The 567,279-nt window shown below is 47.5% G+C and overlaps 13 protein-coding genes, 1 long non-coding RNA gene and 1 other non-coding gene across 75 annotated transcripts; 7 read left to right on the plus strand and 8 right to left on the minus strand.

Annotated features, from left to right (window-relative positions):
- Positions 1-327: 327 nt before the first annotated feature.
- On the plus strand, positions 328-57,407 carry SBNO1 (strawberry notch homolog 1). Of its 4 annotated transcripts, none has more exons than XM_002694566.7 (32): positions 328-476; positions 8,918-9,049; positions 9,632-9,736; positions 11,625-11,937; positions 15,314-15,414; positions 18,997-19,093; positions 20,456-20,616; positions 24,075-24,208; positions 24,396-24,486; positions 25,745-25,906; positions 26,905-27,040; positions 27,124-27,229; positions 27,364-27,517; positions 27,945-28,127; positions 28,942-29,039; positions 30,947-31,098; positions 33,741-33,938; positions 34,317-34,484; positions 34,583-34,758; positions 35,238-35,369; positions 37,005-37,140; positions 37,842-37,954; positions 38,044-38,115; positions 38,582-38,681; positions 40,662-40,736; positions 41,394-41,540; positions 41,625-41,719; positions 41,821-41,913; positions 47,681-47,818; positions 48,485-48,561; positions 49,595-49,788; positions 50,980-57,407. In XM_002694566.7, the coding sequence occupies exons 2-32, from the start codon at positions 8,918-8,920 to the stop codon at positions 51,120-51,122; spliced, it is 4,182 nt and encodes a 1,393-aa protein (XP_002694612.2). In that variant the 5' UTR covers positions 328-476; the 3' UTR covers positions 51,123-57,407. The 4 variants fall into 4 exon arrangements, with proteins under 4 accessions (XP_002694612.2, XP_005218029.1, XP_010812306.1 ...); XM_005217972.5 differs by having other exon boundaries at positions 11,628-11,937; XM_010814004.4 differs by lacking the exon at positions 9,632-9,736.
- Positions 57,408-69,151: 11,744 nt separating this feature from the next.
- On the plus strand, positions 69,152-79,709 carry CDK2AP1 (cyclin dependent kinase 2 associated protein 1). 3 transcript variants are annotated; one of them, NM_001076369.2, is made up of 4 exons: positions 69,152-69,499; positions 74,288-74,385; positions 76,051-76,177; positions 78,896-79,707. In NM_001076369.2, exons 1-4 carry the CDS (start codon positions 69,445-69,447, stop codon positions 78,961-78,963), a joined length of 348 nt encoding a protein of 115 aa, NP_001069837.1. In that variant the 5' UTR covers positions 69,152-69,444; the 3' UTR covers positions 78,964-79,707. The 3 variants fall into 3 exon arrangements, with proteins under 3 accessions (NP_001069837.1, XP_024833215.1, XP_059732141.1); XM_024977447.2 differs by lacking the exon at positions 69,152-69,499 and adding an exon at positions 69,894-70,051 and having other exon boundaries at positions 78,896-79,709; XM_059876158.1 differs by lacking the exons at positions 69,152-69,499; positions 74,288-74,385 and adding an exon at positions 75,090-75,381 and having other exon boundaries at positions 78,896-79,709.
- Positions 73,971-74,997, minus strand: LOC132342611 (uncharacterized). The gene is made up of 2 exons (XR_009491065.1): positions 74,768-74,997; positions 73,971-74,161 (listed from the first exon to the last, which is right to left on the minus strand). It is a non-coding gene; the product is annotated as an uncharacterized lncRNA (long non-coding RNA).
- Positions 79,710-81,814: 2,105 nt separating the features above from the next.
- On the minus strand, positions 81,815-94,805 carry MTRFR (mitochondrial translation release factor in rescue). 7 transcript variants are annotated; one of them, XM_059876344.1, is made up of 5 exons: positions 94,369-94,456; positions 91,504-91,553; positions 90,367-90,584; positions 83,932-84,232; positions 81,815-82,202 (listed from the first exon to the last, which is right to left on the minus strand). In XM_059876344.1, exons 4-5 carry the CDS (start codon positions 84,211-84,213, stop codon positions 81,966-81,968), a joined length of 519 nt encoding a protein of 172 aa, XP_059732327.1. In that variant the 5' UTR covers positions 84,214-84,232; positions 90,367-90,584; positions 91,504-91,553; positions 94,369-94,456; the 3' UTR covers positions 81,815-81,965. The 7 variants fall into 7 exon arrangements, with proteins under 7 accessions (XP_059732327.1, XP_059732328.1, XP_010812308.1 ...); XM_059876345.1 differs by having other exon boundaries at positions 94,223-94,456; XM_010814006.4 differs by lacking the exons at positions 90,367-90,584; positions 94,369-94,456 and adding an exon at positions 94,516-94,764.
- On the plus strand, positions 94,730-150,328 carry MPHOSPH9 (M-phase phosphoprotein 9). Of its 8 annotated transcripts, none has more exons than NM_001278386.1 (24): positions 94,730-94,827; positions 97,613-97,875; positions 99,920-100,073; positions 106,234-106,323; positions 107,051-107,574; positions 108,461-108,584; positions 112,163-112,253; positions 113,894-114,000; positions 117,242-117,367; positions 117,531-117,991; positions 118,295-118,450; positions 122,249-122,336; positions 123,985-124,200; positions 127,554-127,601; positions 128,820-128,884; positions 130,299-130,400; positions 136,833-136,958; positions 138,082-138,254; positions 139,404-139,550; positions 140,353-140,473; positions 141,284-141,387; positions 142,061-142,308; positions 142,616-142,684; positions 146,412-146,965. In NM_001278386.1, exons 2-24 carry the CDS (start codon positions 97,769-97,771, stop codon positions 146,511-146,513), a joined length of 3,549 nt encoding a protein of 1,182 aa, NP_001265315.1. In that variant the 5' UTR covers positions 94,730-94,827; positions 97,613-97,768; the 3' UTR covers positions 146,514-146,965. The 8 variants fall into 8 exon arrangements, with proteins under 8 accessions (NP_001265315.1, XP_015330963.1, XP_015330964.1 ...); XM_015475477.3 differs by having other exon boundaries at positions 94,764-95,000; positions 146,412-150,328; XM_015475478.3 differs by having other exon boundaries at positions 94,764-94,952; positions 146,412-150,328.
- Positions 150,329-151,186: 858 nt separating this feature from the next.
- Positions 151,187-315,229, plus strand: PITPNM2 (phosphatidylinositol transfer protein membrane associated 2). Of its 24 annotated transcripts, none has more exons than XM_024977280.2 (28): positions 152,023-152,109; positions 190,715-190,803; positions 257,281-257,433; positions 277,515-277,687; positions 286,028-286,242; positions 287,303-287,424; positions 290,442-290,669; positions 293,283-293,591; positions 294,546-294,641; positions 297,351-297,455; positions 297,624-297,694; positions 300,526-300,773; positions 301,393-301,582; positions 301,722-301,841; positions 302,406-302,611; positions 304,148-304,326; positions 305,785-305,955; positions 306,521-306,670; positions 307,731-307,895; positions 308,567-308,698; positions 309,590-309,738; positions 310,068-310,184; positions 310,527-310,643; positions 310,767-310,915; positions 311,008-311,157; positions 311,546-311,729; positions 311,811-311,939; positions 312,213-315,229. In XM_024977280.2, exons 4-28 carry the CDS (start codon positions 277,610-277,612, stop codon positions 312,537-312,539), a joined length of 4,107 nt encoding a protein of 1,368 aa, XP_024833048.1. In that variant the 5' UTR covers positions 152,023-152,109; positions 190,715-190,803; positions 257,281-257,433; positions 277,515-277,609; the 3' UTR covers positions 312,540-315,229. The 24 variants fall into 24 exon arrangements, with proteins under 24 accessions (XP_015330956.1, XP_024833055.1, XP_024833048.1 ...); XM_010813933.4 differs by lacking the exons at positions 152,023-152,109; positions 190,715-190,803 and adding exons at positions 228,110-229,473; positions 229,929-230,129; XM_015475470.3 differs by lacking the exons at positions 152,023-152,109; positions 257,281-257,433 and adding an exon at positions 151,187-151,242.
- A 557-nt stretch (positions 315,230-315,786) lies between these two features.
- Positions 315,787-318,213, minus strand: ARL6IP4 (ADP ribosylation factor like GTPase 6 interacting protein 4). Of its 3 annotated transcripts, none has more exons than XM_002694477.7 (6): positions 318,084-318,213; positions 317,544-317,717; positions 316,832-317,119; positions 316,631-316,748; positions 316,159-316,228; positions 315,787-316,080 (listed from the first exon to the last, which is right to left on the minus strand). In XM_002694477.7, exons 2-6 carry the CDS (start codon positions 317,704-317,706, stop codon positions 316,024-316,026), a joined length of 696 nt encoding a protein of 231 aa, XP_002694523.3. In that variant the 5' UTR covers positions 317,707-317,717; positions 318,084-318,213; the 3' UTR covers positions 315,787-316,023. The 3 variants fall into 3 exon arrangements, with proteins under 3 accessions (XP_002694523.3, XP_005218031.1, XP_024833463.1); XM_005217974.5 differs by having other exon boundaries at positions 316,832-317,143; XM_024977695.2 differs by lacking the exon at positions 316,159-316,228 and having other exon boundaries at positions 316,832-317,143.
- Positions 318,214-318,925: 712 nt separating this feature from the next.
- Positions 318,926-322,951, minus strand: OGFOD2 (2-oxoglutarate and iron dependent oxygenase domain containing 2). Of its 3 annotated transcripts, XM_002694478.5 has the most exons (7): positions 322,802-322,951; positions 322,319-322,375; positions 321,531-321,644; positions 321,341-321,440; positions 320,530-320,657; positions 320,019-320,276; positions 318,926-319,945 (listed from the first exon to the last, which is right to left on the minus strand). In XM_002694478.5, the coding sequence occupies exons 1-7, from the start codon at positions 322,931-322,933 to the stop codon at positions 319,682-319,684; spliced, it is 1,053 nt and encodes a 350-aa protein (XP_002694524.1). In that variant the 5' UTR covers positions 322,934-322,951; the 3' UTR covers positions 318,926-319,681. The 3 variants fall into 3 exon arrangements, with proteins under 3 accessions (XP_002694524.1, XP_015330990.1, XP_015330991.1); XM_015475504.2 differs by lacking the exon at positions 322,319-322,375; XM_015475505.1 differs by lacking the exon at positions 322,802-322,951 and having other exon boundaries at positions 321,531-322,151; positions 322,319-322,795.
- Positions 322,952-323,371: 420 nt separating this feature from the next.
- On the plus strand, positions 323,372-365,397 carry ABCB9 (ATP binding cassette subfamily B member 9). 4 transcript variants are annotated; one of them, XM_005217863.5, is made up of 12 exons: positions 323,372-323,559; positions 340,743-341,439; positions 348,327-348,441; positions 349,031-349,161; positions 350,062-350,267; positions 352,980-353,177; positions 354,488-354,616; positions 356,700-356,888; positions 357,380-357,553; positions 360,134-360,293; positions 361,823-361,959; positions 364,162-365,397. In XM_005217863.5, the coding sequence occupies exons 2-12, from the start codon at positions 340,827-340,829 to the stop codon at positions 364,420-364,422; spliced, it is 2,313 nt and encodes a 770-aa protein (XP_005217920.1). In that variant the 5' UTR covers positions 323,372-323,559; positions 340,743-340,826; the 3' UTR covers positions 364,423-365,397. The 4 variants fall into 4 exon arrangements, with proteins under 4 accessions (XP_005217920.1, XP_010812247.1, XP_010812248.1 ...); XM_010813945.4 differs by lacking the exon at positions 323,372-323,559 and adding an exon at positions 335,482-335,688; XM_010813946.4 differs by lacking the exon at positions 323,372-323,559 and adding an exon at positions 335,482-335,676.
- A 33,477-nt stretch (positions 365,398-398,874) lies between these two features.
- Positions 398,875-430,257, plus strand: VPS37B (VPS37B subunit of ESCRT-I). Its single transcript, NM_001205357.1, has 4 exons — positions 398,875-399,004; positions 425,526-425,697; positions 427,267-427,349; positions 428,049-430,257. The coding sequence occupies exons 1-4, from the start codon at positions 398,894-398,896 to the stop codon at positions 428,550-428,552; spliced, it is 870 nt and encodes a 289-aa protein (NP_001192286.1). The 5' UTR covers positions 398,875-398,893; the 3' UTR covers positions 428,553-430,257.
- A 1,757-nt stretch (positions 430,258-432,014) lies between these two features.
- On the minus strand, positions 432,015-458,850 carry HIP1R (huntingtin interacting protein 1 related). 6 transcript variants are annotated; one of them, XM_059876348.1, is made up of 32 exons: positions 458,717-458,850; positions 444,242-444,305; positions 443,700-443,842; positions 443,373-443,429; positions 442,297-442,377; positions 441,901-441,977; positions 441,600-441,661; positions 439,823-439,963; positions 439,072-439,129; positions 438,877-438,952; positions 438,573-438,713; positions 438,423-438,484; positions 438,138-438,210; positions 437,868-438,051; positions 437,690-437,778; positions 437,491-437,607; positions 437,291-437,392; positions 436,872-437,066; positions 436,512-436,659; positions 436,311-436,397; positions 435,911-436,018; positions 435,640-435,776; positions 435,303-435,413; positions 435,046-435,104; positions 434,755-434,785; positions 434,607-434,669; positions 434,131-434,231; positions 433,894-433,999; positions 433,673-433,796; positions 433,532-433,593; positions 433,229-433,419; positions 432,015-432,994 (listed from the first exon to the last, which is right to left on the minus strand). In XM_059876348.1, the coding sequence occupies exons 1-32, from the start codon at positions 458,807-458,809 to the stop codon at positions 432,955-432,957; spliced, it is 3,183 nt and encodes a 1,060-aa protein (XP_059732331.1). In that variant the 5' UTR covers positions 458,810-458,850; the 3' UTR covers positions 432,015-432,954. The 6 variants fall into 6 exon arrangements, with proteins under 6 accessions (XP_059732331.1, XP_002694614.2, XP_059732332.1 ...); XM_002694568.7 differs by having other exon boundaries at positions 433,216-433,419; XM_059876349.1 differs by lacking the exon at positions 458,717-458,850 and adding an exon at positions 458,396-458,710 and having other exon boundaries at positions 433,216-433,419.
- Positions 458,851-463,490: 4,640 nt separating this feature from the next.
- On the minus strand, positions 463,491-507,242 carry CCDC62 (coiled-coil domain containing 62). Of its 6 annotated transcripts, none has more exons than XR_003030028.2 (14): positions 507,024-507,241; positions 504,548-504,740; positions 501,782-501,948; positions 498,932-499,033; positions 496,382-496,553; positions 494,101-494,202; positions 488,825-488,913; positions 488,364-488,479; positions 485,813-486,538; positions 482,730-482,886; positions 477,091-477,213; positions 466,474-466,567; positions 465,618-465,784; positions 463,491-464,539 (listed from the first exon to the last, which is right to left on the minus strand). XR_003030028.2 is itself a non-coding variant. In XM_024977698.2 (14 exons), the coding sequence occupies exons 3-13, from the start codon at positions 504,636-504,638 to the stop codon at positions 466,514-466,516; spliced, it is 1,899 nt and encodes a 632-aa protein (XP_024833466.1). In that variant the 5' UTR covers positions 504,639-504,740; positions 505,741-505,795; positions 507,024-507,240; the 3' UTR covers positions 464,995-465,784; positions 466,474-466,513. The 6 variants fall into 6 exon arrangements, 5 of the variants coding, with proteins under 5 accessions (XP_024833466.1, XP_024833465.1, XP_010812318.1 ...); XM_024977698.2 differs by lacking the exon at positions 463,491-464,539 and adding an exon at positions 505,741-505,795 and having other exon boundaries at positions 464,995-465,784; positions 507,024-507,240; XM_024977697.2 differs by lacking the exon at positions 463,491-464,539 and having other exon boundaries at positions 464,995-465,784; positions 488,825-488,910.
- A 4,470-nt stretch (positions 507,243-511,712) lies between these two features.
- Positions 511,713-523,647, minus strand: DENR (density regulated re-initiation and release factor). Of its 3 annotated transcripts, none has more exons than XM_059876155.1 (8): positions 523,529-523,647; positions 522,628-522,741; positions 518,999-519,018; positions 518,232-518,316; positions 516,276-516,359; positions 513,356-513,472; positions 512,483-512,622; positions 511,713-512,375 (listed from the first exon to the last, which is right to left on the minus strand). In XM_059876155.1, the coding sequence occupies exons 2-8, from the start codon at positions 522,731-522,733 to the stop codon at positions 512,331-512,333; spliced, it is 597 nt and encodes a 198-aa protein (XP_059732138.1). In that variant the 5' UTR covers positions 522,734-522,741; positions 523,529-523,647; the 3' UTR covers positions 511,713-512,330.
- On the minus strand, positions 514,436-514,566 carry LOC112442143 (small nucleolar RNA SNORA70). Its single transcript, XR_003030147.1, has one exon. It is a non-coding gene; the product is annotated as a small nucleolar RNA SNORA70 (small nucleolar RNA).
- Positions 523,648-552,016: 28,369 nt separating the features above from the next.
- On the plus strand, positions 552,017-553,024 carry HCAR1 (hydroxycarboxylic acid receptor 1). The gene has a single exon (NM_001145234.1). It carries the CDS (start codon positions 552,017-552,019, stop codon positions 553,022-553,024), a length of 1,008 nt encoding a protein of 335 aa, NP_001138706.1.
- Positions 553,025-567,279: the final 14,255 nt, after the last annotated feature.

The following is a 567,279-nucleotide window of genomic DNA, read 5'->3' on the forward strand; positions in this document are numbered from 1 at the left end:
TTCTCGGAAACCCGGCCCCCTCACCCCTCGCCCACCCGGGAGCCGCGGTAATGGACCGTTTGGGTTCCGGAATTCCCTTGGATCCAACCACTGGTACCCGGTCGGCGGGAGCGACGGAGTTCGTGCTTGGCGGCGAAGGCAGGGGGCAGTCATGGGGGGGTGGAAATCATCTTCCTTCACCTAGGACGGAGGCGGGGCGGAGAGGAGTGCTAGGGAGTAGGGTGTTGGGGGGAGGGAGGAAGTCACGTGGGTCGCGCGGCGCGCGCTGCGTGCGCGCGGCGCCTCATCCGTCGCCCCACCCCCTCCCCGTGGGGCGGGGGGGTTGGGGGAGGGGCGTCAAGATGGCGGCGGGGAGGTAGGCAGAGCCGGACGCCGCTGCTGCCGCCGCCACCGCCGCCTCCGCTCCCGTCGCCTCTGGTTCTTCAAGCTGTCGTCACCTGAGAGAATCTGTTCCGGTGTCGGATCCGGCGGGGAAAGTAAGTCCACCCCTTATCCGTTTTCTGCCTCCACACTCCTTCTCCCGGACAGCCTCCCACTCCCACCCTCTTCGGGGGGCCGTGCGGGGCCGGGCTCGGGGGGGGGGTGGGGGGAGGCCGCCACCTCACCCTGGCTTGGGGCCTCCCTCGCCGCCCCCTCCGCTGCGCGCCCCGGGGTCTTCGGGGGCACGGTCCCGGCGGCGGCCCCGCCGCGCTCGCTTCCTCCGCCCGTCAGCGCCGGGCCCTGCGGTCGCCGCGCGTGGGGCTCTCGGGCCCCGAGGGCGCGCTGTCCGGGGTTGGAGACACCTCGTTTAAGCGAGGAGTCAGCGTCTGCGGACGCCGGCTCCGGCTCTGCTTGGGTCGCCCCCTTTGGTTCCGCGGCTAGACCAGGGTCTGTGAGGTCCCGGGACCCGCAGAAAAGTGAGCTCCGCAGTCCTTCAAAAGTCCTCGTACCCAGGCATTGCTCTGGTTCAGGGCGAGAGTGCGGGGAGCGACGGGACACCGCACCTACAATTTGCTGGTCACCTCGCTGTCGGGGTGGTGGGGACGGTACGTGGGACACGTGGGGCCACCTTCACGCTTCACCCAGTGATGAGGTTAATTTTGCCCCAAGCTGGCTCGCCCGCCTCCTAGACGCTAAGCAGGCATCTGTGGAGGGGCTAGTCGGTTGGGGATTTGCTTGCTTTGAGAGTGTTTGGCGTAACGAGCATCTAAAGTTCCCCAAACCAGTGTATGCTGGTGGTTTCCCAGTAGTGGTTTGAAGTCGGTTTAACCGCTGAGGAGATTTGGATGTTCCTGAACCCTTGTGATTGTTTCTTTCCTGACCCTGGCATCCAGCTCCTCCCCTTTCCACCCCGGCTTTGTGCTTCTGTTTGGTTAATGTTTGCGGACCACTAACTTGATCCTCGCACGGAGAAGCTCTTTTTTATGTGCGTGCTCGGTTTACTGTGGGAGGCTTTTGTTTTGGGGAGTCGCTGGTTGAGAAACGTGGGAAAAGAACGGGAGAGAAAATGAGAGTCAAAGAAAGCAACGTTTTTATCCATTGAATTGCGCAGCCAATTGTAACTGCACCCGGAAGTTTGTACTGAACACGTGTTGATGAGAGAAGGTTAAAAGCTGGGTCCCCTTTGACCTTTGAAGTTGATTATTAGCAATTTATGTTGAGTTAAATATTTCATATTCTCAATGTAACCAGAATTAGAGACGGAATGGGGTTCTAAAGTGTCGGCCAAGGAGGGCCCAGAAAGCTGTCAAATCCTTAGTTGCTCTCTATCGCTATTCCTCCTAACAGTTGCAGTCACTTAAACCAGCTAACAGTGCGAAGGGATCCCATATTTTCCCGGTTATTTACGGCAGTCAGAACTGATTTTTGTAAGCAATGGGGAAAGCCTTCATCATTGCACAAAAGATAGTCTGTACAGAATTTCTAGGGTAAAATGTAGAATTTACTGCTGGTAGGACATTAGTTTTGCAAGCAAGGGGACATTTTATTTTCATGTTTAAAGAAGTTGTTTCCAGTGTTTACCTTACCAGAGAAGACTTCTTTACTGTTTTCCTCTGGCTTCTGCTTTTTATCTCCCAGTCTATTTCCAGTCTAAATTTATTCCTTACAGTTCTTCAGAAATTTAAGTAAATTTTACTTCAGTTGCTGGATAAGTGTTAAAAAGGGAGGTTTAGTGAGTGACTTATAGTTGATAAATTCATTCATCCAGTCATTCGTCCATTGAGTGCTTTTATGTTTCAGGCAGTTTTACAGGTTTTAAGGGCGTTACTGAGATTACCATTTTTTTTTTTTTACCACAGATTTTTAAAGTCGTCCTCGTGCCGCTCCCCCCCACCCCACCCCCCACCCCCCAACCCGCGAAGACTTTAGGTACAGATAACATTTTGGCCTTTCTTAGTCTCTAAATTGAGCTTTGATTTGAGATTTGCTGACCTGCCTGTGAAGTAAGAAAGCAGGCAGGTCTGAGGGCTGGTCTTCACAAGTTACCTGACTTTTCAGGTAACTTGAGGCTCTGTGGGTTTTTGAACATTGGAGTAAAGAAAGATACTTTCTGAGAGGAATTGTTTTCCGTTAAATACCCAATTAGTAACCAAAATGATGTAATCCTTGAGTTTTTGCTCTTGTCTTTTTTTATGCTAATTGACAGATCCACTTTGATGTGGCTGAACTGAGTATTAAGGACAGCCTTGGGATACCACTGAAATTTTCTGTAGATGGAAAGGATAGGCTCTTGAAGAGCAGGAACTCTCTTATGAACAAAAAATATATATATGGTACAAAACCCATCAAATTAATTTGGTTATTTACTTCTTAGCAGACAGTATGTAGCACAGAGCAGTGATTTTCAAACCTTTTTACTGTATTCCATAGTAAGAAATGTGTTTTATATTGTGAACTCTAGCACATTAATACATGTGTAGAACTGAGTTTTATATAACAACGTTTACTTTTTACTGTGTGCTGCACTATGTTCTGTATTTAACATATTTGAATAGTCTGTATTTGAAACATTTAAAAAATACCGGTCATAACGTAAATTATTTGACAACTCGTTGTGTTGTGACTAGCAGTTTGAAACATACTGGTATGGGATTCAAAGCACAGGATCTGGGAGGTGTGGTATCAGCCCTCCTAGGTTTGTAACTCTGCTCCAAGCTTGCTTTGTTGTTAACTTGTTACGGTTCATCTCTCTAAGCCTCAGTATCTCATCTCCAACAAGGGGATAACAGGTAATTTTTACTTATGGATTATTTTGAGAGTTAAGAGAAAAAAAGTCCAACCATCCAGTGAATGTTGGGAAGACTAGCCATCTGATTTTCATGTTGTGATTAAGAACGTAGTTTCACCCTCCTCCCCCGTTCTTTCTCATGGTGCTTTTTCAAAACATTTTTGGAACTTGTATATAATCTGCACATTCCTTTGTGATTCCATTCTTTCTATAGATTTTGCAGTCAGAGTGAGGGGAGGGGCATGTCAATGAGCAATTGCTGCTTGGGGAAGTAGGTGTTAAAAAACACAGATTATACCTTTTTAGGTAAAGAAAATTTTCTTTAGCAAACTTGTTTATATCTACGTTCCCTTCTACCTAATAGTCTTAAGGAACCAGTGCCCGGTAGACACTTAATGAATACTTGTTGATGGACTTACCAGTTAAATTCAAAGTGGATCATTATCCTTCAGATTCTTAAGCTAAATGTCAGTCATCAGATATCCCGGCTGGGTAAAAACAAAAGTTGGGTCAAAAATCAGATGTGCTTAGCACTACTAAATAATGAGAAAAATCCTTTTCAGGCAAAGATTTTTTTTTTTTTTGAGGATAGTTGCTTTACAGTATTATGTTGGCCTTTGCCATATATCCGTGGAGTCATAAGAGACACAACTGAGCGACAAACACACTGCCATATAGCAACATGAATCAGCCACAAGTATACGTATGGCCCCTCCCTAAGATAATTTTTTTTAAAGATACTTCTTAAAAATGATACTGTGTGTACACATCTGAAGATGTCTGCCACTTTCCTCTAGATACGCTGGTTAACTGGACAAATTGAAAGTATGACCTGAGTAAAAAAGAGCTGGTATTTTATAGAGCTAATATGGAAGTTAATTATTGAATTAAAATGCGAACAGGTAAAGTTTATATTCTGGAAATAAGGTGTTGCATCAGCAATTTGAAGAAAAACATTTTTTGAACTTTGAAGTAATGTTTATCAGTATGATAGTTAATAGCTAGAATTGCAACCCACTCCAGTGTTCTTGCCTAGAGAATGTCAGGGATGGGGGAGCCTGGTGGGCTGCTGTCTGTGGGGTCGCACAGAGTCGGACACCACTGAAGCGACTTAGCAGCAGCTAATATTTATCCCAAGTAGTATAACATTTAATTATTGGAGGAGAAAATGGCAACCCACTCCAGTGTTCTTGCCTGGAGAATCCCAGGGACTGCTGGGCCTGGTGGGCTGCTGTCTATGGGGTCGCACAGAGTCGGACACAACTGAAGCGACTTAGCAGCAGCAGCAGCATAACATTTAATCAACACAGCAATCCTATAAAATAGGTTCTCATTTTATTCCCATGTGAAGATGAGGAAACTGAGTCGTTGTTACTTGACTTTCTCATACTACTGGCAGTATGCTAAGCCATGTGTTCTGTTTGACTCCCACTTCAACCTCTGTGGTGTGCTGCTGCCACTGCAGATACATCCCTCGTGTCTTTCCAGAGCTGTGAAGGATCTGCTTTGGTCTCAACAAGAGGAACCTTGTCTTTGTTGATAGGTTTCAGTGTTGGTATTCTCGGTGGGAACTGTATCCTTTCATTCTTCTGATTGGCTGTTGTTTCTCAGGATTCTTTTCCTGCCAAGGATATTTCTTAGTTTCTCTTTACTACTGTTTTATTTATTATTTGTTATTTATCATTGATATTTTGATAGATGTACTGTTTGAACAGGTGATATTTTTGAAAGTATTTATGACAAAATAGAACCTTTTTGTTGTTCATTGTTTGAAATAGAATCACTCTATGGTTAGTAACTTTTAGGTTTGTTAGGTTCAGTTCAGTCGCTCAGTCATGTCCGACTCTCTGCGACCCCATGGACTGCAGCACGCCAGGCCTCCTTGTCCATCACCAACTCCCAGAGTTTACTCAGACTCATGTCCATTGAGTCTGTGATGCCATCCAGCCATCTCATCCTCTGTCATCTCCTCCTCCCGCCTTCAATCTTTCCCAGCGTCAGGGTCTTTTCAAATGAGTCAGTTCTTTGCATCAGGTGGCCAAAGTATTTGTTAGGTTGCTGCTGCTAAGTCACTACAGTCATGTCCGACTCTGTGCGACCCCATAGACGGAAGCCCACCAGGCTCCCCCATCCCTGGGATTCTCCAGGCAAGAACACTGGAGTGGGTTGCCATTTCCTCCTCCAATGCGTGAAAGTGAAAAGTGAAAGTGAAGTCGCTCAGTCATGTCCGACTCTTAGCAACCCCAGGGACTACAGCCTACCAGGCTCCTCCGTCCATGGGATTTTCCAGGCAAGAGTACTGGAGTGGGTTGCCATTGCCTTCTCCGTTGTTAGGTTGCTACTACATATTAAATGTCACCGGAGGTCTGTGAAATCTTTGTAGACACTGTGACAGTTCTTTTGCACATAATGGTATTTGCGTTTACATTATATACTTTCAAAATGAGAATGTTGTTTTCCCTCTCAGGAATATATCTTACTTGTTTGTAAAATGTGGAGAAGGTTGCATAATATAACCTTTTAGGGGCTCTGTTAGCTTGAGCACTGAAATTCTGTAAGTCTGTAATAGTTTCAGAATAGGAATATGATTAAATATTAAGGGTTTTTGCTTAATAAAGTTACACACTGGCATAGATGTTTTCTCTATATCCCCTTCCCTGCTTCTCATTGCAAAAAAAAAGTACAAATAGGAAATTTTTGCCCAATTGGCTTGAGAGAAAGGCTCTAGGTTTTATTTGTATATAAGATGTGTATAAAATTAAAATCTTTTTCACTAATAGTTTGTGAAAGACAGTGTCTCTTACAGTATTGTCTCCGCTTGGTCACTCCTCAGATCAGAGGGTCTCAAATTGTGATCCCTATGAACTTTGAAGAGATCACTGATAATGTTACTTACAAGTGTTGCTGTTATCTCTCGTGTGAATGCCAACAAGTTTCTTCCCCAGATTCCTCTCTTCTGTAATATTTTTGTACTTTTAATTGTAGTTGTTCGGAAAATATATTTCAAAAAGCTCATGAATTCAGTAACACTTAAATGATTTTTTGTTGAAATTAATGATATTGTGTACTTTTGAGTATAATTAGGTCATTGGTCCTAGTGAAGTATTTTATAATTGAAAATGTATTTTTTTAAGCATTAATTTAGCACTCTTGGTACATATGTACTATGTACTAGAATAGTAATTTGTAAAGTATGGTCAACTATTATTTATTACTTCCTTATTGGAGTAGTTTGTCAATTTTATATTAAATCCATGTTGGGATATTTCTCCTTGTCTCCTCTGGCATCTGGTTCTTTCATACTATTTCCATCTTGCTGTGTAATATCAACACTCCCCATTACAGTTCAGACAGGCATTTATTCTGAAGTTAAGTATTAAAACTCCACACCAACATTGACTTCTTTATCTACTGATTGGAAAGAGATGGCATGACTTTGGGAGTTAGAGAAGTCTAGATCTAGGTGTGGCCTTGGGTGGGTAATTTAAACTTTTTGAGCCTTAGTTTCATGTCTAGGATTGTAGTACCTATCTTGCTAAGGGTTGTCATGGACTAGTGATGTACATGAAGAGCTAAGTACGCCGCAAGGCTTGTGAAAAATAGTGAAAGTCGCTCAGTTGTGTCCTACTCTCTGCAACCCCATGGACTATACAGTCCATAGAATTTTCCAGGCCACAATACTGGAGGGGTAGCATTTACTTTATCCAAGGTAGCTTCCCAACCCAGGGATCAAACCCAGATCTCCCACATTGCAGGTTGATTCTTTACCAGCTGAGCCACCAGGGAAGCCCAAGAATACTGGAGTGGGCTTCAGTATTCTTCTCCAGCAGATCTTCCCAACCCAGGAATTGAACCGGGGCCTCCTGCATTGCAGTCTGATTCTTTACCAACTGAACTTTCAGGGAAGCTCAAAAGACAATTAATCACTGTCAGTTCCCTTCCTCCTGTCTGCTCAAAATGCTTTCTTCCTTAGACTTCATTTCTCTGAAAAATTTTGGGGAGATCTTCTTTGGGCTCTTTTCTTTTTTAAACAGCAGGTCTCCCCTTAGTTTGTTTCTCAGTGTCTGTGGTTTCCACCTGAAACTCATTCATACTTCCTTTAGAACATCTTTCTAAATGATGTACAGATGACATAGATTTATCTAGTAGAGAATTTCTCTGTTAAAATGTCCTGATTTCATCTAGAAGAGTAGGTCTTGTATGTTGGGAAGTCGTGGTATTCTTGGCTAACAACGTTTTTTTTTTGTTTGGTAGGACATAATGAAACATTTAATTCTATTGCAAAGTCTGAAAACAAGTGGACTAACTGAAATTAGAATATTATTTATGTAGCATGAAATTAGTTCTCTGAGGAAAACCAAGCGGTCAGATTGCCCATAAGTATGTTTGTATGTATAAATTGGTTATTTTAGATAAATTAATGAGAAAAGTTAAAATTGAGAAAGCTCTGTTAAACTTTATTTTTCCTTACAAAATAGATAAAAATCCATCTTAGTGGTAGAATACTTTGATCTGGCTTGGGAAACTTCAACTGAAAATGTGTCTGCCTACTCGAAATAGGCATCCCCCCACCCCCCCTCCACCGAACTCCATGTATCTTTAGGTCTCCTGGGCTCAACCTCCCCCCCAGCCCATTTTCTCATGGCTTAATTCTAATCCTTTACCAGCTTTTATACTCTATGTGTATTTCATGTTCCCTCTTTCATTTTGAGCTTTTATTTAAACTTACGGATTCTCCTTCGTAAATATCCTGGAATCCATTCCCGCTTCTTTATCTCTGTACTCTGCTCTTAACACCGTATTATCTTTTTCCTGGTCTGCTGTAGCAGTTTCCTAAGATGTCTCCCTGCTTTGGTCTTACTCTACCCATTCTCAGTTTGCTTCCACACCGCTATGGAGTAATTTTTCTAAGCCACAGATCTGACTACATCATGCGATTCTCTATCTGAAAACCCTTTAGTAACTGCTGTTGCCCTTAAGATTAAATGTGCTCCAGCGCATAGTGAACAGGCTGTAGTGATAATCTCCTGTCTCTCTCCATTACCTTTGCGAACCTCATATTTCTGTTCTGAGCTTCCATACCCACGGTGAACATGGTGAATTACTGTAGCCATCTTTTCTGGAGTGCCAGTATCTTTGTGCTGCCATGAGTTTGAATGCACTATCCAGAAGAACCTCGTCTGCCTGGCAATTTCTTACCTGGGACTTGCTTGCATTGTCATCTTTGTAACCTCTCTCTCCAGGTTAATTCACCATTTCCTTCTCTGTTCCCACAGCATTTTGTAGACATAGACTCTTGCTGTGATTTACATACTTCTTTGTCCATTCCACCTTTTTTAATCATCCACTTTATTTTTGAATTACATAGTGTGGCTTTTCTTTCTTTTTAAAAAATATTTTATTTGGTTGTGAACTCTTCATTGTGGTATGTGGAATCTAGTTCCCTGACTAGGGATTGAACCTGGGCCCCTTGCACTGGGAGCGCAGAGTCTTAGCCACTGGACCACCAGGGAAGTCCCTTGTCCTTTCCATCTTAATGTGAATTTCTTTGGATAAGAGACTATTTTCATCTGTTTTTGCCTGCTATGTAGAAGATTTTTCATAAATACTGAATAAATGGATTTGGTAGAAAATACTGGTTTATATTTAGAAGAGTGTTAGTTGTCATCCTAAATTTTTTATGTTAACATTTAATATTTTGTTCTAAAGATGGTGGAACCAGGGCAAGATTTACTGCTTGCTGCTTTGAGCGAGAGTGGAATTAGTCCAAATGACCTCTTTGATATTGATGGTGGAGATGCGGGGCTTGCAACTCCAACACCTACCCCTCCCATACAGCAGGTAAGAGTTTTCCAAAGCATCTGTAAAAAATGAATTTAAAAAAAAAACAATGAATTTTTTCTTAGTTTTATTTTCTGTTATAGAAATAGGTATTAATAAGTTAATTTTAAATATGCATGTGAACATTATTTTTATGTTGAGTGTTAGTGTTCATTCACAAGGTGGAAAATAACTTGTAGTGCAAATCAAGATGTTTTCTGCTTTGATATATGGTGATATAAAAGCAAGAGATGAATTGCTTAGAGTTATTATGGGAGGACCACTAATCTCAATACTTGTCTTTGTACTTTATAGGAACATTTTTCTGAGATTTCACACATTTTTCATTTTTTGTGTAGGTTTTACGATACACATTCTCTGAAAGCAAAGATAAGATTCTGGTGTTAGTGTAGTTTAATGAAGATATTATGCTTATAAATATTGTTATTTTGTACCTGGTATCAGTGGTTTTACATTCCATTTGAATGTAAAGCTTGGATTTTTTTTTTTTTTTAATTTTAATGAAATAAATACATCTCTTGTTCTTGAAACAGAATTCACTGCCATCATTCTTTGTTTCTTTCTCTGATGTTTTCTCTCCAGTCAGTGCCACTTAGTGCATTAGAACTAGGTTTGGAGACTGAAGCAGCAGTTCCTGTTAAACAAGAACCAGAGACGGTACCTACTCCAGCACTTTTAAATGTTAGGGTAAGAATTATTTAGATTTGGCATTGCTATGAAAATAGTTTAGGATTATAGTCATAAAATAACCTTTATTATAAAATAGTTTATTTTACTAGTTCTGCTTTTTGCTGCTTTCCCAATATTTACTCTCACCTACTTTCACGACTGAGGACTGAACTGAATTTTATAAAACATTTCTTTCACTCTTCTGTTATGTTGATCAAAAGATAGGAAAAAAACATTTTTTTAGTTTATTTATTGAAAATGATCAAGAATTCATGAAGTAAAGATGAACTACACATTATCCCATTACATTTTTCATTTTAATCAGTTTGGTACATTGGCACATATAATAATTACTATGCTTTAAATGTAGAGTTCCTCATCTTGCTTTAAACATAGCAGTTTTGTTGTTGGCAGCTATGCCTTATGGGGTCTCAGCTTCCCCTATCAAGAATTGAACCCTGGCCCTGGCAATGAAAGCCTGGAATCCTAACCACCAGGGCATCAGGGAACTCCCTAAACATAGAAATTACTTATTTAAGAGCCCTAGTGGTATAAATTATTAGATAAACTGTTAGGTTAAAATTTGATGACTTTGTGATAAAGTATTATTGAAAGTTACATTTAAAATTGATAAATTGTAATCTAGAAGATTCTTGTTAGAAAAGCCATGGAGAAATAACAGATACTTTGAAGAGGGCAGAAAGTAGAAATAGATTTAAATTTATAAAAATATCTTAGTTGTACTTTAGTTGTAGAAGTCATAGACATACTGTTATCCTCAGATCTTGACTTTTTAAAAAATTTTTGTCCAGTTCCTAACTCCCATTCCCAACTAAAAAAGATAAAATGCTATATAGCTTTGTCTTAGACTCAAAGGAAGAATCCATATTATCACTAATATTTGTAATTTACCTGGGTGGATTTTTCATATGTCATAGGAACTTAAAACTCTGCTTGGTGGCTTTATCTTAGTAAATTAAACATCAGTATAGTCTGTGCAGTAGACAAAAAACACTCTATAGGAATCATAGAATGTTAGACATGAAAAATGATCCTCAGTGATTTGCCTAGGGTTATCTTATTAGTTGAAGCGGTGCTGGGATTAGAAATTATGTTCCTAGTCCTTGTGTTATGTAGGGTTGCTGTACATCACAGCTTACTTAGGATACTCTCATTTTATGCTTGCTGCCCTCAGCATTACTGCTATACCTTCTTTACCTTAAAGTGGTGTATTTTAACTTGGCTGTAGTTTAGTTGCTAGGCCATGTCCGACTCTTTGCCACCGCGTGGACTGTAGCCCTTCAGACTCCTCTCCATGGGATTTCCCAAGCAGGAATACTGGAGTGGGTTGCCATTTCATTCTTCAGGGGATCTTCCCAACCCAGAGATGAAACCAGCACCTCCTGTATTGGCTGGTGGATTCTTTACCACTGAGCCACCAGGGAAGCCCTTTAACTAGGTAGTTTATAGCTAATGATTATTAGAAATGAAGTGCCAGTGGTTAGCTAAGATTCTTAAGTCAGTTTTAGATTTTTAAATGGCCTCCTCTGTTTATGGATATGAGTTGCACTAGAGAGTAAAGCGGAGAAGGCAATGGCACCCCACTCCAGTACTCTTGCCTGGTAAGATGGATGGATGGAGGAGCCTGGAAGGCTGCAGTCCATGGGGTCGCTGAGGGTTGGACATGACTGAGCGATTTCCCTTTCACTTTTCGCTTTCATGCATTGGAGAAGGAAATGGCAACCCACTCCAGTGTTCTTGCCTGGAGAATCCCAGGGACGGGGGAGCCTGGTGGGCTGCCGTCTATGGGGTCACACAGAGTCGGACACGACTGAAGTGACTTAGCAATAGCAATAGAGAGTAAAGAATTTTTCACAGGTGTGATGTATATGGTTTTCTTTTCTAGCAGCAGCCTCCATCTACTACAACATTTGTGCTGAATCAAATAAATCAGCTTCCAACCTTGGGATCTACAATTGTAATGACTAAGACACCACCTGTAACCACGAATAGGCAAACCATCACTTTAACGAAGTTCATTCAGACTACTGCAAACACACGCCCTTCAGTCTCAGCACCAGCAGTACGAAATGCCATGACTTCCGCACCTTCAAAAGACCAAGTTCAACTGAAGGACCTGCTAAAAAATAATAGTCTGAATGAACTCATGAAACTGAAGCCACCTGCTAATATTGCTCAGCCAGTTGCAACAGCAGCTAGTAAGTCTTTGTTTTCAGTAGTGTCAACTTGCTGCCTTTGTTAAGATATGTCAGTGTGTTTTCAGGGGTGTACTTAGGTCTTGAAAGAACTGAGCATGAAAGATGACGTCTGCATGACTCTCCTTCAAGGGAGCAAACATTTAAAAGCTTTAAGCTTTGAGATAATGTGTGGAATTGAGAAGCTACATTAACACCATGAGATCTCAAGTTTTGTATATTGTGAATAGCTGGCTGACATATTTCTCAGTCCTTTAAATCATTGCTTCTCAAACTTTATACCTGTGAGTCACCTGGGGATCTTTTTATTTAAAAAAAATTATTTATTTTGGCTGCTCTGAGTCTTCTTTGTTACTTATTGGCTTTCTCTGGTAGTGACGAGCAGGGACTCCTCTCTAGCTGCTGTGCTTAGGCTTCTCATTGGAGTCACTTCTCTTGTTGTGGAGCACACACTCTAGGGTGCTTGGGCTTCAGTAGTGTGGCTCTCAGACTCTAGGGTATGGACTCAGTAGCTGTGGTGCATGGGCTTGGTTGCCCATGGCATGTGGAATCTGCCCAGACCAGGAATCTAACCCATGTCCCCTGCATTGGCAGCCTGATTCTTAACCACTGGACTACCAGGGAAGTCTTTACATGGGAGTCTTGTTAAAAAACAGAATCAGATTCAATAGGTCTGGGGTGGGGCCCAAGATTCTGCGTTTCTAACGAACTTTTTAGAGTTGCTGTTACTGGTGGTCTTTGGACCATGCTTAAGGTAACGGGCTGATGCTTTGCTCTAATTCCTACAGTTTTATGATCTTACCTGTCATTAGCTTCATTGCTTGTTGGTAGTTGTGTTTTTAGTAAATTTTTTTTAAAATAAACTTTTATTGTAAACTAATTCACTATATTTTCTTCTAAGTGAGCACTCATAATGCTTTTTAAATAATAGCTTTATTGAGGTAATTCACATACCATTGTACCTTCTAAAGGGGTACAAGTCAGTGGATTTTAGTATATTCACAAGAATTGTTCAATTACCACTAGGTAATCTAATATTTTAAGTGTAGGTTTAGATCTAAAGAGAAAAAGCTCAACAGTGGTTTGATCACTTTTTTTAGAAATTCATTTGTGTGTAAAGAATGTAAATTTTACAGTTAGTTTTTCTTTATAGAGTGGCTTATTTATTCCTCAGTTATTTAAGAGATAATTTGTTTGTTTATTTTTGGCTGAATTGGGTGGCTTGCTGGATCTTAACTCCCTGACCAGGGATCAAACCTGTGCCCTTGGCAGTGAAAGCATGGAGTTCTACCACTGGACTGCTAAGGAATTCTCAAAATGTGAACTCTTGAGAAGGATAGTCTTTCTTTCCTTTTTCTATTGAGTTAAATAGTATTTGCCTGCCTGCCTGGTGATGTATACTAATATGTAACATTCCATTCGGCCCTTGGAATGAGGTTATAGATACTGAGTAGAGTGTTCCTCCTTCCACACAACTGCTTTATTTCCAGCTGTGGGAGATAATGTTTTAACATCTGATGCAGACTGTATGTAATTTTGCAGCAGAATTGATTGCTTGGAAGTTCTAATGTCCTTGCATTTATGAAGTAGAGGGCTGGGGCATTCTGAAGGAATGGGCAAGGAGTGTTTGTAGAGTGATGCAGAACTAACATTGTCTCCAGTGACAAATGTAATAAAAAAAATATCAGATAATCTAACCTTTCCGTTTGAGTCCATACTGTTGTGCTTTATGGCTGTAGTTTTACTCTCAAGGTTACTGTCTTGAACTAACTGGAGCCTGGCAACTTGATGCTCATTGAGAAATCGTTTTAACTATCTTAGGACTGATTTCCAACCTTTGTCATGGAGAGCAGGACCATGCATCTGATCTGAAATGGCTCTTGGGAGACTTAGGGCTGGTCAGCAGTTAGTGGAAGCTGGTTTTCATTAAAGTCTGGGTTTAATGAGGAGAAAGACTACTGCTGTGTCATTGTGAGGAAAGAGTTTAGAGAGCAAAACAGGGTAGATTTGAAGTTGACCAAGTAATATCTAGTACAATAACATCTACATCCAATGTAACAGTTTTTAAAAGACAGATGACTGCAAGTCAAGGCCATCCTTGTGTGGAAGCCTGAGAAATTGTCATACTGGAGGAGGGACGAAAAAGAAACATGATAAATGAATGCTGAAGATAAACTAACTTCTGTGTTGTAGGAGAGGGTCATTTTTTTATTGAAAGGGAAGAAAGATAAACAATGAAATAACAAAGAGCAAGGTTTTGCATGTTCTCTGTCTCTCTTGTCTTTTGTTTTTGGCTGCCCTGTCTGGCTTGTGGGATCCTAGTTCCATGGCCAGGGACTGAACCCAGGCCCTAAGCAGTGAAAGCATGGAGTCCTAACCACAGGACCACCAGGGAATTCCGTGCCTGTTCTCTTCTATCTGTGTGGATATTGCCCCTTTTGCAGTCCTTAGCCCTTTGGGTTTCTCTTTGGATTCTGGTCTCTCAGTTGAGCTCCAGTCCTTTCTATGAAACTGTTCACTGGCTCTTTGATGTGAAACAAATCTGTGTCCCCAAGCTTAAATTTATTATTTCTGTACCAGCTTCTTTATCTTTCTAACGCTTTAATCCTAGTCATTGTGTAGTCCAAAGTGACAGGCCACCAAAGTACTTCCCATCTTTTGATAGAGTACATAAACAAGATGCTGATGCATTCTCCTGATGCGATTTCCACACTGATCTCAAGAATACCAGTACTGGGAATGCTTCAGGGATGGCTGGAGGCTGGTTACAGGGGTTCTGGGTTTCTCAGTCAAGCAGTTCTGCTTTGATTGAGAGGTTCTGTTTTTAATGTTTAAAAAAAGTGTGTAAACCACTAAGAAGCCCAGGTTCTTTGTTTGGATCTTTATTCTGAGGGAAGGAAGACCAGAGTTCCTTGATTTTTTAAAATTTTTTTCTCCCTAATTAAAAGAAATAATTATTTTGTCTGAAAGTTAATAATTACCTCCAGATCAAGTGAGATTGACTGTCTCTGTGATAACACCAGGTGTTGGGTTTTTTTTTTTTTTTTTTTAATGAACTAAGTGAAGTGTCTCAGAATAATGCTAGCCTTTGGTAATTGTTTTGAAATAAACTGCCAAATAGTGTTCTGGTTGAGGTGTCTTTTTAATAAATAGTTTTCAAATTTCCTGTACACACATTTCTTTTTGTTTTCAATTCTTATCTGCATAATGACATGTAGCTTTGAATATTTTTATCCTAACGCTTAATTGGAAATAAGCAGATTTGTATTCTTTGGTTTGTGAAGTGGGTAAACTTTACTGAATTTTTTTTTAAACTGTAGGAAAAACGTTTGTTTGAACAATGTCTTGTTCTAAAATGTAAGTTGTCTCTCCTCATCAGCTGATGTAAGCAATGGCACAGTAAAGAAAGAGTCTTCTAATAAAGAAGTAGCAAGAATATGGATAAATGACATGAAAATGAGGAGTTTTTCCCCAACCATGGTGAGTTTCAAAAATTGTATCTCTGTTTTTGTGTGGTATGAAGATATACTTGGCTCTACCCTTGGCTAAGTGTATTTTTTTAGGTGAAGGAGAGTGTCTTAGCCACATAAACTAAGCATTAAACCTCACTGGAATAAACTAATGTGTTCTAAACAAGGTGATTGTAACTTGCATATTTGATAGAGTATTACATAAAATACTAACACCTTTTTTATTGTAAATCTTGTCTGATAAGTAAAAAAGACAGTGTGGGGCTAACCAAAAGTATTTCATAGTTATAGTCATTTTAGGATTGAGCCTTATTATATAGCTAGTTATGAACTGTCAGATATATAATGGTTTAATTGTAAGCAATTACATGATAACTTTTTAAAAATTTATTTTTAATTGTAGGATAATTGCTTTACAATGTTGTGTTGGTTTCTGCCGTACATCAACATGACTCAGCCATAGGTACATGTATCTCCCCTCTCTCTTGAACCTCCCTCAACCTCCCACCCTATATAATAACTTTTTTTTTTTTTATTACATTTTGAAAGTGCTATATGCTTCAGGTAAATTGATACTATCAGCTCAGTCCTCAGTCGTGTGCAACTCTTTGCGACCCCGTGGACTGCAGTACGCCAGGCCTCCCTGTCCATCACCAACTCCCAAGAGTTTACTCAAACTCATGCCCATTGAGTCGGTGATGCCATCCAACCATCTCATCCTCTGTTGTCCCCTTCTCCTCCCGCCTTCAATCTTTCCCAGCATCAGGGTCTTTTCAGATGAGTCAGCTCTTCGCATCAGGTGGCCAAAGTATTGGAGTTTCAGCTTCAACATCAGTCATTCCAATGAATATTGATGACTGATTTCCTTTAGGATGGACTGGTTGGATCTCCTTGCAGTCCAAGGGACTCTGAGGAGTCTTCTCCAACACTACAGTTCAAAAGCATCAATTCTTCGGCACTCAGCTTTCTTTATAGTCCAACTCTCACGTCCATACATGACTACTGGAAAAACTATAGCCTTGTCTAGACAGACCTTTGTATGAAAAGGCAAAAAATTGATTCTATACCTGTATTTAATAATTGCACAGTGTTTAACCCTGCCTCTGTGAGGTGGTTTCTGGTTCCCCCTTTTAATAAACATAATTTAACACCACGTGGTTTAAGTAGTAATAGAAGGTACAGCAAGAGGTGTGTTGTGATGCTCGCAATAAGGATTATGAGTCTGGAGGAAAATGAGACTCAGGTGGCCTGGTAGGAGTTCAGTTTATGGAGGAGGTGTCATGGAGTTGGGGTGTTGAGTATGGAGAATCTGAGAGGGCATATTAGGAAGGGAGCTACAGCATCAATAGGCATAAAGAAGGTGGTAGCTATGTGCTTAGGATACTTGGCTTGCAGGAAGAAATTGGAATGGTTGATTGGGGGCTCTGTGGAAGGTCTTGAGTTTGTTAGACTTGGGACTTGGAGCAGCCCCAGTGAGGGCGACTGGATGGAAGTAGAGGGACTGGTTAGTGACTCAGGATGGATTGGGAGGAAACAGATTAGGTGGTTGTCAGGTAATCCAGAAAGGAAGTAACAAGGAACTAAACTTGGGGAATTTCAGAGGTGATTGGAAACGGTAAGGGGAAAGAAAAAAAATAAGAAAATAAGAGGTGACTGTATATAACGATACCAGAGGATTGGTAAGACTGGGAATGGAATTTGGACTTGGAGGGACAGCAGAGCAACTTGTGCCTGAGGTTTTGAACGGGGACCAGGAGAATAAGTCCTGGCAGTATCAGTTTACTTAGTGATTGTGTGCCAACAGCTTACTTGAAAGTTGATTTTTTGAAAATAAGAATATATTTTTCTTAAAGATTTTAGTGTTCAAGTTTCTAGTCCAGCCCATGTTACCCATAACATGTCAAAAGTTCTATATTGTCCTAGTAGTTAAGTGACATCTAACAGTGCAAACTGGTAGCTTGTGGACCAGAACCACTTGACATGTGTTTTGTTTGGCCTCCACATTATTTTGAAAAATCTTGACTGTGTCGCTAACACACAAAAATACCTAGAGTTGTAGTGAGCATCTACTGTGTGTTAGTCACATGTTCCCCATGTGCCACAGTTTCCCTCCCCTTCATTTTGCTCCTTCACCCTAAGCTTGGTGTCAGTTGCCACTTTTCTATCCAGCTGGCTTAGAAATATTACTTGTCTGGTCCCTGAATTTTGTGACCAGCTAATCCTCCTATTATATCTGTGGTAAAAAAAAATTTTTTAAGGTAAAGGGAGAAGGGAGGCTGGTCATTTAGTATAGTATATATTTCTGTTTTATAGGTGAAGAAGAGGTCCAAAGAGGGGGTAGGGAGGACTGAGGATGTAGTGATTTGCCCAAGGCTACACAAATTCAACAGAATTGGGGTTTGTGTCTGTTTCTTTGGCCAGCCGCATTTGGTCTCATTTCTGAAACTGGGTTTCATTTTAGTATACTTCCTGAGAATATTCAGAGTTTTTTTTTTTTTTTTTTCCTAAAGGACTTCATGGATTGATGTTGGCTGAATGTTTATCTGTCATCTCCCTATTCCTTCCCACATTTGTTGAGTATCTGTGTGTCATCATATTCTGCTCTAGATTAAGTAAAAATAAGTAAAAATGAAACAGAAGCCTGATATTACCTTTTAATACTATTTTATCCTTGGCATTACATGTAGATCCTAACTGGGTTTTCTCTTTCTATTTCTCTGGTCTCACAGCTTCTCCCTACATTCTTCCTTGATTAAGCCCTCATTCATAAAGAGCTTCCCTTTATAGTTTGCTGGTAGTGAAAAGAAGCTTTTTTGGGGCTTCCTCTCCCCTATTTCTCCCTGTCTCTACCCCTTTAAGATTCTGTAGAGGAATACAAGGTATGGCTATAGTGGCCATTCACTCACTTTGCCCAGGACTGTCTGGGCTTCTCCTGGTCTGCTGTTCTCCTGGTGTAGTTACTAATAACTCATCATTTTACTCTGAGATGTGCCAGTGTTTGGAGAGTAGATGATGTGGTATTGTTTTTGTGTCTGTGGAGACACAGACGTCTGAAATAAATTCTGTGTTTCAGAAGAACATTTAAACTCCCGAGTTTTCTGGGGTTTTGGTTTTAGGACCCGAGGGAAAGAAAACAGATGGAGGTTGAAGTGAAAAGAGACTGGGAGTGAGACTTACAGAGAGTCCCTGCCAATGAGGTTGTAGAATGTGCTGCTGGGGCTCAGCCACCATTTTTCTCCAAACCTCTTGTTCTTTCTGTTCTTGGAATGGAGAGTGAGGACTGAAGGTTAGAGAGACATCTGGGCATCAGGGAGGCTGGTGGGCAGTGTTGAAAGGGAAACTGGTTTGAGAAGGTGGTGGAGCCCTGTGGTGATCCCATGTGTGTGTTTGTGATGATATCACATCACAGATTGTGCTCATCATTAGAGAAGCAGGGAAGCCATAGAGTATGACCTAGATTTTAGGAACTATAGAATGGCATGTCCTGCTTCCAAGATGAAGGTAGTGGGTATTCCTGCAGAAGAGGATTTGTGTGTGTTGGTTGGGCCTCCATTCTGTTGACTTACTTGATTTTGCTCTCTCTGTGTTACAGAAGGTCCCTGTTGTGAAAGAGGAAGATGAACCAGAAGAAGAAGACGAAGAAGAAATGGGTCATGCGGAAACCTATGCAGAGTATATGCCAATAAAATGTATGTCTTTGAGATTTGTTAAAATAATGAAAAACCTCTGGGTTCCTTTCAAACTTAAAAACTTTTCCCCACACATTGTTACCTATTAGGATCTGTCCATGTTGGGTACCTCAGGATTTGATAAGTATGAGCTGTGTATGAATATGTTTTAAAATAGCTACATGAAAATTCTACTGTGAGTTTTAATTTCCCTACACAAATTTAGAACTTTGTTTTGGAATGAAGTCTTAAAACCAAGAGTAAAAAAGCTTATTCCTTTCAAGTTAATTTTGCTCATATCAGCGGTGATTATAAAATCAGAGTAAATTACAGAGATGTAAACATATATCTTAGCGTTATAGTTTATACAGCTTATCTAAAACAAGCTATAAAAGCATGGGAATCTTAAAATAAAATGTGCTATTTGAATTCAGTGGCTTAAATTAACACCATTTCTTCCTCTTTTCCCCACAAGGACCGTGATTCAGTTTTTGTTTTGTTTTTTTTGAAGTGGCCAGTATATTAAGTTGAAAATTAGTAATTTTTAGTTTATATATAAATTTTTTCACGTTTTCATTTTCTGAGGGTAATAAAATGGGAAAATGTATGGCTAGAATTTGTTTCTCATACACTCTGGGTTTCTATAAAACGTCACTAATAAGACCACTTAAACTAAAAATCTGTTTACCAACTGTATATGGATTCTAGTTCCCTACTTTGTAGATCATTTAAAATGAACGTAACCTAGGAGTGTGCTCTGCTACTGTGGAGAACCTCGTGGTATGAATTGAGATTGTATTTTCCTAGATCTTTTTAATCAGCGAGTCTCTTTCTATAAATTTATTTTAACTGGAGGATAATTACTTTACAATGTTGTGTTGGTTTCTGCCGTATAACATGAATCAGCCATGCTATGCTTAATCGCTCAGTCATCTCCGATTCTTTGCAGCCGTATGGACTGTAGCCCACCAGGCCCCTCTGTTCATGGGGATTCTCCAGGCAAGAATACTGGAGTGGGTTGCCATCCCCTCCTCCAGGGGTTCTTCCCAACTCAGGGATCGAACCCAGGTCTCCTGCATCGCAGGTGGTTGCTTTACTGTGTGAGCCACCAGGGAAGCCCGAATCAGCCATGTCTCTATGAATCCCCTCCCTGTTGAGCCTCCCCCAACCCTCACAAGTCTCTGTTTAAACCATAGGTAGTTGGTAATTAGATCACATTAGTTAAGTTTAACAGTACTTTACATCATTCGGTGACTTTATATAGGATCCCAGGGTTACTTACATTTCTCTGTCAGAGGAGAAATGCTATAATATTTTATGATAAGAGTGGAAGTGTTATTACTCAGAATAATTAAAATGAAGTATTTTTAAACCTTTGTTTAGTAAAAATTGGCCTACGTCACCCAGATGCCGTAGTTGAGACTAGTTCTTTATCCAGTGTTACTCCTCCTGATGTTTGGTACAAGACATCTATTTCTGAAGAAACCATTGATAATGGCTGGTTATCAGCATTACAGCTTGAAGCAATTACTTATGCAGCCCAGGTAAGCCATAATATTTTTTAACTAGGTACAGTTTTTATCTTTAATCTTAGTTCACATTATATACTAGTTTTAATTCAAAGTTTTCCTTGAATGAAAACCTTGTGAATGTGATTTTTTTTAGTTTTATGAAATGGATAGGATTTATGAAATAGATAGTTTTATGAAATGAAAAGAATAGCATGGATTTGGTGACTGCATTTAGAGTGGAAATGATAAATTGTCATAGCCTTTCTGGGACTCACTGGGAACATGTATTAAAATTAAAAATGTGTATATCCTTTGACCTAACAGTTCGGTTACTGGAACTGGGAGTCTCTTTCATGGAACTATTAGATAAGAACATATGTATCAGGCTATTTGTTGCAGCTTTTTTCCCCTAGAGACTGAAAGCTAGACTAGATTTGAAAGCTCACACCCTTGGGGAGTGATTGAATAAACTTTGGTATTACCATATGGGTGTTGTACTAGCTTTTATCTTATGCCAGTTGTCTTTGAGAGGATTTCTGATATACTCCATTTTTGTAAAATAAATATGCAACCATCCACTATATTTATGTGTTATAAAAAGGTTTGTATTTGATTGTATAGTCATTGAAAAATTATGGAAGAATGCTCACCAGTTTGTTAGCTTTAGTTACCTGCTGCACGCGAGGGTAGCAAGGGAAAAAAACAAAGTCAGACTTTGAAGATAGGGCAGACTTGGTTCCCGACCACCACAGTACAGCAAACATTGTATAAAATGAGCCACATGAACTTTTTTGTCTCCCAGTGCATGTAAAACTTAGTGTTTACACTATGATGTCTGCTAAGTGTACAGAAGCACTGCTGCTAAGTCGCTTCAGTCGCGTCCGACTCTGTGCGACCCCATAGACGGCAGCTCACCAGGCCCCACTGTCCCTGGGATTCTCCAGGCAAGAACACTGGAGTGGGTTGCCATTTCCTTCTCCAGTGCATGAAAGTGAAAAGTTCCAGTGCATGAGAGTGAAAAGTAAAAGTGAAGTCGCTCAGTCATGTCTGACTCTTCCCGACCCCATGGACTGAAGCCTACCAGGCTCCTCCGTCCATGGGATTTTCCAGGCAAGAGTACTGGAGTGGGGTGCCATTGCCTTCTCCAATAGGCAGTGGAGAAGATAACAATAGCATTATGTCCCCCCCAAAAAAATATATATACCTTAATTTAGAAATAATGCTAAAAAATGCTAATCATCACTTGGGCCTTCAGCAAATTGTAATCTTTTTGGTAGTGCAAGGTCTTAGTGTTGGTGTTAATGGCTGCTGACTGATCAGAATGGTCGCTGCTGAAGGTTGGAGTGGCTATGGCAGGTTTTTAAAATGAGATTGCAATGAAATTTGCCTCATTGATTCCCTCTTCTTTTCACTAATCATTTCTCTGTAGCACGCAGTGCCGTTTGATGACATTTTACCCACACTGGAACTTCTTTCAGAATTGGAGTCAGTCCTCAAACTGTGCCACTGCTTTATCAACTAAGTTTACGTGATAGTCTAGATCCTTTGTTGTCATTTCAACAATCTTCACAGCATTTTCATCAGGAGTAGATTCCATGTCAAGAATCTTTCTCCACTGAAGTCTTGAACTCCTCAGAGTCATTCATGAGGATTGGGGTCATCTTCCAAACTCCTGTTAATGTTGATAGTTTGACCTCTTCCCATGAATCACGAATGTTCTTCCTGGCATCTAGAATGGTGATTCCTTTTTCAGGAAGTTTTCAATTGATTTTGTCCAGATCCATTAGAAGAGTCACTATTTCTGGCAGTTACAGCCTTACAAAATGTGTTTCTTAACGAGTAAGACTTGAAAGTTGAAATTACTCTTGGGTTCATGGATTATAGAATGGCTGTTGTGTTATAAAGTGGGCATGAAAGTGACATTGATATCATTGTGTGTCTCCATCGGAGCTCTTGGGTACATCATCAGTGAGCAGTATTTGAAAGGAATCTTTTATTCTGAGCAATAGTAGGTCTCAACAGTGGCTTTCGTATATTCAGTAAACCATGTTGTAAACAGATGTACTGCTCTGTTGTTCCATTTGTAGACCACAGGCAACATAGATTGAGCATAATTCTTAAGGGCCCTAGGATTTTTGGAATGGTAAATGAGCATTGGCTTCAGTTTTAGGTTACCAGCTACATTAACCCCTCATAAGTCAGCCTGTCCTCTGAAGCTTTGAAGCCAGGCATTGACTTCTCTTAAGCTGTGAATACCCTAGATGGCATCTTCTTCAAATAGAAGGCTATTTCATCTGCATTGGAAATCTGTTGTTTAATGTTGACACTTTTACCCTATTATCTTCTGGATAACTTGGTTTAGCTTCTACATCAGCACTTGCTGTTTCTCCTTGTGCTTATGTTATGGAGAAGACTCCTTAAACCTCATGATCCAGCCTCTATTAGCTTCTTCTGCAGCTCTCACCTGGCTGTCTTCATAGAATTAGAGAATCCAGGCCCTGCTCTGGATGAGGCTTTGGCTGAAGGGAATGTTATGGCTGGTTTGGTTTTCTATCTCAACCACTAAAAGTTTAATATCAGTAATAAGGCTGGTTTTCTTTCTTATTGTTTGTTCACTGAAGTAGCACTTTTAGTTTGCTTTAAGACCTTTTTCTTTTCACAACTTGGCTGTTTGGAGCAAGAGTCCTAGTGTTCAGCCTATTGTGGCTTTCAACACGCCTTCCTTATATTATAATCATTTCTAGGGAAGATCCCTGGCTGCCCAGTGGTTAAATCTCTGTACTTACAATACACAGGGTGTGGGTTCCATCCCTGATCAAAGAACGAAGATTCCACATGCCCTGCAGCCTGGCCTTAAAATAATCATTTCTAGCTGTTGATTTAAAGTGAGAGACATGGTAGCCCTTCCTTCTACTTGAATGCTTAAAGAATCCATTAAGTAGAGTTATTAATTGGTCTAATTTCAATACTGTTGTGTCTCAGGAAATAGGCCAAAAGAGAAAGAGATGGGGGAAATGGTCAGTGAGTGAAGCAGTCACAGTACACACAATGTTTATTAATTATGGACAAAGTTCATGGCACCCTGAAACAATTACAATAGTAACATCAAAGATCACTCATCACAGATCATAGTAACAAACATAATAATAATAATAAAAGTTTGAAGTATTATGAGAATTACCAAAATGTGATACAGACATGAAGTGAACAAATGCTTTTGGAAAAATGGCACCAATAAAATTGCTTGATACAGCATTTCTGTCAATTCGTTAAAAAAAAAAAAAATGCTGTTTCCCAGAAGTGCAGTTAACAGTGCATGCAGCAAAATGAAACAAAGTATTCCTGTATAGTAAATATAGTTTCCACACTAAGCTAACTGTATGTCATTTGTATAAAAATAGACAATGTTAATATATTGCTAAAATAATATGAGAAACCGATCACCAAAATATCTAAAGGAATAGATTAATTATCAGCATTTTCATTTTCAGCAACATGAAACGTTCCTACCTAATGGAGATCGTGCTGGCTTCTTAATAGGCGATGGTGCTGGTGTAGGAAAAGGAAGGACAATAGCAGGAATCATCTATGAAAATTATTTGTTGAGTAGAAAAAGGGCTTTGTGGTAAGTGCTAAAGACTGTCTGTGGGAACTTTCATTTGCAAATGACCAGCATATGGGGATGGGTCTTAATGAGTAGATGTATTTTTTTAGAAGTGTCAAGGCCTGATTTTATTTATTCCTGAATACTGCTAGAATGATAGGATTTGCATTTAATTTGTGTATTTTTTTTTTCCCTTTCTTTTTTATAGGTTCAGTGTTTCAAATGATTTAAAGTATGATGCTGAAAGAGATTTGAGGGATATTGGAGCAAAAAACATTTTGGTCCATTCATTGAATAAGGTATGAAAGTCTTCTATTCAGTTGGTCATTCAGTAAATATCTGTGAGACAAGAATGATAGTTTCCACTTTGTAGGGTTGTTAAGAGGATTAAATGAGTTATTTCACAAAAAGTATAGTGAGTGCTAGCCACAACTGTTGATTTTTGGTTTAGATAATGTGCCAGGTAGGGTTATGTAGTGGCAAGTAAAATAGGCATTTTCTCTTTTTATGGAGTTTATTCTCTCAACCTTCAGGGTTTTTTTTCATTTATTGTTTCTGCTTATAAAACTACTATTTATGGATGAAACTAATACACTGAGTGTAAGAGTGCAGTGTAATAGAGCTGTATGGACAAGTAGTATAGTATGTCCGTTGCATCATGAATTGTGGTTTGGAGACTGGTTTAGATATTTGTATATTCAATGAACTTGTATACCTGTACCTGTGTTAATGTTAAAACAGTTCTGTCATTTGGAAGAAAAGTTTCACTTTCCAGAAGCACAGTTTAATGTTCATTTAGCAAGTTTTTATTGGCCTTCTACTAGGCACCAATTCCTGGAGCCTAGTTTGCCTAGGCTAACAAACCTAATTCCTGTAGGCACTTCTCTGCAGGCCTTTGACAGTGAGTAAATGTGCATCTAGTCCTAAGTGAGTAAATGTACAGACTAGTCCTAAGTTGCTTCAGTGTTGCTCTGCCCATCAGTGACTTTTTTGGGGATGAGATTTACTGAATGGGTTGGTAGGTAAAAGTATTATGTCTTAGATAATTACCAACAGTTCAAAACTAAAACATGTAATGGGCATCTAGCAATATTTTTAATTTCTGAGTCAGTATAATTGAGGAGGGCTGCAGTGACTATTGATCATAATTCTTATATATCCCTCAGATCTTAATTACAGTGTTTTGCATATAGAAAATACATAGTAAATATTGGTAGAATGAATATTGTGCCTTTTTCTTGGGGAGAGTTTGGTTTGTAATGTTTTTTGAGGATAGACTTTGAAAACTGGATCCTTATAATTTTATATACATACACACACGTGTGTGTATGTGTGTATGTACTTGTGTGTGAGAAATTTTGTGTATGATAAAGAGGTCCTTTGACTTTCCTAAAGCCCATCATGGTACCATCATTTCCCTGCTGTATAGATTTGGGTGGGATAAATACTTCAGAGACAAAAGTGTATTGGTACCATCATTTCCCTGCTGTATAAATTTGGGTGGGATAAATATTTCAGAGACAGAAGTGTATTAAGTTCTTCCCTTTTCTTTTTCAGTTTAAATATGGAAAAATTTCTTCCAAACATAATGGGAGTGTGAAGAAGGGTGTTATTTTTGCTACCTATTCTTCCCTTATTGGTGAAAGTCAGTCTGGTGGTAAATATAAAACGAGGTTAAAACAACTTCTACATTGGTGCGGTGATGACTTCGATGGAGTGGTATCCTTTCCAACAAATTTTATATTTTTTAATGACATGAAAGTTAATGTAATATATGGGAATTCTGAAGTTAAGTAAAAAGATTGCTGGAATGAGAGCTTTAATGATTACATAGCTTGCAAGGGAGTCAGATAGTTGATTCTGTTTTGTAGCTGTCATATATGAGGCCACTGTTTAGTTCCTGCTTTAGGAAAATGTTAATAGGTATGGGACATGCTGAATATGCAGCCTTAAAATAGAATGTGGACCTAAATACCCAGAAGTACCCAGCTTTGTAAGATTTATAACAGATTAATATGATTGGAGCCAATGGTTCTAATGGAGTGGTGGACCCAAGAACTGTATCAGTGCTAGCAAAATGGCAGAATTCATACAGCATCAAAGTTGTCCTGTGAGAGCTTTGGCACCTAGTGATGTCTGAAGAAGTTACGAAACTCCTTTCAGCCACCTGAAGGACAGTATAACAGCAGTTAATCAAAAAGAAAAACCACAGGCCCTCTCCAACCCCCCATTTGATTTAAGCAGTCTTCATTTTCCACAGTAGTAACTTTTTTTTTGTATCTAGAAGAAGATTTAAATATCTAGTTAAGATTAGTGCCAAATTCAGTGAATGCCTCTGTGGCTAGCACAGGGGCAAAAATCAAGGAGAAGAATCACATAGAGGGCTTTGTTTATATTTGTAACTTTAAAAAAGGAAACAGGCTGCAGCAGATAACAGTAAAATGTTAAGGTTTGATGAAACCAGATGATAGGTGTATGGGTGTTAGTAAAAAAAAACAAAAAATTCATGTGCAGGGGCTTGTTACCAACAGCATCCCTCCCCATGATAATCCTGATTTATTTTCACTCCAGAATTGTTTTTCTGTTTTTTGTTTGTTTGTTTACTCTTTAGGACTCTTGCATGTTTCCCCAGGCCTCAGGGAAATAAAAGTTAAGTCTTTCTGAGATTAGAGACACTTGGTACTAAAGTGACATGTTCCTTAATTTATTCTTTACAGATAGTTTTTGATGAATGTCATAAAGCAAAAAACTTATGTCCTGTTGGTTCTTCAAAGCCAACCAAGACAGGCTTAGCAGTTTTAGAACTTCAGAACAAATTGCCAAAAGCTAGAGTTGTCTATGCTAGTGCCACTGGTGAGTATTTATTTAAAAGATACAGGTATCTTTTTACATGTTAGTTTTTCAGCTGTAATATGTTTTTTTGGGGGGTTTTTCAGGTGCTTCTGAACCACGAAATATGGCCTATATGAACCGTCTTGGAATATGGGGTGAGGGAACTCCATTTAGAGAATTCAGTGACTTTATTCAGGCAGTAGAACGGAGGTAATGGAATTTACAGTGTACATTATTTGTTCTCAGTAGCAATCTAAAAGAGGTATTTTGCTAAAATCTCTTCCATGTATGTTAAAGCTCTACTATATTTAATGATAGTTACTGTGTGTTTTAATTTTATTCAGAGGTGTTGGTGCCATGGAAATAGTTGCTATGGATATGAAGCTTAGAGGAATGTACATTGCTCGACAGCTGAGCTTTACTGGAGTGACCTTCAAAATTGAGGAAGTTCTTCTTTCTCAGAGCTATGTTAAAATGTATAACAAAGCAGTCAAACTGGTAAGCCTTTTTTCCTTAACTCCTAGTATTTTTAATGTACCCGATGATGTTTTTGTTAGTTTTGTCCAGTGTAATGTCTGTCAGCTCACAGTATATTTCTGCCGTAAAATAACAAGATAAATTACTGGATCCTTATTTTCCCAGTTTTCTCTGTTACAGTAACTTAAATAACCCTTTATAGCAGAGCATGCGTAGCTTTAAAAATCAACATAACTGTTTCCTAAAATTACTGTATTAGTTAATAGGAATTTTGAGACAGCTCTGTGTGAGTGTCCTAAAAAACATTTGTTTAGAGGTTCCCAAGTTACTGAAAATGCTTCATTGAATTAATGTTAAATGGTGTCTTACACATTCTTTTGATTGAATTAGTCATATTGAAGTAATTCACACTCGAAGATTGAAATATCTGTTGATTGTGTGCCTTCAGTGGGTCATTGCTCGAGAGCGGTTTCAGCAAGCTGCAGATCTGATTGATGCTGAGCAGAGAATGAAGAAATCCATGTGGGGTCAGTTCTGGTCTGCTCACCAGAGATTTTTCAAATACTTGTGCATAGCGTCCAAAGTTAAAAGAGTTGTGCAACTAGCTCGAGAAGAAATCAAGAATGGAAAAGTAAGTTGGAGAATGCATTAACAGATGTGTCTTTGGTTTTGTGTTTTAGTCTTTTGGGTGTTGAGGTTTTCTACTTATAAAAGCCTTTGTTTCTAAAGGATAGTTGTAAGAGTATTAACAGTGAGACTTTAAAAAATACATTTTTACGACAATAAAAGCAATATGTATTTATAAAGAATTTGGATAGCTCAAAAAGGTGGTATAAACAAATAAACATCACTATAACTTGGCTGTCCATAGATGTAACCACTGATATCATGGATATGTAATACTGCAAAGGTTTTTCGTTTTTGGCGAATATATATCTACTTAAAGCACAAAAAACTGGAGCAGGGGCTTCAGTAGTGTTCACTGCTGTAATACTATCACCTGGCTAAGTGTTTTACATATAGCGCATTTCAAATATGCAAAATAAAGACATTGGTACACATGTACAAAATGGGTAATTCTTGTTTGAAATCTTTTAATTTATTTATTTTTGACCATGCTGTGTGTTTGTTGCTGCATGGGCTTTTCTCTGATTGCAGTACTTGGGCTTCTCATTGCCGTGACTTCTCTTGTTATGGAGCATGGACTCTAGGGCATGTGGGTTTCAGTAGTTGTGGCTCAAGGGCTTAGTTGCTCTGTGGCATGTGGAATCCTCCCGGATCAGGGATAGAACCCATGTCTGCTACATTGTCAAGTGGATTCTTTACCACTGAGCTACCAGGGAAGCCTTGAAATCTTTTTTTAAAACTAAATGTGTAAAATATGTTGTAAGAAACCACATACATATTTTTATTTATAATTAATAACATTCTTTCTTTTCCTCCAGTGTGTTGTAATTGGTCTGCAGTCTACGGGAGAAGCTAGAACATTAGAAGCCTTGGAAGAGGGCGGGGGAGAATTGAATGATTTTGTTTCAACTGCCAAGTAATGTTTATAGTTTTGAGTCTTTACTAAGATTAGTTTAAATGTTAGCATTTCCTGGAGACAAAATTTTTGCCTTTTAAATTTAAGTTTTTCTGATCTGAGTTTTCATAATCCTGTGTATCCATAGCAATATATCTATTGAAAAACAGTAACATAGAAATACTGAAATGTTAAGTATTTTAACATTGTATGTCCAGTGTTTGGACTAATGGAAGGGCTTGATTTCTGTTTTGTACATCTTGGAATTCTGACAGCTTGGTTTAAGTTTCAGTTTTGTCTTTGCTCTGTGTGTTTGAAAGCACAAATACACAAAGCTGTATAATAATGGTTTCGTTTGTCCCAGTTTATTATGCTTTCATGTCAGCATTGCAGATAATTCTTGAAAAGTCAAAAGAATTTTAAGAAAGGCTTTAGACGTTACTTTTTGCTTTGTGTAACCAAACAATTCCAACTCTGGGAGTAAAACTAGTAAAATAACTTTTGCCACCATGATATCTTTTGCCTTAGGGGATACATGCAAGTGGCTCCTTTTAAGACATAATTTAAAACTCCTTTAAATTCAGAGCATGCACCTGCTAATCTGTATCTTGCCTAGTACTGCCTCGGAGATGATAGGTACTACATGGCTAGTGCAGCAGTTGACATGGCTATTCCAGTATGAGATGACCGTCAAGTATGAAATATGCACCAAGTTTCAAAGACTTAAGGAAATAGAATGTAAAACATTTCATTGTGACATTTTATAGTGACAGGTTGTTTTCTGTAACTTTTTAATGTAGCTCCTGAAAGTGAAAGTCGCTCAGTCCTGTTCGACTCTTTGTGACCCCATGGACTGTACAGTCCATGGAATTCTCTAGACCGGAATACTGGAGTGGGTAGCCTTTCTGTTCTCCAGGGGATCTTCCCAACCCAGGGAACGAACCCAGATCTCCTGCAGTACAGGCATGCAGGCACATTCTTTGCCAGCTGAGCCAAGAAGGGAACCCACGAATACTGGAGTGGATAGCCTATCCCTTCTCCAGCGGATCTTCCTGACCCAGTAATCGAACTGGGGTCTCCTGCATTGCAGGCGGATTTTTTACCAACTGAGGTATCAGGGAAGCCCTAATGCAGCTTCTTTGCTAAGTCGCTTCAGTCGTGTCCGACTCTGTGCGACCCCATAGACGGCAGCCCACTAGGCTCCTCTGTCCCTGGGATCCTCCAGGCAAGAATACTGGAGTGGGTTGCCATTTCCTTCTCCAGTGCATAAAAGTGAAAAGTGAAGTCGCTCAGTCGTGCCAGACTCTTAGCAACCCCATGGACTGCAGCCTACCGGGCTCCTCTGTCCATGGGATTTTCCAGGCAAGAGTACTGGAGTGGGGTGCCATTGCCTTCTCCTAATGCAGCTTCTAGAAAGTGTAAAAGTTGTGCTTGGTTTGCATTACATTTCAGTTGGATAGTCTTGCCTAGAATACTGAAATTCTTCTGACCTGGATTATCAGTATCTTATAAGATTGAATAAACTATTTTTTTGTTTTTGTTTTTCAGTAAGACATAGATTTAATTATTTTAACTCTTTCACATACCTGAAAATGGAAATACATGTGAAATAAATTGGTTAAAGGATTGTTAAAGTCCTTTATATTCAGAGTCCAGCTGTTCTGAGTCACCTTTTGACTCAGTCCCTTATGTTCCGTTTTTCCACATGGAGTCCTCCTGTGCTGCAGCATTTCTGAAAAAGAAACCATTGGTGCTGAGTTCCTAAGCTGGCTTTATTATGTGAAGCTAACCAACTTGTGGTATCCAATTTGGAGATGCTGCTAATAAAGTGTACTTATTTTAAGCAAATACTTTCAGTAATATTTTATATATAATAATTTTGCATACTGAGCCACTGACTATCACTTTTTTATCTCTCGTACGAACAGAGGAGTGTTACAGTCACTCATTGAAAAACACTTCCCTGCTCCGGATAGAAAAAAGCTTTATAGTTTGCTGGGAATTGATTTGACAGCTCCAAGTAACAGCAGTTCACCAAGAGATAGTCCTTGTAAGGAAAATAAAACAAAGAAGCGGAAAGGTGAGTACTTTCCTTTAAATGGTGCTAGAAGTAATATAAACTTGAGCATTTTGATGTAAGCTGTATTTTGGGTGTGTACTGCCTTCAAAAGACGCTTACTCCTTGGAAGGAAAGTTATGACCAACCTAGACAGCATATTAAAAAGCAGACACATTACTTTGTCAGCAAAGTTCCGTCTAGTCAAGGCTATGGTTTTTCCAGTGGTCATGTATGGATGTGAGAGTTGGACTATAAAGAAAGCTGAGCGCTGAAGAATTGATGCTTTTGAACTGTGGTGTTGGAGAAGACTCTTGAGAGTCCCTTGGGTTGCAAGGAGATCCAACCAGTCCATCCTAAAGGAGATCAGTCCTAGGTGTTCATTGGAAGGACTGATGCTGAAGCTGAAACTCCAATACTTTGACCACCTGATGTGAAGAGCTGACTCATTTGAAAAGACCCTGATGCTGGGAAAGATTGAAGGCTGGAGGAGAAGGGGACAACAGAGAATGAGATGGTTGGATGGCATCACCGATGCAATGGACATGACTTTGAGTCATGGTGATGGACAGGGAGGCCTGGCATGCTGTGGTTCATGGGGTCCCAAAGACTCAGACATGACTGAGCGACTGAACTGAACTGCCTTCCTTAAATTGGATCATGTAGTGTTTGGTTTGTTTTTAAAGGAAGTGTCTTTTATTTATTTGACTGCGAGTCTTGTGGGATCTGAGTTCCCTGACCAGGGATTGAATCTGGGGTCAAAAAGCACGGAGTCCTAACCAGTGGACCACCAGGGAATTCCCATGGCCCATGTCATTTTGAATGCACAAGTAATCCCCATTTTATATTGGGGCTTTAATAGTTTGGTGCTAGGCACTGTGTTGAGCACTGCCCACACATAGTCTTGTTTAACTGCAAGGGATCCATATGAAAGGCTTTATTTTTTCAGTTTTAATAGACAGGAAATTAAGGCACAGAAAGAGGTCAGGCGATATCCTTAGGTTCACACCACTACTGGTTGATAAATGGGGAACCAAAATCTGGACCTTTCTGTTGTTGATGCTGTGTGTGTGGGTGTGTGAGAGTATGTGTGTGCATGCATGCGTGCTCAGTCTCTTCAGTCGTGTCCGATTCTTTGCAACCCTGTGGACTGTAACCTGCCAGGCTCCCCTTTCCATGGGGATTCTCCCGACAGGAATACTGGAGTGGGTTGCCATGCCTTCCTCCAGGGCATCTTCCTGACCCAGGAATCAAACCCACGTCTCCTGCATTGCAGGCAGATTCTTTACCCACTGAGCCACCTGGGAAGCCTGTGTGTTTATATAGTCTTCTTTAAAGAGACTTTTGTTAGTTTATTACTGAATTACTAGGCATACACTTATTTATGTTTGTTAGACATTTTATAAAAATTGCAAAGTTGGATTTGTGTTTAGGTGCTTACTAAACTCTTTGCCTGGATAAGGCAGTGGCACCCCACTCCAGTACTGTTGCCTGGAAAATCCCATGGATGGAGGAGCCTGGTAGGCTGCAGTCCATGGGGTTGCTAAGAGTTGGACACGACTGAGCAACTTCACTTTCACTTTTCATGCATTGGAGAAGGAAATGGCAACCCTCTCCAGTGTTCTTACCTGGAGAATCCCAGGGACGGGGGAGCCTGGTGGGCTGCTGTCTATGGGGTTGCACAGAGTCGGACATGACTGAAGCGACTTAGCAAGCTCTTTGCCTTTTAGAAGTTAACATCTCAGGCTCTCTCCAAAATGCTGATAAGAACATACATGATGCTGTGTGTTCTAAATACAGTGCCTGACACTTTAAATTTTCATCTGTTGCAAGAAATGCTTTTTCCCTTATATTTTTAATATGCCTGAAAGCAGGTTAGGTATTATAACTGGCATTATTTTTTATTTTGGTGACACAAAAAGTAATGCTGTGACCTAGAGTCAGTGACCTGTTAGAGTGGTCAGTGGATGGCCATGTTTCCCTTTTCTAAATTATCTTCTCACCATTTCGTTGGTATGTGAACCTTTTTAATGTTCTTCTCAGTTTTGATTAGTTTACTCTAGATATCTTCTATGAATTTCCAGTAAGATAATTCAGATTAGCACCTTGTTTAACTTTTAAAAATGCAGTTTTGTAGATTTTTGGGGTAGTATTCCATAAAGTATTTAAGTAGTTTAAAAACCTGTAATTATTAGGCCTTGTCTCTCAACCTGATACACACATTCTGACAATGCCAGAGATTGTTTCATCTTTGTTGTCCTGAATTTTAAAACTTGTGCGTTTGAAGGCTGTCTTGAGTTAATATTTATTATGTACATAATTTCTCCTAAAAATAATTATATATAACCTGATTTTTTACAGGAGTCCAAAAGGCTATACTTGTTCATTGTTTTTGTATGCTGCTGCTGCTGCTTGGTTGATTCAGTCATGTTTGACTCTGTGCAACCCTGTGGACTGCAGCCTGCCAGGCTTCTGTCCATGGCATTCTCTAGGCAAGAGTAGTAGAATGGTGTGCCTTCCCCTCTTCCTTGTTCTTATATACTTATGCAAATACTTTTCTTCTGTAGTTTTCTTTTGAATTAGTTAACTGTACTTATGAACTAAATATAATTTCCTAACTTTTACCACAGTGCATTTTGACTCTCTTGTTTGGGTTTTGTGGGCAGGTGAAGAAATAACTCGAGAAGCCAAAAAAGCACGAAAAATAGGTGGCCTTACTGGTAGCAGTTCTGATGATAGTGGAAGTGAATCTGATGCCTCTGATAATGAAGAAAGTGACTATGAGAGCTCTAAAAACATGAGTTCTGGAGATGATGATGATTTCAACCCATTCAGAGATGAGTCTAGTGAGGATGATGAAGATGGTAAGTTCTTTAATATTTTAAATATAAACTAAAGGGTCCTTAATTCTGTGTATTTGAAATGGGATATTGTACTAAAACCTTTTCTTTTCCTGTAAAAATTATCAGACAGATTCTAATCTTTGCTTTGTGGGAGCTCCAAGCTTGTCTGTCTTCTGGCAGTTGAGCTCATTTATGAAAGGTCATGATGTCAATTTTGTTCAATTATGTTTAACCTCAAACCATGGCATTTACCTCATGGTGTATGGATGTACTGGACTGCTATAGTTGGTGGTGGTTTACAAGTTGTCGGTCCACAATACAAAAAAACTCAATGGTGGTTTCCTTTGAAAATTCCGTACCTGCGTTAACAGATGATTTATGTCTTTCCTTAACTTTCAGATCCCTGGTTAATCAGAAAAGATCATAAGAAAAACAAAGATAAAAAAAAAAGGAAAAGTATAGATCCAGATTCTATTCAAAGTGCCTTATTAGCGTCAGGTCTTGGATCAAAACGACCTAGTTTTTCTTCTACACCAGTTATTTCACCTGCTCCTAACAGTGCACCAGGTAACCACCTGGATGTTTGCTTTGTCTGTGAAATGTACTTTCAAACAAAACAAATATTTAAACTGTGTACTGATTTTTAACACATGTACTTTATCTAGCTAACAGTAACACCAACAGCAACAGTAGCCTTATAACAAGTCAAGATGCCGTGGAAAGGGCCCAACAGATGAAGAAAGACCTACTTGATAAACTAGAAAAATTAGCTGAAGACCTCCCTCCTAATACCCTGGATGAACTTATTGATGAACTTGGTGGCCCTGAAAATGTTGCTGAGGTAAATATGACTTGAACACCGTTGATTCTGTCCTAGGTAATTTTTTTTTTTTTTTGTCACTTACAAACCCTTTAGAATGAATAATATATTGTTTCCTCATAAAATTATCTAACATCCTCTCTGAGATCTGAGAACCCTGTTCTACTCTAGTTGTCATCCTAGAGCAAGTGAGTTCCTTCCCCTAGTGTCTTGAGTATCTGCCCCAAGACTCAGATCTGTGTTATTGCCCCTGTCACACACAGCCTTTGTTGTCATTGCCACATGTTGGTTTTCTCCACTGAATCTGGACTTTTCAGAACCAGGCTTTATGTCGCAGTGTTTCATCTCCCCCGCCCGGCTCCTGGTGCGGGAGAGGATGCACAGTGCACGTTGGCTTCCTTCTCCCTTTCACCTCCACCATGTTTCTCTAGTGGGAGTCCTAAACTTCCTGCACCATACTCAGATACCTTAACTGTAAGCAACATTGTTTGACTTTGCAGATGACTGGCCGCAAGGGGAGGGTCGTAAGCAATGATGACGGAAGCATATCTTATGAGTCAAGATCTGAACTTGATGTTCCTGTGGAAATACTAAATATTACAGAAAAACAAAGATTTATGGATGGAGATAAGGTATGTTTTTCTAGGATGCGTTTTGGTGAAAAGAATTATGCCCGTAAATTTCAGTTAATCTTTAGGTTTTTTTCTTTTAATAAAAATCATGTATGTTGAATGTTCTTTTTTTTTTAAACTAATAGTAATTACTGAACATTTTACATGTTTTCATTATTTTCTTGTAAGTTGAATGCAGTAAGGGTCATGCACAGAATAAGATGCCGCTCTTTTGGGGCCTTTAAAAGTCTTTAATCAGAATATTAATATGTTCTTTCAGGTCATATTAGTGGTCATATATCTAATGCTTACTTGAGTGTCAGTATAATCTTGAATCTAGAGATATATTTAAGCATGCCTAGATTACTAGGATTCTTTAGTTTTGCTGTTTCTTATCCTGCTCTGCTGTGTTCTATTAGGATGATTTACTCTGAATGAATGTACACTTGCTTATTTAATGACTGCAGAGGTTGTGGTTGCCTTCAGAGGCCCTTTCTGTATGCTCTTATTGTTAAGTAAACTTCATGAATTGTAAGAGTCTCAGATCAGTTCTTCCTCCATCTAGTTGGAATTGCTCATTAAGCGTTTGCTGATGAGTTTGCTAAAAAATAGGTAGGTGTAACACTTCAGCCTCATTCTTTAATCTGAAAGGGGTAGAATAAAATCTTATATCTTTATCCACATTTTGCTCTGTATTTAAAAAATTCTTTTACTTCTGCAAGTGGAAAACAGATGATAGTTATTACCGTTATCAAAGTTATCTTTTAAGTGTATTTAAAGCTCTTGTTCCGGAGAAGGCAATGGCAACCCACTCCAGTACTCTTGCCTGGAGAATCCCATGGACGGAGGAGCCTGTTAGGCTACAGTCCATGGGGTCGCTAAGAGTCTGACAGGACTGAGCGACTTCATTTTCACTTTTCGCTTTCATACACTGGAGACGGAATGGCAACCCACTCTAGTGTTCTTGCCTAGGGAAATCCCAGGGACAGAGGAGCCTGTTGGGTTGCCGTCTTTGGGGTCGCACAGCATCTGACACGACTTAGCAGCAGCAGCAGCAAAGCTCTTGTTACGTATTTTAAAGACTGTAGGTAGAGGTATCAATTATTTTATTTATTTGTTTCACTAGTAATTTAGGCCCATATCCATTAGGAATTATGTATTAGTTGGGATCACGTTTGGCTGTTAAGTGACAGAAAACCCACTATCACAATGACTTAAAGTGGAAGTTCATTTTTCACATGTAGAAATTTTGTTAGGTCAGCACTGACATGACCCCTTGAAGACTAGGTCTCTTCTGTCTTGATACTTTATATGCAGACTTGGATTTCCAGGTTAACCTCCATATTCCATGACAGCTATTTCACATTCAGTCATTACTGAATGTGTTTCAGCCAGCAGAGAGGAAAAAAGAGGAAGACATATCTTCAATTAGGGACATTTCCTGGACATTGTCCATGTGACCTGCTGGGTTGAGTGTGCCCACACTTAGCTGTAAGGGAGACTGGAAATGTAGTCTTGATTTTGAGTGTTCTTGTAACCATGCACAGCTAAAATGAAGGGTTCTATAATTTATGGAGAATACGTAGTGGTGGATGTTTTCCTGCTTGTCTTTGTGCAAAAGTGATCTTTTATTTTTTCTCCTTACTCTTGATACAGAATATTGCTATCATCTCAGAAGCTGCCAGCTCAGGTATTTCATTACAAGCGGATAGAAGGGCTAAAAATCAAAGGCGAAGAGTTCATATGACTCTGGAGTTACCATGGAGTGCTGATAGAGCAATTCAGCAATTTGGTAAATCCTGCACTGAATTTCATTTCATTGGGGAAAATACTTTAATATTGGACATAGTAAAACTTGACGCGTGTGTCGGTTTTGGAGATACTTAGGTATTGCATGTACCTTAAAGAATAGAGTACATCATGAATGTATTTTCTTAGTCATAAAAGCTGTAAAAGACCTGAAGTAGGGCTTTCTGGCTTTATATTCAAGAATGGGGCTCCTTAGGAATATCCTTCTTGCAGACCTCTGGGGATGTATATTACCTGTGTCAGCAGCTGCCACTTGATGTCCTTTTCAACCCCCAGTGGCTTGAGTGAGGGCACATTGCTCCTCCCTTCCCCTCCATCTTCATGTCCCATGACCTGGCAATTAAAAAAAAAAAGGAAAAGAAAAATTTAAAAAAATTTTTCTTTGAGAATCCAGAGCAGCTGTGCATCAGCAACATTGTGGTCATCCAAACTGGGGTAGCACTTAAGCGATTATCACTTAACAGTTTTATGGGAGTTTTTGTTCTCTTGCAATGAGGAGTGTTACTCTGAATACAAATGTTGTTCAAGTCATTGTTTGCAATTTTTTCCTTTTTGGGGAATTGGGGTGATTACATTCTTTACTTTTTCAGGATACCAGCTTACTCTTAAGTGCTAGGAATAGATCTCATAACACTAGTACTGAGCAAACACAATCAGTGATTTTTTTTTTTAATGTCGTTACAGGACGAACTCATAGATCAAATCAAGTTACCGCTCCTGAATATGTCTTTCTGATTTCTGAATTGGCAGGAGAACAAAGATTTGCATCTATTGTTGCTAAAAGACTTGAGAGTTTGGTAAGTTTTTTAGTTACATAGATGTGTGTAAAAAATGGTGTATGTTACTTGTCTTCTCTGCTTTGATTGGAAATTTTATGTTTGGATAGGGCGCACTTACACATGGAGACAGAAGAGCAACAGAATCTAGAGATCTGAGCCGGTTCAACTTCGATAATAAGGTACATTTCAGCTGTCAGTATCCCTGAGAAATTGTGGCAGTGTATGGTGTCTATGAGGAACAGAAAGGTCAAGTGGTTACTGTTTAAAACTTTTAAGTTGCCTCCTCTTACGATTTTGCTGTAAAATCATGGCTTCCTGCAAGATGGAAAGCAATTAGGTCTTCGGTGATCAAATGTGCTGTATAATGATCTCTTGCTGTGGGAAAAGAGGATTATAAGAAATACTTGTGGATGAATCAAGTAGGAGTTCCCAGTAGTAAAGAAAGTTGTTTATTTATTGAATGCCTGCTGTGTGCAAAGGTGTGAATGAGGCACTAGGCTATGTAAAGTTTACATAAAGGTAATTGAGTCCTGCTATTTTTTACTGTTTGATACAATAGTAGTTTTTATAGCATTCATTTGGTCATGTAATTGAAGAGTATCCAAATGCTGAAACTGGTTAAATGTCTTTGCTTTTTTATTGCAGTATGGAAGAAATGCTTTAGAAATTGTCATGAAATCCATTGTAAACCTAGATTCTCCTATGGTATCACCACCTCCAGACTATCCTGGAGAATTCTTTAAAGGTAACTCTTAAAAATAATCATAAAAAAGGAAAATGAGTACTGACAAGCCTCACCTTTTAGAAGGTACTAAAACCCATTCTAAGAGGTGCTGTTGCTTTCATACATAAAATGTATGAAATTTAGAAATTGATGGTTATCAGACACCTAAATTGACCTCTTACAATAAGCAGTAGATTTACTAAATTTCATTCAGGTAAAGTGACTTTACTCTTGAGTTTATTGCATGTTGTATAACTTTAGATTACTAGAGGAAAAATAGTTTTGTTAGATTAATTGAAGATGACTATGTCAAATAACTTTTTGCATTTAATTTTAAGTATCTGGGTAAATCTGTGAAGGTTAGTGGGGAATGTAAATATTGATAAAATTGGCCATATATTAATAGTTGTTAAAACTGGATAATGGGTACATGTGGGTTCATAGAATATTCTCTCTTTACATTTGTGTATATTTGGAAATTTTTATATTAAAGAAGTCCTAAATAGTGCTACAGAAATTCTTAGATGTGTAGATTTTACCCCATTAATATTAGTAGGCTGAGAGATTTCAGTAGTTCAGGAAACTGAAAGTATTTTGGAGAATAAATAGATGTAAGATACTTGAAACATTGTCATTATTAAGTTAGCGTTTTTTACTAGGAAGTCCTTTCCAGTTGAACTGGTATTTACTGTTGGTAGTAGTCCATATTGACACAGCTGGCAGGGCTGTTTATAACCATTGATGGCATTTAACAAAACAAAAACCTATAAAACCTTAGCCCTGTTCTTTTTCTCCCTCTCCCTTTCCTTCTTTTCTTTTTGTCTGGTCATTGGAGGGATTGTCAAAACGACTCACCGATTTAGTTCTAGTTCTGAAATAGTGCATGTTATTTATTCATTGTCAGTAATGAAAACTAATCCGAAAGTAAATAATGAGGAGCCAATACTCTGTTTAACTACCTGCCCACTTCCACTCTCATCTGGTAAGGTTACAAATGTTGACAGTTTGAACAGGAGCAGACTAACAAATCCTTGTCCGTGTTTGTCTAAACACAGAGCTTTTTAAAAACATACTACTTGAAACGTACTTTTCTCAGTATATCACCGACATACATCTCTCATAAGTCATTAGCTATAGCATGAACACGTTTTTAACAATTGTGTAATATTCTCCATCTAGCTTATGTAACAGTTCTTCAGTTATTCCTTTATTGATATTCAAGTAGTTTTAATTTTTTTTGCATCACAAAGTGCTGGAATTATAACGGCTACTCTTCTATTCAGAAGAATTCCTTCTATTCATGTAATTTCTTCATAGAATGGGTTCCTAAAATGAGGACTTTTTGCATTGGAGCTCTTTGGCTACAGAGTTGTCATGTCACTTGCAGAATCTAAACATTTTAAGCATGTAGCAGTCTAGCTAACTAAATAAACATGTAAATAGGATATAATTATGTTTCTTATTTCCCTTTTCTCTTTCTTAAACCCGTATTCAGTAAGTCTGGGTTGGGCCTGGAGACCATTATTTTTTTTTTTTAATTTTATAAATCATCCTCTTAGTAACATAATTCAGAACATGTTGACCGTTAACACTTGTTGCTTATCTTTTGCATCTCCTTGTCAATACTGATAGGTAATGTTTGAAAAGGAAACATGATTATTTCCTTATTTACACAGTTATTTAATCACTATCCTGCTGTGTATTCAAAATTCAAAATTGATTCTGTGAGCAGAGCAGCTTTGTAGCCTAGAATCTCCACTGCCAAAGATTGTTGTTGGAAAGATAAGACATCTTAGTGAAAACAGTATGTATAATGTGAAGTTAGAGTTCTAGGATTTTGAAGTGCCTAAAGATCTTTAGGGTCTGTGCGTTCCTTTTAATTCAGCTAATAGGAATTATGGAAGATAAGTATGCTAAAACTTGATCTGGTTTAATTAGTTAGGTAACAGCTCATTGAGTCATTTGAGCTGTAACATTTTTTATAAATTTGTTTTATTTTAGATGTTCGACAAGGACTGATAGGAGTTGGTCTAATAAATGTAGAAGATCGTTCAGGAATTCTTACTCTAGATAAAGGTAATAATATGAGTTTCATATATGTACATAACTGTTGCTGTATCATTACAGCCCATTTTGTTGTTTGTTTTTGTCAATTTGAAGGGGAAGTTTCAAGTCTGTTGGTCTGTCTCTCAGTACTTAGTGTTCACAAAGCATTCCTGCTACTGTGTTTATTCAAAAAATTAGACCTCTATTCTCCTCTCTCTTGTATCAGCAGTTCTCAAACTAGGTTGCAGGTATGAGCAACTGTTGAGCTTTTTGAAAGTACTTAAGCCAGGCCAGGAGCTCAGGCAGTGGTCATTTTCCAGAGCTCTAGGGCATTCTACTTGTGCAGCAAAAGTTGAGCTTCACTGACTTGTGGCACTTAATAACTTTACAAGTTATGACTTAATGTTGGAAAGCATTCTTATGTGCTAAATTGTATTCATATTTTCAGTAAGTGAAGTTGAAGATGCAAAAATCTAATTTGGCAAACATCTTTTGACCACACAGTATAGCTGTACTAATAGCTAGAGATAGAAGCGGTCAAAGTATAGGCCTGTTCTGGAAACAGTACAAGAATTGTGAGGGAAGACTTTGGAGACGAAAGTGAGACTTGAACTAGGCTGAGATGAATAAACTTGTTAAACTGCCATTTGAATGCCTTAAATCGTTCATAAAATTTTGTCATTGCAGATTATAACAACATAGGAAAATTCTTAAACAGAATTTTGGGCATGGAAGTGCATCAACAGAATGCACTATTTCAGTATTTCGCAGACACACTTACTGCAGTCGTTCAAAATGCCAAAAAAAATGGAAGATACGATATGGGAATCTTAGGTAAGTTGGGAAGTTTTTAAAATGTCATGTGTATTCCTGATGAAAAATTATTTTATACTTATATGTTGCTTTTTCTTATTCAAGATCTTGGTTCTGGGGATGAAAAAGTGAGGAAAAGTGATGTTAAGAAGTTTCTGACTCCAGGATATTCAACATCTGGCCATGTAGAATTATACACAGTACGTCTGTAAAATGTGCACATTCAAGTATAGTGTGCTTTTCTGATAGACATCCTAAGAAGTGAGTTTAATTTAAATTTCATTACTATTTTTTTTTACAGATAAGTGTGGAGAGGGGAATGTCCTGGGAGGAAGCTACCAAGATTTGGGCTGAGCTGACAGGACCAGATGATGGCTTTTATTTGTCATTGCAAGTAAGACTTGTTTCCTTTAAATCTTAATTGTTAAGATAATGTGTTTTCATTGCCATCATTGTAATTATGTTTGCTTTGTACTGATTTTCCACCTGTATTTAGCTTTTTCTATTATGATAATTTATCATTGTAAGCGTGATACATTTTTAATAGTTTTTGAGGAGTATTATTAAATGCAAGTTTTAAATTATTACATATTTGAGGACTTCCCTGGCAGTCCAGTGGTTAAGACTCCATGTTTCCACTGCAGGGGGCATGGGTTCTGTCCTTGGTCAAGAAACAGATTCTCCTTACCACTCAGCATGGCCCCCCAAAATTGCATATTCTTAGTAAATTGAACTCCCCCCCCCCCATAGTATAGTGTGACCTTCTCTAGTCATACTAATGCTTTATGTCTTCAGGATTCAGTTTTCAGTTGCTAATGTAATAACTACTGTCATTAGTTTAGTACTTGCATGTGGACAAAGCTCAGGGGAGAGAGAATATGGTGTACATAATTTACATTCAGACGTACACACGTACACACACAGACGAGTGCATATTTATTTGTCCTGATTAAAACTGTGGAATTTTAGTTTCACCTTTTCTCTGATACTTTGGTCTTCTTTCTTCCACACCAATAATCCTTGTGCTTCAGGGCACATAGGATGATAAAATCTTATGGGCACTCTACCCCAATATTCCTGAAAATACTTTTTATTTTATTTATTTTATTTTATTTTATTTTTAAACTTTACAATATTGTATTGGTTCTGCCATACATCGAAATGAATCTGCCACAGGCATACACGTGTTCCCCATCCTGAACCCTCCTCTCTCCTCCCTCCCCATACCATCCCTCTGGGTCGTCCCAGTGCACCAGCCCCAAGCATCCAGTATCGTGCATCGAACCTGGACTGGCGTGAAAATACTTTTTAAAAATAACTTGTTTGCATATACCTTCCCCCATTCTATTTTAAAAATAGTTATACTATTTCTGCATGTTGGCATCTGACAATGATATAGTATACTCTTCTTTTAACCCTTAATTAATCTTAGTTCTATAGATAATGACAGTTTTACCAGACATGAAGTCTATTATTTCACATTTTCTTTTCTTGAATATCTTAAAAGATGGTACTATGTACTCTTCTGAGATAGAGTTGCTGTCAGAGTTTGATAGTGTTCTAATTTCCTTTCCCTGTTTGTATTTAATTGTTCTTTGGTGCCTGTATGTATAAAGGATTCTTTAAAGTTTGGTAATTTTATTAGAGTTTATCTTCTGTTAGTCATTCTTGGTCAGTATTCTCAGGCAGGTGGTATGCTCTTTTAATATGTAGTTTCAGATCTTTATTTTAGAAAGTTTCTGAATTATTTGTATTTGTAAAATTTTTAGTATTTTCTTGAATTTCTCCATTACTAGGACTCCTCTTACCACACTTTAGATCTTTACTTTGCCTTTTATATTTATTTTCTCTTGAATTCTTTTTAATCTTTATTTCTTTTTCTTTAACAGCTTTATTGAGATATAATTCACATACTGTACAGTTCACTCACTTAAGTGTATAATTTAATGATTTCTGGCATATTACAGAATTTTTTAAAGTTAGGGTAAAATACATAACTTGCCGTTTTATCCATTTTAAAGTGTACGATTTAGTGGCATTGATTATATTCACAGTACTGTCCAGCCATCACCATTACACAACTCCCCCAGCCTCTGATAACCTCTCATCTCTTTTCTGTCTATAAATTTGCATATCTTGGTACCTCATATAAATGGACTCATGCAACATATGACATTTGTGTGTGGCTTCTTTCACTCAGCATATTGTTTTCAAGGTTCATCCATGTTGTGACCTGTGTCAGTTCTTTATTCCTTTTTGTGAGTCTTCTCTAGCACCATAGTTCAAAAGCATCCATTCTTCTGCGCTCAGCTTTCCTAATAGTCCAACTCTCACATCCACACATGACCACTGGAAAAACCATAGCCTTGACTAGACGGACCTTTGTTGGCAAAGTAATGTCTCTGCTTTTGAATATGCTATTTAGGTTGGTCATAACTTTCTTTCCAGGAGTAAGCATCTTAAAATTTCATGGCTGCAATCACCATCTGCAGTGATCGTGGAGTCCGGAAAAACAAAGTCAGCCACTGTTTCCACTGTTTCCCCATCTACTTGCCATGAAGTGATGGGACCGGATGCCATGATCTTAGTTTTCTGAATGTTGAGCTTTAAGCCAACTTTTTCACTTTTCTCTTTCACTTTCATCAAGGGGCTCTTTAGTTCTTCTTCACTTTCTGCCATAAGGGTGGTGTCATCTGCATATCTGAGGTTATTGATATTTCTCCTAGCAGTCTTGATTCCAGCTTGGACTTCCTCCAGCCCAGCATTTCTCATGATGTACTCTGCATATAAGTTAAATAAGTAGGGTTAGACTCTAAAGAAAGCTGTGTGCAGAAGAATTGATACTTTTGAACTGTGGTGTTGGAGAAGACTCTTGAGAGTCCCTTGGACTGTAAGGAGATCCAGCCAGTCCAGCCTAAAGGAGATCAGTCCTGGGTGTTCATTGGAAGGACTGATGTTGAAGCTGAGACTCCATTACTTTGGCCACCTGATTTGAAGAGCTGACTCATTTGAAAAGACCCTGATGCTGGGAAAGATTGAGGGCAGGAGGAGAAGGGGACGACAGAGGATGAAATGGTTGGATGGCATCACTGACTCAATGGACATGGGTTTGGGTGGACTCCGAGAGTTGATGATGGACAGGGAGGCCTGGCGTGCTGCGGTTCATGGGGTCGCAAAGAGTCGGACACGACTGAGCGACTGAACTGAACTGAACTCCATTGTATGTATATAGCACTTTTTGCTTATTTGCAGACATTTATGGAGTGACAAACTGTAAATGAAGACTTGGTTCAAGAAGTAACTGTGTAAATGAGACCAATTATGATGATGCTGCAGGCAGGGTAAAACCGTAAATAAGCTGTCTAGAGCATGAATCCTGAACTTTTTATGAGAGGGGTCAGGTAGTCAGTATCGTAGATCTTGCCAGGGCGTGTATCATCTCTGCTGACTTTTCTTTGTGAATTTTTTCCCCTTCCTTTCTAAGATCCTTTCTCCCTCCCTTCCTTAAACTGTTGTTAAGCATAAGATCAGGCCAGATTTTGTCCATAAGCTTAGTTTATGGTCCCTAACTCAGTAGCAAAGCTCTCAAACTGGATCTGGTTCTGGGGGGTGGGGAGGGAGGGGTGTGTGTGTAAATCTTATGATCCTCGTGAGGTTATACAGAGTAATACATAGAAATTTCTTGTACATGAGTTTTCCCAGTGGTAGCATTTTATACAACTATAGTACAATATCACAGTGAAGATATTGATACAGTTCACCAGATTTTATTCAAATTTCTCTTAAGGCCTTGGATAGGATTTTGATTGGTCCATATAGGATATTGGTTATTGTCTTTCATTTGAAATTATTGAATTGAAGCACTGGTAGATTTTGTTGAAAATGCTGATCCTTATCAGTTTCCCTGGAGTGAAAAAGGATGTGGTAACGTTGCCCTTTGTTACTGTCTGCATGGGCTCAGACAGCTGGATGTGAGGAGTGAGGACCTCCAAAGAGACATCTGGGATTTCCCTGGTGGTCAGTGGTTGAGATTCCACACTTTGAATGCAGGGGGCGTGGATTCCATCCCTAGTCAGGGTACCTAAGATCATGCACACTGGGGCGCAGCCAGAAAGTTGAAGAGGAGGCGTTCTTCCGGGAAGGCATAGCCTATTTCTTTGAACCTCCTCAGCATTAAGCACATATGACTTAGAATTTGTTTAATGTGTGTTGACATTAGGAAAGCCATGTCAGAATCATTGACACAATTTTAAAAATAATGTTTATTTATTTTTGGCTGTGCTGGGTCTTCATTGCTGCTTGTGGGCTTTCTCTGGTTGTAGCGAGCAGGGGATACTCTTCGTTGAGGAGCAGAGGCTCTAGGCATTGAGGCAGTAGATTTGGTGGAAGGACCTAGTTGTTCCTCAGCATATGGGATCTTCCTGGACCAAGGATAGAACCCACATCCCCTGCATTGGCAGGCAGATTCCTATCTACTGTACCACCAGAAAAGTCCACAAAATCACGTCCTCTGTAGTGTGATGCTTATTTTATAACTATAATAATTAACACTGTCAAGGTAGATCACATTGTTAAATGCTTTAAACATCGCCTTAAAGTATAATTAGAGTATTTCACATCAGCTGATAAAAGATTTTTAAATGTATTTTTCACTCAACTAGTGTTTCATAGACTTCACAGTAATTATATAAACAGTGTTTCAAATCATGTGAACAAGTAAAAAACAAAGGATCTTTAATATCCACAAAAGGTAAAATACTGAGTTGTTTTATCCATTTAAGAATTATCTTAATATAAAAAGTTAGTAGCTTAGCAAACAATTTATTTTGTAGAAAAGGAAGTATTAGTTTCTCAACTGTGTCCGACTCTTTGTGACCCAGTGGACTATAACCTGCCAGGCTCCTCTGTCTATGAAATTCTCCAGGCAAGAACACCGGAGTGGGCTGACATTCCCTTTTTCAGAGGATCTTCCCTACCCAGGGATCGAACATGGGTTTCCTGCATTGCAGGTAGAGTCTTTATAGTCTGAGCCACCAGGGAAGCCCTGTAGAGGAGGGCTTTTTTGTAGAGGAGCTGGGAAGATACCTTTCAGACTTTTCCATTTCCTTCAATTTGGCTCCAGAGACTCTTGCTTTGAAATTGTTAACCATTATTTAGAACAGATACTAATTTCCAAACCTTATATTTCCTTGAGTGAAATGGTGGTTTTTACAACTCCTTTGTCTTAGGATTTCTCTCATAAAGTTGAACTTTTAAAAATTAAAAAAATAAAACAGAAACACCAAGTTCCATTGTTTGTCTAATGTATCCTTTTCTTCCACTTCTGCCTCATATTGTGTATTATTTGTTCAACATTTGGCTTTCTCCTATTACAGCATTACTGTCTACAGATCAATTTGTGATATTTCATGTGGTATTTCACCCTCACAAACTGTAGGCTTAAAATTGTAGCACTGGTGGATTAGATGAATTCAGAGGACTGTGAATGATCAAAATTGTTTTCTTGAAGATTATATTTCATTGTAACTTGAAGGAGAGTAACATACCTTAGAATTTCCCATGAAGACTCTTCCTACCCACTACTTAGATTCCTCTGTCACATCTCTGAGCCTGTCCAGGCTGTGAGTCCAGTGTCATGGACTAAAAGAAGCAAAATTTTCTCCATTGGGTATTGTGCTTTAAGTCTTACTTAACACAATTTTCTAAAAAATATCTTGACCTTCAGCCTGCCTCAGAGTTAAGGCCTTCACCTTGTTTAACTCAATTACACAGCAGTCTTATCTTTTCTTCACAGTTCTGTATTTACCTACACATTTGGCACTATAGGCTTTTCTGGTGGCTCAGAGGGTAAGGCATCTGTCTGCAATGCAGGAGATGTGGGTTTGATCCCTGGGTTGGGAAGATCCCCTGGAGAAGGAAACAACAGCCCACTCCAGTACTCTAACCTGGAAAATCCCATCGACGGAGGAGCCTGGTAGGCTGCAGTCAATGGGATCGCAAAGAGTCGGACACAACTGAGCGACTTCACTTTCACTTTCTTTCACTTTGGCATTATAATCTTTCAAAGGATAAGATTTACTGATGTGATGGTACAAAAAGCAAGCCTGTCTTAAAACGTACAATGTTGACTATATATTTTCTCACCATTTTTTTTTTAATAGATAAGAAACAACAAGAAAACTGCCATCTTAGTTAAAGAAGTAAACCCTAAAAAGAAGCTTTTCTTAGTTTATAGACCAAATACCGGGAAACAACTCAAATTAGAAATTTATGCTGATCTAAAAAAGAAATATAAGAAGGTATTTTTCCATTTGTACATGATGTTATATATGAATACTTTCTCATAATGTATTTAAAGTATGTTTATGTTTATATGTGAAATTTTTTTGTCAGTTTTCCTATTGGTTGCTGAAATATGGCTTTCAGGAAAAGTTTTAACTTTTAAAAAAGTCTTGTTAAATTAATATTTCAGTCTTAATGTTATCAACTATTAGGAAAATTATGATTATTTGAAGCAGCTTATGTTGTCAAAAAAGGAAGCTTTAACAATGCTGACTACAAAAATTAGAATTTTTTAAGTGAAAGGGAGATGTACAAGACTAAAATACCTTCCCACCAACTCTTGCTTTTATTGTGAACTGCTATGTTTACATTTTGCAGTGATTTCGAGAAAAATAGTGAATGCCTGTTGTTTCTAACTTTACTATGTAATTATTTTGTTGTTAGCATTACCTTATATTACTGTTATTCCTAGCCATTTTCCACTTGAAAACAGTTTGTAATTGTTAGCTATTTGAAATATTCATTACATAGGGAAGCCCTCATGGGAGAGCTTTAGCATTCAGATGCAAGCAGTAGCAAGGGCCAGGTTCTCTATGCAGAGATTATTTTAAATTGACTTCAGAGATCAAATTAGGCAACCAGTGTGTGTGTGTTTCAGTGGAATTTTCATCTTCTTTTCACAGGTAGTCTCAGACGATGCCGTGGTCCACTGGTTAGATCAGTATAATTCATCTGCAGATACTTGTACTCATGCTTATTGGTTAGTATTTTTGTTTTTCTCACCATTTATTCTGTTTGTCAAGGTTTAATGTAAATACTTCTTTACTCTTTGGCAGTCTGTCCCTGTAAGTACATCGGCAGTTACCAGTTGCTCATTGTTTCTTCAGGCAGGGGTACACAGTGGAAGTCTCTGACCACACACTGTTTACTTCTCCCCTTTGCTGTTCAAAGATGCTTCCTTACTTCCGACTGACTGTCGTCTGCCTGCAGGGACTTAATTATCATGCTTGGGGTTGAGACTTAGCTTTTTCTTTCTACATTTCTCTTCGTTTCCTTCCTTCCTTTTGTTCTTAAATTCCCCCCACCCTGCCAAAATTTTATTGGAGTCTCAAGTCAGTTTTATTTTTAAGGCTAAGTAACATCTAGGAAACCACAAAGATGCCTCAAGTACCTAACAGCAGTAGAAAATTTGACTGTTGAGCCCTGGAACTGATCCTGCTGTGCTGCTAGGCTAGCCAGAGGTGTTGTCAAGTCATTATGTTCATTTCATGGCATTGAAAATGGAATATCTTGGCCCACTTTATGAAAAGGGACTCAGGATATAGATGAATTTTAGCCAGGTTTTTATTTAGACACGTGTAAGTAGATAGCTTTGCTGTGATATAAGCAAGTTTTTGTTTTGTTTTGCTGAGGCCTTTTTCACTTACCTGATCTAGAACCATATATTTGTCCTTTAATACTGTAGAAATGACAGAATTATCTTATAAACTGGCATTAGTCCAGTAAACAAACATATTAAAATGACACATGCAGAATGGCTATCAAAACCAATATATCAGCCCTTTTATAGGGAGCCAGACCCCAGAAATAACTGTAATTTTAAAATCAGTAATGATACCTTAAATTGGACAGGATAATCCAATATATGAAAAGAATTGCAGACTCTGAAACTGTCACTTAAGGTAAATGATAGGGCAGTTTCCATTTGAAATTCAGTAGGTGTGAGCCTGGTATGTGTGCATATTCATACACATATATATGTTTTTGTTTGTTTTTTTTTTGATCTGTCCTAGGCGTGGCAACTGCAAAAAAGCAAGCTTGGGATTAGTTTGTGAAATAGGTCTTCGTTGTCGCACATACTATGTATTATGTGGCTCAGTACTGAGTGTCTGGACAAAAGTTGAGGGTGTTCTTGCGTCTGTCAGTGGCACAAATGTGAAAATGCAGATAGTTCGCCTAAGAACAGAGGATGGACAGCGGATTGTAGGTGAGTCTTTTTTTTTTCTTTTGATTCGAGCTGTGAGAATAAAGAAAATCAGATCCTTGTTTTTCTTAATTTGCTTCATAACATCTTAGAATCTGTCTTTTCCAGTGGTGGGGTAAAGTTTCCTTTCTGTGATGTTCTTAAAAGGATGAACGGAAGTTGAGCTTTTGGATGTCTGTAGTTGGTTGTGGCTGAGGTTCTGATGTGCTTCTGCGCTGCCCGCAGCGCTCTGCTCCCTCCTTCCCTCCCTCTTGACCTCTGGGCGGGCTCTCTGGTATGAAGACGAGGGATTCTCTGACGTCTGTCTCTTTGTGTTCGGGCCACGTGAAACTATGGAACTCAAAGCCACTGTGCACAGAGGCTGGACTGAAGTTATGCAGGGAGCAAGGGAGACCAGGCTGGCCGCCCCCACAGTCCCTCCTTGACAGGCTTCACTTCGCAGCAGTCCACCCAGTTACTGTACTTGCCTTGTCACGTGCTCTGTTTCTTGTGCAACAACCTTTCTGTATATCATGGGTTGCCTGCGGGCCAGAGTCAGTCCATGAGCATTTTTTTGATCCTCAAGTATTTTTGGTTGCAGATTTCAGTTGAATTAGTTGCTACTTTTTAAAAGTCAAGGGAATGGATTTCTATCTTCTTTTATTTTTTTAAAAAAAGATTACACTACAGAGAAGCCTGGAGCATTGAGCCCCTGTTCCCACATGAGCGAAGTTCAGGTTCCCTTATACAGGATGTATACACTGTCCAGTTTGCTGACTTCCACACTCTTCCACTTAGAAGTTAGTGTTTCAGTGTGCATTTGAATTTGTAGCCACTATCTGAAGTCTCTTTGGTACATTAGTACATATCAAAGAAGGTGGTGCTTGCCTGCATTTCTAGACTGCAAAGATAGTGGCTAGGAAGATCCTGTATCTGGCTGTCTCCTGCTTTAGCAGGTAGGTGGTATTGCCCTAGACACGTGAATGTGCTCAGGCATTTGTGGGTAATACTGCTGAGGGATCAGGCTGCTTCTGAAGGGGCCAGTTCAGTTACTTAGTATTCATTTAGTTTGTGTATGGAATCTTGTTTATTTATTAACTTAGTATTATAACAAAAAAAAAATATTATAACATCATTTGGAATTTTCTGTGAAGCTGTAAACTACAGTATGAATTCTCCTGGATGCAACCTTTATAAATTGTTTTCTCCTTGCAGGTTTGATCATTCCTGCAAATTGTGTGTCTCCTCTTATAAATCTCCTTTCAACTTCAGACCAGTCTCAACAGCTTGCAGTCCAGCAGAAACAGCTCTGGCAGCAGCGTCACCCCCAGAGCATTGCCAGCTTGAGCAGCACATAAGAACAGACAGGTTTCAACATGGATGTATCTGAAATGCTGTTGAAGCATATCATTTGCATAAAAATCAGGGACAGTTTCCAAAGAATTATAATTTTTTTTTCAGTTGTGCTCTCTCTAGTTAATTTTCTTGGGAATAAGGACAAACCTGGAATAGATAGCAAAACTGAAAATCAGCAGTGCCGACTGGTACATCTGTCTTTCCTTGTGCTTTTCCCATGGTACTTACCGTATGCTTTTACTTTGGGTGAGCAGAGGGGTATGTGTGTGTATGTGTCAGTCTGTTTGTTTGTTTGTGAGTTTGTTAAAAGCTGCGAACCATAATTGGTTTAAAAATGCTTGGAACTTCCCAAACTGGCTTTACTTTTATGTTATACAGTGCTCAGGGTTAACGCAGTACATCCATGCCATTGCTGTGGGACTTATCCCCAGATGCATGTGTTTTGAGTCTATAAATAGAGAAAATATATATTGGTTTCTTTTCCCAACTTATTAAAACAATAGGTTTATTAAGGCATGAAATGAAAGGTTGCATATCATGCATTCAGGTTCTTTTCTAGTTTTTGTTCTGACAGTGCATGTCTTTGAAAGCATGCGTAAACAAGATTAACACAGAAGTCAAGTAACAGAGCGAAACATTTGTAGATGTACAGCATTGGTTATTGCATTTTTATAGTGTTTATACCTGGGTATTGCTTCAAACCCTGCAAAATCTCCTCCTCCCATTCTTCCTGCCCCAGGTTTCTTGTCAAGGTAATGAGTACACACATTTTTTTGGTGATAAAACTCTTAAAAGTTAATTTTAATGTATTAATAGCATTCCTAACGTGTGCTGCAAAAAAGGCTACAAGCCTGTTTTTTCTTAAAATTACATCTTTCTTAACTTAAAGATAGTTGTAGAAAGGAGTACGGATTGGCTTCTGTCTTGCAAGCAATCTTTTTTTTTTTAACTTCATTATCTTAATTTGCTTTGTCACTCTTAAAAATGAAAACTTTGTACTTGAGTTGTAAACTAGACAATGAGGAAACACTTGAGGCTTCTGCTGTATGTTTATTTCTTGTTGTTATTGTTGTTACCCAGTAACTTGAATATTGTTTAACGTGTTGTAAGACATTGTAGAGTTTATCTCAAGCTGTTAAAAATGGTAATGTACAAATGTGAATAGACACTTATCTATAATATGGGTAAGTTTTGTTTTGCCTATAATAGATGTTTATAAAAACAAGTGAGGGGACAATTGGTCTTTTTGTTTCCTTTTTTTTTCCCCTTTACTTTTTTTGCTTGCACAGGTTGCACTATTAAGAAACTGAGATTGTATAAACCTGGTCAAAAGCTGCAAGATACCACAGTCTTGTAGATGTCAAATAAAAAGTTATTATACTAACCCGAAGTGGACTCTTGTTTAGGCCCTCACCACCTGCAGAAGTAGCCTGTGATGGAAACGCTGCAGAGCTCGGCGTGTTGCTCAACATTCCAGGTAGCCTTAGATTTTGGCTTCAAACCCACCCCACAGAATCAGAGTGGTGTTGAGGAAGGGGTGAAATAATAGTGCTTTCAAATGTTTTGCAAGTTGAACCGTTTGCCTTCTTCTTGCAGGATCTGGTGAGATATGTGTTCAGTGATGGGTAAGCTAGCGCTGTCATCCTCTCGTGTTTTTACAAGCCTGAGTTTAGTTAGGTCACGTTCACCATAAGTTTTCTTTCTTTGGATGTATTTATTCTTGATGCCTAAAAGAACAAATTGAGAATAATTTCGGTTCTTTGGCATATTTTGCCCAGTGGATGCAACTTTTATCCTCAGTCTATCCTTATATCTCAGGCAGTGATCCATGTGAATATCAACCAGTGTCCCTTGTTAGGGCCACTAGACCAGCTGGCAGCCAAGAGCAGAGTTGTCCACCTGCACCAAAACTTCCCACTTAGTTCTGTTTTTAAATCAGGAGCCTAGTCTGCTTCCATCAGCACCCCAAGGGAGATAGAGCTGTGGAGAGGAAGCCTAACCAGCCTGTTGCCTCCAGTGAGACCGAATGGCAGGGTTGTGGAAGAGAGACTCTCATAGGCTTGGCCCAACTTTGCTTTTTTTGTGTGTGCGGGCATCTTTTTTTTTTTAAGCAGGTTATGGTTTTTTCCAAGCAGCTTCAGTATGAGGATTCTTTAACATGAAATTAGTTGACCCTCACAATTCACGATGTAATGTTTGCTCTTGGAATAGCTATCTTATTACAGAGGGGGATGTGTATGTCCTGTTCTTTGTAGAACAGCTTTGTTTTGCATTTTTAAAAAAGGTCCAGAAATAAGTCCTATGAAAACTCTGAGAGTAGACCTCGGAAAGGCAGCCGTGTAAACGGATGGGGCGCTGAGGTGCCGGCTGCCCACGCTCATGGTGGTGGGGTGTCACGTGAGCCCTCGGAGCCTCTGCCCATGCTCCTCTCTGGAGGTGAACATACGACCTTTACACTGTGCCCTTATCCAAGTCAGCAAGTTTTAGGTTGGTCAACATGGGAAACCCAGCATTCAACGTCCTACTCTGTCAAAAAAAAAATCAAGTCTCAAACGAGAGCTAACTTCTGTAAAACAGGTCTTGTATTTCAGGATCTGAATGCCATGTCTGAACCCAAGGACCTTGTTGAACCGTATGTGAGTCCATTTGGCCTCTAATGCCTTTTCTCCCTTTTTAGCAATATGGCTCTGAGCACAAAGATCTGGTTATGAATCATGTTCGTGTTTTCAGAGTTTACAGTACCGATTGTGCTGAAAACCACTTTCCCAGTCCAGAGCTGCTCAGATGGTATTGGGGGAGGTTAGTGTTCCCCTGATCTAGCATCCTCCATACCACAAGGTCTCTAGCTGCAGTTTAGTGGGATTATCCAGATATGTATCAATGATACAAATTCCTAAAAGTATTAATAAGGTATTTTTAAACACAACTTGATGAAAAAGTAACTATCTTAAGCAATTTTCCCTTTCTGCTGCTAAATTGCCGATAAAACTCTTCAGTATCTTTTCTTCACATCTGTATATAAGTTAGCAAGAACCTGCATCCAAAGCATTGTAGGAGTGTGTGTATGTATATATATTTATTCCAATCCAGTTAGCACTTCAGAAACCTTTTTGAGTTGCAACAGTAAAACCTTTTAGTTTTATCTTGCTTCATCTGTAAAGGTAAAAGTTCTAGATTATCAAACTCCAGGGAAATATTAGTATTTTGGAGGCATAATTTTCTGGCTGTACCCCCCGGGACATTCATTTGCTAATCTCCATGTGATGCTATCAGAACAACTTCTAACAGGGATGACAAGCAAGGGTACCAGGACAGCACTTAGAGTTGTATAATGGGACCCTTTCCCTCATTCCCCTCCACTTTCCAAGGAGGGGGAAGAAAGGCGATAGATTAGAAATGGTTGATGGATCTCAATTGATGAAAGTAAGAACAGAGGAAAAGTATTTTTCCCTTGGGTCCTTTTCTTGAAAAGATGTTAAGAGGAAAGTCCCTACCCAATTACTCTCTTAAAAAAAACGTACCTGAATGACATTCGACAGTTTCTACGAATGGTGTTACATAGAGTCTCTGTGAAACTGGTACCCAGCTAACAGACGTTTGGTGAATGCAGGCATCCCAGTGGTAGTGGCATTGGTTGACTATCCTTCCTATATCTGAGGTCTCCTTGGCTAACACCACACCCAGGTGCGTGCACTGTGCATGCCTTGCTCTGGAATATGCAGTAGGCAGTCCATGTTGTGGCTACAGCTGCGAGCAAAAACCATTTGTAAAAAGTCCTTGTTGGATACCAATTGTCTAATACGAGGCAGTGCGTTTTAAGGGCATATACGTGAAGGAAACACATTTAGATACCTGCAGCTCTAGCTAGCTAGTAATTTTTTTCTGAGTACTTGAGGTGAAATCCAAAACCCACCTTCTAATCTTACGCTGTACTTATATATATGTACATAATGTGTATATATAGATATGTTGAGTTCTTTTGAATTCTGAATGTAAATATTTCTTGTAAATTGGGACTCCACCCACTTGTTTGTCTCTTTTCCCTCCTCCAATTCTATTTATTCTTTTCTTGGTTTCCCATAGGGGGCTTCTTATAATATTTTTTTTTTCTTTTTTGCTCTAGAAACGTATGAAAAACTTTAGTTGAATTTGTCACGTATTTTAGAATTCAGCTTTGCATCTTTACTATAGAATTCCTGTGTCTGTTTCGTGTTAATATTTTTCAACATGCCTGATTTATGTTTTGCATTTTTATTACAAATTTTTTACTGTGTGCAATGCATTGTATTGGGGGAATGTACTTGAGTGCAATTTCTGATACTGTCATTATATGACTAGTTATGCTCATTTATGTTGCTCTTTGGAAGCTATAGTGAGCCTGTTTTCACCTGAAAAAATTTCTTCCCAAGACTTCCTTTAAGCTCCTCTAACTTCTTCAGTGCATTTGGGATTAACCTCAACTCTTCAGTAAACCTGACTTGTTTCTACCCTTGCAGTTTTTCAGGCCTGCACCACAAAATCTTGTAGATCTGAACAGTGATGTATGGGCTGCTGCTGCTGCAAATTTTCTGTTTGTTAAAGAAGTTGATCTGTCCTTTCAGCCTTCAAATAATAATCAAAAACTTACTTTCCAGTGAGCATGGGTGATCTGCTTCTGTCCCACCAGTTAAGGGGCGGAGACAGGCCCGGTACGTGCTGGTGTCCGTACTGGCAGGTTAGAGAACGTACTTCCAGGGACAGTTGTCCTCCTGAGTAGAGCAGCACAACTGCTCGTGCAGGCTCCCGTGAGCCTCTGGCTCAAGGGCCGATGCTGTGTGTTACCTGTGGAGGGGACAGGCTGGTGGGATCCCTTGAGCTGTCCCACCACCAGCGAGCTGTTGAGTTGATCTTGACTAGATGGGCTGTAAACCTAGGAGCTGAGAGGGCTGGAGGCACTCTTAACGATTGGATTAGTGTTGCCTGGAGGGCCCACCCAGGAGTGGCTCACAGACGTGGTGGGAATCATTGCCACCACTGTGGTAACAGGCAAACACTGTGTTTCTGTCTGCAGGTTTTGCACTTTTAAGAAAATATTCCTCCGTAACTTTCAGCAAAGACACCATGAGCATTTCTGGGGCGTTTCATTCATGTACACGTTTCATTCGTTGCTCTGAGCTTGGTAGACTTTTAGAGGTTGTCTGTATTTAGGTGAGTCTTAGGAACCTAGTGTGTCTTGAAAGAGGGCCTGTCAGAGGTGAGCTCCTCTGTCAGAGGCTTTCCTTCTCTGACTCCCAGGAAGCAGTTGAACCACACGGTTTGCAGCAGCAGCCGTCAGGCTGAGGCCACACCCTTGTAGTGCAGAGTCGAGCAAGGGGTGCCGCCTGGGACGTAGGCTGTCTTCCGTACTTGCAGGTCAGGCCTCCTTGGGGCTGAGGGTCAGTCCGCAGGCTCCTTAGTGAGAACTCCATGGCTTTTCCACCCATCCCCCTGTCCTGAGGGCCTTTCTTGCTATGACAGTATTTGTGGCACTGAAGAGGGTAAAGAAGCTTGAGCCTTCTTTCTGACTTCCACTTTGCGGGGCAGATAGCTTGTATTTTCTACGTAGCACATTGCAGTCTTGCTGCCATCAGAAAAAAAAAAAAATCATCCTGTTCATGGTTTATACTGAATTTGCAAACTACTGATATTATTTTTCAATAACCACTTGTATCTACCATCAACCATGAGAGGTGGGAAGAGGTACGCTGTATCTCTGCAATAAAACTTTTGCCAGGTTCTACCTCCCGCTGAGCAAAGGATACTTTTGTACTTAGGCATAGATCTTCCTCCTTTACTAATCTGACATGGTGCACCTTGAGACAACATGTGATGGAATCCAAAGACAATTTGAAACAAAGGTGGATGTAAAACTCCTTCAGTTGTTTCTGTTGTGTTCTTTTTTACAATCTCTCTTTTTATATTGCTACTCTGTTTTGAATGTCCGTCAGTGTATGAAGGGTACGCACTGTTCTGATGATACTGCACTGCTTCTTCAGCCTTCTGTGGTGATACAGAACCAAGTGTCCAGAAACAATTGTTCTAACCATTTTGATTTGTAACTTAAAAAATTGGCTCTCATGCAATAAAAAAATGTATTGGCTGCATTTAGCGAGGTTTATGCCCTTGCAAGTAAAAACGATCAACCATGAAGCGTAACAAAATTCTGTATTTAGTTTTTTGTTGTTGTGTTTTCTGATTTTTGTTTCTCTCTCTCTTTTTTTTTTTTTTCTTTTTTTGTAAGATTCTTAAATAAATTAAACTGGCTAATATGCTGCTTTTATCTGTGTGTTTTCTTTGACTGGGCTCTTGAGTACCTGTTTCAGCTGTGTCAGGGCTCACCACGCTGACCTAGAGCGCTTCTTTCCATTGGGGGCTTGGACTTTTTATTGGCTTCATATTTAAAAAGAATTCTAGAAGACTTCTTACGATGAGGATAAAAAGCAGCCCAGTGCTTGTTAGAGCAAAAAAATGGCTGCACCGCTGTAGAGCTTCGGTGAGTTGGCACTGGGTGCCTGGGCCGGGGGGCTCAGATCACAGGTGTCCTCTGCAAGGTGCCGCAGTGTTGGAGGACTTGGGACTATGAGGCTTGCTATTGAAAATTCATTCCTGCTGCTGCACAGCCATCCAATCCGTGAGTCTGAGATTGGAGCTCTGCTGATGAAAAGCAAAACGGAAACTACTGCAGGCAGCTTAGCGTGTGCCAGTCACTGTGGGTGCTTCCCATAGTCCTCAGTCCTCTGCTGGTTCTCAGATGAAAAGCTTTTCTAAGGCTTGTGGAATTGGTGCCTGTATTTCATATTTCTTCACTAAGTATTTGATAAGCCACTGCTGTGTGTCTAGCATCGGGTCGCATGGCTCTCTTTGGTAGGGATTCTTCATGGGTAGTTATTCTCATGTCAGAGACAGCAAATAAGCGATTAGGTTAAGGTTCTGGTGGTCATGGGAGCTAGGAAGGAAACATCAGGAATGCTGGGTACGGGGGTTGTGGTAAAGTGGGGAGGAGGTGAGCCACTATCCACTGGCACCAGACTGCTTCGTGGGGCCTGCGGTGGACAGAGAGAGGGAGGGTGGTGAGCTCTGGGGCTCTTGGATGGCGAAGTAATGGTTGGCCGAGAGATCCAGTCAGATCCTTGCACTGGGCTCGGGAAACCAGAGAATTTGGGAGTGAACAGGAGAGAAGATACTGCAGGACACCCAGAGTGGTAAGTAGATCCCTGTGTCGTGTGTGTGTGTGTGTAAGCCTCCCTGCCTCTCTTCACCTCCATGCCATCTGAGAGCTGGCACTCACTTCACAGATGAGATGGGCACAGAGGTTGGGGAACTGCAGGGGTGGTCTGGACCAACTTGTTCTCTAGATGTGGACAAAGGTATTTTTTAAAAAACATTTAAAAAAATGTAGAATCTGGCTTGTTTGCGAGTCCTCTTTGTGGGCTTTGAAATGCTTGAGAGCATCATGTTCAATTTGTAGCTTGAAATGCTTAAGGGAATTTAATCCAATTTGTAAATGGTGTTCATGTTTAGGGGAATTTAGCCTGCCGAACACATGAGATAACCGAGCATTAATTGAAGAACAAGTGACAGGGAGTGTTTTACATTTTAACTGAAATCTCACAAAAATATTTATAAATTGAGCATCAAGATTTAAAGAAAACTTGTTCCTAAATGTATAACCTTAATACATGGAGTATTAATCTGAATAAGAAGAAATAAGAAGCCTGACTTCATGGAGAGCCTCCACCGTCCTCACCGAGTTTTCCTGTTAATGTTCCAGCTTGCTTTGACTTTATTCCCTTCGGGGACTCATCTGTGATCCAGGTCTGCGTTCTCCTCACATGGTGCTCCCCGGGGCCTCCGCACCATTCACCTTGGGCCCCGTCCGTTCTTTGTGGAGGGTGGGGAGAGGTGGGGGCTGTCCTGTGCCTTGTGTGGTGGTGAGCGGCACCCTTGTTGTACCAGTTGTTGAGCAGCACCAGTTGTACACATTGCGTACCCTGCACCCTGCCGATAGTGAAAACCCAGAATGTCTCCAGACATGGCCTCTTGACGGGAAAAACTGCCTCTAAGCGAGTCGGTCACACAGAGGCCAAGGCTGGTGTCTGATCTGTGTCTGCACGCACATTGGTGTGTTATAGAGGACAAGGCCCGTGAACGAGGGGGCAACACCCTTGAGAGAATGGAAAATACAAATGTTAACTGGCTAGGGGGTTTGGAGTATGTACAATACGATTTCCATAAGTATGAATATTTATCAGCTAGTCATTTGAGAGCATGATGTAAAGAAGCCATCTGTGAAGGCCTTTATGGAGAGAAAGGAGGCTAAAAGAAATGTGCAAAATGTTTATTTTTAGAGCCCAACTCTCAGCAAGTTGGCTCTGTCCTCCGAAAGCTGCCCACTCTGGGCGTCAAGTGCATCTTTGGGTTAGGAGAGGCGAGTGCCACGCTGCCGGTTCCAAGCTACCATCCCATTAGCAATCACCACCAGTAGCGTGCAAAGGTAAGACAGCTAGGTGAACACCAAATTAGTCTGGAATACTTAATTTTTATGTTTGTGATTGGTTGTTGACTTGAATATGTTAACACCAGCACCTGACAAGTCAACAGGCGGCTGAGAACGCACGCTGAGTATTCTCTCTGCTCCTCCCGCTTGGCCCTCGTTCTCCTTTCCACGGCAGTCATTCTTGCCAGTTTCTTCACTATCCTTTCTTGGGCAACTTGAGAGGGTAAATTTTTGAGTATCACAAAAAATGCTCTAGCTTCTGTTATTTATCTGTGGTGGTAGGCAAGATTCATTCTCACAAAGATGGATGTGCAATTACTGGAGAAAGGCAAACGAATAAATTATTACTTGTAGAAAATAGAGACATTCATGAACCTTCGGTAGAAAGTCAAGTGTTGTGTGAAGATGCCCACTGTTTAGAGACATAAGAGTTCCCTAAAATGTACTTTTTCATCTCTAGTTCTAGATCAAGATAAGTTATAAAATCCTCTAAATGTCTGCATTAACACTGGATTTCCCTTTAGCTATTTCCACAGTGTATGTTTTTACATGTGTGTTTCCTGTTCAGAGGTATTGCTATGCAAATAGGATTCTTCTGTTTGCAGACCAGACTTAAACTTCTGAGGTCTGACACAGGGATTGGCAAACCACGGTCCATGGGTCTGTCCAGTGCACTGTCACCTATTTTTGAATGACCCTGGAAGCTAAGAATAGTTTTTATTTTCTTAAATGTTTGAAAAACTACATTTTTTTTGGTTTTTTGTTTGTTTTATATTATGGCTGCATCGGATCTTAGTTGCTGCACGTGGGCTTCAGTTGTGGCGAGTGGTGGTTGCTTTTCATTGTGGTGTGCAGGCTTTTCACTGTGGTGGCTTCTCTCGTTGTGGAACATGGGCTCTATCTAGGCTTGTGGGCTTAATTGCCCCTTGGCATGTGGAATCTTCCCAACCAGGGATCAAACCCATGTTCCCCACATTGGCAGGTGGGTTCTTAACTACTGGATTACCAGGGAAGTCCCAGAATATTTTGTACCATGTGAAAAATACCTGATATTCAAATATCGGTGTTTACAAAGTCTTATTGGAATCCAGACATGCCCATCATCTGATGTATCATCTAAGGCTATGCTATAATGGCAGACTTGCACAGTGAGAGAGAATGTGGCCTGCAAAGCTTAAAATATTGACTATATGACCCTTTTCGGGAAAGCTTGCCAACTCCTGGTCAATAAAACAGAAATAATGGCAGAAACGTAACTGAAAATTAATAAATTTGGGTGTAGACTTCTGATCAAAACCCAACTTGATGTCAGATATGGTTTTACTGTCCAGAGGATAGAAACCACACTGGAGTCACTGCGAAGTTAATCATGATACTTTACCCACAGCCTGTCTGTATTCTGGTAAGCATTTCTGAGTATACTTCCACTGTTAATTTATTAAATTATAAGTCCTGTGTGTGCGTCTGTGCTAGTATGTATGCAGTAAATCCCACATACATAGAAGGTTAAATATACCCTCAACTCCTACAAGTCCCCTTCTTACCACCTGAGGCAGGTTCACTCCACTTTGGAGCTGATGGCCCCAGAATGGTATCAAGTTTCCTAACAATTTCAAGACTTTTCTGATGCTTTTCCCTTAGGCAAAAAATGGTACATATGTTGTCTGACTGCTTTCTTAGGATGTTAAGAGTTTTGAGAATTCTTGGAGCTTCATCCCATCAAACCTCCCTAATCTTATAGATGAACTAAGGCCCAGATAGGTTAAACAAGTTATTTGAGGCCTAAAGAGTTGGCTTACAGTGGATCCAGAGCTAAAGCTTATCCCCTGAGGCTTTTCCACTGGACTCTGTTTTCTCCTTCATCTGTTGTGTTCCCTGGCAAATCACTCTGTGACATACCCATTAAGCTAATAAGGGTCCATTCTAGATCATTCTAAAACCACTCATTTAAAAGGACCTATCTTGAGAAGGCAATGGCACCCCACTCCAGTACTCTTGCCTGGAAAAACCCCATGGATGGAGGAGCCTGGTAGGCTGCAGTCCATGGGGTCACTAAGAGTTGGACACGACTGAGCAACTTCACTTTCACTTTTCACTTTCATGCATTGGAGAAGAAATGGCAACCCACTCCAGTATTCTTGCCTGGAGAATCCCAGGGACGGGGGAGCCTGGTGGGCTGCCGTCTATGGGGTCGCACAGAGTCGGACACGACTGAAGTGACTTAGCAGTAGCAACATCTTGAGTTCAGGGTGTTTGAGCATCCACCTGTTCTCTTCGCTTGGCCCTGCAATAAACCTTTCTTTGCTAAAATTATAATAATAAAGCTAAAGGGACTTATTTGAGAGTTTCATACAGATTTTTTTTTGGCTGTGCTAGGTCTTAGTTGTGGCATGTGGGATCTGGTTCCCTAAGCAGGGATTGAACCTGGGTCCCCTACATTGGGAGTGCAGAGTCTTACCCACTGGAATCTGTAAATGTGACTTTTTTGGGGATAAAATGTCTCTGTAGGTGTAATTGAAGTTCTTGACATAAGATCATCTTGCATTAATTAAAGTGGGTCTTCAGTAACATGTTCTTAGAAGAGCTAGGGAGAAGACACATAGAGAAGAAGGCCATCTGAAGGCAGGGCTGGAGTGATGTGACCACAAGCCAAAGAATGCGTGTAGCCATTCTGGAAGCTGGAAGAGGGAAAGGATCCTCCCTCGGGCCTTTAGAGGGAGCTTGTCCCTGCCCACACCTTGGTTTCAGACTTCTGGCCCCCAGAACTGAGAGCAAGTAAGTCTGTTGTTTTAAGCCACCAGTTAGTGGTGACTAGATAATGGCAGCCCCAGGAAGCTAACACATCCGTTGTGGAAAGTGAGTTGTGAGCAGGAAGAAGGTTGTGAACAGGAGTTAACCACCTGCAAATGAGAATTGATCTTGCTTTGCCTCATTTCTAGGAACACACTGAGGCCCTTTATGGAATGTTCTATATGCCTTGACTAGACATTCAAGGATGCAGGTCTTTCCTATATGTGGCTCAAACTCAAGGAGACCAGCCAAATGCAATAGTGGGCAATAGCAGGGCAGTCTTTTCAGAGGTGGGATAATGGAGCTGGGCTTTGAGGAGTTCGCCAAGTGAAACACAAGGGCAAGTTGGTGTGATGAAGGCTCTGATGTGGGAATGAACAAGCACCAGGGTCATAATCTAGTCTGGTCTGAAGAACTCATGGGAGACAAGGGGTAAGGAAATGGCTCCAGTGTAGTGGGGTGAGGGGACAGCTAAACCCGGCAGCCATGCCTGTAATGATAAGCTTCATCACCACATGGGGATGGTCTGCTGCTGCTGCTGCAATAGTGCCTGAGATGTAGTAAACACTTCATAACTATTAATATTTGTTGAATAAAGGAGATCCTCCCCTCCCACCATGATCTCAATGGATGTAGGAAAAGCATTTGGGATGAGGTGGGAGAGAGGCTCAAATGGGAGGGGATATATGTATATTTGGGGCTTCCCAGGTGGTGCTAGTGGTAAAGGACCTGCCTGCCAGGGCAGGAGATGAAAGAGATGCAGGTTCGATCCCTGGGTTGGGAAGATCCCCTGGAGGAGGGCACGGCAACCCACTCCAGTATTCTTGCCTGGAGAATCCCACGGAGAGAGGAGCCTGTTGGGCTACAGTCCATGGGGTCGCTTACAGTTGGATATGACTGAAGCGACTTAGCACGCACATATGTGTGTGTGTGTGTGTGTGTGTGTGTGTATATATATATATAGCTGATTCACTTTGTTGTATAGCAGAAATTCACACAGTATTATAAAGCAATTATATGCTAACAAAAAAAATAAAACATCACTTAAACAGCATTTGGCTTTCCCTGGTGGTCCGGTGGTTCAGAATCCACCTTGCAGTGCAGAGGATACCAGTCTGATCCCTGGTCCAGGAAGATCCCACATGCCTTGGGGCTGGGAAGCCCTTGCTTTGCAACTACCAAAGCCTGTGCACCCTAGAGCCCTTGCTCCGCAACAAGAGAAGCACTGCAGTGAGAAGCCCATGCACCGCAACTAGAGAACAGCTCCTGCTCACTGCAACTGGAGAAAGCCCGTGCGCAGCAACAAAGACCCAGCGCAGCCAAAAATACAATTTAAAAAAAGGAAGTCTAATTCTAAAAAAGCATTTGACAAAATCCAACTCTGTTATGATAAAAACACTCAACAAACTAGGAAGAGAAGGGAACATTCTCAACTTGATAAAAGGCATCTATGAAAAGGCCACAGTGAACATCATACTTAATGGTGAAAACCTAAAAGCTTTACCCCTAAGATCAGGAACAAGGCAAGGATGTCTGCTCTTACTGCTTCTGTCCAGTTCTGTCCTCAAGGTTTTAGGCAGAGCTATGTGGCAAGTAAAAGAAAATGCATTGCATTTGGAAAGGAAGAATGAAAACTCTGTATTTGCAGATAACATGATCTTATATAGAGAGTATCCTAAAGAATCTACATGCAGACACAACTATTATAGCTAAAAAGTGAATTCAGGAAAGTGTCAGGATAGAAGACAATGTAGAAAAATAAGTTGTGTTTCTACACACTAAAGATAACCCTAAAATTAAGAAAACCCCACAAATGTATCAAAAATAATGAAATACTTAGGAATACATTTAACCAAAGAAGTACGAGGCTTGTAGACTAAAAACTATTAAAAAATTGTTGAAATTAAAGAAAAAGAACTAAATGATTGGAAAGACATCTTGTAGTCACGGATTGGAAGAGTTAACATTGAAATTAAAATTGCAATACTCCCTAACTTGATGAACTTAATACAAGCTGTATCAAAATTCCAAATTTTTTTGTTAAAAAAAAAAAAAGACAAGCTGATCCTAAAATTCATAGGGACATGCAAAAGACCCAGAATAGCCAAAATAATCTTGAAAAAGTTGGAGCACTCAGACTTCCTGAATTCAAAGCCTACTCCAAAGCTACAGTGTAGTAGGGACACAAGGATAGCTTCCATAGATCCGGGGAATAGAACTGAGAGTTTGGAAGTAAACTCACACTCATCGTCAACTAATTTTCAACAAGGGTGTCAAGACCGTGTAGTGGGGAAAGAATAGACTTTCCAACAAATGGTACTGAGACAACTGGGTATTCACATGCAGAGAATGAATTTTGTGTATAAATCCATAACACAAACATTACCTAAAAATGGATCAAAGGCCTAACTGCTGCTGCTGCCACTGCTAAGTTGCTTCAGTGTCCGACTTCGTGCCACCCCACAGACGGCAGCCCACCAGGCTCCCCTGTCCCTGGGATTCTCCAGGCAAGAACACTGGAGTGGGTTGCCATTTCCTTCTCCAATGCAGGAAAGTGAAAAGTGAAAGTGAAGTCGCTCAGTCGTGTCCGACCCTCAGCGACCCCATGGACTGCAGCCTTCCAGGCTCCTCCGTCCATGGGATTTTCCAGGCAAGAGTACTGGAGTGGGGTGCCATCGCCTTCTCCGTCAAAGGCCTAAACATAAGAACAAAAAGTAGAAAAACTATTTGAAGAAAACTTAGGTGAAATTTTTCATGACCTTTGACAAGATATGATACCCAAACCACAAGCAAATAGACATTTAAAAATAGGTTGGACTTCATCAAAATCAGAAACTTCTGGAGCATTCCCTGGGTGTCCAGTGGTTAGGACTTCTTGCTCTCATTGTCAAGGGCCTCGGTTCAATCCCTGCTTTGGGACCTGAAATCCCACAAACCACATGGTGCTGGAGGGGAGTGCGGGTAGAATTAAAACCTTTTCTATACCAAAACTGTGGGCTTCCCTCATAGCTCAGTTGGTAAAGAATCCACCTGCAAAGCAGGAGACCCCGGATCAATTCCTTGGTCGGGAAGATCCCCTGGAGAAGGGAAAGGCCAGTTATTCTGGCCTGGAGAATTCCATGTATAAGCCATGGGGTCGCAAAGAGTCGGGCACGACTGAGAGACTTTAACTTTTTGTACCAAAACTATCAAGAAAATTAAAAGAGGGCTTCTCTGGTGGCACAATGGTAAAGAATCTGCCTGCCAATGCAGGAGACATGAGTTCGATTTCTGGTCTGGGACGATCCTACATGCCTTGAAGTAACTAAGCCTGTGAGCCATAATTACTGAGCCTGTGTTCTACAGCCTGGGAGCCACAAGAGCTAAGCCCATGTGCAACAACTACTGAAGCCCACACACCTAGAGCCGATGCTCTGAAACAAGAGGAGCCACTGCAGTGAGAAGCCCCTGCACCGTGACTAGAGTGGCCCCACTTGCAGCAACTAGAGGAAAGCCTGCCCAGCAATGAAGACCCAGCACAGCCATAAATAAATAAATAAATACATAACATTTTTTAAAAAAATAATCCACCTGCCAGTGGAGGAGACCCTGGTTCAATCCCTGGGTCTAGACGACCCCACATGCCTTGGAGCAAGTAAGCCCATACACCACTACTGTTGAGCCTGTGCTCTAGAGCCTGGGAACCGCAACAAGAGCGTAGCCCCTGCTCTCTGCAACTAGAGAAAGCCCAGGGTCAACAATGAAGACCCAGCACAGCCTAAATAATTAATGAAATGAAACAAAATTAAGAGATAGCCCACAGAATGGGAAAAAATATTTGCAAGCTATAAATCTGGGAAGGGACAAGTATCCAGAATAAAGATCTCATACAACTTAACATAAAAACTCAAATTAAAAAATAGGTTAAGGGGGGGACCTCTGTGGTGGACCAGGGGCTAAGACTCTGAGCTCCCAGTTCAGGGGACTCGGGTTCACCACACGCCACAATAAAGATCAAAGCTCCCGAGTGCCCCTTCACCCAAATTCAAAAAGAAAAAATGCAGGGATTTCCCTGGTGGTCCGGTGGTTAAGAATCTGCCTTCTAATACAGGGGATGCAGATGCAGGTTCAGTCCCTGGTGGGGAACTAAGATCCCACGTGCCACCAGGCAACTAAACCTGAGTGCTGGAACAAAGAGCCTGTCCACCAGAAAGAAGGCCCAGCACAGCCGAAAAAACACAAAAAAGGAAATCAAAACCATGAGATTCCAGTTCATACCAACTAGAATGCCTAAAATAAAAAAGCCAGATGATAAAAGTGTTGGTGAGGATATGGAGAAATTATAAATATTACAGATTGCTTATAGGAATATAAATGATAGTCACTATGGAAAATAGTGTAGCAGTTCCTCAAAAAGTTAAACACAGAGTTACTAGGTAGCTCAGCAATTCCACTCCTGGTTATGTACCCCAAAGAACTAAAACATTTTCACAAAAACTTGAACACAAATGTTCATAGCAGCTTTATTCATAATAGTCAAAAAGTGAAAATGAATAAAATGTCCATCAGCTAATGAATGGATAAATAAAATATGGCCTATCTATACAATGGAATATTATTCAGTCATAAAGAGGAGCATAGTCCTGATCCGTCTTACAAAACGGATGGACCTTGAAAGTATTATACTAAGCGAAAGAGGCCATACACATATTTTAACTGAATCCATTCCTATGAAATGTCCAGAATAGGTACATCCATAGACACAGAAAGCAGATTAGCAGCTGCCTAAAGCTATGGGTAGTGAAGAATGGGGAGTGACTATTGTTGGGTTTCCTTTTGGGATGGCGGAAATGTTCTAGAATTAGATAGTGCTGATGACTGCACAACTTTGTGCTTATACTAAATCCCACTGAACTGTGTATTTTTAAAGGGTGAATTTTACACTAAATGAATAGATCTAAAAAACAAAAGGAAAAATACTTTTCCATGATGATCAGTGATGGGACTTCCTTGGTGGTCCAGTGGTTAAGACTCTGCTTCCACTGCATGTGACACGAGTTTGATCTCTGGCAGAGTAACTAAGATCCCCCATACCCCGCAGCACTGCCCCCCCCTAAAAATTATGATCAGTGAGGATGGACATCATTCTAAAAATACAATATGGAGAGAAGAGCCCACACCATCTGTAGAAAGGACTGAAGCAGACCTCTGAGACCTGGATTTTTGCCCCAAGGACATGGAGGCTTAGTCCAACAGTGAATAGATGATGGAGCCAGAATTAATACCCGGGTCTGTCAGCCTATGCTCTGCTTATAGCTTCTTGCCCTGGATTGGTCCAATAAGTAAACCATTGGCTATTGTGGCTACCAAGCTGTTGAAATGTGGCCAGTCCCAATCAGGATGAGCTGTAAGGGTAAAATGCCCTGTGGGTTTTGAAGATAGTATCATAAAAAGAATGTAAAGTATCTTTAATAATTGCTTTATATTTATTATATATTGATTTCATACATTATATATTTAAATCATATATTATGTTAAATAAAAAATAAAGATTAATTTCATCAGTTCTTTTTACTTTCTGAAATGTGATTATTTAAACTGTTAAACTACATAGTAGCTTGCAATACTTTTCTATTGGACAGTGCTACTCTATAGAGTACTGGTCCCCTGGGAGCACGGTAGGAAAAGGATGATATTAATTTACCCCTGAACTAACACTTTGCTGAACATCCTTGACGGAACCAGCCTAAAGCTGATCACAAGGGGTCCTGGAAAGAGGGGTGTCGCTTGTACCTTCACTCCTAAAGTAAATGAAGGAGGGAGGGAATGGGTATATCCCTCTGGGGCAATAAGAATCCTTACTAGATCCAGATGTATCTGAAAGTCTGTAGCTAATAAAAGATATTTGCAAAGCAGGGCGATTAAAAATGGCAGAAAAGGGCGGGCATCTTGTGTCTTTTGACAAGATTTACTATTTAAGGAGAACTCCAAGAAATAATACCTTGAAAAGCTTCATCATCTGATGTAAAATACATTTCATGATTGCAGTTCAGTCAGATTTGAGGAGTGGGCTGTGGTGGGGTGGGAAGAGGGTCAAAAATTGCAACGTAAACTCCAGGAGAGAAGAAACTTGGTCAAGTTTATTCTTGTCTTCTTAGCGCCTAGAACAGTGCTCGCCACACAGCAGTCGCTTCTTAAATATTTGAACGAGTTAAGATGCAAAATTAGGTGGATGCGACGGTGTGTTTTTCGCGGGAGGAGGCCTCCGACTTTTGTCCAGTGTCAAAGGAGTCTAGGCCGCCAAGGGGTTAACAATCACTTAATACCGACAGGGACGTGAAATTTATTTGAAATCGATGTTAAGAATTGGTTGTTCTTATTCTGGGGAGTAGCCAGACCTCGGCGTCTGGAATGATCTATGTGCTTAAAAATACCACTCGCCACCATTTTCTCCAGGTAATTTTCCATCCCTGCCCCCACAGTCAAAGGGGGGGGAAAAAGTAATTCCGCAATCCTACCTAGCTTTAGAGAAAAAAAGAAAAAATTAATCGCTACAGCAACAAATCTCCAGGCACCGCCAGCGCAGCAGAAGAAAGGGACCCAGGTGGGCCTCGGGCGCTGCCAGGACCCCAGCCCCCCAAACTTTGCCAAGTTGCGGGCGCCTAGTGCGCCCGGAGGCGCGGGGCGCGGCCGCGGGCGGCACCGCCCCCTGACGCCCGGCCGCGGCGCGCCGGGCCGCCCCCTCCCGGCCCCGGCCGGCCCCGCTGGCTCCGCTCAAAGTTTGCGGCCGCCCCTGCGCCCGCGCGCCCGCCCGATGTATGGGTGATATACTGCAGCGGGTGTCAGGGTGAGGGACGGCCATATTTGCCGGTGCGGCCCGAGCCGTCAACAACAAAAAGTGCGCGGGAGCTCGGCGGGCGCACGGACGGGCGCACGGACGCCGGGACCGCCTCGCCGTCGCCGGGTCTCGCCGCCGCCGCCGCCGCCGCCCTCGCGGGCCGGGCCCCGCTGCGCCCCGGCGCACCCCGCCGCTCGGGGGGATGTCTTACAAACCGAACTTGACCACGCACATGCCCGCCGCCTCCCTCAACGCCGGTGAGTGAGTGCGCCCCGCGGGCCGCGCGCGCCGCGCCCCAAGTGCAGCCAAGTTGGGGGCTCGCGCGCCCGGCCCCGGCCCCGGCTCCCGGGGGCCCGCGGCGGCCGGGGTCGGCGGGCACCGGGTCCCGGCCCGGGGCAGCGCGGCCGCCGCCGCCATGATTCCGGCGCGCGCGCTGCCAAAGTTCGCGGGTGCGCCCCGCGCCACGCCGGGCCTGGGGTCGGGCCGGGGCCGGGGCCCGGGTCGCGGGCGGCCGCCGCGGTCCCCCCCACGCCGGCGGCCGAGGGCTCGTGGGGAGCGCGGCGAGCGAGGGCGGGGGAGGCTTTCTCGGCTCCTTTTTCCTCCGGCTTTTGGGCGGCTCGGCGAGGGCCCCTGCCGGCGGGAATCGGGAGCGGCCCGGTCGCGCCGGGAGCGGGGCGCCGGGAGCGGGGCGCGGGTCCGCCCTTGGGGACCTGAGGGGCAGGCCCGGGCGGGGGGTCCAGGCGGCAGGGGTGCACGTGAGCAAGGCCGGGCCACGCGCAGGCGGCGCTGCGGGGCTGCGAGAGCGCCAGGTTGCAGCCGCTCCCGAGGGCGGGGGGCCACTGGGGTCACCGGCGGTGCAGGGGAGGTGGTCTGTGGACGCCCGCCCGGCCTGGCGTGGGGGAGCAGGTGCCCAAAACGGGGCGCACGGGAGGTCCCCTCAGGCGTGCGCGGAGTGAGAGAAGTTGGGGAAGACCGGGGGCTTCGGAGTTGCCTGCAGGCAGAGGGCGGGGGAGGCATTGCAGCTGGGGTCCCGGCTTGGAGCCCCCAAGTCTGGGTTTAGAGGGGCCTCCTCCAGGAGCCGTGCTCTCCCTGTGCTGGGGCTGAAGCTGGGCGGTCCCAGGAAACTCCTGCATAAGTTGTCCGGCAGCTTTAGGCTGAGCCCGGGGGTCTTGCCCCAGAGACCAGGGCGGGGGCGGGGTGTGTGTGTGGGAGGGGGCACGCGGGGTGTGTGTGGTTGGTGGTAAAATTTTGTGGGGTTCGTAGGTGACTGACTCGGTCCCCTCTCACAGAGGTTCTCCTTTAGACTCTTGGTGGGAAACTTCCAAAAAAGCGAGGTGCATGGAGGTGGGGGTGGCAGCAGGGGCTTGGCAGGGAGGAAATGGGCCTCGCTGGTCAGAAGTGCCACGCTGGCAGTTGGCCGAAAGTTTTGGGCCTTGTCTCCTAATGTTGACTCGGTAACTCCAAAATCTGAAGGGCGCCCCAGAAAAGCTCTAAGTGTATATGCATGTATGTATATACCTATACATAGGTGTATATAGGGGTGTGTATGTTTAACTTCTTAGACAGAGATTTGGGGATTGGAAAGGGTTAAGATTCAGGGTGTGGATGGCTGTGGGGTTAGATAGTTGAGTTGGTCAAGTGTGGGCTCTGTCTGAGCCCCAAGAGAAAACGGCCCCTATTTTCAGCTGAAATGTTCTCATCTCTGGGGTCTGCACACCTTAAGAAGCAGGCTTTGTAGCCAGTGTTTCTCACTGCCTCCCTCATGTGACTCTGGGGTGGGATGGGTGGAGGGTCTTGCTGCTGGCCCAAGTCGGCGGGAAGTCTCAGGCTGCCCTGGTGCAGTTGAGGCAGGGACCCTGAACCTGGCGCTTTGGGGACTGGGGTCCCAGAGGGAGCAAGTCACCCGCTTAGGCGCCCTGAAGCCCTACTCTGGGCTGGCTAGCACCTGTGCCCAGATGGTCTTCCTTCTCCTGTGGTGAACTCCAGGAGGAGCGCTGAGGTCTCCAGATCTCTGGTGTTCGGGTGAGGGGCCGCCCCTCCTCCGCGTGGACCCCTTTAGAAAGCCCGCATCTCCCTGTGCCATTTGCATCCAAGATGGACTCTCCGCTGCCGCTCCTCCGGCTTCCTTGTCATCATCCCTCACGCCCTCCAGCCCTGCCTCCTGCTCGCGAGTTGCCAAGCCGCGGCCTGGCCGGCGGTGGCAGTGGCGGAGTTAGACAAAGCCCCCGCCTCCCCGCCAGAGAGCCCCCCCAGGCGCCCCAAGTGGCGGGAAGGCCGCCAGCTCCCCAGGCCCGGGCCGCTCTTTGTCTGGCGTGGGGGCGGGGAGCCGCGCCTGGCCCCAGGAGCTGCTGGCCTTTGCCAATCCCTCCCTCTGCTCAGGGCCCTCCCTGGTCCCCGCACACTGCGCGCATTGTCTGCGATGCTCTGAGACGACCGCGCTCACGCCCTGTCTGGTTTTCTCCTTGGCCTTGGGTAGCCGGACTGCCGGCCCTCTCTGTGTCTGCAGGAAGCTGTGGGCATGAGTGGAACTTGGGGCCCCTCTGCCAACTCTTCCCAGGGCCACAGACACCCCCCTCTGAACACTGAGCAAAGGACTGGCTCAGAGTCGGGTCGCCTACCTCATCACCCAGGTGGTAGGAAAGTCAAGCTCTGGGCTCTTGCCTGACTTCTCCTCCACACCGCTCCCACGCCCGCAACCCATTCCTTCTCCCTCTCTCAGGGCCTAACCCCAGCACTGTGGAGGAGCAGGTTCTAGAGCCTTTAGACATTCTGTTGGGAACTATTACCTCAAACAGATGCAGAAACTGAGGCCAGAGAGAGAAGGGCCATGTCTTAGGTTCTGCAGCCCAGTATGGCACAGCTGGCCTGTTTCCCAGTCCAGACCCTTGCCTGCAGGAGAGAGGATGGGTCAGGAAGACAAGACATACAGAATGTAGTAATAGGAGGAGGAGGGCAGGAGGTGGGGCAGAGAATGCACTCATCTCCTGCCCAGGAGCTGGAATCTTCTAGATGCCTTGAAGAGCTGAGCAGTGCCATGGACCACCCCCCCCCCCCCGCCCCCGCCCACTCTTGCCTTTAGCATCCCAGCCTTACAGAGAGAAGTGTAAGAACTTGCAGTCGTTGGGACTTGAACCCTGGCCTGGGGCAGTGAAGCCTGAGCTACCCAGACCACACTCACCACCCACATCAGAAGGCCAGGAAATTGGGGTTTGGCTGATGTGGCGAGGGGAGCTGGAGGGGGGCACCTGCTACGTTCCCTTGCTCTGGCCATTGCACACCCATGGTTGCCTCGGATGGTGTTAGAGACGTGAGTGTAGCTCTTTGCACAAGTGTGTGAGCAGCCCTTTTTAGAGGCATGGCAGCTGGGTGCTGTGCTCAGTCCCCAACTTAGAGGTGGCAGAATCTGTGTTTCCTGTCTGGGCATCCCATGCTTGGGCATGAATCTGGGCCCCAGTGGAGAAATCCAGGGCCAGTCAGGTTGGGTACAGAACTGTCCCCAGCTCCTGGACAGAGGGACAGGTGTGAGGTGTTAGCCTCTTCTGTGCTGTGTGGCCTTGGGGCAGTGCCCACCCTCTCTGGTCCGTGTTTCACTCTCTGCAGTGAGGGGTTCCAGGGCCCCTTTAGCTCTAGCAGCCTGAGCCCCTGAACTTCCTTCCTTTCCTGCCCCTCCCCTTACCCACACCAGATGAGCAGCTGGTCGGTTTGGCCGGCCTGGCACCAGCTGTCCATCCCCGGGGCCAAGTCTGCAGAGCCCGCTGTGTGCGTGAGGGAGAAGAGAGAGAGAGAGACCGTTTGGCTCTGGGGGCGGGAGGCAGAGGGGAAGCTGCTCCCAGGCCAGGCGTGGAGGAAGGCGGGCCGCTGCTGAGGAGGGCTAGGTAAATTCTCCATGGTTACCGCTGTTTGTAATTCCGCAGGACATCCTTTACCCGCTAATGGCCACTTGGACGCCATTATGGGTCTGCTTGCTTCCAGCTCCTGAGCTGGAGCTGGAATATTCCTTGCTGCGGACCTCCCCATCCCCCATCCAGGAGACTTCATTCTGAGCCAGGCCCTGGCCCCACGTGGTCCCTCCGCCGAGGGACAGCATCTTCTAGTGTGACAGTCCATAAGTCGGGTCTTACTCCTCCCCTCTGGGGGCATAAGCCATCCAAGCATAGATTCAGACTGGCGAGAGTCTGGTTCCCTCTTTGGAGAGGAGTGACGGGAGCTCAGAGAGGTTGAGGGACTTGCCCAGGGATACACAGGCTGTGATGTGCTCCTGATTCCTGACTTGGTGTCCAGTGAGCTTCTCAGGTGGCACTAGTGGTAAAAGAACCACCCCCCCGCCACCTTCAGCCCCACCAATGCAGGAGATGTGGGTTTGGTCCCTGGGTCGGGAAGATCCCCTGGAGGAGAGCATGGCAACCCACTCCAGTGTTCTTGCCTGGAGAATCCTATGGACAGAGGAGTCTGGCGGGCTACAGTCCATGGGGTCACCAAGATTCAGACACGACTGAGCACACACACACACCAGTCCCCAGCCAGGGTTGGGCCTCAGAACTCTAAAACCTTCCCCTGTCTTCCTCACTGTAGAGTCTAGCAGAAGTCTGGGCACACAGGAGATGTATTAGCCGGAGTGTGGACCAGCCTTAGTAGTAGGTGGGCTCTTGAGGCATCCATGGGTCCCTAGGGTGTCAACCTCTGAGGCGCAGGACCCAGGAAAGGAGACTTGAAAGGATTAGGCTGATATTGCAGCAGATTTCTTCTTTGTTCCGAGTCCTTGATGGCATGAGTGGGAAGGAGCTCTGGGATTGATTAGCAATGTCTGCTGGGGTCGGGGGTGTGAAGGGCAGCGGTCTGTTAGCTCCTTTTTACTGTCAGTCCTTTAGGCCAAGTGTCAGCCACCACCAAACTGGAGGATGGGAGGAGGGTTCTCTGTCCTCGGAGACAAAAGACCATTGTTGACGGCACGAGTCCTGGGCAGGGGGACTCAGAGTCCTTACCTTGGCAATGGCTACAGTTAGCCAAGGCTACTGGATTACTGACTTCTGTCTCATCCCCCACAGCTGGGAGTGTCCACCCGCCCTCCACCAGCATGGCAACGTCCTCACAGTACCGCCAGCTGCTGAGTGACTACGGGCCACCATCTCTCGGCTACACCCAGGTATGGCAGCAGGGGTGATGCGAGGTGTGGGGGACCCTGGGGGCGGCCTGGGCACGGAGGGGAGGCAGTGGAAGGAGTAGAAATGATGGAATGGCGTGGTTACCCCAGCTTCCCCAACCCAGGGCGCTGCTGGGCTCGTGTTCGGGGCTCAGGGCCTTGGAATGGAGAAGTGGCGAGAGGTTCATGGGGGACACTGAGTGACAGGAAGGGGTGGGAGAGCCCAGGGGCGCTGGCGGCCCGGGGAGCCACCGTCCCCATTGGGCCGCTGCCCCGTGTGTGTCCCTGGCCGGTCTCCTCGTGCCTGCTGCCTGGGCAAGTGAGGTCCGGCCTGGACTCTGGATCTGAGCTTGGACGGAGGGGAGGGGACCCTGTTCCCACTCACTCGCCACAAGATCACGGCCCCAGCAGGGAGGACGGGGCCCGAACCCTAGTGGAGCCCAGGTGGGTTCCATCAAGAGCTGGTGGCCCCTGAATTTTACACCTGGTTCCACTGGTCACAGGGCTGTGACCCTGCCCCCCTCCACCCCAAAACTAGCCGAGACTGACTTTCCCCTTCGGGTTGGGGGGGGCCATCAGTGGAGGCAGCTTCCCCTCCTTAGGAAGTGCTGCCTTGAGGGGGGCGGGGGGGAGCCTGGGCCACCAGCCGAGAGATTCTCTCCCGTGGCTGCAACTCGTGTTCCGAGGTCGCCACGGAGTTCGGCCCTGCCCTTGGGGATGAGGTGGCGGCCCGCTGCCATGCCCCGCCAGGCCCTCCTGCTCCTGGAGGGGAAGCGGGTGGGGTCGAGGGCCCCCCTGAAGAGGTGGTGGCTGGAGGACGGGGCCAGGCGTGGCCTGAACAGACCCCGAAGCGCCCCGGCCTTGAGGCAGCGGCCAGAGCAGAGGAGGCAGGATCGAGGGGCCCAGGGGAGGCGCCCAGAGGATGCCGAGGAGCCGGACAAGGAGAGGAGGAAGGACTGGGAGGCCAGGAAGCAGAGGCGACAGAGGCGGGGGGAGCAGGCGAGGGCCTCCCCCAGGGGAGGTGGCTGGCCTGATGCAGCTGATGGGGGCGGGGAGGCCCGAGCAGGCTGGTGGGAACTCGGCCCCACTGATCAGTGTGCTTGCTGGGGGCAGTTGGATGGGGGTCTGGAAGGAAAGGGTTTCTGTGTGGTGGACCCTGCTGGTGTTGGGAGGAGGGAAGACTCTAAATACATTCTGTTTTCTGTCTGGGTGGCCTTGGCAGTTTTTCTAGTCCTGCTGACCCCCAGGTGTGTCGTCCATCTTGGCCACTCACTCTGGATCCCCAGCCGTCCTGGGTTCAGTTGCCTAGCCATGGCTCCTTCCAGGAAATTCTCAGTGATCACCTTTCTGTCGACTCTTTCTTTCTTATTTGAGATGATCAGAGGACTTTCTGGAGACTGCTGGGTGGTGGCCTTGAGTGTACGAGGACAGTAGAGAGAGCCGGCTCCCTGGTCTGTAGTTGTTGCCCAGAGGGGACGTGCCTGCCCGCAGCGGAGGCATCTGCCCTGGGACTCTGGGCCGGGCCGCCCTCCCTCCACCCCGCTGCCCCTGGGCTCGGGCCACTCCCCTGCCCTGGCCCCGTGCCACTGGGGTGCAGTGGGGTCCTGACTGTGGCGTTGGGGTCAGGTTGGGTGGAATCCTTCTGAACGCTTTCCTTTCTGAATCCAGGGCACTGGGAACAGCCAGGTGCCCCAGAGCAAATATGCTGAGCTGCTGGCCATCATCGAAGAGCTGGGGAAGGAGATCAGACCCACCTACGCGGGCAGCAAGAGTGCGATGGAGAGACTAAAACGAGGTAAGTCATGTACCCTGGACTCCCCTGGTGGGTGATGCCCTTCTGCTGGCTGACCCCCGGCACTGGCTCTCTACCTGTCTTGAAAGATCTTTTGGGGAAAACGGAGGGTGGCAGACAGAAGCATCCCCTATGGCACAGGGGCGCTCATTTTGTTTCAGAGTGATTGTTGAGGCAGCATGAGCTAGACTGTCCTGGGGATCTGAAGGGAAGAGGTTTGGCGGCCAATTGTCAGATGAGGCATCTGAGAAGGGAAGCCCTGGGACTTCCCTGGGTGGGGGTCCAGTGGTCAAAATGCTGTGCTTTCACTGAAGGGGGGTGCAGGTTTGATTTCTGTTGGGGAACCAACATCCCATAGGCTTCGAGACCAAAAAAAAGCCTTTGTACCCAGATCCTGCAGCTCTGCCTCATGCCTGCCTCACTCCCGCTGGCCGACTCTGGTCCTGGGAGCCCCAGGCAGCCCAGTACAGCGGGCCCCCACTCTGGGGGAGACCTTGGGGCCACAGGGGCCCGCATTGCCCGGTGCTGTCCTCTTTGGAACGGGGCCCCAAGGAGGGGTGTGGGGCGGAGGGTGAGAGAGCTTTGAAGTTCTTTCGTGACTGAAGAGGGAGGGAGGGCGGGAGGCTGGTGTCACCAGGAGAAAGGGACTCACGTGAAGATGTGACTGGCCAGCTGACTTCAGAAGGCAGTGAAATAGGTTGGTTGCTGCTTCACGAAGTGAAAAGGGAGTGGAGAGGAGAAAAGGATTTCTATTTTAGAAGGTGGCAGTTCAGAGCATGGTGGCTTATGTGCGAATTTAATTTTAGGAGGGTTTTTTCTTTCTTTTAAGGTTAGAGAAGCAACTTTGGAGAAAAACGAAAGAGGGGAACATTCTGTGGCTGTAAATCTGGGGCGTGACAGCAGGGGGGCGCGGCGGTAGTCAAGCCATGGCTCTAGTGATGGGCAAGGCTGGCTGAGGACAGGTGGTGACTACCTCTGTAAAGAGACTGATTGCAAAGCCAGATCAGAGAATAACAGGCATTGGTGTGGGAAGGGGAGGCTGGCAGTAGGGGCTGGAAGAGGCTTTGGGGGAGAGAATGAGCTTAACCCCAGTCCAACCGCAGGGGTCAGGGGGGTGTCACTCGGCCCAGAGTCCGGGTAAACTGGAGTGCTGGTTACCTAACTGGGCATGCCTGTGGAAATGCTGAGCCCCAGAGTTTGTCTGACGGGCTATCTGCAGCCACCCAGCGAAGCTGGCGGTTCAGGTCAACACGTGGATACACCTAGCGACTGGTGCAGGGCGCATCCTGGGTGAGCACCTAGTCCCACAGTTGCCCTGACCAGTAGCTGAGGGAGCTTGCCAAGTTTACATCATAGCAAGGAAGGAGGGTCCTAGGGCATGGGGAATCAGGCACCAAGAATGCTATTTGCGTTTTTATTATTCCATTTTTTGGCTGCACCACGCAGCATGCAGGATCTTGGTTCCCCAAGCAGAGATGGAACCCACGTCCCCTGCAGTGGAATCGTGGCGTCCTAACCACTGGACCACCAGGGAAGTTCTTATTTGTGTTTTTTGTTTGTTTTGTTTTTTGGTGCCAAAACCTGAGAGTGAACATTTGTGGTTTTTAACGATGGAAAAAAACTCTGTGACATGTCAAAATTCTGCGAAATTCAAACTTTAGGGTTTAAGTAGAGACTTGTTGGAACATGGTCACACCCATCGCTTGTGTAATGTCTGGGCCCTGTCATGGCTCTGCCATTATATGGCAGAGTGGAGTAGCTGTGATAGTTGGCTGTATGTACGCCCTTTGCTGAAAGTCTTCAGAAGCTCTGGCAAATAAGATTTGTGAGGTGGGGATACCTGAGTGACTTGGGGTGTCATTCCTAGGGCCCTCTCAGGGTCAGCTCTTAGAAGGAATAGATTCTTGGTGTCGATTAAAATGAGGTAAGTGTTTCATGAAGTTTAGTAAAGCCAAAACAAAAACAAAACCGAAACAAACGATAACTCCCAAACCATAGTGATAAAAGATGAGGGGAAAATCACATCGTAGATGGCACCAGTCCCTAGCAGAAAGGATGAAGCAGTGGACCAGGGTGGACTGATTGAGCCTTTGTCTTGTGCCCAGATCTGGGCAGGCTACCTGACACTCCCAAGTCCTTTTTAGAATTTAGGAAAAATAATGGTTTGAAAGCTCCATGGTGGGCTTCCTAGGTGGCACTAGTGGTCAAAAACCTGTCTGCCAATGCAGGAGACAAATAATGTGGGTTCAGTTCCTGGGTTGGGACAATCCCCTGGACAATCCCCTGGAGGGTATGGCAACCCTCCAGTATTCTTGCCTGGAGAAACCCATGGACAGGAGCCTTAGAGGACTACAGTCCATAGGGTTGCAAAGAGTCGGACACAACTGAAGCGACTTGGCCTGCAATCTCTGTCACGGGTCCTCACTTAAAGAACTTGGGTGGAGACACTTATTCCTGGCATCTGGATGGTAACATGGTTTGTGTAGCGAGTAATGTCAGGAAAAGAGCTTGCTGGTTTGTCATCTTGAGCATGGGAAGAAATACTTTAAGGGAGATGTGATGAGGAATGTTGGCTTTGAGGGATAGGATGAGGTTTGGGTCGTAGAATGCAGGTCCCACGTTCTTTCCAATCTTAGATTTCTGCAGCTGGTCGTGGAAGGACCGCTCTCCACTCCTGGAGTTGGTGCTGCCCTCTGATGCCCGTCTCTGCTTCTCTTCCAGGCATCATCCATGCCCGAGGATTGGTGCGGGAGTGCCTGGCTGAAACGGAGCGAAACGCCAGGTCCTAGCTGCCTTGGAGCCTGGAAGGTTTTCCCCTTCTTCCCAGAGAAGTTACGGTTCACCTCCCTTGTTCAGATGAAACTCTTGTTTTCAAAATGGTTAACCAGTTCAGTTTCTCCTCCCCCGCCCCTCCCATGGTTCACTTAGGCTCTGAATCTACAGTCTCTTTAAGATTGAGGAAAGATTTTGAAATTGATTAGGAGTTACATTTGAAATAGTTAGGAACTTCCCAGGTGTTTGTGGTTTTGTTTTCTTTTTTTAAAAGCGTTGATTCAAAAGATGCACGTAGAAGTTACCTATCTCACAGCAAACTAGTTTTGACTCTAAGATACCAGTGTCTGGTTTTCTTTTGAATACATTTATGTTAACCCAGATTGTTCTGTGTTCCTTTTCACAAGCTGATACAACTTCAAGTTTTTTAGTAGTACGGACTTGACAGCACACTTAACCTAGGAGCCAGTCCCCTCGTTGCCATACGGTATAGATTCTGCTTAATGTAACTTCTTTTTTGCTTAAGCATATTTGCATGATTAGTGCTTTTGAAGTCCATTCTAAAATGCACAAGTTATAAATACAGAAGAAAGAGCAACCTCCCAAACCAAACCTAACAAGGACCCCTGAAATTTTTCCTAAGACTGTATGTAGATTTCAGTTCTGCCTTTTCTGAGGGTTGACCCAAACATCTGGAAGAAAATGGAACTGTTTGCGTCTTTGTATTTATTACTTGATGTAATAAAGCTTATTTTCATTAACAGCTTGTATTAAGATGTGGGTTCCTTGAATTCTTGGTGATATTTAAAAAAAAACCAGCTCCTCAGTGAGAGGTGGGAGAGACTTGTCAAAGGGCATTTTCCTACCTGGTCCAGGAAGGTTTGGTGTGACAGTGTCAGTAGGACAATGGGCCAGGGATGGGATGTGTGGGGTAAATCAAAGGCAAGGATCGGGCGAAGCTGCACAGTGGATGCATCTTCACGACAGCAGGTGTAAGTGAACGCCAGGAAGGAGAGCAAGAGTAGAGGCCGTGTTACTTTTCTCTAGTTGCGGTGCACAGGCTTCTCATTGCGGGGGCTTCACTTCAGCAGCACGGGCTCCAGGGCACAGGGGTTCAGTAGTTGCGGCTCCCGGGCGCTAGAGCACAGGCTCAGTAGTTGTGACACGTGGGCTTAGTTGCTCCGTGGCATGTGGGATTAGGAAGCCCTTGATTCTGCCCTTCCTGAGCTCACCTCCCTTAGGCCATTCCGTGTTTAGGAACTTACCCTGTGAGCATTTTTTTTTTTTTCCATATAATGCAGCTACTAAACTCCATCTGGCTACTTACCCTGTTCTCACCAGATGGTAAGAACTATTTGTCCTCGTGCTGGGAAAAGTGGGTTGCCTGGGATGTCCTGAGAACTCATGGGAACCCCAGGAGTGCCTTCCAAAGGGACTTTGAGGTCATCCTTCCTATATTCCTTAGGCACTGATCCCCATGTAATGAGGGCTTACTGTGGTGAGAGGTAAGGCTAAGAGAAGGGATGTGGTCAGTTTTCCAGGTACGAGGCCAGGCCCCAGCCATGATAGCTCTAAAGGCCAGTAGGTGGGTATTAGGGAGCTGGCTTGTCTGCATCTCCTTCATGGACATAAGAAATTCACAAAAATTCAAGAAGGGAGACAGAAATTAAAGCGCCTGTCCCTCTTGTCTGAAGCTCCCCCGAGTTTCCCATCCACTGTTACAGTCTCTCATGTACCATTCCAGATGCTTCTCTTGGCTACCTTCTAAAAGAAGGTTGGAGATCGGAAGGGTCCTGCACATTGTGGACAGAGGTCCAGAGCCTTGCATGGAGCTAAGCTTCCAAATCAGGCCACTGCCAGGTGAGAAGAGCCTTACCTGGTTTCCTTACAAGTCATTTTACTGGAATGCGTGCAGTCTGGCTTCCCTCATGGCTCAGTTGGTAAACAATCTGCCTGCAATGCAGGAGATCCAGGTTCGATTCCTGGGTCGGGAAGATCCTCTGGAGAAGAAAATGCTAACCCACTCCAGTATTCTTGCCTGGAGAATCCCATGGGTAGAGGAGCCTGGCAGGCTAGTCCATGGGATTCCCAAGAGTTGGATGTGACTTAGCGACTAAACCACCACCACCATGCAGTCTGGTCTTCAGTGAAGAAATGAGGCAGGTCCTGTGTCTGACCGTGGCCTTCTCACCTTATGGTTTTCGTTTCCTTCCTAGTTTTTGCTTAAACTCCAGATGGGTTCTAATAAACCAAGCTAATACCCACGCCTAACCCTCCCCCTCCCCCACCAACAATCTGTAAGGTCAAATCTGGCTTGAGGGATGGTATTAAGCAAATTCACAAACCAGGTTTCTGAAACCTCATCTCTCATAAACTTACTACTCGTAGATCCACGTACAGGGAATGATGTGTATGTTTCCACAGCAGAGTGGTCACTTGTCAACAGTCTTAAGCTAATGGGGTAAATGGGCAGGTGGGCTACCAACCTGTAAATCTTCCACCATCTTGTTTTCTTTTATTCTCTTAACCTGACATGAAGCTAACGGACATCCACGTGTCAATGATCAGTCCCAGCGGATGACAAGGAGGCACTAAAAATGCTATTGTTTGACTCAATTCTATCATTTTCCCATAAGAAGTCTGTTAGTTTTTTTTTTCCTTTCAAAAATACTTTCACTTCTCACTTTTGGTGATAAAATATGATACAGTCACACAAATGTATAGCTTAAAAGGGGATATGCTTCTACTTACCGCCCTGGTCAAGAAAAAGGACTCTGCAGCTGCCCGGGAGGCCCTCCAAGCCTCCTGTCACCATAACCTTTCCTCCCCCACAAAAGCACCCCTGTTCCTTCTCCAGTAATGACTTCCTTGTGTTTCTTTATAGTTTTATTCTCAGAGTCTAAATCTCTATTCGTGACAGTCTGTCTGCCACTTAGAGACTTGGCTGTCTCTGGGGCCCGGCACACACGCTCTCCTCTGAAAGCCGCCACCCTGGAGGCCAGTCGGCAGGTTCTTTCAGTCAGAACCTGCAGTCCTCTCCGGGCACATTTTTACTGGATTCCCATTGTTCTTTCAAGAGTTTCTTTTTCTCGAGGGTTTCCTTTGCTCTTTTTTTTCTTTCTTGCTTTCTCTTCTCTGCCTCGCGTTTTTCTCTGCAAACGAGACTGTTTTCGCCATTGTAGAAGACGTCCACTTTCTCTTGCAGGATTCTCCGAGCTAGCTTTCTGTTTTGGTCAACGGATCTGGTCTGGTGGCACTGTAAGAGAGGATATTTCATAATGTGAAACTGGTGTGTCCTGGGCAGGACCTTGGGAATCATTAGACAACCTCATCCCTTTACAGAGGGGTTGGGCCCACAGGGGCAAAGCCACTTGTCAGGAGTCCCAGCGGTCAGCAGCAGGACAAAGGCCAAGCCCCTTCCTGCCTCTGCTCAGCCCGTGCCCAGTCCCACACCCTGGCTGTTACATGGCTTTCACTGTGACCATGCCAATATTTGGAGTGTTGTTTTGTTTAGAAGTAACAGTAGCCTTCAAAGAAAGTCCCCAGATAATTTTGGAAATGTCAACCAGTATGTCTAAGCAAGCCCTCTTGTGTGTCCCGTTTATAAACTTCTGTCTGAAGGAGGAAAATAGCCTCTTTTGGCATTAGTGGTAAAGAACCTGTCTGCTAATGTAGGAGACGTAAAAGACGTGGGTTCAATGCCTGAGTTGGAAAGATCCCCTGGAGAAAGGAATGGTAACCCACTCCAGTATTCTTGGCTGGAGAATCCCATGGACAGAGGAGCCTGGTAGGCTACAGTCCATAGGGTCGCAAAGAGCTGGACACCACTGTGGTGACTTAGCATGCACGCATGTGCTATTAGTCAACCATGATGTTCATTATGTAACATCTCATAACTGGCGAGTGCCTTGCAAAGCTAATTTATTTGATAAATTCTGCTAAATTAGGGTGAAAAGATAACATTTTGAGCAACTTTGGAGTAAGCTATATGAAACAGGTTAAACATTTAACTATGTCAGGTTTCAGAGTTTTATTTGTGGCTCATGAATAACAGTTTTTTTGAGGAGGAAACGAAAAATGATTGAGATTTTAACTAATATGCTCAGAAATATGGCAGCAAAGAACAGCTGTCAGGACCAGACTCTGGGTTTGGTCCGAGTTGACTCTGGCAGCTGGAGGAACCTCTCTGGGCCTCAGGCTCCACCTTATGAGCGTGGGCTTATAAAGATTAAGAGTTAACGTGAATGTGAAGCTCTCAGAACAGGGCCGGCTGGCAACATGCTCACATGATATGTAAGTACTTGCTAATGGTACCACTGGTGTAGGAAAACCCGCCAATCCTCTCTCCACTGCGCCTCTAGGCTTGTGCTGCCTTCAGGGCCCTGGGGCTACGGGACAGACCAGCAGTTCCAGAGCCAGTGAGCCCACTACCAAACCAGGAAACAAGAGAAAGCAGTACACCCTTTCTTAGAGTGCAGCATGTGTTGACGGCTGGTGATGTTCAGATCAGTGGTTGGATTTTTATATTCAGGAGGCTCTGTCGGCCTGTTCTGCTGAGGGTTGACACCAGTTTGCCTCGTTACCTCATTCAGTCCTTCTCCAGAAGGGCAGGTGTCGCTGACATTTACCAAAGGGGGGACAGAGAGACATGGAGGGTGCAGCCATCTGAGTCATCAGCCAGGTGGCTAAGGGCTGAGCCTGCTGGCAGACAGCCTGAGCCTGCTGGCAGACAGCCTGGGCCCGCGGGCTGCTTGGGGGCCCGGAGCCCATGTCAGGGCCACAGACAGAGCCCTCTGCAGCCCAGTGGCTTGACAAGAACCGTGGGGCCTGCCAAGTTCAAGGACAGCAGCAGTAAGAGTACAGCTGCACAGGATCCTGGGAGGGGGTTCCTGGGGCCGGGCCCGAGACCCACAGTCCCCCTACTGCTGGGGGCCACAGCTGTCACTCAGGAGAAATCAGGGGCCCCCGAGACCACCTTCCTCTACCTTGACGACGATGCCCGAGGGCACGTGTCTCAGCACCACGCAGTTGCTTGTTTTGTTGGTTGCCTGGCCCCCTGGACCGTGGCCTTTCACGAACTGCTCTTCAAGCTCACGCTCGTCCAGGGAAAGCAGTGTGGGGCGGTCCTTCTTGCCGGCCGCCTGCACTGGAGTGGCCACCGTTCCTGGGGACAGGAGTGGCAGCTTCTCGCAGAGCCGGAGTCCCCAGGGCACCGGGCAGACTCTGGTCAGTGGAGCGGGAAAACGGAACAGACCCGAGGTACTCATGGCGAGGGGCTCTCAGGACCTGAATCAGACAGAGAGGAGAGCCTTCAGCCTTGTCTGCTCTCAAGATTAGATGAACTTCTTCAGGTTCTAAGATCACCTCTTATGCACCAGTTCAAAGGCTCACCACCCATCTGGCAGGCAGGGGATTTAGGAAATCCGTGCAGACAGGACAACCGGCCACACACACACCTCTCCCCGGCCCTGCACTGTCTGTAGTGTTCTCAGCACAGCAGTGCATGCCCTGCCGGCTGGTAAATATTTTCTTGTAAAAGGACCGAAAATATCTTCAAAGCACCCAGAGGTGCCGTTTTCTCAGGAAGGAGAGGCTGCGAGTGTGAAATTCAAAAGCAAGGGGCTGTAATTTGATGAGGAAATACCCCAAAGGACACCAAGCAAGACTTAGAATCTGAGTCAAGTGACATGATTTAAGTGTGTGAGAATCTGTGAAGTCAAAATGGAAAGACGACAGTATGTGGTGGTCTGTTTTAGAGCTGAGTTTAAACAGTCTGACGCAGTAAATATCACTATCAATCAATGTCCTGATTGTTGTTTTTTAATGTTTCCAGTTTCATGGATTTGAATAGGAACATCTGTTCCCTCAGAAGCACTGCCAATCACAGGATCCAACCAGCACTCATCCTTAGTGCTACCAAATCCACTGATTTTTTATTAAGGTGCCTGTTAGGTTCAAAGTAAAAGGCAAGGGAGAGGGAGGGACATGAGGTCAGAGAGCAAGATGCGGTCTTCACGGAGCTCACAGAATTTCTCCCAGTCAGAGAAGGTGTTCAAGAAGAATGTGAGAGCTGCTGAACGGGAGGTTTCAATAACTACTCAAGATTAGCACACAGCTGAAGTGTCTTAGTTGACAAATGAATGGAGAATAACAGCCATGACGATGTGGTGAGTCCCACAGGCCTCCACTGTTTTTCGAGGGAAGGCAGAAGATCTGAAAGGCATTGTTAATTTTCAGAGGCCTACGTACTCTCCATGTGAACGGGGCAGGGGTGTGTGTCACAACCTTGGCCCGTTTTCTCATCTGAAAAATGCAGGAGAATAAGCCCTCTTCACTGGGGCTGCTCCGGTGGCTCAGCGATAAAGAATCTGATTGCAAGGCAGGAGCCACAGGTTTGATCCCTGGGTAGGGACGAGCCCCTGGAGGAGGGCATGACAACGCACTCCAGTATTCTTGCCTGGAGAATCCCATGGACAGAGGAGCCTGGTGGGCTACGGTCCATAGGGTTGCAAAGGCCGACATGACTGAAGCAACTTGGCACACATGCAAGCCCTCTCCATGCAACCCACATAGGTTTTGAGTGAACTCAGAGAAAAGAGTAGTATTCTGGAAAGGGCTTCATTGATACTCCTGAAGGTATGAGACTGGTTTTTAGCAAAATCACCCAGGTGGATTTGGGGAAGTACAAATGTGCCCCTCACTTAAATACTTCTTGATCGAGGATTCTGTAGACACTGAAAAGAGATGTAGAGTTGTTTTTTTTTAATCGTAGTTGCTTTATGTCTTCCTCTAACAACTGCTTCTTGTGAGGCTCTAGACAGCTGCTTTTACCACTTGAAACCTTGTACATTCTAGCTCATGGCAACTGGTCTCTAGCACAGGTAGGAACTGGAGTTTACCTAAACCAACTTCTTCAGCCAAAAGTACTTAAGGTCTACCAAGTTATTTTTCACTGGGTTTCTCTTGGCTCATTTGCCTTTCACCCACCAGAAGTTCTGATGGCTGACGTCCACTGGGCCCCACATGATCTCTGGTGACCTTATGGCAGAAACATGCTAGTGGGTGTGGCTTCCTTGCAAATATGTGCATTTTCTAAAATCTAAGTGCCTATCTTAGTTATCAGTACAGATGCCTTGGGTTGTTTCCAGAATGAATACAGTATTCTTCATCTCTATGGAAAATAAATACAATGAAATATACTTTTCAATCTTTAGGCCAGTGCTAGTTTTCAATCTTGTAACTGACACTATGGTGCAAACCAATGGTCCACAGTCTTTTTTGGCAGACAGTTGTCTTCGTGGAAGACAATTATTCTATAGACCACAGGGGTGGAGAATGGTTTCAGGATGATTCACATTTATTGTGCACTTTATTTCTATTATTATTACATCAGCTCCACCTCAGATCATCAGGACTTAGATTCCGGAGGTTGGGGCATGCGGGCGTGCTCAGTCGCTTGTCATGTTCAACTCTTTGCGACCCTAAAGGCTGTAGTGGGCCAGGCTCCTCTGTCCATGTGATTCTCCAGTCAAGAATACTGGAGTGAGTTGCCATGCCCTCCTCCAGGGGATCTTCCCAACCCAGGGATCCAACCCATATCTCCTGCGGCTCCTGCAATGCAGGCGGATTCTTTACCGCTGAGCCACCAGGGAAGCCCCTGGGAGGTTGGGAACCTCTGGTCTAAACTCATATCTTCTTTGTGAAAAGTACAATGTTCCGTCAGTCCCAGTGGGTGATAATTAAGGTGGTGTTGGTTCATAAGACGCTCCGGGGCTACCAGGGGAGGTATTCTGAAACAAGAGTATGCCAGTGAAAGTGGTGCTTTAAAAATGGGTTCTGTTTATTGTGTGAAATATGTCAGAAGCATCCTCAGGAAAAGATGAACGATAAAGCCTTTCTCTGCCGTCTCTACAACAAAGAATCCGCTCCCCTATAAATGACTGAGTGAGACCAAGTCGATGTCCACAATTTCCTTCCCCTTATTTCTGCTTTCAGTCTACAGAACAGAATTCCTTTGTGTATTAGTGTCTGGTCCCTGGATTAGGTTCATGGAACAGGAGCCCAGTGCCTCTCCTGGGGCTGCCCTTCCGTTAGGCAATCTGACCAGGCAGGATGGAGGTAGAATACAGTGTGGCCACAAAGGAAAGGAAAGAGGTCTGAGATAGGGCGAAACTCCCAGACAAAGGGTAGAGAGGAGGAGAGCACTTTTATCAGCTGCTTTGTCGCCAGGTCGATGTGCTTCAAGTCTACCTTTCTGTCCTAGTTTAGAGCTGACACACACAGGAAGGTCTCCCACCCGACTGGAGTTCACGAAGGTCCCCAGTGTTCAGTTACTGGCTGCTTTGTCTAACAGCTAATTCCAACGGCCAATCGGATGATTCCAAATACTTTGAGTATCTCCTGGAGCTCTGGCTGGACTCCAAAAACGGCTAAAAATGACAAACACACCCGTGGCTCCACTTCCCTGAAGCTCGGGGAAGAAGACAGATTGGATTTCAGTTTTTGTGATACCCACAGAGCAACCCAAAGTCTTTGGGGAACAATAAAAGCAGCTCAAATTAGAGCTCATCCTGACATTAAAAAAAAAAAAGTAACAAGCAGTGTGAGTAAGGGGAAACCGGCAGTCCAAACAGCAAGCCCTGATTCCTTCCTGTTGGTGTGAGCCTCAGGCCTGGGTGGGGTCTCCACCCTGACTCCCCTCCGCTCTGCTTTTCCCTGGAGGGCGGCTTCTGCGCTAGACAGATGACTGCAATTTAGGTTAAAGCCGTGCTCTCTCACTTGGTCAAGCTGGAGATAAGAGGGCAGATGCCTTTACAACAGGGAACATTAATTTGCTCCATGAATATTTTCAGCATCTACTATATGCCTCAATGAGTCTGAGACTGCAGCATAAAATGGAAATGGAGACGTCTGTAAGTAAGGTATGTGCCAGAGCCTAGCATGGACGAGATGCCAGAGAGCAGTGGTTCTCAGACTTCACTGTGCCCCTGTCACCCGGAAGGCTGGTTATTCAGGACTTCGAAGCTGCATCCTAGAAGGTGCCTTTGTTCCTGATAGGAGCCGGCAGAGTCCTTCCTCTGGCTTACTCGATCAGCCCAAACCAAGACAGACACCCAGCTCAGGGGTGGCATGCTCTGCTCTGGAATGTGGCCTGTGATTGGAGCACACACAGACTTTAAACAAGAGGCAGCGAGGTGAGGCTTGTTTCACCAATGGCTCAAAAGCTCTGGAGAGTGGTAAGGGGAGGTTACTACCTGTGCATCTTAGACACAGAGAAGGTATTTGAAATCTGGAAGGCTCAGGATTAGCTCTGGATCCACCTTCTGGATGCCATTTGCCTACCATTCACTGATGATGTTTTAGAAAGGTAGAGTACTAGTTTCCTCTTAGACACAACTTCTTAGTGTATCAACCTTGTGGGAATCATCCAAACTAAGCAAAGGAACAGGTGTGGAGATTCACTGAAATGGGGTGCTTTAGCAAAGATGGGGCTTCTCAGGTGGCTCAGTGGTAAAGTATTGGCCTGCCAAGCAGGAGATGCAGGTTCGATCCCTGGGTCAGGAAGATCCCCTGGAGAAAATGGCAACTGACTCCAGTATTCTTGCCATGGAGAATCTCATGGACAGAGGAGCCCGGAGGGCTACAGTCCATGGGATCGCAAAGAGTCGGATACGACTGAGTGACTAAACGACAACAATAGGAAAGGTGATAGTTCACACTTTCATGGCTCTAACTTTCATGCACAAATTCTTTAGGGATCCTGTTAAATAGGATGCAGCTCATTAGGTCTGGGGTGGGGCTTGACTAGTGACTAGTGAAGTCACTCAGTCGTGTCTGACTCTTCGAGACCCCATGGACTGTAGCCTACCAGGCTCCTCCGTCCATGGGATTTTCCAGGCAAGAGTGCTGGAGTGGGTTGCCATTTCCTTCTCCAGGGGATCTTCCCAACACAGGGATCGAACCTGGGTCTCCCGCATTGTAAGCAGATGCTTTTACCCTCGAGCCACCAGGGAAGTCCCCCACCAGGGGTGGGGCTTGAGACCCTGCCTTTCTAACCAGCTCTCAGGTAAGGTGGCTGCTGCCTGCAGTCCTGGCTCTTAGGATTATATGACTGCTGGGTAAGAGTCTTAGGATCGTGTTGACAATGATGGAGGTGGAGAAGGTGGAAAGGGAAGGAACAGGCAAGAGAGGAAAGACATTTGGAGAAAAGAATGAAATAAATGTCGAGTTGAGCAAAAAGAGCAGGTGAAATGGTCACGAGGGGATTGAGAAACTGGGTCATCTGAAAAAAAGAACACCAAAAATGTTGCTTCTATTGCATTAATGTTCTAGAACAGCAATGTATAACAGAAATACAGCACAAGCCACGTGTGAAATTCTAAATTTTCTAAGCCACACTAAAAAGAGTAAATAGCAACTGATGAAGTAAATTTCAATATACTTTACTTAATCCAGTACATCCCAAATATACTTAGGTCAACATGTGATCACTATAAAAATTATTGAGATTTCCTTTTTATATGAGGTCTGCACAATCTGAGGTGTGGCCACGCTCATAGCACATGTTGGTCTCGACTAGCCATGAGTGCTCACGGCTACTGTAGTGGCTAAGGGAGTTCTGGAGTCTTCCAATCAGTGTGGTCCATGGAGCAGCAGCGCCACCGAGAGCTTGTTGGGTCTGAAGAATCTCAGGTCCCACCCCAGGCCTTCTACATGAGAACCCGCGTTTTCATAAGATCCTCAAGTGATTCAGCAGCACATTCAAGTTTGAGAAGCAAAGGACACAGGAATTAGCAAGTTCTTCCAGCTGCTTTTCAGAGCTTGTTGTCTCTTATGTTGGTAATATTTCAGAAGTTGAGGCCAGAATGCAGCAGGGCTGTTTACCTGCTTAGTCATGGTCTTGTTTCCCCTTCCTGAAGGAGATAAACTAGATCTCAAAAACAATGATCTCATCAAGGGTGAAGAACCAAATTCATTGAGCTTTTAAAAAGACAAAATGGCCAGCTGATGGCACCAGAAGCTAAGTGAGAGGATTTTCTGCGAAATGCTTAATAATAATCTATAGTTTGAAAGTGTGTTTGGGGGACTTCCCTGGTGGTCGTGATTAAGAATCCACCTTGCAATGCAGGAGACGTGGGCTTGATCCCTGGTCTGGGAATTAAGATCCCACCTGCCATGACGCAACTAAGCCCGCACCACAACTAACTAGAGGGTCTGTGTGATGCAGAAAAAGATTCTGTATGACTCAAGGAAGATCCTGTGTGCTGAAACTAAGATAAGACCTGACGCTGCCAATCCATAAGTAAATACATTTGAAAAAAACCCAAAAGTGTGTTTTGGTGTTCCCTGCCAAATGGGAGTAAAGAGAAAGCACCCTTTCTTTCCCTTTCACATCCAGCTCAAGCTTCTGTTCCGATTACCTGAAATCCTCATGAAGAAGTGAAGTGAAAGTCGCTCAGTCACGTCCAACTCTTTGCAACCCAATCGACTGGAGCCCGCCAGGCTCCTCTGTCCATGGAATTCTCCAGGCAAGAATATTGGAGTGGGTTGCCATGCCCTTCTCCAGGGGATCTTCCCCATCCAGGGATCAAACCCAGGTCTCCAGCATCACAGGCAGATTCTTTACAGTTTGAGTTACCTGGGAAACCCAAATCCTCATGAGGGCTGGAACACATCCCCAAACAGAACCCCAGGGAACCGTGGCTCAGGCTTGACACAGACCCTGTCACTTCCTAGGCTGGGGGTTCTCCACTGAAGAGAAAGCACCGTCCAGCCACAGTAAGTGTTTCCAGAGAACTATTTCTCAAAAAAAAAAAAAGCACAATGGACTGAGCAGGAAAGGACAACAGAGCTGTCAAAAGGACAGAGCTGACGACAGAGGACAAGAGAATAAGGAGACCACTCCTGAGTTTGGTTTAAATTCAATAGGCTTACTGCTGCCCAGTTCTAAAGACAACTAATAAAGTAGATAAAGAGAAAAGCTTTCAATTCATACAATACCAACAGCCCATTCAGTTTTTTTTAAACAGAAAACGTTGAATCCACAATTACACCTTTCCTATTTGGGTGCATCACTGTGATTTTCTTCTATTTATGGCGCCTAACAGAACTCTGTTATTTATCAACTATGCTATCAAAATAAGACAGACACACAAAAAAGCAGCAATGATTACACTCCACATTTTTCTCGAAAAGTTGCAAAGACTCTATTAATGATGCCTTTTATTTGTTTAGGATGTCTGTTTTCAAACCACATTCAAATACATTATTGTATGTCATACAAATAAAAGATGAGATGCATACTATGTGGAATATTTCAGGAAGACTTATTTTGGAAGAACATTCCATTTTCTTAAACTAAATTTGTCCTTCCCAACCCTTGTTTCTTAACCTTTCATAACATCTCCAGATTTGTTCTTCCCCAAGCTCCTTAAAGAGTATTAGCTCATTTTCAATTTCCTCTTGACCCTTTCTCTCCATTATTTGTCCCTACTACTGACTACTGCTCTGTAGTCAGTGTGACCTGAGTCAGTGTCTCAACGCCATGATTTACTCACCGTGCAGCTCTGGCCATGTTTCCAAATCTGTAAAATGGAGGTTATACCACCTAGGAAGAGAACAAAAAATTGCACAGGTCGCCATAGATTTAAAGCACTTAGTGGTGCTCCAAAGCACACAAAGCTCAGCAACCTCTGGCTGACAAAACACAAGCCCAGTCTGCAAACGGATTATTTCATGGACTTATGTTTTAAAAGCTCATAGAAAAGATATCTAGAACATGACCTGCAAACTATTTTACTTGGTATGGTCCAATTTAAGAAATACTTGGGGACCATGCTATCATCAAAGACTCGCTGTTTGGTGAGGTCATAATTGTGGTCTATGAAATCAAGTGCCAGAGAGGTAATTATGATGCAGAGAATATAGCCTGACTTCCCAGCTGGTTTCAAAGTGAAAGATAAAAACTACCTTCATCAAAGCAAGTCCTGCTTTAAATATACAGATATTTAGGAATTATCTGATATAGTAAGAAAAATTATGAGGGGTAGGAAAGGTAAAAAAAAAAATGTACACCTGATATTAAATACACCATATTTAAATGTACACCTGATCATTTATTTTCATGTCCAGTGGTTTTAGTTTTAGAGTTCCTCATTTTTCCTGTGGGGGACAGCCCTCCCCAACCCCCATCAATGACAAGCTGTTTGGATATAAGAATTACTGACACCAAGTAACACCCTGGTTAATAGACATTAAATGCCTCAAGCAGTTAACAGCCAGTACTACTGAATAGCTTAATCTTATCCCAATCAAGGAGCTCCACTCAAAACTGTCATTTGAAGCCTTTATGGCAAAAGAGGAATACTTCAGCAATGCATGCTCAGTCGTTCCGTTGTGTCTGACTCTTTGTGACCCCATGGACTGTAGCCCGCCAGGCTTCTCTGTCCATGGGATTATCCCAGCAAGAATACTGGAGTGGGTTGCCATTTCCTCTTCCAGGAGATCTTCCCAACCCAAGGATTGAACCCACATTTCCTGTGGCTCCTGCATTGGCAGGTGGATTCATTACCACTGAGCCACCTGGGAAGCCCCACTTGAGCAATATGATGTTATAATAAAGTCATATGGTAATCACACTCTTATAAAGCCATAAAATATTAGTGTAAGCTTACACACAAGTAATGCAAAATCTCCAGTATGAGGAGAGGGAGGTTAAATTAGATGAATAGTTACTGGGCTTCCCTGGTGTCTCAGATGGTAAAGAATCCGCCTGCGATGCAGGAAACCTGGGTTCTATCCTTGGGTTGGGAAGATCCCCTAGGGGAGGGCATGGCAACCCACTCCAGGATTCTTACCTGGAGAATCCCCACGGACAGAGGAACCTGGCGGGCTACAGTCTATGGGATAGAAAAGAGTTGGACACAACTGAGTCACTAAGCACAGCACACACGGCACATACTTGTATTTCTAAAGCCTTCTCTTCCCTAGTTATTTTTATAAAGCTTCTTTTTAGTCCAATTAGTCAAAAGCAATTTCCACTCTGAATTTGTAAAAATTTAGACTCCTTCAAAGAGGTTAATTAAGAAATAAGGTGTGAGTACCTTTACCAAAATATTTCATATCAGTTGGTTAACAAGATAACTTGGTTAATCAGAATACTAGCTCCTGAACATGTTGGCTTACTAATTAATAACAGATTAATAGGTTCTTTGAAACTTACCTAAAATCACACTGCCAAAAACAAATGCACTGAAACTAAACAAAATCCATCTGATTCTGTATCGAAAAGCCATGCTCTCCTGCCTAGTGCATGATTAGGAACTAATATCCAGTACTCGATGTTGGGGTTAACATTTTTCTTGAAGGAAACACACCTCCCTTTGCCTGGAGCTGTCCCAGGAATCCACTCTCCCTTTCTTGTGTTAGTGCAAGATTCTACAGTATCTCAATTATAGATTTTTAACCAACTGAAATTAGCGGTAAAACTGCTTTTTGTTTTGTTTTTTGATGGACTTGAAATAGACATTGAAAATAGAGCCGTGTGCTTAAAAGTAATTTGATTTAGTCTAAGTATTAAACACAGTACTGATTGGTGGATTAACACAATTGGGAGGAGGATTTGATTTATTTACGTTTGAGATCTTCCATACACTGATAAGATTTTGGAGAGAATGAATTTTTACTGTTGAGACAAAATTGTTAGGTGTTTTTACAAGGCTCTGACCAGATGAAACGCCTCTTGGCAGATTTGTTATTCCAAAGGCAAATAACATCTGCTCCTGGCTTCTGCATCCTGCATCCTTCTACTCCTGCATCCTGGCTTCTCAGGCACACCTAAGGACAGGGCTAGCGATGAGCCTTTACTGGGGGTTCAGGACACTTAGAGGTAAATCTAAGAGCTGGAAGTACTTTAAAGTACTTTCGTCTGAAAAACGCAGACTAAACACTGCGTATGAGATGGGCTGGGGGGCCCACGGGAAGGGACGTGGGTTCTCTGTGGTCCTTCGAAAGGCTTGGCAGGAGCAAAACCCTCACAATGCCTAAAACAGGCCCAGCTGCATGATCATAGCTACCCAAGGCTCCGCCGAACAAGTAAATGAGCATCGATCCATTTGCCCTCCGGCTTCGGTGGAACTGTTTTCCCCATAACGGTGGGCTCTCGTCCTCGCCCGCCCCCCAAGTCCGTGAAGAGCCCAGTGCTGACCCCCCACCAGCCTAAGGTAAATCAGATCCAGGGACAATTTAGTTCAGGTGTACGGGCCGGCTTCATCTCACCGCCAGTGGGGTCTCCAGGTCAATGGGCGGCGCGACTCGGTCGCAAAACAGGGAAATTCAGGGATTCCAGCTCCCAGTCCTCTCTCCAGAGCCCCTGATGATCGTGGGCAACCGTGTGGATGCCGAGCTTCTCCACAGACGCTTACCTGACCTCAGGAATGGCCTTCCGTCCCCAATGTTCTAGAGGAACCGAAATCACCTCAGGAGCGGGATCACTAACTCGCTTCCCGGTCTGCGCACGCGCGGCTCTCCAGCCGCAGCTGCCCTCAGGCCTGAGAGCCCCCCCGTCTTACCTATTGCGCATGCGGGAAGCTAAGTAGTCTTTCCCGCGTGGCTGCCGTAGGTTCCCAGAGAGCCAATCAGAGGAGAGGACTTGACAGCAGGCCCCGCCCCTCTCGTTTCCCCGGCGGCTGACCTTCGTCTCTGGTGGGAGCTGGGGGACAGGAAAGGGAAGCCGAAGCGCTCGCCGCTGCACGGCCGTCTCCGCCCCCTTCCAAGTAACCAATCGCGACCAAGACGCCGGGCGCGCGCACGCTCCCTCAAGTTTAACGGTCGCGAGAGGCCGAGCGCCCGACCCTGACATCGGCAGTGGGAGCGGCGGCCAGGTAAGTGGCCGCCGGCCTGCTGGGAGCTGCCAGTCGCAGGGGACAGGGGACGCGACGTCGAGGACACCGAGCCAGCGGACCCCTGAGTGTGCTGATGGGTTAGGGCGGGGGAAGACAACAATCAGGTGACACCACCCCACCGGAGCCCGCGGGCGTGTGGGGGCTTTCTCTCGGTCCGTACGCCTTTTCTAGACTCTGTGCCCTTGAGTGACACCCGCGCGGCCCAATCGCTGAGCGCCTCTTCCCCAGGGGCGGGGGGCTTGAGGGATTTCGCTTTTCTTCTTTTTTTTTTTTTTTTGACCAGGTTCCTGGGCTTCCTTTGAGAATCAGTAATGTAGTTGTTGCACCGACAGTTTTAACTCCGGCCTCCCTGCTGACTACGATTTAGGCGAGAACCAGCAGCGGCGGTCTGGCTGTCAGCGCGAAAATGTCAGAATCTGGCCTCAAAACCTGAAATCATCCCTTCTTTCCCCTTCTCGGGTTCCCAACAAAGCAGAACGCCTGGTTAACTTTAATATTCTCAGCAGACCCCGTATCAGTCGTTCCCTTTCCTCCTAACTCCCTTTTACCCTTTTGGAACTGGGGGCATCCAAAGCGTCATATTTTGTTTGTGGGAGATACAAAAACGTCTCCGTTCTTATATCCATTCTCCATCAGGTTCTTAAAATTCTGCATTGTATATCTTTTTAAAAAAACTCATCCCCCCGCATCCCTCTCCCCACCTTCACGCTATGCTGGGGAGGCATCATCACATTTCAAGATGCATCTGGGTCTACTGCGTCCGGATTAACTCAACGGGGGAAATAATAGATGGGGTTGCATGCAGATCCATGTCCCCAGAGAGCTTGCGTTTTCCTGGTGGAAGACCAAGGTGATTTGAATTCAGGTATTTTCATTGCCAGATGGAAGGTGCGGCCCCTGAGTTTGTCAGTATCCTTTGTCGTTGGTGATGGGCTGAGTCACTGGGGAGAAATCCATTTAGCTAGGTCGGGTTACCCTTGGCCTTCACACCTGTCCCTGAAGGAAACGGTTCCTTTGTGAGCTGATGCTTTCTTTCAACGTTGTCCTTTGTAAAACCAGGCCGTAGAAAGTGGGAACGTAGAGGAACCAGAATTATTTTCCTCCATTGCGTCCCCTAAAGCTTCCATCTTGTCAGCAGCATAGGTTTTCTTTTATTCTTTTTTCCCCCTGTTATTCCTTGGCTTGGTTTTTTTTTTTTTTAAGTACATGAATTCCTTAAAAAGGAGGCAATTGACTTGTTATAGCCAGTTTACCTCTGTACATCTAGCTTCAGTTAAATTTTAGTGGACCTGGCAAATAGTTTATTTTTTCAGAAGTAATTTAAAGTACTCTATGTATATAGTATACAGTGCAAAATGCATTCTTTCCACCCCCACCTTCAGTGGGGAAACAAGCATTGTTAACAGTTTAACTGGCTGTTTTCAATACCAAATTAAATAGTAAGTAGTTCCCATTCATCTGTTCATGGTATAAATCAACAAGCATGCTTGATAAAATGTATTAAAGGAATGAACAACCAAAAAAAAAAAGGAATGAACAAGGCATGTAAGTTTTCCAATTATTACACAGAATTGTGTCTGGAACCTTGCTCATTAAGCATCTAAAGTTTTGAAACGTTATCTGAAAAAATACTAGTTCAGTTCAGTCGCTCAGTCATGTATGACTCTTTTCGACCCCATGGACTGCAGCACGCCAGGCTTCCCTGTCCATCACCAACTCCTGGAGCTTACTCAAACTCATGTCCGTCGAGTCAGTGATGCCATCCAACCATCTCATCCTCTGTTGACCCCTTCTCCTGCCTTCAACTCCTACTGCTACTTCTGTAAATCACTGTTATTGTAGATTTTTTATTGAGATACAAGTTACCATAAAATTTATTCTTTTAAAGTGTACAATTCAGTGATTTTTTTAGTATAGTCACAGGGTTGTGCTATTCATCACCACTGTCTAATTCTAGAACTTTTCATCTCCCCAGAAAGACACCCTATGCCCATTTTGGTCAGTCTCATTCTCTCCTCCCAGCTCCTGGCAACCATTTGTCTCCTTTCTTTCTCTATAGATTTGCCTACTCTAGATCCTTTGTATAAATGGAATCATATAATATGGTCTTTTGTTGGGCTTCTTTTATTTTGTGTGTGTATGTGTGTGTGTGTGTATTTTTTTTTTGGCTACACCTTGTGCTGCTTGCAGGGTCTTAGTTCCTCCGCCAGGGATTGAACCTGGGCCCACAGCAGTGACAGGCCTGAGCCCTAACCCCTGGACCTCCGGAGAATTCCCTTTAGCATAATGTTTTAAATGTTTATCCACAGTGTAGCATAATTCCGCACTTTATTACTTTCTATGACTGAGAAATATTATATGGATTGTTGTTGTTCAGTCACTAAGCCTTGTCTGACTGTTTGTGACCCAGTGGACTGTGGCACGCCAGGCTTTTCTGTCCTCCCTTATCTCTTGGAGTTTGTTCAGATTCGTGTCCATTGAGTCAGTGATGCTGTCTACCCGTTTCATCCTCTGCGGCCCACTTCTCCTTTTGCTTTCAGTCTTTCCCAGCATCAGGGTCTTTTCCAGTGAATCCGCTCTTCACGTCATATGGATACACCACATTTATTTATCCAACAGTTGATGGACATTGGAGTTGTTTCTGAATTTTGGCTATTACGAAAAGTGTTGCTATCCTTAATGTAGATTTGTATAAAAGGATCAAGGTTTCTAAAGGTTTGACAAAGTTTTTTGTAATAGTATTTTGTTCCCCATTCATTTTCAGACTCTCCTGGGACCTTCAGATATTTCACTTCTGAATGTCAGCAACTGAAAATGCCTGTAGACGATGAAGCATCTGAAGATGACTCAGATTCAGTTTCTTCAAACAGTGCAAGAACCTGAATTTTCAAATGAGAGCGTGTAACAATTTCTGTACACTATGGAAGATTTTGACTTGGGGAAGCCCTCACAGAAAGCTTCATCTTCTATAGAATCTGATATAAAAAATTCTCCTCATTCTCTTGGACTGAACTTAAATACTAATAGGTAAGAATGGGAATAGATTTTTTAATGTAATGACAAATCAAAATAACTTCATTTGCATAATTTGCCAGTTTATACAAATAGTGTCATACTTACTGTTTGCATTTTTAAAACCCGAAAACTGAGATCAGGAACCGTTCAAGGACAGTTGTTTAAGAATAATTTCAGTACTTCCATGTTCTTCATTTCTCCCAGAGATACGCTTTCGTATGGGGAACGTTGTGAAAAAGAACTTGTTTTGCTAGATGCAGTTCTCTTTACATTTTTTTTTTTTTTTGGTAAATTACAAGCATATCTTTAAAATTTAATTGCCTAAATATTGTTTCTCCATTTTGAAATTAAGAGGAAAAATAATGTTTCATGTTGCAGGAATACCTCACCAGTCTTGAAAGTAGCAATTTCAAGATTGAAAAAAAATTGAATACTAGGAAGTTAGCAAAAAAGCAGGCGGAGTTGACAAAATAGATGCTACCAAACAATGCATTTTATGCATTTCTTTTTAAATTATCCCATGTTTGGTTTGTTTGAATCAGGGCCTGTTTACTCTCATTTTTTTACATGGTCAGACAAGTTGATTATTTGGTTTCTAAACTTTTTGTTGTTATTCAGTCATTAAGTCATGTCCAGTTCTTTGAGACCCCATGAACTAAAGCACCCCAGCTTCAGAATTTGCATTAGCTTACAAACAGCAAAGAGGCAGAGGCCATTTATCACCTATAAAAAGCAAGTACAGTAAAGCAGAAACACAGCAGTCTGGCGCTTACTGGTAAAGGAGCAAACTTGCACACAGTAATAGATCTTGAAGAAATTGTGTATTTTAAATAAATTCCTTAAAAGATTTGTTTATTCTTTGCCCTCCTCTGGAGAAATTTAAGGCAGCTTACAAGAATATATAAAATGAGAAAGCATAAAGTAGGGTAAAAAGGGAGAAGAAAAAAAAAGGCATGGGACATGGTCCAGAAACACTTGCCATCGTAATCTGTACCTACTTCCTGAATGTTGGCCACGCTTTTTGTTTCCTGTGTCATCATTTGGCAGCCCTTTTAAAATCTACTTCTAGAAGAAATCCTTTTTAGAACATAGTGTTTGATTTGCCTGGAGGAACTTAAATGTGCCTTTCTAATGAAAATTATGTCACTGAACTGTCTCCCTTTTATTGTGACTGGCAGTTAAATTGGCCAAATTTAAACTTGATTATTATACAACTGTAATTGTGTATTAAACCCTTAATGAATACCATATTATGTTCTTTCCCTTGAATTTTTATTAGTATTTTTCTGATCCTAACTCTTTATTATATTACTGTTATTTTCATTAGTGTCCTCTTTTTCACAAATTGTTTGTAAAACAAAGCAGAGTATCAATAAATAAAAGAAAAATGACCTTTCAGTGGTTGGAATTTAAATAAATTTTAATGTCCCTAATTATGCCTTGTGTTTTTATAAAGCAAATCTGAAATAAACTCCTCTCAGATTTGGAAAAGCAGTCCTCCTGGGAAAAATTAGTGCTATTTTATACATTGAATAGGCTAAATAAGTCCTGAATATCTGCTACTAATTTGCTTGGCACTACTTTTATTCAAAGACAGTGCAAAGATAAGCATGAGCTTATCATGCCAAATTAGGGGGATCCAGTTAACAAGACGTGACTGTAATTCTGGGCAGTGGAGAAAGGATCTCTATTACAATAAAGGACTGCTCTTAAAGTGGAGTGAAATACTCCTCTGGAGTAATTTAGATCAGAGTCACTGAGAATTTTCCTTATTGTTTAGCATACACTTTTATCTTCTGCTCTACTTTGGAGTATTCTCTCCCTTCTGAAGGTCTTTCTGTTTTGTTCTTAAAAATATAATTAAGTCCTATCTGTCTTTTCACTGCTGTTTTCCTTTCACGGACAAACTTGTGATCAGATTTTCAGCAAATGAGGTGCTCTTAAGTAGGATTAAGTATCAGTAGTTTTGTACTGCTCTGCTAAATCTTGAACTGCTGAATTATTCAACACTTTGGTAGAATGAAGAAAACCATGTGAATTATTTATGTTTCAACAGAAGTAGTCCCCACCTTAGTACAAATGGGGTATCCTCTTTCTCAGGGAAGACCAGACCATCTGTAATTCAAGGTACAGTTGAAGTCCTCACCTCTTTAATGCAAGAGCTACAAAACAGTGGAAAGACTGATTCGGAACTTTGGAAAAACTGTGAGGTATCTAGTTTTGTTTTATTTTTGGAATTAAACAATTTCTGTTTATGAATATGCCTCTACTAAACTCTAAATTACTAGCAATTTATATTCTAAAGAGCATGATACTTAAGTTATTGCTAGAATAAAGCAGTCAAGTATATTAATTAAGGAACAATATAGAACAAATGGGAACAAGATGATCAAAAGTACATTTTAACAATATATTCACTAATATATAAATTAGACATTCTAATTTATATATTGTGAATGTGAACTAAAATACTTTGTTATACTTTGTTAGGTTTTTTTGTTAGTTTTTATAAACTAAAATGTCTTTTTTCAGAAAAATGAGAATCGTCAACCAAGTTATTGATGTTTGTTACTAATCCTAATCTTTTAAGTAACTTAGAATTGTCATGATTTTGTAAAACATAAATTCACTTTGAAATATTTTGAATGCTCTGTTTATAAATAAGGCTTCTGTTTCGTACCTTATTGCGTTTAGCTGTGCTTTATTGACTTACATTGATTATTCAGGTCAAGTGGCTCGCTCTTTTGTCCATAGGTTAAATTGCGATATAAAAATTTAATAGTTAAAAGAATATTTATATGTAAATTTTGTGTCATGCAGTAATGCCCACGATACACTTTTCCAAGGCTAGGTTGGTAATGCTTTGTAGAAATGTATAAAACGTTATTACTAAATTCTTTATTTAGAGAGCAGTAAATTTTGTTTTAAATGTTAATTATAGTTCTAAGACTATAATCTGTGTTAATTTTCAGAATGTGGAATAAATAGAATGAAAGATTATCTGGTTTAAGAAATCAGTAATAGCTACTTATATTCATTATCCATAATCGTTAGAGTTATAAAAATGACTGTTACGGCAAACTTAAAAGAAAACTGTTTAATTTTTTATACTTTTTTTTCCACATAACGATCAGTATGTGCTAATGCAAAAGACCTATAAAATGTCCTTGTAAAATGATGTAAATAATAATGGAATGTTTTATGAAATGTGTCCCCTAGTGCTTTAAAAAAAAATGAGGCAAATTGCCTGAATGTGGCTTGACGTCTGGTAAATTCATTTTTAACTAGAAAGTTTTATGTGAAATCTTTGAAATCAACATCTTCAATCAGAATCAGATTATATTTGTGAATTTAAGACATAGATTATTACATGCCAGGATACCAGCTAGCCGCTTAAACCTCCTAACATTTGAACTGGTTTCTTTCTGCCCTTTCTTCTGTGATCTAACAGGTTTTTAAAATTATGTTTCGTATTAACTGACTTTAATTTTCATAATGTAGGCATATAATTGATTATTCACTGAAGAGCTTTGTAAGCTATTTCGTACTTTGACGGAAAGTGAAATGCTATTTTGGCCATTTCAGTAAAACTTCGTGAATTTGTTTTGTGTGTTTTTGTAACATATGAAAATAAAGGCCTCTGATGCTTTAGGACAGTGCTTTAGAAAGAATGGGAGGGTAAATATCGTGTAAGTCTTATTCCTGACTCTTCCCTGAATTTCATGTTTATACCTTTCTTTTGGAATAGTAACATTTGTCTGATTTCTACCAGTTGTAAGAAGCTAATGTACATTATTAAAGAACTAAACCTTCTGCAGAGCTCTGGAAGAGATCTGGTGATGACCTGATTCTTTAGAATTCTTTTATTAAAACTTCTCTTCTGGAATTCTCAAAGTTTATCACTGCTTAAACTCAGGAAGGTTATATATTTTTATTCTATCAGGAAAGAATCTATTAACACATTTCTGTAGAAATACTTTAAGATACTCTTTTTGTTTGGTTTTGGCTGTGCTGTGTGGCTTGTGGAATCTTAGTTCCCCGACCAGGGATTGAAACTGAGTCCACTGCAGTGAATGCACCGAGTCCTAATCACTGGACCCCCAGGCAACTTCTCTAATGCATTTTAAAGTACTTGCTAATATTTCTATGATTATAAGAAAATTGTAAAGCATATCATTATCTATAGCATTTTAATTATTTAGCACTACTGATTATAATAATAACAATTATCTGATGATTATTGCTTACCTATTTGCCAGGCGGTATACGAGATACTTTCTGTCAGTGGCCCTCAACCTTATTAGACCTGAAGCTCCCTTTTTATAACAGCTTTTAAAATAACATCAACTTATATTGTCCTGAATTGAAATTCACAGATAATATAACCTGCTTGTATCTGCTTTTAAAAAAAGTCAGTGTAATGTCCTGTGATATAAAGGAGTAATAATACTTATTTATAATAAGATAATATGTAAATATATAAATGCTCAGATGTATCTACATTAGAGAACATAATGAAGCAGTCCAGCATTTACCTCTGTGTAGATCTCCATGAGCACAGCAGCTATCAGCACAGAACGGTACAGCTGCCTTGCACTGATGCACCAGCACTGTAGCTGGTGACACGATTTTCTGAAACGGCGTGTAATTTCTGAGCAAGTTCTGAACCATCTTGGTAGTTGCATTCCTGGACAATTTGGTGGCTTGAAAACTGTGCAGAATACAACATAAAATGGACACGGGACAGTTCCTTATTGTGGAGACTGTCCTGTGTTTTGTATCCCTGGACCATGCCCCCTAAATGCTAGTGGTGCTCCCACTATCTTTGTGACAACCATGACCTCATAGATTTCAACATATAGTTCCCCCATTGAGATCCTTGCCTTGCAGGCATCATATTTAAAATTTAATCCTCACAGCCACAAATAACGTGTTGTTATTGCCATTTTATAAATTAGGAAACTGAGGGCTTCCCTGGTGGCTCAGTGGTAAAGAATCTGCCTGCCAATGCAGGATACCCAGGTTTGATCCCTAATCTGGGAAGATTCCACATGCCGCAGAGCACCTAAGCCTGTGTGCCAACTAAGCCTGTGCTCTGCAACAAGAGAAGCCATTGCAATAAGAAGCCTATGGACCTCAACTAAAGAGCAGCTCCTGCTCGCTGCAACTAGAGAAAAGCCCCTGCACAGCAGCAAGGACCCAGCACAGCCCCCACCCCCACGCCAAAAAAATACACACTGGATTTTAAAGACAATAAAGGAATGTATATCTCCTTAGTAATTTTTTTTTAAACTAGGAAACTGAAGTATAAAGAAATTAAATTTACTTGTTCAGAATCACACAAGTTGGTGGAAGAGGTGGGAGTCAGAACTATGGGAAAGCCCACAGGGTATTTACCAGGTCAGACTAGGGAACCAGACTATAGCAATCCCATGCAGGCTGATAGCAGCAGAAAACTGCGTTCACAGAAAAACTTCAGTCAGGTGCCCATATCCTCCAGCAATATATAAAGTGCAGGTAGTACAAATCACTTTAGTTTGAAATGTATAATAGCCCTTCTTAACAATTAAGCATATAATGTTATCACTGTATTAATATTCTTTAAGTTACTTTATTTAAAATTAAAGGGTAAACAATAAAATCTGTCTCAGAAAAACAAAAGTCTCCACTAATTTATAGCCTGAATGAACTCTCTTCATTTGTATCCTAAATAAGAAAATGATGATAAGGATGTGATTAATATCTTGTCTCACATACTATGAAGCCATTATTTTTATTAAATTGTCATTCTATCATTATTATAGTTAAGCTTTATGTGAATAATAACTGTATCAGATTAAAAATAACACCTAAAGGTACAGGGGTATAACTTGAGAAGACTGTTGCTAGATTGTTTCTTTTCTGTTTTCATTAATATAAGGTACTTTGTAAGCTGAGAGAGTACGGGACTTGATTTGATCTAGTCCGCTTTGTCCTGAAGTCAGTTGATTTAGAATTCTCACTTCCTGTCAGTGCCCTCATATTTCATTTAAGGCTTTCTTTTCCAATCTTGAGGTTTTCTCCCCTTTACCTTAATACTGTTATACAGATTTCAACTTAATTCTGTTATGTTGTGTAAATGGCTTTCACCATGAATGGGGAGGATCACTGGATTGTGTGATCTATAATACCAGGAAAAGTTCAGCTTGCAGTTGTTGTTCCACCGCTGAGTCATGTTCAACTCTTTGTGACTCCATGAACAGAAGCATGCCAGGCTTCCCTGTTGTTCACTATCTCCCTGAGTTTGTTCAGACTCGTGTCCATTGAGTCAGTGATGCCATCCAACCATTTCATCCTCTGTCGCCTCCTTCTCCTTTTGCTCCCAGTCTTTCCCAGCCTCAGTCTTTTCCATTGAGTCGGCTCTTCACATCAGGTGGCCAGAGTATTGGAGCTTCAGTTTCAGCCTCAGTCCTTCCAGATATTCAGGGCTGATTTCCTTCAGCTTTCAATATCCATTGTTATGTTTGTTTAGACTATATATCTGAGTGCCCATTCTTAACTTGGTCTTGTATCCTAGGTGCTGGAGTGCAGGCAGGGATGGGAGGGAGACTGGTAAACCCAAGTGAACAAATGAGGTATTTGCTGATTGTGGTAAATGCTCTGAAGGAACTAAACAGGATGCCAAGAAAGAGAGTGCCTGTAAGGATGGTTTGGAAAACTCTTAGAGAGATGAGGATAATTAAGCTGAAATTGCGGGATGGGAAGAAGCCAGCCATGTTGAGAGCTGGGGAGAAAGCTTTCCCGGTAGAGGGTGTGTCAGTATAAGTGTCAGTATAAGACTTTTGAGGCGAAAGACAGTTTGGGCATGTCCAGGGAACAGAGGGAGGCCAGCGAGGCCAGTGTGTGTCATGAAAGGGACAAAGAGATTTGAGAGGAAGCTGGGAGGTGTGTGCAACCCAGATCACACAGGGCCCTGTAGGGAATAGAATGGAATGGAAATGACACTGGAATGGAAATGGAATGGAAAGACACTGGACGGTTTTAAACAAGAAAGCCAGTTGTCGCAGTAGCTACTTTTTGACATTATATATTGTTGCATACTGTTTGTTTATTTTATATTTTGGGCTCCGAAATCACTGCAGATGGTGACCACAGCCATGAAATAAAAAGACGCTCGCTCCTTGGAAGAAAAGCTATGACCAACCTAAACAGCATATTAACAAGCAGAAACATTGCTTTACCAACAAAGGTCCGCCTAGTTAAAGCTATGGTTTTTCCAGTAGTCATGTATGGATGTGAGAGTTGGACTATAAAGAAAGCTGAGCGCCAAAGAATTGATGCTTTTGAACTGTGGTGTTGGAGAAGACTCTTGAGAGTCCCTTGGATTGCAAGGAGATCCAACCAGTCCATTTTAAAGGAAATCAGTCCTGAATATTCATTGGAAGGACTGATGTTGAAGCTGAGACTCCAATACTTTGGGCCACCTGATGTGAAGAACCAACTCATTTGAAAAGACTCTGATCCTGGGAAAGTTTGAAGGCAGGAGGAGAAGGGAGCAACAGAGGATGAGATGGTTGGATGGCATCACCGACGCAATGGACATGACTTTGAATAGGCTCTGGGAGTTGGTGATGGACAGGGAGGCCTGGCTCAGTCCATGGGGGTCACAAAGAGTCGGACACGACTGAGCAAACTGAACTGAACTGTTACTGAAAGTAGACCAGCCTTTAGTTTGAATTCAGCCTCTGGAGAATTCATACTCCCCTCTTGTGTTTTGGCCTCATCTAGTTACTAACTACTGTTGGTTGGTCAGGATGGTTCAGGACCTAAAAGGGGCTCAGAAGGAAATCTTAGGTCACTTCCATAGGTTTTCAGATTCTTTTTTTTTTAGCTGCTGCAGTGTTTAAAACACTTTAATATCTTACTCTCAAATGTTTTTTTTTTTTTTTTTAACTTGAAAAATTAATTTGGGGTCAAATTCTCATAAACCAAACTGTTTTTTGTTTTAAGATGTGGGGGGGGGGGTCCAAGTTAAAGTTTAAGAATACTATTGGCTGTTATGAGGAAAGGAAGAGGGGCTTAAGACAAATTTGAAGTGCATCTACCGGCAGTTGTTGATTAATTAGAAAGGTAGCAGATGACATCAAGTTAATCAGATTTATTGAGACCTTCAAGTTTACCCAGACCACAGGTAACATAAAGGGGTGCCCAAGCCTATGTCTTTGTATTTTTGCATTTTTATAACTAATTTTATAGTTTCATAGCTAATTTAGCTTAAAATTTTTACATTAAAAATACATTTTTAAAAGGCCCTTCCCCTTTGGAGGAATATTTCTGTGAAATACTAGGTTAAAAAATTATTTTTAACCAAAATATTTTATAATTTAATAGACCAGGTGGTTACAGCTATTCAATTTGGTGGAAAAACAGTGCCAAGAGCAGATAGTGGCTCAGCAGGAGCAATTTCACAACCAAATTCAAGTAAGTTGTTCTTTATATTGATTCTTGTTTTACATTGTAAAATTTTTAGAAGAACCAATTAGTTAATTCTTTTTTTTTTTTTTTTTTTTTGAGAAGGAAGGATTAATTACTTGCAGCAAGTAAGGAGAACACCCAAAGCAGTATCTCCCTGAACTGTAAAATTGAGGAAGTTTTAAACTAAGGTCACATGCATATTCACGAGGGGGCTTGAGCAGAGGAGAATTCAGCATAGAACTGGGGCAGAGATCTACAGAGTCCATGCTTTAGTAGACTGAAGTCAGGAGGGTGGGCATCATAGTTCCGTCCTCCACCCGGGTAGGGGCTTAATTCCTAGTGTCAGGGCCTACTGAAGCTCAGGTTCTTTATGTCTCATTGAAGACAGAACTCAGTGAAAGCCAAGGTAATAGTTAAGTGGATTTACCTATAGAGGCACACATTCCACAGACAGAATACAGTCTGTCTCAAAAGGCAAGAGCGGCCCTGGGAGAAACACACTCTACAGTCCGAGTGTGGGGCGTCTCAGAAGACGGGAGGCCCCAGTGAGTTAATTCTTTATATCAGTTTTGCTTATAAATTAAATGTAAGGCGCAAGTGTCATCTTTAGAGTAGTAGCTCTTATTTTTAAATGCAGTATATTTAAGACATTTATGAAAATGTATATTTAATATACATTCTTAGCCAAATCTCTCTTTTTTTTTCCCCCCCCAAATCTCTTTTTTATTTTTAGCGTATACAGGAGGAAATAAAAAATTTAGTCAAGTTACAGACCAGTAATGCTTCCTGGGCTTCCTATGATAGAAGTTCTTTAAGCAAACAAAGATCTTCAGAAAGTCAAATGGGTTTTTTTTCTGAAAACGGTGAGAGAAATGAATATGCTATCAGTTACCCTAAGTCTGAAGAGTCTGAAATGCAGCAAGAAGCATCCTTGTCGCAACCAGACTGCAATGTGGATAGTAGCTCAGTGAGCAGTGGGTATGGAACCTTTTGCGTCTCAGAACTAAACACCTACAAATCTAAGGACGCTCAGGATTTCATGGAGCACATAGAGGCTTCTGAAGGACACTTTGGAGCACCAGTGCTGCCAGCGGAGCCACTTGGAGATGGTGTGAGAACCCAGAGTTTTTATATCCATCCAAATGAAGAGTTTTGTGCTTCTTTAAAGGAAGATACTCCCATATTTCCCAGTGAATTTGAACACAGTTTTCTTGGTGAAAGTAAGATTTCGGAAGTATCCAGTGGAAAAACAAACAAGTAAGTTGAATTTCTCCATCACTTGAAGGGAGTTTTATTTGTTAAATACATTTATAATAAGCTAAAATGTTTAGTAAATACAGCTCTTTTTAGTTGGAATGAGATGTGTTTCAACATGTCAGTTTTACCAAATTTTTTATTTATTGCCTGTGGAAAATTGAAAGTAACAAAACACGCTATATGTTAATGACATCTGACTGCCTTCCCATTGATAATAAGACTACGAAAACTCTTAGGGTGGGAGGCTTGCCAGAAAAATACCTTTTATATTTTGTAGTCACTATTGACTTGCTGAAAATTAGAGTATAGGACTGAATCAACTGGAATTTTGTCACACAAGTTCATATAATTTAAAACCAAATATTATATACAAGCATGCTCAATTTTATGTTTCTTATATATTAGAAGAGATTTTGTAAGTTAAAAATGACATTTTAATTCATCCAGGGGACATTTCAGTAAAAGAAACTTTGGCTGAATTTGTAAGGCAAATAATCACTTAAAATTATGTTCAGTTTTATGTCTCTGAAGTATGTCATCTAATGTAAGGTATTTAACTATAGCAACTCATATCTTGGGTACCCATAAGTCCATCTAAATAAGTATGTTTTCACTATGGAGATATACTTGTAGGTGCCACTATGGTGGTTTTTGTTCTGTCCCATGGCTACAGACTGCACGTACTGTTAATCACTGCTAGTCAGTCCTTTTCTTCATTTTGCCTTTAATAATAAGATATCGTGAAAAGAAATTCATGCAACTCAATAAAAATCTATCCCCTCTCTGCTATTAGAAAGGCAATTCGAAGTATAGTCTCTATCAGTGTTTAGTTTTATTTGAAGACAGCATTTAAAGAGAGGTATTTTGTTTTTTTCTTTTTAAATAGTAAATTGATAACATCATGGGCTCAAAGGCTGAAGCAGAACCAACCAAAGAGAGCACATAAAGAAGAGGGCTACTCAAAATCTATGCAAGGGGATGAGCAAACCAAGAAATCACCAATTGAGAAAGTAGGTGATAAGTCACTTGACTCTGGTGTGCTTTAGCTGCGGATAATCAGGATAATTATATTGTGTTTACCACCTGTTCATTAACATAAATTTTTTTTGCCTTTTCTTTTGTATTGTTAATTTGTTCCCTTTTATGGTGTCTCTAAGAATGGGAAACAGTAATCCAAGTAGTGGTTCTTTAATAGGCCAGAAACCAAAGCTAGTGAGGAATGAAAGTACTAGAAAAAAAAAATGAAACATTTATTTTGTAAATGTCCTAATTCCCTTTGTACTGCAAATCTTTACAATTAGCCTGAGAGTAATCTATTTTTGAAAAACCCTCAAGTAATTTTTATTACTATTAAGTTGTAATAAGTAGTAATATATGTGTGAATGCTTTAGATGCCTCTATAAAAACAGTTGAAGCTTGGACAACTTGAATTTATAATCCAAATTGCAAGAGATTAAATGTTTACATTTTATGTGGCCCATTTGCTCATACAGCAGCTGCTTTTGTTAAAGAGTTACGGATACTGAGTAAGTTTTAAATATCTTTAAAGCCCCTTTGGCCTAAATTGTCATTGAATAACATTGTTTAATATAATACCTTGAAATCACAAAGTCAAGTCTCTTTACAAACTTGATTCCTTTAGAAACAGGTCACGTCTTGATTATTCTGAACAGTCTTTCTATCATCCTTTGAAAAAGATCTATTAAAGAATAGAAATCATAAGAACACAGTCCCTCAGCCTTCATAAGGCACTATTTACTTCTCTTTTGGTAAATTTTCTTTCTTCAATCCTTGATAACTTAGGCTTCTTAATATCAGGTGTTGAACTTAATCAGATTTGTGTTGAGGAGGGAAATGAAAGTGAAGAAGCTACATGAACCATCAAGCCTCTGGGCGTGGTGCTGTATTGGTAGCTCTATTCTTTTGAACCCGCACAGTATATCCTTGTTTGGTGTAATGGCATAAAAGCATTTGGAGACTGGACTGAAAGTTGCTTTTTTCATTGAATAGGTTGGCAGAAAAGGAAAATGTTTTCATACATACTAGTTTCTTTTTTTGTTTCAACATTAACTGAAACTCAGTGGAGACTTTTTCACTTCTGATAAACTACGTATTTGTGGTGTGTATCTCAGTGGATTCACTGTCTTTTGCGACTGTGGATCAGTATTTGTTCAATGTAGCCCTGTGGTTCCCAGAATTTGCTGCACGTTAGAGTCATTTAGGAGCTTCAGAAATCTGGGACTCCCTTGGTGGTCCAGTAGCTAAGACTCTGCACTCCCAATGTAGGGGGCCTGGGTTCGATCTCTGATTGGGAAACTAGGTTCCATATGCTGCAACTAAGATCTGGCGCAGCCAAATAAAAAAATTTTAAAAAATCTACTTATACCTGGCCACCAGCCCCAGATGGTCTGCCCTCATTGGTGTGGTTGTGACCTGTTACCAGGTGGTTTAGAAGCTCCTCCGGTGAGTCTTCTGGGCTGTAAAGCTTGAAACCAGTGATATGGCCAAGTTTTCTTCCTCCATTCAGTGGAGAATCTGATAAGGAGCAGAAGGATCAGCTGAAGGTACTGTCTGAGAGATGATGTTTGGGGTTAGGTCTTCCTAGTAGTCTGTTCTGCCTCTGGGGATCTCAATAGGGCAGAGGGTAAAGCTGTGACGAGGGCATGATGCTCTTTAAACTTTTCCTTTTCTTTGATCATCTCCTAAACAAGTTTTATTTTCCTATTTTTTTAAAGGTGAATTCGATATTTTTGATATTAAATCATTAGGGGAAATCAAGTTTCTTTAGTATGTCTGTTTTAAACAGCTTTCAGGTAATGGGGGTTGGTGAAACAAAGACACCACACCTGAATCATACTTTTTACTTGCCTAATTCTCAAATTCTGTGGATTCACAAAAGTTGGAACTTTCCTCTTTATTTCATCCTTTCTCATGTCTCTCATTTTTTTTTTTCTTTTCATTTTCAGCCTAAATCCGGGGAATCTTTATGATCAATTCTCTTGGGATCCAATTTTCTTCTAATATAATATAGTTTATTTGGGGGTCTAGCTATTCTGAAGCACATCTTGAAATTGGATAGTGTTTAGCGCAGGGATTTTCTAAAGCTCCAGCCAGTCTTTGTTTTCTTGGTCCTTTGGGACAGACTGGCTGTTATCATTTTCCCAGCTGTGGCCTCTCTGTGGTTTTTCAGGTGCTTTAGACGGTTACTGATGAAGGTCCCGTGCTAGACTGAGGCTGGTTTCTTGGGAAGGTCTTTCCTTGCACCATACGTTCCTTTCTCTTTAAAAATGGGCTGTTTTCTTCAGCCAGTGCGTTATGGGCTGGAAGAGCAGCAGACGGTTATGTGAGGTAAGCCCCCTCCGGCCAACGCAGTGTGTGTTGGCTTATCACTTTAGGATTTGTGCCTCAGAACCGGTGCAAAACAAAATATTTCACTGGGAATTTTTCACTTAGTCTTCTGCAGTCAGGTCTTTTCTGGTCAGTTCGGTTCAGATACGCAACAGAAATTCAAACAGATGGGAGTTGTAGAAGAGACATTTGATGAAAAAGAGGTTAAAAGTGGTGCTTTAGAAAGCTGTGCGTGCATACTCAGTCATGTCCGACTCTTTGCGACCCTATGGACTGTAACCCACCAGGCTCCTCTGTCCTTGGGATTCTCTAGGCAAGAATACTGGAGTGGGTTGCCATGCCCTCCTGCAGGGAATCTTCCCAGTTCAGGGATCGAACCCGTGTCTCTTATGTCTCCTGCATTGACAGGTGGATTCTTTACCATTGGCTTCACCTGGGAATCTGAGGAGGCTAGAAAAAGAAGGCTGAGCGGAGATCCCCGTCTTGGTAGGGAGAATGTCAGCAGCTTTAGCGTGCTTTTACTTTGGCAGTGGGTCCACGGGTGCTTCTAAGCAAATAGAGTCATGTACTTATAAACAGGAATTGAAAGTTTGGAGGTGGAACTGATAAAAATTCCGATGAAAATAATCTTTTCACATATCTGTTTGGAAACACAGATTTCTTGTGACAATGCCAGAGATATTGTAAGGAAATTTTAACTTGGAGTTTTTAATTAGAAATGAGGATAAGTAAGCATTTTTAACCTTTTCTGGTAACCAATTATTTGTATATATAAGATATAGTCTACTGTTTAGAGTTCATGTTATTTATGTGCAGTTTTCAGAGTTGATTTATTGCAGTCTTACTGATAAAAATGAACTATTATGGCTTTTACATTAATTTTTGTACTAAATGACTGTAATTCTAGGCACTTGAAATTTCTTTTGGAAATCGATGGCAAATTAGGAATCCGTTTTCATTCTGAACTCTCTTTAACACCTGCTTCCGGTTTCTTCTTCCGGCTCCACAGAGAATCAAAATAAACGTTTGTAAATTACACAGGAATAGAAAATCCTTCACTGTTAATTTCTATCATTTTGCAGTTATTGGAACCATGGGGAAAGCCAGGCTGACTTTCTCTGTGAACCTCTGAAAGTTTCTCTGTGCCTGGGTTTGACACCTGGCTCATATTCCTTGGGTCAGCAGTTTGTGCCTAGCAATTTTATACTGTCAACTGATGGCTTTCTTTCTTGATTTGTAGTCTGATTTCACTGCTGATACACATTCTAGAGCTTTTTACTTCAACAAACCAGATGAGGGTCCAAAATCTTGGATGTCTGATTCAGGAACAGGTATGATACTTGTTTTGTTTTCTGGCCTTACCCCTTGGCATGAGGGATCTTTGTTCCCCAATCAGGGATAGAACCTGTGCCCCCTGCAGTGGAAGCATGGAGTCCTAACCACTGAACCACCTGGGAAGTCCCAATATTTACATTTTTAAGGAGTTTTTTCAAAATAGTAATGTGTGCATTTCTCCTAGGGTGATAATCGTGTACTGTATACTAAAGGGGTTTCTAAGGTGTATTGTGTGTTGTCTTATGTCTCTGCATCTGTAACTTCCTCACTTGCCTTAATTTGTGCTACAAGTTTTGAAAAGATAGAAGTGGTTTTTTTTTTTTACAGTTATTTCAAATGGCTACAAAAATCATCTCAGAGTTTTCTCAGATATCCAAAGTGAATTAAGAAATTCAACTCCCCTGTGAGCCATTCTGTATTCTCCATGGTGAACGTATTTTAGTCTTAATGGCTTTACACGCTAACTCCTTTTTCCACCATCCCACATCCGATTCAGGATGAATCCGCTTTGCCTGTGAAAGTTGCCAGACGCTAGCAACAGTCACCACCTCCCTGCTCTCATCCTTCGCAGAGCCTCATCACCTGCCCTCTGGGCTCCCATGAGCCTCCTGACCAGCCTCCCTGCTTTCACCTTGCACCTTGCATCTGTTTTCAACACTGTAGCCAGTGGGATCCTTTGTAAGGACCGATCCGATCACGTGACTCCTCTGCATAAACCCTGCGGTGGGTCTGCTATGTGCAGAATAAGAGCCCGGAGTTTGTCCTTATTCCCACAGGCCTACAGACATCTAGCCCTGCTGTTGGACCTGAGTGTCTCCTAGTCTCCCGTTTTCTCTGATTTAGCAGGGAGGCTTTTTGCTCAAATATATCAGATGAATTCTCGTTTTAGGGGTTTTGTTCAGCTGCTTCCTGTACGTGGATGTTCTCCTCACTCCTTTTGGGGGGAACCTCCTCATACATGGCTAACACGGCCAACCTCAACCATCCTATTCAGTAAGAGCACCTGTCCTCCCTTCCACACACACTGCATCCTCCCTTACGCCCAGTTTTTAAATTTTACCAGAGGAGAGTGCTCGCCACCTTCTGACATACTGTATATACACTGTAGTCTTTTTGCCTCCTCCCTGCAGCTAGCATAGTAAATGCTCAATAAGCATTTGAATCGTTAAGTTGTTTACATTGCTCCTGTATAAGTCTGTACTTTGCATAAAGAAATTGTTGTCTTTTTAAAAAATATTTTAGGGACTTCCCTGGCCATCCAGCAGTTCAGACTTCACCTTCCAACACAGGGGGTGCAGGTTCGATCCCTGGTCAGGGAGCTAATCACACATGCCTCAGGTCCAAAAAACCAAAACATAAACAATATTATAAGCAATAAAGATGTTTAAAATGGTCCACATTAAAAAAAGTCTTAAATATTTATAGTTCAGTTTAAAATATTTTAATTATTAAGTTAGGACTCCTACATGGCAAGACATTTAAGTGAATTTTTTTTTCCTTCTAAATTCAATTTTCTGTATCCAGGTAGCCAAAACCTCCCATATTTAATTTTCTTTAGGTAGAAATAAGTTCTTCTAGAAAACACTATTATTCTTTTTCCTCACCTTTATCTATTCTGTGTATTTTTTCACATTAGGACTGACTTACTGGAAACTGGAGGAAAAGGACATGTATCACTCTTTGCCTGAGACTTTAGAGAAGACATTTGCACCAGCCTCCTCCACGGATATATCACCAAGCCAGGTAACTTGATAACACATGACACACATGTATATTTGTGTTGCACAATTGTATACTGTTTCATTTATAAATTTTGTATTTTTAAATTTCTGATATACAGAAAAAAGGCATGGGCCTTAAATCATACCCGCCTGCTTTCGAATTTGGTCTCTATCATTCATTGCTTGTGTGATCTTAGGAAAATTACTTAAAAATGAAATTAAAAATGCCCAGTGTCATATGAAATTAAATGACATGGTTTGTGTCCACTGTTTTCAATGTAGTAAGTACACAGATAAACTTTTCCCGTTTCCAGACCTGGTTTTGATTTTCTACTCTGTTATAACCTCCCACTGATCCATTTTGTCATAATTAAGTTACTGTATTGATTTTCTTTGAGCAAGAAATGTAAATATTTTATTGACTTCAGAGCAAAGAAATAAAAATATCTAGTATGTGTATATCGATGTATATCGATATATATCTCTCTCTCTTCTGTGCTTAGATCAGGGGATGAGAAAATAGGTTGGAGGAAGGGAGAGCTATGATTAAAGTAACCAGGAGAGCTGTAAACACAATGACAGGCGTAGATGGACTGGACAACATGGGACCAGCAGATCTGTGGACGTCTGAGTCCCAGAGAAGGTGGAGACCAGCACTCTATCCTTCAGGAAAGGAGTGAAAGAGACAGATAAACACACAGAAGGAAGGGCTGGGGAAGTGAGATTGAGGGGTCTGGGAGACTCAATGGGCTTTTCAGTTATAGGCTCACTGTGTGTGTTTTCTTGATCTGCAACATGTGTAAATGAACACTCTGTTTTGTTGACTCGAATATTAAGTACCCATCAGTTTTAAGCCTTCCTGCTTCCTATTCTACCAAGAAAAAAAAATGCATCAATTAGACTGATGCAATGCTTTCTTATCACTTAGAATTTGTTTTATAGACTTAAACATATTTTTATCATCTATTTCTCATATATACTTAATGAAAAATATAAGTGAAGTAAATTGGTTGAAACGTCTTTACCTTCAGGGGCTTAACTCTTCACACTCTTCTCTTACATCGGTGCTGGTTTCTGTGTTTTCCATACTCCATTTCCCTTGGGCCACCAAGATCATTGGTGACTTTACATTTCTTTAAAAGAGAATGAAAAGCCTTGGTGCTGAGTTTCTACCTGGCTTAGTAGTTATGTAGGACTGACCTGTATTTCACCCTCAGATGGGGAATGTTGCTTAAGCAGCTGATTGACTGTCCCTTATATATTGGTTCTCAGGGATTCCAGCACAGGTTCAAATCACTAGGATTTTCTTCCAAGCTGCTGACACCTGTTTGGCCAATTTTGGTGGCTTTTTTATTTGCATATGAGCAGCCAGTGACAATTGTGTCACAGCTACTACTTGACCAAAGGCATTTGTAGGATATTATTAATTATAAGAGGCATTCTCTGTTCAGAGATGTTAAAATATGACAAGAGAAATCGTAAAGGTAGTGAAAAGGGAGTTCCCTGGTGGTCCAGTGGTTGGGACTCTGTGCTCTTACTCCTGAGGACCTTGGTTCAATCCCTGGTTGGGGAACTAAGATCCAACAAGCCTTGTGGCATGGCGAAAAAAGCAGCAGTCCCTTGTATAGGGCTGTGTGTGCTCAGTCGTGTCTGACTCTTTGTGACCCCATGGACTGTAGCCTGCCAGGCTCCCCTGTCCATGGGATTTTACAGGTGAGAATACTGAAGTGGGTTGCCCTTTCCTTCTCAAGGGGATCTTCCCAACCCAGGGATCGAACCCATGTCTCCTGCATCAACAGGCAGATTCTTTACCACTGAGCCACCAGGGAAGCCCCAGTATAGGGCTACTTTCCGAGTGTTTCTCTAATATGCTGTTTTTGATCCATTCATTCATTTACCCATCTCTCTGTCCATCCATCCCTTCACCCATTCCAAGGTGAAAAAAGTCACTTTGTATTACTATGAGCCCTAAATAGAATAGTTATAACTCTTCACCCAGGCCCCCGGAGTAGTTTTCTCAGGCTGTAGCCAGAGCGGAAGAACTGCTGCTCAGCGTGGGCTTTAGCACTTGAAAAGGCTTCTGGGTTGTAGGTATATAAAAGTAAAATTTCAAAGTGGGGTTATAGAAATCGTTAATTTTAAAAGTTTACATTTAACAAATTAATGCCTCTAGTGCATACGCACAAAGTATAATTGTCTTTTTCACAAGCTAGTTAAGGGTTTATTAAAAAATATTAATTTGTGGTGCTCGGCAGTCTCTGTGGTATCTGGAAATGGGACAGTTTAAAAGCTTAAAGCTGTGTGACGACTGTGTTCTTTCAGTGCTTTCAGTGTATCTCTCACTGAATCTGTAATATCATTTGAGAGAATGTCCACAGTTTAAATTTGAGGCCCAGAGTTAAATGGTACCCTGTCATGACCTACAGTATGTCCCGTCTTAAGATAAGTTAGGCCCGGTGTGTTACTATTTGGAGCTGAGGCCTCTTTGTAACACTTCCAGTGTAGCCAAGCCCTGATTTCAGTTGTGGAAGTTAGGATTGTATCTTCTTATTTTTATAACTAATCTAAAGGAGGTCTTATTTTCATTGGGTAACTTCTTTCTTAACACTTCTTGTTGTCTGTGCTGTGCTGTGCTTAGTCACTCAGTCGTGTCTGACTCTTTGCGACCTCATGCACTGTAACCCGCCAGGCTCCTCTGTCCATGGAGATTCTCCAGGCAAGACTCCTGGAGTGGGTTGCCGTGCCCTCCTCCAGGGGATCTTCCCAACCCCAAACACAGGTTTCCCATATTGCAGGCAGATTCTTTACCATCTGAGGCACCAGAGACTGCCAGCTCTTAAACATGAATGTAACTACAGAGCGAGGCAACTCCACTCTTGACACTCTTGACTTGTTCCTTCAAGTCACAGGAAATAAATCTGGTTGGAAGTTTTCTCGTCCCGCTTCATTCACTCATTATGAAGTCTTTTATTTAGAACTTGGTTCTTATTTTAAGTAAGGAGATTACCACGGATTTTATTCTTTGAAAGCGTTCTTAGGGTTTTAAATATCTTAGGTTAAAATTATCCCGTTAATATTTATAGGTAACAGGTAATGGGGAATGACTTCCAAACTTATTATAAATCTGATGGTCTAGCATCTTGGTTTATTTTAAATTTTTCAAAAAACCTTTTTATGGTGCTGATCTTGATATCAGGAAAGTAAACTTTTTTCATCATTGATTCATTGATAATATTTGAATAATTTTGTTTCATATCTTTAAGTCTAATACTAGTAATGAGATGAAGCCACCATCACTGAAGGATATTTATCATAAAAAACAAAGGGAAAACAAGCAGTTACCTGAGAGGAATCTCACTTCTGCTTCCAACCCAAATCATCCACCAGAGGTAAAGTTGTCAGCACTGCTGGGTGAAAATAAAAGATGCTTCATGACTTTAACTCGCATCTTGAGCTTCTTTTCCCTAGGAGATCTAAAGCCTACTCACTTAAACAAACAAACAAACCTGCGCAGAGAGAGAGAAAGCTTACTGTTCTCTGTCTTATTTCTAGGTACTGACTCTGGACCCAACGTTACACATGAAGCCAAATCAGCAGATTTCAGGGATTCAACCACATAGCTTTTTGAATGCTCTTGATGACAGAATATCCTTTTCACCGGACTCTGTTCTAGATCCTAGTCTCTCTAGTCACTCTGACATAGACTTGTTTTCACAAGCAAGTCATATCACTTCTCAGTTATCTGGTTTCCCAAAATATCCTACAGATGCAAAAGTTTCGCCAGTGGACCCTTGGAAAAATCAGGCATTCCGAAATGAGAGTAGGACCAGTTCCACGTTTCCTTCAGTATATACCGTTGGTAGTAACAACATCTCAGTCAGCACTGTAGATGAAGAAAACCCTGTTCTGGGACCGCCTGTCTCAGTCAGTCAGTCCCAGCTTCCAGGTACAGCCAATGGTGTCCCAGAATGCATTTCACTGACTTCCCTGGAGGATCCTGTGGTATTGTCTAAGTATGTACTTCTGGGAATGGCTTGTAATGTTAATAGATGTTCTCTAATGTCTGCTTAAATGATGAAAATTGTTTTTATTGAACTTCAGTAATACATAAAAATTAAAATAAGGTAGACTGTCTAAAAAAATCTTTTTTTGCTTTATTATTAATAGCTGTCAACTTATAGATTAATCTCATCTTTTCTATAGGTGTATAAAGGGAAAAGGCTGTATTTTTGATTATGAGAATGATTGTGTTCTTGTTTTTTCCTATTGAGAGAGTGAGGAGATGCTTTCTAAATATTTTTTCTTTTCACCAACAGGATTAGGCAGAACCTGAAGGAAAAGCATGCGCGACACATAGCAGACCTTCGAGCTTACTATGAATCAGAAATAAATAGTTTGAAACAGAAACTGGAGGAAAAAGAAATTTCTGTAGCTGAAGACTGGAAGAAAACCAATCAAATTCTTGCTGACAGGTAAAACTTGTAATTTAACTGTAAAGTTAGTGTTTCTCCAATTTGGATATATTGTTTTACCCAAAGCATAATATATTGTGATGATAAAACACTTTTGAAAGCACATAATTTCTATTTGAAATTTTTCAGAGAAACGTGTTTGCCTCAGTAATTATTTTTAAAGATCTGAGCCATCCTCTTAAAAATACTGAAAATTGATGAGGACATTTGTTTCATATGGGCAAAGTACTGAGACAGTTGAGCAGATTTTGTATATGTAAAGGAGTGTCGTTTTGTCCTGTATACTTATTTCCTAATAAGTCTGTGGCTGATGTCCTTTTTTCTGACCCAGATATGCATAGCTTTAACCTAGCCATTCATGCACCTGTGGAAATAATTATCTCATTTAAAAAAACCGTAGGCACACAGGAGCATGGTCTTATATTAACAACAGCTTTCCGCTTAGTTTAGATACTAGTATTAATAACAGCATACCTTGCAACATACTCTACAAATGAAATTAAACAGATTGGAAACTGAAGGGTGGCTTCCCTGGTGGCTCAGTGGTAAAGAACCCACCTGCCAGTGCAGAAGACAGCAGGTATGATCCCTGATCCAGGAAGATCCCACATGCTGAGGAGCAACTAAGCCATAAGCCCTTGTGACACAACTATTGATCCTGTGCTCTAGAGCCCGGGAGCTGCAACTACTGAAGCCCTTGTGCCTAGAGCCCGGAGAGTAGCCCCTGCTTGTCATAACTAGAGGAAAACCCACACAGCAACAAAGACCCAGCACAGCCAAAAACAAATAAATAAAATTATTTTTAAAAAAAGAAAGAAAACTGATAGGGTCTAGATGACAGCAAATAATCCTTCTTTAGGGCAAAGAAGACAAAGCTCCTTGAGAATAATTATGAGGGAGCTGAAATCTTCTGGTCCAGTTAACAGTCTCACTTGCAGAATTCGAGTAAAACGAGCTTTTATACCAATGTGTGGTTGCTGTGGTAGTTAACATGCTATCTTAATCCATCCTGGTCATTTCTATTGCTTCCATTTTGCTCTTGGTGGTGGGGGTGGGGTCCAGTGGCAGACAGAAGTAGTTTGAAAAGACCAAGGGGAAAAAAAACAAACTAGTTTTAGGTTTTCTAGGATGAAAAGAAAAGAGTAGATAGCAGGCTAGGGAAGTTGGTTCTTGTCTGTGCGTGTGTGTTTGTTTTAGGAGGGCACAGATGACCACAGGTACTTCCTGTTGGAAATCAGAAGCCTGACAGAAGCGACCAGTAGGCCTTATTAGGTCAAAGAAAAGGTGCCAAAGAAGGCACAAAGTAAAGGGGAACTAGTTAAAATATTGTTATGTCTGGAAGCTCTCAGAGTCATGAGGATGGAGGAGCATCCTGGAAGTCAGTGTCTTACATAAATGAAAGTTGTTAATAACAACAGCAGTCTAGGCACTGGAGCCAATGTGCCTGTAACATGCAAATGAAGAGCAATGCATTTTTGCCCCCTTCCACTGCCCCTAAAGGATTTGGTTTGGCCTGAGGTTATTTAGAGAGAAATCATTTACCTAAGACAAAAACTAATAATTATGTTGGCAGTATATGTAGCAGTTTTTTTCAGACTTTAAAATTGCGAATTGGGAGCTCCAGTTGGGGCCATTAACACTTGTCACACAGTTGTAACTTAGGGGGTGAGATCTTTGGCATACCAGAATTAGTGTGGTAATTAAAACAGAAAAATAACAGCACACCTACAGTTGACTGTTCAGTGAATGTATTATTATTTGCCTGTTTCATCAACAGTTTTAATCAGTATTTCATTTCTGCAAGGCTTTGATGCTTTTGTTGTTGAGTTGCTCAGTTGTGTCGACTCTTTGAGACCCCATGGACTGCAGCACGCCAGGCTTCCCTGTCCTTCACTATCTCCTGGAGTTTGCTCAGACTCATGTCCACTGAGTCAGTGATGCCATCCAACCATCTCATCCTCTGTCATCCCCTTCTCCTCCTGCCTCAGTCTTTCCCTGCATCAAAGTCTTTTCCAGTGAGTCAGCTCTTTGTATCAGGTGGCCAAAGTATTGGAGTTTCAGCTTCAGCATCAATCCTTCCAATAAATATTCAGGATTTATTTCCTTTAGGATTGACTGATTTGATCTCCTTGCTGTCTTATCCAACACCACAGTTCAAAACCATCAATTCTTGGCCTTCAGCCTTCCTAATGGTCCAGCTCTTACATCCATACGTGACTACTGGAAAAACCACAGCTTAGACTAGATGGACCTTTGTTGGCAAAGTAATGTCTTTGCTTTTTAATAGGTTTTCTAGGTTTATCATAGCTTTTCTTCCAAAGAGCACGCATCTTTTTACTTCATGCCTGCAGTCACCACCTGCAGTGATTTTGGAGCCCAAGAAGATAAAGTCTATCACTGTTTCCATTGTTTCCCCATCTATTTGCCATGAAGTGATGGGACCGGATGCCACGATCTTAGTTTTTTGAATGTTAAGTTTTAAGCCAGCTTTTTCACTCTCTTCTTTCACCTTCATCAAGAGGCTCTTTAGCTCATCTTCGCTTTCTGTCATTTAGGGTGGTGTCATCTGCATATCTGAGGTTATCGATGCATAGTGGATAGGAACCTGAACTCTGGAGCCAGACTGCCTTGCTCGGAATCCTAGTATGGCTCAGGAGGAACTTGACTTCTGTGTCTCTGTATTCACATTTGTAAAGTGGGAATGATAGCAGTCCTGACTCACAGGATTGTGAGGATGAATGCAAAGTGCTTAACATAGACTGAGTATGTAGCCAGTGTCCAATAAATACTAGCTATTATTCACAATGCATCATTAAACACTGAGTCAAAATGGTAACCGAATTCTTCTGTGTATTTTGTTATTTTCATGTCCTATGATAATTAGCTTTACAAAGAATGTCCTTCATTATAAGAATACTGACATTCATGCTAATTTGAAATAATATAGAAGGATATAATATGAAGTCTTTCTACCCATCTTCTGTTCTCACATCCTAGACTTAATTTTTTGCATCCTTTTAGAAATAAAAATGTATATGCATGTATAAATTTTTTTCATGACAAAGATCGAGCTGTCTTATGCAGTCGTCTGTATCACATTAAGTGTACAGTTCACTGGCTTTGTGCCTTCCCGTTGTTGGGCTACCATCACCAGTATCCATTTCCAGAACTTGTTTTAGCCTGCAAATCTGTCCGTCTGTACTCATTAAACAATAACTCCCCATGACTCCTCCCTCCAGCCCCAGCAGCCAGCATTCTACTTTGTCTCTATTAATTTGATGCTTCTGGGTACCTTGTATAAATGGAATCACAGTATTTGTCCTTTTGTGTCTGGTTTATTTCACTCAGCATACTGAGTCCTTGAGGTTCATCCATGTTGTAGCATATGTCAGAGTTTTCCTTCCTTTTTAAGCCTGAATAATACTCCATTGCATGTATACACACACACATACCCACTGCCTTTTGTTTATATCCATTCATCCCTTGGTGGACACTTAAATTGCTTCCATCTTTTGGCTATTGTGAATTATGCTGCTGTGAATCTGAATATACAAAAACCTGTTCATATCTTGCTTTTTTCACCTAATAATTCTTCAAGATTTTTTCGTATCATTTTTAATATTCCCTGAATGTTATAATATCAGGTTCATTGGGATATATTTTACTAAAATGGCATCCTTAGTCTTGGCTAACATTGGAAAATTTGTTTTATGTAATATACTAGAGAATCAGATTTTTCTGACACTTTTAAGAGAAAGGATATTGCTTTTGATTGTTTTGTTTCAATATTTTTTTTAGATGTGGCCAGTTAGAGAGTGCTCTGAATGAAGCTACTAGTCGTGTGAGGACACTTGAAAATAAGAATAACTTACTGGAAAGAGAAGTGGTAAGTGTGGTATTTTTGGTCGTTGTTCTAGTGGCTAAATGTTTAAAAATGTAAGCTTTTTTATTAACTGGACTTTAGAGACAAATGAATATTTTTATAAAAGCATTATATGTTGCTTGTCTTCTCCTTTAGGATTTCTTGTTAAGATTCCGTTTTGAATGCTGCTGGCTTCATATGATAACTACAAATTTTACCCTTTAAAAATTTTATTTTTTAATTGGGATATAATTTGGACATTATAAAACTCATGCTTTTAAAGTGTACAATTCAGTGGGTTTTAGTATATTTACAAATTTATGCACCTATCACCATAATTAATTTTATAAGTTTTTTCTGCCTTAAAAAGAAATACCAAACCCCTTTAGCCATCCCCGCCATTCACATACACACTCTTTCAGCCATAAGCAGCCATTACTCTGCTTTCTGTATCTATGAGTTTAGCTATTCTGGGTATTTGGTGTAGATGGAATCACATCATATGTGACCGTGTGTGTCTGGCTGCTTTCCCTTGGCATCAGGTTTTCAAGGTTTATCCATAGGGTAGCATGGGCCAGTATGTCACTCTTTCATAGTTGAGTAGTACTCTGTGGTATGGCTACGCCACATTTTGTTTATCTATCATCAGGTGATAGGTGGGTTGTCTTCACTTTTTTGGCTATTATAAATGATAGTGCTGTGAACATGTGTATACAAGGTTTTATATGGACATATTTTCAGTTTTTTAGATATATAAGTAGGAGTGCTTAACCTTTTCCTCTTAAATAATTTGTTTTTTTCCCCCATGTACTGCCAAGTTTTGTTCTTCTGTGTGTAATTTTACAAACAATGTTTTGCTGGAAAATGCCAGTTATATTCTAGACATTATTTCTGTGTCTTTGATGTTTATTTAGTTATCTTTGTCTCCTAAACTGTGGCTTCCCATTTGGTTCAGTGGTAAGGAATTTGCCTGCAGGAGATGTGGGTTCTATCCCCTGGGTCAGGAAGATCCCCGGAGGAGGAAATGGCAACCCACTTCAGGATTCTTGCCTGGAAAATCCCATGGACAGAGGAGGGAGCCTGGCGGCTACAGTCTATAGGGTTGCAAAGAGTCAGACACAACTGAGTGACTGAGCATGCATGCACACGCAGGCACCGCCTAAACTATAAACTTCATGAAGTCAGGGACGGTTCTGTTAATCTTACATTTCTAGCACCCTAGTAACCTGGTGCCTGGTGGATTTGCAATTAATGATTATTGAATGAATATTAACAGATCAGATGCATTTTGAATTTTCTTTTATTTTCATTATGAGACAATATGGTAAGAAATGCTTTTTTCCCCCCTATAAATATTAATGTGAAGCAAAAAATTCCAGTTTTGCTCTCAGAATCAGTTTCCTGATAGTCATGGTGATTTTTTTCCTCTTTAAAGTGGTCTATAGGTGAGTCCTGGAATCAGAATGCCTCAGTGCTTTTCTCTATATTATTCTGTAGGGTAATCCTTTCTAGTCTCCATTCCTAGGATATAACAGAATATCAAATGTGTTCATTTCCATTTATATGTTTTTATATTTTAGTGTCCGCAGTTTATTAGCTGCTATTGAGACCTCTTTTTTTTTTTAATTATTATTATTGAAAACAGTGTATTACCCTTGTCTTTGTTTTGTAGAGTGATTTCAGAGAACGCTTCAATGCAGCCAGCAGTGCCTCCAAAATTCTGCAGGAACGAATTGAAGAGATGAGAACAAGTAATAAAGAAAAAGACAATACCATTATTCGACTGAAATCTAGACTTCAGGATTTGGAGGAGGCATTTGAGAATGCTTACAAACTCTCAGATGATAAAGAAGCAAGACTAAAACAAGAAAACAAAATGTTTCAAGATGTAAGTGACACCGATAACTCAGTTCTGTGGTTGGCTAAAAGTAGATTCAGGTTTTGTAGTCTTACAAGCTGTTATGACATATTTCACGTTTGTTTTCGCTTTACATGACTTTGCTGTTGCTGCAAATATCTGTATACCTTTCTGGTCGAGTCGGTTGGGTCTTATCTTGAAACAGGAAGTCAGGGCTTTCAGAACTATGGTGTCACTCCCACGCCTTTTGGTCTCTAGCAGGGCAGCTTTTGAGTGGTCTTAAATCAACATCTGTGTGTCTGGAAGGTAAAATGAACCAGATTTAGAAGAGGCTTGATATAATTTTTCATTTTGATTTAATTTCATTTAAAATTTAGAATTGTATCACATTAAAGATGGATTAAGTTTCAGGTTTTTTCAGTTTAAGTTTTTATTAATATTTTTGTGACAGTACATAAAAAATCTGAAAGTATTTCCGGCTGTTGAAATTTTCTTTCTGGTAGCTTTAGATTTGATTCTTGCTGCTTTGTTTTTTAACATTTATTTTCATGAAGATAATACATGTAAATGGTTTAAATGGTCAAATTTCAAATGAGAAACAGCAGTCTCTCCACCTCTTCCTAACTTGTAATCCTCTATCCTAGAGGTCGTTATTTTCAGCCTTTTCAGTTATTTCTTCTGAAATTTTGCTCCCTGTTTCTAAATAATAAACTTACATTTCTCTTTTCTTTTACCTGTCAGTCTCAGATGTTATATGTTGAATTCCTTCTGTGCAAGATGTCTACAGTTTAGCTGTCTTTCACCATTGGCTCCCAAACACTTGTCCCCCTCTTTCCAGTGTGGTTAAATTGATTCTAAGAAGCTTATTTTTTACATTTGAACAACTCTGAAATTGGAATACATTTTTACACTATAGTGTCTTATTTTAATTGGCAGCGTTTTTTCCTCTTAGCATTTTATGACTGTGCAGGGTCTTCACTGCTGCGTGGGCTTTCTCTAGTTGTGGAGAGTGAGGGCTACTCTCTACTTGCGGTGCATGGGCATCTCATTGCGGTGGCTTCTCTTCTTGCATCTTGCCGAGTTTAATAGTTGCAGTCTCGGGCTCCAGAGTGCAGGCTCCGTAGTTGTGGCACTCAGGCTTAGTTGCCACATGGCATGTGGGATCTTCCCGCACCAGGAATTGAACCGGTGTTCCCTGCATTGCAAGGCAGATTCTTAACCACTGGACCACCAGGGAAGCCCCCTCTTAGTATTTTAGTAAATATTAAATAGTACGATTTCTGATCAGTGGTTAAATAGTATAATTTCTGATCAGTGGTATCTTAGATTTTAAATACAATATATTATTTATAGGTGGATTAGAATTCAGTATTTCTTATGTCTATATAAATATTTTTCAGAGCTAAACTGCAATGTTCAGTGATTTTATTTCCTTTCTCTTCCAACTTTTATTATATTTTTCCTTAATTTAGTAATTGCTTTATTTTTAATCTGCTTAGTTTTGTTTTGTTTTTTTTAAACATGCATAGCACTTCCTTTCCCCTTGCCTGCCTCCCTAGTATCCTTGCTTCAGTCTGAACTGATTGCTCTGAGGTTTGATATACAGATTTGTAGGGCTTGCCTTGTTATCATCCTGGGAGTTGTCTTTCCTTCTTTTCTGTACTGCGTCTGTCATTTTGTATAGGTTCTACATCTTCTGTTTTGCTAGTGTACATCTCCTGAGAAAAAGAAGCATGAGACAAATTTTGAGGTCTTCCATATCTGAAAATGTTTATAGTTACAACCCCACTTTATATTTAAAAAAAAAAGTTTTATTTTTTAGAAATAGTTAGAATTACAGAAAAACTGAGGAGACAGTAGAGTGTCCCCATATGCCCCACACCATTTCCCCTGTTTTTGGCATCTTGCATTTGTATGGTACCTTGGCCACAATTAATGAACATTTTGATGCATTATTAATAAATTCAACGGTTTATTTAGATTTCCTTGTTTTCTCCTCATGTTCCTTTTCTGCTCCAGGACTCCCTCCAGGAGACCAGGTCACATTTAGCCATCCCATCTGCATAGCTTCCTCTTGGCCGTGGCAGTTTCTCAGACGTCCCTCCTCTTTCATGACCTTGACAGTTTTGAGGTCTGGGCAGATGTTTTGCAGGATGTCCCTTGAGAGTTGACTGATGTTTTTCTCATCATCAGACCGGGGGTTATTAGGAGGAAAATCATAGAAGTAAAGTATCGTTTTCAGCATGTCGTATTAGCAAGCACTATGTTTTTTATTCTTTTACAGTCATTTTAGTAAAGTTTCAGGGGGGCGTGCATATGAACACTCTGTCAGTGTGCTGTATTTTATTAGAACTTTATATTGTTTGGTTATTATTATTCTTAATGTATTGATAGTATAATTTTAGTGTGTGTGAGTACATGAGCTCCTAGTTTTTAAAATTTCTTGTACTTTTTAACATAACATCAGACTTACAGAAAGTTGCAAAAATTGTATAAAGAATTTCCATATACCCTTCACCTAGATTCTGAATAACATCTTATGTGTTTTATCATTCTGTCCACATGTAGTTAAATGATTGAAAAAAATATTTTTCCTAAACCATTTGAGAGTAAGTTAGAGATATAATGCACCTTTATCTCTAAATACTTCGAGGTATATATCTTAAGAACAAAGACAGTCTTTTATATAACTGTAGCAAAATTAGGAAATTAACATTAGTACAGTAATCTTTTGAGAGGGTGAAGTAGGAAAGGATAGCTGTGGCAGGCAAAGGGAGACACACTGGGCTTCTGCCTCAAAAACTATGTGTTTCCCAGTACAGTACTCTTATTTAATTTATATGCTCCATTCAATTTTTGTGAATTATACTATAAATGTTAGTTATACCATAAATGTTAGTTATACTTTTGGTATAAAGAGATAATAGATCTCTTTTCCCTTGTTCAGGATGTGATCCAAGACTACATACTGCATTGAGTTGTCATATCTCTTTTATCTCCTTTAATCTGGAGCACTTCCTCAGTTTTTGTTTTTCTTTTATAACCTTCAAATTCTTTGAAGATCACAGACTATTTTATAGAACTGTGCCTTCTAACATGATCGCTGCTAGCCACATGTGACTGTTTATTTTTGGCCACACTGTGCAGCTTATGGGAGGCCTGACCACTGAACCACCAGGGAATTCCCTCATTCATCTCTTTTTTTTCCTTTTTTGTTTCTGCTTTTTTTAATTGCCTTTAATCTGAAACAATGTGTTAACATTGTCCTTTCATGACACTAGCATCTTTGAAGAGTATGGGCAGTGATTTTATAGGTTTTTATAGACTCCACTGATGTTATAATATTTAATCTTGTGATGCAATTCTTTTGTTTTTCCTTGTAGCTTTTAGGAGAGTATGAGTCCCTTGGAAAAGAACACGAAAGAGTAAAGGTAATGGTCAATGATTCATGTTCTGAACTTCCTGTGGGGCAGACGCATCAGTTTGGAAGTCAGGAGATCTGACTGTCTCCCTTTTTTCTCCCCTCCTTTGTGCCCATCTGGCTATTTGAACTAGACTTATCCTCTCTGTGTCAGTATCCTTATTTCCAAATATCTGCCCTTGAACTCACAAGTTTGTTACATTTGTTAATTTAAAAAATATTTATTGAATGGTTGCTTCATATGAGATGAGATGAAGTTTTTAGAAGAGTGTAAAATACCATACAAATGCACATAATTAATACTATTTAGATATAAAGTTTTGTGTTGCAAAACAGTAGCTTTTTGTGGGGTTGAGTAATCTATGTTTGAATTCTTATAATTAAAACTCTGTTTGGGATCTACAATCTCTAATTCACTGAAACTCCACAATAAGTAAGTGAGGTTCAAGTAATTCTGTTGCATAAAATGCAGGGTTGTGATTATCCAAGGTTAATGAAAAGGCCAGCACAGCTTGGTAGCCAGGATGTCTGGGGTTTCAGGGGCTAGTCGTTACAGCTGAAATCTCATCATTACAGGTTTTAGTTTTTCCATTTACTGAGGTTTCAGTCAGTTTGTGTTTAAAAATGTTAATTTTGACACCGATTGTTTCTAATCAAGCAAAGCTTAATAGGCTTTATTTATTAAAAAGGGGCCATACCCTTTTTTTCGGCCATACCACCTTGAACATGGCAGATCTCATCTGATCTCGGAAGCTAAGCAAGGTTGGCCCTGGTTAGTACTTGGATGGGGCTTCCCCGGTGGCTCAGATGGTAAAGCATCTGCCCGCAACGCAGAAGACCTGGGTTCGATCCCTGGGTCGGGAAGATCTGTTGGAGAAGGAAATGGCAACCCACTCCAGTATTCTTGCCTGGAAAATCCTATAGATGGAGGAGCCTGGTAGGCTATAGTCCATGGGGTCGCAAAGAGTCAGACATGACTGAGTGACTTCACTTTACTTCACTTTTATTAAAAAGGGAACTTACACACAGCTATTTGATTAAACCAGTGTTTGCTGTCTCATTTCTTTCTTTGTGTTATGTGTATTTTCTCTGGTTGATGCCAGACTTGCTGATTATGCATAATTTTCTTTATAGTTCTCTTTTGGATTAGTTTTATATTATGCATCTTAAGAGGAATACATCTCAATATTTGTCTTCACTTATCTGAATTTTTTCTTTATTTTCATAGGATACATTAAATATAACTGAGAACAAATTGCTTGATGCACATACTCAGATTTCTGATTTGAAAAGGTAAAATCTATTATCTTACTAATAAGCAAAAACCTTTTAATTGTTCTTTGAGCCCTTAAATATGTGTCTAGATTGAAAATGATGGGAAAGAAAACCCTTTCTTAAGGATTTTTAAGCACTTTGAGATTAGATTTTATCCTCATCTTCCCATCACCTGGAAATACATTTGATTTTAGCCGAAGATTTTAAAATAATTAGAATACATCGGTGGCTGTGCCCACAAGGTGTACACGTGCTTAAACATTATGCATTTTCTTAGCATAGGTAAAGCGTAAGTGATATTAAGTCATTGAAAAGAATTTTAGGAAGTAGTCTAATTCACCGAATTATTTTTGTGCTCCAAAAAGAAAATAGTATTCACACCAATTTTGTGGTTATATATTTCTTAAAGACCAGGTTCAGGGACTTATTCATGATCTGATTTGCTTAATTAGGTAAGGCACAGTGTGTAAATGGTCCCTATGGCCATGATTAGATATTTCTAATTGGCTTCAGAGTGTATTTTTGTGTTTGGATATTAATGATGTCCCTTATTTAGAGATTTTACCATACTCTTAAGGACTTCTCATTGGAAAGAACAGAAGTACTGGGTAGCTTTCTTGTCTGCTCAAGTCTTTTCTGTGAAGTGTTCAATTCTAGGGATAGTTTTGTTATCAGATTGGTATACACAATCAGCCTTGTTAGAGCTTTCTTTCTCAAACCTTCCCTGCAACAGAGTAGGTAAGAATCTAAATTTGAAAGATGAGATAAAGACATATTCAAAAGTTTTAAAAGAACAGAAAGAATGCAAAGATAAGCCTCAAAATAATTAATTGGCCATAGTACTTATTTTCTGTTGGTGAACTTGAAGATAAGCTGTTATTCTGAGCATGGCACAAATTAGATGAGCTGCCTGTAAGTTGAGAGTTGTTCAGAAAGCAAGTTCTTGTTAATAGGGCTGCTTTGGATGGCAAGCCTGCTTCCTCTTTTGTGAGAGCCTAACCTGTGTGTATTTTGTACAAGTCACATACCTGTTAGAATTAAACATCTTTTGCAGTTTATTTGCGAATTGCAGTTTATTTGATTGCTTGAATTTTATTTTTATTTAATTTGTACTGTTTTATCTGTAGTCAAATTTCTAAATTTTTTTCTACTTGCTGTATTAAATGCATTTGTTGTTCCCTTTTCCTTTAGTTATAGCATATGAAATACTCCTTTGTAGGATTTTTTTCTATTTGCCTTTCTATTTATTCTCCCTGATTTTGTTCAGCTTCTTAAAGTTTAATGTGACATTTTACTATGAAAAAGTTTTATGGATTTGCATCTCTTTTGTCACCCCTTTCGTAGAAATGTCTGTTAAATAAGTAATTTATAATTGAGCTGTATTTTAAGCTTGTTGAAATGTACTTAATTTATTTTACTGCTTTTGAATTAGGACAATTTCAAAACTTGAAGCTCAAGTCAAGCAAGTAGAGCATGAAAATATGTTAAGTCTTCGTCATAATTCTAAAACTCCCATGAGACCCTCACATGCCAAGTAAGTTACTTCATTTAATCTCTATGAAACTAGTAATAGGTAAAGCCTGTAATTGAACTGAGACACTCACCTGTCTAAATCATGAGGAAGACAGGGTTAAATGTCATCACAGATCTTATGTGTGAAAGCATCTTACTGTTAGATATTGTGAAAACTCTTACGCAGAGGCATTTGCCAAAAGGAGGAAATAGTAGAAGCAAATTGGGACTGAGGAGAATTGGGATGGTTTTTGGTTTTTGACTCTGCCCAGCTGTGTGACCTCAGATGAATCACTTAATTTTTTTGGAGCTCAATCTTATAATCTGTAAAATCAAGGACATTGGACTACAACATCTCAAAAGGTGTGTTAGCCCTTGTGCTCAAATGCTCAGTCATGTCTAACTCTTTGCGATCCCATGGACTGTAGCCTACCAGGCTCATCTGTCCGTGGGATTGTCCAGGCAAGAATACTGGAGTGAGTTGCCGTAGCTCTTAACTTCCATAAATTTCATTCCTGTGTTAATGAAAAACTTATGATGATGGATCTGCGTTAGGTTATGTGAATTTTTCTTTTTAGTTTTTCCAGATTAGCTTTGTTATAAGCTAAGAACATTATCTTGATGATACATTTACAGAGTAAGTTTTTTCATAATTTGAATTGTTTTTTATTATGATTTTGATGTAAAAAAAGTAATAAAGAGTAGATTATAACTTCCTAATATTGATGTTTTATCACAAAAATTTTTAATTGTGTTAACCTTTTTAAGTTATAATTGTCAAAGGAGAAACTTTTTCTAAATTTTTACTAATCTATTTTATGTGGGACATAATGGATTATTTAAAGAAAAAAATATGTAATTAACTGAAGTTGGATGTTTGAGATTGAACAAAAGGAAGGACTAAGGTTTGCCTGGGGGGAAAGGCCTTTCTGAGGAAGGGACATGTAAGCTGAGAGGTAAGACGTGTTTGGAGTCATTCAGGAGAGAGGTGTGGAAGGGAGGGAGTGTTCCAGACAGAGACAGTGGTCTTGCTGAGTCCTGAGGAAGGAGAGAGCTTAGTTTTATGTTTGAAGAACCCAGAGGAGGCTTGTGTGGCCTTACTGTTCCCTTAGGGTTTTACTCTAAGTCCATTGGGGCACCTTTGAAGGCTTTTTGTATAGTAAAATGGTGTCATTTTATACTTTTGTTCAGTGAACCTGCCATAAGGAAGGGAAAAGAGTAGAAGCAGACTAATTAGACTCTTGAAGGACTTGGAGAGAGATGGTATTAGCTGGGTTGTGGCCACAGAAATGGGTAGAGGGGAAGGATTTGAGAAAATTCTGGAGGTAGAAGCCACAGAACATAGTTATGAGTTGGATGGAGCGTAAGAAAGGGTGGTTTCAGATAAGGCCAGGTAAAACCTTTGTTTCTGTCTTAAACAGCCAAGGGTGTCACGTTGAACCAGGGAAGAGATGCGAAGAGCAGACCATGAAGTAAAGATCAGAATTTCCATCTTGAATATTTTAGTGTGAGATTCATGTGAATTCCAAGTGGAACTCAAGCAGGGGATGATAAATTTGCATTTGGAGTGCAGAAAGAAGACTGGAGTTACAAATACTAGAGTTTTGTCTTTGTAGGTGGCGCTTAAAGTTATTGGATGGATGGGTGTGTGTAGTGACAAGTGAGTCCAGGTCAGAGCTCTGAAGAGCTCCAGTGTTGTGGTTTTGGGTAGAGAAGGAGCTGGAAAAGGAAACTGAGAAATAGCTGCTAAAAAACAGGAAGAAGACTGAAGCAGCTACCATGAGAACCAGTGAGATAAAGACTGAGTGTCCCTTGCATTTGCAAGCTGGGGGTTCTTGATGACCTGGAGAGCCATTTATGTAGAGCCATAGAAGCGGAAGCCAGTTGGGAATGTACTGAATGAAGAGCAAGTGAAAACAACCTGGATGTCTAACAGCTGTAATGTCAGTGTATTGTGATACATTTATGCATAATATTGCTCAGCATGACCATATACAGACTAGATCAGGGGTTGACAAGCGACAGCTCCCTAGCCAAATCCAGGCCTATGCCTGTTTCTGTAGGGTCTGTGAGCACAGAATGGTTTTTGTTTTTAATTTTTCGGGCGGGGAAAGTTTCATGATACATGAAAACTATATGAAATTCAGTTTTTAGTGTCCATAAATAAAGTTTGATTGGCTCACATCCAAGTTTATTCACTTACATGCTGTCTATAGCTGCTTTGTGCTACAGTGGCAAAGGTGAGTAGTTGGGACTGAGTCTATCTGGCTGATAACACCTAAAATATTTATTATTTGGCTGTTTACTGAAAAAAAATTGCCCACTCCTGAACTAGACTCAATGTGGTTTAATCTTTTTTGTTTGTTTGTTTGTTTTTTGGTTTAATCTTAACATAATATGGAACAACAACAAAAAACTAGTTGCAGAAGAAATAGGATGCTAGTTATTAGATTGGTACACAAGTACTTGCAGTTTTGGACTGTGAATTTTAAGTCATCATGTGTTCAATCGCTTCAGTCATGTCTGACTGTGATCCTATGCGCTGTCGCCCACCACACTCCTCGGTCCATAGGATTCTCTAGGCAAGGATACTGGAGTGGATTGCTATGCCCTCCTCCAGATAAATCATTATAACTAGGCTCAAACACATCTTTATTAATCAAAATAGGGACCGTTACACATTTTTGCCAACGAGAAATAAGTGTGTTTATTCCTGTAGTGTAGAGATCCATGCTTTGGGATTTGTCAGACTCTCGGAAAGCATTTCGGAGAAGGCAATGGCACCCCACTCCAGTACTCTTGCCTGGAAAACCCCATGGACGGAGGGGCCTGGTGCTGCAGTCCATGGGCTCGCTAGGAGTCGGACACGACTGAGCGACTTCACTTTATGTTTTCACTTTCATGCATTAGAGAAGGAAGTGGCAACCCACTCCAGTGTTCTTGCCTGGAGAATCCCAGGGATGAGGGGGCCTGGTGGGCTGCCATTTATGGGGTCGCACAGAGTCGGACACGACTGAAGCGACTTAGCAGCAGCAGCAGCAGAAAGCATTTTCTGCCTCCTGCTGGTTGTGGAAGCATTTTCCTTGCAGAAAGTTGTGGAGATGGTTGAAGAAGTGATAGTTGGTTGGCGAGATGTCAGGTGGATATGGTGGATGAGGCAGAACTTCGTAGCCCGATTTGTTTACCTTTTGAAGTGTTGGTTGTGCTACACGTGGTTGGACATTGTCTTGGAGAAGAATTGGGCATATTCTATTGACCAGTACCAGCTACAGGCTTTGAGTTTTTGGAGTATCTCATCTATTTTCTCAGATATAATGCTTTCCCTGGGATTCAGAAAGCTGTAGTGGACCAAGCGGACAGCAGACCACTACACAGTGACCATGACCTTTTCTTGGTGCAAGTTTGGCTTTGGGAAGTGCTTTGGAGCTGCTTCTCGGTCCATCCACTGAGCTGGTCGTCACTGGGTGTATTAAATCCACTTTTTGTCGCATGTCACAATCCTATGAGAAATGGTTCACTGTTGTGTAGAATAAGAGAAAGCGGTACTGCAAAACGACAACTTTTTAGATTTGCAGTGAGCTCATGAGGCACTCAGTGAGTTTTTTCATCTTTCCAATTTGCTTTCAAATGCCAGTGAAAGTGAAAATCGCTCAGTCATGTCCGACTCTTTGCTACCCCATGGACTGTACAGTCCATGGAATTTTCCAGGCCAGAATACTGGAGTGAGTAGCCATTCCCTTCTCCAGAGGATCTTCCCAACCCAGGGATCAAACCCAGGTCTCCCACACTGCAGGCAGATTCTTTACCAGCTGAGCCACCAGTGAAGCCCTTTCACTTGCGACATTGAATTCTTTGGCAGCTTCTTGTGTAGTTGTAAGAGGATCAGCTTCAGTGATGGCTCTCAGTTGGTTGTTAGCTTCCAATGGCTGGTCACTGCGCTCCTCATCTTGAAGGCTCTTGTCTCCTTTGCAGAACTTCTTGAATCACCACTGCACTGTACTTTCCTTAGCAGTTCCTGGGCCCAATGCATCGTTGGTGTTGCACGTTGTCTCCAGTGCTTTACAACCCATTTTGAATTTGAATTAAAAAAAAAAAGTCACTTGAATTTGCTTTTCATCTAACATCATTTCTATAGTCTAAAATAAATATAAACAGCAAGTAATAAGTCATTAGCAAAAAAAATGTGCATTAAAATTATGTATAACATAACCACATTTAAGAAGGTATTCCAGTATCCAAAAGGCAGGGTTCAGCAATGCAAAATCTCAATTACTTTTTCACCAATCTTTGGAGTAGGAAATGGCAACCCACTCCAGTATTCTTGCCTGGGAAATTCATGGGCAGAGGAACCTGGTGAGCTGCAGTCCAAGGGGTTGCAAAGAGTCAGATACAACTGAGCACCTGAGCACACACACAATAGATGTTTACCTTAGAGAAGTTCTTGTGTATGTTTATTATAGCATTGCTGAAAAGGGAGTACATTGAAAACTAAACATTCACCAAGAGGGGAAAGGGTAAATAACTTGTGATACAGTCATACTGTGGGTAAATGATTAAAATGGTAGAGGTTTATATATGTATTAACATGCATATGTCTCATACAGAATGTTGAGTAGAAAAAGCATTAAAAGGATGTGTACCTTATGCCTTTTATGTAATTTTAAAAATGTAAACAACCAGAAATATGCTTTTTATGTCTTAAAAACACATATGGTAAGATGGTAGCATTTGTTAAAACTATGGGCGAGTGCTTGTTATGGTACTCTTTGTAATTTTCTAAAAATGTTTGAAATGATTCTTCATTTAAAAACTGAGGGGAAGAGGAGTGACTGGGATTGAAATGAAAATAGATGAGACAACCCTTTTAAAAAAGTTTGGTTGTGAAAAGGCGCAGAGAGAGGAAGACAGGAGTTCCTGTCTCCTGGTTTCTGTTTTCTCTCTGGAGTGTGATGTGTGGTTATCACCTGACAGTCAAGCCTGGGGCGAGGGGTTTGAGGAGAGTGGAGAGGGTGTCAGATAGTCATATTTGGTGAATCGGAGCTCCTTGATTATAGCAAGACGTGTTGGCAGCCAGTGTCGGGCGTCCACTTGAGATAGCGATTCTCTGATGATGTCCCAGTCTACACAGGCAGGCAGCTTCTTTCCCGCAAAGCTCAGCTGTAAAAATACAGACACTGAAGAAAAGGGAGGTCCTTGTAGTCATCCAGGCTTAGGTCTTGCTGCCAGTCAGGTGTGCCGGAAAGTGATTAGAAAAGTGGTTCCAGGCAATGAGTAATGATCAGCAGGAGAGTGTCCTGGGTCGGGGGTGGGTGGTAAAGAGGAGCTGTAAAGCCGGAAGGGGCTGACGCCCAGGGGAAGGGGAGACCCAGGGTCATGGGCCTTGAGGTGAGTGTGTTGTGCATGCGGATGCTTGAGCATGGGAGTCGGAAGGATCTTGGAGGTTTGATTTCCTTTTTTAAAACATATTTATTTGGCTGCTCTGGGTCTCAGTTGCAGCATGCGGGATTTTTAATTGCAGCAGACACTCAGTTGCAGCATGTGGGATCTCGTTCCCTGAGTGGGGATCGAACCTGGAGCCCCTGCGTTGGGAATGCAAAGTCTTAGCCACAGGACCACCAGGGAAGTCCCTGGAGGTTTGATTTCTGAGGGGACTGTCTTCTCTAGGGTCATAAAGTTCAGTGAGCATCCTCTGAGAGTTGCATGGTTGGTGGGAGGTGGAGCAGCTCCCATGTGCATGGGGAGGGTGGTCAGGACAAGGGCAGGAGCTACCAGAGGATGGTGGAATGAGCTTCGGACGGGCTGTGCTTCCCAGGAACGGAGGCAGGAACGTCCTGGTCTAGAACGGCACTGTTCAGTACAGCAGGGCCCTTCTCCACAGAGCTGTTTAAATCTAGCTGTGTTGCAAGCATTCACGAGTTTGTGTGTATGGCTGATGGCTATGGTATTGGACTGTGCAGATGGAAGGCCTTTTCTGTCTTCACAGAAAATTCTGTGAGCCCTCCTGGTCTACGGGGGAGAGGCAGGACTGTCCTTCATCCCCTGGCCCTGAGCTCCAATGGGTCATAAAGGGTGTGAAGTGTGGTGAGGGCCTGGGCGGGGGTGTTCAGAGTTGTGTGCATGTGAATGCACCAAATCTTGAGGCTAGATTTAGTTCAAGACATACACAAATTATGTAATTTTCTAGGTGTGAGCCAGATGTTTTGTTTAAGTTATGCGTTGATTTGTTGAAGATTTGTCTTCTTGTTCTTCCGAGACCAAGAAGAGCAATTCAGTTGGAACTGAAAACCTTCAAATAGAGTTCATCTAGCTACAATGATAAGATTGTTCTATGCAGTCTTTGAATCCCTGGGTAAATGTGGAAATAGTATGTCAGAGCAGGTTATTTGCTGTCTGTGCTCAGTCTAAACCAGAGTGCAGACCTTGCAGCGTCTGAGCACACTTCTCATCCTTGCAGCACACTGGCAGGCTCGGACGTCAGCCGGAGGAAGTGGCTGATCCCAGGAGCGGAGCATTCCATCTTCACTGGGCAGCCTCTGGACACCAAGCTGGACAGCCAGCCGGAGGAGACCTGCCTTCCTGGGTGAGACAGCTCCATCGAAGATCTCATTTAGGCACTCTTAGCTTTTCTTAGAGATTTCAGTTGCCTTTCAAAGTTCAGGAAGGTTTAAAGAGCCATCTCCTTGTTCCTTTCATGTCTTAATTTTGAGGATCTGATTTTTCTTTTACTTTGAAAGGCTAGTGCTTTTAGGAAATTTTCCTTTCAGAGGTGGTGCAGAGCCTCTGCACTTGTGCCCCTGGCATAGCCATGTGCCCTGTGCATGGGCTTGCAGTTAGGACACGAGGTTGATCCTCACCCTATGGATCACCAGAGCCCCCAGAAGCAACCTCATTCATTTCCTCCAGAGTGTCGTATAAATATTATATTTCTCTGAGTGCTTCCATGGTGGCTCAGTAGTTAAGAACCCACCTGCTAATGCAGGAGATGCTGGTTCGATCCCTGGGTCAGGAAGATCCCCTGGAGAAGGGCGTGGCAACGTACTCCAGTGTTCTTGCCTGGGAAATCCCATGGACAGAGGACCCTGGTGGGCTACAGTCTATGCGGTCACAAGAGAGACAGACATGACTTCGCGACTAAACAATAGCATGCGCTAGGCTGTGAAAAGGATTGGGAAACAATGGTCTTATATAACAGGTTCAGTTTTATTGATTTGTATTGAAAAGCATACGTATTCATTGTGGAGTATAACTATCAACCATCATGTTATTCCTCTAGTCTAGTAATAATCCCAGTAAACCATCTTAGTTCAGGCTGTTACAACAGATTACCCTTGACGGGGTGGCTTAAGCAACAAACGGTTACTTTCTACAGCTCTGGAGGTGGGCAGTCTGAGATCAGGGTGCCAGCATGGCTGGGCTGGATTCTGTCCTCACGTGGCCTTTCCTTGGTGCATGTGTCTCCAGAGGGAGAGATCAAGATATCTCTTCCTCTTTTTATAAAGGTATTAACCCCAGCGTAGGGGCTTCACTCTCATGTTATCATCAAAACCTAATCACCTTCAAGACCCCACCTCCCTGCCCCCGACATACACACCATCGCATTGAGAATAAGAATTCATCATAAGAATCTCATTCAGCATAAGAATTTTGGAGAGACAGAAAATATTCAGGTCATAGCACTGTGTGTCTTGTAATTACTATTTAAGGTACCATTCTTCTCTGGAAAAGGATCTTTCACCTGGAAGTTCACCAAGTTTATTGATAAAAAAGCAGAGAGAGACTTTAGACACACCAATCATGAAAGCTTTGAAAGAACTTGATGAAGAAAAAGTATTTAAAAATTGGGGTACACAGACAGAGAAAGAGGATACCTCGAATAGTAAGTATTTTATTCCTTGTCTGATAGAAATATAGATGCATACATAGATCTCCTCCCCTTTCTACCCCAACTATATACCTTCTTAAAATGAAATGCCCCAAGTAGTAAAATAAAAAGTTAAATTTATTTTCCTGCTGCTTCAGCCCTATTTCAGACAGTTGAATCCACTAGTTGTTAATGTATCATTGTCGTTACATACATACCTTTTATACAAAGTAAATGACATATTAGTCTCTGTTATTAAAGATTTCTGTGACATTCTTAAGAGTATTTGAAACTTTCTACCTCAGTTTGTCTTACTCACACACATCAGAAAGTTACAGCAGGCATTTGGAGTTCATAAAGTGAGATATAACATTTCCTACGCTCCCTTTCTTGCTTACTGAGCTTCTGTCAGTAGGACAAGAAGTCTGTTTATTTTTTAATGATTTTATTTGTTTATTTTTGGCTGTGCTGGGTCTTAGTTGCCACACGGGCTTCTTTCTAGTTGCGGCCAGCAGGGCTTACTCTTTGTTGTGGCTACTCTTCTCACTGCAGTGGCTTCTCTTGTGGAGAACAGGCTCTAGCGTGTGTGGGCTTCAGTGGTTGCAGCAGGCGGGCTCAGTCGTTAGAGCTCCTGGGCTCTATATCAGGCTATAGTCAAGGCACTCAAGCTTATTTGCTCCACAGCATGTGGGATCTTCCCAGATCAGGGATTGAACCCGTGTCTCCTGCATTGGCAGGCAGATTATTTACCACTGAGCCTCCAGGGAAGCCCAAGAAGTATGTTTAATACTTGAAGTGTGTTTCACAGGTCCAGGCACTTGTACTTTCTCTGGCGCTTATTTGGTCAGGCCTGCTAATCACATCATTAAGATCTTTGGTGTTATATTTCCTAAGCAGTATCTCCTAGTAAATAAATTAGTGACCTGTTTTCTAAAAATAAACTCTCTTGAAAAATCACCTTGAATGCCAGTTGTAAACAGAGAACCAGAATGAATTCATTAAAAACTCCCACATTTTTTTTCATCAAGTGTTTTCATTGTAATGTGGTGCATTTGCAAATAATCATTATAATATAGATAGAAGAATTGCTTGCTTTGTGTAACCATCTGCTGATGAAGGCAGATAACTGAAGCTGGTTTTGTTTTTTACATTTTTCTGTTACAGAATTGGTGAATCCTCGGCCAGCTGACTCTTCAGTCAATGCAAGTGGGTCCCCAGAGAGAGGTGCCCAGCAAAGACAAAAGAGGTTTAATTCTGCTTCACAGAGATCATCATCTTTGCCACCTTCAAATCGTAAATCGAATACTCCAAGTAAGGGTTAGAGGTTTCTGTCTTGGGCTTGGAAGAGTGACATCTGAGCTGTACACACTGATGCTTTCTGCTTCCCTTATGCTTTTCGTAGCACCTAGTACAGTGCTCTGAACACCGAATCTCTAAATGCCATCTTGTTCAGTAACAAACTGTCTGATTGCACAGTTACTATGACCATAACAGAAGACATTCTCACCGTTTATCAAAGTGAGATTTTTATGTGTGTTCCACAAATGTTTTGCAACTAATACCACTTCAGTTTTTGAGTCAAACTCAAATATTTTGATACTGACTAATTAAACATTAGTTCAAACAAATTAAGCTAGCCTGAAATAAAGCTGGTTTTTTTTTTTTTTTTCATGTAGTTACCTAAAGTTACTCAGCATTTTCTTTAGCCGGTTGCAAGTATGATTTTAAACTCAAGCATTGGATTTCTGTATCCTTAATTTCCATTTTCGTAAGCAGCTGAAGAAATTCATATATGACTGTGCTCTTAAAACTGTTCATAGGTGCACTGGTGTTTCCATCTTATTTCCAGTCGACTTCTAAAATCCTGAAAAACCAGTTTTGAGACAGAGCACTGCAACGACAGTCTGATAGAGTAAAATGTGGCCAGTGGTTTCCTCTAGATAGTTAGAAGTATGCGTTTAGTTTTATGTACTCTTATTTATCTTTCAAAAAGTTTTACAGTGAAAATGTATTCTTTTTACAGTTAGTTTTTCTTTCAGTGCTTTTCTGTGTTCTGCCAACATAGCCCCTACATAGAAGGAAAAGACTGTCCCCTCTTCATTTTCCTCTGTAGCAAAGAGAGAGATTATGTTAACACCAGTGACCATGGCGTATAGTCCAAAGCGATCCCCTAAAGAAAATTTATCCCCAGGATTTAGTCATCTACTTAGCAAAAACGAGAGCAGCCCGATTCGGTAAGTTCTCTAAAAACTGTAGAATAAAATATGTAATAGAATTGATTTTTTTTTTTTTAATGTCAACTTTTACATCTAGCTATCACTAATTTTTCAGTTGTCAGTGGGGATTCTGTAGATTTAAATCATTTAAATAAACGCCCTACTAAAAATAAAAAAAGTACTATAATACATGAAAACTGTTTTTAACCATGTAAACTGGCTACTATAAAATTTAAATACTGCCTCAGAACCCCTTCCAGCTTTTGGATATAGAATAATTCTTTGTTTTCCTAAAAAGGTTTAAGGTATAAGGAAAACTGGGGGCCATTTGTATAAGAAAGTGGGCTGTCCTGGTATGGCCCTGGCACTCAACATCACTTTACCTGTGCTCCTGAGAAGGTTGTTCTCTCTGAAGGGTGGTCTGCTGTGTGTACTGTGGTGGGAGATGACCACTGACACCTAAGACACGAGAGCTGCTGGCCCAGCTCTGTCGGGCTGTTGGGGAAAATTAATGAAGCACATTGAACCTCAGTTTCCTCTTCTATAAAACAGGGATAATAATGCCTACCTGCTTATTTCATATGCTTATTAACAAAGATCGGATGAGATCATGTATCAGTAAATGCTTTAAGTCGCTGGCATGTAAATATAGTTTTGTGTTAGAAAATATTATTTAAATTTAAGTTTTAAAAAATATATGACCACCTTTCTCTCTTAAAAAATATGTAAATATGTGAGTTAACTTGGATGCCAGCTCATCTGTCTAGTGGAGAATAGGGAACATCAGTTAACATTTTTTTCTCACAAGTAACTTGCTTCATTCAATAGATTTGATATACTTTTGGATGATTTAGATACTGTTCCTGTGTCTACTGTACAACGTTCCAATCCAAGGAAACAACTCCAGTTTCTTCCTCTAGATGACTCGGAAGGTATCTTTTCCTAAAAAATTATTAATTATGGTTTTAGTCATTCATTTTGTGAATTTCTGGCATCAGGGCTCTAGATGACATTATAGCCTGCACTTAAATTTTTTTTACCCAAGGGCCTCTAAAAATAAGTATTTTTGATGCTCATATTGTTTGTGTTATCCTCATTGGAAAGTTGGGAAACTGAGGTCAGGGGATGTTAATGTTTAATTACCAGGGCCATATTGTTCAGTTTTTTATGTTCTGTAACTTATATACAACTTAGGCTTTGGATGTTTTTTCCTTTTTCTCAATTGTACTTTCTGTTTGAGATAAAGTTATAAAATAATATACATGAAATTGCTTGGGCAGGCCCTTAAAATGCTAACTCTGTAATGTTGATATATGTCCACTAAATGTGTTGCTTATTTTTTAAACTTCTTTTGCTTCAAGTTTACAGAAAGTTTGCATACGTTTATTTAGGGGAGATGTGAAGATTGTCAGACTGAGGGAAAGGTTTTTAGAATTCTGAGGAGAAAAAGCTGAGTATATATGATTGATTACATATTTTCTTTTCATTACGTTTTTTTGACCATGTAGCAGCCATTTCCAGAAAGTGAAGTTGGGTCGCATATTTAGTATGTACATGCTCTTTGAGAAGAGTTGATAAGGAAGAAATTTCTTTTCTCTCTGGCAGAAAAAAAATACTCAGAAAAAGCCCCTGACATCCATGTTAATCATAGCTCTTCCCCCGAACTGTTGCCAAATGGAGCGAAGAAAGTCTCTGTGAGACCAGCCTGGGAGAAGAACAAGTCATTTAGCTATGAACAGTGTCAGCCCGTCTCCACAGCACCACAGGGTAACAATTTTGAGTATACAGCAAAGATAAGGACCCTAGCTGAAACGGAACGGTTTTTTGATGAACTTACAAAAGAAAAAGACCAGGTAAAAACAAACAAACAAAAAAAGTTTTAAATCTTTGTCTGAACTTAATACAGATGTCTGAGGAACAGTCAGAAGGGAATTATTGAGTCAAACACAGGAAGTTACTGTTGATGCCATACAAAGCTGTACTGGAAACACGTGTGAACCCAGCTGTCGTTACTAATTGTGTCAGAGGGAACTTAGGTGAAGTCGAGATGGACAAGAAAATACTAGGCTGAAGTCTTCTTTCCATCCTGTTATAAACATCCTTGCCAGTAATTAGAATTCCCCTATTTTTATTTAAACGTTTTTTTGTGTGTGTTACCAGATTGAGGCAGCACTAAGCCGAATGCCGTCTACTGGAGGACGAGTCACTTTGCAGACGAGATTAAATCAGGTGACGTGTCTTAGCTTGAATCTGCTTTGGAGGCCTGATGCTAGTCAGTGCTCCATTTAACCACGAGGATTTTTTTTCTTCTACTTTTAAAAAAGTATTTATTTACTTATTTATGGCTGTGCTGGGTTTTTGTTGGCTGTGTGCAGGCTTTCTCTAGTTGTGGTGCGTGGGCTCCTTGTTTCGCTGGTTTCTCTTGTTGCAGAGGGTGGGCTCTAGAGCGAGGGCTCAGTGGTTGTGGCACATGGGTTTAGTTGCCCTGAGGCATGTGGGATCCTAGTTCCCAGACCAGGGATCAAACCTATGTCCCCTGCGTTGGCAGGCGGATTCTTAACCACTGGGCCACCAGGGAAGTCTGCACGGCCCCCACAGTGGTTCTTTAATGTCAGTTTGTAGGCACATTGAAACAGTCGATCAGAACTTTTAGCCTTTATGAGAAGTGTTTGGTAATGACAGCGTATTTTATAACCTGATGCTAGCTTTCAGGAACAAAGTGATTTTACTTGATACTTCCAAGAAAAGGCATTCATGCCATCATGTTTTCAAGAAACTAACTTGGGAGCAAATGGCAAGATGTCTGTTAACAGATTTCTGCATTGTTAAGGCTCTCACATGAAATCTCTCTTTTTGTGTTTTGTTTTTTCCTCTCCAAACTGCAAATTATTTCTGAATCTCTTTCCATTTAGTGAACGTGTAAAACAGTGGCACTTTGCAACTGGAATAGATGTGAGGTTAAAAAGAGAAATGTGATTCCATTATTGAGCAGGAGATGGTGCAGGTGAAATGACCCATGTGCCTTTCTTTTAGTTGCTTTTCAAAGAGAATTATCAATAAAATGCATGAAGCCATGGGACATTTTAAATCTCTTTTTGTAACATTTTAAACATCACATCAGTGCCGTGTCTCATATAACGGCATGCTTTGGCTTTTCAGTGCATTAATTTCAGGAAAAGTTCATTCTCAGATTGATCTGTGATATCAGAAGGAAAGAGAGACACACAGAAGAGGTCTTTTTCTAGGTTTGTACTTAGGAATCCTGCACAAGCATTCTCAGCCCTTTTGTTGTTGTTGCCCTTTGTCTTCTTACTATATTGAAACAGCTTTGGCATACATGACCAGAAACTAAGGCCCTTTAAAAGTCTTATTTTAAGAGCTTGTTGGGACCTCCCTGGTGGCTCAGTGGTAAAGAATCTGCCTGCCAGTGAAGGAGACATAAGTTCGATCCCCAATCCAGGAAGATCCCACATGGGTTCTTTGTTATCTTTAACGTCTCTTTTTTTCTGACTTTCTTTCATTTCCTTTGTTGCTCTGAAAGTTTTTATTCAATAATTGGTAAGACTCAACACATGAAACTCATTTTTAAGTAGTTTACTGAGAAATTTCCTGGTGGTCCAGTGGTTAGGACTCTGTGATTCCCCTGCAGGCGGCACAGGTTTGATCCTGGGCCCAGATCCCACAAGTCACAAGGTGCAGCCAGAAGTAAATAAGCAGTTTATTGGGAAGGCAGAAGAAAAATTTGTTGGTTCTCTAATTCTAAATGTATCTGAAACATTTGGTTCCATATATGTTTACATAATGATGATTTTAAGCTCTTTATGAAGTGAAGTGAAAGTCACTCAGTCGTGTCCAACTCTTTGCAACCCCATTGACTGGTCTATGGGATTCTCCAGGCCAGAATACTGGAGTGGGTAGCCTTTCCCTTCTCCAGGGGATCTTCCCAATCCAGGGATTGAACCCAGGTCTCCTGAATTGCAGGTGGATTCTTGACCAGCTGAGCCACAAGGGAAGCCCGCGAATACTGGAGTGGGTAGCCTATCCCTTCTCCAGCGGATCTTCCCAACCCAGGGATTGGATTCTTTACCAACTAAGCTATTACGGAGGCCCAAGCTCCTTATAATTTTATTTATTTTTATTTTTGGCTATGCTGGGTCTTCGTGCTTTTCTCTAGTGGTGGTGTGTGCGTTTCTCATTGTGGTGACTTCTCTTGTTGCGGACCACAGGCTCTAGAGTGTGCGGACTTCAGTAGTTGTGGCACGTGGGCTCAGTAGTTGTGGCTCCGTGGCTCTGGATCACAGGCTCAATAGTTGTGGCACACTAGCTTAGTGGCTTTGCAGCATGTGGGATCTTCCTGGATCGGGGATCGAACTCATGTCTCCTTCATTGGCAGGCAGATTCTTCACCACTGAGCCACCAGGGAAGTCCCAACAAGCTCTTAAAATAAGACTTTTAAAGGGCCTTAGTTTCCGGTCATGTGTGTCAAAGCTGTTTCAATATAGTAAGAAGATAGAGGGCAACAACAAAAAAAAGGGCTGAGGATGCTTGTGTAGGATTCGTAAGTAAAAAAGGGCAAAAAACGATGAAAAATGCTCCACCTCACTAATGAGTTAAAAAAAACAGACACACATTTAAACAAAAGCATAATTTTTAAGGCTTTCCAGGAGGCTCAGTGGTAAAGAAACTGCCTGCCAGTGGAGGAGCCACAGGAGCCGTGGATTTGATACCTGGGTGGGAAAAATCTGGAGAAGGAAATGGCAACCCACTCCAGTATTCTTGCCTGGAGAATCCCATGGACAGAGGAGCCTGGTGGGCTACAGTCCATGGGGTTGCAAAGACTTGGACACAGCTGAGCACACACACGTGTGCATGCATCATTTTTAAGCTCTTACATTGGCAGGTGTAAAACAAACAAAAAAACAATGATACCTGGGCTAGGGAAAAGCTTATCCTTCAACACTGAGTAAGGAGAAAGTGTCACAGACTTCCTGGAATTCAGCTTGACATGTATCCAAAGCTTTAAAATTATACATTTTTTTGGACCTAGCATTTTTACTTGAGGGAATGATTCCTAAGGCAATATTTCTAGGTATGTGTAGAGACATGTTTCAGAATATGTATTTAATTTAAAATGATCTCATAAAGGATATTCCATAACAAGAAAAGTTAAATTGAAAAACATTCTAAAGAAGTGTTTGATTTTTTTTTCTTAAAATGATGTTCCTATATACATAAAAAAACAGGAAACAGGAACAGTGGTTGTTACTTTTTGCTCTTCTATCTTCTGAATATTCTAAAAATGAACTGTTAATTTCTTACAGTGAAAGTGTTGAAGAGAAAATTTTTAGGTTTTATTTCAGGATACCATTGGAGTTAGTACTGAATAAAATACCTAAAGTGGTGAATATATATTTCAGGTACTGTTTAACAGTAGTAGTGTTTATTTTAAAATAGCAGTTGTTACACTGATTCATTGTACAATCTCTTGTTTCTTGGAAAGGTCTCCTCCAGCATTTTTCCTTTTTAACCTAGAAATTTTGGTCAGAAGAAAGTTATCTGATATAAGTGGGTTACAGCACCAGTCAGATGTGTCCATTTTTTCTGGGGAAATGTATGAAGAACCTTCTGGACTCCTCCTGTACTGTTTTCAGTTCAGCGGAGTCAAATAATTCTCTCCTAGAGAACTGGGTTGCTGTTGCTATTATTTCTACATAGTGTATCAAACATATTGAGAATATTTAAAGTTCAGCAGTTACCTTGAATGGTTGAAAAGTTGATTTATGTTTATAGTTTAAATGAAATAATGTAAAGGATGATTTGTATAAAAGCCAAAATAATTTTAATTTTGATGTTTAAACTTGCTCATTTGCTGCAAGAGAGGTCATTTTGGTGATACTTATAGAATTGGTGAACTCGGTAGAATTCTGATTAAGTTTTTTCCTTTATTTTCGCCCAGGAAGCCTTGGAAGATCGTTTGGAGGAGATTAATCGAGAGCTGGGTTCTGTTCGCATGACGTTAAAGAAATTCCATGTTTTGCGCACCTCTGCAAATCTTTGAGATTTGTGGTCATTAAATTTTGAGACATTTTTGTTTGCACTAATGTATAATTATGCACTCAAAAAAGGCAAACTATTTTATACTGTTTCTAAGCCTTCAAACGTAGTTTTACAATCATGCTATTCTTTACACTTGCTATTTTATACTTCAGATAGCCACATATTTTCAAGATATTTTTGTTATGCTCAGGAACCTCTTGTATATTTTACTATTTAAAAAGTATTATTTTTAAATAGTATATGTCTCCTGTTTATATCAAGAATAAAGAAATATAACAGGGGAGGCAGCTTTGTTTCTAAACATAGTGTTATCCTTTTACGATGAACTTTGCACACCAATTTTATAAACTTGTTCTACATTGTGAATATGAGTCTAGTTTTTTTAAATAAATGCTTAAGAAGAGCTTCCACAGTGATAGAGTAATACATGCTGAATGCAAAAAAAAAAAAAAAGCATACCCTAGATTTAACTATGTTGAAGTTTTTTTTAAAAATGGTAATGTAATTCCTGTTTGAAACGTGTCTTAGAGTGAACATTAGAGTTAATAATGGAAATGTTGAAAATAATGGAATATTGGAAAGCTCTGAAAGTGAGAATATTTCATTCTGTTTCCCTTAAGCTTTCTTATTTGTAAGAAAGAAAAATGCTAGAGATGGAAATCTCTAATTTTGTGATATATGTAGTACTTTCCAGAAAAAAGTCAGCTGGAGAGCTGTAGCTTTCTGCCCATCTTTCTGAATGTAACTTGTGTCCCACCTTTGACACTGATATGATAAAAAGCTTTGATGAAATACAGGCCACCACCCAGTAAGGTTGTAAGAGCAGTTTCCTCAGCGTACACTGCCTCAGATGTCAGATTGTCAGGAAGATGTTTTTAACATCTCTCCACCATCCCCCCCATCCCCCCACACTCCCAATGAAGAAAAACACTTCCATAGTAGCTGCTGTAAGAACAGTAGGTGGAGGTCAGAGCAGCTTATGCTGCTTGTTACTGCACAGGTAATGTGTCTAGATAGAGCGCCGTGCCTTTCGATTGGCCTTGCTGGGGGGCTCTAGCCCACTGCCTTGGCAGTGCCTCCTGCTCTCAGAAATTCCACATAGGTCGGAGGCTGTGATCTGACCAGAAGTATGGCAGGTAGAGGTCCTGACTGCTGGTCAAGGTCCGGGCTCCTCAGCTGCTCGCTTTTTTGGTGGCCAGTCAGAACCCAGTGCCCACTCAAGCTCAATATGTGTTGATAAACAAGACTCATTCCACACTTTCAACACTAATTCCCACCGATTCAGGTTTTAAAGTTTGGTTTACTCTTGAGCTTTTTCTCCTCCTCCCTGTGGCTCTTAATAGCATGTAGTTTCGGCGAGCCAAGCCACCCGATATTCCACTAGGGGCTATGTATGCCTTCGAGCAGGGATCTCAGAGAATCTTTGAGCACCCTTCACCAAAGCTTCCTCTGCCTGAGCTCCAGGCCTGGTTCCCTCCTCAGGCTCCCTGCTCAGCGTTGTGGGGGGTTCTCAGCAAGGGGAACTCACTGACAGCTGCCTCTCCTGCTCCTTCCTGTCCATGAATCAAACCTTTGCTCCCACGTCCTGCAACCTGTTGAAGACCTCTGGCTAATCAGAGTTACTCATCAGAATCAAGTGCCTTACTCCTGGTATTTTTTTCTGGTCTTTTTTTTTTTCTTTCTTTCTTTTTAATCTCCTAGTGAAGAAAACATTCATTTTAATCAATCTCCAGTATAGTTGTATCAAAACTTAATACAGGGATTGACTTTACGGGTGATGCTCCCTTTAATATGGTCCTATACATGACATTAAAAACTCACTTGAAAATTGTCAGCCGTTTCATTGTTCCCTGCTTTTATTGTAAAGTCTGTTACATTCCAAAGAATAGGAAATTGCCCTTTCAGAAGAGATGAGAGTTTTATCTTACCAGGGAGTTATCTTCTTAGTAGTCATATTCCAGTATTTAAGCCCCATTAAAGTGTCTTCTGTGCCTCTCAGGGAAACATGTGATTTGATTTGTGACATGTCATAAACTGGAAGTATCAGTCACTTCAGAAATTTAAAAAAAATTCTCTCCATAGCTGTGAAGAGGGACACCAAGGAAAATCCTTCCAACCGTCTTTCCTTTTGGTAATGCTTAATGTACAACTACTCTATTTAAAAACAGCCTCAGCTTTGTCCAAAAAAAAAAATAAAAAAAATAAAAAATAAAAACAGCCTAAAAGCTGGAAAGGTGACAACCTTAAAAAGCAACTGTTATATCCCAGGGAGGTAAACTATAGTTGCTGGCTGCAGTTAGGTTTTTTACTAAGTGAATCTTCCACTTCTAGGAAGTGCCATTTAAAATTGAAATAGAGTTACTGCTCTCCTGTCACCCAGACCTGCCGCCTTCCTTTCACTGAAACGCCTGAGGGAGGAATGTGCTTGACTGCTTGAAGGTGCCAAGTGGATATAGCTACTAATCCACACTAGGACTGCAGGAGCTGGACAGGGGACAGGTGAGCCAGACCTGGATCACACCCTGCTCAGGCTTTCCTCCAGGTAAAGATAAGAAACTTCCTTCCATTGTGGGAGATTATATGCAAAGTGCCTGGTATCTCTTAAGTTTTCAATCCGTAGTACATTTCAGATTCATTCTAAGTTATTAAATAGGCTTTTGAAGTAGTGATTTCAGTGCTTTCTTAGAAAAGTAGACCATGTCCCTAGCAATTGACTTAAAAACTGCCTTGGGCTGGTTGACATACGTTAGGTGGTCAAAGATGTTCTCTCCATCTTTTTGTAAAAAATGAGCTTTCTCGGGGTTTAAATGAGCTTCCCTCTGGTGTGTGTGTTTTTTTTTCCCATGAGTAATTGATGACCTCTGTAGTAAGTTCAAATACCCTGCAATCTTCAATGTGACTTGGGAGTTGTTTGATATAAGCTGTTTTGCAAAAAAAGTATTGCCAATGTAATAAAAATAATTGCTCCTTTGAATGTTCCATAATTAGACTTCTAAAGTTGCTGGCCTGTGAAGCAGGACCACACAAAGGAAGAGGATGCCACTGAATGTTTGAAGGTTAACATGAAGTTTATGATTTGCTTTTGGAATTTGATAAGCAACCAGAATTTGTTCCCCCTTTTAACTCGGAAAAGCCCAGTGCTTGGCTGAATGCTATTTGAATTCTGAGAAGTTAGACATTTCTGTCATTTTGAATTTTAGATATCTCAAAAGCAGTTTTCAGTAAATTTTAATGTGCCACGTGTGCTGTGAGTCTATAAGAAGCTTTAGAAAATAAATATCGATACATGTCTAGAGCCCTTTAGGAATCAAAGGTAAATCGTATTTACCCATCACAAGTGATTGTACATGGTTATGAAATTTGCAGGTCTGATTAAATGAATTATATTGCACCAATTTTGCAGGAAATAATTTCCTGCCTTGCCAAGAGTTCTGTGGCAGTTTAATAATAAACTACACCAGTATTCTTAGGACCTGTGTTACTAAGCTTTCCCTTTCAGATTTGTGTTCTGTTTCAATAGGCTCCTCTCAAATAGGAGGAATCAAGCCATAACTTTGCATTTGCTGGACATTATATGCCCTGTCATTGCTGTGACTACAGACTTCAGAGATAATGTTTTATTCACAATTTCACTGTAACCATGACCAATACAGTGAGAAATCTGCTTCCTGTAGTGCTACTGACATTAGATAAAGACCAGTCCTTGTTGCAGTTTTAAAATCTAGTCAGATGCTAGAGTGATGAAATTGTAAGCTCCGCAAGAGCAGGGACCATCTCTTTGCATACAGGCACTGAATAAATATTTGTGGATACAAACATCTGTGCTATCAGTGTATTTATTCCTGCTGGCCAGTTGTGGGCTCTGGTTTTTAATGGTGTTAAGTCCTCTGAGTTACTGGTTTGGGGGCAGGCACTGCAGGGTTACAAGGGCAGCTGCCCAGGGGCTCTGTTCTGACTGGCCTACAGGCAGAGAGCCTCACTCCCGAAATCTATATGCTCTGAAAACTTTTTTTTTTTTTTACCTTTATCAAAAAAGTAAAGGTCAAAGCAGAAGTAGCAGTGAAAGGACCTGTCGCTCAGTTTGGCTTCCACAGATCCTCAGGCAAGGAGCACGCCTGTGCGGGAGACAGATGATGACTCAATCCCTGGCCGACTCAACAGCAGCTGGGGCTGGAAAACTTGACTGGCTCTTAGGGTGCCTCTTGATGGAGGGAAGGAGTTGGCCCATTCAGTGTCCAAGGAGATGGGACAGCCTTTGGTCTAGGTTGTACTCTCTCTGACTTGATCTGAACTCATCTTGGGCTGCTTTTAACTTCACCTTACACTTGCCCTCCCAAGGGGAAGCACTCCCTGGCTCCTTTCAACCTGAGAAAGTGATACTTAGTGATAAGTAAACTACTCCTAGGTTGGGGGTGTGCCCTGTTTAATTCATTTACTTCAAATCTTGACAAATAAGGCCTTCCTTGCTTAATCTAAATATATACTTCATGATTTAAATATCACTCAGTACCCTCTTGGTTCAACTGGAGTGTCCAGTCTGGTTGGAATATCAAGATGAAGCTATTTCTGATCCTCTGCCAGTTCCTTCTTGAGGTCAGGGGCTAGAACTTACCCTCTGGCTACTATTACTGCCACGCCTTCTGATTGCCAAAGAGCATTTTCATTTTTCGGTCCAGACCATATTTGGTGTCCTGAGGAGAGAACTGGTTGCCTCTATTTCTGCAAATCAGGTTGGTAACGGATAAAAGCACCAGGTGTCAAGGTCTGGAGTTCCATTGACTACCTTTGGTTTGCCCACACATTCCAAATGCCTTCCTTAGTTTTCCGCAGCTCGTTCCCCTTGATTCTGTCGTTTTACTCCCAAAGGACTCGAGTTTTCTTTTCTGTAAATCTGCTCATTCCTTTCCCCTCGTATTGTTGGGGGTGGGGGGTGGCGGGGGGAGTGTCTCCTGGCAAGTGAGGCTCACAGTGTTAAAAGGGCCAAGAGGTCGTGGGCCGGGGCCTCCCCTCATGGAAGTGACCTCCAGGCCTTTGCGGGGGTCGCCCGGGCGAGCGCAGACCTGACGCCCGAGCGGGGCCAAGTTTGTCGGGGTTTCTCCGGGCGGAGGCTGGCCCTCGCGGCGGGCGGGCGGGCGGAGGCGGCGGACGGCTCCGCGCGTGGCCTGACGGAGGCGCAGGCCCACCGCCGAGTGAGGGAATGCGAGGCGGGCCCGGCGCGCACAGGCAGCAGCGGCCGCTGAGGCGCGCGGGGCACGGCGGTGCCGCCGTGTAGAGCTGTCAGGCCGGTCCGCGGGCGCGCCCGGCCCCGCGCCCCGCCGGCCGCCGCCTCCATCCCCGCCCGCGGCCCGCGCTCCGAGCGCCCAGACCCGAGGCGGCCCGCACGTGCGCCCGCTCGCCGCCCGCCAGCCGACGATCTGGGAGCATGCCCGCGGGAGTCCGGCCGCTCGCCCGGGGCCAGCTGGCGGCGGCGGCGGCGCGTGGAGCCGCGGGGCGCAGCCGGCCGGGTTGGGGCCACCGGGCCGGAGTCTCCCGGGCCGCGTGAGGCGGCGGCGGCCCAGCGCGGCCGAAGAGGACGGAGCAGCGCCGTGCAGAGCGGGGTGAGTGTCTCAGCGGCCCGGCCGGAAGGCGGCGCGGCTGGGCCCCCTCCTCAGGCCCGCAGCAAACCCCAGTGGGGGCGGGCTCGGGGCGAGGACCCCCTCCCCCACCAGCACCGGCCGGGCGGGCGGCGGCTCCCGAAGGCCCCGGCCCGCCCTCCTGGCCGGTGCGGGGAAAAGTGGGAGACCCGGGCCCCCCGCCCCGCGCTGGGAGGAGGGTGTGGCGCGCCGGGACCCGGGGCTGAGGAAATCCGCCCCCAGCCCGGCACCCGACCCCCCTACCCCAAGCACTGGCCCTCCGGATTCGGGGGGTGGGGGGCCCAGTGCTAATTCCGAATTTCCGTCGGTTCTGGCTGGGGCGCGGAGGGCTCCCCTCCCCCAGTGACAAGTGTCGCGGCGGCCCAGGGGCAGGTGTGTGTGCGGTGCTGGGCCTTCCCCGGCCGGCCCGCGCTCCTGACTGAGGGGTCGGGAGGAAGTGGTGGCCACAGCCCTCCGTCCAGCCCTCTGCGCTTCTCTCCTCCTCCAGCCCTGGCCTGCCTGGGGGTGTACCCGGGGCCTAAGCGTGGGGTGTGGCCCTCAGAGAGAGGGGGCCAGGACTTGGAAGAAGTGCTCCCGGTTGTCCCCCTCGCTGGAGGAAAAAATCTGGCCAATCTCCATCCCGTGAGTCGCCCTTTCCTGTTGTAAAACCTGCGGTGCCAGCTCTGTGTCTGAGCAGCCATCTGCCTTCCTACCCTCTCAGCCTTTCTTATGGGGTAGGGGGCGGGGGGCGTGCAGGGCCGCTGGGTGACTTGGGGAGGGGAAAACTCTTGAGTCCCCCCTCCCCCATAACGTGCAGCTAATTCTCCCTGAGGGAAACCTCAGATGGACGTTCTGAGTAAATAGAGTGTGTTTGCTAGGCAAATGTCATTTCAAGGCAAATCTTCTAGCTCTATCCCCTTTCAACCCATTTGCTGCCCCCTACATAAATTCTGGATTCCTCATCCTACATTCCTGTCCCTACCTCTGAAATATGGGGTAGGGCAGAAAGTCTCAGGCCTGCCCACCCCCTCCCCTCTAGAATCAGAGTTCTTCAGAGGAGACCTCCTTTGAGCATCTTTCTCGGTCCACTGCTAGCTCTCTCCCCAGTCCCCACCAGGGAGCCATTGGGGTGGCAGGCTAGACCCCTCCCTCCTTTCTGAAGGGAATGCTCCCCTTCATTTGAGTCTTCCCCATGGCCAAGCCCCCAGTGTGACTCATCTCTGCTCTGAACTCCCATTGCACCTTATCTGGGTCTCTCGTGTGACTCTTATCACCACCTGCCTTGTTTTATAGTTACTTTTGTGTCTGGCTTATCTCCCCTGCTGGATTGTCAGCTCCTGGAGGATGGAGGTGGGGTTTGATTCATCCCTAGGCCTGCCCTGGGTCAGCATCCTGGGCACTGTCAGAATCAGTGTCTGGATGAAGTAGAAGTCCCCACCCCAGCTTAGCTCTGGGACCCTTGCTTATCTGACTCCTGGACTGTCCCTGTTAAATTCTTCGCTGGCGATTGGAAGAGACTCCCAGCCCTCTTCTTTGCAGAGAGAAACACCATGAGTTAGGAAGGGCTGTTTTTCTTGTAGGGAGTGACTTGCCAAATGACTAGGACAGTACACGCTCTGCTATGAGGATGTCCAGGCACAGACTGTGAGCTCTCTGGGCCCTGGGTGTGGAATGGACTTCTCTCTTTGGCCTTCCGCACTCGTCGGACATGGGAGGCAGTAGAGAACCAGACTGGGATTCAAGGTTCCAGGCCTGGCCCTCCCATAACGTCTGTAACTAAGTTACCAGGTTTCTCTTGATTTTGGTTGGTCCTTCCTTATGGAATCTGAAAGAAAATTCCTCTGCTTCTATGAGGCCCTACAGGATTTGGGCCCTGCATCCTCTGCCTTTTTGACTGTTCATTACGGAGATCCAGGCTTGTCTTCACTGGCCTTCCCAGGTGGAGTCCACCACCTCCACCTTTGTGCCCCATGCTAATTCAACTTACCACGAAGAATGGCAGTTGAATGTTATCCTGTGCCTCCCTGCTAGACTGAGCTCCTAGAGGAGCAGGGGTTGGCCCTAAATCTCGTTTCTCTGCCTCTCCTGTGCCTGGCACATGGGAGGCTCTAGGGAAAAGGTCTGTGGGATAAAGGTGAGAAGCTGAGAGCCCTTTTTCCAGTTGACTATACATTCTCTCTCACAGGGACCCAACTTTGCCTTCCTCCCTATCTAGAGGCCTGTTTTAAAACCAGGCAGACGGGGACTTCCCTGGCGCTCCAGTGCCCAAGACTCTGTTTCCACAGTAGGAGGCTCGGGTTCAATCCCTGGTCGGGGATGTTCTGCAAGCCGTGAGGTTCCGCCAAAGAAAAAAAATACATAAATGAAATGAAAGCAGGCAGATGTTCTCACCATCCCATCCTGTTCAGGCTTTCCATCTTGGTCTCTATGAAGAGCCAGTCATGGAGAACGGTGCCATTCATCTGTAGAGATTAGAAGCGGAAACTTCTGGTGTTTCGAGATCTCTGCTTGGCTGCTTTAGGAAAAGACAATGGAGTAGAGGGTGGGGGAGTGTATGCTCCGTTGTGGAAGGCCAGTGATCTCATGCCTGTGTCCTTAGCCATGGGCTGGAAAGGTGAGCCATCTTGAGTGAGCATTCACATGCTTCCAGGCCCCTTCCCACCCCTTCTCAGCCTTGTGGACAGACCTCCCGAAACCTGCCCAGCAGGACCCCCTGCCACCGGACACCGATGTAGCTAAGTGGTCTTTTATTTGTTTTTAATAATGAAGGTTTAAAAAATTATGTATTTATTTATTTTTGGCTGTCCTGGGTCTTCGTTGCTGTGTGGACTTCTTTCTACTTGTGGTGAGTGGGGGCTGCTCTCTAGTTGCCGTTTGTGGACTTCTCATTGCGGTGGCTTCTCTTGTTGCTGAGCACAGGCTCTAGAGCATTCGCACTTCAGTAATTGCTGCACGTAGGCTCAGTAGTTTTGGCGCACGGGCTCAGTTGCTCCAGGGCATGTGGGATCCTCCTGGACCAGGGATCGAACCCATGTCCCCTGCACTGGCAGGCAGATTCTTAACCACTGGACCACCAGTGAAGCCCCGCTAAGTGGTCTTCAAATGACTTCTCTCTGTATCCTTCCATCAGTGTTTATTAGGCTTTCACTAGGTACCCAGGATGTTATCAAGTAGTGCCATGGCAGCCATGGCAAATCCTTGTCCGCTCTGCTCTAAAGCCTGGGGTAATGAACAAGGGGCATTGCTCCCTCTCTGCTCAAGTCTTCTTAGAGCGTGTAAGAAAAATTGATTTTAGAATTTAGATGCTTTGCCTCCCCTGTGTGCAGGGAAAGTAGTTTGCTTCCTCTGATCATGGGAAGGAAGATGGGGGGAAAACATGTTTGGTATGTGTACTGCATGTACAGCGTGCACAAGGCTGCCCCATGCACCCTGCCAGTGAGGTGGTGTTCGCCCTCCCGCCCTCCTTTCTCCCAGAGAAAGAAGCTGAGACACGGAGAGGTCAACCCACTTGCCCAAAGGCTCTGCGGGTTTCTACCCAGTTCTGCTGGACTCTGCTCATTCCACCTGCACTGTATTTCTGACTGATTCAGGTCACCTCCTCTTCCCTGGCTTCCAGGATGCTGGACGGACAACGCAACATATTCATATACAGACTATAGTCACTCACCCTCATAGTCAGCATACTAATTTCTACTTTACTGTCTATGTGCGTATATATACATATGTGTAAATCTACCTTTATCAGTCATCACAAAGGGTTTCTGGAAAACTGGACATACAAAGAGTTGAATATAATAAGTAACATTGAGTGTAAAACTTCGACTCACGGTGTGGTTAGGGTGATTCGCCCCACAGGTAACACAGGGCATGCTGTGGCTTAAACAGCAGGCAGGGTTCAGAGGAGGAGACGCCCTTTCTGGGTAAGGCGGTCAGAGTTGACTTCCTGGAAGAGGTGGGATTTGAAGGAGGCCTTGAAGAATGGGTGGAGTTTTGATAGTCACAGCACCTGGAAAGGTGTGTAGAATTTAGAGTTTCAAATCTGTAGTTATCACCAGGGCCCTTCCAGAAAAGTTTCCTGTGGAAAAGGAGAGAAAATGGCAAGATTGGTGGTGCCTTTTCAGGTCTTCTCCAGCCTTGCAGGAGACTCTGGGAACACTGGAGCCTTGAGGACTGCGCCCCGTTAAGGATGAATGATGCCAGAGAAGAGAAGCGACTTGCCCAAGCCCTGCCCCAAAACCTGGAACCCAGGTCCCTAATTCCCAGCTCGGTGCGGGCTCTTGTTACTGGAGGGGGTTGACGACAGGCAGCAGCCCTGTACATCGGTCCTTTGTTCCTGTAAAGTAGGCACAGGGGTACTGCCTTCCTCACTTCCAGGCTGGTGAACACCAAGAGAAAGTCCTGCAAAATCGTCATGACCAAAGGCAGAAAGAGCCCTGTTGGAGAGGAGGGCTGGCATTCGCTTCAGTTACCCAACTGCCCTTACCAGAGGAGGGAAACCAGATTAACCAACAGGCAGGATTCCGGCAGCAGACAAATCAAACCCAAGCAAGCGGCTTGGGGAAGAACATCGAGAAAGCAGTTTCGAGACTTCCCTGGTGGTCCAGGGCTTAAGACTCCAAGCTCCCGATGCAGGGGTCCAGGGTTTGATCCCTGGTCAGGAAACTAGATCCTGCATGCCACAGCTGCACATGCCGCATGCACAGCCACATAAGTTGTTTTTTTTTTTAAGTCCTCATTATAAAAAAAAAAATGATTTTTTTTTTTTTTAAGAGAGAAAGCAGTTTCACACCCTCTTTTTGCTGAAATCCGGCATCTTTCTCAAAGCTTTTCCTCCGAGAGCCCTCACCCCATAGTCCCATTTCCCTTTTATGGGATGGTGTGGGGAGTTGGTGGTACAGGGGAAAGAGAGTTATTAAAAGAAGCCCGAGGACTTGGGGATCCCAAGGCTGATTCCCATCCCATGGTAATGCTGACCGGATGGGTGTGGACATGTCAACCTTCAGCTGCATGGGGCGGTGGCCCAGCAGGGCAGAAGGTCTTGAAGTGTAATATAATATATCCCAGGTCACGTGTGCACACAGTCCAGGTCCAGTTCTGGCAGTTCTGCTCTTTGGGGAAATTCAGAGTTAGGTTCCTGCCAGCCTCTGGCCACAACGTTTGTCCCCTGACCAATAGAAAACTCTTTTTGTGTGTGTTTCTTACTTAATATAGGTTACTGATTCATTGGGCTTCCGTGGTGGCTAAGTGGAAAAGAATCTGCCTGCCAGCCAGTTCAGGAGATGCAGGTTCGATCCCTGGGTCGGGAAGATCCCCTGGAGGAGGAAATGACAACGCACCCAGTATTCTTGCCTGGGAAATCCAGGACAGAGGAGCCTGGTGGGCTACAGTTCATGGGGTCGCAAAAGAAACATGACTTGGTGACTAACCAGCAATAACAGTTGATTCATCAAATTAAACTCAGCCAACAGCACCGTTACTCGATGCCTGAGTGAAGATCCTCTAGCACACATGTTTTCTCCATAAGGCACATCACGGTTTTCCCCAGCTCTGAGCACCAGACAGCGCTTCAGCCTCACGCTCGGGGCCATGTTAAATCGCTAACAAAAAGCACAGAAGTGTGAAAAGCATGGCACTAAACAGACCACGGAGAGGATACTTGTTGACAGTTTGAACTGAAAGGCAGGGGGCCGCCTTGTTTGACCTCTGCAGGGCTCAGTCAGGCAGGGTGACTCAGTTTTTCCCTGCTCTGTGCACGTCTGCAAAAGACCAAGTAAGCACCGCGCTCCTCAGTTCCTGAGTTACAGGTAAAACTGTAGCCAGATAGGAGGGGCCGTAAATACTACGGAATCTGTGAATAATGGGTACCGACTGTTTTGCAAAGTAGTTCCACAACACGGCATTCCTGAGTGATAAGGAGGGACTGTTGCCACATTTAACAGAAAGGAAACAGGCTCAGAGAGGTGAAGGACCTGATGCAGCTTGTGTGAGTAGCTGGGGCCCGGCCAACACTTGCACCCACCCCTACTTGCACCTACCCCTGGCTGATCCCAAGTGTCGTTGTTTCCCCTCAGCTCCTATCGCATTTGTTGTGAGAGCCTTTCCTCTCCGTGGCCACAGTCCTCCCACTCCCAGGCACAGACCTCATCTGCTGTCTTTGTCATTGTGTCTGCAGCATCCAGAACAGGGCTCCTCACGTGTGCTCAGCTGAGTTCAGTTCTTTGCCGCCCCAAGGACTGTAGCCCTCCAGGCTCCTGTGTCTATGGAATTCTCCAGGCAAGAATGCTGGAGTGGGCTGCCATTGCCTCCTCCAGTGGATCTTCCTGACCCGGGATCGAAGCCGAGTTTCCTGCTTTGGCAGGTGGATTCTATACCATTAGTGCCACCTGGACTCCTCGGCGATGCTCAGTGATTCTTGGTGAGTAAAGGCTGGGACCGAAGCTGCTTGTGTTTGCTCCGTCCTGGGTGCCAGAAGAAGAAGAAATATCTGGACGTAGGTTTCCCCCCTCGCCCTCCTGTACCCCTTCCAGAAGGGTGCCCATTTCCCTTTTCCACAGCCTGCAAACAGGAGGTCCCATGTTCCAGCACACCAGAAGATGTGGGCAACCTCACATCTAACAGAACTGGTCTTTGCTGGGAGGAGCTGAGGGCAGCCTGTCACCCAAAGGAATAATGCTCCTAGGGAGGCACTTCGGGCCAGCATGGGGCTTCCTGGGGCCCCATGCCTCCAATCCTGGCTTTCTTACTCCTGGGCACCTTTACAAAAATGTTCTGTCGCTTGTGCCCCTTGAAGAGTTGGTACACAGGTCATAGGAGTTATTGCTATTTCTTCTCTCCAAGGTTCTTTATTTCCCTTTTCAGAGATGGTTCCCCTTGAAGGATGGAATTTTCTCTTTTAGCAGCTGGGGACTACCGCCCAGGTCTCCGTAGGGCCTGGCCGACTCATCTGCTGTGCTGTGAGGCAGGGCAAGAACTATCTCCTGCTGCAGCCCTGCCGGACCGAGTCAGGCCCTGCGGCCTCCTGGCCTCACCTGGCTGTGGTCCACGGAGGAGTTAGGCCCCAGGGAGAGCCCACCAGGCGCCAGCGCCCTGCGAGAAGCGGGTGAAAGATGGGCTGTCCATCTGCTGTCTCTTTACAGCCCCTTGAAAACCCGCCTTGAAGGGCAAGGGGCGGACGTTGGCGTGGCCATTCCCAGTTCCAACAGGGACCAGCATCCATCTGCACAGGGCTGCCCGCAGGTCTGGAGGCCGGTCAAGGCCTCTTTATTGCCCACGGGTCCATTTCTTCCCTCCATCCTGCCTGAGGGCCCAATAACTGCTTTTCTGGGCACTTCATGAGAATTGACTTTCCACTTGCGGGGTTTCTTTTTTTTCCCCATAAGAGGGAGGAAAACCAAACATTTTCTGCAATTAGAATTTTTCCCTCTCGGGTAATCACAATGGGAAAAAAAAAAAAAAAAAAGACATTTAAGTCCATTGAAAACCACACAGAGGCGGTGCTCTCGGAGCCAGGGGACCGCTCAGTCGGTACGGATGGCCAGCCAGGGAGGGCGTTCGGCAGGCGGGCTCTGGCGTAAGGAAGCCGATATTTCACATTTATTTGGGGTTGGCTTCCTGCAGCATATTTCAATTAGTTCGTCAGTGTTGTGCATCTGACAGGCTATGCGTTCATTGTGGTTGAGCCATCTGGGAGGTGGGAGGCCTGCAGCCTTCCCCGTGGCAGTCAGTAACTACCAGTTTGAAGGAAATTTGTTTGATGTGTTTAAGAACCCAACACTAAAACACCATTAATAACAAAAGCTTCCAGAGTTCTGAAAGCACTCCCCCTTGTTGAGCCGTCAGATGGACATGCATAACTTAAGACCTCATTTTTTCCCCCCACGCCTGTGACATTTCCCAACGCAGCCAAGCAAAGTTCTGAAGTGGCCGATTTAATTGATCCAGAGCACAATTTGCATTAACCCAGTATGGAAAAGAGCTCATTAATTTTTATACTTGGGGGCCATGCAGCCTGAGCTTTTGCCACCAGGAGTAGCCAGGGGAGGCAGGGAACATATCACTCCATCAGTATTCAGCTGAGTTCCCGAGCCACTGGTTTTATTTCGGGTCTTAGCCTCGATGACTCACTGAGTGTCGTGAGCTCATGGTGATGAGAGCTGACCAGCGAAGCCTGCCCTTCACTCCTTAGGTACCAAGGTTTAGAGCGCCAATCACACCCATTGCTGTCTCTTTTTACCTAGTTATTTTTCCTGGCTGACTGTCCCTTTTCCTGAGGAATGTGCTGTCTGACTTTGCAGCAGCGGGGGAAAAGAGGAATTCAGCATTTTAAGAGAATAGGAGAGGGGAAGGAGTGTTGGGGGGAAAAAAAAAAATCCACGGGTTTGATCTTTCAGGAGGAATGACTTTCCATTTGCCCGAAACCTTACCACCTCAGACTGGATGGGGAGCAGGCTTGAGACTCAAGACGCAGTTGTGAACTGGAGGGAGGCGGGCTTGTGAAATCTGGGATGTTGATTCACTTGAGTTTGTCTTGGTGGCCTGAGAGCTACAGGAGGGTGTCTGGAGGGTTTAGGCTGATAAAGGCACCCATCACATAACCAGACAGGTTGATGCTTCATAGTGGACTTTTCTGGATCCTGAGATTCCTGCCCAAGGAGAAGGCAACTCTTCCCTCTCCAGACTATGGGGATCCCCCGGTCAAGCCTAGCTGCTCTGCAGGCTCAGGGTCCTGGGCTTATTTGACTTTGAGTCCCCCGTGCCCAGTACAGTGGCTGGGAGGTAACTCAGAGCCAACTGATGACCATTTGGGGAGAGGCAGTGGCTAGAGATCCAGAGGGAAAACGTCCTTTCTCATTCCTCCATGTTTTGGGTCGTACCCTCCATGGCCCAGAGAGCTTCTGCCTGTTGCTTTTCACTTGACTCCCAGAAGTGCTGCTGTGCCCATTTTACAGGTGGGGAAACTGAGGCTGGAAGCAGCCTTAATTTGGCATCCAGTGCTTGCAGCTGTCACGTTTCACACACACTACAGCTCAGGGAGGGCATGATTTGGGCCAACCATAGAGCAAGTTCGGAGAAGGCAATGGCACCCCACTCTAGTACTCTTGCCTGGAAAATCCCATGGACGGAGGAGCCCGGTAGGCTGCAGTCCATGGGGTCGCTCAAAGTCGGACAGGACTGAGCGACTTCACTTTCACTTTTCACCCTCATGCATTGGAGAAGGAACTGGCAACCCACTCCAGTATTCTTGCCTGGAGAATCCCAGGGACAGGGGAGCCTGGTGGGCTGCCGTCTATGGGGTCGCAAAGAGTCGGACACGACTGAAGCGACTTAGCTGCAGCAGCAGTAGAGCAAGTTAACGGCTGGCCAGGATTCTTGTCCTACTGGGGTCCTTGATTCTTCAAGTTCATGCCGCTGCATTCCTTCCATGACCCACGCCATGTTGTTATGTTGTTGCTTATAAATCCATCCGGGGAGTTGCCTGATGGTCCAGTGGTCAGGACTTACGGCTTTCCCTGCTGAGGCCTGGGGTTCAATCCCTGGTTGGGGAGCTAAGATCCTGGAAAACCTGCCGTGTGGCCAAATACAGCAACAAAAATTCCATGAGTATGTCCTGATGCAGTTCAGTCTGAACAGTGCCCAGAAGTTTTCGGTTTGGGTTTGTGTGAATTTTTTGTTTCATTTTTTACCCAGAGAAGAAAACAGAATTTCTTTTTTCTTGTTCTGTAGCTTTTGCTCTTCAAAGAGGCCCAAAGGCACCATGGATGTAGAGCAGGATTTATCATAGATTCCTGAGACAGGGCAGCATGCTCTGGGATCACGGCGTGGGCATGACTTGGGGGCCCCCTGGGCTTCCCGTTGTCGAGTCTTGTAGCCACACACCCAGGAGGCTGTGGTCAGAGGCCCTGCGTGTTGTATGTCTTTGAGGTCCTGGGAAGTGGTGCCTTTCCCTTCCCTGAAGCGAGAGCAGCTTTCAGACTGGCTGTATTAGGATGCCTGTGTGGGGGGGAGGGGCAGGGCAGGTGTGCTTTTAAAAGGCACAGTTCAGAGTGAACGGGCCTCGTCCGCCAGGGTGGGTGGGCCCTGCTCACCACACGCTCTGACCCATCCAGTGGCGGTGGGTCAGTTTGTTCTGGGTTTTACCCCTCTTTCTGCCCCACTTGTGTCCTTTCTCTCCCTCATTAGAGAAGATGTGGCAGCAGGGAGGGGAGCAGGCAGAGGCCAGCGCTTTGTGTCTCCCAGCAGCACCGCGATCGCCTGCCTTGCTACCTCTGCATTCCTCTAGGCTGGGAGAGCGGGAGGCCCAGTGGCTGCTGGGCGGAGAAGAGACGCAGGTGGGTCCCCGTGGGATTCTGTAGCTCAGGCTGGGGTCCGATGGGCAAGAGTTAGAGGGTTTGTTTTTCCCTGGGGCCCTCCACACTGTGCAGGCCACTCTAGGACTGTCATCCTCTCCAGGTGGCCCCTAGGGTCCAGGCGTCCAGCCAGCGCCGCTCCCCGGGCAGGGCCGAGGGATGCCTTTTTGGCTTCCTGGAGCACCTTGCCTGGTTCTGAACTTGAAAGAGGATTTTATTGTTAATTCATTTTTCTTTGGGGCCGTGCTGGGTCTTTGTTGCTGTGTGCCAGCTTCTCATTGCAGTGGCTTCTCGTTGTGGAGCACAGTCTCTAGGAGCTCGGGCTCAGTGGTTGCAGAGCCTGGGCTCAGTTCCTGTGAGGCCCATAGGATCTTCCCGGACCAGGGATGGAACCTGCATCCCCTTCGTTGGCAGGAGGATTCTTAACCCCTGGACCAGCAGAGAAGTCCAAGAAGAGGGTTTAACGAAGCCTCTGATGGGAGGAAACTTGGGGAAGGCAGTCTGGCCCACCTGCTCTCCCAGGAGGCTGCCTTCCAGGTTTCTCCTGCTCTCCCTAGAATCCAGCCTGCTCGGAAGGACACGCACTCAGGAGGATTCCAAGCCTCTGACTGTGCTCAGGCTGGACGCAGAGGGAAAATGGAGGTTGCAGGGTGTGCAGCGCATGGAAGGGCCAGGAAGGGCCACTGGACACATGCCCGGCAGAGAATGAGGGTGCTGGGTGAGGGTATGGATGCAGGAGGGGGAAGGCAGGTGGGTGCAGGAGAGAATGGGGGATTTTCTTTCCCGGCCTTCTTTGAAAATTCGTAGTGGAATTCATGTAACAGAGAACTGACCACTTCTAAACGTGCAGTTCAGTGGCACATGCTATGTTTGCAGTGCTGTGCGACCACCACCTCTGTCTCATCCTAGAGCATCCTCACCACCCCGAAAGGAGACCCCACACCCATCAGCAGTCATCCTCCCCTCTCTCTCCTCCCCTGGCTTGTGGCCACCACTCTTCTATTTTCTGCTCTATAGATTTATCTGTTCCGATTATTTCAAATATTAGGTTGGACCAAAAAAAAAAAAAAATCCATTTGGTTTTTTTCCATACGATCTTACGGAAAAACCCCAGCAAACTTTTTGGCCACCCAATGAATGGAATCTTACCCTGTGTGACCTTTGGTTTTTTGCTTCCGTTATGTAACATAATGTTTTCAAGGTTTACCCATGTTGTAGCAGATATCAGTACTTCATTTTTGTGTGTGAGTGGTAAAATACACATAATGTCAAATTTACCGCTGTGACCATTTTTCAGCAAACAGTCGCGTGGCATTAAGTACATTCACCCTATTGTGCAACCATCACCCCCATCCCTGTCCAGAACTTCTTCCTCTTCCCATACTGAAACTCTGTCCCCGTTAAACGACAACGTCCTCTTCCCTCCAGCCTTTGGCACCCACCGTTCTGCTTTCTGTTTCTGCAGGTTTTCTCTGGGTGCCTCGAATAAGTGGAATCATACAGTATTTGTCCTTTCGAGGTCTGGTTTGTTTCACTGAGCATAATGTCCTTCAGATTCACCTGCGCTGTAGCTTGTGTCAGAATTTCCTTCTTCTCTTGGAGAGTAATATGCCACTGTATATAGACAGACCACCTCCTGTTTTCCTGTTGATGGACACTTGGGCTGTTTCTAGGCCAGCAAGATGTTGACTTTGGCTTGCCCCTGAACGAGGAACAGTGAGAGACAGCTGGACCAGGAGGGCCTGGGGGTCTGGGAGGTCTGAGTTATGCCATTTCGAAGATGAGTGGCCTTTGATGATCCTGCCTTTCTGGGCCTTGGTTTCTGTATACATCCAGCGATGCTCCCTCCCAGGGGAGGATGCAGCGAGAGTCTGAATGAGAGGGTAGTTTTGTGGATTGTCAGCTGCCCTGCATATGTAAGCTGCCATCTTCCTGGTCAGGGACAAGGGACAGCCCTGGTCTTCACCAGTCATAGGTTGTGAAGGTTGGTGGTGCCTGGCCCTCCCCCTCGCTGGGGCTCACCTATGACTTCCACTTGCTGGAAGGTTCCCTCCCTTGCAGAGATTCCAGAACGAACTCCACAAGGAGGTGCATCCTGCCTCTCTGTGGCCTTCTGAGTGCTCGCTGACTCCCAGCTGATCGCAGTCGGGGAGCCAGGAACACATGGTTCCCCGAAGCACCGTCCCTGGGGCCCCTTCCTTGGAGCTCCAGGAAATCGAACCCAGGAGGATGGCATTGGCAGCCTCCTGGGGTGGCTGAGTCAGAGCAGAATCAGGCTGGAAGTCACTAAGTCGCACTTGCCTTCATTAGGCTAATTAACTTTCGATGTGAATTAGCTCTGTGAGCTGACTTAGGAAATCCATTATAGGGCTGGGCTGGTTCCGTGTGCAGTGGTGCCTAGGAAGCTGCGCCATGCCTTTCCACATCCACCAATTAAGGCTGCTTAATTATTAACTCAGGGCTGTGTGACTAATGAGGAGTTGCATTCATTGTGCGAATTTTAAGGCCGTTTAAAATGAGCCGTAATATAGTTAATAATCATACTGGGAATCGTTCGTTGTGATCCATGTTATAGATTATTTAGAAGATAAGCCGAGGCTGAGGGTTGATTTGGGGAAGGTCATGTACATGGAGAGTTGGCGGGGCGGGGTTTCAGTGTGTGCAAATTGCTAGGTAAGATGGGGAGTTTCCAGCTGATGCACAGCTGGCCCCTTGAGCTGCTCTCAGTTGGAATGTCCATTTGCTAGCGTGTTCTCAGGCTGACCCACCAAGGACAGGACCCCCAGACAGCTGAATAACTGAGCTCTTGAAGCACCTAGTCTATGCCTGGTCCTCAATGGCACCCTGCAGTTAGTCCCATTGTGCAGATGAGAAAACTGAGGCCCAAAGCAGAAAGCTGGCTACCCCAAGGGCACCATTCAAGTCCAGGCAGTCTGGCTCTGAAAAAAATCCATCTGTGTGTGTATGCTCAGTCGCATCCAACTCTTCTTGACCCCATAGACTGTAGCCTGCCAGGCTCTTCTGTCCACGGGACTTCCCAGGCAAGAATACTAGAGTGGGTTGCCATTTCCTTCTCCGGAGGATCTTCCGGACCCAGGGATTGAACCCGAGTCTCTTGCATTGACAGGTGGATTCTTCACCATTGAGCCACCAGGGAAAGTGAAAGTGAAAGTTGCTCAGTAGTGTCTGTCTCTTTGCCACCCCATAGACTCTACAGTCTGTGGAATTCTCCAGGCCAGAATACTGGAGTGGGTAGCCTTTCCTTTCTCCAGGGGATCTTCCCAACCCAGGGATCAAACCCAGGTCTCCCACATTGCAGGCGGATTCTTTACCAGCTGAGCCACCAGGGAATCCCAAGAATACTTGAGTAGCTTATCCCTTCTCCAGCGGATTTTGAATTTTGCTGACTTGGGAATCAAACCAGGGTCTCCTGCACTGTAGGCAGATTTTTTTTTTTACCAACTGAGCTATCGGGGAAGCTCTGTGAGCCACCAGGGAAGCCCTTGGCTAAATGACTGTTTTAGACCACTTACCATACACTGCACCCATTTTTGCAGTGAAGTAGGTTTTTGAGAGCCTGCCTGGGGAGCTAAGCATTTTGAAAATCTTTTTTTTTTTTTTTTTAAGTGGGAAAACTTGCAAACCCTTGGTACTTCTGGAAAAGGAACACTTACTAGTTTCAAGGCTTAAGAGGTGCCTCCCAAGGGCTGCCATGAATGGGTTGCTTGTGGCACATGTGGGGACGTTTGTGCATGGAAGCTGGGGCGCCTTTTGCTTGCTGTCATGACCCACATGGAGCCCTTTTGTCTGGGAGCCTGTGGGTGACAACCTTCGGGAACTCTTTCGTGAGAGCACAGGTGGTCTTTTGTTCCTGGTGTCCTGGGTGTGCTGTCTGTCCCCCGTCCTCAGGGCAGAGGGCCCCTCTTCGCTGTTTAGGTGTTGGCCATGGAGCATCACCAAGCCCTCGTACAGCTGGAGCTAAGCAGACGGGGGTTTCAGAAAGTGGAAGCTTTATTTTTAGCCCCACAGCCTCTGTGATTCTGTCACTATGGAGATGCCGGCTGGGGGCCCACGAGGCTATGTGCTTTTCCTGCTGGTGAGAGGAAAAAGGGTCCTGTTTCTTTCCTGGAATGTAGCCTTGGCTTCTCGGTGGAGACCTCAGTCACTGGGTATGTGTGTGAGAGAGAGACAGACAGACACAGACAGACAGATGCTGCTGCTGCTTTGGGAGAACAAGCCGTGGGCCTGGGCCCTGAGTGGAGCTCAGTGTCCATGGCTGTCTTATGGTCTGGCTGAGCTGCACTCATGTCCAGAGGCCCCACTTGGACTGGGCTGTGTGTGACCCCACTTCCTTGGGCCATCATTTCCTCCTCTGAAAATTTGTGTTGCTAATTCCTGCTGTCTGTGCGCTTCTCTCGGTCTGGTGACATAAGAAATTCAGACAAACTTTGAATCCATGATGTGACTCAAGAGCTGTGTGTGTGTGTGTGTGTGTGTGTGTGTGTGTGTGTGTGTACACTGGGGTGTGTGTCTGTGTCCGGTAATTATTCCGATGCAAGGTCGCCCTCAGTCGGTCATCTAGCATTCTTCCTATTCCCTCTTTGTCTTTCTACTTTTCCCCATATTTTGGCTTCTCCATTCAAAGGCAGAGAAAGAGGACTTCCCTGGTGGTCCAATGGTGAAGGGTCCGCCTGCCAATGCAGGGGATGCAGTTTCAGTCCCTGGTCCAGGGAGCTCCCACATGCCGAGGGGCAACGAAGCCCGTATGCCACCGCTGCTGAGCCTGTGCTTTAGGGCCCCATTGCGGCGACTACTGAAGCCCTCAAGCTCCGAAACAAGACGAGCCACTGGAATGAGAAGCCCAAGCACTGCAACTAGAGTATCCCCCGCTCGCCACAACTAGAGAAAGCCTGCGTGCAGCACCGAAGACCCAGAGCAGCCAAAACTTAATTAATTAATTAAAACAAAGAACTTTTTTGAATAGGCAGAAAAAGAGGAGGTTGAAGGGGAACGTATTCTAGTCCTGTCCAGACAGGATCATAAGCGATCTATCAAGGGAGGTTAACCCTGCCCCCCCTCTTTCTACCACCTCTGTGTCCCCCTGTAGAGTTGCTGAAAATACTCTTCCTTCGGTTGCTCTCATAGATTCACAGCCCCACCTCCTGTGGGAAGTGACACTTGGGGCGTTAGCTCGGTTCCCACAGAGGACGTGACTAAGGCTCCCAGTGGTTAAAGTCTGTGTCCAGCATCGCACAGCCACAAGCACCGGTGCTGGAACTAGAACCTAATGCTCTCGACTCTCCAGCCTGCACCCATGCAGCCCTGCAGAGAGCAGGCTGAAGTGCACAGGTGCCAGCAGGCCATGTCCGGGGCCCTGGGCACGCTTGTGTCTTCCCTTCTTCTGACATCTCAGGCTTGACTAGTATCCCAAAGTGGAAAAGAACAAGTGTTGACGAGGATGTGGAAAAATGGGAATCCCTGTCCCCTGGCTGGTGGGATGTAGAATGGTGCAGCCACTGTGGAAAGCAGTTTAGTGGTTCTTTAAGTGATTAAACACAGAGTTACTGGGAATTCCCTAGTGATCCGGTGTTTGGACTCCACACTTTCACTGCCAAGAGCCTGGATCCCATCCCTAGTCGGGGAACTAAGATCCCACAAGTGGCATGGCCAAGGAGAAAAAAGGAAAGCAGCAACACCAGGTTCAGTTCATTCAGTCACTCAGTCGTGTCTGACTCTTCGCAGCCCCATGGACAGCAGCATGCCAGGCTTCACTGTCCTTCACCAGCCCCCAGAGCTTGCTCAAACTCATGTCCATTGAGTCAGTGATGCCATCCAACCATCTCATCCTCTGTTGTCCCCTTCTCCCCCCGCCTTCAATCTTTCCCAGCATCAAGGTCTTTTCCAGTGAGTCAGTTCTTCTCATCAGTTGGCCAAAGTATTGGAGTTTCAGCTTCAGCATCAGTCCTTCCAATGAAAATTCAGGACTGATTTCATTTAGGCTGGACTGATTGGATCTCCTTGCAGTCTAAGGAACTCTCAAGAGTCTTGTCCAACACCACAGTTCAAAAGCATCACTTCTTCGGTGCTCAACTTTCTTTATACTCCAACTCTCACGTCCATACATGACCCCTGGAAAAACCATAGCCTTGACTAGACAGAACTTTGTTGGCAAAGTAATGTCTCTATTTTTAATATGCTCTTTAGGTTGGTCATAGCTTTCCTTCCAAGGAGCAAGTGTCTTTTAATTTCATGGCTGCGGTCACCATCTGCAGTGATTTTGGAGCCCCCCAAAATAGTCTCACTGTTTCCATTGTTTCCCCATCTATTTGCCGTGTGATGGGACCGGATGTCATGATCTTAGTTTTCTGAATATTGAGTTTTAAGCCAACTTTTTCACTCTCCTCTTTGACTTTCATCAAGACTCTTTAGTTCTTCACTTTCTGCCATAGGGTGGTATCATCTGTATATCTGAGGTTATTGATATTTCTCTTGGCAGTCTTGATTCTAGCTTGTGCTTCATCCAGCCCAGCATTTCGCATGATGTACTCTGCATATAAGTTAAATAAGCAAGGTGACAATATACAGCCTTGACGTACTCCTTTCCCAATTTGAAACCAATCTGTTGGTCCATGTCCAGTTCTAACTGTTGCTTCTTGACCTGCATTCAGATTTCTCAGGAGGCAGGTAAGGTGATCTGGTATTCCCATCTCTTTGAGAATTTTCCACAGTTTGCTGTGATCCACATGGTCAAAGGCTTTGGTGTAGTCAATAAAGCAGAAGTAGACGTTTTTCTGGAGCTCTCTTGCTTTCTTGATGATCCAGCGGATGTTGGTGATTTGATCTCTGGTTCATCTGTCTGGTTACCAACTGATGAATGGGCTAATAGAATGTGGTCTACCCATACAAAACAATGTTACTAGAATTCTACTCCTGGGTTATTCTACTCCAAAGCATTGAAAGCAGGGAATCAAACAGGTACTTATACACCTGTTTTCTTAGCAGTATTATTCACAATAGCCAGAGCTGAAAACCACCCAGTGCATCAGCTGATAAATGGATAAAAGAAATGGCATGGTATAGCCATATGATGGAATATTACGTGGCCAAAAAAGGAATGAAGTACTGACACAAGCTACCACATGAATGATCCTTGAAAACATGATGCTAAGAGAAAGAAGCCAGACACAAAAGGGCAATATTGTGTGACTCCACTTGTATGAGGTGCTGAGAATAGCAAATTCAGAGGCAGAAAGGAGAACAGTGCGTACTGGGGGTTGGGGGTGGGAGTTAGAGGGGACAGAGCTTCTGTTTGAGGTGATGAAAATATTCTGGAAATAGCCATGGTGATTGCACAATGCTGGGAATATCCTCAATGCCACTGAATTGTGCACTTAAAAATGATTCAAATGGAGGACTTCCCTGGCAGTCCAGCGGTTAAGATTCTATACTTCCACTGCACGGGTTACATCCCTAGTCAGAGAACTAAGATCCCACATGTCCCATGGCCAAAAAGCATTAAGATGGTACCCAAACAGAAGTCTCAGGCTTGTGCTGGAACCTCAAGTGGGCCTTGTGATGGCTCACATCTTGCTTTTGCTTGTGGAGTGCCTGGCCTGGTCCAGGCACTGGGAGATGTCCACACCTGTGGCCTGGCCAAGGCCCTGCAGCTCAGCAGTGAGCTGAGCTGTGAGCTGCATCCCAGGCTCTCGCACTCCTGGGGGAGGCGTCCCTGTCCATTAGTGGCCAGGCCTGGTCGCCACGTGTGAACGATATCTGTCTCTACGAAACGCTTGTGCACCTGACGTTGGGTATGGCCTTTTATGGCTCTCGCTTGCTCTCAGGGAGTGGAAAGATAAATACCATCAAAGACCAGATGCCAACTGCCTGGGGTCCCCACAGCTGCAAATGAGTGGGAGACAGGACTGCCAGGGGCAGGTGCTACAGCCCTGGGGGAGCTGGGAAGTGGGTGTGCAAAAGAACGTGTTCCCCCCACCCCCATGCAGACAGTCCAGATTTGGAGTATGGTTCTGGCACGGACTGCTCTCTCAGATTTGTTGTGTCCTCACCTGCCTTTTGGCTGAAACTGACTTTTAAAGTGGGCTTTAAAGAGTCTGCCTGGCAGTCAGGAGATGTGGGTTCGATCCCTGGGTCAAGAAGATCCCCTGGAGAAGGAAATTGGAACCTACTCCAGTATTCTTGCCTGGAGAATGCCAAAGACAGAGGAGCCTGGCGGGCTACAGTCTATGGGGTCGCAGAGTTGGACACAACTGAACACCTGAGCACATGCATATGACATTTAGAGGACAATGTGTGCAAAGTGTGTTGAATGGTACCTGGGGCCTCACAGCTTAAGGAGCATTTGGTTTTCTGTGTCTGGCCTGGGGAGGCTGGGATGCTCACTCACAGGCTATGTATGGCATGGTGGCTGGGGGGACCAGCCTGCTGATGGCGATAATGTGGTTTGAAGGATTCCAATCAAACACCCCCTCTCCCTCCCAGCAAGAGGTTCCATGGGGCAAACTGGGGCTCCTGGGGCTGCGTAATCAAGCACCACAAACTGGGTGGCTTAAAACAAGAGGAGTTGTTCTTTCTTGGTTCAGGAGACCACACGTCCAAATTTAGGATTGCTTCCTCCTGGAGGCTTAAGGGGAGAGTCTTACACATGCCTCACTCATGGTGGTGGCTGGCCATCCTCAGCTCTCCTTGGCCTATAGATGTATCCCCCCACCCCGCCATCTCTGCCTCTGTCTTCATGTGGTGGTTTTCCCTCTGTGTGCATCTATTTCTGTATCTCTTCTCCTCTTTGTATAAGAACACCAATCAGGGACTTCCCTGGTGGTCCAGTTAAGAATCCACCTGCCAATGCAGGGGGCACAGGTTCGACCCCTGGTCCAGGAAGATCCCACCTGCTACAGGGCAACTAAGCCACGTAGTGTGCTATAGGTATTGAGCCTGCACACCCTACAGCAAGAGAAACAACTGCAACGAGAAGCCTGCATATTGCAATGAAAACTGCCCATGCTCACCACAACCAGAGAAAGCCCACAGCAGTGAAGACCCAGGGCAGCCAAAAAAAAAAAAAAAGACATCAGTCATACTGGATCCAGGCCCCTGCCCCCAACCCAGCTTGACTTCACCTAATTACATCTGCAAAGATCATATTTCCACATAAGTTCAAGTTTTGAGGTTCCAAGGAGGACATGAACTTGGGGGACACGCTTCAGTATGGGCTCCGTACTTGCAGAAAGAATAGGGGAGTGAATGAGTGATTGCAAAGCCATCCATGTACGTCTGCACAGGTGTGTTGATGCAGGAGACCTGGGGCTGCTGCAGGGGCGGCTCCAGGACCTCCCCTCTTCCCCGTCAGGCTCCTCTGACCGCTGGCCTCTGCACCCTGAGAACAGCACACGGGCTGCCACCTGACTCAGCCTGCTTTCAAGGTGACAACAATAATGTTTATTGCAGGGGAAGGGTCATGACACACCGGATGTTCTCTGCTTCCGTTCTGCCCAAGATCTCCAAGTTGTCTTTGTTTCTCTCCCGCTCCCCTCGGAACCAAGATAAACAGTAGGGATGGCTCGATGATCTTGAACAAATCACTTCCCTTTGATCCTCTGCCTCTAGTGTTTGCAAATGAAGGAGGCTAACCTGGATGCCTCTGAAGGTCTTGTGGTCTATGATTATTTCTCTTTTATTGCTGACAAAATTCAGTTCCGTACAGTCGCTCAGTCGTGTCCCACTCTTTGTGACCCCATGAATTGTAGCACACCAGGCCTCCCTGTCCATCACCAACTCCTGGAGTTCACTCAAACTCAGGTCCATCGAGTCAGTGACACCATCCAGCCATCTCATCCTCTGTCGTCCTCTTCTCCTCCTGCCCCCAATCCGTCCCAGCATCAAAGTCTTCCAATGAGTCAACTCTTCGCATGAGGTGGCCAAAGTACTGGAGTTTCAGCTTTAGCATCATTCCTTCCAAAGAACACCCAGAACACTTCAGAATGGACTGGTTGGACCTCCTTGCAGTCCAAGGGACTCTCAAGAGTCTTCTCCAACACCACAGTTCAAAAGCATCAATTCTTTGGCACTCAGCTTTCTTCACAGTCCAGTTCTCACATCCATACATGACTACTGGAAAAACCATAGCCTTGACAAAATTAGAGGCCAGGAAATCCTGCTCTTGGGCTCCATGGGGGGCGAGACTCAAATCCAGATGCCCTCATTTCCAGTCTGTCTCTAAATTCCCTCTGTCACCTCCTACAGGAAGCCCTCTGTGATTTGCTTAACTCGTGTGGTTCCTTGGGTTCTCACTGTGACTTTTGTGTGATACATGAATTCACAAATGCTAGCGTGCTGTTCAGCTGTCTGTGTTTTCCAGGTTCTGTACCCCCCACTTTCCTCTGTATGCAAGAGCTATTTTGCTGCCCTAGTCTGGCTCCCGGCACAGGGGTCGGTACATTGGGTCGTGGACCAGACTTAAAGTTATAAGCAGATGATTAAAGATGAGGAAATCTACCAAAAGAAAAAAAAAAGGAGGAAGAAAAAGAACTTAGATGCTTTCAGTAGATGTCAGAAAAGCATTTGATCAAGTTCAACACCCATTGCTCTTAAAAACATAACAATTAAAGGGTAGGAATAGATTTCCGCATGACAAAGAGCATCTCTAATCAGTAGCAACTTAATCCTTAAGAGTGAAACACTCTACAGCATTTTCCAAGAGGTGCAGAATGCTACTGGAGAATGTGTCCAAAAGAGATCTGGGGGCCAAGCATTTAAAAATGCTGCTCTAAGTGGAATTCCCTTTATGTTAGTTGCAAGAACCTCTCTCACTAAAAATCATCACTTCAGAGTGAAGCCAGTGCTATGGGCTAGGAAAGATGCGGAACAGAAGACTGAGAAACAAGGTTGCAAAATTAATGTTTCGAGATGGATACAGGTTAGGGCTTCAAAATAGATAGAATATTTACAAGTAATAAGATGGTATGGTGGCCAATTAAAAAAAAAAGATGACGTCTTCCCTAGTGGATTAATGGTTAAGAATTCTCCTGCCATTGCAGGGGACACCAGTTCAATCCCTGGTCCAGGAAGATTCCACATGCTGTGGAGCAACTAAGCCCATGTACCACAGCTCCTGCAGCCCACGCTTTAGAACCCGTGCTCCATAACAAGAGAAGCCACTGCAATGAGAAGCCTGAGCACCGCAACGACGAGTAACCCCCGCTCACTGCAACTGGAGAAAGCCCGTGCACAGCAATGAAGACCCTGCACAACCATAAATAAATGAATAAGATTAAATAAACCAGCTCAAGGACACTGAATGAACCAGTTTGTTGGGGACTGAGGCATCCTTCATGTTTCCCTGGTGATGATCCTGCTCTTTCTCCAAGGCATTTCTTGTCTCTCTCTGAATAAACAGCGAGCCCTCGGTATAACTCAGTCTTTCAGGGATGGGTGAGTCATCCAACCGGCCGGAGCTACCAAGATGCAGATGAAGTTTGGGTGTCATGAACCTGGCTGTCCTGGGGGGCCTTGGAAGAGCTGGATGGGGGCATGCCTGCCAGACGGTCCTCTGACTGAACCCCGGGCTCTCTCAATTCCTTTTAAGGTAGCCTTCCCTCCTTCCTGTTTCTTTTCCTTTCCTCTCCTCAGTGTGGTTTTGCCACTGTTAATCTTTTGCCTTATTTTAGCCACCGTTTTTTGTATGAGCGGCCAAGGGGGCAAGTATAACTTTCCGAGGACTGAGGGCCTCGGGCTTTGTGGAAGTTTGTTCCTTGAAGCCTAGGGGCCTTGCTGGTCAGCCGACTTCTCAATGGTCAGGGTTGCTGCTGGCCTGCAGACTGGATCATGGAGGAGCACTTGGGGCAAGTGCTCCCAAGCTTGGTATGTATGCACTGATCCCTGGAGAGCTCTCAAACCTGAGAACCAGCTCGCTGGAGAGGGATGGTTTCTTAATATACTTTCCAATTCTTTAGGAATATGTGGTTCACAGGATTAAAAGGTAGATATAATGTGGTTTCCAAAAAAATGTATTTTAAAATCATTTGGACTACCTACTTTTTTTTTTTTTTTTGGTATTCTACTGTTCCAAAAGAAACAGTAAATGTTGACTTAAAAAAATTAAAATAGTTATTAAAATTAAAAATTTAAAAACTCTTGTTCAGTTAAATGTGTTTTTTAAAAAATATTTATGTATTTGACTTTGCCAAGTCTTATTTGCAGCATGTAGGGTCGGTCTAGTTCCCTGATCGGGGATCAAACCCTGGCACCCTGCGTTGGGAGCTCGGACTCTTAGCCTCTGGACCACCAGAGAAGTCCCCACTTAAACTTTTAACACCAATGTCACTGCCCTGTCAATGGTGTTTATCTTCCTTTGAAATTACCAAGTCTGATTTTTCTACCTCAGTCGCCACAGTCGGTCACTTCCTGCCTCCCCTCAATCTCTTCCTTCCCTGGCAACTCAAGACTCATGGTTTTCTAGTATTTAAAGAATATGACTTAGTTTTCCAATCCTTTTTTTTTTTTTTAATAAATTCTTTTTTCATTTTTAAAATTTTATATTGGAGTATGTTTTTTTAAGTTTTTTGGATGTGGACCACTTTTTAAAGTCTTTATTGAGTTTGTTACAATATTTCTTGTGTTTTACGTTTTGGTTTTTTGGGCTCGAGACACGTGGGATCTAGGCTGCCCAACCCCATTCCCCTGCAGTGGAAGGCGAAGTCTCACCCCTCGGACAGCCAGGGAGGCCCCTTCACTACTTTTCTTCACTCATTGTTTACTCATTCGTTCATGTCTTCAAAAATTACTAAAACACACAAAAAGTTGTACATGATGTTATACCAGACATTGGCAAGGTGTTAAACTAGATCAAGTCATCATGCTGTGCATCTTAAACATAAAAACTAGGAGAAGAAAGAAGATAAATTAGATACATTCCTTGATTTACAGAACTTACAAATTCACAGTTTCCAATAAAGTAGTCCAATAACAAAATAATAAATAAAGACCATACTTGGTATGAAAAATATTGTTTGGATAAGTAATACCGTATATTCAGTACTTGGTACCCAGTGTCAAAGGGCTGAGAGGTAAACGTAAGTCTTCTTTGCTTCCTGTCTGTAGTCTCCCGGTGCGTGTATCTTTCAGAAAGATGCTCTGCATATATGAGTGTATATTACTTCAGAAAACCACAAATGACTGCCTCCCTATGCACCTGCTGTTTTGACTTAATTTTGACAATTCAGACATCTGGAGGTCCTCCTCTATTGGTTCATTTAGGCTGTCCGGGACTTTTTGTTTTCCTTCTATTTTTTGGCCTCACCTTTGCCTCATGCAAGACCTTAGTTCCCCGACGAGGGTTGGAACTGTGCCCTCTGCAGTGGAAGCTCAGGGTCTTAACCACTGGACCACCAGGGAAGTCCCATGCCTGGAGCTTTTTAATGATGGGCTCATTTTTTGGCTACTGGATGCATCATCATTTCTTAAACCAACTCCCCATCCGTGGAGTTTTGCATTGTAACCAAGGAAGAGCAAACTGCCTCAGTGAGTGTCCTGGTTCGTAGGTTTTGATGCAAATAGGCTTTCAAATCTGCAGAATAAATTTTCCCGAAGTAGAATTACTAGGTCAAGGAGTGTTTGCCTTTTATTTTCTGTAGCTACTGCTCAATTGCTCTCCATAAAGGTAGGACCAATTGACACTCCAACTTACGGCGTGGGAGCAAGAGACAGTGGTTTTTAACCTCAAAACCCCAAGCAAGGAAGAGCTTTTAAGTAAAATGAAAATCTGGAGAAAATTGGGTGAGAGCCTTTCTACCGCAAAGGGCAAGTCTAGCAGAGTTCCTGGCCAGCCGGCTCCCATTAGGTGTCCACTCAAGCACGGCAGGGGGGAGCCTGTGATTCCTCCAGACAGACTGTGGCCTGTAAAGTTCCTTCCTGGTGGGGGTGGGGGACAGAAGCTGTCCAGGCCCCTCCTCTGTCGACTCATCTATCATCAAGTAGCTGAGAAGCACCAGGAGCTTTAAAATTACAATATAAGGGACTTTCCTGGTGGTTCAGGGGTTGAGACTCCAATTTGCAAGGCAGGGCATGCGGGTTCAACCCCCTGGTTGGGGAACTAGAATCCCACCTGCCATGGGGCAACTAAGCCTGTGATCCACAACTAGAGAGTCCATGCGCTGCAACGAAAGACCTTGCATGCCTCAACTGAGATCCGATGCAGACAAATAAACAAATAAATTTTTTTTTTTTAATTACAAGATAATGTTGCCAAATAAGAACATTATTTTTAAAGAGGTACCATTCACGGACACTACCTGGGGTTGGGGGAAAGGGGGCCTGGGGAGTTAGTGTTGAATGATTATAGGGTTTCTGTTTGGGGGGATGAGAAGGTTCTGGAAACGGGTGGTGAAGCTAGTTGCCCAACACTGTGAATGTGCTTAATGCCGTTGCACACTTAAAAATGCTTAAAAATGTTAAAATTTATGTTATGAATAATTAACCACACACAGAGGAAAGCTATAATTCCCTGTAGCCATCTTCTCATGAACTAAAGGACACTAACAAATAGGAAAGATCTAATCTAAGAATAAAAAGAGAATACACAGAGCTTTTAGTATGGCTTGCTCCATTGACCTGCAGTTCTCATTTCACCTTGAACTGGAGGGGGCCTAGGGGTGCCTAGTGCTGGCCTGTCCGCTGGGGCGTGGGAGCTCAGATTGGGATGTCTGGAAAAGATCCTCACTCTGACTTGGGAGGCCTGGGGCTAACCCACTCCCCCTAAGCCATGCCCTGTTCTGAGGTGCTGGGCCCACTCTTGGCCATCTTATATTTTTGCATTTAAACAAAAGAAGCCTCTTGCTGGCTTGCTGTTAAATGCTTTGGGGTTTTTTTTGGCCACATTCTGCACCAGGGATCGAACCTGTGCCCCCTGCAGTAGAGGCACAGAGTCTTAACCACTGGACACCAGGGGAAGTTCTGTCCCTGGATGTTTGTTGAGCCCAGTGAGAATGAAGCAAGCAGCGACTTGGGTGTGGTCTTTGTCACCGTATGTCCGTGTCCCCAGCAGCTCACTTTGCAAAAAGAGCCTTTGCCCAGCTCTGTCTGCAAGCCAGTGAGTGGAACAGGAGTCTGCAACTCCTTGGTGGCTCTGAGCAGACATCTCTGCTGGGGCTCGAGGGGTCGGAAGCGCCTCCCAGAGAGATGCTGAGCCTTCTGCATGGACACGCGGCCTCGCTGGGTGCTCAGTGTGTTACCAGTGAGAACTGTTGTCCCAACTCTATCGTCAAGCCACCTGGCCTGCTGGTCTCTGTGCTTTTAGAGGGTGTGGGATGTGCACATGGGCTTCCTCTCCTGGAACACGGTGGCAAGCCCCTGAGCCTCTCAGGCCGTGTCTGGCCTCAGGCTCTGACGTTTTTCTGACCTCTCACATGTGGGGTTTGTGGTCCTCACCCTGTTTGCACGGACAGAGTGCCAGTCCTTGGAAAGACTGTGACACTCGATTGATTCCATGGCCACAGAGTCCCCTACTGGCCCAGTCACTACAGAACCAGCTCGTGACTATCAGAGCAGGAAGCGGCTTCTAGCTGTGTCACTAACCCTCATTTCACAGTCAAAATCCAGATTCCAGGAGGCAAGTGGCCAGCTGGCACTTGAACCCAGTACGTGTGCTACCTGAGGCCCTGAACGCTCTGGTTGGTACATTTTAAATCTTCGAGGGTGTTTGTTATAAGAAGACTCTAAGGAGTGAAGTAGGTCAGACAGAGAAGGAGAAATATCATATGATACCCAGTATATGTGGAATCTAAAAAGAAATGATACAAATGAACTTACAAAACAGAAAGAGACTCACAGACTTAGAGAACAAAGTTATGGTTGCTGGGGGAAAGGGGGGAATGGATAGTTAGGAAGTTTGGGACAGACAAGTCCACACTGCTATATTTTAAGTGAATAACCAACAAGGACCTTCTATACAGCACAGGGAATTCTACTCAATGTTATATGGCAGCCTGGATGGGAAGGCAGCTTGGGGGAGAATGGATACGTGTATATGTATGGCTCAGTCCCTTCATTGTTCCCCTGAAACTGTCACAACATTGTTAACTGGCTATACTCCAATATAAAATAAAAGGCTTTAAAAAAATGGAAAACAAGAGAGACTAGATACTTCCCGATGGTCCGCTGGTTAAGACTTTACCTTCCAATGCAGGGGATGCAAGTTCTGTCCCTGTTCAGGGAACTAAAATCCCACATGCCTTGTGGCCCAAAACCCAAAATATAAAACAGAAGCAATATTATAACAAGTTCAAGAAAGACTTTTAAAATGGTCTACATAAAAGAAAAAAAATTTAAAAAAAGAGACCCTAAAGCTGTGAGTTCATAGTGGACAGAAACACGGCCTACCTTCCCTCCAGGCATGACCCCCTCAAAAGCCCTTGTCAGAGTGTCCGCCCAGGCTGCTGGCGACGCAGCCAATGCGGTGAGTTTCCATTTGACTAACGGTTGTCAGGAAGGTGTTCACGGGGCGCTGTGACTGCCAGGCTGATATGGCTCCTCCCGTGGGCGGCAAACGCGTGCGTCCCATTAAGAAAATTGCTACTCTGAAAACGAGCTCTGAAGGGAACTTTTTGGCTCTTACTAAAATTAATAAAGCAACACGCCCCACACCTGAAATTTAAAAGAAGGAAAAGGGGAAAATATTAACGTCCACCCAGGAGGAAAAAAACCTCTGTTATTTAGCCTGATCTCAGAACTCAGCAGAAGAAACTCTCCCTGAAGCGAACTTAAGCTCACCATCGTCCATCCTTCAGGAGCGGTGGTACCCCATCCTTGTCTCCTGCCTCTCTAGCGAGACGAAGCTCAGGCAGAGGCTGCTTCAGACACAAGCGAATTATGCTGTTTGCCTCTTGAGAATTCCCCACAGTCCCGTGAGCTCCCTGGAGACATTCCCGGGGTGGCTGTGGATTGGGGCGGTCTTGCTGAGTGAGTCTTTTTTCTTTTTTTAAAGATTGATTTATTTATTTACTTTTGGCTGTGCTGGGTCTTCGCTGCTGCAAGAGTGCTTTCTCTAGTAGCAGAGACAGGAACTACTCTCCAGTTTGGGGACTCGGGCTTCTCATTGCGGTGGCTTCTCTTGTTGTGGAGCACCGGCTCTTTGGTAAACGGGCTTCAGTAGTGGCAGCATGTCGGCTCAGTAGTTGTGACTGAATTATAAAGCACAGGATCAATAGTTGTGGTGCATGGGCTCAGTTGCCCTCAGGCATGTGGGATCTTCCAGGACCAAGAATCAAACCTGTGGCCCCTGCATTGGCAGGCAGATTCTTAACCACTGGACCACCCGGGAAGTCCTTGCCAAGTGAGTCTTGTCTGAAGCACTTGAGTCCTGAAGAGTTCCTTGCTAAAGAAGTGTCAGGAGGTTATCAAACGTGCTTACCCAGAGGGAGCAGAAAGAGGGAGTTTGAGGGCTCTGCTCCCAACTGGCAGGAGCCTGAGGCTGATAGTGGGTCCAGGCCTGCCGAGATGTGAGTTGGTCTCTCAGGTTCCCCATGGTCCAGTGTACGGTGGGGATACGGCCCAGGGAAGCCACCTGGACCCCGGAGCCCGGCCTCCCCCAGGGCTGAGGCACAGCCTTTATAGACAGGCCATGTGTTTGACAACACTTACCGCATCCTGTAGCCAGATGGTCTAAACAACCCATCCGTGGTACGGGTATGTAAATATTTTCCGTATTTATCATGCTGCTGCGGTATTGACATTAACAAGGATGAAGAATTACACTCTGTGCAGTAATACACCAGTCAGGCCACAGGAGGACCACCAAAGCTGGCCCTCCCTCTGCCGTGGAGGGACAGATTTCAGGACAAGCCTGGCCTCTTGCTCCCTCCTGCCCCGACACCGATTCCCTCACCCAGAGGTCCTGGAGAGCCTTCCTCTCAGAGCTCTTGGCCAAGACAGAGATTCTTATCATGAGCAGTATGTTTTTCGGTTAGCAGAGCTCTGTGGTCAGCCTGTTGCCCTCTTTGCTTTGCCTACTAGGAAGTCCACAGCTAAGTGGTTTTTTTTTTTTTTTTTTCCAATTCATTTGCATGTAGATTGTCCTCAATTAGGAGTCTCAGCATAGAAGATCATGTGAGGTGTCTTAGGGGCAGGCCTGGGGGTGGGGGAGTGGTGTACATCCCTCTATTCACAGAACTAATCACACAGCCCCATTAAGAATCCAGGGAGCTAAAGTGTAATTCAGAAGAGGAAATTGGATCAAGCCGGACTTCCACAGGGAATACTGTGGAAGGAACAAACAAATTCACACAGGACGCAGAGATAAGAGTGCTCCGGCCCCCAGGGGACAGAGGTGAAGACTCCAGTGTGTGTATCTCCCTGTAAACACAGGTAATTGGACTTTGTTCAGTGTTTTGGATTCTATTTTAGTGTTGCTTTCCCTTCTGCCAAAACTGCAGTGTTGCAGAATGTTGGAACCCAATGGAGAAGTCTTATTATTAATTTAAAAAATTATTGGAATATAGTTGATTTACAATGTTCTGTTAGTTTCAGGTGTACAGCAAAGTAATTCAGTTATATATATATATATATACACGTATTCATTCTTTTTCACATTCTTTTCCCACATAGGTGATTGCAGAGTGCTGAGTAGAGTTCCCTGTGCTATACACTAGGTCCGTGTTAGTTATCTGTCTAATATTTAGTACTATATGTACGTTAATCCCAAGCTCCTAATTTATCCCTCCCCGTCAGGTTTTCCCCTTTGGTAACCATAAGTTTGTCTTTGAAGTCTGTGAGTCTACTTCTGTTTTGTAAATAAGTTCACTAATGTCATTTTTTTAAGAATTAGGTTCCACGTATGAGTGATGTCATGTGATGTTTGTCTTTCTCTGTCTGCCTTACTTCACTTAGTATGATAATCTCTAGGTCCGTCCATGTAGTTGCAAATGGCATTATTTCATTCTTTCGATGGCTGAGTAGTATTCCATTGTATAAAATAAGCAACGTCTTCTTTACCCGTTCCTCTGCCGATGGACACTCGGGTTGCCTCCACGTCTTGGCTGTTGTAAGCAGCGCTGCAGTGAACATTGGGGTGCGTGTGTCTTTTAAAATTATGGCTTCCTCTGGATGTATGCCCAGGAGTGGAATTGCTGAATCATACAGTAACTCTATTTTTAGTTTCTTAAGGAACCTCCGTACTGTTCTCCATAGTGGTTGTACCAATCTGCATTCCCACCAACAGTGTAGGAGGAGTCCCTTTGCTCCATACCTGGAAAGGCCTTTTAGACATCAATCTTCTCACTCTACAGCTGGGGAAACTGAGGCCCAGAGATGGGAACTGACTTGCTCAGAGTCAGCCAGCTAGAACTCTGTTCTCAGCCCCCACACCTGGGATCACTACCCACCCCCCAACCCATCACAGGAAATTCCACCAATATCTCTGTCCACACTGTACCAGTCCCTGCTCTGGGCAGGACCATTCAAAGTCATTCTTTTTATGGCTTAAAAAGAATGACTGTTAAAAAGAATGTTGAATTGATCAGCTGATGGATGGCCTGATTAGTCCATTGGATCGTTGGAAAAATCCCCCAGCCTTCCCAGCAGCTGTTTGAATCTTACCACAGGGCTTGAGTTCAGCGTTTATTCCACTGGGATTTGGGGAGTGGAAAATCAGTCTTTTCCTCAGACTCATTCAAGCACTGACTTCTCTTAGTGACTCATATGTGAGAGTGTGAAAGAGCTTCATAACAGAAATTTCCCCCAAACCCATTAGAGGGCTTGACTGCTGTGTCAGTGTTCTGCTGCTGCAACAGAGTACTCCCCCAACTTAGTGGCTGAAAGCACCATTTATTTGTTGATGGGGTGGCAATTCGGGCAGGGCTTCCTGGGGACGGCTCATCTCTGCTCCGCTGATGTCAGCTGGGATGGCTTGACTCAAGGTGGAAGAGGCATTTCCACACATGACCCAGCTCCCATGACTGGTGGGTGGGTATAGGCTCTTGACTATCAGTTGAGGCACTGGTTCCTCTGTGCATGACCCCTCCCCATGGCTGGATTGGCTCAGTGATCTCCAGCTAGTTGGACTTCTTACATGATGGCTGCCGACTCCCCCAGCGGACAGACAGACACATCCATGCCTCCTCCTTCTCCTCCATCCTCTTCTTTTCTTAAAAAAAAATCTAATTTTTTTTTATTGAAGTGAAATACCTATAGTGTAAAATGTATCGCTTTAACCATTGCTTTAATTGAAGCATAGTTGGGATTGATACACACATACACTTATAGACACGATGTATAAAATAGATAACTGATGAGACTATAGAGGGATGAGACTCTAGAGGGAACTCTGTTCAGTGCTCTCTGGTGACCTAAGTGGGAATTAAGACCAAAAAAAGCGGGAATATTTATATACACGTAGCTGATTCGTTTTGCTGTAGAGTGGAAACTAATACAACACTGTAAAGCATTTGTACTCCAATACAAATGAACTAAAAGCCAACAGCATTGTGTTAGTTTCAGGTGCACGCTGTAACCATTTTTAAGTGTACAGATCTGTGGCAATGTGCATTCATATCGTTGCAACCATCTTCACCACCCACAGAATCCTTTTCACCTTGCAAAACTGAAAATTTATCCCCATTAAGCACTTAACTCCCCGTCCTCCTTCCCCCAGCACCTGGCAGCCACCCTGCTACTTTCCATCTCTCTGGGCTTGACTCTTACGGGTGCCTTATATAAATGGAATCAGAGAGTATTTGTCCTGTTTGTCTGGTTGATCTCACTCAGCATAACGTCCTGGAGGCTCATCCATGTTGTCGTATGTGACGGGATGCCCTTCCTTTTGAGGGCTGCATACTATTCCTTTGCATAGACCACATTTTGCTCATCTGTCCACCTGTTGACAGGGCAGCCTGCCTTCTGCTGTTGTCACTAGTGCTGTTGTGAACACTGTGCTAACATCTGCTGGAGCCTCTGCCTTCAGTGAGTCTCAACCAGTCCTTCCTTAAGGTTCTGCTCCAGTGTAACTCCGCCTCCCCAATTCTCCCAGTTCTGTTGGTCAGTACAGGACATGGGGCCAGACTGGATTCAAAGAATAGGGACTTCCCAGGGCCCTGGCCCACGAGGGGCACCAAGGTAAACATCCAGCACAGCCACTTCCGGAGAAGCTCTTTGCAAAAGAGGCAGGTGGATCCACTCACGCTAATGCATCCCCGCTGTCAGATGCCCCTGGATCTCCTGGGCTCCCAGAGGCCGTGTGCTATGGGAGAAGCTGCAGTCAGACCCCAGTGGTCCCCTGCCTCCAGGCGGCTGCAGCGCCTGCCGTCTGCTCTGTACTGCTAATGGCTGCGCCTCTTATTACATAATCTGTTATTCTGGGCCGCACCAGGCCCTGGTTACTTGTCAAAAGTTTCTAAAAGCCAGCTGTATCAGCTCCAGGCAACTGGGGGCGCTGCCCCTCCCTCGTAGTATTAGTCACTCTGTACTTAGCTAAATTTAACTTTTTATCATCCAAATGATATTTTTGTGGGCTTGGGATTTTACATAATGCTACCAACTGCTGCAGGCTAAGAATTTCTCCTTTCTGTTAAGCGTGTGTGTGTGAGTGTGTGTGTTGGGTGTTTTCCCCGTGAACTTTTACACGCCCGAAGCAGCCCTGTTCAGCTCCTCTCCCAGCTCTGCCCTCCCGGACCCGGGTTTGTTCCACAGGCTTGGTTTCGCCTCCTGCCAGCTGGGAGCAGATCACCCCTAACAGCTTCCTAATGGCCCTGCTAATGCGTCCTTCCTCACTTGAGGCCCCTTCACTTTGAAGGTCTCTGAGGGTTTCCCTGCTGCCTCCACGCCTGGGCTTCAGAGAGAGATGTTCAGGTTCAGAGTTGAGTGTGTTGAGAAAGCAGAGGGAAGGAACCAGCAAGGGGTGGTGGGTGGTGACTGGAAAGGGACAAGAAATAAGAAGCCCAGCCATCGCCCCCCCTTGCCCCTCAGGGCTGGGGGTCCAGGAAGCAGGGTCTTTCTCTGTACTTGGGGGTGGCGGGGTGGAGAATTCAGGGCTGAGGGTGCTGAGTGGGGACACCCAGCCTCTCCTTGGGGTGGTTCCGGAGCAGGACCGGGGGACTGGGGATGCAGCGTGGCCATCCTGACTCTCCCAGAGCTCCCGCTGCTCAGCAACGGCGGCCCGCCCTGGGGTCTCGTGCAGTCCACATAACCGTGCACGGGAGGTGTCTGCTGCCGTTTCCCAGGTGGGGAGACTGAGGATGGGGTCGGCCGCAGTGTAGTAAGTGGTTGTGGTAGTAACTACAGCGGCGGCAAGCACTGGGTGCCTGCTGTGTACCAGGCGCGGTGCTGAGCACCTGCCTTCCTGAGCTCATGGGCCCTTCTTGGGGGTCCCGTGAACTAGGTAGTAGTGTTAGCACTCTTTATTTAAAAAAAAAAATACTTATTTTATTTCTTATTTATTTGGCTGCTCTGGGTCTTAGTGGCGGCATGCGGGATCTTTTGTTTTCTTTAACTGCAGCATGTGAGATCTAGTTCCTTTCCCAGGGCTCGAACCCAGGCCCCCTGCATTAGGAGCAAGGAGCCTCAGCCACTGGACCAGTAGTGAAGTCCTAGTGCGAACGCTCTTCTACAGATAAGGAAGCCAAGTCCAGAGGAGTTAAGCAGCTGGCTTCAGGCCACGGGGCCTAGAGATGGCAGAGCCAGATGTCAAAACCTGTCCGTCCAGGGCGCTAAGCCGATTCCCAGGGCCGGGCTGCTGACAGGCGGCAGAGACCAGACTCAGACTGGGCCCTGTGCCTGCTGCGAAGCATCACTGAGCTGATTCCGGCCTCATCTAGTTGTCAGGTCTCCTCCTGCCAGAGGACTGTAAGGTGCAGCAGGCTGTGCATTGTGTCTGGACCTCTCAGGGAGAGTTAGCTTGACCCTGGGGAGAAGAACCAGGTGCCAGGGGACAGGGACAACAGAGAAACTCACTCTCATGCCTGTTTTAGAAATCTTTTCAGAATGTATTACTCATTTTAAATTATTTTATTAAAAATCAGGAACTCCTAGCTATGTACCTAAAAGAATCAAAAACATATGTCTACATAAAAACTTGTACATGAATGTTCTCAGCAGCATAATTCATAATAGCCCCAGAGCGGAAACAACCCAAGTGTCCATTCACAAATGAATGGATGAACAAGAGTCGATCCACACAGTGCCGTGCTGTTCAGCCACAAAAGAAGAACGAAGTACTGACACATGCCACGATGTGGATGAACCTTGAAAACATGATTCGAAGTGCAAGCAGTCCAACACACAAGGCCACGTGAAATGTCCAGCGTAGACAAATCTGTAGACAGAAAGCAGATGGCACTGGCCAGGGGCTGGAGGGAAGGGATTTGCCGAGTGACTGCCAATAGACGTGGGATTTCCTTGATGGGGGGCGATGTTGGGGTGTGTGATATTCCAGAGCTCGAGAGAGGTGATAGTCACACAACTTTATGAATGTACTAAATGCGGCTAAACTGTACCCCTTTGAAGGGTCATGGGACTTCCCTGATGGTCCAGTGGTTAAAAATCTGCCTTCCAATGGAGGCAATGCAGGTTCAATCCCTGTTTGGGGAAATAAGATCCCACATGAATTTTTTTTTTTAATGGGTTAATTTTGTGGCATGTGAATTACATCTTAATAAATCAGAAAATCAGGAGCCATACCTTCAGATGGAATCAAAAGCTGGACAGCCCCTACCTGTTATCAGCAGCCTGGACAGCTTGCTTGGGTGCCACTGCCGTTTGCATCCATCGCTCTCTGCCCATTCTTCAGCCACCTGCCTCCCCCGGTCTCCATGTCAACGGAGGATGGAAACAACAGTGTTTAACTCCAGCCATGCTGCCCACTCGTTTGGAACTTACACTCTCAACCAGGGCCAGCTTTAGACATGTGGACGTCTGGGCAAGCCAGTCATTTGGCACCCCATCAAACCAGTATTCTTTAAGTGTTTGTTTGACATTTATTTAGTGGGGATGAAGAGAGACTGATATTCTATTAATAGCAGTTGTGTAGAGAAACAGATTCACTTACTAATTCATGTCCACCGACTAAAACATTGAGGGATCTGAAAATTTTTCAGGAAAGCAATTCTGACTTCTGTTCTCAAAGAATTTTTTTTTTCTTTCTTTTTTTCACCCTCTTGCAATTTTCCAAATCATTGAAGAGGCATATTGAAGATTTAGATTTAAAACTGAAAGAAGAGGAGCTAATGTATAACATGATGACTACAATTGATAACACTGTAGTATTGTATAAGGGAGATTTGCTGAAAGAGTAGAACTTAAGTGTTCTCACCACAAAACAACAACAACAATAAAACCAACATGGTGATAGAATAATAAACTCAATGGTGAGAATCCTTTCACGGTGCGTACGTCTATCAGATCATCATACTGTACACTTTTTATTATTATTTTTAATTGAAGTATGGTTGATTTACAATGTTGTCTTGGTTTCAGGTGTATAGCAAGATGATTCAGTTATACATATACATATATATTCTTTTTCAGATTCTTTTCCATTATAGATTTTTACAAGATATTGACTTTAGTTCCCTATTCTACATAGTAGGTCCTCGTTGTTTATCCCTTTTATATATAGTAGTGTGCATATCGGAGAAGGCGATGGCACCCTACTCCAGTACTCTTGCCTGGAAAATCCCATGGACAGAGGAGCCTGGTAGGCTGCAGTCCATGGGGTCGAGAAGAGTTGGACACTGTTGAGTGACTTCCCTTTCACTTTTCACTTTCACGCATTGGAGAAGGAAATGGCAACCCACTCCAGTGTTCTTGCCTGGAGAATCCCAGGGACGGGGGAGCCTGGTGGGCTGCCGTCTATGGGGTCGCACAGAGTCAGACACGACTGAAGTGACTCAGCAGCAGCAGCAGTGTGCATATGCTGGGCTCCCTGGTAGCTCAGCTGGTAAAGAATCTGCCTGCAATGCAGGAGACTCCGGTTCGATTCCTGGGTTGGGAAGAGCCCCTGGAGAAAGGAACAGCTACCCACTCCAGTATTCTGGGTTGGAGAATTTCCATGGAGGGAATTCCATGGGGACCCCAGCAGGGTACAGTCCATGGGATCACAAAGAGTCGGACATGACTGAGCGACTTCCACTTTCAATGTTTGTATGCTAATCCCAAACTCCTAATTTGTGCCACCCCACCTTTCCCATTTGGTAATCCTAAACTTATTTTCTATATCTATGGGTTTATTTTGTAAGTTCATTTGTATCGTCTTTTTAGATTCCACATGTAAGCAATGTCATATAATATTTGTCTTTCTCAGTCTGATTTACTTCACTTAGTATGATTATCTCTAGGTCTGTCCATGTTGCTGCAAATGGCTTTATTTCATTCTTTTTATGGCTATACACTTGAAGTATATCACAATTTTATTTGTCCATTATACTTCAATAACACTGGGGGAGGGAGCTCAAAGGAATAAAATGTCTTTGTTCCTGGTAAACAGCAACACACGGCACATCATTTAGTTCCAGAACTTCCCTCCATGCCCCCCTAGACCACAGCTACAGGCGTGCACGGAACACGTGTGCAGGAAGTCTCAGCCTGGAATTGTGTTCTCTTTTGATGTTTCATCCCCTTTAAGGGAGCAGGCTGATTGGCTTTTCGCCTTTTGTATGAGTGGTCATGGGAGGAAAGCCAAGTCCTCCCGCAGCATCTTCCTACTTTATTTCAGTGTGCTTTTGCCCTGCTGCCCCTAGAGCTCTGTCCCACCAGGAGCTGCCTTGCTCTTTAAGTTGACCCTGCATTCAATTTTTGGATTTTAAATGCTTTCTTTTGTCGGAAAAATCATTTCCCCACCATGCAGCCCTGTGTGAAGAGTGAGCATCCTTTCTCGCAGCCCCCCTTGGATCTTCTGCAGCGGGTGGTAGGGGGAAGGGGGTGTGTGAGCCACAGCTGACCTTCTCACCTGGAAGAGGTGACATCCTGGGAGAGGTGCACGTAGTGGAGGGGAGTCGCGCTAAAGCCGGCTCGCCTTTGACTAAACCTCTTGGCAGGTTTCCTGACCCCTCAAATGGGGAGATGGGCACTCTCCTAGAGGGGTTGGAGGTGTTGTGATGAAAACTAAGAAGCAGAACAGAGGAGAAGTCCTGCAGAGGCAGGGCATGTATGCCAGGGCAAGCCGAGGGTTCTGAGGGGATGGAGCCGGGGAGCTGGCCGAGTTAGTGTGTCCGGGAGGGGAACTGGCACCTGGGCCGCCTGGGATGTCTCGTCCTTCAGGGTTGCAATGTAAGTGCAGGGCAGAGAAGGAGCCTCGACCCCTGCAGGCCCGTCCCAGAGAGGAGCTCACAGCATTTGCCGAGGCTTCCCCGGAGGGAGCGTGGGACTGCAGTGGGGTGGGCGGCGTGTGAAAAGCCCATCTCTGTCGTTTGCAGCCACACCTCCCACCACTGTGCCGTCGCTGGTTATCTTTTCACCTCCCTAGTTCACTTCTCTTCCTCCTCTGAACTCTCACCGTCTGTGCCCTCACTCTGCAATGTATCACTTTCATTTTTCCGGAGCACCATGAAACCCCCCTCTTCTTTGATTTTTACCTCTGGTGTCCCTGGTTGCCAGGGACACCCAACACCCAACACCCAGCACCCAGGCTGAGGTGCCTGGCCTCAGCCCCAGGAGTAGGGTTGCTCTGGAGGAGGGTTCCTGCAACAGTCAAGGCTTCTGCCTTCCCGTCATGGTCACTGGGAGGCCTCCAGGACTGCTGCCTGCCTCCTGGGCACCGTGCACGGGAAGCACCAATGTCAGACAAACAAGAATGCGTCTTTGTAACCAAAAGTGGGGTCTGGCTGCTCACAGCTCAAAAACCAGTAGAGAGGCCAGGTTAGTGGAAAGGAAATGGATGCCAGCAAACGGGAATGGGGGAGGCAGTACACCTGTCCAAAGGCTGACTTCCCCTCCCCAACCATGCTGCACCAACAATCAGGGGGCAAGAGATTTTATAGACGGAGAGAGGGGGGCTCCAGGCAGAAACAGCAGAGTCAGCTCTGATGCTCATCTTGAAATTGGTCTTCAGCGGTCTGACCAGCGGTCATCTTGGTTGTTTTAAGTATAGTTAATCTTCAGTTCCAGGATTGTTTCCACTTCTTTGAGGCCAGTTCTCGGAATTGTGGCAGCTTGTGTCATGGCTTGTGTCTGGTCATCGTGTAGTTAACTTCTTCCACTTAGTGGGGGTCTCTATCTGCAAAACAGCTGCCAGGACACAGCTGGGAATGTTACCTATAGCCCTTGAGGAGGAACTGGAGGTCCTTGACTATGTTTAATGACCAAACTATCATTATTTGGTCTCCTTTGACTGTTTTCCTTTGTTTCTGCATCTTCTCACTTCTCCGATTAAGCTTATTGTTTGGCTCAAGTTTTTCCACAGACAAAAGGCAGGCTGTGGGCATGGTTGTGGGGGGTGGGGCGGGCAAGGACCACAGGGGTCCTGCTCCGTTTCATGTTGAGCTGCACACGTGGTTCAGGGGAGCATCTTGTGTCCTGGGGGGAGCCCTGGATCGGGTGGCGGCTTTCATGGTGCCTGCGCATGTTCTATGCTCTTGTAGGCTGACTGCACCCCGGGACTCCCTGGAAATCTGTTTCTCTACCTCTTTTCGTTTTGTTGTGAGTGCTCGTCTCTGGCCTCTGGTGGAGGTGGGCCTGCAGCCACATACTGCCCAAGTTCAGGGGCTTGATTAGAAGGTGAGAGTCATCTGCATCTCCCCGAGAGGCTGACCGTGACCCTGCCCCAGGCATCAAGATGCTGGCTAACTGCTGACCGAGAGCTCCGGGCTGTTATGTCCCGCCCCTCCGCATCCCCGTCTCCCGCCTGCCTCCCCTCTGGAGCCTGAGGTCCTGAGGTCCCGCAGTCCCAAAGGTTGATGGGTGAAAAGCTTCAGGTTTGAGGCTGAGGGCGCCACGCTGGGTTTCTGAAACAAAAAAGCTTCCCACATGTGCTAGAGATGTGGGTTTGGGTTCCTCGGGCTGTCTTCCTAACAGAGGGAGTCATGGGCAGTGTCGGGTGGATCAGCCTCCAGGAACGCATCCTGGAAGGTGTCCCTTTTGTCAAATGAAGACTCCTTTAGCCAGGTGTCCCACTCTTGTCCTCTGGTCACATCTGGATTTCTCTGGCGTTACTCAGGATGAGGCCTGGCCACGTGGATTTCCCAGTGGGCTCTGAAAAATCAGAGCGACCAGGTATCTCACCCCTTCACCCTCTGGGCTTCTCCCTGCAGGATGCTGGCCAGGCTGCCCTGGTGCCCGATACCCTTCTGTGGGCCTCGAGAGTAGGACGTCAGCGCTGCCTTCCCACACAGACCCGCAGGTATGGACTGCCCCCCTCAAGCTGTGGAGTTTGGGTGTGCAGGGGCTCAACTGCCGTTTCCTCTTCTGTAAATATCTGACTTTGTCTGATTTACATGGGGTAGATTGTATTCATCGATCCTGCGTCTTGTAGATATTGACTCATCTTCACCTAGCAGGAGGGGTTGATGTTCTGTCTCTGGTAGCTTTGGCTTCCCCGGGGCAGCCTGTGTTACTCTCCTTTGTACAGGGCACCCTGGGGGTGCTTCTCTGCTCTTGGTTCCCTGGCTCAGCCTGGTCCTCCCCACCCCAGTCAGAGACAGGACCAGAGTTTTGGGGCTTCCAGGGTGAGCTTCCCAGGTGGTGCTAGTGTAAAGAACCCGCCTACCAATTCAGGAGACGTAAGAGACATGGGTTCAATCCCTGGGTCAGGAAGATCCCCTGGAGGAGGACCTGGCAACTCACTCCAGTATTCTTGCTGGAGAATCCTATGGACAGAGGAGCCTGGTGGGCTACAGTCCATGGGTCACAAGGAGTCGCACACGACTGAAGCGTCTGAGCACGCAGTCTGGGTGCTGGTTTGCCGTGTCTCACAAGTTGTGGTTGGCAACACGGAAACAACAGTGTGAGTGTTTTCGGGTAACCACCTCCCTGGAGGAAACTGAAGCCGGAGGCTGTGATGGGCTGGGATCCTCTATGGAGTCAGGACCAGTAGCGCATCCCCCAGGGGCTGGCCCTTTCTCTCCTTCTGCCCCGAATTCTCACAGGAGCCCCCATGCTGGCTTCCGGTCCATCTCATCCCATTGCTGTCCTGAGTCTCAGGCCCCGGCTTCCCTCTGTCCCCTTTTCGTCACACCCAAGGCCTCTTTCGGGCAGAGCAGCTGAAGTGATGTTGCCTTTTCCTTTCCTGAACATCGATGAACCCTTCTCCCTGTGTGCTAATTGGCTGGTTTGAGCTTTGGGGCTCAGAGAAGGGACATTCCATTTGGGGAAACTAACCTGGAGGGAGAAGAAGGGAGCACTAAAGTCTCTGGTTTCTGCTGTGTCGGCTGGGCTATGGGTTGTAAACGCACTGCCTCTGCTAAGCACACAGTAACTTGTGCAGAGGCCCTTGCCTGCACGCGTGCTTAGTCGCTCAGTCGTGTCTGACCCTTTGGACTGTAGCCTGCCTGCCAGGCTCCTCCATCTATGGGAGATTTTCAGGCAAGAATACTGACAATCCCTGTTTTACATGAGGCAGCTGAAGCTCAGAGAGGGCAAGTATCTGGCTCAAGATCACACAGCTAGTCAGTGGTGATCTTGGCATTGGACCCCAAGTCTAGACCCATGCACATGACGTGGTTTCCCAAACACAGCTGGGCTTCCCCATGGGCTGGGGGCCTGGCTCCAGGTAAGTCCCCCTGCCCTCCCCACCTCTCCCCTTCCCCACCACACCTCGCTTGGGCTTCCTCTGCTCCCTGGGCACATGGGGCCCAGCAGACAAGGCCACAGCCATGGACCCACTCACTGCCGTGTTTCACCGTGGGCTGTCTCCTCTAATTGCTCACCCGTTTTTGTTGCTGTGAAAAGGCCTCCAAGTGCTAAGAAGAGAGAGTGCTGTGTTTTTTTTTTTTCTTTTTTGTGTTGTATTTTTTGTTCTGTTGTTTTGCGTGAATTTTCTCAAATGGGTATTTGGGGAAGGAGTTGACATGGGGACACAGGGGCCTCTCTGCCTCTCCACGGCCACTTGCCCTCCTGCTGGCTGGGGGTGGGGGCCTAGTGAGCCCTCCTCGGCCCACACAGCCTGGCCTGAGCTCTGACAGCAGCTCATGTCGGTTGGAGGGGCCCTGCTCCCACGGAGCCTTCGCTTCCTGTTTCCTCTTCTACAGGAAGGGGGTTCTTGTCCTTCCTGATGGCCTCACACCCAGTTCCGTGGTGTTACGGACAGTGGGCTTACAGCCTCCCCTCATCTGCAGGTCCTCACTTAGAACTCCTCGGGGGACTCCCCTGGCGGTCCAGTGGTTAAGACTCTGCCTTCCAGCGCAGGGTACACGGGTTTGATCCCTGGTTCGGGAACTAAAATGCCACACGCCTCACGGCCAAAAAGAAACCAAAAAAATAAATAAATAAGAAAAATAGAAGCAATATTGTAACAAATTCAATAAAGACTTTAAAAATGGTCCACATCAAAAACAATCTTAAAAAAAAAAGGAACTCTTCAACTTCTCTTGTTTACCCAGTGAACATTTACCGAGTACCCAGTGATAACTGGGTACCATCCCAGGCGCCCGAGACGCAGTTCTGCAGTCTGAGCCCCTGTGGGGTTTCTGCCCTGGTGTTGGCCCAGTGCCCGCTCTGCCCTCTCACCTCTGTGCTTTGCATATGCTGTTCCAACATCCTGAGGTTCCCCCTTCTGGGCTCTACCCTGGACCCCAGACAGTGGAGACAATCACGGTCACACCTTACCCGCCTTTGAGCTCTTCTTGGGAGTTTGTGGCCTGGTCAGACATAGAGACCACTGGACCCTGGATGGCAAGAGGCGGGGGGTGATGTGGAGTGAGATGCCCCTTCCGAGAGGGAGATCAACTCCTCGTCTCCTCTGCAGGGGGCTGGAGAGGAAAAGGCTTAAGGAGCAGGGTGTATTTGTAGAGAAGCTCCTTGCTCCAGAGGAACCCAGAGCCCTTCCTTCCAGGAGGTGGGAGTGGGGTGGAGGACGGGCAGGGGGCAGCTGGAGTTGTCTTCTCAGCTCAGCCTGGCTGCATTCGCGTTCTGCATCCTCTGACCTGACGCAGGAGCCGTCCATCCGCAGGAGGTCTGCCTCTAAGAAGGGGGTCCCAGTGGCGAGAGCATCTGCTCTCAGCCCTGCCTCTCCCCAAAGCAGAGGACTTTTGCTGTCCTGAGCAGGTGAGCAGAGCTTCTAGCTCTTAGTTGGGGGGGGCTAGTTCTTGGGGTGGGGGCTCAGCCGGGGTCCCAGGGCCGGGGCTCAGCCGGGGTCCCAGGGCCCAGGCTCGGAGTCAGTCACTTCCTTCCTGACTCCCCAGCTGGCAGGGAGGGGCACTTCCTGCCATTGTCGCCACTGCCCGCCAAGGCCTCCGCAAGGTCACTACTGTCTCCTGAGGAGGAAGAGAGCTGATGACAAGGGCAGGGACCTCAGACCACAGCCGCAACCGACACACTGTTCGTCCACACTGGTCCGTGCCACCGAGCTGGCCTCCCCGCCTCCCCTCGGGCCCCTGGGTGGAGGCTGAGGGAGGGGTAAGGTGTCTTTCCTTCATTTGTGGAAGCTGTACGCCCCGCTCTGCACCCCAGCCCCACATGGGAGGGTTGGCTGATAGTTCCCGGGTTGTAGGTCTACTGGGTCAATGAGGGAGGCCATGAGCATGCACGGAGGGGTGGGGTGGGGAGGGGCAACAGGAGCAAGGACTGGGGCTTGTCTTGTGGTCCTTCGAGGTCCCCCCACAGCACTTAGGAATCAGCTGGGCAGGATCTGGTGTCCCCTCAATGTCCCTTCCTGACTTCTCCCATCCATATTCCCTTTTCTTTCTTTCTTTTTTTTAAACATTTGTTTATTTTGGCTTCGTTGGGTGCTAGTTGCTACACACAGGATCTTCGATCTTAGTTACAGCATGCACATTCTTTAGCTGTGGCGTGTGGGATCCAGCTCCCCGACCAGGGATTGTACCCGGGTCCCCCCTGCATTGGGAGCTCAGAGTCCTAGTCACTGGACCACCAGGGAAGTCCCCCATATTCCCTTTTCGCCTGGCCATCCCTGCCCAGACTCGGGTAGAAAGTGGAGGGGGCTTCCACTGGAGCCTGACCCTCCCTTCTTTCCACGTTCTCTGGGGAACCTCCCTACCCCACCACCCTGCCGGGAGCAGTGTCCTTCCACCTCCCATTTCGTCCTCTCCTCAGGAGCCCCGGGTACCCACTCCCTGGGTTTGCCCTCTTGGCCTCGGTGACACACATCTTCCCCAGAACATGCTTCACCTTCACCCAGGTGGCAGGAGCTGCACTTCTTGGGCCTTGTTTCTGGCCTCTGCTCCTGGTCACTTGTGGACGTTCGCCCAGGCACCTTTTGGAGAGCCAGGCTCGAGGGCCCTTGGCTTGAGAGCTCTGGGGTCGGCAGGGCAGGGTGGGGCGAGCAGCTGGCTTGGCTTTAGTGGTTGGGCTGGGGTGCCCCTGGAGCTCTGTCCGCAGGCTCTTGGCACTGCTGCCCCACTTCTGGCTGCCCTTTGCTCTCTCTTCCCCTGTGTCAGCCTTTCCCTGGTTCTTTCTTTTAGAATTAATGGATTATTTTTGGCTGCACTGGGTCTTCGTTGCTGTGCATGGGCTTTCTCTAGTTGCGGGGAGAAGGGACCGCCCTCCCGCCCGGTGTACGGGCTTCCCATTGAGGCGGCCTCTGTTGTTGTAGCGCACACGCTCTAGGGCACTTGGGCTTCATAGTTGTGGCTTCCAGGCTCTAGAGCGCAGGCTTAGCAGTTGTGGCACACGGACTTAGTTGCTCTGCAGCATGTGGAGTCTTCCCGCACCAGGAATCAGACCCATGTCCCTTGCAGGAGGATTCTTAACTTCTGGGCCACCGAGGAAGTCCTCCCTGGTTCTAATGAAGAGCCCACCCCTTGAGTTTTCCTTCCTGTGCTTTCCCCTTGATGGGTGTCTCATGCACTAATGAGCTTTGTTTATAACCCTGTCTTGCCCAGCAAGGAAGCATCTGCTTATGGAATGACCCCCCACACCTCCCGGGGACCAGACCAGGTCTGTGTCATTTCCTTGCTTTGTCCCTCCACATACTTCCTGAGCCTTGAACCTGCCCAAAATAATCACATTGATTCTCGGAGACAGTGTCCAGAGCTTGGGATTCTCAGAGGGACTCTGTCAAGCTGGAGGGTCATATAGCCTGAGACCATTTTTCTTAGTCGCATGTGCAGACCACCACAAATAATCAAAACCTATTCGTTCAACCTGTATTTAGTGAGTGGCTGCTTTTCTGGGAGCTGGGTATAAAGGCGTGATAAAACTTTTAAAACTCTGGCCCTCCTGGGCTTATAGTCTAGCAGGGAGGTAGATATACAATATACAAATATGCAGTAAAATATATAAGTACATCAAATGGTGATCACAGCTAAATAAACAGGGGGAGAGAGGGCCTCTCCGGTCAAGGACATTTAAGCAAAAGCCTAAAGGAGGTGAGGGAGAGAGCTGGGAGATTATCCCAGGCAGATACAACCTATGCAAAGGCACTGAGGCAGGAGTTTGTCCAGGGTGCTCAAGAAACCTGAGTGAGGGAGTGAGGGAAGGAGCGGGAGGTTGGAGAAATACGAGAGCCCGAATCCAGCAGGGCCTTGAAATCCTGTCTGGACTTTTGCCTTGATTAAGTAAGGTATGATACCACTCCAGAGTTTGACCAGAGAAGGGCCAGGATCCAACCTGTGCTTTTATTTTTTTTTTATAATCAAAATTAAAAGTCACATTATGTCCATAGTTAGAGTACAAAGTGTTGCACCAGTCCATTTTAGGGTTGGTAGATGTCATCAGATGACGAAGAGGCATCGCATGTGATTGTTGTCGAAGGTATTCACAGACTTGGAGAAAGTCTTTTCCTTGAAGTGGGGATGTCCACCACGGGAAGCCTTCCACTGACGAAGAGGGGAGCGCTCCGCAGACCCAGCAGTTAGACCGATTGTGGAATGCAGCATAGGAGTGAGCCCAGGACAGGAAGACATTGTCTTGAGGATCCAACGGCAGACTCAGGATATTTGGAGTCAGCAGAAGTAGACTCACATAAGTTATCAGGCCCATCCGCTGCCCTTTGCTTAATTCTAGAGCTCGGGTCAGGGCCACAAGCTCCGCTAACTGAGCACTGGTTCCCTGGGGGAGAGATTTTGCTTCTAAAACCTGTTCAGCAGTCACCACGGCGTAACCTGCTTTACGCTTTCCATCCTGAACAAAAGAACTGCCATCTGTAAATATTTCCATGTCAGGATTGTCTAATGGGGTATCCTTTAGATCCTCCCGAGCTGCATAGTTTAAGGTTAGGAATTGAGAACAATCGTGATCAGGTGTTTCATTTTCCTTCTCAGGAAGGAAAGTGGCAGGATTTAAATTTCCACAAACTTTAAGTTTAGTTACTGGTCCTTCTAACAACAATGACTGATACTTAAGAAGCCTACTGTCTGTCATCCAAATATTAACCTTAGAATTTAAGATTCCACTCACATCATGAGAAGTCAGTACAGTAAGGTTTCGTCCATTAATTATTTTTAAAGCTTCAGGTGCTAATAAAGCCGTTGCCCCAATTACTCTTAGGCAGTGGGGCCACCCACATGCAACTACATCTAATTCTCTGCTTAGATAAGCAATAGGTTGTTGGTGAGGCCCTCGGGGTTGTGTCAAAACTCCCAATGCCACACCTTTTCTTTCAGTGACAAACAAATTAAATTCTGACCCTGTGGGCAAGCTCAGAGCTGGAGCTTGCAGGAGAGCAGTCTGAAGAACCTTAAAAACCTTTTGAGTTTCTGGAGACCAAACCAGTTTGTCGGTTTGGGCCTGCTGAGTTTCAGCTATAAGTTTATATAAAGGCCGGGCAAGTTCCCCATAACCCGGAATCCAAATGCGACAGTAACCTGTGATTCCCAAAAATCCTCTCAATTGTCTTAAAGTCATAGGTAGGGGGTGATTTAGTATAGGTTTAATTCTCTCAGGGCCCATGGCCCTAGTCCCTTCTGATATGATTAGGCCCAGATATCTAACCGATTGTTGACAAAGCTGAGCCTTTTCTCTTGATGCCTTGTAACCACAGTCTGCCAGAAAGTTTAAGAAATCTTCTGAGGCTCGCGAACAAGCTTCCTCTGTCTCAGCACAGAGCAAAATATCATCTACATATTGTAACACCACTGCTTCAGAGCTGTTAAAGTTTTGTAAATCCCGTGACAAACTTTGTCCGAATAAGTGAGGACTGTCACGAAATCCCTGGGGCAAAACTGTCCAGGTTAACTGAGAAGCTGGCTGCGTAGGGTCTTCAAAGGCAAATAGGAATTGACTTTCTTCCGCCAAAGGCACTGAATAGAAGGCATCCTTTAAATCAATTACTGAGAAATATTTGGCCCGTTCAGGAATTTCAGACAATAGAGTATAAGGATTAGGCACCACGGGGTGTAAAGGAACTACAGCCTCATTTATTATTCGTAAATCTTGAACTAGTCTCCATTTACCATTCGATTTCTTTATACCCAAAATAGGAGTGTTGCAAGGACTGTTACAGGGAATTAATAGTCTCTGCTCCTTTAAATTTTCGATGATGGGTTTTAATCCTTCTTTAACTTCAGGTTTCAGTGGATACTGCTTCTTATGTGGAAATACGTGTGGGTCTTTGAGCTTAACAACTACAGGAATAGCATTTTGTGCTCGACCCACAGATTTTCCATCAGCCCATACTCTAGGATTTACATTTTGTTCAACTAAAGGGAGAGAAAGGGAAGGCTCCATATTCATGAAAACAGAGGCATGGACCTTGCTCAGTATATCCCTTCCCAAAAGGGGTGAGGGAGATTCTGGCACAATCAGAAACTCGTGTGAAAACAGCACAGAATCCCAGTTGCAAGATAAAGAATAACTGAAATAATACCTTTTGGCTCGTCCAGACAGTCCCATTACGGAAGTGGATCGGGAAGAAAGTGGGCCAGGGGCTTCAGTAAGCACAGAATAAGTTGCCCCAGTATCTAAAAGGAAATCGACGGATTGGCCCCCCACAACTATTAATACCCGGGGTTCCTCAGGTGTAATTAGGAACGGGAGCTTGTGTGGGGACCCCGGGGCACCTTCAGTCCTGATTGTCTTGAGAGTCTGACCCTGGAGACCTACGCCTCTGGGGGCAGTCTCTCTTCCAGTGTGGTCCTTTGCAGACCGGACATGGAGCCGGGGGCGGCTTAGATGCCCGAGGGCAATCCCGCTTGAGGTGCCCCTCCTTTCCACAGCAGTAGCAAGCCCATCCCTTTTCACCTGGGCCCCTCTGGGCATTTTTCTCAGGCTGTTTAAGAACGTTTTTCATAGCCATGGCGAAGGCTTCCGCCTTTTCCTTTGTCTTTTTTTGCCTTTCTTTCTTTTCCTCATATTCCCTACCATAATAGACTGTCTGAGCCAGTTGTAACAGTATCTAAAGACTGATTTGGTCCATACGCCTGTTTTAATAGCTTACGGCGGATATCTGAAGCCGACTGAGTGAGAAATCTATCTTTCCCTTTTCACTTTCGGGATCAATCTCAGTGAATCTGCGAAGGCCTTCTCTCAGTCTATCTAGGAATTTACCAGGAGCTTCTTTCTCCTCCTGTTCTATATCTGCCAATTTGCCATAGTTTAAAGGCTTAGAACGCCCTGCCTAAGTCCCTCAAGAATACATCTAACAAAATGACTCTGATCCCATCTTCCTTTAGCTGTGTTGTAGTCCCAGTCTGGTTCTATAGTTGGGACCGCCTGATTCCCAGTGGGGAGGGCCGCTATCTCGTTCTCCCTCTTCCCTACTGATTCATTACCAAGCCACTCATCTCCATAAGCAACCGCTTTTCCCAAAACTCGAGTCTTTGACTCAGGAGTCAGCGTTTGTCCCAAGATATACATCACATCCTTCCAAGTGAGATCATAAAGCAAAGTAACACCTTTAAAAGCTCTGATATATTTTTCTGGGTCCTCTAAATAGTCTCCCAGATCCTCCTTGATTCTTTGTATTTCTTGATAAGAAAAAGGCTTATTAACTCTCACAGACTGATTATTTCTCCCGGTGGGTGTTTCATAAAGAGGCAACAGCTTGTGTGGCTGTTCCTCAGTCTCTCTGGCTGCTCTGCGCATATGATCCCAGGGATAGATTGGAGAAACCTGTTTCTCCTCTTCTCTTTGTCTCCTGTCCTCCATCTCATCTCTTACTTCGATGGTCTGAGTTTCTACTGAAACCAGAGTAGTCTGAGGTTGTACTGAGACAGGAGTTGAATCCCAGTTTGGAGTCCCAGGTACGGGGGCAAAGTAAGAGGACATGAGGGAGCTGAAGGTTTCACACCCAAATCTATACCCTTAGGACATTAAGTCTGGCATATTTCGCAGAGAGAAAAAGGGCAACACATATGCTACTTCTACCCATTTCCCTTGTTCCTTACAGAACCGGTCAAATTGTAGAACAGTATTATACTTAAGAGACCCTCTAACTGGCCACCGTTCGCCGTCCTCCAATGGATACCGTGGCCATGCAGTATCACATAGGAAGACCAGGTGTGTCTTCTTTAAGCCCTGGGGATCAAATCTATCCCAGTTTTTCAGGATACAGTTCAAAGGAGTGAGGCTGGAATTGTTAGCTCCCATCTTGTCCTGAAGGACCCCGGACGAGCCCCCAAGATGAAAGGTTGTTGTTGAATCACGCGAATACACCGGGATTCTTGGCCCCCGGAGGAGAAGAATTCAATCCCGGGCCAGAGACGAGGCTTGATCGCTCAGAGCTTTTGTGTAGTAAAGTTTTATTAAAGTATAAAGGAGATAGAGAAAGCTTCTGACATAGGCATCAGAAGGGGGCAGAAAGAGTACCCCCAACCTGTGCTTTTAAAGGATGGTTTCTGGCTACTGTGTTGAGAACAGACTGGATGGGGTGAAGAAAGGAAGCAGGGAGACCAGTGGGGAGATGCACGCAAGAGGTGAGATGTCAGGTGCTGGGCCAGGGTGGCAGCATGGCACTGATGAGAGAGTTGGGCTCCAGGCATGTTTCAAAGGCAGAGCTGGAAGGAATCGCCGAGGAATGAGGTGATCCTCATTGTGTGTACTTTTTTCTTTTTAAAAAATATATATTTACTTACTTGGCTGCACTGGATCTTAGCTGCGGCACACCAGGGATCTTTGATCTTTGTGGCAGCATGTGGGATCTGTAGCTGTGGCATGCAGACTCTTAGTTGCCACATGTGGGATCTACTTCCTGACCAGGGGTCAAACCTGGGACCTCTGCATTGTGAGTGCAGAGTCTTAGCAACCTAGTCTGGAAAGTTCCTGTGTGGGCTTTTAAAAACCAGGTTCTCATGGACTTGAAAGGACCCAAGGGATCATCTAGGCTTCCCAGGTGGCTCAGTGATAAAGAATCTACCTGCCAATGCAGGAGATGCAGGAGACTCAGGTTCGATCTCTGGGTCAGGAAGATCCCCTGGAGAAGGAAATGGCAACCCACTCCAGAATTCTTGCCTGGAGAATCCCATGGACAGAGGAGCTCGGGGGGGGGGGGGGGCTTCAGTTTATGGGGTCTCGAAGAGTTGGACGTGACTTACCGACTGAGCACGTAAGAAGACATCATCTAGTGCAACCTTCTCACTTAACCTACAGAGCCAAGACTGGAGCTTCTGACCCCGAGTCCACAGTGTTCGTAGCTGAACCCGTGGTGGCTCTGTAAGGAGACCTGCAGAGGTGTGAGGTTCCAAGGGAAGAAGGCACCTGATGCTGCAGCAGAGCATGGGGTCCTGGTAGACTTATTGGCTGGCAGGAACCTAGAGTGTAAGCTGACGATTCTAGATGCTCTGGGTCTTTAATGGCTCTCTCTGGGCCCGTGTTTTGATCTCAGTTGGGCTGAAGTCTTGGTGGTCGTGTCTAAACTCTTGGGCAGATCAGAGGCAATGCTTTTATGCATTTTTTTTTAATTGGAGTGTATTTGCTTCACAATGTTGTGTTAGTTTATGCTGTACAGCAAAGTGAATCAGCTATACCTGTACGTAGATCCCCTCTTTTTTGGATTTCCTTCCCATTTAGATCACCACAGCGCCCTGAGTAGAGCTCCCTTGTGCTATTCAGTAGGTTCTCGTTCAGTTCAGTTCAGTTCAGTCGCTCAGTCGTGTCTGACTCTTTGCGACCCCATGAATCGCAGCACGCCAGGCCTCCCTGTCCATCACCAACTCCCGGAGTTCACTCAGTCCATCGAGTCAGTGATGCCATCCAGCCATCTCATCCTCTGTCGTCCCCTTCTCCTCCTGCCCCCAATCCCTCCCAGCATCAGAGTCTTTTCCAGTGAGTCAATTCTTTGCATGAGGTGGCCAAAGTACTGGAGTTTCAGCTTTAGCATCATTCCTTCCAAAGAAATCCCAGGGCCGATCTCCTTCAGAATGGACTGGTTGGATCTCCTTGCAGTCCAAGGGACTCTCAAGAGTCTTCTCCAACACCACAGTTCAAAAGCATCAATTCTTTGGCGCTCAGCCTTCTTCACAGTCCAACTCTCACGTCCATACATGACCACAGGTTCTCGTTAGTTACCTATTTTATACACAGTAGTGTATGCATGTCAACCCCAATCTCCCAGTTCATCCCACCCAGTCTTCCCCCCTGATATCCATATGCTTGTTCTCTATGTCTCTGTCTATATTTCTGCTTTGCAAATAAGTTCACTTGTACCATTTTTATAGATTTCACATATGTGGGTTTATATGTGATATTAGTTTTTCTCTTTCTCTGTGCATGTTTTTGAAGGTTTTATTGAGCTAGTACTAAGGTGATGGCCCAGAGACAAGGTGTCCTTGCTCTGGAAGAGCTAACAGTTTGAGGAGACAGACAGGTGGACCGAGGATGCCCCCATGATCATGGATAATCAGGCTCAGGTGTGAGGCACGTGCAGGCGCTGTCCAGGCCTGGGATCTCTGTCCCAGGATGGACTCTATGAACAGCCACTACAGTCACCAGATACCCCGGGGAACACGAGTCAGAGGCCTCCTGCATGCTTAGTGGTCTACTTAAATCCACAGTTCATCCCTTATAAGAAAGGGAGCAAGGAGGGTAGGTGGGGGCTGGGATCTCACTGCCTACAGCTGTGTCACTCATCACAGGCTGTGCTTAAAATACGGGGACCCAGGTGCAACTCCTGGGAGGCAACCTTTCACCTGGTGGCCACAGGTGGTCCCAGGACAGGGCTGATGAGAGCATGGTGCCCAGACATGGGAGATGGAGCTGGATCACTGAAGTGGGGCTTGAATCTCAGTGGCCTGGTGTCACGCCTACCCCGGTCCTTTTTTTGGAGTTTTCCTTGGGAGGTAGAAGTGTGCGTGTGTGCTGTGCTAAATCGCTTCAGCCATGTCCGACTCTTTGTGACCCCATGGACTATAGCCTGCCAGACTCCTCTGTCCAGGATTCTCCAGGCAAGAATACTGGAGTGGGTTGCCATGCCCTCCTCCAGGGGATCTTCCCAATCCAGGGACCAAAGCCTCATCTCTTAAGTCTACTGCATTGGCAGGTGGGTGCTTTACCACTAGTGCCACCTGGGAAGTGAGGGGATGGCAAAAAACAAACAAAACCCAGACAGACTCCCTCCAGGGCACGAGCCATTTAGTCCTTGCTTGCCCTGGGCTGCAGCACTTGTGGAGGACGGAGGGGGACCCTTCCTAGCCTCCCTGGGGCAGTTCTCAGGATGGGACCCATTCTCCAGGACAATCAAGGTCAAGTGCCGTGCTCAGGGTGCGCCTGCGTCTGTGATGGGTTTTGGGATCTGCGACTCCTCAGTTTCCGGGAGGAAAGGGAGTCTGTTGGCTTGTTCCTGCAGCATGCTTTCCAGGAGGGGGGTTCCCAGATGAGAGGAGCTGCCTTAAGTCAGGTGATCATTCACGTAACACAAATTAAGCACCTTCTGTGTGCCTGAGCTGTTCCGTGTGCTGGAGGTGAAAACAGAGCAGAGCTGTGCTTCGAGAGGCTTGGAAGGAGAGCCACGCCTCCTCCCTCAGTCAGTCACTCCTTCCCTTTGGTTCTCGTGAGAGTTATAAATACTCTGGGGAAGTGTGTTGCCCTTACTCCCTGGTACCTCCCTGTGCACAAGCTTATCCATTGGACCCAAGAAGCAGGCCAGGGCGACAGGATGAGATGAGGCAGCAGTGGGGAGCCGAGCTGACATCCCATCGGGAGGACTCCTCCTCCAACGTCATGGACCGCCCCAGGGCCAGCCCCATTCCCGTGACTCACGCTTTACTCCCATCTCAAGGGGTCAGGGGTGTGTTTTCTTGAACCTTTAAAGCATCTTGCAAGAATGGCCTAGATTTAAAAAGACTGTAACCAGAGGAAAGAGGGCCCAAGAGACAGGCAGTTTAGGGACGTCCCCAGTGGTCCAGTGGCTGGGAATGTGCGCTCTCAACTCAGGGGGCCTGGGTTCCATCCCTGGCCAGGCATCTAGATCCCACAGACCACAACTAAGCGTTCACATGTACAGCCAAATAAATAAATGTTAAAAAGAGGGGGGCGGTGTAGAGTAGCTTGCCCAGTGCCTGGCACTTAGTAGGTGCTCAGTGAATCAGTGTCCCTATCCCTCAGCCTCTGGCAACCACTCATCTGTTTTCCATCTCTGTGGATTTGCCTATTCTGGACACTTTGTGTAAATGGAATCCTACAATATGTGGCCCTTGGTGACTGGCTTATTTCACTCACAGTGATGTTTTCAAGGCTCATGCATGTGGTAACCTGAATGGGTAATCCATTCCTTTTTATCTCAGGATAACATTCGCTTGTGTGGATGGATACATATATCCATTCATCAGTTGATAGGCATTTGCATTTTCCCCACTGTTTTCTTTTTGGCTGAGCTTCACAACTTGCAGGATCTTAGTTCCACAACCAGGGGTTGAATCCCTGTCCCCCCGCTCAGTGAAAGCTCAAAGCCTTAACTGCTAGACTACCAGGGGATTCCCCCCACTCTCGGATTACTGTGAATAAGGCTGCTCTGAACATTCATGTATACATTTTAAAAAATATTTCATGCGTACATTTTAATAATATTTATTTTTATTTATTTGGCCTCACTGGGTCTTAGCTGCTGCATGTGGGATCTTTAGTTTCAGTAAATTTACTCTTAGTTGCAGCATGCGGGAGCTAGATCCCCGACCCAGGATCGAGCCCAGGCCCCCAGCCTTGGGAATGAGGAGTCTTAGCCACTGGACCACCAGGGAAATCCCCCGTGTGTATGTTTTTGTGTGGACATTTCATTTCCCTTGAGTACATCCCTAGAAGGGGAATTGCTGGGTTATATGAAAACTCTCATATTTAACATTTTGAGGATCTGCCAGACTTTTCCAAGGCGACTGTCCCATTTTTCAGTGCGCACTGTTTTATAATGATGGTCGTGCAGAATTGTGTAGTGTGGCGGTTAATGCAGGGTCCAGAGCCAAGCTGCCTAGGTTTAGAATCTGGCTGGGGGACTTGGGACAGGTCCCTTCACCTTTCTCAGCCTCAGTTTCCTTGTCTATAAAATGGGGACAAGATTAGTGCTCACTACAGGTTGTCATGGGGATTAAATGAAAATGTCTATAAAGTGCTTGGTGGGGGCTGTATCTAGTTTTTGCTATTGTAAGTATTTCCGTGCCCCCCCCCAAGACTGCAGGCACTGGGCACATAGTAGGTACCCCATCCATGATATTTTACAGCCTGGGTCCCCAACCTCCTGGACCTAATGCCTGATAATCTGAGGTGATACTGATGTAATGATGATAGAAATAAAGTGTGCAGTAAATGTAACTTACTTGAATCATCCCCACACCATCCCCTCCCCCCAGCCCCGGTCCATGGAAACGTTGTCTTCCATGAAATCAGTCCCTGGTGCCAAAAAGGCTGGAAAGAGCTGTTTTAAAGGATGCAGAATTGGCTTCTGGGGGTACCCCATGTTTTGGTGCTTTTGATTCTTCTGATCACCCCTGGGAAAGCCCCCTAGACTGTCACTGTCTTGCACCCTGGGAGCTCCCTTCACTTGGAGGGTCTGACAGGGATCTGTGATGTTAGGGGTGGCTTCAACTCCAAAAGGCACTTTGACCTTAGACCCAGGAACACAGGGAGCATTCGGAGCCAGGCCTCCAGAATCGGGGGCGGTTTGGGTCACTCAGACCCAGCAGCGCTGGGGAGCCGAGACCAAGCCCCATGAAGTGGCCCCTGTTCCTTGGCAGCCCAGCTTCTGCTCTGAAGTCAGCCTTTGGGGAGGAGGTGGCAGCCCTGGCAGGAGCCCCGCAGAGAGTCAGACCAGTGATGGAATGTGTCCTTGGAGCCCCACGCTACAGATGTGGCCCAGAGTCCCCAGGGCCTCGAGAGCCCCCAGGCACAGAGACAGGCCTGCTCCCTCGGCCGGGGGGTGGCCCTGCTGTCGGTGCCCTGGCAGAGCAGCAGCTCATCAACCTGGCAGCACTGGGTGTTCTCCAAGCAGTAGGAGAGCCTGGCAGCCTGTGTGCTGCCCAGATGGGGAGGAAGAGTCAGAGAGCACCCGGGCTTATCATTCACCTTGATTACTGAAGGGAGTCCAGTCTTTAGGAAAACAATTGGAGGGAGGTAGGAAAAAATGACAGCTCTGGGTGAGGGGAGGAGGGAATTGGTTTACTCTCTCACCTGGCAGATGTTTACTGTGCCAGGCAGTGGGTCACAGGGAGGGAGGAGAGTGTGCCATCTGGGATCAGACACGAGTCAGAGCAAATAGTGCATCAGTAGAGGGAGGCACAGAGTGCAGCCAGACCAGATAGAAGGCAGCAGCCAACTGCCTGATGGGGAAGATTTCATAGAAAGGGGAGGCATTTCAATTGGGTTTTGAAGGATGCATAGGAGTTGGACAGGAGCAAAGTGGGGAAGGCACAGGGAATAGCACGAGCCGATGCCTTTAGTACTCAGAGTGTGTGGTATTTTGGGTGGTGGGGTGGGGGAAATCCCAAGTGGCAGAAGTGCAGGGTCAAGGGTGGTGAAATGGAGATTAGCCTGGAAAGGGACTGGATCCTATAAAAGTCCAGCTGACACACACATCAAGGACCTCCTAGCAGGGAAGGAAGAAAGCAGCTGAGAAGCCCTATCTACAGAGTGGAGGCCAACCTCATTATAAACCCACCTCAGTCACCAACTACAATGTGGTCTTAAGAAGATTAAGGGGTTCAACTTCCCAAAAGCCTCATGTCATCATCTGTGAAAAGGACAGGTTGAATCTACCTGGCCGAGGGACCAGGATTGAATGGAAACTATGTGGGACAGTCCGTGGTTACTTCACAACTGGAGGTTCTTTCCTTGCTTGTGGGGAGGTGCTCCTGCAGCCTGGGCTCCCCTGGAGAGACTCGTGGGAGGGGATGGGTGGATGGGGAGTCAGATGTAAGTCAGGACCAGGGTAGCTAGAGATTCAGGTGTCAGGGATCTGTCCAGAGGTCCTGTCATAGGAAGCTGGGCTGCATGAGGTCAGAAAGCTCCTCCCTGTTGGGAGCAGTGACAGGTCAGAGAACACTGCAGGGCACAGCCACAGCTACAAGAATATGAGTGAGCCTCCTGAATCCCATGTGCTCAAAAGCCCTTCAGATCTGTGATTGGGTCCATCTCACCACTTGACTCACCACTTCTGACACTTGGGACTTCCCCCATTCCGCAGACATACCACGCACTTTGAGTACTAAAGGCACTGGCTCATGCCTTTCCCCCTTCTCCCATGGTAAACTCCTGTGCATCCTTCAAAGCCCAACCAAAATGCCCCCTTTGCATGAAATCATTCCCATCAAGTGGCCAGCTGCTTCCCTTGGCTCCTGCTGCACTCTGTGCCTTTCTTTTCTTTTTTGTTTTTAATTCTATTTTTTTGGCTGTACCAGGCAGTGTATGGGGTCTCGACCAGTTCCCCAACCAGGGATCCAACCTGTACCCCCTGCAGTGGAAGCTCAGCTCTTAACCACTGGACCACCAGGGAAGTCCCTGAGCCTCCCTCTATTGATGTCTGTCCCCCATCCCAGATGGAGCATACTCTTTCCAGGATGCTGAAGAGGGGGGAGCAGGAGCCACCCACTGGTTCCCCTAATGTCTCAGCATCTTCCCTGACCAGCCAGGGTGTCTTTGATTCGTCCTCCCTTCCAGGAAGTGGGAAGAGGCCAGGTCAACAGGAGACCATGCGCACATTTCCACGGCGAGCCCTGCGCCTGCGTCCAGGGGCAAGGGGCCAGGCGGGGGGCATCTCCTTGCACTCTTGGTGTGCGAGTGGCCTGCTTTTTGTGCGTATGTACCATCTCTGACTCTCGCTTCTGCATGTGAGCTGATTAACATGCTGACGTCCATCAAGAGACCGTGTCACCTCTGGTCTCCCCACAGCCCAGCAGCTATGATGCGTCATTTAGGACTTGGCCCGCCGCGTCACTACAGAGGACCACGGCCAGCGTGAAGAGAGGGATTATGTTGTTCCCATCTGGCTTCGGCCGCCTCCCCAGTCCCTTCCAGCTGTTCCCTGTTACCCACGGCCAAGCGGCAGATGCGGAGTGATGGGAGGAGGGGTGCGGGGGTGAGGTCAGCCAGGAGCTGGAGACCTGTCCATCATCTTCACGTGAATGTCTTCACGGCTATTTCTGGCCTTGCCATTATCCCCACGGCTTCGGGATAAATATAGACACGGATTGAAAAGCCCCAGTGGCAGGCAGGCAGGCAGGCAAACGAGGCAGGCAGCGCTGGAGAGCGTGCGGACGGGGTGCTTGGCTATAAATAAGTCTGCTGGAACACCTCCTCAGCCACGCTGTGCCGTGCGGAAAGACATCTCCTCTCCGGCTCCCTCGCAAAGCACACTTGTGCCTGGTGGGGCCGGGTGGCAGAGGGGCGGCAGGAGGGAAGGTCCGTGGGAGGCGAGGAGGGAGGAACTGGTCTGTGGGAACCTTGCATGGCTGGACAGGGCTGCCAGAGGTAGTTCCCCCTTAGCCTTGCTAGGATAAAGGGGACCAGCTGCCCCCCAACCCCAAGCAAGAGTCGTGGGACAGTCACGTGTTGTGCCCCAAATGGCAGCCCCCGGGCAGCATCTCCAGCCCCCTGGCTCCCCCAGGCCCAGTCCTGTTGCAAGCACGGCCAGTAGACAAGGACAGGTTCTGGGTGGTTCTGGACTTGGGCCTGCTCTGGGGTGCCTGCTCTGCTTTCTCAAGCTGCCGTCTCTCTCCTTCTTCTGCTTCCTCCCGGCTGCCTCCTCCTGAAAAGATCCCAGGTTTGTTTATCTTCTGGTTTCCCAGTCCTCAGTGCTCACCCAAAGCTGGCCGCCTAGTGACCCCCCGCTCCATCGAGGATAGAGTCTCAGGGGGCAGGAGTCCGGTGGTCCCTGGCCCCTCACCCCTCACCCCCTCCTCGGGCCCACCTTTCTCCACCTGCCTCCTCCCTGGCTCTGACCGCCCCCTCCTAGGCAGCATCAGGTACCTGGGCTGGCGCTGAGCAAGGACCAGGACACGAACCTGGGAGACACTTTTCATGGAAAAGGATAGGAGTCAGTGAGCTGGCGAGAATCCTGGGATGTCCCCGTGAACAAAGTATCCTTACTATGCAGTCACCAGTTGTGGGAAGTGGTTCCCACGAGCCCGGTCCCCTCTGCAGCCTTAGTGAACAAAGACCCGTTGCATTCGGGGGACCGTGCGCTCAGGCCCAGTGCAAGGATAGGATGGTTATTAACACTGTGAACATCACCCCTGCGGAGGGGGAGTGGACAGCCCTGCCTTTCCTGTGGATGAGGGATCTGCACCCCTGCCCCATGGTCATTGCAGCTGCTTCAGGGCTTTGAGGACAAAGGGAACCACAGGGCCACATTGATGTCTCGAGTGGGCGGCACGTGTGTGGACCCGTCATTCGGCCCCAAGGGATGAATCGGGTGTCGTCCCCACTCTCAGGAGCTCACTGGCCACCAGAAAGGACTAGAGTCAGTGGGCAGTTATGAGCCCGTGGGAATGGGTTGGGGGACCTGCTTCTGGGGCACGGAACCTGTGGAGGAAGGGCACCAACACTTGGGCTGGACTTCTTGGAATGCCAAGTTCACCCAACCCGGGAGGTGGTAGAAGACCTTCCTGGCAGAGGAAACAGCCTGTGCAAAGGCACAGAGGCCAGAGCAGGTGCTGCGGGGTCTGGCTGGTAGCGCAGGCTGAGCCCAGGGAAGGAACCAGACCAGCAGGGGTAGGGGGCAGGTCTTGTGGTCTGGTTAAGGAGCATGGATGCTGGCTTGAAAGCAGAGGGAGAGTGTTGAGGGGCTCAGTCCTCTCACACTCTGATGCATTAGAAAAGGCTTCATCTGACTCCATGGGGATGACGGGTCGGAGGTGGGGGGAGGAGGGGGCAGGCTGATGGCAGCATCATGATGTCTTGCACTGTTGAGTACCTGAAAGATTTTTTGTTGTTGTTGCTTTTAACGGAACCTGTGAAATCCAGGATGTACACATGTGGGTGCGTGCCTGAGAAAGTCGGGTTTCTAAAGATGACGGGGCTGTGCTTGGAGCCATCCATTGGTTCTGACTTGCTCAGGTCCCCTTATCACTGGAGGTGACTTTGTCCAGCAAGTGTGGCTGCTGCCAGTAGCCTGGGTCTGGAGCCGAGATAACTGCTTCCCTGGAGGCTTAGTCCATGACTCCAGCTTCCCTCTCCAGGTTCCGACCCCGAATCAGCCCGTTGTAAAAGGATGTTGATTTGTGACTCTCAGTACCCCCGCTCCCGCCTGCCACGTTCCCCTCCTCACCCCAGTGCTGACTCTGTGCTGAGTGCCAGCGCCCTGAAAAAGCAGTGACTTAGAAAGTGCCATGTGATGGAAAGATAAACATGGTTGCTCCAGTAAACCACAGAACCCAGAAGTTAGTCCAGTCTTGTATTTATGTATTTGTAAATGTATTTATGATTTATACATAAATGCATCACCAAGTATTTATGATTTTGTTGGTGTTGATTGATAAATAGGCGAAAGGGGAGATTGTGTGGCCTTGATCTTGCCTTGGGGGAATGCTGTGGTCTTTGTTAAGAACTGTGTGAGTCAAAAGTCAGATGCTGTCCCCAAATCCCAGCCTTCACGGATTAAGAAGGTCAGAGTCAGGAGCCTCCTGAAGGTCATGCAAGTCCAAGTCCTCATTTCTCGGATAGGAAATAAAGCAAAACCATTTCTCTGCTCAATACTTCCAACGCCAAATGTGTGGGTTTGCCACACCAAGCAATTTTCCAGTTCTCTATGGGCAACATGTGAGTGTCCTTACAGTCAATTCAATTCTGACATTAACTTCCCAGGGTTAGTGAAGACCTTTTGAGTTAAGGGCTCAGTCCCACAAGATTGCTTCCCCCCACCCCCACTTCAGATGCTAATCACAAATAGTGGGTCCCAGGTTACCTACTTCTGACTTGGCTACAAATGGGGGTTCCTACCCTCCCCAACTTCAGGTTTGATGATTTTCTGGGAGTTCACAGAACTCGGGACTTTTACTTACATTTGCTGGTTTATAGGGCTTCCCTGGTAGCTCAGATGGTAAGGAATCTGCCTCCAATGCAAGAGACCTGGGTTTGATCTCTGGTTCAGGAAAATCCCTTGGAGAAGGAAGTGGCAACCCACTCCACTGTTCTTCCCTGGAAATCCCATGGACAGAGAAGCCTGGTGTGCTACAGTCCATGGGATTGCAAACAGTTGGACACGACTGAACAGCAACAACGTGTGGTGTGCAGGATCTTAGTTCCCTGGCCAGGGATTGAATCCATGCCTCCTGCAGTGGAAGCCCGGAGTCTGAACCTCTGTACCTCCAGGGAAGTCTCTCTGTGGGTTTTCTTTCTTTTTTTTTTTTTTCACAAAAGCCTTTTCAGATTATAATTCACATCCTATACAATTCATTCATTTAAACTGTACAGTTCAGTGGTTTTTAGTATATTCTCGGAGTTGTACAGCCATCGCAGTTTGACATTTTCATCGCTCCAAAAATGAACCCCTTGACGTTCCCCCTGTCCCATCGCTTCCTACACCCCCAGCCCCTGGCAGCCACTAGTCTGCTTTCCCTCTCTCTGGATTTTGCCTCTTCTGGACATTCTGTATAAATGGAGACCGACAGCCTGCAGCCCTTTGTGCCAGGCCGCCTTCACCCAGCACGCCGCCTTCACCCAGCACGCCGTCTTCAAGTTGATTCATGTTGTAGTCTGTGTCGGCGCTTCATTCCTTTTCGTGGCTGAACCGCGTGTGTCATTGACGACATTTTGTTCTCCTCTCGTCGATTGAGTGCATTTTTAAAGAGTGACATTTTTTCCACCTCAAACACAGCTCTGAGCTACTGAGAGGGTCAGGGGACAGTTGCAGAGGATGCCAGCAGCAGGAAAGGCAGCTTCCAAGAGGGGCTCCCAGGAGTGGGGTGAGGATGTTGTTTCTCTGAGAGGCCCCTTGAGTGGGAGAAGGGAGAGTTGTGAGGGGGCCGGAGGGAGAGGGTCCATTCGGGGTTTCCTGCCAGTCTTTCTTTTCTCTTTCCATGAGACGGACAGATGAGGAGAGCACAAGGCCTCGGCAGACAAGAGGCCTTGTTCCAAGGCTGGAATCCTGAGCTACATGTGTCCCAAGGCTCCACCTTGAGATTCACCTCTAAGGCCTCTAGGAGCCTCAAAGCAGATCCAAAGGGACTCAGATGACAGACAGCCTGACTGAGTCCAACCCAGGGATTAGAAGAGGGCAGTTACACATTAGTTTAATCTTGCTCTAATGGTCTCGTCTTCTCAAACAGAGTGACTAGTAATCCTGTTTACAGCTGCGTGTGGCACTGCCTTCTGGGGCACAGAATCTTCTATTCAAAGGAATCGCACTTCTCAGCTCTCCAGGGGCCACACCTGAGCCACCCCTGGTTCTTGGGGGAGGACGGAGGCTACAGTCAGAGTCTCAGGGAAGATTCTGAAGCCTCCAGGGACTTCCCTGGTGGTCCAGTGGTTCAGACTTTGAGCACTCAATACATGGGGCCTGGGTCTGATCCCTGGTCAGGAAACTAGACCTCACATGCTGCAACCAAGAGTTCACATGCCACAACTAAAGATCCTGCATGCCGCAACTAAGACCTGGCACAGCCATATAAATAAATGCAAAAAAAACTTTTTAAAAAAGATTCTGCAGCCTTCACGTGAGGCCTCACCCACCCCAGCCTGTCAGTGTGGAACACTGGCTGAGGGGTCTGTCTGCTGAGCTGTCTGACTTGCAAGGACCCCTCAAGTTCCAGAACCAAACAGGAGGGCTAGGAGGCAGAGAGAAACAGCTCCTGTGCTGACTGGCTCTGGAAGTCAGGCGTCCACAGGAGGCTTTGTCCGATTTATTTAATATGAGCCCTGGCATCAGTCCTGCAAGGCGGGGGTGATGAAAGAGGACTCATCGGGGTAGGAGGGCCTCCCAGCTTGCAAGTAGACTGAGGCGGCTCTTACTCTCCAAGGTGCCATCTTCTTTTGGCGATGGGGTGGCCCAGAGACGAGAGCTGATCTTCATAGGAACTGCAGGCCGGTTATAGACGGGGTCTCCAGCACAGTGTGGGGAGGTGGCTTTCTGGGTTTGACAGCCGGGCTCTCGTAGGCTCTGGATGGTGGGAGGAAGGTATCTGAATCAGAGAGTGGCTGGCCAGGGCGTTACAATGTCAGCGTCTTAAAAACCATCAGCCAAGCTGACCCTTACGCGTTTTGCATCTGGGTCTTAGACACACAGTTATGCTGTCTTCTGTCTCCCCCACCCCTGGCCCACCCCCAGCCACCCTCCCCACCCCCATCCCCACCACACAGTAAAGAAGCACTAGTATCAGGAACCACTGACCTATCATGGAGAAGTTAGATGGATGGATTTAATAACTCCTCTTCCCACCCCCACTCCCCACCACCACTGCCAGTGGCTTCCCTGGTGGCTCAGACAGTAAAGAATCTGCCTGCAATGCTGGAGGCCCAGGTTTGATCCCTAGGTCAGGAAAATTCCCCTGGAGAAGGGAATAGCAACCCACTCCAGTATTCTTCCCTGGAGAATTCCATGGGCAGAGGAACCTGGGGGGCTACAGACCATGGGGTCACAAGGAGATGGACAAGACTGAGCCACTAACACTGTCATTTTCACTCCCCAACCCCCCGTCTGTGGTGGGAACGAAGCAGGAGAACATTGATCAGCCTCTCTCGGGTTTTACTGGAAGACAGAGGGCAGCTCTTGTAGCTGGGAGTGTGGGAGCAGCCGTAATGTGCCCCACAAGGCTGCCACAAGCAACCTGGGGGCTTCTGAAAGCCTGTCTCCTAAGGAAGAGGCTGCAGGATGTTGATCCTGCTGTGAGGCCAGGCACCTGGGAGAGAGGAAGCACTCCTTGCTATTTCTGCAAGGTCAGCGGGGGCCTGCCAGTGAGCGGGTGGCCGCGTGAGCAGCCTAACTCCTCTGCTTACCCTGGGTGCTCCAGCCACATCCTCACTACCTAGCTTCCAGCTTGTCCTTGGCTCCGAGGAAGCAGGCAGCTGGGCCTGCAGGAACCTCACGGTGTAATGTTCATGAAATTAATGAGCATGCTGCTGAACGTGAACCGCTGCTGATGTTTAGTGGGTGTGTGCCCTGGACCAGGCCCTGTACTGGATACTCCTCTCATGGTATCTTATCTCAGTTTTGCCATACTCCCAGTGTCAGCGCTGATATGAACCTTATTCTTACAGATGAGGAAATGCCAAGAGATGAGGTAACTTGGCTGGGCGTTGCTGGCCTGGCTTTTGACTCCTTCTGGAGGCCTATCTGCCCAGTTTGTGGTCACTGGGAGCTAGATGGGCAGGACAGAGTGCCGGCTGGGTCTGTAACTCCTGGTGGGACTTGAAGCAATTACCTTCTTGGAGCTTCCTTTTGTACATCTGTAAAATGGAGATAGAAATGCCTGTAAAGTGGAGATAGAAAAGAATCTGTGTGCGAGGCAGATTCTTAACCACTGCGTCACCAGGGGAGTCCCTGAACGAGTTGTTTTGTTGAGAGTGAGGTATAGATGTTCCGCATCTTTTCTGAGTATGGGAGGAAAATTCGTGTTTTCTTTTTCTCCTCCAAGGAAAATTCGTGTTTTCTCGTCATCTTCCTCTTCCCTCAGCCCAGCTTTGCAGACCACCCGAGACGAAGACCTGTTCCCATTTTGGGGGGGATCAGTCTTCAAAGAGTCAGTCCTGGAACCCAGAAGGGAGCCGGAGGCAGCAGAATGGTCTCCCCAGGAGAGGGTTCTGGGCTGGCAGTGAGTGAGAAGGCCCCCTTGGGAAGCAGGCAGGGCGGGCGGGAGGCCATTGGAAGAAGGCAGGGAGGGTAAGGCTAGGCAGCCAGGCCAGGCACAGTCCATCTCCTCTGACAGTGCCCATCTAGCTGGTGGGAAGAGGCACTTACAGCCTCTGCCAGGGATGTCGTTGTTGGCACCCCGACAGACTGATGTCCCCTGGCCAGTTGCAAGAGTGCATTTGGGACCAACAGCTTGATCTCTAGTGCCTAGCGGGGTTGGAGTTTTACAACTTTGAACTTCTCCAGATTTGCATAAAGGGACCATAGATGTCCCCTAAACAGTGCCTCACTAAGTGCTTGTGGCTGCCATTTCCTGAAGGACCTGTCCCTTCCCTTCTCATTCTCCATAAAAAGCAAGATGACTTTATGTGGTTCATGGTGAGAGAACTCCGTGTTCCACTTCGTTTGATCTGCTCGGTAGGTGCTAGGGGTCTTGTTGAATCTATCTGTGCTTTTGTTTATTGATTTATTTATTCTTATTGAAGTATAGTTGATTTACAGTATTATATTAGATTCATAGTGAGTCAGTATTTTTGTAGACTGTACTCCATTATCTGTTATTACAAGATAATGGCTTATACATGCTTTTAAAGAGCTTTGGTGTGCATCTTTCATTGTTTAGTTATCCATAATTCATTCATTCAATGGAGCTTTTTTAAAAAGTTTTTTAAAAACTTTTTATAGAAGTGTAACAACACTACGAAAAGCGTATAGACATTAGGTGTCCTGCTGATAACTTTATACAGACTGACCATACAGATTGATCAACAGGACGTCAGCTGTCCCCAGAAACTCCCCGACTTCCACCAACCATCCTCAAGTCTGAAACCATAGACAGGGAAATTCCCTGGTGGTCCAGTGTTTGGACTTGGTGCTTTCACTGCAGGGGCCTGGTCAGGAAACTAAGATCCCCAAAGCCTTGCAGTGTGGCCAAAAAATAAATCCAACAGAGTTTTGGGACACCACTTAGGTACCAGGCATTGTTCTAAGCACTAGAAATCCAGCAGTGAACCAGATGAAATCCCTTCCTAACAAACAGGCCATACTAAATGCCAGGATGGAAAATGAGCAAGGGATTAGAATAGAGAGAGAGGAGGAGGTGGTAGGGGGGTTGAGACAGCGTGATCAGAGAGGACCTCCCTTTTAAAACCTAAACAAACTTGGAAAGCCAGTCCTGTAATATCTGAGAAAGAGGGAACAGTAGGTGCAAAGGCCCTGAGGCAGAGGTGTGCTCGGCAAGTCTGAGGAGTGTAAGAGGAAGGTGGTAGGAGGTGGCAGAGTCAGGGGTGTGATCTTGGAGGACTTGTAGGTCATGATAAAGACTTTGGACTTGGGACTTCCCTAGCCATCCAGTGATTAAGGCTCTGTACTTCCACTGCAGGGGGTGTGGGTTCAATCCCTGGTTGGGGAGCTAAGATCCTGCATGCCTTTCAGAACAGCAAAGAAGAAGTCCTAAGTGTGAGAGGAGCTGGGGAGGGTGTTGAGGTACAGGCATGACATATTCCTATTTGCATTTACATTTTAAAATGCTCACTTTGGCTGCCCTGTGGAGTAGAAGCAGGGAGACCAGTTAGAAATTCTGTATTGCAGTAGCTTAAGAGTTGTTAATGAAGATGGAAGGTATCACAGGGCAGTGGTGCCTAACCTTTTTGGCACTAGACACCAGTTTTGTGGAAGACAGTTTTTCCATGGACCAGGGCAGGGTTGGGGGGAATGGTTGCAGGATGATTCGAGTGCATTACATTTATTGTGTCCTTTATTTCTATTAGTGTTACACTGTGATATATAATGAAATAATTATACAACTCACCATAATACAGAATCAGTGGGAGCCCTGAGCTTGTTTTCCTGTAACTAGAGCGGCTATAAATACAAATGAAGCTTAGCCCGCCACTCACCTCCTGCTGTGTGGCCTGGTTCCTAACAGGCCATGGACCCTTACTGGTCTGTGTCCCCAGGGTTGGGGACCCCTGGCATAAAGGGAAGTGAATCACCTTCAAGAATGAGTTGGAAGCCTCTTGCCCTTCGGCCGGGCACATAGAACCACCCGCCAGCGTGTAGGGCCCTCTGGGTCTGGCCGCTGAGAAGGTTAGGGCTTTCAGGGATCCCCTGGGTCTCTGAGCTGCTGGGGAGGCATCACAAGGTGGAGCTGAGTGCTGAGCTGTTCCTTCCCTCTCCCTGCCCAGCCCAGGTGCTGAGGGAGTTAATTGCACATGGGGGTGCTGATCCGTGCAGATGAGCTGAGCGGAACGAAGTACGATGATCTTGGGCCTGGCCCTGGAGACCTTTGAGAGGAACCAGGCGGGTCCCGCTGAGCTGTGGGCTTCCCCAAGGGGCCTGTTCTGAGATCTTTCCCTCCAACTTCTGGAAACTCATGTAGCCCAGATGTCAGAGCTGCGGAAGCTGTCTGGGTCTCTGCCTTTGCTTTTTTGGACTCCCCCTCATTTGCTTCCTTCTCTCCTTCCTCCCTCCCTTTCTCCATTCACACTTCTCTCAAGATATACTATGATGGACCTAGAGATGATCATACTAAGTGAACTAAGTCGGAGGAGAAAGATGAATACCACATGATATGGCTTATATGCGGAATCTAAAAAAGTGTTGATATGATTGAACTTATTTACAAAACAGAAACAGATTTAGAGAAGAAAGCTGTCGTTACCAGGGTGGAAGGGTTGGGGAGAGGGAAAGTTAGGGAGTTTGAGATTGACATGTGCACATTGATATATTTTAAATGATAACCAATAAGGACCTACTGTAAGAAAAAAAAAAATGTTAAATAAAAAAAAGAGGCACTATGGATCAGTGAGGACCAGCTCAGGCAGGCCCTGGGGCCACATGACCAGGGTTTGACTTCGGCTCCAGACCTGAAGCAAGTAAGTGACTAACCTGTCTGTGCTCCAGTTACCTCATCTGCAAAATGGGGACAAAATGATTCAATCAGTTAAATCGAATACACTGCACAGTAAGCCTACAGGCGCCATCCTCTGCCTTCCAGGTCACTGACCCCCGGCTAGCCTGGGTAGTGATTAGCCGTGTGTGTCGTTATTTGAGTTTTCTGGGATCATTCCCCCTGGGCCCTGTTTGAAGGAACGTGCCTGCATGTTTGGGAGTTTATAATTGGAATCGTTACCATTTGTTGACCTTTGGCCACGTCCCAGCCCTATACCAACACTCACATACATCATCTCACATTGCCCTCAAAGAAGTCTATTTTCATCTCCATTTCCCCATTTTTTTTCCTGAACTTTTTATTTTATATTGAGGTATGGCCAGTGAACAATGTTGTGATAGTTTCAGGTGGACAGCAAAGGGACTCAGCCACACATACATGTATCCACTCTCCCCCAACCCCATCCCATGCAGGCTGCCACATCACATGGACCTGTGCTGTACAGGAGGTCCTTGCTGGCTATCCATTTTAAATATAGCAGTGTATTTAAATATAGCCATCCCAAACTCTCTAAGTATCCTTCCTCCCTTCCCTGACCCCGCCCAGCAGTCATAAATTTGTTTTCTAAGTCCATCCCTATTTTTTTTTTTTTAATTTTCGGCCGCACCATGCAGCACGTGGAATCTTAGTTCCCCCCACCAGGGATTGAACCTGTGCCCCCTGCGTTGGCAGCATGGAATCTTAACCGCTAGACCACCAGGGACGTTCCCATCCCCTTTATAAAAAAAGAAAACTGAGGCTTAGAGGGATGAAGGAACTTGCCAAGCCCTCTGGCTGGTAGTGGTGGGGCCAGGATCTGACAGCCCTCCCCTGAGCTGTTTCTCTCCTGCCAGGGATAGTGTGTTGGTGCCAGCCCACCATGGATGCTGAGGGCTGTTGGGTTCCCATTCTTGCTCAAGGCCAGCCTGCCTGGTCCCTGCAGCCTTCCCTGCATCTGGCTACAGGATGGTCCAGAGAGGACCTCTCTGTAGAAACCTATGTAAGCTTAGGAATCAAGTCATGTATATCTGGGGAAATGCATTCCTGGCAGAGGGCACAGCATGTCCAAAGGCCCTGGGGCATCTTTCAGAGAGGGTATCTCCTGGCTCTTCTTAGCCTCTGCCTACATTTTGGCCTCTGATAGGCCATCAGGGACACAGAATCCTGTCTCAATGACGCTGGCTGACACAAGGAGCCTTTCTCTGAAGGTCCCTGGCATTTCTACATGACTGGAGGGGCCTGTGAGCTCCCCGGCTGTACTTCAGGAATTGAGGTCTGTCTAGCAGCAGGCCACAGAGGGTGCCGACTTGGTCACTGTGGAGTTGTTAGGCCCTCCTGTATTTTTTTTTTTTAATTTATTAAAAAAAATTTTTATTTGTCTGTGTCGGGTCTTAGTTGCGGCATGCAGGATGTAGTAGTTCATTGACCAGGGATTGAACGTGGACCCCCTGCATTGAGAGTACGGAATAGCCCCTGGGCCACCATGGAAGTCCCCCTTCCTGTGTCTTCAAATAGCATTTTGGAGAGTGGGCTTTTGTTTTACCACAATGAAAAGATACAAAAAGGAAAAAAACAAGTCCACTCTCTCTGGTGGCTCAGACAGTAAAGAATCTGCCTGCAATGCGGGAGACCTGTGTTCAATCCCTGGGTTGGGAAGGTCCCCTGGAGAAGGGAATGGCTGCCCACTTGGAGTATTCTTGCCTGGAGAATTCCATGGACAGAGGTGCCTGGCAGGCTACAGTCCATGGGGTCGCAAAGAGTCAGATATGACTGAGTGACTAAGCACAAAATACACATAAGATTGACCACTTTATCCATTTTTAAGTTCAGCGGCATTAATTACGCTCAAGTTGTTGGGTCACCATCAATAGCACCATCTCCAGAGCTCTTTTCTTTCCCCAAAGAGAAACTCTGTCCCCATTAAACACTTAACTCCCCCCGCCCCCGCCACCCCGACCACCATACTCACCTTTCCACCTTCGGTCTCTAAGGATCTGCTGACTCTAAGCACCTCGTATGAGTGGAATCATACAGTATTTGTCCTGTGGTGTCTGCCTTCTTTCCCTTAGCACAGAGCTTCCAAGGTTCACCGCTGCTGTTGGGGGAGGGAGGTGAACTTTTTAGAAATATATGTGATGCTTGAGGGCCTGTGTCCCAGGAGCTGCAGAGCAACAAGAGGAAAAGAGGCCCAGGTCCCGGGTAAAGTGACCTATGCCATCCTTACACCTGAAGGCTGGGGCTCCTTAGCTCCTGGCTTCACCTGTTTGCATTTCTCTAGTAGTCATGTGTGGATGTGAGAATTTGACTATAAAGAAGGCTAAGCACCGAAGAATTAATACTTTTGAACTGTGGTGCTGGAGAATACTCTTGAGAGTCCCTTGGACAGCAAGGAGATCAAACCAGTCAGTCCTAAAGGAAATCAACCCTGAATATTCACTAGGAATGACTGTTGCTGAAACTGAAGCTCCAATACTTTGGCCACTTGATGTGAAGAGCTGACTCACTGGATAAAACCCCAATGCTGGGAAAGATTGAAGGCAAAGGGAGAAGGGGTGCAGCAGAGGATAAGATAGTTAGATAGCATCATCAACTCAATTAACATGAGTTTGAGCAAACTCTGGGAGATAGTGGAGGACAGAGGAGCCTGGCGTGCTGCAGTCCATAGGGTAGCAAAGAGTCGAACACAATTTAGGGACTGAACAACAACAAATGGGCACATCTTGAAATCAAGACCCTCAACCCACATTTAGTCCTCTGTGGGCCTCGTGTTTAGATGCTGCTCATCTGAGCTCATTTTTCCCATCTGTGAAATGGATCTCACGCACTGATTCTCAGATTGTCCTTGGCCCGAATGAGCTGGCTTCCCATGGCCGACCTGGGAGCTGACCCTTGTGTGCCAGGCCGACTGGGAGCAGGTGGAGGAGGAGTGCCTTTTAGACTATGACTGTTTTATTTATTAAAAATTAATGAAGGGACTTTGATGTATCAGGGCTTAAGAGGAGCTGACAGGTCACATGGTCTCCAAAAGCACAGGGCTGGTAATCTATTTAAAAAAAAAACATTTTCTTCTTCTTCTTTTTAATTTAATGGAGGAAATCATTAGCTGGGAAATTGGTCGAGCTGATTTATTCCTGTTTTGGGGAGGGGGAGTGGAAGAGCAAATCTGCTCTAATTGCCGTTTGTTCTAGAAATATGTCAGCAAAATATTCCCATTAGCCAGGCCTGGTGGGAGATAGGGCCTCCAGCTTCCTTCTCTTCAAAGCCTGCTCCCGGCAGGAGAAGGGGTCTCTTTCTGGACCCAGGTGGGCGGCCACGCTGTCAGCGGCGAACATCTCCTTAAAGGTCCCGGCAGACTTGCCCTGGCTCCCCCGGTGTGTGTGCTTGGGTGGTGGTGGGGGGCCCCTGCTGTCTTCGACCCCCAGGGCTCTCACACTCAAGCCCCAGTTCCCAGGGATGCAGGTCTGGGACCCCCATCTGGGAAAGAAGACTACGTGCCTCCTGGGCTTCATTTGGTTCCAAGGGAGGCAACTTCGGTTGACCCTAAAAATAACCAAACATGCAAACAGCTTCAACAGGCAAATGTTTTTCATATCCGTGAGCCAAATAATTTAAAGGTACAGCTGTTTTCCCACTGTTTTCTAGTCTGTTTTCCTGGTGCAGGGAAGGGCTCTCTGGAGTGATCGGGGCTCTTTTGGGGTGACTGTCTTCCACCCCCATGGGTTGAGGTCTGGCTGGGTGCTGAGCCTTGCCATGGGCCCCTGGCCACTGCCCAAGAGGTGGACATCTCCCACCCAAGCCTGGCAAGGGCTAAGGTCCCCACATCCCTCGGAGCCAGCCGGCCTGGCTGGAGTGCTGGTGACCCTTCAGGCTCGCTGCACGTGCAGAGAGGTCCTCCTTATACATGAATTTGATTGTGTGAGCTTGTCTGGCCCCGAAACAGGAGTAAAATGAGTTCTCAGAGAGGAGGCTGTAAGAAGCCAGGCAGGATGTGGAGAAGGTGGAAGACAAGGGACCACTGAGGTGTGAACCGTGCTCCGAGCAGGGGCTGGGTCCACAGTGAACTCCAGGTCACCCGAAGCCCATGTGCGCAGCCTCCCCGCTGTGTATTCCAGGCCCTCACTCACTCTGTCCCTCCTCCCTACCCTCAAGGCCAGTGTGAGGCTCCAGGACACATCGCCACATCCACAGCTGGGCATCTGTCTGTCCCTGTCATAATCCTCCCATAGGTGCACCACGGCTAGGGGGAAAGCCCGCCATCAAATAGGCAGTTTTGTGCGTGCTGAGTGTGGTCACCCCTTGGAACAGTGGCCCTGGGACTCCAGGGCAGGGGTCTAGAGCCATGGGGCGGGGCTATCATCAAGGGAGTTGGTTCACGATGTGGGGAGGGGCAGACCCAGCCCTGTAGTGTAGGGTACTACAGAGTCTTCATTCATTCACTCAGGCGCTCATTCATTCATCCCAAAAATGTGTTCACTGCCTGCTGGGTGCCGTGGGGAGATAGCAGTGAGTACAACCCAATCCAAATCTTTGCCCCTGGAGCCTCTACTCTAGTGGGCATATCTATCAAGTCCTTTCAGTCGTCTCCAGCTCTTTGCGACACCAAGGACTGTAGCCCACCGGGCTCCTCTGTCCATGGGGATTCTCCAGGCAGGAATACTGGAGTGGTTGGCCAAGCCCTCCTCCAAGGGATCTTCCCACCCCAGGGATTGAACCCCCATCTCTTGCATCTCCTGCATTGGCAAATGGGTTCTTTACTACTCGTGCCACATTCCAGTGGGAAAGACAGTTTTTTTAAAAAAAGAACGTGTCACATCATGGATGAACCCAAAACGTGTTACTCTGAGTAAAATAAAGGAAAGAAAGAAAGGGAAGTTGGTCAGCCGTGTCCGACTCTTTGCGACCCCATGGGCTGTAGCCTACCAGGCTCCTCCGTCCATGTAATTTTCCAGGCAAGAATACTGGAGTGGGTTGCCATTTCCTTCTCCAGAGGATCTTCCTGACCCAGGGATTGAATCTGGGTGTCCCACATTGCAGGCAGACACTTTACCATCTGAGCCACCAGGGAAGCGGAGTAAAATAAGCCAGATACAAAAGGATAGCGACTGTATGACTCCACTGCTGTGGCATGCCTAAAGCAATCAAAGTAGAATGGTGGGTGTCGGGGCTCCGGGGGGCCAGGAACCAGGAGTTGGTGTTCAGTGGGGACAGAGTTTCAGTTTTACAAGATGAAGAAGTTCTGGAGATGGATGGGGTTGATGGTTGCACCACAGTATGAAGGTACTTAATGCCACGGAACTGTACATTTGAAAATGATTGAGAAAAAAAAAAAAAAGAAAGAAAATGATTGAGACGGTAAGCTTGATGTTGTGTGTATTTTACTACAATTTTTAAAATAACAGAAGAAGAAAGGAAAGTACATAGTATTTTAGATAAGTATCAAAGCTATGAAGTAAAGGGGAAAGTCAAGGGAGTGCTGGCATTGGAGTGAAGTTTGAAATAAAGTGGAAGGACTTCCCTGGCAGTCTAGCAGTTAAGACTCCACAATCCAGTGCAAGGGGTGTGGGTTCAATCCCTGGTCGGGGAACTAAGATCCCACATGAGGCTCGGCATGGCAAAGAAAGAAAGAAGGGTGGTCAAGGAAAGCCTCAGTGAGGAGGGGCCCAGAGCAGAGGCTGCAGGGGGAGGGGCTCTGGGCAGATGGTCCGAGGGACAGATTCTCCGAGGCGGGTAGAGCAGGGCCTCCAGATGTTCACTGTGAGTGGGGTGAGGCCAGGTCACTTTGGGGCACAGGTTTGTAGGAGATCCCTCTGGCCGTCCTGTTAAGAGAAGCAGGGGGCATGTGGGAGCCTAAGAGGAGGTTTTTCAGGGTGAAGGGGGAGCCGCCCAGGGCCCCCAGTCCTCGGCAGCAGTCTCTAGGTGACCCGTACCTGTTGGTGGGCTCACAGCACACGTGGAGTTATGGTTATTTATGGTTATGTTTAAATTTTACTGGAGTCCCCACTGCCACCCCCCAGACATCACTTCTCCCCAACTTGGGCAGATAGGGGCTGGTGGGGTTGGTGCGGGGGAAACAGGAGTGGGATGGTGGCTTGGCCAGGCTTTGGTTCCCATTGTTCTGGCTTTGAAGCCACACAGCTGTCCCCTGGGCCCTTGATCTGCCCTGGTGTGGGGTGGAGTGCTGGGGGTCCCCTCCTACCCTGGCCCATCTCAGAGTCTCCTGCCTCTCAGGAGGCCCATGAAGGCCAGATTGGGGGGAGTCGGGGGCCTGGACTTCAGCCCCAATGCCCCCCTCCCTATACCCCCACCTTGCCTTGTGTTCCTGCAGCCGCGCGTCTGGGTTTCAGCATCTGCAGAGTGAGAAGGTCGAACTGAAATCTGATCTGGACTCTAGTCCAGCCCTGGTGCCAGGGCACAAGCCTGTGAGAACGTGGGAAGGTGTCCCTGAAAAGCCAAGATAGCCCAGGCAGAGATCACGGACCCCCTGTCCATCCCCACAGGGATCCCTGCTGCTACTTTAGGAGTGCTGAGAGGGTCTGTTTCAATCCTCCAACTCCTCCCTGGACATTCCAGGGATGACCTCAGGAGTTGCTGGGGGAAACGGCAGGACATGGGGTTCTAGAATAGGGGTGTGGGGCTGGGGGGGCAGGAGGAGAGGTCAGCGGTTCAGGGCCCTACATCATCATGGAGTCTGCTGTGCCCACTCCCCAGCTGACGCCTGTTGTGTTCCCCGAGAGCCCGACTGCCCACCTTCTGTCCTTTTAGAGGGAGCGTGGGGGGCCAGGCTGCAAACAGAGGTTCGCTCCACTGCCCAGACACCGTGGGGTAAGTAGGGAGGGGAAGGGATAGAGGAAAAGACAGGAGCTGTGTGCAGGGCCTGTGTTCCCAGCCTGTTAAGACCTTAGAGCTGCTCTGTCCAGAGCAATCATCAGTAGCCCCATGTGACTTCTTAATTTAAATTTAATTTTTAAAAGCATTATTTATTTGGCTGCACCAGATCTTTCATTGTGGCATGTGGGATCTATTTCCTGGACCAGGGATTGAACCCAGGCTGCCTGCATTGGGATCTCAGCATCTTAGCCACTAAACCCCCAGGGAAGTCCCTTCATTTCAAGTTTAAGTTAAAGTAAAATATAATTAAAAATTCCATTGTCCAGTCACACTGTTCACCTTCCAGGGGCTCAGTAGCCCCTGGGCTAGCGGTAGCTCAGGCATAGAACACGTCCGTCATCCCAGAAAGTTCCATGAAACAACACCAGTCTCATCTCCAGAGTACCCCCTCAAGGTGGAGACTATTTGCCCCCATTTTACAGATGGAGAGGCTGAGGCTCAGAGAAAGGAAAATGACTCACTAGTCAGGCAGCCAGTGAGTGTAAGAGAGCACTTGAACCTGGGGGCATTGGGTAGATGTGGGGATGCTGTGCACATGGGTCCTGTTGCCCAGAGGGCCGCTTCCTGGGACAGAGGTGACCCAAATCCACTAGCTGGCCACACACGTGTCTGGCACCCCTGCCTCAGGGCCTGGTGGAGCTCCCTGACTCAGGCTCCATTACCCAGTGGGGAGCAATGCTTTAATGAAAAGGCTGAGCAAGGATTGACATTTCCATTTGGGGCCTCCTTTTGAGACCAAATCCCATAGAAGAGGCTTCAGGAAACATCACTGGGTTCTGAAAAACTCATTCTAAAAGTGAGAGAACCATAGCCAACGGCTGGAAGCAACGCACATATCCAATGACTCCGATACTGTGATTCAGCTGTAAAGAGGAGTGAAACACTGACACACGCTACCAAGTGGACGAACCTCGAGAACCCGATCCCGATGCAGAGTGAAAGAGGCCACATGAAGGGCCATGGCGTGTACGAGCCCGTTGATTTGAAGTGTCCAGAGCAGGTGAACTCACAGAAACCGGGAGCAGACTGGTGGTTGCTGGGAGCTGGGCGGGGCGGGGGGGCGGGTGGGCAGGCGGGGAGTCAGTGCCTATCATGATGAGGCTGTGGGTGGTCAAAATGTTCTGGAATGAGAGGGGATTGTGGCAGTCCATGCCTCTGACCTGTGGGCTTTGAAACAGTAAGAATGGGACTTCCCTGGTGGTTCAGGGGCAACGGGGCTTTTCTGGTGACTCAGCGGTAAAGAACCAGCCTGCAATGCGGAAGATGAGGGTTCAGTCCCTGGGTCGGGAAGAAGGAAATGTCAACCCACTCCAGTATTCTTGCCTGGAGAATCCCATGGACAGAGGAACCCAGTGGGCTACAGTCCATGGGGTCTCAAAGAGTCAGAACAGTTTAGCAAGTAAGCCACCACCACCACGAGCAGCTAGGACTTCTCCTTCCAGTGGAGGGGTTGCTAAGGTCTTGCATGCCTCTCAGCCAAAAAACCCCAAAACCACAAAACAGAAGTGATATTATAACAAATTCAATAAAGGCTTTAAAAAATGGTCCACATTTTTAAAAAGTCTTTTAAAAAATGGTAAATTTTATGGGTGTTTTGCCACATTAAACATAAGTGAGAGGAAATGGTAGAATCTCCATGGTGCACGTATGTAATGTTCAATAGGAAATGTGTTCAACTTTGCTGTGTGTGTGAACGTTTTCATGATAAAGCATGAGGGGGAGACTAGAAGAAAATGGTGGAGAGCAAAGGTTTCCCAGATCGCGGCCTTCAGAGACCGGAACCCAGCCAGGGCCACCCTCGGGCCTGTGTGCGTCAGGGGGTGCAAGGCCTCTGCCGGTGCCTTCAGTCTCTCCAGGGCCTCAGTCCTGGCCGTGGGCAGCAAGGGGAGGTGGGATGTGTAGGGGCTGTGCCCGGCATGCTTCCGTTCCCCCCAAGGGCACAACGTTCTTAAGCTGGTATCTACGCACCTTCCCCGGCCCCTGCTGTCTTGGTATCGAACTGCCCTGGAGTTCCAGTTGGGAGGATGGTGGGGTTGTGTCCACTTGTGGTGAGGAGTGGAGGCCCAGAGATGGGCCTGGATGTGCCCCTGTCATGTCACCTCCAAGAGGGGAGGCTGAGACCCCAGCCCAGGCCTCCCGGTGCTCTCTCTGTCCCCATTTCTCCAGTGTGGTGTGAGTGTGGGGCCAGCAGCGAAGGCCAGAGCTGGGGCTGGGGTCGTGGACTGGACTAGCAGCGGGGCCGGCAGGGGCCAGTGGCAGCAGCCCAGCGCAGGAGAGGCAGGGAGGCAGAGCCTGCGAGGGCTGTCCACCCCGGAGAGGCATCCACCCAGGAGGATTGTCCACCCTGGAGAGGCATCCACCCAGGAGGATTGTCCACCCCGGAGAGGCATCCACCCAGGAGGATTGTCCACCCCGGAGAGGCATCCACCCAGGAGGATTGTCCACCTGGAGGGTCATCCACCCTGGAAGGTCGTCCACCTGGGAGGGCTGTCTACATGGGAGGGTCATCCACCCGGCACCCCAGAGTGCCTTCATCTTTCCTGCACTTCCTGCAAAAGAGGCTCTGGGTGTCGAGGTCCTCCCTTAGTTGAATGTCTCCTCATCCCACCTGAGGTTGGAAAATATGGCTGAAACTCATGGGGAAATGCACCTTAAGGTCTGGCAATGCTGATTTTTAGAGACAAGGAGACAGGTGGAGGTCAGAAATGCCTCCTCCAACACCAGGGCCCCAGGTGGTACCCAGGGCGTCGGGAGGGGCTCTAGGCCCCTCAGTCCCCAGGGAGTTTAGCCGGGCAGGTGGCCGGGCATGAGATGAGGGGCGCAGCTCATCTCGGGGTGATGGAGCGCAGTGAAGCAGGCAAGGAAGCCCTGAGCTTTCTGTCCACTCACCCCTGTCTCCTCCCAGTGGGCAGAGAGCTGCTGTCTGCCCTACTGAGTCGGGCCAGTTCCCTTCCCAGCCTGGCCGCCTCAGCCCAGAAGGCCTGGTTCGGGGGAGGCCGCACCAGAAGTGTGGGGATTGGCTCCAAGCTGACGCCTTCCCTCCGGCATAAGGTTCCTCCGCCCGCCTCGGGCTCTGCCAGCGGCTCCCCTTTCTCCATGGCAACTTAGCTCAGTGGTCCCAGTGGAGGAGAGAGAATCAATTCTTCCTCTTCCCTCCCTCTCTCTCCTCTCTCCCCACCCCTTCCTCTTGGCCTCCCTTCCTCCTCCGTCCCCGCCAGGCTCACGGCGCTTCCATCCATCGGTCCATCCCTCCATCCGTCCCTGGTCCCTGAGGCGCCCTGCCGTCTCCAGGCATGGGTTGCCGGCAGGGCTGTGTGCCGGGGGTGGCTCCCTGAGGCCGTCAGCATGGGGAGCTCAGGGATCCTCCGCAGACATGGGAGACCGTGGGACCAGCCCCCGGCCAGCTCCTATGGCATGTGGCTTCCAGCTCTGACACTTTGTCTCCCCTCTTCCCGGTCCTTACATTTTCTTCCTGAAAGGTAATGTTCTGCTAAAACTGTCAGAGCCTTGGGATGGGTTTATTAGCAAGGCAGGCTCTGTCCTGGTCACGTGGGCTGCTTGTTTTCCCTGGAGTCGCTGGGGTGGAGGGGGAGAGGGAGGGAGAGGCATGGCCCGACTCGGAGCTGGAGGGCACACAGCAGAGTTTGGGCGCATGTGGGGTCTTTCCTCCAGGGTGGCTCTAAGCGGCCCACTCCCACTCCTGGTGCTTGGGTCTGTGGCTGTCTCTTGCTCTTCCATTTTTCAGCCTCATCACTACACAGCATAAACAGTCTGCTTTCCTGGACTGTGGTCTGACCACACGAGGAGGGAGAGGGAATTTGGGGGCATGCACGTGCACCCCAGATGGGACAGGGCTCCCAAGTGGTGATGGCTTGGTACAGATTTCTCTATCTAATCCTTTCTCACCTGGAAACGGAGTTTGGTGGGGGAAATGTTACGTCCCCGTAACCAAGCATTTCCCAGAAGATGGTGTAGTCAGGCTGATCCGGGCAGAGGGAGGGTCCTAGCTGTCTGGCTGTCCCGGGCAGTACCACTGTGTGTCTGGGACAGCCCCTCAGTAGAGTGTGGCTCAGACAGAATCCTAAGACCGCTGCCCAGCGGGTTGAGGTTTTCCGTTGTGTCTACCCCGTTTCCAGCCATGGCATTCAGGACAGCTTCTCATAGCTCTCCAGAAAGGAATCGGGGAGATTACTCCATCCGCCGCCCGTCCCAGGGGTGGTCTTGGGATCCGTGCCCCTCTGGTTACCTCTGCCTCCTGGCAGTGGATGATGGAAAAAAACAACCCCTCGCTGTCAAGGAGAACATCTCTGTTGATGGAAAGTGAGGCCCGAAGAAAACAGATTTAACACTCAGTTCTTAGAAGCCACGGGTTTGAATGGTGCTTAAGAGGAAGCCCTGTGTGATCTTTAAATAGAAAGTGAATGCCAGTGACTCAGAGGGAGGCTTGAAAGTTTGGTGCAGGTATCAGAGGAAATAATAGTCAGCCGTGATCGTGGTCCCCACCTTGGGGGCTGAGGTGGCAGGGCGCCTAGACACTCAGGTATGTGTTCAGAGTCAGGCGGTTCCTTGGATTATGTGCTTGGATTATGTGCATTATCTCTGGCGGACTGCGTTCAAAAACAGACAGCCCAAGGCAGGGCTCCCCCACCCCCCACCCCAGGCTGGGTCTGTGGTCGGGTCTCTTTAAACTGTGTTTGCTCCCGAAGCCCCGTTTCGCTAAAGCCGCCTTAACCTCTGAGTCCTCCGTGTTTCCCTTTGATAATCAGATCGGTTCCTGTGGGGCAGGATGAGAGGAAGGCTTTTGTGCCTGCGGCGTCTGTGCTGTGTCTTGCTTTCCCTTTGCTGCGAGGCTGGCGTCTGTCTGTCACCGAGCCCCTGCCGGCATCTGGGCGCTGTGCAGGCTTCTTAATGACATTAGCCGCGTCTGGATTCTGGTCGGTTTGCTGTAAATTCTGATGGCTTTACGAGTCGTGAGATGGGGTGGGGAGGCCGTGTGCTGGTTGGGTTGGGTTGGGTTTGCTGAGAACGGAAAATCTGATGTGACACGGGAAAGGTCAGCCCCGTGAGTGGCGGCACCCCGTTCTCAGCTCAGGTCCCAGAACCCACGGGAGGTTGCGGCCGCTGGGGTTACTTGGCCTCCCCTCAAGGAGGGGTGTCTTTCACGGGCATCCAGGGTTGGGGGGCAATGCTTGGGCGATCCACGTTTGTGTTTAATCAGCACGCCAGCAAGTCGGAAGGATGGCAGAGCAGGGCTGGCTTGCGGGGCGGGGATGGGGGGGGTGGTGTGGGGCGGGAGGGAAGCACGGCTCCGCCAACCCGCCGGCTTTCATCCAGAGTGAATCCTGAGTGCTCTGTGCCAGCCTCCCCCCCTCCCTCTCCTGTCCTCCAGCACAAGGAGCCAGCCTCCTCTCTCCAAGCAACCTCACAAACCGGTGCCTTACTTGAAAGCCTCGTAAAGAGCCGCAGAGGGTGTGAGAGCAGGTCGGAGAGGTGGGAGCCTTTTGGCTGCCGGTGGCTCCAGCCTCCCCAAGTGTGGAAAGCTCACTCCAGGAAAAGTGGAATAGTGGCCGTGTTGGCTGGCTTTCAGGCGGTGAGTGGCTCTCTCTCTTCTTTAATTCGACGGGAGCCCTGGGATGCAGGGGAGGGCTTGGTGGGAAGCCTGGTGGTTCGGACAGACCTCAGGAAGCCCACAGGAAGATCTCTGCGGGGAAAGTTTGGTTTGCCTTGCCCTGTGCGCTGGCGTCCCCCCTACCCAGGCTGTGTCCGGGCAGGACAGGTGGTCCTGGCTCAACATCCAGGGTTCTAGGACTTGGGACCACGACCACCTGAGAGGCTGAGACTAAGAAAATCTTAGTGGTGGCAATTCATCTTTTTACACAAATGGCTTAAGAAATTGTGCAGGAGAACAGAAGCTCGTGAACATTCAACTCTCCCGGTCTGCTTTGCAATGTGCCTGAACATACACACACACACACACACACACACACACACACACACATGCAGTCATACACATGCACACTCACACACACACACACACACACCGTTTTCCCTGCTTCCATCAGGGATGCATGTACCAGCTGGCATTCTGCCCTTGATAACATGATCTCCTATAAACAGTTCCCAGTATTGATAAGATCACACAGCTGTCCTTTTTGTGCATTGCTTTTTAGCTCCGAGTCTTATGTGAGTGAGACAGACCATTTGTGTCCACTTCTGGAAAGCTCTGCCCTCCTCTCTTACCGTTCCTCTTTTCCACGTCGCCCCAGGCTTTGCTATGTTGTTAGGTGTGTTATAGACATTAGTATACTTGTGTCTTCAGTGGAAGCCCCAGGTGCCAGCTTTTCAGATTGGGCTGCTGAGGGTCTCAAGCTGAAAGGAAGAGGGGCTGTCAAAGAGAGAGAGTGCTGAGCTTAAGAGGTGCTGAGCCGGAGGCCGTGCGTGTACGCGTGCGTGCAAGTGTGTGTGTGCCTTCCCACGTTGTTCGTACTTAGGCATCCTCAGCTCTGCTTTCCATCTCTCCCCATTGTCTGGTTCAGCAGACTCTGAGCTGGGATCTTAACACCCACCTCACAGGCGCCTTCACAAATCTCATCTAATATAAAAATTTGCAACCACACTGTAGAAGTGGTTGGTGTTGTCCCATTTTACAGGTGAGAAAACTGAGGCCAGGAAGATCCCCTAGAGTAGGAAATGGCAAGCTGCTCCAGTATTCTTGCCTGAGAAATCCCATGGACAGTGGAGCCTGGCAAGCTATAGTCTATAGGGTCGCAAAGAGTCAGACAGGACTGAGCGACTGAGCAGAAGCATAAACTGAGCATCAGAGCAGTTGAGTAGCCCACCCTATGGCAGAGCCAGAACTCAGCTCTCGGACTCATTCATTCACTCATCAGTTACACATGCAGCCTGCTCTGCATGGGGTCCCCTGCCTCTGGGCTTTAGGATGAAGGGAAGATCCAGTCCTTGCTCCCCCAGGGAGGAGGCCCTCCATCCCAGCTGTCTAAGGAGAGAAAAAGAAAGAAGCAGAGGGCAGGCCCTGAAGGAGGAGGTGGTGCAGGGTGGAGTGGGGAGCCCCTTACTCACCCACCGCCCATCACTCCCGCCCTCTGCTCTGTAGAGAATCTTGATTCTCCGGGTGCTGATCTGCTCTCTATTGTGCTGTGGGGGCAGCCTGGCTCACATTCTTGTAAAACTTAAGGTAGGGACTTTCCTGGTGGTCCAGTGGTTAAGACTCCATGCTTCCACTGCAGGGGGCCGTGGGTTTGATTCTTGGTCAGGGAACGAAGATCCTGTGTGCCAGGCCAAATATAAATAAATGAGAGCACATGAAATGTTCTTTGGGAAAAAAGAAAAAGAGTTAAGACATCGTCTTATCATCCAGAAGTCTGCAGAGTGGGTGTGTGTGTTTTATGAGACCTTAGGTGTGGGTGGCTTGGTGTAGAAGGAGGGCCATGTACCCCAGGACACTGTGCCTCAGTTTCCTCATCTGTAACCTGGAGAGAGCACCACCCACTTTATGTACCTCAGCCAGGAGGAGAGGAATGTGAGGGTGTGTGGCAGTGAATCCCAAGAATTGGCATCAGAGGGTTGTTATCATGCATTTAGATATCCTGGTATTGTACTATCTGATGGCTCAGAAAAGACTGTAAGCATTTGGAGTATGTAGATATATGCATATAGATACGCAGAGAGAGAGTGCGCCAGTGGTAAAGCAGATGATTTAAACAGTGATTCTGGGTAGAGAGAATCTAAGAGTTCTTATGTTATTTTTGCAACTTTTTGGTAAGTTAGAAATGAAAAAAAAAAAAAAAACAGAACAGCGTTTGAGAGCTTTTCTCTAAAACTGGACAGAATAGTGACATAACAGAGGAGGGTTTGTACCTTAAGAAGCCACATGAACAGAGCCAACGGCTGGCCAGCCTGCGGGCGAGAGGGAGCTATGGTCAGGGAGCTTTCAGATTGTGGCCAGGCCAGACTCTCTCAAGATAGGGCTCTCCTTGGACTGGAGGGCCTCTGAGGTTGGGGCTGGGCGAGGCCTTCCCCGGGGCCTGAGTCTGCTTGCCCCAGGCCTGGATGAAGTTGATGGTTTCTTGACGGGATGCTGGTTTTGTTTGGGTCCAAGCTGCAGCCTCCCTTCCCGTGCTGTCAGCCTTGTGGCCTTCCACTGAACCCCTGGCTCCAGAGAACCCCTTTCAGTAAATCTTGGCATGCTCGCTGGGAGTTCCGGCTCTGCTGCCCGTGGGCCACCCCAACCTCCAAGGTGAGCGTGGTGGTACCCGAGCCAGCACCCCCAGCGAGTTCTGTTCCAGGTTCCCCACCTTGCTGCAAGAGGATCATTTCTCATCAGGTCCTCCTCACCTCTCCAGGAGTCGCAGGGAGGACAGAAGGCAGCACAGAGCGGGAGTGTGGGGCTCATTCTGGGCCATCTCACACCATCAGGTGCCCACTGCCCACTGGGGAAACACGGAGGTGGAAGCGAGACCGAGCCCCTGTCCTGTCCACTCTCTGCCATCAGCCTAGGCGTGAGACCTGGGAGATCCCCCAGGCCTCTCTGAGCTCAGTTTCCTGGTCTGCACAACAGGGTTAAGGACGGTGCCCTTGGGAGGCGGGAAGGACCAGGGAGGGTATATGCAGAGCCTCACACTCCTGGCCAGCACCTCACTCCACCTGTCTCCCCGTGCCCTTGTCAGGCACTTCACAGCTTTCGAGGCGTGGACACACCATTATCACTGCCTGCGGCTGTGACTGGGCTTTGTCAGGGCCACAGCAGGCTGCGCAGACAAGGAACCAGGAACGGGGAATTCAGAACGCAAGCCAGCTGCCTGGTTTCCTTTGCCCACTGGGCCCCTGCGAACTGCATGGCTAAAGTCCTACCTTGAGACTCCAGGTTCCTGGATGGGGAGACTGGGAGGTGGGGGCTGCCCTGGGGAGACAGGAGGAGCAGAAGTCGTTAGCCACATGGACCCGGCATTGAGTCCCGGTTGTGAGGCCTGGCGGAAGTCACTCAGTGCCGCCAGCCTGAGTTGTGTTCTGTGCAGAACAAGGGCGATCCTCGTGCCAGGGGCGCTGGGTGAGAACGGGCCGAGAGAAGGAGCGAGATGATGCCAGTGATTGCGTTATAGGGCTCTCCTCCAGGGCAGGACTCAAGAAAAGGATTAGTTTCAAATAGACACTCTGTACCAAAGGTCATCCGAGGATCGGGGCCAGGTCAGCTGCTGCTTTACATGTTCCCAAATGTTTGGAGAGCCAGTGCTGTGCCATGGCCAGCGGGAGCTTCCATCAGAGGTGTGGTCACTCAGCTGCCTGCGGCTTAGAAGAGGAAGGCCTGGGCCTCGCCAGCCAGCTGAGGGCACAGGGCCCCAGCAGTGTCCCTGGTGGAGAAACCAAGGCACAGGGAGTGTGTCTCATTGCTGGAGCCGGATGTGGCCACAGTGCCAAGGAGGGGCCTCCCCAGACCCAGAAAGAGAACAGAGAGCAGAATCTATGCTTGAATCACCTCCTGGCCTCTTCCCCCTGGGGTAAGAGGGCGGCTTGAAGCTGTTTATAGCCCTCTGCCCTCCCGGGTAGCAGCCTACGCACTGGGGATTCCAGGTCAGGCCCAGAAGTTGGGGAAGTTGGCACAGAGACCCAGAGAGGTTCTCTTGAGTACCCCAGAGCCAAGCTGGGCTGGGCTGGGCAGCTCCAGGGCCAGGGAAGAGTCCCCCTTCCTCTCCGCACTGGCCCCTGCTCCCTTCTACCTGCCCCCCTCCCTTTGCAGCTGTGGCGAGACCTCGCTGGTGACAAAGCACGGGCACGAGCCATCACATTCTTGGGCTGCTTCTTGCCCCACAGCCAATGCTGGCTGGGCCGGTGCATACAGAGCCTTTTCAATGCTGAGCCCTTAGAGGTATACCCCCTACTGGTCCTGGCTGAAGAACCAGTTGGTCCTGTTTGTTGTTGTTGTCTTTAAAAAAAAAATGTTTACTTTTTGGCAGTGCTGCCCAGCATGTGGGATCCTAGTCCCCTGACCAAGGATCGAACCCACACCCCCTACATTGGAAGCATGGAGTCTTAACCACTGCACCCCAGGGAAGTCCCCAGGCGGTCATTTAGCAGGCAGGGCTGCCTCGTGTGCAGCCTGAGGAGGAGATACTGCCCGGTACTCCTGGGAGAAGAGCCTCCGTGCCATGGACAGCTGTGCTCCCTCTAACCACCTGGCAGTCTGCGAGGACTCAAGTACGGCAGCCAGTGGGAGGGCTCCTGCCTGGGCCTGGCCAGTGCCACATTCCTTGGAGCCGCCTGGCCTGGGTGCTCCATGAGACCTGTCTCTGCAGGCAGTTGACAGCAGCAAGCGCCTTCTAGGGGGGCCCCAGGGGGCCCTTATTAGTTGCAGCAGGCAGGTCGTTCATTTCAGCGCACATACTCTCTAGTTGTGGTGGGCAGGCTTAGTTGCTCTTCAGCATGTGGGTCTTAGTTCCCTGAACAGGGATTGAACCTGAGTCCCCTGCATTGGAAGGTGGATTCTCAGCCCCTGGGCCACCAAGAAAGTCCCAAGAATCTTGATTTTGAACAAGCTCACGAGACATTTCTAAAGCAGCTCATCCCTGGACTTCAGTTGCAGAGATGCTGCTCTTGGCCATGGCAAAGCCCTTTGAGCGCCAACTTCATCAGTGCTGTGATGGCCCTAACCTTGCCCCTTGGCAAGCATCCACAGAGCTGGGAGAGGGAGAGCCCCTCCCCCGCACAGGGGTTTGCTGATGCTCAACTGTCTGAGCTCCCTTACCCAACAGGAGACCAGGGTAACCCCAATCTCAGTCCCAGAGCTTCCAGAAGGCTCGGCCAGCTCCCCATCCCCCAATGAGAGGTTCTCCAAAAATGGAGACAGGTAGGGGACGCGGAGCCAAAGGTCAGGGTGGAGGTCAAGCATCTCTCACCAGAGAACCTGCAGTGGCTGGGACTTCCCTGGTGGTCCAGTGCTTAAGACTCAGGACTCCCAATGCACAGGTCACGGGTTTGATCCCTGATCGGGGAAGTAAGATCTCACATGCCACATGACATGGTCAAAATTTTTTAAAAAGGGAAGAAACAGCAATGCTTGGGTTAGGCCTGTGCTTCTGGTGCTGGCTTGGGGCTGCACCCCTGAGAACTCAGACAGGGCTGGGCTGGGCTGGCCTGACCGGGTGTGGGGGCATGGAACAAGCTGTCTAGACACCAGCGTGGGGAAAGCAGAAAGGCCGTGTGGCCGCACATCCAGCAGCCACTTCATAGCAGACAGAGAATGGTTTCTCACAGCCTTGCATGGGCTCCTCAAGTGACCTTACCTAATTGGGCTGCAGCCCTGGTGAGAGCCTGGTGACAGGCGTGCTCTGTCCTGCTGAGCTCCGGTGTCACCCTCCTGGCCAGGACGCCATTGCCTTGTCTCCTGAAGGCTCCCAGCGCAGGGGCACACTGGGTGATGCCCATGTGGTCAGCTCGGGCTACATCCTGTTTCCTGATGCTGCAAACCAGTGAACCAGCGTCCCAGAGCTGCTGTGACAATAGACCTCAGGCTGGGTGGCTTAGAACCACAGAGATGGATTGTCTCTCCGTTCTGGAGGTCAAAAGTCTGAAATCAAGATGTCGGCAGGGCTGTGCTCCCTCTGAAGATTCTAGGGGAGGATCCCTGCTGGCTTTTCCCAGCTCCTGGTGGCCCCAGGTGTTCCTTGACTTGTGGCTGCGTCTCTCCGATCTCTCTGTGTTCACATGGTCGTCCCCTCTGCGTGTCCTCCTCCTATGTCCTCTCCTCTTCTTATATGGACACCCTTCATTGGATTTTGGGTTCATCCTAAATCCAGGATGATCTCCTCTCAAGATCCTTAACTAGATCTGAAAAAGCCCCTATTTCCAAATCAGGTCATATTCTGAGGTTGCAGGTGGACACAAATTTGGGGGGACGCACTGCCGTCCACTCCACCCAGTAGGCAGGGCAGGTCTGTTGCACCGGCAGGGGAAGCAGTAGTCTGGCAGGGGGAGGTCCCAGGAAACAGATCTGGGGCTTTTAGCTGCCTCAGGCTCTGTTGTCAGCTAGGGCAGCTTTGCCTCTGTGAGTAGAATCAGAGCCCAGGGCACAGGAGGTGATGTAATAGCCAGTGGGGAGCGTGGGTAACTATCCTGGAGAGGGTGTGGGGCTTGGACACCTGTTTTGTTTTGTTAAGGTTGGTTTTATTTATTTATATATTTATTTTTAATTTATTTTATTGTTTTTGGCTGCACTGGGTCTTCGTTGCTGCGCATGGGCTTTCTTTAATTGCGGCGATCGGGGGTTACTCTCTAGCGGTGTGCGGGCTTCTCACTGCGGTGGCTTCTTTGTTGCACAGCACGGGCTCCAGGGCACACGGGCTTCAGTAGCTGCAGCACAGTCTCGATAGTCGTGGCTCCCGGGCGTAGTCACTCTGTGGCATGTGGGATCTTCCTGGACCAGCGAGCGAACCCATGTTCCCTGTATTGGCCGGCAGATTCCCAACCACTGGACCACCTGAGAAGTCCTGGACGCATGCTTTATGATGTCCTGGGCAAGAAAAGCTAAACAAGGCTCTGAAGAGCTTCAGGACCAGATTGAGTCCCAGGGAGACAGATTGCTTGACATAAGAGCCTTCCGGCAGGACCTTGTAGGGTTGAGCGTGCCGTCCTGGGAGATGCTTTCCCAGCCCTCAAAGGACTGGTATTGCACACAGCATCCGAGTCCCCATCCCATGAGCTCTGAGCCTGAGCCTGAGACTCACCCCAGGACAGCCAAAGGGACATGGCAGTGCCAGCCCCGGACCCCTGGCTCATGGGTTTGCAGGGGGAGGAGTGCTCCCACATGCTGCCATCGACTCCTCTGCAAAGCCCAACCACCCCCCTCCCCCAACGTGCCGTCCCACCCCATTGGCTTCTGCAGCCGGGTCTCCCTCCCTCAATCTCTTTGGAAGCTCCACATCCTGCCAGCTTGCCCAGGAACCTTGTCCAGGGGCCAGCCGGACACCCTGCCTTCCCCCGACTCTGCCTCTCTCTCAGCACTGGGCCCTCACGGGGCACTACACTGGGGGGGCACAGTGTGGAGTGGTCATCTAGGTGCTTGGCACCTGCAAGAGCCTTCATCCCCGTGCGTCCAGGGCCTGTCCCAGACGAGATGCACTGAACACATCTCAGCCATGGGGGGATGCTGGTCTCCACACCTGCACGCACAGGCTGGATGCTTTTGAAGAATATAAGGTCCAGCCTTGCCGTGACCTCCTGCAGACCTTGGGTGTATCCCTCTCCCTCAAAGGGCCCTGAGTCCCCATCCACCAAGGAGCAATGGATCCTGCTGCTGTGTGAAACCCTTCCTGTGTCTGACTTCTAGGAACTGCTTACATCAAGGGGTGATGGAGGGACCCTGCCATGGTGCCATGCATTCCTCTTTGCCAGGACCAGGTGGCCTGTGCCTGCCTGGCTGCTGGCATCTCAACCACCTGTCTGCATCCCTGCCCACACTGTGATGTCCCTTAGATGCTCCTGCTCAGAGAGAAGTAATAGGCTCAGTGGTGGAAGACACTGTTAGCTCCCAGCCCCGCCCAGGGTGCCTGTCCACTGGAGCCACCTGCCTCATCCTCAGCAGCTTAATTTTTTTTTTTTAGTTGAGATTCACGTAACATAAAACTGTTTCTAAAGTATACAATTCAGTGGCATTTAGTACACTCACGATGTTGTACAGTCACTTCTGTCTAGTTCCAAAATATTTTCATCACCCCCAAAGAAAACCCTGTACCCAATTCTGGGGCTTTTTCTCCCTTTTCTGTTTTATTTTAAAATTGTGATAAAGTACACATAACACACATAAAATACACGTAACAGGCTTCCCTCATAGCTCAGTCAGTAAAAAAAATCCGCCTGCAATACATGAGACTGGAATTAGACCCCTGGGTGGGAAAGAGCCCCTGCAGAAGGAAATGGCAACCCACTCCAGTGTTCTTGCCCGGAAAATCCCATGGACAGAGGAGCCTGGTGGGTGACAGTCCATGGGGTCGCAAAGATCAGGCACGACTTAGCGACTAAACCACCACCACATATAACAAAATTTACCGTTTTAATCATTTTTAAGTGTGCAGTTCAGCGGCTAAGTACATTCATATTCTCATGAACCATCACCACCATCCATCTCCAGACCTCTTTTCTTTCCCTGAGCTGAAAGCCTGTCCGCATTAAACACTAAGCCCCCACTCCCCCCAGCCCCTTTCTGTCGCTATGAATCTCTCCGGGCACCTCATAGAAGTGGGATCATACACCACTTGTTCTTTTGCGTCTGGGTTATTTCACATAGCATCATGTCTTCCATGTTGTAGCAGGAGTTAGAATTTCCTTCCTTTTTAAGACTGAATAACATTCCATTGTATGCATCGACCACATTTGGTTATCAGTTCATCCATCCCTGGACACATGGATTGCACCCACCTTCTGGCTATTGTGAGTCCAAACCTGGGGCTTTTTTTTTCCATTTCTTTTATTAGAGTATAATTGCTTTACAGCGTTGTGTTAGTTTCTGCTGCACAACATCACAAGTCAGCCAATGTATACATATATCCCCTCCCTCATGAGCCTCCCTTCTACCCTCCACCTCCATTCCACCCGTCTAGGTCATTGCAAAACATCAAGCTGAGCTCCTTTTTGAGAGTCTAATGAGAAAAGTACGGGGGTAGGGGGTCTGACTAGGCTGTCAGCTTCCCAGTACATGCTCCCACCCTCCTTGGTCCATAATTAGCTCCAGACCCCTGAGCCCAGGCCCCTGGGCAAAGATGATCCTTCAAGAATGTCCTATGCCACCTGTACCTTCCTCTCTGAGCCACGCTGTCTTCCCTGCTCTTAGGCCCCAGTTTCTCCTCCAGACAAATCAGAGCGCAGCTTGCTGAGGACCTCAGCCCTCACTGGGACCAGCTGGGCTTCCCTGAGCTCTGACTCGCCAAGTGACCTTGGGCATGTCACTTCCCTTCTCTGAGCCCTCACCTGTCTTCTGTCAGAGAGACATGATAACCTGTGACTGCCACTCCCGTGGTCCCAGCTCCTTGGAAAAATGCCCTACATGACCATTCCCATCCTTGTCCTCCACTCTCTACTGCCAACCCTTTCCCCACTTTCATTCTACCCACAGGGGTTTTCTGAGTACTTGCTTTGGGTGGACTGGGGCTGCCCAGGAGAGGGGGCTTTGAGCTGCCTTGGAGGGATGACCAGAGTATCAGGCTGAGGCGAAGAGTTCAGTTGTCCAGAAGGAGGTACCCAGTGCCCCAGCATCATCTTATTTAATCCTGCCTAACCCCGTGAAGTGGATGATGTTCCTGCAAACTGGTGAACTGAGGCCTGGAGGGGTTGAAAGACTGGCTCAAAGACAGAGCTTAAATTTGAACTGGAGTCCATCTGTGCCAAAGCAAGTCTTCCCCACCGCATCTTGCTGCCTCCCACTAGCTTTGTTTGTTTGTTTCACCACCTCGTTTTATTTTATTTTTTGCAGGGTGGTGCCTGCCCCCACCGCCCCCACCACCCCCAAGCCTGCTGTTCCGTTCAGGGCTGTCGAGTGCCTCCCCCCTCCCCACCCTGTTGACACGGGGCTGTTGCTGGGCTGGTTTTGTTTTTGACCCAGTCAGCCTGGCAGGGAAGTGGCGGGCTGTGTGCAGAGCTTCCAGAAATAGCCCCAGGCTCCCCGCCAAAGATAGAAGAGCCAGACTGTGTGCGATGGGCTTGGACCGGTTAAGATGACTCAGTTCCCCGCACCCCAGCCACCCCCTCTTCTTCTTGCCCCCCCCCCAGCTCACCAGCCCTGCGCCTCACTCAGCCCGGGCCACCGGATGTGGCTTCACATCCCTGTGTCCCTAAGGTGGCCTTACTCCCAGGAGTGCCCAGAGGCTGCTAAGGGCTACCAGCTTCAGGATGCTGGCTTCGGTGGGTAACCCTGGGCTCAGAATCAGGGGTTCTTGTTTCCTCCCTGTGACTAATTTGCCCGGTTTGACCTTGACCAAGTCCCTTTGGACTGCAAGGATATCAAACTAGTCAATCCTAAAGGAAAGTAGTCCTGAATATTCATTGGAAGGACTGATGCTGAAGCTCCAATATTTTGGCCACCTGCTGCGAAGGTCTTTTCTTTTCATTAGAAAAGACCCTGATGCTGGGAAAGATTGAGAGCAGGAGAAGGGATCGACAGAGGATGAGATGATCGGATGGCATCACTGACTCAATGGACATGAGTTTGAGCAAGTTCTGGGAGATGGTGAAAGACAGATAGGCTTGGCATACTGCAGTCCATGGGGTCATAAAGAGTTGGACACAACTGAGCGACTGAACTGACTGAAGTCCCCATTAGCCTCTTGGCTGCAGTCTTCCAACAGAAGATGCGGAGAGGGCATCTGTCTGCCTGCCTCGTGTCATCATGCAGGCAGGGGTCCCAGCCGGTGGTCGGAAGGTTGGTGAGGACAATACTGATGAGTTACTTCTCTACTCCTGACTATTGTGAGTGTGAGGATACAGGTCAGAGGGAAGCCGTCCCTTAGCAGGGCTGTCTCAGCATTACCGTTGCCATCATCATGGTACTGATGGCAGCCGCTACTGTCCCTTGGGTGTTGTGTGCTGGGCACTTTACGTTCATTGTCTCTCTCTCATTTTTAAAGGCATTTAACAATTTTTTTGTTTATTTATTTATTTTTGGCTGCACTGGGTCTTCGTTGCTGTGCACGGGGGTTTTCTTTAGCTGTGGTGAGCAGGGGCTACTTTTCATTTTGGTGCTCAAGCTTCTTACTCCAGTGGCTTCTCTTGTTTCAGAGCATGGGCTCTAGAACACAGGCTTCTATAGTTGTGGTGCACAGGCTCAGTTGTTCCGGGGCCTGTGGAATCTTCTTGGAGCTGGGATCCAACCCGTGTCCCCTGCACTAGCATGCAGATTCTTAACCACTGGACCACCAGGGAAGTCCCCATTCATTGTCTCTTAATTTACCAAACCCCACCTCCGCTGGACTACCCTACGGGATGTCTATGACATTGGACCTACTTCTATAAACGAAGAACTGAGGCTCGGAGAGGGAGTAAATTGCCAAGACCCAGTGAAGGGTGGAGCCGCTATGGGAATCCTGGTCTGGCTTCAAAGCTGGGCTCTGCCTTTGATGTCTTACCCCCTCCTCCTGGGTAAGCTTGTCCCTGCTCTCGGCTTCCCTCTCCAGACTGTGAGACCAGTCTCTTGGGGCTGCCTAGAACCAGCAGCTTGAAGGTTCTGTCTGTGTTCACCCGGGGAACCTGGAATAGGACAGAGATCCATTAGGGCTTGGCCTCAAAAGAGAGCCTGGGGGCATAAGGGCATCTCTGGGACTGAAGATGCTGCCCTTTTAATATCACCCTTAGTTAGTTATTTATGGGAGCAGAGCTGATTTACAATGTCGTGTTAGTTTCTGGTGTACAGCAAAGTGATTCAGTCATACATATATGTACATATGTGTGTGTATGCGTGCTAAGTCACTCCAGTCGTGTCCAACTCTTTTCGACCTTATGGACTGTAGACCACAAGGCTCCTCTGTTCACAGGATTCTCTACTCAAGAAGAGTAGAGTGGGTTGCCATTTCCTACTTCAGGGGATCTTCCCAACCCAGAGATGGAACTTACGTCTCCTGCATTGGCAGGCAGGTTCTTTACTAGTGCCACCTGGGAAGCCCCGTATACATACATATATGTGTGTGTACATATATATTCTTTTTCATGTTTTTCCCCACTGTGGCCTATTACAAGATATTGAGTATAGTTACCTGTGCTATACAGTAGGACCTTGTTGACTATTTTTGCTACTCTCAAACTCGTAATGTATCCCTCTCCCACCCCCAACACCTCCTTTTATTTTACTTATTTTATTTTTTAAATTATTTCCTGTCTGTGCTTGGTCTTCCTTGCCATGGATGGGCTCTTCATTGTGGCACGGGGACTTTTAGTTGCCCCACAACATGTGGGATCTTAGTTCCCCAACCTGGGATCAAACCCAGTCCCCTGCATTGGAAGGCAGATTCCTAACCACTGGACCACCAGGGAGGTCCCCCCTTTTTATTCTGATCACTGAAGCAACTTCACAGAACATGTCGATCAGCATTCCCAAACAGCGGGCCCCGAGGGCTCCCTCCCCATCCTTGAAGCACCGAGAAGGCCGGATTGGGCCTGCGGCTCGGTTTGCCTCCGCGCCTGCGGCTGGTGTGATTATGTTTACATGCATCGTCGTGTGTTTCTGCGTGTGCGCCTTTGTTTTTGCTTGCTGACTGGTCTCCTTGTGAGTGTCCCCGGGGTCAGGGCCTGGCGGGTGTTGGGGGCAGGAGGCTTGTGACTCTGATCCGGACCTCGCCGGCTGCGGGATGAGCCAGGGCTGACAGTCAGTTGTTTCCCTGGTTTGAGATGAAAAACACTGACGTGCAGAACCGCAATTCCTTATCCTCAATTCCAAACTCCAGCAAGCTCTGAAAAGCAAACACTTTTTCATAACTCACTTGGCAGCAAACTCCCGCCTGAACCGAGGTGAAGCTATTTATAGTCCAAATGGGGCTATTTATAGCCCTTATGTATTCTGGGTTCACTTATTTCACTGCAGAAATGTCCACAGAGTTGATTATTGGATGCTGCTGAAATATGCAGCGTTACCATCTAACGTGTGGGGAGCTCTGAATTCTTAAATGTGTCTGGCCCCAAGGATAAACCTGCTTTTGTTCTGGTTACAATTAGCCCCTGCCCCAGCACCCTCAGTGTCCCTCCCAGTGGGTCTCTTTCCTGGAGCTAAAGTGGTGATGCCACCCACAGGGGCCTCCAGGACTCCACCCAGCACCACCAGCAGTGCCCAGGAGGTAGACATTTTTATGATCACCGTGGGTGATAGAACACATCCTTATTGCCAGGCATACTGTGGGCTTCTCTCTGCACGTATGTCTGACCCTTCTCTTTGGATGTATTATCACCATCCCCTCCCCTTTACAGATGAGTGAACTTTATATATCTTATCTAAAGACAGAAAAGAGAAAGTGCCAGGGCTCAGACTTGCTCTTCCATCTTGCTGCCTTTCTGGGAGGGAGTATGGGGACATAGCATACTGGATTTGTAGGCAAAGCACGTTGAATGGGGAGGAGGCAAGCAGATGGTTCCCAGGTGCGAATGGAGGGAAGAAGACAGATGCGAGCTGGGCCCTTCCCTGGGCAGGGAGGAGGGGAGCGAGCCAGGAGACGCTCTGTGCTGCAGGGCCTCCTTGGGGACCCACCACCCACCCCCTGCTGCAGTTCCTGCTTCTCAGATAGTCCTTTTGTACACGCACCTGTGCCATCTCCTTACCTTGCCTGTTCGCGGCAGCTGGCGGCTGCGAGCACTCAGAGCTCCTCGCCCCCGAGCCTCTTCTGCAGTGCTGTCTGAAGCTGCGGGCGCACAGGGAGCTGGCATCACTCTGCTCAAACCCCATCTGCCTGCCCTTCTTGGGGACCAGCTCTCCCTGTAACCTTCAGGAGCTCCCTTGCATATGGGAGCGTTGGCGGGCTCCGAAGTCCCCGAGTGCATGCTCCCTGATGTGCAAGCTCTTCCCCACACATCTCCCACCATCCTGTAGCAACCCAGGGATCCCCTCGCCACCTGCCTGCCGTGGCAGTCCTGCTAGAGAGCCTTTGCTTGACCTCTTGCCCACCAAGAGTGTCTCCCACCCCCGCCCCACCCCTGGCCAAGCCACACCTGCCCCACGTCATAGTGCAGGGAGAGAGCGAATCCCAGGAGGGCAGCCGTTTCCTGATCTGCAGAGTGGGCTCTAAGCAGTTGCCTGCCCTGAGCTGTCCGTGAACAGGCTTTAGGGCAGGTGCCTGAGATAGTATGTACTTTGGCATGAGCTCCACTAGCAGGGCTTGCTTCTTTCCTACCTAATGGGGTCAAGAAAGTTCCTCTGTGCGGCCATGGACTTGAAAGCAACTGTGGCCCCTTGTGGAGAGCTTAGGGTTGAGAGGCTAGGGCTATGCCCTGGCTCCCTAGAAGGAGAGGAGGGAGGGATGGATAGACGGATGGACGCGCGTGTGTGTGGATGTATGGGTGGATGTGTGCACGCATGCTTGATAGCTGATGGACGCATGGATGGATACATGAATGCATGTGTGGATGGATGAGTGGATAGATGGGTAGGTGACAGATGAATAGATGCATTGAAGATTGATGCATTGATGGGTGGATAAACAGATCAATTCCTTGCCCCTCTCTGGGCCTTATTTTTTTGCTGGCTACACTGCATGGCATATGGGATCTTAGTTCCTCAACCAGGGGTCAAACCCTAGTCCCCTGCAGTGGAAGCACAGAGTCTTAACCGTTGGATTGAGAGGGGAGTCCTCTCTGGGTCTTAAGGTCCCATCTATACAATGATGAGGTTAGGTAACACGTTCCTCTTCAGTGTCTGAGTTCTGTGATCCCATTGGTGTCAACCTAGCACCCTTAAAGATCCCTGCACTACCCCAGGCCCCTGTAAGGAGCACCACATCTGTACCCTGGGCTCTGGAAACTTTTCTCAGTTGTACTTTCCACCACCCATCTGGTATTCCCTGTGGTGACCTCAACCCCAGCCTTCATCCTCTCCCTGAGTGTATACTGTGGACTCTGCAAGTCTATTCGACCACTCTAGTTGGAGGTGCACTTGTGTTTTCTTCTGACTTATATATATATATATGTAACAAAACCATTTGTTTATCTGTGGTAGGGGATTGTATGTCCATTCAGGTGAAACCATTAAGTGAACAGTGGGTGAAAGCATTGTTACGTAGAAGAGAGCGACCCTGCCCTTGGAGTTGGGCAGCATTGTGGTAGCATCAGGAGCATCCACAGGAGAGGATACGTGGTTTCTGGTTCTTGGAGGACTCACACTTTTGTGGGGAAAATGAGATCTCGAAGCAGCCCAGATGTGAAAAACACACGTCCTTCATGCAGAGAGCTTGGTGGAGGGAAGGGGCACTGGTTGAGGAGGCTTGGGCTAGTGATGGTTTTATCAACAAGGTGGGGCTCAGCTCTATAGGCTGGGCATCCCCAGACCATCTGGGGACCTCCATGTATGAGGTTGCTCCATCGCTAGTTTATCCAAGCCCTTGAGTGCCAGGATACGGAGCTCAAGTGTTCTCTGGTGAATAAAGGTGAATTTTTAAAATTTTTGTTTAATGATTGATTTATTGGCTGGGGGTCATTGTTGCTGCTCAAGGGCTTTCTCCAGTTGCGGCGAGCAGGGGCTACTCTCTAGCTGTGGTGCTCGGGCTTCTCACTGCGGTGGCTTCTGTCATTGCAGAGCACAGGCTCTAGGCATGTGGGCTCAGTAGTTGTGGTACACAGGCTAAGTTGCCCGAGGCTTGTGGGATTTTCCCGGATCAGGGATTGAACCCGTGTCCCCTGCATTGGCAGGCAGACTCTTAACCACTGGACAGCCAGGGAAGTCCTAAAGGTGAATTCTTGACAATTGTAAGCAGGAAGGTGACACAGTCAGTCCCCCTCTCTTACAGTGTGCTGTGGGAAACAAACAAACAAACACAGGGTAACATAGAAAACGCGCCCATGGTTGGTGCTCTGAGCCCTGGGGACCTAAGAGCTGGGATGCTGGCTCAGCAAAAATGGGGTGGCTGCCAAGGCATACTGGATAAAGGAAGGTGTGACTTTATTTTTTCCTAAAAAATTTTCTGGAGATGAAATTCATATAACATTAAAAACAAAAAAGAACTAACCATGTTAGGGTGAACAATTTAGTGGCATTTAAGATGGCTCAACAGGTAAAGAATCCACCTGCAATGCAGGAGACACAGGAGACACGAGTTTGATCCCTGGGTTGGGAAGATCCCCTGGAGGAGGAAATGGCAACCCACTCTCAGTTCAGTTCAGTTCAGTCTCTGAATCGTGTCCGACTCTTTGCGACCCCATGAATTGCAGCACGCCAGGCCTCCCTGTCCATCACCAACTCCCGGAGTTCACTCAAACCCACATCCATCGAGTCGGTGATGCCATCCAGCCATCTCATCCTTTGTCGTTCCCTTTTCCTCCTGCCCCGAATCCCTCCCAGCATCAGAGTCTTTTCCAATGAGTCAAATCTTCGCATGAGGTAGCCAAAGTACTGGAGTTTCAGCTTTAGCATCATTCCTTCCAAAGAACACCCAGGACTGATCTCCTTCAGAATGGACTGGTTGGATCTCCTTGCAGTCCAAGGGACTCTCAAGAGTCTTCTCCAAAACCACAGTTCAAAAGCATCAATTCTTCGGTGCTCAGCTTTCTTCACAGTCCAACTCTCACATCCATACGTGACCAATGGAAAAACCATAACCTTGACTAGACGGACCTTTGTTGGCAAAGTAATGTCTCTGCTTTTCAATATGCTATCTAGGTTGGTCATAACTTTCCTTTCAAGGAGTAAGCATAGTAGTATTCTTGTCTGAAAAATCCTATGGACAGTCCATGGGGTCACAAAGAGTTGACCACGACTGAGCAACTGAACATACACACAATACATTCATGGTATTGAGAACATTACCACTTCTTTCTAGTTTCAGAACATTTCTGTCACTCCCCAGAGGAAACCTCATATCTCCCGCAGCCCCTGACACCCACCAACCTGCTTTCCTTCTCTAGGGATTTGCCAGTTCGGATGTTTCCTATCAGTGAAATCACACGTACATCAGATGCTGGGGGCCATTCAGCCTGACTTTTCTGTTCTGGTTTGTCCCCCTGTGTCCTAAGCTCACCCTGTACTTTCTGCTCTGTGGCCCTCAGGCCAGCCCTAGGTCCAGCCTGGCTATAGCTCCCAGCCTCACACTGGTCCAGGAAGGACGTTCAGATACATTCTGTAAAGAACAGATCAGTGAGGCGCAAGCTGAACCTGCGGGAGAAGCAGGCCCGGCACCTGCTGGGGCATTAATTGTGTGTGTGGCTGTGTGTGGAAAGACTGGGGTGAGCCTGGGCCAGTGCCCCCACAGCTGAGAGCACAGACCCAGCTCCCGAAGACACAGTGGTGGAGAGTCAGAAACTCTGCCTTCTGCCCAGAAGGTTTCACTCAGGGTCCCTCTAGGGCACTTTGTAAATATTTATAGGATGAGGAGACCAGTGGTAGTGGTCTCAGGAACACTTGCATACTCAGAAACATTCCTTCCCAACCTTCTCTGGGCCCACCCTCTGTTTAGATCCTTGACCAGGACTCAGGCTAAGGGCCCCCCATGTAAGCTGCCCACCAGTGTAAGGGGGCAGGGGCTAGTCCAGGGGGAGGTGGCCTGTCTACTGGCTCCTGTCCAGACTGCCTCCTGGAAGATCCCCCAGAAGTGACCCCAAGCCTCCAGCGCCTCTCTCTGACTTTCCCGAAACATGGGCTCTGTGTATCCTGCCACGTGCTGGGGATTGGTCTTCTTCTTCCCAGGGACCACCACGCCAGGAGGTGGTCCCTGAGCATCTTTGCAGCTCTATAGTGGTACCCAAGACTCAGGACACGCCAGAGTCCTGCCCTGGAGCCTTCTGGTCTGGGGCCAGGCAGTGGGAATGGGCTGTGTGAGGGCTGGAGGCGAGGTGCTCCCTGAGAATCCCGGGGCACCCAGCTTCGATCTAGCGGGGTGCTGGCAAGGCGCGTGCCCGATTAAGTTTTAAAGGACACTTTGGGAGTTTGCCAGGGAGACCAGGTGGGGAAGGGCTTTTCGACAGAAGGACAAGCAAGTGTGAATCTCAGCACATGCTTCAGGCAAAGTGAGGGAGCTCCCGCCGCGCGCCAGACACTGGAGAACCGGTGAGCCCGTGAACGCTGCCCTTGATGGGGACGCGAGGTGCGAAGCGGCCCGCAGCGCGGCTCCAGGCGGCCAAAAGGTGGGCATGTCCCAGACGGCGGGGGCGGAGCCTAGGGCCTTGAGTGCCGTTCGGGGGCGGGGCTCTGACCCTGGCGGGCGCTGCAAAATTCTCAAACGCGGTGTGTCTGTTGGCTTCTAGAGGGAAGATTTTGGAAATGAGGTTGAAATCCAAACTGGAAGCTTGGAGGCCAACGAGGAAGCTGTTCTGCCCCCCAGGGAGGGCTGACAAGGCCTGGAACCGAGGCCGGGAGGAATGGGGACCGCAAGTGGGGCGAATTCGACATTCTGTTCTGCCTAGCGATGGGCAGTCCACGGGGAGGGTCTTCAGGTGGCGCTTAGGGCCTGGGATGCATGCCGGTCCTTGACAGTTGAGAGATTTTGGCTGAACTGCCTGATCTTGTCCGGCCTTGCTTTAATCTTCTGCAAAATGCCCCACAGGAAGGAATGAGGAATACTGGTTCATAACTACTTGGAAAAGTAAGCTCGGAGAATGAACCTTGGTTTAGTTTTTGCAGGCTGGACAGGAAAATCGCCTCCAGGCTCATAGCCCAGCTGCCACCAAAGGTCACAGCCGAATCTCTAGATCCCCGGGACATGTGTGGTCAAAGGCCCTGCTCCACCTCCCTGACCACCCCCTCCCTCCAGGGCGGGGTCAGCTGCTCCTGGTTCCCCTGCCTTGGTCCAAGGCCTTGCCTGCACCTCCTCCTCCGCGGTTAATAATTCAGGACAAGACAGATGGCTCCGCCTCCTGCTCTCCCCGGACTTGTTCCTCACTTGGGGTGGGCGTCAGTGGTTGGGGAACCCTGGAGGCTCCCTGCAATTAGCCAGGCGTCCAAGTGTCTGAGTTCTCACCACCAGTGCCCACAGCTTCCACAGGCCCCAGGACGCCCCAACTTCAGAGTCTGTAGGCCCATCGCCTGTGGAAATAGAGTCCTTTATTAAAAAAAAAAAAAAAATGGCTGCTCTGGGTCTTAGTTGTGGCAAGCAGGTTCTTTGATCTTTAGTTGGGGCATACAGGATCTAGTTCCCTGACCAGGGATTGATCCTGGGCCCTATGCATTGGGAGCTCGGAGTCTTGGCCACTGGACCACTAGAGAAATCCCTGGAGAGAGTCTTAAGAACCACTGGTCCTGCCTTCTGCCCACCCCTGGTTTCATTCGGGTCTGTGTAGGGCACTTTGTAAATATTTATAGGATGAGAACAGTGGTATGAACATTCCTTCCTTTGCTCTTCTCAAAGTCTCTGTTAGAAAGGGATACACATACATATACACACTTACTGCATTTGGAATCTGAGGCCTTAGAGCTCCCCAACTTGCCCAAAGCAAATGATGACTTCAGTCTATACCCACTTGGTCCCCATTCACAGCCAAGGGCTAGACCTCAGTGAACAATGAATTCCCAGGACTACAAAGCCCTAAAGAGGAAACTTTAAGGTATGTTCCTTGATGGTTGTTGGCCTCATTCTTAATGGAATCCTGTGACTCCCCACTTGGCCCAGGTTGTGGACCATCACCCCAATGCCCAAGGGCAGGGACAGGATCCAGTGTTACACAGGGACAGGAGAGTGCAAAAAGACTGTGAGCGTTTCTCACCCAACCCAGGAGGACTTTCTGGAAGAGGAGGGCAGGGCAGTTCAATTCTTTCATGCTTCCAGTCTAGCAGAACGAGGCAGCAGTCTGGGCCCGGGCTTCCTGGTGTTGGCAGGAGCTGCTGACACAGTGAACCCAACCCCGGCCCACGAAGGCAAGTAACCGCGGTGGTGCTGTCCCCACATCTGTCTGCTCAGGTGAAGCCCTCTCGGTGAGAAGCCAGCACGGAACATTCTGGGACAGCTCCAAATAGAAGAGGAGTTTGTCTCCCAGGCAACGTGAGCATAAGCTATCAGCCTACGCTCTTCCACTGGGGTACCTGGCATCGCCTAAGAGATCCCAGAGTTCAGGTATTCGCTCTGCTTCCCAGATGAGTAAACTGAGGCCAGGGCTACGTGACAAGTACAGGTCAGCAAGCTCAGCCTGACGTTCCTTCCACTGACCCTCTGCTCCTACCCAGGGACCTTAGAACTGACTCAAGGATGCTCAACGGGCCTTGGGACTGGGCAGTGTTCCAGGAACCTGTGGACCCAGGAGCAGAGAGAGGTTAGCGCCACAGAGAAGAACCCCAGAGAGAGGCAGGGGCCTGAAACAATGGCCAGTGTGGGTGTGAACATACAATTTAAAAATGCTGCTTCCTAACTACCTTCTCTCTACTTCTTTTTTCTTCAAGGTGTTTTATTTTTGTTTATTATTTGTGGCTGCACTAGGACTTTGAGCAAACTCCGGGAGACAGTGAAAGACAGAGAAGTCTGGCATGCTATAGTCCATGGGGTCGCAAAGAGTCAAGCACAACTGAGCAGCTGAACAACACGGTCTTTGTTGCAGCACAAGGGCTCAGTAGTTGCAGTGTGTTGGCTTCTCTAGTTGCCCCAGGGCATGGGGGATCTAGTTCCCCAACCAGGGATCGAACCCATGTCCCCTGCATTGGGAGACCGATTCTCAACCACCGGACCACCAGGGAAGACCCTTTCTGCTTCTTCTAATCTTGCTTTCACACAGTTTCCAGTAACATCTTACAAGTGTGCGTGTCTATGTTTAAACTGTCATATCAATATATGGAGGAGACTTTTGTAGACAGGGCTCTTGGAGGCAGGGGGGGCAGTGCTGGTTCCCCCTGCCCTCTCTGCTTCTGCTGGGGAGGGATGCAAGATGAAGATGGCTTAGGGGTCTGGGAAGACAGAATTCTTAGGGTCTCGTGAAAGGATTCATCTGGTTTTGAAGTTGATCCAAAGATCCCGTAGCCCAAGCTCCCCTCAGAGTGGTCCAGAAACCTGTGACTCTGAGCAGAGTCTTCTGACGTGTGATTAATTTACAAACAGGCATGCAGGGTGGGGGAGTGTGTGCACAGGAGCCCGCTGTTCCTGCAAAGCTGAGTCAAGATCTTACCGAGATGCGTTTTATTTTGGTCCCCGGTGTTGTGTCTGTTTAGCACCAAGCCCGAGCGGCGCTGGACACACCGGGCAGGTCCAGCTGGTGGTGTTACCACCTCCTGGGGGTGGGAAGAAGGCTTTGAGGTAGTTCGGCAGGTGGAACTAGATTTGTTAGAAGCCCCGAGCAACTCCCCAGACTCACAGAGAGTGCTCAGGCTTCACAGATAATATCTACGTGTGATGTAAGGGAGGCGGATGTCCCGTCATCTGCTTCACCCTTTCCCCGACCAGATCAACTCTCCATTGCATGGACAAAGACAGCAGTGTGAGAGAGTTCAGAATAACTGAACATGTAAGCTGATTTGGATTTTTTTGTTTTTTTCATCGTTTTTTGACCTCAGGGCAGGGTGAAATTTATCTCTATGCCCTTTAGGAGAAAGAGATTTGCTCAACAAGTGAAAAACATGCAAAAGATCAAAAGAAGATATTATCCTATATTAGTCAGGACTTGTCTGGTTGTGAGTAACAGAAGTCCAGCTCCAGCCAGCTCCAGTAAAAAGGGACCTACATGGATGCTCACGTCACCATGGGAGGGAGAATGGGGCAGCCGGCATCGGCAACGGCTGGAGTTGCATATCCAGATGCCCCCGGGGACTAGGGCTCAGCTCTGGTGAGGCCCAAGTGCCAGATCCCTTGTCCCAGACTGGCTACATGGAGAGGATATAGCTGTTGACAGCCTCTGTGCCTTTGTCATCACTGAAGGACTGACTGTGTTCCCTTTGTCCTCTCATTTTTAAAAAATCCTTGGAAGTTTAAGCAGGGGCAAGATCATTGTTTGCAGACTGAGGGCATCCCATAGCCCTCTCTTCTTGCTCCACATCTTTCCGTGTGATAGAAAAGATACTAGTAAATATTCATGTAGGGCTTCCCGGGTGGTACAGTGGTAAAGAACCTGCCTGCACATGCAGGAGACGCAAGAGACACGGGCTCTATTTCTGGGTTGGGAACACTCCCCTGAAGTAGGAAATGGCAACCCATTCCAGTGTTCTTGCCTGAAAAATTCCATGGACAGACAACCTGGTGGGGTATACAGTCTACGGGGTCACAGAGAGTCGGACACAACTAAGCGCGCACACACGCAAATATCCATGTAGGCAAAGAGATGCCTTTAGTGAAGAACAAACCATGAGGGAGTCCCGAAAGATGGAGTGAAAATGGGATTCAATCGAAAAAGGAAACAGTGGCCTGTACTGTTTCCAGGAGGTAGAGAGGTTCTCAGTGTGCTCTGAGCCTAGCTGTGAGTGATGAGCAGGAAGGGGTTCTGGAATGACCCCCACAGTTTGGGGGATCAGTGAGGAGCTAGAATGAATACAGCTATTGTTTCTTTTCTTGTTGGAGAAGGAGAGGTAGACTTTTTTTTTTTAATTTAAAGTTTCTCTTTTAAAAGTTGTATTTATTTAATTTTTTGGCTGTGGTGGGTCTTCGTTACTGTGCACGGGCTTTCTCTAGTTGCTGTGAGTCGGGCTTACTCTTCATTGCAGTGCACGGACTTCTCATTGCAGTGGCTTCTCTTGTTGCGGAAAACAGGCTCTAGGGTTCGCCGGCTTCCGTAGTTGTGGCACACGGGCTTAGTTGCCCCAAGGCATGTGGAATCTTCCCTGACCTGGGATCAAACCCATGTCCTTTGCATTGGCAGGCAGATTCTTAACCACTGGACCACCAGGGAAGGCCAAGATAGATTCATTTTAATCTAAGCACCCTAGAGAGTTATATGTTTAAGTACATGTGTTTAAATATTGAAAGATGGTCACTGGAACAAGAGTCATTAAACTTTGGCCTGCAGTTGAGATCAAGCGCACCGTCTTTTGACCTTATTTGGAAATAGAGTCTTTGCAGATGTAATCAAGTGAAGATGTGGTCCTACTGGAGTAGGATGGACCTTAAGTCCAGTGACTGGTTTCCTTATAAGAAAGCCCTGTGAAGATGCAGGGACCCAGAGACACAGGGAGAAAGCTGTGTGATGACAGAGGAAGCATTCCAGTGATGCAGCTACAAGCCAAGGAATGCCAAGGATTGCCAGCAACTTCCAGATGTCGGGAGACAGGCATGGGACAAGGAGCCAATCTCAGTGACACCTTAATATCGGACCTCTGGTCTCCAAAACTGTGAGAGAATACATTTACGTTGCTGAAAGCCACCCAGTTTGTGACAGCAGCCCCCAGAAACAAATAGACTTACTAGCTATTTGGGCAGAAGAGTAGAAGAATGAGAAAGAGGAACTCAAACTTCCTAGTAGTTCAGATTGACCACTAGGCACTTCCCTGGTGGTTCAGTGGTTAAGACTTTACCTTCTAATGCAGGGGACAGAGGTTCAGTCTCTGGTCAGGGAACTAAGATCCCATATGCTGCAGGGCAACTAAACCTACACTGCAACCACTGAGCCCAAGTGCCACAACTGGAAAGAAGCCTGAGTGCTGCGCCTAAGACCTAATGCAGCCATAAATAAATGACAGTGTTACTCGCTCAGTTGAGTCTGACTCTTTCTGACCCCATGGGCTGTAGTCTGCCAGGCTCCTCTGTCCATGGAAGTCTCCAGGCCAGAATACTGGAGTAGGTTTTCTTCCCCTTCTCCAGGGGATCGTCCTGACCCAGGGATCGAACCCGGATTTCCTACATTGCAGGCAGATTCTTTACCATCTGAACTACCAGGGAAGTCCATGTATAAATAAATAAATACTTTTTTTTTTAAAGTATTGCTTAAAGAAGCAAAAATATCCCCCCAACAAACAAAAAACACATACACACACAAAACAAACCACTAGCTGATGATTTAAGGTGAGAGCTCAGGTGAGTTCAGGGTCGCAACCAGGCATTTGATGAAGCAAATGTAAATTCTCTCAAGAAAAATAGACCCTTGTTCTCAGTCTCAGAAGATTTCTGCCGAGAACCTCCACAGAAAATGATCAGTTCATAGTTAAGAGTAACTGAGCCCAGAGGAGAGGAGGTGCTGTGAGCCAGAGGCAGCCCGGACGGTCTGCGGCACAAACAGCCCCTCAGTACTGCAGACACACCAATATTTAGGACTAGACCTTAAACTGACTACATTTGATGCATTTAAATAAATAAAAGGCATGGTTGAAAATATGTGCAGGGGATAAAAAGCTGTACAGAAATGAAGCAGTGAATTCCCTGGTGTTTCAGTAGGACTCTGCGATTTTACTGCTGAAGGCACAGGTTCAATCCGTAGTCAGGGAACTAGGATCCTGCATGCTGTGCAGCACAGCCAAAAAATAAAAGCAGCAGCAGATCTGGAAAAGAATCAAACAGAACTTCACTAGGAGAGTAGTCATAGCTGAAAAAGGGATTAATGACTGGAAGCCAGATGTGAGGAAACTGTAGAGGAGATAAGACACGCAGAGGAGGAGAATACCTAACATTTATCTAGTCAGAGTTCCAGGAAGAGGAGAGGACTATAAGCCAGAGTTCATATTTGAAGAGAGAGCTGCTGAACACTTTCCAGAACTGATCAGAGGCAGAGGTAGGAATGGAGAGTGATTTGTAGAGAAAGGAGAAAATACTGGAGAAGAACGTGAATCTCAGCTCATAGAAGATGGTTAATTTCTTCTCTTAGGTCCTGGGCTTCAGTCCCTGAGAACTGAGGAGTCCTTATGCTAGGGCAAGTGTTAGTGAGATGTGGGCCTTGAAACTAGTGAAGACATTCCTCCAAATCAGGCAGGGCCCTTTCCCTGTACTGCCCAACTCAAGGGAGTGCTAATCCAATGGTAGTCCATGAGCATGTCACTGCTTAGACTTGGGCAGTGAACAGCCTATGCAACTGAACTAGGCAACCCAGCTACAGCTGATGCTTTCTCTTCCCAAGTGTGGACCCAGATTGTTGTTCAGTCACTAAGTCGTGTGCGTTTCTTTGTGACCCCATGGACTGTATGTAATCCAGGTTCTTCTGTCCTCCACTGTCTCCCAGAATTTGCTCAAAATCATGTCCATTGAGTCGGTGATGCTATCTCACCATCTATCCTCTGCCACCCTCTTCTCCCCCTGCCCGCAATCTTTCCCAGCATCAGGGTCTTTTTCAATGATTCGGCTCTACACATCAGATGGCCAAAGTACTAGGACTTCAGCAACAGTCCTTCCGATGAGTATTCAGGGTTGATTTCCTTTAGGGTTGACTGGTTTGATCTCCTTGCAGTCCATGGGGCTTTCGAGAGTCTTCTCCAACACCACAGTTTGAAAACATCAGTTCTTCGGTGCTTAGCTTTCTTTATGATTCAACTCTCACATCTGCAGAGGACTACTGGAAAACCATAGCTTTGACTGTATGGACCTTTGTCGGCCAAAAGCATATGTCTCTGCTTTTTAACACACTGTCTAGGTTTGTCGTAGCTTTCCTTTCAAGGAGTAAGTGCCTTTTAATTTCATGGCTGCAATCACCATCCAGTTATTTTGGAGCCCAGGAAAATAAAATCTGTCATTGCTTCCATTTTTCCCCTTTCTATTTGCCTTGAAATTATGGCACCAGATGCCATGATCTTTAGTTTGTTTTTTTTAATGTTGAGTTTCAAGCCAGCTTTCTTACTCTCCTCTTTCACCTTCATCAAGAGGCTCTTTAGTTCTTCACTTTCTGCCATCAGAGTGGTATTACGTGCATTTCTGAGGTTGTTGATATTTCTTCTGGTGATCTTGATTCCAGCTTGTGATTCATCAAGCCCTGCATTTCACATGATGTACTCTGCATGTAAGTTAAATAAACAGGGTGACAATATACAGCCTTGAACTCCTCCGATTTTGGACCAGTCCATTGTTCCATATTTGGTTCTAACTGTTGCTTCTTGACCTGCATACAGGTTTCTCAAGAGATAGGTAAGGTGATGTGACATTTCCATCTCTTTAAGAATTCTCCGCAGTTTGTTGTTGTCCACAGTCGAAGGTTTTAGTGTAGCCAATGAAGCAGAAATAGGTGTTCTTCTGGACCTTCCTAATTTCACCAGTTTGTGTGTGTGTGTGTTTTCTTTCTTTCCCTTCTCCCTTCCTGGAGAGGAATGACATCTATCATCAGCAGGAGGATTTTATGGGGCGATGAAGGGAAACTGACAGCTGTGAAGAAGAGCCAGTTACCTGGGAAACTTTCCAGGAAGGTTGTGTTCCCTGGCAGTCCTGGGAGGCCTGGCTCTAAAGGCCACAGCACTCACATGGTGAGGTGGAGCACAACCTGGCCAAAGTCGTACAGAGCTTTGCATGTGCACTCACGTGGGCAACTCCCCCTGGGGACACTGCTGGGCCTTCTGGCTCAGCATCCAGCTCACCCTGCCTGCTCCCTTCTGAGTCGGGTCTTCGGACCCAATTGCTGAAGCCTGCGGCACCTGGCCCCTTGCTTACCCAAGGGCACAGTAGAGCAAGCTCTGGGTCACAGGCCAGGAAAGAGCAATTCCAGGGAGATTCTCTGCCCATCACTCGCTGTGTGGCCTCACTGAATGACAGCCCTTCTGGGCTTTTGTCTTCCTGCCTTGCTCAGGCTGCTTCTGAGCATTGACTTTCTGAGCATGATGAACTGTAATGTACCGTGCACATCCGAGAGGGGGTGGCAGCCTCTCTAGGGGCATTAGGGCTGCCGGGCTTTGCCATATCTCCTTCAGGGCCATGCTGGTCGCTCCCAAGCCCACCCCCATTGGAGGAGGGGCCACTACAGCCCCAGATGCTGCTGTGTACCCAGGCTGCGGATAACAACACGCAGCTCTCTCTCCGCCTGTCTGAGGTCTATACTCCTGTGCACACTGTTGGGGGGAGGCAAGTCTGGCTCCGTGAACAGTCTGAGTCACAGACGCTGTCAAGAAAGCCGGTGTGTTCTTCCAGGGACGTGACAGGGAGGGTACGCTATTCTTGGAGAATCCTTTGGTTGCTCTCAGGAACAGCTAAGGGAGCAGTTTGTAATTAGCACTTTGGCTGCTGAGCAATGTTATCTGCCTGTCGCAGGGCTGCGTGAATGTTTGCCGGGCAAGCCTTCCTGAGTACCCACTAAGCGCGAGGCCCCTGCTCCCTGGCACCTGCCGAGAATGACAAGATGAACAGGGTGAATTTGCTCTCCTTGCATCATCCCCAGTGCTCTTCTACCCATCAGCAAGACAGGTGAGGCCCCAGCCGTGGGGTTGGCTGTGCTGTGGGGAAGGCACAGCTGTGTGCAAGTGGATCGGACCGTCCCAGAGGGTGCTGAGCCAGAGGGCACATGGCATCAGGACCACGGCCCATATCAGGACAAGGGGTCACCTGGGCCGTCACCTAGAGGACGGGCATTTAAGGGGGATGGCAGAGGCCTGGATCAAGAAGTAGCCTGGCATATTCCATGAAGAGAAAGCAGCCCAGGTGGCTAGAGCCATAGGAAGGCAGGCAAGGCCCAGGTAGTAGAATCTCCTTCCTTTTTAAGGCTGAATAATATTCCCACCAGGTCTTCAGTGACTTGTGAAATGTCTGTCTTCCCCAGTGTAGGCCGTGGGCTGGTACCTCCTGTCAGATCAACAATAGCATTAGATTAGAAATAAAGCACACAATAAATGTAATTATTCTGAAACCATCCCCCAGTCCCCAAGTCCATGGAAAAATTGTCTTCCATGAAACTAGTCCCTGTTGCCAAAAAGATCGGGGACCGCTGACCTAGGGGCTCCCCAAGGGCTCTGTCTTGGTCCCCTGCTTCCCCAGCACCTGGCACAGAGCTGGACCTCTGGCTTAGTAAACACTGCTGCTTGCGTGCCATTCAGAGGGGCCCCAGTGTCAGATTTCTTGCTGGGAGGAGAGGTGGGAGGGACTGATTGAGACCTGATTTTAAGGACTTAACTTGCAAGGTTATGGAGTTAAGATTTTAGCCTCTAGGTGCTTTTCTGTTCTTACGAGCCACACAGGGAACTTATTAAAAATACATATTCCCAGGTCCCACACTCTGTAGTGCAGCACTTTTGGGCTGGAACCAAGGAATCTGTGTTTGGAAAGAGAAAGCATCCTTGATTTCCAAGATCAGCCAGGAACATTAAAATAAAGCCAAGTAACGACTCTTGGGCAGAATCTACATGGGGTTGGCCCTCAGGTCCAAGGTTTGCCCTCATGACAAAATAATCCAAAAGAAAAAGACAAAAATGATTTCACCAAGTCATGCATCTTTGTAAAAAGCATTAAAGTTTTTTTTTGCTTTAAACAAACATTTTTTTGCTGTGAGCAAAAAAACCTGTTTGTGCACGGTATATCTGGATTCGGATGCAGTCACTACTAACCCCTCAATAAATATCTCTAGCCTTGAATACACCACTTAAAATTTTGATTCCTTTCCAAAATGGGGCACACTTGCCTTTTCCACCTTGGAGAACTGAGCTGCAAAAGTGAGAGTATGAAGCTAAAAGCATTTGTAAACTATAAAATGTGGTTATTTGTACTTGGGGGATAGATTTATATAAATTGATGTAAATTTAGAAGAATTTGTTCAGTTCTTAAGCTATTTCTATCCTGGCTGCAGAGAAAAATAGATAAACCTGACTGCAATGTGTACTGAGTAACCAGGCACAAGATGCCTTAATGACAATGAGCCATGGTTTTCCTCAGCTATGTGTGTGTGTGTGTGCGTGCTGAGTCGCTCAGTCGTGTCCCGACTCTTTGTGACCCCATGGACTATAGCCCGCCAGGCTCCTCTGTCCATGGAATTCTCCAGGCAAGAATACTGGAGTGGGTTGCCATGCCCTCCTCCAGGGATCTTCCCGATCCAGGGATGGAACTCTCATCTCTTAGCTCTACTGCATTGGCAGGCAGGTTCTTTACCACTAACGCCACCTGGGAAGCCCTTCTTCAGCTCTAACAATGGGTATAATAGGGACTTCCCTGGTAGTCCAGTGGGTAAGACTCCAAGCTCCCAATGCGGGAGGCCCCTGTTTGATCCCTAGTCAGGGAACTAATAGATTTCACATATCGCAACTGAAGATCCAGCATGCTACAATGAAGATGGAAGATCCTGAGTGCTGCAACTAAGACCTGGTACAGCCAAATAAATAAATATATATATATATATATATAAATGGGCATAATAGCCATGCAGTAGAATGCTATTCTGCACAAAAAGGAGTGAGGTACTGACACAGGCTACAAGGTGGATGAAACTTGAGGCGTGATGCTGAGTTTAAGAAGCCAGACACCAACAGCTATTGTACGATTCCATATGAAATGAAATATCCAGAACCAGCAAATCCATAGGAGCCAAAAGCAGATTAATGTTCCCCGGGGAGGTGAGGAGGGGATGGAGACTGAGTGATGATGAGTGTGGGGTTTTCTTTGGGGATGAAAAATGTTCTGGAATTAGACAGTGATGATGGTTGCACAGCTCTGTAAATAATACATCAAAACCCACTGAATTGTCCACCCTGAAAGACTGAATTGTATGCAATGCAAATTACACCTCAATAAAACAAATAGATAAATGAGGGTAATATATCTAACTCAAGGCAGTCATGAGGATTAAGTAGCTCATAGTTTATTCATGTGGCCTGAATGTGTAAAATGATTGAGGCAATTTATACACCAGGGGACCAAGCAGAAAATCTGATTTCCACGCATCGGGGTGCAGGGTATGATAAGGCCCTGGTAGGGTCTTCGAAAGAGTCAAGATGGAAGGGACTGTGTTTTTTTTTTTAAGAGGATTTTTAAATTATTTATTCATTTATTTATTTTTGGCTGCGATGGGTCTTCATTGCTCTCACGCGGGCTTTCTTTAGCTGCGGCGAGCGAGCTACTCTCTGGTTGCGGTGCGTAGGCTTCTCATTGCGGTGGCTTCTCTTCCTGTAGAGCACAGGCTCTAGGGTGCACGCTGTGGCACACGGGCTTAGTTGCTCCGTGGCCACGACATGTAGAATCCTTCTGGACCAGGGATTAAAGCCTGTGTCCCCTGCAGTGGAAGGTGGATTCTTAACCACTGGACCACCACGGAAGCCCCTGAACTGTATTTTCTTGTCATCCTCTTCGTGGTGCCCGTGATGAACTAGGGTGGGGATGGGGCTTAGTCTCTGAGTCTTCAGTTGCTCCAGCATCTGTATCTTCAAAGAACATTTCAGTTGGTTCTTGGGATTGCCAAGTCTGGGAAACACGGTTTCAGGCATCGTGGGCAACTGTGGGCAGTTTCTTGGAGCTAAAGGGCTCTGATGCTCACTGAAACAACTAGAGCACTGGGCCTGGGCCCCATTGGGCTGTAGCTTTTGCAACAGACACTGTTGGGGGACTGCCCCAGTGCTCCAGTGGCTAAGAATCTGCTTCCAAAGCAGGGGAGTTGAGTTCAATCCCTGGTCAGGGAACTAAGATCCTACATGATTCAGGGCAGCTAGAGAAACTCAAGTGAAAAAAAAAAAAGATATTGTGGGGACTTAGAGCCTTGGGTTAAGGGGGTAGGACCAGGGACAATGGCTCCTAAATATCCCAACATGAGGTTGATGCCCCTCCCGGTTTGAAGCCAGCCTGGCAGGGCTATGTGCAGGCTGCACAACACCAGTTATTTATTTTTTTGAAGCCAACGAAACTCATAAATTGCAGTTGATGGTTGACAGGCCCTGAATAAGCTGGCTCAGAGCCTAGATGCTGGAACCTTGCACACAGTCGGCTCCAATTGGAGGTTTGCTGGTTGGGTGTGCTGGCCAAGCAAAATGAACCTTTTCCAGGCAAAAATCTATTCAAGGTCTGTGCTACCTGCCTGCAAGCCGTGGACGCTCCATCAGTATGCGTTAGACACAGGAATTAACAAAAAGAGTGGAAATATGAGGACTGAGAGCTGGCCACCGGTTTAGCCACCTGGTCATGGCCTTGACTGATGCAGTTTCGGGGATGTAGTGGGCTGAAATCCCAGGAATAGCTAGTTCTGGAGAGGATTTTTGCTATAATGGGGAGTGGAGAGATGGGATGGTTCCAAGAGGAACTGGGGTGTAGAGAGCTGTGGGACCGAATCTTTGTGTTGTACACCTACAACTAATAGATTTTTACATGCCAATTATATCTCAAAAGTGTTAGCTTAAAAAAGATATCAAGGGGCTCCCCTGGTGGACCAGTGGCTGAGATTCCACACTCCCAGTACAGGGGGTGAGGGTTTGATCCCTGGTTGGGGAATTAGATCCCACATGCCACAACTAAGAGTTCCCATGCCGCAACTAAAATATCCTGTGTGCCGAAGCTAAGACCCAGAGCAGACAAATAAATAAAAATGAATTTTTAAAAAAATTTAAAAAAGAAAGCAAGCTATTAGGGGTTTTTTGTAAATATGGGACCTATTACCAGCACATTTGCATGCTGATGGGACAGGGGACTGCTGAAGACAGACAGAAACTGATAGGAGAGAGTTAATTTAGGAGAAGGTTCTTTTTTTCTGATCTTTACATTTCTAAATATTTATTTATTTATTTATCATTTAGTTATTTTTGGCTGTGCTGGGTCTTCATTGCTGTGCTGACTTTTCTCTAGTTGCCTCAAATGGGGGCTACTCTTCGTTGCAGTGTGCGGGCCTCTCATTGCAGTGGCTTCTCTCGTTGTGGAGCATAGGCTCTAGGGTGCAAGGGCTTCGTTCGGTAGCTGCAGCCCCTGAGCTCGGTGGTTGTGGCTCCCAGGCTCCAGAGCACAGGTTCAGGAGTTGTGGCACACTAGCCTAGTTGCTCTAAGACGTGGGGTCTTCCCGGACCAGGGATCAAACTTGTGTCTTCTGCATTGGCAGACGCATTCTTTACCACTGAGCCACCAGGGAAGCCCTGCTCTTTAATTTTCATTTGTTTTTTTAAATTAAAGTACAGTTGATTTACAACATTATGTTGGTTTCAGGTGTAAAACATAGAGATTCAGTATTTTATACATTTATACCCCATTTAAAGTTATTATAAAACATTGGCTATATTCCGTGTGCTGTACAATATACCCTGTATCTTATTTATTTTATGCTGCCTAGTTTGTGCCTGTTGATTCCCCACTTCTAGCTTGCCCCTCCCTACTGGCATCCGTTGGTTTGTTCTCCGTGTCTGTTTTGTTACATTTATTAGTTTTATTTTTAGATTCCACATATAAGTGACAACATACAGTATTTGTCTTTCTCTGACTTATTTCGCTAAGCCTAATACCATCCAAGTCAACCCATGTTGTTGCAAATGGCAGAATTTCATTGTTTTTTATAGCTGAATAGTGTTCTATTGTGAAGAAGGCAATGGCACCCTACTCCAGTACTCTTGCCTGGAAAATCCCATGGACGGAGGAGCCTGATGGGCTGCAGTCCATGGAGTCGCAAAGAGTCGGACACGACTGAATGACTTCACTTTCGCTTTTCACTTTCATGCATTGGAGAAAGAAACGGCAACCCACTCCAGTGTTCTTGCCTGGAGAATCCCAGGGACGGGGGAGCCTGGTGGGCTGCCATCTGTGGGTCACACAGGGTCAGACACGACTGAAGCAACACAGCAGCAGCAGCAGCAGTGTTCTATTGTGTGTGTATATAGTGGATCAGACGGTAAAGAATCAGCCTGCAATGCCAAAGACCTGGGTTCAATCCCTGGGTTGGGAAGATCCCCTGGAGAAGGGAAGGGCCAACCACTCCAGTATTCTTGCTTAGATAATTCCATGGACAGAGGAGCCTGGCAGGCTGCAGTCCACTGGGTTGAAAGGAGTCAGACATGACTGAGTGACTTTCACTTTCATATACACCACAGCTGCTTTATCCACTCATCTGTTGGTGGACACTTAGATTGCTTTCATATTTTGGCAATTGTAAATAATGCTGTTATGAACATTGGGGTGCACATATCTTTTCAAAATAATGTCTTCATTTTCTTCAAATTTATACCGAGGAGTGGGATTGTTGGATCTTATGGTAATTCTGGAGAAGGGACTGGCAACCCACTTCAGTGTTCTTGCCTAGAAAATCCCATGAATGGAGGAGCCTGATGGGCTACAATCCATAGGTTGCAAAGAGTCAGACGCGACTGAGTGACTGAACAACAAAACAACATGATAATTCTATTTTTAGTGTTTTGAGGAAACTCCATATTATTTTACACAGTGGCTGCACCAATTTATATTCCCACCAACAGTGTTCAAGTGTACCCTTTTCTCCACATTCTCTCCAGCATTTGTTGTTTGTGGTCTTTTTGATGACAGCCATTCTGACAGGCGAGAGGTGATAGCTCTTGATGGTTTTGATTTTCATTTCCCAAATGACTAGTGATGTTGAGCATCTGTTCATGTGCCTGCTGGCCATCTGTATGGCTTCTTCAGAAAAAATGTCTATTCATGGAGTTCTCTGACGGTCCAGTGGTTAGGACCCTGTGCTTCCACTGCAGGAGACATGAGTTCAATCCCTGGTTGAGGAACTAAGATCCCACATGCCATGCGGCATGGCCAAAAAGAAGAAAAATGTCTGTTCAGTTCTGCCCATCAGGAAAAGGTTCTTTCTACTGCACTGGGTCTTTGTTGCTGTGCAAGGGCTTTCTCTAGTTGTGGGGAGACTTGTTGCAGAGCATGGTAGCTCTAGAGTGCTGGCTCAGTAGTTGTGGCACACAGGCTCAGTAGTTGTGATTCTTGGGCTCTGGAGCACAGGCTCTGTAGTTGTGATACACAGGTTTAGTTGCCCCAAAGCATGTAGGATCTTCCTGGACTAGGAATCGAACCCATGTCCCCTGCATTGGCAGGCAGATTCTTAACCGCTCGACCACCAGGGAAGTCCAGAAGAAGGTTCTTAAATGACGAGGATGGGACTCAGTGCTCGAGAGGTTGACCTCTCTTGGGAGCCACGATGCTCTTCCTTTGTATTCATAGCAGGAGCAGTAGGTACTGGTGGATTAGTGGATTCTAGGGTGGGAATTTGGAGAAGGTGATGGCACCCCACTCCAGTACTCTTGCCTGGAAAATCCCATGGACAGAGAAGCCTGGTACGCTGCAGTCCATGGGGTTGCTAGAGTCAGACACGACTGAGCAACTTCACTTTCACTTTTCACTTTCATGCATTGGAGAAGGAAATGGCAACCCACTCCAGTGTTCTTGCCTGGAGAAACTCAGGGACAGGGGAGCCTGGTGGGCTGCCGTCTATGGGGTGGCACAGAGTCGGACATGACTGAAGCAACTTAGCGGCGGCAGCAGCAACAGCGTGGGAATTTGAGGGAATAGAGAACAGTTGAGGAGAAGGTATAAAATACTGGGGTGGGTGTAGGAGCAGAATCACTGGGGCAAGATTGCCAGGTGCTGAGTCCTCTGAGGTGTCCACGAGCCCCTGGAGCCCAGGCTGGTATGAGAAGTGAGCATTCGGTGCTGGGAGCCTGATGTTTATTTCATGTTGTCGTTATCACATCGTTATCGTCACATAAGGGGTCGTCCCAGTTTGGGTGAAAATCTCAGGTCTGGCTCTCATTACCGGTTTTTCTTATTAACTCTCCTGCCCAGAAGCTTATGTTTCCCAGGGGATTCATGAGCGGAGGTGCCCTGGGGTACAGCCTGCAGCAGAACCCCAGCCTGTGATGGATGGCATTCTGAACACCAGCTTAAGCACAGCTCCCGGCTCCCCCACTAACCTGGAGGTGCTCCCACCTCCTAGCATCTGGTTTGGTGGGTTCCTCCTCCTCCTGACCCAGTAGCTGGGGGACATTCTCCCCTCAAGGGGTGCTCATCTCTAAGGCCAGCGGACTCCCCTGAAGCCCAGATGCAGGAGCTTAGATGAACAGATGTGGGTACTGCCAACATAAGAAAGTGACCTGGGTGCCGCAGTGGTACCACCCAGGGGAGGCCACCAGGAGCCAGAACCTCTGAGCCATCCCCCCGGTGATGGCTGCGTGAGCCACAGCTTGGAGCCAGACTGTCAGCCCGGGTCCCTCTGGGTGTGTGTTTCTGTTATGACCTCTAAGCATCCAGTGGCATTCTGTGTGAACGGCCCCACCTCCTTTGAGCTGTGCTCAGTGCTAAGAGCGGGGAGTGGCTCCCGGGAGGCCAGCAGGGTGTTGGTCTTGGTGGCAGTGACCAGCAGGGTCCCCACAGGGTGATCAGCAGAAAGGGTGGGGTGAGTTCTGGCTAGTGCCCCTCTTGCTCATCTTGGAGGATCTGGATCTTGTTGTTTTTTTTTAATCTTTTTTGGCCACACTCCACAGTATGAGGGAATCTTAGTTCCTTGACCAGGGATCAAACCCATGTCCCCTGAATGGGCAGCTTGGAGTCTTAACCACTGGACCCCCGCCCCCCAAGAAAGTCCCTGGGGGACTTCAGTTTGAATTTCCTCACCTGCACATCTCCTCTCTTTGTTTCCTGACAAGCAGGGTTGGAGCTGGCAGGGAGTAGGAGTCATGAAATTGGGGAAAGTGGGGTGCCCCTCGCCCTTAGTGTTGTGGCTGTCCTTGAGAAGGGCGCCAGCCTTCTGGGGACCTGCTTTGCTGTCTGCACCATAGCGATAAAAAGTCCTCGCTGCTCAGCCCCGGCTGCTGTTTGAGTTGGGGTGTTACAGACATTATGCTGCAGAAGCCTCGCACACGTCCCAAGGGTCCCACCCCCACCACCCAGCATGCCCAGCCTGCAGAGCACTGTGAGCTGCCCGCAGGTGGCCCCTGTCCCTGGAGGGAAGGGCTGATGACTGAGTCCCGCAGTGGCTTGGCAGTCGTCCCCAGGTTGGCACTGCAGGGAAACAGCGAGGAGACGTGTGGCCTTTCCTGGGATGTCAGTGACTGCAGGGGTACTCGGGGCTTTGGGGCTCCATGGGGCCCCCTTCAGCACTCAAGCTGCAGGGTGCTGTGCCATCATCTTCTAAGGTTACAGGACACGGAGGGAGTCTGTGTCCTCCAGCTCTTCACACCTGTGAAATCCAGGCGTCAGTCTCCCCATTTATAAAGTGAGGGTTGGACTGGAACGGGGGTGTCCTATACTGTTCCGCATAACCTTGGAGGAAGTCCAGTGTCTAACAGATAAAGGTGAGACTACTTGGGGGCAGGAATTGCAAGCCCCTGCCCTGTTCCTTCCAGCTCAGAATTTCATGGGGGGATATGTCTGCTCCTGCTTTTACCCCAGGGGACAGAGAGGCAGCTAATTAGTGGTCACACTCTCCCCCCCACCACCCCTCATCCCCTCCACCCAGGGCCTGGTGCGCTGGTCCCTGGGACACTGCCCCTTTCCCCTCTACACCCTCTCCCATTCATCTGGAGCCTGCCGTCCCTGGATCTGGATGGCAGGAGGAGGTATGGAGGGAAGGAGTTGCCCACATGGGGGCAGCTGAAGTTCTTTTAAAATATACCCACTTTGGCCCCTGATTGGGGCCCTGTAGGCTGGGGAAGCAGAGAGCAGAAGAAGGGGGCTTCCTAAAGACAGCAGCAGAGAGACCCAGGGGATCCAGAAAGTTCGTTCCCAATGTGCCCAGGGCCCCTCCCGTCCCCACCAACCGTCCCCTCCTCTGTTGTGAATGTGTAGGCAGGCTCCGCTGGCCTGGCTTGGAGGAACTTCCAGACCTAATGGCCAGAATGCAGCTGAATTGTATTTGGATGGATTCCATCCTCCGCTGCCTCTGCACAGCCTCACTCCTAAATTCCATCTGTGACGTCAAACCCCAGCTAATCACGGAAAAACAGATTAGGTTCTCTGTAAACTCAATTCTCTTGCTCCCCCTCCCAGTCCGGGTGTCTTGCCCTGGCCTCCGCTCAGAGCCACTGTTGTATCTTCCCAGCTGCCCACCCTTCTGAGCCAAACCCTAATAATCCACCAGTCTTCTCTGATAATGCCCCCCCAACCTGGGGTCCCTGGAGACCTTTGAACTCCCAGCTAGGGAGGTCCCGAGAGCTGTCCTGCCCACAAGTCCTTGAGCAGAATCAGATATTCTGGGTCAACTGCAGGCCCATTTTCTCTGTCTTCCCATGTTAGTTCTCAGGGGATGAGCTACCTGAAAGGGGGAGGGTCACCCCCCACCCCTGCTCTCCCCAGCTCCCAGCCCAAGCCAGGGCTCTGGGCCCAGCAGGACACAGTCTGAGCCGTGCATCTTGACCAGAGGTGGTTCTGCCCCTCGTGACCTCCCTGATCGCCATGCCAAGTGGCCCCCACTCTGACATCACCTGGCCCTTCTGCTGTTTCCTGATGAACATGGAGCCTGGGAGTCTTTTCTAAGGTCATGAATACAGGGATTCTGGAAACCCAAGGCTTTTCTAGAGACAGGTGCCACATCTGAGGGGCCCTCTAGGAGGTCTGTCACTGTTCTTGCAGAGAGGCTGGGGGGAAGGTAGTGGTTTGTGGGGGACGGTCACACAGACTCCTTGCCTGGCTTCCCACGCAGGCGAGCCTCTGCAGACTTGTATATTTCTTTCTTCCGTCTCATTATTCTAGCCCCAAAAGCTGCCCTGTGGAAGGCAGTAAAATATAATTCTGTCTAACCCATCACGACTCCAGCGGGGACCGAGATGAAATGTGAGTCTGCCTCTCGAGCCCAGGCAGCCGGAGTGGGTGTAATGAGATCATCTGAGGGTTCAGGGCTGGGTGAGGAGGCACAGTGGACAGGCGGAGACCAAGTCACACTGCCTTCCCTCTTTAGGGGGCTGGGGTCTGTCTGTGCCCCACCCCTGGCTCCAGACTCAGCCAGAGAGGGAACACAGGGACTCCTATGTGCCCTAACCAGGTCTGCATTCTGGCTGCAAAGCCAACCAGCACCTGCCGTTGGTCCTGCGGACACTGTTGTCCTGGGTGCTGGGCTGTCTTTCCCTGATGCTGGTGGGTGTAGTGTCTGCACCTGTGCCTGCACCTGGCAGCCCAGCCAGGCACCCACGGACTCTGTTCCCCAGGCCCTGCCTTCCAGACCCTGCTCAGCACAGCAGCACCTCCTAATTGCTAAGCTGAGTGCTGGCTGGAACCGGACTAAAGTGTTTTATGGGCACAATCTCATTTAATCCACAAGACAGCCCAATGGGGTAGGTGCTGTTCTCACCTCTTATTTTGTAGAAGATCAAATGAAAGAGCAAAGAGATTAAGCAGTTTGCCCACAGTCACTGCTGGGAGGTGGCAGAAGGTCTGACTGACTCAGAGTCCATCATTTTCACAACTACGCGGACAACCTTCTCTGGCCGGTTATACACATACTTCTCACGCTCTTTTGCTGCTGCCTCATGAAAACGTGAGTGATAAAGAAAAATGCTAGTAAAAGTTGCCCAAAATTCCATCAATTTGCGATAACCCTCTCCAGCATCCAGGCTTCCCAGGTGGCGCTAGTGATAAAGAGCCACCCTGCCAATGCAGGAGACATAAGAGACTTGAGTTCGATCCCTGGGTTGGGAAGTTCCCCTGGATGAGAGCATGGCAACCCACTCCAATATTCTTGCTTGGAGAATCCCATGGACAGAAGGGCCTGGCGGTCTATCGTCCATAGGGTTGCAAAGAGTCAGACACAACTGAAGTGACTTAGCGTGTGCATGCACAGCATCCATTGAACACTTTTCCAGATTCTGTATAGATATGCATGGCATGATACAGATATGTACAGAGTAGTAAAAGCTTTTTAAAAAATGCTCTAATATTTTAATGCTCTAAAATATGCTTTTTTATGTATTTATGCATTTTATTTTTCGTTTATGGCTGTGCTGCACAGCATATGAGATCTTAGTTCCCCAACCAGGGATTGAACCTGGGTCCTTCACATTGGACGTGCAGAGTCTTGACCACTGGACTGTTAAGGAAGCCCCTCTACATGCATTTTAAAAATAAAAATCAAATTTAATTTTACTTGAATTTAACCAACGGCAAATCACCTATTTGCATGTATTTGTTAAACTTCAGAAAAACATTTATTCAAACATTTCAACATTTCTTCAGTGATAATAATTTCTAACAGGTTAGAGTTAAGATGAGAAAAGAGGAAGCAAACTTAACAGCTTTATTATTATTATTATTACTATTATTACTTTGACTGCACCACCAGGCTTGTAGGTTCCCTGATTAGGAATGGCACCTGTACCCCCTGCAGTGGAAGCACAGAGTCTTAACCACTGGACCATGAGGGACTTCCCTTAAGAGGTTTGTTAGATATAATTCACATCTCATACAATTCACATTTAAAATGTACAATTCAATGGTTTTTGGCCTATTACATTAATTTTTTAAATTGTGATATATATTTATATATGACAAAATTTGCCTTTTTAACCACTTTTTAAGTGTAAAATTGTGTGGCATTGGTACATTTACAGTGTTGTACAACTATCCCCACTGCTATTTTCAGGATTTTTTTTATCACCAAAATTGAAACTCTGTAAGCATTCAATAATGACTCCCCATTCCCCTCTTCTCCCTTGCCCCTGCTAACCTCTAATCTACTTTCTGAGAGAAAAACTTTAAAAGGTTTGAGTTGTTAATTTTTTAAGTAATAAAATGTATTTTTTAGGGAAGTTTTAAATTCACAGCAAAATTGAGGGGAAGGTAAAGAGATTCTCCATATACTCCCCACCCCCACCTATAAAAGCACAGCCTCCCCTATTATCAACATCCCCCACTGGAGTGGTTCATTACAACTGATGACACTACATCGATATATTGTTACCACCCAAAGGCCATCAGTTCAGTTCAGTTCAGTCTCTCAGTCGTGTCCGACTGTTTGCAACCCCATGAATCGCAGCATGCCAGGCCTCCCTGTCCATCACCATCTCGTGGAGTTCACCCAGACTCAAAGGCTGTCACGCTTTCTGTGTTGTACCATCTGTGTGTTTTGACAAATGTAGGATGATGTGCATCCAGCACGGTAGCATCATGTCCAGAAATTCTACTGCTCTAAGAATTCCTGTGCTCCAACTATTCACTCCTCATTAGTTTTTTAATCTACATAATGAATCAACTTCCATGCCATGGAAGTTGAGGAAAGTATCGTCAACTTCTGTTCTTCCATTCTCAATTTTTCTTAGTTATGTTATTTATATACCATGTCAAGGTCTTTGTGTTTTATTCAGTAACCGTAACTGTCATGATTTCAAAAATATGACTTAGTATTCACCAGGATCTCTCCATTGATGAACTTACTTTTATTTATCTTTGGGTTGAATGGATTTTAGTATCAGGCAATGTTAAAGACACCTCATGGATGTCTAAGCTCCTAAATTCATGTTTCAGAATGTCTATTCACTTTATGCTTAAAGGACAGTTTAGCTGGATATAAAAATTCTGGCTTACATTTTCCTTCTCTTAGAACTCTGTAGATATTGCTCCACTGTGTTTTGAAATTGTGTTGCTGAGGAACATTTTGATTGTCCTCAACCATCTCCACATCCACCCTGATTGTATGATTCTTTATCCTTTAAGCTCAACCAGGTTTTTAAGGATGTCTTGATGTTTGTTATACCGTCAGGTTTTCCTGGACCACAGAATGGCAGTTAATCTGCAGAGTCAAATCTTTTTTTATTTCAGGAAATTTTTTTCATTATATATTTGAATACTTCTCCCACTTCCATTCGATTATTCTATTTTCTCAGAGAAGCATACCAATTAGATATATGTTGGATTTCCTTCTGCCTCCCATATCTGTCATTTTGTCTTATTAGTCTTCACTTAATCTTCTGTGAGTTTCTCAAGCCCGCCTACCATCCTTGATTGTTCACACTATGTTTTGCCTCTTTATTCATTGCTTATGATAAGGCTCTAAAAAGTATCTGTGATGTATTTATTTTTCTTTTCCATTTTCCCCTGAACTCTGCTTACCAGCCTTTCAGCTTTCATCTCTTCTGTTATCCAGTAATTTCTTATTTAAATTTCTGTTTACTTTCTTCCACTCCTCTGCCCCAACTTGTTTCTAAGAGATTATATCTGTAATTTCTCTGACTCAAGGGAGAGCTGTTTTTCTGAAATCTTTCTGCATTTTTCTGGATGATTCCTCCTGTGATGCATGTTCGTCATTTCCCGCCCCCCACCCGTGATGCACACGACCTATGTGAATTTCTTTCTTATTATTGTTCTGTAGCTACCTTCTAAATAGCAGCTTGCAGGAAATGCAGGGAATGATCCAGGGCAGTCTGCAGCTGCATTTTGGGCTAATTTATTGTCTTCCTCCCAGAGCTGTTATTTATCCTGTGCCCATGGATTCCAGCTCTCTCAGGTTTGGGGGTTCATGCAGTCATTGTGGTTCATAAAAAAGCTCTTTAAGTCTCTGATTCTCTGTCTTATTATCCATCCCCTCACTGCCCTGCTTCCCTCCCAAGCCCCATTCACTCCTTTCCTTGGAAAACTTAAGTTCTGACATAGAAATGGCATATTGGTGTGATTTGCCCATCGACTGTCACTCCCCGTCCATTCCATAATGTAAAATTGCATTTGTAAGTGTATTCAGTTGTTCACAGCAGCCCTATTCCCAATAAGCTCCAAATTGAAAATTACCCAAATGCCCATCAACGATGGAATAGTTAAATCAATTATAGCATATTTGCGGAGTGAAATGCTAGATAGCAATGAGACTGAGCCCTCTACAATCACATGCAGCAAATTGGATGAACCCTGGGATCATGATGTTTCAAAAGCAGCTTAGAATCAAAAGTGCACTTACAGCATGATTTCATATGAAATTGCTCATTTGGTGGGTCAAAGACAGTTGGATATTGGCAATTTTGTAGCCTTCAACCTAGTGCATGTGTGCAAAGTTGCTTCAGTCATGTCTGACTCTTTGAGACCCCACAGACTGTAGCCTGCCAGGCTCCTCTGTCCTTGGGATTCTCCAGGTAAGGATACTGGACTGGGTTGCCACTTCCTCCTCTAGGAGATCTTCCTGACCCAGGGATTGAACCTGTGTCTTTTATGTCTCCTGCGTTGGCAGGCGTATTCTTTACCACTACCTGGGAAGCCCAGGCTTCAACCTAGTACAAAATACAAAACAGGCAAAGACAGGACAGTGGTTGTCCATGGCTGGGGAGGTTGTGCCTTGGTGGGTTGAAGTGGGGGCTCTGGGTTGTTAACTTTCTGTTTTTTGACCTGGGTTCTGGTCACATAGGTGTGTTCAGTATGTGAAAATATACCGATGTGTACTTATGTGCATGTTTCTGGATCTATGTAATAATTCAATAAAAAAAATAGAAAAGAAGGGACTTATCTGGTGGTCCAGAGGTTAATAATACTCCATGCTCCCAATGTGAGGGGCCTGGGTTCCATCCTTGGCCAGGGAACTAAGATCCCACATGCTGCAGTTGATAGCCTGCATACTGCAACTAAGACCCACTGCAGCCTAATGAAAGTGAAAGTCTCTCAGTCGTGTCTGACTCTTTGCGACCCCATAGACTATACAGTTCATGGAGTTCTCCAGGCCAGAATACTGGAGTGGGTAGCCATTCCCTTCTCCAGGGGATCTTCCCAACCCATGGATCAAACCCAGGTCTCCCACATTGCAGGCAGATTCTTCACCAGCTTAGCCACCAGGGAAGCCCGAAAGTACTGGAGTGAGTAGCCTATCCCTTCTCCAGTGAATCTTCCCAATCCAGGAATCAAACTGGGGTCTCCTGCACTGCAGGTGAATTCTTTACCAGCTGAGCTACCAGGGAAGCCCACAGCCTAACAATAAATAAAAATAACTTTTAAAAACTTAAAGTAGAAAACAAAATGTGGGGTGATGGCTGTCTTCCCCTGGGGGCATCCACAGCCCTAGACTCCATGGTTCTGTGTCTTCCAGGAGGTGATGTTATTTGTTTGGAGGTCCGAGGTGGCACATGTTAGCTCTCAGCATGTCCCTTGCTGACAGCTCTGGCCTCGTGGCGTCTGGCTGCTGTCCTTCACGGACTGTGGTTAGGGGGTGCAACCATTTCCTCGCTTCACGGCCATGGTGACTTTTCTGTGTCTTTAGTCATTCGGTGTCATTTTGAGAACGGAAGTGCCCCTACTTCTCCATCAACAGGAAGTCAGGATGGTTGTCTGAACCGACTAGTGTAGGTGTAGAAAGAAACAGATCTGATTTTAAGTAAATAAAATGCAAGTACCTGACGAGGCAAGAGACTGCCAGGCCCTTCAGAGTGATCTCCTTGAAAGAAAACCCCCAGATGGCCCATGTCCCTCTCCTGAGCACTGCTCCTCTGGCCGAGGCAGAGTGACCTGAGACAGGCAGAGCACTGGTGGCTTCCCAGAGATCAGCCTGGACGGGCGTGGATGACCGCAGACCTTCCCCAGGGCTGTTCGGAAGGACAGCTTGACTAATGTGCAGAAGTGCTAGTTAAGAAACATGGGCTTTGTGGTCATACCCCGTCTGGCCAGTGTGTCTTTCCTCCCCTGGGAGAAAGCCCTTCTGGAAGCAAAGGCAGATCATTTGTCACCCTGCTTCCACTCAGCCTGACACTGGACTCCATGCACACGTGAGTGGGCTGTCATGCCTGGCTTCAGGGAGTAGCCACATCTAGGCCTTGAACATGTTCTGCCCTGGGGACAGTGGCTGCCAGTGGCCTTTGCACCCCAACCCCTGCCCCAGTACCATCCTCCAGGGACACCATGTGACAATCCTGGGGTTGCACCATTCAGATGGGGCATCACGTTCTTGCCCCAGGGCCTTTGCACATGCTGTTCCTTCTCCCAAAGCATCCTCCTCCCACCTGCTCTGCTGAACAGAATCTCACAGACCCAGGAAACCCCACTCATGTCATCTGGAAGCTCCACATTCTGTAAAGCCTTTCTGAAATCCCCTCTGAGTGATGAACACCCCCTGGCATGCAAGCACTTCACCTGCCCTTATCTCGGTGACCCTGATGATGACTCTGGACAGCAGGTGGTGTTATCCCCATTACGTGTATAGAGAGACTGAGGCACAGGTCACACAGCTGAGAAAGGCATTGTCAGGTTATGACCTCAGATCCCAGGGTGGAACTCCACTGTGACTGCCAGTGCATTTTTTAAAGACTTTTTTTTTTAACGTGGACCAGTTTTTCCAAAAATCTTTATTGAATTCATTACAATATTGCCTCTGTTTTATGTTTTGGCTTTTTGGCCGAAGGGCAAGTGAGATCTTAGCTCCCCTACCAGGGATCGAACCCGCACCCCCTGCATTGGAAGGTGAAGTCTTAACCACTGGACCACTAGGGAAGTCCTTGCCTGCACATTTTGTGTCACTCTTAGAGTTCTGATTCCTCTCCCCTATTGTTAGTTACCATGCAGTTAAATGGGCTTCTCCTGTGGCTCAGTGTAAAGAATTTGCCTGCAGTGCAGGAGCCGCAGGAGACGCAGGTTCAATTCCTGGGTCAGGAAGGTCCCCTGGAGGAAGGCACGGCAACCCATTCCAGTATTCTGGCCTGGAGAATCCCATGGACAGAGGAGCCTGGAGGGCTATAGTCTATAAGGTTGCAAAGAATCGGACGCGACTGAGCACACTTGCAAGGAAGGAAGAAGCGTAGTCCAGCCCCACAGCCTGCCCTGGTGCCTAGCAGGTCACAAGAAGCAAACCAGCAAACACTTGGTCTGACTTGTGTACAGGCGAGTATGGGCAGGTCATCTACTGTGGAGCTCTGAAGAGCCCAGAGGGCAGATTGCTTAGATTCCTACAGTTTCTCAAGAACATTTAGAGTTTGCGTCTGACCTCTTTGTTAGCATCTGTCTTCTTTGTTATTTAGACAATGTGGGTCTTGCCCAAGGTCGTTCTCGGTCATTGCATTTATCCCTTGCTGCAGAAGGAGCCCACAAAACAGTGGAAACGCTTTGGAATCATGACACTTACTGAACCTAGGTTTTCCCTTCCTTGTCTCCAGTCCTTATTTCATCCAGCCTCTCAAACATTAATTCTTTCTCGTTTTGAGTGTGTGTGTGTGTGTGTGTGTGTGTGTGTGTGTGTGTGTCAGGAGGTGCCCAAATTGGTGTCTTACTCTCTTGAGAGTGTCAACCTAGGTGTTGTGCTGCCCCAGCTGAGCCCAGGGGTTGTTTCTCTCTCTCTCTCGCTCTTTTTTTTTTGGCTGCACTGAGTCTTCATTGCTGCATACAGACTGCTTTTATTGCAGAGCATGAGCCCTAGAGCTCTTGGGCTCTAACGTTGTGGCTCATGGTCTTAGATGCTCTGGGACATGTGGGATCTTCCTGGACCAGGGACGGGACCCGTGTCTGCTGCAATTAGAAGGCAGATTCTCAACCACTGGACCACCAGGCAAGTCCATAGATGAAGTCTTAATTGGCTAAAAAGATGCTTATCTGGACTGTATTTAAAGCAATTGGATATGTGAGAAGTTGAGTTTGATGCTGGAGGTTTTGCAGGGGGGCTAATAGTCCGACCTGGGCTTCCCAGGTGGCTCAGCAGTAAAGAATCTGCCTGCAGTGCTGGCAGTGCAGGAGACGCAAGTTTGATCCCTGAGTCAGGAAGATCCCCTGGAGGAGGGCATGGCAACCCACTCCAGTATTGTTGCCTGGAGAATCTCTTGGACAGAGGAGCCTAGTGGGCTACAATCCATAGGGTCAGAAAGAGTCGGACATGTCTGAGGGACTGAGCACAATACAGACCTACCTACTGTAAAGAAGTTAACAGCATGGGGGTTATTTGGGGCTAATAATGCAGGGCCATCTCTGACCTATTTATATACACCCCCCAGCTCCATCTCTCCTGTTAGGTGGTTTATTAAGGGATTTCTTTTCCATCTTATGTACTGATTATCCCAGGAGTTCTGGTATATATGCTTTTCCCCGTCTTGTTAGTTATCCAGTAATGCATTAGTGCCTGGGCGATGCTCAGGCCTCATACACTTGGTGCCCTGGGGAAGCTGCCTGCCTGGTCAGTCCCTCACTTTTATCACTTAGCTGACACCCTGCCTCCAGTCACCTTGAATCCTCACCAACTGCTATCCCCGGTGTGATCCTTCTGAAGTACTATCCTGATTCTGCCACTGCCTGTCTTGGAAGCCTTCACTCAGCTTCCAGTTAATACCATCTGATCTCTCTAGGGGTAACCAAATATATTTACAGCGAAGCCCCTGCCATCTAGGGGAAAGACTCTGATGGGTGATTTCATTTTCCAGATCGCTGAGGATATGCCTCCTTCAAGGATTAAATTTGTTTTTTAAAATATGATTCCTTTCGGTGCAGGTCTTCATCAAATATATTGTTGTGTTAAATACAAGCTGCTATGAATACATTGCTTGCTTATAGTTTTTAATTAAAAAAATTATTTTTAATGTGCACCATTTTTAAAGTCTATTAAATTTGTTACAATATTGCTTCCATTTTATGTTTTGTTTTTTTGGCTGCTAGGCAGGTGGGATCTTAACTCTCAGGCCAGGGATCAAACCTGCACCCCTTGCGGTGGAAGGTGGAATCATAACTACTGAACTGCCAGGGGAAGCCCCTTGCTTATGTTTTCAATGAGCTTTATTGATACATAATTCACATGCTATGCGACCCCACCGTGTATCTTACTTTCCTCTTCTACCTCCAAGACCTAGCCCAATGTCAACAGTAGAGTAGGTATCAGTAAGCAGTGGGTGGTGGATTGAACTGAAACTACATGTAACGCCACCTCCTTTGATAACCCGAGATCTCCTGCTGGAAGTGGTGCTGCCATCTGTGCCCAGTGACAGGAGCAGAACCAATTGCCCTGATGCTGAAGGGTCCCAGACCGCCAGTTTTTAAAATTGTTCACTTTTGTTTTTCATAGTTTCATTTGTCCTGCCTTCTTATTTTTTATTATATTTTATTTATGTATTATATTTCATTTTATTTATATTTTCAAGTTGTACCCTTTTAAAAACAATTTTGGCCATGCAGCATGCAGGATCTTAGCTCCCCAAGCAGGGATCAAACCCGTGCCCCTTGCATGGGAAGTACACAGTCTTAACCACTGGACCAGCAGGGAAGCCCCTGTCCTGACTTCTTGCCAACCATCATCACTTGCTGCTATCACCATGCCTGCCTCCAGCTACCCCGAGCACAGGAGAGCTGAGGCTGCTGCTTATTAGACCTGCGAGTAAAACAGGAACGCAATGCTCTTGACTCTTAGGGGATGCGATGCCCTCTTGTTGCCTGGCTCTCGCTGGCAGGAGAACAATCCTTTATTTCCACCAGACTGATCAGTTTATACATGTCCAGTACACAGTTGCTGAGCCAACAGGGAAAATGGAGGCTGGGGAGGTTGAGGGAACCTGCTCAAGGTCACACATTGGTCTCAAGGTCATGCTGTGGGCTTGTGGCCGAACTGAGGTCAGAATTCTAACTTGGGATCAAGACAAGGTCCTTCCTGTGCCACTGTACTCACCAGCCTTTGCAGAAAGTGACTCTCCTGTCCTCTCTTTCTCTCTCAGGGGTCCTTGGTGAATTTTGTCATGGTTATTTAAGGAACCTCGTCTAGAAGTCCCAACACGCAGTTCCCCATCAACGGGAAGGCTTGGACTCCAAGATGATTATAAAGGAATATCGGATTCCTCTGCCGATGACCGTGGAGGAGTACCGCATCGCCCAGCTGTACATGATACAGGTGGGTGGTGGGGCCAGGGCAGGCCCCACCATGCCCACAGCGGCTCTTAGCACCAACGTCGGGGCGGGGTGGCACCGCGGCCTTCACAGCAGTGTCTGTCCAGTGGGCTCCCGGTCAGTGTGTGAATTGCACCAGAGCTCTGGCTTCCAAGCACAAAGCCAGGCACATGCAACACGCTGCAGATGTTTGTGGCGTTTGGGTTGTCTCACCACCACAGTATTCACAGCATTCGTAAGACTAGCACTCTGTATTTAACACCCATCTTTTCACTGATCCAGATATCACCCTTGCGTTTCATCAGCTTGGGCTGTAAAATGCTGCAGATGAGGCAGCTTAAACAACAGACGTTTATTTCTCAGAGTGCTGGCGGCTGGAAAGTCCAAGATCAAGGTGCTGACAGATTCCGTGTCTGGTGAGGGCTCTCTTCCAGGCTTACAGACGGTCACCTTCTCACTGTGTCTTCACACAGTGGATGGAGCCAGGGAGCTCCTTGGGAGGGTCTCTTTATACTGATCCCATTGTGAGGGCCCCACCTTCATGACCTAAACACCTCCCAAAGGCCTGACCTCCCAGCACCATCACATTGGAGGTTGGGGCTGCAACATATGAATTTAGGGGGACAGGGGACACAAACAGTCAGTCCATAGCAACCCATTTGACAGACAGGAAGGTGTGAGGCCCAGAGAAGTTCAATGACTTGTCCGGGAGCACACAGCCTGCCTCCTGGCTCCAGGTACACACTTTCCTCTCTACCCTAGGCTAAGTGGCTGATTTACAGAGTCACAGGTGACTTTGGGGTTTCCCACGTGACGCTAGTGGTAAAGAACCCACCTGCCAGTGCAAGAGACGTAAGAGATGCCTGTTCGATCCCTAGGTTGGAAAGATCCCATGGAAAAGGGCATGGCAACCCCCTCCAGTATTCTTGCCTGGAGAATCCCAAGGACAGAGGAGCCTGGCAGACTGTAGTCCACAGAGTTGCAAAGAGTTGGACACAACTGAAATGACTTAGCATGCACACAAATGGATTTGAGGATGATTGGTCCTGTGAAAAGCCAGAGATGAGCACCCCATCCAAGACATTGCTGGGCTCCCTACTCAGTGCCTGAGTAGCCTGGAACCCAGGATGGGGAGCCCCAGGATTGGGTCCTTATGGCCCAGATGGGACCAGAGCTCCTGCTCCTTGAGGTCTTGGCTAGGGTCCTGCTCAGTGGAGGGTGGAGTCCCATCCCAGCTTCTCTGCCAGCCTCTCGCTCATTCTCGGTGCCCCAGCCCTTTGCCTGGCCTAGCAGCCTTCCTCCCACTTGGGGGACTGATTGTGAACCTGCTTCCCTCCTGGCTCTGGCTCTCCGGGGTACAAGGATGCCTCAGTGCCGCCCCTGGCTAAGCAGGCCCCCATCATGGCAGGGCAGGGGGAGCCCAGCAGGGCCTCCACGTCCATTCCGAGTTTGCCCAGAGCACTGCATGGAATGCTTGGCCGGGAAGAGAACAGAAGGCAAACTCAGCCTCTCTGGGGGGCTGTTTGCTTCATGCCTGTTCAGAAGCGCCACTCGATTCCCTCTTGAACCACTTACCCCATAATTATTCCTAGAGAGTGGAGAGAGGCGAGACTAGCATCAGCCCCCCAGTGCCAGGCACTCGGGAGATGGCTGAGCCTGCTCAAGGACCAGCTGATCTGCCAGAGGATCTGTGTGTCCTGTGGCTTCTTCATTCCTCCTTGAGCCGGCAGGAAGCCCTGGCCCACAGCCTATGGCTCAGCTCTGCTGGGAGGCTGGGGACATCAAGATCCTGGGGGCTGGCTTTTAGCTTCTAGGGTACCCCAGGCTTTTCTGAGTATATAGCCACCTCTGACTCAGGGCTCCTCAAACACCTGCCATCTGTCTGCAGCCCCTGTTTCAAGTTGCTTGTTTTTCAACATCTTTCCTGTACCTCCAGTTAATGTGAAATGTCCCCAGCATCCTGTGTGTTGCCTCCTACAGCCTCACCGACACCGTCTGCCTCCCAAGGCCAGTCACCTCTCTCCCACTCTGGAATTTATCTTACCCACCTCTGGCCCCGAAGTTCTGGGGGGGCTCCATCCACTGTGGGGGTGATGGACATGCCTGTTATCTCTACTGCGTGACAGTTTTAGGGGCATGGACCCACATCACAGCTCAGTGACTGTACCTTTACATATATATGGTTTACTATTTGTCCGTCATACCTCAATAATGCTGTTAAAAAACTCAGTTGAGGGACTCCCCTGGTGGTCCAGTGGCTAAGAATTCGTGCTCCCAATGCAGGAGTCCTGGGTCCCATCCCTGGTCAGGGAACCAGAACCTACATGTCACAACTAAGACCCGGCACAGCCCAATAAATAAATGAGTAAATATTTTTTTAAAAAAGAAGTTAAATTCACCAGACTCTTCTGTGCCCAGCTGTGGCTGAGGATTGGGCTACAGAGATGAATGAAAAGCGCTTTTTGTGCCCTGGGATTGCCTGCAGGGAGAAAGATGTGTATGCAGCCCACTGAATAGAAACCAGACCAGTGGGCCTGGGGGCACAGGAACCCGGTGCTCACGTGGGCTTGGGGCCAGTGCTCCAGGAGGGCCTCTGTTCTGAGCTAGGCCTTACGAGGTGGATGGACCATCAAGGAAGGCAGCTTTGTTTCTGCAGAAAGAAGAGCAAGACCATTCATCCATTGCCCAGTGATCCTGCTTGCCAGCTGGGGTGGCAACTAGGAAGAGGCCTGCCTGCTGAACAAGCCACCTCCTCCCTGAGGTTGTGAACAAGATGGGCTCACGTGTCACAGTGCCTCGCACCTGCCTGAATGAAACTCAATATACATGTTGTTCAAGGTTTCAAAAGAAGAAGAAAAATCAGTCTGTCTGGCGGAGAAAGAGCCTTCCATCCTTGGAGGTGCTCAGCAAAGTGAGGAAGTGATCGGAAGCGGCTTGGCCAGGACCCTGGACAGCGCTGAGAGCTGCCTGATTGGCCGGGGGTTTCTTGGTCTTTGAATCTTTTAAACCCACCCCCTCCCCGCCCCTTCATCCAGAGCTTTCTCTGCACCAGACGCCAGGTGGCCCAGACTTCTCTCTTGCATACCCCAGGCTCCAGGGATGCAGCAGGGGAGCACAGGAGGAGGGGAAGGTTCTCCACCCAGCCTGTGTGGGTAGAGTAGGCAGGGGGACCCGTCAGTTCTCACGCTGGGCATCTGTGCCCCTGGGAGCCGGGCCTGTCTCTCCTGCCTGTCCTTCCATGGTCTCCGGGGGAGGCACCAAGCGCCGCCTGCCCTCCCCTCCTCCTCTTCTCCCCTGCCCCAACCCTGGGACCTGGGGTCTGTGCAGCCCCACTAAGGCCAAGCAGGAAGGACCCCACCCCCACCCCCACCCCCATCCCTGCTCCCTCTCTGTCCTTCTCTGCCCTCAGATCCCAGCTGGCTGGGCACCTTCAGAGACTCCCTGTGCCCTGGCCCCTCCGACCTGCACATCCTCTTCTTGCGAGCCACCGGGAACCCCAGACCTTCATTCCATGCCCTGGGGCCGTCGTAACAAACCACCACAAACTAGGTGGCTTAAAGCAATGGAAATGTATTCTCTCAAAGTTCTGGAGGGTAGAAGTTCAAAATCAAGGTGTTAGGGGGCTATGCTCCCTCTGGAGGCTTTGGGGGGCTGGGGAGAATCCTTCCTTGTCTCTCCTAGCTTCTGGTGGTGGCCCACAATGCTCGGCATTTCTCACTTTAAGGCTGTCTCACTGCAGTCTCTGCCTCCATTGTCACATGGCCCCCTGCCTCTGTGTGCGTCTGTCTCCATCTTCCCTGTGTGTGTGTCTGTGTCTCCGTTTCCTCTTCTTTCTGTCGCTGTGTCAGGTCCCAGTCGTGTCATACGGGATCTTCCTTGCATCACGCAGGTCTTCTGTTGTGGCGCACGGACTCTTTCGTTGTGGCACGTGGGCACAGACTTAGCTGCTCCTCGGCATGTGGGATCTTAGTTTCCCGACCAGGGATCGAACCCCCGTCCCCTGCATTGCAAGGCAGATTCTTAACCACTGGACCACCAGGGGTGTGTCCCCCGTTTTCTTTTCTCATAAGGATGCCTTATGAGAATGAGAATGAGAAGGATGCCTTCTCATTGAATATTGCTGCTGCTGCTAAGTTGCTTCAGTCCTGTCTGACTCTGTGTGACCCCATAGACGGCAGCCCACCAGGCTCCCCCGTCCCTGGGATTCTCCAGGCAAGAACACTGGAGTGGGTTGCCATTTCCTTCTCCAATGCATGAAAGTGAAAAGTGAAAGTGAAGTCACTCAGTCGTGTCCGACTCTTAGCGACCCCAAGGACTGCAGCCCACCAGGCTCCTCGGTCCATGGGATTTTCCAGGCAAGAGTACTGGAGTGGGGTGCCATTGCCTTCTCCACATTGAATATAGGGGCCACCCTTAATTGTCCAATCCATTTACATTAAGATGACCTCATCTTAACTAATTCCATCCTCAAAGACCCTATTCCCAAGTAAGGTCATAGTTTGAGATTCCAGGTGGACGTGGTCTGGCAGGGAGACTGCAACCCACTACCCTGGGCCTTAGGCAGACAGGGAGCCCCGCCCCCGACTAGGATTTTGGGAACTGACACCAGGCGGAAGCAACCCGTCCAGGATGAGAGAAAGGTGATCGCAGGGTAAGGACTACAGTCTCCACTTGCTCAGTAACTGTTTATCAGCACCTCTCTGTGCTGAGGTGTTTTCCTTGAGGTGCCCAATGCTGTGGGTGAGCAGGCCCCGGAATCTAACAGGTCTGAGTTTGTCCCGGCTCTGCCAGTTAGTAACTGTAACCTCGGATGGGTCACTCTGCCTCTCTGGGCCTCCACCTTCCCATCTGAACATTGGGAGTGAGAGCAGTCCTGCACCTTTCTCAAGGGGCTTCTGCAGGAACTAGAGAAAGAACATGCCAGGCACTTAGCACAACCACTAATCAACAAGGATGCTGTAAGAGGCGGGAGCTTGGAAGGCATCCAGGAAACGGTTGCTGTTTTCATTACGGAATCTGGGCCACATTCCAGGAGCTCCTTTAAAGAGCAGGGAATGGGCATGTCCCTGCTCTGACCCCTCCTTGGCCTCAATCAGGGTCTTTTTTTTTTTTCTGACGGGGACCCAGTGGCTCTGGACATGGAGATACAGTACATCTTTGTGCCCTAGAGAGAGTCGTGCCCCAAGGATGAGGCAGTGCTGTTGGGGATGCCTGTGGGCGTGGGTGTGTGCCTGCACTCGGGGTGCATGCATGTGCCAGCGTGCGCACAGCTGCTGTCCTGGAAGCTGACCGAAGATGACCTTGGTGATGCCAGCATGTTGCCATGGAAACAGATGCTGGGTTTAAAGTCACTAGCACCTTGATCACGAAGGTTTTGTGCAAAAGCAGAAACCCGACCTTTCAGACCCCAGGAAGGACGTTGGAGGCAGAGAGACACTTGGGGGTGACCTAGGCGTTCCGTCTCTTGGGCAGTGCCTCCGAGGCCCCTTCTTATTCCTTGTGTTTGAACTCTCTGAAATCTTAGTTGAGTGCAGGAGGCAGGGTTGGTTTTTATTTCTTTGTTTGTTTGATTTTATACCAGACTTATTGAGATGTAAGTCCCACACTGCACAATTCACACATTTAAAGTGTACAGTTTAGTGGCTTTTAGCACTTTTCAGAGTTGTGAAATTATCACAATTTTAGAGCATTTTCATCACCCCATAAAGAAGTCACTCTCCATTATCCCCCAACACCCAGGCAACCAATAATCTACTTTCTGACTCTCTAAATTTGCCTGTTCTAAGCATTTCATAGAAGTGGGGTCATACAGTATATTTCCTTAACTAAACATGTTTTCAGGGTTCAACTATGTAGTAACACGTGTCCGTCCTTCCTTCTTTTTTGGGGCCACATCACATTTCATGGTACGGATATGATGTATCAGATGTATTATTTACAGAAACTTTGCTTTCATTCTGTGTTGTCCTTTCACGCTCTTGATAGCATCCCTTGATACACAAAAGTTGCTTTTTTTTTTTTGGCCGTGCCTCATGCCATGCAGGGTCCTAGTTCCCAAACCAGAATCGAACCTGTGCCCCCTGCAGCGTAAGCTTGTGCAGTGCCTTAACCACCGGACCATCAGAGAAGCCCCTGTTCTTTCTTAAATTTTGATAAATTCCAATTTAGATTTTTTTCTCTGACTGCCGATACTTTGGGTATCATATTTGAAAAACCATTGTCAAATCCAAGGTCATGAAGATTTGCCCTAATATTTTCTCCTAAGAGTTCTATACTTTTAGTTCTAACAAGTTGGTCTTTGATCTGTTTTGAGTTCCTCTTTATATGTGGTACGGCATTGTGGGCATGTGGATATCTAATTGTCCCAGCAGGATTTGTTGTAAAGACTGTTCCTTCTCCCATTGAATGGTTTTTGCACCCTTGTTGAAAATCAGTAAATATAGTGTGTAAATATTGGATTTATTTCTAAACTCTCACCTCCATTACACAGACTTGTCCTATGCCAGGACTGCACTGTTTTGATTACTATAGTTTTATAGCACTTTTTTTTAAATGGGCCACACCATGGAGGATGTGGGATCTTAGTTTCCTGCTGCTGATGATGCTAAGTCGCTTCAGTCGTGTCCGACTCTGTGCGACTCCATAGACGGCAGCCCACCAGGCTCTGCCGTCCCTGGGATTCTCCAGGCAAGAACACTGGAGTGGGTTGCCATTTCCTTCTCCAATGCATGAAAGTGAAAAGTGAAAGTGAAGTCACTCAGTCGTGTCCAACTCTTCAAGACCCCAAGGACTGCAGCCTACCAGGCTCCTCCATCCATGGGATTTTCCAGGCAAGAGTACTGGAGTGGGGTGCCATTGCCTTCTCCTGACCAGGGATCAAACCCACATCCCCTGCTTTGGAAGGCAGATTCTTAACCACTGGACTACCAGGGAAGTCCTTATTAGCAAGTTTTGATATGAGAAAATGTGAGCTTTCCAACTTTGTTTTATTTTCAAGATTGTTTTGACTATTTGAGATCCCTCAAAATTCTGTATGAATTTGAGGATCAGTTTTTCCCTTTCTACTGAAAAGGCCATTGGATTTTGATAAGGATTACATTGGACCCACAGATTGCTTTGGGGAGTGTTGACATCTTAACAATATTAAATCTTCCAATTCATATGAACACAGATGTCTTTTCCATTTATTTTAAATCTTCTTTAATTTCTTTCAGTAATGTTTTATAGTTTTCTGTATACAACTCTCGCTCCTCCTTGGTTAAATTTATTCTTAAGTATTTTATTCTTTTGGATGCCATTGTAAATGGAAATGATTTCTTTATTTCCTTTCTGCATTATTTGTTCTAGTGTGTTGATTTTGTATCCTACAACTCCGTTGAATTCATGTATTAGATCTAACAGATTTGGGAGGATTTTAGGTTTTTCTGTGTTTAAGATTGTGTCATTAACAAATTGAGATAGTTTTACTTCTTTCTTTAAAAAATGTTTTTATTTATTTTATTTTTGGCTGGGCTGGGTCTTGGTTTCTTCAAGGACTTTTCTGTAGTTGCAGTTCTTGGACTTATTGCAGTGGCTTCTCTTGTGGAACATGGGCTCTGGAGCGCAGGCTCAGTTGTGGCTCATGGGCTTTGTTATTCCACTGCATGTGGGATCTTCTGGACCAGGGATCGAACCCATGTTTCCCTTATTTGCAGGCAGATTCTTTACCACTGAGTCACTAGAGAAGCCCCACTTCTTCCTTTATAAAAAAAATTTTTTGGCTGCATCGGGTCTTAGTTGCGGCACATGGAATCTTTATTGCAGAATCTTTATTTGCGGCATGCAAACTCTTAGTTGCGGCATGTGGGATCTAGTTCCCTGATCAGAGATGGAACCTGGCCCCCTGCAGTGGGAGATTGGGGTGTTAACCACTGTGCCACCTGGGAAGTCCCTACTTCTTTCCAATTCGAATGCCTCTTACTATTTCTTTTTCTTGCCTAATTTCTCTGGCTAGAACCTCCAGTACAATGTTGGCTAAAAGGTGAGAAAGCAAGCACATCCTCTTGACCTTGGGGACACTTTCAGGCCCAGGAGATTCAGGAGTCAGAACGGAGGAGTTTGTATGTGCATTACTGGGCCCGGAGAGGGAACCGTGGCCCTTCAGTCTTCTGCATGAATGCTGGGACACGTGGAGCCTTGTGGGGGGAGGTATTTGAGGAGGATGTGTTGAAGTGACCCAAAAGGAGCCAGCCTGGTTGGCCAAAGCCTCCCCCACCCCCCTGCACTCAGCACCCTCACCTGGGTCTCCCGAGCCCCTCCCCTTCTGCAGAGAGCTCCAGACCCACACGTGCTTTTGTCCCCACAGAAGAAGAGCCGGAACGAGACACACGGCGAAGGCAGCGGCGTAGAGATCCTGGAGAACCGGCCGTACACAGACGGCCCCGGCGGCTCCGGGCAATACACACACAAGGTGTACCATGTGGGCATGCACATCCCCAGCTGGTTCCGCTCCATCCTGCCCAAGGCGGCCCTGCGGGTGGTGGAGGAGTCCTGGAACGCCTACCCCTACACTCGAACCAGGTGAGCCTGCCCTCGGCCCCATGTCGCCCTCCCAGGAAGTAACCCAGGGGCATAGATACTGGCGCTGGCCCCCCAGATAGTCTCAGCTGCCTGGCTCCCAGGGAGCTGAGCCTCCATTCTAAGTGGTACCCTGAAGGTTCCCCCTCAGGGGAATAGACAGGACAGGGCAGGCTATACCCCTAGGTGCCTCCTAGCCTGCCAGTGGGGGGAGCCCAGGAAGGCATGAGTCCAGTGAGGGCTATCTGAGACTCCTTTGCCATCTGGAAAGGCTCAGGGAACACAAACTCACTTTAATGTTTGCCTAGGAATGCAGGACAGTCCACCAGCTGGGAAGAAACAGGAACTGAGGGTAGCCCAGATGGCTCAGAGATTCCCTCCAACCCTGACACCTTCAGCGACTATGATGATATTTTATAACAAGCCATGTTGAACATGGCTTTCTTTGGATCCCCCTGGGTAGGGGGCACTTTTCACTCTGTGCCGCCCACCCAATATAACTGAGCACTGCTTGATTAGAAGAGAGAGGGGGCCACCCATGTGCTGAACAGGTGGGGTCCCCACGAGTCTTCTGGGGCTTCTTTGTCCAGGTGGGTGAGGGCCTGGAACTTGCTGGGGAATCCATCCAGGTTGTTCACTTCCCAGCAGTACTTTTCTCCTCTGAGTTCATCTCCAGCCAAGAGAGAGAGGCTGTCTCCCTGTTGCCACACTTGGCTTCTTAGGGGACAGGGGAGAGGGTGGCATGTCACACCAAGCGCTGGTCCAGATTCAGCCCATTTGGTACTGTGCCACCTTATAACTGCATCCACACCGTGTTCACATCATGCCTCACACACGTGGACACAGGCTGCCAGCCACTTCCTGCAATGATTCCCCGCCTCCCCGTAAGTCCACCCCTCCCGCTGGCCCCAACTTGGACTTGGCTCTTCTTGGGATGCAGTGAAGGTCCAGGAGGACAGAACAGACAGGTCTCACCCACCACTCCAGCCCTCGTCCTCCACCCAGCGACCCACGCCCACCCCTCTGAGCCTGGGTCCTAGTGGATACTCTCCTTCCCCCACAGGTTCACTTGCCCTTTTGTGGAGAAATTCTCCATCGACATCGAAACCTTTTATAAAACCGATGCTGGAGAAAACCCCAACGTTTTCAGCCTGTCTCCTGTGGAAAAGAACCAGCTGACAATCGGTAACCGTCCACCCTGATGCTGCCACCCTAGGAGGGCCAGGAGCCCTTCGGGGCCAAGTTCCCAGTTGCCCTGCCCATAGGTCCCTGGACTCTGCCCCTGGTCTCCAGGCCTGGCAGGCTCCAGATCGGCTTCTGTCCTGGGAGGGGAGGTTAGAGTCCAAGCCAGCCTGGTGGGAAGTCGGGGGAGCTGGGGAGGCAGGACGGGTCTCCTTGGCCCCATTTCCCTGATGTGCCCACTGAGGCTAAGTGCTTTTCCACTCAAGCCCCTTCCCTCCATCCCTTTGAGGTGTCCCCATCCCCAGAAATGCACGTGTGCTTGGGAGCCATCTAGGGCTGACAGCCATCGGCGGATGTGGCAGGCCGGGTGGGGGATGTGCACACAGTGGGGCCTGTGTCCCCTTGATGGTGGGCGGCCTCTCCTCCACTCCCCTCCAGCTGACTACACCGTGCAGGAAATGGGTCCCATTTGTTAAGTCGTTTTCAAGAAAGGCCCGAGGGACATCCTTGGCAGTCCAGTGGTTGAGACTCTGCGCTCCCAATACAGGGGACACGGGTTCACTGGTTGGGGAATTCAGATCCCACATGCTGTATGGCATGGCCTGAAAAGAAAAAAGAAAAAGAAAAGCCAGAAATCAGGGTTTTCATGTGAAATCTCCCAGTTCCTCAAGGTTGACAAATATTTTTAAAATCTTTGTAAATATACCAGCCAGACAAAACACATCAGTGGACCAGCTGCACCTTGACAGCCCCCAGGCCCCTAGGAATGAGCCGTTGTGGGTCTCAGACGGGTGTTGGAGGGGTGGTGATGACCCTCAGCCACCCTCGGATGCCGAGATGGCTTTTCCCTGGGACTCCTCCCTCCTGCCCGAGCTTTTAGGCCCCACTGGGGTTTGGGAGATGCATCAGCTTGCTAAGACCATCAGAACAGGGTACCACAGACTTAAGGGCTTAAAGAAACAGATGCTTAGTGTCTCACGATTTTGGAGGTCAGAGTCAAGGTCAAGGTATCGGCAGGGTTGGCTGCTTCTGGAGTCCCTGAGGGAGAATCTGTTTGGGGTCTCTCCCTGAGCTCTTTTTAAATTTTAAATATTTATTTATTTGACTGCATCACGTCTTAGTTGCAGCATGCAGGATCTTTTATTGCAATGCATGGTTTCTCTAGTTGCAGCACATAGGCTCCAGAGCGAGAGGGCTCAGTAACCCCGTGGCATCTTAGTTCCCCAACCAGGGATCAAACCCATGTCCCCTGCATTGGAAGGTGGATTCTTAACTGCTGGGCCTCCAGGGGAGTTCCCCTAGCTTCCTGTGGCTGCTGGCAGTCTTTGGTGTTCTTTGGCCTGTAGACACTCCACCCCAATCTCTGTCTTCATCTTTACATGGTGTTCTGTCAGTGTTCAAGTCTATATTCACATTTCTCCTTTTTCTTTTTTAATTGAAGTATACTTGATTTAAAATATTGTGTTAGTTTCAGGTGTTGTTTTTTTTTTTTTAATGAGCCAAATCTCTCCTTTGTTGCAATGTGGGAGACCCAGGTTCAATCCCTGGATCAGGAAGATCCCTTGGAAAATGGAATGGCTACCCACTCCAGTGTTTTTGCCAGGAGAATCCATGGACAGAGGAGCCTGGCGGGCTACAGTCCATGGGGTCACAAAGCGTCCGACCACGACTGCGGAACTAAAACTTTTACTGCTTTCTCCTTTGCATAACCATGCTGGTTAGATTAGGTGCCCTCCTTTAGATGACTTCTTTCAAGACCCTGTCTCCAAATAAGGTCATATTCTGAGGCCGACATATGCGTTTGCCAGGGGACGCACTCTACCCATAACAGGAAGGAAGGGCCCAGACCCTCTGACAGCTTTTGTCTGGCCAGCTGCAGGCTCTCCCCGGAGGCCTCCCGTCATGGTTCACGTCCCAGCCCTCCTCTTGGTGGCCATTGCCTGCCCCAGTGGACCGGGCATGTGGTCTACTCTGGGAAGGATGTAAATCCTCTCCACTGTCTGCTGCCCCCGGGCTGCTCTGACCCATTGCCTGTTCCAGTGGGGCTGATGTCTTCCTCTGTAAACCACAGCCCAGACCCGGTGCCAGGAAGATGAGACAGCCAGGGCCCGGGCCCGGCAGAGCCCCACCAAGTGCCATTGTCCCCACACCTCTGAAAGGAGGTTCTCTGAGCTACAAGCCCCGTCCTAGGTTCCTCCTCACCAAGTGTGCACACAGCCCCATCTGACACATGCATACCACAGGAGCCAGCCCAGCGAGATGGTTTTGACTTGGGGGAGGAGGCATTTGACCAGAGGTCATTCTTCCCAGAGTCACTGTCACCCCCCTTCCCCGAATCAGGTCTTACCAGCCCCCAGTCCTGTTTCCCCAGCGCCCAGCACATCCTGGACTGGCTCATGCCCAACACCTCCCTCTGGGCCCTTCAAACTTGGTTTCTGGACTCCTCCTGCTGTCTGTCTGGGAGGGGCTTCCTAGCAGACCAGCCACCTTCAGGGTGCCTGGCGAGTGATGGCTGATGAGTCCAGCTGCATCCCCGTCACCTCTCACCATGCAGACACTCTGGTGGTTCCCCAAACTGCCCCACTTCTGGGTCAAGAGTCACACTCTGGGATGTTCTCCGCCTCATAGTTCTGCGCCTGTGGCTGAAATGCCAGCTTGTCCTCTTTTACTCTCCCCTGCCCCATCCCACATCCTCCATGGAAATTCATCTTCCCCACCCGTGCTCCTCCAGCTCATCACCTGATTTATGCGCTTTGGCAACTGTGCACAAAGCAGGGGTTTTGCTGAAATGATTTGAAAAGACAACAAGGAAAGACACAGGTCCTGAAGTCAGGGGAGCTCGGGGATCAGAGTGGTCCAGAGCAGCATCTCCACTCCCATGTGGGGCCCTGGGACACATCCAAGCCTGGGGTCCTGCCAAGATTCGGGGATGGCAGGAACATGGGGGAGGAGACTGGAAAGGGAGGGGTGGGGTAGAGGTTGGGGCCGAAGGGGTCACTCACAGGGGGGTCTCCTCGTAGATTTCATCGACATTGTCAAGGACCCCGTGCCCCCCAATGAGTATAAGACGGAAGAGGACCCCAAGCTGTTCCACTCAACCAAGACCCAGCGGGGGCCCCTATCGGAGAACTGGATCGAGGAGTACAAGCAGCAGGTGTTCCCCATCATGTGCGCCTACAAGCTCTGCAAGGTGGAGTTCCGCTACTGGGGCATGCAGTCCAAGATCGAGAGGTTCATCCACGACACGGGTGAGGGCGCCCGCCTCTCCCTCTGTGTCCCTCCATCCGCCTGCCGCCCCCCAACCCCCCGCGTCTGCCTGGGACTCCAAGTTTCTGTTACTCTGGGCAGGTGACCCCAGGGCCCACGTGCAGCATCCCACCTGGTTTACCTTGACCACACAAACACTTGTCGAGCACCTACTGAAGACAGGCAGTGTGTGTCCTGCCCCAGACGCTCTGGACTAGCTGGAGTTTCTAACATGTGGTGCCCACCCCCATGGGGTGTAACGCCTCCTTCCTGCTGTTCATGGCACCTCTTGGCACCCTGGGGCCAGACCCCAGGCCCTGCACCAGTGTTGCCTCCTGCTTTGGGTTGAAAGTCCCAGCGGACAGTGGCTTGGCCATCCTCTGGTCCTCACACCCATGCTGGCCTGGCCTGGAGCAAGTGCCCAGGAAACAGAGGACCAACAGATGACCGGGGGTTCCTGGCACAGCTAGAGCTGACCCAGGGTCCTCCCTGCCCTAGAGCTACCTCGGCTCCTTCCATGTCCCCCAGGTCAGGGTAGGGGTCAGTGCCCAGGGCCTGGTCTTAGCCCCGAGGCTCATGATCCAGGAGCAGCACCCAGGCAGACACCCATTGACTCCCAGAGTAAGGGTGACTGTGTAGCCCTGAGCAGAGTCACAGCACCTCTGGTAACACTTCACAAGTGTCACATCAGCTCTCCCTGGCCCAGTAGGGTGGCCACTGTCACTCCCCGCCTCCACCTTGATTGCAGAGGAGGAAGCAGAGGGCCAGTCCTGGGTGTGACCCCAAATCTTCTGGCCCATCTGTCCTTGTCCAGACATAACGTGTCGTCAGACAGTCTGTCCACCATTAGTGCTGGCTGGCCCTGAGGGTGGTGTTCCTGAGGCCGTAGCCTGGGGCCTGGGAGCACCCTCCCAGGAACAGAGGGTGAGAGGGAGTTCCTTCTAGGCAGACGTTTGGGATTGAGAGATTTAGAAAGGACAGCAGGGGAGACAGAGCGGCCTGAGCGAGTCCAGGAGAGGGGAATCAGGAGCAAGGGTCACCGGAGACCAGCCTGGGGACAAGCAAGGACTGGGCTACCCGGGAAGCCGCTCAGTTTTCTGTAGGAAAGCGGGCGGAGGATCCAGTGACAACCCTTCTGGGTCTGCCCCAGCCCCTGGGAGAAACTCAAATGCACGTTCTGGAATGTTCAGAGCAGCAGGTTTGTAAAAGCAAAATGGACAAACAGTGAAAGTGAGCCAAAGGCCCATTGGCAGGAGAAGGAATAAATAAAATGTGGTATTTCAAACAAATAAAAATCGACCGCACAGCAACAAACCGGAAACTCACCCAGAAAAGCAAGTGGCAGAAAAATAACGTGCAGCGTGACACATACATGTAAATGTCAACAACATGTAGACCAACCCAACGTCTTGTATAGAAAAACATGGAAAGAAGAGCAAATGATAAAACACAGAACTCAGGATGGACCCCTACGGGGCGGGAGGGTGATGGTGGGGTCCGTGTTGCTGGTCACTTCTGCTCCCTTGAAGAATGATGTGTGTATCGGGGGGGAGCCAAGGTGATTTATTTCTCCTTAATGTTTTTTTAAGCAGCTTATTGAGGCCTAATTTTGCATTTGTTATAAGAGAAGTTTGAGTTCCGTAAGTTTGAGTGTATTTGCAGAGTAGTGCACATAGTTCTAGAACATTCCACCCCCCCAGAGCCTTTCCCAATCACCCCCACTCTCATCCTCACCCAAGGCAGCCCCCATCTGCTCCCTGTGCTCGTGGTCCTTCTGTTCTTTATACCTTTAAAGTATCTTATTTTCTGCCTTCTATGTATAAGATATTCCTGTATGTCTTTATCCTGTTTTATTTTATTTTATATTTGTTTATGTGGCTGGGTTGTAGTTGCAGCACATGGAAACTTCAGTCTTCCTTGTGGCACGGGGGATCATTTAGTCACAGCATTCAATCTCTTAGTTTCATAATGTGGGATCTAGTTCCCTAACCAGGGATTGAACCTGGACCCCTTGCATTGGGAGCTCAGTTTTAGCCACTGGGCCACCAGGGAAATCCCTATCATGTTTTATATGCATATATATTTATTTTAAAAAGAAAGGACCGGCACTTCCCTCATGGCCCATTGATTAACACTCTGTGCTTCCAATACAGGGGACAGGGGTTCGATCTCTGGTCGGGGAACTAAGATCCCACACACATGTCACATGGCGTGGCCAAAAGTTTTTTTAATAAAAACAAATTAAAAGTGAATTTCAAAAAAGAAAGGACCAACCTGCTTCAAACTTAAGCTTGATTTTTCTGTGGGAAATTTAAGAGAGGCGCACTAGACCAGATAGGAAACACTCAGGGAGTCCTCCTCCAGCTCCCCTTGAGGGAGGAGACCCCCTGCCCCAGTTACAGAGCCACTATGAACTCGGGAGGCCATCTATAAGCTGGATCCCTCATTTGCACATGGGGAAATGAACCTGGGGGTTGGAGAGACAGTGGCTTGCTGGAGGCCAAGCAGTGGGTGTGGAGCAGAGCCTGACCCGCAGCCTGGGGTGGCTCCCAGCCGAGGGTCCCTAGGAGACTCTGACACAGGCCTGTTTGTCTTCCCTGCACCCCCGCCCCTAGGCCTGCGGAAGGTGATGGTGAGGGCCCACCGGCAGGCCTGGTGCTGGCAGGACGAATGGTACGGGCTGAACATGGACAACATCCGGGAGCTGGAAAAGGAGGCCCAGCTCATGCTGTCCCGCAAGATGGCCCAGTTCAATGAGGAGGACAAAGGGGCTGCGGAGCTGGCCAAGAATGAGGCTGCCCAGGACCAGGCCTCCGGGGAGCCCTCCCAGCCCAGCAGCAGCGGTGGGGAGCCCCTGGCGGGCAGGGGTCTGAAGAAGCAGTGGTCCACATCCTCCAAGTCATCTCGGTCATCCAAGCGGGGAGGTGAGCACCCTGCGACCACGCTGTGGGGTCCCCCCCCCTACTCGTCCACACCAGTGACCACCCCTCAGGGCAGCTCCCATCCCAGGGCGGCTGTGGGGTGTTCTAACACTGAAGGTGGTCTGCTGCTTTCGGATCCAAGGCCACACCTGTAGGGAGTCAGAACCAGTCACCTCTTCGTAGCCTCTGCTGCAGATTGAAGCCCAGGGCGACCCCCAACCCTGGCAGGTTCCCCCAGACTCACCCACACAGCCCCGGGCAGACAGGCAGGCTGGCCATATGGGAACCCCGCTCCCAGCCCCTCATAGGACCCGGTTGGCTGCAGCTCTGAGGAGCCAGGCTTCTGAGGCAAAGAGGAGAGAGGTCTGGGGTGGGGGATACACCCAGCATACCCAGGAGGGACTTCTGCCAAAGGACCTTGAAAGCCTTCAGATACTGAGAAAATCCTTTCTCTGAAACTTATGTGAAAGTGCAGTGGCTAGTGGGAAAACTCAGGGTATTTTGTGTAAAATACCAGGAGTCCCCCTCTACGCCTGCAAATCCAGCTTTTCCTACGCCAGGCTTGTCTGTCCTGTGCTGAAGGGATCCAGGGAAACACATACACCATACCTTTAATCTCACTCCCCACCACTGCCCAGCCTCCCTACCTATCAGCATCACTGTGGCAGTCTAAAGGGCTCGCTCCTGGGCCAGCCAGGTCAGGGGCACACGAGTGGACCCCAGCCCGGGTGGCTGCACATCCTGGCCTCATACCCAATACCCTCCCTACTCCATGTCCTCACGGGACAGGACCGCGCTGTGCCAGGTGGGCTGGGAGGTGAGCCAGGGCCACCCTGCCCTCACTCCATCCCCTCTGAGCCCTCCTGGCCCCGCTCCAGTGTCATCGCACCTGCCCGCTTCCACCTGCTCTTCCCAGGGCAGCCAGGTCCTCAGTCGGTCTGCGGTTTTGCCTTCTAGCGAGTCCTTCCCGCCACAGCATCTCGGAATGGAGGATGCAGAGTATCGCCCGGGACTCAGACGAGAGCTCGGACGATGAGTTCTTCGATGCTCATGGTAGGTGGGCACCCTGGAGCGCACGGGCCTTCCCAAGAGAGGGAGGGGTGGGATCTGAAAGTGTCGGTGGGGATGCAAGTCACGATGGGAATTACCCGTGGAAAGTTCTGGGTGAACAGCAGGGCGTCAGGGGCGGAGGCAGGATAAGATGAGGTCACCAGGAGTCTGGGCTCTCATACCCTAACCCTGATATCAGGATGTGCCCTGGATCTGGTGGGTAGGGACTGTTCTCTCAAACCCCCCAAAACAAATTTACAATCATATAGGGACATTTTTTTCCATTGTTGTTGTTCAGTCAGTCAGTCGTGTTTGACTCTGCCACCCCACGGACTGCAGCACCTCAGGCTTCGAGGTCCTTCACCATCTCCCGGAGTTTGCTCAGACTCCTGTCCATTGAGTTGGTGATGCCATCCAACCATCTCATCCTCTGCCGAATTTAACTCCCTAAGGGAATTCCCTGGCAGTCCAGTGGTTAGGACTTGGTGCTTTCATTGCCAAGGGCGTGGGTTCAATCCCTGGTCAGGGAACTAAGATCCTGCAAGCTGTTGTGGCACAACCAAAAAAAAAAAAATTTCCTCAGAAGCTTACGAAAGTGTAACTTCTGATTTTCTAATTTTTTGTAATTACTGTCTTTTCATGATTAAATTAACACACGTGTAATTCAGAAACTTCAAAAATGTGAACAAGCAGAAAATACGTAAAGAGCCCCTTTTCCCACGAATCTCAGAACAAGCACAGCAAGAGAACAGCCAGATGAATCACCCACCTGTGCTGGGAAGATGCAGGGTCTAAACAGCCTTCCTTCATACCTTGGTTGTTCCTCTCAAGGAAGTAAGAGGGGCTGGCAGGCAGGTTCAAGGAGATGGATTTGCAGTTCACAAGGCAGGACACAGGCTCAGAAAGGGACAGGGACTTGCCCACAGGCCTGCAACAGGGCAGAGGCAGGTTTGGCCCCTGCCAAACCTGGCAGGCAGGGCGGGGGGGACTTGGTACAGGAGCCAAGTGGCCCCTGAGCTGGCCTCTCCACTGGGGCCTCCCCGAGAGTAGGGAGTGGGTATGGGGCATCCCACACTCCCACCCTCCCCTCCAGCCAGGCCAAAAGGCTAAGCCCTTCCTGGCTTTGTGTCCCTAACATGAGGTAAAGACACAGGAAGAGTTTTAGAAAAATCTGGAAAAGAGAGACAGCAGAGCAGGAGATGTCACTGCTGCAGCGTCCTGAGGAAACCGTCCCAGTGACCCAGGGAGGAGGGACCAGCACATACATGCCAGGGTCCATACAACCGCTTCCTACCCAGGGGTCACGGGGATACGTTCTCAGGAAAGCAGACACAAGACTCATGGGTGGAACTGTTCACAGCAGCGCTTCTCACTAAGCTATCCTTTTGTGGACATTAAAAACAGTCAGGAACATTGTGGAGAAACAAACTGAAGTCCATCCATATGACGGACTATGACTCAGGCATGAAAAGGGATGAAGCACTGACACATGGTTGAATCTTAAAAATACCGTGTGGGGACTCCCCTGATGGCCCGGTGGCTAAGACTTCAAGCTCCCAGTGCAGAAGGCCCAAGTTAGATCCCACATGCTGCAACTAAGAGTTCGCATGCTGCCATTAAAGATCCCACGGGCGGCAACTAAGATCCGGAACAGCCAAATAAATAAATACTAAAAAAAAAAAAAGTATTGGAGAAGACTCTTGAGAGTTCCCTGGACAGCAAGGAGATCCAACCAGTCCAATCTAAAGGAGATCAATCCTGAGTATTCATTGGAAGGACTGATGCTGGCTGAAACTCCAGTACTTTGGCCACCTGATGTGAAGAACAGACTCATTTGAAAAGACCCTGATGCTGGGAAAGATTGAAGGCAAGAGGAGAAGGGGACGACAGAGGATGAGACGGTTGGATGGCATTACCAACTCAATGGACATGAGTTTGAGTAAGCTCCAGGAGTTGGTGATGGACAGGGAAGCCTGGCGTGCTGGAGTCCATGCAGTCACAAAGAGTCAGAGACGACTGAGCAACTGAACTGAAAAAAATACAAAAACCCCACCATGTGAAGTGGAAGAAGCCAGACACAAAAGACCACATACTGTAGGTACCATGTGTGGAAAATGTCCAGAATAGGCAAATCCATAAGGACAGAAAGTCCACCGGCAGTTGCCAGGAGCTGGGAGAGGGGGGCTGGGGCATGCCTGCTAATGGGGACTCCATGTGGGGAGATGGAGGAGCTCTGGGACCAGATAGGGCTAGTGGTTGCACAGCATTCTGAGTGGACTAGGTGCTACTTGAAAATGGTTAAAATAGTGAGTTTTATGTTCAGTGAATGTTACCACAATTTTTTTAAAAAACTCAAGCAGACAGCAATGAGAAGCCAGCACACCACAACTAGAGAGTTAGCCCTTGCTGTCCACAACTAGAGAAAACCCACATGTAGCACCGAAGACCCAGCATAGCCAATAATAATAATAATAATAAACCAAAAACATCAGGCAGAAGTCCTGTGAGAAGGTGGCCATGTGTCCGTCCTGTTAAGGAAGAGAGACCACAGAACCGAGTGGGGAGGGGCACACGAGCCATAGAAGCATGGGGGCCCCCCGGACTGGCCACTCCCAGGCCCTCCGCCACTGGAAGCCGGGCCTCCCAGTGACCGACACCACCCAGGTCCCCACCCTTGATCGAGGTGCTGAAGCCCCTCTCTTTCCTCCCCAGAGGACCTGTCTGACTCAGAGGAAATGTTCCCCAAGGACATCACCAAGTGGAACTCCAACGATCTCATGGACAAAATCGAAAGCCCTGAGCCAGAGGACTCACAGGGTAACCAGCTGGGGGCAGCAGGGCCTGGGGAGGGCAGCTAAGTGGACCAAGCCCTCCTCCCCGAGAAGGAGCACCCAGCCACCCGGGGGACTGGGGGCCTTGTAGGTCACGGTCACGACCTGTGTCCGGTGTTGTCTGCTCACAGCAGTCACCGCGTCTGTGTTGCAGATGGTCTGTACCGCCAGAGAGCCCCCGAGTTCAGGGTGGCCTCCAGCGTGGAGCAGCTGAACATCATCGAGGTGAGTTCCGAGGTGGCAGAGGGCCAGGGCCGCGGGGGGCAGGGGCCAGGGCGCCAAGGACCAGTCCCAAGGGGGCAATGGAGGCAGAACTTGGCACCCACAGCCTCACGTCCACTCTGGCCTGGGCACCACTGGAGAGGGGCCTGGGACCCACCCCCTCTGAAGTCCCTGACAACCAGTGGGGTCTGCTCCAGTAGGGCAGCTCCCCCAGGGAAGGCCTTGCCCTGCTCCGACCCTGGAGAGTAAAATGAGAAACTTGTAAATTCCAGATCAAAAATAAGATCTTCACCTTGTGCTCAACCTGTCTGAAGTCCCTGAAGAAAAAAAGATGGAAGGGGAGGAAACGAAAGTCACCTAGGCAGAAGTGATGTGGCTGGCCGTGGCCGCCCTACTCTCAGTGTGCAATAAAGCTGTCTTGGTAGAGTGCCTGTGTCCGCTTTGGGGGTTCTTTGCACGGAGCTCACGCCCCTTCTGCTCCTCCACCTGCGGGCGGTCAGAGCTGTTTGCGTTCGGGCGGGAGCCGGGGTGGAGTGGGGTCACCGCGCTGCTCTGGCCTCTAGCTGCCCAAGGTGGAGATGGTACCCCTGGGGACTCAGGACCCCTGGGGAGTTTGGACTAGGGGTTGGGAGGGCATCCACACTGCCCTCTCCTCTTGGGGTTCTCTTTGAGGTCTAAGGTCGAAGCAGGCTTTTCTAGAAGGGTAACTGGGACAAGGGGAGTTGATTTCCAGTTGCAAGTTAATGGCAGTGAAGCAAAGCAAACCCCCTCCTCCCCTTTGGTGCACACAGCTCTGACAGCCACCTCCCCCCCACCGCCCGGGAGGGGCAGAAGGGGGCCTCGGGCTCTGGATCTGCCTGTGGATGCGCATTTGGGCCCAGCACCGGTTCTGGAGTACCGCCATCCTGAGTCGGATCCCTTTGCTTGCAACAGCCCCCAAACCGGAGCTCCTCTCCCAACCGCAGGGAAGGAGGACGGCTTTATGGAGTCACTGATGGGGCCCTCCTGGCTCCCCAGAGCTGGCTCCCAGGCCCTGCCTCCCGAGGGCTCTGTTCCCACTAGGGTTCGAGTCTCAGGCAGGGCATGCCCTGGTAGAAAGCAGTTTGCACAGGAGGAAAGTTGTGTCTCGGGCTGGTCAGTGCTGGGTCCTGGCAGCCAGGCCCAGGCAGGCTCCCCGCACTGTCCAGCCCTGCCCATCCCAGGTGACTAGGGGTATGTCTGGGTGACCAGGAGGCTGCTCAAATATATTCCTTCCACAAGCCCCTCGCCTGACTGTATTGATAATCCTTGAGACCATCGGGCAGCCAATGACCCCACCATGCCTCAGGCCATGAGTTCATTCCCTCCCAGGCCTGGCAGCCGTGTGCAGCCCTCGGAAGAGACAGGAGTTGGACCCAAGCTCTGCTGGGCGTGCGTTCCTGCCTAGGCCCCAAGGCCCGTGACTGGCTGATGACCAGGCCCCTCCTGGGGATTGATGCAACCCAGTCTTATTTCCACTCTGGGCCGAGGACTGCCCGCCCATCAGCCGTCCTCTCACCCAAAGCCCTCTGCTGCTCAAAGGCTCCCAGTCTAGCCCGATCTGTTCCTGTGGCCTCACTGGTCGCTGGGCTCAGCACCCGCGCTGCCCATCCCTCTCCTGGGCTCTGCATTGACACTTGGGTCCTGCTGCTGCCCACTCCTGCCAGCCGATGGCCCAGTTCAGGGCCAACTGACCCCCTAGGGCCCTCAGATGGCTTCAGCCCCTTGTTCTGTCTTGCTGGTTCCTTAGGGAGAGGCCCCTCTCTTCAGCTCCCTTCCCCGACCCCCACACTCGCTGATATCACATGGGCATGGCGAGTACTCAGCAGTGGCTCCTCTTGGGCTCTGGCCTCCCACAGTCATATACCAGGAGTTGGGGGCAGGGAGAGGCCCCTGAACTGGGATTACAGCCTGGGGTAGGAGAAGAGCACTGAGCTGGTGGTAGAAGCTCTGGGTTCCAGTCCAGCTTGGCACTGACATGCTGTGTGACCTTAGATAAGTCCCTTGGCCTCTCTGGGTCACCTCGTCTCGAAATGGAACAGTTGGATATATGCAAGTCTCACTTGGACCTCACAAGCAGGGCTGAGCAGCAAGAGGTGGGGGCATGACTCCTCACAAATGGTGGGGCGGGGGGGGGGGGGGGCGGTTGTGGTTTCAAATAGAGATACCTGCATTGCCCTCTCTGTTCTAAGGTGCTGGGGCTCTACCTCTGCTGGACATCTCGGCTCTTGAGGACCTTGGTCTTAGAGTCTGGGAATGGCAGGGCCTGGAGGCCATAGTCCAGGGACAGCCCATATAGATAGAATGAGAGCTCAGTGCTGTTGGCAGAGCAGCCAGGCTGAGTCCCTGACCCCAGCCCCTCTTAAGTGAGTCTGTGACTGTCCAATGCCTGGACACAGACACACAGAGGGCAGGTTGACCCCAAAGGCCCGCACTGGACTGAGCTTCTGCCTCCTCCCCAAGGCCAGAAGCCCCAGAAACCCCTGTCTGGGCCCCCTTGATGGGAAGTGGAGTTTTTGCTTTGGATGGAATAGACCCCTTTCTCCATGTCCTCTGTACCCTGGTCAGGTCAGCGGCCAGGAGCTGGGATGCAGGCAGAGAGGACGGACGGGGAGGAGCAGCTGGCCTCCCCCACCAGGGGAAGGGCTTGAGGCATCGGGCACCAGGCCCCGGAGCAGAGGAACTGAGATCGCGGTTTTCAGAGGGTGTAATTGGGCCTCAACAGGCCTCTTTCCCCAGCATGACAGAAGCCTCGGCCCGGGCACAGAGCTGAGTCCCCAGGGAGTTGACCCCCACCAATCCCCCCACCCACACAGGATGAGGTCAGCCCTCCACTGGCCGCACCGCCCTCCAAAATCCACGTGCTGCTGCTGCTGTTGCATGGAGGCACCATCCTGGACACGGGCGCCGGGGACCCCAGCTCCAAGCAGGGAGACGCCAACACCATCGCCACCGTGTTCGACACCGTCATGCGCGTGCACTACCCCAGCGCCCTGGGCCACCTTGCCATCCGCCTGGTGCCCTGCCCACCCATCTGCTCCGATGCCTTCGCCCTCGTCTCCGAGTGAGTGTGTAGGCTCCACTCCTCCCCTGGCCCCGAGTGTCAGAGACCGTCCCACCTAATATTGGGACCATGGTCCCGTCATCCAATCCAGCTGTCTAACTTGTTCTGTTGGGAGGCAGCAAAACCCATGCAAGATGGCTGAGGTTAGAGTGTGTTAGTCACTCAGTCATGTCCAGATCTTTGCGACCCCAAGGACTGTAGCCCGCCAAGTTCCTCTGTCCATGGAATTCTCCAGGCAAGAATACTGGAGTGGGTAGCTGTTCCCTTCTCCAGGGGAATCTTCCCAACCCAGGGATCGAACCCGGGTCTCCTGTATTGCAGGCAGATTGTTTACCGTGTGAGCCACCAGGAGGATACAAGGGGGTTAGAGTTTGGGGCCCAAAGCTGAGCCTCAGTCTCTGCATCTGTGATATGAGAATGCTGCCCTGCCTCTGAGATTACTCCCCAGCCCTGTTCCCCACGCCTGGCCTGGAAGCATCCCCACGCGGTTTGCTGAGTCAGGGCCAAGGCTCTCAGGGTGTCAGGCAGCTCCAGCTCTGATGTTTGGGTCAGGGGTGAGGGTGCCCCCTGGGCAGAACTGAAGCCACCTGCTCTCTCCTGATGGGTTCCCTTCCCCCAGCCTCAGCCCCTACAGCCACGACGAAGGCTGTCTGTCCAGCAGCCAGGACCACATCCCCTTGGCCGCCCTGCCCCTGCTGGCAACCTCCTCGCCCCAGTACCAGGAGGCTGTTGCCACAGTGATTCAACGAGCCAACCTCGCCTACGGGGACTTCATCAAGTCCCAGGAGGGTGTGACCTTCAACGGGCAGGTGAGTTGTGGGGTGGGAGAAGGGGAGACAGAAACCCCTGCAGGGTGGACTGGCCTGGTCCTCCAGCCCAGGGCTCTCCCCAGCCAGCACCCCAGCAAGCGGGGCGGGCGCTCAGGGCCCTGGACCTCTCCCCACCCAGGTCTGCCTGATCGGGGACTGTGTCGGGGGCATCCTGGCGTTCGATGCCTTATGCTGCAGCAACCAGCCGGTGTCTGAGAGTCAGAGCAGCAGCCGCCGGGGCAGTGTGGCCAGCGTGCAGGTACGAGCTCCCTCCAGCCCCCAGAGCAGGGGACCTTCAGGATGGAGACCGTATCACCCTCTGACTCCAAACATCCCAGAGGCCTGCAGTAAAAAGGAAGGGTCGGGGTTGCCAACGCAGGTGCCCAGAGGCGGGGGACAGATGCATGGCACAGGTGAGCAGCTGCAGTGAGGCCAGACAGGAGCGCAAGCGATTTCAGCAGGCAGTGAAGCCGGGTCTACACCGTGGAGAGCAGATCCATCACCATGAGGGCCTGGATCCTCTGAGCCTCCTGGCAAGAGAAAGGACCCAATTTCCCTCCGCTGCAGAGTAGCAAGCAGCCTGGTGGGCTGGGCGAGGCGGCAGGATCAGTGGGAAGTCAGCAAGGCCCAGATGGATGGGCTGGGCCAGGAGTGAAGATGGGGGGAACCATAGGGCACACAGGGACGGGGCCTTTTCCTCCCCGGCTTGGGTGAGAAGCTGCCACAGGCATAGGGTCAGGAGGGGAGACTCGGCTCCCACGACACTGAAGAGGGGGCCAGGCCAGTGGCCACCGGGCAGTGAACCTGTGTGGGGCCATTCCAGGACGCTGACCTGCTGTCCCCTGGCTCGACGGTCAACACGGCACATGGCAGCAACCTGGAGAGCAGCCGGCACCTGAGCCGCAGCAACATCGACATCCCCCGGAGCAATGGCAATGAAGACCCCAAACGGCAGCTACCCCGCAAGAGGAGTGACTCGTCCACCTATGAGCTGGACACCATCCAGCAGCACCAGGCCTTTCTGTCCAGGTGGGTGGGGACGCCCCCGCTGGGTGAGGATGGGGACTCTAAGATGGGGAGACACGGACCAGGTGGTGCTGATGGCCAATGTGAGAGACCTGAAGGCCCCCTGACCTAGGTCCTGGGGTCCCCAGGGTAGGCCCACGGTTCTTCAGCCAAGAGAAGGTGTTGGGTGCAACTGTGGTCTTTTTTTTTATGGTCATGCTGTGCTGTGCTGTGCTTAGTCACTCAGTTGTCTCTGACTCTTTGCAATCCCATGGACTGTAGCCCACCGGGCTCCTCTGTCCATAGGATTCTCCAGGTAAGAATACTAGAGTGGGTAGCCATGCCCTCCTCCAGGGGATCTTCCCAACCCAGGGATCGAACCTAGGTCTCCCGCATTGCAGGCGGATTCTTTACCATCTGAGCCACCAGGGAAGCCCAAGAATACTAGAGTGGGTAGCCCATCCCTTTTCCAGGGGAACTTCCTCACCCAGAAATTGAACTGGGGTCCCTGCATTGTAGGCGGATTCTTTACCAGCTGAGCTACCAGCGAAGTCATATATATATATATATTTTTTAATTGGGATACAGTTGCTTTACAATGTTGTGTTTCTGATATACAGCCAAGTGAATCAGCTATATGTATACATATATATATCCATATATATATCCATATGTATATATATACATATATCCCCTCTTTTTTGGATTTCCTTCCCATTTAGTTTACCACAGAGCACTGAGTAGAGTTCCCTGTGCCATCCAGCAGGTTTTCATTAGTTATCTATTTTATGAAAAAAAGTAAGTGAAAGTGTTAGTCACTCAGTCATGTTCGACTCTTTTTGACCCCATGGACTGTAGCCCACAAAGCTCCTCTGTCCATGGAATTCTCCAGGCAAGAATCCTGGAGTGGGTTGCCTTTCCCTCCTCCAGGGATCGAACCTGGGTCTCCCACCCTGCAGGCAGATTCTTCACTGTCTGGGCCACCAGGGAGGCCCTACTGTTTTATACATAGTATTGATAGTGCGTATATGTCAATCCCAATCTCTCTATTCATTCCACCTCCTTGCTCCCACCTTGGTGTCTATGTTTGTTCTCTACGTCTGTGTGTCTATTTCTGCTTTACAAACAAGTTCATCTGTACCATTTTTCTAGAGTCCACATGTATGCCTTGATACATGATATTTGCTTCTCTGACTTACATCACTCTGTATGATAGTCTCTGGGTCCATCCACATCTGAGTCAGAGAGAACAGACTGACTGGGGCAGGGGAAGAAGCAGGGATTGGCAGAGTCAGCAGGCAGAACTGACCGGGGACAGCATGGTCTCAGCCAGGGCTGTCCCAAAGGCAGTGGGCTCCCTGGAGAGGTCGGGCCCTGCTGTCACCAGGGGTGTCCCAGCAGGTGCTGGACAGCTGCACTCGCAGGACTGCACAGGGCCCAAGCTTCGTTGGGGCCTGATGAGCCCTGAGGAGCCTCTTTCAGGAGGCTGAGGGCAGGCCGGCCCGGAGGAGGGCCGTGGTGTGACCTCGCTCGTCTCCCCACCCCACCTCATACCTGCAGCCTCCACGCCAGCGTGCTGAGGAACGAGCCCAGCTCCCGCCGCTCAAGCAGCTCTACCATGCTGGACGGTGCAGGGGCCGTCGGCAAGTTCGACTTTGAGGTCGCTGACCTCTTCCTCTTCGGGTGCCCCCTGGGGCTGGTCCTTGCCTTGAGGAAGACGGTCATCCCCTCCCTGGATGGTGAGAGTCCCTGCAGGGGAGGGTAGGGGTCCATGAGCTGGGCAGAGGATCTCAGTGAACCCCTGTCACAAGGCCAGGGCCACATCCCAGGCCCCTTCCTGCATCAGCCTCCTTCCTGCACCCCCTGCCTCACCAAGGGCCCATGGCTCTCCTTTGTTCCAGCCTCAACCCAGCTTAGTCTCCAGCCCCATTTCCCAACACACTGTTTCATTTCATCTCTAAGGCACCTCTGGAAGTTGAGGACCAGAGATGGAAGGGGCTGCCCCAGGATCAGATGAGGACAGACCCAGTCTCCCATAAGGAAGCCAGGCACCTCTGAAGTCTCCCTGATGCAGTGGCCTCCCAGCCCCAGAGACAACACACACAGGGAGGTGGAGAAGTGTCAGTTAAGAAGCTGTCAGAGCAGAGGTCCCTGCCCAGTGCCCCCAGGATCAACTGGTGTGGGCTCCCTCCCATCCTACAAGAGCTGCACAGGGGGAAACTGAGGCTCAGAGAGGTTGTAGACACCTGCTCAAGGGCAAGACACTGTGCACCCACATGAGTGCACAGACTCAAGAGACAGAGATGGCAGGGCAATGTCATCTGTAATCATGGAAAACCTGAAACAACCTAAATGGGATGCAGGCTGAGGTTAAATCAACTTTGGCACAGCCGTACAAAGCAATGCCCCAGTGCAATTCAAAAGAAAGGGGCTCAGTGAAAATATTCATATGAAAGACTCCCAACATTTTTTGTGTTAAATGAAAAAAAAAGGTCAAGTACAAAAAGCATAGATCATATTTCTATTTGTGTGCAGGTTTGGGGTTTTTTGGTGTTGGGTCTTCATTGCTGCGCACGCACTTTATCTAGCTGCAGCAAGCGAAGGCTTTTGTTGCAGAGCATGAGCTCTAGGTGCTCCGGTTTCAATAGTTGCAGCCCTCGGGCTCAGTAGTTGGGAAGCACAAGTTTAGTCGCTCAGCGGCATGTGAGATCTTCCTAGACGAGGACTCAAAAACCCTGTGTCCCCTGCACTCGACCACCAGGGCATCTTCCCAACAACTGCAAAATGTTCGGAAGCGCAGAGCCTGGAAACATTTTCAATCAAGAGTGGATGAGCAGGCTCTAGCCTGCTCGGCCGCACATGCTCGGGGCTCCCCAGGGTTTGCAGGTAGGGCTCTAGCCTTAGCGCTCTGGGGGTGGAGAGGAGCTTTCCGTTATATGTCTTATATCGTATATATCCCTGTACTACAAAAAACAAAAAAATTTACCATTATCATAATTTTCTTAATTAAAACAAATTTGGTTAATAAAGGGACAGTGGCCCAAACAGAACCCCAAATCGATGGAGACACACTTTTGGGTTTCTCTGTCTTCTAAAACCCCAATTCCATCCCACCCCACCGGACCTTAGCCGGCTTTAGGCCCCGCCTCCTTAGGGCGGAGCTAACTCCAGGCTCTGCGACTCCGCCCCGCCCTCAGTTTTCCAGCTGCGGCCCGCCTGCCAGCAAGTCTACAACCTCTTCCACCCCGCTGACCCATCGGCCTCGCGCCTGGAGCCGCTGCTGGAGCGGCGATTCCACACCCTGCCGCCTTTCAGCATCCCCCGCTACCAGCGCTACCCGCTGGGGGACGGCTGCTCCACGCTGCTGGGTGAGAGAACCTGCGCCCCACCTCCACCGGCCCCGGCCCTGGGGGAGGGTGGGAGTTGGCCCGACTCCTTGGGTGCTCCAAGTTCCGGGGGTGGCCCTGCGTGCGGGAAGGGGCGGCCTGCACTGAACCCTTTAGAAGCTGGACAGCTGGCGTAGGTGCAGGTGCCTCGCCCCAGGGAGGAAGGCATGAGACACCTCCACAGGCCTCCCCCTTCCCGCCGCTTCACACACAGCACAGAGCCAGGGCCCCGCTCCCTTTCCCACTGCCCCACCAAGGCAGAGCTGAGGACCCAAGGGACCCTGGCAGAGTCTGGGCCTGTGTCCCACCCTGTGAAGGGCCCCTACGGCAGGCTATTGGCCCGGAACTTCCAGGTCACCTGGCCTGGAGATAGGTCGCGTGAACGAGGGCTGCCCCGTGGTCCATCTCGTCCCTCCCGGGAACAGCCCGTCCTTCCTGCCCCCCGTGTGTCCCAGTCCTGTCTTGGTCCTTGAGAAGCCCTGTGTCTGTCGGAGCGTCCACACGAGTGTCTGTTCTTGTCCTCTGTTCTCTCCCCGTCTGCCTCCAGTCGAGACCGTGCAGAGAAACCCCGAGCTGGTCTTGGAGGGCGGCCCCCTGGCCCCTCTCCCTCCCGGGGACGGCTTCCTGGAAACCAGTATCCCCGTGCCCGCGCTCACCTCGCAAGACGGGCCCCGCCCGAGCCCGGGCTGCGCTGAGTGTGTGTAACCCCCCTGCTCGTGGTGGTGTCTGCTTCGCTGGCTGACCGCTGGTCCTCAGGGACCCCCCACCCACTCCTTGGCCACCCAGAGTTTGGGGGACTGTGGCGAGGAGCAGAGACCAGGCAGGACAGGTCCCTGGGAGCGGTCTTGGCCCTGGGCAGTGCGGGGAGGGGACTCAAAGCAAAGAAGGAGCCCAGAGGAGAGCAGCTGTCCCGGGGTCACCCAGCACAGTGTCAGCCCAAGGGCTCTGTCTGCCACTTGTGAGGCTACCAGCAGGGGCAGCCAAGGGTTGGGGTGAGGCCTCAGGCCCTCTGGGACCCACCTGCCCCCAAGGAGAAGACTTCGGTCCCGGCACAGGGTTGGATTCTCGACCCACTCCCTCCCTCCCTGAGGAGGTCCAGGCACCTCCTGCTCCTGTCTAGAGGTGGGTCCTCTGGCCCGCCCTCAGCCCAGGCCCAGGTGAGCCTGGCTGGAGCCCTCAGCCCTCTTCCTTTGTCCCTAATGCCCATCCGGGGCTGGCTCATGTGGCCCATGTGTGAGGGGCATGCACGATGCTGGATCATTTGTTCAGTCCTCCGCCTAGGACATGCCTAGGAAGCTGTCCCAGGCCCCTGTCGCTAGCACCCCCAAACCCAGCTGCCATGGGCTGTGGGTCAGGCCAGGCCGGGCCCCAGAGGCCAAGAAGGCTAGACTAGACCAAGAGACTAGAAGGGTGGCCGGGGTGGGGCGTGAGCCTGGCCACCTTGCCTCCCTGCCCACTGTGTCTGTATTGGTCCATCTGTCCAGCCCTGCCCCAGCCCTCCCTTCTCTCTGCCTCAGCTCAGCCCTGCCCTCTCGACCCTGAAAAGGCAGGCCCTGGCACGCATGGGCCCATCCTGTCTGCCAGTTGTGCTCAGATGCCCCCCACTCCTCTGCAGCTGGTGTTGGCCTTGCCTGGCACAGCTGCCGCTCTGGCCTGCCCCAGCCCTGGCACACACTGGGCACCCCTGCTCGGGGGTCCTGGGGCCGGGCTGGGCAAGGCCTCCTTACCCCTGGTCTCTGGTCCCTGTCCACCTGCAGCAGAGGCACTCCAGGCCCACAACACGGTCTTCCAAGAGCACGCGGCCCCCTCCTCACCTGGCTCAGCCCCCAGCACCCGAGGTTTCCGCCGGGCCAGCGAGATCAGCATCGCCAGCCAGGTGTCTGGCATGGCCGAGAGCTACACGGCATCTGGCATCGCCCAGAGTGAGTACAGCAGCGCTACCCACCCATCAGAGCCAGGGGGCTCTGTCCTATTGTGGCCGGTGTCAACCGGGCCCATTATGCCCCCTCAGAGAACAGTTGGAGACTACTGGGGTGGGTGCCACTGGCATCTGGTGGGTAGAGACCTGCTAAACACCTTATGATGCTCAGGATGGCCCCACAGTGAAGAGTCATCCTGCCCCAGTGTCCATCGAGAACTGTGGAAGGAAGGAGCATATGAAAGGGTGGCCCTGGAGTGGGGAGCCAAGTCCAGCTGGTAGGAGATCGGTGGTGCTGTCTCAGCTGCAGGGTGATGGGTCTGCGAGGAGGGGTCCTAGCCCCAGAGGGGCAGATGTTCCTTGAGGGAGAAAGTTGGGGGCCATTTCTGGAGAAGCTGGAGGGGTGGCCCAGGGGAGCCTCCTGTGCACGGCCCCTTTTGCCACCCCAGGGGGTGGATCACCCCGGCCTCCTTGGCTCCTTCCATCTTCTTAGCAGCTGGAAGCAGAGTCTGGACTATCCCCTGTCACTCTTGCCGGGGCCAGCAACCCCCTGCCGGCCTCCCTGCCACATGACTGGCTCCCCAGCCGCCTGTCAGAGCAGACGGTCTAGGCTAAGGCTAGCTGGCGTGGTAGCCCCAGCATGGCTGAGCCTCTCCTGTTGTTCTTGCTCCTCAGAAGCCCCAGCTCTGCTCAGCCACACCCCCAGCGTCAGGCGCCTGTCCCTACTTGCCCTCCCCCACCCAGCCCCCTCTACCCTGGGCAAGCGGGAGAGGGCCCCTCGCCTCCCCGACTTGGACATCAGTGAAGGTACCGGGCACCACGGGCCTCCATGCGCACACATGCTTCTCCTCTAATTGGGGTTATGCTTTGATTTCCAGACACATCTCACCCCCAGGGCCCTGCTGACGCCTAACCAGGGAGCTGGAGCTTGGGCTGGGAGCACCCTGACTTCCAGGGAGGAGGCAGAAGCCGCTGGAGTTAGCTAGGGGCTGGGAGCAGGGGGTGGGCTGGATGGAGGCTGGGTGAGGACCGGCGTCACCTATCAGGCAAGCTGTAGGCAGAGAGCTCCGACCCTGAACCAGTGCACCTCCAGCCTCCAGCCACTGGGGAGGCTCTTTGCAAACCTGGGGCAGCCCCCCAGCTCCAAGGGGGAGCCGGATTCACCCGCACATACGCACACAGGCTCCATCTGACTGAAGGCCCTCACTTCACACTCTGCCCGCCAGGGGCTGAGGGCATCAGGCCTCTGCCTTGAGGCCCAGGAACTGAGACTCCCGCTCTGGGAAGCCTTTCACAGTTTTGAGGCCTGGGGAGGTGGGACAGGCATTCAAGGAGTCCAGGAGAAGCCCAGAGAGGGCAGTGATGAGGCCCAGGGCGGGAGTCGACAAGGGGTTGACCAGGGCCAGGGAGTCCTGCCTCCACACTGGGCTCTTCCCCTCCCCCTCTAACTCCACACCTCCCTGCTGAGCCACAGCCCCGACTCCCCCTCCCCGGAGCACTTGGGATGCTTGCTGCTGTCCCGGCCTCCTGTGCCTTCTCGCCTGCTCCCCTATCGCTGAGCCCAGGAGAAGGAGACTCGCTTTGGTGGTGGTCCTGCTCCCTGGTCAGAGGAGGGTTTTGTCTCTGGGCAGAGCTGGGTCTGAGGGGCCAGGTCACCCTAGGGGGCCCAGCCCAGTCACAGTCCCCTCCTCTTGGCAGTTGCTGCGAAGTGGTGGGGCCAGAAGCGGATCGACTATGCCCTGTACTGCCCCGACGCCCTGACGGCCTTTCCCACCGTGGCCCTGCCCCACCTGTTCCACGCCAGCTACTGGGAGTCAACGGATGTGGTCTCCTTCCTGCTGAGACAGGTACCCAGAGTCCCCCTAACAGACACACCAACACCTCTCAGGTCCCTGAGTGACCCTGCTGCTGACTGGGCCCCATTTCATAAATGAGGACGATGGGAGACCCCACTTTTCTGGCCCCAGCACAGGAAGCCGTGGAGATGGGGTGAATGGATGTACACCTTCACGGGACAGATGTGAATTCTGGGGGGCCAGAGGGTGGACTGTAGTGGGGTTTGTCCCACCAAATCCTCACAAGGTTAGTTGGGCCCCTAGGGCCGCTGGCCTCTCCCCACGGAACAGGAAGCCCCAGGCTTGAGTCTGCCCTGTGACCCCCCTCTGTCCCCTCGCAGGTCATGAGGCACGACAACTCCAGTATCTTGGAGCTGGACGGCAAGGAGGTCTCGGTGTTCACCCCCTCGAAGCCAAGAGAGAAGTGGCAGCGCAAGAGGACCCACGTGAAGCTTCGGGTGAGGGATCCTCTGGGTGCCCCGGCTCCAGGGCTCTTGTCCTATTGAATCCTCCTGAGAAAACTCCATTTTAAAGATGAGGAAACTGAGTCACAGAGATGTGTGCTGTCTTACTTAATCCTCACAGTCTGAGGTTGGAGCTGTTCCCCCATTTACAGACAGGGACCCACACCAATGCCACGTAGGTCAGTGGCCGAGCTGGACTTGAACCCTGGGCCATCTGACTTTGTGCCCATGCTCACCCCCAGGCCCCTGGGAAGTTTGAGCTAAGCCCAGGAGACCCCAGCCACCCCTCCATCCCCTACCCTGACCCAACCTTGCTCCTGCACCTCCCCACCCCAGAATGTGACAGCCAACCACCGGATCAATGACGCGGTCGCCAACGAGGATGGCCCACAGGTCTTGACGGGTCGGTTCATGTACGGGCCCCTGGACATGGTCACCCTGACCGGGGAGAAGGTAAAGACCTGGGGAGCCTGTGGGAGCCCCACCCTGCCCCGCCTCCCTCTGGCTGGGCGGTGGAGAGTCAGGGTTAGGGAGGTCAGGGGCATGGCCACCCATGACCGGCCTGCTTGGCTCCAGGTGGACGTGCACATTATGATGCAGCCGCCCTCGGGTGAGTGGCTGTACCTGGACACGCTGGTGACCAACAGCAGTGGGCGCGTCTCCTACACCATCCCCGAGACCCATCGCCTAGGTGTGGGAGTCTACCCCATCAAGATGGTGGTCAGGTAGGAGCTGGGAAGAACGAGTTGGTGGGCCGACCTGGTCTGGGGCTGGAGGAAGGGGTCCCAGTGGGTTCTGACGAGCCACCCCCTCCCAGGGGAGACCACACGTTTGCTGACAGCTACATCACCGTGCTGCCCAAGGGCACGGAGTTCGTGGTTTTCAGCATCGATGGCTCCTTCGCTGCCAGCGTGTCCATCATGGGCAGCGACCCCAAAGTGCGGGCCGGGGCCGTGGACGTGGTGCGGTGAGTGCCCCCAGGGGCAGCGGGTGGGCTCGAAGGCAGGTAGCTGGGGGCTGGGCAGAGAGGATGGTCTTGGGTGCCAGAGCCAGGACAGGGGGCAGGGACCCTGTGGCTTGGAGGGGCCAGCAGCACCACTTCCCAGCTGGGATCTCTTACTGTGGATGCCTCAGTTCCCTCACCTGGGAAGCGGGGCTTTTCCTAACAAGACCAGTTACACCTGCTGCAGAGGGTGGAAGTGGGGATTGTGAGAGGCGAGCAGTGAGCACCGTGCTGGGGCTGTTACTGTTGAAGCCTGTGCCCACTAGTGGGGCTGGCTGGGCAAGGAGACCAGGCAGCCCCAGAGGGAGGACAGTGCGGCCGTGGGACACCCAGGCCTGCCCCTCGCCCCCAGGCACTGGCAGGACCTGGGCTACCTCATCATCTACGTGACTGGCCGGCCTGACATGCAGAAGCAGCGAGTGGTGGCGTGGTTGGCTCAGCACAACTTCCCCCACGGCGTGGTGTCCTTCTGTGACGGCCTGGTGCACGACCCGCTGCGGCACAAGGCCAACTTCCTGAAGCTGCTCATCTCCGAGGTGGGTCCCCCGGTGGAAGGGAGCGGGGTAGGGGTGGGGGTGGAAGGGCTGAGCCTGCGCCCACACCGGTCTCGCCCACAGCTGCACCTGCGCGTGCACGCGGCCTACGGCTCCACTAAGGACGTGGCGGTCTACAGCTCCATCAGCCTGTCCCCCATGCAGATCTACATCGTGGGCCGGCCCACCAAGAAGCTGCAGCAGCAGTGCCAGGTGAGCGGCGTTCAGGTGGGCGGGGCAGGCGGGAAGCCCCGCCCCTCGACCGCCGCGCCGCCCTGGGAGCCCCGCCCCCTACTGCCGGGCCACCCCGGAGCCCCGCCCCCCGACTGCCGCGCCGCCCTGGGATCCCCGCCCCCACTGCCCGGCAACCCCCGGAGCCCCGCCCCTCGACTGCCGCGCCGCCCCGGGCGCCCCGCCCGGCGACTGCCGGGCCAACCCGGAGCCCCGCCCCCTGACAGCCGTGCTTTCCGCTGCCCTCACCCGCAGTTCATCACCGACGGCTACGCGGCCCACCTGGCCCAGCTCAAGTACAACCACCGGGCGCGGCCAGCCCGCAACGCGGCCACCCGCATGGCGCTGCGCAAGGGCAGCTTCGGCCTGCCGGGCCAAGGCGACTTCCTGCGCTCCCGGAACCACCTGCTCCGCACCATCTCGGCCCAGCCCAGCGGCCCCGGCCCCCGACCACACGAGCGGACGCAGAGCCAGGCGGACAGCGAGCAGCGGGGACAGCGCAGCATGAGCATGGCGGCCGGCTGCTGGGGCCGCACCTTGGCCGGCCGGCCAGAGCCCGGCCCAGCCGCGGGCCCCAAGTAGGGCACCGGGAGTGAGGCGCTGTGGTCTCCATGGTGCTAGGCCAGGGCGGCCCGCCCTGCCAGGAGGCCTGGCCTGGGCACGTACTGTCGGCTGGGGCAAAGCTCGTCCCAGGGCCCGGCAGAGGACACGGGCTGTGCCAGACACAGCCCTCCCAGCCCAGCCTCACACTTTAGGGTCTGTGGGGTTCCAGCTGGTCGTGGAAGTTGGCAGGACGACCATCCCTGGGAAGACCTAAGGACCAGGACTCCCAACGTGGACTGGCCAGAAGGCACTCCTGGACGCTTGCCCTGCATTGACGTCCCCGCATTCCGATGCCAGGCCTGGGCACCTCCCATCCACTTGCTCGCCCTGACCCCCAGGTCCCCTGCCATTTGGTAGCAGCTGCGACGGGGTGGGGACAGCCTGCTTCTTGTTGACTCGAGTTACTCAACTGTTTGACCTCACTGGTTTTGCACTGATTTTTGAGAGTGGAGATTCATCACCATCTCCTATGGCTACAGACTCATGGACATGCATGAAAATTCAACGTTTGCCCATCCAAGACCTGCCACCACACAGAAGGCTCCAGGGCGGAGAATCCTTGTACAAATAGGAGAGAAAGGCCATATCATAATTTCTGCCGCTCTGCCTGGCCCATGAACCCATGGCAGCCCCAGACCCCAGCCTCTTCCACCTGCCCCATCTGGAGCCCAGTTCAGCCGCGGGCCTGGCGCCATCTCTGCCCTGGGCACAGCTCAGGCTGCCAGGTCAGTCAGTGAAGCCAAGTGGCTCCTGAGAAGCCTTGCCTGGGGCTACGGGGCCTGGACAGGCCTGGCCTCTTCTCCTCGCCTGCCATCAGCCAAGGCTCCAAGCCTCGGCCCTCCCTTCCGCGTTTCTACACCTTTCTACTTCTCCAATCTGATTTCTATGAGGTTTTTTTAAACGAGCAATCCTTGGCTGCTTCCTTTTCTTAACTCTTTCTGTACCAAACGCAGCCCCTCCACATGAAAACACCCAGCACTGTGACGGAGTCCAGCCTGGTTCTGGGTCCCAGGGCCCTGTCCGCTGCCCAGGCAGCGGGGCATGGCCTCTCTGCCTCACCCGAGCCCCGTTAATTCTACAGAATTTCTACTCTGGGGTGAGTGGGGCACACCCTTAGTTTTGTTTTTTTTTTTTTAAATGCCAGTTCCGTTTCGATGCTGAATCTAAGAAGCCACAACTCGCTTAGTTAGCTTAAGGGCAGGCAGCCATGACTACACTTCCCACCTGGTAAGGACCACGCTGTCCTGTGCACTGGGTCTGAGCATCAGCTCTCTCTCCCCAGAACTGACCGCGATCTCAGCTGTGGCCTCGGCTCCAGGCAGCCCCTCTGCTGCTCCTCCACCCCCTTCATGACAGGGGAGCCTGCCAGGCCTCAGCTAGCCGTCCAACATCCAGGCTGCTTTTGTGAGAAGCGGCTGCCAACCTGGATACGGCCTCGGGGCCTCGCGGGCTGGGACGGTGAGGCACGCAGATGGATGTTAACATTTTCCCGTGTGTAGATATGTACAGCCAAAGGGTCATGTAAATGTTCTGCAAAAGTGGGTCTGTACAGAGTGAAAGCTATTTATTTTGTGCAGAGAAAAAATGTCTGGAGGGATGGGACCTTCAGGATTTATTCATATTTAAGATGTAGCTTTTTGTTGTTTCCGGCATTATGTATAAAGCGACGATTATTTTATGGACCAAGTTTTAATGTAACTGTTGCAGTGAAAGTGCAATATCTAACCCCCTGCTCCCAGCGGGAAACGCTCGGCCCGACAATCACAGCCCCAGCCAGGGGCCCCGTGGCCAGTGCCTCCTCCTGTCGGTCCCACCTCACCCCATCTCGCCTGTCGCCTCGGTGAGCAGCCATCCGGATGGAGGAGCACCTACAAGAGTCTCGGCCCGCCTGCAATAAAGGCCTGGAGGCTGCCAGCCCCAGGAGGCTGGGTGGGCAGTGAGCTTGGCCTCTCCCAGCGGGCCACTGCCCCACGGCTCTGAGCTCCCTGCCTGCCTACCCAGCCGCCAGCCACGCCAAGGACAACAGCAATAGTCCGGGCCTCTCCCAGCGGCCCTCAGCCATAGATGGTGAGGTGGGCAGCCCACCCTCCCCGTGGACGTCTCTCTTCTATATCCAGGTCGGCTTCCTGCCTCCCTTCAGATTCCTCTTGGCACATTATCCTCTTAAGGAAGCACCAGTTTTTCAGAAACTAAGAGAGGGAGGACAGAGTCCTTTAAAAATACCAAAAATGTTTACAGCATTGGGTGCTGAGCTGCAGGGCTCAGGCCCGACCAGTCATAACCAAAGGGTGAGGCAGGCCTTGCTGACTGCCACCCCACCCCAGGCCTGTTAGAGTAGAAGCCTTAGTCCCAGCCCCCCCACCCCCAGGACTGAGCCTCAGCCCACCACTCCCAGACCCCACCACCTGCCTTCTCTTTGATTTCTAAAGAGGGATTCCGCAGAGACCCCATGCCCCCTTCCCAGCTCGGTCTGAACCGCCTGCCTGCCCGCCTGCCACGTCGCAGCCTTCACGTCTCAACCTGTCTGTCTGTCTTGTCTGTCTGGGCCGCCTGTGAGCGGTGTTCTGACGTATCCCCGCCCACCCTTGCTGTCCCTGCTCCATCGGACCTGAGTGTGCTGTGTACTGTGTTGTCATCTGTTACACCGATTAAAGAAGCAGGAAGGCTTCCTTCTGGGTCTCAGTACTGCGCCGACCACCAGAGCATTGGGGGTGGGGGCTGGCTGGGGGGTGCAGCCTGCCCTTGGGAGTAAAGGCAGTCCTTCCCAGTACACAATGCCAGCTGTGCTCACGGTAATACCAACACACCCCCGTGGGCCTTATCTCTGCTGGGCTTCCTTCTAGCCCCTTCCTGGGCATGAACTCAGTCTGTCCTCACAGCAATCCAGTGACGGAGGTGGGTGCTGTCAGCCTCCACCACACAGAGGACACAGCCTGCGAGCTGGGCCAGGACTCCTCCCAGGCCAGCAGGACTCTCTTATCTGCACAGTTAACAGCAAGGGCAGCAGCCTCCCGCCAGGCCTGAGGAAATCAGCTTAAAAGCCGAGGGTTTGGGATTCAGTTGGGGTGGGGTGGGGCTCTGGTCCAGGCAGGCTGACCTGAGGGTGAGGACCGCAAGAGTGGCTGGTGTGTGCCCCCCACCAAAGCTTGCAGAGTCCTTATTTTTGCCCTGAAGTCAGGTTGCCTCCTTCCCTCCCCATAAGCACAAAAAGCAACAACACAGAGGATGTCTCCAACCAGGGAACATTTAATATCTGGGAAGGTGCGTTCTTTTGGGAGATGGAGGAGCTGACTCGGCCAGTTACCCCCGACCTCCACTCCCTGAATTGCAGAGGAAGCTGGGCCAGAGGCTGGTCTGCAGGAGAAAGAACACCCAGCGGGCTCCCCGCTGCCCACCCTGAGGCCAGCCTTCAGGTCATGCCAACACTGTGTGTAGCAGGCCTTGGCCGGGGGCCAGAGGGGCCTCAGGGCAGGAGCCCTGCTCGCATCTGGAAGGCCAGGCCGTCCCCTCGGGTGGCTTGCTGGGGAAGAAAGCACACAGGAGGGGACAGGTCAGAAGAAGAGCTGGGGGTGGGCCTGGGTAAGGGGGCGACACCCACCTTATTGATCTCTCTGTGTCGCTCCTTGGTGACGATTTCCTCTAAGACCTCACCATCTCCCTTAATGAGCCTGGGGATGGAGGTGGGCAGGCTGAGCCTCTTAACTGAGAGGCCAGAGCACCAGAACCAGAAGCACCTGGCAGAGGGGTGCCAGGCCCAGGCCCCACCACCACCCTGAGCAGGCTGCCACACCCTGCTGGCCACTCCCACTCCTCCCTCCTTACCTCCCTCCCTTTCCACAGAGATGAGGACAGAGGGTAGCTCTGCCACCAGACAGGCCAGCTGTGGCTCTTTGAAGGCCCTCCCTCAAGGCCTTTCCAGCCCCTGCAATTGCCTACTCCAGCCAATAGGGAGCAACGGCCTGAGAAGGCTCATCAACAAGGGACTTTTCCCCTGGACATCAGCCTGTTTCGAGCAGCAGCAGCCCCCATCCCTCCTCCTGAGAGTGCAGTCTGGGGCCAGCGCGCCTCACCTGGTGCGTCCTGTCTCCGGGTCCACCACCTTGCGGATGACGCTCTGCCGGGCATCCCACTCCTCCTTGGTCATGGGCTTCATGGCCTGGATGCGGGACTTCTGCTCGTCCGTCAGGACTGGAAGGGAAGATGGCAGGGAGGCGGTGGCAGGGCCTCAGGGAGGGGATCCTCCCTGCCCTGCACCCCGGGCAGCACAGTACCTGGGCCATCCTCTTCCTCCTTGGCTGCTCTGTGCCACTGGTCCAGCGAGGGCCCGGGCAGAGCCTCAGTCTGCTGCATTCTGGCCTTCTCCTTGCCTCTCTTCTTCAGCTTCTTCTTCCTTTTCTTCTTCTTCTTCTTCCTCTTCTTGTCTTTGTGCTTCCCCCGCTTCTTCCGGCCATCGCTGGAGGAAGAGGAGGAAGACGAAGAGGAAGAGGAGCTAGAAGAACTGGAAGAAGAGGAGGAGGAGCTGGATCGTGGTCTCCTCCGGGCCTTGTGCTTGCTTCTCTCTGTGATGCAGGGAGAAGGTGAGGCTGGAAGGCCAGGAGGGGAAGAAGTAAACCTTCGTCCCCTTGCTCTGGCCTGTAGCAGACTCAGGCTGACTACCTCCTGGCAGGGCTTCAGCACGCTGTGGAGAGGCACCTTCTGAACTCCGCAGTCACTGTCTGCCCAAGAGCAAGGTGGCCAGCACCCACATCTTAGGCCCTGCTACACCAAAACTATGATAAAGTTCTTGCTTCACTCCGTATTCAATGGATTGGCCCAGCCCCTGGATTCTGAGCGTCTTTCATTCCAGATAGCGAGGACACTCTTGTGTCCCTCTGAATAGTGCGCTCTGTGATTTTCCCAGTCAGTCTGGAGAAGCCCTCCCGACTGCCTGCAACGTCCTCCCTGAAGTACCCTCATCCCTTTCCCATTCCCTCTGGTCCTCACCCTCAGCCCCAGAGGAGGTGCTGCTGGCCTTGCGGCTTTGGGATCTCGAAGCCGAGCAGCTCCTCCGGACGTCCTTACTGCTCTTCTTCCTTTTCTTCTCCGACCCTCGCCCCCGGGAACGGCTGCGACTCCTAGAGCGCTTGCGGGAGCCGACGTGAGCCATAGCGCCGCGAGCTGCAGACACGAAGGCGCGCTTAAACCCGGGATCGATCACGGGGCCGGCCCGCAGACTGGGTTCCCAGGGAGGCTCTACTTTGGCCGAGTCAACCAGACTCGGCCTGGTCTTCTGGGGCCTGGCACCCGTCACTACCCGGGGCAGCGTTATTGAGGGAGAGTTGGAGGAACCGTATGATCCTCGCCCGCCCCCAAACCCGGTAACCCAAGTTCTCCGCGGACTACCGGCTCCACCGCTGCGGCCCCTTTAAGGGTCCTCCCCCGCGCGGACGCTTCACGGCTGCGCGCGCAGCTCAGGCGCCTTTAGGAACGGCTGCGCTCCTCGGCTGCCAGGTGCGTTCCTCTTCCCTTCCCATGTGCACCTACCCTCCACCCCGTGCCCTCCGCGGCCTGCCGCCTCAAAGAAGTCCCCGGGGCTATTCCGCTCCCTCTTCAACCGCCCATCCGGCGGGACCGCCACCCCTGCACCACGCCTTCGCGTGAGGAAGCAACGGCTGGGTGACTTCCGGCCCGGGCGGTGCACTGGGAGGCTGTCCGGCCGCGAAGCGAGGCGCTGCTGCCTTTAGTTCTGAAGCCCCATGTTCCGTCTGTGGGGCAGCCCAAGAAACCGAGTCTGGCGCGCTCACCTCCCAGAGAGGCGAGCTGGGGCTCCAGGCTTCCGCCTCTAGGGGGCGCTCCCGGACGAGAGACCTGCTCGCCAGCCTGGTGCCAGTCCCAGAGCTCACAGGCCCTTTGCGGCAGCTGTGCCCTCTCCCATCTCTATCCTATTCGGTCGGCGCGCAGCACCCCCAGTCCCTGTGAAGCCCAGGGGAAGAGGCGACTGTGGATTTTCTACGGACATGTCCACACCAGCAGGCCATGAGCTCCAGAACCTTGGTCTTTCCGATGTCTGCTTTCAGTAATACAGAGAGGTCACAAACTCAGACGTCCATAGAAACCAGGAAGATCATAGCAACATATGAGGGACCCCTGTGAGGGAGTGTACCACAGGCCTCGAGAGTGGGGGCAGCTGAGTCTGGTCTCCCTAGTTTCTGCAATGTGGACTGGGGCCGGGTATTTCCAGATCTTCCCACTTTGCCAGGGGAGCCCAAACTCAAGATTTCAACATGGAAAACTCTCCCAAACATAGCATAGCTGCATGCCTCATCCAGTCTTGGGGCCACCGAGTTGCAAACTCTTTGATAGTAATGACAGCAGCAAACCCAGAGGACTGTTGTAAATTGCTTTATAAATGGGGAGTCATTTGATCCTCAAAACAGCTCTAGGACATAGGTACTTTCCAGGAAAAAAAGACTAAGGCAGAGAGAGGCAGGTGGCTTACCCACAGTCACAACTGGAAGTGGCTGAATCAGAATTTGAATCCAGGCAGTCTGGCTCCAAGTCCCTGCTTTTAATCCTTCTGCAGCAACCCCTCCATACCATCCAGAAGATGGAGGTGACCCACCCTCCATCTTTGTTGGTGACCCACCCAAATCCCCTTAGAAGACAGGTGCTCTCGACCTTAGTCATGGTGTCTGCTGCTGACACCCCACACCTGGACTCTGCTCTGGAAGATTCCCTTGGCCACTGGGAGCCACGCTGCCCTGGAGGTGGATGTTGGGGAAGTTACTCACCCGCTCCATACCCTGAAACACCCCATAGCCAATAACTGCTGTTGAGGGCAAACTGTGCTACAGTTCATGCTCCAGAGAGCCCCATGGGATGGGGCTGAAGCTGGATGCTGTGTCAAACCATCCTGGTCCAGCTCCTTCCTGCCCTGTCCTGCTTCTCCCTGGAGCGCTCCCTCCTTAAACCACTTGCACAGGAATTCCAGTCTCAGGCTGTGGTCTACAAGCCCAACCTAAGCCAGCCTGTCTGCTGCAAGAATGACCCAGAAGCCTGTGTTGTCCTCTCGAAGCAAAAAGTGCTGAGGGCTGCAGGGCGTTTATTTCCGTCCTTGCCCGCCACCCTGGCCCTGGCCAAGCTCAAGTTAGGGCACACACATCCACCGTGGCGGGCTCCTCGCGGGTGAAGCCATCACCGAAGCCCTCGTCGTCCACCAGGTCAGGCTTGCGGCAGCACATGGGGCAGAGGCGGTTGCGCACGGCCGAGGCCCGGAGCCAGACGACCAAGTTCCAGCGCTCACCAGTGCCCAGGGGCCGGGCCCCATGCAGCTGGCCCCCCCGGTGCAGGAGGCCCTGGCCCACCACGTGCTCCACCTCCAAGGGCTTGGCCAGGGTTGAAGGCACCTGTGGACAGTGGGGCTCAGGCCTGGGTACTCACGGTGGCTCCGGCCCAGCCCCACGGGTTAAACACACTAACCTGGAAGAGATCCCCGAAATAGAGGGCACCCCCTGTGAAGGCCTTGCCCAGGGATACATTGAGGGTGAGCTCGGCGTTATCGTAGTGGCAGCCCAGCTCGCGGTCCTGGCCAGGCGCGTATTTGACCACAAAGGCCCGGTGGCTGTCCAGCCAGCCCCCACCACAGTCTGGATATAGCAGGGCCATCAGCGGCTGGAGGAAGCGCTCCCGCAGTGGTGTTACCAGTGGTTCATCCAGGCCTAGCTCATGTAGCAACACCTGTGGGTGGGGGAGCCCAGAATTAGCAGGGAACCTGGTAGGGCCTGTCCCTGAGTCCCTGGGGGAGTCCCTCACTAAGGACAGTGCTGAGTGCTATGCAGACATCATCAACCTGCTTAGCTTCATAATAATACTGCCTGATTTCATCTTACAGATGGTGAGACCAAGGCTCAGAGGAGGTCTGTGCTGGGAACACGTCTCCCCAGACAGATGTCCCTGCCTCCTTGTGCCGGCCGGGTGGAACCTCACCCACCCCATAGTTGTTCATGGTGTTGGGTCTTCCCTTGGGCATGTCTGACTGCTCAAAGTGCTCCAGCTCCTCCAGCAGGGCCTGGCAGAAGGGCGCTGTGAACACTGGCAGCCGGTAAATTCGCTTCTCCTCTGCAGAGGGAGAGGGAGGGAAGTTTGGTTAGCCAGGAGCTAACCTTTTCACTTCCCGCAGCCTCAGTCTCCTCATCTGTAGAATGGGGATGACATGAGTACTCACCTTGTGATGATTAAATGGGCTCTTGTGATGGTCAAATGACATAATGTGTGTGGCAAGGGTGCCCTATTCTTGGACCCCCCCCCCACCACTCATCCCTAGATCCTCACCCTGCCCTGAGGTCTGACCCCCAAATTCAGATGTGCCTCCTGGCTGGTCACCCCTCCCCCCCAGCTCCAGGTCCTGGCAGGTTCGGGAGACTTCACTCTTGCCCCCTCCTTCAGGTCTCAGGATGGGAACTGTTCCCCATTCCCACCGCCACTGCTAACCCTGGGGCAGGTCTCTCACCATCCCTTGCTGACCCCTGAGCCCACACTTGTCTCAACCATCCCCTCATTAACATCTTTAGTCACCCCAGTTTGAGGATGCCGGCTGGCTCGTGCCTGGTGCACAGCACTGAATTACTGATCACTGTGGTGGATGCGTGTGCAAGTGAGTGAATACGATGCCCTCCTCCTGATAGTTCCATCCTACCCCTCTTCTCACTCCTGCTGGGTTGACTTTTAGAGGCAGATATGGTGGGTGAAGGGACCCCAGTCTGCCACCCCCAGTCCTGCCAAGTGGCAGGCCAAGACCTCACCTGACACTGTCTCCAGCCGCTGGAGAAGGCCCTTAAGGTCTGCGCCTGAAGATGCGCTGTATTCAGCTGCAGCCAGAAATTCAGGGGCCAAAGCGGCCTCCTAGGGGCAGAACACACCAGCCATGGGGCAGACAGCCCCCAGGCCCGGATGCCTCCACCTCCTTCCAGTAACCTGCCCCCTGCCAGGTACCTGCAGCAAGTTGTAGACCTCTGGCCGTGCTGGGCGGTAGGAGCTGGCAATGAGGGCTTTCCTGGCAGCCGACTCCGGCCCCAGCCGCCGCCGCCGCTCTACCTCCTGCTCCAGCTGGGGTGACACAGGGCCTGGTTACCAGAATGGGGCCTCCCATCCCTCCCAAGGGGAAGCCCAGTCTTCCTATGTTCCTGACTCTGCCAGGGTAAATGGCAGGTGTTAAACTGTTAGCTGACGGGGATTCCTTCCAGAAGGGGGCCCATCCCACTGAGGGCTGCACCAGCTTGGCTGGATTGAGACCCATCGCTGCACCTTCACCAGCTGGGCCCAACCAAGGAGGGGAAACAGAGTCCTGGTTAAGTCTTGTGTTCCAGAGGCTGCAGATGGCTGTCTTATGAAGCTTCTCGACACTTAACACCACCCCGCCATGGGAGACAAGCAGCAGTGGCAGAAGTGGTGTCGGGGGGAGAATGAAGAATCAGGAGCCAGGTGGCACCTGGTGTGAAACCTTGAGTAGGTGACTCCTCCCCTTGAGTGCAAGTTTCTCATCTCAAAAGGGCACAAAGCAGACAACTTGGCGTTTTCCCTGCTTTCTCTTTTCCAGGTGCCGGCACCCAGGTGCTGTGGTAAGTGGGGACAGGAGGAAGTAAGGGGAGGTCAAAGGAGCCCTTCTGGGATCTGACAATGGCACACCAGAGGCCGGGAGACCCCTCAAGCTGCTGACACAAATCTAAATAGAAAGGGCCGGGCTGGGTGCAGAGCGGGCGGTGAAGGGTGGGGAGTGTTACCTCTCCCAACAGCTGCTGGAAGTCTTTAGGGCTGACACAGCCTCGGCTGCGCAGGATCTGAGAGCAGAAAAACCAGTAAGTGTGATAGTGTGACCTGGGGCAAGTCTCTTAAGGTCTCTGAGCCTCAGCTTCTCCACCTTGAAATGAAGATGATCCGATCACAGGATCATCGAAAAAATGAGATGTGATAAGCACGTTAAGCACACAGCAGCGGCTCTTGTTAATAACAGAGAGTACTCAGCCAGGCCCTGCCCTGAGCACTTTACATGTAGTTCATTCATTGATTCCTAACGACAGTCGCACTAAAGCGATACCATGATCGCCATCTGAGGTGGAAAATACGGGAGGCAGCTAGAGGTTAAGTCAATCTTCTCGTCCGATCTGAGTGCGCCAAAGGCAAAGTAAACGACCCCGGGGACTGAGATCCCGCCTCCACCACCGCTCCCCGCTCGTTTTCCCGCAGAGCCAATAGAGGCCACTCACGGGCTCGTAGTCCTGGCGCAGCTGCTGTTCGCTCCGGAAGCGCACGTGCAGCCCGTAGCGCGCCACGTACAAGTTCTCTGAGCAAAAGCAAGCGCAGCGGCAGAAGCGCCGGGGAGCCGCTGCGGTCCCCATGGTAAGAAGTGTTGCATTGCCCCACCGGCTACCGTAGGGACACTTCCGGGTACGCCCCCAGCCGGGCAGGGGCGCGGTTTGGAACCAGCGGCCAAGGGTTCGTTCTAAATTCCCAAATTCAGAAAAGAACGAAGACTCCGCCCCAGAAAACGGTCTGCGGTGCAGAAAGATACTCCCAGGCAGGAATGAGACTGGCAGCGTCGGCTAAGAGCACGCCAGCCTGATGGGCCGCTGCTTCACATTTTCTCCATCTGCGAGGCGGGGATTAATCATCCCTCTTTACAGATAGGTGAACTTGAGTCACACCCTCACAGGACTTGGAGAAGTAGGAACTCGGAATTCCAAGACCTTCGGCTTAAACGCGCTGCCTCCTTTTTCTGCTAGGAGCTTTTAGCGGACCAGCTGAAGTCACGAGGACAGTTGGAGCCTTGGGGTCCGATTTTGTTCCAATTGCGCTCCAGTTTTGTGCGTCTGAGCTTGCGTTTAGCATTCATCCCGGTCCCTGTCCGGCGCTCCCGATGCCTACGCCCCTATCTCTTAGGATTCGCATCGGATTGCCCCAGAGAGTGTCTCCACGAGAGGGCTCCGTCCAGCGAGACTTCCGGTGGCTCTCGTCACGGATTCAGGTGTGAGGGGGGGAAATAGGATGTGGTCCGTCGTGGCCACACCCCGCACAACCAGGTTCAAGCTCTGCACAGCCAAGTGTGAGATGAGTATGTTTCTGTTTGATAGAGCGTGCCCCGCAGCATCGCGGAGACCCAATCACAGTACACGCAACTCTCTTCAGTTTACTCCAGTTCAGTAGCTCAGTCCTGTCTGACTCTTTGCGACCCCATGGACTGCAGCACGCCAGGTTTCCCTGTCCATCACCAACTCCTGGAGCTTGTTCAAACTCATGTCCATCCAGTCAGTGATGCCATCCAACCATCTCATCCTCTGTCCTCCCCTTCTCCTCCCGCCTTCAATCTTTCCCAGCATCAAGGTCTTTTCCAGTGAGTCAGTTCCTCGCATCAGGTGGCCCAAATATTGGAGTTTCAGCTTCAGCATCAGTCCTTCAGGACTGATTTCCTTTAGGATTGACTGGTTTGATCTCCTTGCTGTCCAAGGGACTGTCAAGAGTCTACTCCAACACCACAGTTCAAAAGCATCAATTCTAAGGTGCTCAAGCTTTCTTTATAGTCCAATTCTCACATCCATATGTGACTGCTGGAAAAACCATAGCTTTAACTAGATGGACCTTTGTTGGCAAAGTAATGTCTCTGCTTTTTAATGTGCTGTCTAGGTTGGTCATAGCTTTTCTTCCAAGGAGGAAGCGTCTTCTAATTTCATGGCTATCCTCACCATCTGCAGTGATTTTGGAGCCCCCCAAAAATAAACTCTCTCACTGTTGCCATTGTTTCCCCATCTATTTGCCATGAAGTGATGGGACTAGATGCCATGATCTTAGTTTTCTGAAAGTTGAGTTTTAAGCCAAGATTTTCACTCTCATCTTTCATCAAGAGGCTTTTTAGTTCTTCACTTTCTGCCGTAAGGGTGGTGTCATCTGCATATCTGAGGTTATTGATATTTCTCCTGGCAGTCTTGATTCTAGCTTGTGCTTCATCCAGCACGGAATTTTGCATGATAACTCTGTCTTGGGAACCCCATTATAATCCACCATGCACCCCCAAAGTCCCAATCTGCAAAGCCCTGAGAAGAAGCTGGGCTGGCAGTCATGTTGCCAAGCTGGCAGAACGAAGGTGCACACCTGGTGAGGAAGTCTTGACCTGTAGAACTTCTTCCTGCACTAGAGTTCCCTGCATGGTTCAGCATGAAGCTGGGGTGGAGGTGGGGAGGAAGACTCTGGGGCTTTAATACCCCCCAGATAAACAGTGACTATGGATGACAACTGTTGGCTGAGCCCCACCTCGACTGGACCTGAGCTAACACGTCTACTACCAGTCACCTTAACTCCTTTCATCCCTACAGCAAACCTTCGAGCTGGGTACTGTTATATCACCATGTTACAGAGGGGCAAGGGGCTTCCCTGGTGGCTCACATAGTGAAGAATCCACCTGCAATTCAGGAGACCCAGGTTCGATCCCTGGGTCAGGAATATGCCCTGGAGAAGGGAATGGCTGGCCAGCCCAGTATTCTTGCCTGGAGAATCCCATGAACAGAGGAGCCTGGTGGGGTCACAGAGAGTCAAACAGGACTGAGCAACTAAACACACACGCACACATGGGGAAACTGAGGTCCAGAGAGGTGCAGTGACCTGCCCCATGTCATTCCCGAGTAAGGGACATATGCATACGGGGATTGAACCCAGCAGTCTTCCCTTTGAGTTCCCTGTTCACCACAGTATGAACATTTTGACCACACTGTGTAGCTTGTGGCATCTCAGTTCCTGACCAGGGATCGAGCCCACACTCCTGCAGTGGAAGCGTGGAGACCCAACACCGGGACTGCCAGGGAAGTCCTTTGTTGGCATTTTCTTGATGACTCTGCTCTCCTTTCCTCTTGTGTACACACAGGTTCACACAGTCACACTCACATCCACAGTGACACACACTCTTGCACACACTCAAACACAGCCTTACATGCTAACACACATTCACACAAAATCACACCTGTGTACACACCCTCACACATATCACCAACACTCCCTCCTTTATATGCATGCAACATTCCACATTACAGTCACAATCGCACACTTGTATTAATAAACCCGGTAAACCCAAAGGCCCTGCAGTGGGCTGAGCTTGGAGTGGGCTACAAGGACAGCAAAAAGCCTACAAGAGGGTGAGTCATAGAGAAGAGGGCCAGGGTTGTATTTGGGACCAAATCTTTGGGCCACTGGTACCATTTTGGATTTTATTCTGTGTACAAAGGGAAGCTGTTTAGTCCTCACAACAAGGTAGGAACTTGAGGTAGGAGCTATCGCCATCTGACAGATGTGGAAAATGAGGTTCAGAGAGGTTAAGTGACCCATGCGAGGTCACACAGCTCATATGTGGGGCAGTCTGGAAGGAACCCAAGTCTGAGCCTGCTGGGTTCCTTCTTGGGCATGAAAACCAGGTCTTTGCACCTCAGACATTCTGGGGCCCAGACCTGGGACTCCCGAAGCTACCAGGCTTCCCCAGGGAGCAGAATGACTGTCAGGGACCTGCTTGCCCCTCAAGGACCCCACTCCCCAGCCCAGAGCTGTGGGGCCTGAGCAGGTGATTCAAGTTTTATAGCCATCTTGATTGCCCAGCGATAGTGAAGGGCCCTGCTCTCCAGGAGAGGATCTATTTCCCCAGGTCTTCATTCATTCCCCTTCTTAGCACCTTACTGTCCCCCTCCCGCCTCCCCAGGCCCAGGGCAGACCAGCTGCCCAGGCAGCCACCACACAGGCCTGCATGTACAGCCCCCCAACCCCGGCTAGCTCACTTGTTAGGGTGCTCCTTTTTTGGCTGTTTTTGCAAGATGAGTGTGTTCTGCTTCTCAGTTGAGACTGGCCCTCCCCCTGCCCCACCTCTGCCCCAACCTGGGCTCCGTCACCAGAGGGAACCACAGCCAGAATAATAACAGTAAGCACCGAATCACTATGCTCACAGCCAGCACTCACTTGGACTTCTGTTGACCTTGTGAGATATTATTATACTTAATTTTGTTGTTGTTTAGTCGCTCAGTCATGTCCAACTCTTTTGCGACCCTGTGAACTGTAACCCCCCAGACTCCTCTGTCCTTGGGATTTCCAGGCAAGAACACTGAAGTGAGTTACTATTTCCTTCTGCAGGGGATCTTCCTGACCCAGAGATTGAGCCCATGTCTCCTGCATTGGCAGGTGGATTCTTTACCACTGACCCACCAGGGAAGCCCCTATCCTCATTTTACAGATGAGGAAACAGAGGCTCGGAGAAGGCAATGGCACCCCACTCCAGTACTCTTGCCTGGAAAATCCCATGGATGGAGGAGCCTGGTAGGCTGCAGTCCATGGGGTCACGAAGAGTCGGACATGACTGAGCGACTTCACTTTCACTTTCCACTTTCCTGCATTGGAGAAGGAAATGGCAACCCACTCCAGTGTTCTTGCCTGGAGAATCCCAGGGATGGGGGAGCCTGGTGGGCTGCGGTCTATGGGGTCGCACAGAGTCGGACACGACTGAAGCGACTTAGCAGCGGCAGCAGCAGGGACATAAACCTAGTGGATGCAGAAGCAGAATTGGAACATCCAACTGGGGAATTCTCTGGTGGTCTAGTGGTTGGGACTCTGCACTCTCACAGGGTTCAATCCCTGGTCGGGGAACTAAAATGCCACAAGCCTTGCAGCACAGTCGAAAAAAGGAGAACACCCATCCTTTGGATTCCAGAGTGATGTGTGTGTGCATGTATGTATGTGTATATATGTATGTTGTATGCATGTATATATGTCTATACATATTCACTTGAACTGACAGCACACATGTACAAAAGGACACAAATCATAAGTGTCCAGTTTGGTGAATTTTCATAAACTAGACACACCCACATAACCAGCACCCAGATCCAAAAACAGAACATCCCAGCCCCCCCATCACCACATGTCCCCCATCAATGACTGGCCATCCCAATGGTAGTCACTACTCTAACTTCTAAGAGCAAAGATCAGTTTTGCCTGTTCTTGAATTCAATACAGATAAAATAATGTAGTATGTGCTGTTTTGTATACCGCTTCTTTTGCTTGGCATTATTTTAAGTGTAGTTTATTTACAGTTTTGTGTTAGCTTGCTTCTGATGTACAGAAAAGTGATTCAGTTATAAATATATGCATATTCTTTTTCATAATTCTTTCCCACTATAGTTTATTTTAGGATGTTGAATTCAGTTCCCTGTGCTATACAATAGGATCTTGTTGATCTGTTTTTTATATAGTAGTTTATATCTGCTAATCCCAAACTCCTAATTTATCTCTCCCCCACCCCCAACATTATGATCTTGAGATTCATCAGTGTTGTATGTAGCAGCGGCTTATGTTTTTTTGTGGCTGCATAATATTCCACCAGGTGCCCTCCTCCACCATTCATTATATCTCCTACAGCTGATGGGCATTTGCATGGTTTCCAGTTTGAGGATGTCACGGATGAAGCTATAATGAACAGTTTTTACTGTGGTTAAAATATACATAATGTAAAATTGGCTTCTTAACCATTTTTTAATACACTTTATTTCTTCAGAGCAGTTTTAGGTTCACAGCAAAATAGAGTGGAAAGTATAGAGATTTATCATGTGTTCCCTGCTGCCTCCCACACAGAGCCTCCCCTGACCATCAACATCCCACACCGGGTGGTAGATTTGTTACAATCGATTGTCACATTGGCATGTCATTACCACCCAAAGTACTTCATTTACATTAGAGTTCACTCTTGGAGTTGCATATTCTATGGTTTTTGACAATGTATATGGTCACATATCTACTATTATGGTGTCATATGGAATAGTTTCAATGCCCTAAAAATCCGCTATGCTCTGCCCATTCATTCATCCCCTCTTCCTTTCTTTTTTTAAATTACTATTATTTAAAATTTTTAATTTATTTTTTTTGGCTGCACTAGGTCTTTGTTTATTTCTTTCCTTTTCTCCTTTGCTTTTCGCTTCCCTTCTTTTCACAGCTATTTGTAAGGCCTCCCCAGACAGCCATTTTGCTTTTTTGCATTTCTTTTCCATGGGGATGGTCTTGATCCCTGTCTCCTGTACAATGTCACAAACCTCATTCCATAGTTCATCAGGCACTCTATCTATCAGATGTAGGCCCTTAAATCTATTTCTCACTTCTACTGTATAATCATAAGGGATTTGATTTAGGTCATACCTGAATGGTCTAGTGGTTTTCCCTACTTTCTTCAATTTAAGTCTGAATTTGGTAATAAGGAGTTCATGATCTGAGCCACAGTCAGCTCCCGGTCTTGTTTTTGTTGACTGTATAGAGCTTCTCCATCTTTGGCTGCAAAGAACATAATCAATCTGATTTTGGTGTTGACCATCTGGTGATGTCCATGTGTAGAGTCTTCTCTTGTGTTGTTGGAAGAGGGTGTTTGCTATGACCAGTGCATTTTCTTGGCAAAACTCTATTAGTCTTTGCCTGCTTCATTCCGTATTCCAAGGCCAAATTTGCCTGTTCCTCCAGGTGTTTCTTGACTTCCTACTTTTGCATTCCAGTCCCCTATAATGAAAAGGACATCTTTTTTGGGTGTTAGTTCTAAAAGGTCTTGTAGGTCTTCATAGAACCGTTCAACTTCAGCTTCTTCAGCATTGCTGGTTGGGGCATAGACTTGGATTACTGTGATATTGAATGGTTTGCCTTGGAAACGAACAGAGATCATTCTGTCATTTTTAAGATTGCATCCAAGTACTGCATTACAGACTCTTTTGTTGACCAAGATGGCTACTCCATTTCTTCTGAGGGATTCCTGTCCGCAGTAGTAGATATAATGGTCATCTGAGTTAAATTCACCCATTCCAGTCCATTTGAGTTCGCTGATTCCTAGAATGTTGACATTCACTCTTGCCATCTCTTGTTTGATCACTTCCAATTTGCCTTGATTCATGGACCTGACATTCCAGGTTCCTATGCAATATTGCTCTTTACAGCATCGGACCTTGCTTCTATCACCAGTCACATCCACAGCTGAGAATTCTTTTTGCTTTGGCTCCATCCCCTCATTCTTTCTGGAGTTATTTCTCCACTGATCTCCAGTAGCATATTGGGCACCTACTGACCTGGGGAGTTCCTCTTTCAGTATCCTATCATTTTGCCTTTTCATACTGTTCATGGGGTTCTCAAGGCAAGAATACTGAAGTGGTTTGCCATTCTCTTCTCCAGTGGACCACATTCTGTCAGATCTCTCCACCATGACCCACCCATCTTGGGTTGCCCACAGGCATGGCTTAGTTTCACTGAGTTAGACAAGGCTGTGGTCCTAGTGTGATTAGATTGACTAGTTTCCTGTGAGTATGGTTTCAGTGTGTCTGCCTTCTGATGCCCTCTTGCAACACCTACCATCTTACTTGGGTTTCTCTTACCTTGGGCGTGGGGTAGTTCTTCACAGCTGCTCCAGCAAAGCGCAGCCACTGCTCCTTACCTTGGACGAGGGGTATTTCCTCACCACCGCCCTTCCTGGCCTTCAATAGCTCCTCTAGGCCCTCCTGCGCCTGCCCAGCCACTGCTCCTTGGACGTGGGGTTTGATATAAGCATCTGAATGCAGAGTTCCTAAGAATAGCAAGAAGAGATAAGAAAGCCTTCCTCAGCGATCATTGCAAAGAAATAGAGGAAAACAACAGAATGGGAAAGACTAGAGATCTCTTCAAGAAAATTAGAGATACCAAGGGAACATTTCATGCAAAGATGGGCTCGATAAAGGACAGAAATGGTATGGACCTAACAGAAGCAGAAGATATTAAGAAGAGGTGGCAAGAATACACAGAAGAACTGTACAAAAAAGATCTTCACAACCCAGATAATCACGATGGTGTGATCACTGACCTAGAGCCAGACATCCTGGAATGCAAAATCAAGTGGGCCTTAGAAAGCATCACTACGAACAAAGCTAGTGGAGGTGATGGAATTCCAGTGGAGCTATTTCAAATCCTGAAAGATGATGCTGTGAAAGTGCTGCACTCAATATGCCAGCAAATTTGGAAAACTCAGCAGTGGCCACAGAAGAAAAGGTCAGTTTTCATTCCAATCCCAAAGAAAGGCAATGCCAAAGAATGCTCAAACTACCGCACAATTGCACTCATCTCACATGCTAGTAAAGTAATGCTCAAAATTCTCCAAGCCAGGCTTCAGAAATACGTGAACCATGAACTTCCTGATGTTCAAGCTGGTTTTAGAAAAGGCAGAGGAACCAGAGATCAAATTGCCAACATCCGCTGGATCATCGAAAAAGGAAGAGAGTTCCAGAAAAACATCTATTTCTGCTTTATTGACTAAGCCAAAGCCTTTGACTGTGTGGATCACAATAAACTGTGGAAAATTCTGAAAGACATGGGAATACCAGACCACCTGACCTGCCTCTTGAGAAATCTGTATGCAGGTCAGGAAGCAACAGTTAGAACTGGACATGGAACAACAGACTGGTTCCAAATAGGAAAAGGAGTATGTCAAGGCTGTATATTGTCACCCTGCTTATTTAACTTCTATGCAAAGTACATCATGAGAAACGCTGGGCTGGAAGAAGCACAAGCCGGAATCAAGATTTCCGGGAGAAATATCAATCACCTCAGATATGCAGATAACACCACCCTTATGGCAGAAAGTGAAGAGGAACTAAAAAGCCTCTTGATGAAGGTGAAAGAGGAGAGTGAAAAAGTTGGCTTAAAGCTCAACATTCAGAAAACGAAGATCATGGCATCTGGTCCCATCACTTCATGGGAAATAGATGGAGAAACAGTGGAAACAGCATCAGACTTTATTTTTTGGGGCTCCAAAATCACTGCAGATGGTGATTGCAGCCATGAAATTAAAAGACGCTTACTCCTTGGAAGGAAAGTTATGACCAACCTAGGTAGCATATTGAAAAGCAGAGACATTACTTTGCCAACAAAGGTCCATCTAGTCAAGGCTATGGTTTTTCCAGGGGTCATGTATGAATGTGAGAGTTAGACTGTGAAGAAGGCTGAGTGCCAAAGAATTGATGCTTTTGAAATGTGGTGTTGGAGAAGACTCTTGAGAGTCCCTTGGACTGCAAGGAGATCCAACCAGGCCATTCTGAAGGAGATCAGCCCTGGGATTTCTTTGGAAGGAATGATGCTAAAGCTGAAACTCCAGTACTTTGGCCACCTCATGCGAAGAGTTGACTCATTGGAAAAGACCCTGATGCTGGGAAGGATTGGGGACAGGAGGAGAAGGGGATGACAGAGGATGAGATGGATGGATGGCATCGCTGACTCGATGGACGTGAGTCTGAGTGAATTCCAGGAGTTGGTGATGGACAGGGAGGCCTGGTGTGCTGCGATTCATGGGGTCGCCCAGAGTTGGCCACAACTGAGCGACTGAACTGAACTGAGGTCTTTGTTGCTGTTTGGGCTTTTTCTAGTTGTGGCGAGCAGGGGCTACTCTGTGTTGCAGCAGGCTTCTCATGGCGGCAGCCTCTCCTGTTGTAGAGCACAGGCTCTCGGGCTTCAGTGGTGGCAGCACAGAGGTCCTAGAGCAAGCTCGAAAGCCTCAGTAGTGGTGGTGCACTTGTTTAGTTGTTCTCGAAGCATGTGGAATCTTCCTGGACCAGGGATCCAAGCCGTGTCCCCTGCACTGGCAGGCAGATTCTAATCTACTATGCCACCAGGGAAGTCTTCCCCATCCTCTCTTGACCCCTGGCAAACACTGTTCCTTTTACTGTCTCCATAGGTTTTGTTTTGGGTTTTTTTGGCTTCACCACAAGGCATGCAGGATCGCAGTTCCCCACCAGGGATCAAACCCGTGCCCCCTACAGTGGAAGTGCGGAACTGTAACTAGACTGCTAGGGAAGTTCCTCCATAGTTTATCTTTTCCAGGATATGCTATAGTTGAAATCATCCAGTATTTAGTCTTTTCAGATTGGCTTGTCTCCCTTGTGTGCATGAGTGCTAAATCGCTTCAGTCATATCTGATTCCTTGCAACCCCTTGGATTGAATCTCACCAGGCTCCCCTGTCCATGGGATTCTCCAGACAAGAATACTGGAGTGGGTTGCCATGCCTTCCTCCAGAGGATCTTCCAGACCCAGGGATCAAACCGGCATCACTTATGTCTCCTGCATTGGCAGGCAGCTCTTTACCACTAGCACCACCTGGGAAACCCTGTCTCCCTTAGTAATATGCATTTATGTTTCTTCCCTCTTTTCATGGCTTGATAATTTATATTTTTTAGCATAGAGTACAATTCCATTGTCTGGATTATCATTCTAGCCATTCACCTCCTGAAGGACATCTTGGTGGCTTCCAAGTTTTGGCAATTATGAATAAAGATGCCCTAAACATCTGTGTGCAGGTTTCTGTGTGGACATAGGTTTTCAACTCGTTTGGGGAGTGTGATTGCGGGATCATATGGTAGGAGTATGTTTGATTTTGCAAGAAGCCACCAGACTCTCTTCCAAAGTACCTGTGCCATTTTGCGTCCCCCCAGCAATGAAAGAGAGTTCCTGTCGTCCGCGTCTTCATCAGCATTCGGTGCTGTCAGTGCTTTGGATTTGGGCCATTCTATTAGGTATGTAGTGGTACCTTGTTGTTTCAATTTGCAATTTTCTAATGAAAATTACATTGACTGTCTTGCCATATGTTTATTTTCCATCCGTATTTTTCATTTGGTGAAATGTCTGTTCAGGTCTCTTCCCTGTTTTTCAGATTATTTGTTTTCTTATTGTTGAATTTGAAGAGATCTTTGTATGTTTTAGATAACAATCTTTATCAGATATAGATATATAAAAAACAAGTATTTTCTCCCAGTATGTGGCTTTTCTTCTCATTCCTTGAACAATATCTTTTGCAGAGTGGAAGTTTTAATTTTTTTTTTAATTTGACTATGCAGGCTCTTAGTTCCCACACGTGGGATCTAGTCCAGACCAAGGATTGAACCCCAGGCCCCCTGCATTGGGAGCGTGAAGTCTTAGCCACTGGACCAGCAGGGAAGTTCCAGAATTTTTTTAATTTTAATGAAGTCTAGCTTATCAGTTCTTTCTTTCATGGATCATGCCTTTGATGTTATATCTAAAAAAATCATCTCCATCCCCAAGGAAATAGAGATTTTCTCCTACATTATCTTCTAGGAGTTTGATAGTTTTGTGTTTTGCATTTAGATCTGTGAGCCATTTTGAGTTAACTTTTGTGAAAGATATAAGATTTGTGACAAGATTTTTTTTTTTTTTTTTTTTTGCACATGGGTGTCCAGTTGTTTCAGCACCGTTTGCTGAAAAGACTGTCTTTGTTCCACTGTGTTGCCTTTCCTCCTTTGTGGGAGATCAGTTGACTATATTTATATGGGTCTATTTCTGGGCTCCCTGCACTGTCCCATTGATCCATTTGTCTTTTGTCAACAACGCACTGTCCTGATTATGGCAGCTTTAGAGTAAGTCCTGAAGTCAGGTAGTGTCAGCACAATGACTTTGTTTTGCTCCTTCAGTATGATGTTGGCTATTCTCACACAGCAAAAATGAGACAGCCTGGATCTGGTCCCAGCTCTGAGTCACTCTAGCTTTTGGATAATCCATCCAGGAGCTTCTCTTCCGGAACAATTATATATTTGCTTTTGTTTTGGCACAAACAGTATCATACTTCGGCTTGATTCTATCCCTTGTTTTTACTCAGCACATTCAGGAGGTCATTTCATACCTTTCTGTAACTTTTGTGTGTAGACTGACACATAGTTGTTTTTTTTCCCCCTGCTACAGGGTATTCTGTTGAGCATGCTCTGTAATTATTTGGCGAGTTCCCACCAGACTTTTGCTCCTCCAGTAACTATCTGCAAACTAGTATCTTCCGCTCCCTCCACAAGTCTATCTATAGAAGAACTTCCTACTGGGTCAAAAAAAAGAAGTGCATTTACAATTCTGCACTTGGCCAGATCCCCTTGAAAGAAGCTGTCCCGTGTGAGGAGCAGAGGCTGTTTTAAATTCAGGGAGTGTTTTCAATCTCTGACTGAAGGCTGAATAGAGACAGGGGCATATCTTGTCCCCACCCCCCAACCCCTCTGGGCTTGACCTACTCTCCTGCCGATGAATGGATCCCTCTTCTGTTCCTCAAATGCCAGGTGAGTTCCCACCTCAGAGCCTTTCCACTGGCAGTTCCTCTCACCTGGAATACATCCCCTCCCGATCTTTCCATGGCTCCCTCTTTCTCCCCTTTCACCTTCCTCAGGAAGCCCTTCGGGTTTTATTTACTTTACAGGAAATAAGTAATAACCTGGCACTACCTGAGATTATCTTACCGTATTTACTTGTTGATTTCCGCACCCCACAAAGAATGGGAGTTTTCTCTTTTTTCACACCCAGCATCGAGCACCTAGACCCCAGCGATCACAGAGGACATGTAGGTTCCCTCCTCTCTCCCACTTCCCACCACCCTGGCTCTATTTTTCTCCATGAAATGTATTCCCTTCCAACAAGTATAATTTACCTATTCATTATGGGTAGCGCCTGGCTCGCTCACTAGAGTTATCAGCCCCAGAAGGGCAAGGATCTTGTTTTGTTCTCCGCAGCATCTCTTAACACTGACAAGAGGGCACAGCACATAGTGCCTTTCACCAAATATCGGTTGAATGAATGAGGATCGTAACCTCCATCCTCCAGGGCTGGCAAGGTTGTCCCTCTGGAACAAAAGGCAGATTAAAGAGCAGGCCCCCCGCAGCAGGTGTGGCCATTTCCTCCCGCTCAGAATGGGCCCCAAGCCTCTAAGGGCTGGCTGGAGCCCCCCAGAAGGTCCTTGGCCTTGCGGATGGGGGCGGGACTCGCCGCTGGTGGGGGCGGGGCTTGCCGCAGGTGGGCGGGCGGGTAGTCCTGACCACGCCCCCCAGAGGCCCCGCCCGGTGGGAGGCCCCTCCCCGCCCATCAGCGGGCCAGGGTGCCCGCCCTGCCGGGTTCGCTCCGACCTTGCTGCTGCGCAGCCCGGGGCGGGAGGCCCGGAGGAGCGGCGGGAGGAGGGAGGAGCGGCGGGAGGAGGGAGGGGCGGAGCGAGCGCAGCGCCGGGCGCAGTCTCCAATGAGCCGCGCGGAACCGGCGCCCCTGAGGACCCCAGCCCGCTGCTCCCCCTCCCCACGGCCCACCTGGTGCCAGGTAAGATAACAGGTAAGAGTGTAGCGCCCGGGACCCCCGACCCAGATCTTTCTCAGGTCGAGGTGCTATGCCTGCACAGGCTGGGGGCCACTTGGCTCTCCCTGCCCCGGGGGTGGAGTAAAGGCATCTCGGTAGAAAGTGGGAGCCTCCTGGGAGCCTTCCTGGCCCCTGCCTTGGGACCCCAGCGCCCGCAGTCGCATGTCCCAGCCCCCCATCCCTGCAGCATCCTTTCTACGCCGCAAGGAGATTGCATTTTTTTTTTTTAACCTTTCAGGTGCCGCCACCTCTTGGAAAATGTTGGGGGTGCCTTTTGGGGGTGGATCCTGGGATGACTGTTCCCCCAAGATCTGACTGGCAGCTCTTCCGAGGGCTCCCCGCACCCTCCAGCGGGGAGCTCATAGATCCTGAGAGCCTGGCTATATCAGAAACCTGGGGGCAGGCCTGGGTCTGCCGACCTTGGCGAACCTCTTCCCCCCACTCACCCTGGCTGGCCAGTGGGTTGAGCCTTCTCTGCCTCCATCTTGGCAGTTAAGCCTGTGGGTTCCCAAGGGTCTCTGCCTTGTTTCTAAGCCTCTGTTAAAGCAGGGTGCCCATCCCCAGACCTGAGGTTAATTAAATTAGCTTTCAGCTGGTCTGACAGGATTCCCCGCCCACTTCCCCGCCCCCTGGAGATTGGCTGGCCTCCATTCCCTCGCTTCAGGCGGGCAGGTGCCAGGTGACCAAAGGAGGCTGGCAGGAAAGCCACCGTAGCTCCCCAGTTCGCTTCACCCAGCGCTGTGAGTCATCTGAAACAACTCTTCGAAGGCCCAGCGTGGGCTAGGGGGCTCAGCAAAGATGGAGTCAGGGAGGAAGAAGTCCTGGCCCTGCATCCAGAGACCCCACAGTGATACCGTCCCACAGCACCGGCCCCAGTCAGCTGGACAATACCGCTGGGGGGTGAAAAGTTCACCCCAGAAGTTGGGGGTGAACTGAACAGGGTGGGCCCCTCCAGGTCCTTCATGACGCTTTCTTGGGAGCCCTGCATAGCCTGGGTCCCAGAGAGAGAAGTGTGGATTTCACCTGTTCTCTGTGCATCATTTGACTTCCCCAAGCCTTTGTTTGCCTATCTGTAAAATGGGAATGAAAACTGAGAGACCCTCCCTGAGTAGCAGTGAATAATCAGGAAGGGAGGTGCCAGGCACTTAGCACATTGTCAAACACTTAGCAATACTCCATAAATGTAAACAGTAGCTGTAACCCTTGTAAATTGTCTCCTGGCTGTTTCAGACTTTCCTTTTGTGCATCTGACAGCTGGCGATGCCCCAACCACCATTTCTTCTACCAGAAAGAAAAGGCTTTGACAGGACCATCAGTGAGGGTGGAGTCATTTGCTAATCCTATGCCATTCCTTAGCTCTTAGGGTCAAGACAAGTTGACCCTGTCTTCCTGGGCACATCAGGCCCTGGGCACAGCTGCCCTGACTTCTGGCCACCACCCTGTCCTTGTCCCTTGGGGCACACATGTCACCCATGTGCCCACAATTTGCCCTCCAGCTTCACCTGGCCAAACCCAGGTCAGGCAGATGGACAGCATGGATGTGGCTCCAAGCATCCCACTGGTCCCCATCCTCCCCTCCTCCCAGTCTGGGCTGGTGGTTGCGTCCCCTTCATTCTGCTGCTCAGTAACTTTAAAAATAACAAGAGTCGTCCCGTCTCCACTGTAATCCGACCCGAGTTGGATTCTGATCCATCAGAGCCTGGAGTAGGAGGACTCAGCACTTGAGAGCTGGGCACCCCAGTGCTGTGACTGCTCTGCCCCCACTCGCTGGGTAACCTCAGACCATCCTCTCTCCCTCCCTCTCTGGGCCTCGGTTTCCCCATCTGTACAATGTGGTTATGCCGGTGAGGAAGATAAACAGCTGGGCTCCCAGGTAGGTGGCTGGCCATCAAACGGGTTGACTTTACCCGAACCGGAGGGTGTCAGGAAGGGATTTCCTCAGTGGCTGGGAATCGGGGTGGGGAGACCTGGTGCAGCACCCCACCCCCAACCCTGCTCCTATGCTGGCCTCTGGCAGGTCTACCTCCTCTCCCACTTCTGAATGCCAGCTCCTCCCAGAGGGCTAAAGGGACTCCTCATCCCCACCCCGAGGTGAGCTGCAGCCAAGGTGGCTGGCAGGGCCTTTGCAGCTGAGAGGCCTGCGGAGGCACCAGGCCAAGAGCATCCCTCCCCAGGCTCTGTCTCATGCTCACCCACTCACCGGCTCCCTGAGGCCTCTGCATTGCAGCAGACAGGAGCCTGAGTCGGCAGCCCTACCGGGGGTGGGACGAAGGTCTGCGCAGGGGGTTTTCTGTTCCCCCATCCCCACCTCCATCCCCTCCCCTGCCCCGGATTCCCCTCAACCCGGGCTTCCCTGAAGAGTCAGCTGCTGACGGGCAACCGTCTTCTCTAGGATGGACTTGAGTCTTCCTAGAAGAGCTGCAGTGACAGTAGAGCCCCTCAGGCTTGGGGACCATCACACCCCTGTGTCCCCTCTGCATCTCAGACCCTCCTGAGCATCATTAAAAGTCTTGCCTACCCGCCTCCCCGCCTCGAGGTTGGTTTGAAGAACCACGGTTTCGGAGTTGAGAGCCCAGATTTTAGAACTCAAAAGGCCTGGGTTCACATCCCAGCTCTGCTACCTCCTCCTAGCTGGGTGGCCTGGAGCAGATCACTTAACGTCTATGCGCCTTAGTTTTCTCACCGTAAAATGTGGATAACAATGAAACATGCCTCATAGGATTCTCGTGAGGGACGACTGCATGTAAACCACTCAAAACAGCGCCAGGCGCACAGTAACATCAGTGTCTGTGTTACTGCTCTTGCTGCTGTCCTCGGCGGTGTTGTCACTGTCCTCGGTTCTTCTCCTGGTGGAGCCCCCTCTCGTATAGGCTCTGTTCTCCTTTGATGAGCATTCTGTGTTTGCGCTTGCTGTATGCGTGTGTGTGTGTATACATATATACACACATATATATGTGTGTATTTTTAAATTGAAGTATAATTGATGTTCAATGTTGTATTCATTTCTGGTGTACAGCAGTGATTCAGTTATATATATAGTCTTTTTCATATTCTTTTCCATTATGGCTTATTGCAAGATATTGGACATAGTTCCCTGTGCTATATAGCAGGTCCTTGTTTATTTTATATATCGTATCTGCTAGTCCCAAACTCCTAGTTTATCCCTCCCCCACCCCCTCTCCCCTTTGGTAACCACAAGTCTGTTCTCTTCGTCTGTGAGTCCATTTCTGTTTCGTTAATATTTGTGTCATATTTTAGATTCCACATATAAGTGACATCATGTGGTATTTGTCTTTCTGTTTCTGATTCACTTCACTTAGTGTGGTAATCTCTAGGTCTATCCACGTTCCTGCAAATGGCATTATTTCATTCTCTTTTATGGCTGAGTAGGAGAAGGCAATGGCACCCCACTCCAGTACTCTTGCCTGGAGAATCCCAGGGATGGGAGAGCCTGGTGGGCTGCCGTCTATGGGGTCACACAAAGTCGGACACGACTGAAGCGACTTAGCAGCAGCAGCAGTATTCCGTTGTGTGTGTGTGTGTGTGTGTATGTATGTATATATACCACATCTTTATCCATTCATCTGTCAATGGACATTTAGGTTGCTTCCATGTCTTGGCTGTTGTAAGGACTTGCTATCTTGACAGGCATTTTAGCTTAGCGGTTTAGAGCCTAGCTTCTAAAACCAGACAGCTCTGGGTTCAAATCAGAGCTCCACTGCTCAACAGCTGTGTGATCTTGGGCAAGTTAGTAGCTCCTCTGGGCCTCAGTTTCTCCATCAGCTAAGTGGGAATGATAGTGTAAATCTGACCAAGTTGTTGTGAGGGCTAAATAAGCGGACACACACAAAGCACGTGGCTCACATAAAGGTGGGACTGCTAGGAAGTGCTGTGCCTCATAATCGTTTGCTCATAGTAATTGGACACCTGCTGTTGTGTCTGAGGTTGTGGGTCAGGTGCTGGGACCCTTCACACACTGGTATGAGTCCCGGCTCAGGCCTTTGTTACCAGAGCGACATGGGCCATGTGCTTTTGGCTCTCTGTGCCTCAGTTTCCCCAACTGTAAATGGGAATGTGGAAGCACTGGCCTTCTGGAGTTGTGTGAGGTTTCTGGCATTCCAGAACATCGAGTCAGTCACCTTGATCTGAGCCTCGGAGCTGTGAGGGAGAGGGTCTCTCAGGCTGCCCCCCTGCCCCCCTGCCCCATTCCCAGTTGCTATTCACAGCCACCCCTCCTGTTGCTCCATGCCTTTCTCCTCCTTTGGAGACTCTGGAGCTTTGCCTGTTTTGCAAATGGGGCATCAGAGACCCCCAGGTCTCCTTGTCTCCCTCAAGCACATCAACACATTCCTACCTCAGGGCTCTTGCCTGTCCACCTGTCCAAAATGCTTTCCCCCAGGTATGCACGTGGCAGACTCCCTCACCTCTTTCAGTCTTACTCAAGTGTTACCTTCACAGCAAAGTCTTCCCTGCACCCCCATTTAAAATTGCCCTCACATCCCTTACACCCAACTCTTCCCCCCAAGCCCTGTCTCTTAACACACGGTATCACTTACTAATTGTCTGTCTCTGACATGAATGTCCCATCTCCTCAAGAGCAGGGATCTTTGTTATTTGGGTTCACAGTTAAATCCCCAGCACAAGGACTTCCCTGGCGGTCCAGTGGCTAAGACTCAGCGCTCCCAGTGCAGGGGTCCAGGTTCAATCCCTGGCCGGGGAACCCGACCCACATGCCCCAACTAAGAGCTTGAATGCTACAACTAAAAATCCTGCATGCTGCTGCTAAGACCCCGTGCAGGTAAATAAAGAATTTTTTTTTAATCCTCAGCACAAAGAACAGAGTCTGGCCCACAGAGGTCACTCAATAAATATTCCCTGAATGAGCGGAACCTTCCCCCTACCCCTGTGTAATTTGTCACTGCCATTTTACCGATGAGGAATCTGAGGCTCAGAGATGTCAAGTGACTTGCTCGAGGTCACACAGCCAGCAAGCAGCACGCCCTCACCCCTCACCCCACTGCCCCCTGCAGGTCTGGCCTCGCCCCGCAGACAATGGCCTTGCCCCCATGAGCTAGAGCCTGCCGCTCAGTGCCTGCCTACCCCCGGCCAGCAGGATGCGGCTGTGCAAGGCGGTGGTGGTGACCCTGGCCTTCATGAGCTTGGACATCGGCATGACCACGGCCATCTACATCCTCAGCCACCTGGACCGCAGCCTGCTGGAGGACATCCGCCACTTCAACATCTTTGACTCGGTGCTGGACCTCTGGGCAGCCTGCGTGTACCGCAGCTGCCTGCTGCTGGGGGCCACCATTGGCGTGGCCAAGAACAGCACCTTGGGGCCCCGGAGGCTGCGGGCCTCGTGGACAGTCATCGCCCTCGTGTGCCTCTTCGGGGGCATCTACACCATGGTGAAGCTGCTGCTCTTCTCCGAGGTACGCAAGCCGGTCCGGGACCCGTGGTTCTGGGCCCTCTTCGTGTGGACCTACATCTCACTCACTGCCTCCTTCCTGCTCTGGTGGCTGCTGTCCACGGTGCGGCCGGACACCAAGGCCCTCGGGCGGGGCGCCGGGGCCGAGGGTGAGGGCGAGGGCGAGGGCTTCCCCGGCGAGGACCGGCCTGCACCCGAACAGGCATCCGGGGCCACGCTGCAGAAGCTGCTGTCCTACACCAAGCCCGACATCGCCTTCCTCGTGGCGGCCTCCTTCTTCCTCATCGTGGCGGCTCTGGGTAAGTGCCGGCCCACGGGGCCTGGTGGGCACCCAGGGAATGTGTTTGGGGGGTGTGACCACCTCTTCTTTCCTCTCAAGTTTTTTTTTTTTATACAATTTTTTAAAATTTTATTTATTTATGTATTTTGGGCTGTGCCAGGTCTTTGTTGCTGTGCGGGCTTTTCTTTAGTTGTGGCAAGCGGGGGCTACTCTGGTCGCGGTGCACAGGGTTCTTGTTGCGGTGGCTTCCCTGGTCGTGGAGCACAGGCTTTAGGCACGCGTGCTGCAATAGTTGCGGCTCCCGGGCTCTAGAGCACAGGCTCAGTAGCGCAAGGGCTTGGCTGCTCCGCGGCATGTGGGATCTTCCTGGAGCAGGTATCTAACCCGCATCTCCTGAATTGGCAGGCAGATACTTTACTACTGAGCCACCAGGGAAGCCCTGTCCTCTCCAGTTTTAAGATCTTCCTTCCATGGTTCAAACATCAAATTAATACACAAAGATAAACATTGAGTGTTTCGCCCTAATTCTGCCCCTGACAATCCTAAATCCCCCTGCCCAGGGCTAACTACAGGAAATGGTTCCAGCAACTTCCAAGTGGGCAGGAAACCACTGTTATTCATTTCTTATATATGCTTCCAGTGTTTCTTTCGGAGAAGGCGATGGCACCCCACTCCACTACTCTTGCCTGGAAAATCTCATGGGCGGAGGAGCCTGGTGGGCTGCAGTCCACGGGGTCGCTAAGAGTCGGACACGACTGAGCGACTTCACTTTCATGCATTGGAGAAGGAAATGGCAACCCACTCCAGTGTTCTTGCCTGGAGAATCCCAGGGATGGGGGAGCCTGGTGGGCTGCCGTCTATGGGGTCGCACAGAGTCGGACATGGCTGAAGCGACTTAGCAGCAGCAGTGTTTCTTTATACAGCTATAAGCAAAGAAGTCTCTCTCCCCCCACCTTTTGCACTCTAGTCTGTGTCTTGCTTTTCTCACTTAGTATATCCTGGGGACTTTCCTGCTGGTCCAGTGGTTAAGATTCTGAGCTTCCAACGCAACGGCACGTGTTCAATCCCTGGTAGGGAAACTAAGATCCCACATGCTGCGCTGTTGTTGTTCAGTCAGAGTTTGTGTCTGACTCTTTGCAGTTCCATGGATTGCAGCATGCCAGGCTCCTCTGTCCTCCACTCTCTCCCAGAGTTGCTCAAATTCATGTCCACTGAGTCAATGATGTCATCTAAATGTCTCATCCTCTGCACCCCCTTCTCCTTTTAGCTGTCTTTCCCAGCATCAGGGTCTTTTCCAATGAGTCTGTTCTTTGCATCAAGTGGCCAAAGTATTGGAGCATCGATGCTCGCTTCAGCAGCACGTATACAAAGTATTAGAGCTTCAGCTTCAGCATCAGTCCTTCCAATGAACATTCAGGGTTTATTTCCTTTAGAACTGACTTGTTTGTTCTTGCTATGCAGTGCAACTATATAAAACAATAACAACAATAATATATCCTAGAATTTTCCCAGTTAGTTCCTCATTTCGTTTTTGACTGCATAATATTCCACTGTGTGACTGTACCATAGATTATTTAGTCAATCTCCTGTTATAGGACTCTTGGGTGGTTTTGAGTCTGTTTTTTTCTTGTTTATACACATTTCCTATAAATGTGCATATATCTAAAGAAGTCATCCTATAGATAAGTGGCACTTCTGGGTTCAAAGCATTTTTTATAATGAAGCAGAATAGAGCCATCAGGGTATGTAGTCTGTGATGAGCTTCAGTTCAGTTCAGTCACTTAGTCGTGTCCAACTCTTTGCAACCCCATGAATTGCAGCATGCCAGGCCTCCCTGTCCAGGGAGTAAACTCCCTCCCAGAGTTTACTCAAACTCAAAGAGTCGGTGATGCCATCCAGCCATCTCATCCTCTGTCGTCCCCTTTTCCTCCTGCCCCCAATCCCTCCCAGCATCAGAGTCTTTTCCAATGAGTCAACTCTTCGCATGAGGTGGCCAAGGTATTGGAGTTTCAGCTTTAGCATTGTTCATTGTTCATTCTTCCAATGAACATCCAGGACTGATCTCCTTTAGAATGGACTAGTTGGATCTCCTTGCAGTCCAAGGGACCCTCATGAGTCTTCTCCAACACCACAGTTCAAAAGCATCAATTCTTCAGCACTCAGATTTCTTCACAGTCCAACTCTCACATCCATACATGACCACTGGAAAAACCATAGCCTTAACTAGATGGACCTTTGTTGGCAAAGTAATGTCTCTGCTTTTCAATATGCTATCTAGGTTGGTCATAACTTTCTTTCCAACGAGTAAGCGTCTTTTAATTTCATGGCTGCAATCACCATCTGCAGTGATTTTGGAGCCCCCCAAAATAAAGTCTGACACTGCTTCCACTGTTTCCCCATCTACTTCCCATGAAGTGATAGGACCAGATCCATGATCTTCGTTTTCTGAATGTTGAGCTTTAAGCCAACTTTTTCACTCTCCTCTTTCACTTTCATCAAGAGGCTCTTTAGTTTCTCTTCACTTTCTGCCATAAGGGTGGTGTCATCTGCATATCTGAGGTGAATGATATTTCTCCTGGCAATCTTGATTCCAGCTTGTGCTTCCTCCAGCCCAGCGTTTCTAGTGATGTACTCCGCATATAAGTTAAATAAGCAGGGTGACAATATACAGCCTTGATGGACTCCTTTTCCTATTTGGAACCAGTCTGTTGTTCTATGTCCAGTTCTAACTGTTGCTTCCTGACCTGCATATAGGTTTCTCAAGAGGCAGGTCAGGTGATCTGGTATTCCCATGTCTTTCAGAATTTTCCACAGTTTATTGTGATCCCCACAGTCAAAGGCTTTGGCATAGTCAATAAAACAGAAATAGATGTTTTTCTGGAACTCTCTTGCTTTTTCAATGGTCCAACGGATGTTGGCAATTTGATCTCTGGTTCCTCTGCCTTTTCTAAAACCAGCTTAAGTTGATGAGCTTAATTTGCATGAAACTTTTATCCTAGTTGTGTGCACCTGTGTGTGTGTCCTGGTTGGTGATATAAATGATATCTGGTCTGGTCCGAACAGTTTGAAAGTGCCACTTCAGCAACACAGTGGGAAGATGACATCGCAGGGTGGAAACTCTGTGGGTTCTGGGGGTGACAAGGCCCAGGTACCAATTCCATTCCTGCTCCAGGCCTGGCTGTGTGACTGTGGGCGGATGATCCAAACTTTCATAGCTTCACATCTTTTTTCTGTGAAATGGGGGTTGCTAGCATCCTTGTTCCAAGATGTTGTAAAGTTGGAATAAAGACAGAGAGGAGTGGGACATCCCTGGCGATCCAATGGTTAAGACTCCAAACTTCCAGTGCAAGAGTCATGGGTTCAATCCCTGATTGGGGAACTAAGATCCCACATGCCACGAGGCACAGGCAAACAAACAAACAAAAAGGACTGGGAGGAGAAGGAGAGGTACAGAGCTCGTTACCTCCGGTAAGTACCGGGATGTTCACTCCTGTGAGTTGTTACATATTTAACTCACAGAGGGAGAGAGTCTGGGAGCAGCCACAGAGCCACAGTGATCTTAGAGAGAACTGGCGAGCCCTCAAGCCCCTTTCCATGTACCATCTATCCTCTGTCCTCTCAGTTCCAGCCCCTTGACCACTGTGTGATTTTAGGCACGTCTGCTTGTCTGTAAAATGGGCATCTCAGCAGTTGTGAGGTTCAGTGAGCTCATACAAGTAGGCTGCCTCAGACCACTCCTGGCACATAGGAAGCTCCCAGTAAGTTTTAGTGGCCGTGAGTACTGAGATGACCCCTTGTCATTTAACCAGACTGGTTCTCCTCCTCATGCTACGAGGTCAGCAGTCTGCTTGTGAGCAGCGTATTCTATTGACCCTGGTCCTTAGCTACAGCTTTGGTGACAGGAGTATCTTGGGTCTACTTTGCTGCCTCCCCTAGCAGGCTTGGAGCCCCTTGGGGTCAGAGGTCAGGTCTGACTCCTTCAGGGCCCCCAGTACCGGGCACAGAATCAGACTCACCGAGCAGATGAATGACTGAACGGCCATCCTGCTCATGTTGGCAGCTGTCTCCCGCACGGCCTTGTTTCCCCCGCCTGCCAGGGCGCTGTGGTCAGCGGTTGTGCACTCAGGGATACAGATGTCCTAAAATATAGCCGAGCAGATTGTGCCAGCCAGTAGGGTTATGTTGAGGTCAAGGGCTTCAACTTGAGAACAGGCCCCCAACTTCACTTATGGTTTTATTTTTTTGGCCACACCACACAGCATCTGGGATCTTAGTTCCCCAACCAGGGATCAAAGCTGCACCCCCTGCCTCGGAAGTGTAGGTTTTTAACCACTGGACCACCAGGGAAGTCTCAGATAGTTTTAGTTGAGTTTACTTACTATGGCCAAACTTCAGTGTCTCATCCTGTAATGAGGGCTTTGTCAGGGTTTTGTGAATTTTTTTTTTTTTTTTTGGCTGCACCGCAGGGCATCTTAATTCCCTGACCAGGGATTGAACTTGTCCGCAGGGCATCTTAGTTCCCTGACCGGGGATTGAACTTGTATCCCCTGCAGTGGAAGTGCAGAGTCCTAACCACTGGACCACCAGGGAAGTCCCAGATTATTGTGAAAATTAAATGAGGTGAAGCAAAGTGCCTGGCAAAACTAGGTACTTCACAAAAGTTAGAGACTATGGTTATTGGTCTTTCCAGGTGATGCAGTGGTAAAGAATCTGCCTGCCAATGCAGAAGACATGAGTTCTATTCCTGAGTTGACAGGATCCCCTGGAAGGGAATGACAACCCACTCCAGTATTCTTGGAGAATTCCATGGACAGAAGAGCCTGGCAGGTTACAGTCCATGGGGTTACAAAGAGTTGGACACAACTGAGCGACCGAGCACGCGTGCACACACACTGTGATTAACAATTATTTTTCAATCAGTAAGCATCCAGTAGGGCCCAGATTTTTCTGAAACCTTATAATCTAAAAGGAAAACTGCCCATTGTGTGAAAAAAAGATTAATTTTAGTGATGAGTGTCTCCCTCAATTCTTTAGTACGGATTTCACAGCAACCTAACTACAGTAACCTTAGGCAAACGACTTAACTTTTCTGACCCCCACTTCCCTCATCTATAAAATGGGAAGAATGATAATACTACACTTATAGGATTATTGGGAGGCATTTGAGACTTGAAAGAGGTGAAGGAGCTGCTATCTGGGGTAACAGTGGTCCAGGCAGAGGGAACAGCCTATGCAAAGGTCCTGAGGCAGAAAGCTGCCTGATTATTAAAGGAAAAGTAGAGAGAGTAAAGGGAGAATAGAAGTTAGTAGCTCAGTACCAGGGCCAGCCATGCAGGGGGTGTCAGCCACTGTGAGGACTTTGATCCAGGATGAGACGATCTGACTTGGGTTTCACAAGGTCCTGCTGTCTGCTGGGAGTGGAGAACAGGTTGATGAGGACAAAGGTGGCGGCAAGGAGAACCAAGACTTAGTTGAGACCATCCAAAGGACGTTGACAAAGCCAGGGGGGACAGTAGAGGGAGAGGCAGCAAATTCTGGAAGTATTTTGAAAGTAGAGCCACAAGATTTGCTGGCAGACCAGAGAGTTTCACCTGGTTCTTGGGCAGATTCAACAAAAGAGTTTGCCTACCTGCTTACTAGTTCAGCGCCCCCACCCAGCAAGGGCTCCACGAACGTCTGTGGCGGTTAATACCATCACTGGTGCTTGTTGGACCGAAAATTCTGCTGGAGCTCCTCAGGCCCTTTACTTCCCCGTGGGTAAACTGAGGCAGAGATTCAGCTGGGGCAGAACTTCTGGCTGGAGACCCCATCTGGCCAAGGGCAGAGGAGATGGAGGCCAGCTTTGTAGCCACCCTGTGGTTCCTGTGCCAAGACCAGCAGAGGGCGCCAGAACCCCACGGAAGGCCTCACTGTCTTGGCTGAGCCAGTTGTGCAGCGCAGACTGGGGAGGGACCCACCAGACCTGCACAGGGCATTGGTTGACTTTTATTGTGCGCTTCCTCTATGCCTGGTGCTGACCCAGGCTGTGGCTGCTGAAAGAGCGGCAGTGAAAACTGGACATAGTCTGGTCTGACCACCTCCCGTTTCGTGTCCATCATTTCTATGAGAGTGGGCCATTCATTCCAAGTTATTGGGAGGGAAGGCACAAGGAATGAGTCCCAGACTGGAAGCTGGTTTGGGTTTGCATCCTGCCATCCTCTTAATTGCTGTGTGATGTCAAGCAAGTTACTCAGCCCCTCTGAGTCTCCCATTCCACCTCAGTGAAATGGGGATGACATCTCTGCCGGATGCCCCTTTCCCCCCGCCACACCCAGGATCGATGTGAAGATACAGTGAGACACATGGGTAAGAAATTATCTGGCAAGCTGTAAAGTGCCCGACTAAGAGCAGTGGGGTGGCGGTTCTAGCATTGCTCAGAAGCAGAACATCAACATCTTCTGAGCTTCTAGAATTTGGACTCTGAACCCTCTGGCAGAGAGAAGAAAGAAGTGAACTTTTGTGGCTCTCAGCCATCAATTGGTGGTCTGACTGGGTGAGCCTCAGCTCATCTTTTTGGTCCACTTTCTTCACCTGTAAAATGGATGATAACAGGGTCACCTTCTGAGTCCTCGTGCAGAGGGGATGAACCATCACCCAGGAGCCCCATGGCTCTGTGTTCTCCATGTCTGGGAGCCATTATTCATGATAACAGGATCCAATCAGTATAAACTGAATAACTCACATTTCCCATGTTCCTGATCTCTGAAAAGAGGGGGCCCCCTCCCCGCTTCCCCGCCTGGCTACTAAGCAGGAATTTGCAGAGAGAGAAAACCCCACTAGTGGAGTAGGCAGTGAGGGTAGTCTGGGGGCTTCCAGAGCCCCCTCCTGGCTGCAGACGCCCCCATGAGCCTGCCCTGTCTCCGGCAGGAGAGACCTTCCTTCCCTACTACACTGGCCGGGCCATCGATGGCATCGTCATCCAGAAAAGCATGGAGCAGTTCAGCGCGGCCGTCATCGTCATGTGTGTGCTGGCCATTGGCAGGTAGCGACCCCTGCCTGCCCCCACCCACCAGGCCTGCAGTTGCGAACGGGGATGAGGTAGCTCCTGAGAGGAAAAAGGGCCACGGAGGCCCAAGAAACGCCCCTTGGGATGGGAGGCTAAGGCCTGTCCCTCAGCTGGTCCCCATGGTAACCAACAACCCAGCTACTGGCTTAGTTCTGCCCATTTGGTTGAGCCCCACCCTAGAGCCACACCCCTCTTGTCCCTAAAAATGACTTCAGTCCTCGGGGTTCCCCTTTCAGCACCACCCCCCACCCCCAGCTGTTTTCCAGGCAGGAAACAAGGGCCAGCTTTGTCTGTGCTGTTCTGGAAAGGCAAGAGGCCTGATGGGTGGAGCTGGGCTTCTCGCCCACAGTGAAAGAAGTCCCCCCTGTGCCCTCACCTTGGGGGCTCCTGTTGGGAACAGGGTGACCCCCTGGCAGTGCCAGCCCCAGAGAGTGGGCTCAAGGTTGGGGTCCCTCGCCCCTGCGAAGGCCCTGGCCTGCCAGCAGTGGGGAGGGAGCAGTGGGGGGCAGGGGGCAGTTGCCGGAAGGACGTCGTGCTATACATAACATCTCTTATCTGCAATTAGCTCATTTGCCGCAGGTATTCGGGGCGGCATTTTTACCCTCATATTTGCCAGACTGAACATTCGTCTCCGTAACCGTCTCTTCCGCTCGCTGGTGTCTCAGGAGACAAGCTTCTTTGACGAGAATCGCACAGGTTGGTCTTCCCGGGGGCCTCGGGTGACCTGGGGCTGGGCCCGGCCAGGTGGGCCTGCCCCGCATTGAGGATTTAACTGAGTGAATCAGTGCTCTCAGTCTGCTGACTCGCCCTGCCATCCAGTTCAGGGTGGGGATGCCCCTGGTGGCTGGCGTGGGCCTCCAGCCCCCCTGAGCCCTGGGGAGCTGGTCTGAGGTTTTGCTGCGAGCTGTGGCCACTCTAGGACCCTGGCCAGGCCACCCTGTCCCTGAAGCAACCAAGGCCTCACCTCCCGCTGGCTTGTGGGACGCACATGGGCCAGGACTCCCCCGGCCTGTTGGGGTGAGCAGGGCAGAGAGACAGGACAGAACAGGGGGCCGAGATCCAGTCTCTGAGGCAGCCCAGCCTGGGTGCAGGCCCCATCCCTGACTTCACCTCTCTGAGCCTCTGTTTTCTCCTCCGTAAGATGGGAACAATAACAGGAGCTGCCCCACGGGATTGTTGTCAAGGTCTTAGCCCAGTATCCAGCCATCAGTAAGGGGCGGTCTGGTCCTCTCTCTTCCATAGCTCAGATGGTTATTACCATAAGGCTGAAGAGGGGAGTGGCCCCTCTGCCAGTGACAGGGAGGGGCCACGGGTTCAGCTCTGGCTCAGTCACAGCCATGCTGTGAGGCACTGAGCAAGACTCTTCCCCTCTCTGAGCCTCAGCTGCCTCCTCTGTGCTCTGGGAGATGCTGAAGCTGAAACCAGATGCTGGTGATAAGGGCTGGACTCAGAGCAGCCCTCAGGGCCGTCGACTCACCCTGTCCCCCCTGCAGACCAGCCCAGAAGACAGGGAAGGTCCAAGTTCCCCAAGGGTCCCCCGCCCCCGCCCTCAGTGGCCCTGTTACTGCAGAGGGAGCTGAGAGGCCTGTGTTCCAGGGGACCTCATCTCCCGCCTCACCTCGGACACCACCATGGTCAGCGACCTGGTCTCCCAGAACATCAACATCTTCCTGCGGAATACGGTTAAGGTCACAGGTGTGGTGGTCTTCATGTTCAGCCTCTCGTGGCAACTCTCCTTGGTCACCTTCATGGGTTTCCCCATCATCATGATGGTGTCCGACATCTACGGCAAGTACTACAAGGTAGGCCCCGCCTGATCCCCACTGGGGTCCCCCACCAGCAGCTCTCAAATGATCCCTTAGGGTGGGCTCAGAGGGCTGCTGGGGGCCAGCGAGGGACTTGTCTTAAAACTGAGTTTGCATTCAGTCATTCATTCAGTCATTCAATAAATGTTTCCTGAGCACCTACTGAGTCCCAGGCACTGGGATACATCAATCAGACAGGACCTCTGTCCCCATGGAGTTGATATTCTAATAGAGCCAGCCAATAAATAGCAACAGTGATAATGATGGAAATATATAATACAGGCATAGCTGAGTTGGTAAAGAATCTACCTGCAATGCAGTAGACCCGGGTTCGATTCCTGGGTCGGGAAGATCCCCTGGAGAAGGAAATGGCAACCCAGTCCAGTATTCTTGCCTGGAGAATCCCATGGACAGAGGAGCCTGCAGTCCATGGGGTCACAAGAGTCAGACACGACTTAATGACTAGAGGTATATATAATACAATAAAAGTTGGAGGAGATAAGGAGATAAATGAAAAGAAATAGCATAATAGAGAGCATTGGATTGGTTGCAGTTTTATTTTATTTTTAAAGCTAAATGTCTTTTGCTATCCTTTTTTAAAGTTTTTATTTATTTTGGTTTTGGCTGCGCTGCATCTTCATGGCTGAGCTTGGGCTCTCTCTCATTGTGGTGAGCAGGGACCATTTCTAGTTGTGGTGTACGGGCTTCTCGTTGCAGGGGCTGCTCTTGTTGCAGAGCACGGGCTCTGGGGTGCAGGCTCAGTAGTTGTGGTGCACAGGCTTAGCTGCCGCAAGACATGTGGGATCTTCCTGGACGATGGATGGAACCTGTGTCCCCTGCATTGGCCGGTGGATCCTTAACCACTGGACCACCAGGGAAGTCCCAGGCTGCAATTTTAAGTTGGTCTTTCTGAGAAGGTGGCCTTTGAGTAAAGAGGTGGACATATTGGGGAAGCTCGTTCCAAGCAGAGGGCACGGCCACTGCAAAGGCCTTGAGGTGGGACCGTGACTGGCGTGTTTGAGGTGCCTCAGGAAGGCTGGTGAGGCCGGAACCAGAAGTGAGGAGAGAGCCGGGAGGTGATGGGTAGATGGTATAGGCCTTTGTGGGAAGTTTGGGCTTCACTGCATGCAAAGTTTTCTCTCTTTCTATAGAGTGTATTTTCAAGGTTGGGGCGGGGGGGTGGAGGCACCCAGGCCTCCATGATCGAGGCCCTCACCCACGATGCAGTGACGGGCAAGCAGCAGTCCCCTCTGGCTGCCCCCAGCACTGCCGTCAGAAGGATCAGCCTGTAAGCGAGGCCCCGGCCTCAGCTTCCTCCTGCTTCCCACAGTGGTGGGTGCCTCTGAGCTCTCAGGGCCCCGGGGTGGGTGCAGGCAGGTGCAGGCAGCCCCTTCCCCAGTGATCCAGGCCTGAGGGGGACAGGGGCGCTCCTGAGCAGGGCGCTTGGACCCTGAGGTTCCCACTTGGTCAGGACCCTTAGTGCCCACGGCCTGAGGCCAGCACCTAAATGAATCCATTACCCACAGCCCACTGTGTCACCCTCCTACAGAGCCCAATCACCCAGGAGGGCCCTCTCCCCCGCAGCTCTGGATCACTGGCCTCGCTGTTTTCATCCCTGAGGAGGGAAAGTAAATATATGAGTTGGAGTCAGCAGTTTCCCTTCCACCCCACCCTTCCTGCCTTCCTGCCAGCCCCTGGGAGGGGCCAGGAAGCCCTGGAGCGCCCCGCATCACAGCAGCCCTGCCTCTGTGCACACCTCAGGCTCCACCTTCAGGTTCAGGGGTGCGGCCTCAAGCAAGCCCTGTTTAGGTCTCGTACCTGTACCCCATGTACAGGATGCCATCACTGAGTCATCGCCACAAGCCACACACATCGTCCGCAGCCAGACGTGACTCAAGGCAGTGTGGCTCCTCCCGGGTGCCCGAGCCTGAGTACACTGCGTCCTTCTGAGGGTCGGGGCGTGACTCGCAGGTCACGAGACATGCCAAGGAGCTTCCTGGGCAGCCTTCCCGGCTGGTGTGAAGTTCTGAGTGTGGTAGCTGTCGCAGAGCCTGAATAGCGAGGCCCAGGGACTGCTTCCGGAACTCTGTGGGCAGCAGTCCAGTGGTCATGTACTTGGAACCACTTCTCAGCCATCCATCTCCAGGTATAAGCACACGATGTGGGCAGATTTCATAGCCTGTGACTTCCACCACCATCTAGAACTCAGCTAAGAGTTCTGGAATCTCTGTGCTAGTTTTCAGTCTCTCACATAATGTATGTTGCTGGATGTAAATGGTGACTCCTTAATAGGTAGTGTTTCTTGTGCAGTATACAACCTGAACAACCATCCAGAGCATCCCTGCTCTTATGCCAGCTCAGGATCAGGTATCGAGACTCGTTTTTTGAGAAGATTATGTATGGTCATGCATAACTTCCTCTGAATACTAGAGATAACTTCACGATCAGTGGCCCATCCCTCAGGAGATAGAGGCTCAGGAGCTCACCCCCAAATCCCAGCTGGAGTCTGTTGTCTGAGCTCAGCAAATCATGCTAGAAGGAGATGGGGGAGGAAGGGGAGCTAGGTCTCATCCCCTTGTCCCTGGAACTCCCTGCATAGATCTGACACCAACTAAAGACAGAAAACCCCAGAGAGACCTGGGGCTCGGGCAGAGGGTGTGCCTGTCTGTTTTGAGGTCTCCTCCACTTTGTCCCCACTCCCACCCATAGAGGCTCTCCAAAGAGGTCCAGAGTGCCCTGGCCAGAGCCAGCAGCACGGCCGAGGAGACCATCAGCGCCATGAAGACAGTGCGGAGCTTTGCCAACGAGGAGGAGGAGGCGGAGGTGTACTCGAGGAAGCTGCAGCAGGTGTACAAGCTGAACAGGAAGGAAGCTGCAGCCTACATGTACTACGTCTGGGGCAGCGGGGTACGTGCCCCCAGCCCGGGCAGGTCTGACACAAAGACGGGGGACCCCTTAGTCAGTACATTAGCCCAGGTCCCTGCATGCTGGTGTGACACTCGACTCTGTCCCGACTTTCTGCTTGTCCTCAGAGGATCTTTCTGGAAAGAAATGTAGACTCCTGTGAATGTCCGCCCAGGACACCCTTTCTTACCTCTCACCTGGGTGTGGGGTGGCTAGGCAGGAACTTTCTTTTCCCTGTTGGGGAGACACCCCTGCCAAGGTGGGGAGTCACCCCGAAGCCACCTGGGGATGCGACCTGGGCGGCTTCCCGGCAGGTCCTAGAGTGTCCGGCTCACTCCCTGGGGACGCGTTCCAGCTCCTCCTGGAGAAGAAGCATGTGGGGCCTGTCACTGTGTGCTGGCCACGCCCGAGGGTGGGCTGTCGGGGAAGAGCTGGGGTAGGCATGAGGAGGGTTTGGGATATAGGGCAAGGAAGGAGCCGGTGGTCTACAGACAAGCAGGGGATAAGGACCTTCTGGGACCTCCCCCCACCCAGGGCAATCCCTCCTCAAAAGTGTCCAGCCAGAGGGGAGAAAGGCCTGGAATCCAGCCAGCCAAGTCTCCTGGCAATCTGCCCACCAGCAAGGGCGCCTCTTGCTGCTTGTGCAAAGGCACTGTGGTCCAGCTGTGGGTCTAGTTCCGACCCAGCATCACTGGCTTGGAATGAAGAAGGGGCAGATAGGGACCCCGAGTGGGTTGTGTCACGGGTATGCAGGTTCCACCCCTCTCGCAGACACTCCCCCGGCACCAGAGGGGGCAGGAAGCAAGCACACCCCAGACACAGCCCCTCCTTCCTGGTAATACTGACCTCATCTGCTTGGCCTGGCTTGCGGTGTGACCTTAGCCAAGGGACTCAGCCTCTCTGAACCACGCTCTTCCCAATAAGAAGGAGACGAATAGCTCCAGCTTGGCCTCGCTGAGGCGCTTGGAAACTGTGTGTGTGTGTGTGTGTGTGTGTGTGTGTGTGTGTACGCCAGGGCCTGACAAAGAAAGCCTTGTTCCCGACCAGGCTCATGGCCTGTTCCAGCAGGGGGCCTTTGCAGGGAAGAACTCCCTGGTTGGGGTGGGGAGGGTGTGAGTGACAGAGGGGCACCAGCTCGTGGGAGGCCGTCCCTGCTGCTGGCTGGACGTGCAGTTTGTGACTGTGAGTGCAGAGTCCACAGCTGCTCTCACTTCCCCTGCAGCCTGTGGGGCGGGGGCACAGAGGGAATGGGGTTGTGGACCTAAGTCAAGGCCCCGCCGTGAGTCAGACTCTGCTTTCCGTCTGCCCTCCAGCTCACGCTGCTTGTGGTCCAGGTCAGCATCCTCTACTACGGGGGCCACCTCGTCATCTCGGGGCAGATGACCAGTGGCAACCTCATCTCCTTCATCATCTATGAGTTTGTCCTGGGAGACTGTATGGAGGTGAGGGGCTGGCTGGGGGAGGGAGGGGTCCCGGGGAGGAGGGAGAGGTGAGGGGGAGGGATCTGAATGGGGGTGCTCCAGGGTCCACAGGAGGTGGCATTTCTTCCTAAAGGACATGATAATACCAACAAGGAGACTAACGTGAGACAGCAACTTTGCAGAGCAGAGTGGCAGCAACAGAGATTATTTCAGAAGATGCCCCTGAGCACCTGTATGAGGCCCAGTGCTCCCCGGGTCCCCACTTTCCGGAAAAAGCAGCTGAGGCTCAGAGTGGTTCAGGGACCTGCCCCCCATGTTCGTAGGGGTTCCCAGTTCCAAGCCAGATGGTCTGACTTTATTTTAACCCACTTTAAAGAGCAGCTCTATGAAAAAAGAACAGAGTGGGTTTGTTTTTTAAGTGGATTATATCATATATATATATATATATACACACACACACACATACAGTATTTCAATTTTATTTTAAAATTTATTTGCCTGTGCCTGGTCTTAGTTGCGGCATGCAGGATCTAATTCCTGGACCAGGGATCGAACCCGGGCCCCCCGCATTGGGAGCATGGAGCCTTAGCCACTGGAGCGGCAGGGAAGTCCTTGTAGATTAACTCTTAATTTGGCTTCTCCCACCAGCAGGTCCTGAGATGAGGGAGCTGTGGAGCTCGTGCCTAAATTGCCATCAGTCACTTCCAGAGGATGCACAGAGTGAGGGTGTTAGTTCTCTGGTCCGACCCCACCCCCCCACAAAGCCCTCCAGCACTAAGGTAGAGCCTGTGTGTCCTGCAGTGATAAAAGCCCAAAGATGTGGGGGTCAGGGGCGGGCTGGTGTCTTCTGCAGACCGCACTTTGCCTTAGCTCCAGTCAGACCCTCAGTGTCATTTGAATCAGCGTCAAGGAAGCCATGCTTCAGGAACACCCACAGCAGTGGGCAGACATGTGTCCCAGGATTCCAGTGTGGCACGGTGTATAACAGTGAGAAGTTAAATGCTTGTCAGCCAGCGATCGGGCAATACGGTATATCCGTATGCCACAAACAGTCCGTCTGTGCTACAAAAACGAGGCAGCAGCCACAGGAGCGAGGCAGAGCTGTGCACACTGGTGCGGAGAACACCAAGACACAGAATTAGTGCAAAAGCTAGTCTCTGAGTCGTAGGGATGGGCTGATCTCATGGTTTTCTTTCGTCTCAAAATTATTTAATTATGTACTTGCATGTGTTTGTAAAAGCACAGAGAAAGGACTTGAAAGACACAGTTCCTGATAACCGGGACCACCTCTGGGATGAGGGACAGAGGACAGTGTCTACACAGCACTTGTGTCTTAATATGAGTACTTCTATCTGGATGTTAACAGCTGTGGTGTTTTGAGGGCTCCCTATGTGCTGAGTACTGTCTTCACAGAACCATGATACGGGCACTAATATTACCCCCATTTCACCAACCAGGACCCGCAGTCACAGGTCATAAGGGCCTGAGCTCAGGAGCCAGACGCCGGGGTTTGAATCCTGGCTCTGCTGCTTCTCCATATGTGTGGCCTGGGGGAAGTTACTTGAGCACTCTGTGCTTCGGTTTCCTTATCACCACAGAGGAGCTAATGATAGCAGCTACCTCATAAGACATATATGCACTCAGTAAAATGAGTCATTATTCACATTTATACTTGTGTATATTTTTACCCAAGGAAATGTATAGTATACATTTAAGGCTGTTTTTATCATCGAAATTTAAAAATTCTGTGGCAGCTGAAAGAGGAAGGTCTAATTCCTGTTCTGCTACATTCTGGCTTCCCTGCAATTTCATTTCTTCTTCTGGGGGGTGATAAGGCCTACCCTGCTGGACAGTGGTGAGGTTTAGCTGTAACACATAAAGCATCAGTATTTTTTATCGCTGTCTTCATTTTTTGCATCATGGTCCTGGTCTGCTGTATAAGCAGGTGGGGCTCGGACAGCCTCCTTTGACCATGCCCCCCTGTCAGACCTGCTGCTGTGTTCTTGCTCTCTCTGCACCCACTTCATCCCTCTGGTACCATGGTGAAGGGGACCTAGGATTGGGGTGTCAATGGGTCAGGAACATGTTTCTCCTCCCCCCACAGTCCGTGGGCTCTGTCTACAGCGGCCTGATGCAAGGAGTAGGGGCCGCTGAGAAGGTGTTTGAGTTCATTGACCGGCAGCCAACGATGGTGCATGACGGGAGCTTGGCCCCTGACCACCTGGAGGGCCGGGTGGACTTTGAGAACGTGACCTTCACCTACCGCACTCGGCCCCACACCCAAGTCTTGCAGGTGAGAGAGGGCCTAAATACCCCCACCACCACCCCCAATCATCCTTTCCCTCCTCCCATCTCTCTCACACCTCCTACAGGGCAGGCCGTGGCAGTGCAGCCAAGAATACAAAAAGCAGAGTCCCTCCACTCCTGGAGTTGGGCTCTTGTTGGGGAAGGCAGAGCGTTAACAAAAGGATTCCAAGAGCAATGCTAGGAAGGCAATGAATCGGGGTAGTCTGCAGAGATGGTGCTAATAGTCCAAGAGGGCTTCTCGGGGGAAGTGACTTTTGATCTGGGACCTAAACAAGGAGCAGGAGCCAGCCAATGGCTCTCTGCAGAGAGAACATTCCAGGCAAAGGAGACGAGTATAAAAGTGCTGTCAAGGCCTAGAAAGGAGAGCCTTCTGGGGCGGCGGCAGTGGGGCAGGCTGGGAAGGGTGCCCGGGGCCTCTGAGACCAGGGCCTCTGAGTGAGCCAGCGGCCCCGCCTCGTGTCTGCGTGTTCCTTGCAGAACGTCTCCTTCAGCCTGTCCCCAGGAAAGGTGACTGCGCTCGTGGGGCCATCGGGCAGCGGAAAGAGCTCGTGCGTCAACATCCTGGAGAACTTCTACCCCCTGGAGGGGGGCCAAGTGCTGCTGGACGGGAAGCCCATCGGCGCCTATGACCACAAGTACTTACACCGAGTGGTAGGCGCACGGGCCTTTGCTGCCCTCCTCCGCCCTTTCCCTGTTTGACCTTCTCTCGCGAGCACTAACAGATGCAGGCAAGAGGGCTCAGGATACACACATAGTTAAAAGGATTATCACCGGGATTTCCTGGGTGGTCCAGTGGCTAAGACCCTGTGCTCCCAATGGAAGGGGCCCAGGTTTGATCCCTGGTCAGGAAACTAGATCCCACATGCTGTAACTAAGACCCAATGCAACCAAATAAAATATAAAGAAAAAAAAAGGATTACCACCAACGTAACACCACCCAGTTCAAGAAATAGAACATTCCAGCACTCCAGAAGCGCCCCGCCCCCCGCCGCCCCACTCCATGTGCCCCTTCTTTGCCTCCCAAGAAGCACCATCTCACCCAACCTTCATAATCATCACTTTCTTGCTTTTCTTTTGTTCTTCCCATCGCTGTGTGGCTCCCCAGACAGCGCAGCTGTGTTTTGCTAGTTTTGAACTTCATCTGACTGGCGTCATAGCACGTGTATTCTCTGTGTCCTGTTTCCTCCACTCAGCGTTATTTGTGAGTTTTCCAGGTTGAGGCTGTGTTTGTAGTTCCCTCATTTTCATTGTTGGGAGATAATCCACTGTGTAAACATGTCACAGTCCATTTACACATTCTGTTTCTTGATGGACAGTTGGGGGTGTTTCCTGTTTTTTAGTATCAATATTTAGCAACAATATTGATAGGGACAGCACTGATACTGTCTGTATGTCCTGGTATGCACTGGTGGGTAGGTTCTCCCAGAGTGGATGAGTATCTGCAGCTCTAGTAACTCCTGCCATTAAGGTGGTTTACTTTTTTCTTTTTTCAACTTTATAGTCCCACCAGCAGTGAAAGAGAGTTCAGGTTTTTCACACTTGAATGATCTCCAGTACTTAAAGGAGGCTATTCATGACCTTACGGTTTTGGGTAACCTTCTCAGACAGGTGCACTCAACATCTGATCCTGAGCTGCTAGAAGAGCAGGGACACCCTGGGCGGTGTTCAGGTTGTGCACTGTACGGGAAACACCAGCTACCGAGCGGACGTATTTACATCAGCAACAGACGTTAAGTTACGCGAGAGCCTGGGTTGGCACAGAGACTCCAGAACTTCCAGCTAGTTGTAGATGCTGGTAGAGGCCGCAGATTGTGACCTCTTCCCACTCGTGTGTATATAACCAGGGGTAGGTGGTGGAGAAGTGGTCTCAGGTATGCCACCACCGGGCTGCTGCCCACCGGAGTTCTGGCAGTGGCTCCTGGACAGAGCTGCTCAGGCTTTGCAATAGTGGACACGCTCAGATACTTAATTTCAGATACCTAGTATCAGTCCTGTTTCTGTAACCAGTTGGTGAGTGTCTACAGGTGGTTCTTTGAGGTCTTTTGCATTTTCCTGGTGACTAAAGATTTTAAGTCCTTTCTCATACGTTTCTTGGACTTTTGGATTTCCTCTTTTGTGAATATCCTCTGTTTAAATTTTTAATTTTCATAAACCCAAAGCAGTAGAACTCAACCATCTAACTATATTCCCATATATTCAGAGAATTTTGTAACAAACACATGAGAATCCCCTCCACCTCCCCTTTTGAATTCCACCCCATGGCACGGTTCAGCATTATCAGTTTAGTCAACATCCTTCCCTTTCCAGTGTGTTTCCCATCTTTACATAAACATATCTACATGTAAAGTCTTCCCTGGTAGCTCAGTGGAAAAGACTCTGCCTGTAACACAGGAGACGCAGGAGATACGGATTCAATCCCTGGATTGGGAAGATCCCCAGGAGAAGAAAATGGCAATCCACTCCACTATTCTTACCTGGGAAATGCCATAGACAAAGGAGCCTGGTAGGCTACAGTCCATGGGGTCACAAAGAATCGGACACGGCTTAGCAAGTAAACAGCAGCAACAACAATATATAAAGACACATATACTTTTTTTTAAAACAAAAATAGAATCATTTTATATTTATTAAAAATATATATATAGCAGCTTGATTTTATAGAAGTATTATAATCATTTAATCCTCAATTTATGGACAATTAGATTTTTTTTCTTTTTCCTATTTACAGTATTGTAGTGACATCCTCCAACTACATACACATTCCTGAAGCTGGGACCCTGAGACAATAGTTCCTTTCTGTTGGTCTCTAAAAGGGAGGGGGCACCAACCGGGAGGTCCCTGTGGCCTCTGCCTGCTCTGGCCTCTTGCTTCTTGCCATGGACAGACTCACAGAGGCACACTCCACACTCTATCACTCTCTTTTCTTCCAGGTCAGAGGCAGCCAATGAGCTCTGTCTCGGAGGTCAGGGAACTTGGCTGAGCCCAGAGCAGCAAGCTTAGCGGGGCCCCCAGTGTGTTGGTCAGGGAGGCTGAGGGCTTGTGCAGAAAGTCGACTCCACTGTTTGGAAAGAAGAGAGGCCACTGAATGCAGCAGCCGCCGGCCATGGGCCCTGATCAGATTTCAGACTTGAGGCCCCAGGCATCAGCCAGGCCCGGGGCTGGTGAGGTTCCTGGTGACTGCTGGACTGATGCGTTCCCGGCCTCCCATGCCCCCTCCTTCCTCCTCCACAGATCTCCCTGGTGAGCCAGGAGCCAGTGCTGTTTGCCCGCTCCATCACAGACAACATCTCCTATGGCCTGCCCACCGTGCCCTTCGAGACAGTAGTGGAGGCTGCCCAGAAGGCCAACGCCCACGGCTTCATCATGGAGCTCCAGGACGGCTACAATACAGGTACAGGGCCCGGAGCATCACCTCCACTGTGCCGGAGGTCCATCCTCAGGATTCAACCCTCTGAGCTACGCGTTGCCCTCTGCCAGCTGCTCTTTATTATTTCAGGGGAAATCCACGTAACATAAACAACTGTTTTTAACTATTTATCTATTTATTTATTTTGCTGCATTGAGTCTTGGCTGCAGTACTTGGGAGCTTTTGTTACGGCTCTCAGGCTTAGTTACCCCCTGCATTGCAAGGCAGATTCTTCACCACTGGACCACCGGGGAAGTCCCTAAACTTAACTATTTTAAAGTGAACAATTCAGGTACTTCCCTAGTGGTCCAGTGGTTAAGACTCTGTGCTTCCACTGCAGGGGCATGGGTTTGATCCCTGGTCAGGGAACTAAGATCCCACACGCCGTGTGGTGCGGCCAGAAATCAATACACTTAGTGCATTCACAGGGCTTTAAAACCGTCACCTCAGTTTAGTTCCGAAACATAACTGTTTTAAAATGGTATATGTATTATATTATTTATAGTTACTTTATGTGAATAAGTATTTTAACTTAATGAGTTGAACAATGTATTAACTTATAGATTTGATTTAACGTATTTTAAAATTTTAACTCTTGCAGCAGGGCTATTCACACAGTTCAAAACTAAAAAATTAGACCTAACTATATCCAGTGAAAAGTTTCATTTCATCCCAGTCTTCACTACCAGTTCCCTCCGGCCCCCACCAAAGCTTCTTTCATTAATTTCTTACATGTCATTTTGGAGTTTCTTTATGCATATATGAGTATGTGTTTTTAGTTCCTCCCACCATCTACAGAAAAAAAAAAAACACAAAACAGCACCTTATATTCTGCACCTGTTTTTTTTTAAGTGATACCTTTTTTTCCATATTGATACCTAGAAAGCTACTTTTTTTTTTTTTAAGCTACTGCACAGTATTCTACTGTGTGGCTTTATAATACTTTCCTCAAAAATAACTGGTTTCCTCAGTTTCCTACTGATAGACAATTTGTATTGTGTTTTTGGTTTGGGGGTTTTGTTGTTTTCAGTTAACAGTGTGGTGAGTCACAGTGCGCGAGCAAGTAAATGAGCAGGAAATATTCCCAGAAATGGGTTTGCTGGTCCAGGTGTGTGTCTGTAATTGTGGTCTGTGTACTCACACAGCACAACCGGACACACAGAGGAGTGTGCACAGGGATCTCAGCAGCTGTACCCCAGGAAGACTGGGGGTGCCCCCTCAGCCACCCCAGCACAGTGTGTTCTCAAACATTTGGAGTTTTGCCAGATTAATAAGTAAAAGTTGGCATCTTGGTACAACCGCACACAGTCATAATTTGTTTGCCCCTTATGAACAGGAAGAGGGAGCATTGTTCCGTGAGGTTTCCAGCCGGCGGCCCTCTCAGCCCCACCTTTCCCGGGGAGCAGAGCTCCCTTGACAGAAGGGAAGGGCAGAGGCAAGGGACTGCTCGTCCCTCCCCAAGGGCCACCCAGCCTCCCCTCCCACTCACTTGACCCTGTGCCTCCGCCCCGCAGAGACAGGGGAGAAGGGTGCCCAGCTGTCCGGGGGCCAGAAGCAGCGGGTGGCCATGGCCCGGGCTCTGGTGCGGAACCCACCCGTTCTCATCCTGGACGAAGCCACCAGTGCCCTGGATGCGGAAAGCGAGTATCTGGTGAGTGGGGTGGTGGGTGATGCTGGAGCAGAGCAGCGGACAGGTGCTGGGAAGGGCTCAGGGTGGCTGTCGGGACTCTCCCAGGCCAGCTTCCTGGATTGGGGTGTCCCGGAGCTGAGGGCAGAGAGCGGGGACGGAGGAGACGCAGGTCATGGTCACTCAGCCCAGCCTCAGGGCTCTAGGTGTTGAAACCAAATGCACCTGGGTTTGAATCAGGAGAGGTGGGCCCTGGATTAGGAGCTCTGCCCTGGAGCGCATAACCTGAGTGTCTTACTCCAGCTCTCATGTCATTGATAAAGGGGCCCACAGTGTATTTGAAGACTTAGCTACCCCTATCTCGCCATGGATCCATTCATTTATCACACGGTATTTAATCCCCGCCTCCCGGGCACCAGCGCTGTTCTGGGTGCCAGGGTCACATTGGCCCCTGCCCCCAAGGTGTTTCCAGTCCAGGGCGAGAGACAGATAACAAGGAGACAAGGGTGAGTTTGCCCTGGGGGCTGTACTATGTAGAAAATGAAACAGTCCTGTGGTGGAGAGGTTGAGAAACATAGCCGGCCATTAGTTAAAGCTGGGAAAACAGATTTTATCCAGTAGCTAATAAAGCAGGGGAAAGAGCTGAGGTCTAAGATTTGTGCAGGGGTGATGATGGTGATGGGGCAGCCATTTCAAAGGGAGATTGAGGATGCAGGGAAGGGGTGGGAGCAGGGCTCAGGGGAGACTCACATAGGGCTGGGAGCTGGCAGACAGTGGGAAACCACTCGAATTAGGATTCCTGTCCCCCACCGAGTCTGGGAGATGGGGCCCTATCCTTCCAATGACTACATTTCAAAGGAATGACAGAGAGAGACATTCCTGAGCTTTAGGAGATTTGCATATGTATCTCCATGGGACAGAGGAAGGTTGACAACTCTAAGCCCCTTTTGGTACATAAGTGCTCTAAGAAAGGGGGCTCAGCCGCCGCCCAGCACGTGTTGGTTAGGACACTCAGTTCTCCTGGCGGCACTTAGGGGCTGGGGTCATCCCAGGGACAAGGCTCTGGCCCTGCAGGAGCCCCCTGGAATGTGGCTGCCTTACTGCAGGGTTCAGATGGGGTCACACGGGCCCAGAATTCACGTGCAGAGCCAGGGTCATCAAGGAGCTATTGAGCTGAGACCAGAAGGGAAAGGAGCCAGTCAGGGGGATCCAGGTGAGAGCATCCTGGGGAGAGAGGGGCAGTGAGGGGAAAGGCTCGGAGCAGGTCCACAGCCAACCCCCCAAGGTCAGCATGGTTGATGGTGGGGGTTGAGCGTGGTGAGGTCGGGACAGAGTCATGGTGGGTACGCCAGCTGTTCAGGCCCTGGAAAGGGTTGTTTTTTTTTTTTTTTTTTTAGAGTAGGTTTACGTTTAAAGAAAGTTGAGCAGAAAGTACAGAGTTCCCATATATACCCCTTCCCCCAAACAATGTCACCTGTTATTAACATTTTACATTAGCAGTATATTAGTTCCCATTGAAAATTGGTATTAGTGCATTGTCATTAACTCAAGGTCACCATTCACATCTGGGGTCCCTTTGTGTTGCGAATTCTATGGGTGTTAACAAACGCAGGATGTCATGTTATGCAGAAGAGTTTCACTGCCCAAAAATTCCCCCCAGGAGTTTGGGTTTTATCCGAAATAGGACAAGAAGCTTTTGGAGGGCTTGGAGCGCGAGTTCAACAAGAACTGATTAAAAGTATTAAATCCACGTGGGTAGCGCGCCAGGAAAGTTGCCGGGATCCAAGCGAAAAGGAACGGTGGCAGAGGTGGAAAGATGGAGCAGAGAGACCCTGGGGAGATGGGGCTACAGGATTTGCTGATGAGTCAGGTTTGGGGGGTGAGGGAAGGATGAGGAAGCAGGTGATGCTGGTTTTGTTGGCATGAGCTCTGAGGCTGATGGTGAGACCATTAACCAAGGCCAAGGTTAGGGGAAGACCATGTCGGGAGCCCTTCCATCATTCACCGAGTGCTGCCCCATGTCAGGCTCTGAGCTCTGTCCCCCAAGGACAAAAACTCAGGAAGCAGGTCCTGTGCAAGCCCTCGCCTGAAGCCCCAGGAGAAGAAGAAGCCCCAGAGAGGCTGAGCGTCCATGGGATGTGGTGGACCCGGGATCTGAGCCAGGACTGGGTGGGGTGGTGGGCGGCGGCAGTGCCCGTGTGAGCCGGTGCCCTCCTGTGTCCGCAGATCCAGCAGGCCATCCACGGCAACCTGCAGAAACACACGGTGCTCATCATCGCGCACCGGCTGAGCACGGTGGAGCGGGCACACCTCATCGTGGTGCTCGACAAGGGCCGCGTGGTGCAGCAGGGCACACACCAGCAGCTGCTGGCCCAGGGCGGCCTCTACGCCAGGCTGGTGCAGCGGCAGATGCTGGGGCTCGAGCCCACCGGGGACTTCACAGCCGGCCACAGGGAGCCGCCAGGCAACGGCAGTCACAAGGCCTGACCGCAGGGCCCCGCCTCTCCTGGTGGGGCAGAGGCCCCGGAGCCGGCCTGGCAGAGGTGCCCACGGGGGCCCCCCATCCTGGCCGCCCCCACTGCCCTCTGAGCCCAAGCCCATGGCACTGGAAGGGGAGGGCCACCTGCCCTGCCCCACAAGTCACCGCTTCCTGCATCTCTTCCCCGGGTCCCTGCCCTATTCCCCAGGCCACCACCAGCCCCCTGCTGCCATGAGCCACCCCTGCCAGTCTGGGCACAGAGACACCACTGGTCTCTCGGGCTGGTCTCCCGAAGCTTCTAGACGAAGGTAGAACTACCTTTTTAAACCAAGATCTTAACCAGGTTTTTTTACTGCTTGGTTTGATGGCCCCCATCAACTCCTAGATTTCAAAAACATTTTTCTAATTGGGAGTAATGATGGGCAACGTCCCTGAGATGTTCTGGAAACTTCTGAGCCAGGAGTGAATGGCCCTTCTCCCTAAGAGCCTGGGGGGATGTCAGGGAGAACTGGGCCTCTGCTGTTTGCCCCTGGAGAGAAGGGGCTTCCCAGTCCCTGTGGTGGTGGGAACATGGCGGGGTGGAGGGACTTCCCATCTTGCCCTCTTCCCAGCTTCGTGAGTCAGGCCAACAGTGGGTGGGGAGTGGAAGGCACCTGCCTGCCTATCACCCCCCAAATCTAAGCCAGTCTCACTGTGAACCACTACAAACCTTAACTAGGGGAGTGAGGGGCTGGCCAGGCCTGGCGGAGCCTCGGGGGGTCCCCGGCCCAGTGCCCAGCTTGAACCCCCTCCCTCTGGCTTGCCCCTCCTCGCGCCCTCTCCCCTGGCTGGCAGCGCCCTCCCCACATCTGCTCTGCCGTTCTGAGGCTCTCTGGACGTCTGGGAGTCCGGTGCACGGGACGCCGGCAAAGCCCAGGTCTGGCTTTGTAGGGGGGTTGTGAGATGTTGGGAGAACCCGGGTCAATAAAGTATACTACCTCTGACTCCTGACCTCTGACCTCTTCCTGGGCTATCTGCCTCATCGCCTGGTTAGGTTTCTTCATCAGGCACTGCCTGGTGTAATTGTGGGGAGACTCTGGGTGGTCTAGGGCCTTCCCCCCATCCAGTGTGCGGGTGCCCTTCACATCCCCAGGATCCCCAGCGCAGACACTCACATCCGTCCATCTGTCTCCATGGGGCTTGTGCAGGATAACAGATCGGTCTCCACTAAACCCCCGGGGTCTTTTGTGCCTCCTGGGAAAGCCGAGACCCAGCAAATGCCACCTGTTTTTTTCCATCAGGGACAGAGCACCGTACGCTCACCAGCCTATGGCACCAAGACATGTTACCCAGCAGTACAGCTCAATCAGAAGGCAGGCTTAGGACTGGACACAGGAAGTTCCTGGTGGCAGTTCTTACTTGCTGAATTGTGCAGAAGTCTGGGGTCCCGGGAGAGGGGCTGGGGCAGTGTTTTACCAACAGGTATGGACGTATTTGAATATTTTTAACAACCAGTGAAGTCACACTGCATACACCAGCTCCATGTCTGCCGTGTACCCATTTTCCTGCCAAATAAACCGAGGCCTGAGGCCCAGACCGTGGCCAGCGCAGTCCCCTGCGTGCCCTCAGGGGCTTGGACCTGCCTTGAGCATCTTATTTATCCAGGACCCTCTGGCTCCCTCCCTGAAGAAGCCATCGTGAACCTGAGAACTGGGTGCCCCAGCAAGAACCTGCTCAGGCCCAGGCTGGGGTTTCAGGTGGAATTAGAGAGATACCAGGTGCTTAGTGTCTGATCTCATTTAATCCTCACAACCACCAATTCTCTCCGCATTTTAAAGTTGAGGAATCTGAAGCTCAAAAAGGTTAATTGATTTACCCTACACTACACAGCCAAGACCCCTCAGCTAACCCCCGCCAAGATCAGGGAATGAAAAAGTTTCAGGGCATTGTGTTATCTGGACTCTTTTTGCTGTGCTTACCATTCCATGATAAAAATAAACACAAATTTTAAAATGCTGTGAAAACCCAGCAAGACACATGGTGTTCAGTTGCTCAGTCGTGTCTGACTCTGCAACCCAAGGACTGCAGCACGCCAGGCTTCCCTGTCCTTCACTATCTCCCGGAGTTTGCTCAACAAGATACATAGGTGAGCTCAATTCAGGCAGGAGGAAGGTTGAGACAACTGTAAGGAGCTTCCCCATTTGTCTTCCCCGTTCTGGGCCTCGGTGTTCTCACCTGTAATGGGGGATGTGTCACAAGGGTGGAAGGAGAAATTGAACCTCTTGCCTGGGAAGGTGGGGGCCCTTGAAGAAGGGTGTGCTGGTTTCCTGTGGCCTCTGTAACCAATGACCACAAAGCAAGTGCCTTAAAGCAACAGAACCATATCTTTCCCAGACCTGGAGGCCAGAAGTCTGACAGGGCTGAGCTCCTTCCGAAGGCTCTAGGGGAAGATCCTTCCTGCTTCTGGCGGCTCCAAAGGTTCCTGGCTTGTGGCTGCCTCCCTCCAGTCTCTGCCTTCATCATCACCCGGCCTTCTTCCCCGTGTCTCAAATCTCCCTCTGCCTTTCTCTTGTAAAGACATGTGACATTGGATTTTGAGCCGACGTGAATTATCCAGAATCATCTCACCTTGAGATTCTGAACCAGGTCTGCAAAGACCCTTTTTCCAAGTAAGGTCACTCTCACGGTTTCCAGGGATTTGAGATGGATCTCTTTAGGGGGAACCTTGCAGCCTTTGGGCTTTCCCAGTGGCTCAGCGGTAAAGAATCCACCTGCAGTGCAGGAGCCACAGGAGACTGGGGTTTGATCCCTGGGTTGGGAAGATCCCCTGGAGGAGGGCATGGCAACCCACTCCAGTATTCTTGCCTGGAGAATCCCATGGACAGAGGAGCCTGGTGGGCTACAGTCCGTGGAGTCACAAAGAGTGGGACATGACTGAGTAGCATACACCTTGCAGCCTTCTTTCACGTGGTTTTTGCATCCCCTACTCTGCCCCATCCCAGGGGCCCCTGCCCCAGCCCAAGGCCACCTCAAGACTTCCTGTTTGGTTTGGGGGTGGGGGGTTGCAATGCTCAGAGGGCAACAATAGCCATGCTTGAGTCAGGCTGGTTGTGACAGGGATCATGGGACTGGAAGCAGAGGCTTCAGACCAGACCAGCCTGCTGCTGCCAGGTCATGTGTCCCTCCTGTCAATCAGATCCTGGCCTCTGAGTGCTGAGAACCCTCCAGGGTGTCTCAGTGCATCAGGTCCAAACGCCTCCCTGTGGCCTCTGCCTGCCTTTCAGTAGCTCCTCTCCCTTCTTGCTTCTCCTTGAGCGAGTCAAGCTCATTCTTGCCTCTGAGCCCTTACACTGCCTGTTCCTTCTTCCTGACACACTGTTCCTCCCCCTGGGTTCCCAGATGATCCTTTCTCATTTCTCTCTCAGCTCATGGGTCCCCTCCTCCTCGTCAGGTACTGAGTGTGGGGTTTCCCCCGGTCACCCTGATCTGTTATCATCACAGCACTCGTCACCCCCTGAAATCTCTGCCTCTTTTGTTATGTTCCAGGCACAGGTGTGCGTGCTTTATATGAGCTGCATCACATAATCCTCATAAAACCTCTGAAAGGTAGGTACAGTGTCATCCCTGCTTTATAGATGGGGAAACTGAGGCACAGAGAGGTTAAGCCACCTGCCCAAGACCACTCAGCTAGTAAAGAGTAGAACCAAGATTCACACCCAAGAAGAATATGTATGTTTGATCCCAACCACACAACACCTGTGAGCATGAAGACTTAAGGGTGTGGATTGGGGCAGGCAGGTTAACCTGCAAGGGAAAGCTGCCCATCAAACATGAGACTTGAGTTCTTAAACCTGAGTCTCTCCAGGAGCCAGGTAGGTATCATAGGTGAGTGAAGCCAGCCAGATATAATAAAAATCAGACAATGTCTTGATTTCTCTTTTGCTTTTCCACTTTGGGCATAGTACAGAGAAAATCTGTTCAATTAGTCCGTAAAATATGGTGCAAGCTCGAAGATAAGTGGTGACTGAAGCTCTGTCAGTTGTTGCTATTTAGTTGCTAAGTTGTGTCCCACTCTTTGCGACCCCATGGACTGTAGCCCGCCAGGCTCCTCTGTCCGTGGGATTCTCCCAGGCAAGAACACTGGAGCAGGTTGTCATTTCCTTCTCCAGGGGATCTTCCCAATCCAGGGATCAAACCCACATCTCCTGCATTGCAGGCAGATTCTTTATTTTTCTTGCCATAATTGGTGACAATAGGGGATGGTGGGGATCGTGGCAAACAGGAGAGCTCACACCCCTTTAAAGAGCATGGCTAGGGGACTTCCCTGATGGTCCAGTGGTTAAGAATCTGCCTCCTGATGCACTGGATGTGGGTTTGGACCCTGGTCAGGGAACTGAGATCTGACACGTGTTGGGGCAACTAAGCCCGTGTTCCACGACTAGGGAGCAGCCCGTTCACCACAGCTAAAGATCCTGCATGCCAAAACGAAGATCTGACGCAGCCACAAATAAATAAGTAAATTTAAAAATAAATAAAGGGGATGGCTGGGACTCAGCTCCAGATCTGGGGACATAGAGAAAGGTGGCCTCGAATTAGCAGATTTTCAGATGTTTCCAGAGAAGTTGGAAATTTCCAATTGTCATGTGAGAGTTTATAGATTTTTTATAGAGTGGCTCAATTACATTTACAAAACCAAGGGTAAATATAACACCTCCCTAGTCTTTGGACTGTGAGTTATCCATTAGCAACCTCTGTGCTGGACATTCCTGTTCTCCAAAGTTCTTGGAGTTTCTCCAGCAAGGCGCTTCCATGGGGATCCCCCCAGCCCAACTCCATTCTTGCCCAGACTCCTCCTTCCCTCCTCCCCCATCCCCCTCTCTTCACCTCATCCCTGTCTCCCAGCCTCAGAATCCCAGATTCTTCTCCCTCTCCCAGGCTGAAGTCAGCTCCAGCTCCCTAAATTGCAAATGTGAACCCCAGCATGGGCCCTAGCCAGCCAAAAGAACCTTCTGGAGACTAAGCAAGCCCCTTTCTGGAAGTTACATATGATTTTCAAGAATAAATGTTTCATTTTGGAATCATTTTAGGTTTGCAGAAAAGTTGCAGTGATGATAGAAGGCGTTGCTGTATTTATACCCTCACCCAGCTTTGCCTTATGCTATCTCACATGACTGGGACACATTTGTCACGACTAAGAAGCCTACACAGGCACAGAACTGGCAGTGAAATGCCAAGCTTTTTTTGGATTTCCCCAGTTTTCCCACTGTGTCCTTTTTCTGTTCTAAAATTCAATTCAATTCAAAGATAGGTTTTAAAAAATTGTTTTTATTAAGATAAAATATGCATAACATTTACCACTCACGACATTTAGTACATTGACAGTGTGGTACAACCGTCACCATTCTCTCTTTCCAGGACCTTTTTATCACCCTTCCCCCCCAAAAAAACAGGTCCCCATTAACTGTCACCCTCCATTCCCCCACCTCCCTCAGACCCTGGCAACCACTAGTCTGCTTTCTGTCTCTGTAAATCCGCCTGTTCTGGGCACTTCATATCCATGGAATTGTAGACATTGTGGCCTTTTCTGACTGACTTCTTTCACTCAGCATCATGTTTTCACCGTTCATCCATGTCTACTTCTGTTGCTGCTGCTGCTAAGTCACTTCAGTCGCGTCCGACTCTGTGCGACCCCATAGACGGCAGCCCACCAGGCTCCCCCGTCCCCGGGATTCTCCAGGCAAGAACACTGGAGCAGGCTGCCATTTCCTTCTCCAATGTCTATGTCTATGTGTGCCTATATCAGTGCTTCATTCCTTTTTATGGCTGAATAATATTCCATTGTATGGACGGAACCCATTCTGTTTATTCTGTTTGTCCATCCGTCCACCGCTGAATGCTTGGGTTATTTTCACATTTTGCCTACTTCGGACAGTGCGGCCATGAACAGTCACATTTTTGTGTGGCCATGTTTTTGATTCTCTGAGGTTTATACTTCGGAGTAGAATTGCTGGGTCATATGATCACTCTGTGAAAGTACCATCTTCCACAGTGGCTGCACCATTTCACGTTCCCACTGGCAAAGTAGGAGGGTCCAATTTCGCCACATCCTCACCAACACTTGTTATTTTCTGTTATTTTTTGGTTTTATTTAAAACCTTTTTTGATTCTTTATTGAATTTGTTATAATACTGCTTCTGTTTTATCTTTGAGTTTTTTGGCCACAGGGCATGTAGGAGCTTAACTCCCTGACCCAGGATTGAACCTGCGCCCGTTTCATTGGTTGTTTAAGTGGTGGTTTAAACGAAGTCTAAACCACTGGGCCACCAGGGAGGTCCTCCTGTGTATTTCTTTTAAATTATAGCCGTCCTAGTGGGCAGAAGGTAAAGAGCCATATTTTTGAAGCTGACTTTTTCTGTATGACCATTCATTGCGCGAATACAGCGGCCTTCCTCTGGTCCAGGCACTGCCCCAGGCAGTCAGGGGAAAGCGTGGCAGTTGGACCTTCAGGAAAAGCGCCATCTGGAGGGGAGACAGGCAAAGATACAAGCAAGAAGGAGGCAACGGAGACGAGCTGGGGGGCTGTGGAGACCCAGAGCAGGCCTAATCCTGGTGTGAGGATCTGGGGCCGGTGAGAGGGCAGAGGTAGTCCTGGCTTCAAGGGGTGGGTGGCGGGAGGTAAGGGGTGTCGTGAAGCCAGATAGTCACCCAGGGCCTCTGTGCTCAGAAGAGCCCCACGTTTGATTTAAAGCTCTGGCCACCACCTTGCAATTCCTCTTCTTTTTTAATATATGTATTTTAAACTGGCTGCGCTAGGCCTTAGTCGCAACATGAAGGACCTTCAGTCTTCATTGCAGCACGTGGGATCTAGTTCCCTGACCAGGGATTGAACCCGGGCTCCCTGCATTGGGAGCGTGGAGTCTTAATCACTGGACCACCTGCAACTTCCCTTGAAATTCTTCAGTTGTGAACGACGGATCCTGCCTTTTCACTTTTCTCTGGGCCCTGCACATTATGTACCTAGTCCTGGGTAGCTGTCCTCGCTCGAGGCCGGGGTCTGGGAAAGCCTCTCTCTCCAGCTGAATCTTTGGCATTTGGTGAAGGGGTGCTTTTGTTGTTGTTGTTAATATTTTAAAAATGCAGAGAATTCTATAAGCAGCACTCTGCTCCCCACCCCAGGTCATCACCCTGGACATTTCTCACCATCAGAGCTGTCTGCTACAGGGCACCCCGATCCCCAGCCGCTGCCCCCTCCCTCCTCCACACTGGCCCCTGAAGCGGAGCTGAGTGCATCAGGCAGCAGATGGGTTCTTCCAAACAGCTGGTCTCTGCAGACTCTGACCCAAAGCGTGTGTGTTGGGAAGAGGCCGTTAATCTGATTTGGGGTCACGGTCAGAGCCGACAGCTCCAAGGACAGAAACCCGGGAACTTGAGATGTTGCTCATGGTGGGCTCTTTGAGGCTGAGCATGCTCAAGTGGGCACTGGAATGACGGTCACTCCACTCCCTGGCACGGTGGCTGTGCCAGGGCTCTGACCCCACCTTCCCCGCAAACTCCCAAGTCTGCTTTTCTCCCCCTGTCTGGCTGCAACCTCCCTTACCTCAGGAAAACATCCATAGTTCGTTGGCTTGGAAATCATCTCCTCCTCTTCATCAGGGCTGCCCTGGTACAGTTGTGCCGATACAAGCTATTAGGGTGAGCTCCCATATGGAGCTCAAAACTTTACACCATGAGACTTCCTGGTGATTCAGTGGCTAAGACTCTGAGCTCCCAATGCAGGGGACTGGTCCCTGGTCAGGGAACCATTAAGAGATCCCATGTGCCGTAACCGAGGATCCCAAACACCATAAGGAAGATTGAAGACCCTAGTGCCACAACGAAGACTCAGCACAGCCAAATAAGTAAGGAAATCCTTAAAAAAACAAACTTTACACCAGGATGAGTGCCTTCAAAGTACATGGGCCAGAGGGGGAACATAAAGCTGTAAAGGGGACCAGCTGTAAGATACTAGGGAGCGGTGGGGACTATGGTGAAGTGAAGACCTCATTACTCCTTGAAAGCGGGCACCGGCTGCTCACCTCGGCCACTGTCAACACAAGGAAATGTGTATGAAATGGGGCCAAGTCTTCTGATGTTTCAAGGGAAGTGGGCAAACCACATTTTGTGATGTCTTGACTTTAACAGTAGATATCTAATTCAAACTTTTAAAAAAACACAAACAGGGCAACAAAACACGTCCTTGGGCCTCTAGATTGTGAGCCCTGGTTTACACCCACAACTTAGCTCTGAATTATTCCCCTGCTTGTTCTTCACTTGGGTACAAGGTATTGGTGTGGATGTGGGGAGACAGAAGCTCACGGTGGTAAGAATGCAAATTGGGAGAGCAATTTGCCACATCTAGTAAAAAAAAGTTGAAATGTACAAACTCTACAACTATTCCACTCTTAGAGCAGTGGTCCCCAATCTTTTTGGCCCCAGGGACAGATTTTGTGGAAGACAACTTTTCCAGGGACTGGGGGCCGGGTGGGATGGTTTCAGGATGATTTAAGCGTGTTACACTTATCGTGCGCTTCATTTCTATTATTACTATTACATCAGCTCCAACTCAGAGCATCAGGCATAGATCCCAGAGGTTGGGGACCCTTGCCTTAGAGGAGTGGTTTTCCTTTTTTTTAAATTGAAATAAAATTCACATAACATGGACTTCATTACTTAAACCATTTTAAAGCACAGAATTCAGTAGCTTTTAGTAAATCTGCGGTGCTGGGAAACTCGTCACTAGCTGGTTCCAGAACACTTTCACCACCCCGAAAGGAAATCCGTACCCAGAAAGCAGTCACTCTCCGTTCCCCCGCCCCACCGCCTGCCAGCCAGCCCCTGGCAACCACTAATCTGCTTTCTGTCTCTATGGATCTGTCTCTTCTGGACATTTCGTGTGCACAGAATCAGACGATACGTGGCCTTTTGTGCCTGGCCTCTTTCACTGAGCATCATGTCTTTAAAGTTCTGTGTTGGAACATGTGTCCATACTTTATTTTTTATTATAAATAAGATTTATTATAAATAAGATTCTATTTTATGGCTAGGTCCCGTTTTGTTTTTCCATTCATCTGCTCATGACATTTGGGTGGTTTCCACTTTACGACTATTGTGACTAGAGCTTCTGTGAACATTCATGTACTTTTTGGGTGGCTATACCTCGCATTTCTCTTGGGTAGAATTACTGGGAGAGCAATGTTTTTTTAAACTTTGCTTTCACTGCAATCCTTATTAGTAAGAAGAACATCTTTACCTCCCTACCAAGCACACATGCACACAAAACAAAACCTTCACCAAGGAATAGTATTCATTACACGTTATTCTACCCTATATCATTTAAGGAAAATTTGACTTCATGACTTAGGTATGCCTCAGGCTATTTGAAAAATATTGCTCTGCAGCAATTAGCCCAAGGACGCTCGTAGCCACCTGGTTTTCATTTGCAAATCACTAGAAACAATGGTGAGGTCTTTAATTTGGTTTTTAAAAATATGGTACAGGATATACAGTGAAATATTATGTGGGAAGAAAAGGCATATTGGATCCATACATATTAACTTGGAAAGATCTCAAAAACATAAAAACAAGCAAAAAAAAAAAAAAAAAAGCACATTGCAGAAAGATATTATGATAGTGTTTATCTGTGTTAATACAAAACACTAGCAAATCTATTTCTTGGATCTATAAATATATGTACAGAGTTCAGAAATCAATTGGCTGGGAGGCTACAGGCTCCATTCATGCTGGAGTTTGTCTCTGGTGGTTGGAGACTAGAAGGGCATGAACATGCGATGCTTTACTCTTTTGTTAAGAATAAAAGTGGATTCAGAGCAAATAGAAGAAAAGGTGAACAGTGGTTGGTTATGAGCCGTGGGCACACGTGTATTTCAGGATTGGGTGTCCGTTTTCCCCAGGGCCGGGGGGGAAGGATGGTTAGCTCAAAACAAGCTAACCCAGTCCTTGCATGGTAAGTGCCCAGGGGGCCGCGGAAGGCAAGATGGAGAACAGCTGTTCTGATTTCTGTTTACTGAAAACAGAAGTTGTTGAAAAGCCAGCCAGTACGTCCAGCCGAGACACTCCGCCAGACCTGAGCCCCCGCCGCGGGCAGCTCCATCCAGTCAGTCATCCTGCCCTCCTCCAGGACCTGAAGTTCTAGAAGACTGCACAGAGCGAGGACTTTCAAATTCAGGACCCAAACAGCCATTTCTGCTGATGTAGTTATTTCTGGCCCCAGGTAGGAGAACTATTATAATTTCAAATAATAATACAGAGACATTTTTTTTTACCTTGTTTTTTTGGCAGATGGCTCTGAAAGAGGCTGTTTAATGTTTACTTTTTAAAAAAATTGTGGTACAGTGCACATAAGATAAAAATTGGTCGTGTTTGAAGATGTGTAACTCAGACTGGGACTCAAACCCACGTGCCGGGACTTGAACCCACATGCCCGGACTTGGGCTTCCCAGGTGGCACTAGTGGTAAAGAAGCCGTCTGACAATACAGGAGATGGGAGAGATGTGGGTCCGATCCCTGGGTCAGGAAGATCCCCTCGAGGAGAAAATGGCAAACTGCTCCAATATTCTTGCCTGGGAAATCCCATGGACAGAGGAGCATGGCAGACTACAGTCCATGGGGTCACAAAGAGTCATAACCACTGGACCACCAAGAAATTCCCTATTTAGCTTTTTAAAAGCCCATTTATTATCTCCTTCTGTTTGATTGCCCAGCTGCAGATACCAGTACTGAGATGGATGATGATGATGATGACTATTCCTATATGAAGCATTTCCAACATACCCAGCTCTCTGTAAGCACTTTATATAATATTAACTGTTTTAATTCTCACAACAACCCTATGAGGCAGCTACTACTATTAACCCTGTTTTTCCAAAAAAAAAAAAAAAGAAAAGTGAGATTAAATAACCTGCAGAGGGACTTCCCTGGTGGTCCACTGTTAAGAACCCATCTTCCAATGCAGGAGACCTGGGTTTGATCCCTGGTTGGGAACTAAGATTCCCCCATGCCTTGGAGCAGTAAGTCCTCATGCTGAAACTTCTGAGTCACAACAGGAGAAGCCCACTCCCTGCAACAAAGCAAATAAAAATAACCTGTAGCAAGTCCCAAAGCTGGGATTTGAACCCTGGCAGCCTGAACCCCCAGCTGGAGCACTTAACCATTGCACCAAGCTGACTGTGAGATTATACACATAACTAATTTCCCACCCCACCCTGTCTTTTTTTCCACCCTGTTTTCCACCCTTTTTTTCCACCTTTGTCTTTTTTTCTTCCCTTTGCAATTAGTCACTAGGGGTTACCTGTGCTAGCCCATGGAGTTGGGGCTTGCTGAAGAGATGTCTGTGCTGAGTCACCAACGGGGAGGTGTTTAGAAATAGATCATCAGCGTGACTTCCTTCCACTGGTTTCTGCTTTTCCCTGGATGGGGGAGCGGGCAGGAGGAAGTAGTCCACTAAAGAGCTGAGTCACCCTGGGTGGTTCCAACAGACTTAAGATAACAAGGACATGCCTCACCTTGTCGCAGGTCCTCACCTTAGATAGCCTGAGGTCGGTCATTCAGCTGATTGATTATTATTATTTATATAATAATTATAAAACATTCTTTAGAAGCATTATTTCTTTATTTGGCTGCACTTCCAGGCTTGTAAGATGGTCTTAGTTCCCTGGAGGAGGGCATGGAAACCCACTTCAGGATCCTTGCCTGGAGAATCCCATGGACAGAGGAGTCTGGGGGGCTACAGTCCATAGGGTTGCAAAGAGTTGGACACGACTGAAGTAAATTAGCATGCACACATGCAGGTCTTAATTGCTGCACGTGGGATCTTTAGTTGTGGCACGTGAGATGTAGTTCCCTAACCAGGGTTAGAACCCAGGCCCCCTGCATTGGGAGCACAGAGTCTTAGCCACTGAACCACCAGCAAAGTCCCAAAAACCTGCCTTTTAAACCTTTACGTTCTGACAGATTGCACACAGATCAGAGAATAGAGCCGTGAGATCTGCCACCTCAATAGGGTGCCAAACGCCCACTGATCAGTATTCATTATGTAGCAGAGGATTACTCTTATCTTTACATTTCCCTGACCTGCATTCTGTCTTATCCATCTTTGTTGTTCAGTCACTCAGTTATGTCTCACTGTTTGCAGCCCCATGGACTGCAGCACACCAGACTTCCCTTTCCTTAACTATCTCCCAGAGCTTGCTCAAACTCATGTCCATTGAGTTGGTGATGCCATCCAACCATCTCGTTCGTTCTCTGTCCTCAATCTTTCCCAGCATCAGGGTCTTTTCCGATGAGTCAGCTCTTCACATCGGGTGGCCAAAATGTTGGAGCTTGTCCATCTTACAAGCGTCTTAGTCATATCCCTTGTTGAGCAATGACTTATCATCATTCATTGAGTGCTGGGTACTGTGTGAGGCTGTGGGTCACCAGGGAAAACAAGAGGTACGGAATCACCTACGTCCTAAGGGATCATGAACCCAGCATCGTGAAAAGACACAAGAGTGGTTGGGAGAGGGGTGTTATTTGAGCTGAGGTGATCTGAGGAGGTCACATCTGAGCTGAGGGCTGAATGAGGAGCAAGGGCCAGCCCGGGATATCAGTGGCAAAGAATGAGTCTGGAGGTTCCTCAAAAAGTTGACCCTGAAGTTACCATGTGACCCAGCAATCCCACTCCTAGGTACAGACCCCAAAGAAATGAAAATGGGTATCCATGCAGAAACTTGTCCATGAATGTTTATAACAGGTCTATTTACAATTGCCAGAAAGCGGAAACAACCCGTGTCCATCCACTAACAAATGAATAAACAAACTGTGGTCTATGCAGACAGCGGACTATATTATTTGGCATAAAATGAAATGAAGGGACTTCCCTAGTGGTCCAGTGGCTAAGACTCCATGCTGCCCGTGCAAGGGGCCCAAGTTCCATCCCTGGTCAGGGAACTAGATCCCACATGCTGCAACTAAGATCTGGTGCAGCCAAATAAAATTTTTTTAAAGGAATGAAGTTCTGATACAGGCCACAATGTGGATAAACCTCGAAAACATTTTGCTAATGAAAGAAGCCAGTCACAAAAGTGTGAAAGTATGATTACTTTTATATGACTTACTCAGAATAAGCAAGTCTCTAGACAGAAAGCAGGTTAAAGGTTAGTGAGCAGGGCAGCGAGGCTTCATTGGGTGAGAAGTGGTTTTTATGGGGTGACGAGAGAGTTTTGTAATTCCCAAGACCTGGTGATAATCACATTGTAAATATAACTAAGACTAAGGGATTTGCATGCTTTAAAATGGTTGATTGCATGTTATGTTATGTTATGTTTATTTAAAGAATTTCACCTCTTTAAAAGATAAGAAAGATAGTGGGAAAAATTGACCAGAGGCAAAGGGGTAGCAGGTCTCAAGACTAAGAAGCAGGCAGAAGAAGCTTGGATGTTGCCAGAGCAGGAAGTGGGCAGTGGGGTGGAGCATGGAGAAGGTGAAGCCGGAAGAAGGAACAGGATGAGATGGGAGGTGTGTGACCGACTCTGCAAAGGTGGAGAGCACAGGAGGGTTTTGATCAGGGTGTGATATGACTGATCCTCTGGTTCTGTGTGGACAGGGCCAGGGGAGGTGCCCCCCACCCCCTACCACTCCCCAAGACACCCAGGCCTGGGCTCACCCTGCTCAGTAGCCCCGAACGGGGGGTGTAGCAATTGTTTCATCATTGGGCCTTCCCGCTGGCCTGTTCAGGATGTCCTGCTGGCCTTCATAACTGAAAGACCTGTGGGGCTTTGAGAAACACTTTGAGGGGTTTTCTGCTCCGCTGGTCAGCAAGTGCCCAGGGACATATGAGGCCCTTCACCTTTCCTGGCCCTGGATTGGATCGATGCATTACATGACCAAAGGCAATCAGAGACTCCAGGACCTCAGAAACTGACTTAGGACAATTACCTGGGCCCTGAGGCCTGGGCACCTGCCACATGTGAGTTCTCTGATCTCTGACCCTCAATTATTTGGCTTTTCTGGACATCAGCCTCAGAAAAGGGAAGGCTGTTTCCAAATGGGAGCCTGGCTGGAAGTCTGGACTGATGTGGACTGGCTCTGGTGAAGGTTGGGCTTGTCTGGAATTGGAAGATGTCTGCTTTGGGTACAGCCTCTGTGCCCTCGCTGCCTCCAGGCAGTCTCCCCAGATTTCTCACTACCCTACCTGGTCTCCTCATCCTCATGCATTTGTTTTTTCAAAAATATGACCTTTATTTTCATGCGGTGATTTTTTTCGAGTAGCGTGCACGGGCTACTCTTCGTTGTGGTGCGTGGATTCCAGGGAGCGAGGGTGTCAGTAGTGGTAGCACACGGGTTTAGTTGCTCCAAGGCACGTGGAATCTTCCTGACTTGAACCCGTGTCCCCCACATTGGCAGACGGATTCTTATCTACTGGGCCACCAGAGAAGTCCCCATCCTCATGTGTTTGATTTGCCAACACTTTCCTAGTGAAATACTCGCTCTTCAAACATACTCTTCAGTTTCTCAAAGGCAGGACCTGTGCCTCTTCACACCTGGGTCCCCACATAGTATGTGGGTGCTACTTTCTCATAGTAGGTGCGTTAAGGCTAACTGCCAGAGGAATTCGTCCACCTCTCAGACTCATCACGGCGGAAATGCAGCCTCTGGAGACTTTTCTCCCAAACCTTTCCCCCCTCCCCCTGCCCTCTCCACATAAACTCCACGTTCATTAACAACACCATCTGCCAGTCCCTGGAGTCCAGAGACCTGGCCTTCATACCTGACTCCTCCCCTTCTCTATCCCTGCAGTTCATCTCTGGATAGGCTCTCAGTTCGTCCTGTCCAGTGGGGCTGATTCTGTTTCTCCATCTCCTGTGTGCCTTGGAAACCCCAAGCCACATCTCACTGCACGGCTGGGATAATGATCTTTGTCTTTGAGCTCCCATCTCACCCCACCCTTAGGACCCATTGTCCACACAGCAGCCAGCAAGATCTTCCTTTTTTGTTTTTACAACTAGACTTTATTTTTCAGTTTTAGATTTACAAAATAATTGGGATGATAGTACAGAAATTGGGCTAGTAATACATATACCCAGTTTCCCTGATTATTAACATTTAACATGAGGATGGTATGTGACAATGAATGAACTGATATTGATACATCATTAACTAAAGTCCATGCTTTATTCAGATTTCCTTGTTCCCCCCCCCCCCCCCAATATCCTCTTTCTGCTCTGGGACACCCTCCAGGGGACCATGTTACATTTAACTGCCATGTCTCCTTAGGCTCATCTTGGCTGTGACAGTTTCACACTTTTCTCGTTTTTCATGATCTTGACAGTTTTGAGGAGGAGGGGGCAGGTGTTTGTGGAGTGTCCTTTGGGATTTGTCTGCTGTTTTTCTCACGATCAGACTGTGAGCAGGGGCATGTTGGAAGGCAGACCATGTGCCACACAGACTAAGTGCCATTGTCGTCACCTCAAGTCAAAGGTAATACTATCAACGTGCCATCACCTCGCTATTGACTTTGGTCACCTGCCTTGGCGTTCATGCTCCTCAGGCATCTCTACTGCGAAGTTACTCTTTACCCTTTTCCATGCTATTTTCTCTGGCAGGAAGTCTCTATGTGCAGCCTACACCTAAGGAGTCAAGGAGGTTATTAAAACTCTAAATCAGGGACTTCCCTAGTGGTCCAGTGGTTAGGACTCTGAGCTTCCACTCCAGGGGGCACAGGTTCAATCCCTGGTGGGGGAACTAAGATCCCACATGCCATGAGGTGCAGCAAAACAAACAAACAAACAAAAAACCCCTCTAAATCAGATCCTCTCACTCCTCTGGTTCAAACCCTGCAGTGACCTCTCCTGCCCTTGGAATAAAGCTGGTCTTTCTGATCCGGGGTCTCCTAGCCATGCTCCCCTCCCCAAACCTCATCTCTGCCATTCCCTCCCCCAGCTTACCACACCAGCCACGATGGCCTCCGTCTTTCCCTAAAGCATGCCAACTTTGTCCCCACCTCTGAGCCCATGCAAAGATCTTCCCTCTGCCTGCACCCCTTCCCCTTACTCCTCCTCTCCTGGCCACCCCCTTCTCATTCAGGACTCTCTCAGCTCAAATTCACCCAAATCCTGGGGGAGACCCCAAACGCCTGGGCCGGGCTCACCAGGTCTTCCAACTGTCACATTTTTGACTTCTTGCTGGCAGCTTGAAACCAACCACAGTTAGAGTATTTACACCACAGTGAGCAGCAGGTGCTACGGCTTAGGGCTTTTTCCCTCCCTGATAGCTGACTACTCAACATTGACCTGGACAGCATGGGGGGACATGAGCGACCCTAACCCCAGGGGGTGGATGGCAGAGGGGTCTGTCTTGATGATGAACAAGCCAGAAAAAGGAACAGCGAGAAAATGATTCCCAAGAAGCCGTTGCTGCAGCCCTGCCTGCCCGCAGGAGCTTGATCTGAGATGGCTCCAGCTGGTGCCGCCTTAAGAGCCTGGCAGAAGCAGCACAGGTCTTCCTCAGAGGACAGCTCATTCAGTCTAGGCCACAGAGAATCCCCACAAATAATTGTCCAAGGGCAACGAACAATATGGTTGAAGAAAACCTAGCTCCCAAGGGAACAGAGCACTATGAGCAAGAGCCGGCAGAAGCAGACTCACAGAAACCTGGGGGACTGGATTATCCAGATTCTAAGGCGCTCATGCTTATTGACCCTGGTTAAAATTCCCTGGTGGCTCAGATGGTAAAGAATCTGCCTGCAAGGTGGGAGACCTGGGTTCGATCCCTAGGTCAGGAAGATCCCCCTGGAGAAGGAACTGGCAGCCCACTCAAGTATTTTTGCCTGAAGAATCGCATGGGCCAACGAGCCTGGAGGTTAGAGTCCATGGGGTTACAGTCAGTCAGACATGACTGAGTGACTAGCACACACACACACAAATAAATCATCAGCAAGTTTGAAAATGTTTACAAGGATCAACAGCAAGCTATGAAAAGCAACCTAGGAGATTTGTTAAAGAACAAAACAGAGGTGGTAGAAATTTAATAAATAATAAACACAATTATATTTGACAGAAGACTGGACACAGCAGAAGGATTAGTGAGATATTAGGAGAAATCCATAACTACAACATGGAGAGAAAAATATAGAAAATACCAGAAAGAGAAAAATAAGAATGGGAAGATTTATTAGTTATAACTTTGGAGTTTTAGAGAAGCAAGAGAGAATGGGGTGGGAAACCATTGTAAGACAGAATGGCTGAGGGCACTTCCCTGGCGGTCCTGTGGTTAAGGGGGCTTCTCAGGTGGCGCCAGTGGTAAAGAACCCTCCTGCCAGTGCAGGAGACTGAAGAGATGTGAGTTCAGTCCTGGGATCAGGAAGAACCCCTTGAAGGAGGGCATGGCAACCCACTCCAGTATTCTTGCCCAGAGAATCCCATGGACAGAAGAGCCTGGAGCACAACAGTCCATGGGGTTGCAAAAAGACGGACATGACTGAAGCAACTTAGCACATACCCATGGTTAAGACTCCACTTTGCCAGTACAGGGGTCTGGGGGTTCGATCCCTGGTTGGGGACTAGGATCCCTCATGCCTCACAGTGTGGCCAAAAGAAAAAAAAGAGAATGGCTAGGAATTATCCAGGACTGATAAAGAGATGTCAACAGAATTGAAGAGGCCAAATATTTGTTGAATGAGTGAAGAGTGAATGAAAGATTCAGTGATAAGTGTGCCCTGCCCCCTCCCTCCCCTCAGTTGTGAGCTGCATGCAGGAGGGGAGAGGGAGCCCCCCACTCCTCCCAGGCCCCCATGTTCCTCTCCCAGGCTTGCACACAGCAGGAGCTGGGCCACATCACTGAAAGCCGTCAGCCTGCTGCCAGCTCCTGGTGCCAGATGTCCTTCACCCACTGTTCAGCCTTTGTCATCTCGCCTCGCCTCCCTCGTTATCTGTGTGCTTTAAAATAGACAGGCCGGAGGAGGAATGTTACCCAGCTACTGAGCTGTGGCCGGCCCAGCCTGCAACCCCCGAGAGCCTCCAGAGCTTTCCCCTCGGGGAAAAGCTCCACCTGCTCAGCCGTCTTTCTCTTCTCGAACAAAGACAAATATTTCCAGCCCAGAAAAACCATCCCAGCCCTTCCAGCCAAGAGGAGAGGAGGAAGGAGGGTTAGAAAGGGTTTCTGTAGCTTTTTATTTCCTCTGTCAAGCCCCTGCCAGGCGTCGGGGGACCCTCAGGCCACCCAGACCAGGCTGCCGGGGGTTGACTTGTCAGGAGGCAAGATCTGCCCATGCAGGCTTTTCTATACATATGCCTTATTTTTCTTTAATCTTTTTATTTATTAACTTATTTATTTGGCTGTGTAGGGTCTTTAGTTGTGGCATGTAGGATCGTAGTTCCCTGACCAGCGATTGAACCCGGGCCCCCTGCATTGGGAGCACAGCGTCTTAGTCACTGGATCACCAGGGATGATCACCCTGCGATGCCTTATTTTTACAGTCAAGGAGCTGAGACAGGAATTAGCCCCATTTTCCAGATGGGAAAAGAGAAGCCTAAGAAATAAAATCATTTGCTCCTCCTGGAGAGTGTACCTGATAACCCAGGTGCTCCAGCTACCCAGACCAGGCTTCAGTAGTTGTGGCTCACGGACTCGGTTGCTGAGAGGCACGTGGGATCCTCCCAGACCAGGGATCGAACCAGTGTCCCTTGGTTTGTTTGTTGTTTTGTCCTAGTTTACAATTCATTGGCAGGGACAGATCAAACCCAGGTGGAAAAGGTTGCAGATGGCTTGCAAAAGAGTGTAAACAGGTGCAGGTCGATTGAGCGCAAACAGAAGGCCTGGATTGCCAGATGAAGTGCCGATAGTGTTGACACGCAGGAAGCTTAAAAAAATTATGCAAAGTGAGACAAAATCAGACAGAAAAGCATCAATACTATGTGATGCTTCTTATACGAAATATCTGAAAGAGGCAAACTCATCGAAATAGGAAGAAGAGAGGTCCCCAGGGGCGGGGGCGATGGGGAATCGGGGAGTTGTTGTTTAAAGGGGGACAGAGTTTCAGTTTATGCTGATGAAAATTGGAGTTGATGATGGTGAAGGTTGTACAACAATGTGGATGTGCTTAATGCCATGGAACTGCAGATTTAAAAGTGGTTAAAATGGCAAATTTTGTGTATATTTTACTACGAAACGCAAATAGTTTTAAATGGTGGCAGCTGAACTAGTCTTGTATCTATTAATAGATGAATCTTAAAACAGAGAACTATGTTGAATAATATGCCACTTGAGTTTTTAATTTAAAAAATTCACCATCAACAATATACTAAATAAATCTGCTGTGTGAATATATGTACATATGTTAAAGATAAAAATGGTCTCGAAAAATACACCCCAAGTTGAGTTAACAGTGGTCTCTCTTGGGAGACAGGATGGGGTACAAAGTTAGGCGGTCAAAGGCGCACTTAGGTTCTGATTTATTTGTGTTTAAAGGGGGATGGTGAGGCTAGCTGAATAATATTGCTATTTAGTCGCTAAGTTGTGTCTGACTCTTTGTGACCCCATGAACCGTAGCCTGCCGGGAGCCACCACAGGAGATCCCACCCATGACAAAGGTCATGCGGAAGAGACCTGACGGGCAAAGGCAGATCGGGCCTCAAGGGACCCCCTGAATCTGCTGGAGCATCTACCCCAAAACCAGAGTCTGTCTGTCTTACTATTTTGTGCCTTTCACCAACTCTTCTGACATTAGCAGGGGGCTATCCCCAACCACTTTCTCTGGAAAAAGTCAACTTAGGGCTCTAATTAATAAGTCTCCTGGGCATGAAAAGAATATTTCTATTTTAACCCCTCTGTTGGCATTCTAGCTTGCCTGACAGGTTTATCCATACTCTTACAATTAACACACATGATTGTTCACAACTCCCCAAGCTTGAAAGGAACGGGGAGCCAAAACATTCTAAAAGTCCTAATGAGCATAGAGTCCTTTAAGGGATGAAAAATTATTAGAATAGATAGTACTGGTAAAGGGTTTCATTGTTGAGCCAATGCTTGCTGCCAAGTGCCCATATCCCTTATCCATTGTACACCTGGGAGTGCATTGGTTAACATAGTTGGAATGTAAGAAAAACAAGTAGTAGCCTTGGAATTAACCTCATCAGACCTTTGAGCTAATTGGTTCTTTCTTGTAACCCACCATACCTTTGCTCTATGAAATGTAACTTTGTTTAGTACTTTTTGAGGGTGATGCAGATTGAAAAAATAAAAAAAAACACTTTAAAAGAAAAAACAAGTTTTCTGGTTGACCAACCTTTATCAAAAAAGAGTCATAAAACGTTGGCAGGCCACAGGGCCAGAAGATAATGTGCGTAACACAAAGACCCTTGTAAACGAAAAGGTGTGCAGAAAACATCCTGGTCCTGGTGAAGGTCAAACTGATGTAATGTTGAGCTGACTTTGTATGACTTTGCATCTTTCATTTCCCTCTATGTACAAGTCAAGGTATAAAAGTTCCTTTTGAAAATAAAGTTATGGGCCTCGCTCACCGAAGCTTGGTCTCCCCGTGTCATTCTTTTTTTCCTTTTCCCTCCTTTTCTCTCTCTGTTCTTCTTTCAGGATGACTCCTTGGAACACAGGAGCTTTATTGGCTTTCTGTATTAATCAAGGAAGATCAAGCCTCTTTCTCTTCTCTTTATTTTTTCTCCTTTATTTTCTTATTGTTCAACCCCGGACTATCAGGTTTCAATTCATTATAAGACCCGTGTCATCTCTCTCTGGACAATGCCATCTTTCCTGAGGGTACCCTAGGATCCTGCTGGGGCTGGGCCCCAGCAGTAGCCTGCCAGGCTCCTCTGTCCATGGGATTTCCCAGGCAACAATACTGGAGTGTGTTGCCATTTCCTTCTCCAGGGAAACTTCCCAACCCAGGGATTGAACCCGCATCTCCTGCATTGGCAGGCGGATTCTTTACCGCTGAGCCACCAGGGAAGCCCCAAAGGTGCTCTTAGGTTCTGACTTATTTCTGTTTAAAGAAGGATGTGTGTGGCTGGCTGAATAATACTCCCCCAAGTAAACCCACATGCTAATACTCAATACCTGTCACATTGCCTTATGAGGCCAGAAGGGCTTGGCAGGTGTGTTCAGTTAAAGCCCTTGAGATGAGGCGTCTCCTGGTCATCCAGGTGAGGTCAATGTGATCACAGGGTCCTTATGAAAGGGAAGCAGGGGGGGTCAGAGTGGGGGGGGGCATGACAGTGGGAGCAGAGCTCTGTGCGATGCACTCTGAAAATGGAAGGTGGCCCCCAGCCAAGGAATGCGGGCAGCCACCAGAAGCTGCAAGAGGGCAAGGAAGGGGACCCCCCTCCACCAGCCTGCAGAAGGGGCCAGTTCCGCCAGCACCTTCCGCTTAGGACTTCCTGACTTCAGCCTCTTGATATCCAGAACAGTGGAAGAGTGAATTTGTGTGTAAGTTGGTGGTGGTTCGTTAAAGCAGCCACAGGAAACGAATACAGAGGAATTCACTTGTGACTTCTGCAGTTCAAAATTGTACAGGGGAGACGCTTGGGAGGAGAAGGCAGATTTGGGGTGCATCAGCTAAGGCAGCCCCTCCTGCAAGATGAGAGGGAACTAGGTGGGCTTCTGGAAACCCTGAAGCTGGGAACACGAGGTCAGGAGGTGGGAGGTGACTCAAGTGTGGGAGGGTGTAAGTGATGAGCTTCTGCAGAGCCGCTTCAGGAGCTGTAAGGTGTAAGGAATAAGCTCTCATCTTCACACGTTTTCTGCCAAAGATGAGACACACAAAACTTCACAGTGATTAGAATGTTCCAGATTTAGTGCCTGAATTAACACCTTCTGTCGAGAAGAATCTCTTTTTTTTAATGCATGGAATTAAGAGAGAGAAAAAAAAAAAACTCCAACTATTTTCAGCGCTGATAGAGGAAATGAAAAGGGAGGCAGTGTTTGCTGAAAAAGCTTCAGGTGCTTTTGAAATGCTCCACAGGTCAGATCATGTTATTAAACAGTCACGTTGCTTTATCTTCTTTAGTGGCATGATTTCAAAATGATAGATTCCGTGAAGTCAAATATGATCCCCCCTTTTAAAAAGGAAAAAAAAAAAAAAAGGTGAGGAGTGGGTGGCAGGGTGGAGATGAAAATAGTGACTTGAAAATGCCTTGAAAAAAATTCCAGGAAGGAAACGCAAGAGGCTGTTAACAATGGCTTTTTGTTTTGCCTCCATGTCAACTGATTTAAAATTGGATTTTTATACCATTTTATGACCTTAAAAATTAAAAAGGGGAAGCACAATTCCTTAAGTGTAGGTTGTGCTTCATGACTTTCTTCTCAAGAGGACTGTGGAGAGGAGGCAAATGACTTCTCAGGGAGACACCTGACACCCTGGCTGCTCAGGGGTGATCAAGGGCCACACGGACAGTGACCAGTCAGGTCCGGTTGTCTATACCCTTTTTTTTTGGTTATGCTGGGTCTTCACTGCTGCCCACAGCCTTCTCTAGTTGCAACGATCGAAAGCTACTCCTTGTTGCAATGCGCAGGCTTCTCATTGCGTAGCTTCTCTTGCTACTGAGCACAGCCTCTAGGGCGTGCGGGCTTTAGTAGTTGTGGTGCACGGACGTAGCTGCTCCATGGCGTGTGGGATCTTCCCAGATCAGGGACTGACCCGATTTCTCTTGCCTTGGTAGGTGGATTCTTATCCACTGTACCACCAGAGAAGTCAGCGTTTGTCTATACTCTTGCTACAACATGATGACAATGACCTTCTTCCCCCAAACCTGTAACTCCCGTCTAATCATGAGAAAGGCACTAGACAAATTCCTTTTTAGTGTTTTTTAAAAAATATTTATTTGGCTGTGCTAGGTCTTAGTCGTGGCATATGGGATCTTAGTTCCTTGACCAGGGATGGAAGCCGGGCCCCCTGCATTGGAAGCCACTGCACCACTAGGGAAGTCCCAAAAAACACCAGACAAATTCTCAATAGAGAGCAACCTATAAAATGCCTGTACTCCTCACGGTCCTGAAAACCAAAGAAGGCCTGAGAAGTTGCCACAACCTCAGGGCCTAAGGCAGAGAAGGCAGTGGTGACCCACTCCAGTACTCTTGCCTAGAAAATCCCATGGACGGAGGAGCCTACCAGACTGCATGCAGTCCATGGGGTTGCTGAGTCAGACATGCCTGAAGCGACACAGCAGCAGCAGCAGCAGGGCCTAAGGAGACCTAATGACCAAATCCAGTATGGTGTCCTAATTAGGATCCCAGGACAGAAAAACAACATTAGATATAAAAACAAAGGCCCTTGAGATGAAGTATGCCCTTAGTTCGAAATAAGGTATCACTATGGACTGGAAGAAACACAAGCTGGAATCAAGATTGCCGGGAGAAATATCAATCACCTCAGATATGCAGATGACACCACCCTTATGGCAGAAAGTGAAGAGGAACTAAAAAGCCTCTTGATGAAAGTGAAAGTGGAGAGTGAAAAAGTTGGCTTAAAGCTCAACATTCAGAAAACGAAGATCATGGCATCCGGTCCTATCATTTCATGGGAAATAGATGGAGAAACAGTGGAAACAGTGTCGGACTTTATTTTTCTGGGCTCCAAAATCACTGCAGATGGTGACTGCAGCCATGAAATTAAAAGACACTTACTCCTTGGAAGGAAAGTTATGACCAACCTAGATAGCATATTCAAAAGCAGAGACATTACTTTGCCAACAAAGGTTCGTCTAGGCAAGGCTATGGTTTTTCCTGTGGTCATGTATGGATGTGAGAGTTGGACTGTGAAGAAGGCTGAGCGCTGAAGAATTGATGCTTTTGAACTGTGGTGTTGGAGAAGACTCTTGAGAGTCCCTTGGACTGCAAGGAGATCCAACCAGTCCATTCTGAAGGAGATGAGCCCTGGGATTTCTTTGGAAGGAATGATGCTAAAGCTGAAACTCCAGTACTTTGGCCACCTCATGTGAAGAGTTGACTCATTGGAAAAGGCTCTGATGCTGGGAGGGATTGGGGGCAGGAGGAGGAGGGGACGACAGAAGATGAGATGGCTGGATGGCATCACTGACTCGATGGACGTGAGTCTGAGTGAACTCCGGGAGTTGGTGAGGGACAGGGAGGCATGGCGTGCTGTGATTCATGGGGTCGCAAAGAGTCGGACACGACTGAGCATCTGATCTGATCTGATTGATTTATTAATTTATTGATTTATTAATTGTGGCAAATGTACCTTACTAATATAAAATGTTAAAAATGGAAAACTGGGTGAGGGACAATATGGGAACTTTTGAACTATCATTTCATTTTTTTTTTCTGTAAATCTGAAACTGTTCTTTAAAAATCTATTAAAAAATTAAGAAGTTCCATTTCAACTGAGTGGAAATTCTCCTACCTATATACTCACAGAAGTATGCAAAGATATATATATGAGAGAGTTCATTGCGTCATAGTGTATGGACAACTAGAAACCCAGAGGCCCATAGCAGGTCCTCTGGAATACTATACAACCATTAAAAAGAATGTGGTGTTAACTAAAATTACTAAACTTCCAACTGCAGGGTATGTCGTAAAATCCTACTTCTGCTAAATGAAATGTTACATGTGTATGTGTTTGCCTAGATTTAGAAAAATTCTAGAAAGAAAAACACAAATCTGCTTATTATAGTTACCTCTAGGATAAGAGATTAGGATTTCTTTTTAAAATTACAGTTTACATCTTAACTACTTGGAGTAGTTTTCACAGTAAATATTTAAGTTTCTGAATGTTAATCTGTGTATTTTTGTTGTGAAGTACTTCAAATTTACCCAAACGAGACAGAGAAAAATAAACCCATCACCCAGTTAAGAAATGAAAGATGCAAATTACTTTTATAACTTAAAAAAACCCCAAACCCAAACCCTATAAAGGTTCTTTTGAAAGTACCACCTTGAGAAAGTTTCAGTTTCTCCCTAGAGAGTTTGCAAGTACATTGCCTGGAAATCTTGTCTTTCTAGTTTTACCTACATGTAAATCAACTTAAATGTTGTAACCATTGCTCATATGTTAGGTTTTTCAAACCTTGTGAGGACTGGAAGTGAAATTTAGAGCCGAATTAATTTCTTGGTGCATGAACTTCATATTCTTGACATTGTCAAGCTTACTGCAGTATGTATATACACAGCACAGACTGTTTATTGCCTCTGTGGTTTAGCTGCAGGGTCAAGGAAAGACAGGCCAAAATATTGAACACTTTCTGAAGGCCATTTTGGTGAGGAAAACAAAGTTCTGGAATTTGAAAACATTTAGAGTCCTCTCCAGGGACAATCTGTGAAACTGTTCTTCGGGGGAGCAAAAGTTAAGTAATCTTACAGATGATCTTCCCTGTGGAATGGATTCGTTGAGCAGGAGGGGAAGGTTGAACAGAAGAGTGAATAGCTTTATTGGCTCTTTTTAAAAAAATTAATTTTTTTTGGCTGCGCATGAGCTCTCTCCAGTTGCACTGAGCAGGCGCTGCTCTTCGTCGGGGGTGCGGGCTACTCACTGCGGCGGCTTCTCTCGTGGTGAAGCACAAGCTCTAGGCTTGCAGACTTCAGTAATGGTGGCACACAGGCTCAGTGGCTCCGCGGCAGGAGGAGTCTTCCTAGGCCTGCAGACTTCAGTAATGGTGGCACACAGGCTCAGTGGCTCCGCGGCAGGAGGAGTCTTCCTAGACCAGGGATCAGACCTGCGTCCCCTGCATTGGCAGGCAGACTCTTCCCCATTGGGCCATCAGGGAAATCTGCTGCTTGATTTAATTTGAAATAATGGTGCAGAACAGAATAGTTTCTGGTGAGAGGTACAAAAAGCAAAGCCGATTTAAAAAAAAAAAAAAAAAACTCTTTAAAATAGTGAGAAGAGTAAAATTTCAGCAACACTAAAGTAGGGAGTTGAAAGGAGATCAGACTGTAAAAACTGGAGTATGAGTCAACGCGTTTTTAATTCTTGTGGGTTGGCTTCGCATAGAAGTCTGGGGTTTGAGGACTTCATTATGTCTTTGGTGATTATTTTGGTCTTTGCACTGATGTTCAATAAAGGTTTTTCTGAGGTTGTCAGGAGCTGCTAAAAGGAAACAGCATCATTTTTCTCTCTTTTTGTTGTTGTTAAAAAACTAAAAACTACAAGCAAGTTGTCACCTTAACATAACTCTCATACAAGAAAAATTTTAATCTACTGTCCTATCCACCAACAATTTAAAAAGACTTTCTAGTCTTTGTTTATATACAAGCATGACTTGTTCATAGTTATAATCACAATATGTGATTATATTTTGCCTTTGTACCTTGATACTAACTCCTGTTGGTTTTTCCATGTTGTTTGATAGTCTGCTTCTTATTTGCATGGCTATTAAATATACCATGTCAGATTTACCACCCAGATTTATCCGTTCTCTTAATGTTGATCATTTTAAGTTTCATAATGTGTGCGCGCGCGTGCTCAGTCACTCGGTCATGTCTAACTCTTTGTGACCCCACGAACTGGAGCCCACCAGGCTCCCCTCTCCATGCAATTTTCCAGGCAAGGATACTAGAGCAGGTTGCCATTTCCTACTCCAGAAGTCATCATAATATGGTTCTTTATTCATCCTTATCTCTTATGACCCCTCTCCAGGTGCAGCATTAGTTATCTTTTACTGCAGAACAAATTACACCAGAACTTAGCAGTTTAACAACAACAGTTATTATCTCTCATAGTCTCTGAGGGTCAGGAGCCCTGGAGCAGCGTAGCTGGGTGGTTCTGGCTCAGGGTCTCTCTTGAGGCTATGGTCACCTGAGGTTCAGCTGAGGATGGTTGTTGGTAGCATGTAATTCATCATGTGTACGACTTCTTTTTTTTTTTTAAGATTTGTTTTATTTATTTTTGGCTGTTGTGGGTCTTCGGTGCTGCACTCAGGCTTTCTCTAGTTGCAGTTTGCAGGCTTCTCATTGCGAGGGCTTCTCTTGTTGTGGAGCACAGGCTCTAAGCGCAGTGTGTAGGCTCAGTAGTAGCAGATCTCGGGCTCTAGAGCGCTGGCTCAGCAGTGTGGTGCATGGGCTCAGTTGCTCCGTAGCAAGTGGGATCCTCCTGGACCAGGGATCGAATCCGTGTCCCTTGCATTGGCCCAGCCTTAACCACTGGACCACCAGGGAAGCCCCATCATGTGTCCGTCTTGAATGTCCTCCTGATATGACAGCTGGCTCACCCCAGAGTTCATCAGGTGAAAGAGGAGTGTGAAATAGAAGCCTAATCTTGGAAGTGATGCCCATCACTGCCTTATTCCCCCGATCACACAGCCCAGCTCTGTTAGCAGACAATAGAGGGCTACTCACAGGTGTGCGTATCGGGAGGCTGGCTACCCCAGGCACCTTTCCGATATCTAACAGCCATCTGTCTCCCATTCCCTTCATCATTTTCAAGTTCTCACTCTCAAAACTAGCCACATCCTTTACATACAGAAACATTCATTTCTCTACTCATCCAGGACCGGTTTACATCTTACTTCCTGGCTTGTAGAGTTATCTTTTTAGATGATAGTCAGTTTCTGGAACTTTTTAGACACTCCTACATCTGCCCTACACTGGGTGAGAGATGAGGTGACACAAATCTTTCAGAGATCACTTTTTTTGGCACAAGTTTTTTTATTCTTTTTTTTTTTTTTTTTTTCACAGAAGCAAAGCCAACGAAGAGGCTGGAATGGCTGTTTATATACTTAAGAAAAGAAAAGGAAAAACCCTCCAGAAAATGAGTTTGACATGGATGCAGAGAAACTGGAGTCCTTGTGTGTGACTGGTGGGAATGTGAAATGGTGCAGTTGCTATGTGCACCAATATATGTTGTTAAACAATATGGCGGTCCCCCCAAAAGATAAAAATACCATATAGTCCAAAAATTCTACTTCTGGGTGTACATCCAAAAGGGCTGAAATGAAGGACTCAAACAGATAACTGTATACCAGTGTTCATAGTGGCATTATTCACAACACAAAAGGTAGAAACAGCCCAAATATCCATTGACAGATAAACAAAATGTGGTAGGTACACACAATGGGATATTATTCATCCTTTAAAAGGAATGAAATTCTGACACATGCTACAACAAGGATGAACCCTGAAGACATTATTTTAAGTAAAATAAGGTAGTCACAAAAGGACAAAGTTTTTTAAAGTCCTTGAATTTGTTACAATATGGCCTCTGTTTTATGTTTTGGTGTTTATTTGGCCGAGAGGCATGTGGTATCCTAGCTTTCCCGAGCAGGGATAGAACCTGCACCCCCTACATTGGAAGGAAGAAGTCTTAACAACTGGACCACCAGGGAAGACAAAATGAAAAGTATTTTATGATTCCATTTATGTGAGGCCTCTGCTGCTGCTGCTGCTGCTGCTAAGTCGCTTCAGTCGTGTCTGACTCTGTGCGACCCCATAGACGGCAGCCCACCAGGCTCCCCCATCCCTGGGATTCTCCAGGCAAGAACACTGGAGTGGGTTGCCATTTCCTTCTCCAATGCATGAAAGTGAAAAGTGAAAGTGAAAAGTGAAAGTGAAGTTGCTCAGTCGTGTCTGACTCTTAGCGACCTCATGGACTGCAGCCTACCAGGCTCCTCCGCCCATGGGATTTTCCAGGCAAGAGTACTGGAGTGGGGTGCCATTGCCTTTTTGGTGAGGCCTCTAGTAGAGTCAAATTCATAGAGACAGAAAATAGAATAATGGTTTCCAGAGGGTGAAGGGGGAAATAGGAATTACTGCTTCATGGATACAGAGTTTCACTTATGGAGACGGATGGTGGCGATGGTCCCACAACAATGTGAATGTACTTGATGCCACTGAACTGGGCACTTAAAATATTCAAAATGGTAAATTTTACATATATTTGATCACAATAAAACAAGCACTACTGGTACAATGATTTGGAAAGCAATTTAGCAACATCCCATAATGTTGAAGATGTGAATACCCTATGACCCCAACAACAGAAGAAAGGAGTTTAAAAACTGCCATGTATGTATACAATGGCACACCATACAGCCGTGGAAAAAGCATTCCAAACTGTATGAATCAGCAAGGATGTGTGTGTGCTTAGTCATGTCCGATTGTTTGTGACCCCGTGGATTGCAGCATGCTAGGCTTCTCTGTCCGTGAGTTGTTTTTTTTTTTTTTTTTAAGGCAACAATACTGGAATGGGTTGCCATTTCCTCCTCCAGGGGATCTTCACAACCCAGAGATCAAACCTACCTCTTCTGCATCTCCTGCAGTAGGTGGATTCTTTACCGCTGAGCCAGCTGGGAAGCCTGAATCAACAAGGATACATCTCAGAAACCCACTATTGGGAATTCCATGGTGGTCCAGTGGTTAGGACTCCGTGCTTTCACTGCTGTGGGCCTGGAGTTCGATCCCTGGTTGGGGAACGAAGATTCCACAACCATCCAGTGTGGCCAAAAAAAAAAAACAAAAACTAAAAAGCAAAAAACTCACCATTGATCCTAAAAAGCATGTAGCAGAAAGACCTGTTTGTGTATATATGTATGTGTGCTGTGCTGCGCTGTGCTGAGTCGCTTCAGTCGTGTCTGACTCTTTGCAGCCCAATGGACTACAGCCTGCCAGGCTTCTCTATCTATGGAATTCTCCAGGGAAGAATACTGGAGTGGGTTGCCATGCCCTCCTCTAGGGGATCTTCCTGAGCCAGGGATTGAACCCGAATCTCTTATGTCTCCTGCATTGGCAGGCAGGTTCTTTACCAATAGCACCACCTGGGAAGCCCCTTATATATGCATATATACATATAATGTGTATGTTTTAAAATCAAGATTATGGATATATACATGTAAGGTAAAATAAATAGGACAGTAGCTATCCTCTAGAGAGGGAGAAAGGATATTAAGGGCTTTAACTGTGCCTGTGATGTTTAGTCCTTAACTTGGTGAGTTATGTGAGGGTTTGTTATATTTTCCCTCTCCCTCTTCTTCTTTTTTGTGGGGGGACTGAAATAGTTGATTAAATAAACCACACAAGGGAACAAAAAATAAGAGAAAAATCCCCAAACCAAGAAAACACAAACCTCAAATCAAAATACCCAAGCTTTCTACATTCTCTACCTTCCTAACACACCCAAATAACACCAACCTTAAATATAATTTAAAAAAATACTGCTCTCTATTTCTATATCTTCCTTACACTCACCAAAGTAGGGACTTTGTCCAAAATGAGTTTTTTCCCCCCTTCTTGATGACTAGTACTTAGGTCACGTGGGCTATTTGGATATTAGTAGATGACAGTGACCACAGCGGTGACATCAGGAGGAGCAACACGTCCCGAGGAGCGTGGCTCTTCCACCTGCTGCCTTAGGGAATCATTCCTCTGCTGCCCATACATAGCTGACAGCATGTGCTATGGATATGGCATCATCAGGTCCAGATTTTCTTCCAGCTTCTCAAACTGGAAAATATCTATCTGTAATTCTCTTTACTTCCATCAGAGAGAAAGAATTCTAACCTCAAGGCTAGAAGACCGTAACTTCTACCTAGTTGAACCTTATATATTTTTCTTTTTTTATCAGGTGGTGGGGAAGTATGCCTTCCAAACCATTTCCCCATGTTATGTAACAGGAGATCCATTTCTAGGCAGTAACAATGCTCCTATTGAGACAGAAGCCCTGGCACCTACATACATTGCCCTTAATTCACCAGTGCAAAATTTTAGTTAACCCAGAAATACTGCAGGCAGGTGTAAGTTTGCAGAGAAACCCCGACCTTAGTTTAACACAAAGCTGGGGGGGGGAGATGTACCAGCTCACCCACGCATTTAAATCAACAGGTTTGACACCAATGCCAGGATCTTCTTATGTTTCTTTTCTTCTCTCAACCACTTTTAAGAGCGACGAGAAGTTTTTAGAGCAGCAGAAAACAAGACCTTTCTGTGGTTTGCTCTGTTTGACAAAGGAAGTGGTGTGTGACTCGACTAGGTCAGTGGCAGAAAGCAGGTTTGAGAAGGTTTATAAGGACCAGGCAGGGCTGCTGTGAACCTGGTTTGGACTAAGAATTCTAGGGACCATTGTACACAGGTATGCCATTCAGGACCAAGTTTGCTCTTGGTGTGCCTTGGATGAGTCACGTCACCCCTCTATGTTCTGGAGTGCTCTGACCTCCAACCTTGTTCTTACCTTCTGTGGGGAATTTGAGAAACTTCTGGACATCATCTTAAGCCTCATGGGTGAGGATTTCCTGGAAGTACAGCTACTATTCTCAATTTGGCAGGTTTATACTTTTCCTGGAGAGAAAAGGGAAAATAATGAAATTAAACTGAGTGCCTACTCTGGTTATAAACTTGACTTTCTCCATCCCCTTCTTCTTTATTATGGTCTTTCTTAAAGCCATCTTTTTGGACAAGCTCAAAGGAAGAAAACAATCGAGGGCCCTTTTAGAACTCAATAAAAATCTTTTGTTTACAGATAGTATGAAATGCTTCTGCTAGTTTTACTCATCTCCTATTAATGTGTGCCCTTAGTCACAGGGGCTAGGAGGAAAGAGAATGGTCACTGGAGCCCAGTCTAATGTATGGGCAGACAACTCAGACCTTATGTTCTACGGATGGGGGAGCAGAAACATCAGCCTCATGCACAAAGCTCATTAGTCAGCCAACAAGTGTTTACTGAATGTCTGGACTGTGCTCAGTGCTGAGTTATGCGCCGAGATCAGTGTGGTAGGATGCCAGCGTGGCCAATGCCAGTCTGGGAGCCAGGAGATGTGCCAATTACTTGATTTTGAAAAAAGACAACTTCCTTCTCCAAGGGCCTCAGTTTCCTTATGTGTAAAATTAGGAGGCTTTTGTGGTTATCCTCAGATGTTGGTTTCATTCAGCTAGAACTGTGGAAGATTCCAAAGCAGGATAACAAGTTCCCAGAATTCCTGGATCTTGAAACGCTTCTAGGGGTGGGGAGACTGCACAATGGCACCGGCAATAATCTCTCTGAAAGAGCACAGCTTGGCCCATCTAAATGTCTAGGTACCTTCCTCTGAGTTGAGGCACACGGCACTAACATGGGTCCCTGCTCTGATGCTCCAGTCATACTGGTTTTCTGCCCTTCCTTGAATGTACCAAGCTAGAACTGACTCGGGGCTTCTGTACATGCTGGTCTTGCAGGCTTGGGCTTCCTATAGGAATGCTGGGTGGTTCTGCCCTTCTCACCCTTCAGATCTCCTCAGATGTCATCTTCCCTGAGAGGACCACCTTTTATTACTCTCTTTAAAGGTATCCCCATTACTCTCTTTATTTCAACATTCATTTCCTTCTTTGCTCCCAATTTGTAATCACTTCGTTTATTTTTTGTTTGCCTCCCTGTCTGTTAGCTCCATGTCAGCGGGGGTCCTTTTTATTTTATTCAGAACTATATACCCAATTAGAGCCAGACATTCTGGAATGTGACGTCAAGTGGGCCTTAGAAAGCATCACTACGAACAAAGCTAGTGGAAGTGATGGAATTCCAGTTGAGCTGTTTCAAATCCTGGAAGATGATGCTGTGAAAGTGCTGCACTCAATATGCCAGCAAATTTGGAAAACTCAGCAGTGGCCACAGGACTGGAAAAGGTCAGTTTTCATTCCAATCCCAAAGAAAGGCAATGCCAAAGAATGCTCAAACTACCGCACAATTGCACTCATCTCACACGCTAGTAAAATAATGCTCAAAATTCTCCAAGCCAGGCTTCAGCAATACGTGAACCGTGAATGTCCAGATGTTCAAGCTGGTTTTAGAAAAGGCAGAGGAACCAGAGACCAAATTGCCAACATCCGCTGGATCATCAAAAAAGCAAGAGAGTTCCAGGAAAATATCTATTTCTGCTTTATTGACTATGCCAAAGCCTTTGACTGTGTGGATCACAATAAACTGTGGAAAATTCTGAAAGAGATGGGAATACCAGACCACCTGACCTGCCTCTTGAGAAACCTATATGTAGGTCAAGAAGCAACAGTTAGAACTGGACATGGAACAACAGACTGGTTCCAAATAGGAAAAGGAGTATGTCAAGGCTGTATATTGTCACTGTGCTTATTTAACTTCTACGCAGAGTACATCATGAGAAACGCTGGGCTGGAGGAAGCACAAGCTGGAATCAAGATTGCCAGGAGAAATCTCAATAACCTCAGATATGCAGATGATACCACCCTTATGGCAGAAAGTGAAGAGGAACTAAAAAGCCTCTTGATGAAAGTGGAGAGTGAAAAAGTTGGCTTAAAGCTCAACATTCAGAAAATGAAGATCATGGCATCTGGTCCCATCACTTCATGGCAAATAGATGGGGAAGCAGTGGAAACAGTGTCAGACTTTATTTTTGGGGGCTCCAAAATCACTGCAGATGGTGATTGCAGCCATGAAATTAAAAGATGCTTACTCCTTGGAAGGAAAGTTATGACCAACCTAGATAGCATATTCAAAAGCAGAGACATTACTTTGCCAACAAAGGTTCGTCTAGTCAAGGCTATGGTTTTTCCTGTAGTCATGTATGGATGTGACAGTTGGACTGTGAAGAAAGCTGAGCACCAAAGAATTCATGCTTTTGAACTGTGGTGTTGGAGAAGACTCTTGAGAGTCCCTTGAATTGCAAGGAGATCCAACCAGTCCATCCTAAAGGAGATCAGTCCTGGGTGTTCATTGGAAGGAATGATGCTAAAGCTGAAACTCCAATACTCTGGCCACCTCATGTAAAGAGTTGACTCATTGGAAAAGGCTCTGATGCTGGGAGGGATTGGGGGCAGGAGGAGAAGGGGATGACAGAGGATGAGATGGCTGGATGGCATCACCGACTCGATGGACATGAGTTTGAGTGAACTCCGGGAGCTGGTGATGGACAGGGAGGCCTGGTGTGCTGCAATTCATGGGGTCGCAAAGAGTTGGACACGACTGAGCAACTGAACTGAACTGACATACCCAATTCCTAGTCCACATAGTAGGTCTAAATTTTGTCAAATGAATGACTTGGCAGTTCCACAATTACGAAAAACCAAGGCATCTAGAGTTGTTTTCCCATAAATCCCCTTCTTTGGGGTTCCCTCGGTCAGGCTGGGCTTAGGCTGCACAAACTTCCGTCCCACTGCCTGCTTTCTTCAGATCCACGCCTTTTTTTTCCTCGAGGAAAAGGTTCTTCTGACATCCTGATGTCAGAAGGCTCTTCTCTTCCTCGAGGAAAAGGCTCTTCTGACACCCTCCTGATGTCATGCTGCAGTGACATCATTACCGCTGACCACTGCGTCCCAAGCCTGTCTCCAGGTCCCTTCCCTTAGAAGCCCCCATCCTTCTCAGAGACAACCCCAGCCCCTAACACTCTCTCTGCCAAGAGCCCACACTGCGACGTCATGTCCTCCCGCCCGCGAGGCGATGACGTCAGGGCCCACGGCTGGCGTCACGTGCCCCCCCCCGCTGGGGGCGGGCCTTGAGGGCGGCGCTTCCGGTCCGTGGAGCCTGGCGGCCAGAGCTGCGGCGGCGGCGGCGGCCGAGACGGGACGATGGCGGGCGGTGTGAGCGAAGCTCGGTTCGCCGGGTTGTCGCTGGTGCAGCTCAACGAGCTGTTGGAGGACGAGGGGCAGCTGACAGAGATGGTGCAGAAGATGGAGGAGGTGAGCCGAGCGGCAGTTCAAAGCGGCGGTGGCGGGGCCTCGAGGGGGGCGCGCGGGGCCGGGGGCCCGCGGCGGGCTGGAGGTGGCCCGAGGCGGAGACGGTCGCGGTGCTTCATGTTGGGTTGAGGAGACTGGGACGAGAAACTGGGGAGGGGGGCTTGAGGTGGGGTTGGGGATGAGGAGACCGAGGCTGGGGCGGAGCTGGGAAAAGCTCTTGGGTGGGACAGAGCTTGCGGGGGCTGGAGGGGTCCTGAGGCGGAGTGGAACGCGGATTAGGGAGCCTGGAAGGGGCATTCGGGGTCGTGGAGGGCTGTGGCCGAGTTTGGGGAGGCGAGGAGGAAACTGAGGGACCGAAACTGGGTTGGAATGGGTCGAGGGGACGGTAATCGAGGATTGGGGATGCCTGAGACGGGACTGAGGGGGCGGAAGGTTAGGTCTGGGCAGGGGTTGGTGTTGAGGGAAGGGTTGACGGGTACAGGGAAATAATTACTGGAATCTGAGGATAGGCTTTGAGGGGCTGAGTGGATTAGCTAGATAGGAATCTTAGGAAAGGATCGGGGGTTCCAAGATGGATGTGGGGGCAGTGTCTAGCTAAATCTGAGAGGTGGTTCTGAGATGGGCCTTAGGGGTGGGCAGGCGTCTCCAAGGCTGGGAGACACGGGGCAGCGGACTTACCTAGGTTAAGATCTGATTTGGCCGTTTATCTGAGGGATCCTTAGGGTCAGAGGGCCTGTTCTGGGTCTGACTTCATTTGGAAGGCGTCTTAACCAGTGTTGTCCCGGGGGCTCACCTCCGGTCTTGTGGATTGGCAGGATGCCATGCCCCGCTACGTAGAAGAAGGGAATGTGGTAATTCTAGCATGGTGGCTCTGCCCCACAGTGTCCTTCCTAGCTGGGGCCAAGGAGGATCCCTGAAGTTGTTTTTTAGGAGATAAACTGGAGGTCAGGGGCTGACAGCCCACCCCAACCTCTGATAGTAGACAGGCTGCCTGGTCTCTGCAAGGTGTGCCCCCTGCTGTTTCTGGAGATCTCCCTCCATCCCTTGTAGCAGGGTTTGTTCTCAGGGGTAACTGACTTCGCTCCTGGTGTGCTTTCTTCTGTCCTTCTCCCCCAGCCCTTTTGAACTCTTTCCCCGAAAGTCCAGCCCTGTGAATCTGGGTCCTCTCCAGGCTGGTAGACCCAGGCCCAGCCAGCTCTCCCCAGCCCACCTCCTGCTTTTGCTCCTTTGTCTCTGAAGTCTGAGCCTTCCCACGCCTACAGGGCCAAGCTTCTCACCCAGAAGCTTGTGTGGGGGCTTTTGGCTTGCTTTCTGCAAAGGGATTGACTGTTCAGCACTGAGCCAGCCCCCTTAAAAGGGGGCTTAGTATGGAGGTTGCACATTCAAAATCACTGGAAAACCCTCAACAGATCATTGTCCGGAGCTACAGAGAGGCCACTGTAGTAAGATGGTATCAGTCTTTCCATTAATCCACCCCTTGTATTCACAGGCTTTGTAACTTGGCACATATAACATTGCTCTGAGATGCAATTCACCCCATTTATGGTCTCCATGTGGCGCTTTCCTTTTAAGAGAAGAATAAGTGACAAAATCCATCTTTCTTGACTGAATGAGAGTTTCATGTCTCCAAAGAAAGAAAATCTTTGCTTAGTTAACTCTGCTTGTCAGTTGCCGGGAGACCTTTTGTTGACTGCCTGCAGGCATCTTTCTAGTTTAATAATAAAATGATAGGTATGTATTTCTAATGTGTAACACTGCCTACAAGTTAATTTTATTATATGTGACTCCTCAGTTTCAGGACAGAGTACTGTAGTTATATTAGTAGAACATTAATAGAAGTAAAGTGCCTTTTAGTGGAGGGAAGACTGTGGAGTCAAGTCAGTCTGCTGACTCAGGCTGTTAGGACAGCTTTACCTGTTCCTCTATCTGAGACACACCGTAAGTTACTATTTAAAGGGAGAGGCAGATTAATCTAGCAGGGTTTGTTTTTGTTTTTGTTTTTGTTTTAGTACAGGTGATCTTCATGCCAGAGTACCTCATACAAATACTGAGGACCAACCTCTCTTGATTAGGCCACGTGATTAAGTTAAATTACTCAGCAGAGGTTTGGTCTTCAGGGTATAGTGCTTTTATTAAAACAAGGAAATTGAACGTGAAAACCAGACTGCCTTAGCCAGGCAGCTCACCCAGCCATGGTGACCCTTCGAAAGTCCTGTTGCCCTGGACGTGTGTGGTGGGTTTCTGAGGGAAGGGCTGTGATGTGAACAACCAGCATTCTGGCCCTGGCAGTTTCACTCAGCTGCTGATGTTGCGTGTTGGTTTATTTGGGGGTGGCTGTGAGACAGAAGGAAATATTTGTGAAATAACTTTGACCAGATGGCATGTTTATGATCTGGTGTTAAAGAACATTCGGGCTCTGGAATTATACATTCCGGGCCAGGCCTGGCCACTGCCCAGCTGTGTGACTGCAGGCAGGTCACCTCACCTCTGTGAGCCGCCACTGGGGAAGGGTATGTGGGAAAGAAAATATACTTCCTAGTTTTATTTTTGGCCGCGCTGGGTCTTGGTTTACACATGTGGGTTTTCTCTAGTTGTGGTGAGCGGGGCTATTCCACTTGCAGTGATTGGACTTCTCGTTGCAGAGAAGCTGCCCACGTGCTTCTCTCATGGGGCACAGACTTTAGGGCACTCGGGCTTCAGTAGTTATGGCACAGGGGCTCAGCTGCCCTTTGGCCTGTGGGATCTTTCGGGACCGGGGATCGAACTTGTATCCCCTGCATTGATGAGACAGATTCTTAACCACTGGACCACCAGGAAAGTTCAGTGAAAATACTTCTCAGAGTTGACTTGGGGATTATATTAGAGAGTGCGTGTTAGGTGCTTGTGTGAGTGCTTAGTCATGTCCAGTTCTTTGGGACCCCATGAACTGTAACCCACCAGTCTCCTCTGTTCATGGAATTTTCCAGGCAGGAATACTGGAGTGGGTTGCCATTTCCTTCTCCAGGGTTAGGTCCTTAACATGGTACATATTAATGGTGTTCAATAAAGAGTAATTGCAGGAGTAATTTGTAGTTCTCTTTTGGAACAGTTACTGACAATCATGCATATAAGGTCAGCCCAACCACATAACAGGGTCTTATTTCAAGAATCTAAAGTAGATTTTTATTTGTTATTAGCCTAAATTTTTTTTTTAGCTTTCTGTGGTTAGTGATTGTCTCAGTAGCTCTAGAATGAGACAGTAAATAGAACAGGACTTTCAGGCGGAGATCTCTTACCCTAAACTGAGGCCTTTTTTTTTTTTTTTTTTTTTTAATTGGCAGAAGGAAGTGTTTTAAATTGTAGAGTAAGGCTTCTTCAAGCCTGAGGGGCTATTTTGTGGCGACTGCAAAGTGTGGCTAGGTTTTGAAGGCATTCACTGTTAGGTTTAAATAAGCTGTGTATTGTGCTTCACTTACATTGTTTTAATTGTGGCTTCTGAGCTGTAGTCCAGCTGGAAACTAGAGTCAAAAATGTTGGAGCGGCACACATTCTCATTTTCCCTGCCCGTGGGTTTCTCTTTTCCTGTTCCTCTTGTCTGCATGCAGTTCTCTAAAATGTGGTGTGTCCCTACTGATGGGCAGCTCTTTCCTTTTGCTCTGGGCTGATATTTCTTATGCACACGTTTTTATTTTTATGTCAAGTTATTTTTACTTGGCGGTGGAATGCGCCTTTGTCTGTCTGTCCACATTAACCCCATTGGACTTGCAGGGCACTCCCTTAAAAGGAACCATCGCTCAGGGGATTAGGCAGCTAAACCGGACCTCTTGGGTCATTCTTCCCAGTGTGCTTTCTGAGGAAATGCTGACGAGTTGGTGTTAGCTGAGGATTCACTAAGAATTCAAACTCAGAAACTCTGCTCCTGTGGCAGGTGAAACTGCCCACATGCAAAAACTGAGGATCTGAGAAACAGTTCTGTGGAAACTCAAGAGCCTGGTCTGGAAGAAGCTGTTTCCCTAAGGCGTGTTCTGGGGTGGTTTGTGTGGGGCTGCGAAGCTACTGCATGAATCATAATGGCTCTTTGAAGCGTACGGACCAGGGACTGCTTCCTCAAACGAGCTCTGAACGCTGGTGGGACTGGTTTTTAGAGGCTGAGATGTGAAACCCTTTTGAGTGGCTACTACTGGAGTATGTTTCTATTCCTGTCAGCCAGTCATTAATATATATAAAGGCGGCAACTTTTATGTTTAAATCTTCTCTTCCATGGACCTATGACTTTAACTCTTGAGTAAAACATTACTGTGTCCCAGAATATTTTCTGGAATCCAATATTGGCTGACTCTTTCTTTTTCAAAGAAGGCATCTGGATTTCGTGGAAAGACTATAGCTGCGACTTTGGTGACTTATTTCATTGTTTTCCAGCTCAGTGCGTCCCCTGGAAAGTGAGGACAGTGACCGTGCCTTCCTCTTAGGGTTCTTGTGAGGCTAAGTGGCATCGCAGGTGAAGCTGGTGGAGGGTGGCTCCCTTTCTTTGACGAGATTTTCAGAATTGTTTAGGCTGGCTTACGTGAAATCCGATCCCTTATTTTACTTAATTGCTGTCTACTTCCTCTGTATTGATTAAAAGCGCAGTGGGGGCGGCACAGCACAGAGCCGGCTTTTGTTACCGGCGATGTGACCTTTGGCAAACATTCTGTCTTTCCAGTTGCGGTTTCCTCGTTTTTCAACGAGGCGACAATAACAGCAAGCGCCTCCATAGGGTTGCAGGTGGGCTAAATCAGAGAAGTTGTTGATACTTATCACGGTACCTGGCACAGAGTGAACACTGAGTAGACTGTTGATATCGGCTGTTATTGCTAAAACTAAAAGGCATAATGTCCTGGCTGCCATTTCAAGCCGATTCCGTGTCTGGTCCACGTCTGTGCAGCACCCACCTGTGAGGCAGTGTAAAGGGTAGAAACATGAATAGCGTATAATCGCTGTATTATAACTTAGGGGAGAGATTCAGTGCACAGACATCCACAGCACCAGAGAGAATGGGAGGTGGGGGGCTTCGGATCGGGGAGATGAGACAGATGATGGTGTGGCCGCACAGCAAACTCACGCAGTTGGCGGGCGAGTGCGCCCTGGAAAGTGGTGGCAGCAGCCAGTCTTATGTTGCGTGTGCTGTTTTAGTCGGAAAGTCGTGTCTGACTCTTTGTGAGCCCGTGGGGTGTAGCCCACCAGGCTCCTCTGTCCATGGGATTTCCCGGGTAAGAATAGTGGAGTGGGTTGCCGTTTTCTTTTCCAGGGGATCTTCCCAGCCCAGGCATCAAACCCACATCCCCTGCATTGGCAAACTGGTTCTTCACCACCCAGCCGCCAGGAAAGGCCCATGTTGTGTATATTTTACCACAGTCGTTTGTTTATTTTCTTTAGAGGAAGAATAAGAGAAAGGCCACACATGAATTGTAAATAACATTGAATGTCAGATGAAGAGGGGCTTTCTGGCTAGGTTAGGTTCCTACTGCAAGAGATGGACTTTGATAGGCCGGCAAGCTTTAAGAAAATAAATGATGAAATACAGTAATTCCTGTAAGGGTGTGGAATGACACAAGGAACATCTGTGTACCTGCCAGCAGCTTAGGAAGAAAACGCGACCGAGCCAGAGCAAACCCTGTGCTCCATCCCGAGCGTGATTGCCACCCCCACCCCGCCAGGGAGCCACTGTCTTGAATTAGGTATTTATTTCTCTAAATTGTATATTGACAGAAGTGGGGGCTCAGGAAGGCGGCTGAGCCCGGGCACCGAGCAGGAAAGCTCAGGGCAGGTTTCATGACTCGTGAGTTACCAGGTCAGGTTTGCTCGTGTGAAGGGAAGTGACAAGAAAGAAAGCTGACGAGGCCGAGAGCCCGGGCAGGAGCTGCGTGGCAACTCACTTGGTAGCACTGAGTTTCCGTGACTCTGGAGCGGGGCCGCGGTGTGATCGGAGGAGCGCCGCAGGAAGGTGGGGGGTTCCGGAAGACCAGGCGAGAAGAGCTTAGGATTCGAGCCAGAGTTCTGGGGGGGGGGGAGATGCAGACCAGCTGGCTGAGCCCCTTCCTACTTCCCACCCTCGTGGAGCTGTACCCCGCTCCGCTGCCCACTGAGGGGCCCATCAGCTTTGCCTTCCAAACGCTCTTCCCGCTCAGTCACAGACACACGGCCCCTTAGCCTCTTTTGTGCCTCCTTGGTGGCACTTGACACACATTTTGTAAGTCCTTTGCTTCCCTGTGTCCCTGCCTGGCCCCGGAGTTCCATTCTTTGTGTCCCGGGCGCCCTAGCACAGGCCTGGCACATAGGCTTTGCCCAGTTCATGCTCCTGAGTGAGTGGAGCTAGCTGGGCTTTAAGCGAAAGTGAGTAAAAGGAGGGCCCAGAGCAAGCCTGGAGGGGGGGGCGGTCCCTGGGGCCGTGGAGCCCGGCAGGGGGACAGGCACGGCAGTTACGTGGCCTCGTGCAGTGGGCAGTTGACTGTGCGGTTCTGGAGCTCAGGGATACAAATGTGAGAGCTAAGTAACCTCTCCCAAGCACTTGTTGAAATCAAGGCGAACATAAAAGTTTAAAAGGCCAATGGGCTTATCGTCGGTGGGTTGGGAGAAGGAAAGAGGTGCCATGGAGGCGCAAGGAGAAACGGGTCTGATGACTCGACTTTACAGACAAGTCAGCATCCTTTTGAGCTGCTTGTGCTGTACAGACTGGTCAAGAGGAGCCTCAGGACACGTGCAGAATCGAGGTGCTCTTGAGCCCAGTCAGCTCGGTCGTAGATTCGGCTTTATCACAGCGTTTGGCAGGTTGGTGCTCAGGGGACCGTGCCAGGCCACAGTGCCTGGTGTCTGTAACGACCTGTGCGTCAGCCTCTGCTCATGGGTGTGATTGCTGAGGCTCGGAACACGCTGGGGCAAGAGTTCTAGCTGGTTTATCTCCTTCCTCGGCTCCAGGGGGTTTTTACATCCCATCATCATTCAGGAAAACCATCCTACCCAATGGTACAAAGACGGAGGAAAATTCTAGTTTCTTCACAGGGAAGAGGGAAAAGAGAGCCATGGGTGGAGCTGTCTGGTCAGTAGGTTACCTTGCAGTGCACGGGGGAAAGCATTTAAACTGTGAGCAATATGGTCCGTCATACCAAAGAGTGTATGTGAAAAGCAGATATTCAGATAGTTGTTACATTACAAGCAGTGCCATAGTTAATGTTCCTTTCCAATCAAATTTTCTATTGTCTCCAAGGTTAGCTAATGGCGCCCTGAGGTTATTTTCATACTGTAGCCCAGGGCCGTTGTTGGCAGGGGGACAGAGTAAGTGCTAATTAACGTTTGCCATCAGAAAGCGGCTTTCCTTAACGCGAGCACAGCTGATGTCGAGGAAGTTTATGCGTTTACTCAACCTTCATGGAGCACCTTGGGGATGTGAAACCACTAAGCCACAGAATTTTCATCTTTGAGGATCGCGCTGGTACACGTAAGCCGATCCCAATGTACCTGACGCAGTAGGGGTGAGGGCACGCCCTAGTGGGAGGGAGACCCGGAGAGCCTTTGCAGGGCTGGGGGTGATCCTCAGGAGTGTTTCCTGGTGATGACTCAGGAGCTGTGATTGCAAAGGTGAGTTAGCCAGGTAAGGAGGGAGAAGGGTTTCCGGGCCCCACAAAGAGAGACACGAAAAAGAAACAGCGGGTGCACAGGACTGTTGCAGGCCTCGCTGGAGGGACCAGGGCAGGGCATGAGAGGACGGGGTCAGAGAGGCCGGTAGAAACCCGACGGTCCCAAGCTTGTGGAAAGGGCTCGGGCTTCACTGTCCAGTCATAGGGAGGGTTTTAAGCCTGGGAGTGGCGCAGTCACACTTGGTGATTCATACAAATGATTCAGGCAGCCAGAGGAGGATGGATTTGAGGGGGTAAGACCAGAAAGCAGAGGGATCAGTCAGAAGGCTGAAAGAATTTGGAAGAAAAAAAATTTTTTCAGTCAGTCAGAATCTCTTAGCAGGGAACGCTGAACCCAGTGCCCAGTCTGCTGAATCTTGCTTTGCACACAACTCAGGTAACGACGCGCTTGGTCTTCTCGGCTTGTCAGTGGCAGATTTTTTACAGGGTGTAGGAGATAACTAGTAGACCCGATTATACACCATCAAGAAATAAATGAAGCTGCTCAAAAAATGGAAGATCAGCTGTTAAGCATAGTGGTTAAGACAGGATTTGGGTTGCTAGGAGACTTTGGACAGGGATGAACCTTCCTAAGTATTGGCTTCCCCATCTTTAAAATGGGAGGATTAAGATAGCATCCTTGAGAGACATTTGGAGGATGAAATAAGACGGTGTTTGTAAACTGGAACACAGTGCATGACAGTTTAAGAAATGCCCAGTAAGTAAAGCTTCAGCAGTTGTTAATGAAGTGGTTGGGGCTATTTGATTCGATGGCTTTTGATGGTGATTACATTAAAAGGGTTCCATGGTGAAGAAATTTGGGGAATCTGGTTAAATAAGAGGGGTTTTATTTTTGCTTTCCTTGTTTGGTTTCTCTCTTACAGCTATTAATAGCATGTATTGCAATATTTCCCACACTTAATCAGTCTGGTGGGGCTAGGTTCCCTGGGGCATACTTCGGCAACTGCTTATTTAAGGTCATAAATGTAGCCATCTGCTTCCGTGGCCCAGGAGTATGTTTTTATCACAGAGGGCTCTATGGTTACTTGATACTGACAATTCTGTCCCATCAGAGGCTGTCCTATTTTCATCTCTCTGTTTGAGAAGGCAAGGAAGTCTATATAGTGTATAAAATTTCTGATCCCAATTGATCAAACCTTTAAAAATTGCATTTTTAACATTCATATTATAGAAAAACTAAAAAATACAGAACTATGAAGAAGAAATACGTAGTCACGTGTGATACCACCACTCAGAGATAAACACTGTTAAACATTTTATATGTTTTCTTTATGTTTTCTGCCACTGGGATAATTTTGCATGTAGTTTTTGTCTTGTTTTTTATCTGTGAAGTTATGCCCTGAACACTTTATTTTTTGTCAGAAGATTCTTCAATGACATGATTTTTAGCGACTTATATTTTAATCATGTGGGTATGCTGCAACTTGGACAGCAAGGAGATCCAACTAGTCCATCCTAAAGTAAATCAGTCCTGAATATTCATTGGAAGGACTGATGTCTGACTCTGTGCAACCCCATAGACGGCAGCCCACCAGGCTTCCCCGTCCCTGGGATTCTCCAGGCAAGAACACTGGAGTGGGTTGCCATTTCCTTCTCCAGTACATGAAAGTGAAAAGTGAAAGTGAAGTCGCTCAGTCGTGTCCAACTCTAGCGACCCCATGGACTGCAGCCTACCAGGCTCCTCTGTCCATGGGATTTTCTAGGCAAAAGTACTGGAGTGGGGTGCCATTGCCTTCTCCGGGAAGGACTGATGCTGAAGCTGAAATTCCAATACTTTGGCCACCTGATGGATGGGAAGAATTGATGCATTTGAAAAGACCCTGATGCTGGGAAAGATTGAAGGTGGGAGGAGAAGGGGACGACAGGGGATGGGATGACTGGATGGCATCAGCGACTCAATGGACATGAGTTTGAGTAAACTCCGGGAGTTGGTGATGGTCAGGGAGGCCTGGCGTGCAGCAGTCTGTGGGGTCACAAAGAGTCTGACATGACTGAGCGACTGAACTGATGCTACAGTTATGTGACTAGTCCCTTAGGTACTGGGTTTTTGTTTTTGTTTTTGTTTTTTTGCTTTCATAATTTATATTGCAGTTAACATCTTTGAACATAAATCTATTAAAATATCAACACTTAAGAATGACTTATTTTCAAAAAATTATCTGGTGATTCTTTTTGTTAGAAATTTTATTCCCTGCATCAGTTAAAATTGCAGTTTTGTGTGTGTATGAAATTTAAGTAGAATAACTTAGAGTAACTGATTCTCCTTTGACTAATCCCTTTCTCTATCCACAGACTAGAAAAAAAAAACAAACCTCGTTATTAGAATAGCATTTTCTCATACTGAACAGAGATGAATAATTTCAGTCATGTGAGAGTAAACGTTATCTAGTGAACTGAATGTTTGAGTCAGGTGTTGGAAGTTCATGTCATGATATATTTTACATGTAAAAGCAAAATCTTCTAAAGATGTAGTCTTAATACACACCCAGATCTTCCTGGAGAGGCGTTTTCTCACCTGCACCTGTGTAAAGACCATCCCAGAAAATTCTCATACATTCTTTCCTTGTAGGTTGTGGTTAAGAGGAGACGAAGAGGGGAAAACCCCGAAGCTGTCACTAAACAAGTGAACACTTTGGTTGGTTGTGCTGGCAAGGAACTACTAATAAGAAAAGCAAAGTTTAGAAGTTCTGTCTTCCATAGACTGCTTTCTTTTGGGAAAGGGAGGAGGGATCTGGACTTTAAAATTACAGTAGAAGCTATTAGTTGACCTCCCTCCACTTAACTAAAGTGTCCCAGTAATTGGCGCTCTCCAGGCCCTTCATCAGGTACAATGATTGATGCCTCCCCCCATCATGGTCAGATCCCCTGGGCATTTCGGCTCCGACACTGAGTAATTACCCAGAGTCAAGTGTGTTGGCTCTCAGACCTGTTCACTGATTTTATTTGTTATCGTAATCACATGATTTCATTAAATACTATGGCGACTGATGAACCGTGTGTGACAGCTGTAAGCTGGGACTTCCCTGGCGGTCCAAGGGTTGAGACTTTGCCTTCCAGTACAGGGCATGAGTGTTCAATCCCTAGTCAGCGAGCTAAGCTCCCACATGCCTCCATGGCCAAAAAGCAAAAACATAAAATAGAAACCCTGTTGTAACGAATTCAATAAAGGCTTTAAATGGTCCACATCAGAAAAATCTTAAAAAAAAAAACCTGTAAGCTGAGGGCTAACAGGTGATTCACTAGAGGGGAAAAAGCTAGTAAATTAGGTACGGACTTGATAGGGGGAAATTGAAGATTCCAGAAGGATTCTGCTCTCATCTTGCTTGTCCAGTGTCTTTTTTTAAGTTCCCCCACAGAGAGGTTGTGGTCTGGATGAGGAACTTTTGAAACTTGAGCTAGTGGACCTTATTTCTAAGAAAAGACCTTTGCCTTAAATGAAAAACATGGATAAGATCTGTAAAATTCTAAGTGTTTCGTGAGTCACCACTTTAACCAAACTGCTCAGTTAACCAGCAGCTGAGCTGACTGGTTCTGATAGTATGAAATGAGGGCTTCTCTGTTTCCTGGTTCACCTGCAGTGAGGTTCTGATTCCGTAGGAGTAGGGTGGGTCCAGGTGTGACAAGCCCCTTGCTTTTAGGAGATGAGGGTCAGAGACAGGTAACATTGTGGTCTGTTTGGGTCCCATCTTGCCTTCTGCTCCTCACCCCTCTCTGTCTCCACCCTGAGTCCCCAGGAATTGCAAGGCCCCTGATGCCAGGAATAACGCTTGTTATTGGCACAGCTGTCCACACAAGTCCAGGAAGTGGGGAGATCTTGTTTAGTTTTCCTCTAAATATTAGGAAGTAAGTCTTCTGGGGAAAAAAAAAAGCCCAACAGAACACCCTGGTATGTTGTGCCTGCCAGAAATAGAAAACAATCAAGTTGTGTGTCGCTGAGACCACTAACTTCTTCCCTGGGGCTAGTTTTTTGCATTTCTGTGTTCATTTTTGCATTTAAAGTGAATAACACTCAATTTTTAAGGTGCGAGCCAGCTCCATGTGGAAAGGATTGGTCGAGTCTGCATCCGTCATCTGCTGCTTTCTAAGGACAGCAAGTTTCTGTCAGCAAGAAGGATTTTGGTATCTGCCATCAGAAATAGCTGTCTTTTTTGGTCTAATACATTCTGTTTGAGTGGTTGTTTTGGTGGAACATTTGATAAGCAGCTGGCAAATGTCCTTTCCCGAGTAGGCTGTAGCCTTGGAGATGGTTTCACACAGCCCACGAGACTGTTGTATTTTAGAACAGTTTCAGAATGTTCTCCAGTTCTTTAACTGTATTTTTTGTTTTTTCAGGTTCTTAATTTTGTTAGCATGTTAAACAGTCCAACTCAGCAGCTGTTAAGTTTTTTCATAAAAACTCAAGGAATACTTGGGTTAAATCAAGCCACATTGGGTTGCGTTTGCAAGTCTCCTCTGGGATATTGTAGGCTTGGATTACAGGCTCCTCCTGAGAGGCTGTCTCTAATTGGAAGACTCTGATAAAGTGATTGCATCACTGGGAACATCTTTTCACTGAATGGAAGATGAATTTGGGTGTTCTGATAACCTTTAGTATTTAAGCCTAAACTCAAGTTGCATACAACTTTGGTGAAATCCACCCTAAACTTAATCGGTGAACTAGATCAAGTATAGCACAGCTAAAGGAAATGAGGTTAACCTGGCTGAATGCACGCTGACCTTTTATCACCTAATCCCTAAGCCTGCTGTGTTTAAAGTCTTAATGCAACCTGAACGTTCCTAGTAGGAAGTACAAAGGCTGAGATTTCTTCCGTTCTATATCTTTGTATTAAAAATAATTCTCTACTGAATTTTATTTATAGAGGAAAAGATCCAAATCAAAATTAATTTCCCACCAGAAGGAACCAGTATGTCTTTGAGAAGGATCAGTCTGGGTTGGGGGCCCCATGAGTACAGATGGGTCTGGGACATCTTGTTTCAGCAGAGAGCAGGGCAGCTGTCAGGGCCTGGGGGGTGTCAGCCTGAGAGCCGGCTCGAGGTGTCTCCCACTGGCCGTGAACAACTTGAGCACTGGAAAGATTAATGACGACAGCTGGTTAAAAATCTGTTACCTAATAATGGTACCTCCAGAAAAAAAGCCTGCTGGTTGTTTTTAGAGTTTACTGGAGCACTAACTCAGCCTTCTAAAAGTGGTTTTAAAAGTGGAGGGGTGGTGAAATCACACATTCATCCTGCTTTTCCTATATCAGTTATTTCAAATACTCAAACAGATGAGGCAGAATGCTCATAGAGGAATGCAGGCCGATCCATACAGAAGGTGAAATTAAAGAATTTTTAGTAAGTGTAGTTATGGCATTGTAGTTAGAGTTAATAAAAGTTCTTGTGCCATTTTAAGGGTGAAATGATACTATGCCGAGATTTGCTTTAAAATACATTCCCTAAAGTGAGGAGTACAGGCAGATGGAACGCAATCGGTAAATGTTGCTGATTGTCGAACCCGGGAGAAGGGCACCCAGGGATTCATTATATTTAGCCTTTGCTTTGCTTTGTGTTTGAAAATATTAAAAAAATAAATAGACATAAATAGGAGGGGAATTTAGATGGTTATTGGCACTTAGAGACGTGGTGGTAGACGTATAGACCGGCCTCTGTGTGGGAGGGTGGATTCTGTGGCGCAGTCGATGGCCCGATCATGCAGGAGACGCTGGGGCTGAACATCCTCACGCTGAAGGTTGCAGGTCCGGAGCTCCTTCCCGGAACTTTTGTCTGTGGTGGTCTCTTCAACCTTCCTAAGACTGAATTTCCTTTTTCCCAAGTAAAATGGGAACAGATTTGTCTCACCCTCACCAAGAGGGTTAAATGGAGATAATACGTGACGAGAAGGTGGCACAGCGCCCAGCGTGCAGTGGGTGCTCAGTGAATGTTGGTTGCACATTGAACAGGTGCTGGCGAGTGAAGCTTTCCTGTCACCACCGATAACTCATCTTAAATCTTTAAATTCACATCTGTTTGACTCCCCCCCACCCCCCACTTTTCCTCCCCGGGGCCTTTTATTTGGAGAGCAAATGCAGCCAGGGCTGCAATGCAGAGTGAATGGTGCCCTCTGGAGTTGGGTGGTGTTCAGCTCCCATGGCCTGTCTCCAAGGGGGTCTTGATGCGGAGACTGATGCTCAAGAGGACAGACTGTATTCTGGTTGTCGTCTCTCCCAAGCTTGGCACGTAATGGTGCTTCTTAAGTATTTTTTGAATGAATGAATGAAATGAGCCAACCACTGTGTTGAAACATGTTTTGGTGGCTCTCATGATTCATAGTCTAGGTACTGGAGTTTGTGAGTGACTAAAAAAAAAAAAAGATATGTGAAATAAGTGGCTTCAATGGCAACCCACTCCAGTGTTCTTGCCTGGAGAGCCCCAGGGACGGGGGAGCCTGGTGGGCTGCCGTCTATGGGGTCGCACAGAGTCGGACACGACTGAAGCAACTTAGCAGCAGTAGCAGGCCATCACAATCATAACGTTACTCCCACATTTTAATAGGGTTTCCAGGAGGGCTGACTTTGAGCTGAAGAGAAGGGGTTGTGTGAAGCTGGCCGGTGTCTGATGAGTCTGCAGATGCGTGTTGCGTGTCTGACGTCTGCGCCGTGGCAGGGTTTTTTCTTCACCGTCGTCATCTCAGCGTCCTCCCTTTGCGTCTCCCTCCCAAACTGTTACACTCCTGGCACACATAGTTTCGCCTGGTTGTTTGTAATAATGAGCATTTATCTGTGACATTAACTGTTTAAAAATGTATTATAAACATTCAAAGAAGCTAATTTTCAGAACAGTTTGGCAAGGTTTTAACAGCTGACGGGCAGTGGCCCAAGGCCACAGCAGTCAGGAGTCCTCCAGATCGAGCAGGACAAGCATTTAGCGCTAGGTGGTGGTGAGCTGGGTGCCGTGCCACGTTCTGGGCAAGGGGGCGTGAACACGACACAGTTCTCTTCAGGGGCCTGATGTTCTCATCAGAAGGCTGAGCATGTGCTTTTCCCGAGATGGTGTACATCTCGGGAAAAGCCATTCCACTTCTGTGTGTTGGGCCTTTGGCAAGATGGGGCACTCAGCTTGGGGGGCGGGGATGTAGACCCCCCAGAGCCGGTGAGAGACTGGCCACAGGTGTGCCGTCCCACCTCCAGGCCTGAGGGATGGAGCAGCCTGTGGAGAACGAGGGAAGGAGCGAGAGGGCTGCTTTGGATGAGGGTGGTGGCTGAGGTCACCTACAGCCACCCCAGAGGGGGCCCAGAGAACCCCTCCTCCTCTCAGGCTCCTCGCACCCTCAGTTCCCATCGCTGAGTCCAGCTGCAACCAGAAGGCACGTGGTGGCTGTGGTTCAGCCAGGCAGCCCCCTGGGACCCAGAGCAGGATGGAGAGTGGATCTCGAGGGGAAATGGAAGTTTCCAGCCCTGGAGTCATTTCCTGTGGACGCCATAACACATCACACAAACTCGGTGGCTTAAAACAAGAAAACTTACACTCTCACAATTCTGGAGGCTGGAAGTCCAAAATCAGGGGTGTCCACGCTCCCTGCAGAGTCTCTAGGGGAGAATCCACGCTTAGCCTCTTCCCGCTCCTGGTGTTGCTGGCTCCTTGGCTTGTGGCCGCATCACTCATCCCCATCTCTGTCTTCTCTTGGCCTTCTCCCCTCTACATCTTCTCCTGTATGTGTTTCCTACAAGGACATTTGTCATTGGATTTCGGACCTCCCACATAATCCAAGGTGATCTCTTTATCTTCAGATCCTTTACTTAATTATATCTGCAAACACCTTTTCCCTGAATCAGGTCACATCCCCAGGCTCCAGGCATTAGAATGTGACATTTCTTCTTGGGGACCACCGTTCAGCCCACACAAGCCCGTCACTCCCGGGAGTTGTGACTCAGTGGTAGTGTTAGCGTGACTTGGTTTCATTTGTCTTCAGTCACTTGGCGCTCTGTGAGGGCAGGGTCTCTGCCTGCTTGTTCACCCATGTCTATCGCCTACCCTGCCCAGAGCCAGCGTGGAACATTGCCTCATAAAATGCTTTTTCAGGTGAATGAATAAACAGATAAATAAGCACAGCGAACTGCAACGCAGAGTAAAACCAGAGGTGTGCTCAGTGAGGCCACAGGAAGGAGCCCAGATGTCACTGCATGTTACGGGGAAAGCCAATTCAGGTGTACCAGCTGGGCCTCTGGCAGGACAGGGGGCACTCGGCTTAGGGGACTCCAGGGGTGTTTAATAAAGGGGTTCTTTACAAGGAGGTAGTGGGTGTAGACCCCCCAGGGCTGGTGCAGTTCACCGTGGGGTCTCACACTTTTAAGTGGATGGATTGAGTGGCGTGTAGGTTATGCCTCACGCCTGGTGATCCGAGAGTGAGAGTGTGGCTTTTTGAGGCCAAAAAGAGGCTGAAAGCCATGGCCAGAGCAGGGGTCTGAGGAGAAGGGGGCGCCAGGCTGGGAGCAGCGTGAGCAAAATTGTTGGCAGGGAGCGTTTTATCTGCCAGACAAGACGTTTGCTCGTTAAATAAAATGGGATCATTGATTGCATAAATACTAGGCCTTCTGAGCGTGGCAGTAAGTAAGAAGGCAGGTGTGTGTTTTAAATATTTACTTATTTACTTTGCCTGGTCAGGCCTTACTGGCCCCACGAGAGAGCTTCGTTGTGGAGCGTGGGCTTCTAGCTGTGACACGGGTCAGTAGCTGCGGCTCACAGGCTTAGTTGCCCCAGAGCGTGTGGGGTCTTGGTTCCCTGACCAGGGACTGAACCCCCGTCCCCTGCATTGGAAGGCGAATTCTTAACCACTGGACCACCAGGTTTATCCCAAACCTGTGTTGTTATCTTAGTTCCCAGCACAGATTCTGAGTCCTTCCTGGCTTTTGAGCATTTAAAGGACTTCTAATACGACTAAGGATTTCCATCCATTTCGTTGAAATTTGCTAACATAATTCAATAATGTCATTGACTTTGTTACGATAAGGATTATATAAAGTGGGAGGAAGGACCACTCTGTGAGTATTTTTCCATAAAAAGGTTTAGCTTGGAAACATCAGCAGGTGTACCCACCGAGTGTTCAGGAAGGAGCAGGTGTAGTTGAAGGGGCCGACCAGCCAGCTGGAATCCGAACTTCCCACAGGAGAAGCATCTGGTTTAGAAGATGTGGCCTCACTGCACCCCCGAGCCCTGACCCAGCGCAGGACAGCGGGGCACAGGCCGGTTCCCGGGCTGCCCCCAACGCCTCTCGTCTGTAATACCACTCTTGTCGCCCAGAGGGGAGTTTAGATCTGTTTTCTTTCTTAACCAACTTCATTTTTTACCACACTCCTTCAGATAAATAATGACCTGAGCATCTGAGGTGGCGGGTGGATTCTGTGAGAATGTCCTGTGGTGATGTGTGAGCCCCCACGAGAGGGGAGCACCACTCGGCCTGGACAAGCGCGTGGGAAAGACCTTCGTTGTTTTATTTGCTTTAAACAAAGGCAGCTTCTCTCTCTAGAGCCTCTGCCCCTCTGGTTCTATTAATATCTAACAGCTTTTTTTTTTTTTAATTAAAGCATAACTTACTGTAAATTTATACATGCTTATTGCAGTGATTCACACATTGTTTACAAGTAGAAAGAGGAAAGTTAAAAAAAAAAGTCACACCCTTGAGAGGTCGCTGTAGGCTGCGGCTGACCATCCTTTCCGACAGCCCTGCTCACAGATGAACCGATGGGCAGAAGTCACTGTATAAATCGAACTTAACTGTAAATGCTGCCATCACACATCTCAGTTTTCTTTGATTTTGAACAGAAAAGAAAAAGGAAACTGAAGTGAAACTGAGCAGACATATAAAAATGTTTCGTTACCACAGAGAGATTATTTCCTGAAAAGATTTCTCTATGGTTAAGAAAAAGGATCATGAGAAACCATCAAGAGGTTGGAGAGCCTGTTTTCAATTTCAGGGTCTGTGGCTCTGCGCGGTGGGCCTCTCCCGGTGTCCTCGGGTCTGTAGGACAGGAGGTTGAGAGTTGGATCGTCCCATCACCCAGGGTGCTGCTGCTTCAGCCTTGCCGAGTGTGGCTTGTCCAGTCCCCCGAGTCCTGTCCCCACCTTTGCTTTGCAAATGATAGAACAAGGCTGGCCGCTTCCTCCCAGCTTTCCTCAACTGGGATGATGAAGAGGAACATCAGGGAGGAAGGTCTTTCCCTACCCACGGTTGTATTGGAAGAGCTTTGTCAGAGGCTGAAGAAAGGGGCTTCTCCCCACCTCAGCCACTGTCCTCGCCACCAGTCTCCACAGTACTGCCCACCCCCACCCCAGAGAGCACTGCAGGTGTGCCTTGGAGGCCACTGGAGATTTTCCTGATGTTCATGTAAAAACATCTGAACACTTGGGGATGGAGAGAAAACAGCCAGCTTAACAGCCGTCCCTGCGGGTTGAAGTTTTAGTTTGCCTCCGTGCATCCTGTGTGTGACTTGTAGCCGTGAGTCTGACCTGACTTGGGTCCCAGGAAAATACGCTTTATTCATAGACATACTTTAGGGCAAAGCTGTGAGGCCGGATGCTTTGCTGGATATTGGGATCACCCAGGGGCTTTGAAGACACTCCAGAACTGGTCTGGGTATGGGGGATTTGTGAACACCCCCCTTCCCTCCTAGGTGGTTTAGTGGTAAAGAATCTGCCTGCCAGTGCAGGAGATCCAGGAGACGTGGGTTCGATTCCTGGGTTGGGAAGATGCCCTGGAGAAGGAAACGGCAACTCACTCCAGTATTCTTGCTGGAGAATCCTATGGACAGAGGAACCTGGCCGACTTCAGTCCATGGGGTCGCAAAGAGGCAGATATGACTGAGCATGCACACTCCCCATCTGGGGACTCGGTTGACACAGACAGCCCCGCTGTAGGGTAGCCCTTGGAGGTGGTGGCGCTTGACAGTGTTCTGAAGATGGGAAAATTCCTGATCTGATCACCCTTAGATCCAGGCTGAGTGAGACCATCCGCAGAGGGTCTTGGGACCCACAAAGTCTAAAGAGCTCTTTTAAGGGAGCCCATCTGTTGCATAAAGGATTTGGGGCATCAAGCACAGCTCTTTTTTTTTTTTTTTTTTTTTTTAACTCTGTGGTTTTTTTACCCACCTCGTTTGCCAGACGTGGCCTCACGTGACTGGCCTTTTAGGGGGTGAGAGCGTCTCCCTGCTTCATTCAGCAGATCCTTGCTGAGTGGCGCTGTGCGCTGGGTGCTTGGCCCACCACGGACGACAGGACCTGTCAATGCTCTAGAGGGGTTGACAGCGAGTGGGGACACGGACATAGTGCTCGCTGACTTTCACTAGAGATAGGGAAGAAACAAGGCACTGGGACAGGGGGTGGCAGAGAGGACAGTTGGGGGGGCCTCTGTGGACAAGGCGCTAAGCTGGGGCTCGTGGGCAGAGCTTGGTTGGCTCTCGGAACTGGCGGGACAGGGTGAGTGAGGGCCAGTCACCCCAGGGCTCAGAGCTCAGGGCACGACGAGTTCTGTTCCATTTTCAGTGATCTGAGGACAGAAACATGCCTGTTCCTCTCAGAGTTTATTACACACAGAGCTGATTGAGTCAGAATGACAGTTTGCCCGGGGTGGTGGGTCTGGACTGTGACCTTGAACCCCTTTGCTCCTTTCTTGTCCATCAGATGAGACCAGTAGGAGCAGAAGATCTCACCAACAGTTTATTTGTATTTTTTGTTTTAAAAAAAAGATGTATGATGTTTTGCCATGCTGGGTCTTCATTGCTGCACTTGGGCTTTCTCTAGTTGCGGTGAGCAGGGGCTACTCTCTCGTTGCTGTGGTTTCTCTAGCTGCCGAGCCCAGGCTCCAGGGTAGGCATGCTCAGTCATCGCGGCACATGGGCTCTGGAGCTTGGGCTCAGTAGTTGTGGCACACAGGCTTGGTTGCTTTGCAGCATGTGGGATCTTCCCAGACCAGGGATTGAACCCATGTCCCCTGCACTGGCCGGCGGATTCTTACCCTGGACCACTAGGGAAGCCCCTATAGATGGGGAAACAGTGGAAACAATGTCAGACTTTATTTTTCGGGGCTCCAAAATTACTGCAGATGGTGACTGCAGCCATGAAATTAAAAGACACTTACTCCTTGGAAGGAAAGTTATGACCAACCTAGATAGTATATTCAAAAGCAGAGACATTACTTTGCCAACAAAGGTCCATCTAGTCAAGGCTATGGTTTTTCCAGTGGTCATGTATGGATGTGAGAGTTGAACTGTGAAGAGAGTTGAGTGCCGAAGAATTGATGCTTTTGAACTGTGGTGTTGGAGAAGCCTCTTGAGAGTCCCTTGGACTGCAAGGAGATCCAAGCAGTCCATTCTGAAGGAGATCAGCCCTGGGATTTCTTTGGAAGGAATGATGCTAAAGCTGAAACTCCAGTACTTTGGCCACCTCATGCGAAGAGTTGACTCATTGGAAAAGACCCTGATGCTGGGAGGGATTGGGGACAGGAGGAGAAGGGGATGACAGAGGATGAGATGGCTGGATGGCATCACTGACTTGATGGACATGAGTCTGAGTGAACTCCGGGAGTTGGTGATGGGCAGGGAGGCCTGGCGTGCTGCAGTTCTTGGGGTCGCAAAGAGTCAGACACAACTGAGCGACTGAATTGAACTGAAACTTTAAATTTGGACTTCCGTGGTGGCTCAGATGGTAAAGCGTCTGCCTACAATGCTGGAGACCCCAGTTCAATCCCTGGGTCGGGAAGATCTCCTGGAGGAGGGAATGGCACCCCACTCTAGTACTCTTGCCTGGAAAATCCAATGGACGGAGGAGCCTGGTAGGCTATAGTCCATGGGGTCGCAAAGAATCGGGCACGACTGAGCCACTTCACTTTCACTTCCCTTCCACACTTTAAATTGAGAGGTGATTGTAGATTCACGTGCAGTTGTAAGAGATAACACAGAGATCCTGTGCGCCCTTTCACCCAGGTTCCCCCAGTGACAGCAAACCAGGCTTTTGACACTGATAACAGAGCAGGGAACCACGGCCATGAGGAGCTTCCTGCTGCCTCTGACAGCTGCGTCCCTCCCCCTAGCCGTGAATCAGTCTCCGTTTCTGTAGTTCTGTCATTTCAGGAAGTGTTGTATGCACCGGATCACGGAGTCTGCGCCCCTGTGAGTTGTATTTCCCCCTGCTCGGCCGAGTGGCGTGGGTCTTCACCCGGGCGTCCACGTGTCTCGGTAGCTTGTCCTCTCCCAGGGCTGCGCCCCGCTCCTGCTGTGGGTGGCGGCTGTGATGAAGCCCTTCGCCTGCTGAAGGACACCTGGGTGGCGTCAAGGTTTTGATTATGTAGCAGGCCATTCTGGTCACTGATGTGTAGGGTTTTTTTGTGAACATAAACTTTCACCTTTCTGGAATAAATGCCAAAGCACACAACTTCTGGATGGTATGGTAGTTGCCTATTTTGTTTAAAAGGAGTTTCTGAGCTGTTTTCCAGGGTGTACAGTGGTTTGTTTTTGTTTTGTTTTTAAAAAAATGTATTTTATTGAAGTACAGTTGGCTTACAGTGTTTCAGGTGCACAGCAAGGTGATTCAGTTACATAAATACACATACAATATTTCTGAAATTATTTTCCATCAGAGGTTATTACAATATAGCGACTGTAGTTCCCTGTGTTGCACAGTGAACCTTTGTTGCTTGTTGCATATCTGTGTTTTAATCAAAAATCTAGCAGTCTATTCATACTAAGTCAAACAAGTGGAATCAAAATGCCATAATTTTTTTAGTTAGGCAAAAATTCATAAGTTTTCTAAAATATATGTATTATACATATTTATATGTATACATCAGATATGCAGATGACACCACCCTTATGGCAGAAAGTAAAGAGGAACTAAAAAAGCCTCTTGATGAAGGTGAAAGTGGAGAGTGAAAAAGTTGGCTTAAAGCTCAACATTCAGAAAACGAAGATCATGGCATCTGGTCCCATCACTTCGTGGGAAATAGATGGGGAAAGTGTCAGACTTTATTTTTCTGGCCTCCAAAATCACTGCAGATGGTGATTGCAGCCATGAAATTAAAAGACACTTACTCCTTGGAAAGAAAGTTATGACCAACCTAGATAGCATATTGAAAAGCAGAGACATTACTTTGCCAACAAAGGTCCATCTAGTCAAGGCTATGGTTTTTCCAGTGGTCATGTATGGATGTGAGAGTTGGACTGTGAAGAAGGCTGAGCGCCGAAGAATTGATGCTTTTGAACTGTGGTGTTGGAGAAGACTCTTGAGAGTCCCTTGGACTGCAAGGAGATCCAACCAGTCCATTCTGAAGGAGATCAGTCCTGGATGTTCTTTGGAAGGAATGATGCTAAAGCTGAAACTCCGGTACTTTGGCCACCTCATGCGAAGAGTTGACTCATTGGAAAAGACTCTTGATGCTGGGAGGGATTGGGGACAGGAGGAGAAGGGGACAACAGAGGACGTGATGGTTGGATGGCATCACTGACTTGTTGTACGTGAGTCTGAGTGAACTCCGGGAGTTGGCGATGGACAGGGAGGCCTGGCGTGCTGCAATTCATGGGGTCGCAAAGAGTCGGACACGACTGAGCGACAGAACTGAACTGAACTGATATGTATACAAAAGCTTTTCTACTGCTCTTGATAAAGGCTTAAGAAAGAACATCAAAAAAAAAGACGGAGAAATTGGAAAACATAAACTAAATGATATGGGAGTACTGAATATGAAATAGAAAAAGTGAAACAAACTAGATAAAAGTAAAAGATCATCATGTATTCTGGTTGTTTTTAAACATGACTGCTCATTAGAAACATATCTGGAGCTCTGGAGGAAAAAAAAAAGCAATACCTGAGTATTTTAATTTTCCAGAAAATTTCAAGATGATTCTGATATGCATCTGGATTTTAAAAAGTGATTACAGGCTTTCTGTTGGATCCTAGTTTTGGTGATATATAGAGTTCTGTTATTTTTCTATTGACCAGTCATGATACAATGGTATTAAGTGAGTAATAGTTATATAATCACAATAGTAAAAGGTGTTCATCAGTTTTCACAATCAATAGCCAAACAAACAATAAAAGATAATTACAATTGCAAGCCATAATGGGAACATGATTAACAATATAAAATAATTATATACAATTTGTGGGGTCAGGCAGCGATGTGGAAAGTGGAAGTGCATACATGCATGTTTTCATCCACCCAGCAGTCTGTGTCTTTTGGTTGGTGTATTTAATCCATTTACATTTAAGGTAATTATCAATATGTATGATCCTATTACTATTTTCTTAATTGTTTTAGGTTTATTTTCTGTAGGTCTTTGCCTTCTCTTGTGTTTCTTGCCTAGAGAAGTTCCTTTAGCATTTGTTGTAAAGCTGGTTTGGTGGTGCTGAATTCTCTAACTTTTGCTTGTCTGGAAAGCTTTTGATTTCTCCATCAAATCTGAATGCAAGTCTTGCTGGGTAGAGTATTCTTGGTTGTAGGTTTTCCCCTTTCATTACTTTAGATATGTCATGCCATTCCCTTCTGGGTGCAGTTTCTGTTGAGAAGTCAGCTGATAGCCTGATGGGAGTTCCCTTGTTATTTGTCATTTTCCCCTTGTTGCTTTTAATATTTTACCTCTGTCTTTTAATTTTTGTCAGTTTGATTACCATATGTCTCAGTGTGTTCCTTCTTGGGTTTATCCTTCCTGGGACTCTCTGTACCTCCTGGACTTGGTTGAGGAAGCCCTTTCCCATGTTCAGGAAGTTTTCAGCTATTATCTCTTCAAGTATTTTCTCAGCTCCTTTCTCTTTCTCTTCTCCTTCCGGGACCCCTATAATGTGAATGTTGGTGCGTTTAATGTCCCAGAGGTTTCTTAGGCTGTCTTCATTTCTTATCATCCTTTTTTCTGTATTCTCGGCTGTGACAGTGATCTCCATGATTCTGTCCTCCAGGTCATTTATCCATTCTTCTGCCTCAGTTATTATGCCGTTGATTCCTTCTAGTGTAGTATTCAGCTCTGTTTGTTCTTTAGTTCTTGCAGGTCTTTGGTAAACACTTCTTGCATCTTCTCAATATTTGCCTCCATTCTTTTCCTGAGATCCTGGATCATCTTCACTATCATTATTCTGAATTCTTTTTCTGGAAGGTTGCCTATTTCCACCTCATTTAGTTGTTTTTCTGAGATTTTATCTTGTCCCTTCATCTCAGACATCACTTTCTGCTTTTTCATCATGATTAACCTTCTATAACAGGGCTTGTTTTAGGCACTCTGAGACTGTGCTTCTTCTGTCTGCCCTTTGATGAATAAGGCTAAGAGGCTTGTGTAAGCTTCTTGATGGGAGGGACTGGTGATGGGAAAAACTGGGTCTTGCTTTGGTGGGCAGGGCCTTGCTCAGTAAAGCTTTAATCCAGTTTTCTGCTGATGGGTGTGGCTGCATTCCCTCCCTGCTAGTTGTTTGGCCTGAAGCCACCCAGCCCTGGGGTCTCCAGGCTTTATGGTGGGGTTGATGGTGAATTCCAAGAGGGTTTACGCCAAGGGGGACCCTCCAGTGCCCCCGTCCCCATGGAGCCCCTGCCAAGCCGCCTCCAGGGGCTCCAGCTCTAGCAGGCAGTTTTGGCTCAGTCTCCTGTAGGGGTCACTGCTCCTTTCCTCTGGGTCTTGGTGTGGGCAAAGTTTTGTTTGTGCCCTTCAAGACTGGAGTCTCTGTTTCCCCCGGTTGTCTTGCCAGCCCCCATTTTCCTTGCTGGCTAAAAACAGCAGCAAGAGAGGAGAGTGTTTCTACTGCACAGATTTATAGTGTTGAACTATATTAAGCTATAGGCTTAATTTTCTACTTTAAATTAAATTCTGCTTTAAATTGAACCTAATCTTGAGGGCCCTGCCCTGTCATCCAGGTGGATCAGTCACTCAGTTGTGTCCGACTCTTTGCAACCCCATGGACTGCAGCATGCCAGGCTTCCCTGTCCATCAGCAACTCCCGGAGCTTTTGCTCAAACTCTTGTCCATCAAGTTGGTGATGCCATCCAACCATCTCATCCTCTGTTGTCCCCTTCTCTTCCCACCTTCAGTCTTTCCCAGGATCAGGGTCTTTTCCAGTGAGTCACTTCTTCTCATCAGATGGCCAAAGTATTGGAGTTTCAGCATCAGTCCTTCCAATGAATATTCAGGATTGATTTCCTTTAGGATGGACTGGTTGGATCTCCTTGCAGTCTGAGGGACCCTCAAGAGTCTTCTCCAACACCACAGTTCAAAAGCATCAATTTTTCGGCAGCTTAGCTTTCTTTATGGTCCAACTGTCACATCCATACATGGAAAAACCATAGCTTTGACTGTAGGGACCTTTGTTGGTAAAGTAATGTCTCTGCTTTTTAATATGCTATCTAGGTTTGTCATAGCTTTTCTTCCAAGGAGCAAGCATGTTTTAATTTCATGGCTGCAGACCATCTGCAGTGATTTTGGATCCCAAGAAAATAAAGTCTCCCTGTTTCCATTTTTTCTCCATCTATTTGCCATGAAGTGATCTAGGTGGAGAGATGCAGATTAGGTGTCTGCAAAGGAGAGAATCTGGGGAAAATGCTGGGAAAGATTGAAGACAGGAGGAGAAAGGGACGACAGAGAATGAGATGGTTGGATGTCATCACCAACTTGATTGACTTGAGTTTGAGTAAACTCTGGGAGTTGGTGATGGACAGGGAAGCCTGGCGTGCTGCAGTCCATGGGGTTGCAGAGAGTCGGGCACAACTGAGCGACTGAACTGAAGGAGAGGATCATCCCCCCCCACCCCTCAGTGGTCAGGGCCTCCCAAGATCTTTCTTTGTTTTCACACGTGTGTGTGCGTGCGTGTGTGCACACATGTCCGCGTTAAGAACTGTACACAAGCACCAAACGGTATGGCTGGAGGGGGAGGGTCAGAGCCGAGGCAAGGCAGCGAGGAATCTACAGTCAGAGGAGCAGGAGGAAGGAAGTAGCAGCGAAAATAGCCTGGGTGGGGTGGGGTAGGGTGGGGTGTAGACAGTATTACTACGGGGTGGACCACGGGATGGCTGGTGTGGGGCTGAAGGAGCACTTCTGAGCGAGGTCGGGGCAAAGGAGTAGTCTTCACATCCAGGAGCGAGGGGGCTGCGGGCCGTGGAGAACCGCCCAGCGAGCGAGGGGAAAGGGAACTGGACTAGACGCATGACACTGCATTTTTGCCTTTTTATTCAGGTGCACTTTTGGGTTATGTTTCCTTAGGACTTCCTCACCTTTTCTCAGACTTCCCACTACCCCTCTCACGGAGGTCCAGCTGGGCTTCTCCACCCCCAGACAGTCCGTCGCCCCCTGGATGCCCAGAACCCCTGGGCAGATAAATCCCCTGCCCCCGTCTCTGGGCCAGCAGCAGTGGTGCACCAGTGACCAGGAGCCCGGCCTCTGCTCAGACGCGGTGGGCGTGGGGACGGAGTAGAACACGGTCCCTGAGCGGGCTCCTTCCCGGGGTCTCGGGCTTTCAGGTCTGGTCTCAGATCCTGGTGACTAAGCCTGAATTGACACCATGCCAATCCTCCTCTGATAAGAAGTGATTCTTCCACTTCTCTAGAGCAGCAGCAGCTTGTTTAAGAAAAGCCTAGCTCTGAATGTTTAGAGCCAGTCACTTCTAAGAGCACGGTGGCAGCAGTAAGGAATTCTGGTCACAGCAAAGCTCTGGGCACGAAAGCCTCGCAGGTCCCAGGACAAAGCCCAGCCTGTGGGCCAGAGGGAGAGGAAATGGCCTTGCTCTTTAAGAACAGACAGCAGTGTTCAAGATTGGGGCTGGAGGTGGGGTGGGGGCAGCCACCCAGCCAAACATACACTCTTGGTGGCATGGCCCCGGGGATGGCGCTCGGGGGTTAACACGCTGCTTCTCATCACCCTGCATGGTCCTTTCAGACACAGAACGTTCAGCTCAACAAGGAGATGACGCTGGCCAGCAACCGGAGCCTGGCAGAAGGAAACCTCCTCTACCAGCCCCAGCTGGACTCTCGGAAGGCTCGTTTGACCCAGAAATACCAGGAACTCCAGGTGCTCTTTGAAGCCTATCAGATAAAGAAGACCAAGCTAGGTAACTCTTTTAGGGTGATCTTTCAAGAATAAGGAGCTGATGCAAGGGTACATTTTCAAGCTGTTTCACTAACCAGGAAAGAAATGTTATTTAGGGAACAATTTCAGATTAAGACAGGGATCACTGCTGCCAAAAACCATCTGTATATAGGATTGTGTCACCAGTTTAGAGAAAGAGACTTGATTGCCTTTTCAACAAGATTGCACCTTTTCCAAACAGCATAGGAAAAGCAATATCCTGAATTATGATAATGCAACTTATGTTTTATCCTGTGAGGTTGGGCCCTCACAGTTAATGCTGAAAGAGATTGATCACTGGGATACTTTATTTTAATGTCACACTTTAATTTGCAGCCATTATGAAGTGACGCAGGAGTTGACTAGCATTGAGGCCTAAGTAGCTTTCCAGGGAACTCTGAGATTCACAGAAGGTTAAAAAGGGCCTTCGCTGGTGGGGCAGCGTTAGGACGTGGTGCTTCCGCTGCCACGGCCCCAGGTTCAGGTCCTGAGCAGGGAACTAAGACCCCATGTATCGTGCAGCGTGGCCGGATAGAAAGAGAAGGCTAAAAATCACTCTCTGCAGTCACGTTTCAGTACCGTCCAATACCGTGGTCCCTGTATCTCTGTAACTGTAAAAAACGTGTGCTGTAACACGCCTGACCAGACTGAGCAGAGGCGAAAAGACTGGTAACGGTGGTGCTGGCGGGCACGCGGGGCTCTTGCATTGCTGGGAGGAGTGAGAACTGGAGATGCTGTTTGTCAGCACCTGGAGTGCAGTGGAGCCGCGCGCTCTGATTCCTGTCTCACTGGTGGGCGTCTCCCCCACAAAAGCCGATGTTCACGTCTACCAAGAGATACATGCAAGAGGGCTCGTTGTAGCTTTATTTGTAAGAGCTAAATTTGGATGCAGTCTAAACACCCATCTCTGGACTGATGGGTAAGTCGTGATACGCAGCTTTTCGTGCCACACGGCGTCGAAAGGCACGAGCTACCCATTCGTGCCGCCACATGGATGGTCTCAGAGACATGTTGAGCGAGAGAGGCCAGCACAGAGCACCCTGTGTGAGTCCACTTGGGTGAAGCTCAGAACCAGGCAGCGTTCCTGGGGAGTGGACGGCAGCACCTCTGGGAGCGGGGCTGGAGCCTCTGCAGACGTTCTGTCTCAGTCTGGGTTGGGGGGCGGTTTATACACATACACTGGAGATGTGTCTACTTTAGGTGTTTATGTAAATCATCCTTCAGAAATCCTAAGGAAGTAACAGGGTGGTTGCAGGCTTATCGTGGGGTGGGTGGTGACATGGCTGCTCTAGCTCGGGCACAGAGCCCCCCCCCTCCACCGACCCCGCTGGTTGCGTGCCCTCCTTCCTCTCCTGCACGTTCCCGCATTCCCTTCTGCTTCTTGGAGAGTCCGCTCACTAGGTGCTCCTCCCCTGTCTCCTCTCCAGCTAAAGTGCACTCTTTCTTTGAGGGCATGGGGTGGGGCGTGTCGCTCCAAGGGGCTGGGGGCCGAGGTGATATCTGATGGGGTGCTGGTGCCCCCTGACCCCATCGTGCCTCCTGCTTCTTCCAGATAAACAGTCCAGCAGTGCTTCCTTGGAGACCCTCTTAGCACTCCTGCAGGCGGAAGGGGCCAAGATTGAGGAAGATACCGAGGTAACTGGCAGCCCCGGGGGACACCCCAGGTTGGGGCAGGCAGGCCTGTGGGCTGAGGAGCGCACCGGGCAGGGGTCCAGGGGAGCAGCGGGGCGGCCAGGTCTTCCCGTGAGGGGCGCGTGCTGCACTGAGACTCAGCACCTAGCCTGTGGGTGCTGGCGGCTGAGTTACCATCTGTCCGAGTCAGCTGGCTGGGCGGAGCCTGTGGGCACGGCCCGCCGAGTACCTGAAGCTCGAGCCTGCTCAGTGATAAGGAAACGAATCGGGGTCAAAAGTTGAGCCGCTGTGGCACACTGGGGCGGGCAGCACGGTGCCAAACTGGGCCGTGTGGTCTGATGACCCACTGGGCAGGGTGGCCCTCGTGGGCACGAGCAGGTTCCTGTCCCGCCGGCCTGCTTGGGGCAAGCGTGTCAGGTCGCAGCCAGCGGAGGGAAGGAAACGCAGGTCTTGGGCCCCGTCGCCTGAAGGCTGCTCTCGCAGGGCCTGCTGCCCGTCCAGTTTGCAGTTCGGGAGGTGGATAGGACCGGCCCTCCTCTCTTCTTGGCCCGTGTCCTGGGTGGGCCACGGTCTGCAGTGAGGAGGGGACGGTTGTGGGGAGGAAGCTCGCCCCGTCTCCCCTTGCCCCGGTCTGTGAGTGGGTCTTCCTCCCCTAACGGCTGACCCGCCCGGCCCATGACCGAGTTTCTCCTGCTCCTTCAGAACATGGCCGAGAAGTTTCTCAATGGAGAACTCCCTCTGGATTCTTTCATCGACGTCTATCAGAGCAAGCGGAAGCTGGCCCACATGCGAAGGGTTAAAATCGAGAAGCTCCAGGAGATGGTGCTGAAGGGGCAGAGACTGCCGCAGGTCCCCGCGCCCGCCCCGCTGCCACCCAGGGTGCCCGAGCCAGCCCCCGCCGCCCCCCTGCCCTACCCTGCCCCGGAGGCCAGTGGGCCCCCCTCCGTGGTTCCTCGGCGCATGCCACCCCTTCCGCCCCCGGTGCCTGCAGGACGCTTAGCCACGCCGTTCACCGCCGCCATGGGCTCAGGACAGGCCCTCCCATACCCGGTCGCGCAGTGCCCGCCCCTGCCCCCCCGAGGGGGCCTCCCTGCCCAGCAGGGCTTCTCCACGCAGCAGTTTGTGTCACCACCGTACCCGCCAGCGCTGCCCCAGAGACCCCCGCCCCGGCTGCCCCCGCACCAGCCAGGCTTCATCCTCCAGTGAGCGGCCCTTGTCCTCCCCGGGAGGCTCCCTCGCTGCCTGCCGGCCGGGGCTCCACACACACAGATGGAGACTGTGGGCACCGGCTGCTTTGCCAGGGTCTCTGGTGCCCAGGGCAGGGCGTCCGGCTGGTTTTAGAGCCGTAGGTCAGTGGCGATAGACGTAGAGCCCTGGTTCTGGACACCGAGGCAGCTGTGTGCGAGGGCTCGGCCGGGCGTGGCTGTGGTCGAGCTGGTGTGTGTGCTCAGTATGGTTCCTTGTTCTGTGTTGATGAGCCCCTGAGTTTGGGGGAAAAAAGCCTCCCCCCCCCCCCGTTCCCACGTAGGATCATCGTCTTCCTGTTGTAACTTTATTTAATAAGCACGGTTCATCATTTCTTCATTTTCAAGACGGTTCTGTGCATCCCAGCCCGCCATCCACTGCAGCCGCCAGTGGGGGTTGGTCGGGTGAGCCAGCCCGGAAGGTGCTCCCTGGACCTGCGTGGGGCGGGCAGTCCTCCCAGTCCCTCCCTCCCCGACCCTGGACGCTTCACAGCCGCCCACAGAGTTTGCACTTGGCCCCCAGCCACGTCCAGAGGCCGGCGAGTCATGGCCGGGTGAGGCGGCGGGTGGGAGCTGGGCTTGGCACACGGAGGCCGTCCCCAGCTGCTGCTGCTCCTCGAGCCAGCCCAGGCTTCTGTGAAGACCTACTCCTCCGGTGTTTTTACTACGTGTGTACTTTTCCTGTTTTATATTGGGGAAGAAAACGTTTTTTTTTGACACTCACAAGACCATTCAGGGAAACTTTCGGAAAAATGCACATCCAGTTCTGCGCAGGTTGAGATGCAGGTGAAGTGATGCAGTGTCGTTTGGTGCAAGCAGCGCACGGTTGCGCCTGCGGGCCGTGCTGTGCCCGTGCTGTGCCTTAGCTTCACCCGGGGCCTGGGGGGCCGGCCAGGCCGGGGGTCTCGTCTGCATCCGTTCCTTGTCGTGTTGCAGGTGGCAGGAAAGTCCACCCAGCTTGAACCAGGATACTTACTCGTAGCCAATATTCTCTGCCTCTGGCTGGGCGTGGGGCAGGGGTGCGACGGCCGCCAGCAGCCCCTCGGTGTGGAGGGGGGCCGACGAGCTCTGAGGCCCTGGCCGCACCCCGGCTTCTCCCACCCCCCGGGCGCTCGTCTGCATGTGCCATGTGTGCCGGGCTCCCAGGGCCCAGCTGGGGCAGGGAGTTGGGGGTGGTGGTGCCCCCCTCCACCTGCTGATGGAAAAAGCCGTGCTGAGTGGTGGAACTCGGACCCATGACTCGCCAGCAGGCCACGGCCCAGAGGACAGAATCCAGGCAGCGCTCAGACGGGTCTGGCCCAGCAGGCCGTGGGCAAAGCCACCACCCTTTGTCCTGGATGACTACATTTCTCCTCCTGGACTTGAACTCTGCTGTATCATTAACTGTTTTTAAGAGAACAACTGTACAGGTCGACTTCCTGCCCTGCCAATCAGGTGGGCCTGCCATGTCTGAACCTCGAGAGTGGTGCCGCCACCCCGTACCTCTGCCGTCCACCCCGCCGTTGGGGGTGCCCGCCCCCTGCCAGGGGCACAGCCAAACACGTGAGCTCAGTTGGTGTTGATGGGGGGAAGGGGCCACCAAGCTGGCCTCACCGTCTCTCCAGGGCCACATCTGAGCTGTGGCTGTAAAGCTGTAACATCCTTTTTAATAAATAGAGAATTGTTAATAACAGCCCACCCTTCATTTGCCTGGGGAGCCTTGTGATGTGTCTGGTTCTGGCGTCTCAGCAGTCAGCGTTCCAACAGTGAAGCGGACCAGTAAGGTGGTTGAAGTTCAGACATGGCCTGACATGAAGGTTCAGACATGAAGGCCATGGAGGTGGCTGAGGTGTCCGCCTGGCCCAGGAGCCCCAGCCCTCACAGCAGCGTTGTTTTTTAATCAGCTTCTCAAGGTACAAGAAGATAGCACGTTCCCTCCTCCATCAGAAGGTGCCTTTGGGGTCTGGGCTGCCCTGCCAGCACCTCAGAGCAGGGCACTCAGGGTGCCCTTTGGGTTCAGGCCAGCCAATGGGAGCTCTGGTGAGGACGTTCTCTGCTGATTTCAGGTAGACTAGATCCAGTGGCTGGCCTTCTGCTCCGGAGGCTCGCCCACAGGTGTTCAGAGAGGACCCGTGGCAGCATCGCGTGCTGCTGGAGGGTGGAAAGGGGAACCTTGGGCCGCGGCCCCCAGCTGAGCTGGGCCGTGGCTTCTGTGCCCCCGGGAGGAGCTCTCAGGAGCACGAGGCTGGAGCCGCCCTGCGGAAGCTTCCCCGTCGCTGTCTGCTCAAAACAGATGGCCGCGTTCCTTTCAGGGTGCTGAGGGTGTCCAGACGCTCTGGTTTTCCTGTGGGGGTGGGGGGCTTCTGCTGAGAAAGCAACTTGCTTTTGTTTACAAGAATGTCTGACAGTTTTGTCTTTTCCCAGTGGCTGCTAGGAAGCTTACAGGCAGATCTGTAGTCTACCCCCAGGGGGCTGGAAGTGCGCTTGGCTCCTCACAGCCCGATCTGAGCTCTCCCCCCTCCTCTGGGCCACGCTGCTCAGGACCCGTCCAGGAAGCCCCAGCCCCAGCCAGAGTGGTAGATGGTGTGCTCACTGATGGGGGCTCCATGGAAAGGTGTGTCCGCTGGGGTCGTGAGTGTAGTCAGCGCACATGCTTCTGCACTGGTTTGGATTTGGTGCAAGAACCAGGTGCGTCGGTCTGTTGGCTGAAACCGTCTCTCTAGCAGACGAGCAGACGCTGCTCCCTCCCCGTGCCCTTCCAGCTCAAGGAGCCCTTTCTCACCTGACCTCATCCGCCCCTCGCCAACCACCCTGGAGGCGGCGGGGCCCCACCTCATGGTCAGGAAACCACAGCCCCAGAGCGGGATGCTTGCAGGATGCCACAGGGCAGAGCCACCCAAGGTGACCTGCTTCTCCCCCGACCTGCATCGTCCTTGGGTTCCCCAAGTGCTGGCGACCAGCAGGGAGGGCGCGGTTTCTGAGGCAGCCGGCCAAGGCTGTGCCCAGGGTGCTGCTGGGGAAGGTGGGTGCGGTGCAGCCCACTGCGCTCTGAGGAGCCTCGGCGCCCGGTAAGTTCCCTAAAGACTCCGACTCCGTGTTGCCACTACAGTCAGCTGCAGCCAAGAGTCAGGCTTGCCACCGTGCTCAGACGTGTGACATTCAGGTGAAAGTCTTAACTGCCAGGAATCGGCCTCACCCCTCCCTTTCTGAAAGGGGTACAGCTTCCCACAGCGCTAGGGTGGGGGCCTCTGGCTGGGGCAAACAGGCGCCCCAGAGTCACAGCCCTCCCCTTGGGAAACAAGCCGGACACTTCTTGGCAGAAAAAGCACCAGCAAGGCTTTCTGTAGCCCCAGTGCGCCACTGTACAGACAGTGGGCCCCTTCCCCGCCGAGCGTCCTGGCTGCAGAGGTGAAGCACCAGGCGCGGCTCCTCACGGGGCCAAGGGTGACATCGGTCAGTGCGTTTATTGCCAGGAGGACCGTCAACACAAGGAGACTACACGCAGACCCGGGGTCTCCCCCTTTCCCAGGACGAGGGGGCGGTGGGGGAGCACGTTCATCCAAACACGCCCCTTCCCGGGGAGCCGGAGGTACTTTTGATCCACAGAGTGGGCAGGCAGCTCCTGCTTCTGGGCCTTTTGTGGCTGGGGTGGGGAGGCCTCCCGGAAGGCTGGAAGCCTCCCAGGGGTGGGGGTGGCACAGGGAGGAAGGCGGTGGGCAAGGGGAGAGGGCTCCCGGGCAGGGCTGGCAGATCCGGGGAGCGAAGAACAGGAAGGAGGAGGCTCACCGCAGACTCCGGGAGGGTGGCAGCACCTGTGCCCGGTGGGCGCGGGGCCCACCTCTCCCAGGTAAAGGTCACCTCCCTGTGCTCGGCGCTCCCTAGGCATCAGTGACGCCCTAGGGCGAGGCCCGATCCTGCTTTGCCTGGGGCCACACCAGTCCTGTCTCCCTGGAGCCCACGCCCCAAGAGGGCTACAAACAAGTGACCTCTCACCCGTCCCCAGCAGCCAGCACGGACTCTGCCCTTCATCTCTAACCTGAGACCGCAGGTCCAGAGGGCAGGGAGCGGCCCTGCCTTCCGGTGTGCTGAACACAAACTCACAAAAGGTCTAGCTCAAAATATTCGAAACGCTCTGTGTATTTCCCGAGGAGCTGTGTCTCAGGCCACCAGGGCCTGGCTGCTCTCAGCGGTCCCTGTTGCAGATAAACAGGCTCTCGTCCAGGAGGACAGCCTCGGTCAGTCCTGGGCGTGTGGTCAGCCCTCAGTGAGGGCTGGGGGCCAGGGGCTTGGGCACCTGGGGGGCGGCCGGGCCTCGGAGGCGCCTCAGCCATGAGGCCCAGGTCTCCGGTCAGCCTCCCTGCCGGACCCCTTGGAGGGGGCTTAGTTCACGACTTGAGCTGCGTAGCTTCCATCCTTCTTGTCGAGCTGCAAGAGTCAAAGGTGAGGGGCTCAGTGGCCACGGCTGGGAGTGCAGAACACACCCTGGGTCAGGGCCCCCCGCACCTCCCGTGGGATGAGCCCTGGGCCCCTGCCGTGCTCCCTGGGATGCTGGGCAATGTGTCTGCTCCCCCCGGTCAGTGGTGTCTGTCCCCAAGGGCCAGCACCCCAGGGCCCCTCCCATCACCCCCCCCCCACTGGCTGGGCACCTGGTGGTCCTGCCTTGGGGCCACAGTGGGCTTCTGGGCCAAGGGCGGCTTCTTGGTCCCGCTGTGGGGGGTGGCGCTGGGCTGGCTGGGCTCCTCCTCGCCCGGTGTCCCCACAGCCCCAGCCAGCAGGTAGTGCTGCCTCCGCAGCTCCCCGAGCCGCACACGCTCCACCTCCAGCGTCTTCTCCAGCTCCAGGGCCCGCACCTGCAGCCCCGTACAGCAGCTCAGCAGGCTGGGCCTCGCCCCAGGGAGAGGGGACTGCACAGGAGCAGGGGGGTGCAGAACGGGACAGGAAGGGGGTCGGGAGGGCAGCTACCTGGGTCTCCATCTCCTGCTTCTTCAGCTTGATGAGGGAGAGGCCGGAGAAGTCCATGGTGTCTGCGGGCAGAGCCGGGTGGGTCAGCGTCTGCGTGCCTTCCCCACCCCCGCCCCACCCCATGGGGACGCCAGTGCCCACCTCTGTCTTCGACCTGCTCCTGGCCCGACTTGGTGGAGGCCACCACGTTGGCGGCCATCTCATTGACGGTGCGCGAGCACTCCTGCAGGCGACTCAGGTGGGGGCTGTGCTTGTCGGCCTTCACCTGGGGGCGTGGGTGGCGCGGGGACGGCTCAGGGACGGGCCCACCGCGTGCACCACTGCCCCGCGGTCTCCCTCCCGGGGAGGCCGAGGAGCCTCACCTTGGAGGCCGCCACCAGCTGGGCCGTGCTGGCTGCGATCTCGTGCGAGCAGACGATGAGCTCCTCGTACTTGCCCGTGTGCAGCACCACTTTGTCCGCTGACTCCCTGGGGGCAGAACGGGTGGGGCCTGGGTCTCCGACCCCCTGGACAGCCAGGCACCCCCACGCACCCTCCCCAAACCCTGAGCACCCCCACCCTGCCCCCTCCACCCCACCCCCAGACCTGGGGCAACATACACCAGTTGGGTGGCTCCCCAGCCCACCGCCTTGGAGGCAGAGATGAGGCCTTCCGTCCACCTCGAGTTCTTGGCATAAAATTCCTGCTGCGTGGCTGCCCCCTAGTGGTGACAGGATGACAGGGCGGACCAGTCAAGGATGTCACCAGGGGGACACCAGATCCCCAGGGGCGAGCCCTTCCCCTCTCCCGTCACCCAGCCACAGGGGCGCACCCCTGGGCTGTGGTTCCCAGGCATGCTGCAGGCCCTGGGGGAGGGCCTGCTGCTGCCACTCTGCACGCTTCAGGGGTTTCACGCCTAAAAGGAGCCCTGGGGGGAATCTTAAACCACGGGGAGATTTGGGACAAAGAGGGTTCTGGGGTCAGGCCCCTTGCAGGAATCTGTCCTCGATGGCCCAGCTGTGCAGCCTGCCCACTAAGGAGGGGGCCCCACCTGGCCCAGCCAGGGATGCCCCATCCCACCAGCAGCCCAGCTCACCCTGCCACTCTCCACGATCTCCTTCTGCAGGCTGGTGGATGCTGTCACCAGGAGCCGGATGGCCTGCCAAGATCAAGACACAAGTCACCCTTGGGCAGCCCTGCCAGGTACAGAGCCCACCCAGCCTGGGTCTCAGCCGGCCACTCACCTTCATCAAATCCGTGCAGGAGTTGAGGATCCTGGGAGGAGCAGGAGGGACGGGGAACGAGTGAAAAGGGTCTGCACTGTGGCCCTGGAAGCCACGGGGAGCCGCGGAGCCAGGGAGCTGCGGCCTCGTGGGCACGCAGCAGGTGGGCCCACAGGGCAGGGTGTGCTCTGCCAGTTCCCAGCCCTTCTTACTGGAGGGCTAAGCAGTCAGAGGGGCAGAACCCACCTCCCCAGATCCGGGAAAACTGAGGAACCCGCCCCGGGGAGACCGGGAGGCACAAGTGGGGCTCACCTCTCGTTCACCTCCAGCTTCACCCCAGAGCTGGCATGGCGGGCCTGGTTCATCATGTCCTACACCCGACGACAAGAGCTTTGAGTGGGCTGGGAGGAGGGCAGCATGCGACGAAGGGGGGCACTGGTGCTGGTCAGCCCCTACCACCTCATCAGCCACAGCGCCTCAGCCGCCCCCTCGCCTCTGACCTGCAGAGGCCATCTGGCCCTCCCGCAGAGGGAGGCGCACCCGGGACTCCTGCCCCCAGGAGTCCTCACCTCGATCCTCCGCACGGCATCCTCGATGGCCGCGGATGTGGCCGCCATCTCCTTGTCCACCATAGCCCCGAGCTCCTCCTCACGCACGTCCAGGCTCTTAGGCTTCAGCTCCTGGGGGACGAGGCATCCGGGAGTCAGGCAGGGTGGATGGATTCTGCCCTGGCTGCCCCACAGAGCCTGGGGGCCAGACGGGCAGTGCTCTTTCCCCAACCTGTGCCCCGCAGTGGCAGGCCCTGCACTTGAGCCCCTGCTCAGCCCAAGCTGGAAGGAGATATGGAGAAACGGGACCCCGGCCCCACCGCCCTCCTCCTGGCCCACGCTCTGCTGCCCGCCTCACCTGGCCCAGCTGGAGGATGCCCTGCAGTGGGGTCCGCACCAGGCCAGGCCGGGCCTGCAGCAGGGCCTGCTGTTCCTGCAGCTGCCCCATGAGCTCCAGCGCCCGGGCCCCACACTCCCTGCAAGTGTCGATCAGGCCTGGGGCGGGAAGAGGGCTGTAAGAGGGGAGCCCTGGACGACCCTGGCCCGGCCTGACGCCAGGACCTCTCTGCAGCCACCCCCTTCCCAGGTCCACAAGGACCACATGTGACGTGTGCCTGGGGCCCACTTACGGTCAGCAGGGTCGGTGGGGGCCAGGTGGGAGGTGGCGCTGCCATGGACGATGGTGTCCGCAGTCAGGTGCGAGAACCGGGTCAGGGCCGCCACGAGGCCGGAGGCGTCTGCTCGGGGAGGACGACACACCCTCAAGCTGCCTCGGAGCGAGGCCTGGTGCTGCCTCCCCGCCCAAGAGCCCCAAGGGCCCCAGCAGCCCAGCTCCCAGAGCGCAGCGGGGAGCGGGGCAGGCCCAGGGCACACAGCTACAAAGCAGCAGAGCAGGAATCAAACCGGGGTCTGTGGGACCCCAGGCCCGCAGGGTGGGTGGGCTCCAGGGTGTGGCTCCTCGCAGGCGGCAATGGCCGGTGGGCACCACGGCCTGCAGCCTCTGCCCTGTCCCATGCACATGGCACTCACCTGCCCTGGAGGTCAGGTACTGGGCATGGCCCTTCTCCAGGGCGCTCACCGCGTCCAGGGCGGCCTGGGCCCTGCTCACTAGGTAATCTGCCAGACAAGGAGGCCAGGTCAGGGGTGGGGCCTGGGCTGAGGCCCCAGCACGCAGCCCACCTCTCTCAGGGTGTAGGGCGGGAGGGACAGTGGGCAGGCGGGCGGCCCTACCGGGGGAGCTGGTGCAGCGCAGGTGCAGGGGGTCGTCCAGCTTGCCCACCGCGTCCTGCAGGATGCGTTCAGCCTCCGCGGCAGTAGCCCGGAGCATCGCGAACTGCTCGTCCAGCAGCCTCTGCTGTAGCCCCTGCTCCTGAGACTCCTGGAGGGCGGGGGAGACAGAGGGGTGGCAGAGACCCCGGCCAGGTGCCCAAGACCCTCGCTGGGGAGGGGGCTCTGGATAGAGGTCCTGCTCCACCCCTCAGTGCCTGGGTGGCTCCTGCCAGAGCAGGGCAGCCAGCTCAGTGCTAAGAAGGGCTCCTGTCCCCAGGCGGCTGTCAAACAGGAAGGGCGAGCCCCGATACCTTCTCCTACCTTGTCCGCCAGCCGCCCCTGCAGCTCGTCCCTCTCCCGGGAGATGCGCTGCCGCTCCTGGCTCAGCGCCGCCTCCTTCTCCCGAGCCAGGCTCTGGGCTGCCAGCAGGTCAGCCTCTCGCTGCTGCACGACCCTGCTCAGCTCGTCCCTGTCTGCACTCAGTGCATCCAGCCTGGAGCTCAGCTCCGACCCGCTCTGTGAACACCCAGCGTGTGAGTGGGCTGCCGGGTGCCTGCCCGCCCCATTCCCACCTGAATTCAGAGACAGTTCCTAGGGGCCCACGAGACTAGGGGGTAGGGACTGAGGGCTGAGCGAGGACCAGATCCCGCTTCCCGAGTGTCCCCTGGTGCTGGTCCCAGCTGCACCCCAAACCAAGGGCCCCTCTGAACCCCATGCTCCTAGCTGGGGAGGCCCCACACCTGCTCCGTGCGGCTCAGCGCCTCCTGCACGCGCACCAGCTCTCCCGCCTTGGCCTCCAGCTCCCTCTTGAGCTTCTCCAGCTGGTCACTCTGCTCCTCCAGCTGGACGTGGTGGGACAGGATGTTACAGGGGGCAGTGGAGACGGGGGGTGGGGTGCTCTGAGCATGGTGGGGGTGGGGGCGGGGGCTCCAAGACGCACCTTCATCTCTGACTCCCGCTTCACCTGCTCCACCTGGAAGACCAGCTGCTCCTTCACCCGCGCCACCTCCTCCTGGCTCTGCTGCGTCACGGTCAGCTGCTTGGCCGTGTCCGCGTTCTGCACGGACAGAAGGGACGGGTTCGGTTCAGGCTCCGCCACGCTCGGGGCTCCCCTCCCGCCCCTCTGTGTACCGGCCTACCTTCCTGAGCAGCTCGGCATGCGTGTTGACAAGCTCGCTGTGCTTTTCCTTCAGCTTGTTGTAGCGTGCCTCCGTAGCGCTGGCCTTCTCTGTGGGGGCGGAAGAAGCCGTGGCCGTGACCCCCCCACTCAGGATCAGCTCCCCCCATCTGCCCCACCCCCCGGCCCTGCCCACATACTCTCGGCCTCCTCGCGCAGCCCCTGGTTCCGCTCGCCCTCTACTTGGGCGGCGCGCAGCTGGGCCAGCTCATGGCGGAGCTGCTCGTTGTCCACCAGGGCCTTCTGCTTCTGCTTCCGCTGCTCCTCCAGCTCGGCCTCCAGCGCGTTCACCTGGCCCTTCAGCTGCGAGATGAACCGTTGGGCCTGGGCGGCGGGAGGAGCGCGGGTGTGGGTGTGGGGTCCGCAGGCCGGCCAGCCCCGGGCCCAGCCCCACTGCCCGTGCCCCTCACCTCTAGCTTGATCTTGTCCAGCTCGCTGCGGAGCATCTCCACCTCCCGTTTCAAGGCCTCGATCTGGAGGTCCCTGGGGACAGAGGTCAGCGGGCCCTGACGCTCAAGCTCAGTCACCCAGGGCCCTTGGGGGACTGGGACACAGCCACCGGTCTTATCTTCAGTGGATGTGGGCATCTCCTGCTTGTGTCCCCCACCCGTGGTCTTTCAGGATCACAGCTCCCTGAAGGCTGTTGTTCCCCATCCCCACCGCCCCGCACTGCAGTGGGCTCCCCAGGCCCTCACCTGTCGTCCTTCATGGAGCCATTGGGGGGTCCAAAGGTCTGCTCGAAGAGGTCTGCCACCACCTGCCACGGGCAACAATGCTTGCTCGGTGAGTTCCGCCCCGCTCCCCCAGGAGACCGAGGGAGGAGGAAGGGAGGGGGCGCCGCTCACCGCTGGTTCCCCCGCGGGGGGCCCCGTGCTGATCTCGATGAGGTTCTCAGGTTCCTCGTCCTCGGGGGCCTCCTCGGGGATCACCACCACCGGCTTGATGTGCTCGGCCAGCGCCGAGGCCCGCAGGAAGTTGGGGGGTCCCTGCGGAGGCAGTGGGTGAAAGCTGCTGGGCGCTCCCCGCCCCAACAACCAGGAAGCCCCTCCCTCTGCCGACCCCTCAGCCACACGCCCCCCCAACCCCATCCCAGCGCAGGGACAGGGAGGGCTGCAGCCCCCGGCGGCAGCCACTGGAGGGCGCAGGTACCTCGGGCAGCCGGGGGATCTGGATGAGCCGCTTGAAGTAGAGCATGTCCGAGGCTCTGCGGAAGAAGTTCCTGAGGCTGCGGGAAGGAGGGAGGCAGGAGATCAGGAGCCAGGACCCGGCCCGCAGCCCCAGCGCGCTGTGGCGAGAGCCGAGGAGCCCCGTTCTTGCCATCCTCAACCCCGCCCGGGCCGGTACCTGTGAAACTGTTCGTGGAACCGGTCCCTGTGACCTTGCAGGGTGTCCGCTGGGAGACCTGGGGGCAGCAAGGTTGGAGGGGGCTTCCTCTCTGCTCACCGCTCTGAGACTTCAAAGGGCTCCCTCCCTGGCCCCTCCTTGCCCCTCCCCCTTCTAGAAACCATCGGAGACTAGAGACAAGACCTCCTGCCACCTGGTTGGGTCCCACCCACCATCAGGAGGCCCCAGGAACCCCTGTGAGGGGGTCAGGCTTTCAACTGAGTGAGCGAAGGATGGGCGGAACCTCAAGCACACCCCACTGCCCGCCAGGCTCTGCTGGTGCGTCAGGACTGGAGTCTGCCCACGGCTGACGGTGAACAGCGCACAGACCCCTTCTGAACACTAATGAGCCACCACGGGACCTCCTGGTCCTCCCCAGGGGCACAGGAGAGGCCCCACTGCGGCCTCCGAGGCCAGGCGGTCAAGAGAACTGCAAACATGTAAATCTCTGCAGCTCTCCCTGCTAAATCTTCGTTTTTGGAAAATAGTTATTTTTTTTCCATAACAAATGTTATTTCTATTAATGGGTAATTGGCTTATTTCTCATTATATAAATAATATATAAGCAATATATAAAAATATATTTATAATAAATGAATATCTTAAAGATTGCTCAATTCCCATCCCTAACACAGGCTGTCCACACAGCCCTCTGGGGCTTTAGCTGACCCTCAGGGCCGAGGCAGGCAGGGTTCAGGGCATGGGGACTCACAGGAGTGCAGCTTGAACATAAGCTTGACCGTGTAGTGGTAGAGGTGGCTGCAGTCCTGGATGACCTGGATGAGGGGGGCCAGGCGGCACTGGCCTGAGGACATCTGGGACACAGCGATGGCCGTGTTGAGCTGCCGGAAAACTGCAGAAAAGAGGGGCGGGAGGAGCCTGAACGGGGGACCCGGAGACACCAGTGTGGAGCCTACTCCGGTCACAGGAGTAGGGATGACCACGGTGAGGACAGCTGGCTGTCACCCGAAGACAGGGCAATGGCCTGGGTTACTGGTCTTGCCAGTCCTGCTGGGCAGTGGGACTCGACCCCAGCCTCTTGGGAACTGGCGCGCTCCTCGAGGCAAGGATGGACCCCAGGCTCTGAAGCTGCCGCAAACTGAGGCCCAGCCCTCCCACCAATGAGGATGACAGCAAGGCGGGGGCACACGAACCCCAGCTCAGCTCGGCCAGCAACTCTCGTCTCCCGAGAGCCTCCAGGCAGCGGGCCAGAGGATCCGGGAGACTTCGACAGTCCTGTACCCACAGGCTCCCCCCTCACTCTGAATCTGAGAGACCTAAGGTTGCGCAGACGTGGAACAGCCCAGGCTTGGCCAGTCTCATAGCAGCAGATTCAGGATGTGGTTCTGCAAACCCCAAGGGACCCCAAAACCTCACTTGCTCCCGGGGTCAATCTTCCCTGCCCCTGAGAATCATCCTTTCATCTGATGGACCAAGCAAGAGGGAAAGAGACAGATGTACTGCTGCCCCAGGCCGGGCCCCTCTCTGGGGCAGAGAGAGACGTGAGTAGGTGACACCCAGGGCGGCCCACGGGGGACACTGTTCCAGACGGGGGGGCCTCACCCCGGGCCTCCTCCCGCCTTGCCTGGGGTGGGGCCAACTGCAAGCCTCCAAAGTGACACGAGGACGCCCGGGAGGGAAGGGCCGTGGGGGAGGCACAGCACCTGCTCAAGCCTTGATTCTTAGTTACGTGTCACACCAAGTGTGTTTTCCTTGTAAAAAAATCTAAATACACATAAAACACGACTTGGGGTTGTATTAACGCAGTCACTTCTCATCTGGGGGGCGTTCAGGACGTTTCCATTTGGGGCTGTTAGAAAGCTCAGGGTGGGGAACGCCCACTCCCCCTCAGGCTGTTTCTCCAGGAGATGCTGGCACGTGGGGTGGGGGTGCCCTCGGGGAGAGGCACGCCTCCGGACAGCTGCCCCCAACCCCAGACCACCCGGCCTCAGGGTCCAGACACCGGCGCCAGGAGGCTGCCGGGACCCACTCTTTCTAACTCCTGGCTTCCCCTTAAAAAGGTATCTGCCTCTCACTCTCCTATGGAGCGCACCAAGTCACCCACAAGTTGTCTCGAAGCTGCCACTCAAAACCGTCACCTCTGCAGCCCTGGTGGCAGTGTGGGGAGGTGGGGGAGCTGAGATTTCCTGTCCTAAGGCTGTTGGGTTCCTGGGCAGGGAGATCTGAAGTGACTCAGAGGCCTTTCACGGCAGAGAATGGGTGGGACTGTCCCAAACTAACTGCCCTGGGTAGGAGGAGGTGGTCGGAAACCTGAAGACATGGCTCCTGGGGTCCTCCACGGCCTGCCCTCCCCTCTCCTACCTCGGGGCCAACACAGCGGGGCTCCTTCTGCCAGACCTCGCCCTGGACATGCCCACCGGTGGCCTGGCATCCTGCAGGGGTGAAAAGGCCTCTCCTCCCTGCGCTTTGGGGCACCTGGAGGCCCCATGACCAAGGACTACACACCCAGGGTCCCCCCGGCGGCTCACCTGATTCAGAGAGCTTCAGCTCGCAGTCCATGTAATCGAACATCTCCACGGTGAGCTGGAAGCTACAGGGGAAGGAGGAAGAGCTGGGTGGGAGGGGTGCAGGGCGCGCCCCCAACCCCCCAGGCAGGAAGGATGCTCGTGGCTACACCCTCGCATGATACCCAGACGGCAGTCCTTCAGCCGAAACACCCAGTTCCACGTAAGCCCATCCCTTTAGCTTCAGCCTCATCTCCTGGGTACCCGTGACCTTTGGCCCTGGGACAGGGCACGACCCCCACCCTGGGGGAGCCGGGGGACTCACATGTTGTTGACGTCGGTCCCAGCCGCCTTCTCCAGCACCTCGTCTGTCACCTCCAGGCCCGCAGGAAACTGCGGGTGCTATGGAGAGGACACCCCCATGCAACCTCAGCCCCCCTCGGCTCTGGCCCAGTGCTGCCTCCAGTCTCTGAGGGAGGGAGGGGGCTGGACAAGCAGCCCCCATCCCCTAGCCTGTGGAGCCACCACCCGCCCTGGGCACTGCCTGCGGACACTGAGGTGGAGAGGATGAAAGGTCCAGCCAGAGCCCCACGTTGGGAGCCACCCCTAGGCCTTCTGACTTCCCTGCCGTCTGTCTGGAGTGTCCGACACCCCCCAACCCTCCTTGATGTCGTGGCGGTGGAGCGGGGGGAAGAGCCCCAGACTCCCCTGAGGAAGCTACCTTGAGGTGAAAGGCGATCTTGGTCAGCAAGAGTTTGGTGTAAATATTCACCAGCTGCCCGTATCGGTCGTGCAAGTGGCCCTGTGGAGAAAGCCTGGGGTGAGGACGTGCCCGGGAACCCCTTGGGCCCAGCAAGGAAGCTGAGGCTGCAAGAAGCAAGGCCATGAGTTGGGTGTCGGTCCTGCGCCCACCCACCCGGTCCCTTATTCATTCAAAAAACACCGCTCAGCTCACCAGAGGTGGCTGACCTTCTTTCCCTGAAGAGTTTCTCTGCCAGCTCCCTCCCTGCTTATTGCTCTCTCCTTATCGGTCTTGCCAGAGAGACTCTTGTGACAAAAGAGCTCTTTGTCCAGGCAAGAGGCCAGTTCTGAGCCGGGACACTATATTAAAATGCTGGTGGCAGCCAAGGAGCTACATTCCTATGGGTGTGTACACACACCCTCCCCGCCACCTCCTCCCAACACCACGTCCCCCGTGGCCACAGCAGCTGGGCCCACGTCTGCAGATGGCAGCAGAGACGCCGTTTTCCTTCTAGGGGCCTCCCCACTGCAGGTTGGTCAGTTCCAGAGCCCCGCCCGGCCCCCTGCATGGCTGATGCAGCCCCAGCCATGCTCCTGGAGGACAAATAAGGCCAGGGGCCCTCTCTCTGCTGGGGGATGCCCCTGATTCCTGATTGTGGAGCAGACCTAGAACACACACTCCTGGGGCTCTGAGACCTCATTGTGGATGAGAATCTTTGGGGAGCCTGCTGAAAACGCAGATTCCCAAGATTCGACAGCTGCCAACGGTCCTGGGGGGCCCAGAGTCTGCACCCCTCACCTAGACTCAGTGTGGGGCACTCGACCTCCAGGGACTGAAGGGTGAATTCTGGAGCTGGCGGGCCCACCAGCGGTGCGTCTGGGGCTTCCTGCGCCAGGTCTTAAGAACAAGGCTCAGGTTCAGGTACTGATGCTCTTCTCCCCAACCGCGGCCCCCGAGAACGTGGCTCTGACTCTACTGGGAGGACACCACCACCGGGGCTGCGTTCTCCAGGCCCCGTGTGCCCCCACGCCCCTGCGCCCGCTCCCCGCACCTACCCACAGGTCTCCGATCTCCCGAATGTTGCTCCGGTACCGCTGGCAGTCGTGTAGCACCTGCCTCGAGGCGGGGACAAAGGGGGAAGGATGAAGGAGCCGGTGCCTTCCGGGGCATGAGGCCGGGGGCAGGGGGTGACACGTGCTCCCTCGAGGCGGGGCAGAGGGAGGGCAGCAGGCAGGACGAGAGGCCAGCCCAGAGCTGAGGGACCCAGACTTGGGGACGGTCCCTCACTCATTTCAGAGGACGCGGCTCGGGGGTGCTCGCAGGGGTGGGGGGCGGCAGACGGAGGGCCAGGGCCCCTGGACCAGCGGGCGGCAGCTACTCACATTGGGGTGCCCGTCCCGGAGGACCTTGTGGAGCACGTGGCAGAACTTCCAGCTGAGGATGGCGCTGCTGGGCAGCGGGAGCCCGATGGCGTAGGACCAGAAGGTGAAGGCCCCCTTCTCGTGGTGAGTGCCCAGGATGATGCCTGCCAGGTCAAGGCCAAGTGCACACGGCAGGGCCCCAGTGTGGGTGAGGGCTCGGCGGGTGCAGCCAAGCAGGAGACTGACCGCAGACGGGGGTGGCGGGCCACCCGCCCCCTCCCCGCCCCCCGCTGGCCCCTATGAGCACTGTGGTTCTCAGCTAAGCAAGGCACGGTCATGCCCCACGTCCCATGCCAGGCCCAACGGCCCAAGACAATAGGTGGCCTTCCCCAGGCGGGACTCAGAGTCTGGAAGGGGCCGAGCGAGGCTGGCACCAGGCCGTGGGAGCCACGCCTCACCGGGCCGTCCGCAGTGCCCGCTGCTCCCCACATCCATCTCCCCCATGCGCGCCTCACACTCCCCACCTCCCCCAGGGGCCAGAGGAACGGCCGCAGGGAGGATACGCCGGGCATGCTTCTCCTTCACGGGGGCCTCCTGGGTGTTGATGGCTTTGCTGATGCTGATGGCCTGGGAGGGGACAGAGGAGACGGAGGTCAGAGACCCACCCGGCAGCCTTCCCCGGAGAGAGCAGCCAACGGAGGGGACACACAGACAGGATGGATCCTTCCCGCTGGTTAGAGGCGAGGGGAGAGATGAGGGGAGAACAGAAATTCTGAGGGACTTCCCTGGTGGTCCAGTGGTGAAGAATCCACCTTCCAATGCCGGGGACGCGGGTTTGACCCCTGGCTGGGAACCAAGAGTCCCCGTGCCGCGGGGCAACCAAGCCTGCCCACTGCAACTCCTGAGCCTGAGAGCCACAAGGTGAGATCCTGCCCGCCACAACTAAGACCCAACGCAGCCAAAAATTAAATAAATATGATTTTAAAAAAAGAAATTCTCTAACCTAAGCAAACCAGACCACTCGGGACTCTTCTTTCACTTGATACGTGCAACTCAAACTACAACTAACTCTCGATGCCGCCGCCACGGAGAGCATCTGGGGTCTGGGAAATAAGGCCAAGGGCCAGCTTGTGCTGCAGGAGAACAACTCTGATCTGAAAACTGCAGGCGGTTCCTTCTCCCCAGAAGGTGTGGCCCCCGGGACCCTGCGGGCAAGGCCAGTCCCCTCCTGACAGCTTCCAAGGGTCCCGCCTCTTGGAGAGACTGCTGTGGCCTGAGCCTTCCAGGACTCCACCGGGAGATGCATGTCACCCCCACTTTACCCCGGGGCCTGGCCTAGAGAGATGAGGCCCCCACAGCCACTACGTGGCAAACCAGGAGACACCAGGTCCCACAGCCTGTCTGTGTGCATCCTGGGTGGGTGAGTCCTGACTCAGCTCCCAGCCCCACTGACCCAAACAGTGACTGCAACCCACCAAGGGTGGCAGGAAGGGGGGACCCACCTACACACGTGCTGCCCCCACTCAGGCTCCGAGCAAGGTGGCAGCCTCAGGTCCCCTCCCTCCTCCACCTGCTGGAGTCTTGACCCCCTGAGCACAGTGCCTCCTCTTCCGAGAAGTCTTCCTGGATATGACTGTTCCCTCACCAAAGGCTCAGGGCACTAACTGTCACCCCCACCCCACTCACCCAGGAACCACCACTGGCCCTGGGCTTGCTCATGGATATGTTTTAATTCTCCACCTGGTGACAGGTCTTGTAAGCCTCTGTCCACCCACCTAGCCCCGAGCTTGTGGATCGAGTGAGAAGAGCTGCTGGTTAGTGGGAGGGTTGGATGGGGTCCCTGCCCAGTGTAGACACCTCTCCAGCTCAGCGATTCTCCCAAGTCCCCCACAAGTGCGGCCCCAGACCCCACGTGGCCTCAGGCCATCCAGGGAGCTCCCAAAGCTGGGCAAGGGGTTCCCTACTCCCCCTGCAGCCCGGTCCTGCCCTGACTTGTCTGGAGCGGGCCCAGCTGTGATGGGAGCAAGACAGGATGGAGAGAGAGCCCCGAGGGGCAGTGGGCGCTTCCTTTCTTTCTAACCCGGAGGCCACTCTGCTCTCCGTCTCTGGAGCGGGGACAACAGGACCTGGCCCTGCCAGGCACGAGGCGATCTCACTCATCTGTGGTCCTGTTGTGACCGACTGGAGGCCTGCTCTGCTAGGAGAACAACCCCAAGAGCCACGGCCGTGCTTTCTGCTCCGGCTCCCGGACCTGGGAGCGGCTGGGGCTGGGCCGGCCGGGCCCCTCGCGCCCACCCCAGCCAGGCCGGCTGACCTCCTTTCACACACAGCACCCATTGTGGCTGTTCTTGGGGGCTTGGGGAGAGCTGGGCAGCGGCACACAGCACGCTGGACCCCGGGGGGGCGGCTCCTCCAGCATCAAGGGCCAGGCTGGAGGTGCGGCTCTGGCCTCACTGTGGACCAGGGTCCTGAGAGGACACAGGCTGGTTCTGGCTCCCCTTACGTGAGAAGCCTCGGCGAGCCAGACACGGAAGGCTCCCTGGCCATCTGTTCTGTGTTTACTGGTCCTCTGCCAGCTCGGCCTCCCCGAGGCCCCAGCGCTTGCCCGCGTTCCACAGGCATCAACTGTGAGAGGAGCCGGCCCGGGTGTACTGCTGCCCGCTCGCCAACATCATGCCCCACCAGGCAGAGAACTCGGCCCACAGAGGCTGAGGATGGAGATCAACAACCAGCAACGCCCGGGCACTCCCCTGCGCCAGGTCCGGGCAACACGCTCCCAGTGGGCATGAGCCCACTTTCCTGATGAGGAAACTGAGGCTCCGGGAGCTTGGGTATCTGTGCAGCCAATAAGGGCGCAGGCAGGTCTGGCTGTGTCCTTAACAATCCTGCGGTCCGGCTCCCAGGCCCCTCCTTCCAGCACAGGTAGAGAGCTGGCGGGGCGGGCACACCAGCCCATAAGGTGGGAGTGGGCCGCCTCCGGGGTGTGTAACCCCATCCCCCAGCTGCCCTGACACTTGAGCTAGCTCTGACTGCCACCTGGCCTGCAAGACCATGGGCCAGCGCAGAGGAGGGCCACACGTGCAAAGCAGGCTGCCCCGAAGGCTGGGGGACACCAAAACGTCACCTGCAGTCAGGCTCAGCAGGCGCCCTGCCCTCCCGCTGTCCTGGGGCCGACCCCAGACCCCCTTCCTCCTGGAGGCCAGCTCCCCACCCCTCTTCCCCCAGCCTGCAGCAGAGACCCACCCTGCCCCAGTGGGCCGGCTGGGGCCCAGCAGGGGAGCCGGGAGCTGGGCCCACCTCCCCGCCCTCCCGCAGCGTCAGTCCAGATGTAAGCGCCCTCTCATGGCTGGGCCTGGACCCCCAGGAAGTGCACCCGGCCTTCCCGCTTCCTCCCACTGTTTCAGTCTCTCCTGATTTACGCTTCTCCACGCGTTCAGCACCCCTGACAGTGTCCTTACTCACCCCCCACCCCCTTCCCCCAAGTCCATGTCAGTGCCGTGGGGTGCACATGGAAAGTTTCCAGAAGCAGTGAGGGAGGCTCTGGGGACCCAGCGAGATGTGGGTGACTCAGGCCCGCGGCACAGTCTGGGCACCAGGCCCCTCCCGTCCCCCCACAAGCCCCGCCTCCTGGTGCCACCCGCTCCCCGAGCCACAGGCTGCGGGAACAGGGTCCCTCCCGGAGGGAACAGGCCCCGTTGTGTGCAGCGGCAGATGTGTGGGCCGGGAAGCCTCCCAAGGAGGCACAGCGCTCACACAGAGGGGGTCTGTGGACGCTCACAGGCCTGCTGTTCCTGCCAGGCGCGGCAGCCAAGCCCCGTCCCAGGACAGGACAGCAGGTCCCAGGGTGCCCATCGCCTCCCTAGACTGTCCTGCATGTGCCGCAGAATCGGGGGGTGGGGAACACCGGGATTCCTCTCCTCAGCCCAGGAATCTGTGCCGGCCGACTCCGCCATGGCTCTGCTCCCGGGCTTCCAGTCCAGGGCAGCTCTGACTACGACACCCGGTCCTGCCCACACAGCACGACGTCCTCCACCAGCCCCCCAGTGCCTGTGGGGAGACCGAGGGGTGGGGGGCAGTCAGAGGGGCACCAGGGACTGAAAGAGGCTGCCTTCCGCCCTGGTCCAACAAGCGGGGCAGTTCTGCCAACAGAGTACAATCTCTCAGGACGGGCAGGATCAACTGCCATGGAGAGAGCCTTTCCCTCCGGGAGACAGCAGAAACTTCAAGCAGAATGGGTTGATTAGAAGCCTGGGTGTGGAGACCGGCTTCCCAGATGGCACAAGTGATAAAGAACCCGCCTGCCAATGCAGGAGACATGGGTTCAATCCGAAAGTCAGGAAGATCCCCTGGAGAAGGGAAACAGCAACCCATTCCAGTATCCTGGAGAATCCCATGGACAGAGGAGCCTGATGGGCTACATACAGTCCATGGGGTCGCAAAGAGTTGGACATGACCGAGTGACTAATACTTTCACTTTTTCACTGGGTGTGGAGATAGAAGAGCCCAAACTGAAGAGAGGGTCCAGGGAGGGGGCGGGGAGTGGCAAGGGGCGGGTGGCCACCGTCCTGGGGGTCTGTTTATCTGACTTCCCACTCAATCTTTGAGTGGCTGGGGACGGCGGGGCGGGGGGCGGTGCGCGGCAGGGGAGGGCAGGGAGCAGCTGTGCCCACTTCTGAACCAGGGTGGGAGAGCAAGACAAGAGCAGGAACGGTGGGTCTGTGAGACCCCCAGATATGCCGGGTGATGGTAGGGGGACTCCGGGGGAAGAAGCTGAGGGGGTTCTGCAGAGACAGGGGAGGGCAGGCAGAGGTGCACTTCTTGGACCCTGAGGCTGGGTGACTACACCACGTCCCGAGCATTCAGACCACGGCTGCTCCTTCTCTGCTGGAGAACTCCAAGCCTAGGCCCACAGACCTCCTCGTGGCAAGGGGCCTGCCCTTCCAGACAGGGGGGACCAGGCTGAGGGCTGGGAGGCCTCCAGCAGGCTCTGGAGACGCACTCGGAATCACTGGCCCCAGGGAAGCTGGCAGGAGGCATACTTCATGCTGAAGGGCCAGCGAGCTGGCCTCAATAAATGACTAATAAAATTATTTTTATCAAGTTCAGCCATGTGCCAGGCACCGTGCCGAGCGCCTTACCAGCATTATCTCATTTAGTCTCTTGAGTAACCCTGGAAGCAGGTGGATGAAGAAATCAGAGCTCGAGAAGGTTAAGTCACTTGCTCAAGGTCATAATGAGGAAACACAGCCCCAGCACCCACACCCCACTGGGCACTACTCCAGGCGCTGTCCCCCCAGACAAGCCTCCCGTGACCCTCCCCGCTAACCCAGGGCGAGCAGTCCCCAGGGTGGCCGGGTAGCACTGGGACTCAGGCTGCTGGCTCTGCAGACAGTCCCCTTAGACACCGCCGGTCCTGGGTCTCACAGCAGGAGGGGCTGGGGGGCTGGGGGCCCGCACGTCCTTCTGGCCCCTCTGTCCCACTGCGGGGACCTGGCTCCCCAGACCTGCTGTCGCCCAGGGAGGACCTGGCCTGACCCCAAGTCATGATGCGGATTCCGGATCCGGGATTTGTGCAAACCACAGGGAATAACAGCAACTGGGCGGTGGCAAGGAGCTGGGGGCGGTCTCCCAAGGCTCCCCATTCCTGCGGGCAAGGAAGGTTGCCTGACTTCATTTTGGCTCCCTCCGGCTCCTCCTGGGGCGGCTCCTGTCTGGCCGCCGAGCTGGGGACCTCTAGGAAGGCCTCTTATGTGGGCTCCACTGGGTCTGTGGGACCCCAGAACACACCTGCCCTGCTTCCAGGAACAGTCTCGTTCTTGTTTGTCAAATAAAACCCCGTCTGGTGCCAGCAGAGGCCTGGGAGTCAAGCCCGGGGCGACAATCCCAGGACCAGGGTGGACAGAGCCTCCAGGGGCACTTGGCCCCGGATGGGTGACCCCCAGGAACACAGAGGGAGCATCTCTGTGCAGTCAGGAGGGCACCCGGTGAGGCGGGGCGGGGGTGGGGAGTAGACCCCACAGGTGATATTCCCCGAGGCTTGCCACCTGGGCACCTGCTGTGGACTCGAGACAGAACTCAAGACCTTCCACCTGCCCCATCGCCACGGGACTGCACACCAGGCAGAGGGGGCCCAGGGAGCACCTCAGGGGAGCACGGTCACCGAGTATGCAACTGCTCACAGAGCCACTGTTCTGGAAACCCCAGCAAGGGGTCAGAGCCCAGTGACTGCAGAGGCTGCAGCCCTGACTGTTCTCTGTGAGGTCTGACCTCCGAGCCAGGCTATGGGGGGCTCTGCACAGCAGAGGAATGCAGACTCGGGGAGACCCTTTCCCCATTAGCCCACGTGCATGGGGATAAATATAGGTCAGCTCGCCCGGCTCCACCCACGGCACCCTGGCCCGGAGACCCCAGGCCTGCACACCCCGACTCACTGGGGAACCTCCACTTTAGAAACCTCCTCTTTCCCATCTGGGAAGCAGGAATAAAAAACCCTTGGGTCTTGGAGGACACAAACACATACGAAAATGAAGGACATCTTCGTGGGAGGGGTGGGACATCTTGCTCTGTTCTAGCCACACTGCCTTCCTTCTGGTCCTCAAACAGGGCAAGTCTGATTCCACCCCCAGGCCCAGCGGTGCTTCTGGGGTCACCCTGCTCTGCTCTAAGATGCCCCTCCCAGGAATTTTCCTCCAAGCCCCCTCTAGAGCAGCCCCCTCCTCCACACAGAGAGCACTCTCTCGGTCACTTTCACCCAGGGTATTTATTCTCTGAAACCATGTGTTTACCATTTATTCTACCTCCCAGCCCTGAACTTGAACTTGGCATGAGGAACCTGGCTGGTCTTGCTCCCTGCTGTACCTCTAGTCCTCAAACCCGTGGTCAGTAAATCTTTATTGGATGAGTGAAAGGGTGAAAACTTGAATGAACAAAAGCTCTTTCAAAATTAAATGCTGGTTAAATTCAGGGTAGTGTGTGTCTCTTTCTCCAGCTAATGATTTAACCACTAAATACCAAAGGCAACTATAAAACCATTTCTATTTTTAAAACCAACCCTGAAATGAATCAGACTTAATCTTCCTCGTCCTGTTATCTTGACACTTCGTGGTGGCACTTGGCAGGGACCAAAAAAAAAAAAAAAAAAAAAGTCCTTCAAAGAGCCGGGGCACGGGGGCTGGCAGAGAGGTGGGTTATCCTGCTTTAGTGTTTCCAAAGAGCAAAGAGAGACCACATTCAAATGCTTTTGCCACCTCGATGGCCACTGATGAAGCAAACACAGGGTTTCTGTAGCCGGAGAGGCGGCTGGATGTTGTCACAGGCAAAGCGGTGGGAACTCGGGGTCAGAGGTCGGCAGCTTGGTCATTTCAGCAGATGGGAAGTCTGTAGAGCAACACCGTCCTGCCCATTCAACCGTCTTTTCCCTCCATTCCCACCCCCCAGTCTCCGCTTGGTCTGAGCCCCTCAATCATTTGACCTTATGAAACTGGATAGGGGAGGGGAGGGCATGAGCCCCAGGCGGGCTCCTCCCATTCCCCCGGATGAGGCTCAGCGGGGGTGGGCACTGCCACTTCCCCGCCCCCCACCACCACCCCTGGGCTCTGCAGGTGACACATGAGGAGGAAGTGGTACAGGAGGATGTGGTCTGAGTCCCGCCTCCAGGACGGACAGGGAGCCAGACCCGGGGCAGGTTCCTTCCTGGGCCCTGCTGACATCACTCCCCAGACCTGTCTGGCCCACAAGCTAGGGGGCTGAGTCACTCTCTGGCGGGAGAACCTATTGCAACTTGAGATTGTGTTTGTTTCAGCAGGAGGAAAAACAACCCTGCCTCTACTAAACTTTTCTCCAAGGGCTCAGTCTTTCCCTGCAGTGGGTGCCAGGGCCTTTTAGGCTTCACCGAGCAGCAGCAGCATCAAAGAAGGGAGACCCACGGGTCCCAGGGCACCCATTCATTCGGCGCACACTCACCAATTGGGTCCTGAGCCAGGCACTCCTGGGTGCCAGGACACAGGAGGAGTCAAGGGTGTCCTGCCTGAGGACCCTGGGGTTCAGGGGATGGTGCTCAGGGGCTGGGAGGGAGGCTATGCGATCTCTCCTCCTTGAGTGACTCTGGATCCAAACACATGCCCAGCCTCAGGTCCTCCCACTCCTGCTGGTTTGGCTGCAGGGTTTCGGGAGACGGGGAAGCAAGTGGGGATAGCATCGCGAGAACTAGGCCAGCACAGGAAGGCTTTGCAAACAAGGTGATATCTGAGTCCACCCTGGAGCCAGGTGGAGCGGGGGAAGGGTACTGCTGTCGGCCTGGCTGGCAGAGGCGCTCCTGGCAAACGCTCTCTGGGACCCAGCTCAGGTTAGCTGGCTGGGTTTCCCTGCCCCTCCCCTCCCACCACCCCAGCCAAGCAGGCCTAGACTCGATTCCAAAGAGTTTCCACCTCGCGCAGCTGGACTCAGTGCCCAGGCGGGTTTCATTCACAAACGGGACGCTGACCTGGGGGCAAGGTCAGGAGGGCAGGCCTTTCTGCCAAGAAGTCCCAGCTGGCCTCCCCCGACCTCTCTGGGGGGTCCCCCTGGGGCATCTTCCAGGGCACAGCGTCACCCAGGAACAGGGCCTGCCATACCTGAGAAGGTGGCACCGCAGGATCACCCTGCCAGGAATGGGTGGCTCCCTACCTTCCGTGGCAGCCCTCCCTGACCGCCCCAGCTCCCCACTTACAGAGGCTCACCTGGGGACACAGGGACAGAAGCCAGGAGGGCGCTACTTCTATTTCTTTGGTCCAGCCTGTGTTCCCATGCACAGCCTAACGGCCAACAGCTGCTCGGTCGAGCACCGGCTCTGCACCAGGCGCTGGGACGTCCCACAAAGCCTCACACCTACTCCATGACTTGGGCGCTAGGATTAGCTCCATTTTGCAGATGGGGTGTGAGGCACAGAGCCCCACTCTCAGATAGCTCTGTCACAGCCCCCCTGCCCATCTCCCATCTCCTTCACCAAAGTGAACACCCTCGGAAGAGACACATCCCAGGGCACCGGAACCAAGCCAACAGACACAGTCAGTGGTCCCTCATGAACGCATGGGACAAACGCACAGCAAAGGTGGGAAGAGGGTGGGGAAGGATGAGCAGCCACAGCCTCACCCCAGCCTGGACCAAGAGGTCACTAGACACATGGGGAGCCCAGGGGGATTCTGGGGGGAAAAAAACGCAGGAACCCGGAAGTCAGCAGCTGTCCTGAGCATCACCAAGTGGTCTGATGGGGCAGGACCAGGTGGAGGGTGTCTCGGGGCGTGAAACAGCAGCGCCATTGGAAGGAAGGGTACGGCTCACCACCCCCCCCACCCCAGCTGCCCACCCCTGGGGGCCGGGGAGGAAGACCACTGCTGCTAGGGCAGCTCAGGTGTGGCTTTGCGGGCAGCATCCCAGGGGGTTGTGAGCCGGGTTGCTTCTCCCTTCCTTTTCAGAAAACCTCGGGCTCACCTCTCTTTAGCCTTTCAATCAGCCTACACTGGGTGCCAGGCCCCTTCCTTTGCCCCAGCCTTCCGGGAGCCGACAGACGTGGGTGGAACTGGGGGCTTTCTGACTTCCACCATATGGTTGAGGTTTCCTTCTAGACTCAGAGGTAGGGGAACTTTTTAAAAATAAACATTTAAATGAGGCCCAGAAGGGGGTTGGTGACTTACAGTGTTGTAATACCACGGTATCTATAAGGAATACGGAAGACGGAAAGGGAGCATGTATAATTATTTACAACAGCCAAGGCATGGCAACAACCTATCCATCAACAGGTGGATGGATAAAGATGCGGTACATATACACAATGGAATACAATGCAGCCACTAAAAGAGTAAGTCACGCCATTTGCAGCAACACGGAGGGACCTAGAGATGATCATATTCTACGTGAAATGAGTCAAAGAATGAGGCCCTGTGATGTCACTTCTACATGGAATCTAAAATATGACACAAGTGAATGCATCGACACAACAAAAACAGACTTACAACATAGAGAACAGATGTGTGATTGCCAAGGGGGTGGGTGACCAGGGGATGGAAGGACTCGGAGTCTGGGGTTAGCAGATGCAAACTATTACACGCCGGATGGATAAGCAACAAGGCCCTTCCGTATAGCGCAGGGAGCTGTATTCCCGCGATAAACCATAGTGGAGAAGAGTATGAAAAGACTATATATATATGTATGTATAACTGAGTCACTTTGCTGTAAAACAGAAATTAGACATTGCAAATCAACTATAAAATGTTTTTTAAAAGGGAGAGTGTGTAAGTCTGCCTGCCCGGCCGAGACGGGTGATGACACTCAAGGGTGGGCAAGTCAGGACAGGGGAAATCGGAAGTCCAAAAGCCTACTGCCAATTTGGGAACGGCCTTCAAACCAGAAATTCAAGTGAAGTACCCAAACACCTGTCCGTGTGCTGGGGCTTGCCTTTGATACTGAGGTTCTACAGAATTCCTGGCTAGGGAACTTTAATAGACCATGTGCGCAGGACTCCAATCCAAGTCAAATCACTCCCAGTCACCAGGATTTAGACACTGACGAGTATAAAAACGCCCCCAGGTGATTCTAACACCCGGTCAACCAATCCAGTAGCTGCCGGCCAAGTTACTGAGCACCTGAAATGTGAGCCCAAATTGAGATGTGCTGAATCAAACACAAAACGAGTCTGAAGACTCAGGAGGAGGAAAAGAATGTAAAATACCTCATTCATAATTTCCACAGTGATTACGTGCTGGGATCGTTATATTTTGGATGTGCGTGCTCAGGCGTGTCCAACTCTTTGTGGCCCCATGGACTGCAGCCCGCCAGTCTTCTCTGTCCATGGGATTATCCAGGCACGAGTTCTGGAGTGGGCTCTCATTCCCTTCTCCAGGGGATCTTCCCGACCCAGGGATCAATCCCTGGTCCCCTGCACTACAGGCAGATTCTTTACCGCTGAGCCACTGGGGAAGCCCCGTAGTTTGGATACACTGGGCTAAATAAAATATACGATGAAAATGAATCTCACCTGCTTATGTCTTTAGGGTGGCTAAGTAATCTAAAAGTGATACAGGTGGCTCCTATTCTGTCTCTATTGGACTAGCCAGGGTGAGAAGCCTAAGTGTCAATAAATGTTAATCTTTGTAAGATTTCATTTCCACAGAGGCAGTATGTCACTGACCTGAAAAATTGAACTTATGAACAGTTTACCCCCTGCTGCTCCCCCTCCACAGCTCCCACCCCTCCCACAAAGCCCCTAACTCCTGACCCTCCCACCCAGGCGTGATGCTCTTCTTCCCCCGCGGCACGGCTCACTGAGCAGTGGGGCCCCTCTCTCGTCCTGATCTTAAAGAAGCTTTGGGGCTCTGATTCCATTTCCTGCATGGGAAACAGAGGACCAGACAGCCAGTGTGCTCATAGACAAGGAAGAGAACAAGCTTGGGGTTTAGCATTTCTAGGACTCCATCTGCTGAGCCGTCACCCATGCTGGCCTCAAAGATGGGTCTCCTCGCTAGTGGAAGGTCTGAAATAGTTCTCAAATTGTAAAACTTTTCGGGGAGGTGGGGGCAGGGAGAAAGAAGGCTATCGCTGACCACTTGCAGAGCTCCATACTACATGTTTCGCGTTCTGATGGTATTCGCTGAATATTCCTCCTGTTAACAAATGACCACAGTGGGCTCAGTGGTTTAAAACAACACAAACATATCATCTTAGAGTTCTGGAGGTCAGAAGTCCAAAATGGATCTTAGGGGCTGAAATCAAGGTGCCTGCAGGGCTGCGTTCTTTCTAGAAGTTCTGTGAAAAAATCCATTTCTTGGCCTTCTTCAGCCTCTAGAGGACACTCACATTCCTTCAGCTTTAAAGCCAACAATGTCCCTTGGCGTCCCCCTCACCGCACACCACCCTGACCTCCGCATGACCTCTTCCACATTTAAAGGTACTGTAATTACCCTGGGACCACCTGGCTAACCCAGGCCACGCCCCCTATTTTTAAGGTCCCCTGATTAGCATTTTTCTTACCCAGGACTGCTAAGATATTCACGGGTTCCAGGAATTAGGACATGGACATCTTTGGTGTGGGGCTGGGGGCCTCTTTAGCCCACCCCATCGTTTCTAGACCTTAAAACAGCCCAAGGAAGTAGATGGAATTATCTCTATTTTTACAGGAAACAGGAGTTAAGCACCTTGCCCAGGGACACAGGTGCACCGACTTTCGGTGATATCGCACCACCTTCGAAACAAGACAGGTGATTTTCATGTTCAGAACACGGGTATGCTGTATTCCACAATATTCTGTATTCAGAATACTACAATAACAAAACGCCATTACAGTTTTGTCACTTCCATTTTAAAAAGGGGCTTTATCACCAAAGGGACCATAAAGTCTTGGGGAAGAATAGACCAGCTTTCTGCACGGCGCCCTGGGGATTAATATACAGGCACTCACGCACTGACATCACGTAACCACCACCAGTACCTGCAATGTGAAGGATGCAAGACTGCCCTCCCTCCACTTTCCTGACCCGGGCAGGGTTAGAAACCCTTTTGCAAAACAGGGTGTGGTCAGTCACATTTTTCCTCTTCTTGACCCATAAGCCCAGGAGGAATAGCAAGGCTGGCAGGACAATGGGGACACGTGTTCTAAGGAAGCCAAAGTGCCCCTCTGATATACAGGGTGCTGTGGTCAACGAGGAGACCCGCACGGTGCATTCCCAAGGCGAGGAGTGTCCAAGGGCTGGATGCACTATTTTCTGTTCAGAAGGAGACCTGTAGGCAGCAGCTTCGGTTCTCCGCGTCCTTTCCTCCAATGGGGCCTGGCTGGCAGCTCACTAGATATTTCTGGGAGCGAGCTAATTAAATATTAACCATGCACAAAACCTTATTCCTGCATCTCTCAATAAGTCATTCTGAAGACAAATCGAGACACTGAACCTGAACTCCATCTTTCCAAAAAAAAAAAAAGAGCCCCAGAATGGGTAAAGCCTATGAGATTCACCTATTAGAAAGAATTATTCATTGTAAGTAACCCTCTCGGCCTCTGAGAAAAAACCAAGCAGCAAGAACAAAACACCCTCTTGTTTACCAAACCAACCATCAAAATATGCGGTGCTGTATCGGGAACTCTCTTTGACATTCGGGAAGCTTGCCCTTGATTTATCATAATTTAAGAGTAAGATCAATGAACTCAGCCCTTTAATTTCGTCTCTTTAATGTAGCAATCCGGCCTCTCTATACCTTCTCAAAAGCATGAAAGAAACTAAAAATCAGAGACTGAATAACATCTGACAACATCCAGATTTTCTCTGCCAATTAAATTTTTCTCCCCATCCTTCTGCAAGTTCCTGGCACAGTTAATTATGCATTAATGACTTTAAATTAAATGCCACGTTTGTTTTTATGATGGGCTATCTGGGCTGAAAATATACCAGGGGCCGGATGGTGATGATCACAAGGATAAATTAATAATTTGTGGCTAGGCTTTCCTAGAGCCAAGGTTTTATTATCATTTTCCTTGTTAATCTCAAGCACAAAGGTTAGCTGTTTCCTCTGCATTTTCTCTTACTTCAAAGCGAAAGTTGTTGTAGGCTGCATGTACTAACTTGATTTGAAAGACACCTCAGAAGTTGTTGCTCCTACAGGGAGAACCTTGCTAATAATGGCAGACACAAATGTCACCGCCTGGCTTCAGACAGTGGTAAGTTCGGTCCTTCTAGCTCCTTTCTTTTTCTGGCCTACCCTTGGAGGATCTTAGTCCTCCAGCTAGGGATGGAACCCCTGCCCCCGGCATGCAGGGCACAGTATTAACCACTGGACCGCCAGGGAAGTCCACGGCTTATTTCTAAAGAAAAACTTTCTGTTGTGTCAGTCCTGGTTGACTTACTTTGGCAAATAAACAAGTAAGCTCCCCCCACCCCCACCCAGGCAGAACACCACCTCAGTGTTTGTAAAATAAAAAGGAACAGAAAACCAGAAACAGCAACGCCCTCATCTGTGTGGTCTCAGCCCTCATCAGTGTGGTCTCAGCCCTCATCAGTGTGGTCTCAGCAGGAACACACGGACAAATACACACCCCCTGTCATTGTTTCATTGCTAAAATAACCTTCCCGGGATAGGCCACCCTCAGGAAGAGATGCCTGAGCGTGGGAAGTGCAGGAAGGGAACCCTAGGAAGTTTCTGTCAGGCGCCGGCATTTAATAAGGGGGTGTGAACCTGTTTATATGTGGGCCAATGGCTCGGGCAAACAAGTCTGGCTACATACGTGAAACTTTTCACCAAGCAGATAATAAGATATTGTGCGGCCCTGGAAAACAACTCAGGAGGAAAGGAAGCACTGAGTTTCCTTGAAGGAAATGCACTGCTTCTCTGAAGAGGGGGCATTCTTTTAAGGCGTGGAAAAAGGTGGCCGGAGCCCGGGAGGGGAGGCGCTCAGGGTGGAGAAATCCACTCGGGCCAACCCGGGCTGGACGCACCCGGGCCCAGGACGTACCTTGACCCACCTGGCCCACCGCGGCGTCTCGGCCCCCTCCAGCTGGATCCCCTTCCGCCACCTGGGCTCCCGGCCACCTCGGTCCCCACCCGCCTCAGTCCCTGGACACTTTGGTGCCCTGGCCATCTGAGGTGTCCAGCCGCCTCTCGGTCCCTGGGAACCCGAGGTCCCCGGCCGCCTCTCGGTCCCTGGACACCGCTGTCCCCTAGCCATCTCGGCCCCCGACCGCATCTCAGTCCCTGAATACCTGGCCGGTTCCCGGGCCACCTGGGCCCCTCAGTTGCGTCTCAGTCCCCGGCGGCATCTCAGTCCCGGCCACCCCAGCCCCCCGCGCTGCCTCCGGCCCGGGCGCCGGCGCGCGCTTCCGGTTCACCTGCGCCCGGGGCGGCGGAGGCCGGGGAGCTGGGGTGGCCGTGACCGAGATGCAGCCAGGGGAACACAGGCGGCCGGGAGAGAGGGGCCTGGGGCGCCCCGGGGACGGGCGCAGGCCGGGCTCGAAGGACGTGTGTGAGGGGAAGGGGAGAGGGCGCCGTCCGCCAGCCCGCCCGCCCGCGGCCCCGCCGCTCGCCTGGGTCTTGTCGAACTGCTCGCGCTCGGCCTCCAGGCTGTGGCCAGGCCTGCGGTTCAGCACCCGCGCCGGCACGTTCTTGATGCTGTTCATCCTGCCGCCGCCTGCGCTCCCGGGCCGGGCTCCGCGCGACTAAGCGACCCAGGCCGGCCGCCCAAGCCTAGGCACCGCGAGGCCGCCCGCCGCACGGCAACGCCCGCCCTTCGGGGGAGGAGCTTTGCTGTCGTCCCGCCCCTGCCCCGCCTCCTGCCCCGCCCCCTGCCCCGCCCCGGTGGGGTGCGCTGGCACAGGCCGCTGCCCCCGGGGCCCCCAGCCCCTCCACGCCTCAAGTGTAGGAGCGGAAACACCCGTCTCTCCTCTGTCTGCACACACAGCCTCCTCCCCGACTCATTGAGCCCTGTCCGCACCAGGCCAAGATCTGGTTAACTGGAGAAAACCTGGCCTCAATGAAACCTGACCAAGGGGAGCACATCTAGACACTTTCTTTGATTTTAAACAGGCCTCTATTACTTTTACGGAGAAGGCAATGGCACCCCACTCCAGTACTCTTGCTTGGAAAATCCCATGGACAGAGGAGCCTGGTGGGCTGCAGTCCATGGGGTCGCTAAGAGCTGGGCACAGCTGAGCGATTTCCCTTTCACTTTTCACTTTCCTGCATTGGAGAAGGAAATGGCAACCCACTCCAGTGTTCTTGCCTGGAGAATCCCAGGGACAGAGGAGCCTAGTGGGCTGCTGTCTATGGGGTCGCACAGAGTCGGACACGACTGAAGCGACTTAGCAGCAGCAGCAGCTATTACTTTTATGTGTCGGTTCAGTTCAGTCGCTCAGTCGTCTCCGACTCTTTGCGACCTCATGGATTGCAGCCCGCCAGGCCACCCTGTCCTTCAACTCCCGGAGTTTACTCAAACTCATGTCCATTAAGTCGGTGATGCCATCCAACCATCTCATCCTCTGTCATCTCCTTCTCCTCCTACCTTCAATCTTTCCCAGCATCCGGGTCTTTTCAAATGAGTCAGCTCTTCGTATCAGGTGGCCAAAAGTATTGGAGTTTCAGTTTTACCATCAGTCCTTCCAATGAATATTCAGGACTGATTTCCTTTAGGATGGACTGGTTGGATCTCCTTGATGTCCAAGGGACTCTCTTTATGTGTCAAAGGCATAAAATTTGGCTGTCCACTCTGTGCATCTCTAATGTAACTGCGTGTGTGCGCGCTCAGTCGTGTCCGACTCTGCAGGACCCTCTGGACTGAGAGCCGTTAGGCTCCTCTGTCCATGGGATTCTCCAGGCAAGAATACTGGAGTGGGTTGCCATGCCCTGTTCTGGGGGATGTTCCCAACCAGGGATCGAATCGCTGTCTCTTACTTCTGCATTGGCAGGAGTGTTATCACAGCTGTAATCTACGCGGGACTGTGGGATGACTTTTCAGAGACCCTCCTAGGGCTAAGAACCTGACCGGGAAGAGGCAGGGCTGGGACAGCCTGGAGACAGCTCTGGACCAACTCAGAGCTGATTCATCAGAGAGCATGCAGCAGATGCCACAGGAGGTGATGTGAGTCTTTTTTTTTTTTCCTTTTTTAATATTATTACTGGTTTGCTTCTAAAATTACCAGTCACAAAATTAGAGTATTTTTTTTTCTTTTTAAATCACAGGTATGCTCTCAAATGGTTATTTTGTTTCTGCTAGCCTCAGCTTTCCTTTCAGAGTATAGGTGTGAAATCACCCAATACTAAGGACACCCCTTGAAGTGGGAAGATGATACCTACATAACCCTGAATGTTGTTTGCTGGACCCCTTCTGTAACCTCACTGGTTCCTCACTGTCTAGTCCCGGAGCTGACACTGGGAACTTGAAAGATGTATTTAATGAGGCTTTCCTCTTGCTCCCCTATAAAGAGGAAATAACTCTGCTTTAATCTAATTCTAATCACCGAAAATCTTCTTTACAATAAAATAACAATAGCTAATATTTGGGCTTCCCTGGTGGTTCAGACAGTGAAGAATCTGCCTGCAATGCAGGAAACCTGGGTTCCATCCCTGGGTTTCGAAGGTCCCCTGAAGGAGGGCGTGGCAACCCACTCCAGGAGTCTCGCCTGGAGAATCCCCGTGGACAGAGGAGCCTGGCGGGCTGCAGTCCATGGGGTTGCATACAATAGGACACAACTGAGCACTAAGCACAGCTAATATTTACTGAATGCTTAGTATTTTCTAGGCACTAGGTAAAACCCTCTGCATGTATTGTTTCATTTTAACCCTCAGCCCCTAGTCAACAGCTGTAGGGGAAGAAGGCCTGCAGGAAAGGGATTTGCAAGCTCCAAACCAGCTGTTTGTCAAACACCTTTTTCCACATTCAACAAAAGCACGTATTATGTGACCTTCACGCATCTTCTTTTAAACCAGGCAACACCCCCTCTGGGTTTAGAATGTCTGCCACAGGGACTTGGGACTTCCCTGGAGGCCTAGTGGTTAAGACTCTGAGCTCCCAATGCAGGGGGCATGGGTTCAATCCCTGGCCAGGGAACTAAGATCCCATGCGCCACGTGGCACAGCCAAAAATAAATTTAAAAAAAAAAAGCAATGTCTGCCACAGGGACTTAACATCAGCAACCAACTACCACTCCTATCAATAATAAAGGGTTGGTAACTGTGCCAGGAGCTGTGCTCAATACTGTCGGGATCCCAGAGTACTTTGTTAAAGACATCTCTAATGAATTATGATTGATCTGTTTGTAAGAAAGATATCTGAGCAGCTGGAGGGCAAGGACCACACTGTCTTACTAAGTTTTTTTTAGTAATTTTTTGTCACACAGTACAGACTGTGCAATCTGAGTTCCCTGATCACTGGACCACCAGGGGGTTCCCTGCCTTACTCAGTTTTATCCTGGTGGTGCCTAGCAGGGTGTCTGGTGCATTAGCAACATCCAACAAAAATATGTGTGGAATGAAGGAGCTGTAAAAGTGAATACAGAGTCCCCCGTACTTTGGCACATCAACAAACAGCTTAGTTTTATGAAAGAGCATTCCTATGGACACAAGGACACAATCTTCCCCACCCTCAATCTGTCAGGTTTTCCTCGTGAGAACCCTTCAGGCAGGAGACATGATTCTAGAACTGGCTCTGTGACTATTCTGCTGAGATTCTGCTTTTTGTTGCATATCTCCAGTGCTGTTTAATGCTTCCCCTGGGCCATTACAAGGGCAAAGCATTTAGGATATTGGATATTTAGGAGCATTTAGGACAACTGGATAACTTAGACCTGATTACAAGGAAAACCAAGAAAGCAAACAGTAGAGTTTACATCATTGGACTTAGTAAATGATGGTATTGTAATTCCCATGCTGCCTCATTGACGTGTGTCTGATCTGGTGTCCCAGCCTCTCTTTCCTGCTTCATCTTGCTCCATCCTAGTCCATCAGGTCAGAAAATGTATCACGCTCCTTTGTACCTCAGGGCCTTTGCACATGCTGTTACCATTTATCTGGAATGCTCTTTTTCTTCCTGTTTGCCAGTCAGCATCTACTTATCTTTAGGCTTAGTTCAGATGCCACTTCCTCAGGGAAGCCTTCCCTGAACCCTCCACTCTTGACCTATGCTCCTATTGTATGCTGACACAGTAGTTCAAAGCTTTATTTTTTGTAGCACTTACCAGGTTTTCACAACCTATTTGTGATTTGATTAAGATCTGTCTCTTCCATTAGATGGGCATCCCTGGTGGCTCAGTGGTAAAGAACCCATCTGCCAAATCAGGAGACAAGGGTTTGCTCCCTGAGTCAGGAAGATTCCCCTGGAGAAGGAAATGGAGAACCCACTCCAGTATTCTTGCCTGGAAATCCCATGGGCAGAGGATCCTGGGGGGCTACAGCCCATGGGGTCACACAAGAGTTGGACATGACTTAACAACTAAACAACTTCACTAGACTGTAAACAAAGATTGAGTCTGCTTTGCTCCCTGTTGTGTCTGCAGTGGCCAGCAAAACAATATTTAATGCGAGCTCAAATTATTTTGTCTCTTTGCTAGACCTCTTAAGCTTGCATTTGGCTGAGGACCCAGAAATCATCATTTACAGGACTGACTAATGTGCCCTCATTTGATGTAGTTCTCTCAAAGACCATTCTGGTTTTTAACCTACCTTGTCAGCTGTGGTTCTGATTAATGCATCTGGTTTCTTAATCTGATTGTATTCATTGTTCTGTATCACGTATGTAGTGGTTACTATGATGATTCTGTTTGGCCCAGAATGATGAACCTTTTTGAAATGGACCCCAACAGAATTGTCATCTCATGGCTCAAGAGAAACAAAGATGCATGGCTTTGAAACAGCCACTGTAGCTACTGGTATCTAACCAGAGAAGGAAAATCTCAGGTCAAGGTCACCAAGAACAACTCCAGATCAATCCAGGATCAATGGTATACACAAAGTTCTGGGGCTTCCCTGTGGCTTAGATGGCAAAGAACCTGCCTGTGAATGCAGAAGAACCAGGTTCAATCTCTGGGTGGGGAAGATGCCCTGGAGAATGAAATGGCCACCCACTCCAGTATTCTTGCCTGGGAAATCCCATGGACAGAGGGGCCTGGTGGGCTACAGTCCATATTATCACAAGGAGTCAGACACGACTGAGCGATTAACACACACACAAGGTTCTAAACCTCAGCCACGTTTCCTGAAATAAACCAAGCTTACCCCATAGTGACCCTCAATCCTTTGCATTCTATCAGCACTTTTAAGGTAAAACTGTTAAGTATTATCTTATATTCAGAATTTCGGCATTATCTTTATTCAGAATTTCTTTCTTTTGGGTTATTTCTATTTAATAGATCTGTTCACAAACTCTAAAAATACACTTCCATCAGTCTCTTTTGAAGGCTGAGATAATTTCTGGCAGGCAAATTATAGTACAATTCAGTTGCCTCCTTTTTTGGCCACTGAATGGCCTATGGGATCCTACTTCCCCAGTTCAGTTCAGTCGCTCAGTCGTGTCCGACTCTTTGTGACCCCATGGACTGCAGCACGCCAGGCTTCCCTGTCCATCACCAACTCCCGGAGCTTGCTCAAACTCAAGTCCATCGAGTCAGTGATACCATCCAACCATCTCATCCTCTGTCGTCCCCTTTTCCTCCTGCCTTCCATCTTTCCCAGCATCAGGGTCTTTTCAAATGAGTCAGTTCTTCGCATCACGTGGCCAAAGTATTGGAGTTTCAGCTTCAGCATCAGTCCTGCCAATGAATATTCAGAACTGATTTCATTTAGGATTGACTGGTTTGATCTCCTTGCAGTCCAAAGGACTCTCAAGAGTCTTCTCCAACACCACAGTTCAAAATCTTCAATTCTTCGGCACTCAGCTTTTTTTTATAGTCCAACTCTCACATCCATACATGACTACCGGAAAAACCACTTCCCCAACCAGGAACCAAACCCTCACCCTTGGCCGTGAAAACAGAGTCCTACCCACTGGACTGCCAGGGAATTCCCCTTTCAAGATGAAAAATGTTGATGACAAAATATAAAGGCTGAAATCTAGTTTTATCTTGTAACCAAAGGCTACCTCTCTTTCACAGAAATTGCTTATGGACTTAAATAACTAGGGTTGAGAGAGAGAAATTGATAATACTAAGGTTTCCATTTTTGAAATGCATGTACTGTAATACACAATAATATGGATGGGTAAGAATAGGCATGGGTAGATACTATAACTCTATTACTAAAAGACATTTAGTTACAAAACAACTGGACTTTTTTCAAATCCTTCAGGTCCCTGAAAGTGTTCTTAGCATCTCATCAGTGTTCTCTCTTTTCACTAGGTAAGTTGACGTGCAGCCGTGAACCTATCATGAAGAGAAGGAGAAAATTTAATATTTTGTTTCTCAGAAAGTCGGCCTCTCCAGGGACATTTTGGGTTTCTAACTTGGAGGCAATGGTTCACAATCGACTATACACAGGACCTTTCTCAGTTTTGCCCTGTATAAACCAGCCTAGCCTGGGGGAGAAAGCAAGCGTTTATAAAGAGCATAGCCAAACTTCACCCAATTTCTCTTTTCAGCACCCTCATTAAAAAGGCTAAATGGGGTGGCTCCTCCACTCTCATGAAAATCATCTCTGAAGTAGCACTGAAACCTTTTAACAAAGGGGCATTGATACAGCACAATAGAACTTTGATATCGGCAATGCTTAAAAAAACTGCATTCCCATTCCTCAGGAAATTAACTTGCCAGGTTTGGTTTGAAGAGAGTTACCGTCCTTATTTCGCTCCTGTGTCAGAAAAAGAAACCCCAAAAAACTATTTTTATTATTAAAAATATTTTTTATTGACTGAAGCTGATCATTATATTCTTTAAAAAATTAAATTACTTTACAGGTTAAAACAGAAGTTTCAGTCTTCGAGGATTAAAAAAAAATGCATATAAAACTTGATCTTCCAGCGAGCTTTGGTTTGTATAAGTTGATGGGACTACTACTGATCCAGACAAGAGGGAGCTCTGCTCGGCTTTCGGGACTGAAGGACCTCAACCGTCAGTAGCCCAAGAGATAGTTTGCAGTTAAAAAGGTTTTATATCATATCACTTTATGGCTATTTACACAGCCAAGTTCAGGGCTAAAACTACAAGGGAACACTATTTCTCATATATTTGGAGCTGACACTGATAAGCTACTGGCTATAATGTAAATGTATGCACAGGTTTAAAAAAATCAGATGGCTAAAACAGCATTTTTTATGCATGGATTCTCCATTTGATGTTCACACTTTTAAAGAGCTTCTGAAGTATTTAACCAGAGTCAGCGTCTTTATAGAGAAGGCTTTTTCTCTGTCAGCATAAATTCCAAGTTGGCATATTACATATAATATACAATTAGGTCTCATTTCTTACACATGAAAAATATTTCTTCCACATGAAAATGGCTAACCTGAAGACAAACAAGATACAGATGTTTAAAAATTAACTTTCGGTTTCAGCTCCCCTTTGGTATTAGATGCTGCTTACAAAGGATTACCATCCGCTTTTTGTTTTCAAGGCTAAGTATTAGGTATGAATGTCTGCTTCCTGCCTTCCACATGGATGAGAAATCAGCTTCTGTGGGAAGGAAACAGAGTTAATCAAATCAAAATCAATGAGCACTGGATGCTGTGCGATAAGCTCCCAGCTTCTAAAAAAAAAAAAATGAACTATACAGTCTTGATTCTCAACAACAAGGTCATGCAAACTATTATAAATATGAAGACTTCTCAGGAAAGAGAAAGAAGACAGGGAGAGAGGGCTGCTTACGCTTGGTGCGTTCACAATTGTAAAAAATGTTCTTATGCTTAAGTGGAAAACAACTGAGATGATTTTATATTTTAACTTATCAAACTGGCTTCTAAAGAAACTTGGCATAGGAAATGAAGGTTCGATAGAAGGAAACACAAATCAAGAAAGTGCTTCCTGGGTCAATAAGCCTTTTTTAGAATACTTGAAACCCCACGGAAAGACTTCTTTTCAGACAGACATTCGGATGAAATGCTGACATGGGAGTTTGAAAGCTATATGCATTCACTTCTTTAGGCTTAAAATTCTAGGTACTGAGAACAAGAACTTTTGAATCTGCATTTCTCTTATAAGTAACTGACATTTGACTCTGATTAAATTTAGAAGGTGTGTATAAATAGGTCAGGCAAGAGAGAAAGGACTAGAGGTCAAACTCATTGCTGTGCTTCTAGATTATCAATGTTCCCAAGTTACTTATTAAATATAAATATAAGGTGAGATAAGGAAAGGTGACTTACCCATGATCACGATGAACACTGAAGTTAACTTTTGTTTTCTTCAGTTACCGAGAGGGGTATTTTTTTCAGCTGACTCTTCTGAGACTTCCATATTCTACAAAACAACTCCCAATGAGTACCCAGGATGGAGCAAGAAAATACTTAGGAGGACAATACACAAATACAGCAGAAATGCCTTTAAAAGACCTTAGGGAATTAATGAAATACAATGAAGCAATTTCATACAACCATCAGCCAGCCAGCCAGCAAAGATGGACTGATTTCCTGCTCATGTGTGGGGCCCCTCTGTCTCTAAGCCTGCAGTTGGAATGTTCTATTTGCTTTACCGTATGCGTGTTATGGTTAAACCCTGGGAGTCAGCTAACGCCCAAATATAACTGGCTCTCTGTCAGCCTTAATATAGACTCTGCGGTGAGCCTGCAGTGAGGACAAGGGTCATCAAGAAGACTCCACAACTCTGAGCAACGCTTTAATTCAGCACGGTGCCTACTGAGGGCGTAACATGGTTAGGTTTTGGGGAGATATTAAAAAAGAAGAAGGAAAGAAGAGGAGGAGGATACTTGGAAAGACACTGGTAGACTCCAGTGGTGAACCTGGGCTTGCTCAGCCGCCTCATCTTCCCACGGGGCCAGCCTTTGAGCCACGCTGGGATTCTTCTCGGTGCTTCCAGACCCCTGGGCTCTTAATCACGCTGCTTTCCTCTCTACTGGGATAGCCTTCCTATGTATTTTACAATATGATGTATTTTACTTCATTTTTCTAGGGGGGACTTCCCTGGTGGTCCAGTGGTTAAGACTCCACACTTCCATGCCTCATGGCACAGCCAAAAATAAATAAGTAAATTTTTTTTAATGATACTAAAATAAAATTAAAAAGATGATTCTAAAAGGGATCCATAGGCTTTACCAGCCTGCCACAGAAAAAGTTAAGAACCTTGACAGATAATCCCAACAGCTGCCAACCACTGATGAGGAGACTGAGTCCTGTGTTCAGGTCAAAACTCCAACTTCAGTTTCAGGCTGAAACTGAAACCCATCCCACCCCGCAGGAGGCCTGCTGCTGATGGTGCGGCAGCTGTGCTGTCTCACTCATTCCTGTTTTTCCTCTATTTTTAAATTAATGTTTTTTAAAGAGCATGGTTTGAACATATATACATAGACAGATTCCTGTTCCCACCTCATGTGTAGAATACCACATGAAGCTTTCAGGATCCTGTCTTCTCTCACTCACTAGTACATGCTGAAAAAGACCCTGATGCTGGGCAAGATTGAGAGCCGAGGAGAAGGGGATGACAGAGGATGAGACGGTTAGATGGCATCACCAACTCAATGGACATGAGTTTGAGCAAGCTCTCAGAGTTGGTGATGGACAGGGAAGTCTGGTGTGCTACAGTCCACAGGGTCGCAAAGAGTCAGACACGACTGAGCGACTGAACTGAACATCCTGGAAACATCTCCGCACCTACGACCTTCCTGTTCTGTCTCAGGGTAATATTCCATTGGTGGACAGGCCACAGCTATTCACTCAGATTCTTCTTGCTGGACACTCAGATCAGTTCCTAACTTTGGCTGTTATAAAGCAATGCTGCCATGGGACTTCCCTGGTGGTCCAGTGGCTAAGACTCCACGCTCCCAATGCAGGGGGCCTAGGTTCCATCCCTCATCGGGGAATCTAGATCCCACAAGCTGCAACTAAGAGTTCGTATGCCACAACTAAGACCTGGTGCAGCCAAATAAATGAATAAGTAAAAATAAATATTTTAAAAATAATAATATAAAAACAAAGCAAGGCTGCCGTGAAAAACTTGTCCATATACCATTTTACATACACACAGCTGTATGTGAATAAGAGAGTCACAAAGTGATGCTGCCAGGGCAAGTTTTAGACAACATCGACAGGTTCCTTGCCAGAAGGACAGAAGTACTTTGTGCTTCCCCAGCAATGTGAGAATGCCTATTTCAGAGACAGGCTTTCAATTAAGACCTTTGTCTTTAGCGACAGATGGCAAAATCCTGGGGAAGCAGACAGCCTGCTCAAAATTTATCCTGCTTCCTTGCTGCAAAAATTAAGAATTTTTTACAAAATTATTTACTTTTTCTGTAACCAGCAATACTCCACTCAAAGCGCCAGAGGGGCAGAATTTGCAAAGTGCATTGCCAAGTAGATTTCTGTTAGTTAAATTTTACTTTCCCAACATCTCTAGAATCAGTGAATAATCCATTGGAAAATATATTACATCTGAAAGCAGTATTTTTGCCAACTAAATGATTATCTGATTCTAGCTGGGATGTTAAGCAAGAGATTTAATCACTTTCCCTCTCCTGTAAAAGGAATGGTTGTGATGAGATCTCTCTTCTGGATCTTTCTAGCTCAAAAATTCTCTTAAACCAAAAAAAAAAAATTCTCTTAAACCAAGTTTTCACCAAACTTGAATAGCTGTAGCATTTTTTCCATCTACACCTGTGGTCACCCTTCTGCATTCTTCCTGAACTCCTATCAGCTCCATTCACAGTATTTACCAAGCATACTCTGTAGCAGGTATGGCCTGTGCTACACCAGGGCGTGGGGGCCAGCATGAGTGATTGAGGCTCCTAAAGGTGCTAAAGCGGGAGCAGAGACCCATGGATGTTCCCAGCTGTCATGTGCTGGGACACGCACTCTGACACACCCCCCCCACCCTCAAGCGGTGCTATGAGGACAAAAGTGAGAGCTCCTGATTACATCTTAGGAATTAACACGAAACCCCAAAGAGGAGGTTAAGAGAAGAACCCGAGGCCATGAGGGTGAGTAGGAGCTGTCAGAAGGATGACTCTGAAGCATAGCTGGTTCTGCTATGACACTTGTTTTGAAAACACATATTTGTTCCAATTCATCTGCTATATCTAAGAATGACTTGAGTTGTTTGCGTTTGTTAATGCCTAATTTTTGTCCACAAGAAACCCTAGGTGAACCGGGCTGGGTCATTTAGGAATATACCCACCCCTTCTTCCAGACCTCTCCAACGCCCACCAGCTCTCGCCCCGGGGGTGTCATGAAACACATCCACACCCGCTGCTACGACTTTCCATCCAATCGCCCTCCTTCTGCCACTTTCCAGTGAGTCACAGACTGCAGCCTCTCCGACACCCAATTCTACCTGCAAACTTCAGGGCTTTTTCAGAGTCAAGTGCCACATTTATGGCAATATTTGTGTGTTTCTTAACACAAGCATAAAGCTGTCCTACCATTTAAATGTCCTTTTCAAGATGTGTCGCTGATAAAGGTTTTGAGGCTACGTTCCAAATCCCATTTTCCCCATAAATTGTATGGTTTTTATTGTGCAGTTTTGCACTGTGTGGTGATTTTTAGGAACCCATATGTTGCATTATGGCAGCTATAACTGTGGTTATCAAAATACTAAATAAGACTGTGATACAATAGTATATAGCCTTCTTTACTAGGGCATTAAATAATAAGGTCTAGCAGCAGGCCTAGTGGTCTGTAATTCTGATACAATACTTAGTGTAAATGATATTTCAAGACACCAGTAATAACTGCAATGTGGTAGAATTATTTGTTATTTCTACTAATGACAAGATCATAAGTAGCAGGTGCGAAGATGGCTCATTTCTATATCATAATTGAAGGACGTGCTCTATTTCAATTAGAGATTAACAAAAATAACCTAATGTGTAATTTTTACCCCTCCATCAAAATGTATGGATCTTCTGAATTCTATTCAACAAACTCTGATGAAAAATCTCTGCCCAACAAACCCGCAAGGACAGAAAGTAGATGAACATCGGCCCGAAGCAGGGGGAAGTAAAATGGGGAGTAACTGCCAGTGGGTGCAAGGTCCTTCTGGAATGATGAAAAGGTTCTAAAGCTGGATCATGCTGACAGTTGCACAACTTTGTAAATATACTAAACCACTGAACTGTACACTTCTACAAGGGGGAAGGTTATGGATAGGTGAACTATACCTCAATAAACGCTGTTAAAAACTTTAAAAACTCTTACCAATACGCAAAAATGTTCTACCCCAATGTAAATAAACAACTTCACTGATGCTGCAAAGATTTTGTCAAGAAAAAAATCCTCCTAGGAAATACCAACAACTCATATTTAAAATGGGCAAAGGACTTAAAGACACTTCAGGTTAGTGAAAAGGTTACTGAAAACTTGGTTTAAAAGAATTTTTGAGCTGGAAAGATCCAGAAGAGAGATCTCATTGCAACATTCCTTTCACAGGAGAGGGAAAGTGATTAAATCTCTTGCTTAACATCCCACAGCTAGAATCAGATAATCATTAAGTTGGCAAAAATACTGCCTTCAGATGTCATATACTTTCCAATGTATTATTCACTGATTCTAGTGGAGGTGATGGAATTCCAGTGGAGCTATTTCAAATCCTGAAAGATGATGCTGTGAAAGTGCTGCACTCAATATGCCAGCAAATTTGGAAAACTCAGCAGTGGCCACAGGACTGGAAAAGGTCAGTTTTCATTCCAATACCTAAGAAAGCCAATGCGAAAGAATGCTCAAACTACCTTACAATTGCACTCATCTCACATGCTAGTAAAGTAATACTTAAAATTCTCCAAGCCAGGCTTCAGCAATACATGAATCGTGAACTTCCTGATGTTCAAGCTGGTTTTAGAAAAGGCAGAGGAACCAGAGATCAAATTGCCAACATCCGCTGGATCATCGAAAAAGGAAGAGAGTTCCAGAAAAACATCTATTTCTGCTTTATTGACTATGCCAAAGCCTTTGACTGTGTGGATCACAAAAAACTGTGGGAAATTCTTCAAGAGATGGAAATACCAGACCACCTGACCTGCCTCCTGAAATTTGTATGCAGGTCAGGAAGCAACAGTTAGAACTGGACATGGAACAACAGACTAGTTCCAAATAGGAAAAGGAATACATTAAGGAGATATATATTGTCACCCTGCTTATTTAACTTCTATGCAGAGTACATCATGAGAAACGCTGGGCTGGAGGAAGCACAAGCTGGAATCAAGATCGCCGGGAGAAATATCAATAACCTCGGATATGCAGATGACACCACCCTTATTGCAGAAAGTGAAGAAGAACTAAAGAGCCTCTTGATGAAAGTGAAAGAGGAGAGCGAAAAAGTTGGCTTAAAGCTCAACATTCAGAAACTAAGATCATGGCATCCGGTCCCATCACTTCATGGCAAATAGATGGGGAAACAGTGGAAACAGTGGCTGACTTTATTTTGGGGGGCTCCAAAATCACTGCAGATGGTGACTGCAGCCATGAAATTAAAAGAAGCTTACTCCTTGGAAGGAAAGTTATGACCAACCTAGATAGCATATTAAAAAGCAGAGACATTACTTTGCCAACAAAGGTCCATCTAGTCAAAGCTATGGTTTTTCCAATGGTCATGTATGGATGTGAGAGTTGGACTATAAAGAAAGCTGAGCACAGAAGAATTGATGCTTTTGAACTGTGGTGTTGGAGAAGACTCTTGAGAGTCCCTTGGACTGCAAGGAGATCCAACCAGTCCATCCTAAAGGAGATCAGTCCTGGGTGTTTATTGGAATGGCTGATGTTGAAGCTGAAACTCCAATACTTTGGCCACCTCATGCAAAGAGCTGACTCATTAGATAATACCCTGATGCTTGGAAAGATTGAGGGCAGGAGGAGAAGGGGACGACAGAGGATTAGATGGTTGGATGGCATCACCAACTTGATGGACATGAGTTTGGGTGGACTCCAGGAGTTGGTGACGGACAGGGAGGCCTGGCATTATGTGGTTCATGGAGTCACAAAGAGTCGGACATAACTGAGCTACGGAACTGAACTGAACGGATTCACTGATTCTAGAGATGCCGGGAAAACAGAGTACATAGGAGAAGGGGAAGACACCTGAAGGGCCAAGGAGTGCATGAAGATGCTTGTCGTTAGGTTATCAGGAAAATGCAAATTAGTCAATGGCAGTGAGATGCTATGTCAAATATACTAGAATGGCTAAAATCAAATGGACTGACAACACTGAGGTCAGGGACTTCCCTGGTGGTCCAGTGGTTAACACTCTGCCTTCCAAAGCAGGGGACGACGACTTGATTGCTGGGTCCAGGAGGACTCCATATGCCACGGAGTAACTACTACTGAGCCTCGACTACTGAGCCAGTACACGAGAGCCTCTGCTCTGCAGCAAGAGAAGCCACCACAATGAGAAGCCGGCACCCCACAAACAGAGAGTAGCCCCCAACTCACCACAACTAGAGAAAGCCCGTGAGCAGCAACGAAGACCCAGTGCAGCCAAAAATTAATAATTAAAAAAAAAACCACGGTTGTGTGAGGCTGTGGAGAACCTAGGTCTTTCATACAGGGCTGGGAGGGACATAAAATGGTACCAACCACTCTGAAAAATGACTTGGCAGTTTATTAAAAATTTAAATGCTATAACTAGCAATTCTAGGTATTTACCCTTAGAAAAATGAAGATATATGTCAATTTAAAAAAAAGGCTTGTGTGTGTGAAATGTTCACAGCTTTACTTCTGATAGTCCAAAACTGGAAACAACCCAAATAGCCCATCAACAGGCAAATAAACAAACTGTGGTCTTTTCATACAATGGAATGCTAATCAGCAATAAAAAAGAGTGAAATACTGATAAACAGCAACATATGAATGAATGAATGAATTCAACGTATGAATCTCAAAATAATTCTACTGAAAGAGGCTAGATAAGGAGTACAACCTCTAAGTCAGTCAGTTACTTTGGTCGCTTAGTCGTGTCCGACTCTTTGTGACCGCATGGACTGCAGCACGCCAGGCCTCCCTGTCCATCACTAACTCCCGGAGTTTACTCAAACTCATGTCCATCGAGTCGGTGATGCCATCCAGCCATCTCATCCTCTGTTGTCCCCTCCTCCTCCTGCTTTCAATCTTTCCCAGCATCAGGGTCTTTTCCAATGAGTCAGTTCTTTGCATCAGGTGGCCAAAGTATTGGAGTTTCAGCTTCAGCATCAGTCCTTGCAATGAATATTTAGGACTGCTTTCCTTTAGGATGGACTGGTTGGATGTTCTTGCAGTCTAAGGGACTCTCAAGAGTCTTCTCCGTAACACCACAGTTTAAAAGCATCAATTCTTCAGCACTCAGCTTTCTTTATAGTTCAGCTCTTACATCCATACATGACTCCTGGAAAAATCATAGCTTTGACTAGATGGACCTTTGTTGGCAAAGTAATGTCTCTGTTTTTTAATATGCTGTCTGCTGCTGCTGCTAAGTCACTTCAGTCGTCTCTGTGTGACCCCAGAGACGTCAGCCCACCAGGCTCCCCCGTCCCTGGGATTCTCCAGGCAAGAACACTGGAGTGGGTTGCCATTTCCTTCTCCAATGCATGGAAGTGAAAAGTGAAAGTGACGTCGCTCAGTCATGTCTGACTCCTAGCGACCCCGTGGACTGCAGCCCACCAGGTTCCTCTGTCCATGGGATTTTCTAGGCAAGAGTACTGGAGTGGGTTGCCATTGCCTTCTCCGAATATGCTGTCTAGGTTGGTCATAAAATAACAGTAAAACCTGTATCATTGCATTTATATGAAGTTCTAGAACAGGCAAAACTATTCTCTAATGATAAAAGTCAAATCAGTAGTTGCCTAGGGTGGAGGTAGGGAAAGATTCACTCCAAAGACCATGAGGGAACTTTCTGGGGTGATGGAGATGTTCTATATCTTGAGAGGGATGTTGGTGGTGGTTGTTCAGTAGCTAAGTTGGTTCCAATTCTTTTTTGACCCCATGGACTGTAGCCCGCCAGGATCCTCTGTCCACGGGATTTCCCAGGCAGGGATGCTAGAGTGGGTTGCCATTTCCTCCTCCAGGGGATCTTCCCAACCCAGGGATTGAACCCACGTCTCTTGCTTGGCAGGCAGATTCTTTACCACTGAGTCTAGTGTTTCCCAGGTGGCACTAGTGGTCAAGAACTCACCTGCCAATGCAGGAGACATAAGAGATGTGGGTTTGATCCCAGGGTTGGGAAGATCCCCTAAAGAAGGGACTGGCAACCCTCCAACATTCTTATCTGAAGAATCTCATGGGCAGAGGAGCCTAGTGGGCTGTAGTCCAGTGGGTCACAAAGAGTTGGACACGACTGAAGCAACTTCGCACACATGCACGCCTGCATGTAGGCATTAAGGGCTTTCCTGGTGGCTCAGTGGTTAAGAATCTGCCTACCAATGCAGGAGACGCAGGTTCAATCCCTGGTCCAGGAAGATCCCACATGCTGCAGAGCAACCCAGCCTGTGCACCGCAGCTACTTAGCCTGTGCATAGGGCTCGTGCTCTGCAACAAGAGCAACCACTGCGACGTGGAGCCCACGCACTGTAGCCAGAGTAGCCCCCGCTCACCAAAACTGGAGAAAGCCCCAGGTGCAGCGATGAAGACCCAGCGCAGCCGTAAATAAATAAATAAATGATGAAAAAAAAAAGAGGTATTTCAGGGATTTCCCTAGTGGTCCAGTGGTAAGAATCCGTCTTCCATAGCCTGAATGGGAGGGGAGTTTTGGGGGGAAATGGATACATGTATATGTATGACTGAGTCCCTTCCCTGTTCACCTCAAATTATCACAACATTGTTAATCAGCTATACCCCAATACAAAGTAAAAAAGTTAAAAAAAAAAATCTGTGGGATTTTGGTGAACTAAAATCCCACAGACAGAAGGGCACCTGAGCTCTTACGCCACAACTGGAGAGAAGCCGGGGCGCTGAAATGAAAGATCCCGTCTGTTACGCAAAGATCCTGCCTGCTGCAACTAAGACATGGTGCGGCCAAAAATAAATTAAAAAAAATTTTTAACAAATGGTATTTCAATGTCTTGCAGATCTTTCTAATTTTATTTTGTCAGGGATACAAAAAAGTTTAACTCAATGGCTTTCAAGTATCTTGAACTATGTCCACAGCACATCCAACTAATGGACCTGGAATCTTATAGCACCCATCTCAAGCTTGTATTTTACAGACTGGGAAACTGGGACTCAAGTGTCCTGATTTCAAGTTCAATGTTCTTTTCACTATTTATGTCAGGCTATAAAATCTACAAAGCAACTTATATCACTGCTACTGCAATGTTCCTGGGCTCAGAGAAAGCGTTTAGAATTAATGTGTGACACACTCCTCAAAGAAGGATAGATTTAGAAAATGACTACTTTGCAATCCCTAATGAAACAACAGATCTAAAGCACAACAATCAAGAAACACGAAAGTCATTAAGTGAACTTTAGGGAAACTCTATAATAAAAAAGCTTAGGCTGACAATCTCCCCATTAAGTCTGACATCCAAACGTGGGGCAACCAGACAGGAGGATCCCCCGATACGACGCACCAGGCAGCAGACTGGGTGTCACCATGAGGGCGTGGCGCCAAAGCAACAAAAAGAACCCAAACTGACCCCAAGTCTAAACAAGTCACTGGAGAGAAATACTAGCTTACAGGAATCTGGAGGCGAGAGGTATGTGTGACGCAACAGCGAGGATGGAGCCATCCAGCCTATCTCAGTCTCTGGGCAAATCTACGGGACAATGACCCAGTGCTTCTCCCACAGATAAGTGGCATCAAAAGACAAAGACAGAAGGGACTTCTCTGGCGGTCTAGTGGCTAAGACTCTACACTCAATGGAGGGGGCCCAGGTTCGATCTCTGGTTGAGGAACTAAAGACCCAGCACAGTCAAACGAATAAATATTTTTTAAAAAATGAAACACAAGAGAAAGAAGAGAGGAGGAAGGAAGGAGAGAGGGAGGAAAGGAAGGAGAAGGAACTGTTAGTGATGAAGAGAGACCTTAGGGATTCACTGAAGTGCAAAATATGGACCTTGATTGAGTATTAATTTGAACAAATAGTAAAAATACACTTTTGAGACAAACAGGGAGACCTTAAGGTGGTGTAGTCATTAGACAATATTAAAAAGTTACTGTGAATTTGGCTGGGTCTAATAAAAGTCCTTATCTGTTAGAGCTACAGAATGAAGTACATATGCGTGAAAAGACATGATGTCTGTTGTTTTTGCTAAGTCATGTTCAACTCTGTGTGACCCCATGGATTGTAGCTACCCGCCAGGCTCCTCTGTCCATGGGATTTTCCAGGCAAGAATACTAGAGTGGCTTGCCATTTCCTACTCCAGGGGATCTTCCTGACCTAGGGATTGAATGCAAGATGCAAGATGTCTCTTGCATCTCCTGCATTGGCAGGTGGATTCTTTACCACTGAGCCACCAGAGAAACCTGACATTATGTCTAGGGTTTGCTTTAAAATGTTTCAGGAAAAAACAGGACCGATGGGGGAAGATGAAACAAAGGCGGCAGAAAGCTGATGGTTACTGGAACTCTGGGATTAGAAGTAGTCTTTCTACATCTGTACTTGAAATTTTCTATAATAAAATGTCTTTTAAAAATCCCCCAGAATGTACGTGCATGTGCCCAGGTAATTGGAAAGAGGAAGTCTGGGTGTGGTGACATCTGTGGCAACATTCTGTTCCTCCTTAAACCCAGGCTGCTAACCCCTTCCCCCAGACACGAAGACACCATCATTCTAACAGAAAGTGACGTTCGCACACAATGACGGAAAATGTTCAGATACTACAGGTGGGGTCAAAAGAAAAGGAAGCACGTACACTTTTGCTGGTGCTGAGATTCTCAGAGCTGATGGGAAGCAGGGTGCTCAGCTCCAGGTCCGTGACCATCTGACGGGATTCTGCCAGCAAACGCTGAAGCTTGCTCGTGGGAGAAAAATCATCCTGGGAACACAACACAGTTCAAGCACTGATGAAATCAAGAAACACTTTCCAACGTTTATGTCTACAAGAACAATCTAACAGACACGAACATCAACTATTCATGACTAGTTCTTTGACTTTAGGTGTTTGTTACATGCCAAAGCAGAACACTAAATACTAAAAGAACCAAATCTCAGTTCTTTCTTAAAACCTATTTGACCAGATAATTTGACTTCAACAGAACTTACTACAACTAATTAAGTAACACCCATGTGATAAAAGAATCGTAGGCATTGTTTACCTTTCTTAAATCAACTTGTCAAGGGTGTAATTATCAAGTCAAAACACTTACAAAATGCAACTTTAACACTTAAGGCTTGCTAGCTTTTAAATTGTTTAATTTTTTATTTTTTGGTCACACCATAGAGCATGTAGGTTAGATCCCTGACCAGGGATCAAACCTAGGTCCTTTGCATTGGGAGCACAGAGTCTTAACCACTGGACTGCCAGGGAAGTCCTCTGTTAGCTTTCAAAAATATGTGGAAATATACCTTAGTTTGTTCATTCTTGTTTAATTTTCTACTTTGTGTTAAAAGTTTTTCACAGTATATAACGTATGTACAACCTGTGAGTTTTCCATAGTAAACACACAACTAACTATATACAATTAACATCTGGTGAGTTCTGGCACATGTACACACCCATGAAACCATTCCCATGATGAATACAGGTCACATTTGCCATGCCTGTGTCCCTGGGGAAATCCTGCCTCTCAGAGTCCCTCCTTCCCATTCCCAGACAACTACTGATCTGCTTTCTCTCACAGGAGATTAGTTTGCATCTTCTAGAATTTTGTATAAATGCATTACATACTCTTGTCTGTCTGGCTTCTTATCTCGGCATAATTATCTTGGGGTACACCCATGCTGTATGTGTATAAATAGTTCATTCCTTTTTATTGCTGAGAAGTACTCCATTGTATGGATAAACCACCCTCTGTAGCATACTCAGGCTGTTCCCAGTTTTGTTTAACTAGTGAAAATAAAGCTGCTTGAATATTTATGTGGACATATGTTTCCATTTCTCCAGGAGTAGAATAGCTGGGTCATATGGTAGGTGTATTTTTAACTTTTTTTTTTAAGCAGTTATTTTAATAGAAAGTACCCAAGTGTTTTCCAAAATGGCTCTGCCATTTACATTCCCACCATCAGTGAATGCACAGCCCAGATGCTCCTGATTCTAGTCAACACTTAGGACCATCAATTCATAACAAAGAGAACCAACACTCATCAAAACACACATTAGCGGCCAAGCCCTACGACATCCCCTTGAAACCAAGGAACTGTGATGCTGTGTGTGTGTGTGTTAGTGGCTCAGTCGTGTCTGACTCTTTGCAACCCCATGGACTGCAGCCCACCAGGCTTGTGTGTCCATGAGGTTTTCCAGGCAAGGATACTGGAGTGGCTTGCCATTTCCTTCTGCAATGGATCTTCCCAACTCAGGGATTAAACCCAGGTCTCCTGCATTGGAGGCAGATGCTTTATCATCTGAGCTATGAAGGAAGCCCCAACTGTGATGCTTTAATTATATATTTGTAGGTGAAGAAATTGAGGCTCAAAGAAGTTAAATAACTGTACTAAGGTCACTGAGCTAAGACAAAGCAAACTGGGGATTTGAACTCAGATCAGATGCTTTCAAGGCCAGATATCTTCCCAAAATAACCCCCAAAATGACTAAGTTTACTTGAACTAATTTTCTTTATGATACAGCTGCGATCAGAAGCCTGTTCATGATAAAGACACTGGCTCATCCACAACAGTGAGTGTAGAAACAACCCCAGGGCTTCCCAGGTGGCTCAGTCATGAAGAATCAGCCTGCCAATCCAGGAGCGCAGGAAAAGTGGACTCCATCCCTGGGTGGGAAAGATCCCCTGGAGTAGGAAATGGTAGCCCAGTCCAGTATTCTTGCCTGGAGAATTCCATGGACAGAGGAGCCTGGTGAACTACAGTCCATGGAGTCGAAAAGAGTCGGACACGACTGAGCAACTAAACACACACCCACACGGAAATAATCTCACTGTCTGCATGTCGGGGTGTGAACAGACAGACTGCGGTGTATTCGGTCACTGGACAGCACACTGAGCAACCATCAGAATGAAGAGGCCAGGTCCACAATGTCAACACTGATGAGGGTCACCAAATACTGACAGCTGGAAAATCACACTGCAAAAGACATTTGTGTACATTTTAAACAAAGAGTCTATGCCCCAACCAGTAACACTGAAGAAGCTGAAGTTGAACGGTTCTATGAAGACCTACAAGACCTTTTAGAACTAACACCCAAAAAAGATGTCCTTTTCATTATAGGGGACTGGAATGAAAAAGTAGGAAGTCAAGAAACACCTGGAGGAACAGGCAAATTTGGCCTTGGAATACGGAATGAAGCAGGGCAGACTAATAGAACTTTGCCAAGAAAATGCACTGGTCATAGCAAACACCTTCTTCCAACAACACAAGAGAAGACTCTACACATGGACATCACCAGATGGTCAATACCACAATCAGACTGATTATGTTCTTTGCAGCCAAAGATGGAAAAGCTCTATACAGTCAACAAAAACAAGACCGGGAGCTGACTGTGGCTCAGATCATGAATTCCTTATTACCAAATTCAGACTTAAATTGAAGAAAGTAGGGAAAACCACTAGACCATTCAGGTATGACCTAAATCAAATCCCTTATGATTATACAGTGGGAAGTGAGAAATAGATTTAAGGGCCTAGATCTGATAGATAGAGTGCCTGATAAACTGTGGAATGAGGTTCGTGACATTGTACAGGAGACAGGGATCAAGACCATTCCCATGGAAAAGAAATGCAAAAAAGCAAAATGGCTGTCTGGGGAGGCCTTACAAATAGCTGTGAAAAGAAGAGAAGCGAAAAGCAAAGGAGAAAAGGAAAGATATAAGCATCTGAATGCAGAGTTCCAAAGAATAGAAGAAGAGATAAGAAAGCCTTCCTCAGCGATCAGTGCAAAGAAATAGAGGAAAACAACAGAATGGGAAAGACTAGAGATCTCTTCAAGAAAATTAGAGATACCAAGGGAACATTTCACGCAAAGATGGGCTCGATAAAGGACAGAAATGGTATGGACCTAACAGAAGCAGAAGATATTAAGAAGAGGTGGCAAGAATACACAGAAGAACTGTACAAAAAAGATCTTCAGGACCCAGATAATCACGATGATGTGATCACTGACCTAGAGCCACACATCCTGGAACGTGAAGTCAAGTGGGCCTTAGAAAGCATCACTACGAACAAAGCTAGTGGAGGTGATGGAATTCCAGTGGAGCTATTTCAAATCCTGAAAGATGATGCTGTGAAAGTGCTGCACTCAGTATGCCAGCAAATTTGGAAAACTCAGCAGTGGCCACAGGACTGGAAAAGGTCAGTTTTCATTCCAATCCCAAAGAAAGGCAATGCCAAAGAATGCTCAAACTACTGCACAATTGCACTCATTTCACATGCAAGTAAAGTAATGCTCAAAATTCTCCAAGCCAGGCTTCAGCAATACGTGAACCGTGAACTTCCTGATGTTCAAGCTGGTTTTAGAAAAGGCAGAGGAACCAGAGATCAAATTGCCAACATCCACTGGATCATCGAAAAAGCAAGAGAGTTCCAGAAAAACATCTACTTCTGGTTTCTTGACTATGCCAAAGCCTTTGACTGTGTGGATCACAATAAACTGTGGAAAATTCTGAAAGAGATGGGAATACCAGACCACCTGACCTGCCTCTTGAGAAATCTGTATGCAGGTCAGGGAGCAACAGTTAGAACTGGACATGGAACAACAGACTGGTTCCAAATAGGAAAAGGAGTACGTCAAGGCTGTATATTGTCACCCTGCTTATTTAACTTCTATGCAGAGTACATCATGAGAAACGCTAGGCTGGAAGAAGCACAAGCTGGAATCAAGATTGCCGGGAGAAATATCAATAACCTCAGATATGCAGATGACACCACCCTTAAGGCAGAAAGTGAAGAGTAACTAAAAAGCCTCTTGATGAAAAAGTAAAAGTGGAGAGCGAAAAAGTTGGCTTAAAGCTCAACATTCAGAAAACGAAGATCATGGCATCCGGTCCCATCACTTCATGGGAAATAGATGGGGAAACAGTGGAAACAGTGTCAGACTTTATCTTTTTGGGGCTCCAAAATCACTGCAGATAGTGACTGCAGCCATGAAATTAAAAGACGCTTACTCCTTGGAAGGAAAGTTATGACCAACCTAGATAGTATATTCAAAAGCAGATACATTACTTTGCCAACAAAGGTCTGTCTAGTCAAGGCTATGGTTTTTCCTGTGGTCATGTATGGATGTGAGAGTTGGACTGTCAAGAAGGCTGAGCACAGAAGAATTGATGCTTTTGAACTGTGGTGTTGGAGAAGCCTCTTGAGAGTCCCTTGGTCTGCAAGGAGATCCAAGCAGTCCATTCTGAAGGAGATCAGCCCTGGGATTTCTTTGGAAGGAATGATGCTAAAGCTGAAACTCCAGTACTTTGGCCACCTCATGCGAAGAGTTGACTCATTGGAAAAGACCCTGATGCTGGGAGGGATTGGGGGCAGGAGGAGAAGGGGACACCAGAGGATGAGATGGCTGGATGGCATCACTGACTCGATGGACGTGGGTCTGAGTGAACTCCGGGAGTTGGTGATGGACAGGGAGGCCTGGCGTGCTGCGATTCATGGGGTCGCAAAGAGTTGGACACGACTGAGCGACTGAACTGAACTGAACAGTATGTGATGTTTAAGTGTACACTTTTACAAAAAACATAAAAGCATAAAAACAATGTGGACACAACTTCATGGTAGTGGTTGACTGGTGGCAGGGGGTGGACGGGGCAGAATGACACACGGGGTTTACTCTTTATCTGTAACATTCTATTTCTTTAACCTTGAAAAATACAGCAAATACAGCAAAATGTAAACATGCTAAATCTGAATGTAGGTACACAGTTGCTTCTTGTACTCTTCATTTTGTGTGTTTAAGCTATTTACTAAAAATAGATACAGCAATCACTTGGAGGGCCTGAGGGACATTTTGCCTGAAGCTAACCTACAGTGTGTTTAAAGAAAACAGAAGGGAAATAAGTATGACTTCAGTTCAATAATGCAGGTAAAGTCCTATGGTTAAAATAAAACCTGAAGAACAGCCAAAATTAAGCACGCTAACATAAGCACGCTAACAATATTGCTACAGGAGAATTAAAAGTGTACTGGGGAGAAATCGTGCTTGAATAAGCTGGGTATTTCTTTCTTTCTTTAAAGATTTTTTTTAAAAATATGGACCATTTTAAAAGTCTTTATTGAATTTGTTAAAATATTCTTCTTTTGTTCTTTGTTTTTTGGCCATGAGGCATGTGGGGTCTTAGCTCCCCGACCAGGGATCAAGCCCACAGTCCCCTGCATCGGAAGGCTAAGTCCCAACCACTGGACTGCCAGAAAAGTCCCTAAGCTGAGTATTTCTAAGCGAAATACAAACCTTTTCACTGGGCAGGGCTGCGTCTTTGTTGACTAACAAAATCTTAGATGAGTTCTTTTTAGCCGAAGAGGATTCTGTCTCTATCAACTTCTCATCCTCTCTTAAGGCAGATTTTGAAGAATCCAAACAGTGGGACTGCTGGATGGCGATCAGCTCACTGTGAGTAATAAAACCAAACAAAAACAGGCATCTTGAAACAATAACAAACATATGACACCAATACTCATACAGAAAAGCATCTCAACAGGACAAAAAGAGAGATTTTTCCTTTTTCATGAAGAAGCTGAAGTTTGAATAGAATGTATAGATTCGAATAGAATATTTATATAGGATATTATAAATTAATGCACACCCTTCACAGCAAGAAAACAAAGTTCTTTGTTAAAGGGTAACTACAGAAGAGAGAATTGTCCTCCTCTCTACACCTTCTGGAAAAAACAGGGATAGGATAGGATAGGATAGGATCATCCAAGAGAGACAGGGGAAAGAAATGAATACAGTATAAGGTTAAACGTGTAGATTTTAGGTTTTCAGCGTGAGATTGATTTTTGCTAATAGTTTTTTAAAAGTTCTTTTCTGAAAGTTGAATGGCACTGTTATGGGTCCTTAATTCTTCTACAGGATCTCAGTAATTAGAGAACAGACACATGGAGCTAAGTTTCTGGGCAGGTTATTAAAGTCTGGGCTCAAAGCAGAGAGCCTGGAAACAGGCCCTGGAAACCTCCTTCTCCCACGGACCTTCTGGATCAGACAGGGCAGCTGCTATGGCTTCTCTGTCCACAGATACACCCCTGGCTGTCAAATGGAATGGAGGTATAAATGTGAAGAACATTTTGGTCAGATGATGAAGTGTGCACACAAGTTCTTATAATCTAAGGAAGAATGGGAAAACATGATTATCTTTTCTACTTAATCATGCATTTGTCATGCGATGCCTTGGCATGTGCCTCTGCTGGAAGAACAAGAAGTCACTTGAATTATTTCAAGCCAGGGAGGTCAAAAGGGCCTGGAAAGAAAACTCAGAAGTTGCTTTGGAATTTCTTTCATGCCTTAAATTTAATATATGTCCACTGTACTCTTAAAACTGTCTAACACAAAATTTTTCCCTTAATATATGCGTGTTTTTGTTCAGTAGTGAAAAACAGGAAGTTGTGTCCTACTGGGATTTGTGATTACTTAAGGCAATCTTTTATTAAAACCAAATATGAACAGGTAACATTTAGTGTAACAACCAATTTTTTAAAAAGCTTTTGCAACTGACAGAATCAGTATATGATTTTTAAATGACTCAGGCTTCTAAACAGGCCAAATGAAAACCCAAACAATGAAAATCCCCAAAAGGAATTTTTAACTATAAAGTCCTATGAAAGGCAATGTGATGATTCAGATAAGGCTCTCAATAGAGAAACTTTATTCTTTCTATAATTTAGGTCAAAGAGCAAGGTTTTCTTTAAAAATAGCACAAGTTAGGATAGTGCCCCACAACTACCTACAGGATTCAGCAACGGACAGTGGGATGAGCCTGAAAGGGAAGCATTTGCTAACAACTAAGAAGAAGGCTGAGCGCTGAAGAATTGATGCTTTTGAGCTGTGGTGTTGGAGAAGACTCTTGAGAGTCCCTTGGACTGCAAGGAGATCCAACCAGTCCATTCTAAAGAAGATCAGCCTTGGGATTTCTTTGGAGGGAATGATGCTGAAGCTGAAACTCCAGTATTTTGGCCACCTCATGCGAAGAGTTGACTCATTGGAAAAGACTCTGATGCTGGGAAGGATTGGGGGCAGGAGGAGAAGGGGACGCCAGAGGATGAGATGGCTGGATCGCATCACTGACTCGATGGACGTGAGTCTGAGTGAACTCCGGGAGTTGGTGATGGACGGGAGGCCTGGCGTGCTGCGATTCATGGGGTCGCAAAGAGTCAGACACGACTGAGCGACTGAACTGAACTGAATGCATTTTCTTCTCTTAAACAAAATAAAAAATACAGTCAGATAGAAATGGTCAAAAGGCACAAACTTACAGTTATAAGAACTAGAGATTTCACATACAGTAGGATTAATAACATTTACACTGCTGTAGGCTATATACGAAAATTGCTGAGAAGGTAAATCCTAAGGCTTCTCATCACAAGGAAACAATAATTTTTTTTTCTTTTGTATCTATATGAGATGATGGCCATTCACTAAACTTACTGTGCTCATCATTTCTTGATGTACTTAAATCGTTAACGGCAAACACCTTAAATTTAGACGGTGTTCCACATCAGTTATATCTCAATAAAACTGAAAGAAAAAGGCCAATAACTGTTACCAGCTTGTTAAATACAAATATTCTTTCTCCTGCATGATTTTGAAAAGTAAGAAAGTTTGGGAGATGTAAACTGAACACAAAGGCCAAAGCAGTCGGATGTATCAATAAGCCAATGCAGGCCAGGAGAATGTCTTATCTGGGGTCTAGGGAATGTAATCTGGACATGAAAGAAACAGCTTATCGATTCAAAAGGATCCAGGCTGAGGAATGCCCCAGAGCAGCATTCTACTCTGTGAAGTGACCTCCCCGTTTGTTTTAAAATAAAACATGTTTGCTCAGCTCATGACAACTGGCTGTGTTGTTAAGCAAAACCTTTGCCTCAGATGCTGTCCTAGGCACAAACTTCTCACTGGAATCAAGTCTCTGTGCAATCAAAAACTCAACAGCCTGTGCTGTGATGAAAAGAGGAAGTGGTGTGTCAAACGCAATGTCTGTTGCAAACGCTGCTTGCATTTCACAGCTGGCATGAAGTGGCTCCTGCAGGCCTTTTCTATTTCTAAACTCAGTAAGTAGGCTCCCTGGGCCTCCCCGGTGGCTCGGCGGTAAAGAATCCACGTGAAAATGCAGAGACGTGGGTTCAATCCCTGGGTCAGGGAGATCCCCTAGAGGAGGAAATGGCAACCCGCTCTAGTATTCTTGCTGGAAGAATCCCATGGACAGAGGTACCCAGCGGGCTACACTCCATGGGGTGCAAAAGAGTTGGCTACAACTTAGCAACTGAACCACACCACCAAGTAGGCTCCCTGGGTGTTCACAAACGTGAAACGAGACTGACCTTGTCGAAGAGTTGTACTTGGTCCCGCTGGCGCTTTCTGAACAAGTGCACACAGATTTGTGGCGCACGACCCTCTGCACTTTGGAAGGCTTGAAGATGCTCATCCACTCCACGTCAGACATGTGGCCCGGCGCTTCGATTACGAAGTTACTCGGGTGGCAGCACTTGGACTCCCACATGTCGCTTTCATCCACACAGGCTTCATTTCTGTGGCAACAGGAGACTCCAGGCCTTTCCAGGTGGTCCTGATAGTCGACATCCAGCTTTTCTGGCTGCTTTGAATCAGAACAGCTGGCCAGGCCCAGGTAAACGTTGACGTCATGCCATTTATCATCAGATACAGATGTTGATGTTTCTGAGGGTTGCTTCTCTTCGTTCTGAATCCCAATTCCATTCCCTTTGTGTGATTTTGCGTGGATCTTGCAAAATGTACTTTTGTTTTCGGGTTCAATCTGGATTTTTCCTCCCAGAGACCAAGACTTTTGTTTCTCCACTAAGTCTTTTGCAAATAGAGATGAGATAGCAATTACACTTTTTCCCCCAAATGAAGTATTAACCTGTAGTTTCTTCTCTTTGCATACATCACAAGAGCTCTTGTCTGACCTAGTTTGCTGAACCAACGTGGTCTCAAATTTTTGGTCCTTAACCAGTGACTTCTGATTTTTCTCCCTCTTAAAATCGACTTTTAGGTGGTTATTTTCAAGGTCTGATAAACACATGTCTCTGCTATGGTGGCATTACAAAAAACGGGAAGTTATAAGATACACTTGATACTATCATTCTAAATATTTCACTCAAACCTCATCAGTTGAGCTAAACCCTAATAAGACCCATTTGTCTCAGTTGAAAATAGAAGGTAGGAATTTTATATTCTTCGGAGCCCAGTTTTAGCCCAGCCTCCTCCAGGAAGTCTTTCTGATCACCAAGCCCACATGCCCACTCCCCCATGTCCCATCCTTAAGGTCTATTATACATATGTCCATACTGCAAATCACTATCTTACTGCATATATGGTCTAATTCATCAGAGAGACACTCTCCTATTACAACTGTATGGCTCGCTGTTTCAGACACACGAATGTCCTGTCTAAAGATGCTTAAGGGTGTTTTTCACATATGAAGCCATTTTTAATCCCCCTAGCACCTAGGACGGTCGTTAATACACACTCAGTGTTCTGTAAATACTTGTTGACTGACCTGTTATTTCTTTTCCTAATTCTATTAGTTTCACAGTAAACAGAGCTAAAGCCAGAACTGAAAGGCAATGGGGATTCAAGGTACAGAGATAAACTGGACAGTGCCAAATGTGTGCACCATACTGTATTCTGACATCCCACTTATCTGCTACACCTATGTAGCTATGTACCGAAAACCAGTCTAAAGTAAAAATGACACATGTGCATAAAATAAAACTCACTGTGACAAACCTTTTACTACAAGGTTAAAATTCTCATGTCACATGTGTTCAGGTGTTCTAATCTATATGATTCTGATTCTCCTTCTAGAATAGGAAAGGCCGCTTTATGTTCTTAAAGAATAACTTCAATCGTCTAGCCCAGGTGCCTCCCAGAGGAAATGAAGTACAAAAAGGAAAGAGAGACAACTGGTTAGGGGCTTCTGCCTGCTGGAGATCGCCGGCTTGGTCTGATGTTTATTAGTAGCAGCTGCAGATGCTGGGATACAGAGCCATGGTGTTAGAATCCCCAGTAAAAGACCCGAAGAAAAGCACAGCGAATGCAGCAAAGTGTGGGGTGAGTTCCCAGTCTTCCTGTCTGCAGCAAAACCCTGCAACTCCTGACCACTCCCGACCCCGAACGCCAGCCTCCTAGGGAAAGGAGCGTGCCACTGGGCCCAGCTTCTGCCCTTACGTGGAGAAATGGGAGTTCCCCGAATGCCCCCTCCTTTCCACCACTCCCTTACTATTTTGGCTGGATATGTGGACTAAACTGAACTGTGGGACAGTTGTATGCTTGTTAAATTAAACCACTCTTCATATGTTTATGTTTTACTTTTACAGAAACCAATTTAATTCACATACTGCCTGTTATAGGTAAGAGCAGATATCTTCTTCCATTAATAAGGAAAATGGAAAAATCAAGCTGAGAGCAGAGGTCACCCTCAGCTGAACTTCTACTGCAGTTATTTCTACCATTCTTTGATGTTCTTTCTTTTAGATAAGCATAATACCCAGTATATCTTTATTCTCTCTATTCCTAGCCCAGTGCCTAAAATACTGAGAGTTCTGAATAAATGATTCATCTCTGTAATGTCTACTTTACCTCAAAGCCTTCTATACAACACACACACACAAATAATGTATTTAATGAAATTTATCAAATAGTTTAATTAGGATCATGCCTAAATTCTAAATCTAGTCTCACTACAACCCAGGATTAAAATGATAATTATTAGCTCACATATATTTTTTCCCATTTACTCCCTGCTATCTAGGGAATAGTAGTAAGTACTGACCCATAGTAGGTACTTAACAAATATTGATGAATGATGGAAATAAATACAATATCATATTAATGGCATCTTACTAAGGTTACCTGGATTCCATGCCCTTTGATTCCTCCATCTTTGAGTCATATATCTGTATTAATTCCTGAGAATTTTCCACATTGAAATTAAGAAACTGCAGATCACGCTGTTGTTTTACGTAAATCTGCCGTAGATATTGATAAATCAATACAAAGTGTAACGACAAAGCTAAAGCAAGCCAACAATTGGGTGTTTCAGACGCTAAAACGTATCAGACAGTGGCTAAAGACATATGCTGAATATGTTTGCTTTCCTTTTTCCTATGTTAGCACCAAGATTTGTTAGTATAACCAGTCTCCTTTACTATAAGCAAGACTCTATCTGCGAGGTTAATACGATTGATACACCTTTAAAGTAGTCAGGATTCCAGAAGCACCATAAACAAAATCACCAGGCATACACTTTTCCTAATTTGATGTCTGTTTATAAATGTTTCCCACTTAATAGTGAAGAGTGAGTGGGGACGTACCTGTCTCAGATTATGCAGCTCTGCATTCATGCGTTCTTGCTTTGACTTTGCGATATCAAGTAGCTCATCTTTCCTTTTTTCTCTCTCTGCTATTTAAGAACAAATATTATTAAAACATTTTTCACCAGCCACATCAATACACACCTCTTCATTTCTGACAACTGAATGTGCACATGGCTAACAATTTTTTTTCACACTCGTTTCTGAATTTTAAAATTGCAAAATGGATGTCCAGGAAGAAGTTTAATCTGTGATTCTAACTAAATTTGAAAACTTTTGCAATATAATTAATGCTAAGTCAAAAAAGTATTCCAAACTGTACAAACTCTATGATCAAATGACGTGTGTGTCTGTATGTACATATGCATCGAAAAAGGCTGAGGGCAAGCACACTGAAATATCAAAATAAGTTATTTTTAGATGTAAAGATTAAAGAAAATTATTTTCCTTTTTTGGGGGGGAGGGGATGAGTTCTAAATCTCTAAAATTTAATACTTTATTCTTTACTTATTTATTCACATTACACAGGTAACTTGTAAATGCATTTTCCTTATAAAAATCCAAACAACATATTACTTTTATCAACATAAAAAAAAAACTAACATTACAAGGGGAAAAAAAAATCACTGTTTTCTTCAGTATGTAAGTCAATCTGATATAATCTCACAATCAGGCTATTCCTATGTGATCTTGCAAACCAAAGACTTAGGATACTTGAACCTATGAGGTGACCCCATAGGTAGATAAACTTGTCTTTCCATTTTAATGAAAGCCCAGGACTCCTTTACAGACTTTCTATTTCTTGAGAACTCTTTTTACCTGATAGGTAAGTAAGATTCAGAATTGTCTTGAATATACACTTGAATATTACACTCAATTTCCTAGCTCAGAAAGAAAAAGAGGTATTTTTTAAAATATTCATTCTTTTATAAAGACCATAAATATTCTGCTGAAATGGGGACACTTCATTATTACTAGAGTTGGAGTATCAGTCAGTCAGTTCAGTCGCTCAGTCATGTCCAACTCTTTGTGACCCCATGAATCGCAGCACACCAGGCCTCCCTGTCCCTCACCAACTCCCAGAGTTCCCTCAGACTCACGTCCATCAAGTCAGTGATGCCATCCAGCCATCTCATCCTCTGGTGTCCCCTTCTCCTCCTGCCCCCCAATCCCTCCCAGCATCAGAGTCTTTTCCAATGAGTCAACTCTTCGCATGAGGTGGCCAAAGTACTGGAGTTTCAGCTTCAGCATCATTCCCTCCAAAGAAATCCCAGGGCTGATCTCCTTCAGAATGGACTGGTTGGATCTCCTTGCAGTCCAAGGGACTCTCAAGAGTCTTCTCCAACACCACAGTTCAAAAGCATCAATTCTTTGGCGCTCAGCCTTCTTCACAGTCCAACTCTCACATCCATACATGACCACAGGAAAAACCATAGCCTTGACTAGACGAACCTTTGTTGGCAAAGTAATGTCTCTGCTTTTCAATATGCTATCTAGGTTGGTCATAAATTTCCTTCCAAGGAGTAAGCGTCTTTTAATTTCATGGTTGCAGTCACCATCTGCAGTGATTTTGGAGCCCCCAAAAATAAAGTCTGACACTGTTTCCCCATCTATTTCCCATGAAGTGATGGGACCAGATGCCATGATCTTCATTTTCTGAATGTTGAGCTTTAAGCCAACTTTTTCACTCTCCTCTTTCACTTTCATCAAGAGGCTTTTTAGTTCCTCTTCACTTTCTGCCATAAGGGTGGTGTCATCTGCATATCTGAGGTGATTGATATTTCTTCCGGCAATCTTGATTCCAGCTTGTGCTTCTTCCAGCCCAGCGTTTCTCATGATGTACTCTGCATAGAAGTTAAATAAGCAGGGTGACAATATACAGCCTTGACGTACTCCTTTTCCTATCTGGAACCAGTCTGTTGTTCCATGTCCAGTTCTAACTGTTGCTTCCTGACCTGCATACAGATTTCTCAAGAGGTAGATCAGGTGGTCTGGTACTCCCATCTCTTTCAGAATTTTCCAGTTTTTTGTAATCCACACAGTCAAAGGCTTTGGCATAGTTAATAAAGCAGAAATAGATGTTTTTCTGGAACTCTCTTGCTTTTTCCACGATCCAGCGGATGTTGGCAATTTGATCTCTGGTTCCTCTGCCTTTTCTAAAACCAGCTTGAACATCAGGAAGTTCACGGTTCACGTATTGCTGAAGCCTGGCTTGGAGAATTTTGAGCATTACTTTACTAGCATGTGAGATGATGCGAAGTCAATATTTTTAAAATGGGTTCAGAACTTGGCAAATGAGAACCCACAGAAAAGAAAGATCTGAAGTGCTATGTGAAGTCTTGCACCAGAAAAAAATATTAGTATTATGCTTAATGAGAAATCATGTCATTCACTCAGAAGTGAGAGAGCAACAATAAATGTTTAACCTTAAAAGAACCTACTATATTTATAAGAAGTTCAAATGAAATGCACAAAATGGCCCTCTATTACATGAATGGATTTTGAGTCAATCAGATGCAGCCTAAATCGAAGTGTGCAACTCCTATGGTTTATTAATAGTTCTTTCCCACGTGTCATTTTTCTATTGGATGAAGAATACAAATATTTACTTTATCATTGCTTTACGTTTGGAACATCACAGAAACCATCTAAGGACAAAGGCATGAGCTTTGCTGGGGACGGAGACTCTACCTAGACAGGTTTTCTGCCAAGTGCTTGCTGGTAATCAGAGCAGGGCCAGGTGGAATAAAGCACGAGGAGTGACCTGTGAAAAGCCACCACCTCCTACCCAAACACGCTTAATGCTCAGCCCTTCCAACCCGGGCCTGCAGTATCATCTTATTTCAAAAAGGTAATCCACATGCACAGAACGGAGGACACGGCACAGTGAAAGCTACTGCCTCGGGTTTAAACTACTACGTCTCCTCATTTCTGAATTGATTTCCTTGCATTAGATGAGTCAACACCATAACAAAAGCCTAAAACAGTAGTGCACTTGCAATATTTATGAAGCCCCATTTAGTCTGTATGAATTCAATCCTATGCACAGAGAAAACAATAAAAGAGGGGCCATAGCTCCTTTCACAGGGGAAGTGATGCCTATCGGCCTCTAGGCCTCCTGGCTGCTCTCTGTTCTACCCACCTCTCATTTTCAACAGCATCTAACATGCTGGTGCCTTCCCAGTGTTTAGAGATACTTCTTTAGGGCACAGCACGGCCCCCTAGACAAAAGCTAATGACTTTATCTGGCATCGAAAGGGCGATGCTAAGTGTATTTCAGTACTGCCTTAACTGTCTTTAGAATCATCTACTGTTGAATAAAACAGAACTGCTTCCTTAGATCTGACACTTTCCTCCATGGCTGGATCACTAGGGACCACAGTGGAGTGGGCCTGCCTATTTTCACACGTTGGTTACTGAAAACAAAGAGATACGGAACTCTCTGCTGACACCTGCCTGAGCAAGGCAGCCTGAGGACAGCAGCATAAAGAAGGGGCGCTGGCCGTCTGGACCTGCTGAGCTCCGGTCAAGCCGGTGTGCCTTTCACTGCCTGAAAGACCTTCACGCAGTCTTACAGAACTCCCAGGACCACAGAAATGTAAACTAGCATGTTTTTTTTAAAAAAAAACTTCTTATAAGCAACATGGACAAATGAAACCTGTCTCTAAGCCTATGTGAAAACTTCAGTAAGAGGGAAAATGAAGTTTTGAATTAAAAGTACATTTCTAAGGCATCTTCCAATCTCAAATAAAATGTGTTAATTTTCAGCCATGGCACCTGAGAGCATATTATCATGTTAAGCCTTTAAAAATTATTTTTAGGCATAATTCACTTTTATCATTTAAGCGTACAAAAATTGTTCTGAGACAGTGGTTTGAGCAGAAAAAATGTTTAAGAAATCAGCTTAGGAAATGATTAAAAAAATTATTTCACAAAATGGATTTGTTGGAGTATTAGCTAACAAATTACATATACTTCACCTAATAATACCTAACAGAAAGAGTAGAAATAGATGAACCAAAAGAAAAGGAGGTTATTTATTAAAATATCTTGTAAATTTTTCTCCATCTTCTGACCTTTCATAGCATTTTATTCATAGCATTTGTGTAACACTAAATTCTCTGTGGGCCTTGGTCACTAACAGAGTGCCTGGCAAATATACACTGATCCAAAGATTGTGTGAATTCAACTGTAAAGCCACAAATATATGTATCTTTATGTATACATCCAAATATATGTATATCTTTATATATGTATCTTTAGCTGTGTGCATGCTGTATAGGAGAGTATTGCTTTGAAACACAGCAATCCTAGAAATAACAGAAATAGTGACCTCTAGTGGTAGAAAACTGCATTTCTCCTATCTTAATCACAAGAGATTAAAATTAAGAATTCCACTTTATTTGAAAAAAAAAAAAAGTAATACCGTATCCTGTCCTTTAACTTACAGAAATGTATTCTCTTCCTAGAAGGAAGAACATTGAGGGTATGTATGAGTAGACCCAAAAATGTTCATTTAATCTCTATTTTGAATTTTATCTCCAAATCTATGATTTTCTTAATACAAACTACGAGAATTAAAGTCCAAAAAAATCCTGGCTGGCAGGGCCATATATGGATCAGATCTATATCTCAGTGATTCTCAGTTGGGAGTAGAGAAAGGAGGGGCTACACTCTAACATACTGGGGTGAGTTGGGGTTAAAAGTGCAGGAGAATATGGCAGCCGGTGGAGAGATGTGTGTGCAATTTTTACACTGCACATTATTGACAAACTTGCTTTCAAATCATGAACAATTCATCTCCAATATTATTATTTTGGAGTCATACTGATGTAACAAAACACATGAAGTTTTCCGACTGCAATAATTACAGGTGATTTATTTGGAAAACTGAAAAAATGTTGAATTTCTAATTTTTACCTAGTGTTTGCAAAAGTATGAACATCCTCCCTTCTTTGGCTCATAAGATTCTTTCTTAATGAATTTTTAAGCCAAGTGTTACATTTTTAGTAAGAAGTATAGTCACATACTCAAGCTGGAAGGGACAGCAGTTCCTCATTTTACAGAAGGGAACACTGAGTTAACTGGGAAGCATGAAGACAGCTTTAAAATGTCCCGTATGGTCTCTCTTCATTTCTCAAAGAGTGTTAAAATTAATTACATAAATACATATAGTATTTTGAGGCAGGCACAGTTCATTTAGCCCACCATGGTAGTACCAAAGTACAGGTTACAAAATATATAACTATTCAATCACTTAAACAATCTATTTTTACCAGTAAAGACCAATTCGTCATGCAGGTAACTCTTCTCTTGCTTGAGGCGAATGATCTCTTCTCGTTGTTCATTATTTTCTGTTGTCTTTTCATTTAGATCCTCTTCACAAATAGAAGGGGGAGAAAGTCCTCAAATAAATACTAGTTTCTAGAGGAATATACACTGCAAATACCTCTCATGTCCTTAGCACCCACTTCCAATCCATATGAAGTCCTGTTGGATCTACAGCTAAAATGTCCCGTATCTGACATTTCACTGCATGCTTGGCAGTGATCCTGGCCAAGGCTCCCACTGTCTCCATGCATGAACCTTGCCTCTTCCATTGCAGCGTGATGTCCACAGAGCCATCAGGGCCATCTGCTGGCACCACTTCTCTGCTAAAAGCCCTCATACTACATTTAGGATGAAATATAAACTCAGACCCTTAAGCCCTGTACAGCCTGGCCCTGTCCTTTCAATCTGTTCCTTTCACTTGCCCCGACCCCCGAACCCACCCCAGGGCTTTTGCATTTGCTGTTTCTTCTGCCTGGAAGATCTTGGCCCAGATTTTTACATGACTAGTTCTTCCAAGTTTCAGCTCAAATGTTCTCTTCGAAGATGTCTTTCCAGTGCGCTCAAACTAAATGAGTCTCTGTCCCTTACTCTCTGGCCCACTATCCATGACCCTGTTTTTATTTTATATTTTTTAAACAAATGTTAAATTTCTAAAATAAGGCATAAAAATTGATAAAACAGACTTCTTTTTACTTTTAATCTTACCTAGGTATACATAACGTTCAATAAATGTACTGAATGCCTGCAATATACCCCAAGGGCTGTGCTATCAGAGTCCATCCCTGCTGTGAAGGGGCTTATAGTACGATTATGGTTTTAGATGAAACTACAAATGGACACAAAATTATCATTTGCCAGGAGTCAGGGCATCATTAGAACAAGATTTTAGCAGGTGGAGTCTTTTAAACTAAACCTGTCACAATAACCTTTCCCAATTTCAACAGTAACTCCCTGCCTCACAAGGGGCCCCACCTGGGACAGAGGCAGAGTAACCACACCATTGCACCACTTTGTCATTCTAAGGCTGCCTGTTCCACTGTGAGAGTCAGTCCTCAGGTCCAACTGATGACCACTTACAAATGCAATCATCTGGGTGTGGAATTAAGACCCAGATAACTCCTGAATCCAACAGCTTCTTCTGTGATACAGCTGGGAAAAGCCAGAGACAAGTGGGCCTCGCCCTTTACCCTCTGTAGATAGACAGATACAGATTCAGTCGTGTCCGACTCTGTGACGCCATAGACTGTAGCCTACCAGGCTCCTCTGTCCATGGGATTTTCCAGGCAACAGTACTGGAGTGGATTGTCATTTCCTTCTCCAGGGGATCTTCCCAACCCAGGGCTCAAACCCCGGTCTCCTGCATTGTAGACAGACGCTTTACCATCTGAGCCACCAGGGCTTTGTAGACAAATGCAAATTTTTACTCTATCACCTAGATCTACCTCCAAGTATGTAGCACTAACCTATCTGCTATACCCAACCTTTGTTTCATTAGAAAACTTCAAGGAGTAGAATAAACCATGGAGTTACTGTGAGAATGAAAAAGGAAAAAGGAGGACACAAAAGGAATTCTCCCCAAAAAAGAACATCCACTGAACAGCCACTCTGGTAGTCTGTGTTGTAGGTGGCAACTCCTTATCCCTCCCTGCATTCATTCCTCAATTTTTTTTTTTTTTTTTAGTTTCTCCCATAAAAGGACAGAGGATATTTTTCCATTGCCTGACTCTGGGTTCACCCATGTGATTCACTTTGGCCACAGAATGAAGGGCAAGTGATGGTGTGCCAGGCCCTCTTATCTTTCTGCTTCCTCTCTTAAGTTTCTGCCTTCACCATGGGAAGAAATGCCCATACTACCCAGCCGGGGAAAAGATGCTCCAGTGGGCCCAACAGAGATCAGCCAATTCCCTAGTGGCTTTCAGATAAATGAGTTTATCAAAGGACACCACTGAGATACCATCGTTGATTGCCATAAGGCATATAGTAGCAACAGTTAACTGGTACAGCAAAGGCAGGATTATTTTTTAAATATAATGCATTAGGCAGTTTTCCCCACTCTTGCTATTCATCTTGTAACACAAAAACTGCTGCATAATTCTATACAAATGAACATTTCATGATGGGACCTAATGCTAACAACAGACCTCTTCCCAGTTATCAGATTAAGTGAACTCAAATGAAGAAATATATTCCCAAGATAAAACACCTCCATTTAGGCCTCTTCCTTACCTTTTAATTTATTGACTTCAATCTTAAGTGCCTTCAATTTCTGCTTATAATCTTGCTTTTCTTTCACAATACAGGTCTCCACCATCTTAGCATCACGTAAGGCATGCTCTAACAATTTAAATTTACCCGAACAGTCAGCAATGTGATTGACTGCCTCAATAATATCTTTGTCCTAAAACCCAAATTTGAAAACTGTTACATTTTAAAATGCCAATTAAACAAGATGACACTTACTGAAATCTCATTGTGGAGCAGGGATAAATTGGGAGACTGGGATTGACGGGTACATACTACTATATAGTCCGACATATATAGAGAATAAATAACTAGTCAGAACCTGCTGTATAGCACAGGGAACTCTACTCACTACTCTGTAATGGCCTATCTGGGAAAAGAATCTAAAAAGAAGTGGGTATATGTGTATATATAACTGATTTACTTTGATGTACACTTAAAACACAGAACATGGTAAATGAACTGTGAAAAGTAAAAGTGAAGTCGCTTAGTCGTGTCCAACTCTTTGCGACCCCAGGGATTGTGGCCCACGGAATTTTCCAGGCAAGAGTACTGGAGTGGGTTGCCATTTCCTTCTCCAGGGGATCTTCCTGACCCAGGGATCAAACCTGGGTCTCCCACATTGCAGGCAGAGGCTTTACCTCTGAGCCACCAGGGAAGCCCTAACTGTACACTAATAAAAACTAAAAAAAAAAAAAAAGACCACATTGTGTAACTGGGTACCCAGTTGCAATCCAGCGCTTTCCATGTGTTAACTCATTTAAGCCTCATAGTAACTATCTGAGGTAAGAAATATTGTTATTACCCACATGACAGAGGAGTAGACAGGAAATTGGCCACAATTACACAAGCTGGGTTTCCTTGGTGGCTCAGGAGGTAAAGAATCCACCTACAATGCAGGAGACCTGGGTTTGATCCCTGGGTTGGGAAGATCCCCTGGAGGAGGGCATGGCAACGCACTCCAGTATTTTGCCTGGGGAATCCCATGGACAGAGGAACCTGGCGGGATGCAGTCCTTGGGGTCACAAAGAGTCGGACATGACTGAGTGACTAAGCATAGCACAAGTTAGTGACAGTTTTGATCTGAACTTGGCTGGCTGGCCCCCAAAACCATGCATGAACCACCAATTTGCAGTCTCAGAAAGTCTAGAACCAAACATTTGATTACCTATGAAACTATAATAGCAATAGGAGGACTGGAGGCCCTGGAGTGGGCTGTATTTTCTGGATTACAGATAAATCCCAGAGGCCCTCTCTTCCTTTCCTTCTTTTCAGCTTCTTAAGACGACAGACTCCAAGACCTCATCCCAAACCTACCCAAGCCAGAACCTCTTATTGTTGAAGTGGTTGTTTTAATTACATAAAAGGTATCTATCTGCTTGTTGAAAAGCAATTCAAATAACACCTGAAGGTATGAAAATAATAAGTAAAAGTACTCTCCCCACCACTCATAGGGAATATCGATTATCAGCAGGTTTCACCTTTGCTTAAGGACAAAGGTTTCTGTGGTAGCATCATATATGCGTTCCTGAAACACTTCACAGTTTGCATATCTCACGTTAGGAGGATTTATGGAAAAAATAGGGTTGGGGCAGATCATTCAAAAACCGACAGGGGTTGGGATGCAGGAGATGGAACTTTGTGATCAGATAACAAAGTAATCTGATAACTTCACAGTAGTCCTATTAAGTACATGGACACAGTTAAGCAAATGCCATTGCACACACACCAGTCAGGCAATCATTTTCAGCATCTCAGTACTGGCAGCTTTACCAGGACTTTGCTTCGATGGAAACTGTAGGGGTTGCTGAAGCCAGGAAACTGGTCACTACTTGATTAAAGACAACTCTATAGATTTTAATATTTTCTCTTTAATTTTCTGAAACCTTGTCCCTGATCATGTGGTGGAAAAATCACATTATACCAGCATCACTTCTCTAGTCACCTGTGGTCAAACACATGTGTCATCAAATAGAAGAGACTGTTTATCAGGACTTCCCTCGTGGTCCAGTGGTTAAGACTCCACACTCCCAGTGCAGGGAGCATGGGTTCGATCCCTGGTCAGGGAACTAATTCCCCCACATGCTGCACGATGTGGCCACAAAAAAAAAAAAAAAAAAGATAACTGTTCATCAACCACTGTTTATGGCATGTTAGTGACTATATCAACTGCTGATTGCTAAGTTTTCTTTTCAATTAAAAAACATTAACAAGTAATCTGACTGCTAATAACTTTATGAGACCTAGTAGTAAAATACCTCAGAAGAAAATCAGCTAATTCAGGCATGCTAGACCGTGGAACAGGCCTTGAAGACAGAAACCCACAGTGGAGTTCTGCCTCCTCTCAATGCCTTGGGCGCGTCATTTTAAACTTGTTTCCCTCATTTCTAAAACCAGAATTTTAAAAAAAGAGAGTAATATTGATAGCTCACCTATCTGTGGGTTGCTGTGGGACTTAAGTGAGATAAGGTACATGACTATACTTTGTCGACCACAAGGTGCCTGCCACATGGAGGCATCATTATTCTGCGTTACCTTCAGCTTTATCATGGTGGTGAGAGCCTGTTCACGAGCTTGCAGTTGTCCCACTTGAGCAGAAAGTTCCACTAGCGTGTTGCTGAGATTTTCATTTCTAGCCTACAAGGAAAAAACGCAAAACACTAACCCAGTCATTTAAAAGCTTTCACTACTCTCACCAGCCATAATCTGTGCTCATTCTTTTTGTTTTTTCTTTAACCTTTTCAGTAACAAAGGGAGCTATTTAAGCAGTCATCAAAAAGCAACACAAACATCTATTTCCCCTCAGTTCTTATGATTCCCTTCTGAATTCTATCAGTTACGTTTATAAACGTGCCTTCTTCCTAATGGTCTTTTATGTATACTTTCTGGTTGGAGAGAAAGAGGAACATGAACGGGAAGAATGAACAGAAACTGGATTAGTGAGAGATTTCCTTGGCTAAAATAAAGTAGCATTAAGAACTTCTGTGCATCTTTTTTTACTTTATGTTGAAATAACTACACATTGAGGTATTCTCACTTATCAGGGATTTTTTTAAACCATAGATCTAGATTTGACGGAGGAAACTTAAATGCATATTACTAAGAGAAAGAAATCAATCTGAAAAGGCTATATACTCTATGGTTTCAACTACATGACATTCTGGAAAAGGCAAAACTATGAGATCAGGGGTTGCAAGGGACTGCAATAAAGAAGAACAGAGCAAAGAGGGGTTTTAGGGTTGGGAAAATATTTCGTATGATATTACAATGGTGGTTACAGGTCATTATTTGTCAAAACCCACAGAATGTACAACACCAAGAGTGAACCCTGATGTAAACTATAGACTTTGATGTCTCACCCAATGATGTGGCAATGACATGTCACTGGTTACAACAAATGTATCAGTTCCCCTGGGATGCACAATGTCCATAGTGGAGGAGGCTGGCTGGGGGAGGGGGCGGGGGAGGGGGTATCTATGAGAAATCTCTATACATTCCACCCAATTTTGCTATGAACCTAAACTTCTCTAAAAAAACAAAGTTTATTAATTTAAAAAAAGAAAAAAATCTCCCTGCTACAGACTGAACTGCATCCCCCCTCAAATGCATATGCTGAAGCCCTAACTTCCAATGTGATGGTGTTTGGGGGTGGAGCCTTTGAAAGGGAATTAGGTTTAGATGAGGTCATGAGGGTGGGGCCCTCAGGATGGGATCAGAGCCCTCAGAAGAAAAGATACCAGAGAGCTTGCTCAGGTGTTGTCTCTCTCCCTGTCACATGAGGACGTGGTAAGAAGGTGACCATTCCATTTACAAGTCAAGAAGAGAGCCCTCACCAGAAACCAACCATGCCGGCACCATGATCTTCAACTTCTAACCTGCAGAACCGTGAGGAAGAAAATCTCTGTTTTTTAAGCCTTCCCTCAGTCTATGCTATTTTGTTATGGCAGCCCAAGCTGACTAACATACTTCCATTTTTTAATTTAACATATCAAGAGATTCTGGGCTTTTCCTTGTGGCTCAGTTGGTAAAGAATCCGCCTGCAATGTGGGAGACCTGGGTTCGATCCCTGGGTTGGGAAGATCCCCTGGAGAAGGGAAAGGCTACCCACTCCAGTATCCTGGCCTGGAGAATTCCATGGACTCTATAGTTCATGGGGGTCGCAAAGAGTCAGACAGGACTGAGCGACAAAGTTCACTTTCACATCAAGAGATTCCATTGATAGTTTTCACTTATTTTACAGCTAGAAACTGTCTAGAAGAGTAATCTGAAAAAAAAAATTGAAGACATAAAATCTATACAATTATTATGAGTTACTAAGATTCACTATATTACCAAGATCTACACTGCTATCACTATGAAACAAGAAAATGAAGGCAGTTAACAACAGCAGCAGCAAAAAAGGCTTTCTCAGGCTTCCCTAGAGGCTCAGTGGTAAAAATCCATCGGCCAATGGATTCGATCCCTGGTCCTGGAAGATCCCACATGCACCACAACTACTGAGCCCGTGAGCTGCACCTACTGAAGCCGGTCCACCCTAGAGCCCTTGCGCTGAAACAAGAGAAGCTACCACAATGAGAAGCCCGCATACCACAACGAGAGAGTAGCCTCTACTCTCTGAAACTAGAGAAAAGCCCTTGCAGCAACAAAGACCCAGTACAGTAAAAAAAAAAAAAAAGATAAATAAATATTTTTAAAAAGACTGTCTCACTGTGCCTCTCAAAAAAGCATGAGCTCAAAAGATATTTGATGACTCATCAGCCAGGACTGAAAACTGAAAGATCACTCTGACATTTTGTTCCCAATATGCCACTAACATTCGTTTCATCAGATTAGACACAGTTATTCAGGAAACATAATTTGAAGCTGCGTGATGATACTGATCTCAGACTTTGAGAAAGACTTTTAAAATTAACCCACTGTTGATAAAATGAAGGATGCTACCAAACAAATGGCCTAAAGATTAAAAAAGAGCTGTAATGAAGTTTCATCTTCAAGACAAAACAACACTGCTGCTGCTAGGTCGCTTCAGTCGTGTCCGACTCTGTGCAACCCCATAGACGGCAGCCCACCAGGCTCCCCGGTCCCTGGGATTCTCCAGGCAAGAACACTGGAGTGGGTTGCCATTTCCTGGCTAACCAAAGCTCACCATCCGTATAAAACTGTGACGCTGAATGGATGGGTACACTTTTATACACACACACATTTAATGGAAATATTTAAGTCTATGAACTACTTTAATAACTGAAACACAAACAGAATTTGGGCTAGCGAAGCTTTCCTGAAAACCAATCTCACCGGTTGACTTTGTCGTACAGCAGAAACACAACATTGTAAAGCAATTACACTCTAATAAAAAATTAATTAATTAAAAAAAATAAAACCAACCTCAAGGTCTTCAGAGAGGAGAGAGGAATGGGTTGCCTTCTGGGCCATCTCCTGAAGCTGTAGTTGAGTCTTCTGAAGAGTACTCTGGCATTCAATTTGGTTCGATTCAAGGCTTTTTACCTTCTTTGTGAGTGACTTGATTATTTCAGTCCTTTTATGTAGTTCACCTGAGGGAGATTATTTTCAGGCAATGGTTTAAAAGTAAGGGTGCTAAGGAATCTTTCAAAGGTTAATTCTTCTTTGAAAAGTTTTTATTACAAAATGCACGATACTGTACTCTAGTCAAGACACCAGCAGCAACCCAGAGCCCTGTATGTCAATTCCTGAACAGTCTCTCCAATTCCCCACCTTCCAACCACCATCCTGAGCTTACTCATTTCCTTGTTTTTTATTACAGTTTCACTATCTTTGATCACATCCCTAAAGAGTTTAATTGTGGGAATTCTGTTTGCTGTTTTTCACTTAAGATTATGATTCTGTGAATTCTCTAGTGGTCCAGTGGTTAGGACTGTGCCCTTTCACTGCCAAGGGCACAGGTTTGATCCCTGGTCCGGTTACTAAGATCCCACAAGCTGCACTGCAGGGCCAAAAAATAAAGATGATGATCCTGAGATGTGTCCATGTGGCTGTGTAACTCCTCCTTGTGCACTGTCATTCCTACATAATAACATTATATGATCATGCCAACATTTACTTATACATTCTACTATTGATGATCATTTGGACTGTTTCCACTTCACAGCTATTATGAACGATGTTGCTCTGAATATTCTTGCATAAGCATCTTCACGCTTTTGCAAGAGCTCCTAAATAAAATGTGGTCCCTCAGACCAGCAGCACCAATATCAACTGTGAACTTGTTAAATATGCAGATTCTTAGGCCACAGACCTACTGTATCACAATCTACTTATTAGTAAGATCCTGAGGACTTCCCTAGTGGCTTAGATAGTAAGAATCTGCCTGCAATGCAGGAGACCTGGGTTGGATCCCTGGGTCAGGAAGATTCCCTGGAGAATGGAATGGCCACCCACTCCAGTATCCTTATCTGGACAATTCCATGGACATAAGAGCCGAGTGGGCTACAGTCCATGGGGTTGCCAAGAGTCCGACACGACTGAGTGACTAACACTTTCACTTCACTTTTAGGTAATTCACTTGCATACTGAAGTGGGAGTATTCTTCCAGAAGTTGAAATGCAGAGCCAAAGCTTGGTATATCTTCAACTTTACCAGAATTGTCACATGATTTTTCCAAAGTAGTTGTACTAATTGACTCTCCCACCAGCAGTCAATGAATCTTCCCTTGCTCCACAATTTTACCAGTACCTGGTATTTTTTGCCAGTCTGTTAAGTGTAAGAAGTCTCATTACGGTCTTAATTTTCGTTTTCATTTCCCTAATTTACGAGTGAGAACTTTTTTGTAAATTTATTGGCCAGTTTTCCATGAAATGCCTATTCAAATGTCTTGATCATTTTAAAACCAGATACTAATGGTTATACAGGCAGACCTCTGAGATATTGTAGGTTCAGTTCCAAACCACTGCAATAAAGGGAATATCATAATAAAGTGAATCACACAAATACTTTGGTTTTCCAGTGCATATAGAAGTTATATTTATATGGTAGTATATTGTATTCTATTAAGTGTGCAACAGCATTATTTCCAAAAATCAATGTGTACACCTTAATTTAAAAATACCTTATTGGGACTTTCCTGGTGGTCCATTGGTTAAGACTCTGTGCTTCCAATGCAGAGGGCACAGGTTTGATCCCTGGTCAGGGAACTTAGATCCCAAATGCCGCATGGCATGGTCAAAAATTAAAACAAAATTAAGTTTAAAAAATAAACAAATACTGCATTATATGTATATATGTGTGGGTGCATACAGTTAGAGTAAAATCAGATGGTCATCAGGAAATTGAAAAATTAATCATGTTTAGACTGTCACATTTACAGAATCCTTTGTGTAATAAAAGCAAAAAAAAAGAAGGGGATATATGATTATCTCTCTTATTTTTTTTGACTGTGTCGGGTCTTAGTTGCAGAACCCAGGTTCTCTGGTGGAGGCATGTGAACTCGGTAGTCATGGCATGAGGGCTTAGTTGCCCCATGGCATGCAGGGTCTCAGATCCCCAACCAGAGATCGAATCCACATCCCCTGCATTGGATTCTTAACCAATGGATCACCAGGCAAGTCCCTACTTTTCTATAAACAGATCTAGTATCTCCTCCTCTAATACATTCTAGTAATATTAACATAGTCTGACTGTCAATAGAACAGTCAGATTTTAGGATAGCACCAAAAGGATGACAGTTAAAATATGGTACAAAGGGAAATTTTTGTAAGTCACTTTTGAGGTTACTGTAATTTTAAAAGATGACTGTTTTAAGTACTTGAGATCAAGTTCAATATCAAAAGTTTAAAATCTTTGAGTCAGTTCAAAAGGAATGATCAGTTCAGTGGCATCTTTATTCATATTCTAGCTCAAAACTGATTTCCTTCAGGTTCGATCTTGACCCTCCCTGTCTACTGGAGCTGTCTCAGCACTCTTTCTACAGTTAAGTATTAATACTTTGCTTGCCCTACTTTAATTCACATTGTGTTTGTCTGTCCTGCTGTGAATGTTCATGAAATCCTATCTTCAATTAAACTCTAGGACAGCAGGGACTGTGTTGAGATGTTCCTTCTCTATTTTTCTCATGAGCGCTTTCAGTATGTTGGCATGTACCCGCGCTAGATGGATGATGCTGAATGTATGTCTGACCTTCTAATTTGCTGCAACGTTCTTCCAAAGTCAACACTTTCTGCCGATCCTCTTCCCATGAAAGAAGTTGTCTCTGATGTACTGCAACCATATCATTGAGCTCTCTATCTCGATCTTTTAACTCTCCAATGAGCAGCTGCAGCTCTTTCCGTTGTTTCTCAATAGTGGAAATCTCAACCTCTGACCCGATGTTCTAAATATAGAAAGTAATTTCCAAACAATTATATTGGGTTGGCCAAAGGAATTTTAGGGCCAACTCAGTATCTTCTTTTGCTGCCAATTCAAGGTAGCAACTTGAATCAATAAATTTTATTTCTTGATTACAACATGGTGGCAAAATTATGTATATTTAACATATGCTAACATCTACTATACACTCTGTCTCTATCATTTTCTGTCATACCAAACACACTACTCTTAAAGAGCAGGACCAGCTGTAAAACCTCCATTGGTTAATCACAGATAAACCCATTTCTGCATTTTTTTTCTTTGCTGTCAACCCTCCTTGTATCAATCAACAATATTATCCCCCATCTTATACCCCCATCTAGCAATTCTAGAACAATTAAGTAAAGGGAAACAGGAAGTAAATATTGTTTAAATATAACTGGTCCAAATTCAACATACCTACTTAAAAACAAATTTTGTAAAGGAAAAATTTCAAACATACACAGAAGATAAAAGAACAGTATAATGAACTCACATTTGCTCAGTAGCTAGGTTTACTACTATCAAAAATTTTGCAATGTTTCAATCTGCCTTTTTCTTTTTGTGGTTGATAAAAAAATGTATTTTACTTGTAGATACTTTGGTATGCCTCTCTAAAAATGAACATTTTTATATAGCCAAGATGCCATTTTCATGCCTAACAAAATTATCTACAATAATTTCTTTTAGGCATACATCATTTCAAAGTCTAGTGCAGTCAAGTTGGTCTCAGCTAAGTGGGAATCCAGAATGAGCCACTTGGTGGCTCCAAGACTTTGGGCAAGTTACTTAACTTTCTTAACCCTTAGTTTCTTTGCTGTGAAATGGTAGTAACACTATTTTCGATTTCTTAGTCATGTGGATTAAGCAAGATAAGGTCTGTAAAGCACTTCCCATTGTGTCATTAAAATGACACACTATTGTGTCTTTAAAAATCAATCAACAATTAAATCTAAAAGAGAAATGGAAAATTTTTTCCAGCCAACCTGAGGATTGTAACCTGGGAGACAGTCTTTCAAAAAGCTCTGAGAACCATTCTGCCTGTAAGATGTCAAAACACAGTTACATATGTTTTCAAAACAAAGCATTGAAAATACATCAAAATAATACATTCACCTTTACACAGTTCAGATTTGCACAGACAAGGCAAGTGGTGGGTCATTGTGACCCCTTACATGATTGAAAAAGGAATGCTATCTACTAAGGAGTTGCTTGCTAGTTCTAAGGAAAAAAAAAAACACCTTTTTTTTTTTTGTAAGCAGGCATTCCTAGGTCTTCTAAAGGGATCTAGTTAATGTATAAGGGGGATGCACAATACACATGAGGAGGGTGTGGCTCAAAGTGCAGAGAAAATTTTATGTTAAAATTTTCATGTCCTGCCTTAATAAAATTTTGTTCCATCATAACCGATCAACAAACATTAGCTATTATTAACAAATTATCAGCTAGGCTGTAAGTCACATTCTGAAGTATGGCACTGTCCCCATCTATGAACTGAAGAACTAAAAAACAAAAAACTGAATCACTATGCTGCACACTGAAACTAACGCAATATTGTAAACCAATTATACTCCAATTTTAAAAAAAGGGTTACTGTTTACCAGAGACCCATGTACATCATTATTGCTTTCTGAATTATAAGAGTTGTAGAGAAATAATAATGACGAATTAATTACTTACTTACTAAACACAGAAAATGGAACTTGGAGTCAAGGAATTCCAAGCCATAAGACTTGAATTCCAGTCTTTGGTAAGCCATTTCACCCACTCATTCACTCAACCAATATTCTCTGGGCAGACCAGTCGCTTGGGGCATTGAGCTCGCCAGCCAGGAGCACGGATTCTAACACGGGAAACAACAATGGACCAAGTGTGCAGAACACGTTCATTCAACCTATACGGACCAGATACATGCACATCTTGGGCAAGTTTACTTTCAAGACGTTTTGGGAAAACTGGTGATTACAGCGCTGCTCCACTTGCAGGTGGCTGGGAAGCAAGGGCAGGTAAGCGAGCAGGTGTATAGAGAAACAATCTGCAGATGCCCATTGATATATCGTTAAAAAGTGAGCACCGCGCCTGGGCTGAACACGTTTTCATTAAGGTAAGGAAACGGACGTGACGCTCCCCTGCGTCCTGGGTATTGTTTCACATTTTAAGCAGGAACGATTCCTGAGTAACCCCCATGCACGTTGTCCCAGAGGACTGCTCTCCGCTAGCCCTGGGACGAGCCGGCGGAAACCGGAGGCGCCGAGGGGCGGCCGCTCACCTGGCGCCCGGCCAGGAAGGAGGCCGAAGGGTTCATAGGTGTTTCCTCCACCCCCAGAGACAGTCGGTGTGCGCAGCGTCACCTTAGAAACGCCATCGGCGCGCCTGCCCGGAGCGGCGGGGGGCGAGCCCCGAACCCCGGAGCCCCGCGCCCTCGCCGGCCCAAGCCAGCCCGCCCAAACCGCCGACTCAGCGGAGCGCGCCTTGCCCGCTCGGCCTACGGCGTCGCCGAGCGGCCGCCCCGGCTCTCGCGAGACCCCACGGGGGGCTGGCTCCCTCCTGGCGCGAGCCGCGCCGCCATCCTGGCGTTTTGTTTTTGCAAGTCTGGAGACTCTCGAATGGTTTGTCTGGCGATGTAAAAGCCGTTACCCGCGGCCCGCAAAGAACCGCTCCTTCACCACTACCCAGAGAATGATGGAACAAATGAACGGCCGTCTCTGCCACATCGTCCTGGCCTATGTATGACCAGCTGCTTACAGACTCGCATCTTTCCCTCCTAAACTGTGAGCGCTGTCGCCTTAGCTGCCCTGCACGTCCGGGTAGGGAGAACAGTCCGTACCTGGCATTCAAATGGATGGAGGCAGACGCCACCTCTGGTAGTAGTTGATAGTCAATTGCTGACCAGCCCCGCAGACAGTTCTAAACTGAGAATCATAGATGAAGAGAGTAAAAAGTTTCGGGTTTTTTACTCTTGATGTAGCTCTTTTGTTAAATAACGAGGTACCCCTTGGGGTGGGCGTGCACCCCCTGGTGTACATCAAATTACGAGATGCACCTTTTGGGGTAGACGTGATGCCTCAGGGTGGACGTACACCCATCCTGCTGCTCAGCCTGGAAGGGTGCTGTCCCTCTTGAGGGGTGCTCGGGCTGACTTCATCAGCCCCTGGATGACTTGATTCCTATTGTTAAATCAGTCCCTGTCCTAAGTCAGGTGATTCCCATTGATTCAGTCAACACCCTGTATTGTGTGACTCATATATTAAACCAACCCCTAAATCACGTGAGTCGCCGCTGATTAAATCACCTCCCTCAAATACTGTCACCCACCCCACCCCCACCCCCGTTAAATCGAGTCCTTAAATCGCCTAACGTTCATTAAACCAATGAAACATTTTAGGTTTCCTGACCCCCCCCCCCCCAATTAAATCAATCTGCTTAACTCTCAGGACACACATTAAGGAGGAGATTGATTTAATTAGGGTCACTAAAATCACTACAGATGGTGACTGCAGCCATGAAATTAAAAGACGCTTCCTCTTTGGAAGGAAAGTTATGTCCAACCTAGATAGCATATTCAAAAGCAGAGACATTACTTTGCCAACAAAGGTTCGTCTAGTCAAGGCTATGGTTTTTCCCGTGGTCACGTATGGATGTGAGAGTTGGACTGTGAAGAAGGCTGAGTGCCGAAGAATTGATGCTTTTGAACTGTGGTGTTGGAGAAGACTCTTGAGAGTCCCTTGGACTGCAAGGAGATCCAAGCAGTCCATTCTGAAGGAGATCAGCCCTGGGATTTCTTTGGAAGGAATGATGCTAAAGCTGAAGCTCCAGTACTTTGGCCACCTCATGCAAAGAGTTGACTCATTGGAAAAGACACTGATGCTGGGAGGGATTGGGGGCAGGAGGAGAAGGGGACGCCAGAGGATGAGATGGCTGGATGGCATCACTGACTCGATGGACGTGAGTCTGAGTGAACTCTGGGAGTTGGTGATGGACAGGGAGGCCTGGCGTGCTGTGATTCATGGGGTCACAAAGAGTCGGACACGACTGAGCGACTGATCTGCTGATATTCACTAAAGCAGATTGAATCAGTGGGTGTGCTGTCCCCCTTGGGAGGGGCATACACTTCCCTGGGGTAAGTTAAATGATGATGTACCCCCATGGGGTAGAGGTGCACACTCTGAGGGTCCTGCCCCCTGGGAAGCAGGTGGTTGTGCACCCTGTGGGGGGGAGACCCTTGGCACTTTATCTTGACAATATTTACCATGTTCTGAGTTGAGATTAAGATTTTCTTCTCCTGTTCATAATCACTCCTTCCCCCTTTTTACTCATATAGGAACTGAACTATAAAAAAGTAATGCTTATTATATTTAATCTCTGGTCACCCACCCCTACTGCTTAACCCATAAGATGGCAGTGCTGGCAAGACAAATTCGTAATAGTATTTCAACTTTACTTTTGGTTGACTGTGAATTAGCAAAACACGCCCTTGTGTTCATAAAAGATAACCTGAACATGGAAAAAACAAATTTAAAATTTCTTACCTTGGAGCTTCCCTGGTGGCTCAATGGTAAAGAATCGGTAAAGAATCCGCCTGCCAACGCAGGAGACACAGGTTCGATCCCTGTTCGGGGAAGACCCCACATGCTGCAGAGCAACTAAGCCTGTGCACAACTATCGACCCTGGGCTATAGAGCTGGGGAGCCACCACCACTGAAGACCATGCTCCACAGCAAGAGAAGCCACCGCAATGAGAAGCCTGCAAACCAAAACTAGAAAGTAGCCTGCACTCTCAACTACAGAAAAGCTCTTGCAGCAATGAAGATCCAGCACTGCCAACATTTTTAAAAAGAAAAAAAAAAATCTTACCTTGAAACTTTACTGATTTGGATGACACCTGTCTCCTTAGGATAGGCTCATGTTCAGGAGAACCAACAAGGCAATGCCTTAGAGTTAAAAAATCAAGAAAGCAAATGCTGACGAATTGTTAAATGACCTATCAATAGATGACTATGCAGTAAGTTGTGGTGGTGGAATGAGAAAGATGAAAAGGAATGTGGTTGAATGTCAATTTTCCAAGTGAGGAACATTTTAACTCACATGCTTCTCAAATTTCACTTTTGTAAAATTTGGGAGTTTTAGGAAGCCCTAAAATGTCATTCTTTACCAGGCAATCACATACCTAATATTCACTTTAAAAGTACAAGTATAGAAGCAGTAAGAAATGAGGCTCATTTTTATGAGTTATGGTTGCTAAGTACCAATTGGATGTGGTTAAGAGGGTTATTATGACTAGTTGCAAATCAAAAATCTTAGTATTTTAAGGTAAAAAATCTTTAAAGAGAAAATATAAGAATTAAACAGCATCTAGTTATACATTAATTCAAACTGATGAACTCTACAGACTCATTCCAGTTTCTCTACCATATTTCCTAAGTAAAGACATTTAGTAAATAACAGAACCTAAAAGGTATAAATTGTTTTTAAAAAATTGTTATTTATTAATTTTTAAGAATGAGAAAGCTACCATGGATTATACCTAAGTGACAGCTGACTTAATGTTATTTAACAACTAAAAAGGAATTTAAAACCATATATTGCCAGATGTTTTTTAAAAATAAGACACTACATACCAAAACTGTATTTGTATTTGAAGTTGCCAGCTTAATCATTGTAAATCTCTTACACATATTATAAAGCTGTTTAAAGTATTCTTTTTGCTAAAAATACTAGATTGTGAAAGTATTTACATAATAAAAGTATATACAGAATGTATGAATTCAACTCAGTCCTTGAACTATATATATATATATATATATATATATATATATATTTTGTGTGTGTGTGCGTGTGTATGTGGCCATGCCATGAGGCTTGTGGGATCTTAGTTCCCTGACAAGGGATTGAACCCAGGCCACAGCTGTGAAAATGCTGAGTCCTAACCACTGGACAGCCACAGAATTCCCCGTGAACAATAGGTTTTAATCAGAGATTAAATAGTTGCATTTTAAATTTCAAGTCAAAGAAAAAGATTCACACATATACACAAGGACAGTTTTAATCCTGCATTTTCCTGCAGTAACATCCACTGTGGCTATAAATGGACTGAAACTGCATTTGCCAATAACTGTGAACATTAAGAATCTTTACATGAAGTCACATGTGTTGATACAAGCACATAGACATCTTCTAGCACCAACAAAATACATACATAACACATATCAAGTGGTCTTAATGGATAAATTTGCTTCATTAGATAATTTTAACTAAACTCACAGTTAATGCAGAATTTCATTTTCTTAATTTACATCTTTATTTATACATTCTTCCTAATGTTTCAATTACTCAAAAACCCACTCATTCATTCAAGATGGTATTCTGCATGGCAACAGACAATGGGTTCTAACTTTCTTAAAGGTGTTGACAGCAACTTAAAATACCACTGAGTCTTCTTTCCAATTTGTAGCACCAGACTTAGGACCTTTATAAAAACAGTTTAAATTCATTTAATATATTCATTAAGATTCACTGTCACTGCTTCTCTTCCGAGAAAAACACATTTCAATTGCTGCTTTCCAGACTATACTAAGCAATGGTGTGTATTATTTTCAAATGACTAGCAGAATTTCACTCACATAAATTTACAGCCAGAACAAGAACTCAGGCTCTCTGAATGGTTGTCCACTCAAGATGATGAAAATAATGTATAACATGGATTTGGGTGTCTGACCTCCTACTTACCATTATCAAACACCTTTCCAAGTATTCTTAGAAAGTATTTTAAAATATATGCAAATATCCTACCATATGATATACCATTATTTCTTTAACCATTTCCCAACTGTGCATTTATAATCATTTGCAATTTTTTAAATATTATGAGTAGCACTGTGATGAACACCCTCATCCATAGTTTTAAGCAAGACATTATATCTTTAGGATAATGCCAAAGAAGTGGGTCAAACAGTGCAGATGGTTTTAAGGCTTTTAATATACTTTACCAAATAATCTCCACAACAGCTTAAACAACTGTTACCAACAATATGTTAATATGCCCACAAAGTGAACTTGGTTGGTGACCATGAAGCAAATTCAACCATAGATCCATGAGATACTCAAGCATCTCAAAACTACCACACCAAATAAGCAAGGAGAGTTATTACTGGTGATGAAGCCAAATTCAAATCTTTAAAATATCACTCAGATAAAAAAAAATCATTTTTGATTAAATTGTGATTATTTTAAAATAATCAACAGAAAAGCTTTCCACAGAAAATCTAGTTTTTCCAAAAATAAAGTTAAAAAGAAAGAGAAAAGTCAGTACCAAACGACCAAAATTTTTTATTTGACTAAATTCTATCTCATGCATAAGCATGACAGTCTCTCCTATTTATTAGACTTTGGCAATTAAAAAAAAAAAAAAACAACACCCAAAAACAAGCAGCCTCGTACAGAACAGTGACAATTCAAAGGGCGAGGGGTAGGCTACAGTTTTACTGTAGGATAAATATATATATTTTTAAAAGGCCTCTCTCCCTTTGGCCACATCAACAATCAGTTCAGATCATTAAATACAGACACATTTTCAAAATCACTTCTTCACTTCTCCAAGATCTTCAATGCTATCATCATCCACCTATAAAACACAAATAATTACATTTCATGAGCTGTGCTTAGCAACTAACATGGAAGCAACGGCTTTAGTAACTTACTTCTATAGATGCGCAGGTTCCAAATACTCACCTCTGGCCATTTTTCCTGAATGACATCAATAATATCATCTGTAAAGTCTCCCTGAATGATGATTTCATCCTCCCCTGTTACTGAGGCACCACAGGAGAATTTCTGAGCAAAAAATCTTTGTGCTTCTTTAAGATCAATTTCTGTTATTTTAAAAAAAGAAACAGTGAGACTATAATTGGAATCATATGTCAAAGATATTTTTCCATTTTGAAATGTAATCTGCATTTTAAATTCATAAAACAGATCATATTAATGGGTTTCATGTTCCTTTCAGAACAGTAATTACAAACTACCCATAGGCAGTCATCTGAACAATGTAATATTTTTAAGATCAGATAAAGCCTCAGTACATAAATATAAGATCATCCATACTATTCCTGATTCATATAGTAAGACCAAAGAAAATCCAGGAACACATGAATTCCAACATTACATATACACTTCCAAGTAAATGAAGTTCTTGTGGTTATCCCTTTTTACAAAGGAAGACACTCCACCACTAACCACCTTCCCTCCCCTGCTACTGTCATCCAGAGGGGACAGGTCATTTTGCAACTGTTTGGCTACTGAGACTGGGAGGCAAAGTGGAGCAGTGCTGGTAGATCTGCTCAGGGAAACCTGTCCAGCCCTCATTCTAGATAACATGTGCACGAGCAGAAATTCTGGAATGGAAAAAGTCAAACCAGTCACCTCTGCAAAAGATTTTTAAAATTTTAAATTTGACTATAGTTAGAAGTCCAAAATCTCATTTTGTATCCTTCTTAGCAAAAAACAGAACTGTAAAATTTTCATGATAATAGATTAAAAAGAGAGAATGAAATGAATTAATGAACAAAATTCACAAATTTTAAACATACTTAAGCTTGAACTCACCAAAAGTTGCAAGGCCACACACTCTTGTTACATATTTCTTCTTTGCTCTGGGAATTTTGGCTATCGTAACCTTTTGTGGTACAGTTTTCTTTTTCTGTTTTATTTGACCCCTTCCACCTTTATTTATTAAGAAACAGTTCAGGATTAGTTGTTTTATCATAAATAGAGAATACTATCTTTAAATATACTGATTTTCAAAAGGTATAAAATATTCATTTCTAAAGTTTCTTTTTCTAATACAAAATTCATAAACACATGCATGAGCATTCATTCAGTCAATACATAGTAAGTAGTATGTGCTGTGCACTGCACTAAGGGCTGAGGACACAAAGACGAAGAGAACAAAAACACAGTCCCTGTCCTCCAGAGGCTCTCAGTCCAGGGCAAGGAGAGAACAGGTTAAATTACAGCAATCTGGTATATACTGAAATAGGATCCATGAACACAGCACTACCATAAGCTCTGCAGAGGAATGGCTACTCTACTTCCAGAGGACAGAAAAAGTTTCCCAGAGAAAGTGGCATCTAAGTGCCTGCAGAATAAGTCCATTTGAAGGGAGAAGGGCTGGTGGAGATATAAAAAAGGAAACAGACAAGAAAGGATGCTGTAATTGAGAACTACGCTTTGTCTTTTGGTGTGTGTAACAGGAAAGTAGGATTTATTGGTTGGCCTAGTAAGGAAAAGACAGTGCCAAGGCTTCCTTGAGTGCAGGGCCCGCCACTTGTCCAGGGGGCCACGGTTAGGGTTGTACTCGACCCCACAACCATCTGGGACAAGCCACTTTTCTGCCTCCATGTTTTCAAAGTCATCCACATTAAACTTAGTAAATCCCCAATTCTTGGTGATGTGGATCATCTGGCATCCAGGGAACTTGAGCTTAGCCCTACAGAGTGCTTCAATCACATGCTCCGTATTCTGCAGCTTGGTATGGATGGACATAGCAACTTGACCAATGTGGACCCTGGCCACTGTGTCCTGGGGCTTTCCAAAGGCACTTCACATACCTGTCTGGAGCCTAAACTGGGGTGGTCCCATAGGCAATTGGTCTCCTTAGGGCGGATGCGAGTGTCCACTGGAAAGGGCTGTCTCCTTAGGGCGACTCATATAGGCCACAAGCTGAATACACTACAGAGGAGGTAGTGTACTGTTCACAACCATTGCACACTGAGCCCCCATGGGGAAAAGAGCATGGTTGGCTTAATTGGCTGCAAATACACTTGTCTGAAGGAAGCTTATGATATGTAGGAAAGAAAGCCAGATAGGCAAAGATTATATACAAGTCATTTAAGAACTAGTACGTCAAGCTCTGTTATATTGCAAAGAAAAGAACCCAGCAAACAAGTGACTATGCAGGAGTGAAACCATTGATTTATGGTCTGTCAAGATCATCATACCCTGTGGAGGGTGGGCCTGTGAAGAGCAATGAGAGGCCGGCCACTGAGGAGGCTTCTACATTAGTTCAGGCAGAAATTAATCAAAATCTAAATAAAGCAGTAGCAACAGCAATGGACACTAGGTACAGAATAAACAGAGGAAGGAGACAAAATCACAGAATTCAGAATGGATTGAAAGGGGCAAAAAGAAAGAAGCCAAGATGGGTTTCAAGTTTTTGGCTCAAATGATTGGATAAACTGTGCTGTCATTAATCAAAGTGAACAAAACAAAAGATGCAGATTCGGGACTTAAGTGAAGTGCTGTGTTTGAAGTGCCTATGGGACTATGCACATTTCTAGTCTAGAGACATGATCCAGGACTAGATTTGGGAGTTCTAAGTGCAGAGTGGGGGCAAAAGTTAAGGATGCAGAAGAATCATCCAGGGAGGATATGCAGAATGAGAAAGTAAGTGCACAGAGTCCTGGGAAACACCATTTTTTAAAGGGACAGAAGGGAGAAGTCTGCACAGAAGCCTGAGGAGAAAGGCAAGCAGAATGAGGGAGCAAGCACAACACTTCAGAAAGGAGTATTCAGACGCTCTCTCACCACTGAGCAACCACCCAGCCATTTGTGACCCTTGTCAGAGGAGTTTCAACGGCATCAAAGTCAAGTAAGGATGGACTGAGGAGTGAAGGCTCAATGACTGAACTGAAAGGAGGACAGCTGAGTCTAGTCTTAGCAAGAAGTCTAGCTAAGAAGGGAATGGGAAGGAGAATATGGCAAAGAGAGACACGAGTTCTTGGGGGAATGTTTTTTGTTTTAATGAGAAGTCCTAGAAAATATTTATAAGCTGATTTTAGTCATGGGAGAATTAATTCAGGAAGAAGAAACAGGCAGGGATAGGATACAAGGCACGAGAAATTCATTTTAGAAGGAGGAGAGGTAGACAAGTATATTCATCAGTTGTGAAAAGAAAAATTCAACTGAGCTGCCAGTAATAAGGAGAGAACAAAATCTTTTATAAATGTCCTCACTCTAATTAAATAGAATACATAAGATATTTTTATAAGGTAACAAAGTTTTTAAGTCATAAACAAGCCGGCTGGCTTTTTTTATGTATATACATGGCAAATGAAGCATGTTTCCTTGGGTCCAATTTACTGATAGAGACCAAATCATAGGAAACCCAGTCATCCTGAGAACGATCCTGTACCCCTCTGTATGGTATTCACATAGAAGGCAGTAACAGGAAGATGTTACTCAGTTTGGGAATGCTTTCATTTCTTATTTCTTCTAGTGGTTGTTGTTGTATAGTTGCTAAGTCGTGTCCAACTCTTTTGCAACCCCACGGACTGTAGCCCGCCAGGCTCTTCTGTCCATGGGATTTCCCAGGCAAGAATACTGGGATGGGTTGCAATTTCCTTCTCAAGGGGATCTTCTCGACCCAGGGATTGACCCCACATCCCCTGCGTCGGCAGGCAGATTCTGAGCTTTCTGGGCAGCCCTCTTCTAGCAGTATGTTTGTATAAGTCAAATCATGCCTCACCTCTCTTTTGTTTTTTCTTCTCTTCCTCTTCCCCTGCTGTTCCTTGACCCTCACTAATTCCAGCTTCTTGTTTGGGTGAATTTTCTAGATGTAAAAACAAAACCCTTATAAGCACTGACATCACTTCATGCTAACATTAAGAAATTACCCCTGAGAAACCCCATACACAAATAAGGTATTTTTTTAATTTATTTTTTAATTGAAGGATAATACCTTTACAGACAAATAAGGTATTTTACCAACAAATGAGTGTAACATTTATAAAGTCAATGATTGTATTCCTGGACTCCTATCAGGCCTGATTCTGAAGTCATTATGGTTTAAGTGTATGGTGACATAAGCCACATTAAAGTAGCATAAAACCCTTAAGACTCCACAGGAGTGTTTAGCATCAAGCATACTGATTCTCTTAACAGAAAGCCTGGTCCTGAATATGAAGATACGTCCTAGGCAAGTCAGGGCCCACCAGGTAGACTGACTGTTACAACAGATTTGAGGGTGCTTATCCAATCACAGACGGACCATGTTGTCTCAGGGGTTGTGCCTCATGGAAAACTATCTGAAAATCAAAGCAGCAAATAGCAGGGTAACATTGGGTATACTTCGATAGCCCTGTTTCTGGCCCAGGGTTTCCCTTCTTCTGCTACTGCCTTCATTTTTACCAGTATTGTACGAAAAGCTATCAATTTGCTAATTGAGGAAATCTGTCCTTCTGCAGTTTTCCTTACCTTTGGCTACAGCAACTCCATTCTAGTTGCTTTGGTCAGAAGTCCAGCTGGCTCTGTGGCTTTTCCTCACATCCCACATGCAACACATCAGGAGACCCTGTCAGCTCTACCTTCAAAACATGTCCAGAATCTGACCACTTCTCACCACCCCACTGCTACCATCCTGGACTAGGTGGTCATCCTCCTGACCCAATCACTGCAAGAGCCACCTACTTGATCTCCCTGCTTTGCTGCCTATGCCTCTCTTCAGTCTTTTTTTTTTTTAGCCATGCCACGCAGCATGTGGGATCTTAGTTCTTTGACCAGGGATTGAATCCGAGTCCCCTACATCCCTGCTCTGGAAGCCCAGTCTTAACCACTGGACCACCAGGGAAGTCTCTCTTTAGTCTATTTTCAACATAGCAGCCAAAGATGCTGTTGAAACAAAAGTCACACCTTATCATCACTCTTCTGCCCAAATTGCTCCAAAGGCTTCTCATCTCACTCAGAAAAGCCGAGACTCGCTCTTTAAGACATAGTCCTTTGTTACTTCTCTGACTTCATCTCCTACCTGCCCCTGACCACCCTCCCGCCAAAAAAACACAAAAAACCAAAGGCCTCCTTGTTGTTTTCTAAATATGCTGTATGTACTAAGTGGGTGTGCTATCTGCCTGGAAAATTCTTCACCCAGATATTCAAAGAACTCTCTCCCTCACTTATTTTAGGTCTTTGTTCAAATGCCATCTTTTATCTTTCAAGATTTCAAATTCTCTCCCCCAAAATTCTTATCTTTCTATTCCCTGATTATCATAATTTAATGTATTTATTTCATTTGTCTTGTTTTACTTATTTTGTCTCTCCCCCTATAATTTCCAAAGAACAGGTCTTTTGTTTACTGCTTTATTCTCAGCATCTAAGAGTGTGTAGCATATAGCAGGCATACAAGAAATAATTTGTTAAGCGAATGAGTGAAAATATATGTCCCTAAATCATTTACTCTTCATTATATAAGAAAGTTGATATTTTGACCTATCCTATCCAGATTAGACTCATGAAGTGGTCCGCGATTTTATGTAAGAAATCTTAATTAACCGAAGACCTTAAAACAGTTTTAAAGTCAATAGACATAGATATATAGAGTGATACAATTCTGTTCCTACTAGAGGACTTTTGTATCTTTAAAATAATGCCCTACATGCATCTGTTTCAGGTGTACAGGCTTTTATGAAAGAAAAAAAAATGTTCATACCTACAGTAAGTTTTGCAAACTCATTTGGAAAATTCTTCTCTAACCATTGTCTACATTTAGCAACATCAGGCATATATTCACAGTACTGGAGGGGGGAAAAGAACAAACTGAGTCACAACAGTATATTTTTAATCATTTTCATTAAAAAATCATTCCCTGTGCCTGCTATTTATAGAATGATAAAATCAACTACTCCCACCTAATGTCTCATCCACAGAAAATCTGTATTCAATCAGGAAATGTCCCATAAGAAATTAAAAATTAAAACACACCTCCTCACTGTAGCAATTTATTTCCTTTCCAACAAACAGAAGGGCAATTAGAAAAAGGAGGAAACAGACAAAAATAACCACAAGCATTTCTTGCTTCGGGCATATAGGCGTCTCATTTGTATGATCTGCCCACAGAGCCTGACTTAGAAGCTTATCAACAGAAAGCCTTACACATAATTTATGCTTTCTCTTCTCTGTTTGGATGTTAAACTTTGACTTTAAGGTTACTCTTGTTTTATTGGCTGACCATGAGTTCTGTGCAAAAATCCAAACTATGCATAGCCAAGTGCAAAAGATGCACACATATGACTCAAAGTCTAAAAAAAACAATCTGTAGGACCATAAAATCATTCTAAACCGAAGTTCTCTATAAAAGGTTGAAACTCTGCCAGCAAATGACAGAAAATGAAAAATAACAAAATGAAGTTCCCAAGCTAGCTATAAAATCAGTGACCTCAAGTTAAAAAAGAAAAAAAGAATTTGAAAAGAACTTACCTCTGTTGGTAATGAACAGACTGGGGAGATGGAGAGAAAAGATTTGAAAATATAAATAAATAAGTACACACACACAGGACTTATTTTTAATTTGACAAAATGCTTCATTTCTATTTTTCCCTATAACTTGTCTATACCACTTTTCAAATACTACCCCCATCATGTGCTTTTTTTGAGGTTAATGCCACATGGTTAATAGAGACACTATCTTGATTTCTTTTTTTGATCTAAAGAACAATGTCTCCTTCAGTTGCTAAAACATCAAACTATACTATCTGGCATGTCTTACGGTTTTACCACAACCACTTCAATGGGTTGGAAACTAAGCTAGGATGGGAACAATTACCCATGCAACAAAGCTTAAATGGAGCTGGTTATTTCTTTTGATAACTTCACTAAAACAGCCGCTAATTTTCGTTCATACGAACACATTTACAGACTTCAGTAGCACTTCTGCTACCATTTCTTTGCAATACAGTTTTCCTCTCCTTTTCACGTTATGCTATACAAGGTCATGAAACTGAATTTCCTTCCTTCAAAGACAGGTTGGTTCAGTCTTGTCACTAGAAGCCTGCAAAGGCTAAGGGATTAAAAAAGACTCAAAGTTTCTCAATTTTAACTATGACTCTATTACTGGGTCAACTGCTTAATTTTTAAGGTGAGGAATGGACTGGTACAGTGGGCCCAACACCTTGAGGCTTGTGAGGGAGAGGACGGGTGGTACACCATTACTAGTAACAGCAATTACCATCTACTGGGCACATGTTTCATCATCACAACCCGATAAGTAAGAATTACCATGTTTATTATGATTGACAAAAATGAGACTTAGAACAAGTAATTCGTTTGCATCTGGTTAGAACAAGATTTGAACCCTGGTCTGTTTCTGAAGCTCATGCTCGTTTACTTAATTAAACCACAGAACCTATCAAGGCAATGCAGCAGTGTACCAGCCCATTATCGGTCTTTTATAGATGAAGCCCTGAAATAGGTTAAATAGCTCATCCAATGACAAAGGTGGTAATGTGGCAGAAACTATTCGATAAAATGCACCATCTATTTCAGTTTAGAGTTTCCTACTAAAGCTCTGTCTGCTTAACCAGAGCTCTCTGATCTTCACAGTTCAAGTTCAATCACTAGTAGGAACAGATATTCAGCCACACTTTCAGGATATAATTACAGGTTAAATACCATTACTGCAAACCCTAAAACCATAAAACTTTGTACACCATTTCAAATAATATTCAGTTCAGCAAAATTCTAATATGATGAAAAAAGTTGGACAAATCTTCCAAGTTCCATATTATTTGAGTCAATTTTCCTCCACAGATGATTTACTATTTGTAAACTATAGCTCTTCAATGAAAATAATGAGCAGTCACCAGCTTTATATCACTAACAACCTGACCTTATGTACTTGCTGATGAGATACGAAGAACAAAGTCCATCATCCATGAAACCTTCTGCTATGGCCTTCATGTTTGTGTCCCCTCAAAATTCACAATGTGGTGCTATTAGGAGATGGGGCCTTTGGAAGCATTATTTTATTTATTCTTTTCAACAGCCTGCTGAGGTAGGCTCTGTTATCCATTTTCTGGATGAGGAACTGGTCAAGGTCACTGGCCTGGCTTGGCCAATCCTGGCTAAACCAGGATTCAAACTCAGACTGACTTCAGATTCTGAAGTCTCAGTCCTGCAGACAAATGTCTCCCTGGAAATGACCCCATCCACATACCCTTGTTTCTCACTATATTTCAACCAGCATTCTGCACCAATTAGCTCCTTTTTTCCCCCCTACCCTAAAATACCACATTAAACCTTGCCCCCATACTGTTTTTGTGAATTCCTCCACCTTTCCTTGCAAATTCTACCTATTACGTAAGGTTTCTCACTTCACTTTCCCAGCTTCCCTTCGAACAAAGATCCCTCCTTTTCCTAAAATCCTAATTCATAGCTCTGGTCTTTTTAATTTAGCATTGAATATTACCTAAGTCCTTCTCCTACAACCAGACCTTAAACTCCTTGATGAAAAGGTAATCTTGTCTCCATCCTAGTGCCTGGAGTATCAATACAAACTAGGGAAATAAAAATAAACCTTTCTCAAAAAGGTTAGGGACCTCTGGTGACTACTGGTGAAATATCACTGGGTTAGATGCATACTTAGTGTGGTTATTCAAAGCCATCTCTGGAGTGACATAAGCAATTGAAGAGGATAGCTTTCACATACTGTATTTCATTAATTCTTTCTTCTTTTCACTTTTATAGGGATGTATCCCATAATTATGGCATGTCAATCTTAACATATTTTTCTTTCTCAGTGGAACCTAAAATAATGGTGCCTCTTATAACATATGGAGACTTAGATTCAATGAATTAGGATACAAAGAACAGTAACTCGTAACTACATCTGACAAGCAAGGATGAATAAACTAAACCAGTATACTTTTTTAATAAGAGCACTTACTGTATCATGTTCTTGAATTCATTGCTGAACCAGCTTTATAGGAATTATCTGACTTCAGATGTAATCACCATCTTTATTTTACAGACCTTAAGAAACAGATCTCTAACCCTTAGTGAAATCAGGTAACTTGCCCAAGGTCACAGAGCTAGAATAAAGCAGGAGCAGCTGGTAATGCCCAAGGTAAGGATGCAAACCCTGGTCCATGATGCCAAAGTCAACCTTACATAAAGTTCCCCTGCCTACTCTCTGGGATATTTTATATTCATTTTATTTTCTTAATCAAAGATAGTAAATAAATGATGAGTTGATACAATTTTTCAACTCAGTGACAACACCTCTCCTTTTATAGTAAATTCCAGAAGAAATCTCTATTACATTCACAGAAGGTAAGGTCCACAAGAACAATGACTTCTCCTAACTTATTCATTATTCAGTTTCCAGCACACAAACCAGTTAGGCACATAGTAAGTAGCCAAAAATATTTACTAAAAAAGATAATATTTACTTGCCCTTTACTTTACTGTCGTATGTCTTCAAATTTTTCTGAACCTTTCCAAGATGCTAGGAAAATTAGTTATTTCCAATTAACAAATATTTCTGAATTGAAAATGAGGAAACACAATCAAAGGGAAAAAAAACCCTGATCCACATTTTATTAATCAGACCAAGGACACTTTCCCACAACTGTCCTACTGCCCATCATTCCAGCCTCATCATCTTCCACTTATTATTACACTATTTCTACACTACACACTATACTCATACAAAACTCCTTATTTCTCCACAGACAAGCTTTCCTTACACAACTATTCACTTGATCTAGGATGCACTTTCCCACTCCCTCATCCAGTCATCCCTTAAGAGTCAATTATCTTACAAGAAGCCCAATTTTAACAGCCAGACTGGAAAGTTACTTTGGGCTGGAATAATCTATTTACACATGTCTATTCCAAGTGGACTGAAAATTTCTCCAGGCCAAGTAGCAAGACCCACATCCCACAGGTTGGGAAAATCTGTTCATCCATGCCTCCTCTTCCCCAATTCCCAAGTAAAGACTCACCAAATGACAAAGATGAAAAAATTACTTGGACCAAATGTGAAGCCACTGATCATAACGTATAAAAATACGGTGAGTGAAAGCCATTTTCTGCCTTCCAACACTTACCTCCACAGTAAAGGACTCGAAGTGGGTAATCTGCATCTAACTTGGTGTTGCTCCTCTGGTCTCCTCTGCAATCATGCCCACCGGATTCAGAAATGTCAGCAGCCATTTCAAAACCTGTCAGAAAAGAAAGTAACACAGCTTTACTATTTGGGACCAAGGCCCTGAGAGAAACACTGTTCAGGTGTAGCCTTGTCTTCCACTAGAAATCCCCCCACCCCAAATCTGTTTTAATTCTCTGCTGAATGAAAGGTAAGAAGCTGGATTCATAAAATATGAGTAATTCTGGGCACACCATTTTCCAGGTCTACAGGAAAGCGAGCGACAACACTGAGATTCACAGCAAATGGACCATGACAACGCAGCGGAGGGGGGCGGGGGGCACCGGTGGAAGAAGCAGCAATGGGAAAAAAAGGATGGGGATAGTGACCTCGGTGGAGACAAGGCAAAAGGTTTGGGGGTGATTCGGAAGGGATGCAAAGTACAACAACAGAGAAAGGCCAAGAAGCAGCTGAAGAGGCTGGAAAAACCTACGAAGAGGGGGTGAAGAAGAGGTGGGTAGCCGGAGGCGCCCAGAGTGCCGGGTGTGGGGGCGGCTGGATGCCAAGAAAGGGACGCTTTAGAGTCGGGAGAGGGGATGGAAGTGAGAGAGGGCGGGGAGACCAGAGTCTGAGGAGATAGAATACGGGCGAAAGGACCAGAAAGGAGCAGAATGTAAGCGGACTAAGGCGACAAGAGCGGTCAGGTGTGAGGGCGCGACCTGAAGCGAAGGGGGCAACCCCGGGGACACCAGAGCGGCCCATGTGGGCGGGGGTGTGGAGACGCCCGGCCCGGCCCCCTTCCGCCGGACAGCACCTCAGCTTCCCCACGCTCTCTACAAGCTTCTCCGATGCGGGAGAGGCACGAGGGGTTATTACCCAGGCGGTCGCACAGCCTCCGCCGCCTCCGCTCCCGCCACTACCGCCAGCTGAAGCGACACATGCGATTCCTCTTCCCCAGCCAGAGCCGCCCGAGAGCGCGTCTACCAGCGGCGGTCCCGCGAGACAATAAGCCTTTATCGCGAGATTCAGTGGCCGCCGGGCGGCTGTCGCGAGAAGCCTGAAGGCTGGGGCGGGGAGGAATTGGAGAGCATGCGCATTTCGCTCAGGGGCGGGGCCAAGCAGCCTAGAGGCTGACAGCCAGTAGGCGGTGCTCGTTACCTGTGGGAGAGGGTGGGTGGTCCGCGGTCGCGGCGCGGAAGGGGGCGCTCTTTGGAAAGCGAAGACTGCTTACTGCTTACTCCTTCCTGCTTACTGCTGAGGCGGGGACGTGGCCGTGGCCCTGGGGTCTGGAGTGCATCCTTCAGTCCTGACTGACGTCCAGCCTATTGGATGTCATTCCTCCGCGGGGAGATTGCAACTGGAAAAGGCGTTTGGTTTAATTTCAACACCCTACCCTATATTGGCGGAATTCTTTTTAAAAAGACAGTGTCAATGCTATTCCATTTTTCTCATTGCATTGCAATCTCACCAACCTAACAACTATTTTCACAGCTTCCTGGTGTTTACTGATCCTTATATGTGTTTTAAATTGGAATTAAACTCTCCACGTCACTGTAGACTAAAAAATTATTCACAACCTCAAGATTGAGAGTTAGGTTTTACTTGGCTGGAATTTTAGGGCTTCAAGCCTAGGAGGCAGCATCTCAAATTAACCCTGAGAGAACTGTTCTGGGGAGGGCAGAAGCCAGGATATATAGGTATTTTGCAGCAAGGAGCAGGTAGTCTGAAAATCAAAAGATTATTGTTAATTAAAGAAAATCAGGTATGTCAAGTAAAGAAATTAAGTGATTTTTCTGTGTATGAGCAGAGGCAGTAGTCTGCTGCTGCTAAGTCGCTTCAGTCGTGTCCGACTCTGTGCGACCCCAGAGACGGAAGCCCACCAGGCTTCCCTGTCCCTGGGATTCTCCAGGCAAGAATACTGGAGTGGGTTGCCATTTCCTTCTCCAGTGAATGAAAGTGAAAAGTGAAAGTGAAATCGCTCAGTCGTGTCCGACCCTCAGTGGCACCATGGACTGCAGCCTACCAGGCTCCTCTGTCCATGGATTTTCCAGGCAAGAGTACTGGAGTGGGGTGCCGTTGCCTTCTCTGGCAGTAGTCTGGACTTACTGAAATCTTTCCTTTAATATACACCTCAGCTACCTGGGGCCAATATCCTGTGTTTTCCCATCCTGAGTTTCCTCAGGGCTCGTTGTAGGGAGTAGCTGTAGTCTGATGACTGCTAGATGGCAGGTATTTTTTTCCTTCCCGAGTTCCCTCAGGGTTCACCAGCTCACAGTTTGGTGGTGGTGATGACTGTGACATGCTTTGTTTACTGATACTGCAGGAAATAGTCCATTTCTCATCAGGTTTTCACATACGGTATGTCTTGGCTTTGCTTCCATCTAGTTGTTTCATTTTGGGAAAAACCCTTCATATCCATCTTCACCCTGAGTCCTATTTAGGAAATGGGAATAACACTACAACCGTTGAAGAGATGTGGGTTAGGGAAATGGAGACCAAAAGTGCTATGTAGATGTTGGAGGTGGGTCGGTTCTATTTTGCCGTTTCCTCCACTCACATCTGTCTCATTCTCCCCCTTCCCTACAACTTCATTTGCCACCACCAGTACCACCCTTAAATTGTCTGCTTGGAACTTTGTGTGTATGAAGCCATCTAGCATAATCTTTTGCACCAGAGACTATAACCTCTACTCTGATATCTTTCTTATATAAACGAGTGGTTTCCCCCTCTCGTGAAAGAGCATCAATTCTAAAAGATATTAAAGATCTTGTTTCTAAGCCTATTTGATTCCAATAATAAAAGGTTCCATTTATTGACACTTAACGTGCCAAGAACCTGTTCATTTGGAGATCGAGTCCAGGTGACTTCATTTCATAAAACTTGGGTTCTTACTATGTGCCAGGGGCTTCCTAGGTAGCACAGTGGTAAAGAAGCCACCTGCCAATGCAGGAGATAAAACAGACGCGGGTTCAATCCCTGGGTCGGGAAGATCCCCTGGAGTAGGAAATGGCAATCGGCTCCAGTATACTTGTCTGGAAGATTCCATGGACAGAGGAGACTGGCAGGTTATAGTCCATGGGGGTCTCAAAGAGTCAGACACGACTGATAACTGAGAACGCCCTATGTGCTACATGCTGGGGAAACAGTGAACAAGAGACAAAGTCCCTAATCTTATTGAGCTTAACAGTCTTAGAATTACAAAATCCTTACAATGTAGTGACTGTCTCTAATTTCCAAATAGAGGGTAAAATCGAAGCTCAAAGATGGGAATGCATCGTTTACCTATGCTTAAGACACAGCTAGTAGCATGTTAATGATCTTAAGACATACATATGTTTACATTTTCACGTCTCTCGTATCAAGATGTATTGCATGGAATGGAGTCTTCGCGTTGTTGTTTTAGTTGCTAAGTCGTGTCAGACTCTTTGTGACCCCATGAACTGTAGCCTGCCAGACTCCTCTGTCTATGGGATTTCACTGTGGCATATTTTAATTTGGCAGTATTTTTCCTTTCTTAGTGATGCATAAACTATGGTGCATCTTGCAGTCAGTGGCATCTTAGACATGAGGAAATATGGATAAGTGGTCAGTCCTGTGTAGTAGACCTAATGTCTTCAGTTCCATTCCTCACACTTTTCCTGCTCTGCTTTGTAGAGAAGGGGGTGTTGACTCCTATGACTGAATTCCCAAGCTTTCTTTTTCCTGAGCTACCAGCTAGTTCAGTCAATGGGAGGCAGTAATGAGACCATGCCATCTTCTTGGGCACATCTCTAGCAGTAGCGAGTGGGTTCTCCCCCTGCATAATTTAGGCATCTCAGCTTCTGGGCTCCTGTGACATCACTCCTTCCCTAGATCTAGTCTCTAGCCTGCCAGTGGTGATTGACGGCTTCTTGCTGCTGATTTCTGAGTGGCTTTACCATCTCTGTTTAGCTTTTAAAGCCCTGAATGAAATTCCTCTCTGCTTTAAATACTTAGATAGTATTTAAATACTGTTCTCTAGGTGAACTCTGCCTGACATTGCTGGCATTCAAACCCAGAGCTGTACTTCCTCACGCACTCATCACAACCTGTCAGCATTCAAGTAATAAAAGGAGGAACAACCTATTAAATAAAGAAACAACAAAAAAAAAGAAACAGCACAGTGGTTTCTCACCAGGAAGCCACAGACTCTGAGAGGCAGGGGAATTATTGCAAAGAATACAGGAATCCAGCTGAAAACTAAACATTGTCAGGAAATTGACTAAATATCTTTCAGCCTTAAGTATTACTATTTTTCTAGTGTAAGTTATAGTTTTCTTCCAATGAAAGTCCAAAGGTTGAATCTGATGGGCTTGTTTCCAATTGCATCCATTCCTAAATCAATCACCATAACTAGTCAAGCTCTGAGTCAAGTGTCCATTTTTGGAACTGTGTTTGGAATGCGGAAACAGGTTCAGTTCAGTTCAGTCGCTCAGTCGTATCCAACTCTTTGCAACTCCATGAATTGCAGCATGCTAGGCCTCCCTGTCCATCACCAACTCTCGGTGTTCACTCAGACTCACGTCCATCAAGTCAGTGATGCCATCCAGCCATCTCATCCTGTCGTCCCCTTCTCCTCCTGCCCCCAATCCCTCCCAGCATCAGAGTCTTTTCCAATGAGTCAACTCTTTGCATGACGTGGCCAAAGTATTGGAGTTTCAGATTCAGAATCAGTCCTTCCAAAGAAATCCCAGGGCTGATCTCCTTTAGAAGGGACTGGTTGGATCTCCTAGCAGTCCAAGGGACTCTCAAGAGCCTTCTCCAACACCACAGTTCAAAAGCATCAATTCTTCGGCATTCAGCCTTCTTCACAGTCCAACTCTCATCCATACATGACCACAGGAAAAACCATAGCCTTGACTAGACGAACCTTTGTTGGCAAAGTAATGTCTCTGCTTTTGAATATGCTATCTAGGTTGGTTATAACTTTCCTTCCAAGGAGTAAGTGTATTTTAATTTCATGGCTGAAATCACCATCTGCAGTGATTTTAGAGCCCCCCAAAATAAAGTCTGACACTGTTTCCACTGTTTCCCCATCTATTTCCCATGAAGTCATGGGATCAGATGCCATGACCTTAGTTTTCTGAATGTTGAGCTTTAAGCCAACTTTTTCACTTTCCTCTTTCACTTTCAACGAGAGGCTTTTTAGTTCTTCTTCACTTTCTGCCATAAGGGTGGTGTCATCTGCATATCTGAGGTGATTGATATTTCTCCTGGCAATCTTGATTCCAGCTTGTGCTTCTTCCAGCCCAGCGTTTCTCATGATGTATTCTGCATAGAAGTTAAATAAGCAGGGTGACAATATACAGCCTTGACGTACTCCTTCTCCTATTTGGAACCAGTCTGTTGTTCCATGTCCAGTTCTAACTGTTGCTTCCTGACCTGCATACAGGTTTCTCAAGAGGCAGGTCAGGTGGTCTGGTATTCCCATCTCTTTCAGAATTTTCCACAGTTTACTGTGACCCACAGTCAAAGACTTTGGCATAGTCAATAATAGTATCAAAACCAACAGTTTACTCCAGCCATCCTCATACTCATGCATGCTAAAATTATATTAAAATCTAAAGCCCTTAGGGACTTGCCTGGTGGTCAGGTGGTTGAGAATCTGCATTCCCAATGCAGGGGGTCCAGGTTGGATCCCTGGACAGGGAAGTAGGTCCCACATGCCACAACTAGGAGCCAGCATGCCAAAACTAAAAAGATCCCTCATGTCACAAGGAGAGCTTCCCTGGTGGCTCAGGTGGTTAATAATCCACCTGCAATGCAGGAGACCCAGGTTTGATCCCTGGGTTGGGAAGATCCCTTGGAGAAGGGAATGGCTACCCACTCCAGTATTCTTGCCTGGAGAATTCCATGGACAGAGGAGCCTGGTGGGCTACAGTCCATGGTGTTTCAAAGAGTCAGACAAGACTGAGCGACTAACACACACACACACACACACACACACATACACACGCTGCAAGGAAGATCTCCCACAAGGGAAAGATCCCATGACCTGCAACAAAGATCTGGTGCAGCCAAATAAATAAATATTTCTAAAAATAAAAATCTAGTGCTCTTAACATATCAAGTGGGTGTACAGGTAAGGCAGACTACCTTACTAACAGAATCCTGTTTTACTTGAGGTCGCCATGTGTCCAGCTAAAGATGCTTGATTGCCCAGCCTCCCTTGCAGTGAAGGAGGCTAAGTGATGCAATTCTGGTCAATGAGATGTAAGTGGGTGCTGAGAAGGGCATCTCTTCTCTTGGGAAACACTGTGAAAGATTTTTAAATGGACAAAAAAGAATACTGGGTGTCCTGTTTAGCATTCTCTTCAGTGTTATCTTTCCTTGTCTTTGTGCTATTTTATAATTTCGTAAGTTGTTAAAAATGGATAGTCATGCAGTTTGCTCTTGTCCATAGAAATGCAAATCACTTCTGTCTAGTGGAGCTGTAATTGATTATTTCTCTGTTGACTAGTATTCCATCTGCTTGTAAATTCATTTCGGCATTTCTGATGCTTATGTAGGTGTATATGAATGCCTATGTGTGCATGTTTTTTTAAATTCTCCTTTGAATTGGTTTTCACATCTCCTGATTCCCATACTAATTAAAGAATGAAATAAAAATATTGACACATTTACTTATAATTGGACAAGAGTCATGCTTGTTTTTTTCTTGTGGCTTACAGGAACTCGTGGCTTACAGGATCTTAGTTCTCCAACCAGAGACTGAACCTGGGCCCTTGGCAGTGAAGGCATGAGTCTTAACCACTGGACTCAAGGACCTAAAACAGATGTCCTTCTCATTATAGGGGACTGGAATGCAAAAGTAGGAAGTCAAGAGATATCTGGAGTAACAGGCAAATTTGACCTTGGAGTACAAAACGGAGCAGGTCAAAGGCTAACAGAATTTTGCCAAGAGAACACACTGGTCATAGCAAACACCCTTTTCCAACACCATAAGAGAATACTCTACACATAGACATCACCAAATGGTCAATACCTAAATCAGATTGATATATTCTTTGCAGTCAAAGATGGAGAAGCTCTATACAGTCAGCAAAAACAAGACCGAGAGCTGACTGTGGCTCAGGTCATGGACTCCTTATTGCCAAATTCAGACTCAAATTGAAGAAAGTAGGAAAAACCACTAGACCATTCAAATCCCTTACGATTATACAGTGGAAGTGACAAATAGATTCAAGGGATTAGATCTGATAGCTAGAGTGCCTGAAGAACTATGGACAGAGGTTCGTGACATTGTATAGGAGGCAGGGATCAAGACCATCTCCAAGAAAAAGAAATGCAAAAAGGCAAAATGGCTGTCTGAGGAAGCCTTACAAATAGCTGAGAAAAGAAAAGACACAAAAGGCAAAGGAGAAAAGGAAAGATATACCCATCTGAATGCAGAGTTCCGAAGAATAACAAGGAGAGATAAGAAAGCCTTCCTCAGTGATCAGTGCAAAGAAATAGAGGAAAACAATAGAATGGGAAAGACTAGAGATCTCTTCAAGAAAATTAGAGATACCAAGGGAACATTTCATGCAAAGGTGGGCACAATAAAGGACAGAAATGGTATGGACCTAACAGAAGCAGAAGACATTAAGAAGAGGTGGCAAGAATACACAGAAAAACTGTACAAAAAAGATCTTCATGAACCAGACACCACGATGGTGAGATCACTCACCTAGGGCCAGGCATCCTGGAATGTGAAGTCAAGTGGGCCTTAGGAAACATGACTAGGAACAAAGCTAGTGGAGGTGATGGAATTCCAACTGAGCTATTTCAAATCCGAAAAGATGATGCTTTGAAAGTGCTGCACGCAATATGCCAGCAAATTTGGAAAACTCAGCAGTGGCCACAGGACTGGAAAAGGTCAGTTTTCATTCCAATCCCAAAGAAAGGCAATGCCAAAGAATGCTCAAACTACCGCACAATTGCACTCATCTCACACACTAGTAAAGTAATACTCAAAATTCACCAAGTCAGGTTCCAACAGTATGTGAACCGTGAACTTCCTGATGTTCAAGCTGGATTTAGAAAAGGCAGATGAACCAGAGATCAAATTGCCAAAATCCGTGGGATCATCGAAAAAGCAAGAGAGTTCCAGAAAAGCACCTACTTCTGCTTTCTTGACTATGCCAACGCCTTTGACTGTGTGGATCACAGTAAACTGTGGAAAATTCTGAAAGAGATGGGAGTACCAGACCACCTGACCTGTCTCCTGAGAAATCTGTATGCAGGTCAGGAAGCAACAGTTAGAACTGGACATGGAACAACAGACTGGTTCCAAATAGGGAAAGGAGTCCGTCAAGGCTGTATATTGTCACCCTGCTTATTTAACTTATATGCAGAGTACATCATGAGAAATGCTGGGCTGAATGAAACACAAGCTGGAATCAAGATTGCCAGGAGAAATATTAATAACCTCAGATATGCAGATGACACCACCCTTATGGCAGAAAGTGAAGAACTAAAGAACCTCTTGATGAAAGTAAAAGAGGAAGGTGAAAAAGTTGGCTTAAAGCTCAACATTCAGAAAACTAAGATCATGGCATCTGGTCCCATCACTTCATGGCAAATAAAAGGGGAAACAGGGAAACAGTGACAGATTTTATTTTTTGGGCTTCAAAATCACTGCAGATGGTGACTGCAGCCATGAAATTAAAAGATGCTTGCTCCTTGGAAGAAAAGTTACGACCAACCTAAACAGCATATTAAAAAGCAGAGACATTCCTTTGCCAACAAATGTCCATCTAGTTAAAACCATGGTTTTTCCAGTAGTCATGTATGGATGGGAGAGTTGGACTATAAACAAAGCTGAGCACCAAAGAATTGATGCTTTTGAACTGTGGTGTTGGAGAAGACTCTTGAGAGTCCCTTGGACTGCAAAGAGATCCAACCAGTCCATCCTGAAGGAAATCAGTCCTGAATATTCATTGGAAGGACTGATGTTGAAGCTGAAACTCCAATACTTTGGCCACCTGATGCAAACAGCTGACTCATTTGAAAAGACACTGATGCTGGGAAAGATTGAAGGCAGGAGGAGAAGGAGACGACAGCGATAAGATGGTTGGATGGCATCACTGACTCAGTGGACATGATTTTGAGTAAGCTCTGGGAGTTGGTGATGGACAGGGAAGCCTGGCATGCTGCAGTCCATGGGGTCACAAAGAGTTGGACACGCCTGAGCAACTGATGGCACCCCACTCCAGTAGTCTTGCCTGGAAACTCCCATGGATGGAGGAGCCTGGTAGGCTACAGTCTATGGGGTCACTAAGAATCGGACACGACTGAGCGACTTCACTTTCACTTTTCACTTTCATGCATTGGAGAAGGAAATGGCAACCCACTCCAGTGTTCTTGCCTGGAGAATCCCAGGGACAGAGGAGCCTGGTGGGCTGCCCTGTATGGGGTCGCACAGAGTTGAACACGACTGAAGCGACTTAGCAGCAGCAGCAGCAGAGCAACTGAACTGAACCAAACTGAACCACTGGACTACCAGGGAATTCTCTGTTTTTTGTTTTTGTTTTTGTTTTTTTAAATTATCACTTAACATTCTCAAATAAAAAGGCAATTCCTTATTTAAAAACAAAGTCAAATTTTCTGTCTTCTTTCCAACTGAAACATGAACATAAGCCATCTTGCAACCATGAGGATGGCTTACAACCATCTTGCAAGCCTGAGAATGAAGGTGCATATGCTAAGGATTGCCGGGGTCCAGCCCCGGCTGATCCAGGGTATTTGAAGGGGAGACGGCGTCGGTGACTATTTATTTATTTATTCATCAAAGATATAAAGAATAATAGAATGAGGATAGCTCAGTAGGAAAATTCAGTGGAGAAAAGAAGCTGAGTAGCTTGGTTTACATGGAAAATCAATATAACCCGTGACACCAGGTTAGCTCTGACCACGGAGGCCGCAGGCGCCCTCTCGAATAGCGGAAGGTGCCCCACCTTAGACACCTTCTCGAGTGGGTCTTAGAAGCCCAGGCAAATAAATGGTCGCAGAGGATATCCACGCTCCAGACGGAGACTCAGCTGGAAGTTAAGGGGAAGAATGACATGGGGAGACCAAGCGTTGGTGAGCAAGGCCCGTAGCTTTATTTTCAACAGGGGCTTTTATACCCTAAGTTACACATAGAGGATAATAGGGGATGCAAAGTCAGCAGTCTTTGATCCTTATCAAAAACCAGGGTTTCTTTCCTGCAAATTTATTGTATACAAATGGTTTAGGTGATTTACATCATCTTCTGGCCAGAAGGCTTATTAACATTTTATGACTCTTGACAAAGACTTATCAACAAAGACTTATTTTCCCTAAGAGTAATTATTTTAAGGTTTGGCACCATTTTTCGAAGATAAAGTTGCATTCCTATAGGGCGGATGTGTAATGGGTTTACAACAAAGGAAAGAATTTATTACCTTAAGGGTCTAAAGTTACTAACACCAAGGCCACTACTTATTTTTTCTACATACCAACTATTTTAATTAATACATATTCAAGGATACAATACAGAGGATGTGGAAACTTGGCAGCAAGCATTGGCTCATCAATGAAATCTTTTACTACTTTTATTCTGACAGTTTCTAACTCTCTGAGAGGCTCTAAGCTATTTGAATATCTTAAGCTTCCTGTGCCTCTCAAGGCTGGGAGACTGTAAACAATCGTATGCATAGCTGTAGGAGTCTGGGTAAATTTGTCAGGCGAGTTAGAGAGCCATCTGAGGGGTTTGGAGTTAAACACTCCTAATTGCCCAGGAACTTTATTAATTGGAGCTGTAAGCTAACTCTTTGTCAGAGAGAGCGAGATGGTGGTAGGGGACAGCCCCCAGTAAAGTCAGAGGTGAGAGCACAAAGCAATAAAGCAGGCAGACTCTGGTTTTTTGGGGGTAGATGCTCGAGAATATCCAGGGGGACTCCTGAGGCTCCATCCCGCCTTTGCGTATGCCGAGCCTCCTTCCTCATGACCTTTGTCACGAGTGGAATGTCTCTCCGGCTCCCGGCAAAAGATCTTGGACTGGAAATATGAACAGCCTATGTTCTGGATAGCATTGTTGAGTCATTGTATCAGCTTTTGACTGTCCTCTAGAGAGCTTCCTATTATGAAAGACAAACACTCCCCATCCCTACAGCCTCCCCGCCTCCCCACACCCCCCCCCCCACCAACTGTTTACTACAGTAGAGTTTTCTATGCATTCCTAAATGATACTATCAGGAAGCCCAGCATTTCTGAGACAAGCCTGGAACTTGGGACCCTTTGCTGCACTGCTGGGGTGTTTGCACCTGGACAAACCTTTCCTCCAACAATGAAATACAAAGAACCTGTAAGAGACTAAAAAATAACTGTGCACATATGCAGTTGGGGCAAATTCTGGACAAAAGATACAAAAAGGCCAAAAAAAATCCAATTGCCACATCTGAATAGCTGGGAGCAAAAACAGGGTGTTGGAAGCAAAAATAGGGTACTACATATGCCCCCTACACACAACACCACCTAAAGGGTGAGCAAAACACCCCGGGTACCTCTCTGGACAGACCACACCGTTACCCTCATCACGTATAAGGAACCAGATCGCCCCCCTCTCTCAGGAAATGAGCAAGCAAGGGAATCTGTTACTTGTTCCCACTCCCTCTGCTGCAGCAGGGACCCCAATAAAGCCTTGCCTGAATTTCTTGTCTGGTCTCTAGTCAATTTCTATTGATTGGGGAAGGCCAAGAACCCTGGTCAGTGTCATTTCCTTTAACACAAGAGGGGAACCGATGTTCAAGTAAAGCATGTGTGAAGGAAGGGGACAAAGGTGAGAGGTGGCTAAGAGGCGATGGGGAAGTAACACTGCAAGACCTGTCATTTGGATGAAGCCTGGAGGAAGAATCGTTCTGTCACTTTCTGAGAAGACTTCTGTCAAAGAAAATGAAAGCATTTGCCCTGGGCTCCTTGAATGAGAAGTGACGTCTTACCACACACGATACTTTGTCATAACACAATCTATTTTTTTTTAAAGAAATTATGGATTTTATTTTTACACTCTTGGGGCTGGCTTTGCACTTGGCCAGACATGTTCCTTCCTCTGGTTCTTTCTGGGCATTTTTTAAGACGGAGACTTGGGGCTGAGTGGATATTTGTTGTTTGCCTTTCTCGCATCCCCTCTCTGTAACAGGTTCATTTTGGACTGGAAGGGTTCATCTCTCCCCGACACTTATCCCATGTGGTTCAACAGAACTGTTACAACTCATTCAGAGATGGAGCATATGACCCAGGTCTAAGGCAATCAGTACATAGAGTCCTCCTGGTAACAGCCATTAATTGATTCAAGGGTAGATCAGTCAGAGTGAATGCCAGCACACTTTTGAAGGAGCTTCTAGAAAAGAGGCTCTCTCTTTCCTGCTGGACTTGAGTCTCAGGACATTCACATTAGAGTTGCTGGCAGCCGTCATGTCACATGTGGTTTGAGAATAAAGTCAGTGTGAAGGAGAGCAGAGAAATAGAGAATATTTGACCCCTGATTCCAGCCACATCTGAGGTCAGCCTCAAACGCCAACTATTCTGTATAAAAGTCAACAAATTCCCAGTTTTTGCTCAAGTCAGTTTGACCTGGGATGTCATTTGCAAATTAGTTCTGATGAACACATAGGAGTTAGCACTACTGCAGCCCTGACAGGGATTTGTTAAGCCCTGTTGTACCCAATGTTTCCTAACATTTTCTCCCTACTGTGATATACCCAATGGATCTTTTGCCTTTGCAGAGCATGATTTCATAAACACATCTACAGTTTGATGACATCTCCAAATCACTGCAAGGATGTAAAGCGTTATGATACTTGGTAATTTTTTTAAAATGTGTATTTATTTGACTGTATAGGGCCTTACCTGTGGCACTCGGGGTCTTTGTTGAGTCATGCGGGATCTTTCCTTGTGTTGCATGGCCTCTAGCTGTGGTTGGTGGGCTCAGTAGTTGCAGCACACAGGCTTAGTTGCCCCAAGGCATGTGGGATCTTAGTTCCCCAACCAGGGATCGAACCCCTGTCCCCTGCATTGGAAGGTGGATTCTTAACCACTGGACCACCAGGGAAGTCCCAGTGATTTGCAGTTTTTGCAATTAATTACAATGCACACATAAGGAAGGTGGCCACGGACTATGGCAGATTAAATGGGTTATCACTGGAGTCCTTTTTCCCCCCAGAAGAAGGTATTTTGGAGTCCTTAGAACAAGTCCTGGTCTAAAGAGAAACATAGGGCTAACCTTCAAACTGTCTCATTTGCTTAACTAAGTAAAATTTCAAACTCTAATAGTTTCATATTAGCAATAAATTACCAAGCACATGCCATACATGAAACTGAATTCTGGGAATTCCCGGGTGGTCCAATGGTTAAGACTCTGTGCTTTCATTGCAAGAGGGCCCCACTTGGGGAACTAAGATCCCACAAGCAGCGTGGTGCAGCCAAAGCAAACAAACAAGCCAACAAAAACTGATTTCAACATACTGGTGGATCGAGACACACATGGGTGAGAACTGCTAACTGAACTGCTGCTGCTGCTGCTGCTGCTGCTGCGTCGCTTCAGTCGTGTCTGACTCTGTGCGACCCCATAGACGGCAGCCCCCCAGGCTCCCCCGTCCCTGGGATTCCCCAGGCAAGAACACTGGAGTGGGTTGCCATTTCCTTCTCCAATGCATGAAAGTGCAAAGTGAAAGTGATTTGCTCAGTCATGTCCGACTCTTCGCAACCCCATGGACTGCAGCCCACCAGGCTCCTCCGTCCAAGGGATTTTCCAGGCAAGAGTACTGGAGTGGGGTGCCATTGTCTTCTCCGACTAACTGAATTGGGTCCAATTAACTCCCAAGCTACATGAGCTATCTTCAAAATGAATATATTTTTCATCTGTTACCTCTGGTCTAAATTGAAAAACATTTATTCTTTTCTGAAAAGAGTTTATATTCGTCATCTTTCTCTCTTGAAGGATGGATATCCTTCGAGAATTATTTTTTCATGGGGAAGATGGTACATGTCTCTTGGATCTTTGATGTTCAAATTGGTTTAGAGAAAAAAGTATCTTTTTATTTATCTATTTTTGTTGTGCTCGGTCTTTGTGGCTGCGCAGGCTTTCTCTAGTTGCGGTGAGTGGGGACTATTCTTTGGTGTGGCGCTTGGGCTTCTCTTGTGAAATACAGGCTCCAGGGTACTCAGGCTTCAGTAGTTGCAGCACATGGGCTCAGTACTTGCGGCTCCCAGGCTCTAGAGCATGGCTCAGAAGTTGTGATCCATGGGCTTAGTTGCTCTGAAGTGTGTGGGATCTTTCCACCTCAGGGATCGAACCCATGTCACTTGCATTGGCAACTGGACTCTTTACCAACGAGTCACCAGGGAAGCCCCATATATTTTTAAATCAATACAGTATTTGTCTTGTCTCTGTCAAACCCTGAGCCAAGCACTTTCTCTAGGCTGCCTGGGGTGGCATGGGAAAAGGAACAAATAGGGCAGAGAGACATGGGGGAAAGAACTATGGGAAGTGGAGACAGACCCTTCTCATGGTGGAAGGATGAGAAAGAGCACTATCAGGCCAGAGGACCCCCATCGCTCCTGAGCGAGCCAAGTCCAGAATGGTGTAGGAGAGAGATGTTGCTTCAAAGAAGGGTTCTTGGCATAATGGATGATGAGGCTCCCAAACACAGTCCTGAATTCCAGCCCAGAGCTAGCCACCCCTACCTCAATTCTGATGAACTTGGCTGCTGTGTTGATGTCCCTTGCAATGGCGCACCAAGATGTATAACCAAATCGGGGACTTCCCTGGCAGCCTAGTGGTTAAGGCTCTGTGCTTCCCCTGCAGGGGCACTGGTTAGATCCCAGGTTGGGGAGCTAAGATTCCCACACGCTACAAGGTGTGCCTGCCCCTCCCCCCACCACACTGCAAGAAAAAAGAGAGAGAGACCCCAGAAAGTGCCCTTTCCCTTCTGCCACGTGAGGACACCAAGAGCAGATAACAGTCAGGAAGCAGCCCCTCACCAGTGATTCTGCTGGCACCTTGATCTCTGACTTCCTAGCCTCCTAAACTGTGAGAAATAAGTTCCTGTTGTTTATAAGTTGCCCTGGCTGTGGTATTTTGCTAGTGCAACCCAAATGAACTCAAATTCATCCTTGGAGTCCTGTGCCTACCTGAGCCTGTCACAGTGGCTGTAGGGATGAAAAGATCTGATTTGCCAGATGGTCATTCCTAGAGCCCAGGGGTGGAGCCAAATCCTCCCAAACCTCAGAGATGGTCATAACTCAGAGATGGATTAGTCAGAGAAGGAAATCAGGGTGTCAGTGCCAACCAGAGGGCATGTAAATACTGGGAAGACCAAGACACCGTCATCTGAGTTGGTTTTGTTTTTTTTTTTTAATTTATGTTATTTTTGGCTGCAGTGGGTCTTCATCACTGCACTTGGGCTTTCTCTAGTTGCGGAGAGCAGGGACTATTCTCTAGTGGTGTGAGGGCTTCTCACTGCAGTGACTTCTCTTGTTGTGGAGCATGGGCTCAGTAGTTGTGGCGCATGAGCTTAGTTCCTCCACCGCATGTGGGATCTTCCCAGACCAGCGATTGAACTGGTGTCCCTTGCTTTGCAAGGCAGATTCTTAACCACTGGACCACCAAGACCATCCAAGCTCTTGACCCCAGAAGCCCTACTCAGAGGAAGAAGGATGAGGCAATGAGACGATAGGCAAGGAGCAGACGTGACAGTGGTTAATGGAAACCAACCTGTTCTGCTTCTCCGAAGAGCTTGACGTTTCATAAGGTCATTTGCTCTACCTGCCGCACAGGACTAACGAGGGACACAACCAGTTCTGCCACAGAGGCTCATAAATATTAAATACAGAAGAGGATTTACAAAGATGATGCTTTATTTTAATGGGGCAGGAACTTAAGCTTGCAGTGAAACTTGTCTTTGTTTAGCCCTTGTACAAGGGGCTCAGCCCCCTGATATTCTGAGAGTCTTATTATAATACATTGAAGTACATCTCTCTCTTTTATTATAAAAAACAAAAATTTCCCCCTCTCCAGAGTACTATTAACAGTTTGGTGCATATAGTGATAAGAATAGGAATATTAACTAAAACACAGATACCATTTACTCTGTCTTGCATACTGCTCTAAGCACTTTCTATAGATTAATTCATTTTGTTACCATGTCCAATCTTGTACTCCTTGCCACGAAACAGGCCAATAAATCAAAGATGAGTTGTGGGGGCAGAGAATAGTGATTTTAATCTGAAAGCCAGCCAATCAAGAAGATGGTGGACTAGAGTCCCAAAGAGCCATGTTTCCTAAGTTGGGTTTTTTTGTTTTTGTTTTTTAATATTTATTATTTTTTATTTATTTGGCTGCACTGGTATAGTGGGCATGTGGGATCTAGTTCTGCAACCAAGGATAGAACCTGGGCCCCCTGCATTGGGAGTGCACAGTCTTAGCCACTGGACCAACAGGCAAGTTCCCCCCAGTCTGCTTTTAAACAAGGGAATAAAGTCCCAGATCCTAGATGGGGGTCAGACTCCTGAGGGGATGTGTTAATTTCTTTCTTCCTGCAGCTGTTCACAGGCAAGCCTGGCCAGGATGTTTCCTGCAATCTAAACAAAGGTATTTTAGCTGAATGCTCCTTATGTGTGAGGCAGGGTTCGAGATGGGCGATTATGTATAATTTAAGCTTATAGGCGAACATCCCTTTAGTGATTGATTTGTAGTAGAATACAAAGGTTCTTTCCTCTTACAATTTTACCATCGTATTAGAATGACAGGGGCAATATCATTTCCATTTTACCCACGAGGAAATTGAACCTTTAAAGACCGCTAAAGGTAGGGAGTTTGGGATGGACACATACACACTGCTATATTTAAAATGGATAACCAACAAAGCACATGGAACTCTGCTCAATGTCTTGTGGCCGTCTGGATGGAAGGGGAGTTTGGGGGAGAACGGATACATGCATATGCAGGGCTGAGTCCCTTCACTGTCCACCTGAAACTCTCTCAACATTGTTAATTGGCTATCCTCCAATACAAAATAAAAGTTAAAAGAAAACAGAGATTGCCTAAAGGGACTTACCTGATGATCCAGTGGCTAAGACTCCAAGAACCCTGGTCAGGGAACCAGATCCCACGTGCCACAACTAAAGCTCCCGCATGCAGCTAAGGAAGACCTGGCACAGCCTAATTAATTAATTAATTAATTTTTTAAAAAAGATGGCCTAAAATCTCATAGCCAATAATTGAGAGAATTAACTTTAAGACCAGACAACTGAGCTCCAGAGTATACAGTCTTACCTTCTAGATTTTTAAAATGCATACTTGTTTTTTTTTTTCATTGAGTTACAGTTTACATAAAGTGACCATTTAGAGTGTTCGATTCAGTGGCATGGTACACTGTTGTGCAAACACATCTGTCTAGTTCCAAAATATTATCCCCCCCAAAACATAATCCTGTACACATTAAGCAGTCACTCCCCTTTCTCCTCTAGCTCCAGTCTTTGAAAAATGCTAATCCACTGTCTCTATAACTTATATGTTCTGAATGTTTCCTATAAAGGGAACAACACAATGATACCTCTTCTTTCACTTAGGGTTTGAAGCTCACATATGCTATACCATCAATCAGTGCTCCCTTCTTTTTATGATGGAATATACTCCATTGTGTGTTTTTACCACAATTTTTTATTCATTCATGTACTGATGAACATTTGAATTGTTTCTATCTCTATTAGGGTTCTTCAGAGAAACAGAACTGATAGGGTGTGTATGTATACAGAGAGATGACCATATGTGACCATAAGACTGGTAAGTTGAAATCTGCAGGTTAGGCTGGCAGGCTGGAGACAGGGGGAAGAACAACCCCTGCTTGTTGTAACTAGAGAAAGACTATGAACAGCAAAGAAGACCCAGAGCAGCCATAACTAACTAAATAAATAGAGGGCACTCTGCTTTACTCAGAGTCTACCAATGTAAATGTTACTCTCATCCAATAGACGCCTTCAGAGACACAGTCAGAAGAATGGTTGACCACATGTCTGGGCACCGAGACCCAGCTGTGATGACACGTGAAATAAACCTTCATACCATCCTCTGGCTGCTGTGACCAGTGCTGCTAGGAGCATTTGTGTACAAGTATTTTTTGAGTCCTGTTTTCAGTTCTTTTGGGTATATACACTTGGGAGTGGCGCTGCTGGGTCATGTGGCAATTCTATGTTTAAGTTTTTGAGGAGCTGCCAAACCGTTTTCCACAGCGGATGAACCATTTTACGTTTCCACCCAGTGATATAGAAGACTATATATGTATATAGACTTTTAGCTTCCAAAAATGGGATTATTCTACACAAACTCCAGTATGTTTGTGTGTTTTGGGAGCCTGACCCAAAGAAAGTGTTACGCAAGTGAATGCTTTAAAAAAAAAATTATTTGGCTACCCCAGGTCTTAGTTGTGGGATATGGGATCTTGTTCCCTGACCAGGAATCACACCCAGGCCCCTACATTGGGAGCACAGACTCTTAGCCACTAGACCACCAGGGAAGTCCTGCAAGTGAATGCTTTTTAATAAGCATATAGTTGGTTTTGGCCATTCCATGCAACTTGTTGGAACTTAGTTCTCCAACCAGGGATTGAACCCATGCCCTTGGCAGTGAAAGGGTAGAATCCTAACCACTGGACTAACAGGGAATCCCTAAGTATGTAAGGAGTCACCACCACTTATCTCATTCCCCACTGGTAAAGATTTAAGCTGCTTTCAACTTTAACTTTTTATTATGAAAAATATACATAAACCAGAATAGGACAATGAAGGTCCCTGTTTTCATAATCCAGCCACAATAATAAAAAATTCTAACTTCTCTTTTTCTATTTCTTTCCCTTCTCCTGTTGGACTCCTTTGAATCACATCCCAAATAATATGTAATTCATCTACACATATTTCAGAATTTATTTCCAAAAGATAATAGCTCTTTCTTTAAACAATCACAATACCCATCATCACCCCACAATAATTAGCCAGTTCATGTTCAGAGTTCTCCTAATGCCTTGTACTTAAAAAAAAATTTTTTTTTTTGATGTGGACCATTTTTAAAGGCTTTGTTGAATTTGTTACAATATGGCTTCTGTTTCACTTTTGGGGGTTTTTTTTTTTTGGTTGCGAGGTACCTTAGCTCCCCAACCAGGGATCAAAATCCCACCCCCTGCATTGGAAGGCCAAACCTTAACCACTGGACCACCAGGGAAGTCCCTGTCTGGTGCTTTTTAACAGCCGGAATTGTCAGAGTACAAACAATTGGTGAATATATCTCTTAAATTTCTTTAAATATATTGTTTCCCCCCCTCCTTTTTAATTTTTCTTATACTTTATACGTAGGGGGAAAAAACCCACATTGTTTGCCATTTTTAAGACTCATGTTGAAATGCCAAGGAACTTCCTTGTCATCCTGTGTGAGGTCAGAGTAACCTCCCTCCTTGTTGGTCACCCTGTGAAGCAATCCTCCAACCTCCCTGTAAACTTTTGGCCCCAGCTCTCTCCTGGGCTGTAGCAGGAAACAAAATCAAACACACAATAGATCACTGACACCTTCCATTCAGTCAGTAATTCCTCCTCCCTTCCAGGGAAGGTGTTTTGAAATAGTTCGGTAGAGAAAGGAACTCTGGACTCAAATACTGACGTTGAAAATGTCACTGTGTGGACTTCCTTGGCAGCCCAGTGGTTGGGACTCTGCTTTCACTGCCAAGGGCCCAGCTTCAATCCCTGGTTGGGGAACTAAGATCCTGCAAGCTGCACTGTGTAGCCAAAATAAAGGACTTTTTAAACGACACAAACAAACTTATTTGCAAAACAGAAACAGACTTTTAGGTTCAGAAAACAAACTTACGGTTGCCAGGAGGAAGGATGGGAGGAAGGGATAGTTAGGGAGTTTGGGATGGACACACACACACACGGCTATATTTAAAATGGATAACCAATAAGGACCTCCTGTACAGCACAGGGAACTCTGCTCAATGTTATTTGGCAGCCTGGATGGGAGGGGAGTTTGGGGGAGATTGGATACATGTATATGTATGGCTGAGTACCTTTGCTGCCCACCTGAAACTATCACAACGTTGTTTATTGGCTATACTCCAATATAAAATAAAAAGTTAAGAAGAAAAGGAAAACAAATGACCCTTAAAAAAAAAAAAAAAGCTCACTGTAGTGGGAAGAGTGGTTATATCCCCCCTTCCAAAAAGAAGATATGCTCACATCGTCATCCCCCAAAACTATTAAGTATGATCCTATTTGGAAAAAGAGTCTTTGCAGTAATTAAGTTAGTGATCCCGAGATCATTCTGGCTTATCTGGGCCCTAAATCCAGGGACAAGTGTGCATATTAGAGGCACACAGAGGAGAAGCCTATGTGACCAAGGACACGGAGACTGACGTGGCTACAAGCCAAGAACTGCTAGCAGTTCCCAGAAGCGGGAGATGTGGGGAACAAACTCTTCCCTAGGGCCTCTGGTGGGAGCACAGCCCTCCTGACACCTTCATCCCAGTTTCAGTTTCCAGAACTCTCAGAGAACACATTCCAGTTGTTTTAAGCCACCACGCTGGTGGTAATTTGTTCCAGCAGCCACAGGAAGCTAATAAAGTCACATTCTCAGGTCCCTGGCTGGGAAAGGCAATCTGGAGGAGAGCTCTGGCTTTCTACCTGTGACATAATAAGAAATATAGATGTTGGTCTCTGCCCCTGGTTCCTGACACAGAACTTCTAGGGTGATAGGATTGTTTTGTGTTCATTTTTTGTTTTTTGTTTTCTTTTTTTTTATATATAGACATATAAACAGATATAGAGAACAGACTTATGGACATGGGGAGAGGGGAGGAGAGGGTGAGACGTATGGAGAGAGTAATGTGAAACTTACATTCAGTTTAGTTGCTCAGTCTTGTCCAGCTCTTTGTGATCCCATGAACCGCAGCACGCCAGGCCTCCCTGTCCATTACCAACTCCCGGAGTTTACCCAAACTCACGTCCATTGAGTTGGTGATGCCATCCAACCATCTCATCCTCTGTCATCCCCTTCTCCTCCTGCTCTCTATCTTTCCTAGCAACAGGGTCTTTTCAAATATGTCAGCTCTTTGCATCAGGTGGCCAAAGTATTGGAGTTTCAGCTTCAACATCAGTCCTTCCAATGAACACCCAGGACTGATCTCCTTTAGGGTGGACTGGTTGGATCTCCTTGCAGTCCAAGGGACTCTCAAGAGTCTTCTCCAACACCACAGTTCAAAAGCATCAATTCTTCGGTACTCAGCTTTGTTTATAGTCCAACTCTCCCATCCATACATGACTACTGGAAAAACCATAGCCTTGACTAGATGGACCTTTGGTGGCAAAGGAATGTCTCTGCTTTTTAATATGCTGTCTAGGTTGGTCATAACTTCCTTCCATAGAGTAAGTGTCTTTTAATTTCATGGCTGCAATCACCATCTGCAGTGATTTTGGAGCCCCCAAAAATAAAGTCAGCCACTGTTTCCACTGTTTCCCCATCTATTTGCCATGCAGTGATGGGACCAGATGCCATGATCTTAGTTTTCTGAATGTTGAGCTTTAAGCCAACTTTTTCACTCTCTTCTTTCACTTTCATCAAGAGGTTATTTAGTTCTTCACTTTCTGCCTAAGGGTGGTGTCATCTGCATATCTGTACTTACATTAGCATATGTAAAATAGATAGCCAATGGGAATTTGCTGTATGGCCCAGGAACTCAAACAGGGGCTCTGTGTCAACCTAGAGGGGTGGGATGGGGAGGGAGATGGGAGGGAGGTTCAAGAAGGAGGGGACATATGTATACCAATGGCTGGTTCATATTGAGGTTTGACAGAAAACAACAAAATTCTGTAAAGCAATTATCCTTCTATTAAAAAATAAATAATTTTTAAAAAATATGTATTATTGAGCTGCAACAGGTCTTAGTTTTGGCACGTGGGATCTTTGATCTTCATTGCAGCATGTATAATCTTTAGTTGCAGTGTGCAAACTCTGAGTTGCAGCACGCAGGATGTAGTTCCCTGACTAGGGATGACACCTGGGCCCCTTGCATTGGGAGCTGAGTCTTAGGCACTAAATCACTAGGGAAATCTCTGTCTTGTATTCTAATGAGGTCAACTCTTAATGGACTGCTTACTGGGGACTGGTTACCACAAAGACCAAGCCATCATTAGAAGCTTGGAATTTTCAGCCCCAATCTCCTATTCTTCAGAGAAGGGAGAGGGGCTGGAAATGGAGTTAATGAGTGATTGTGCTTACATGATGAATCCTCCACAAAAATCCCAATGCTATGTGGTTTGGGGAGCTTCTGGATTGGTGATCACTTTCATGAATCAGGAGGTCCCCAAACCCATGAAGACCCCATGGGTCCACAACCCCATGCACCCTTCCAGACCTTGTCCTACATACCTTTTATCTGGCTGCTTTCCTCTATCCTTTATCACACCCTTCATTATAGAATAAACTGGTAAACATAACTAGGGCTTCCCTGGTGGCTCAGTGGTAAAGAATCCACCTGCCTATGCAGGAGATGCAGATTTGATTCCCTGGTCCAGAAAGATTCCTTGGAGAAGGAAATGGCAACCCACTTCAGTTTTCTTGCTTGAAGAATCCCTTGGAACCTAGTGTATTACAGTCCATGGGGTCAAAAAGAGTCAGACACGACTTAACAAATGAATAACAAAAACATAACTGTTTTCCTGAGCTCTGTGAGCTGTTCTAGCATATGCTCAAATCTGAGGAGCGGTGTTATGGGCACCTCAAACTGCAGCCTCGTCAGACATAAAGTTGTAGATATCCAGGGAATCCACAATTAGCAACCAAAGTGGGAGGTAGTCTCGTGGAACTGAGCCTTTAACCTGGTGCAGGGGAACGGGGGGCGGAATGCATCTGTGCCAACTCTGGTTACTGTCAGCGTTGAATCAAATTGTAGGACACCCAATTGGTGTCACAGAGAACTGTGTGGTGTGTGGGGGAAAAAATCCCACATGCTTGGCATTGGAAGTGTTTTGAGTGTGGTGAAAGTGCAGGAATGAAGACACTCCAGGAGGAGAGTACCTTCCCAATACACTGCCACGGGGACAGTCTCTCCTCCTGCCTCAAATGTCTACCGCCTGCCCCGTCACGTGTAAAGTGACGTGTTATCTCAAAGCCTCAGGGAAAGTGGTATTGTGGGGCCTAAGAGCTCCAAGCTCACACCAGATCAGCCTGGCAGATATGACTGCTAGTCTTTTCAGTCTGCCCTTTCTAGGACTTCTCAGTGATCCAGGGGCTAAGACTCCAAGCTCCCAACACAGGGGGCCTGGGTTTGATCTCTGGTCAGGGAACTGGATCCCACATGCCACAACTAAATATCCTACAAGTCGAAACTAAGACCTGGCATAGCCAAATAAATAAATACATATTAAAAAAAAAAAAAAAAGAAAAACAGGGACTTTCCTGGTGGTCCAATGGTGAAGAATCTGCCTTGCAGTGCAGGGGACATGGGTTCGATTCCTGATTGGTGAACTAAGATCCCACATGCTGTGGAGCAACTAAGCCTGTGAGCCACAACTAGAGAATCTGTGCTCTGTAATGAAAGCTCCCACATCATGCAACAAAGATCCCGTGTGCCACAACTGAGACCTGACACAGCCAAATGAATCAATATTTTTTAATAAAAAAATAAACAAAACCCCAAAACAAATAAACAAAAAAGCCCTGCCCTTCCTGTGTCTCCTCGCAGCCAGGGGGAAAAGTAAACTACAGAGATCTAGAGTCATTCATTTATCCAAGACACTAGTTCATTCATTTATCCTGAGTTTTCCCTTGGTGCCAGGCTACAGTCTGGGCATGCATTGCTGAATCAGAGCCAGTGCTAGGCTTCACAAAGACAGGGGATTAGGGGAAGACACACAGGGAAATCATGACAATACTGTGTAATCAGTGTGGGCATGGTGGATATGGGCAGAGAGGAGGGTTTAACCCAGACTAGTGTGGGAGATGCACTGGAGGCTTGGGGGTTGAAGGAAGAGGTATCCCCTGGGTTGCCTATATGGAAGTCACAATCCACATGTGGCTATGTGGCTTTCAGAATGGAAATTAAAATTAAATAACATTGAAAATTCAGTGCCCACTAGACCCAGTTTCAAGTGCTCTGGAGCTACATGTACATTACAGAAGATTTCCATCACTGTGGAAAGTTCTAGTGGAAGATGCTAAAGCCAAAAAAAGAGGGGTTATCCATGACCAGGAGGGAAGGAACAGTGTCCTCAGCAGTCCGTATAAGACAGGCTTTGGACACTAAGCACTACTATGGTTCCTGCGGAAGGCATCAAGGCCAGTTCCTATGGTGTCTTGAACTCCCTGCTAAGGACAACAGGGAACCACTGGAGCATTCAACTGGGTGGGTGATGGGTGACATCAGATTTGAGTTTTGGGGGAATGGATTGGAGGAGGAGCATGAGAGCAGACCCAGTCATGAGGTGGCTGCATTCCTCTAGAGACTGGGCCAGCCAAAGTGGTAGCAGTGTGGGTGGAGGGAGATCTAGGGCAAATCATCAGTAGATGGGGGATTGTGCAAGCAAAGGAGAGGCAACCAAGCTTATGAGCTATTTGGTGAGTTTCCCAGGCGGCACAGTGGTAAAGAATCCACCTGCCAATGCAGGAGATGAAAGAAACGCACGTTCAGTTTCTGGCAGTGGTCTGAGAATAGATTTAGGGTGGGAATGGGAAAGACTAGAGGTCTCTTCAAGAACATTAGAGATATCTAGGGAACATTTCATGTAAAGATGGGCACAATAAAGGACATAAATGGTATGGATCTGACAGAAGCAGAAGATATTAAGAGGTGGCAAGAATACACAGAAGAAATGTACAAAAAAGATCTTGACCACCCAGACAATCACAATGGTGTGACCACTCACCTAGAGCCAGACATCCTAGAATGTGAAGTCAAGTGGGCCTTAGGAAGTATCACTAGGAACAAAGCTAGTGGAGGTGATGGAATTCCAGCTGAACTATTTCAAATCAGAAAATATGATGCTGTGAAAGTGCTGCACTCAAGATGCCAGCAAATTTGGAAAACTCAGCACTGGCCACAGGACTGGAAAATGTCAGTTTTCATTCCAGTCCCAAAGAAAGGCAATGCCAAAGAATGCTCAAACTACCACACAATTGTACTCATCTCATATGCTAGTAAAGTAATACTCAAAATTCTCCAAGCCAGGCTTCAACAGTACGTGAACTGTGAACTTCCAGATGTTCCAGCTGGTTTTAGAAAAGGCAGAGGAACCAGAGATCAAATTGCCAACATCCGCTGGATCATCGAAAAAGCAAGAGAGTTCCTGAAAAACATCTACTTCTGCTTTATTGACTATGCCAAAGCCTTTGACTGTGAGGATCACAATAAACTGTGGAAAATTCTTCAAGAGATGGGAATACCAGACCACCTGACCTGCCTCTTGAGAATTCTGTATGTAGGTCAGGAAGCAACAGTTAGAACTGGACACTGAACAACAGACTGGTTCCAAATCAGGAAAGGAGTATGTCAAGGCTGTATACTGTCACCCTGTTTATTTAACTTCTATGCAGAGTACATCATGAGAAACGCTGGGCTGAATAAAGTACAAGCTGGAATCAAGATTGCCAGGAGAAATATCAGTAACATCAGATATGCAGATGACATCACCCTTATGGCAGAAAGCGAAGAACTAAAGAGCCTTTTGATCAAAGTGAAAGAGGAGAGTCAAAAGGTTGGCTTAAAGTTCAACATTCAGAAAATGAAGATCATGGCATCCGGTCCCATCACTTCATGCCAAATAGATGGAGAAACAATGGAAACAGTGACAGACTTTATTTTGGGGCACTTCAAAATCACTGCAGATGGTGACGGCAGCCATGAAATTAAAAGACGCTTACTCCTTGGAAGGAAAGTTATGACCAACCTAGACAGCATATTAAAAAGCAGAGACTTACTTTGCTGACAATGGTCCGTCTAGTCAAAGCTATGGTTTTCCAGTAGTCATGTATGGATGTGAGAGCTGGACTGTAAAGAAAGCTGAGAGCTGAAGAATTGATGCTTTTAAACTGTGGTGTTGGAGAAGACTCTTGAGAGTCCCTTGGACTGCGAGGAGTTCAATCAGTACTTCCTAAAGGAAATCAGTCCTGTATATTCATTGGAAGGACTGATGTTGAAGCTGAAACTCCAATACTTTGGCCACATGATGTGAAGAACTGACTCATTGGAAGATTCTGATGCTGGGAAAGATTGAAGGTGGGAGGAGAAGGGGACGACAGAGGATGAGATGGTTGGATGGCATGACTGATTCAATGGACATGAGTTTGAGTAAACTCCAGGAGTTGGTGACAGACAGGGAGGCCTGGCATGCTGCAGTCCATGTGGTCACAAAGAGTCAGACATGACTAAGCTGAACTGAAAGGATGTGGAAAAGAAGGATAAGTGTTAGGGCTTTTCCGGTGGCTCAGTGGTAAAGAACCTGCCTGCCAATACAGGAGACATGGGTTTGATTCCGGATCCAGGAAGTTTCTCACAAGCCTTGGAGCAACTAAGCCCATGTGTCACACATGTGTCACACGGAAGCCCACAACACTGAGTCTGTGCTCTAGAGCCTGGGAGCTGCCGCTTCTGAGCCCACAAGCTACGACTACTAGAGCTCCTCAACAAGAGAGAAGCGATGAGAGAAAACCTGCGTGCAGCCACAAAGACCCAGCACAGCCAAAAACCAAATAAACCAATAAAATTATTTTTAAAAAAAGAAAGGCAAGTATTAGTCATTTGGGAAAAGGAAACAGTCATCTTCGTACTTATGAGAATCTCGATAGTCTCTGCTAACACAGAAGGAAGAATTTTTCCATTTGTTGAAAAATCCAGCCTGACCATATCAAGGTGCTCAGGTTCACCCACCTCACCCTGGGGCATTCCAGCCTACATAGGTACCCCCTGCCAGTTAACTTCTTATAAAATCACAAAGTAGGAACTTGCTTGGTGGTCCAGTGATTAAGACTCCACGCTTTCTAATGCAGGGGGCCTGGGTTCAATCCCTGGTTGGGGAACTAAGATCCCACTTGCCACAAGGCGTGGTCAAAAAATAATAATAATAATCACAAAGATCCACAGAGTGTAACTGGCAGATACGTGCTCTCATGAAAAGTAGGAGCTAATCATCAGATCCTTCTTATAGGCCCTTCCTGCCAAGAACATGGACTTTACATTCAAGGACCTGTTGGTTAGTGAGGTTAGTGAGGGAGCTAAGTGTAGCTGTTTGGTGGATACACTTATTGATTAGAAGTTCGGAGACTAACAAGTAGGGTGTGGGGAGGAAAGTGAGAGGAGAATGACCTTGGAAAGCTGGTTTGGGAATCATCTGTGAAGGGCCTTGTAGACCAATCCAGGGAATGTGATCTTTAACCTGGAGCGTGCGTGCATGCTAAGTCGCTTCAGTCATATCCGACTCTTTGCGACCCCATGGACTGTAGCCCTCCAGGCTCCTTTGTCCATAGGATCCTCCAGGCAGGAATATTGGAGTGGCTTGCCATTTCTTCCTCCAGGGAATCTTCCCGACCCCAGGGATCGAACCTGCATCTCCTGTATTGAGAGGCAGATTCTTTACCACTGCGCCACCTGGGAAGGACAGAACTGGCAAACCTAGAGCAGAAGTGACGAACTCAAAATCCCACAGAGACCAGGCCTGTCGATGAGTGAAGCTGACCAGGTAAGTGCAGACGGAGGCAAAATGGAGCATTCCTGCTGTGTCTTAAGGGTGAAGCTAGTCTCACGTCCAGCAGATGGTCATCAGGTGGGATGGTTGGCCCAGTGTGGCCAGATCTTCCAGTTTCCCAGAGAGGCTGGAAATCCAGAGGTGCGTGTGTGTGTGTGTGTTTGGCCACACCTTATGGCATGTGGGATTTTAGTTCACTGACCAGGGATCAAACCTGGGCCCCTTGCAGTGGAAGTTTGGAGTCTTAACCACTAGACCACCCAGGAGGTCCCCACATGTATCCTTTCCACACACTCTCTCCCCTCACCCTTCCCTAAACTGAAAGCTGAAGGGTGGACAGATGATCTCTAAAGCCCAAAGGACAGGGAAGTTTATGAACCCACCTGCCAAAGCAGGAGACCCAGATTCAACCCCTGGGTTGGGAAGATCCCCTAGAGGAGGGCATGGCAACCTACTCCAGTGTTCTTGCCTGGAGAAATCCTACAGACGGAGGAGCCTGGTGGACTACAGTCCATGGGGTTGCAAACAGTTGGACATGACTGAAGCGACTTAGCACACACAGGTCTTTGGAGCAGACTAACTTTACCCATGACAGTTTTGGAGATAAACTCCTTGACCAACTGCCGCCACCCATGGGCTGAACACATAAGTAAAATGAAAAACATACAGACCTTGGTGCTCCACTCTTTTAAGCAGGCGGATTTGAGAAACTCAGAGCCCAATCCTCTTTTGCTAACAGCAGAGGGAGAACCCGGCTCCCAGAGAGGCTGTTTCATGAAGAGGGACATGAGAAGTGGCTTCAGATTCATTTCATGGTCTCAGTGGTGCAGCTGGTCACGGGGTCCAGGGAAGGATGCCCAGGGTAGGAGGTGCCAGAGAAGGAGAGGAAGGGCGACTCACTTCAGAGAATTTTTCAAACAACCAAACAAGTGCTATTTTAGGGATTTTTTTTTTCCCCTCCATAGATCCTTCTGATTTTGAAGTGCTGTATTTTTGGGTCTGGGCGCAGGAAGTGGCCCTGAGGAGCGGCAGAGCCAAGCCTCCCCTCTCTGGCACCGCCTGGGAGAGCCCCCACGGGATGAGGGTGAGGTTGGGGCAGTCAGGCAAAGGTTAGCGAGAAGAGACCCAGAACAGCTCCAGGAAATGTTTGTGTTTCTCCACTGGGGAGGGAGGAAAAACAAGCTTTTTTTTTTGTTTTTTGTGCCTTTTGGGTAGCTTCGCTTAATCCTCCAGCTAGGAGAGGCTCTGAAGAGAAAGAGAGAGGCTGGAAAGAAAATTTCATTCTGGGGCAGGTCCCAACAACTCCTCTCCCGCATGGATTTCCTTGGACCAGCCAGCTGCTTCCCAGAAATGACAACTTGGTGAAGTCACCTGTGTTTCCAGGCCCTGGGGTGCTACCGGCTTCAGCTCTTGGGCCCGGAGGTGGGGGGTGGGGGCTGGAGATGGACCGCTTGTGATCCAGCCTCCACCGCAGCGCTGCATTTCCTGGCTGAAGTTTCTGTTCTCCGGGGGGCGCCTGCATCCACGTACATGTGCGGTACCTGCCTCCCACGGTGAAGAAGTTGGAAACGGCACAGCCCGGCACACGGAGCACTGGTCCTCTGTCCACCATGGCCAACAGGTCGTGCTGTCTCATCCAGGGGTACCACATGCCCGAGGTGATGCCGTCGCTGCTAATCCTCGCCTTTGTGCTCGGCATCCTGGGCAACGGCGTCGCCCTCTGTGGTTTCTGCTTTCACATGAAGACCTGGAAGCCGAGCACTATTTACCTGTTCAACTTGGCCGTGGCCGACTTCCTTCTGATGATCTGCCTGCCCTTTCGGACAGACTACTACCTCAGACAGAGGCAATGGGCGTTTGAGGATATTCCTTGTCGGGTGGTGCTCTTCATGCTGGCCATGAACAGGGCGGGGAGCATTGTCTTCCTCACAGTGGTGGCTGTGGACCGGTATTTTAAAGTGGTCCACCCCCACCACATGGTGAACACCATCTCCAACTGGACTGCGGTTGGCATTGTCTGTGTCCTTTGGACCCTGGTCATCTTGGGGACTCTGTATCTTCTGTTGGAGAACCATCTGTGTGTGCAAGAGAAGATCATAGCTTGTGAGAGCTTCATCATGGTATCGGCCAATGGCTGGCATGATGTCATGTTCCAGCTGGAGTTCTTTCTGCCCCTTGGCATCATCTTGTTCTGCTCCTTCAAGATCATTTGGAGCCTCAAGCAGAGGCAGCGTCTGGCCAGGCAGAGCCGGATGAAGAAGCCTGTTCGTTTCATCATGATGGTGGCGGTGGTGTTTATTGCCTGCTACCTGCCCAGCGCGTTGGCCAGACTGTATTTCCTCTGGACGGTGCCCTCCAGCGCCTGCAATCCATCTGTCCATGTGGCCCTCCACGTCACCCTCAGCTTCACCTACATAAACAGCATGCTGGACCCCCTGGTATATTATTTTTCAAGTCCCTCATTCCCCAAATTCTACACCAAGCTCAAAATCTGCAGTGTGAGACCTAGGTGTCCGGGATGCTTCAAGAGGCCAGAGGGGATGCCCACTTCCAACCTTTGTTGCAAGAGTTGCATCAGTGTTGCAAATAGCTTCCAAAGCCAGTCTGAGGGGCAGTGAGATCTCCAAATGTAACGGATGGCACCAGGACAGACAGACGGACAAAATCAAGGAGGATGGATTGGTGACTTAGAAATACTCCATGCTGAGGGGTGGTGAGCCTTGAAAATGCCATTCTTTATTAGCTGTATACGCCTCACTCTGTTGGATATGAAATGCGGATCACTATGCCTTTTTGGAAGGTTCCACTTGAGAAGTGAGTCAGTTGCATTTATATAGTTTGATTCTAATGACAGAGGCGTGTGTGTGTGCGTGTGTGTGTGTGTGTGTGTGTGTGTGTGTGTGTGTGTGTTGGGAAGAGCTTGGCCCCTGAGAAATTTTAAATGGCTCAGGTGAAATGTACTAATGTTTGAATCTGTCATTCTGTCATGTTCTCTCCCTGGGGGAGTCAGTGAATTTAATGACCCATCCTCTGATCTTAAATCCTTGCTTTTCTTGGAAGATAGAAACTGGGGTAAGTCAATATTTTTATTTCAGGCAGAGGGAGGCTCTTTAGAGTGGGATGTCTTGGCCCCGAAGATTTTCATCTTCCTAGGGTCCCTCTACTTTTCTGACTTCTCAGGAGCCTAAGAAGAATGACAGCAAAAACAATATGCTGCCAGCGTTTTGGAGCTCCACGCTGTTCTGCAAGTATTTGCATTTCAAAGAAGGCACTGAAGGATATGTTTACCTGTCCTGATTTTTCCAGTGGAAGCTGGAAAAGTCCTGAAAAAGTCCTATTAGCCTTTGGGAAGTGCTGAGTCCAGCGAAATTGCTTTGGCTGCTTGTAATGTGACTATGAGTTTAAATTATTCACTCATTCGTTTTCTATGTATTTACTGAATTAATATTCTGTGCCAGGTACTTTGCTAGTGTCCCTTTGACCTGGAGGGTCCTTAGTCAACTTGTGTGTTTTGGGGGAGGGGACAAACAGAGAAGTTAATGACCTTCACCCTTATGATAACTATAGTTTCTAGACCTGTTCTCTACAAACACCGCTGTTTTCCTTTTACTGTAGGATTCTATACAAACACCAAAGTGTGGGAAAGGTAGTAGGCCTTGCGTACATGAATTTCCCAATATGCCCATGGGGTCTCAGAGTGAGACGATTGTATGAAATGACATGCTGCTTCTGCCCTGGATTAGGGGGAGAGATGCCAAGCTGATCTCAGCTCCATTCTCAAGTCACAAAGTGGGGAAAACATTCTTGGTTCCTCTCTTTACACGTTCTCAAATCCCCAGGGGATTCTCTCCAATTAAAACCCTTGCATGCATGCTAAGTCGCTTCAGTTGTGTCCGACTCTTTGTGATCCTATGGTCTGTATCTCACCTGGCTTCTCTGTCCATGGGGAGTCTCCAGGTAAGAATACTGGAGGGGGCTACCATGCCCTCCTCCAGGAGATCTTCCTGACCCAGGGATCGAACCTGTACCTCCTATGGCTTGTGCATTGCAGGCAGACTCTTTTCCGCTGGGGAAGCCCATTAAGACCCTTCAGATCAGATCAGATCAGTCACTCAGTCGTGTCTGACTCTTTGCGACCCCATGAATCGCAGCACACCGGGCCTCCCTAGTCCATCACCAACTCCCGGAGTTCACTCAGACTCACGTCCATCGAGTCAGTGATGCCATCCAGCCATCTCATCCTCTGTCGTCCCCTCCTCCTCTTGCCCCCAATCCCTCCCAGCATCAGAGTCTTTTCCAATGAGTCAACTCTTCGCATGAGGTGGCCAAAGTACTGGAGTTTCAGCTTTAGCATCATTCCTTCCAAAGAAATCCCAGGGCTGATCTCCTTCAGAATGGACTGCTTGGATCTCCTTGCAGTCCAAGGGACTCTCAAGAGTCTTCTCCAACACCACAGTTCAAAAGCATCAATTCTTTGGCGCTCAGCCTTCTTCACAGTCCAACTCTCATATCCATACATGACCACAGGAAAAACCGTAGCCTTGACTAGACGAACCTTTGTTGGCAAAGTAATGTCTCTGCTTTTGAATATGCTATCTAGGTTGGTCATAACTTTCCTTCCAAGGAGTAAGGGTCTTTTAATTTCATGGCTGCAGTCACCATCTGCAGTGATTTTGGAGCCCAGAAAAATAAAATCTGACACTGTTTCCACTGTTTCCCCATCTATTTCCCATGAAGTGATGGGACTGGATGCCATAATCTTCGTTTTCTGAATGTTGATACCAGTGCTGCATTCTTTGGCCTCAAAACACCCATATAGGCTGTCCCTGGCCTTCCCAGATGGCGCAGAGGTAAAGAATCTGCCTGCAATGCAGGAGAACCAGATTCCATCCCTGGGTCATGAAGACCTTGGAGAAGGAAATGGCAACCCACTCCAGTATTGTTGCTTGGGAAATCCCATGGACAGAAGCCTGGCGGGCTACGGTCCATGGGGTCACAAAGAGTTGGACATGACTAATTATGCACATATGTATATATATTGTTCCTATTAACTCATTTTTAAGGAGCACTGCACAGCCCAGAGATGGAAAATATGGGTTGTACAAAGTAGATCAATCTAAGTTCAAATGCCAGCTTAGCCACTTACTAGACGTGTGACCCGGGGGCGGATTTTATTTAACCATGTTTAGCTTTAATTTCCTCATGTGTCAAACAGGGGTAACAATAACATTGACATCAGAAGGTCTTTGGCGGACTCCATTGGTGGCTTAGTGGTACTGGTAAAGAATCTGCCTGCTAATGCAGGGCACATGGGTTCGATCCCTGATCTGGGAAGATCCCACATGCCATGGAGCAGCTAAGCCCGCACACCACAACTACTGAGCCCGTGCGCTGCAACTACTGAGGCCTGTGTGCCTACAGCCTGTGCTTCACAACAAGAGAAGCCTCTGCGATGAGAAGCCTGCGCACCACAAGGAGAGGAGCCTCTGCTCACTGCAACTAGACAAACCCTGCGCAAAGCAACCAAGACCCGGCGCAGACAAATAAAAGATGGTTAAAAGGAAAAAAGAAGGTCGTTGGGTGAATTCACTGAATGTAAGATCCTGAAGCACAGGTACTTTGTTTACTCGTAAATCCTTGGAGTCTAGAAGTGTGAATGCACACCGTAGGTGCTCAGTAAATTGAATGAATGAGGAAGTGTATGTAAAGCATTAAGTGCATTGCCTGGCAGTCATGCTCAATGTTCTGAGGTATTATGTCAACACACTTTACACATAAAGAAACCGAGGCACAGAAGCAATTTCCCCTGGCGTTCAAAGCCCGTAAGGAGCTACTCTGCTGTCACTCTGTTAGTTCCCCTGCTTCCAGGGCAGAAGTGAAAGTAAGGATTCTTATCAGCTTCAAAGAACTCTAGACAGAAATCTGTGAAAAACCTGCACTTCTGCTTTAAACTTTATTCTTAGTTCACTCTTTCCTGGGCTGCCCCCCTGTTGCTCCATCTTAATAAAAACAGATTCCAAAACAAAGCCTGTATCCTGTGTGTCATCCTATATCAAAAGAGTCATGAGACTTTACCCTCCAAGAGAAAAAAAGTCCAAAAAATCCAGGAGCTCATGGTAGGCTGAAAGTGTTAGTCGCTCAGTTGTGTTTATCCAACTCTTTCAGACCCCATGGACTGGAGCCCACCAGGCTTCTCTGGCCGTGAGATTTTCCAGGCAAGAATACAGGAGTGGGTAGCCCTTCCCTTCTCCAGGGGATCTTACTGACCCAGGGATAGAAACTGGGTCTCCTGCATTGCAGGCAGATTCTTTCCCATCTGAGCCACCAGGGAAGCCCTAGTAGGCTGAGGTTCTCATTAAAAAACAGCAAGAACAAACCAAAAGACAGATCCAGACCCCAACCACAGTCTTGATTCTGATTTTGCTTCTTTCAAATTCACAGGATGTGGTGAAACATAAATGTTATCAAGAAGCCTTCTTCAGAAATTGTAAGGAACCGATGTATAGCTCTGTTGATGAAATTTTGTTTAAACTACCTGGAATAGGGAAATGTCATTGATGTAGAAGAAAATGTTGTCTCCTTTGACTCAGGGTCTTTCAGGAAAAGTCACATAAAAGTGAGAAGGGATAGTAAACCATTATTGTTCACAAATTCTATGGAAAAAAAAGTACCTTTTATTGGTGCTGACTATGAAAATAAAGATTCTGGACTATTCTCAGAATGGGTTTCCTTACCCTTTCCTACAACTGCCATGGTTAGGATGGTGTCTGAGGTCACCAGAGTGCAGGGGCTGCTGGGTGGGATTAGAACTCTGAGGTGGGAGGTGGACACACTGCGATGCACACTCTCAGCTTGCTGCCTCCTGGGCCTTCTCATTCGCAGTTTTCCAATATGACGCCATACCCCACCATCTCAGTGAGTCCATAAATGGCTTCAGGATTAGCTATCTCATTTGAAAGGCCAGTGCAAAGAGAAAATGCAAGGTCCCTCATTCAAAAAGCATAAAGCATTTCAAGATAGTGACAGCAAGGCATAAACTAAACACAGAACCCTTCTGAACTCATCCATGAAGCTGGAGCCCTACATTTTCAAAACTAATTAATTGATTGATTGAGTTTTGGCAATGTACTGGCTTAGTAGTTGGCACACAGGCTTAGCTGACATGGGTGGGATCTTCCCGGACTGGGGATTGAATCCATGTCCCCCTGCATTGGCAGGTGGATTTTTAACCACTGGACCACCAGGGAAGTCTGCTGCTGCTAAGTTGCTTCAGTCGTGTCAACCCCATAGATGGCAGCCCATCAGGCTCCTCTGTCCCTGGGGTTCTCCAGGCAAGAATACTGGAGTGGGTTGCCATTTCCTTCTCCAAGGGAAGTCTGGGGCCCTACATTTTATATAGACAGAGTTTGTGATGGAGCAGCATAAACAGATGGGCTCAGAGATGGGCTTACTCTGTATTCAGCTTCCAGTGATGATATGGTTTCATTCATTCATTCCCTCTTTCAAGGAACATTCATTAGGTACCAGCTCTGTACCAGGCACAGTGAAAACCCAAGCGAAAAACATAGCCCTCACCCCGTGGGTTCCAATGTAGAAACCAAGGAAAAACTAAATTTACCATCCAGGGTAACTGCAGTGAAACTGGTCAACTTGGGGTTCTACAGGAGAAGCCAGGGGCCCTTAATCCTGGTTGAGGGAACTGCATGAAGATCAATGGGACCGGAACGGAAAGTCTAGGCTGGGCCACGACAACCTGATAAGAGGGGAAGCTGTGAGATCCCCCTGGGTGAGAAGGGTCTGCTCACAATCTGTCCTGACAGAAGAGTCATGAGTAGACTTGCAGATCTCTTTCTTTTTAGACAAAAATTCAATGTATTTCATTACAGAAGCATGTTATGTTTTCATTCAGAAATCAAGGAACACACAGATATATAAAGTAAGAAGTAAAGGTCTTCCTTTCTTTAATCTGATTTCTAGAGGTGGTGACTTTTAACATTTGGAATACAAACATACTTGCACAAAGGTAATGAATCTTTCATCTTGTTAAAGGAAGATAGAAAGATAGAGTTTTGCAAGATATTTTATCATGGACAGGTTCCTACATCAGTGTGCGCATGCTCAGTCGTGCCTGACTCTGTGACCCTATGGACTATAGCCTGCCAGGTTCCTCTGTCCATGGGATTTCCCAGGCAAGAATAACGGAGTGGGTTGCCATGCCCTTCTCCAGGGGATCTTCCCAACCTAGGGTGCCATGCCCTCCTCCAGGGAATCTTCCTGACTCAGGGATCGAACCCAGGTTTCCTGCATCTTCTGCATTGGCAGGCAGGTTCTTCACCACTGAGCCACCTGGGAAGCCCTTCCTGTCAGAATAGAGATCAATTTCCTTTTTGAAATTTTATCTTATTGTGTAAATGAGCCACATGTAGTTTATTCAACTAAGAGACATTTATTTCTAATTTTCCTCTATTGTCAGGATGCTATGGTGAACATACTGAATGATTTATCTTTGGTTTGTGTCAAAGACTTTGGAAGATAGATTCTTAGACATGGAATTGCTGAGTCAAAGGCACACTGGGTGAGGTCGAGTGCACAGTGGCTGAGAGGAGAACCCTTGGAGTTACATCTTGTGCGTTCCAATCTTATCTCCTTTTTTTACTAGCTGTGTGACCTTGAGAAAATTACTTAACCTCTCACTGCTTTATTTTCCTTGTCTGTAAAAGAATAGTACCTATGTATACTACCTATCTCTTAAAGCTGTTCTGAGCACTAAATGAGTTTAGCTGTATAAAGCCCCTACAATAGTAACCAACATTCAGTTCAGTTCAGTTGCTCAGTCGTGTCCGACTCTTTGCGACCCCATGGACTGCAGCATGCCAGGCCTCCCTGTCCATCACCAGCTCCCGGAGCTTGCTCAAACTCATGTCCATTGAGTCGGTGATACCATCCAACCATCTCATCCTCTGTCGTCCCCTTCTCCTCCTGCCCTCAATCTTTCCCAGCATCAGGATCTTTTCCAATGAGTTAGTTCTTCTCATCAGGTGGCCAAAGTATTGGAGTTTCAGCTTCAGCATCAGTCCTTCCAATGAATATTGAGGGCTGACTTCCTTTAGGATGGACTGGTTGGATCTCCTTACAGTCTAAGGGACTCTCAAGAGTCTTCTCCAATCAGATCAGATCAGATCAGTTGCTCAGTCGTGTCCAACTCTTTGCGACCCCATGAATCCCAGCACGCCAGGCCTCCCTGTCCATCACCAACTCCCAGAGTTCACTCATACTCACGTTCTTCGAATCAGTGATGCCATCCAGCCATCTCATCCTCTGTCGTCCCCTTCTCCTCTTGCCCCCAATCCCCCTCAGCATCAGAGTCTTTTCCAATGAGTCAACTCTTTGCATGAGGTGGCCAAAGTATTGGAGTTTCAGCTTTAGCATCATTCCTTCCAAAGAAATCCCAGGGCTGATCTCCTTCAGAATGGACTGCTTGGATCTCCTTGCAGTCCAAGGGACTCTCAAGAGTCTTCTCCAACACCACAGTTCAAAAGCATCAATTCTTTGGCGCTCAGCCTTCTTCACAGTCCAACTCTCACATCCATACATGACCACAGGAAAAACCATAGCCTTGCCTAGACGAACCTTTGTTGGCAAAGTAATGTCTCTGCTTTTGAATATGCTATCTAGGTTGGTCGTAACTTTCCTTCCAAGGAGCAAGCATCTTTTAATTTCATGGCTGCAGTCACCATCTGCAGTGATTTTGGAGCCCAAAAAAATAAAGTCTGTCACTGTTTCCACTGTTTCCCCATCTATTTCCCATGAAGTGGTGGGACCAGATGCCATGATCTTCGTTTTCTGAATGTTGAATTTTAAGCCAACTTTTTCACTCTCCTCTTTCATTTTCATCAAGAGGCTCTTTAGTTCTTCTTCACTTTCTGCCATAAGAGTGGTGTCATCTGCGTATCTAAGGTTACTGATATTTCTCCTGGCAATCTTGATTCTAGCTTGTGCTTCATCCAGCCCGGCATTTAGCATAATGTACTCTGAATATAAGTTAAATTAGCAGGGTGACAATATACAGCCTTGACATACTCCTTTTCCTATTTGGAACCAGTCTGTTGTTCCATGTCCAGTTCTAACTGTTGCTTCCTGACCTGCATATAGGTTTCTCAAGAGGCAGGTCAGGTGGTCTGGTATTCCCATCTCTTGAAGAATTTTCCACAGTTTATTGTGATCCACACAGTCAATGGCTTTGGCATAGTCAAGAAACCAGAAGTAGATGTTTTTCTGGAACTATCTTGCTTTTTCGATGATCCAGCAGATGTTGGCAATTTGATCTCTGGTTCCTCTGCCTTTTCTAAAACCAGCTTGATCATCTGGAAGTTCACAGTTTACATACTGTTGAAGCCCAGCTTGGAGAATTTTGAGCATTACTTGACTAGCGTGTGAGATGAGTGTTATTGTGTGGTAGTTTGAGCATTCTTTGGCATTGCTATTCTTTGGGATTGGAATGAAAACTGACCTTTTGCAATCCTGTGGCCACTGCTGAGTTTTCCAAATTTGCTGGCATCTTCGCAGCATCATCTTTTCCTATTTGAAATAGTTCAGTTGGAATTCCATCACCTCCACTAGCTTTGTTCCTAGTGATGCTTCCTAAGGCCCACTTGACTTCACATTCCAGGATGTGATCACATCTGGGTGAGTGATCACACTATCATGATTATCTGGGTCCTGAAGATCTTTTTTGTACAGTTCTTCTGTGTATTCTTGCCACCTCTTCTTATCTTCTGCTTCTGTTAGGTCCATACCATTTCTGTCCTTTATTGAGCCTATCTTTGCATGAAATGTCCCCTTGGTATCTCTAATTTTCTTGAAGAGATCTCTAGTCTTTCCCATTCTATTGTTTTCCTCTATTTCTTTGCCCTGATGACTGAGGAAGGCTTTCTTATCTCTCCTTGCTATTCCTTGGAACTCTGCATTCAGATGGTTATGTCTTTCCTTTTCTCCTTTGCTTTTTGCTTTGCTTCTTTTCTCAGCTATTTGTAAGGCCTCCCCAGACTGCCATTTTGCCTTTTTGCATTTCTCTTTCTTGGGGATGGTCTTGATTTCTGTCTTCCATATAATATCACGAACCTCTGTCCATAGCTCCTCAGGCACTCTGTCTATCAGATCTAATCCCTTGAATCTATTTGTCACTTCCATTGTATAATTGTAAGGGATTTGATTTAGGTCATACCTGAATGGTCTAGTGGTTTTCTCTACTTTCTTCAATTTGAGTCTAAATTTGGCAATAAGGAGTCCATGACCTGAGCCATAGTCAGCTCTCGGTCTTGTTTTTGCTGACTGTATAGAGCTTCTCCATCTTTGGCTGCAAAGAATATAATCAATCTGATTTCGGTATTGACCATCTGGTGATGTCCATGTGTAGTGTCTTCTCTTGTGTTGTTGGAAGAGGGTGTTTGCTATGACCAGTGTGTTCTCTTGGCAAAACTCTATTAGTCTTTGCCCTGCTTCATTCCGTATTCCAAGGCCAAATTTGCCTGTTACTCCAGGTGTTTCTTGACTTCCTACTTTTGCATTCCAGTCCCCTATAATGAAAAGGACATGTTTTTTGGGGTGTTAGTTCTAGAAGATCTTGTAGGTCTTCATAGAACCATTCAACTTCATTTTCTTCAGCATTACTGGTTGGGGCATAGACTTGGGTTACCGTGATACTGAATGGTTTGCCTTGGAAACGAACAGAGATCATTCTGTCGTTTTTGAGACTGCATCCAAGTACTGCATTTTAGACTCTTTTGTTGACTATGATGGCTACTCCATTTCTTCTAAGGGATTCTTGCCCACAGTAGTAGATATAATGGTCATCTGAGTTAAATTCACCCATTCCAGTCCATTTTAGTTCGCTGATTCCTAGAATGCCGATGTTCACTCTTGCCATCTCTTGTTTGACCACTTTCAATTTGCCTTGATTCATGGACCTAACATTTCAGGTTCCTATGCAATATTGCTCTTTACAGCATCGAACTTTACTTCTATCACCAGTCACATCCACAACTGGGTGTTGTTTTTGCTTTGCCTCTGTCTTTTCTTTCTTTCTGGAGTTATTTCTCCACTGATCTCCAGTAGCATATTGGGCACCTACCAACCTGGGGAGTTCATCTTTCCGTGTCCTATCTTTTTGCCTTTTCATACTGTCATGGGGTTCTCAAGGCAAGAATACTGAAGTGGTTTGCCATTCCCTTCTCCAGTGGACCACGTTTTGTCAGAACTCTCCACCATGACCTGTCCATCTTGGGTGGCCCTATATGGCATGGTTCATAGTTTCACTGAGTTAGACAAGGCTGTGGTCCATGTGATCAGATTGGTTGGTTTTCTGTGATTGTGGTTTTCAGTCTGTCTGCCCTCTGATGGAGAAGGATAGAGGCTTATGGAATTTTCCTGATGGGAGAGACTGACTGAGAGGGAAACTGGGTCTTGATCTGATGGGTGGGACCATGCTCAGTAACTCTTTAATCCAATTTTCTGTTGATGGGTGGAGCGACCAACATGAAGTAGCTCTATTTTTTTTTTTAAGTTATTATTATTATTTTACTTTTTGACCATGCTGTACAGTAGTGCCCTGACCAGGGATCAATTCCACGCCCCCTGCATTAGAAATGTAGAGTCCTATCCGCTGGACCACCAGGGAAGTCCCTGGAGTAGCTCTACTTCTATTAATCCTTATTATTATATTGTATTAGCTCTTATTAAAAACCTTGATACATACCACCAAATTACTCAACAAAAAGGCTGAACCAACTTAGACTCCCCTGATAGTGTATGAAAAAGCCTTCTTCCACACTCTCGCCAATGGGCCCTTGTTTGGTTGGTTTGTTTAACAAGCATATTTTTTTCTTCTTTTTGTAAAAACCAAACAAAAACTTTCACTTCTTTAAAGTGATAAAGTCTGGCTTATCAGCTTTGTTTGTGTGTGTGTTTGATGTTGTACCTAGAAAGGCTCTGCCTAAGCCACAGTCATGCTGAATTACTCTTAGGATTTCATAAGAGTTTTATGCCTTATGTTTAGGTTTGTAATCCATTTTGAGTTCATTTCTGTGTCCAGTTCAAGGAAAGGACCCAACTTCATTCATTTGCCTGTTTAGTCATCTAGTAGAAATGGAAACCCACTCCAGTGTTCTTGCCTGGAGAATCCCAGGGACGGGGGAGCCTGGTGGGCTGCCGTCTATGGGGTTGCACAGAGTTGGACACGACTGAGTGACGTAGCAGCAGCAGCACTTATTGAACAGATGGTTCTTTCTCCCGTGGATTTGTCTTAGCACCCTTGTTGAGAATCAGCTGACCACAGGACTTCCTTGGTGGTCCAGTGGCTAATGCAGAGGGCCTGGGTTCAATTCCTGGTCAGGGGACTAGATCCCACATGCATTAACCAAGAGGTCAGGCATCACAACTAAAGTTTCCACATGCCGCAGTGAAGATTGAAAATTCCAGCACCACAACTAAGGTTCAGCACAGCCAAATAAATAAATAGATACTAAAAAAAAAAAAAAAAAAAAAGATGAAGAAAATCATCTGACCATAAATGCAAGAGTTTATTTTTGAACTCTCAATAATCCTGCTCTATTGATCTATACATCTATTCTTATGCCAGAATCACACTGTCTTGATTATTATAGATTTGCAGTTAAGTTTTTAATTGCAAAATGTGAGTCCTCCAACTTTGTTCTTCTTTTTCAAGATTATTTGGTTATTCTGGTTTGCCCTCAGACTTTTTAAGTTAAATTTAACACTGGGTTTCAAAACTCTGAAATATCCTTCTTCTTTCTTCTAATGTCTCTGCTAGTCAGTATCGCCAGTTTCCTCTGCCCACTAACTTTCGATTTCTCCTACTGTATCCTCTTCATGGGAGGTACAAAGGTCTCTCATTTCCCAAATGTCCCAACTCAATGTCATTTACTACCTACAGAGTCCAGGTCCCCCCAAACAGTACCAGTGAACTCTGCTTCCTGAAGCCCCTCCTTATGTGGCCCCTCCCTGCAAAACACGGACTGACTCAGCGACTCGCCTGGCCAGTAGAATGCTGTGGAGGTGATGTTCTGGGATTTCCAAGCCATGGCATTAAGAAGGTCTGCATCTCTGTGCTCCCAGTGCCAGGGGCCCGGGTTCGATCCCTGGTCAGGGAACTAGACCCCACATGTCACAGCTGGGTGTTGGCATACTGTAACTAAAGCCTGGTGCTGTGGAAGGAAGGGAAGAAAGAAGGGAGAGAGAGATAAAGAGAGTCTGCTTGTGTGCTTTTGGAAATGTTGAGTAGCCTTGAAGAAGTCCAGCCTACTCAGTGGAAAGAATATGTGAAGAGGCTGTGTACAGATGCCATAGAGAGAGACCCAGACCATATGAAGAGGAAGAGATGCCCAGGCATCCCAAGTGGCATGCGTGAGCCTGCCTGCCATCTAAGAGACCCCAAACAAGGACTGACTAGCTAAGTTCAGTCAAGCCATGATAATACAATGGTGACTCTTTTTTTTTTTTTAACAGTGACTGTTTTAAGCCACTAAATTTTGTGGTGGTTTTTGAAATAGCAATAGATCACTGAAACAGAAACCTCAGCTACGTTCAACACAGTGAGAGCGCCTAAGTCTAACCACTAGACCACCAGGGGCAGATGAATAAAACAAGCCCTACTGCACAGTACAGGGAAATAGACCCAATGTCTTGTGATCAATCAGAACGGAAGAGAATATGAAGAATATATATGTATATGTATATGTATATGTAAATGTATAGCTGAGTCATTTTGCTACACAGCAAAAATTAAACACAACATTGGGTTTCCCTCATAGCTCAGTCGGTAGAGTCTGCCCGCCAATGCAGGAGACCCAGGCTCGATCTCTGGGTCAGGAAAATCCTCTGGAGACGGAAATGGCAACCTGTTCCAGTACTCTTGCCTGGAGAATCTTGTGGATAGAGGGGTCGCAAAGGGTCGGACACGACTGAGCGACTAAACTGCCACACCAAACACAACATTGTAAATAAACTATAATTCAATAAAAATTAAAAAAAAAAAAAGACAAACCATGAATTACTTAACCTCTCTAAGCCTCAGGTTTCTGGTCTGTGATCATAACAGGGCAATTCCTCATGGATTTCTGAGAGGATTAAATGAGATCATGTTTGTACAGCTCTTAGCCGCATGCCTGGCACAAAGCAAGCAGTTGATAAATGAAAGCTATTGTTATTTTTAATTTTAAAAAGTAGTTCCATCCTGCTCTGGGGCACATTCCAGTTGTGATAAGAGAACTAAGAAGGGAGATTTGAGTTAATGGTGAAAGTCATAAATGTTAAGTGGAGTTCCCCCAAACTTGGTGGAATCACTGCCTGAGCTGTTGAAATGAATCACTAAAACAAGTTTCTGTACAACTCATGTACTAGTAAGAAAAAAAAATGCATAAAAGGAAGACAGGAGCAAGATAAAACATGCCCATGACACAGTAGTAAGACTGGGAATTCCACAGCAGGGCCAGGAGCCAGGGAGGCCGGGATTAACACTCTTTCTGAGCAGTGGTGAACTTGGGTTTAGAATCCTAGGATGTGAGAGCTGGAAGGGATCTGGAAGATGGTCCCATCTTCCACATTACAGATGGGAAGTTCAGGGGTTAAGAGGTTTCATGGGCAATGATGGAGCCAGAAAAAACCATCCAGGGCCTCCAACTTCTCTCTCTCTTTTTTTCCAAATGAAACAATTCCTATTCTTGTTTTTTCCTAATTTTATCCAAATATTATGAAATTATAGAACTTTCAAAGGTGGACAGAGTTGGGGAAGGGGAGGGTGGGACGAATTGGGAGAGTAGCATTAACATATATACACTACCAAGTGTGAGGGAGATAGCTGGTCAAAAGCCGCTGTAAAGCACAGGGAGCTCAGCTCGGTTCTCTGTGATGACCTAGAGGGGCGAGAGGGAGGCTCAAGAGGGAGGGGATATATTTATACTTACAGCTGATTCACACTGCTGTACAGCAGAAACTAACACAGCTTGTAAAGCAATCAGCCTCCAGTTAAAATTTTTTTAAGTAATAAATAAAAATAAACAAATAACAGTTTATGAGGGGAAAGAAGAATTAGGGGATTGGAATTGACATATAGACAGATAGTGAAGTTGCTCAGTCGTGTCCAACTCTTTGTGACACCATGGACAGTGTAGCCAACCAGGCTCCTCCATCCATGGGATTTTCCAGGCAAGAATACTGGAGTGGGTTGCCATTTCCTTCTCCAGGGGATCTTCCCGACCCAGGGATCGAACCCAGGTCTCCCGCATTGTAGGCAGACGCTTTACCATCTGAGCCACCAGGGAAGTCAAGGCATATACACACTATGTATAAAATAGGTAACTAATGAGAACCTACTGTAGAGCACAGAGAACTCTACTCAGTGCTCTGTGGTGATCTAAATGCGAAGGAAATCCAAAACAGAGGGGATATATATGTCTTGATAGCTGATTCAGTTTGCTGTACAGTAGAAAGTACCACAACATTGTAAAGTAACTATGAAGTGAAGTGAAATTGCTCAGTCGTGTCCGACTCTTTGCGACCCCATGGACGGAGGAGCACCAGGCTCCTCCGTCCATGGGATATTCTAGGCAAGAGTACTGGAGTGGGTTGCCAAAAATTAAAAACAAAACAGAAAGAAAACCTTACAAAGGGAAGATCACTTGCAAATTTCAGTTCCCGGAAATAACTATTGTGAATAGTTGGATTTTCTGACTCTTAGCTAATACAGGCCCTTAGGGTTACTTTCTGAATGTCACTGACAAGTCCACATTCATCTGAGAAGGGAGCAGGGTATTGACAGGCATCAAGGATAGGAAACAAATGCTAGTCATTTCACTTG

The sequence above is a fragment of the Bos taurus genome, chromosome 17, assembly GCF_002263795.3.
Source record: "Bos taurus isolate L1 Dominette 01449 registration number 42190680 breed Hereford chromosome 17, ARS-UCD2.0, whole genome shotgun sequence".
Lineage (NCBI taxonomy): Eukaryota > Metazoa > Chordata > Mammalia > Artiodactyla > Bovidae > Bos > Bos taurus.

Coding starts and splice junctions, on each gene's coding strand:
- PITPNM2 (XM_015475470.3), top strand. CDS start 277,610: ATGATTATAAAGGAATATCGGATTCCTCTGCCGATGACCGTGGAGGAG. Junction 304,327..305,784: donor GGTCATCCCCTCCCTGGATG/GTGAGAGTCCCT, acceptor CCCCGCCCTCAG/TTTTCCAGCTGCGGCCCGCC. Junction 311,158..311,545: donor GGGGCCGTGGACGTGGTGCG/GTGAGTGCCCCC, acceptor CCTCGCCCCCAG/GCACTGGCAGGACCTGGGCT.
- HCAR1 (NM_001145234.1), top strand. CDS start 552,017: ATGGCCAACAGGTCGTGCTGTCTCATCCAGGGGTACCACATGCCCGAG.
- OGFOD2 (XM_002694478.5), bottom strand. CDS start 322,933: ATGGGGACCGCAGCGGCTCCCCGGCGCTTCTGCCGCTGCGCTTGCTTT. Junction 321,645..322,318: donor TCCAGCAGCTGTTGGGAGAG/GTAACACTCCCC, acceptor GTGTCACCCCAG/CTGGAGCAGGAGGTAGAGCG. Junction 319,946..320,018: donor ATTTCGGGGATCTCTTCCAG/GTTAGTGTGTTT, acceptor CACTGTCCACAG/GTGCCTTCAACCCTGGCCAA.
- HIP1R (XM_002694568.7), bottom strand. CDS start 458,809: ATGAACAGCATCAAGAACGTGCCGGCGCGGGTGCTGAACCGCAGGCCT. Junction 439,964..441,599: donor GCTGAAGCTCTCTGAATCAG/GTGAGCCGCCGG, acceptor TCTTTTCTGCAG/TTTTCCGGCAGCTCAACACG. Junction 438,211..438,422: donor GGCTCCATGAAGGACGACAG/GTGAGGGCCTGG, acceptor CTCTGTCCCCAG/GGACCTCCAGATCGAGGCCT.
- ABCB9 (XM_005217863.5), top strand. CDS start 340,827: ATGCGGCTGTGCAAGGCGGTGGTGGTGACCCTGGCCTTCATGAGCTTG. Junction 348,442..349,030: donor TGTGTGCTGGCCATTGGCAG/GTAGCGACCCCT, acceptor ATCTGCAATTAG/CTCATTTGCCGCAGGTATTC. Junction 353,178..354,487: donor ACTACGTCTGGGGCAGCGGG/GTACGTGCCCCC, acceptor TCTGCCCTCCAG/CTCACGCTGCTTGTGGTCCA.
- ARL6IP4 (XM_005217974.5), bottom strand. CDS start 317,706: ATGGCTCACGTCGGCTCCCGCAAGCGCTCTAGGAGTCGCAGCCGTTCC. Junction 316,749..316,831: donor GGAGGAAGAGGATGGCCCAG/GTACTGTGCTGC, acceptor CTTCCCTTCCAG/TCCTGACGGACGAGCAGAAG. Junction 316,081..316,158: donor GACACAGAGAGATCAATAAG/GTGGGTGTCGCC, acceptor TTTCTTCCCCAG/CAAGCCACCCGAGGGGACGG.
- MPHOSPH9 (NM_001278386.1), top strand. CDS start 97,769: ATGGAAGATTTTGACTTGGGGAAGCCCTCACAGAAAGCTTCATCTTCT. Junction 118,451..122,248: donor AATCAAATTCTTGCTGACAG/GTAAAACTTGTA, acceptor TATTTTTTTTAG/ATGTGGCCAGTTAGAGAGTG. Junction 140,474..141,283: donor AACGAGAGCAGCCCGATTCG/GTAAGTTCTCTA, acceptor TTCATTCAATAG/ATTTGATATACTTTTGGATG.
- SBNO1 (XM_002694566.7), top strand. CDS start 8,918: ATGGTGGAACCAGGGCAAGATTTACTGCTTGCTGCTTTGAGCGAGAGT. Junction 25,907..26,904: donor GTGATGACTTCGATGGAGTG/GTATCCTTTCCA, acceptor TATTCTTTACAG/ATAGTTTTTGATGAATGTCA. Junction 40,737..41,393: donor AATTCTTACTCTAGATAAAG/GTAATAATATGA, acceptor TTGTCATTGCAG/ATTATAACAACATAGGAAAA.
- VPS37B (NM_001205357.1), top strand. CDS start 398,894: ATGGCGGGCGGTGTGAGCGAAGCTCGGTTCGCCGGGTTGTCGCTGGTG. Junction 399,005..425,525: donor TGGTGCAGAAGATGGAGGAG/GTGAGCCGAGCG, acceptor TGGTCCTTTCAG/ACACAGAACGTTCAGCTCAA. Junction 427,350..428,048: donor AGATTGAGGAAGATACCGAG/GTAACTGGCAGC, acceptor CTGCTCCTTCAG/AACATGGCCGAGAAGTTTCT.
- CDK2AP1 (XM_059876158.1), top strand. CDS start 75,100: ATGAGGTGGCGGCCCGCTGCCATGCCCCGCCAGGCCCTCCTGCTCCTG. Junction 75,382..76,050: donor GACAGAGGCGGGGGGAGCAG/GCGAGGGCCTCC, acceptor TTCTGAATCCAG/GGCACTGGGAACAGCCAGGT. Junction 76,178..78,895: donor GATGGAGAGACTAAAACGAG/GTAAGTCATGTA, acceptor CTTCTCTTCCAG/GCATCATCCATGCCCGAGGA.
- DENR (XM_059876155.1), bottom strand. CDS start 522,733: ATGGCTGCTGACATTTCTGAATCCGGTGGGCATGATTGCAGAGGAGAC. Junction 518,317..518,998: donor TCTGTTCATTACCAACAGAG/GTAAGTTCTTTT, acceptor TCCCCCCTCCAG/TACTGTGAATATATGCCTGA. Junction 512,623..513,355: donor GTGTGGCCTTGCAACTTTTG/GTGAGTTCAAGC, acceptor TTAAAATAACAG/AAATTGATCTTAAAGAAGCA.
- CCDC62 (XM_010814016.4), bottom strand. CDS start 507,059: ATGAACCCTTCGGCCTCCTTCCTGGCCGGGCGCCAG. Junction 504,741..507,023: donor CCTTCCTGGCCGGGCGCCAG/GTGAGCGGCCGC, acceptor TTCTATATTTAG/AACATCGGGTCAGAGGTTGA. Junction 488,914..494,100: donor TGACGAATTGGTCTTTACTG/GTAAAAATAGAT, acceptor GTTCTTAAATAG/CAGAGAGAGAAAAAAGGAAA.
- MTRFR (XM_010814006.4), bottom strand. CDS start 84,213: ATGAGTACCTCGGGTCTGTTCCGTTTTCCCGCTCCACTGACCAGAGTC. Junction 82,203..83,931: donor CCTCGGGCATCGTCGTCAAG/GTAGAGGAAGGT, acceptor CCTCTCTTACAG/TGCCACCAGACCAGATCCGT.